We start from the raw sequence: 456,774 nt of genomic DNA, 5'->3' as shown, positions 1-456,774 counted from the left end.
ATGAAAATTTGTCTTCATGCAACTTACATGCTAAAGGAAGAAACAAGTAAATATACAATGTGTCTGTTTATAAGTGTTGAGGAGAAAATGAAGCAAGATAAGAGGAGAGAGGATTTTGCTATTTTATATAGGATGGCCATATAAAAGGTTTGTTTGTAAAGGTGATAATTGAATAAAAACACTGAAGGAGTTGAGGAAAGAAGCCAAGCGGAAATCTATGAGAAGAGATTTGTAGACAGAAAGAATTAGCAGATGCGTAGGTCCTGGGGAGGATGTGTAACTGGCAGGTCTGAGGAAAGCCTAAGACAAAGCATGATGATTAGAAATGAGGTCAAAGTGTAGCCAAGTATCAGATCACATAGGGCTTCACAAGTCTTACAATTCTTATAGAACCAATGTAATGCTTTTGATTTTTACTCTGAGAGGGATGAGATGTTATAGAAGGATTTGAACAGGAGAGTGAGACAATTTGACTTACATTTTAAAGGAATTACTACTGGAGTGTGGTGATTAGACTGTAGGGAATATGGGTTGTTAAATCCTGAATATCATTGTTAATATGTAACTTGGTTACATGGGTAGGAAGAACAGTAATTCTGATTGTTGACCAGCCATTTCTTTTGGACCTTTCCATTAACACATGAACCCAAGCATTTTATCAGATTGATTAATTTTCCTTAAGGAAGCACAGAATATTCTGAGGGATACAAGATTATAAAGTCAATAAATTCCAAAGAGATGGGGAAACATGCTTAGAGAAAGTTAGGGCTCTAATGATTTCTTAAAAAATCAAAATAACTATATTTTTGAGCAATTAAGTGTTAGGTGCAATATAATACAAATAATGCTATGATCTGAATGTTTGTGTTCCCTCAAAATTCATACACTGAAATAATAATACCCAATGTGATACTATTAGGAGGTGAGGCCTTTGGAAAGTGATTAGATCATAAGGGTAGAGCTCTCATGAATGAGTTTAATGCCCTTATAAACGATGCCCCCCCCCCCAAAAAAAAAGGGATCCCTGGGTGGCTCAGCGGTTTAGTGCCTGCTTTTGGCCCAGGGCGTGATCCTGGAGTCCCGGGATCGAGTCCTGCATCGGGCTTCTGGCATGGAGCCTGCTTCTCCCTCTGCCTGTGTCTCTGCCTCTCTCTCTCTCTTTCTCTCTCATGAATATATAATTTTTTAAAAAAATTTTAAAAAGATGCCCAAGAACACTCCCTTGTTCTTTTTACCATGTGAGGATTTGAGAGAAGTCAGCAGCCTGCAGCCTAGAGAAGGGCCTTCATCGGAACCCAACCATGCTGGTGCCCTGATCTTGGACTTCCAAAATGTAAGAAATAAATTTCTTTTGTTTATAAGCTTCCCAGTCTGTGGAATTTTGTTATAGCAGACCAAATGGACTAAGACAAATAGAGAAGATTAACTGGGCATTTACTGCAGTCCAGGTACCAAAGTGTTTCATACATTATCATTAACCATGTGAACATCCTATGAGAGATGTATTATTATTTACATTTCACACATGAAAAAAAAAAGGTTAGAAAAGTCAGAAAAGGAGAATAAGGAGTGAGTGCTGGTGGAAACAGAGGTTTGGAGGGTTTTTTGAGTGATGAAAATGTAAAATTGATTGTGGTAATGGCTGCACAATTCTGTGAGCCTAAGAAATAAAGATCACTCAATGGAATGCACACTTTAAATGGATAAGTTATATGTTATTTGAATTATAGCACAATAAAGCTGTTAAAATATTCAATCAAACCATCAATTATGTTAAACAATCACAGTGCATGGTTAGTAAATACAACAAATATAATATAAATAACTATAACCTTCACAAAGTTTTTAGGTCATGATAAGGTAAAAATTATTTTTCCTCCAACATGCTTAAGTTTAAATCAAAGACAATGTGTAACCACGTAATAAGTTAATACTGTTTTAAGAGCAAAAATTTTTTTTAAAAAAAGCAAAAATTGAGCCCTAAATGGTTGAATCCCAGTCTAGCTTTTTTCGTGGTGAAAGTAACAATGTATTTATTTTTTTAAAGATTTATTTATTTGAAAGAGCACTTCCTCACTAGTACACCTGCATGGGAGGTGGGGGGAGGGGCAAAGGGAGAGGGAGAGAGAAAATCTGAAGCCCACTCAGTGCTGAGCTGAGAGCCTGAGGTGTGGCTCGATCTTACAACCCCCAAGATCATGACCTGAGCCAAAACCAAGAGTTGGATGCTTAACTAGCTGGCTACCCAGGCACCCTGAAAGTAACGATGTATTTAAAGATGTGTGTTTATTAATTCACTGAACAGATATTTATTGAAAATCTGTCATATGCCAAGCATGCTAGAATTGAGGTTACAAGGGTGAATAACATACCATCTCTGCCATCAAAAATTAATTATTCATATATATATGTGTGTTTATGATGTGTGTGTATGAGAGAGAGCAAGTTAGCATGCAAGCATATGAGACAACGGCTCATTTAGTCAGTCTCTGGCCACTTAAGGGAATGGACAAGGATGAAATGTGTACCTGAAAAAAAAAAAAAAAAGAAAGAAATGTGTACCTGAATAAACTTGGAGAGAAATTACTTCATTCTACTGGCAGGTTTTTTTTTTTTTAAGATTTTATTTATTTATTCATGAGACACATAGGCAGAGGGAGCAGCAGGCTCCCTGTGGGGAGCCTGATGCAGGACTAGATCTCAGGATCCTAGGACCAGGCCCTGAGCCAAAGGCAGACACTCAACAACTGAGCCACCCAGGTGCCTATCTGCTAGCAGGTTTATCATTAGATGGTGTCTCATTACATGTGGGAAAAATATTTTAGCAAATGGGTGGGAAGGGGTTTGTGTGAGGGTCCCTTAAATAACTTTCAAAGAGCCATTTTGAAAGAGCCCTATCTGCATAGCCAGTGGTGCTATAAACATTGTGGGAGGTCCTTAACCTTTCTCTTCAGGAGCAAAGTACAAAAGGTTTCCTTCTCCTCTACCTTCCTAAATATCCAATGATGCTTGACACACCAGTGAATGGAACCAAGACCATACTCAGCTAAAAGACAAGATAAAACAGAAAAATTATGGTATACTAAGTTAAAAATTAATTTGAGTGCATGATTGTGTTAACATAAGGCAGTCACTAGACTGACTGGGTTTCTATTTCCTGTTAATTGAACTCTTATTCTCTTTGCTTTTGCTCCTCAAGCCCCTTATTTATTTTTAATTTTTTATTTAAATCAATTAATTAATGTATAATGTATTATTGATTTCCGAGATAGTGGTCAGTGATACACAAGTCTTAAACAACATCCAGTGCTCATTATATTACATGCCCTCCTAATGTCCATCAGCCACCTACCCCAACCGCCCACCCCTCACCCCCCCAGTGACCTTCAGTTTGTTTCCTATGATTAAGAGTCTCTGATGGTTTGTCTCCCTCTCTGATTTTGTCTTGTTTTATTTTTTCCTCTCTTCCCCTATGATTCTCTGTTTTGTTTCTTAAATTCCATGTATGGGTGAAATCATGTGATAATTGTCTTCCTCTGATTGACTTACTTCACTTAGCAAATACCCTCTAGTTCTCTCCACATTGTTGCAAATGGCAAGATTTCAGTTTTTGATGGTTGAGTAATATTCCGTTGTGTATATATACTGCATCTTCTTTATCCACTCATCTGTGGATGGACATCTGGACTCTTTCCATAGTTTGGCTATTGTGGACATTGCTGCTATAAACATTAACAACCCCCTTTTTTAAATGACTGTGAATAATTTCACTGTAATCACTAGAAGTTCCATCAGAAAATTGGCAGAAGTTAATAAAAATTACCAGTTTCAGGGCACCTGAGTGACTCAGTCAGTTAAGCACCTGCCTTCGGTTCAAGTCATGATCCCAGGGTCCTGGGACAGAGCCCCACATTGGGCTCTCTGCTCAGCAGGAAGCCTATTTCTCCCTCTTCCTCTGCCTGCTGCTCTGTTTCTTGTGCTCCCTCTCCCTCTCTCTTTGTCAAATAAATAAAATCTTCTGAAAAATTTACCAGTTTTATTATCAGTTAAAAAATCTGGCAAAAGACTTTCAATAATGAAGTATGACTATAGTTAAATAACTTTCACTTCTCTGGTGTCTTGTATAGTTTCATCTTTACCCCACTATCTAAAGAGTTTCTGAGTATTAGAAAAAATGTATATTGTATATTATTATACTCCCAAAGCAAATGTAATTTTTTCTGTTACTTTATCTGGTTATTTTGCTTCTCTAAGATTCAGTTGGAGATATTCCTAAATCTCTAATATTTTATAACATAAGGATTATCCAGATATATAATCATTATATTTTCAATGTTGGGTGAAAAGAATTTAGATATTTCGCCGTGATTTACATTATCCATACTCTCTTTATTCCTACATTACAATGGAAGCTTGGGAGGTAGCTGTTATCAGTTATCTGTTGTAACAATAATGCTTCATAACAAACAATCACAAAATCATAGGCATTTACAAGTGTTTATTATTCACATGCTTGGAGTGGTTGGGGAGGTGATTCTGCTGATCTTGGTTAAGCTCATTTATATGCCTAGGAGTGACACACTGTTATATAATCTAAAATGGTCTTGACTAGGACAGTGAAGGTACATTGGCTCTGCTCCATATGTCTCTCATTTGCTAGCAACTAGCATGGGCACATTCTCTTGATGATGATGGCAGAAGGTAAAAGCAAATGTGGAAATATGCAAACCCCACAAGAGATCACTCTGACTTCTGATACCAACTACAAGTTTTAGGGCTTCCCAAAACCATTCTCAGTTTTGGTAGAAGGACTCACAGAGCTTACTGAAAGCTATTACACTCATGATTATTGCTTAGTAAAGGGAAAGGATACAGATTAAGATCAGCCAAGGGGAGAAGCACATAAGGTAGAATCTGGGGTACCAAAAGTGGAGCTCCCATTGTTTTCTCTCCATACAGAATGCATTACTTTTACAGCATCAGTGAGTGACAATACATATAGGATGTTGCTGACCAGAGAAACCCACTTGAGCATTGGTGTCCAGAGTTTCTACTGGGGCTTGAAAAGCCCCCAAGCCCCCATTGTAAATCGCAAATGCTGGGGTTGTGTCGACAACCCCTTTCATACTATTGGGTATGGCCAATCCCTATCCTAAATTACATTGTTAGATTACCCAGCATGCCCCCAAACCTCCAGGCAAACAAAGACACTCCTGTCAGTCATGAGATGACCTCCCAGAAACCAAGGGCAAAAGCCAGACCTCATTTTGGGCAAGGTAAATTTTTTTAAAGACATAGGTATGAATACAGGAAGTAGGGAAGAATTAGGACTATTAGTGCAACCAACCAAACACAGTAGCTCTATTAAAAGTATTCCTGAAATTGGTATAGGATATCAAACAGTGTTATTTAACTTTAGGATTGACTTAAGAACTGACATTAACCACAAACTAATTATAGATGCTATAAATAAGCTTCCTCTTTACCCCTTGTATCCGTTAGGATTAGAACTCATCACTCCATAATTTTTGGAAAGTCATTGAAACAGATCTAAAACTCATCAACTTTGCTTCTATGATTAAAAAAACCCAACAAAACAAAACCTCATACATACTATACTAGACAGTATCCAATGATGATTGCTCCTATCAATATAGTACTTCATGCTTTTCCAAGAATTTTCAAAACAACTCTCTCGATTGGTTCTCATAATGTTTTTGTGTGGTTGGTAGGGCAAATATTATTATGGACAGTTGGTGGATGAAGCTTAGGGCAGCCTTCTATACTATTAATGATGGACTAGAACCTGGGCTCACTGATTCTACCAGTGCTCCTTCTAGATCAAAGTTTTTCTTCCTACCATATCCTGTAATTCTGTGACTGAATGAATTCCAGGTCCTAAACTCTGAGTCTTGCTTCACCAAATAAAGTTGAGATTTCTGGCGTTCTCGCCTGGTTTGTTAGAGCTTTTGACAAGTTCATTAGGTGGAAGAATGCATGGACTAGCCAAGCTCTACAAATCTTACAGACAGCTAAGTCAGATTCCGTTTGTTTATAAACAAAAGCATTTTTCTGAAATGTAACTTGTTTTCAATAAAATATATTTTTTAAATTTGTAAATATTTCCTATGCTTGATAGAATAGCTGTTAGACATTCCCCTGCAAGTTATAACACTTGAAAATATGTAATATTTAGGACTCAAGTTATTTATATTCAGAGAGTGATACATTGCTAAGAAAAGATACCAGAAAATGAGAAAGGAGTAACTGGAATCTGATACAGCTGTCATGTGATTCATAAATTGTTCACAACCAAAGTTAATACATAAGGATGCCTTATTCACCAATATATTTCCAATGCTAGATATAATGCCTAGAATATTGTAAGTGCTCAATCAATGTTTGTTGATTGAATGAATGAATAAGTGAATAACTAAAATAGGCTTCCTTATTACAACAAACTGATCCAAATAGAGTGAAGACAAAAGTTGTTTGGTAAAATGAAGTAGTCTTCTGACATGATTGTTTTTCTCTTGGAAAACAAGTACACCTCCTTTGGGAATTAGAAATTTGGTTCAAAACAAGAAAACAGATGAGAGCTGAATTGGAGCCTTCTCTAAAACAACTCTTAATACAGGTGCTAGAGTACTATGTCAGTTAAGATGTGTTTGGTTACTTGCAAAGGAGATTTGAGAAAATTCAAATTTAATTTTCTTAAACAAAAAGTGAATTTATTAATTTGCATAGCTAAAACATCCAACTATAATTTGGGCCTCAGATACTATTTGATTAAGATTTTACTCAGTCTGTCTTAGCTCTGACCTATTTCATGTATTGGCTTGTCCTCAAGTTGGCTTTCATCATAGTAGACAAAGGGCTGCCAGAGATCTTAAGGCTGTTTACTTTTTTGCTACTATCCAGAGAGTATGTCTACCCTCAGCCATGAAACAAAAGTATTGGTCTTCACTCTATTTGGATCAATTTAAACTACAAAGCCCCATTTTCTGGACTCCTGACCAAACAATTCCTGGGTCAAAGAAACGTCATGAATTGTTTAGAACGTGTGTTAAGTGACCATCCCTAGTCACTGTGGCAAGACAGATTATCACTTTATTGTTGTGAATCAGGCCTATCAGGATGAGGAGCCGCCCCTGATTTTGGAGTAGATAAATTTCTTGGATATGCAATTTGATTTTATTATTTTTGGAATGTATTGTGTTATTATCTCTGCAAATATTTCTAAAGGCCCATTTCCATCCTCTTCCCTTTCTGGGACTCTAACTACACATATGTAGGATTTTTGTTACTGTCCCACAGCTAATTTTGTTGTTGTTCTATTTTTTTTTCACTTTTTTTCTCTTTGTATGATGACATCCCCTACTTTTCGAAAGCTTGTGTAACACCACTTTGCTTTTATGAAAGACCTACATCAGTACCATCAGTACCTGTACTGAGAGATATCAGAAGAGGATTTTCACTTTTACCAAAAAAAAGACAAAAAGCAAAAATAGTCTTCAGTGTTTGTTTTGCAGTGAGCTATTATAGAGGCAATATGCACCCCAAGCAGAGAGAGTAGCACTGCCAGGCTCCTTCCCTAGGAGCTACACTCAACTTATCAGTACCAAGCCACCATAACTTTACATGGTATCTGTGAGTATCTTTGCTCTGTATCTTGATTTATTTTGTGCATTTGTTAGCAAGATGTGTCTTAAGGTATCAGAAGAGCCTAAGAGAGGTTATTTTTTTTGGTCTGGGAGTGTTAGACAAATTAATGGTGATTGCTTCTTCACTTTTAGCTTAGAGAAATGTTCACAGAAATGCTCTACTTTCGAATAGGTGGTGAAACCTGTATTGGTTCAGATAACTTGATCTTCTTTTCTCAGCTGTGTTGAGTACACTGATAAGTCTATCAAAAGAATTATTCATCTCTGAATATCATGGGATTTTTTCCCTTAGCACTTGGTTTGACTTGTTCTTATAATTTTCATCTATCTACTGAAATTCCTCAGTTGTTCATGCATTTTGTCCACTTTTTGTCACTAGTTTGAAGTCCTTAGCTGATAGTTCCAATATCGGGCTTATTTCTGAGTCCATTTCTGTTAACCACTTTGTCTCTTGACAATGGAATTTTTGTTTGTGTGTCTCATGATTTTCTAATGAATGCTGGAAATTATGTGTAGAAAAGTACTATTTTCTGGTAAGTAGTATCCACACCTCTTCAATGAGCTTTTCTGTCAGGTTGTCTGTGTACATCACGTGCTTCAAATTCATTTAGCGGGAAGATCCTGTTTCCTTGTGCTGAGCATGGGGGCTAGTGTGCCAGAGAGTTTCTCTGTGTTCCTGCTTCCCTCTGGGTTTTCAACTGCCCCTGCATTCTTATGCCACAGAGGGGTTCTCTCTCTCCTCATTCAGCATTAAGCTGGGTTTGTGATGGAGGTGTTTGCATCCTAGTCCAGTCTCAGTCTTAGGGAGGTTCTGTGTGCCTGGGCCTTGGGAAGTGGGACTTCTTCAGTCTCCTTTTAGTGGAAGCTAACTCAGCCTTTTATCTACACTTGGTCTTGGGCAAGTTTCCTGCTCCTCCCTCAGCAATAGTGGATCTCAGTTTGTTATCAGTGTAGGATCCAGGGTCTGAGAAAGTTTCCTGCCTCCTCTGCAAAGATACTTCTATACTTACCCAATCCAAAGGGATCTTTGTGCCCTAGGGCCCAACATGTTTGCTACCTCTATCCAGTGGCTTATGGCTTTTGCTTCATAGGATAGAAGAGTCTGAGGAAAAAGGGTCTGGGAAGTTTTTTGGCCAATTCCTAGCAGCTGCCAATTACCTCCCTTATGTCTGCAATATTTGGGGTTCTCTGTGATCACCTGCCTTGCCCCTAATAATTCATCTGAGCATCACTAAGCTTATGGGAAATACTTGGAATTGCAATCTCCCTTTGTGTCTGAGGCTCCCAACTGACTAACTAGCATACACATGACATTTAACAACTCATTCAACTTTCTGTTATTTCTCACTCTGCCAAAACTGTGTGGCCCATTTTTCCTTGGTTGCCTTGCAACCTCAGCTGTCTGATGTGCTCAAGAAAATACATGACTTTACAGATTATGTGGCTTTTTTGTCATTGTGGGAGAAAAAATTCTTGGCACTTTTTTTTTTTTTAACATCCCAAGCAGAAGTAGAAGTTACACCTAAACTGAAATGCTGGGCAATTTGGAAAGTCTTAATAATGTTGGCAAAGTGGGGGATGAATTCCAAGTAGGCAGGACACAGTGTCCATTTCAGGTACAAACATAATCAATAAATACAATTCTGGTAACAAGTTTTTTTTAAAAAAAATATTCTATTTTTTTATTCATGAGAGTCACAGAGAGAAAGAGGGAGAGAGAGAGAGGCAGAAGCAGGCTCCATGCAGGGAGCACAGTGTGGGACTCGATCCCGGGACTCCAGGATCATGCCCTGAGCTGGAAGGCAGATGCCCAACCCCTAAGCCACCCAGGCGTCCCAAAGTTTGACTTCGTTTAGGCAGTATAGAGGTTGAGATAGACAAGGTAATGCTGAAGTTATAAATAACTAAGTTTTAGTGAGTTAACATAATAGATGTTTGTTTTCCACTCAAGCTACATATGTAGATTGTCAAGACAGTACAGAGTTTGAGGCTTTGTTTATTGTAGGAACTCAGAGATCTGGACTGATAAAGGCTTAATCTTGAAACGGGCTTTCATGGTAACTACAGTACTTGGGAGGGACTGTGATGAATCACATTTTGACTTTCAAACATGTCACTTTCATTGGCCAAAGCAAATTAGTTGGCCACAACTAACTGTAAAGAAGGTATAGAAGAGCAGACTGTGTGGGAAAAGTCCTAGAAATATTTGGTGAACAGTACTAATGAATATCATGGAGCGATAGCCTTGCCTTGCCAACCAACAGTAGAAAGACATGTGCAGTTAATGTGCAGCTGACTCAAATTTAGCAGAATTAAATCTAAAGACATCACAGATTGGGACACCTGTGATGGTGTCCAGCGGTTGAGTGGCTTCAACCTTCAGCCTAGAGCATGATCCTAGAGTCCCGGAATCGAGTCCCATGTTGGGCTCCCTCCGTAGAGCCTGCTTCTCCCTCTGCCTGTGTCTCTGCCTCTCTCTCTCTCTCTCTCTGTCTCTTCTCTCATTCTGGATAAATAAATAAAAAATCTTAAAAAAAAAAAAGAACTGCAAGTAGAAAGAAAAGAACTGCAAGTAGAAAGAAAGGAGTTTAGTTTTTATATAAGGTTTCATTGTGATAGGAAATCTGCTTTATATTGACAAACTGACTATTAATTGGCAGGATAAGTTTGAAACCTGTGATGGCCCATGTCATTTCAAATCTAATAAGATTCAAAATCAAACTCTTCAACTGCTCTGCAAAGTAAGCTTACTTCCCCAACTTCTTTATTTTGGTTGTTGATACCATTATTATGGCCAGCTTTCCAAACTAGAGACCATGGCACATTTTTTTGTGTGTGTAACTAATATGCTCTGCTATACCAGCTTGAGGGTAAAATATACACATGCCTTTTGCTTATTAAAATTAAAGGTCTTGGGGTGCCTGGGTGGCTCAGTGGTTGAGCGCCTGCCTTTGGCTCAGTTCGTGGTCCCGGGGTCCTGGGATCAAGTCCCGCATCAGGCTCCCCGCAGGGAACCTACTTCTTTCTCTGCCTGTGTCTCTGCCTCTCTCTGTGTGTCTCTCATAAATAAATAATGGGGATCCCTGGGTGGCTCAGCGGTTTAGCGCCTGCCTTCAGCCCAGGGCATGATCTGGGAGTCCTGGGATTGAGTCCCGCATTGGGCTCCCTGAATGGAGCCTGCTTCTTTCTCCCTCTGCCTGTGTCTCTCCCTCTCTCTATCTGTCTCTGTGTCTCTCACGAATAAATAAATAATCTTCAAAAAATAAATAACATTAAAAAAATAAAATTACGTTAAACTTCTTAATGCTTCTGTCCTGTTTACTGAGAGGTCTTTCTTCCTCTCTAGAGTTCTCTCAGATAATTCCCATGATTTCAAGAATGCTTATCCTGAGTAAGGGGTCAGTCCTAATTACTATATTCACTTCTAGGACAGAATGTTAGGAAATCTACTCAGACCCTTGGGAAATGTCATTGTCTTCAGATATTGTTTAAGTCATGGTCATATAAGTGATGAGTGTATTAGTTTCTTATTGCTTGTATAATGTTATCACCAACTTGATGGCTTAAATACAAACTTATTATCTTACAGTTTTGTGGATTAGAATTTTGCCGCATGTTTCATTGGGTTAATATCAAAAGTGTCGACAGTGTTGTGTTCCCTTCTAATTGTCCTAGAGAAGAATTCTTGCCTTTTCCAGTTTCTAGAGGCCTCCCACATTCCTTGGCTCCTAGTCCCCAATCCATCTTCAAATCAGCAATGTAGCAAATATCTCACTTTGCTTCCACCTCACATACCCTTTCTCTGACCACAGCTAGGAAAGGTTTTCAGCTTTAAAGGATCATTTAATTAAGTTGTGCCTACCTGGAAAATCCAGACTAATCTCCCCATACAAAGATCCTTAATTATATCTGCAAAGTTATTTTGCCAGGTAAAGTAACATAGTCACAGGTGCAAGGGAGTAGGATGTGGACATCTCAGAGGGGACATTATTCTGCCTGCCATGGTGAGCATCTCTATTGAGGCCACATGACATAGGTAGTCTCACTACCCCACTGCAGCTACTTTCCTCAATGCCATGGTGATAGGATGTTAGTAACTGGAATGGTTTCCAGTTTCAGTGGCATTCATCTCTTGACTTTTGCGTTCCTACTCATGATTAAACAGAAAGTTTCTATCGCTCCTAGTCCCAAGACTCATCCCCGTGTCTAGTGACATGTAAAACTCATATTCTTTTTTTCTTTTGAAGATTTTATTTATTTATTTATGAGAGACACATACAGAGAAGGAGGCAGAGACATAGGCAGAGGGAGAAGCAGGCTCCATGCAGGGAGCCCCATGTGGGAGTCAATCCCCAGACTCCTGGATGACACCCTGAGCCAAAGGCAGACACTCAATTGATGAGCCACCCAGGCATCCTGGAAAACTCATATTTTTACATTGCATTTTCTTTTGTGAAAGGTAAATTACATGCTATTGTCTCATTATTTAAAATATTTCAATGCCTTCTCATTGTACTTGTTACAGTACATATGGGCCCTACATAATCTAGCCTTTGCATATTGATCACCTGGTTTCTCCCTTGCTTATGGAACTACAAGTACACTAAATTTCTTTTAGCTTCTCAAATGCATCAAGCTTTTTCCTGTCACATGCTCCTCACACATGCCATTCTCTCTCTTTAGAATGCTCTTGTTCACACATTTCATCTGGCCAATTCAAGTCTCAGTTTATATTTCATTTCTTCAGTGACACTTTCCTTGTGTTATCTATCTAAATTATGTCCATACTGTTATCCTTTTCTACAGAACCTTATTTTCTTTTATTATAATTACTATTTATTTATTTAGTGTATTTTCGGTTTCCTTCAAAGGCCTCCAAGTTATATGACAGCAGGAATCATATATCACTCTAGCCAATAAGATTATAAACTCTTTAAGAGACTAATTAAAGTTTGATCTTCCACAGCCCAGAAGGCAGTGTCTTGGACACTGTTGGTAGGCGTTCCATAAATATTTATTCAATGAATCTTGGACTACAGATCTAGACTCCATTTTCTTTCTCTTCTAAGTCACATAGCATAATATTCTAAAACATTGCTTCCATCATCTTAATCCCCTGCTGAAAAACATGTCCACTATTACCTCTTTTAGCAAATTCAACTTTATTATTTCTCCTCTCAAATAAAGTATGTAGTATTTTATAATCCTCACAACACAATTCAGTACTTATCTATTCTCTCAAATGATTTCTAGTTATTTCATATGTGTGAATGCAAGTTGATTAAAACTGCCTTCAATAAGTCTACATTTTCTATTTTGGCTTCCCCTTTTCTTGGAAGAAGCTATCATTCAAACTGTGAAATAAAAAATTGATTTATTACTTTGTATGTGTAGAAACACTATACTTGTGTGGTCTAGTCTCTCTGTTGATCGTATATGGTATTTTGTGAAATGTGGAGTTCTGTTATTGACTGACTTTCAAAATGGGAGTGGGTTGGGTTGACGTCAGCTCTGGAAGCATAAAGACTCTAGTGGAGAGACTGTTTACAATTGGCTGATTTTCAGAGATATGTTCACAAGAGTAAAGCTGTTGCTATTTGGCTAACTTTAAAAAGTGGAAAGCTATCACTGGCTGGTTTTTTTAGAGGCTTCTTCACAGCGTTGAGTCACCACCATTGATCTATTAATTGAGTTGAAAATTACTTCTGTTCATTAGTTGTTACCATAGCTACACAATCATCTTTTCCTAAAAATATGGGACTTTTAATATTTTCTTCAAGAATTATTTATTAATTGATGAACCCATTCAACTTTTTCAGATGTGAGAAGAAATCAGGGGTTTATGGTACGGCTAGAACAGTTCTGTTCTAATGTTTGGCCTTTCTTTTTTTTTTCTTTCTTTCTTTTTTTAATGTTTGGCCTTTCAAAGGGTAGTCGTATCATTCTTTTTCTCTCTGCAAGGTATCTCTCATTTTCATTCTAACTAAGCAGGGATGATCAGGTTCAGCAGTCATATATAAAAATTGATGTGAAATGCCCTTTTTGGGCAACCAAACGATATTGATAGGTACAGGCTAGACATTTCTTTCAGCTTCACAACTGATTACTGATAATGTCATGTAAATTTTTAGGATTGTTGTTACACTTGGAAGAATCTCAAATAAAATTGTTTGATATGACTGAAAAGAGTTCAGGGCACATTAGGTTTCTTTAAACTGATAATACCGTTAACAAGCTTGTGGATATCCTTATTTAATTCTAATAGAAAAGAACTTCCTTTTATAGCTAAGCATTGACAAGCATTAAATCTTTCATTAAAATTTTACACATTCAGGGGCCCTGACTGGCTCCGTTAGTAGAACATGTGACTCTTGACCCTGGGGTTGTGGTTCGAGGTTGGTGCTGATAGGTAGAGATTACTTACAATTTTTTTTACACATCCAGTAATTAGAAGGATATCCCACAGATTAGCTCTAGGCTCCCTAAGTTTTGTGTCTGCTCCACTATATATATTTTCTTGGTGGTAGAACATGGGATACATTCAAATAGCTACTAAATGTCTGGCCCTTCACCTTTGTTTTATAATGATGGGTGGGTTGGCACAATGGGTGGTAGGAGTATTCTTGGATGCCATTCCTACACTGGGACAGCTGGCAATATTTTAACTATGCATAGAAGTGACTGTGAGTTACAAAAATATATCCCACTAAACTCAAACCAAATGTATTCTAACTCAACTTCCTTCAGCTAAATTTAAAAAATGCCTGCTAGCCACTCCTACACCACTGGACAAGGGGAAGTGTGACAGAGGAGAAATCAGTGAAGAAAGAATTTGTGGTCTAAATATTGCAGTCAAAATTTTTTGTGAACTGTGTGAATATACTGCTAGGGCCCCTTCCAGGGCCTTGGAAAAAGCTAGTGCAAATTAAGTCCCCTGAAGTTGAAACCTTAGCTATGCATTAAATCTGCCTTGGGGTCTGGGGCCGTTTTATTTATAGGGTAGATTGTCAATTTTCAGTCAGCTCATTTAGGACCAGTGTATAGGTTGATCACAGTTCCGTTTGAGGCAAAGATCTGCCTCTTGTGTTAAAGGGCTTTCTGCTTTGTTTAGACTAAGAAGTTCTCAAATTCTTTGGTTTCATGACCATTTCACTCCTAAAAAAGTATTGAGGACTCCAAAAAGCTTTTTATGTGGATCATATCTGTCAATATTATCAGTAATAAGAGTTAAACATGTAAGATATTTATTAATTCATTTAAAAACATAAACAAATCTGTTACATGTTAACATAATTAACATTTTTTTAATGAAATAGAACTATTCTTTCAAAGCAAAAAGCATTTAGTAAGAAGAGTGGCATTACATTTCTGTAAATCTCTATGTCTGGCTTAATAGAATTCTCATATCTGCTTCTGCCTTCAATCTGTTTCGGTATCACTGAAAATGTAGTCTCTGGAAAAGCCCAGTCTTCGTATGAACTAATTTTGATCCCCAACTAAACTTTGAGAACTGCTGAGTTGACATCATTATACCTACTTTCTGGGATGCCTACAGTTTTCAAAATACCCACTCTCTCTGTATTTATATAATCAACTCCACCTTCTAGATAAGAGAGAAATGTTTAAATATTGCTATGCTTTTTTGCATACAAGAAAAACTTCAGAAACAATTTTAAAAAAATATTTTGTTTATTCATTCATGAGAGACACAGAGACAGAGGCAGAGGGAGAAGCTGCGGGGAGCCCGACGTGGGACTCTATCAGGGGTTCGGGGTTCACGACCTGAGCCAAAGGAAGACGCTCAACCGCTCAGCCACCCAGGCGCCCCCAGAAACAACAATTTTTAATGAATCACGAGTCTTAGAGAAGTCATTTTTCCCTTTTACTGACAAGGGTAAAAGCATCTCCTTCACTGTCTCCTTTCTGATAGCAAGGCTTTGTTCTTTGAGGAATACAACGGCAAAGGCAAACGTTAGACCAAGACCAAAAACAACGCTGGGCGTCTTACATGGTCTAGGGATACCATCTAATATTTACCAAGTCCCTTCTGCGTGCTAGGCATGTACTAAGTGCTTCACATACATTTTCGCATTTAATTCTCCCAGCATTCCTATGAGGTACCTACCATCAAGGTACCTACCATCATTCCCATTTTACAGATGAGAAAACCAAGATAAAGAGAGGTTAATGCCCTGCGTTTTACAGGGCTGAGCCGGAAACTACATTAAAAAAAAAATCTATCTCTGGAGCGCAATTACCTACTGATACAATATAAAGGTGGACAGTAGAGGTGAAAAAGGGAGGTTAGTAAAGGAAATAGCCTCAGGGGTAAGATAGCTGAGGTACCAAGAGAGGATGCACTGTATTATTTTTCACCCGAGGCTTCTTTTCTGCGTCATTTTCTACGCTCCCCTGTTCCTCTTTCCATATCTTAGTGATCTCACTGCAGGTGGTTGGAGGCCCAGGCCTGGGGCTGAGGTTGAAATTAACGCGTTCAAACAACCTGCGGAAAACCAGCGAAGCAAACCAGAGGTAGCGAAGGAGACCGCGGCGTGGCGAGGACCCTGCGCACGCGCAGCACATGCCAGGCCCGCCTGCCCCCGCTCCCCCCGCCCCTCCCCGCTCCGCCCGAGATTCCCCGGCTGGTGGGGAGGCCGGGTGTGGGCCGCGGGCGCCGAGCAGAGGGAGGCGCGGGCTGGGCGCCTGCGCAGTGGCCGGGGCGCTGGTGTGATCGAGCTCACGTAGCGAGGGCTGCAGTCGCCTCCTCCCCAGCGGCGCCGTCGCAGCCTAGAGGTTATAAAAGGGCTAACTGGCTCCCTCTGCTGCCCAGTCGCGCCGCCAGCGGGCTGAGGGAAGGGCGCAGGTATCCGGCCCGAGAGCAGGCTACAGCGGACTGAAGAGCGCGCCGCCCCCCCGTGCCCACTCCCAGGTGAGACGCTCCCCGGGACGCTGGAGTCTGCGCCTCGGGCCTTAGCACGCCGTGGCCCTTCTCGGACAGCTGTGGCGGCCCGGTCCCTGCTCGCTCCGATGGGATGGCTTGAGGGCGGAGGGTTCTCCAGTTCACCCTCACAGCGGCTACTGCATTTTTTTTTTTTCCTGGAGACCTGGCCCCGCGCCCCCTGGCCGCCCCACAGGCCCTTCTGCCGGTCGCCGCGCTCCCCTTCTCCCGCCTCCTTGCCTGGTCGGCGCCCCCGGCCGTTGAGGCAGCGGCAGCCTCCGTCCCCGCCCTGGGGACCAGGACTTTCTTGAATATTCCTCGCTTCCCGGGGAGGGCTCTCAGCCTGTGGAGTTTTTCCGAGCTGCTCTCCTACCTGGTCCTCTCCTACCAGAGCTGGGGCGGGGGCGGGGGCGGGGGCGGGGGGCACGCGAGGGCGGGGCGTGGGTTTTCGGCCTCCGCCGCCTCAGATGGTTAGCATGTGGCGGAGCGGAGAGCGGGCTTTACAGCCCGGGGTCGGGAGCTGAAGCCCTCGAGGCGTTGCGCCCTCATCGGAAAGTCGTCCGGTCTGAGGAGCGGACGGACCCGTAGCGGGAGAAGTTGGGGCTTGGCTCATCTGTTGCGCGCAGCGGCGCTGCTGGGGCTGCGAGACGCAGCCCGGGGCGCCGAGTTTCGGGCTGCTGCGTGGAGGAAGGCGGCTGTCAGATCGCCCGGGCGTCGGGGAAGCTCCTCTTCCTTCCTTCTTCCACGACTTTTTTTTTTTTTTTTTTTTTTAAAGGCACACGAGCTTCACCACCCCTTCTCTTTCAGCAGAGAGTTTGCTGCTTTTAAAGTCCCCATCAGTAAAAACGAGTTCCGTGGTTGTGTGAGAACTTCGAGTTGCATCGCACAAATGCCGCCCCCCCAACCCCCGCCATCGCGCCCCAGACGTATGTTTACTTAAGGGGAAGGAAGGATGATACTCCTTCTCCCATTTGTAGGAGACTGTTTCTCTCCTGAATACTCGAATGTGTGAAAGTTCAGTTTTTTTTTTTTTTTAAGACAACTCACAGGCGTTCCGGAGAGGGAATTCTCTCCTGGAATTCTGTGCACTGTTTGCTTTAAGAAAGGGATGGAGAAGCGAGCCGTCCTTTTAGGAATTGATCAGAGAGGCCACCGAGGGTTGCCAATTTCAACTTAACTGTTTATGGTTTCTCAGAGAGCCGCGGCTCTTGGACTTTCCCTTGGAAAGCGCTCGGAAGGGATGAAACAGCCACTACGTGAGTGGGGGAGGGGAAAAGACGTGGCAGCAGTGTTCTTTCATCAGGTTTGCTCCTTAAAAAAAAAAAAAAAAAAAAGTTTCTGGCAAGAGACGTATTTCCCCTTTTAGGTTTAGATGTGCGAATAGCCTTATGAATGAGGCTAGTCTTTTTCTAAAATAATCAGATGGAATAGTAGGAACACTAGAATTTAATTTATAAGACATTTTGAAGGGATTTTTCTGATCGAGTTTCTAGAGAGAAGATGGATACCTTAAGCAGGAAATATTCAAGAAGCTGAAAGTGAACAATCTTTAATATGTGTTGCCTTCATTTGAAATTTAAATAGACCTTGCATGTGTTTTTTTTTTTTTTTTTTTTCTTTAGCTAACTTTTGGGTTCTAGCCTGTGAATAGAATTTCGGAATCTTAAGTAGGAATCTCAAATTTTTACCTCTTTCTTTCTGTAGGAAGCATAGGCTTTATCACTTACCTTTAAGCGCCAGGTCAGTTTTGATTTTGAAACATTATGCCTCAAGTCCTGCCAGTATTTTAAAAAGCTGATGGTAGATGCTTCTTACAGATTTAACTTAGACTAACTAGGAAAAGGACTACTTTGTCTCTTTTTAGATGAGATAATGCTGTTTCCTTTGACATCTTAAAGTGAATTTTATTTCGAAGTACTTAAAGTAATAACTTTGGTAAGCAGATAATTACATTGGCCATTTTGTTGCCTTGGTAACTAAGGTAGTAAAACTGTTAAAAGAAATACATACACCTTTTAATTACTGTAGAAAAATTTAGACAGTGTGAAAGACTATTGAAGAAAGAAAGCTTTATACCACTTAGGTGGTCCAGGTTGTTGCCCGTGAATCTTGGCTTTCTGATAGTGAGATGCTAACCTTTTCTAATATTGCAGAGTGGGTTGTACACTGACTGACAAGCAGCATCTTTCATAAGGCGATGAAGTTCAAACTCCTGCTTTTATTCCAGGGATGTAGCAAGAGTTATTCCAGGGCCTCAGTGGTAAAGCTGTGAACCTTCCATTTCTGTGGAAGGAATGCCTTATTTACTTAGCAATTAATTATCAACTGGGATATAATTACTGCTTTTATATTTGAGAAGTGTACCCTGAGATACATAGTAGCAGTTCTCAACTTATTTTGAGGTCATGAAATCCACTGAAAATCTGATAGGAGGTGTGTGGGTCCTGAGTCAGGAAATGGAAGTACATGTGCATGGAGTGTTATGTACCATTTACAGATACTCCCCTCCCTCAACCTTACACATCTGTTAACTATTATAAGGATAAAAAATAAAAGATATATAAAGTTAATCTTTAAATACATCTAGGTATCTTGAAGCAGTATTTCTTGAATATTTCTGAAAACGGAACTGAGCTATAAGTCTTAACTGGATTTGAATATATAGATGACAGTAATAAGCTATTGCTGAAAGGGTTTCAGCAAACGTTAATAGGTTGGTGGGAGAATTGTTGAATTGCTGAATTGTCTAGGCAATCATATGTGGTATTGCTCCCCCTGGCTTCCCCTCTCCCTCATATGTTGTAATAGGTCTTTGGTTTTCCTCTGAAAGTAGAAAATGCTTGGATGTAAATAAAAATAAATTGCATTGGCCCTTGGCATGAAACTGTTTGCTCTTCATACAGTGAGAACTTGAATCTTACAATTAAATCATAATGGTGTGTTTGTGCTTACAATTATATGAATATGTAAGACACAGGCCAAATAAAATGTGTATGTATTTATGAAACTAGTTAAAGCTTCATTCATGTTTCTACCCAATGAAATTTATTTGTATAATATGAAGCTATCTTCTCATTGGTTTTCCTCTGGCCAAATTTTGTGCCTTAATAAAAACTAGAAATTCAAAAGACTTCATTAAGGTACGCCAGCACTTTTTGAACTTGATATAATGAGAAATATTCCTTTTCCTATGTTTCTTTGGATGATCAGTGTGACTATTAGTATATTTGGTAGGACATTGGCAAAAATACAGTATAGTAGTCCTGCTTATTACATAGTGTCATCTGTGAATGCATACTATCTTGGACTTCTTCCTCTTCCTGTTTAATATTTCGTATAAGTATGTCCATGTTTTGGTGGTTTACAAAATTTTCATTTAAATAGTAATATTATAATATGTTAAATTAATATACTCAGCCTTTCTTTCTTCTTGGGCATTTGAGCTGTTTCTTCATAATAAGTAGTGCAAACAGAAGGCTGTAATTTGGTGGTTTATTTTATCCACCTGTATAGCTACAGTAAACTTTAACCAGTTTTCTGTTTTGTTTTTTTCTGAAAAGAAACACATAACCATAAACCACGTATCAGTAATTTTTTCTTTTCTCTGAAATAATTTTCTGAGGGCATTGGACTGGGCTGTAAAAAGATTTTTTTTTGGTTAGAAGATAGATAGATTTATTTATTTATTTATTTATTTAATTTATTTATTTATGATAGAGAGAGAGAGAGGCAGAGACACAGGAGGAGGGAGAAGCAGGCTCCATGCTGGGAGCCCGACACGGGACTCGATCCCGGGACTCCAGGATTGCACCCTGGGCCAAAGGCAGGTGCTAAACTGCTGAGCCACCCAGGGATCCCCTAAAAAGATTTTTTAATCTACCTGATAATAACTGATTTTATATATATATATATATAAAATCTTAAGATTTTATTTTAATTAATTAATTCATTCATTCATGAGAGAGACAGAGAGAAAGAGGAAGAGAGACATAGGCAGATGGAGAAGCAGGCTCCCTGTGGGGAGCCTGATGGAAACTCCATCCCAGGACCCTAGGATCATGACCTGAGCCAAAGGCAGACACTCAACCACTGAGCCACTCAGGTGCCCTTTGTACTTTACATTTTTTAAAGTGTTGTTTCATATATAATTTGTTCCTTAAAATAATTCTTTGAGGTAGTTTTATATCGTCCCCATTTTACAAGTGAAACTGAGAGAGAAGTCAAGTAATTTGTCCAAGCAAAAACTGTGAGCACTAGGACTGGGAACTAGGTTGTCTGTTTTCTGTTCACATTTCATATATTTTTTTTCATTTCATATTTTTAAATTCTGCTGCAACCATGAATTCATCACTCCTTATTCTAGTATATGTGACTTTATTTCATATGTCTTTTCTTGAACTTGACAACTTTAGATCTGGCATTAGAAAAAAAGAGGGAATTGAAAGCTAGAATGAGAACAGGAAGACTAGGGTTAAGAAAAATAGAATTTGCCCCCAAATTTATATAAATTCCTAGGTAGGGAGCTGCTCAGTGTCCCATTAGGGGATACGAGGTGTCTAAATAAAGCTTTTGTTTTGCCTATGAATATCCAGCTCTTCTAGACTATCCTTGCTCTATTGAGTTGTCTTTATACCTTTGCCAAAACCAAACAAACCATTTTCTGTGTCTGGATTGTCTATTTTGTTCCACTGATCTACATGTTTCATTGAAAATTCTGCTTTTGGAATATTTTGCTATCACCTCATATTCCTTATTTAAGCTTAGAAACTCTAAAATGTAAAAATCTAGATTTTGCTCTTCATTTATATCTTCAGGGTGGTGAAAACAAAGTTGTCTTATCAGGACTTTCTATGTAAATAAAAAAATAGATGAAATTTGTTTTGGAGCAAAAGGGATTGATGGTGGTATTATGTCAGCAAGTAGAGCTGGGGAGTTAAACATTTGGATTTTGCTCACTCTGTCCCTGATTTGAATTTGTCTCTTCACTTCAGTGCTACTTTGACTTTGTTTTTTTAGCTCACTTGTTTACTTACAGAAATAGACATGTTCTATTAAATGTTTACTAAAGAAAATGCACAAGTTGAGTGACGATCATTGTGATCCCACCTCTCAGTTAACATTTTTTTGAGTTCTTTTAGTTACTGTGTAAAGTTTTAAAGTGTATGTATGATACAAAATCTTTGAATTTAGAAATTGAACTTTAAAACTTCTCCACATATATATTTACCACTCTCCAAATTAGAAAACAAACCTAGTTTAAAGAGTTTGTATCTCTAATGCTGCTTTTTATATTACTGCTAGTTTTTATTTTTTATTTTTTTAGAGAATTTATTTATTCGTGAGACACACACACACACACACACACACACACACACAGAGGCAGAGGGAGACACAGGTAGAGGGAGAAGCAGGCTCCATTCAGGGAGCCCAACGTGGGACTTGATCCCAGGTCTGCAGGATTACACCCTGGGCTGCAGGCGGCGGTAAAGCACTGCCGCACCGGGGCTGCCCTCTATTACTGCTAGTTTTTAAATCCCCTAACCAATATTTATTGACACTAGTGTTACTAAGTACACATAGTTTCATTAATATAACCAGTCAAAAAGATACTAATATACATTCAAGAAGATACTGCAAGGTCTTTCTTAAAGCGAGAAATATATAGATTATGTTAATATTTGGAAATACTTATAAGCAACAAATAAGGCATATATAATTTAATGGTTCTTTCCCCTTTTCTCTTCCACTGCCTCTGTCCACTTACTTCTACTCAAATTCTTAAATAAGAAAGTCTGCATCTATCTGCTAGTAGACTAGGCTACTTGTTCTTTTTCACCGTCTTAGCCCAGGATTGAGGTTTCCTGAGCTTCCCACCATGCTCTCAGCCTTTTCTTTTTCTGTGTCTCTTGAGACAGCCTTGGCAACAAATCCATCTATTCTTAAGTTCTTGCCCCACATCTAAAAGTAACATTTTTTAAAAGATTTTATTTATTTATTAGACACACACACACACACACACACACACACACACAGAAGCAGGCTCCATGCAGGAAGCCTGACGTGGTACTTGATCCCGGGTCTCCAGGATCATGCCCTGGGATGAAGGCGGCGCTAAACCGCTGAGCCACCCAGGCTGCCCTAAAAGTAACACTTCTTAAGTGTCTTCTATGTGCCAAGTATCCTCCTAGGCACTTTCCTCTAAATTATTGGTGTTTTTTTTTTTTAATTTCTTGGTGGTAGTCAAATTTGACCTCATATTTTGATACCATTTTTGCTTATTTGGCTTCTTGTTAAGGGGATCACCAAAAAAAGAAAAAAAGGACATTATTGATGACTCTTACTATTGTGGGGGGCTTTTAATATCATTTATGGCAAATTTTTTATATTCTGTATCGTGGGCATAAGAATCCTGACCTTTTCCCTTCACATTGGGAAATGTATGCATTTCTAACTGAAGTGTTTGAAATAGTTGAGAGGTATATTATACAGTTTAAAATATATAATTGAATAGTCAGTGAGGAATAGCACCATTTTAATAATATTCATTTATTTCTAAAACTTTCTCCTTCAGTCTATATTTGTTTGTAAAATGTTTCTGGTTTAGGGGAATTTGACTTTTCCAGTTGAAACAGAAACTTTAAACATTTAAATTCAATATTTTTAACTGACAAAATTTTTTATTTTACTTTTTTTTACACTTTTCCTGATTATTCCATGAAAAGTGGAAACTAGAACTGTTTAAAAAACATACGCAAATCTATGACATCAATAGCTGGGGATTTTCTTTTTTGCTATACTATTTTCACAACCACAGTGTGCTTGCTAGGCAATATAACAGAAGCAAGCAAGGGGCAGAATACTGGTAAAGAAAGACAAGGCAAATTTAAGTTCAATTTTGAATCTAAATTCCAAGTTAAATCTTTTAAAAAATGGATTAAAATAATATTTATTCTAAACTCTCTATTTTATATAGAAATGGAACTTACTGGATTTCTAACAAGCCAAAAAAGACCTTATTACTTATTTTGCCTATAAAAATATTAATTGCTGGGTTAATAAGACAATTAATTAGAACTGTGGGTTAAACAGAAACCCCAGTCATACTACCACATGGTGGAATTTATGTACACATTGTGGGGATAGGGAGTTATCTTAACAGTTGAGGTCAGGAATGCCATTAGGCTTCAAGAATATGTGGAAAACATCAGAATGTTTTATTCTCTCTCTTATCTGTCTTCCTCTCTGTATACCTGCTTCACTCTTTATTCTTTCCAGGTAAAATTCATTTACTTTTTGGCCCGTATATCAAAACTTGGTCCATTGCTGCTTCTGAGCTTTATACAATTCAGGCATTCAAAGAGTGCCTGCCTTTTTTTTTTTTTTCCCCCCTCTCAATTTTATTTTCAAAATTTCCAGGAAGGAACTTTGGCAACTTGATGAGGGAGAAGTATCATGCTGTGTAACATGAGTGATGAAACTGTGGGGATGAATTAAAGGTAGACTGGTGCTGTAAAAAAGGCAGAAGGAGGGCAGTTTCCAGAAGAGAGTAGTGGTGGTAGAACACCATACAGGCAAAAATAGGTGTGTGCTTTTGAAATGACATTATATTCAAGTTCCTTCCGATAAGAAAAATTGAATTTTGCAAGAATCTCCAAAAGACAGATCGTGTAGGACTTTTTCAACTCGATCAGATAAGGCTAATATCTTGATTTAGTGCTTCTTTCCAAGCAAATTTCAAAGTGCTGGCAGAGTTATACCAATAACTGGGTTCACTGCTTGAGGAAAGACAGCTGTGGGAAAGAGGCTAGCATGATTTGTGAGTTTTTATAGAAAAGTTGGTCATAACTATTAAAACACTTGACTGTCAGATCATATGTACTGGAGTTGTAGCTCCCTCTCTTTGGGAGCTTAAGTATGACTGGAATTCATGGTGTTAAGTTAAAACAAATGGCAGTTTGCCAGAGGGATTATAGGGAAGAACAGAAATATAACTAGTTCTATTAGTAAGTACTCTTAGTTGTCTTAGAAAAATCCATCCTACTTATATGGAAGAGACACGCAAAGTCTTGATATATACCACGTTGTAATAGCCTGAATTAGAAGCTTGAATTTGTGCTGGTCTTTTGCATTCACTATAAAAATTGTCAAAAAATTTAAAGTCTAACACATGTCAGGGCAACCAGCATTTGACTGTGGAATTTGTATGAGGTTAAATAAACTTTGGAGCCCTCTAAAAGATTTGGAACAATGTGGAAGGCATGGAGAGACTGCTAGAAGGAGACCTGTGGAAAATTTTTAGTGTCAGTGAAAGTTTAGATTAGAATATCAAGCATTCTTTAGTCGGCCTTATTAATTTTTAATGATTTGTTTGGGAAAGACCAACTTTTTAAAATGTTGCAATTTTTTTCTTGGAAGAAAAATGTTAGACCAAAAGGCTAATAGAATTATTTGCCAGATACCCTGTTCCTAGTAATTCATTAAATAACTTGTACATACAATTCAATGAATCCTGATAACTCAAAGTTGTAAATATTTACAATGTAGTAAAACTGTTTTAAAATCTGTTCCCAGGTTTGATTGACCTGTGAGTGTGTGGGATTGGACTTTCCTGGGAGAAGGACTGTAGGAAAGTTTTAGATAAATATTATACTTTGCTATTTATTTTTATCTGGGCTTACCTGAGAATATGTTTTCCAGAAAGATTTTTCCATATACTTTTTTCTTATAGTTTCTAAAAAATAATGTTCATGTATATTAAACAGGTATAAAGTACATGTATGTTATAAAAGTTAGGTAATAAGCACTCATGAACCTACTCATGATCTAATCAAGAACTAAAATATCATCAGTATATCTGTAATATTTCAGCACTAAATTTTATACTAGTGTAAATTTATGTTTATATCTTTGACTCTTCCTTGGCTTTCTTTTTTTTTTTTCTTCCCTCTCCCCGTTTTTTTGAGTCCAGTCTTTTCAGGGAGCTGAGATTTGCCTTCTTTGCATCCTCTTTAACCCATTTAAATTCTATTTCAAGCTTGTCTGAGGATTTAGAACAGGAGATATTTGTATCTTACTATTTAAAAAAATTTTTTTTAATTTTTAAGTAATCTCTACGCTCATTGTGGAGCTCAAACTCACAACCCTGAGATCAAAAGTCTCATGTTCTCCCAACTGAGCCAGCCAGGCGCCCCTGTATCTTACTATTTTTTATAAAACTTCAATGTTTTTTAGGATGCTTGACTCTTAGATGCTCATAATGATTTGCTTTGCAAGCTGCTAACTGAATGAAGATGGAAATAAATGGAAGTGAGACATCAGAAGTAAGGAAACCATTGTTTTAAAAACTTGTGGTTAATAAAGATATGATTGCTTACAAACAAGTATTTAATATTAAAAGAGATTAGAGGAGGGGCACCAGAATGGCTCAGATGGTTAAGGATCTGACTCTTGATCTCAGCTCAGGTTTTGATCTTGGCTCAGGTCTTGATCTCATAGTTGTGAGTTCAAGCCCCATTTTGGGCTCTCAGTTTGGGATGGAGCCTACTTCTAAGAAAAAAAGATTAGAGGAACTATTCACCAGAATAATTAGGAATTCAATTATATTTTTCAAAAAATAAGTAAAATCTTACTTTTTTTTTTCAAAGATTTTATTTATTTATTCATGAGAGACACAGAGAGAGGCAGAGACCTAGGTAGAGGGAGAAGCAGGCTCCTCGCAGGAAGCCCAGTGTGGGACTCAATCCCAGGACTCCTGGATCACGCTCTGGGCTGAAGGCAGACGCTTAACTGCTGAGCCACCCAGGCGTCCCTTACTTTTTTTTTTTTTTTTTTTTTAAGATTTTATTTATTTGAGAGAGAGAGGGAGAGAGCGTGTACACACCCAAGCCAGGGAGAGGGGCAGAGGGAGAAGCAGCTTATCACTGAGCAGGGAGTCTGATGTGGGGCTTGATCCTGGGACTCCAGGATAATGATCTGAGCCGAAGGTAGATGCTTCATCGACTGAGCCACCCGAGTACCCCTGAAATTTTACTCTTTTAAAGATAGAAAGCTCTTTTTGCGTGATTTTAAGGGATGTTTGTTTGTATCTGGTGGTTTTCAAAGTGTGATCCCAGACCAGCAGCATCACCATCACCTAAGAATTTGTATAAATTAACTACATACCTCAGACCTGTAGGTGATTCTGATATAGCAGTGAGAACCACTGCTATCTAGGGCTATTTAGGGCTATTTCTTCATTTGATGGTCATAGTAGTTTGGAGTAATGCTGTGTTGTCTGAACTTCATATTGCAAGTGACAAATCCAACTTGATCTAGTTTAAAATTCCTTAAAAAGGGAATTCAGAGGCTCTCTTATTGGGTTGAAAGATTATTGCAGTAGCTCACAGATTCAAAGCATTGGTTTAAAAACTGTGGTTAATAAAGATATGATTGCTTTACTAACAATTGGAAGAGTCAGGGCTATGGATCTTGGAATTGTTTATTTCTGAATGACTTTGTTTATAGATTGGGTTTCTATGTGTCCTTGACAAGTGGGAAAGATCGTCACAGGCAGATACAAATTCATATCCTATGAGCTTAGCAACTCCAGAAGGAGCTGCTTTGTACCATTTCACAAGCCCACTCCTCAAATGTTTTTGGGAGAAAGTGTCAATGACTGGCCTAGCCCGCATCATATGTCTTTCTGTAGGAGGAAGGATAATAATCTGACCATGTAGTTCATGGCTAGATATTTGAGTTGCTTTCATATAAGCTTACTGTCTTTGTAGCAGAGAAATCTGGAGAATATGAAACAGGCACAAATGTGGATTGTATTTGTTAGCTACTTTTTTTATATTAGGGAGTAGTTAACCACTTCATTAAAAACTTAGGATAGGGGATCCCTGGGTGGCTCAGCGGTTTAGGGCCTGCCTTCTGCCCAGGGCGTGGTCCTGGGGTCCCGGGATCGAGTCTCGCGTCGGGCTACCTGCATGGAGTCTGCTTCTCCCTCTGCCTGTGTCTCTGCCTCTCTCTGTCTCTCTCTGAGTCTCTCATGAATAAATGAATAAAATCTTTAAAAAAGAAAGCTTAGGGTGAGGGGCACCTGGGTGGCTCAGTGGTTGAGCTGCTTCTGCCTTTGGCTCAGGTCATGATCCCGGGGTTCTGGGATCGAGTCCTGCATTGAGCTGCCCACAGGGAGCCTGCTTCTCCCTCTGCCTATGTCTCTGCCTCTCTCTCGGTCTCTCATGAATAAATAAATAAAATCTAAAAAAAACAACAAAAAACTTAGAGTGACATACATAATATGGGAGTTGATGTTTTATTATTATTGTAGGTTTATTATTTTGTATAGAGTTAACTTTTTTGTCACTACAAAAGTAAATATACCCTAGGACATCTGGAAAATACAAAGAAATATAAAAAATTACCTAATGTTCTGCTGTCCAGAACATTTTCCCTTAGAAATATGCATTTAAGATTCCTCCATGTCTTTTCATGGCTTGATAGCTCATTTCCTTTTAGCATTGATGATAATTCATTGGATGTACCAGTTTATTTATCCATTTACCTTGAAGGACATTTTTGTTGTTTCCAAGTTTTAGTCATTATGAAGAAATCTATAAATATTCATGTGCACATTTTTGTGTGGACATAAGTTTTCAAGTTTTTTGGGTAAATACAAAGGAGAACAACTGCCAGATTGTATGGTAAAAGTATGTCTGACTTTAAGAAACTGCCAAACCATCTTCCAAGATGGCTTATACCATTTTACCAATGAATGTTTGTTAATTTTTAAATTTTGCGTTTTAATTTAAATTCACAAGTTACAGCATATACTCATTTTAAGTTCCTTGACATATATAGCATCATCATTAGATATTTGTGAATTTGTTAAATTTAATCGTTCATTTGAAGGACAAAAAATGGATCCTTGATAATTGTTCATTTGAAGGACAAAAAAATGGATCCTTGATAACTGAACTTTTAAAATTATTTTTAGTTCTTTTGTGACTTTCTGTATTCTTAATCTACTTTTCTATTAATATCTTAGTGGTTTTCTTACTGATTTATAGGAGCTCTATTTTCTTTAGTTTCCTAGTTTATAGGATTTTTAAAAATTTTGTGTTTTTTTTTTTTTTTTTCTTTTTTGAGGGAGAGAGCATGTGTACTATGTGTGAGTGAGAAGACAGATGAGGGAGAGGGAGAATCTCAAGCAGGCTCCATTCTCTCAGCACAGAGCCTGACACAGGGCTCAATCTCAGGACCCTGAGATTGTGACCTGATCCAAAATCAGGAGTCAAGACACTTAACTGACTGAGCCACCCAGGCATCCCTTTCATAGGGTTTTTTAAAAACACATATAAGCCTAGATTATTCTGTGTATTTGAATTCCATCTGGCTTTTGATAGATTACTTTTTTATCATTTTTAAAGTTTAGAGATTCTTTTCTCTTTTTAGAGATCTAGTAAAGTTTCTTTTTGTTATTTTTTGTTAATAATAACTCTTTGATCTATCTAGAATTTATTTTGCAGCATGATGTAAGGTAAAGGTATATTCTTCATTTGATTAATGCTTTGAAATTTTATGTAAGGCCTATCATTGTTAGAAGCAGTTTTCAAACTTTAGTGATTTCTGTAGGCTAATGAATGGTTCTTGATTCATTGAGAAATTTAAGGACAATGAAAGATGACAAAAAACCTTTAGTGACAAATGTATCTTAGCTATGAAAAAATGATAAGCTCTTACCTGACAAATCTAAACTTTCTTATCTGAGTTAAACATTTAGATAACATTTCTGATTAGCCTTTTGTTAGTAGAGCAAAAGCATTTGTATTTTCTGGAAATAACATTTATTCATGAAGAAAATTATGGCAGAAGTCCGTGTAAACAGTGAGAAGATTCTAGACTTTTCAGACAGCCCAGGATTTTGAAAAAGCCTTGTGCTTTGGCAGGAGCCCAGGAGAGGAAGTGTCTGCATCTGCTGTATTCTAGAAGCCTTCCCAAAGAGTTACTGTAAAGCAGCCAAGAGAGCAGTGCATTTTACTACTGTGTGGTTCTGGAAGTATCTGGAAGCTTGTGGCAAACTTGAGGGAGGAGACTTAGGAGTACTTCCAGAATGTCAGTTTCTGTGGGGATTTATTTTTTATTGAGATTCAAGAAGGGGAAAGGGTTTTGTTTTTTTTGTTTTTGGGGGGATTATTTTTGGCAAAATAGAGAGCTTTCCAATGTGGACTTGAACTTGGTGGTTTAAGTGAAGTCACTTGGAAGGAGTCAGAAGTGCCTGCTCAAAGACAAACAGGGAGACAAGAAGAGTAACAAATGGGAGCCTGTTACTGGGGCAAGAGGTACTGTAATAGTAACTTATTCTTCTGTAAGGTAATAAGGAGTACTTAAAAGTCCATGGATGTGATGGTGAAGGAGCAAGAACAGCGTGCTGTCAGGATATTTGGAAAAAAAAGGTAAAATCTTGCTGATGTTTAGTTGATATTTGCTGCTGCCATGAAGAATCCATTCTAGAAAAGTCAGTGCTACCAGGGACAAAGAAAAAAAGACATGTTTTGCTGCCAAGTTAAAAAAAAAAATCCATAGCTATGTACTAGACTAAGAATGTTTACATAGAACACAGCAGATAGAAAAACCTCAGTACTAGGTCCTTTGAGAGAAATTACTAGCTTAAATCGAAAGGGCTGTTTATTCTTTTTGATTCTGTACAGCTTTTAAAAAATAACAGCTTTATTGAGATATAATTCATGTACCATACAATTCACCCATTTAATGGTCATGATTCAGTGGTATTTAGTACTTTTATAGTGTTCTTCAACCATCACTCACCACAGTCAATTTTAGAACATTTTCATTGCCCAAAAATCTACAACTTTTTAAGTAGGTTCCATGCCCAGTGTGGAGCCCAACACAGGGCTTGAGCTCATGACTCTGAGATCAAGACCTGAGTTGAGATCAAGAGTCAGACCTTTTTTTTTTTTTTTTTTTTTTAAGATTTTATTTATTTACTCATGAGAGACACACACAGAGAGAGACAGAGACACAGAGGGAGAAGCAGGCTTCATGCAGGGAGCCTGATGTGGGACTCGATTCCAGGTCTTCAGGATCATGCCCTGGACTGAAGGCAGTGCTAAATGGCTGAGCCACCCGGGCTGCCCAAGAGTCAGACCCTTAACCAACTGAGCCACTTAGGCACCCTGAGAATGTACGACTTTTAGTTGAACTTATTTTAAAATTGAAAGCCATGTAAGGAAAGGATGGAACAAATTAGGAAACTAAAGGATAGGGATGCCTGGTGGCTCAGCGGTTGGGCACTTGCCTTCAGCTCAGGTCGTGATCCTGGGATCCGGGATTGAATTCTGCATCAGGCTCCCTGTGAGGAGCCTGTTTCTCCCTCTTCCTATCTCTGCCTCTCTCATAAATAAGTAAATAAATCTTTAAAAGAAAAAAAAAAGGAATTTAAAGGATAAATCAGTGGCTCTAAAACCTTTTTTTCCCCTTTAAAACATATTCTAACATATTAGATGGAGAATACATTAGATTGTATTTTGGTAATATTTAAATTACTTTAATGAAGTAATTTTTATGGGACATTCATGGTTTAGATGTAGATAACAGAGAAAACTTATTTTTCAGGATGTATGAATTACTATCTAATCACTCTAATAGTAACTAAGGAGAAAACAGGTTGAATTTTTAAGCATTAATTATCAGGTGATAACAAACATTTATATTTTTTTAACATGAAATATAAAGTTAGTACTCTAGTTATATGGAAAAATAAGATAGTAGCTCTTATTAATTACATTATTAAATCAATTTACAAGAATTAACAGTCTATGGGCAACGTTAGTGTCTGACTTATATTTTGTTCATAGGAAATATCATTTAGGAACTTTACCTATCCTACTTTTTTTTTTTGTTGTAATGACCATATTTCTCTTGTAGGTGTGTGAACCTGAAAAATTAAGTTTTCCAAGATGATGTGGTATATTTTAATTGTAGGGATTCTACTTCCCCAGTCTTTTGCACATCCAGGCTTTTTTACTTCAATTGGTAAGTCTTACTGTTTTTTGGTTTGTATTGTTCTTGCATTTAAATTTTTTTAAAATAAAAATTATAAATTACCTAAATTCTTGGCCCAGGCATAACTTTTGTTTTCTGTGCTCCTATTTTAGCCATTCCAATTCTAATTTTAAGTCTACTTCATTTTGCAAGTCGGACAATATTGGCAAATTCATCAAAAAATTTATTTTTAAATTATAAAACAACACTACTTTTTCTTCTTCCCTACCTCGGCTCTCACCTTTTTTTTGTTCTTGAGACTAATTAGAATTTAGAAAAATTTTTTTTTATTTTTATTTATTTATGATAGTCACACAGAGAGAGAGAGAGAGAGAGAGAGAGAGAGAGAGAGAGGCAGAGGGAGAAGCAGGCTCCATGCACCGGGAGCCGACGTGGGATTCGATCCCGGGTCTCCAGGATTGCGCCCTGGGCCAAAGGCAGGCGCTAAACCGCTGCGCCACCCAGGGATCCCAGAATTTAGAAATTTTTATTCAATAAACTAAAACCACACTAACAAACGGTATACTTCACCAATGAAGTTCAAATCATTCATGTTTAGTTATTTATAAGAGGATAAGAAGTCATTTTATATCCCGAAATTAGATGCCATAAATTTAATACCCGAAATTATGTCATTTTTTCATTTTATACGAAATCTTTGTAAATATTACTATTTAAAATAGCATATTGGTTAAAGAAGAAACAAAGTAAGACTTCCACATGTCCTCTTTTCCCCAGAAATATTTTTCATGTTTGATGTGTATCCTTTTATATTTTACTCTATGCACACTCATCTGCCTTAAATGAGATATTTTCCTTCATGCCGTTAACCAATTTTACCCTTGTATGATCGTAGTGCTTACTAAAATATGGGTATTATATTTATGACATCTAATTTCAGGATATAAAGTGATATAAAAAAGATGTCTTCTCCAACATATCTGTGTTTATTAACAGTTAACTCTTCTCAAAGAATGAAACATTCTTGATCATTTTTAAGTTATTCTAAAATACTTGTGTTGACCAATGTAGATATTTGATATCCTTCCCTTCTCTTCCTTCTAGGTCAGATGACTGATTTGATCCATACTGAGAAAGATCTGGTGACTTCTCTGAAAGACTATATTAAGGCAGAAGAGGACAAATTAGAACAAATAAAAAAGTAAGCAAAGTGTTCTACTTTCTATGATTCTGATCCTACCTGGATGTTTTTGTTCTAGAGCTAAAACAGGTGGAAATAGAAGCCACCTGTCTTAAAGTTGGTTGGAATGGCTAAAATAGGAGCACAGGAAACAAGAGTTATGCCTGGGTCAAGAATTTAGGTAGAGGAATGTGGATTGAGATAAGGATATAAATGGGAATGGGTGTTGACTGACAATTTCTAAAAGTGGTTGCTAACATCTTCCTCTAACCTCCCTAATCAAGTCATCTTTTAGAGCATTTTTCTAATTCTATTTATCTTCACTCCTATGGTTGTATTCTAGAGATTACAGTGGTAAGTATTGTTAATTATTTAATTGATATGGTTTTTCCTTAACTGCTAATTTATTTTTAACTGACTCACATTCAAAGTTAATCCTGACCTGTGAATTCCTGCCTTTTATTTAGTGAGAAACTGAATATTCAGGGAGTTGTTTTTTTTTTTTTAATATTTTATTTATTATTTATTTATTTAAGTCACAGACAGAGAGAGAGAGAGGCAGAGACACAGGCAGAGACAGAAGCAGGCTCCATGCACCAGGAGCCTGATGTGGGATCCTATCCCGGGTCTCCAGGATCGCGCCCTGGGCCAAAGGCAGGCGCCAAACCGCTGCGCCACCCAGGGATCCCTGTTTTTGTTTTATTTTTTTTTTTTTTTAATTTTTTTTTTTTAATTTTTATTTATTTGTGATAGTCACACACAGAGAGAGAGAGAGAATGAGGCAGAGACACAGGCAGAGGGAGAAGCAGGCTCCATGCACCGGGAGCCCAACGTGGGATTCGATCCCGGGTCTCCAGGATCGCGCCCTGGGCCAAAGGCAGGCGCCAAACCGCTGCGCCACCCAGGGATCCCGTCTGTTTTTGTTTTAAAACATAGTCTTAGGTACTGAATGTAAAGTTTTGGTATAAGTTTGATTTAAATTAACCTGTAACTGAATTTTGATTGGGCTAATCTGTACCTTACAATAACTAGTTATCTTTAAGGACCTGTGGGGAGATGAATTTTTAGACTCTTACTTGAGGGATCCAGTCACACCTTTTCTAAGATGGGCTTTATTTACTGTAACCATTTGAGAGAAACAAAACTAAAAGAAAAAGACTTGTTATATTTTGATTCTACTAAGCTAGATTTTACCCATAACAGTCTTGCTTTTTAAAAAACCTATAATTTTATTTTAAAAAGAATTTTTGAATTTAGTTTTCACTCAAAAACCTCTAATTTAGTCTTTTTTATTTTTCTGAGTGTTTTATTAAATTGTGTTCTTCCTTAGTAAGTGTATATGTGCTCCATTTAAATGTCTTATGTGTATAGATGGGCAGAGAAGTTAGATCGACTAACCAGCACAGCAACAAAAGATCCAGAAGGATTTGTTGGGCACCCTGTAAATGCATTCAAATTAATGAAACGTCTGAACACTGAATGGAGTGAGTTGGAGAATCTGGTCCTTAAGGATATGTCAGATGGTAAGTCAGATGGTAAGACTAAGGAGCCAAAAATAGTTAAGACAGTATTGCTGCCATGTGTGGAAACGCCAATACTAATAAATTCATTTCCCAGAACATCAAGTGTTTAGTGTTGTAACTGAATTGTTGCAGGGGTGTGTTTGGTTTGACTGGAGTTAGTCTAGATTCTAAATTCCTTAATTTAAAAAAAGAAAAGGGAAGAAAAACTGGAAACAAAAATAAAACTTTAGTGTAAAAAAGTGATTTGTTGGAGACTAGCACTGTCATTTTTTGCTTTGAAATTTACAAAAGCAAATCAATTACTTGACATATAGCTTCATTTCTGGGGGTAATCCTTTCCATTTTAGGATTACCTTCAAACTTCAAAAATTTATGAGTGAATCTCTCTCTTCTCAATTGTTAATGTATTGGGACTGGTACTATTAGGAAAAGTGTTATCTGTGTTTTAGATAGTATTTTGAATCTTAGATTTGTTTTACTTAGACAATAAATTTAAAAACTAAGACTGCAAACTTTAACAATGAAGGTCTTTCTAATTAAAACAAAATTAGAATAGTGAGGTGTTTTAGATAATTTAGTAACAGATACAGAAAACTAAGCCTGGAGTTTAAGAATTAGAGTGAATATGCTTAGACATAGTAATGGCTCAAATACTTAACTCAGTGACTGAAGGTAGAAATAAAAAATGCAAGAAAGAGGGAAAGAACTGAGCTAGCTATGTAAATGAAAATACTCTTGAGTGTTTATGAGTGTGAGCAGTAAACTATTGCACATAGTACAGAAAGCCTTGAGGAAAATTAAGGCAAGCACTTGTGAAAACTTCTTCATGGTGAGAGGGAAATATCAATGATTATTTGCTCCTATATAGCACCATGAGAACATTTTTAAAGTCTTGTATGTGTGTGTGTGTGCACACACATTTATTAATTTAAAACAATTCTCAAGTAATGATGTTTATGACCTAAATTCTTTTATAAGGTAAGCCATGGGACTTGATGTTTTAATCTGTGGTAATCATCCTTATAATGCTGTAATACATATATTTTTCCTCTTTTTTATTGGAGAGGATTTAAGCAATTCTTGGATTTTATTTTGGGTCATAAAAAATCTGTCAAACTTGTAAAATTCCATGTGGACATTGTGACTAAGAGTTGGTTTTAAAACTAAAAAAAAATGCTTGATATGAGGTTTAGCCCTCTCCTAGCTAGTTGTTCGTTTGTACATTTTCATTAACATAAAAATGCCTGGCCTTTTGCTGATCAAAATCCACAGTTGATTATAAGTAACTGAGAGGGGAGGGAAGTTTAATACCTAACTTTTATTTGCCAGTGATGACACTTACATTAAAATTTTAAACTACTTTTTGTTTTTGTCTTTTTTGGTTCCTTAAGGAGTATTTAGCAACCATTCTCCTTAGGCAGTAATTAGTTTGTTAATTTGGTTTTTGCTATATTTTATATAAAACCTTTTAAAATTAAGATTAGATTTTATGGAGAGCAAATCTTGGTTGATCACTATATTCCATAACTTAATATATCTAAATATATTTTAATAAACAAGCTCACTTGATTATATTAAATATATAATTAATATCTCTCTTTCCCCCTCAAAGAATTCCACCAAACTTTATATATTTACATATTTACATAACGTGTGGTACATGCAGAAGAATATAGAACTTTCTTTAAGTGCATACATTTTACTTACCATCTGTTATTTGAAAGTATAATTGGTTGTCAGTGGATGTCATTTTCAAATCATAAATCCATTCATTTTCAAGCTTAGTGTAATTAAAAACTCAATTATCATATCAGTTATCAATAGGACACTTGGGTTGCTTCCAATTATCATGTTGATCTTTTACCTAATTCAGATATGGTTTATGTGATGACTTCAGATTACTTAAGCAACATTAGAACTTGGGAAGATTGAATAAGTTAGAGGTATTTCAAGTCTCATTCAGTGTATTTAGTTTTTTTCTTGTTGAGTGTGTGGAACTTGCATGGTGTGGTAGAAAATTATAATAAAATCAATTTTGAAAAATCCTTATAAACACTCTATATTGCAAATTGGAAGTCTGTGAGGTTCTAGAGTCTTTTTTTTCTTTTTTTCCTTTTCTTTTCTTTCTTTTTTTCTTTCTTTTTTTCTTATTTCAAGGCTTTATCTCTAACCTAACCATTCAGAGACAGTATTTCCCTAATGATGAAGATCAGGTTGGGGCAGCGAAAGCTCTGTTGCGACTACAGGACACCTACAATTTGGATACAGACACCATCTCAAAGGGTAATCTCCCAGGTAAGAATTCTTCTATTCTATAAAATATTTATCACCTGGTTGTTCTCTTCAATCCATCAGGACAATGTTCATCTAAAAAAAACTTTCGTATTTTAAGATTTTTTATTTTATTTTATTTATTTTTTAATTTGATTTTAGTTTTTTTTTAAATTTTTATTTATTTATGATAGTCACACACAGAGAGAGAGAGAGAGGCAGAGACATAAGCAGAGGGAGAAGCAGACTCCATGCACCGGGAGCCCGACGTGGGATTCGATCATCCCGGGTCTCCAGGATCGCGCCCTGGGCCAAAGGCAGGCGCCAAACCACTGCATCACCCAGGGATCCCCGTATTTTAAGATTTTTAACTTTAGTTTATTTTACGGTCTTTGAGGACAAAACAACTCTCTTTCCTTAGGACTTAATAGCTATGGATAAGTTTATAGCTTGTTACTATGAAAGCTTAATATTATAGGTACTTAATTTTAAGTAGGCATTTTTAGCCTGGAAAGAGAAAATCATTTTTCCTCATGTTTTTCTTTAGAACATCCAATATTTGTATGTAAAGTTATAAAGGAATTGATAATCAAAGTTTATGTGTTCAGTAATTTAAAAACCAAGACATTGGATATACATACATTTTGAAAGTGTTCTGTAATATGGAACATCCTGCTTTATGACTTGTTTTTGGCAAAGTCTTTTATTTAGGTTACAGCTAATTTCATGATAATTTGCTTTAGAAATGCTTTTATTGTACAAAATGTATATAACAAAATTTACCATCTTAATCACTTTTAAATGTGTGATTTAGTGGCCCTACATACATTCTCACACTGTTATGCACCCATCACCAGTATACATCCCTATAGCTCTTTTTGTCTTGTAAAACTAAAAATTGTATGCATTGAACAGTAACTTCCTGTCCCTTACCTTCTTCAGCCCCATCATTCTACTTTGTTTCTATGGTTTTGACTATTCTAAGTACCTCAAATAAGTGGAACCATACAGTATTTGTCGTTTTGTGATGGGTCACTTAGCATTAATATTCTAAAGGGTCATCCACATTGTAACAAATGTCAGAATTTCCTTACTTTTTAAGCCTGAATAATAATGCATTGTGTATGTAAATATATAGCACATTTTGCTTATCCTTTCATCCATCAATAGGACACTTGGGTTGCTTCCATGTGTTAACTCTTGCAAATAGTGCTGCTATGAACATGGTGTGCAAATATCTTTTCAAGACCCCGCTTCCCATTCTTTGGATATATACCCAAGAAGTATAATTGCTGGATCATATGGTAATTCTATTTTAGTTTTTTGAGCCCAAGAAGTGTAATTATTGCTGGATCATATGGTAATTGTATTTTAGTTTTTTGAGGAACTGCCGTATTATTTTCCATAGTAGATACACCATTTTACATTCCCACCAACAGTGCCCAAGGGGTCCAATTTCTCCACCTCTTCTTCAACACTTGTTATTGTCTCCTTTTTTGATAGCACTCATCCTAATGGGTAGGAGGTGGTATCTCATTATAGTTTTGCATTTCCCTGATTATCAGTGATGTTGAGCATCTTTTCATATACTTAGCAGCCTTCTGTATTTCTTTCTTGGAGAAATGTTTATTGAAGTCTTTTGCCCATTTTTAAATTGGTTTTTTTTTTTAGGAGTTGTCTACATATGCTGGATATTAGTCTCTTATGAGATAATACGATTTGCAATTTTTTCCTCCCATTCTGTGGATTTTTTATTCTGTTGATAATGTCTTTTGATGTACAAAATTTTAAAATTTTCATGAGGTCCAGTTTATTTTTTCATTTGTTGCCTATTGCCTCATATACAAGAAATTTTACCTCATCCGGTAGAATGAAGCTTTTCTCTTGTGTTTTCTTCTAAGAGTTTTATTGTGTTACGTCTTATATTTAGGTTCTTTATCCATTTTGTGTTACATCTTATATTTAGGTTCTTTATCCATTTTGAGGTGATTTTTGCATGTGATGTTAGGGTAAGGGTACAACTTCATTTTTTTTATTTTTATTTTTTGCATGTAGATATCCAGTTTTTCCAGCACCATTTGTTGAAAAGACTGTTCTTTTCCCATTGATTGGTCTTGGCACCCTTGTCCAAAAGTATATGACCATATATGTAAGGGTTTATATCTGGGTTCTCTATTCCATTGATCTTTTTTTTTTTTTAACTTCAGCTTTTTTTTTTTTTTAAGATTTTATTTATTTATTCATGAGAGATACAGAGAGAGGGGGAGAGAGGCAGAGACCCAGGCAGAGGGAGAAGCAGGCTTCATGCAGGGAGCCTGACGTGGGACTCAGTCCTGGGACTCCAGGATCATGCCTGGCAGGTGCTAAACTGCTGAGTCACCCAGGGATCCCCCTCCATTGATCTTTATGCCATATTAATACCATACTGTTCTGATGACTGTAGCTTTTGTTTTTTTTTTAAGATTTTATTTATTAGAGCATGCATTCATGGGTTCATGAGCAGGGGAGAAGGGTAGAGGGAGAAGGAGAAGCAGACTCGCTGCTGAGCTGGAAGCCGAGTGGGGGTTTGATACCAGGACCCTGAGAGCATGACCTGAACTGAAGGCAGAGCAAGGCAGACTCTTAACTGGCTGAGCACTCAGGTGCCCCTGATGACTGTAGCTTTGGAGTAAGTTTTGAAATCTAGAAGTTTGAGTTCTCTGGTTTTGTTCTTTTTCAAGATTGTGTTTTGACTATTCTTTTTCAGGATTTTGACTATCCTTTGAGAATACATACAAATTTTAGGATGCATTTTTCTATTTCTGCAAGAAATGTCATTGGGATTTTGATAGAGATTGCATTGATTCTGTAGATTGGTTTGGGTACTATTGCCATCTTAATAGTATTAAGTTTTCCAATCCATGAACATGGGATGTATTTCCATTTATTTATGTTTTCTTTTATTTCAACGATGTCTTGTGGTTTTCATTGTGTAAGTCTTTCACCTCCTTGCTTAAGTTAATTCCTAAGAATTTTATTCTTAGAATTGTTTTAGTAGGGGCACTGGGTGGGTCAGTCAGTTAAAATATCTGCCTTTGGCTCAGGTCATGATCCCAGAGTCCTGGGATGGAGCCCTACATCGGCGTCTCAGCCCAGTGCAGAGTTTGCTTTTCTCTCTGCCCCTCCTTTTCCACTCATACTCTCTCTCTCTCAAAATAAATAAATAAAATCTTTTCTTAAAAAAAGAATTGTTTTAGTTTTCAGATTATTTATTGTTAGTATGTAGAGATGCAACTGAGTTTTGTGTGTTGGCTTTGTCTTTGCTACTTGCTGAATTTTTTATTAGCAAATAAATGTTAACAGTTTGTACATGTAGTCTTCAGGGTTTTCGGCATAGAAGACAATATCTGTAAAGAGAGATCATTTTACTTTTTCTCTTTCAATTTGGTTGCCTAATATCACTTTTTTCTTGTCTCATTGCTCTGGCTAGAGCTTCCATACTGAAGTAGTGAAAGTGGGCATCCTTGTTTTTGTTCTTGATCTTAAAGTCTTTCACCATTGCATATATTTGCTGTAGATTTTTCAACTTACCTAGCTGCTTTTTACTCTTAGTTTGTTGAGTGTCTTTTATTGTGAAAAAGTGTTGAATTTTGTCAAGTATTTTTTCTGCATCAGTTGAGATGATCATGGTTTTTCCCTTCATTCTGTTAATGTGGTGTATATTACATTGATCAGTTTTCATATGTTGAGACATCCTTGCTATCCAGGAATAAATTCCACTTGGTTATGGTGTATAATCTTTTTAATAGCTGCTGAATTCTTTTTGCCAATCCTTTAGGGTTTTTCATCAATATTTATAAGGGATACTTTTCTGTACTTTTCTTGTAGAATCTTTGGATTTGGTGTAAGGGTAATGCTGGCCTCATAGAATGAAATAGGAAGCATTCCTGTTCAGTTTTTTGGAAAAATTTGAGGATTGGTGTTAGTTCTTTAAATGTTGGATAGAATTCTCCAGTGAAGCCTTCAGATCCAGGGCTTTTCTTTGTCAGGAAACTTTTGATTATCAAATTAGTCTCCTTACCATTTAGTTACAGGCCTATTCAGGTTTTCTGTTTCTTAGTCTTGGTAGGCTTTTTGTTTCTAGGAATTTGCCCATTTCATCTAGGTTATTTAATTTGTTGGTGTATATTTTTCATAGTACTCTGTTATAATCCTTTAAATTTCTGTAGAATTAGTAGTCCAATCCTTTCATTTTTTATTTTAGTAATTTGGATCTCCTCTTTTTTCTTAGTCCATGTAGCTAAAGGATGATCAATTTTGTTGATTTTTTCTAAGGACCAACTTTTGGTTTCATTAATTTTTTCTGTCTTTTTTTTTTTTTTTTAAGTATTCTACTTAATTTACCTGTGATATTTCCTTCTGCTAGCTTTGGGTTTAGTTTGTTCTTGTTTTTCTAGTTTCTTAAGTTGTAAAGTTATGTTGTTGATTTGAGATCCTTCTAGCTTTTTAATGTAAGCATTTACATTACATCCCTTTACATTGCTTTCACTGTGTCCTCTAAGTTTTGGTATTTTGTTTGTTTTCACTTGTTTTTAAGTGTTTTCTAATGTTTTCTATGATTTCTTTTTTGTTCCATTGGTTAAGAGTGTGTTGTTTCATCTCCACAAATTTAAAAATTTGCTAATCTTACTTTGTGGTACTGATACCTGACTTCACACAATTGTTTACTTTTTGCTTTCTCACTTTTTCTACGAGTATGTGGCTTGCTATCATTACTGTCTCCTAGTCAGCTGAAGAAATAGCTGAAGAAATAAAATATGTTACCCCTGTCTTCATATTGAAATTGATTTCCTCAGTAAGAATATAGAATGGAGTGAGTAACTTGTTAAGATGTTTCTGGCTCATCTCTCTTTATTTGGGGGTGAATATCAAGTGGGATTGCTAACGATTATTGAATTAAATAATAATAAATAAAATTTCCATTAAGCTGGTACATAATTCCATTATTTTCTATTTCTACTAATAGTATACATTATAACAGTTCTGATAAGATCATAACCATATCTTTTAAACAATATATTCTGTATATCTTTAACATTTTTCACTCAATTTTTTGAGTAAATTCATCAAACTGCTGTATTATATGAAGAATTGATTTATTCATTCTCTTATGCATGGAATGGGCATTTTGGTTATCCAGTTTTTTGCTATATCAAAGTTTCTTTTTTTTTTATGTCAAAGTTTCAGTAGACATCCTTGTTTATGTATTCTTTTGCTCATGTATACACATGCAAATGTTTCCTTGGGATATAAGAAGTTAGGGTATATGCTTTGTCAGCTTTACCAAATGTGGCCAGATTGTTCTCCAGAGCAGATGTACCTATTTATATTATCACCAGCAAATTCCCATTTCTTCATATACTTCATAATCCTTAGTTTTGTCAGGCTTAAAACTGTAGCAGTTTAGATGTGAAACAATGGGAGTGAGAGTTGAGGGGGAAGGATATTTGTTTTTTCAATTGTTTCAAAACAAAAAAGAGAAATTTTATTTCAGTGGATGTATGTTGATGCCATGTTACTCCTTGATTAATTTTGTCTAATTCTTCCTTTTTGGGCCTATCTTTTGAAATGCTTTGTTGATATTTTAATTTTAAGATTTATTTATTTATTTGTGAGAGAGCGAGCCTGAGGCTGAGGGGCAGAGGGAAAGGGAGAGAGAATCTCAAGCAGACTCTGGGTTTAGTGTGGAGTCCGATGGGGCTCAATCCCATGACACTAAGATCACAATCTGAGTGGAAACCAAGAGTCAGCCACTTAACTGACACCACCACCCAGGCACCCCTGCATGTACTTTTTAATTTCCTCTTTTATTTCCTGGTTGACCAATTTCCTGGTTTAGTAGCATGTTATTTAACCTCCATATATTTGTGGACTTTTCAGATTGTGTGTGTGTGTGTGTGTGTGTATGGTTGACTTCTAGTCTTACAGTGTTGTGGTTAGCAGTTGGTTAAGTGTCTGCCTTTGGCTGTGGTCATGATCCCAAGGTCCTTGGATCAAGCACTGCATTGGGCTCTCTGCTCAGTGGAAGCCTGCTTCTCCCTCTGCCCTTCTCCCAGTTTGTGCTCTTTCTCTCTCAAATAAATAAGTCTTTAAAAAAAAAAAAAAGCCAAAAAACAGCGTTGTGGTCAGAAAAGATGTATGCTATGATTTCGATCTTTTTTAATTTCTTGAGGCTTGTTTTGTAGCCTAATATGTGATCTATTCTGGAGAATGTTCATGTGCACTTGAATATGTAGTCTGCTGCTTTAGAATGGAATGTTGTGAATATATCTATTAAATCCATCTGGTGCAGTGTGCATTCAAGGCCAGTGTTCTTTCTTGATTGTCTTTTTAGATGATCTGTCCATCAATGTTTGTGGGGTGTTAAAGTCCCCTACTATTACTGTATTATTATCAATTAGTTCCCTTATATTTGTTATTAACTGTTTTATGTATTTGGGTGCTCCCATATTGGATGCATAAATATTTACAATTGTTAGATCTTATTGTTGGATTATCTCCCTGATTATTATATAGTGCCCTTCTTTGTCTCTTGTAACCATCTTTGTTTTAAAGTCTAGTTTGTCTGATATAAGTATTGCTATTCTGGCTTTCTTTTGACATCCATTTGCATGGTAACTGTTTCTCCATCCCCTCCCTTTCAATCTGTGGGTGTCTTTAGGTCTAAAATGAGTCTCTTGTAGGCAGCATATAGATGGGTCTTGTTTTTTTATACATTCTGTCACCTTATGTTTTTGATTGGAGCATTTGGTCCATTTACATCCAAAGCAATTATCTATAGATATGTACTTATTGCCATTTTATTTCTTGTTTTGTCATTGTTTCTGAAGATTTTTCTCTGATCCTTTCTTACCTTTCTTTCATGGTTTGCTGGGTTTTGTTTTTTTTTAGTGATATATTTGGATTTCTTTGTCTTTATTCTTTGCATATATACTAGTGGTTTTTGGTTTGTGGTTACCATTAGGTTTGTATATAACCTCTGCTGCGTGTAGCAGTCTTTATTAAGATGATGGTCATTTAAGTTCGAACTTCTTCCTTATTCTCTTCCCTGTGTTTTGGGTATATGGTATCATATACCTTTTATTTTGTAAGTTCCTTGACTGATTTTTTTTTTACAGAAATACTAATTTTTACTGCTTTTGTGTTTCCTACCTTTATACTGTCACTTTTAGTTTCCCTTTTCCACTCACAGTCCCTTTAATATTTCTGGAAGGGCTGGGTCAGTGGTCATGAACCCCTTAATTTTTTGTTTGTCTGGGAAACTCTATCTCGCCTTCTATTCTGAATGATAGCCTTGCTGGATGTCTTCTTGGCTGCAGGTTTTTCCCATTCAGCACTTTGAATATATCATGCCACTCCTTTCTGGTTTGGAAAATACCTGCTGAAAAATCTGCTCATAGCCTTATGGGATTTTCTTTGTATGTAACTCTCTTCTGTCTTGCTGGTTTTAATATTTTTTCTTTATTACTATATTTTGTCATTTTAATTACAATATGTCTTAGTATGGATCTGCTTTTGTTGATTTTGTTAGGCATTTGCCTAAATCTGGATATCTCTTTCATTTGCCTAAATCTAGATATCTCTTTCATTCCCCAGATTAGGGAAATTTTCAGTTACGATTTCTTCAAAAACCCTCTGCTCCCTTTTCTCTCTCTACTTCTGGTACTCATATAATACAGATGTTCTTTTATTTGATGGAGTCACTGAGTTCCCTAAGTCTCTTCTTGTTTTGCATAATTTTTCTTTCTCTCTTTTGTTCAGCTTGATGACATTCCATTACTGTGTCTTCTAGGTCATTAATTTCTTCCTCTCTTCTAGCCCACTGTTCATTGCATTAACTGAGTTTCTCATTTCATTTATTGAGCCCTTTATCACTGCTATTATTCCTTATTTCTGTGTTAATAGTCTCACTGATGTCTTCCACTCTCTTCTCAAGTCCAGTGAGCATCCTTATGATCATTGCATTAAATTCTACATCAGGCATATTACTCATATTTATTTCACTTAGATTTCTAGCCATGACTTTGTCTTGTTCTTTCATTAGGGACAAATTCTCTGTCTTTGCATTTTGTCTAAGTCCCTGTGCTTATTTCTGTGTTGGGAAGTCAGCTCCATCTCCTATTTTTATGGTAATGGCTCTATGAAGGAGAGATTCTATAGTCCCCTGTAGTAGTATCTTCTGTTCCCCAGGTCCTGGTGCTCCCAGGAGTGTCTGCATTGTGGGCTGCATGTGCTCTGCTATTGTGTTCTGGCTACTTTATTCTCTACGCCAGTCACCTGCAGAGGCTCTCTGCCTGTTGTCAGCAGTGTATAGTCCTTGGCCTGAATGTGGTGAGTTTCAACTAGGTATGCTCTGGTCTGCTTGTAAAATGAGACCTGTCCTGGCCATCACCAGAACTGAGGTCTCGCAAACTCCAAGGTTGGGAGATGTGATGTTTTCAGGGATTTGGGCTGATCTTCTGTAACTGGAGCAAGTGTGACTGGGAAGGACAGTTCTTCCGGAGTGCTAAGGTGTAAGCAAGTTAGGTTCAAATACCAGCAGTGAGCTGGTTCCTGTAGGTGGCTCTGTGTTTATGCTGAGGGGCATGGGAGGGAAATGGCATATGCCAGTTCCTTTGATCCCAGATGGGGTCTCTTCAAGAATGCTGCTTCTCTGGGACATGCTCCAAGATGAGCAACTAACCTCCTGACAGTGTTCCCCAGGTGTTCTTCAGATTGCTGTTTCAGTGCTGTATGTACAGAGGCTTTTGCCTTGCCTGTTCTCCAAAAACAGCCCCAATGTTCTCTGAGCTCTCCCAGAGTCCAGCACACTAGGCTTTAAACTCAGAAGGTTGCAATAACTCACAAAATGCAGGCCCTCTTGCTTTCCAATTCAGTTGTTATGGGGATTCCTTTTTCCTGTGTGCTAGTTTGTCTCTTGCCCTTCTCTGATAGCACAGCTTCCACCCTACCATGGTGGCCATGATCCCTTTCTTTCTCAACTTACCTTTCTGTGCTTCCTACCTTCTTTGATGTGGCTTCTTGTCTACCTTTAGTTGTGGAGTTTGTTCTGCCAGTCTTCAGATTGATTTCTGGGGTATTTAGGATGCTTTGATAGTTATCTAGTTGTATTCATGGGACGAGATGAGCCTAGGGTCCTCCTCCTCCTCCACCACCATCTTGACCTTCCTGATTCTTAGAACTATATGTTCAAAGGGAAATGTCAGGTAAGTATTATTTATTTTTTATTATCTAAATTTTATTATTTTTTTCACATATTTGTCATTTTCTTTTTTGTTAGTGTCAGAAAGGGTATTTTGTGATTTCCTTTATAAGGCATAGAAAGAACTCCATGGGACATGACTTTCTCCTTCTTAATGTTGCTTATAAGATTTATTATTATGGAAAATATAAAAAAATAAAAGTAGTGACATAATGAGTTTCCATGTATTCATTACACAGCTTCAAAAGTTTTTAACACTTTGCCATTCTTGTTTCTATGTTCCCTCTATCCCCTGCTTTTAGTTGTTTTTACTGAAACATTTTTTAATTAATTAATTAATTATTTTTACTGAACCATTTTAAAAGCAAATCCTGTACATAATGTCATTTTATACACAAATAATTAAATATGCGTATCTAACTGATCAATAAGGTATTTTTTAATTTTAATTTTAATTTTTTAAAGATTTTATTTATTTATTCATGAGAGACACAGAGAGAAAGAGAGGCAGAGACACAGGCAGAGAGAGAAGCAGGCTCCATGCAGGGAGCCTGATGTGGGACTCGATCCTGGGTCTCCAGGATCACACTCTGGGCTGAAGTCAGTGCTAAACCGCTGAGCCACCCAGGCTGCCCAATAAGGTATTTTTTTTAAATAATATAATTACTTACTATTATCCAACCTAACAAAGTGACAGTATTTCCTTAATACAATTTAATACCCAGTCAATCCTCAGTTTCTCTGGTGATCTCAAAGATACCTTTTAACAGTTGTGCATTTTGGTTATATCTCTTAAATCTGTTTTATTCTTCTCTCTTCCTTTCCTTTTCCCCCCAGTCCATTGATTAAGTTGGAAAAACCTGGTTATATGTATTGTAGAATGTACATTTTAGAATTGCCTGATTTTTTTCTTTTGTATTAATTTGTTCCTCTAACTTATGTGTTTCCTATAAACTATTAGAGCTTGAGTCTCAATTAGATTCAGGTTTTGTAATTAACTCCATAGGTGGCGCTCTGAACTTTTATTGAATTACAAACCAGCCACCTAACATCTCATCACTCTTTTTGTGATAGTGATTGATGGTAGCTTCGGTGGTGGGAGACTGCTAAGTCCCTATGAAGTTTTCCATGAATTTCTTCTTTTTTTTTAAAGATTGTATTTATTCATGATAGACACACACACAGAGACGTAGGCCGAGGGAAAAGCAGGCTCCTCACAGGGATCCCAATGTGGGACTGGATCCTGGACCTCGGGATCACGCTCTAAGCCCGAAGGGTGTGCCGCTCCACTGCTGAGCCACCCAAGGGTCCCTCCATGAGTGTCATCTAATTGTTGTGGCAGTCTTTGATGATCATTGCCTAGAACTATTTCATTAGGGGTTGAAAAATAGTGATTTTATTATCTTATTCCTTCTGCTTTATTAGCTGTAATTCTATTAGTAGAAACTTTCTTTCAGGAACCATTTGGTTACCCTGAAATAGAGTTTATATATGAAGGGCAAGATAAATTTATTTTTCTTATATTGATTTTCAGAGTAATGAGTTGTTTTTCTTATATCAGTTTTCAGAGTAATGAGTTGATGATGTAATAACTCCTAGTAGTGACCAGTGATTTTGATCTGAAATATCACTATAAACTCATGGATTTTTATATATTTTTATATTTCTTTTTTTTAAATTTTTATTTATTTATGATAGGCACACAGTGAGAGAGAGACAGAGACACAGGCAGAGGGGGAGAAGCAGGCTCCATGCACCGGGAGCCCGACGTGGGACTCGATCCCAGATCTCCAGGATTGCGCCCTGGGCCAAAGGCAGGCGCCAAACCGCTGCGCCACCCAGGGATCCCTATTTTTATATTTCTATTATATTAATTATTCATTTGATGCCCAGTTATCCTGTTTGAGGCCAGTGGGACTCTCTTTAGATTGGCTAATTTGTTTTTTTTGTGATGATCCTATTATTCTTTGCTAGCAAGGAAATTTAATTTTTTGGCACAGTTTTTCCAAGCTTATCTTATAAATTTCTACCCGAAGCAGGGAGAATCAGATCTTGCATAGTGAACCTTGATCCTTTTTAATGGGGAATGACATTTAGGGAGTAGAGTGTAGCTAGGTTCTAGGGATGTCTATTGCTAGAAGTTTGTCATTGATTCTAGGTCTTTTCAACAGACAGAGGTAGGAAATACATGAGTTGATGTTGTTAGTTCCAATTCAAATATTATAGGGTTTATATACTTCTATCTCTTTTGTGTTGAGACTCTTGGTACCGCGGTCCCTGGGTGGCTCAGCGGTTGACCACCTGCCTTCAGCCCAGGGCAGGATCCTGGAGTCCTGGGATTGAATCCCACGTCGGGCTCCCTGGGGGAGCCTGCTTCTCCCTCTGCCTGTGTCTCTGCCTCTCTCTCTCTCTCTCTCTGTGTCTCTCATGAATAAATAAATAAAATATTAAAAAAAATAAAAAGAGGGGATTCCAGGGTGGCTCAGCAGTTTAGCGCCTGCCTTCGGCCCAGGGCATGATCCCGGAGTTCCGGGATTGAGTCCCGTGTCGGGCTCCCTGCATGGAGCCTGCTTGTCCCTCTGCCTGTGCCTCTGCCTTTTTCTCTCTGTGTCTCTCATGAATAAATAAATAAGATCTTTAAAAAAATATTTAAAAAATTATCTTTCTTAATGGAGAATGCTATTCCGTTATGTTGACATATCAGCCTTTACATTTCCTTGCTTTTAGTTTTATTACAGTTTTTAGCTACAATATTTGGCTCAGCTATAAAAATTGTTCATACAAGGTGTTTCTTCTTCAAACCCTAGTACTAAACTCAAAATAATAAAAAAATAGTATAAATTCATAGGCATAAAATTACTACTCTTGTTTCATATTGTGTAATGTCTTAAGAGTAAAGTTACCAGTTTTCTTTTCCCTCTCCTATTAAATTTTGCCATTTTATGGTATGATATGACACAAATTTCTGGAGTCATAGTGTACAAATTCCAATTCCGGCTTTGCTGTGTGACTTTGATCACAATAGTTAACCTCTCCCTACCTTAGTTCCTCATCTGCATTGCTTTGAGAATTAAATGAGTGACAAATGCCTAGCACATAGTAAGGCCTCAATAAATGTAGGCTGTTGTCTTAAAGGTATTTTTCTTGAGGGTTGTTTTAATGTCATATTTCTTTAATGATTAAAGAGGCTGTTTTTCCACTTTTTAAAGTTTTTAGTTTCATGTGAGCTATCAAATATCTCCTTTTTTTTTAAACTAGTTTATTTTTTATTCTTTTAAGTAGGCTCCATACCCAACATGGGGTTTGAATTCCCAACCCTGAGATCAGTAGTTGCATGCTCTACTGATTAAGCCAGTCAGGGTGTCCTGTCTCCTTTTCTTTTCTTTTTTTTTTTTTTTTAAAGATTTATTCATTCATTAGAGAGAGAGAGAGAGGGAGAGAGAGGCAGAGACACAGGCAGAGGGAGAAGCAGGCTCCATGCCGGGAACCTGATGTGGCACTCGATCCCGGGACTCCAGGATCGCACCCTGGGCCAAAGGCAGACGCCAAACCTCTGAGCCATCCAGGGATCCCCCCTGTCTCCTTTTCTTAAGACAGAAGTTTTACGTCACAAACTAGTTGACCTACCAGCACTAAAAGCACAACTAATTAAAGATTGATGTTAGACGTCACCAAAATTAAAACTTCTGTACTTTAAAGTACACTATTAAGAAAGTGAAAAGACAACCCATACAGTGAGAGAACATGTGTGAACATCATATTTCTGACCAGGGACTTGTAGCCAGAATATATAAAGAACTCTAAAAGTAATAAAAAGAATCAGATTTTTATTTTATTTTATTTTACTTTATTTATTTTATTTTATTTTAAAGGAAAGGAGAACTTTCCTTTTTTTTTTTAATTTTTATTTATTTATTTACGATAGTCACAGAGAGAGAGAGAGAGAGGCAGAGACACCGGCAGAGGGAGAAGCAGGCTCCATGCACCGGGAGCCTGATGTGCGATTCGATCTTGGGTCTCCAGGGTCGCGCCCTGGGCCAAAGGCAGGCACTAAACCGTTGCGCCACCCAAGGATCCCCAAGAATCAGATTTTTAAATGGGCAAAGGATTTGAGTGGACATTTTCCCAAAGATGATACACAAATGGATAATAAGTATGTGAAAAGATGCTCAGCATCATCATTAGGGAAATACAAATCAGAAGCGTAATGAAACACTACTTTATACCCAATAGAATGGCTATAATCAAAACAAATGGACAACAAGCATTAGGATGTGGAGAAGTTGGAAACTTCATATATTGCCGGTGGGATTGTAAAATGATGTAGGTATTTGGAGAACAGTTTGGCAGTTCCTGAAAATGTTAAAGCATGGAGTTGCCGTGGGACCTAGCAAGTCCACTGCTAGATATAAGAATAATGGAAACAAATGTTCATGGAGAAACTTGCACATGAATGTACATAGCAGCATTATTCATTAAGGCCAAAAAAAACTAGAAATAACTCAAATGTCCATCAACTGATAAAATATAGTCTTTCCATACAGGAGACTACTCTTTGGCAATAAAAAATATTCTACAACATGAATGAATCTGGAAAACGTTGTGCTGAGTTGAAAGATGCAGTCACAGAAGACCCTATGTTGCATGATTGCATTTATATGAAATAACCAGAAATAGGCAAATCTATAGATCCAGAAAGTAGATGAGTGGTTGTTTAGGGCTGGGGCAAGGAGGGGGAGATAATGAGTAGTGACTGCTGATGGGTACAGGGTTTCTTTTTGGGGTAATGAAAATGTTTTATTTTTTTTTAAGATTTTTAAAATTTATTTAATCATGAGAGACACACAGAAAGAGGCAGAGACACAGGCAGAGGGAGAAGCAGGGCCCGTGCAGGGAGCCGGATGAGGGACTGGATCCTGGGTCTCCAGGATCACGCCCTGGGCCAAAGGTGGTGCTAAACCGCTGAGCCACCTGGGCTGCCCAATGAAAATGTTTTAAAATGAGATTGCAGTATTGGTTGCACAACTCCGAATATACTAAAGACTATTGTATTCTTTAAATGGGTGAACTTTATGGTATGTAAATCATACATCATTAATGGTGTTGAAGGGAAAAGGGAAGGAACCAATCAATTTATAGGTCTGCTTCTCTTCCTGTCCATTCATTTTTGCCCAAATTGTTGGTTAGGAGTAAGATATATGTCCTATGGGGATTCCTGCTGTGGTAAAAAACTGCGTGCTTCAACTTAATTGATGTTTCATTTTGGCGTGATGGCTGATAATTAAAGTCTTGAGTTTTCTGGGTACACGGCCCTAATGTAATTTTTACCATGTTTCATTCCCCTTTAGATTGTCCTTTGTTCATAAACTTAGGATAATTCTTGATTTCCTACCTCAGAAGGTTGTTTTAAAGTTCAAATGAAAGTGAGATAGCACTTTGAAAGCTGTATACTCCTAAATATTTCTGAAGTTCTCTTTCTTTTCTTTCCATAGGAGTAAAACATAAATCTTTTCTAACAGTTGAAGACTGTTTTGAGTTGGGCAAAGTGGCCTATACAGAAGCAGATTATTACCATACAGAACTGTGGATGGAACAAGCACTAAGGCAGCTGGATGATGGCGAGGTCTCTACCATTGATAAAGTCTCTGTTCTAGATTATTTGAGTTATGCGGTATACCAGCAGGGAGACCTGGATAAGGCACTTTTGCTCACAAAGAAGCTTCTTGAACTTGGTATGTTAATTTGGTCTGATTCAAGATTTTGTGCATATATAATTCTGATATATGTCTACGTGTTTTGTCTTCTACAATGATAAATAAATAAATATATATATATATAATTCTGATATATGTAATTCTGATATATGTCTGTTTTGTCTTCTACAATGATAAATATATATATATAATTCTGATATAGGTGTAATTCTGATAAGTAATTCATCATATAGCTTTGGTACTTTTTTTTCTTTTTCAAGTCTTTATTTAAATTCTAGTTAGTCAACACACAGTGCAATATTATCTTCAGGTGTACACTTTAGTGGTTCATTACCTACACACAACACCTGGTGCTCACCACAAGAGCCCTCCTCAGTTCCCATCACCTGTCTAACTCATCCTCTACCCACTTTGCCTTCAGTAACCATCAGTTTGTTCTCTATAGTTAAGAGTCTGTTTCTTGGTTTGCCTCTTTTTTTTCTCCTCTATGTTCATTTGTTTTCTTTCTTAAATTCTTAAATGAGTAAAATCATATGGCACTTGTCTTTCTCCAACCAACTTACTTCACTTAGTATCATACTCTCTGATAGCTCCATATGTGTCATTACAAATGGTAAGACTTCATTCTTTTTTATGGCTAAGTATTATCCGTTTGGTAGTTTTTGTTATAAGTCAAGAGTCTTTTAGACGAATTTTATCTTCTATAAATTTATATGAATTTATGAAATGAATTTATAGAATTTTATCTTCTATATCTTCTTTCATTTTTCTCAGCTAATGGTGCTATGACAGTGGCTATGTTTTTCTGCTGTGTACTCTTCAGGAACTTCAAAATTGGACCTAACCTAGCTAATTTAGTCAAAAATGTTTACTTACCATGTTGTCATATTAAATATTAACCAGTTTCCTTTGAAGAATTTTTTTGTTTTATTGCATTTCATATTTAAAAATAGTGATTTGAAATAGACTGAAAATATATTTGGTTGTCATATTCAAATGTTAGATAATGTGATATCCTGTGAGGATTTTATCAGTAATATTTTGAACTCATTTCTCTAAGTATGAACCAGGGACTGTGTGCATCAGAATTACTTGGATACATATTAGAAATGAAAAATTCCCTGATCTCCACCCAAAACCTACTAAGTCAGAATCTCTGGAGGTAGAGTTGTATGCTAATAAGTTCAGGTGGCCTTTGGTATATAATGAAGCTTTAAAACTTTTTAAAAATTAATTATTTTCTGAACAGGTTAATATGTGTATGTCAGAAGAGTCAAACCATTTAAAAGGATTGGTCATCTGAAAATGAACTTCTGACAGGTTATTTCTTGGTCAGGTGAATTAATAAATTAAGATATTAGTTTAAGTATCCTTTTTTCAGTATTTTTTAGAGATTTTCTTTCCCCTCCTGACTTAAAGTCATTATAGGAAATTTTTAAAAATAGAAAAAGATATGGAAGAGTCATCCATAAGCCAGTCATTGAAAGATACTGACAAATTTTGTTTCCTTGTAGTGTAGTATATACTGCCTTCCCTGTGCATATACACTTCTTTCTTTCTTTAACAAAATTAAGATCATACTGTATATCTCAACATATATTATATTGTGAGGAGTTTCTCAAACACAATGTTTTACAAATCTAATGCTAGATTTCCTAAACAGTTAATCTCACAAGTGAAGTTTCTATGTATTGTTCTGCCTTTTTTATTTGGGTGGGTGGGTGGGTGGTGGTGGTGGTGGTTTGGGTTTTTTTTTTTTTTTTCTCCTGGATGGGTGGAGTAGTCCTCTTTTCCCCTGCTAAAAGATAGTTTTAAATGATGACTAGCTATTCAGAGGCAGTTAGTGGATTCTGGTTATTTGAAAATTATATCCTTAAGTTTCTCTTTTTCCATCTCACTTAGAATTTTGGGACTGAAATTCACTCAGCCCTCGGAAGTAGGCTATGTTCTGCATTTATAGTGTATCTGTGGTGAATGTTGCTTTTGAACTGTACACTGTCTTTCCCATGATGATTACATTTCAGTCTCAGAAAAATCTTTTCCATTGCTTAAAATAAGTAGAATGAGTAATATTTTAGAATTTATTTGGCATGAAATTGATCATAATTTATTTGGCTGATTAGTAAGTTCCAAAGTAGAATATTTGCTACTTTGAAATAAATGGCTGCTTCCTTCTCCAGAACTCTTTTTGTATATGGTGACTGTATGTGATTCACTTGGGGCAGTTCTGGTTTTTACATACTGTGTCGGTATGATAATTTTTTAAAAGATTTTATTTATTTATTTTAGAGTGAGAGGGCGAGCATGCACAAGTGATGGGCTTTGGGGGGTAGGAAGGAAAGAAACTCAAGCAGACTCTGTGCTGAAATGTGGTGTCAGTGGTAGGGCTCATCCCATGGCCCAAATCAAGCCCAAACTGCAACCAGGAGTTGGTTGCTTAATTGACTGAGCCACTCAGGCACCTCTAGCTAAAGTTTTTATTAGTGCCTCCTTTCACTCTCACAAGTGTCTCAGTTTGGAAGGTAAATTATGTGGTCCTCTATTTTTATATTACTATATTCTGATGCTTGAATGACTAAACTTAACCATGGACATGTTTTCTTCCTTAATAGATCCTGAACACCAGAGAGCTAATGGTAACTTAAAATATTTTGAATATATAATGGCTAAAGAAAAAGATGCTAACAAATCTGCTTCAGATGACCAATCTGATCAGAAAACCACACTGAAGAAAAAAGGGGCTGCTGTGGATTACCTGCCAGAGAGACAGAAGTACGAAATGCTGTGCCGTGGGGAGGGTATCAAAATGGTAAAGTGGAAAAGCCAATTGTGTGTGTGTATGAATGTGTGTGTGTTTGTACATAGTTCTAGAGAGAATCAGAGTTCTTTTATATTTAAGCATGTGTGATAAAAATTAGAATTAACTGCTTAAAATATTAGTCTGCTAAATCACCTTATTGTGGATGTCGCACTTAATATGCTCCAACTATTCATAAAATAATCTTACAATAAAACTTTGAATCATTATGCCATTTTGTAAATTTTTTGTAATATAACTCTTTGCATAGGCCAAAAGAAGCTTATTTTTATAAGATGGAGGATCAGATAATTAAGGGGAGTGATAAGGTGGTTTTTAAAAATATTTTAATGCAAAAGAGATTTCCACAGTCTTAAGCAGAAACAATATACTGTCTTAAACCATCCTATAAAACAAAGAACACATCTATACAATAATCTCTTATGGTTTTGCTCCTAGTTGACCTTGACAGGATTGCTTAGTGAAATGTATTAGTCTATTTAGGAAATACTTAAAATGCAGAAAGTGTTTCAACAGATTTTGGCTTTCACATTTATTTATTTTATTTTATTTATTTATTATTATTTTTAAAGATTTTATTTATTCATGAGAATACACAGAGAGGAGAGAGAGAGAGAGAGAGAAAAAGGCAGAGACATAGGCAAAGGGAGAAGCAGGCTCCATGCAGGGAGCCTGATGTAGGACTCGATCCCAGGTCTCCAGGATCATGCCCTGGGCTGAAGGCAGCGCTAAACCGCTGAGCCACCCAGGCTACCCCAGATATTTTTTTATTGCCCTTAATAACTCTTAAAGACAAGATCAAAATAGAACCATAGGTATAAAACAGAAGTCTGCTTAATTTGGCAGTTTGTAGATATGACATAACACATCAACACTGCCCAGAATCAAAGGATCATCTTTATTCTCAGAATAAATTCACCTCATTATTGTATCAGACACAATAAATAAATCTTTACTTTTTTTTTTAATTTTTTTTAAATTTTTTTTATTTATGATAGTCATACAGAGAGAGAGAGAGAGGCAGAGACATAGGCAGAGGGAGAAGCAGGCTCCATGCACCGGGAGCCCGATGTGGGATTCGATCCCAGGTCTCCAGGATCGCGCCCTGGGCCAAAGGCAGGCGCCAAACCGCTGCGCCACCCAGGGATCCCTAAATAAATCTTTAGATTTGACTCTAGAGGTAAAGGAGAATAAGCATGCATCATTATTTGTCTTAGTATGTTAGCTAATAATTTAAAAAAAACTAATATTCCTATAGATGATATACTTGTTTAATCAAGTGAAGAATTAGCAATGGATAACTTATTTAGTTAATATAGAAAGCAAGGAACATTTATTTGTTTTGTTGATCACTCTATTTTTGATACCCATCAAAAAAAACTTGCCTTCTTTAATAACTTTCTTTTTTTCAAAATTAGTCATTTTCATCTTTGCTTTTTAAAACTAAATTTATTTTTTTTTATTTTTTTATTTTTTATGATAGGCACGCAGTGAGAGAGAGAGAGAGGCAGAGACACAGGCAGAGGGAGAAGCAGGCTCCATGCACCGGGAGCCTGACGTGGGATTCGATCCCGGGTCTCCAGGATCGCGCCCTGGGCCAAAGGCAGGCGCCAAACCGCTGCGCCACCCAGGGATCCCTAAAACTAAATTTATTTATGGTGCAAGCATATAACTGGGAGATATTTAGGAAAACCAGGTTTTCTTGGTGAGGTTTTGTTTTATTTTTCCTTTTAGAAACTTTTTTTTCTGGAGGCTTCCCAATTACTTTGTGAACTTTGGAGCAGTGCAGGTCATTCATTTCATATTTTCACAAACATTTCATTATTTTTTTCATATTTAAACACCTGAGACATGGGTTAAAAGTGAAACCCCTACCTTTTTTCTTATTTAAGGTCTAGCCTCTCTTCCAGAAAATAATCATTAATTAAACTTACAATCCTGAACATCCTAGATGATGCAAAATACTTGCAGAGTACTGTCTTTTGTATATTCTTTCATGATTATTGTTTCTTTTCTGCATAACAGCAAACATTAAAACTATTATTATTCTAATAGGTTTATCATTTTCTTAACTATGTTTAGACTCCCCGGAGACAGAAAAAACTCTTTTGTCGTTACCATGATGGAAACCGGAATCCGAAATTCATTCTGGCTCCAGCCAAACAGGAGGATGAGTGGGACAAGCCTCGTATTATTCGCTTCCATGATATTATTTCTGATGCAGAAATTGAAATTGTCAAAGATCTAGCAAAACCAAGGGTAAATAATTTTTTCTTTTTTTCTCTCCGTTTACTCTGTGTATCAGTTTTGCCTTTGCAAGATTACAAAAATGGTAATTGATATGGCAATAACCCCACAGATAGTTGTAGATATTGTTGTCACAACATAATGGAGTCGTTTTTTGTTTTTTGTTTTTTTTTTTTTCCATAATGGAGTTGTTAATAAGCTCTGTTTATACCAGTTCTTCCTCAGTTTGTTGTTAATACAAATAATACCCTGCAGCTGGGTTTTAGGCACTTAATTATGAAAGTCATAGATGAGATTTTTATTCACACTGATTTTATTCACAGATGTTTCCGCATCTTTCTAAAAACGTTTTATATGTATTTTTGAACCCTTTAGTCTCATAGCCTAATCAAAGACTAACTTTCCTATATCTTCTATATTTTTATCTGAAAAAATTCTTTTTTTTTTTTAATCTGAAAGAATTCTTGAAGTATTTTTATTCCCCTTTGGGCACATTGTTACTGGAAGATATAATTGGGCACAAGCATCATGCTAATTTGAAATAAGGACATCATAGTTTTCTGAATTTAACTCACATCATTTATCTTAAGGAAAACAATTAAAAAATTTTTTAAAATTTAAATTCAGTTTAACATACAGTGTATTACTAGTTTCAGAGATAGAATTTAGTGATTTATTAAGGGAAACAATGTAAACACAAACCCATAAACTTAGTGTTTAGCATAGAAATTCTTTTAAGAGAATATGAGAAAGACTATGCTTTATACTCTTGCCTTTTTCCCCCATCACCTTGTTCTTTTTTTTTTTTTCCATCACCTTGTTCTTAAAACCTATTTGATCTCATTGATAGTAAAATACAAACTGCTATCACTTTCATAAAGAGATTGTTAAATAAACACCAGGCATATTTGTGCTCTTACCAGGCATATATTGCTCAAAATATTGGCAAGTTTTTTCTGTAACGGTGCAGATAATAAATATATTTTAGGTTTTGCTGACCATACCATCTATCATAAGTATTCAAGTCTGCCATCGTGTGTAAAAGCAGCTATAGGAAATACATAAATGAATGTGGCTATATTTTAATAAAACTTCCAAAAATAGGTGGCAGGCTGTATTTAGCCCATGGGCCATAGTTTGCTGATCCTTACTGTAAAGGTTTAAGTATCTGGATATCTGTACTCAAAATAAATTTAAGGTCAGAATTTTTAAGTTTTACTATTACAAATTAGTACTTCTATCTTTCTTCCTTTCTTTTTCTTTTTTACATTTTAAGTGGAAAAGACTGCTCTAATATGCATAGGTGCTGTCCAAGGGAATTCTTTTAAATATTTCAAACCGAGCACTACTTCTGTTGCATCATATTTTGTCAGTATCTTTTCAGTTTCTATTTTAGATCATTCTTTGTGGTTTGTAAACCCAGTAAACCAAAATATCTTTGTAGAATTTTTATTAAGAATTCATTTCAGTTTAGAGGTCGAGTCTTATATCTCTGGATTTGGAGGCCTCAGTCTTCAAAGGGGATGCTCAGTTGGATTATTTTAATCAAAAATTTCAATGGCAATAAAAATTTTATATTCTTTTGTTAATCTGAGGATCATTTTTTTTAGTTTAAAGTCATCTTGGTTGTCCTCCTTTCTTACTGTTTTTGTACATTTATGAGTTCTTTTTATCTGCCTTTCTGCTAAGTCCAAGATTATTTCACTGTATATGTGAAATATATGAGCAGATATGTTGAAGGAAGAAAAGATGGTCCTTGAAACAAATTTTGAACATTAATGTTTGTAAACAGTTCCATCACTAAAAACAAATTAAAATCAAAAGATTGACATGGATCATTAACTACAAATAGCCTTTTTTTTTTTTTTAAAGATTCTTTATTCATAAGAGACAGAGAAAGAGAGGCAAAGACACAAGGCAGAGGGAGAAGCAGGCTCCATGCTGGGAGCCTGATGTGGTACTCTATCCCGGAACTCCAGGATCACGCCCTGGGCCGAAGGCAGGCACCAAACTGCTGAGCCACCCACGGATCCGACAAATAGCAATTCTTATAATGATAAATTAGACTTCAAATTTTAGAAATTTCTCTTTCCTCACAGTCCTATTCTCCAACCGCTGAAAGAAATTTAGTTTTTAATCTCTTTTATGTGTATACTCTCCATTCATGCAAAGCAAAAAAAACAAAACTTAAAAAATAACAAAAATATACAAAAAGCTAAAGAGCCAGCTGTCTTTCAAGGCTCAGCACAAGGTGACTGGAAGTCTGTGGAGTTATTTTTTTCTTTTCATCCTCCTTTGTAAAAATCCCAGAATTCTAACTGGTTGGATAAATGTGATTCTTTTTTTTTTTTTTTGTTTTGTAATGCAACTATTTTGATGGTTGGCTTCACAGCTGAGGCGAGCCACCATTTCAAACCCAATAACAGGAGACTTGGAGACGGTACATTACAGAATTAGCAAAAGGTAAGAGATGTGTATGTTGCATATTTTGCCCTCTAATGAGTGTTTTGTACATCCTACAGGAATATTCATTTAAGGGAAGTAGGTCATTTTCAGTCTCCAGCTCAAGTCACCGCCTATTTATATACGCATGGATAAACTGCTTTGTGTTTCACAGGTCTTTCCCTTCAACTAGAAGTTCTTTTTTTAATCTTTAATTCGTCTGTTATTTTTAGGGAATTAATATGCTTTGCATCTCTCTTCAGGTCAGGAATCAAATCTCCAGGAAATGGCTTGATACTTGTTTTCTTTTTTCCTTTTTCTTGCAAAAGGGGAAAAAAAGAAAGAAAAAGAAGCAGCTTGATTAATATGGGAGTAGTCTTTGTTTATATAGTTTTCTCACATTCACAAATCCTGCAGTGAATTCACATCATTCTTCATGGTGATTATATTGGCCTTTGTTCATTCATCTTGTGAAATACCATTGTCATTTTGGAGTAATCTGAATTCCTCCTCTTGGAGTTATTTTAAAAAACTTGCTGACTTGAAAGTTGGCAATGGAAACAACAGAGTTATGCTTCTGATATCAGTCTTCCAACTACTAGTACTCATGAACTTACTTGTTTTACTTTGCCAGAGAGACTTAACAGTTTTATCTCAGTGAGAGTTTTAAAAAATAAATTTAAAGAGACTATTAACTATACTTTTGTCAAAAATACTTAAAGGACCTTAAACTTCTAGGTCTGAGAAAGCTCCTGTGAAACCCAGTGCTATAAATCATTTACATACAGCTTTAAATCATTTTTTTTTTTAAAAAAGTGAAAGGACAATAAATCTACAACAAAAATATGTCAACCCATTTTCTCTTGATTTGGAAGTGGCTTTTCTTATTGCCACCTGTCTAAATGTTTTTGCTGATTTGAAACCATTACCTACCATCCAGACCAATCTGAACCCTTCCAATCACCTGTGGCTTGGCAAAACCAAACAAAACCAACCAAACAAAAGCCCAAAATTGCCTGCTACGTGAGTAAGTCCTTGTCCTTTCTCTTTTTTGTAGCTGAGCCGAGCTACAGTACATGACCCTGAGACTGGAAAATTGACCACAGCACAGTACAGAGTATCTAAGAGGTAAGGGAGTAATGGAGAGAATTTTAGTCCTATTTGCACCATTTTCTTTCTTGAGAATCTAATTTTCATAAAACCCATGGTGTGGTTTCTAAGACCAAGACTTTAGGCATGACAATCATTCCTGAATTTTCATGATAGACTAAGACGACTAACCCCAGACATGGTTATGGTACAGTTAATAGAGATTTTCTAGAAGTAGCTTACTAGATTTCAGAATGCCTGCTGAAACTCCCCAGGCCCCATGTGAAACATGAAGTTGTGTTTCCATATTGAAGTAAGAGAAGTTCCCAAAGAACCTTCATAGAAACAAGGCCTAATTTGGCTTCTATAGTAAAGCAAAGATTTAAAAATCTCAGGGTCACCAGAATATAGCTAACTGTAGGTATTGCAAAGTACATACCTTGAAGGATCCCATGACAAATCCTTAAGTCAAATGATTTCAAATTATTTGCTTTTAACAGTGTTTACAGAGATTGTACTTAAGTTATTAGCTGATAAATCACTGAAATAATTTTTAACAGTAGATTCCTGTATAACTCATGTATATAACTTAGAAGGAGCCCACAGAATAAGTGACATTATTCCAACAGGAACTCCTTTTCCATCTACTTCTTTATGTAAAGGAAGTTTCTCAGCTCTCTTAGAAATAAGAATATTGAAAATAAAATAAGCTCCTTCTGTCTCATTAGAAATATCTTAACATATTTTCACTTTTAAATTGGATAATTGTTTAATCACGTTATTTAGAATAATGTAATAATGTATACTAATAATTGTAATCTCATTCCAGAAGACATTATTTTTAACAATTATACCTTTAGGGTAATAGGAATTGATATTTTTATCAATTTATAAAATTTTGTTGTAGAGAAGTTTAATAAAAGACTTTTATGCATATAAATATATTTCTGTAGGACAGGGCTTCTCAACCTCAGCACTATTGATGTTTTGGATCAGATAGTTCTTTGTTGTTTGGGGTTGTCACAGCTTTGTATGATGTTTAGCAGCATCTCTGGCACTCACTAGATGCCAGTAACACCCTTCATCCCAGTTGTGACAATCAGAATGTCTCCAAATATTGCCAGATGTCCCCTGGTAGGCAAAATTCCCACCACCACCCCCAGATTTAACCTCTTCACCCATGTTGAAAGCCACTACTCTAGGGTAAGAATGGAATGAAGATACAGTTCAAGGGAAAAAAAAAAAAGAATGATATAAAATTTCCCAAGTACTAAAAAAATACTTCATTCATGTCATTGTGGTATTTAGATTCCACTGGATATGTTAAAAAAAAAAAAAGATAATTTTTTCAGTAATTACTATTTCAGTATGCCAGAATTAAATCCTTTGAAACTATTTGATGAAAAATTTTAGTTGTCAACTAAAAAAATGTGCAGAAACTAAGCACGTAGATTTTAGCAACTATTTTAGGAGTTAGAGGAACAAAAATTTTGAATATTAGTGCTATAAGTCATAGCAAAAGTACTATGAAGGCTGTACAGAATTCATTGTTTCCTTATTCTTTTTGGGCGAAGCTATATGTCCTTCTTATGGTAATAACCTTTAACATGGCCACACACATATCATGGCTTCCTAACTGTGTGCCCCATGCTACCTGCCCCCTGTCCCCAATTAGAAGATATAAAGAAAATTTAATTTCTGTCATTTGAGTTTGATTTCAGGGCGACCAAGGATTTGCAGAAATTAATTTAGATAATGTTTTGATACGTGATTTATAATGCTTCTGTGCATTGTAATTAACTCTAAATTTCAAGTTAAACTTCAGCTTACTTTCCATTCTATTACAGAATCCTATGTCTTAAAAAATTAACCTGTTATAGGTGGGGTAAAAGAAGAAAATTAACCCATTACCTAACTTTTTTTTTAAAGATTTTATTTATTTATTCATAGACACAGAGAGAGAGAGAGGCAGAGACACAGGCAGAGGGAGAAGCAGGCTCCGTGCAGGGAGCCCGATGTGGGACTCGATCCTGAGTCTCCAGGATCACACCCCAGGCTGCAGGCAGCGCCAAACTGCTATGCCACCAGGGCTGCCCCATTACCTAACTTTTTAAAGAAAATAAGCCATTATATATTTTATCAAAGATTACTACATAGTTTTAGGCATTTTTACTGTCATGAGCCTTGTATCTAAATTTTCCAGATTTGGATGCCTTTAGGAAGTGCATAAAATTTCATGAACTTAGTTCTTTGGAAGTCATTTTTGGAAATTTTTTATATATACAATGGACCTTTTGAAGAAATATCCAGCCCACAGTCATTGGACTCTTACCAATAAGGCAAAATAAATTACACTTGGAAAGGTGATCTTAAATAAAAAAAAAAAAAAAAAAAAGGAAAGGTGATCTACGATCTTTTTTTTTCCCTTAAGAACCAAATATTTCTAAACATTTGAGCTTATTTTTAAAATACTCTAATTTTATACCTCTGAAAAGCAGTTTCATTGGATTTCTTTAGAAAAACACAACCATACTTTATTTTGTCTATGGCAATAGAAGACCTTAACCAGCAGCCATAGAAGCATTGGAAGACACACCAGAATAAATTTACTCGGTCTCAGCATAGTATGCAGTGTGTGTTTGTGTTCAAAACAACCTAGTAACAATGGAGTTCCACAGCACAGTGATACTCATATTTACTCTTAAGGAAAATTGTTCAGCAAGTCTTTTAAAAATAAAATGCATATGTTAAGAGAGAGGCCTTAACTGTTAAGGAATTTGCTCCATAACATATCCTAAACCTTTCGTATTTTAACAAATAAAAAGTTTTTGCTATTTTGGGAATTTATTAGCTCTATCAAGACATTTTCTACCCATTACTGGGAATTGGAATTTTGAAGATTCCTACAAGTGAAATAAATGAGTGTTTTATGTTTCCTTCACACATTATAACTCTGAAAAAGGCATCTCAAATGTAAAATAGAAAAATTAATATGTACTAATATTAGTTAATGTAGTTCCTTTTGCTGTGGGAACATCTGTATTTTGAATGGGTCAGAAGGGAATTTCAAATATCTGTATTTTGAGAAATTTCTAAGTGATTGCATCATCTTCCATGGAAGGAAAAATATGTTCCAGCATCCTAGCAAATAGAATTTTATTTGGGTAAAGTATGTGTGGAAATCTATTACTGTTTATTTATTGACTGTATTTTAACTTTTGGTAAGTCATCTCTGTCCTTCACAGTATTTAAAAAAAAAAAATTTACTACAGCTTGTTAATGGAGATGCTAATGATTTGGGCTGAGTCAGAGAAATGGAATTCTGGTTTTAGAAAGGTAAACATTGAGTTACATGCTCTAAAAAAAGACAGTTTAGTTATGTGAGCTCATAAAGTCCTGTTAAAGTAATATTAAGAGATATGCAAATAAACAATCTAGTGTGGTAGAAAAAGCTTCTTTGATTCTGGGGAGTTATTTTTGGAAGTGGTTTTCATTTTCCTACTCTGATACACATTTTCCTATAATATATTTCCTTATGCTTATTTAATTTACTCATGTAAATAAGGAGCAAATATGATATAAAAGCATATTAATATTTTACAGAACAGGGGCAAATACAAATATCTGTGAATTTCAGATATTTTTTTAAATTGAAGTCACTTTTAACAATGGCATTGCCCTCTGTTAGGTTGAACAGTGGTTCTCAGATTGAGATTAACTGAATCGGACAGATCTATAATGTCATTGTCTAATTGTCCCACTAAAAACCAGAGGACCAGGATGAATTTCCAGGCTAGATGATAACTCTTTCTTTGTTAACCATCAAGCACTTACAGAAGAAGACTTAGGGTCCAGAATTATTTTTTGCCCTTGCAAAAAAAAAAAAATCACAGTTTTTATATTAGCTAATTGTAAAATGTCAATTTTTACATGTGTTGGGTTAGAAGGAGAAGCTAGTGCAAATTTTATCATTCACATTTTCCTTCGGAGGCTTTTTGCCAAAACCTCCAAAATGATAGTGACTGTCTATTTATTTGAACATGATGTCCTTATTAATATATTAAAAATATAGTCCTGCAGTGTGAGAATGTTGCTTCTTACTCAAATAAAGCATTCCAGGAAGACCTAGGTGGCTCAGTCAATTAAGTTTTTGACTCTTGATCTCAGCTCAGGTCTTGATTTTGGGGTTGTGCGTTCCAGTCCTATGTTGGTGGGGTATGGAGCCTACTTAAAAAAAAAAAAAAAAAGCATTCCAGTAATGCTGTAAAACAAATTATATATTAAAAGAAACGGGGCAGCCTGGGTGGCTCAGCAGTTTAGCGCCTCCTTCAGCCCAGGTTGTGATCCTGGAGACTGGGATAAGTCCCACGTTGGGCTCCTTGAGGAGAACCTGCTTCTCCCTCTTCCCTGTGTCTCAGTCTCTCTCTCTCTCTCTCTCTCTCTCTCTCTCTGTCTTTCATGAATAAAAAAATAAAATAAAATCTTAAAAAAAAAAAGAAATGTTGAAACATTACTCTGAATGTACAACTTAGATCTGGGGTTCCTATGATTAAGACCAAAAGGAATGTATTTTGTGTTATCTAATTAGTAATGAAAAATACTGTACTTTACATTCTAACTTGATTAAAAAATACTGAATACTGGGAACCTTGATTTAATTTAATGGAGGAATAAGACTTTTAAATCCTGAAGAATAGACAGTTAATATATATTACAGTATCCTTATTACCTCCACTGAATCTTTTAGCAGTGTTAAAACAATTTAAATTCAGGGCTGATTTCTTAGACTAACTGATAGGTCTGTAACAATGTTGCTGAAGACAGATTAGCAGTTGGCATCCAGATGAACAAAATATTTATTTATTTATTTATTTATTTATTTATTTATTTATTTATTTATTTATTTATTTATTATTTTTAACAAAATATTTTAAACATATAGAGTTCTCCAGCTAAAGAGAATCCTTTTATATTTTGGAGAGGTTTTCACGTGAAAGTCAAATTAAGTAAAATAACTCTACATGCATAAGTAGAATTTATTTTCCTCTCTAGTGACAGTAATAGAACCGTAATTAAGATAAGTTCTTTTTAACCTTTAATCATTAGTAACTTTAACTGCTAAGCCTCAGACCTTCCTTTGAGATCATTTACGGTATAACAAAAAGTGCAAATTAAAACTTCAAAAGATGGGGAATCCCTGGGTGGCTCAGCGGTTTGGCGCCTGCCTTCGGCCCAGGGCATGATCCTGGAGTCCCAGGATCGAATCCCATGTCAGGCTCCCTGCATGGATCCTGCTTCTCCCTCTGCCTGTGTCTCTGCCTCTTTCTCTCTCTGTCTCTCATGAATAAATAAATAAAATCTTTAATAAATAAAACTTTAAAAGAAATCTAAACAATTAACATTAAAATGTTTTTCCCTTAAGATTAGGAAAAATTTAAAAGATTGATACTGGCAAGGATTTTCTGAAAGGGCACTCATAAATGCATAGTAAAAGTATAAAATACCTTTTTGGAGAACAATTTGACATCATTCATCAAAATGTAAAGTTGTCTAGCAGTTCCACATGTAGGAGTTTAACCTACAGAGAGGTATTCCCACAGTGTGCAAAGATATAAAAAAATTTTCATTACAGTATTTGTAATGGAGGAAAAGTAGAAATAGCCTTATTTAACCAGTGCTTTATTGGTAGATCTTCATGGTCATTTTAGAAGTAAAGAAACTTTATTTTAAAATGAAAAGCAGGGGCACACCCAGGTTGGTGGCTCAGTTGGTTGAGCATCTGACTCTTTGTTTTGGTTCAGGTTGTGATAATCAGGGTCATGAGATCCAGCCTCACATCAGGCTCTGCCCTCAGAGCGGAGTCTGCTTGGGATTCTCTCTCTCTCTTCCATCTTCCTCTGTCTCTCTTGCTCATGCTCACATTCTCTCTCAAATAAATAAATCTTTTAAAATAAAAAAATGAAAACCAGTAGCTAAAATACAGCATGGAAATGGGAATATAAAGTGATATAGTTGTTATGGAAGAGAGTCTGGTATTTCCTCAAAAAGTTAAACACAGGATTACTATATGGGCCAGAAATTCCACTGCTAGGTATATACCCAAAAGAATCCAAAGGAGGGACTCAAGCAGGTACTTGTACACTCAAATTCATAACAGCATTACTCACAATAGCCAAAACGTGGAAGCAACCTAGGTGCGCATGAATAGATAAGCAAAATGTTGTATATCTATATAATGGAATATTATTCAGCCTAATAAAGTAATGGAATTCTGATACATGCAACAACATGGATGAACTTTGAGGATATTCTATTAAATGGAGTAAGACAAGGATAAATATTATGTGATTCTATTTATAGGAGGTAACCAGAATGAAAAATTCATGCGGACAAGAAGTGAATTAGAGGTTACTAATTCACTAAGGGGCTAAGAGAAGAGGGAAATGGCAAATTATTGTTTAGTGGGTACAGAATGCAGTTTGAGATGATGAAAAGTTCTGGAAATAGTGGTGATCATTGCACAACTTGTTGAATGTACTTAATGGCATTGAATTTTACACTTAAAAATGCTTAAAGTGGTAAATTTTATATTAATGTGTTTTTTACCACAATAGTTTTTTTTTTTTTTTTTAACTGAGGTTCTATGTGTATTGACTTGGAAAAGTGTCAGAAGTATTTTCAGGGACAAAAAAGTGAATGTGTTTATTGATGTGGAGATTGGAAGGTGGGTAGATTTCTATTTTTAAAAAAATTCTCTCTGGGGATGCCTGGGTGGCTCAGTGGTTGAGCATCTGCCTTCTGCCCAGGGCGTGATCCTGGAGTCCTGGGATCAAGTCCCACTCATATCGGGCTCCCTGCATGGAGCCTGCTTCTCTCTCTGCCTGTGTCTCTGCCTCTCTCTCTTTTTTTTTTTTTCTCTCTCTCTCCCTCTCTTTCATGAATAAATAAATAAAATCTTTTTAAAAAAATTCTCTCTGTATATTTGTTTCCATACAGGGAAATGTTGAGAGGATAAGTACCTATTTATTAGTACCGTGTATCCGTAAGGAGTGGGACTAGGAAAAGGACTTTATATACTTTTGTATCGTTTGAAACTTTTATAAATATTTTTTAAAATAGCTTTATTGGGAGATACACATACCATACAATTCATTGGTTGAAAATGTACAGTTGAGTAGTTTTTAGTATATTCAGAGTTGTGCGTCCATCACCACAATGAATTTCATTTTATTTTTTAAAAAGATTTTATTTGAGAGAGAGCATGCATGAGAGAGCACCAGTGGTGAAGAGAATCAGGCTGCCTATTGAGCAGGGAGCCTAATGTGGAGCTGAATCCCAGGACTCTGGGATCATAACCTGAGCTGAAGGTAGCTGCTTAATGGACAGAGCCACTCAGGCACCCCTCACAATGAATTTTAGAACATTTTCATTACCTGAAAGAGAAAATCTGCACTCCTTAGCAATAACCACTCAGTTCTCAATTCATCACCTCTCCCAGCCCAGCCCTGGTGGGTGATTACTAATCTACTTCCTGTCTTTATAGATTTGCCTGTTCTGGATTTATTTTTTAAATATTTGGTTTGTTTATATGGAGAGAGAAACTACTAGCAGGGAAGGGGAAGAGGGAGAAGGATAAGTAGACTCCCTGCTGTGCACAGAGCCCGCTGAGGGGCTCCATCCCAGGACCCTGAGACCATTACTTGAGCTGAAGTCAGATGCTTAGCCAACTGAACCATCCAGGTGTCTCTGTTCTGGTTATTTCATATAAATGAAATAATACAATATGTGGTATTTTGATGTGGCTTCTTTCACTTGCCATGTTTGCAAGGTTCATTGATACTGATGTATGTATCTACACTTCATTCATTTTGGGGGCTGAACTATATTCCATTGTATGCATGTTACCTGTTTTATTTATCTATTGATAGTTGGATTGTTTCTGCTTTTTGGCTATTATGAATACTGGTCTGAACATTCATGTTTAAATTTTTATGTGAACATAAGTTTACATTTCTCTTGGGTATACCTAGGAGTACTCCTACACCTAGGAGTGTAATTGCTAGGTCATAGGATAATTCTGTATTTAATCATTTGAAGAACTGCTAACCTTTTCCAAAGTGGCAGCACCATTTTATAATCCCACCAGCAGTGTATGGGTCATTCCAGTTTCTTCCCATCCTCATCAACACTTGTTATTGTCTGTCTTTTTAATGATTATAGCTATTTTTGTAATGTGCTATTGCATTGTGGTTTTGATTTGCATTTCCCAGTGGCTGATGATGTTGAGCATCTTTCCATGTGCTTATTGGCCATTTGTTTATTTTCTTTGAAGACTGTTTATTTTTAGATACTTTACCTATTTTTGACTTGATTTGTTTTTTATTTAGTGGTAATAGTTCTTTATATATTTTAGACCCAAATCTTTTTTTTTTTTTAAAGATTTTGTTTATTTATTCATGAGAAACAGAGGGAGAGAGAGAGGTAGAGACACAGGCAGAGGCTCCCTGCAGGGAGCCCAATGTGGGACTCGATCCTGGGTCTCCAGGATCATGCCCTGGGCTGAAGGCAGTGCTAAACCACTGAGCTACCCAGGCTGCCCCTAGACACAAATCTTTATTAGATATTTGATTTGCAGAAATTTTCTTCCAGTCTCTGACTTGTCTTTTCACTTTCTTGGTAGTGTCCTTTGAAGCACAAATTTTTTTATTTTGATGATACCCAGTTTATTTTTTTTATTATTGCTTATACTTCTGATGTCAGAGCTAAACTAGTGTCTAACTTAAGGTCACAAAGATTTAGACTTACAGTTTTTTCTAAGAGTTTTACAATTTTGTCTCTTACATATAGGTCTTTAATTCCTTTTGAGTTCAATTTTTTTTATATGATATGAGGTATGGAGCCCAACTTCTTTCTTTTGCATATGCTCATTTGGGGCCCAAGACTATTTTTTGAATATAACAAACACTTATATATATATGTGTGTGTGTATATGTGTGTGTGTGTATGTATGTGTATATACACACATATATATGTCTGTAGGCCCCATATTGAACATGGACCCCACATTGGCTTGAACTCACAAGCCTAAGTTCAGGACCTGAGCTGAGATCCAGAGTTGGATGCTTACCTGAGTTGCCTGGGTGCCCCACATTTCTTGCTTTTATAATTTTAAAAGTGTGAAGTGAAAATCAAAATGATAATTTGCTAGAATACCAAAAGTGAAGGTGTTTGGTAACAGGAAACTTTAGGTTGCAGAGTAAGCATTGTCAAAGAGAAGATTAAAGATAAAGAGAGGCAGTAATTGATTGGTAGATTGAGTTAGAATGTATTTCTTCCAATTCTGAGTTTCTAATAGAACTAGGAGCTAATCTAGTGTGTCAGTGTACCTGTCTTTCTGACTGGCAACAATTTGAGTTATAAAGGGTAGATTCAACAGCATAGAGAAAAGATCCAGTCTCTATAAGGCTGAAAGACAGTGCTTCTATCAAAGTATATGAGAAAAAGTAAGAGTAGATTCTTGTGGTAGCAGGGAAGGAAGTTGAAGGTAACAAGTAGGAAACAAGGTTCTCTGTGGGTGATGGGTTCCAGGATGGATAGGAACAATTCTCAAGATGTATCTAGTTTGAAATTTTTTCTAGAAGATATTTATTTTTTTAAAGGATTTTATTTAGTTATTTGAGAGAGAGCTAAAAGAGGGAGCATGAGTCGGGGGAGGGTAAAGGGAGAGGGAGAAACAGGCTGTCTGCTGAGCCAGGAGCCCTACATGGGGCTCAATCCCAGGACTCTGGGATCATGACCTGAGTTGAAAGCAGACACTTAACCTACTGAGCCATCCAGGTGCCCAGATATATTTATTTTGAGTGAGAGAGAGGGAGAGTGCATGCACACGCATGCATGAGAGGTGGGGAGGGGCAGGGCAAGAGGGATAGAGAATCTCAAGTATACTATGCACTGAGCACAGAGCCTGACTTAGGGCTTGATCTCACAACCCTGAGATCATGACCTGAGCCAAAACCAAGGGCCAAATGCTTAACCAACTGTGCCACCCAGGTGCCCCTAAAATTTTAATAGAACACTTGCCAATCTTGTGTTGCAGTTATCTGTAAAAATCAAGTCAGTAGTTTGTGGCTTATAAAGTTCAAAATCTGTCAAATTGTTGCCAGCTAGAAAGATAGGTACATAGACTAGTTTAGTGCCTAGTTCTACTAGGAACTCCGTCAGAATTGGGAGAAATAAATTCTTAGTGTATTTATCTGCTGCAGCCTTCATAATAATAAATTTCTTGGATCCTTCCTATTTCTGCCGCACTGAGGAATTCTACTCAGCCAGTCCATATAAATTTGCAAGGGATCACCAGACAAGTAATTATGGTAAAATAGAATAAATCTTGGATTATCTAAGAAATTTCTGATTAATTCATTTCTTCATTCAGCAAATATTTATTGAACATCTACCATGTGCCAGGCACTCTAATAGGTTCTGTAGATATAGTGGTGAGCAAAACCAAGTAGAACTTATACGTATTTGGGATTAGTAGTTGGATGAAGACATTTTACCTTAACCAAACAACGAATTAATATACAGTTACTGTGATAAATGCTACAAAGTATTATATAGTACTATATGTATATAGTACTATAAAAGATATATAGTACTATAAAACATTACCGGAAAAAACAAAAAACAAAAAACCCATAAACATTACCGGCAGCTGCCCTTTGCATTTCCAAGGGGATGGAGGTAGCCTCTATCTGAGGTGCTTCAGTTGCAAATGGTTGCCAGCTCCAAGATTAATGGTTCTGGGGGTACAGCTGCCACCATCCTCCATCCTCTGGACCAAGGGTGATTCCCATAGTAGCATCCAGCAGGTGCCCACCAAAGTCCTTGTGGTCTTTTATATATCAGAAGTACTACAAAAGCTTGACTGCTTTTGTGAAGAGCATTTTATTTCTTAGAGAAAATGTTAAGAGTTACCTCAGAAAAATACTTCTTCCCTCTTAGAAGAGTGCTAGCAGGACCTCAGTCTTTTGAGGTAACAGACTGAAGAGGATTCCCATCAGGGTGGGTTATCTTGACCTCTGCAGCATCTGGGAATGGGGTGGATGATGTGCACTAGATGATGCATGCTGTGGTAGATCATGTGCGCTGGCAGAGATCTCTGGATGGAAAGACCATGGTACTGTTACAAGTGGAAGGCAGCATTTCACAGCTGGGAGAATGAGAGCAGCATTCACTGAAGAAGTCATTCAAGCAGCTAGGAAATGGAGAGAAGCTGGAAAGAGATGTCTATCTGTTCTTCAAGGAGGGTAGAGGCACAGAAACTATGACATGTGCATTCTAAGGAGGAAGATGTTTTGAGCTTGTGGATAGTTAACATGGATGCCAAGGTTGGGCATAAAGTGGAGAGAGTTATTGAAAGACTGCAAGCAGCATTGAATGCTCAGCCAACAGCATCAGTCTAGAGGCTGGTGTTGCTGAGGAAGTGGACACATGTATAGTTGTGGTGGTGAGACATTACTAGGTGGAATTAGGGGATGATGAAAAGCCTATAGCCTAATCAAATCATTCAGCAAACTACTGATCCTCTTCAACCTGGAAAAGGATTTCTAAGGAAGACAAATTGTCTCATAGTTTGTTCCTGTAGTCTAGTTTATTTTAATGGTAAGAGTAGCTTACTTTAAAAAAAATACACACATGTAGGCGCTCAAATTACCTTCTACAGGTACGTGAGTGATAATCTCCCTTCATGAAATTAAGACTTATTTTAAAATCTATTTATCTAAAAGTTGTTTGAAACTACAATACTAATCCCTACTGAGGGCAAAGTATAGTCGATAGAAAACTATAACAGATCAAGTGTGTCATGTATCAGGTCATATACCAAAATGGAAAGCTAGTTTTAAGCAATATTTCAGAAGCCTTGCTATTTTAAAAACTGAAAGTGTTTCAAAGTATTATTCTTAATAATAAATAATTGTCCTTGTTTGTGAGAGAATAAAATTTAGAAGATTGCAATGACTGTGTTTCACAATATTTACCCACCTGCATACAAAAGACAAAGATAGTTGCCTGTGTTCTAAAGGAGGGCAAAATTAGAAAACTCATTTTAGTCTTGAACCAGAGAATGTTTGTTAAGAGACTTGCTAATCATTGTGGTATCCACAGCAAAATATCGCCTTACCGATGAAAAAGGTGCATTAATGTAACAGTTAAAAAAGAGATGTGGTTCTTAATGTTTTTAAAAAATCCTGTCAATTGTAATCATTATAGATTTTATAGCTGCCTTTCTTACAACTTCTTTTTTTTGTTTTTTGTTTTTTTTTGTTTTGTTTTTTTTTCTTACAACTTCTTAACACAGTTTGAGAAAGTATGTTATTGTTACTTACTATTTTTAAAATAATTTTACTGAAGTCAGTCCATCAGAACAAGAAGAATCCTATATATTTTCTTTTGAAATGGGTGTGAGAAATATAAATTTTATAACAGTATTATTTATCTTGGTTCAGTTCTAATAGCATGTCATGTCAATTTAATGTTGTGATTAGTAAAAACTTCTTCACTCTCCTCCTTCCTTTTCCTCTTATTAAAATAAAAATTATAAGTTTTGACAGGGAGGAGTCAAGGAAGGCTTCTCTGAAGAAGAGATGACTAAGTTGATAATCCAAAGCCTGATCTTTGCAAAGTGAAAAGGGACTATTCTAGGCAGAAAGAAGAAAGAGCACATGCACTGGCCTTGGGGCTAGAAGGAATATGTTAAAGAAATCAAGGTGGGGCACTTGGAGAGAGACTATAGTGGGAGAGGCTGTAAGGGAGACCAAGACCAAGCCAACCAGAGAGACTGAAGGAATGCTGGAGAATGAATGAGGAGGAGTTTCCAGAAGGATGAACATTCAGTTGTTACTAAAAGAGCAAATACAATGAGAATTGGAAAAATCTTGGTAGATTTAGTACCACATTAGTTGGGGTGATATTACCAAGAGCAGTTTTGATAGAGTGGTAAGGGACTGAAGCTACACTGGAATGAATTAAGAAATGAGTTGGGGCTCTTGGCTGGCTCAGTTGGTAGAACATGTGACTCTTGATCTTGGGGTTGTAATTTTGAGCTCCACAATGGATGTAGAGATTACTTTAAAATATTAAAAAAGAAATGAAGAGTCTGTGGGAAAAGTTGGCTTACAGAGGGAAGAGAAAGAGATTGGTAGCTGGAAGAAGATAGAGCCTTGAAGGAAAAACATTTTTTTTAAAGATTTTATTTGTTAGAGAGCACAAGTTGAGGGAGGAAAAGAGAGACAAACAGACACCCTGCTGAGCAGGGAGCCCCATGTGGGACTCCATCCCAGGACCCTGAGATCATGATCTGAGCTGAAGACAGATGCTTAATTGACTGAGCCACCCAGGCACCCCTGAAGGAAAGAATTTTTATATATTTAAGGGAGAGACTTGAGCTCAGTTTAAAGCTGTGAGAGGAATTGAGAAGGAAAGTTGATTAAGGGAGAAAGGGCCAATCAATGATTTATGCTTCCTAAAATGTCAGAAAATAATAGAATCTAAGGCAGAGGATTAGCTTTAGATTATGGAGAGAAATCTCTTTGGAACTGGAATGAAGAAACTAGATGAACTAAAAGGAACAGATAGATGCAAACGTAGGTAGATTGTACAGTTTCTATTTTCTGTCAAGTAGGGGATATGTACTGAGAGAAGGGGGAAGCTGAGGTGAGTTGGAGTTCAGAGTAGAAGAAGGAGTAGGAGTCTGGGCCCATTTGAAGTTGGTATTCATGAATTATCAGTGGAATACATTTGCCCTATTTCAGGACTTTGTCAGTAGGGTTTGGTGACACAGGTATAAGCTTAGAGAAAAGAAATCATTCCTGAGGATAGTATTTTTGCCAGGCAGTTTAATTTAGGCACTTAGCAAGAATGTTGTTGAAATGATAGATGTGGAATCAGAGGTTGATGAGAGAAGTGAAGAAAGAATGAGGCTGATAGACCAGGAAGAAGCATATGCAAAGGAGATAGTTTAATTTGGGGTGCTTTTTTTATTTAGCTGTGTATGGTTCCCATACCATAAAATTCCCTCCTTTAAAGTGTATAACTCAGTGGTTATTTTAGTCTTTTTAGTTATGCAATCTTTACCATTATCTAATTTCCAAACATTCCCATTACCCCAAAAAGAAAGCCTGTACTTACTAGCAGTAACTCCTCATTTCCTCCTTCCTCTGGCAACCCCTGATCTACTTTCTATATCTGTTGATTTGCCTATTCCAGACATTTCCCATAAATGGAATCCTAATATGTGGCCTTTTGTATGTTGCTTACTTAACATAATGTTTTCAAGGTTCATCCATATGGTGGCATGTATCAGTACCCGCTTCCTTTTCATGGCATAATAATCCATCATATGGATGATATATCACATTTTATGTATCTCTTCATCAGTTGATGAATATTTGGATTATCTCCACTTTTTGGCCATTACTAATGCTGCTATGAACATTCATGTACAAGTTTTTGTATGAACATATGTTTTAATTTTTCTGTATGTACCTGGAATTGGAATTGCTGAGTCATATGTAACTGTACATTTTACAATTTGAGGAAGTGCCATACTGTTTTCCAAAGCAGCTACACCATTTTTACATTCCTACCAGCAATGTATGAGGGTTCTGCTTTCTTCACATTCTCACCAGCACCTGTAATTGTCCATCTTTTGTTTTATTTGGGGGCTTGAACTCAAGATCCTGATATCAGGACCTGGGCTAAGAATCAAATACTTAACTGAGCTAACCAGGGGCCCCTGTCCACCTGTTTTTGTTTTTTTTTTCCACCTGTTTTTATTATAGTCTTCCTACTGGGTGTATTTTGGTACCTTTTAAAAACGTATTTTTATTTATGCAAATAACATGAATTTTTTCTTTTTTTAAAGATTATTTTAGAAAGAGTGTGTGAGTAGGGTGAGGGGCAGAGAAAGAGAGAGAAAGAGAGAATCTCAAGCAGGCTCCCCACTGAGCATGGAGCCCAATGAGGGGCTCAGTCTCATGACCCTGAGATCATGACCTGAGCCAAAATCAAGAGTTGGACACTTAAAAAAAAAAAGAGTTGGACACTTAACTGAGCCACCCAGGTGCCCCTACATGAATTTTTTTCTTATATTTACACTGTAGAAGTCAGACTAAAAACCCTATGATCTCCACCCCAGTCAGTTCCTATACCTTACCTAAAAAGAAAAATTGTTTTCAATTTGGTATGTATTTTTACAGAATTTTAAAAAATTCTCAATGTAATAGCTCTCTGTAACCTTCTTAAATTAATCCAGCTGTTTTCAAAGAAACTGTAATAAATGAGTCAGTTTTTTCTAACCTTTAAAATGTAGCATCTTTAAAAAGTTATAGCATTCATCAATAAAAATCCTATCAAGCAAGCCAACTAAATGCCTATAGGTGAAGGCTTACTGTCTCTCATATTATGGCTTTTGAAATGATGGCTTTTAATCTTTATGTAGTGAAACATTATCAGTAAAACTAATATTCTTGTTCTTAGTGCTTGGCTCTCTGGCTATGAAAACCCTGTGGTGTCTCGAATTAATATGAGAATACAAGATTTAACAGGACTGGATGTTTCCACAGCAGAGGAATTACAGGTAGGTATTGACATTATCCTTAAATTATATGCTATCACATTATTTCTTTATACTTTTTCAAAACATGCTTCAGATGAGAGTTCTTAACATTGTACAGGCACTGTAAGGTATTGCAGGAGAGTTTGGGACCCCAAAAGTGAATATGCAAGCTGAAATCATGCAAACTGATCTTAATAATCACTGGGAAAAATTAAGATTTGTCTGTGATCTCTGAAATTCTTTTACAAAATGTTAAAAACTTACTGTTAAGTATAAATTTATAGGGAAATGAACAATATGGAACATTAATATTTATTAAGTACACTATAATTTTTTGTCATTCTTAACTATAATTCTGTTAGGTAATCGGGGCAGTTCTTATTTTTTAATGTGTTTTTCTCTCTGTTCTATTGAGTTATAATTCACATACCATAAGATTTACCTTGGTTTTATTATATGCACATGGTTATGGAGCCATCACCACGATCTAATTGCAAGAATATTTCATCACTTCAGAAACTTTAAGCAGTCACTCTCCATTCCCTCTCCCTAATGCTCTGGGCAATTTCTCATCTCCTTTCTATTTATGAATTTGCCTTTTCTAGATATTTCATATCAATCGAATAATATGTGGCCTATTATGTCTGATTTTTTTTATTATGTCTGATTTTTATCACTTAATGTAATGTTTTCAATATATCAGTATATTTTATTCTTTTTCATGCTGAATAATATTCCATTTTTTGGATGTACTACACTTCATGTCAGGTGAAGGATATTTGGGTTGTTTGCACTTTTTGACTATAATGACTAATGCTGCTGTGAACATTTGTGTACAAGTTTTTGTACAAACATTTAAAATCCATGGGTATATATCTACATATAGAATTGATGAGTCATGTAATAACTTCAGTTCAACATATGAGGAATCGCTAAACTATTTTCCAAAATGACTGCACAATTTTCTAATTCCATTGGCAGTATGAGGATTACAATTTCTTCACATTCTTGTCAACACTTGTTCTTGTTTGTTTTTTTTCTCATTACAGTTTTCATTTCTATTTTCCTGATGGCTAATGATGTTGAGCATCTTTATTTTTTTGAGAAAATTTTTGTTTACATTCTTTGACTATTTCTTCATTGAGTTTTTGGGTTTTTGTTGAATTGTAAGTGTTCTTTTTACATTCTGGATACAGGACCATTATCAGATATGTGGTTTGCAAATATTTTCTCCCATTCTGTAGGTCATCTTTCATTTTCTTGATGATAACCTTTGGCACAGAATTTTTAATTTTGATGAAGTCTGATAGGTCTTTTTTGTTTTTTTGTTTTTGGAGTTTTTTTTAGTTGCTTGTACTTTTTTACTAAATTCCATAATAGTTAACATACAGTTTTATATTAGTCTCAGAAAGTGCAATATAGTGATTCAGCAATTTTGTGCATTACAGTGCTCATCATAAGTGTACTCTTAATCCCTATCATGTATTTCACCCATTCTACTCTATTTCCCTCCTGTCTAGTAACCATCAGAATGCTCTCTATAGTTGAGTCTGTTTTTTTGGTTTGTCTCTTTTTTTCTTTGTACATTTGTTTTGTTTCTTAAACTCCACATATGAAGGACACCTGGAGATGACTCAGTGGTTGAGCATCTGCCTTTGGCTCAGGGCATGATCCCAGATGGAGTCCCACATCGGGCTCCCCACAGGGAACCTGCTTTCCCTCTGCCTATGTCTCTGCCTCTGTGTGTCTCTCATGAATGAATAAATAAAATCTTTAAAAAACTCCACATGAATGAAATCATATGGTATTTATATTTCTCTAACTTATTTCACTGAGCATTATACTATCTGGATCTATCCATGTTTTTGCAGATGGCTAGATTTCATTTTTTTTGTGGCCGAGTAATATTCCATTGTGTTTATATATGATAATTTTATCCATTCACCTGTCAATGAACACTTGAGTTGCTTCTAAAATTTGGCTGTTGTAAATAATGCTGCAATAAATATAAGGGTGCATATATCTATTTGAATTAGTGTTTTTCTGTTCTGGAATTACTGGATCATATGGTAATTCTATTTCTAATTTTTTGAGGAACTTCCATACTGTTTTCCACAGTGGCTGTGTCAGTTTGCATTCCCACCAACAGTGCACAAGGGTCTCTTTTTCTCCACAACCTCACCAACACCTGTTGTTTCTTGCATTTTTTTATTTTAGCCATTCTGACTGGTGTGAGTGAGCTGATGTCTCATTGTGGTTTTGATTTACATTTCCCTGATGATGAGTGATGTTGAAATGTTGAACATATTTTCATGTGTCTGTTGACCATCTGTATGTCATCTTTGGAGAAATGTCTGTTCATGTCTTATGCCTATTTTTTAATTGAATTATTTATATTTTGAGTGTTGAGTTGTGTAAGTTGATATAGCCAATGTTAGAGAAATTACTGGACTGCCTGTGCTCTTTGCTAGGATTTTTATGGTTTCAGGTATCACATTGGGTCTTTAATCCATTTCAAGTTTATGTTTATGTATGGTATAAGCAAGTGGTTCAGTTTCATGCTTTTGCATGTTGCTGTCCAATTTTCCCAACACTATTTGTTAAAGAGACTATCTTTCCCATCGCATATTCTTCCTTTGTCAAAGGTTATCAATCATATAATCATGGGTTTATTTATGGGTTTTCTGTCCTGTTCCATTGATCTATGTGTCTGTTTTTGTGCCAATACCATACTGTTTCAATTACTACAGCTTTGTAGTGTATTTTCATATCTGGGATTGTGATACCTACAGTTCTTTTTCAAGACTGCTTTGGCTATTGGACATCTCTTGTGGTTCTATACAAATTTTCATATTCTTTGTTCTGGTTCTATAAAAAATGCTGTTATTTTGATAGGGAGCAAATTAAATCTATAGATTGCTTTGGGCAGCATGGACATTTTAACAGTATTTGTTCTTCCAATACATGGCCATGAAATATCTTCCCATTTCAGTTTCTGTTAGATCCATCTGGTCCAGTGTGTCATCCAAAACTACTCTCTTCTTGCTGATTTTTTGTTTGATCAATCCATTTTTGTAACACTCGATCCATTATGAGTGTTAAAGTCTCTGACTATTATTATCAATTATTTCCTTATGTTGTTATTACCTGCTTTATGTATTTGGTGATCCCATGTTGGGTGCATAAATATTTACAATTGTTATATCTTACTGTTGGATTGTCCACTTTATGATTATATAGTGTCCTTCTTTGTCTCTTGTTATAATCTTGGTTTTAAAATGTGTTTTGTCCAATATAAGTATTGCTATTTGGCTTTCTTTTCACTTCCACTTGCATGATTAATGCTTTTTCCTTCCCTTCACTTTCATTTTTTTAAAAAGATTTTTTATTTATTCATGAGAGACACAGCGAGAGAGAGGCAGAGACACAGGCAGAGGGAGAAGCAGGCTCCATGCAGGGAGCCCAATGTGGGACTTGATCCCAGGACTCCAGGATCATGCCCTGGGCTGAAGGCAGTTGCTAAACCACTGAGCCACCCAGGGATCCCCGTGGGGTTTCCTTTTTATGTAATTCTTTTCTTTTACTGCTTTTTAAATTGTGTCTTTATCACTGCTTTCTGCCCTTTTTCATTACTCTATGTCTTGGTTTGGACCTCCCTGTTGATTTAGTTGGGGGCTCTCTCTACCTCCTAGAGGTAGATTTCTGTTTCTTTCCCCAGATTTAGAAACTTTTCAGCTATTATTTCTTCAAATTTTCTGCTTCCTTTTCTTTTTCCCTTCTAGAAACTATATAATCCAAATGTTACCATGTTTGATGGTGTCACTGAGTTCCCTTAGTCTATTTTCATTAATTTTTTTCTTTTTCCTGTACAGCTTGATTGCTTTCCGTTACTCTGTCCTCCAGGTGGCTGGTCTGTTCTTCTACCTCCTGTGTTCTACTATTTATTCCCTTTAGTGTATTTTTAACTTCAGTTAGTGAATTGTCCAATCTCTGGTTCTTTTTTGTTTTGTTTTAAGATTTTATTTATTTATTCATGAAAGACACATATGGGAGCAGGGGAGCAGACACACAGGCAGAGGGAAAAGCAGGCTCCACGCAGGAAGCCTGACCTGGGACTCGATCACAGGACTCCAGGATCATGCCCTGGGCTGAAGGTGGCACTAAACTGCTGAGCCACCTGGGCTCCCCGTCTTTTTTGTTTTCTATCTCATTGTTGAGGGTATCATTGAGGTCCTTCATTTTGTTCTCAAGTCCCATGAGTAGCTTTATGACTATTACTTTAAATTCTCAATCAGGTATATTACTTACCTCAGTTTCACTTAGGTCTCTTGTGATTTTTTTGTCCTGTTTTTTCATTTTGGGACATACTCCTCTGTCCCCTTATTTTGTCTAACTCTGTTTCTGTCAGGTAAGTCAGCTATGTCTCCTATTCTTGAAAGCAGTGGCTTTATGAAGAAGAGGTCCTGTGGGGCCCTGCAGCACAATGTCCCCTGTTCACCAAAACCCAGTGTTCTGGGGTTTCTCCTATATGTGTTGCATGTACCCTACTGTTGTGGCTGAGCCACTTTTGCCTTTAGTCCAGTCATCTGCAATGGCTCTCTTTCCCTATTGTGGGCAGGTTTAGGTCCTTGTGTTGTTAGTGAGCCAGTCTGGAACCACCTTGGGCTTAAGCTGAGTCAGATCAGATATTTGCCAAAGATGTAGTGAACCAAACTGCAGGGTGTTTTCCCTGTGTTGTGCCCTGAGAAGTTTTTGTTGGTGGGCGGGAGCTACAGGCAGACCAATGTCTGCCCCCAGCCCACTGCTGGACTGCAGTTTAACTAGTGTATTTATCTTCACCTCTCCCCAGGGCGGAAGTCATTTTGGAGTGGTAGAGGCCTGTGTCAGGGCTACTTGCACACTGCTAGGCTTGTGGCATTAATTAGCCAGGTGGACTCTAAGAGTGTTTTGGAGAGGGCTGGAGATCATGGTGCTAGCAGGATCTGCACTGGTTTGCTGCAGGAGGGAGCCTACAGCCCCTGGGAAAACTCCTGCCCAGGTTGGAATGGAATGATGGGTCCATAGAAAAGCTCAGGAAAGGGGGAGGTGTACTCTAAGATGCATGCAGCTGTGCTGCGGGAGGGGATCTGAAGTTGCCTAGGATGGAAGTGATGTGTCTGTAGAAGAATGTTGGGGCAGGGCTCTCACTTTTAGCAGGAGAATGTTCTGCTGCCTTGGTTCCCACAGGTATCTGTGTTTCTAGGTTGGGACAGGGGAAGGAAATGGCACCTTCTAGCTCTTTTGTTCTTCGAGAAGTCTCCCTCAAATCCCTGTCCCTCCAGCATATGCTCTGAGAATAGTAAATAAATTACCTTCCTATATACCCCAGGCATTTTTCAGACTGCCTCTTCCATATTGTATCTCAGCTGGGCTCTTTTTGCACTGGATTCAGTTTCTTCTAGCCCTCCAGCTCTCCCAGAGCTGAGCTTACTGATTTTTAAAGTTCTAGGTGTTAAGCCCCACTGATTGTGAGAACTTGAGAAACCAGAACCCTCTAGTTTTCAAAGCCAGATGTTAGAGTTTCATCATATGCATATAGCCATGCATGTCCCTGCCTGGGGCACCTAATGTGAAGGTCTGTTCCTCTTCCCTCTCCACTGCATCCCTCCCTCCCACAGGCAGACCCACAGCGTTTGGCTCCCAACCATGTCTCAGCTTATCCTGCCATCTTCAGTGTGGCCTCTTTACATTTAGCTGTGGAGAGTGTGTTCCTTCAGTCTTCGGGTCATTTCCGGGTTATTTACACTGATTTTGGTGTTATCTAGATGTACTCACGGGACAAGGTGAGCCTAGGATCCTCCTATTCTGACATCTTTCGCAGAAGTTCTTGGTTGCTTTGTGCTTTAGATGTCTAAGAAACCATGGCCTAATGCATGGTCACAAAGATTTACACCTGTGTTTTTCCCTAACAGTTTTTTTTTTTTTAAACTTTTATTTATTTATGATAGGCACACAGTGAGAGAGAGAGAGAGAGAGAGAGGCAGAGACACAGGCAGAGGGAGAAGCAGGCTCTATGCACTGAGAGCCCGACATGGGATTCGATCCCGGATATCCAGGATCGCGCCCTGGGCCAAAGGCAGGCGCCAAACCGCTGCGCCACTCAGGGATCCCTCCCTAACAGTTTTATAGTTATCTTGTACATTCAGATCTTTGATCCATTTTGAGTCAGATTTTATATATGGTAGGAGGCAGAGGTCTTAGCTTCATTTTTTTCATCTGACTATCCAGTTGTCTCAGCATCATCTGTTAAAAAAACTATTCTTATTGAATTGTCTTGGTAATTTAAAATATTATGAATATTGAGAATTAAAGTGCTTTATTTCTTTGTAAACACTTATCAAAAATAAACATTCCTTCTTCTTGTTGTGAAATGATACAGAGTAAGCATGTTTTCTCTGCCTTTGCAAATTGTCATATATCTAGGTTTGGGTCAGCTTTCAACATTTTATCTTTCGTGCTTTCAAATATCCTTGAGAATACATAATAAGGTTTGTTTTTTACTGTGAAGATTTTTTTCCAATGTCACTTCCTTCAAAACATCTTTATTCTTTCCATCACAGTCACTTTCCTTATGTTAATAAGTTTGCCTTCACAGTTCCTCTGGAACTGTATGTAGAGTTTCTTGAACAGCACAAGTAGAAGCATTCCCCTTGTCAGTTTTTTCTGTATCTCCATTTAGGTTTGATTTGAATTGTACTTAAAGTATCATTACTTTCCATTTCTATGCTGTATGTTATCTTTGTTAACCAGTTCCTCTTCCAGCTATCCATTTTTATAAAATATCACATGGGTTTTCATTGATAGGAGGCAACCCAACTACATACTTTGCTGTCTTTGTGTAAACTGAATAACAGTTATGCAGTGATAGACTTTGAAAGAAGTGATTGGTATTTGATCATGATGTGCAGCTGTTATTTACATGGTAATTTGTGGACTAAAGCACTAGCAGCGACAATAGTGCTTTATGTAATTACAGTTACTATGTTGTGGTAACTGAATTTTAAACTTAACGTTGTTGGTGGTCTGATGTTAATGATTGACTAAACTATTAGATTTGTGCATTTTGGAACTGTGCAAAGCAGGATTGCCTATATTTAAATTTGCTTAATGAAGTTGCCATTTATTCCATGGTAATCTACAACTTCCTTGGTATTTATTATATTACTAAATATATATCTTATTTTTCCTGATCTGTGTTTATTCTCATCTTCACAGAATCTTTAAGCCTACTTGATAAAGTTCTACTTAACTAGGCTGATTCAACTCAACATGTCTACAACATAAGGAGTCAAATATCTAGAGTACTAATAATTTACATAGGACTTGGGACTTTGCTGTGGGCAATACTCTTTTAATTATGTTCTCCTTTCATTTCATCAGCAGTGCTGTTTAAATTACATTCTCCTTTTATTTTGTCATATTGGGATGCAAGGAAGGAGTTAAGGAAGGTATTATTCTCCTTAGTTTACAAATAAGAAAACAGATGATATTGAAAAGTTACATATATTATAACTAAGAAAGCTAGAATTTACAGTCAGACCAGATACTTTTCTTATTTTACTGCTTCACACTGGGACACTGTCATTACCAATTGAAATTGTTAGGGCCATCAGGAATAATTAAGTTTCGTGTTAACTTCCTTTTTTACTGTAGGGTAAAAAAATATGTAGGAGATTTTATTAAAATAGATTGGGGGACGCCTGGGTGGCTCAGCGGTTGAGCATCTGCCTTCGGCTCAGGGCGTAATCCCGGGATCCAGGATCGAGTCCCATATTGGGCTCCCCTCATGGAGCCTGCTTCTCCCTCTGCCTGTGTCTCTCTCTCTCTGTCTCTCATGAATAAATAAATAAAACCTTAAAAAAATAGATTTAGGAGTTTCCCAGCATTTGAGAATTTGGAAAACACGAGTCGTGATTTAAATTCCAAAGAAAAGTGTTTAGTAACTGATAATAGAAATCTCAAAACGCTAATTCTGGGAAATTTTAATTCTAAACATTTTAATTTTAAAATTCTAGCTCAGGGGCAGCCCCGGGTGGCTCAGCAGTTTAGTGCTGCCTTCAGCCCAGGGTCTGATCCTGGAGACCTGGGATCGAGTTCCACATCAGGCTGCCTGCATGGAGCCTGCTTCTCCCTCTGCCTGTCACTCTCTCTCTCTCTCCGTGTGTCTCTCATAAATAAATAAATAAACTCTTAAAAAAATAAATAAAATTCTAGGTCAGATTTAAGTCATGTATTAGAGGAAAACACGTACCCAAACATTTGCTAAAGAAAAGCATATTAACTAACGTTCTAAAACATAGTATAGTAGCTATCCTTAGTTTTTTATCCTTGGTTCCTTAAGAACTATCATTGATTTAAACTGCTTTGCCTTTAATTTCTCTAGGAGTAGATCACCATGACAAAATAGGACTTATGTATTTTTTGAATAGTACTCTTGATTTTTCTTTTTTGATGCATGCTTTGTTCCTCTCCTTCAGGTAGCCAATTATGGAGTTGGAGGACAGTATGAACCCCACTTTGATTTTGCACGGGTAAGTAACAACAAAAAAAGAATATAGGAGTTCTACTGAAACTCAGGCGTGACATGTTAATTCTGTTCTTTTAGTATTAAAAATATATAGCCTGTTTGCAAATTTTTGGAAGCACAGTGGAATAGATGATACCCTATAAAACCTTTTTAGCAGTAAAATAAAAAAAAAAAAAACCCTAGACACAGTAAAAAAAAAAAAAAATATGATACTTTTAAATGCATTGCTGAGCCTGGAGGGAAGTAAAGGCAGTTCCCAGAGGCAAAATGAACAAAGAAAACCTAGAAACTAAAATTAGAGTGAAGGCAGGGTGGTGGTGCAAAAAAGCTGAAGCTAAAGGCTGGTGCCTCCAGGAATCTAGAGCTTTGAGGACTGACTGCTCTGTGAGAGGACCTACCACTGTGCAGGCTACTGAACCTGAGAGACACACATATAAAACCTGAATCTCCAAAAGGGTTACGCCTTCAAAGAGAGAATAGCATCGAAAATAATCTGCTCTGAGTCAGGAGTCTTAATGAGAGTTGCTTGTCATCAACTTGGTGGGGATGTAATGTGTATGAGAGACTCTTCCGGGAGTTTGAAAGCATATGCCTGCTCCCACATTAACCTTGGATTTGAATTTTCACTACCCTAGAAGAGGAGAAGTTAAAGTTTTCCAGTTAGATAGTGCTCCTTGGTACCTATCCTTGGCAGAAAAAAACTCTTGTCCTCGTTGAAAACAGGCATCCTCATTCTAGCACCTCAGGAATTCTAAAGATTAAAGTCAGTCAAATATGAACTCCTTAAAAAAGAAATTACTAACTGATGATAAAACGCCATTGGTGAAACTGAAGTAACCAAGCAATTTAGATGCCCCCCAGGATGTTAGGTACTTGAATTATCAGATACAGAATATAAAATAACTCTTTAAAATTAGAGAATAAAAATTAATAAACTTTCAAAATGACTTAACATTTGTAAAACAAGCTCTAGATAGAAAAAAGTAATTGTTGAAATCTAAAGTTTGATGGATAGGGGCACCTCGGTGGCTCAGTGGTTAAAGCATCTGCCTTCAGCTCAGGGCGTGATCCTGGGGTCCTGGGATCGAGTTCTGCATCAGGCTCCCTACAGGGAGTCTGTTTCTCTCTCTGCCTTTGTCTCTGCCTCTCTCTGTATCTCTCATGAATAAATAAATAAAATCTTTAAGAAAAAAATAAGATAAAGTTTGGTGGGTAATTTAAAACAGAGACAGTTGAAGTGAATTAGTAAATTAGCTGATAAATCTGAATTAAAAGAATACACAGAGACAGGAAGAGAAAAAAGATGTAGAGAGAGAGACACTGGAAAATAAATAATATTAAAGCAGTTTGCTAAAAAGCTGTCCTTTACCAAGTTATAAATTATATATTACTAAATCTCAATTAATTAAGCTTTATCGTAATTACATCAATTCTAAGAACTGTCTCAGGTATTTTAATAACCTTCTTGATCTACTACCATTGTAAAATAATGGTATATTCTTTTGAAAGAAAACACAGCCTATATTGTGTTATATATAGGCTTTGACCAGCCTAAATACCAAAATCCTAGAATCTTTTTCTATGTAGGCCAGCAAAGTGTATATTTTTAGTTTCTTTCCCTTCTATTTTCAATTATTGAAAAATGTCTGAGTCTTAGATGATGTGAAAGCATACAATTCAAGCCCTGCCATTAGTGCAACTAAATTTTTTCTTAGTTTTTTATTTTGAAATAATTACAAATTCCTAGGAAGTTGCAAAGAAATGTACAGGGAGGTCTCATGAACCCTTCCTTCAGCCTCCCCCAACATTAACATCTTGCATTATCATGGCACACTATCAAAATGAAGAATGAGGGGTGCCTGGGTGGCTTAGTTGGTTAAGCGTCTGCCTTCAGCTCAGGTCATGCATGATCTCAGGGTCCTGGGATTGAGCCCCCTGTTGGGCTCCCTGCTCAGCAGGGAGTCTTGCTTCTCCCTCTCCCTCAGTCCCTCCCTCTACTTGCGCGCACTCTCTCATTCTCTGTCAAATCTTAACAAAAAACAAACAAAAAACCTAAGAGGCAATGAAACAAGCCACCAAGTTTATTCATATTTTCACTAGTTATATTTACACTAATTTATGTGTGTGCCTATTCAATTTTATTACATGTGTAGCTTTGTGAAACTACCACCACAGTTAAGTTGCACCATCACTGCCAGACTCCTTTATAGTATGCTCTGTAGCTGCATATACCCTTCTGCTTCCCATGCCTAACTGCTGGTAACCACCAAACTAACCTGTTCTCTATAATTGTCATTTCACAAACATTATATAACTGTTAAATGCAGTATGTATTCTTTTGAGATCTTCTCTTTTCACTGAGCATAATTCCTTTGAGGTTCATGTTCTTTCAGAATGTATCAATAGTCTTTCTTTTTATTGCTAAGTATTATTTCATGGTATGGATGCACCTCAATTTGTTTAATCATCCTTTGAAGGATGTTAGGGTAGTTTTCAGTTTAGGGCTATCACAAATAAAGATGTGTGTAAATTTCTGTGTGAAAAATCCATTTTCATTTTTCTGGGATAACTGCCAAGAGACTGTATTGTATTTTAATTTAGATTTAAATAGCCAGATGTGAATTCTCCAGCCAGATTAAAGTGCTGACTGTCCAAAAGAATGACAAGCATAGTAGCAGTAAACATTTGAATGGATCATGAGTTCAAAGTAAATCTCAAGGTAAATTTTTTACTCACAGAGAATAGAGTTCATGAATGTAGCTAAGAGGCTGTCATGTCTTGTTCTGTTTTGTTTGGTTTGGAAGTGAAGCTATAGGCATTAATTTTATTAATCTGTGGATAGTAGATACTGGTTTTCATTATTTAGGCTAATAAATCTGGGTTTTTTTCCCCTGCAATGGTCTTATCAAAAGTATTCATGTACAAGCTGAATTGACATCCAAGTATTTGAGTGCCTGCTATACAGTGTGCAGTACATACTATCTGAACTTTTTAGGATTGTTTTTGGCATATCCTTTAGCATATTACTGGTGTTTATTTGCCACTAGGTAATTTGCATTACTGAATTTTATACCATTGAATTTGTTGTGTTTCATTCACAGAAAGATGAACCAGATGCTTTCAAAGAGCTGGGGACAGGAAACAGAATTGCTACATGGTTGTTTTATGTAAGTTACAGCTAAAATTTTTGTAAGTTGAGATTTTATTACATGACATTTATTTTGATGTGTTCAGATGTTTTCCTTAGCTCTTATTTAACATAAAGTTTTTACAACTGAGTAAATAGAGGGGATTTTTGCATTTGTAACTTCTTAAAATTGTAATATGAAAACCTTAATGCTAAAATTACTAACAGTCTCTACTTGGAGACGATCATTACTGATATTTTGGAGTATAGACTGTTAATATGTGTACATAGGCATCTCTGTATATATTTGCACTCATTTTAACAAACTTTGAAAGTTTTGTTGATATAAATCAGAAAAGTATACAAATCATAAGTACTATAACTTGATAAATTTTCACAAAGTGAACACATCTGGTGTAAGCAGCAGCCAGATTGAGAGCATATTATAGCACCCTGGAAGCCCCATTATGAATAAACATATTCACATTATTTATTGAAGTTTCAAAACAATATATGATATTTTTTTATTTTTCCTATATGTTTTTAAGTATTTAAACAATTTAAACTTTGAGCACAATAATTTATCATAGTTGTGAGGTTGAGTGGGCTTCACTCCTGATTCTTGCTCTGGATCTTTAATGCATCTGTGGTCAGATGATGACTCACTGGGGTCATTTTAAAGGCTGGGATTGAGACTGGATTTGGCCCAGAACACCTGCATGTGGTCTGCGCTTCCTCCCAGCATGGTGACTGGATTACAAGAGCTCATACGCACAAAAAGCAAGGCTGAAATGCATAGCATTTTTATTACCTATCCTCTGAAATCAAATAATGTCACTTCTCTTGCATTTTATTAACCAAGGCAATTACAAAGATCTGCCATGATTCAGGAGGAGGGGACATAGACCCTGCCACTTGATAAGAGTGTTAGTGTGGGATGCATGGGTGGCTCAGGGCATGATCCTGGAGCCCCGGGATCGAGTCCCACATCAGGTTTTCTGCATGGAGCTTGCTTCTCCCTCTGTCTCTGTCTCTGCCTGTGTGTGTGTGTGTGTGTGTGTGTGTGTCTCATGAATAAATAAATATTTAAAAAAAAAAGTATTAGTGTAACAGGAAAAAGAACACGTGGGACAGGACATATTGGTATATATTGTATTTGGAAAATATAATCTCCTACAATGTTGTAACTTTTGTTACCTTAAAAAGATGTATTTTATATCTAGACTTAAATTTTGCTTATTTCATCACACTTTCCACCCCCTACCCCATTTGAATGATATGAAAATGGCATCTCTTTTTATTTTTCTCAAACCCTACCAGAATCTGTGTACCTCTGCTGTCTCTTTTCCTCTCTTTATTGATCCCTTCTGCCTTCCCTGTCTTTTACAAAACCTCTATCCTCCAATCCTCTCTCCCTCCTTCCAGCCTACTTTATCATTCTCCCTCCCTCCTACAACTTCATCTGTTTCCAAAAAGATTTAAGATCCCATAAAAAAAAGATTTAAGTACTGTAATAAAAAGGACTCAAAGAGAAGACCAGAGAAGCTGATACATTATATAAAATTCATACAGTGAAATCTTGTATACTTTCTAGAGGTGAGCTCTCCATAATTGTACCAATATATATCCTGCCTTTAAGTGTGATATTTGTCTGACTTCGATCTGTACATCTTTTTTACTTATTAAATTGGCAGTTATGGTAACTTTAATTTGCATTTCTCTCATTAGAAAGGTGATGTTTAAAAGACAGTCGGTTTTTTTTTCACTTTTATGAATATTGATGCTATATTATTTGGTCTATTATCTGTAAATATTAGCTTTGACCATTTGATTATGTTAGATTATCAATTTTTATGTTCTCCTCTAATTCTGTAGCATTTTGATTAGTAATTCATACCCCCCATTGTTTAAATACTATTGCCAAGTGGGCCATTTAGCACAACTTTTTCATTTCTCCAAAGTCAGTTTTTTCACTACTTAAAGAGCTAATAACTCTTTGCTATTGATGTATTTATCATAGTAAAATATTTTTCTTTATCCCACTTAATGCTTTTATTTTTATTTAAACAATGCCTGGTATTAAGATCAAACTCTGTTTTCTTTGGTATAAGATTTGCCTGGCAATATTTTTGTTTTCAGTGTTTATAAGTCCCTGTTTTAGATGTGACTCTTGGATATAGCATAGTTGGTTTTACTTTGTGATACAATCTTTATGGCCTAGGTTTCCTTTGTCTCATTTTGTCCGTGTACTTCCTCAATCTAGAAGATTTGTGTTTTTATTCTAGGTTACATTTAAAAACTTTTTTTAGATCTTAATTCCAGTGGAGTTTAACATACAGTGTGATATTAGTTTCAGGTGTACAGTTTAGTGATTCACCATTTCCTTATATTACCCGGTACTTATCACAAGTGCCCTCCTTAATCTCCTCTCCCCCACCTCTGGTAACCATCAGTTTGTTCTCTATAGTTAAAAATTCTGTTTCTTGGTTTCTTTCTTATCTTTCTCTGACTTAGCATAAAACTCTCTACTTCTGTCCACATTGCAAATGGCAAGATTGCATTCTTTTTTATGGCTGGATAATATTCCATTGTGCATATATACCACATCTTCTTTATCCATTCATCTTTCTTGTTTATTTATTCATAAGCAACTCAGAGACATAGGCAGAGGGAGAATTGGCTCCCCAATGTGGGACTCAATACCAGAATCATGACCTGAGCCAAAGGCAGACACTCAACCACTGACCCACCCAGGCATCCCTGTCCATCTTTTAATGGATACTTGGGTTGCTTCCATAATTTAGCTATTGAAAGTAATGCTGCAGCAAACACAGGGGTACATACATCCTTTTGAATTAGCGTTTTCATATTCTAATACCTAATACCTAGGAACACCTACTGTAACTACACTAAAGCTAAGCAGTGAACAAATGAGAAGTCCTGCCCCCATGGAAAGGATAGTCTAAGTGCAATAAATGCATAATTATACCCCTGTATTACTTGATTTATTGGTTTTAAATAATCTCTTTTTACATCTGGCTATAAAATATAAATGATACCCATATCTCCCTTCCTATCATTTCTTTACTTCTTTTAAGTATACAAACCTAAGCAGCATCTTGTTTTTATAAAAAATTGAGTAGCATGCACAAACCTATGTTAAGTAGAAGTTAAGTAGAAGTCCAGATGTTCTCATATTCTCTGCAGTGTCCTTTCTCCCTCACAATGGCACATTTAACTTTATTATGCCAGTGCTTCTGATAATCGTTTCTGGAATTCTTACAGATGAGTGATGTGTCAGCAGGAGGAGCCACTGTTTTTCCTGAAGTAGGAGCAAGTGTTTGGCCCAAAAAGGTAAACTTGATTCCTTTGTTATTTTAATTTTGTGAGTCTATTTTTTCCCTAAGGAAGAGATGCACCCTTTATTTCATGGCCTAATTAATGAATTACATTTTTTAAAGATAGAGATAATGTAGTCCTTATGTATACTAGATAAAATTTTGAGTATTTTTATGGCACAATTTACCATGATTATCTAGAAGTAGTGAACAGCCAAGGATTAGTACTTAAAAGTTTTCATTTCTGAAATGGGTTCCATATGATGTTTATCCCTCCATCTTGCTATTGTAAGGTTTGTTAGCTTTGTTTTGGCAAATACTCTTTTGTCAAGCAGCTTTGTGTTATTAGCATTTTCATATGCTCACCAAAATTTTGTAAATGATTTACTCATATTTTTAGAATTTTATTAGGAAGATAATGCTTCCACAGGAAAATTAAATTATTGCAAAAAATGATAACCTGATATGTTATGTAGAGGTAATTTTGTATTATTCTCCATAGGGTACAGCTGTTTTCTGGTATAATCTGTTTGCCAGTGGAGAAGGAGATTATAGTACACGGCATGCAGCCTGTCCAGTGCTGGTTGGAAACAAATGGGGTAAATATTTCCTATATTCTCTTCTAAGATTTCAGTCTTATTTTGAAATTAATGTCTGTATCTTAAAAAGAAAAGAGAACTCCTAACATTGAAAGGGATTCAGCCAAGTCAGTTTTTGATCTTAATATTTGCTTTCAAAGATCAGAATTCTGATGACAGTTTTTAACTTGAATTCCCACTTGAATAAGACACTATCTATCCCTCAAGAAGTTTACAGTTATTCTGATTGAGACATGCTAATGGATAAATAGAATATAGTATAGTGCATTACTAATACAGAGATGTAAACAGAAGATGGTAACTCATTATATTGGGGCTCTAAAGCTTAATTTTAAAACTTGGTCTTGAAGCTAGAGCAGTGTGTTTTCCAGGAATGTTAGGGACCAGGACTCATGAGGCTAAAGAGATATTCAAGGTCATGCTAGTGCATGACCAGCCACATTAAAAAGATATAGAACCAGATGGTTTTAAATAGAGGCTAAATAATATATAAATCCATTTCAATATGTATTACTAGCCACATTTCAGGTACTTAGTAGCCACGTGTCTAGTCTAGTGGCTACCATATCAGACATAGCAGGACTAAGGACTGACACCTGATTATTAGGATTTTAAAAATCTCCCCTGATGATTATAATGCTTGAGAATCACTGGACTAAAAGAGAGTAGTGAAGGGGAGATCATTTAGAAAGTTCTTTTCCCTTGTCTAAGTGGGCAAGGATGAAAGCCTGGACTAAGGCAGCAGCGAAAGGGTTGAAGAGTAAAGAGGCTGAAGAGATATATAAGAAAAAGTGACAGGGTAATTATGGGTCCTAGTTTAGATATTTTATACACGTTGATGCCACTGATTGGTCTGTAGGATATAGGAGGAGTAGACAATTCCATCTGATGTACGTTGTAAAGCAGTATCTCAGAATCAAGGAAACTTAATTATGAGCACATAATAGTAGTGATTGGTTGTAGAGTTGTTCCTGGAGAGTGGAGCCTTTGTGTTCATTTTTAAAATGTCTCTATCAGAGATTGTATTTTGCAAACAGGAAAAATAATGTTCTGTCTGTATTTAATCTTAATTCCAATTGCGTTTCATTTCAAGCCTTTCATCGAACATCAGAAACTTTAGGAAATGCACAAAAACTCTCAAATGTGTGTTCCTACTTTCAGTGGAGCTCTTCATCTTACTTGGTCTTGAACTTTTAGCTCATTTAGAAACTTTGATACAGATATAGCTCCTGCAAGTTCATTAAACTAATTAGATAGTAAAGAATATTTTTTTTTTTTTCTCTCACAGTATCCAATAAGTGGCTCCATGAACGTGGACAAGAGTTTCGAAGACCATGCACCTTATCAGAATTGGAATGACAAATAGGCTTCCCTTCTTCTCCTGTACTCTAATGTGTCTGATATGCACATTTCCCAGTCTTAACTTTCCAGAGTTTACAATTGACTAACACTCCATGATTGATTTCAGTCATGAACCTCATCTGATGTTTCATCTGTGGACAATCACTAACTTTGTGGGGGTTTTTTCTTTTAAAAGTAACACTAAATCACCATATTGTACATATAAACCTTTAAAGTTCAGTTGGTATCACAGAGGATAAAGCAAGGTAGACCTAAAAAGTGAGGAATTTTTACACTTTTATCTTAAAGAACTTCTTGGATAAAGAAAACAGTTTAAGCATCTGATTATAGTATTTCACTATATCTCAGTAGGGAGTAGCTAGAATGGGCCATCTGATTAAGGAACAGAAGCCTCACAGTATGTACCTAGGTATTAGGTTTACCTAGTCTTACTTTTCCGGATCTACCTGAAGACTAGGAATAAACTAGGCCTCTAATCAGGGTTCCACTTGATGTTTGCCCCATATGCTATTCTGAGTTGATTGTGGTGAATTAAGTCTGTTTAAGTTAAAATACTTTGATTAAAAAATTTTTAAATACAGATCCCTATATAACAGTGGGTCTTCTTAACTAAAATGATCATTAGTCTCTTGCCCCCTTTTTTTAAATGATGAGTTTGTCCATAAAATTTACTGTTTTTCTTAGTGCTAATACCTTGCCTCTTATTCCTGCTACAGCAGGTGGTGATATTGGCATTCTGATAAAATATTGTGCCTTAGGAGACTGGAAATTTTAAAATGTACAAGTCCTTTTAATGATGAGGGAATTGATAGAAATTTTCTAAAAAGCCAAAATGTTTTTTTCAATTCTGAAATGTGTTGTGACAACAATGACCTATTTATGATCTTAAATCTTTTTTTAAAAATGTTTCTGTTTTCTGTGTGGTATTTTTCATATTTGAATGTGAATGCATGCTATAGTGACACAGATGATTCTATTGATGTTACTATTTTTTTTTTTAATGCATAGGACTTAGGTTTATCCCCTTGGTATTCATTCACTCTAATGGCACACTCTTACAGTAGAAAATTTAGGCTCTCTGAACTTTCAGATATTTATTCAAAATAGGTTTCCTTCTAAAGGAACTACAACTTTACTATGGTTATGGAGCTATTACAATAATGGTACTTAAGCTTTCTCTTTTTCAAAAATATGGCGTAATATAAAGCTGTGACCCTAATGAAGTATACTAAGTTTATACAAGGGCTCTTTATCTTTTATGCACTCTTAAAATATTTAATTTGGGTAAGAAAGTATTATTACTTTTACCAACTTAAAAAAAAAATCAGTGAAATTCCTTTCTCCCAAATACCCTTTGTTTCACCCAAACTATTTTGGTAAAAAATATTGAAAATAAGCTTCAGTACTTTACTTAAATTTTGTGACCATAGAGGATTTAAAAAAAAATCCTGTTAGAAGCAATGTAAATGTGAGGGGATAGAAATAAAATGGTGGTTCAGTGAATGGAAACTAACCTTTATTACCTTACGTGTTATAGCAAGTAGAATAAAAATAATATATATTTCAGAAGGAAATGACATTCTTACAAATTTCCTCATTATATTCAACCCAAACTCTCCATGGGGATCAGTAAACTCTTTTCAGTATTATATCTTACAGAACGTTCCCAAGTTTCATTACCAACTATTTTTCATTCCAAATGAAAAGGAGGAAAAACAAAATCCTGTCAAAAGCTTTGAGCCCAGTGGTCATTGCAATCTTTTTTTTTTTTTTTTTTTTCTAAAGGTGAACATTAAAATAAATGAGGGCTACTTACCAGCCCTGGATGCCTTGGGGCACAGAAAAAAACTGGTTTAAAAGAGAAAATAGAATAGAAAGGAACTCTGCCAAAGGATAGGGAGCTGTTAGAACTCTCTGGGTTGGAGGGGCTAGTAAGTGCCACGGTTATGTCCCCCTTCACTTTGATAGCATGGATGAGAACAGAGTCAGGCAACCCTAGCATGCCTCGAGTCCACACCAGCCCCAGTCATCCCACCAAGGCAGCCTCAGCTGGAGCCAGGATGGGGCACACACCAGGATACTCTTAGTGCTCACTATAGCACCAACCATCTCAGTAAGGTGACAGAGGCCCATAGCACCCCAAAACACTCCAAACCTCTACCACTTTGGCTCCAGAGGACTTGCCAGTACACTCGTGGCACAGCACTCCAGAAACCCCTAGCCAGTGCCTGCCTTGGTTCCAGCCACTCCACCAAGGCACCACCCCGGTGTGGAGTGCTCCAGGATTCATTGGCCCACACCCTCCCTCAGCTCAAACTGCTCCATAAGGGCATCCCTTGCACTGAGTACCCCAAGACACCCCAGCTTACACCCACTTGAGTTTCAGCTGTCCTGCCAGGGTGTTCTCTGCACCAAGAGCCCCCGGACCATGCCAGCACATGCCTACTTCAGCTACTTTTACCTGCCAGGGCATACCCTGTGTGGAGTGCCCCAGAACCCCCCATCTCACACCCAGCCTTGGCTCCAGATTCCCCAGCTTGTGCCTCACCAGGGTACCCTCTGCAGAGATCCCAGGGACCCTAGTTCATACCCACTTCAGCTTCAGTTAGCCTGCCATGGTACCCTCTGCACAGAGAGCACAGGAACCACCCCAGGCTATGCCCATTTCAGCTCTGGCTATCCCAAAAGGACAGCCCCAGCGCCCCAGCACCCCAGCCTATGCCAGACAGCTCCAGCAAGCAAATCAAAATCACCAGGTATACACAGTCTACACAGGATGGCCATACATGAGACCATTCCTTTGAGTTTAGAAGTAGCTGTCCCACAAAATTCATGAAATAAACACAAAGTCAAGCAAAATGGGGAGACAGAAAAGTATGTTCCAAGTGAGTTAAGACAAAACCTTTGAGAGAGAACTAAATGAGATGGAGATAAGCAATATGCCTGATAAGTTTAAAATAATGATCATAAAGATGCTCAGTGTACTGGAGAGAATGGTGGAAGAGCTCTGTGAGAACTTGAACAAAGAATATAAAAAGAACCAAAAAAAAAAAGAAAATATAAAAAGAACCAGAGTTGAAGAATACAATAACAAAAAAATACCCTAAAGGGAATCAACAGATTAGCAAATACTGAAGAATGGATCAGTAATCTGAAAGATGGTAATATAAAGCAATCAAGATGAACAGCAAAAGAGAAGAATTTTTATTTTATTAAGTAGGTTCCATGCCTATTGTGGAGCCCAACATGGGGCTTGAACTCATAACCCTGAGATCAAGATCTGAGCTGAGATCAAGAGTATGATGCCTAACTGGTTGAGCCACCCAGGTGCTCCCAAAAAAGAATTTTTAAAAACGAGGCTATGTTAAGAGATCTCTTGGACAAGAGCAGGCAAACATTCACATTATAGCGGTCCCAGAAGAAGAGAGTTGGGGACAGAAGGCTTCTATTACCTGGGGAAGGGAACACATCTAGGTTCAAGAAGCCGAGATGAACTCAGGTAGTCTATACCACAACACATAATTAAAATGTTAATGATTAAAGAGAATTTGAAAAACAGCAAGAGAGAACAAAATAGGTACAATGGGAAACTCCATAAGATTATCAGCTGATTTTTCAGCAGAAACTTTGTAGACTAGAAGGAAGTGGAATGATACATTGAAGGTGCTGAAAGGAAAAAAACCTGCAACAAGACTATCTGTGAGATTATTATTCAGAATTGATGGAGAAATGGTTTCCCAGATGAAAGTTAATTATTATTAAGCCAGTCTTACAAGAAATGTTAAAAGGCCTTTCTTTACATGTAAAAGGCTATAATTAAAAGAAAATTCTGAATAAAAGGATGTAAAATATGATACCATACACAGAACACATGATGGGGGGTGGTAAAAAAGTTCTTTTAGAATGTGTTCAAACTTAACCATCAACTTAATACATACATATATACTTAAAAAATATTGTATATGAATGTCATGATAGCCACAAACCCAAAACCTGTAACAGATACTCAAAAAATACAGAGAAAGAAAGCCAAACAACACTAAAAGTCATCAGTCACAGAGTAAGAGAAGAAAGGAACAAGAACTACAAAACCAACCGGAAAAACAATTAAAATGGCAGTAAGTACATACCTATCAACAATCACTTTAAATGTAAATGGTCTAAATGCTTCAATCAAAACATATAGGGTTATAGAATGAGTTAAAAAAACAAAAACAAGAACTGTCTTATGCTGCCTACATGAGACTCACTTAAGACGACACATGCAGACCAAAAGTGAAAGGATGGAAAAGGTTACTCCATGCAAACATAAGGGGGGAAAAAAGCCAGGGTAGCAATACTTTTATCAGACAAAACAGACTTTAAAATGAAGATTATAGCAAAAGACAAGGCCATTAATGCTAAAGAGACCAATCCAACAAAAGGATATAACAATTGTAAATCTCTATACACCCAACATTGGAGCACCTAAGTATATACAGCAAATATTAATAGACCTAAAGGGAAAAATTGACAGTAATACAATAATAGTAGACTTTAACACACCACTTTATATCAATGGATAGGTCATCCAGGCAGAAAACCAATAAGGAAATAGTGTCACTGAATGACATTAGACCAAACGGACTTTACAGATATATAAAGAACATTTCATCCAAAAACAATAGAACACACATTCAAGTGCACATGGAACATTCTCTAGGATAGAGCACATTTTGGGTCACAAATCTTGAGACATTTAAGAAGATTGAAGTCAAATGCATCTTTTCTGACAATGGTGGTATTTATTAAACTAGAAATCAATCACAAGAAGAAATTAGAAAAAAATAGATACATGAAGGTTAAATAACATGCTACTAAACAATGAATAGGTGAACCAAGAAATCAAAGAAGAAATAGGAAAATACATGAAGACAAATGAAAATGAAAACATAATGGTCCAAAGTCTGAGACACAGTGAAAAGTATTTTTTTTTAAAGATTTTATTCATTTATTCATGACAGAGGTGGGGGGGGGGGGGACAGAGACACGGGCAGAGGGAGAAGCAGGCTCCATGCAGGGAGCCCAATGTGGGACTCCATCCCTGGTCTCCAGGATCAGGCCCTGGGCCAAAGGTGGCGCTAAACCACTGAGCCACTAGGGCTGCCCCATGTATTTTTTTTTTTTAATGTTATTTATTCATGAGAGAGACAGAGAGGCAGAGACACAGGCAGAGGGAAAAGCAGGTTCCATGAAGGGAACCCAATGTGGGACTCAATCCTGGGTCTCCAGGATCATGCCCTGGGCTAAAGGCGGTGCCAAACCGTTTAGCCACCTGGGCTGTCCAATGATATTTTGTATTTACTCATTCTTACATGTTCCTGAATGCAGTATTTAAGGAAGAAATTTCATAGATGAATAGCAACTATTTGGGAAAAGTAGCCATAGAAATCAAATAAGTGTCTGGGCAAAGGCCTCAGTAATATTTATAGGCTGAATGGTTAAGGTGGATGATGTGGGTTTATGACATTAAACTATTATATTTTATTCTATTATTATTTTTTAATTGAAATAATAAATTCTGTGAGGATTTACGGGCCTGATGTTCAGCTTTGCTTTTGGCCAATGAGCATTTAAATGCTTATGGAAGGTAGGGGCCAGAAAATAGCAAGGAAGATAATTATGCTTTTAGAGATACTTAGAATTTGCCTAATGGTTATTTATTCATAATGGTAAATTTCTCTTGCAACAGCTCAAATATGTAGGTAAGAGAAGGAAATCTTCAAGGCAAACTGGTAATTTAAGTTTGTTATTTAAGGAACAAACACAATAGTCCCTGCCCACCCCACCCCCCCCTACATTAGAGGGCATGCCTGGCTTACCACGTCAAAAACAATGACTCCGCAAACAAACAGGATAATGCACTATTAAAATGTTTAAGAGTCTGTTAACTTCAAAGCAAAAACCACATTATTGGAAAGCCAATCTCTTAAAACCATTGTTTCCTGGGAATGTAGTATGAAGATCATTGCTTTGATAAGCTTCAATAAGCATCAATAAACAGTCCACATCACTTGCTTTAGTTTGTTTGGGCCTACTAATTGCTCCAGGACTTCTCGTGAATGATCTGTTATTAGGGGGCATCCATGGGAGAGTAATATACGTATCTGAGGACAGCAAGTAAGGACAGCTTCTACAGCCTCATCAGATTTACACAAAGTCCCATATGAATCTCCTCTAATTTCTTGGCACAAGGTCCATTAACAAGAGCAACTACACCATCATCAGATACCTGAGTAGCTGAAAAATCAACACACTGCAAAAATGGGCAGTTTTCTCCCAATGCATGTAAGGACACATCAGTAATTCCTAAACAGCCACCTAAATCAATGATCTTTAACAGCCGGCAGTTGAGTGCAAGAGCAAGGACTCCTTCGTCAGTAAGATTGCAACATCTTTTCAAAGAAGCTTCATGGACGTATGAACAAGAGGAAGCCACAGCTTTTATTCCTTTTGAAGTTATGGAAATTCTGTTTTCTTTTGAGGAACTTATATTTAATTTCTTTAATTTTCTGCAGTTGCACAGGTGTAGGAGAGCAGTATCTGAAATGTCACAGCTTCTTAGATCTAGTGTTTGGACTTCAGGATGTAAAATCTCACTTATATTTGAATCTGTTATCTGCCCCTGGGTACTCATTATTTTAATCAGTCTATCTTTTATGTTGGGAGGCAAAGGCTTAATGTCTGTGATATATCTGGAAATATTCTTCATGAAGCACCACAGGCATAGATCCAGGAGCTGACTGACCTGCCGCGAGCTAGGCATTGCGGCCGCCCCGGGGAGCCTCTTCCGCGGTCCCCAGGCTGCCCCAAAGCAGCCAGAGACTGTCCGTCAACTCCCAGTGAAAAGAGTTTTAAGGGAAATTTATAGCAATAGAGGCATACCTAAAGAAACAAAAAAATCTCAAATATGCAACCTAACCTCACACCTAAAAGGACTAGAAAAAAAGAGAACAAAGCCCAAAGTCAAGAAGGGAAATAATAAAGATCAGAGTGGAAATAAATAAAATGGGGACCCCAACAAAAGGGGAAAGATCAATGAAATCAACAGCTGATTCTTTGAAACAAAATTGATAAACCTTTGGCCTGACTCATTCAGAAAAAGAGATGACCCAAATAAATGAAATCAGAAATCAAAGAGAACAACCCAACACCACAGAAATACAAAGGATTATAAGAGACTACTACAAAAACCATGCCAACAAATTGTACAATCTAGAAGAAATGGATAAATTTTTAGAAACATACAATCTGGGATCCCTGGGTGGTGCAGCGGTTTGGTGCCTGCCTTTGGCCCAGGGCGCGATCCTGGAGACCCGGGATCGAATCCCACATTGGGCTCCCAGTGCATGGAGCCTGCTTCTCCCTCTGCTTGTGTCTCTGCCTCTCTCTCTCTCTCTGTGACTATCATAAATAAATAAAAATTAAAAAAAAAAAAAAGAAACATACAATCTTCCTGAACTGAAGTAGGAAGAAAAAGGAAATCAAACCAGACCAATTATAAGTAACAAAATTGGAATTAGTAATCAAAAAACTCCTCTAACAACCAAAAAGTCCAGGACTACGTGGATTGACAGGTGAATTCTAGCAGACCATTAATGAAGAGTTAACACCTATTCTCAAAACATTCCAAAAAAAAAGGAAGGAAAGCTTCCAAATACATTCTACAAGGCCAGCATTACCCTGATAACAAAAGAAAAGTCACTACATAAAGTAGAAAATTATAGGCCAATATCTCTGATGAACATAGACGCAAACATCCTCAACAAAATATTAGCAAACCACAATTATAAACAATACGTTAAAAGGATCATTCACCAGGATGCCTGGGTGATTCAGTCAGTTAAGCATCTGACTTGATTTGGGCTCAGGTCATGATCTCAGGGTCATGAGATTAAGCCCTGTGTTGGGCTCTGTGCTCAGTGGGGAGTCTGAGATTCTGTCTCTCCCTCTCCTGCTGTCCTTCCCCTTGCATATTCTCTCTCTCTTTTTAAAGATTTTATTTATTTATTCATGAGAGAGGGAGAGAGGCAGAGACATAGGCAGAGAAAGAAGCAAGCTCTATACAAGGAGTCTGATGCAGTACTCAATCCCAGGACTCCAGGAGCATGCCCTGGGCTGAAGGCATGCACTTAAATGCTGAGCTACCCAGGCATCCCTCTCTCTCTCAAATAAATCTAGAAGAGAAAGGATCATTCACCATATCAAGTGGGATTTATTCCAGGGATGCAAGGATGGTTCAATATTTGCAAATCAATCAAATCACACCACATTACAAAACGAAGAAAAATTATGATCATCTCAATAGGTGCAGGTAAAGCATTTGACAAGATCTAACATTAATTCATGATAAAAACTCCCAACAAAGTAGCTTCAGAAGGAATATACCTCAACATAATAAAGGCTATCTATGAAAAACCCACAGTTAACATCATACTCATGGTGAAAATCAGACCTTTTCCTCTAAGATTAGGAATAAGACAAGGGTGTCCAGTCCCACTAGTTTTATTCAACATAGTACTGGGAGTCCTAGTCACAGCAATAAGCCAAGAAAAATAACAGGTATTCTAATTGGTAAGGAAGAAAGTAAACTCACTATTTGTACATGACATGATACTATTTATAAAAAACGCTAAAGACTCCACCCAAAAACTTAAATTCAGTAAATTTAAGTTTTTAAATTTATTTAAAAGCTTATACCTAGTATTTAAATACCAGGTATTTAAATACCTGGTATTTAAATACCATTTAAATACCAAGTATTTAAAGCTTATACCTAGAAACAGGTTTCTATACATTAATGAACTTCCAGAGAGAAATTAAGAAAATATTTCTACTTACAATTGCACCAGAAAGAATAAAATACCTAAAAAGTAAACTTAACTAAAGAGGCAAAAGTCCTCTACTTCCTAAAAATTGAATGTTTTCATTTTATGGCTCCCTGTGGCCATGAAACATTGATGAAAGAAATTAAAGATGATACAAACAAATGGAAAGAAATCCCATGCTCACGGATTACAAGTATTATTATTAAAATGTTCATACTACTCAGAGCAGTCTACATATTCAATGTAATTCCTATCAAAATACCAATAGTATTTTTTTTAACAGAACTAGAGTGAATAATCCTAAAATTTATATGGAACCACAAAAGAACCCAAACAGCCAAAGCCATCTTGAGAAAGAAGAACAAAATTAGTGGTATCACAATTCCAGATTTCAAGATATACTAAAAAGCTGTAGTCATCAAAGCAGCATGGTACAAAAACAGACATGTAAATCAATGGAACAGCATAGAGAGGCCAGAAATAAACCTGTGCTTATATGGTCAATCTATAGCAACGGTGGCAAGAATATATAAAGTGAAAAAGACAGTCTCTTCAATAAATAGTACTGGGAAAATGGAGAGCTTCATGCAAAAGAACGAAACTGGACCACTTTCTTACACCTAACACACACACAAACTCAAAATTGATTAAAGACCTAAATGTGAAACATGAAACTATAAAACCCCTAAAAGAAACATAGGCAGTAATTTCCCTGACATCAACCTTACCAACGTAGATGTTTCTTCAGGCAAGAGGGGAAAAAAAGCAAACATAAACTACTGGAACTACACCAAAATGACAGGGTGTTTTTTGTTTTTGTTGTTTTGTTTTGTTTTGTTTTTACAGTGAAGGAAATAAAAAAGCAACCTACTGAATGGAAGAACATATTTGTAAATTATATTTCAGACATATATCTAACAAGGGGTTAATATCTAAAATATATTAAGAACTTAAACAACTCAACACGGAAAAGAATGTGATTAAAAAATTTGTAGAGGACCTGAATTGACATTTTTCCAAAGAAGTCATACAGATGGCCAACAGACACATGAAGAGCTGCTTAACATCACTCATCATCAGGGAAATGTGAATTAAAACCACAATGAGATATCACCCTATATCTGTCAGAATGGCTAGAATAAAAAATAAAAGAAATAACAAGTGTAGGTGAGGATGTAGAGAAAAAAGAATGCTCATGCATTGTTGGTGGGAATGCAAACTGGTATAGCCACTGTGGGAAACAGTATGGAGGTTGCTCAAAAAATTAAAAATAGGGTTTTGTGGGTGGCTTAGTCAGACCTTTGTCTCAGGTCACAACCCCAGGGTCCTGGGATCAAGCCCCATGTCAGGCTCCCTGCTTAGCTCTTCCTCTCCTCCTTGTTCATGCTATCTTTGTTGCTATCTCTGTCTCTTTCTCTCTCTTAAATAAGTAAAATCTTTTTAAAAAATTAAAAATAGTCATACCATATGATCCAGTAATTCTACTACTGGGTATTTACCACCACCACCCCTGAAAACACTGGTTCAAAAAGATTTGTACTTCTATGTCTATTGCAGCATTATTTACAATAACCAAGATTGGAAACAACCCAAGTGTCCACTGATAGATGAATGGATAAAGATGTTTTTTATATATACTGTAAATGGCAAGATCTCATTCTTTTTTATGGTTAACATGGATGGACTTACAGAGTATTATGCCAAGTGAAATAAATCAGAGAAAGACAAATATCATATGATTTCAACTTCTATGTGGAAGCTAAAAAACAAAGAGAAGAAACAGACTCATAAATACAGAAAATGAACTGATGTTTGCTAGAGGGACAGATGTGGGGGCATGGGCAAAATGACTGAAGGGAAAAGGGAGGTACAGGCTTCCAGTTATGGAATGAGTAATCACAGAGATCAAAGGTACAGCATAAATATAATCAATGGTACTGTGTTAACACTATATGGAGACAGATGGTAGCTACACTCGTGAGCATAGCATAATGTGGAGTTGTCAGATCACTATGTTGTACTTCTGAAACTAATGTAAGATTGTGCATCAACTACATTTCAATTAAAATAAATAAATAATAAAATAAATGAGGGCTAGAGCCATCTTGGAAGATGTGGAAACTGTTTCCTTAACAACCTTAAGTGCCTATCCTTCAAGATAGGAGTTTCGTCACTTGTTAACTTTAAGCATGGAATTATCATCATTTTTACCAACATGGAGTTAACAAAGTATTTACCAAAACACTCAAACAGCAGGATAATTAAATGCCATAACTAAGAAATAACCTAGTAGGATTATTTTTTTAAATTATTTTAGGATTCTGTGGAAAGCTAAATTGTAAATACAGTGATGAAAGAAGCAATCAGGGAAATACAAATCAAAACAACAATGAGCTTATAACCTTGCACCTGTCAGAATGGCTAAAATTAACACAAGAAACAATAGGTATTGGAAAGGATGTGAAGAAAGGAAAACCTCTTGCATTGTTGGTAGGAATGCAAACTAGTGCAGCCCCTCTGGAAAACAGTATGGAGGTTCCTCAGAAAGTTAAAAATAGAACTATATTCTATGATCCAGCAACTGTACTACTAGGTATTTACCCAAAGAATACAAAAATACTAGACACTCAGTGGGTGGCTCAGTGGTTGAGTGTCTGCCTTTGGCTCAGGGCGTGATCCTGGGGTCCTGGGATTGAGTCCCACATTGGGTTCCCTGCAGGAAGCCTAATTCTCCCAATGCCTATGTCTCTGCCTCTGTGTCTCTCTCATGAATAAATAAAATCCTTCTTAAAAAAGATATTAAAATACTAATTCAAAAGGATATATGCACCTTGATGTTTATAGTAGCATTATCAACAATAGCCAAATTATGGGAAGAGCCCAAATGTCTGTTGACTGATGAATGGATAAAGAAGATGTGGAATATATGTATAATGGAATATTATTCATAAAAAAATGAAATCCTGCCATTTGCAATGACATGGATGGAGCTAGAGAGTATTATACTAAGTGATATAAATCAGAGAAAGACAAATACCGTATGATTTCGCTCATATGTGGAATTTAAGGAACAAAACAAATCATCATAGGGGAATAAAAGAGAGGAAAACCAAGAAACAGACTCTTAACTATAGAGAACAACTGATGGTTACCAGAGGGAAGGTGGGGGAAGTGGATGGGTTAAGGAGTGCACTTGTTGAGATGGGCAATAGGTATTTTATATAAGTGTTGAATCACTCAATTGTACTCCTGAAACTAATATCACACTATATGTTAACTAACTGTAATTTAAATAAAAACAAAAAAAGTTAACCATTTACTTTGGTGAAAATATGATAAAATGGTTATTACAGTGTGAGAGGATTGAGACGAGTTGTAAGCAGTAAACACACATATATAAATATGGAAACCAATACATATGCATACACACAACTATGATATTATTGCTGAAAAGAATTTAAATATCTCTATATAACCAAGTGCTAACTGGTTATATGTACATTCCATATCCAGTATCCCCTCAAGCCTGTATAGCTGAAAATGAACAACATATGTGCAGGGACCCATGGGCTTAAACAACTGAATGACTGGCTTGCACACATTAAGAAATTTACAGAGTAATACCAAAACAATACAACATAACAAATATCCAATCACAAAATAACTATAAATCTCTCAAAAATAAACAGAATTGCAAAAGATAAGTTGCTAGGAGAAAACAGAATGAGAAATGACATCTTAATCTGGATAGCCAGCAACATAAGAAGCAATCACTTCTCTTGGCAGCACTTATTTTACTGTGGTAAAAGATAGGTTTTAGAAGGCACAATATTGGGTGACTTTGAGAAAAAGGAATGAATTATCAATACTAGAGAGTACCATTTGTTAAATTATCAGATCGAAATAAAATAAATTTCATATTCCTATTCTAATGTTCTTGGATATTATCCCACAACACTGATGACTTATGCAAAATTAACTGTAGTAGACCTGTAATGTCCTTGGCTGTCTGCTTTATTAACTTTTATTTGAGGATTTTAAGTTTATTTTCTGTGTGACTGTAGGATTCAGCTAAATATACATTTTGATTCAGCAAGACTGATAAGCTATAAAAAAATAAACATTAGGAGGAAGGCAGTCTTATCAAATATAAAAAGCAGATTTTTAATAAAAGTAACAGCCAAAAGCAGTGGAAGTCATCCATACTCTACTTTTTGAGGTCTTGTTGAATTTCCATTGCAGTGCTTCTCTGTTGAAATTAGTTGTACAAAGCAAGATAATGACAGATAAAGTTTTAAAATAACAAAAAAATCCTTAGATTTTATTTTGTTGTTTCAATATCCTGATAGGCTTATTTCTAATACAAATCTGTTTTAGGCTAAACATTTTAAAGACTTCAGAATAATACTTCAAATAGAACACAGAGTGATGTGCAATTTTATATTTCAGGGCATTTTAGGGAGATGAATTGTATTGTATCTTGAGTCCTTTTCTAGAAAAGGCACTTATTAATTTTAAGTGCAACAGAGACCCAGAATTATTATTGTAATATCTATTTTAAAGCTGTAAATGTAAACTCCACTGCAGTGTAGGTTTTATATAAGTTTGAATATAACAGGAGTTAAATTATATTATGCAAAATAACTACATAATGGTTAACTTCTTTTTTTTTTTTTCATAATGGTTAACTTCTAATAACAGACATTAATCTTATCCTTTGATACCTAAATAATAAAACTTATTGTAGTTGTTAACTCTTAGAAGATAAAATAACTTGGGGCACCTGGGTGGTTCAGACGGTTAAGCATCTGCCTTTGGCTCAGGTCATGATCTCTGGGTCCTGGGATGGAGTCCCACATTGAGCTCCTGACTCAGCAGGGAGTCTGCTTCTTCCTCTGCCTCTGCTCACACACGCATACACACTCTCTCAAATGAATAAATTTTTTTTAAAGAAGATAAAATAACTTACATAATAGTTTAATTTAGTTATGTTCTAGCTTTACATTTAAAAGGCAACAAAGTTAAGCCTCTGTGACATGAAACACCTGTCAGACTTTTGTTGTGAGATGGAAAAAGTGGCCCTTATTAAAAATAGTCAGTGTTATCTTTCCCACATTCCTGTTTTTCTTCTGTAACATGAGAAAGTAGCCTATAGAAAGTTAAACTAAGGTAACTAAAAGTGCTCTGAAACAGTGCTACTTGGAGTGTGGTTTGCAGAAGAGTTGGCATGGGATTTGTTACTGTAAACAACAAGAAAATTACATCAAAACGTGTATCAATAAGTACATGGTTTTGTTTAGTTGACTTTTTCATAGCAAGATTTTCAAGATGAAAAAGCAGTGTGTTATTTACATCATGTTACAGGTTCTTGTCTTAGAACTAGCTTAAGTGGCATTGCTCTAAAACATACAAACTGTTTGATCCCATATTTTTAAAAGGATTTTATTTATTTATTTGAGAGAAAGAATGAGCAGGGGTGGGTGAGAAGAAGCAGGGTCCTTGCTGAGCTTTTTACGTTTGATGTGGGGCTTGATCCCAGGACTCCAAGATCATGACCTGAGCTGAAGGGAGCCTTTTGACTGAGCCACCCAGGCACCCCTAATTCTGAATTTTTAAAAGCACTAAGAAAGTTTAATATGTGTGTTTTGCATTTGTTTGGGATAAGGAAAGCAAATTTTGTAGGTCTTAGGATAATGGGGAAAAACACTTTAGAATAATTATTTAGCTTTGTAAATTACATATCAAGGAATCAAGAATATCAAGATCAATGTATTTTCTAGAGGAAGATACCAGACTAGGAAGCTCCAAGCCCTTGTTTCCCCTTGGAAACAGGAAATAAAGAACTAGAACCTGGATAAGATAACTTTTTAGAAGTCTAGAGGTCTGAAAAACAGCAGAAGGTTTACAGTCACCAAGTGAATTCCTAGTCAAGAAAAAGCCACACTCAGCATGGTAGGAAATTTGTGGTATGTTTACTTACTCTTGTCCTATTCTAAAAATGGTGCTGGATAGATGAGAGGAAGTAGTTGCCCAATTCCCAATTTCCCCTCTTGAACCAGAGGTAACAGAGCAGACCTAGTTTTTAACATTCTATCCTGTTTGGAAGTTGCCTGAAGGACTGGTCTGTTCCACCTAATTCAGAGGTCAGATAAGGAAAAACTTATGACTAGAAAAAGCCCTGGGATGGGACACCTGGGTGGCTCAGTTGTTGAGCATCTGCCTTTGGCTCAGGGCGTGATCCCGGATCCAGGGATCGAGTCCCACATCAGGCTCCCTGTGAAGAGCCTGCTTCTCCCTCTGTCTGTGTCTCTGCCTCACTCTTGGTCTCTCATGAACAAATAAATAAAATCTTAAAAACAAACAAACAAAAAGCCCTAGGAAGCATCAGACACTGTTTTATTAAAGCTGTATGGGGATAACACACCTGCAGATAGGTAAGGCAAGAGGTTACAGGTAGTACAATATAAGACCCCCCAAATGGGCTGAGATGAGAGTCTTACGGAAATTAAGACATTTAAAAGCAGCCATGTATATGGGGAGATTAAACATGCACGCACACACACACGCATACACGCACACTGGCAAGGCAAGATTCATGCCAAGAAAAGCCCTTAAGTCACCACTCTAGGCTGATCCTAGGGATCAGATCTTGCCCTGCTAATTACCAAAGGTCCCTCAGCTTGGAGTCATTTGGCAAAACTGGGAGGGGTGGCTATTTTTACAATTATCTAATTTTTCAACCAAAGAAAAGATCACAAGACATACAAAGAAACAGAAAAACATGATCCATTCATCCCTGAAGAAACATAAACACTGGATGTGTTAAATGAAGACTTTAAAATACCTGTCTTAAATATGCTCAAAGAACTAATGGAAAACAGAGACAAAGAACTAAAAGAAGTCAGGAAAACAATTTATAAACAAAATGAAAATATTGACAAAGGGTTAAAAATGATAAAAATGATCAAGCAAAAATTATGGAGCTGAAAAAATACAAGAACTTGAATGGAAAAATTCATTAGAAGAGTTAAACTGCAGACTTGAATAGGTAGAAGAATAAATCAGCAAACTTGAAGACAGGTCATTTGAATTGATCAAGTCTGAGAAGCAAAAGGAAAAGAATGAAAAAAATTGTACAAAGCCAAAGGGACTATAGGACACCATCAAGCAGGCCCATATACACATTATGTGAATCCCTTGGGAAGAAAGTTGCTGAGAGAGCATTTGAAAAAATAATCGTCAATGATTTCCCAAATTTGAAGTCATGTATGTACAAATCCCAAAAAAGGAAAGAATTCCAAGTAGGTTAAACTCAAAGAGAATAACACTGAGATGCTTAATAAACCTCTCGAAAGCCAAAAATAAAGTGAGAGTCTTGACAGCAGCAAGAGAAAATTGACTTGACATATACAAGGAAACTTGAATAAGATTATCAGTGGGTTTTTCAGCAGAAACCCAGGAGGCCAGAAGGCAGTGGAATAATACATGTAAACTGATGAAGAAAAAAATGTCAATCAAGAATTCAATTTTTAGCAAATATGTCCTACCAAAAAATTAAGGAAAAATTAGATTCTCTGATAAATAAAAATTAAGGGATTTTTTAAAAGATTTTATTTATTTGTTCATGAGAGACACAGAGAGAGAGAGGCACAGGCACAGGCAGAGGGAGAGGCAGGCTCCATGCAGGGAGCCCGATGTGGGACTCGATCCAGAGTCTCCAGGATCACACCCCGGGATGAATGCAGCACTAAACCGCTTGACCACCGAGGCTGCCCTAAAAATTAAGGGATTTTATTACTACTAAACCCACACTGCAAGAAATGCTTCAAGTTGACTTAAAGCCATAGGAGAATATAAATATCTGTAATAAAGGTAAATATATGGATAACAAAAAAATCAATACTGTAGTTTTAATTTGTAACTCCCTCTTTTCCTGTAGGATTTAAAAGACAAATACCTAAAAAATAAATCTGTATTAATGGGTACACAACATATAAATGTATAATTCGTGACTTTACTAACAAAGGGAAATGGAGTTGTAAAGGAGTAGAATTTTGTGTTACTGAAATTAAGTTGGTATCAATTTGAATTAGATTGTTGTAACTTTAGGATATTATGCATAATCTCCATAGTAACCACAAATAAACTATTTACAGAATATACACAAAAGAAAATGAAAATGAATCAAAATGCATTATTACAAAAAACTAAACACAATGGAAGGGAGTAATATAGGAAATGAGGGACAAAAAAGTTGTAAAACATAAAACAAAATGGCAAGAATAAGTCCATCCCTGTTAGTCTTACTTTAAATGTAAATAAATTAAACTCTCCTATCAAAAGACATTAATGATATAATCAATTAAAAACATGACTCCAGGGGCACCTGGGTGGATCAGTGGTTGAGCATCTGTCTTTGGATCAGGTGGTGATCCCAGAGTCCTGGGATTGAGTCCCACTACAAGTCCCCCACAGGAAGCCTGCTTTTCCATCTGCCTATGTCTCTGCTTCTATGTCTCTCATGAATAAATAAATAGAATCTTTAAAAAAAAAACCCACATGACTCCAGTGTATGCTATCTAAAAGATATTCACTTTATATCTAAAGACATGCACAGGTTGAAAGTGAGAGGATGGAAAAAATATATTCCCTATTAAAATCTCAGTGATTTTTCTTTTTACAGAAATAAAAAGCCATCTTAAAATTAATATGGAAATTCAAGTGACCCTAAATAGCCAAAACAAACTTGAATTACAATAGAGGTGTCAGACTTCTTGATTTCAAACCTCCTATACAGCTACAGAAATCCACATAGTGTGGTACTGGCATAAAGACAGACATATAGGGATCCCTGGGTGGCGCAGCGGTTTAGTGCCTGCCTTTGGCCCAGGGCGCATTCCGGGAGACCCTGGATCGAATCCCACGTTGGGCTCCTGGTGCATGGAGCCTGCTTCTACCTCCCTCTCTCTCTCTCTCTCTCTCTCTCTCTCTCTGTGACTATCATAAATAAATTTTTTAAAAAAGAGAGACATATAGACAACCAAAATAGAATAGATAGCACAAAAATCCTTATAATTCAGCAACAACAAAATTTTTTTAATGGATTAAGGATTTAAATAGACATCTTCCAAAAAATATACAAATGGTCAGTAACCACATGAAAAGATACACAACATCATTAATCATTAGAGAAATGTAACTCAAAATCACAATGAGACATTACCTCCCATCTTTTTTTTTAAAAAAAGATTTTATTCATTTATTCATGAGAGAGAGAGAGAGAGAGAGAGAGAGAGAGGCAGAGACACAGGCAGAAGGAGAAGCAGGCTCGATACAGGGAGCCCGATGTGGGACTCGATTCCAGGACTCTGGGATCACGCCCTGGGCTGAAGGCAGGTGCTAAACCGCTGAGCCACCCAGGGATCCACCTCCAATCTTTTAAAGTGATTGTTATCACAAAAAATAGAAGGTAATAATAGTGTTGATCAAACTGTGGAGAAATCAGAATTCTTGTGTTTTGCTGGTGGGAGATACTGGCAAGTGGTATGATCATTTCTCAAAAAAATTAGAGTTACCATATGATTTAGTAACTCTATTTCCAGGTACATATCCAGAAATAAGAAAAGCTGGGACTTAAAAAGATACCTGTAAACTCATTTTAATAAAAGCAGCAGTGCTCACAACCAAAAGGTAAATGCAACCCAAGTATCTATCAACGGATGAATGAATCAACAAAATGTGGTATATACATATAATAGAATGTTATTTGGCTTAAATAGGAAGGATATTCTGACCCATGTTACAAAATGGATGAATCTTGTAAACATGCTAAGTGAAATAAGTCATATACAAAAGGACAAATATGATATGATTCTACTTATATGAGGTATCTAGAATAACCAAATTCATAGACCTAGAAACTAGAATAGTGGTTGTCAGGGGCTGCAGCCAGAGGTTAATGGGGAGTTATTGTTTAATAGAGTTACAGTAGGGGAAGATGATGAAGTTTTGGAGATAGATTATAGTGATGGTTGCACAACAATAAATGTACTTAATATACACTTAAAATGGTTAAAATTGTAAATTTTACTACAATAAAAGAAGTTTCAAAAAAACTAAAATAGAATTACCTGTAATCCAGCAATTCCCTTTTGGGGGTATACACCCCACAGAATTAAAAGGAGACTCAGATATTTGTATACCCAAGTTCATAGTGGCATTATTCATATAACCAAAAGGTGAAATCAAGTAAGTGCATTGGCAGATAATAGGATAAAGTTAAAAAAAAATTTTTAAAGGACAATTTTTAAAATAAATAAAAGAATTAAAAAGAAAATTACATTGAAAATAAGCAAAGAAGGGGATCCCTGGGTGGCTCAGCAGTTTAGTGTATGCCTTTGACCCAAGACATGATCCTGGAGTCCCGGGATCGAGTCCCGCATCAGGCTCCCTGCATAGAGCCTGCTTCTCTCTCTGCCTCTGTCTCTGCCTCTCTCTCTCTCTGTCTCTCATGAATAAATAAAATCTTAAAAAAAAAAAGAAAAGAAGCAAAGAAGATCTAAGATAGAGATAATAGGAATCCCTAAATATATAACAAAGAGGAGAATAATGCTTACAGATTATGCTTCAAGAAAACTTTCTGTATTGTAAGCATGTGACATTAAGGATTTGATTGTAATATAACTGCTTGACATTAAGCCTTTGATTGCCAAGGTGTCCATTTCAAAGACATCCATCTCCAACAAAGATATTGCCAACTGTATGAAGCAGCTACAAATGAAACAACTGGATAAGGAACCAGGCTGCCCCAACCCATGAAGATCCTCTTTTAGAAATTCCTGGGTAACCTAGATAACTGGCCACTTGAGTGTCCCTACTTTTCCCTTCATGCACATTTCTACTCTTTTAAAAAAGATTTTGTTTATTTATTCATTCATTAGAGACAGAGAGAAAGAGAGGCAGAGACAGAGACAGAGAGATGTGGGACTCCATCCCTAGACTCCAGGATCACACCCTGGGCCAAAGACAGGCGCTAAACCACTGAGCCACCCAGGGATCCTCGCACATTTCTACTCTTATGCTTGAGTTTGCCAATAGAGAATGAACCCATGAAATTTAAGGCACATCAACCTCAGATCCTAATAAAGACAGAGGTCAGGTCTGTGCTCTTGCCCATTTTCTCTATCTATGATCTTGCCCTGTAACTCTCAATCATGCTCTGTACCCTCCAGAATCTGTAATAAATTTTGTTCTTCTAAGTCTCTGATGGCTTTTGCTAGGTGTGCCCTGCAATAATAATAAGAATGACAAGGAATAGTCCAGCACCAACATTGGTTCCAATCTACGAAATGTCTATTGGAGTTTGCCATGAGTAATATGGGCCCAGATGAGTGTCTCAGGCATTCCTAGGTAATAGCATCATTATCAATAGGCTGGAATTGACACACTTTCTTTAAAATATTTAAAACTATGTGATGAAAAAAACGCTGTGTATCTGTGATTAGTGAGTCAAAATGACCAACACCAAAACATCCTTGTAAATTACCATGTTTTAAAGAGGGAAAAAATTTCTTTGAGCATCTTGGCAAAAAGTCCACATAACTCATAAGGGAGAGAAAGTTAGATCATGATCAGATGTTGACAGCAACACTTTATCCCAGAAGAACATGGATTAATATATTTCAAATAGTCAAGGAAAGAATGTGAATGAAGAATTTTATATCTGACACAACTAACCTTCAAATATAAAGGACACAGACAAATCTATGAACATGTAGGAATGTGTATGTGCCCAGGATCCCTTCTCAGGAAATCTAGAAAATGAGCTTCAGAAGCCAAAAGGGAAGTTATGAAATAGACAAGAAAAACAGTGAATGTTGTGGTATACAATAGCATTTACAGGAAAATTAACTTTTAATGTTTATAGTAAAATACAAAACAGTTTTAAAATCAATGTATTTATAGTCTAGCTACTACGGAAAACAGTATGGAAGTACTTCAAAAAATTAAAAAAGAACCATGTGATCTAATAATTCCACTTCTGGGTATTTATCTAAAGGAAATAAAAGCACTAACTTGTAAATATATAGGCACCCCCATGTGTACTGCAGCATTATTTATATAGCAACCTAAGAGTCCATCAATGGATGAATGGATAAAGAAAATGTGGAGTGTGTGTGTGTGTGTGTATGTATGTACACACAACAGAATATTATTCAACCTAAAAAAAGAGGAAAAGAGGAAAATTTTGCCACTAGTGACAATATGGATGGACCTTGAGGATATTATACTAGCTGAAATAAGTCAGACAAAGATGAATAGTATGATACTATTTATCTGTGGTCTCTACAAAAGCAAAACAACAAAAAGCCCTGAACTCATAGAGAACAGATTGGTGGTTGCCAGAGTTAAGGGGGAAGAGGTGGGTGGGTGAAATGGGTGAGGGTAGTCAAAAAGTACAAATTTCCAGTTTTAAAATAAATAAATCCTGAGGATATAATGTATACCATCATAACTATAGTTAATAATACTGTGTTGTATATTTGAAAGTTGCTAAGAGAGTAAATCTTAAAAATCCTCATAAGAAAAAAAGTGTAACTATGTGTGATGATGGATGTTAAAGATTATGATGATTCACAATATATATAAATATTGAGTCATTATACATCTGAAATGAATATAATCTTATGTCAAGTATATGTAAGAAAGAGAGAGAAAGAAAAGACAAAAGAAAGAAAAGAATTATCAGCCCCAAGTGTCAATAGTGCCAAAGTTGAGAAACCCTGATCTCAGCAGTCTGATGAAGAATAGCTGATAGAAATTAATTAATTGTGATGAAGTATTTTCTTTAAGAAATTCAGAGAAAGACAAATACCATATGATTTGACTCACGTGTGGAATTTAAGAAACAAAATGATGAACATAGGAGAAGTAAGGCAAAATAAAGTAAGATGAAAACAGGGAGGCAAACCATAAGAGATGCTAAACTCTGGGAAACAAAATGAGAGTTGATGGAGGGAAGGTGAGTGGGGGAGGGATAACTGGAATGGCCATTAAGGAGAACACTTGATGTAATGAGCACTGAGTGTTATATGCAACTGATGAATCACTAAATTCTACCCCTGAAATTAATAATAGAGTACATGTTAACTGAATGAATTTAAATAAAGAATTTTAAAAGAATTCCACAAGTAAAACTTCCTCCTCAATTTTTTTCCAAGGAGTATTGCAGTTGAGCCTGATAGATAAATAGATTTCTTATCCTATTATTTTTTCTTGGAATATTAAAGGACATTATAAAAACAAAAATATCATAAAATAAATATATTTAATTAGAGAAGAATAGAGAAAACCCTTAGTAAGTATCATGGAAACAATTAGTGCTTACCTGAAAGTTTGGAGTACTTACTACCTACATTAGGAAAAAGAAAGGTCTAAAATTAATAACCTAAGTTTCTACATTAAGAAACTAAAAAAGCCATACAATGAAGTATTACTCAGCAATGAGAGGGAATGAAGTACTGACGCATGCTATAAGATGGATGAGCCCTGACAACATATACTAAGTGAAAAATCAGTCACTAAAGACAATATATTATATGATTCCATATATATGAAATGTCCAAAACAGACAAATCTATAGAGAAAAGATTAGGGTTTGCCTGGAGATGGGGTAATTAGGAAGTGTTGGCTAAGGTATATAGGACTTCTTTCGGGGGTAATGAAAATGTTCTAAAATTGCGTGATGATGAATAATACATAATTCTGTGAATGTACTAAAAGATACCAAATTGTACATTTTAAGTTGTTGGGTTGTATGGTGTAATATATTTCAATAAAAATGTTTTTTAGGGTTAGAAAAAGAAGAATGAATTAAATCAAAAGCAGAAGGTAACATCACAACAAAGAGCAGAAATAAATGAAATAGAAAATAGACCAACTATAGAGAAATTCGATGAAACCAAAAGCCAGTTTCTTGAATAGATTGATAAAACTCATAAGCCTCTAGCAAGAATGATGAAAAACAGAAAAGACACAAATTACCAATATTGGGAATTTTAAAGGGGACATTACTACAGTTTCTACAGATATTAAGAGGATAATAATGGAATATAATGAACGTCTATATCAATAATTAGATAACTTATATGAATTGGACACATACCAAGAATAAATGGCCTGAATAGCTCCATATGAAGTAAAGGAATTGAACTAATAATGAAAAACATTACCATAAAGCAAAATTGAGGTCTAGATATTTTCAGTAAGCAAATTCTATCAAATATGTACAGAAGAATACCAGTCCTATACAAATCTTTTTAGAAAACAGAGGAAAAACTTCCTTACTCATTTAAGAAATATTCTGATTCCAAAAACAACAAAACTACCAATAAGGCTCTCATGATCACAGAAGCAAAATCCCTTGCAAAATATTAGCAAGTCCAATTCAACAATAAAAAGAGGTTAATATTCTCTGACCAAGTCATATTTATCTCAGGAATACAAAGTTGTTTTAACAATCAAAATCCAGTCTGTGAAATTTATCACATTGCCAGAAGAAGAAATAAAAAATGACCACATGATTCAGTAGATGCAGATAAAACTTTTGACAAATTTCAATAGCATTCATGCTTAAAAAAAATAAAACAGTGCTTGCATCAGCAACACATATACTAAAATTGGAACAATACAGAGAAGATTAGCATGGTCCCTGTGCAAGGATGACAGGCAAATTCAGGAAGTGTCACATATTTTAAAAGTAATTTCTAGTTTAAAGAAAAAAAAGTAAAGCAAACTAGCTATAGAGAGAAACTTCAACTTGATAAAGGGCACTTATAAAAACCTTACTCTATCATCATGTATAAATGGTAAAAGACTAAATGTTTTCTCACTGTTTGGAATGAGGCAAAAATGCTTGCTTTCTCCCTTCCCCCTTCCTTTTTAACACTGTGCTATGGTCTGACTGTTTGTGTCTCTCCTCCACCAATTGATATCTTGAAATTATCACCATATTATGATATTAGTAGGTGGAGCCTTTGGGAAGTGATTAGGTCATAAGTGTGGAGCTCTTATGAAATGGATTAATGATCTTATAGAAGATGTCACAAGGTTTCCTAGGCCCTTTCACCATATGAGGATACAAGAACTCTGTAAACCAGATGAGGGCTCACCTAACTATGTTGGCAGGCTGATCTCAGACTTCCAGCCTCCAGAACTGTGAGAAATATAATTGATACTTTAAACTACCTTGTCTGGGATTCCTGGGTGGTGCAGCGGTTTGGTGCCTGCCTTTGGCCCGGGGCACGATCCTGGAGACTCGGGATTGAATCCTACGTCGGGCTCCCGGTGCGTGGAGCCTGCTTCTCCCTCTGCCTGTGTCTCTGCCTCTCTCTGTGTGACTATCGTAGATAAATTAAAAAAAAAAAATAAGAAAAAAAACTACCTTGTCTGTGGCATTTTGTTATAGTAGCCCAAATGGACTAAGACCCATTATAGGAAGATCCTAGTCAGTGCAATAAGATAAGAAAAAAATAAAAGACATATACATTGGAAAGGAAGAAGTGGCCTTTATTCACAGGTGACATGATTGTGTTTGTAGAAAATCCTAGAGGATCTACAAAAAAGCTTTAAAACTAACACAGACTGGGGCTGTCAGAAGAGCATGTGACTCTTAATCTTGGGGTCACCAGTTCAAGCCCCATGTTGGATAAAAATATTACCAAAAATATATACATATAATATGGGGATCCCTGGGTGGCTCAGCAGTTTGGCACCTGCCTTTGGCCCAGAGCGTGATCTTGGAGTTCTGGGATCAAGTCCCACATGGGGCTCCCTGCATGGAGCCTGCTTCTCCCTCTGCCTATGTCTCTGCCCCCCGCCTCTCTCTCTGTCTCTCACGAATAAATAAAATCTTTAAAAAATACACACATACACACACACACACACACACACACACACACACACAAACACATAATAAACTTAAAAACAAACAAAAAAACAAAAAAACCTAGTACAAGGGCCCTAGGGTTGCAGAGCCGATTAAGTGTCTGACTCTTGCTTTCAGCTCAGATTGTTATCTCAGGGTTGTGGGGTCCAGCACTACATCCAGCTCCATACTTAGTGTGGAGTCTGCTTGGGATTCTCTCACCTTCTATCCCCATCCCGACCCCTGCTCTCGATCTCTCTCTAAAATAAATAAATCTTAAAAAAAAAAAAAAAGCAAAACTAGGGGATCCATGGGTGGCTCAGCAGTTTAGCACCTGCCTTTGGCCCAGGGCATGATCCTGAAGACCCAGGATCAAGTCCCATGTCAGGCTCCCAGCATGGAGCCTCCTTCTCCCTCTGCCTGTGTCTCTGCCTTTCTCTCTGTGTCTCTCATGAATAAATAAAATATTTTTTTAAGAAACTAGTAGAGATGAATAAGAATACAAAGTCCATATACAAAAATCAATTTAAAATTAAATTTTAAAAACAATGTATATGTAAGATCAAAAAAAAAAAATCACCGAACATGGCCTAGGTGGCTCAGTCAGTTAAGTATCTGCTTTCAGCTCAGGTCATGATCTCAGGGTCTTGGGATCCAGTCCTGTGTCAGGACTCCCCCTCCCAAAGAATGTAGATGAAAAAAATTGGGAAAAAATGAACAAAGTTGGAAGTTTTACATAACCTGATTTAAAGACTTTTTATGAAGTCACAGTAGTTGCGATAGTGTGTATTGTTATAAGAATAGACATACAGATCAGTGGAACCAAATACAAAGTCCAGAAATAGATAAATTCATATATAGTCAATTGATTCTTGACAAAGGGGTCAAAGTAATGCAATAGGAACTGTGTAGCCTTTTTAACAATAATTGGATATCTACCTATCCTCCTATCTACCACATGTGTACCAATCAAATTTTACCTTTATCTCACACCATACACACAGAAAAACTTGAAGTGGATAATATACTTCAATGTGAATAGTAATAGTATAAAAATTTAGAAAAAATACAGGAGAAAATCTTTGTGACCTTTGTGTTGGCAAAATTTCTTAGGACATAAAAAAAGCATTAACCAGAAAAGAAAAAAAATTATAATTTGATCCTACCAAGATTTTAAATTTCTGTTCTTTGAAATCCCAGTACTGTAGGTTTTAAAAATTAGCAAACAACTTGGCATTGCAAACTATAAATCAAAAATAGCCTAACCAAGTGTTATCTATTCTAAGAATGTGAGGATCAGTATTTTAAAAAAAATCTATTGGGCAGCCCCAGTGGCACAGTGGTTTAGTGCCACCTGCAGCCTAGGGTGTGATCCTGGAGACCCAGGATCGAGTCCCACGTCGGACTCCCTGCATGGAGCCTGCTTCTCCCTCTGCCTGTGTCTCTGCCTCTCTCTCTCTCTCTCTCTCTCTCTCTCTCTCTCTCTCTGTGTCTCTCATGATTAAATAGATAAAATCTTAAAAAAAAAAAAAGAAAGAAAGAAAGAAAAAGAAAAGAAAATGTTTCCTAAGGGTTTGCCCGAGGAGAATTGCAGAGGAGGAAGACCTGAAGTTCACCTTGTCCCATGGACACAAGTAGATAATTCTCACATCACCATAAACAACCCAGAAAACGACCCAAAGACTGGCACAACCAACTGCACAACTAAACACAGAGCAGAGGCCACATCAAAGACGGTAGGAAGGGCGGAGACCTGGTGAGGAGCCCAAGAGACTTCAGGACCATCTGTGGGAGGGACGGACCCACCAGCACCGAGAGGAGAGAGAAACGGGACTATCACACCAGGGAGCCTGCATGAGGAAGAAGAATCCTCCTTAACATTTGGCTTTGAAAACCACAGAGGCAGAGTTTCAAGAGTTCTTACAACCAACAGGACTTAAAACCTGGAATTAAAAAAAAAAAAAAAATCAGCAGGCTTGGCTCTGGGAAAGTTGGGAGGGCAGAGGAAACTGAGTCCCTGGCCTTAAAGAGACAGCACAAAAAAAAAAAGCCTGCAAAAATTCAACATAGAAGCAGCAATTTGAAAAATGCCTGGGGCACGCAGGAGGGAGGGTTATTTACTAATATTAGAGTGTGTCTGGAGGGAGAGACAAGAGATGGTTGGGAAACTCCTCTAGGAACAAAGGTGCTGGCAGGCACCACTTACCTTTCCCCACTCCCCAGGGGAAACAGGCAGCCAGCTGTGGAGCGGTGCAGTGCCACCATACACTACCTCATTGGCTTATACTGCACCCGGCCTCCCCAACATTGGCAGATCTGCCCCTCTAGCCAGGGGCACCCAGGGAACCCAGCACTGTGGGTTCCCTACTCCAGATGTCCTGAGCGAACCTTGCTAACACTGTGTATCCTGAACTGCATGCTTTGTGGGACCTCGGTCCCAGGAGCAGCAAAGTCCCTTCTTCCAGGGGACCTGTGCACAAACCATGCTAAAACTGCAAGTCTTGCCCCCTGTGCTTTGTGGATCTGCCCCCTCTAATACGCTCTTGAACACAGCCCATTCAAACGGGAGCCACAAACGTGGCAGTGTGCAAGCAGTCCTGACAGCACCAACACCACTCCAAAGTGACGCCTGCTCTGGAGAGACGGAAAGATATCCACACACACCAGTCTGACTATGACCAACAGTGGGCTGGGGGCAGACAGCTGATCTGACTGCAGGCCCCGCCCACCAACAGAAGCTTCTCAGGGCACAACACAGGGAAAACACCCTGCAATTTGGTGCTATTGCATCTCCAGCAAATGCGGAATCTGATTCATCTCAAGCCCAAGGAAGCCACAGACTGATCCGCTAATACCACAGGGACTAAACATGGCTCATGACAGGCAAAGAGAGACACTGCAGATGGCTGGACTGAAGAAAAAAGCAGCTTGGTCACAAAAGCAAGGTGCACCCAACACACGTAGAAAACACTTCTGGGGAACCCTGAGTGGCGCAGTGGGGGAACCCTGGGTGGCGCAGTGGTTTAGCGCCTGCCTTTGGCCCAGGGTGCGATCCTGGAGACCCAGGATCGAATCCCACATCGGGCTCTCAGTGCATGGAGCCTGCTTCTCCCTCTGCCTGTGTCTCTGCCTCTGTCTCTCTCTCTGTGACTATCATAAATAAATAAAAATAAAAATAAAACATTAAAAAAAAAAAAAAACACTTCTGAAGTGCCAGGTCCTGGTCCACAGGGGGTACTGCACAGCACAGCACTACAGGATCTCTCCTTTATAAGGCTACACCTCTCAAGAGCAGGAGACATATCTGACTTACATAACACTCAGAAACAGAGACATAAACAAAATGAGGAGACAGAGAAAAACATCCCAAATGAGAGAACAGAACAAAACCACAGCAAGAGACTTAAATGAAACAGATATAAGTAATATACTTGACAGAGAATTTAAAGTAATAATCATAAACATATTCACTGGACTTGAGAAAAGAGTGGAGGGCATCAGTGAGATCCTTAACAAAGAGAGAAAGAATCAGAGATGAAAAACACAATAAATGAAATTAGATGGAATAAATGGTAGAATAGAGGAAGCAGAAGAATGGAGCAGGAACCTGGAGGATAGAGTAATGGAAAATAATCAAGCTGACTGAAAAAAATTATACAAAGCAGAATAGACTAAAGGAAAGCAGTGACTCCATCAAGCATAATAACATATGCATTATACAGATCCCAGAAAGAGAAGGGGGAGAAAAGGGGCCAGGAAACTTATCCGAAGAAATAAAAGTGAAAACTACCCAAATCTGAAACAGAAATTCAGATCCAAGAGGCAGAGATCCCCCCAACAAAATCAACCAAGATGGGTACCTGGATAGCTCAGTAGATTAAGCGTCCAACTCTTGATTTTGGCTCAGGTCATGATCTCAGAACCATGTGATCAAGGCCCCCATCAAGCTCCATGCTGGGAGTGGAGCCTGCTTAAGATGCTCTCTCTACTTGTCCCTCTGCACCCCCACCCTCTGACTGATGCATTCTAAATAAATAAACTAATAAACAAACCAAAGGAGATCCAACCAAGACACATAGTAATTAAAATGTCAAAAAGTAATGAAAGAATTTTAAAAGCAGGAAGAGAAGAGAAAAACAGTTACATAAAAGAGTAACCGCCATTAGATTATGAGTGGATTTTTCAGCAGAAAATTTGCAAGGCCAGAAGAGAGTGGCATGACATATTCTAAATGCTGAAAGGAAAATCTGCAGCCAAGAATACTCTATCCAGCAAGGCTATCATTCAGAATAGAAAGACAGATAAACAGTTTCCAGACAAACAGAAGTTAAAAGAATTCATAATCATTGAACCATCCCTACAAGAAATGTTAAAAGGGACTCTGAATGGAAAGGGAAGATGATAAGTAAGACTAACAAAAGTGGGGAGCATAGAAGCAGCAAAAAAGGGCTCAGTTGGTTAAGCAACTGACTCTAGATTTTGGCTCACATTGTGATCTCAGTGTCATAGGACTGGCCCCAGATTGGGTTCCACACTCAGCAGAGAGTCTACTTTGGGATTCTCTCTCTCCTTTCCCACCACCACCCTTCCCTCACCACAGCGTGCACTTTCTCTAAAATAATCTTTTTTTAAAAGCAGTAAAAATAAGTGTATCTGTAAAAATCAGTCAAGCAACTCACAAAAGAATGTAAAGCCAGGATACCATATACCTAAAATATGGGAGAGTTAAAAAACAAAACAAAACAAAAAAAAAACAGGATAAAAACCACATGATCATTTCAATACATTTGGAAAAAGTATTTCACAAAGTACAACAACATTCATGATAAAATTCCTCAACAGGGGCACCTAGCTAGCTCAGTTGGTGGAACATGTGACCCTTGATCTTGGGGTTGTGAGTTTGAATCCCACATTGGGCTTAGGGATTCCTTTAAAAAAAAAAAAAAAAGCCCTGACATAGTAGGTTTAGAGGGAATATACCTCAAATAATAAAAGCTACATATGAAAAACCCATAGCTACCATCTCATCAATGGGGGCAAACTGAGAGCTTTTCCCTTAACATAAGGAACAAAAGAAGACTGTCACTCATCACTCTTATTCAACATAATACTGAAAGTCCTAGCCACAGCAATTAGACAACAAAAAGAAATAATAAGCACTTAAATTGCTAAGGAAGAAGTACAACTTTCATTTGCAGGTGATGTGATATTATATGTAGAAAACTCTAAAGATTCCACCAAAAAACTACTAGAACTGATTAGTGAATTCAGTAAGATCACAGGATATAAAAATCAATGTACAAAAATCTGTTGCATTTCTATACACCTTAATAGGGCAGCAGACAGAGAAATTAAGAAAACAGACTCATTTAAAATTGCACCAAAAATAATAGAATACCTAGGAATAGAGGTGCCTGGGTGGTTCAGTGGGTTAAACATCCATGGTTTCAGCTCAGGTCATGAGCTCATGGTCGTGAGATCAAGCCTTACATCAGGGTCTGTGCTGAGCTGAGTGTGGAGTCTGCTTGGGATTCTCTGTCCTCCTCTCCTTCTGCCCTTCCCCCATCTTTCTCTCTCTCAGTAAATAAATTTTTTTAAAAAAGGATACCTAAGAATAAATTTAACCAAGGAGGTGAAAGACCTACTCTGAAAACTAGAAAACATTGGTGAAAGAAATCGAAGAATATGCAAATGGAAAGTTATTCCATGCTCATGGATTGAAGAATATTGTTAAAATGTCCATACTACCAAGAACAATGTACAGATTTAACGCAATCCCTTTCAAAATACCAACAACATGTTTCACAGAACTAGAACAAACAATCCTTAAATTTGTATGGAACCACAAAAGACCCCCAAATAGCCAAAGCAATCTTGAAAAAGAAAAACAAGCCTTGAAGAATTGCAATTCCAGACTTCAGGTTATATTACAAAGCTGTAATAATCAAAACACATGGTACTGGCACAAAAAGACACAGAGATCAAGGAACAGAATAAGAAGCCCAGAAATAAACCCACAATTATATGGTCAATTAACCTACAACAAAGGACAGAATATGCAGTGGGAAAATCTCTTCAACAAGTACTGTTAGGGAAAGTGTATAGCAAGAGGCAAAAGAATGAAACTGAACCACTTTCTTACACCATACACAAAAATAAATTCAAAATGAATTAAAGACCTAAATGTGAGACCTTGAAACCATAAAATCCTAGAAGATTGCACAGGCAGTAATTTCTCTGACATCAGCTGTAGCAATATTTTCTAGATATTTCTCTTGAGGCAAGGGAAATAAAAGCACAACTAAACTATTGAGGCTACATCAAAATAAAAAGCTTCTGCACAGCAAAGGAAACAATCAACAAAACTGAAATACAACCTACAGGATGGGAGAAGATATTTGCTAATGACATACCTGATAAAAGGTTAGTTTCCAAAATATATAAAGAATTTGTACAATTCAACATCCCCAGAAAACAAATAATCCAATTAAATATTGGCAGAAGATGTGAACATTTTTCCAAAGATGACATCCGGATGACCAACAGATCAAAAGATGCTCAACATCACTCATTATCAGAGAAATTCAAAACTACAATAGATGTCACCTCACACCATTCTGTTAGAATGGCTAACATCAACAACACAAGAAATAACAGGTGTTGGTGATGATATGGAGAAAGGGGAACCCTCTTGCACTGTTGATGGGAATGCAATCTGGTACAGAGACTGTGGAAAACAATATGAAGTTTCCTCGAAAAGTTAAAAATAGAACTATCCTACAATCCAGCAATTGCAGTACTGGATATTTACCCAAAGAATACAAAAATGCTAATTCAAAGGAACATATGCCACTCTGTTTGTAGCAGCATTATTTATAATAGCCCAGATACAGAAGCAGCCCATGTCCATCAATTGATGAATGGATAAAGAAGATGTGGTGTGTGTATATGTATACCCATGAAAGCAATATTTCATTCTTTTTATGGTTGAATAATATTTCATTACATATGGAATGCTCCAGCCCCTCGTGTGGTTCCTGGGTCCTGCTAGAAACCAGCCTGGTGTTTTAAGCCACGAGAAAGGAGCCCCTACAGCCTCGCTCCTGTTCCTACCACAACCACCAGTGAGCTCCACATGTACACCTAGCTCTCTTAGATTTCAAACGTTATCCTATTTCTGGCCTCAGAAAAGTGAGAAAAAAATATTCCATTAGTGAGAAAATATTCCATTACATATGGAATATTATTCAGCCACAAAAAAATGTAATCTTACCATCTGCAATGACATGGATGAAGCAAGAGAGTATAATGCTAAATGAAATAAGTCAGTCAGGGAAAGACAAATACCATATGATTTCACTCATATGTGGAATTTTTTTTTTCATATGTGGAATTTAAGAAACAAACAGAAAAATATATAGAGAGAAACCAAAAACAGACTCTTAACTATAGAGAACAAACTACTGGTTACCATGAGGGGGGGCAGGTGGCACAATGAGTGAAATAGGTGATGGGGATAAAGGAGTGCACTCATCATAATGAGCACTGGGTGCTGTATGGAATTTTTATTTTATTTTATTTTATTTTTTTTAATTTTTATTTATCTATGATAGTCACACAGAGAGAGAGAGAGAGGCGGAGACACAGGCAGAGGGAGAAGCAGGCTCCATGCACCGAGAGCCCGACGTGGGATTCGATCCTGGGTCTCCAGGATCGCGCCCTGGGCCAAAGGCAGGCGCCAAACCACTGCGCCACCCAGGGATCCCTGTATGGAATTTTTGAATTACTATATTGTACAACTGGAGCTAATATAACACTATGTTAACTATACCGGAATTAAATAATATAAAACAAGATTTGGCCACACAAAAAATCTAGTAATCAACCTCAAAGGCATGGATATCTGTGATTTACTTAATAAAAAATCAGGAGTGCCTGGATGGTTCAGTCAGTTGGGTGTTCCACTCTTGATTTAGGCTCAGGTCATGATCTAAGGGTTGTGAGATTGAGCCCCACATTGGGCTTCATGCTCAGAGTGGAGTCTGCTTGAGATTATCTCTCTCTGGCTTCACCACCACCGCACCTCTGGCTTGCATACATACACATGCACACACTCACACACTGTCTCTCCCCCTCCCTCTCTCCCATAAATAATCTTTTAAACAATTTTTTAAAAAGAAAAAGAAATCAAAAGAACTGTGTTAAGGTTGCTTGATGGGCTCTATGAAAACATAGAAAGACAATTCAATGAAATTAGAAAAAATACAGGAACAAAATAAGAAGCATAAGAAAGACAGAAGTCATGAAAAGAACCAAACAGAAAATCTGGAGCTGACGTATACAATGAGGAGGTTGAAAAATTCAATGGAGAGCACCAACAATAAAATGAATCAAGCAGGAGAAAAACAAACAAAAATTGTGAATTTTTTAAAAAGTGTGAATTAGAAGATAGGATGTTTGAAATTATCCAGTCAGAGGAGAAGAAAAAGAATAGAGAAAGCCAACTTAATCTATAGGATAACATCAAAAGATACACTTTGGGGATCCCTGGGTGGCACAGCGGTTTAGTGCCTGTCTTTGGCCCAGGGCGCGATCCTGGAGACCCGGGATCGAATCCCACATCGGGCTCCCGGTGCATGGAGCCTGCTCCTCCCTCTGCCTGTGTCTCTGCCTCTCTCTCTCTCTCTCTCTCTCTGACTATCATAAATAAATAATTAAAAAAAAAGATACACTTTGTGAATTATTAGAGTCCCAGAAAGAGAAGAGAGGGAAGAGTCAGAAAGCTTATTTAAAGAAATAGTGGGAAGGAACTCCCCAAATCTGGATAGAGACGATAATATCTAAGTTCATGAAGCTCATAGGTTACCAAAGAAACTCATCTTAACTTGAAGAGATCTTCACTTTTACACAACACATTAGACCAGATGGACTTAACACACATTCCATGCAAAGAAACCCAGAATACACATTTTTCTCAAGCGCACATAGTATATTCTCTAGGAAAGACAATATGTTAGCCAAAAACCAAATCTTAATAAGTTTAAGATTGAAATTATATCAAGAATCTTTTTTGAAAAAAAAAAAAAAGAATCTTTTTTGACCTCAATGGTAGAAAATTAGAAATCAATTACAAGAAGAAAAATCAATTATAAGGAAAAAATTCACAAATATGTGGAAATTATACATATCAGAAGAGAAATAATAAATACCTTGAGACAAATGAAACCAAAATATAACACACCAAACCTGAGGGGATGCAGCAAAAGCCATTCAAAAGGAAGTTCACAATGATAAATACCTACATTAAGAAACAAGAAAGGTCTGAAACAACCTAACTTTATATCTCAATGAACTAGAAAAAGGAGAACAAATGAAGCTCAATATTAGTAGAAAAAAAAGGAAATAAAGATCAAAGTGGAAGTAAATGAATTAGAGACAAAAAAAAAAGAGGATAGAAAAAAAAATCACTGAAATTGAGAGCTGATTTTTTAAAAACAAAATAGAAAAACTTTTTGCTAGACTCACCAAGGGAAAAAAAAGGATATAACAGACACCACAGAAATACAAAGAATCATAAGGGACTATTATAATTATACACTAACAATTGAGCATCCAGAAGTGGATAAACTTCTAAAATATACAACCTACCAAGACCAAATCAAGATGAAATAGAAAATCTGAGCAAACCAGTTACTAAGAAGGAGATTAAATTAGCAATCAAAATTCTTGCAACAAAAGTCCAAGATCAGATAGCTTCACTGGTGAATTCTACCAAACATTTGAAGAATTAATATCAATCCTTCTCAAACTCTTCCAAAAAATAGAGGAGAGACACTTCCAATCTCATTTTGAGGCCAGCATTATCCTGATGTCAAATCTAGACAAGAATACTACAAGCAAGAAAAGAATAGGACTGGCCAATATACCCAATGAATATAGATGCAAAAATCCTCAATAAATTATTAGCAAACCAAATTCAACAATACATTAAAAGGATCATACACCATAATCATGTAGAATTTATTGTAGAGATGCAAGATTAACACTGACATTATTAATGTGCTATACCACATTGATAAAATGAAGGGTAAATATATGATCATCTCAATAGATTCAGAAAAAGCATTTGACAAAATTTAATACACACTTATGATAAAATCTCTCAATGAAATAGATATATAGAGAGAACATACCCCAGCATAATAAAGGCCATATATGAGAAGCCAACAGCTAACATCATATTCAACAGAGAAAAGTTGAAAGCTTTTATACTATGAGGAACAATTCAAGGATGCCCACTCTCACCACTTTTTTTTTTTTTTTTTGAGACTGAGAAAACAAGGGGAGGGGGAGAGAGAGATGGAGAGAGATAATTTTTTTTTTTTTGAGAGAGAGAGAGAGGATTTTTTTAAAAAGATTTTATTTATTTACTCATAGAGACAGACAGAGAGAGAGAGAGAGAGGCAGAGACACAGGCAGAGGGAGAAACAGGCACCATGCAGAGAGCCTGATGTGGGACTCAATCCAGGGTCTCCAGGATCACTCCCTGGGCTGCAGGTGGCACTAAATCACTGCGCCACCGGGGCTGCCCAAGAGAGAGGATCTTAAGCAGGTTCCATACCCAGCATGGAGCCTGACATAGGATTCAATCTCATGACCCTGAGATCATGATCTGAGCCAAAATCAAGAGTCAGATACTTAACCGACTGAGAAAACCAGGTGCCTCCAAAAATTGTAAATTGAACCATTGCAGGTTAGAAACTATCTGTTCCCTGAAGCCCATAAGACATTGATGAAAGTCACTGAAGGTGACATGGTGGAAAGATATTCCATGTTCATGGATTGGAAGAATCTTAAAATGTCCACTATGCCCCCAAACATTTATTGATTCAAAGCAATTCCCATCAAAATTATAATGGCTTTTTTCAAAGAAATAGAACAAACAATCCTGAATTTGTATGGAACCACAATAGACTTTGAATGGCCAAAGCAATCCTAAGAAAAAAGAACAGAGGTAGAGGGGCACCTGTGTGGCTCAGTGGTTGAGTGTCTGCCTTTGCCTCAGGGCATGATTCTGGGGTCCTGGGATCGAGTCCCACATCAGGCTCCCCTGTGGGGAACCTGTTTCTCACTCTGCCTATGTCTCTGCCTTTCTGTGTGTCTCTCATGAATAAATAAATAAAATCTTTAAAAAAAAGTAAGAACAGAGCTGGAGGCATAACTTCATGATTTCAAACTATACTACAAAGCTATAGCAATTAAAACAGTATGGTGTTGGCATAAAAGCAGACACATAGATCCATGGAAAAGAACAGAGAGCCCAGAAGTAAACCCAGGCATATATGGTCAATTAATAAAAAAGGACCAAAAAATATAGAATGGGAAAAGGACAGTCTCTCCGAAATGGTGCTGGGAACACTGGACAATCACATGCAAAAGAAAGAAAATAGGGCAGCCTGGGTGGCTCAGTGGTTTAGCGCTGCTTTCAGTCCAGGGTGTGATCCTGGAGACCCTGATTGAGTCCCATGTCCGGCTCCCTGCATGGAGCCTGCTTCTCCTTCTGCCTGTGTCTCTGCCTCTCTCTCGCTCTGTGTGTGTCTCTCATGAATAAATGAATAAAATCTTAAAAAAAAAAAAAGAATGAAAATGGACTACTATCTTCCACCATACAGAAAAATGAACTCAAAGTGGATTAAAGACTTGAACGTAGGGGCACTTGGGTGGCTCAGTCAGTTAAGCATCTGCCATTGGCTCAGGTCATGATCCCAGGGTCCTGGGATTAAGCCCCACATTGGGCTCCCTGCACACAAGGAGCCTGCTTCTCCCTTTCCTGCCTGTTTGTGTTCTCTCTTGCTATCTCTCTCTCTCTCTCCCCCCCAAATATATAAGTAAATAAATAAACAAATAAACAAATAAATAAATTCTTTAAAAAAAAGAAGACTTGAGCATAAGACCTGAAACCATAGAAGTTCTAGAAGAAAATATGAGCAGTAACCTCCTTGACATTGGTCTTGTCATTATTTTTTTGGATTTGACTCCGAAAGCAACAAAAATAAAAATAAACAAGTGGGACTACATCAAACTAAAAAGCTTTTGTACCACAAAGGAAACCATCAAAAAATGAAAAAGCAGCCTATGGAATGGGAGAAAATATTTGCACATTATATATCTGATATGGGGTTAATATCCAAACTCATGCAACTCAATAGCAAAAAACCAGACAATCCAATTTTTAAAAATGGGCTGAGTGTTCTGAATAGACATTTTCCCAAAGACAACATACAGGTGACCAACAGACACACAAGAGGGTACTCAACTAATCAGGGAAATGCAAATTAAAACAATATCACTTCACATCTGATGCAATGGCTGTTATCAAAAAGATGAGAAATAACATGTATTGGTGAGGATGCAGAGAAAAGGGAACCCCATATGCACTGTTCGTGGGAATGTAAATTGGTGCAGCCACTATGGAAAACAGTGTGGAGGGGCACCTGGGCAGCTCAATCAGTTAAACGTCTGACTCTTGATTTTGGCTCAGGTCATGATCTCATGATTATGAGATAGAGTGTGAACCTGCTTAAAATTCACTCTCTCCCTATCCCTCTGTCTGTCTCTGCCCCTCCCCTTCACTCCCCTGCTCATGCTCTGTCCAAAAGTAAACGAAAAATAAATAAATAAAAAAGAGTATGGAATTTCCTTAAAAAAAAATTAAGAACAGAACTACCGTATCATCCAGCAATTCCATTTCTGGGTTATATATATATCCAAAGGAAATGTACTCAGAATCCTGAAGATATATCTATACTCTCATGCTCACTGTAGCATTATTCACACTGGGTATGTATGGAAACAACCTAAGTGTCTGTCTACAGTGACTAGATAAAGAAAATGTGACACATGCACACACTCAACCATGAGAAAGAAGGAAATCTTGCTATTTGTGACAACACGGATGGAACTTGAGGGCATTACATTCAGTGAAATAAGTCAGACAGAGAAAGACACTGTATGGTATCATGATTATACGTAAAATCTAAGAAAGCAAAACCCACAGAAACAGAGTTGAAAAGTGGTTGCCAGAGGTTAGGGGTTGGGGAAATTGTGGAGATATTGGTTAAAGGGCACAAATGTCTAGTTATAAGACAAAAAAGTCCTAGAAATGTAATGTACAGTGCAGTGACTATAGTCAACAGTATTGTATTATGTACTTGAAAGCTGCTAAGAAAATTGATGTTAAATTGTTCTTATCTCAAAGAAGAGATTGTAATTATGCAAGGTGAGGGAGGTGTTAACTAATGCTATTGTGGTAATCATTTCATGATATATAAGTATATCAAATCAACATGATGTACATTCTAAATTCACAGAGTATTTCTGTCAATTATATCTCAATAAAGCTGGGGAAGAAAACTGGGCAAAGAGAGACTTGAATAGACATTTCTTCAAAGATGATATACAAATAATCAATAAGCACATGAAAAGATGCTCAAGTCACTAATCATTAGAGAACGTAAATCTAGAACAAGAGACACTATCTTGCACCCACTCGTATGGCTCCCGTCAAAAAAAAAAAAAAAAAAAAGGAAAATAAGCAGTGTAGGTGGGGATGTGGAGAAATTGGAACCTGTTTGCATGGCTGGGTGAATGTAAATAGCGCAGCTGCCATGGAAAACAGTATGACGGTTCCTTGAAAAGTTTAACATAAAATTACCGCATGACCTAACTAATCGAGTTCTAGGTATGTTCCCCAAAGAATTGAAAGCAGGGACTTGAACAGGTATTTGTACACCAATATTCCGAACAGTATTTTTTACAATAATGAAGTATTGCTAATATAACATGGATGAACCTTGAAAACATTATGGTAAGTGAAATGAGCCAGACATAAAAGGACAAACGTAGGACTCCACTTCTATGGAACAGGCAAATTACAAATTCCACAGAAAGTAGAATAGTGGTTGCCAGATGCTGGGGAAGAGCGCAATGGGAAATTACTACTGTCTAATATGTATGGAGTTTCAACTGGGAATGATGAAAAAGTTCTGGAGATGAACAGTGATGACAGTTGAACAACACTGCAAATGTACTTAGTGAACTTAATGCCACATTTTAAAACAATTAAAATGGCAGTTATACATATCTTATCACAAAAATAAAAATGGTATGGTATCAAGAAATGGGGAAAAATACTAATATAGTTCCAGTAACAGTTGTATCAGCATAAAGATCCTTCTCAAAATTAAAAATTATCAAATATTTGCAATCTTGCATTTGCCAAGAGCAACTGACAGTGCTTTCAATTATGTGAATCAAAAATGAAGTTAATTGGAGTGTAAATCTTAAGCTATTAAACACATTTGCAGAGAAGTCAGAAAAGTCTTATGATGATCAACGAATACATCACATATTATTAACGCAGCACATATTGTATTATATAAAATTAGGACACCAAAAATATTGTTGCAATTTGCAAGTTTATATTGTTACTCAGTTATCACTATTATCCCGGGATATTTTATGATTAATAAGATCTTTTTAAAGGAAAAGCTTTATACTTTAGCTCTTTTAGTGGCACTTTTTTCCTGCTTTCTGAAAAAGAGTTTCTCGTTTCTATTTTGACTTGGCCCTACAAACCCCTGATCCCCGCTTTACCAGTGACAGCCTGTCCATTTCCAACAGTACTCTTGCCTTTGTATCTCAGCTTTCTCACCTCTCAAATGGGAATGGTGTCTACCCTACTTCATAGAATTGATGTAAAACACACACACATACACACACACACACAGGGGTTTGGAAAAAAATAGATGTTTTAAAATACTGGTGGCATTGTTGTCCATATGAAATATTTTTTTAAGAGCGCCTGCGTGGCCTGGTCAGTTAAGCATCTGCCCTCAGCTCAGGTCATGATCTCTGTCCCAGGATCGAGCCCCATGGGCTTGGGCTTCCTGCTTAGCATGGAGTTGGCTTCTCTCTTTCTCTCTCCCTCTGCGCCTCCCCATGCTCATGTTCTAGCTCCTTTTTAAATAAATAAATAAAATCTTTAAAGAAAGAAGAGAAAAATAGTTTTTAGCCATTGCCCTTTCTGGTGTGTGAGTCTCTAGACAAATACATTTCTTATCTAAAATGAAGAAGTGTAATTCATGATTTCCTATAGAGCTTTCCAGACTTTTGAGAGATAGCCTAAATGACTCCTCCTGTTCATATAGGAATCATTTATATAGACGAGTGATCTCATGGATGGAATTCATTTCCTCATGTGACTAAAAGCAAAGTATGAGAGTGATGCCGAAACACTGGACTCCAGTCAACGGTCTTAAAGCCTACAATTTCAAATACTGTTCCTGACAAGCCCTCTAACTTCTAAGCAGCTCTGAGTAAAAACAAGACGAGGAAAGCGGAGGCCGCCCCCCACCCCCCCAGCACCATCCCTGGGCAATCTGTAGACCTCAGACACTGCTGAGGGCAAGCAACACCACTCTAACAAGGAGGCCAAACTGTCCCAGCACTGGCGTGGCCGCGCTTAGTAGCTCTGCCGGATTAGAGGCCGAGTTTGAGAGCCATGAAGAAGGGATAAAGGTAGAAGCCGGGGTCCCAAGTCTGGAAGCCCACTTTGTGCAAACTCACAATATTCTGACCATTGGTACAGGCGACACTGTTGACTCCCTGCTTTTGTGGGTTTCCTGAGCCCTCAAGACATCCCGCCACATCTCCCTGGAGACCATGCCCTGGCTTTAGGGGGGCACTGGGACCTGCGGACAAGCTCTTGTGTCAAGAGGCTGGCCCTGAAGAACCAAACTTGTAACAGGTCAGTAGATTAACAAGCTGGTTGGGGGGAGAATTCCAACTGCTCCACGGCTCAAGCCCCCTACAAGTTGGCCAACATCTTAATCTCTGTCCTCCAGGCCTGTGGAATCCACTCTGAAGTGTTCTCTCTCACTGGCCATCCCTTAGACAGGCCCTCCCACTGCCTAACCTTTGCCCTTTCTAATTGCCCTGATCTCATCCCAACCTCCATAGCTATGTTTAAAGTCCACCTCTGGGGAATACACAGATTGAGTGTTCCAGATAATCCCCTTTCCAGTCCTGCTTGACATCTGGCCAGCAGGCTTCGGACCTGGACTTCCTGGGACACTGGCCAGGGTTTGAGGAAGACCCCAGTACCTACCTGGCTTCAGGATGAAGCTGGCCATGGGCTTCCTGATTTTGTGGCTCAGCCTGGGGGGTGGCCTGGCTCAGAGTGACACCAGCCCCGATGCCGAGGAGTCCTATTCAGACTGGGGCCTTCGGCACATCAGGGGCAGCTTTGAATCTGTCAACAGCTACTTCGATTCCTTTCTGGAGCTTCTCGGAGGGAAAAATGGAATCTGCCAGTACAGATGCCGTTATGGTGAGTGCGTGCCCTGCTTCCCTTCCCTTCCCAGGTGGACCTGTGAACAGCTGGAGCAGGGTCATCCCTGTCATCCACTTCCTAGGTTGGCTTGCCAGATTCAGCAAATAAAAACAGAGGGCTCCCAGGGAAATGTGAGTTTCAAATAAACAACCAATCATTTGTTAATACATCTGAAATGTTTGGGACATACTCACCCTATAAAGTACTGGTTGTTTATCTGAAATACAAATTTCACTGAGCTTCCTGTAGCTTTTCTGACAAACGTACTCCTGGGAGACTGGTTCCCTGAGGCCATTTTAATGATTTGTGGGGAGGCCAGTACTTAGGGACTGGGAGCAGGGGTGGGGGGGAGGGGGGAGGAGAAGATGAGGGGTCTTTGTGAGGGGTTCCTAGGGGTGAAAACTGGAGATGAACATTTGGAGCAACCTCTGCCAGCAGGGGAAGCAGTTTCCTCAGTCTCCCCCGTGCTAAGCTTGGAGATGGATTCTCCTTCCCCCTCACACAGTTCACACCCTCCTGCCAGCTCGGCCAGTCCCTCAGGGGCTCCCAGGAGGGCAGGCCGTGCTGCTTTGGCCTGGATCAGCGATGGCAGGCCGTCAGGGGGCAGGGGGCCTTGCAGCCAGCCAACTCTGCCTGCATGGATGCGGCCCTGAGCAGGCCTCATGCTGCCCCTCAGGCCTGGTGCCCCATGTACAACTGTGAATGGGTGGAGGCACCACCTTGCCTGAGTTGTAGAGACGGCACCAGGGAGCACTCTGGCTGCCAGAAGGAGTCCCTGGCACCAGGTCTCCCTTCTCTGTGTTGGGAGTCACGTGAGCACAGCAGAAAGCAGGGCCCTGGGCCCTTGCAGCCAGGAGGCAGGGGGAGCTTCAAATGCAGAGGAGAGATTATTTTCTAAAGCATACACAGTTTCACACAGCATTAGTTTTATGGTTTAGTTTATCAAATATTTCATCACAGGACTGGACGAAAATGGTGAGTCAGTCTAGCCTAGCAGGAAAAACATTTGAGAAATGTTTTCTCCAAACACTCAGCAGATGAAACTCAGCTTGGAGAGAGTCTTGAAAAAGCTCCTTAATTGCTGGGCTCATCAGTCTCACTCCTTTTTACCTTCGAGCTGGGCACATCACTTCCTTACAAACCACAAGTGACTCAGAGACAATGGGTCATCCTCGCAGCAGAACCCCAGAGTCTCATAGGACACGGATTTTAACCCGGTACAGTTATGGTGAACAGGGTAGCTGCATCTTCTCTGTGAAGATTCCAGAGGGTAAAAAGTGGTCTGTGCTAGGACCCCCTGGGCCCCTAACTCTACCTCTGTCCCAAGTGGGCCGGACAAATGCAGAGGTGCCTTGTCCCTGGACTGTGCTCACCCAGCTCTCAGCAATGGTGCAGGGAGGGGGTTAACTGGCTTCCCGGTTGAATAAATACAGGTGCTATTTTCCTTCCTAGAGATAATAAGAGACTGTGGTTTAGCAAATACATAACCACAGGAATTTTAGGGGGAAACAAGAATCAAACCTTCTTCCTTCTCTAGCAAAAGAGCATTAAAAGATTTCAGCAAATTTTGGTTGCAAGCCTGGACCCCGGCAGGGTCAGCAGTCACTGGTGGGGGGTGGGGGATAGTCAATAGAGACATTGCAGGAAGGCAAATAACTCCACTCGCTCTGAAAACAGAGCCTGTTCAAGGAGGGACCTGAAAAACACGTAGGAAATACAGGGTTAGGCCTTATTACCTTTGGAACCCGGTGGAGTTCGAAAACCTAGAGGCTGTGGCCAAACAGCACAAAATATCTTCTCAGTTGATCATGAATCAAGCTATCTTTGGAAGAGATAATACCTAATAATTAACTGGGTCTCTGTCCTTTCTCAGTTTGCTTTGTGATACACTTCTTGTGTGTAATGCCTCTCTAGAGCAGTGGTTCTCAAACTCCCCTGTGCTTTGAATCCCCTGGTGTGCTCGTTTAAAAAGATTGCTACTCCCCCGTGTTTCTGATTGGGTAGGGCGGTAGGTCAGGGGTGGGGCCAGAGGATGTGCCTTTGCCAGTTTCCAGGTGATTCTGACGCTGCTGATCCTGAGTCCACACGTCTAAAGAAAAAAAAAAAAAAAGCAAACTGCTTTAAAGACTGTGATCTTTTGTCAGAGGAAATAACTTAGCAACAATTAGTCTACAAGAAAAAAATTTCTAGGGATCCCTGGGTGGCTCAGCGGTTTAGCGCCTGCCTTTGGCCCAAGGCATGATCCTGGAGACCCAGGATCGAGTCCCACATCGGGCTCCCTGCATGGAGCCTGCTTCTCCCTCTGCCTGTGTCTTTGTCTCTCATGAATAAGTAAAATCTTTTTAAAAAGATTCTATTTGATTTCTACTTCAGTATTTAAAACCATAGTCCTATCTTGGCCCTGCAATTATAAGCACCTGGGGAGCTTCAAAAGGTCCTGCTGCCCAAACCAATTTAATCAGAATCTCCGTGAGTTGGAGACATCAGTATTTTTAAGGTCTCCCAGGTGATTAGCAAGTGTAGTCAAGGTATGGAGCAGTATTTTGAAAGGTCATTCTTGGAGAACTTCAGTCCATAGATTGTTCAGAAAGGGGAAAGTGCGTTTGTGTCCTGGTACCCTACAACACTGTGACATTGGTTTCCTCACTTCTTAGATCTATAGCAGCTTTGTTTTCATGTCAACACAAAATCTGTACTCGTCAAGGAACAGGCTATAAATATAATGAGATTCAGCAGGTAGCAATGGGAGATGTAGCATAATTGCTACAAGGGGCCTGCACTACTGTGAACAAGAGTCCCTCTCCCACCCCCAGAGATTCTGATTCAGTAGGTCTGCGGTAGGGCTCTGGAACTGTTCAGGTGGTTCTGGAACCAGACTTTGAGAAATAACTAGTAACGGAAAAATCATGGGTTTGAACTGGGGGTGGGGGTGAGTGAATTCCATTGCTGGTGACCTTGGGCAAGTTACCTAACTCTCTCAACCTCTGTTGCCTCATGTTTATAAATATGTTAATAACACCTACTTTAGGTATGGGAGATACCAAGCAGATTTTATAAACATTATGAGAAAGATGGTCTGGTGAACAGGTTAACTATGCCTTCAGATCCTTCCAGTTCTCTTTCAACATAAAATTAAAAAACACAGGGATACCTGAGTGGCTCAGTGTTTAAGCGTCTGCCTTTGGCTCAGGTCATGATCCCAGGTTCCTGGGATCGCAGGGAGCCTGCTTCTCCCTCTGCCTATGTCTCTGCCTCTCTCTCTCTCTCTCTCTGTGACTATCATAAATAAATAAAAATTAAAAAAAAAAACAAAAAAACTGCTGAGCCACCCGGGCTGCCCAGTCATCTTTTTTCAAGAGGTCTTTTTGTCTCTATAAAATCTAGAGCGAAGTGTTATAAACCTGTGAGTTTATATATTTTTCCAGGGAAAGGATTCACAGTCTTCATCAGATTCTTAGGGGATCCATAGCCTGAAAAAAAGAAATAGCCACTGGTTTATTTTTTATTTTATTTTTTTAAAAGATTTTATTTATTTATTCATAGAGACACAGAGAGAGAGAGAGAGGAGAGAGAGAGGCAGAGATATAGGCAGAGGGAGAAGCAGGCTCCATGCAGCGAGCCTGACGTGGGACTCAATCCTGGGTCTCCAGGATCACACCCCGGGCTGCAGGCGGCGCTAAACCGCTGCGCCACCGGGGCTGCCCTAGCCACTGGTTTAGAGGCAAAGATTGTTCTTTTGCTAGGGTGACCAGCTGTCCTGGTCTGCTGGGGACGGAGGGAAGAGGCAGGGTGGGGTAGGGATTCCTGGGATATGGACTTTTAGTACTAACACGGGGGCAGTCCCAGGCAAACCAGGACAACTTGGTCATCCTCCCTCCTGCAGTAACTTAATCTGTTTTAGCAACTGAAATAGAGTTTATTGCTTCAGTAAAATTGTCAGAGTTCTGCTTTGTTCCCTTGATGTGTTCCTCATGTCACATTTGAGTGTTTCTGGAAGGATATACATGTATTTTTTTTTTTTTTTAAGATTTACTTATTTGAGAGAGAGCATGAGAGCACGCATGAGCTGGGGAGGAGCAGAGGGAGAGGGAGAGACAATCTCAAGCAGACTCCCTGCTGAGCATGAGCCCAGTTTGGGGCTCATCCTATGACCCTGAGATCATGACCTGAGCCAAAATCAAGAGTCGATGCTTAACCAACTGAGCCACCCAAGCACCCCTGGAAGGATATACATTTTAAATAAAGTACTTTGATTCTTTAGTGGACTTCCAGTGGAGCACAGCTTCTGCAGGAGCCAGCTGGGTGGGGAGAAGGGACACACCCTCCCAGGAAGACATAACCCTTGACCTGAGTAATAAAGCCGAGTAGTTTTTACTGTTCTTTTCAGTGACAAAACTGAGAGAGAAGAAAGGCTGGATCCAGGAGGCAGTGTGCATGCCTGTGGCCGAACTTGGGTTTTCTAACTAACTCGCCTCCTAAATCTATCTCATTTGCCTTTTATTTATTTTTTAAAAGATTTTATTTATTTATCTGACAGAGAGAGACAGAAAGCACACAAGCAGGGGGAGTGGCAGAGGGAGAGGGAGAAGCAGACTCCCTGCTGAACAGGAAGCCCCAATGCAGGGCTCGATCCCAGGACTCTAGGATCATGACTGGAGCCAAGGGCAGACACTTAACCAACTGAGCCTCCCAGGCACCCCCTCATTTGTCTTTTAAGTGTCTGACATGTTTTATGGTGTTTCATTTTGTTCAGAAGTTTTTCATTTTCATAAGATCAAGTCTGTCAGTCTTTTTCTTTACAAATTCTCAATTTTGTATCTTGCTTAGAAAGCCATCCTCACATCACAATTATAACAACCACCTTCTGCTCGTTTTGTCTGTGAAAGCAGCCATAGCTAATATGTAATAAATGACTGTTGCTGGGTTCCAATTAAAATTTTCATGGACACTAAAATCTGAACTTCATATAAATTTTCACAGGTCACAAAATATTATCCTTGTTTTGACTACTTTTTTTCTCCCAACCATTTAAGAATATAAGAACATTTTTAGCTGACAGGCTATACAAAAACAGGCAATGGGCTGGTCTTGGGTCATTGTTTACCAACCCCTGAGCTAGAGGATCAATAAATAGCCAAAACCAGACAATAAAATTAATCTGTGGACATAGTATATTATCAATGCCTAGACTCAAAACATCAAACTATAAAGACTCAATACAACCTAAAACTACTCAAACTATAAGTTGAGGATATAGTAAATTATTGCTGCCCAGACTCAAACCATCACCTTTTTTATTAGAACATTTCTTTCACGGGCACCTAGGTTGCTCAATAGGTTAAGTGTCTACCTTCTGTTTGGGTCATGATCCCAAGGTCCTGGGATTAAGCCTTGCATTGTGGTCAGTGGAGAGCCTGCTTCTTCCTCTCCATCTCCCTCTCCTCCTCTTCTTGCTTGTGCTCTCTCTCTCTGTGTCAGATAGATAAATAAAAATATTTTTTTAAAAATGAACTTTTCTTACAAGCTTCATTTCTAAATGGAATTCATGAACTATTAAATTCATGAGCAGCTATCATGAACTATTAAACACACACACACAAAATAACTATCAATAGCAGGACAGGTAGGAAGTGTCTGTAGTTGGTGTTCCATTACCTTTCAATCTGGGATAGAGAATTTTATCTTCTATGAGTCATCAAGAATGAAAAAGGCAGAGGGTAACCCAGGAAATGGCACTGCATCTGCTGCAGAAGCTCTTTATCAACAAAATTATTAGAGAACTTTTATCATAAAATTTACACATTTGTTTCTTCGTGAAAAATTTCCTCCCTAATTTCTATAAAGCTAGTATGTGTAGGACATTTGTAAAAGAACAATCCAAAGAAAAAATAAAATCACCACAATCATCTTACCTACAGGGGACAATTCACATTTAATCTGTGGCACAGTGTGATTATTTTCATATGTGTAATTTGATGACTAACACTATTTAACTCATTTTACCCATTCCCCAACTCCTGGTAATTCTCTCTCTCTCTCACACACACACACACACACAGACACATACACACGGATACACATACAGAATAGGTATCAGTGGTAGGTTACATTTCTCAAGACCTTGGAAAAGTAGTGTAGGGATTACTGGTGGGTTGGCAGGCTCCATCAATAAACACAGTTCCTCTCCATTACAAATATAAAATGTTGCGCGAAAATAAAACATTAAAAAAATACACCCTCAAGCTAGAATGGAATAAAGTAAAACCTATAAGTTCTAACTGAAGAGGAAAAGCAGTCCCAAAGTGGTGAGCAGGAGCTGACTTGGAGTTTTTTTTGTCAGGAACATATGTAGATTCTAGGGGCTGAGGGATGGGTTTTAATACCCATACAAAGAGGGGTGCCAGGGGGTGGCTCAGTCAGTTAAGCATCCACCTTTGGCTCAGGTCATGATCCCAGGATCCTAGGATGGAGCCCTGTATTAGGCTCCCTGCTCAGTAGGTAGTCTGCTTCTTCCTCTCTTTCTCCTCCTCCCCCTTGCTCATATTCTCTCTCTCTCAAATAAGTAAATAAAAATCTTAAAAAAAAAAAAAGTGAAAAGACAAGCCAAAGAATGGGAAAAAGTATTTGGAAGGAAGACATGAGTGGCTAATAAGCACAGGAAATGATGACCAATGTAATTAGTTATTAGGGAAATGCAAATCAAAATGACCATGCGATACCACTTTACACTCACTAGGATGGCTGTAATTAAAAAGACAGTTTTTAATTGTCAAGTGGAGGGAAAAAAAGCAAGTGGAGGAGAAGATGTGGAGAAATTAGAACGCTTCTATATTGCTGTGGGGAATGTAAAATCGTGCCACCACTTTGGAAAATAGTCTAGTAGCTCCTCAAAATGTTAAACAGAGCTAGCATATGACTCAGAAGTTTTATTCTCATGGGGAAATGAAAACATATTGTCCACACAAAATAATGTTTGTAGTAGCATTTTTCATAATAGCCAAAAAGTGGGAAAAATCCAAATGTTCATCATATTTATTGACAATAAAAAGAAATGAAATACTGACCCATGCTACAACATGGATGGACCTTGAAAATACTATGCTAAGTGAAAGAAGCCAGACACAAAAGACCACATATTGATTTCATTTACGTGAATGTCCAGAATTGGCAAATTTATAGAGACAGAAAGTCGATTAGTGATTGTCTAGGGCTGATAGATCACTTCATCTTGGAAGCAACATATCTCCACTTCAGCCATATTCTCTAGCTCACAGAGACCAACGGGACAACACACAAGGGTGTGAACAGCAAGAGACTGGGATCACTGGGGACATCTTGAACACAATCTCATATAAACACTGTACCACAGAAACAAATGCCAAACAGATTGTGGCAGAGACTGATCCTTGTAGCCTAATATCTTCCTCCTTCTCTATAGTAATAAGTCCCTCCTGCCCAATTTTAAGCTCATGGGTACCCACTTTTGCAACTAGGTATTGCTGTTTGATTAAGGTCTGGCCAAAGGGAAGTTCGATGTGTGTATCCTTTTGGAGTGTGTTTATTAAAGAGAGGGGCTGTGACCATTCTGCCTCCTTCTTTTATCCTCCTGCTTGTAATATGGTTGTGTTGGCTGAAGTTCCATCTTGAACCATGACAGCCAGGGTTCCATTCTAGGGCTGGTAGATCAGAAAGCTAGAAGCAGAAAAGTGTAGATTTACAATATAAGCCTATATCCACAATTCTAGATTATAATATATTCTATCTTGTTTAAGCATCTGAATAATACAGTATGTAGGAGATAGAATAAATACATGGTAAAATTATAATACTCTACTGAGGGACATAAAGGAAGACACAAGTAGATAGAAAACTGTATTATGCCCTTGTTTATGAAGACAGTATATTCTAAGAAAGTCAGTTGTTTCCAGATTAATCTATGTATTTTCAATCAAAATCCTGCACTACCTCTGATAGACTTTACTAAGTTGATTCTAAAATTCAGTTGCAAGAAATAGGCCCAAAATAGTCAAAACAATTTTTAAGAATAATGAAGAGGGGTACCTGGGTGGTTAAGCGTCTGCCTTTGGCTCTGATCATGATTTCAGGGCCTTGGGACTGAGCCCCGCATTGGGCTCCCGCTCAGTGGAGAGTCTGCTTCTCCCTCCCTCTCTGCCCTCCAACCCCGCTCCCTGCTCATGCTCTCCCTACTATTATTGTATTATTGTCAATGAGTTTCTTTCATTTTGTCGTTAATTGGTTTATATAATTGGTTGCTCCTAAGTTAGGAGCATAAATATTTACAATTTTACAATTCCGGACTTCAGGCTATATTACAAAGCTGTAATCATCAAGACAATATGGTTCTGGCACAAAAACAGACATATAGATCAGTGGAACAGAATAGAGAACCCAGAAATTGACCCTCAATTCTATGGTGAGCTAATCCTCAACAAAGCCAGAAAAAATATCCAACGGAAAAAAGTTTCTTCAACAAGTGGTGCTTGGAAAGACACATGTAGAATAACAAAACTGGATCATTTTCTTAAACCTTACACAAAGATAAAATGGATGAAAGACCTAAATGTAAGATAGGAATCCACCAAAATCCTAGAGGAGAACACAGGCAGCAACCTCCTTGACCTAGGCTGTCCACAGCAACTTCTTGCTAGACACATCTTCAAAGGCAAGGCAAACAAAGGCAAAAATGAATGATTGGGACTTCATCAGGATAAAAAGCTTTTGCACATCAAAGAAACAGTCAACAAAACTGAGAAGCAAGCGATATATTTGCAAATGTCTTATTAGATAAAGGGCTAATATCCAAAACCTATAAAGAACTTATCAAACTCAACACCCCCAAAACAAATAAACTAGTCAAGAAATGGGCAGAAGAAATAGAGACATTTCTCCAAAGAATACATGCAAATGGCCAACAGACACATGAAAAATTGCTCCACATTACTTGTCATCCTGGAAATACAAATGAAAACCATAATGAGATACCACCTCACACCAGTCAGAATGGCTAAAATTAACAGGTCAGGAAATAACAGATGTTGGTGGGGATGCAGAGAAAGAGGGAATTCTCTTATACCATTGGTGGGAATGCAAATTGGTACAGCCACTCTGAAAAACAATATGGAGTTTCCTCAAAAAAGTTAAAATAGAGCTACTATATGATCAGCAATTGGACAACTGTATATTTATCCAAAGGATACAAACATAGTGATTTGAAGGGGCACCTGCACCCCAATCCAATGTTTATAGCAGCAATGTCCACAATCGCTAAACTATGGAAAGAGCCTAGATGTCCATTGACAGATAAATGGTAAAGAAGAAGTGGTACTTATATACAACGGAATATTACTTGGCCATCAAAAAAATGAAATCTTACCATTTGCAATGATGTGGATAGAACTAAAGGGTATTATGCTAGGTGAAATAAGTCAAAAAAACACAAATATCATTTGATTTCACTCATATGCGGCATTTAAGAAATGAAACAGCGGATCATAGGGAAAGGGAGGGAAAAATAAAATAAGACAAAATCAAAGAGGAGACAGACCATAAGAGACCCTTAACTACAGGAAACAAACTGAGGGTCACTGGAAGGGGAGGAGGGGGTAACTAAGTAATGGCCATTAAAGAGGTCATGTGATGTAATGAGCACTGGGTGTTAGATCCAACTGATGAATCACTAAACTTCACCTCTGAAACCAATAATACACTATATGTTAACAAACTGATTTTAAATAAAATAAAAATTAGAAAAGAAAAAAGCTAACAGAAACAAAAGAAACATTAGAATTATTAGTAAATGAATATTCATGAAAGTCTTTGAGAATAGGAGAAAAATGCCAAACTAATCTGAAGGTCATTACCCTTTTATGACATTATCATTATCATTACCATCATTACCACCTAACTGGGATGTGAATATCTGGTGAGGAATGATAACTTTTATTTTTTATTTTTTATTTTTTTGAGGAATGATAACTTTTAAAAGAAAAGTTGCATATGCTTTTAGATAATTTTTATCTGATGAATGTTCCCAAATGCTTAATTTCTAAATATTTCTTCCTGCTTCTTTCCTTTCTTTCTCCTGCTAGGAAAGGCACCAATGCCCAGACCCGGCTACAAGCCTCAGGAGCCCAACGGCTGCAGCTCCTATTTCCTGGGTCTTAAGATACCAGAAAGTGTATGTACCACCATCATTATTTTCTTAGTTGATTGTTTTAACTGAGGCAAGTCCAAGAGTTATCAGTGATCAGAGTGATAACTTAGGGAATATAGTTGAGCAGTATAATTACTTTAAACTGGATGCAGAGTAAGGGAGATAATTTTCAGAGAAATCACCTGATTTCCTTTCATCAGAGACAGCTGTCCTCAGATAAGACCTTGTGTAGTGAACTTCAAAATCACCTCTGCTAGTATCAGCCAAATCTTAGCGGATCAAACATCACTTCATCTGAAATCTAACAAGTTTGACTTCTTAAATTTAGTGAGACTTTTCCTGTGATGTGCTGGAGCCATTGGCACTGACCATAGATACTTTTGCAAGTGGTTGATTTCAGGCTGGTAGCACCAAACCAAGTATGTTTAGAGTATCAAGGTCATAGTAATCTGCACACACCCACTCACATACAAGCATCCAGCCCCCAGCCCCACCCCTGCCCCCATTCGGCCACTGGCTAAACTGCTGGCTGTTTCTCAAACCCCTGGCCTCCCATGAAAACAAGTAATAAACTGATTTATTTTAAGACCTCTTGGAGGCCTCTTTATCTTTTTTTAACTTCAGAAAAGAGATGTTATGTAAAATGTAGGTAGAAGGATTTCATATCTAAGCTGTGATTTTTTAAAAAAGATTTTATTTATTTATGTGAGAGAGAGAGTGAGAGAGCACACGAGAGAGCTCGAGGTGTGGGGAGGGGCAGAGGGAGAAGCAGGCTCCCACAGGGAACTTGATCCCAGCACCCTGGGTTGTGACCTGAGCCGAAGACAGAGGCTTAGCAGACAGAGCCACCGTGGCGCCCCTAAGCCATGATTTTTGAATTGTGTCTTAATCAGGCTAAACTTCACTTTTCTGCTGATTCAAAAGATTTACTTTGTAATAGTTTTCTAAGCAGCTTAATGTTTATTCTTCTATCAAAAATGCTGCCCACCAATGCATTTTTGTGCAAATTGGAAAACTGTCCCCTTGCCTCTTCCATTTGTCAGAACTTTATCTCAATATACTGTTAGAAGAGGAAATTTCACTGCCACTGGCTAGACATTTTTCTTTTTTCTAAAAAAAGATTTATTTCAGAGAGAGAGAGAAAGAGAGCATGGGGGGAGGGGCAGAGGAAGAGAGAATCTTAACCAGACTCTGCTGAGCGCAGAGCCTGACTCAGGGCTCGATCCCATGACCTTGAGATCAGGACCTGAGCTGAAACCAAGAGTCAGATGCCTAACCAACTGCGCCACCCAGGCACCCTGGCTAGGTATTTTTCTCAATTAATACACAAATCTACAATATCCCATGGGAAGGTGGCCCTTTTCATATCACTCTTGCACACTGCATGACCTGCCCAGCTATATGTCCCGCCTTGTCTATGCTCATCAATATGCATATGGACACAGAAGAAAGGCAAGCTTTTCAAATATGTATTTATATTAGAGAAATCCTTGTTTTTAGCTCATATACTTGATGCCAATTTAGAAGCTATGGAAGTGGTACTGAAACCTCTATGGAAATGTAAAAGTGGATGGAAATTAAGATGGACACATTAATGCTTCAGCAAGGTTTGACTTGTGAACAAACTTTTCTCTTTCTCATCCTGGAAACTTCCCTCTCCCCTTCACTGTTTTTTCTGTAGAATCTTTGTTCTAGGAACTTGGTTTGGAGTTGATACCGAGTAATGAGATTTGGAGGGCTGGCACCCATGCTTGAAAACATAAGGGACATGCTGGCAGCATAAATCAGATTCCTACTGAAACTGCCCCCAACCCTGTATTTTCCTATAAAACCTCTCAGCCAAAAAAACAAAAAACAAAAAACAAAAAAACAAAAAACACCTCTCAGCCGCTCACCCCGGGGCTTGCTTGTAGTCTAGGAGGCATTAGCCTGCTGCAGCCTCCTTTGCCTGGCAAAGGAATAAACTAGCTCCCTATTTTAACCCCAGACTCTGTCTTCATATTACACATTTTGGCTCCAGAGTACAGAGGTCAGTTTTCAACGACAGTAGGCACTCTATTTTGGGAGTAACTTTGGGAGTAATGTCATTTTGTTTATTGGTACTAGTATTGTTTAGAACTAGTTCAAGAGTTTCCAATTGAGTTGAATTGAATGAGAGTGACTATACTCATCAAATTTTCAGGCACCTCTGCTGTGATGATATATGTTTAGTTGTAGGGATGAGGTACAAGCAAAATGGTTTACTGCAGGAATCAAACGATAGGAATCTGCCCAGAAGTGCAGAGCCCAGGCTGTTGCCTTGTCTAATGAGTTACATTACCTCTTAATGTAACAATGTGTTTTTTTTTTTTTCTTTTTCTCACAAGGGCATTTTAAACTATCAAGGTCACTACTCTGCTTTAGGTGGCCTTGGAGCAAAAGTTCAAGTAAGGGAACACTTCAGGAGACCCAAGTGGAAAGGATCTCTAATAGCTGGTTCATCAATCCGCATCCATACCATAAAACCAGATTTCCACAGTTTCCCCTCAGGTCCAAGTCTGCATGATCAGAAGAACCACAAAAGATTCTAAGATGCTCTGCCTTTGTCTATACACCCTCATTCCAAAATTTTTCACATACCACCAAACAATCGCTCTCTGTAATCACTCATTCTATCATGCCCCTTCCTTGTTTGAGAGTCTTTATCAATTCTTCCTGGTTATTTTGGAAGTCAGGATCATCCATCAACTTGCCTTTCTCCCTAATTTAAAACACAATAAACAAACAAACAAAAAATCCCTGCTAAGACCCCTCCCCTGAAAGACTAAACAAACTGACTTGCACACATATGATTTGCTCATATCTCCTTTTTTTACCTGCTACACCTTAAGTCTACTTTCACTCCTAATAATCCTCTCCAAAAAAAAAAAAAAAACCCATGTAGAGTTATCAAACTCTAGATTTGGCATTCTATGAACTTAGTTACTCAGTTTATGCACAACATTTACAATTGTTTTTAAGATGCTTAATACATATATCTGTGTGTGTGTGTGTGTGTGTGTGTGTGTGTTGGCTCTTGCCATTTGACTGCTGTCCCCCTATGGTCAGGAATCACGTGCTCTACAGCTCTCTGTGCTCCCTGACACACAAACCTTTAAAACAGTGCTATATGAGATGGGTCCCTAATAAATGCTGATGACCTCTTGATGAACTGAGGCTTAATTTTTCATAATTCTGAGCTTTCAGATCCTTTGCTCAAGCAAAATCTCATATCTTAGGCTTTAGTTGAATTTGGAAGTTCTGCAGCTCTGTCTTCACTAACCTTCTGATATGATCTCTATTTTCATCACTGTCATGGCCTGTGAATTTGAAAATTGCTAAATCTAAAAGAAAAAGAAGAAAATAGGCTACTCAGAGTTAATAAACTAATAACCAAACCATGACTGAAACTTAACATCCTGTGACTATCAATCTGATGTATTCTCTCCAGTTGGTGTTTCTGAATTGATCTGCATGTATAATCGGAATCTGAGAACTGGTAAGTTAATAACAGGGAGGGCAAGGTTGCCTAAGGTCCTTGGTCTAAACGTGGCATTTTCTTCCTTCTCTTTCTTTCATTCACTTTTCTCCAGATGGACTTCGGCATTCCAGCAATGACCAAGTGCTGCAACCAGCTGGATGTCTGTTATGACACTTGTGGTGCCAATAAGTATCGCTGTGATGCAAAATTCCGATGGTGTCTCCATTCTATCTGTTCTGATCTGAAGCGGAGTCTGGGCTTTGTCTCTAATGTGGCAGGTAGGTATCTTAAGGGCATCGTCTGGTGAGCAGGGAGTTTTGTTCCTGTTTTCATACAGAAATGTATCCAGAGCCCCGTTACACAAAGAGACCATCAGAGCTCGCTGAACTTTCTTATAGAACACTGTGACAAATGTAAGATGAGCGAAGGAAGATTCTGGGCATTCCTTCACTAAAGTTCTTGCTGTCCTGCCCAGGAGCTGCTGGCACCACTCCTGATGGACAGTGCCACACCAAAGTCTTCCCAGAGATATAAAAATCTATCCTTCAAGATCGGAGAAAGGGTTGCCCAACTGGCTTTGGTTATTCATTCCACTATTAAATAATTTTCCCTATTAGGAGTAATTCTGTAGAGGACCACTTGGTTTGGTATAAGCTCTTTTTTCCTTATTTTGTTTTCAGTTAGGGAAATAGTTTTTTAAAACTTATCTTTTTTGTGTAAAGCTCTCTCTATATACTTGAGGATAATTATTTTTAGGCAACTGCTTAGCTACCCAGTTGCTGATTGTGTGATTGCTGTGATTTCCTTTCCCTGATTCACCTTATGGAAAGCTGTAATCCTTTAGGTTCTGAAGCCAGAAAATTACATCCAGGTATTAGCATTATATATTTTTAGTTGGCAAAGTTTGAAGTTTAATCTTATAAGGAGCTGGCCTCATGCCACTGAGAAAGTCAGCAGTAGAAAGAATCTTGGATCGTTTTCATAGATCAATGTCTAGAGTGTAGTCCTGAAGTGTGAAGGCTTGAAAATATAAATAATTAGTTAGGCCCTGTAAAAGGGAGTATCACTCTATCTGTATCTACAAAAGGTGAATAAGTGCCTGCTGCTAATCTAGAGTTAGGTCAAGTTACTTCCTCTAAGCAATGTTCTATTGATTTCTTTCTCCTATCTCTTTAATATACCACTTGCCTGGATACTGCAAGTTAATTTAATCTCTGGGTCCCATCTGATCTATTTTCCCCCATAGGGACCAGATATATTTATGTACCACACGAATCTGGTCATTTCTACTCTCTGTGTAAATCCTTCAATTGGTTCCTCTTCCTTGGGATTAAATCCAAAGTCCTTAGTAGGATATACATAGCCCTTTCTGATCCAGCCCTATCCTACCTAATATTTTCTCTCATTTTGTGGGTTTTTTTTTTTTTCACTTTTTTGATGAAATTACTTGCAAAGCAGAAGTTTAATATTTTGGGTCCAGTTTATCTACTTTTTTCCTTTTGTTGCTTGTACTCTTGGTGTCATATGTAAGAAGGCTTTGCTTAAACTCAAGGTCACAAAGATTTGCTCCTAAATTTTTTTCTAAGATTTTGTTTTAGCTTTTTAGGTATATGATCCACTTTTAGTTAACTTTTGTGTATGGTGTAAGAGGTCTAACTTCATTCTTTTGTATATGGATATACAGATGTGCCTGCATATTGTTGAAAGACTATTCTTTCTCACATTCAATTGTTTTTTTGCACTCTTATCAAAAATTAATTGAACATAAATTCAGTGTTTATTTCTAGACTTTCAATTCTGTTCCATTGATCTATGCCAGTACCACACAGTCTTTATTATTGTGGTTTTGTAGTAAACTTTGAAATCAGGAAATGTTCTTTAACTTGTTCTTTTTCAAGATTGTTTTGAATATTCTGAATCCCTTGTATTTCCATATGAATTTTAGGTTCAGCTTGTCAATTTCTGCAAGAAATGGCAGTTGAAATTTTGATAGGGCTTTTGTTAAATCTGTAGATAATTTGAGGCATGTTACCCTTTTAACAATATTATGTTTTCTGATAAATAAACATGAATCTTTCCATTTACTTGGATCTTCTTTAATTTCTTTCAATAATGCCTTATAGTTTTGGAGCACAAATCTCATACTCCTTAGTTTAATTTATTCATAAGCATTAAATTATTTGTTTTGTTGTTATTGTAAATAGAATTTTATTAATTTTACTTTCAGATTATTCATTAATAATGTACAGAAATACAACTGATTTTGTATATTGATCTATTATCTGGCAACCTTGCTGAACTCACTTGTTAATTTTGATAGATTTTAGTAAATTCCTTAGGTTTTTCTCTACAGAAGATAATGCCATCTACATATCATCTTCCTTTCCAATGCCTTTTATATACTCCTCTTGCCAATTTTCCGATCTAGAACTTCCAGTCAATATTGAATAGAAGTGGTGAGAGCAATGTAGGCAGCAAATAAACAAATGGTACAAAACAATCAAAGTGTCAAAGAAGAAACTAAACGAGAAATAAAAAAAATATTGAGACAAATGAAAATGGAAACAAAACATACTTAAACTTATGAAATGCAGCAAAAGCAGTTTTAAGAGGGAAATTCATAGACATAAATGCCTACATCAAGAATAAAAGAAAAACCTTGAATAAAAAAACCTAGATTTATACCTCAAGGAATGAGAAAAAGAAAAACATGGAGTCCAAAGTTAGTAGAAGAAAGGGAATAACACAGATCAGAGCAGAAATAAATTAAATGAAGACTAAAATAACAATAGAAAAGATATAAAGGAAACTAGGAACCAGTCTTTTATAAAAAGATAGATAAATATATCTTTTATAAATAGATAAACTGTAGCTAGACTCGCTAAGAACAAAAGAGGACCCAAATAAAAAAGTCAGAAATGGAAGAGGAGGCATTACAACTGATATCACAGAAACACAAAGGATCACAAGAGATTACTATGAATAATTATATACTAACAAATTAGACAACTTCGAAATGGGTAAATTCCTAGAAACATACAATCTACAAAGAATGAATAATGAAAAAATTGAATCTGAACAGACTAATAGTAAGGTGGTTGAATCAGCAATCAAAAATCTCCCCACAAATGAAAGAACAAGATGGACTTTTAAAGTGGCTTTAACATTTAAAGAAGAATTAATAAGCCATTGAAATGGCTTCAACATTTATTTATTATTATTATTATTTATTTATTTGTTTGTTTGTTTTAAAGCTTTTATTTATTTATTCATGAAAGACACACACACACACACACACACACACACACACACACACACAGAAGCAGAGACAAGGGCAGAGGGAGAAGCAGCCTCCATTCAGGAAGCCCGACTCGGGACTTGATCCTGGATCGCCAGGATCAGCAGATGTCCCGACATCAGAAAACGGATGTCACAGATCCAAGAAGAGCTGTGTCAGGAAAGAGCCAATTGACAAGATTTTTTTTCCTTTTTTCTAATTAACTCTGATTCTCTGATTAATGCATGCTTATAGTAAAAAAAAAAAAAAAAAAAAAAATCAACAGAGGGATCCTATCTCCAAAGTATCCGTACTTATACCTAACAAATGATCACTTTAAATTTTAGAATATACTCTTTGAATATCTTCTTCTTTTGCAGAATTTCTACTTATAACATCATCACAATTTTACTCAGATAATAAAATATGGGATGCCTGGGTGGCGCAGCGGTTTAGCGCCTGCCTTTGGCCCAAGGCGCGATCCTGGAGACCTGGGATCAAATCCCACGTCGGGCTCCCGGTACATGGAGCCTGCTTCTCCCTCTGCCTGTGTCTCTACCTCTCTCTCTCTCTCTCTCTCTCTCTCTCTCTCTTTCTCTCTCTCTCTCTGTGACTATCATAAATAAATAAAAATTTAAAAAGTAAGGAAATTCTTAAAAAAAACATAATAAAATATTATGAATAGCAAAAAAAACCAAAAAACAAACAAAAAACAAAAAAAAAAACCGCACCGCTGGGCCGAAAGCGGCGCTAAACCGTTGAGCCCCTGGGGCTGCCCAGGCTTCAACATTTAAAGAAGAATTAATGCCAATCCTTCTCAAAGTCTTTCAAAAAATAAAAGAAGAGGGAACATTTCCAAACTCACCTTATGAGGCCAGCATTACCCCGATACCAAAACTAGACAAGGGCACCACAAGAAAAGAAAATTACAGGTCAATATCCTTGATGAATATAGATGCGAAGTCTTTGATAGAATATTAGCAAAACTAATTCAGTAATACATTAAAAGGATAATACATCATGATCAAGTGGGATTTACACAAGGGATGCAAAATTGTTTTGCATCAGTAAATCAGACAATCTGATACACCACATTAACAAAATGAAGCATATCATATGGTCATCACAATAGATGCAGAAAAAGCATTTAACAAAATTCAACATCCATTTTGGTAAAAACTCTCAACACAGTAGGTATAGAGGGAACATACCTCAACATAATAAAGGCCATGCATGATAAGCCCACAGCTAACAAAACACTCAATGGAGAAAAGCTGAAAGCTTTCCCTCTAAGATCAGGAACATGGCAAGGGTGCCCACTTTCACCACTTTTATTTAACATAGTATTGGAAGTATTTTAGCCAGAGAAATTAGGCAAAAAGAAGAAATAAAAGATATCCAAATTGGAATGGAAAATGTAAAACTGTCACTGTTTGCAAATGACATGATATCATATATGGAAAATCCTAAAGACTCCACCAAAAAACTGTTAAAACTAATAAGCAAATTCAGTAAAGTTGCAGGATACAAAATTAATATACAAAAATCAGTTTTGTTTCTATACACTAATAATGAATTATCAGAAAGAGAAATTAAGGAAAAGATTTCATTTACGATAGCATCAGAATGAATAAAATACCCAGGAATAAATTTAACCAAGGAGGTGAAAGACCTGTGCATTGAAAACTATAAGACATTGATGGAAGAACTGAGGATGACACAAAAAAATGGGAAGATATTCTGTGATCATGGATGAAAAGATTCAATATTCTTAAAATGTGCACACCCAAAACAATCTACAGTTTCAATGTAATCCCTATCAAAATTCTAATGGAATATGTTCTGAGATGCCTTCCCTTCCCTAATAACCCTTGCCCCTAAAGGGATAGAGACTCTTTCTGGGGGTTCCCATACCACCTTGATGTCACTTCCATAATGGTGTGGTGTAACCATTGTTTACCTGCCCATCCTGTCCACCTCTTGGTCCAAACTGCGAGTACTTGAGCTGGCATCTCTTTGGTCTTTGTATCCCTTATCTAACAGAATGGCTGACCAACACACATGGTTTTTCAATGAGTGAACTGTTAATTATCCCACACCTGGACAGAGAAAGCTGTAGGAAACATACAGTTACCTGAGGGAATGTTCTGCACAAATGGTAGAGTTTCCATGGAGTGAGCATAGTAGTATGGGAGATTCTGATTGCTAAACATGATTTAGACCTGGAGGCCCATAAAAGAAGAGTACCCCCAAATGTATTTTGCTTTACTAGATTGGATGGAAGCTAATGAAAAAGCTTCTTCTACATGTATGGTTTTCTTTTTAATTCTGTATTTGGATTAAGGCCTTAAGTAGGATGATGTCATCCTGGTATGTCATCCTTGGAATTACATTGCTTCTTAAAATTACTCAAACCACTTGGGATAGTTTTGTATATTAACCTTTTACTTCTCTTCATTTTTTTTTCAAGTAGCCTGTGATTCTCTGGTTGATACCGTGTTCAATACTGTGTGGACCTTGGGCTGCCGACCTTTTATGAATAGCCAACGTGCAGCATGCATCTGTGCAGAAGAGGAGAAAGAAGAGTTGTGAAAAAGAGGTGCTCCCTTCCTGGTTTTGAGTGACGCCACAGCTGTCAGTCTCTGAGAGGGTAGTGTGGCAGATATGTCTCATCCTTGCTTCCAAAAGTTTGGATGCCACAAAGCAAGAGAAAGAAAACCTTGTTCTACAGCTGGAAAGTGAGTCCCATCCTTTGAGGAGAATTGGAAAAATGCCATGGAAATATTTGAAGACTATTCTTCATTTTAACACTGGATTCCCCAACCAAGACATATTGCCTGGCAACTCAGTTCTTAAAGACTAAAATAAAGACGAAAATACTGGGATTCCTGGACTGGGTAATTCTTAAGTGAAATTTTACAGAGTTCAACCATTTGCGAGGCAAGGACTTTCCTCTGGTCCATGTCTTAGTTGCCAGTAGTATCTCATATTTAATAAAGTGTACTTTTTAGAAAAGAGATGAATGAATTCCATTATCTCCAATGTGCTTCCATTTCATTTAGAAGAGAACAGAACCCATCTCGGTAAGTTCCACCAATGATAACCATCATTCTCACTGGTGCTGAAGAGATAAGAACAGGCGGGCAAAGTCAGAGACTTACCTGGCCAATGGAGGTGAAGATCAGATGTTGTTAGAGGTTCCATTTTTTCCTTCAGTGAACTATTCCTGCTGATATTCCCAATTCCTAAGTGGTATTAGTGTCATGTTAAGATCTGAGAAGCACTTGGTAAAAATTGCGACTGAAGAAAGCCAGGAAAAGTCCCTGAAATCTGAGGATACACAAATGGTCAATCCCTAAACTATGGTTCTCTACCCTGACTGCAGATTAGAAGCACCAGAGGAGCATTAAAAAACAAAGCATCTCTGGGGGTGGTATCTCCCTATTGGTGTTTTGCAAAGGCTCCACACCTGATTCTGATGCCCTGGGAAGGCTGAAGTCCTAAGGTCAGGAACTGGCAAGTGAAGCTCATGGGCCAAATCAGGCCTAACACCTGCTTCTGTGAAGTTTTATTGGACCACAACCATGCTCTCATTTGTTTATGGCCACTCCTGTGCTACAACCTCAGACTTGAATAGTTGTGACAGACTGTATGGCCAGAAAGCCTAAAACGTTTACCATTTGGCCCTTGACAGAAAAAGTTGGCCAACTCCTGACTTGGGTCATTCTCTTTTCCCTTCTTTTTGTTAATTTTACTGGTTCGTTAAGAATTGTTGATGATAGCCATTTCTAAAAAGAAAAAGAAGAAAAACTGTTTCCTGATCTGTAAAGCCATAAAATTAATTGGCACATTAAGAAATTGGATTTAATTGCATATAAAATTTATCCCTGTGGTTTATAATATTTATTTCAATAAAATGTATTAAGCATCTACCTACGAAATAGAGTATGATATAATTTTACACCTTTTTCTATTGCTTCATTAGTCTGAGGGCATAGGATGCCAAATAACAGGGCATACGGTACCAAATTTTAACTTTGTCTATAGTTCAGTCATTGAACAACTTAAGCATGTTAATAAATTTTTTTTAAAAGATTTATTTATTTATTTTAGAGAGGGGTGGGGAAGGAGGGATAGGATAAGGGAGGGAGAATCTTAAGCAGACTCCATGCTGAACAAAGCCCAAGGCAGGGCTTGATCTCACAACCCTGAGATCACAACCTGAGCCAAAACCAAGAGTCAGATGCATAACCGACTGTGCCACTGAGGCACGTTGGACATTAATAAATTTATTAATATTTATTAATTGAATATATTTCACTTAATATAAAAATATCAAAAGAAAACGTGCAAGAGGAAAATCAAATAGTAATTTTTAGTACACACATATTGATAAACTTCCAAATCCCCTATAACTATTCTGTATTTGAATTGAAATTTCAGAGCGGGATGGGGGAGAAAAAGGGGGAAAAAAAGGAAAAGAAAAAAATTTCAGAGCATAATTATTATTTACATATTTAAGTAATCATTGGATATTTAAGTCATAATTTCAAGCAACTATTTAATTTACTTTAAGTTTGTAGTTTGAAATATCATACCCAACTCTTGATTTTAGTGGTCCTACTGCATCCTATACTAGATGTTTTATTGTAGGAAAGAAATGTGGGAAGTGGGGTGAACTGCTACTCTCTGGCATCAGGAGGATGAAGCCCCATGTGGGTCAGGGCATCAGTAGTGAAGTGACCTCTCCTGACCCAGGGGCCAGACTCAGAATGAGTCAGTTCTGGGAGTCGGTCTAAACCCACAGTGTGAGGTTTAAAGAAGTGCCATGTTCTAGGGTGTTGACTGATGTTCTCAGAGGCCATGGGGAGAAGCTCCACAGAGGTGGGCAGCCCAAAGCCAGGAGTTGGGTGTTGGGTGCTCTTAGTCCTCCCAGTCGATGCTGATGGGGCCGCCTGTCAGCATCTGGCTCTGTGGACCAGCTGTGTCCTCTCCATCCACTGCCTCACGACGCATTCTCCGGTGGCAGCCCTGGGCACAGCGGGAATGCTCGTCCAGCCGGCCACAGACGAGGACCTGGCAGTGCAGAAACACTTCCTGGAAAGACCATAATTATAATTAATAAATATAGTGACAACAGCTGCCCCTTTCTGGAAGCCAGATGCTGTACCAGATGTTTCATATATAATACCTCATTTCATCTAAACAACAAACCCTTTGAGGTAGATGCTGGCATCCCCATTTTATAGATGAGGAAACCGAGACCTAGTTTAGAGAACTTGCCCAGATTCACACCATTCATCAGGTGGGCACACACACTGAGTCACGTGGTGATCTAACCCTCACATGCACAGCTCCTGCCTTTGCGCAGGGACAGACCTTCGAGAAGGGAACACCTAATAACGTTAACATCCTCATTCTTCACTTCAAGGTCTAGGAAAAACATCGGTGCTCACATGCTTCAGTGTCAAATAACAAGTCCTTTGTCCAAGCTTCTTCCTATAAGTTACCTCCCAAAGCATGCTGCCTACTTGATGAGGCCATCATGGTTAGCAGCTGTTCTGGAACAGTGATGTAACTGGAAAGGACATGAATTCACTTAAATGCAGCGTGGAAAAGATTGTTGGCTCTTAAACTTCCTTTGGTTTAAATGTTTCAACAGCTCTACTGAAAAAACAAAACAGTCTCCACCTTAACATACTATCTACAGCCTCTTATAACCTCTGTTGTATGTATACTTTTAAAAAAAGTAGCATATTCAACATGCATGTTAACTGTTATGATAAATGATTTTTAATTATCTTCTTTTTCTATATTTTTCATTTGAATAACTGCTTAATATTGCACTAATTGATATATAGTAGCCCTGTTTGGGGGCTTTTTCTCATTCTCCATGTAACAATGCTCTATAACATCCAACAAATCTTGTTTCTCTTCTTTTGCTTGTTTTTGAGAAATTGTCAGAATTAGAATTTTTAGATAAAAGAATATGATGATTTTATGGCTGTTACTGCATATTATCATATAACTTTCCAGAAACTATACCCATTTATACTGCCACTGTATACTTTCCCCTATAACTCTGCAAAAGCACTGTGATTTATAATTTTTATCAATTTAATATGCATAAAATAGTGTCTTATATTATTTTGACATTTTAAGTACTGTTTTCACTGGACAATTCACTCTTTGCCTATTCTGTGAATTTTCTGCCCATATCCTTTGCCATATGACTACCACACAGGCTTTTACAACCATACCTACCCACAACAATTTAAAATTATGATCCTATGTCTGGGTGGCTCAGTCTGTTAGGTGTCTGATTCCTGATCTCAGCCCAGATTTTGATCTCAGGGTTGTGGGTTTGAACCCCACATTGGGCATAGAAATGACTTATATAAAATAAAAGTTTTATAAAACATAAAAGAAAATCAAATTATGACCCTATATTATTTTCTTTGAAAAAACAACAATTTTATTGGAAGTGAGGCAGATAACTGTGTTAATACCTTCATGAAGGTAGGTATTAAGCTTCTAGCTGGCCAGTTCTACAATGTTTTTCATAGAGGTAACACAGATCCCTACTGTGGGCTCACAGAGAATGTCAACAAATTGGCAAACCAAGAAAGGACGCTCAGGTCTGGGGGTGGGGGTGGGGGTGTTACAAGGTAAAGGTGTTCAGCTCACCTTGTGGTCTTTGCCCACAAACTTGAAGACAGGGACCTGGAAGTGCTTTGCTAGGTGGTCCCGTGACGTGTACTGCTTCACTGAGTCATCTGAAACACAGCTGAAAGCAGGACAGGAAAGCACATAAGGACTTGATCGTTTCAACAGAGGTGGAAAAACAATCCAGACCAATGTGTTTGGCCCAAAGAGAGGCTAACTGGGTGGAGGAGGCTGGGCTGCATTCAAGCTTTTCGAGAATGAAGGAAAAATGAAATTCCCTCCCTGCAAAGGCATCTTCAGGTACAGCCCTGCTCATTAATACTGCCTTTCCCATCTCTCATTCTCTGTACCCACAAGCTGGACACAAGGATCTTGATATGCCAATGCATTGAAGCATTAGCAACAGCAACCACATTTATTTCAAAGATAGCTTTTGAAATGAAGACATCTTTGAAAGGCTGCATTTTCATTTGTAACATATCGCAGGAATCCTGTGTTCACATACTTGATTATGGGGTTGAGAAGGCTTTACTTAATTAGATTTCATAAATATTTATTGGACACCTAATATACACTAACCCCCGAAGGAGGCTTAAAGGTGAGCAAATCCCAATTTGTGCATCACAGAACTGCATAAAGATTTAAGTTCCAGAGGGAATAACTGGTTTTATTGGGAAAGTTCAGTCGCCTGCAAATTGCTCTACTTCTTCTTTCCCCAGATTTAATGCTAAGTTGTAGTTTGATAGGGTTTTGAGGTTTTCATTTCATGTCTACTGCTAACAGTGACTCCTAGGCTCACCTCAGGGTTAGCTGGGAAAAAGAAGTGTTATTGATTCTTGATTTTGAGACCAAGGTTTAGTATTTGATGAACATTTTCTCCTTACAGGCTAGGGATTACACTTGTGTCATCTTTCCCATTCTGAATTTTAAAAGAACAATTTCCACCCCCTGAATGTATTTTCCTTTTTCTGGATACCTAATAGTTCTTGTTTACCAGGCCAGGAAAAAAACGTAGGGATCAGAAATAAAAGTCTATGAAACTGGATCCTTGCTCCACATGTTTACAGACCACTTTCTAGTTCATTGCTAAGTGCTATTTCAGTGCAGTTGAAAAATCCAATAAAGTTGTTTAAAAATAAGGCATTGTTATTTATATTACCCCTAGTACCATATTCCCCTGAACTGAATAGGATCTAAATATATAACACGGTTTCTGTTATTTCTTGTATTTATGTACTCATTTTCATTTTCCTGAGGTAAAGTTAATTTATATCATCTTTTGATTATGTTCTATAATAAATACCTATCATATATCTAGTCTGTGCAACACACTCTGGCTGGGAGCTGCAGAGGATATAAAGATGAATAATATGGTCTGTGATGTCAAGGAGTTTATAGTCTGTATCTAGGACAAAAATGGTAACATGATATTAAAATGGCTCTTTTTATCTAAGTGCCTCACCATTTCCAATTTATTTATACCCCAAAATACCATTGTTTTTCTTTAAAAGAAAAAACGAGGAAGAAAGAGTTGTTTCAGGGTGATATATATTACAGAACCCAGGACAAATTCTGCCTCTTGAGTTGGTGTTTGCTTTGATTAGACAAGGCTGGTTCATCACCTCCAAGCTCCTGTGTTAAAAGAAAGTAATGATGGTATAGGATAATCCAAAATAATCAATCACCCAAAAGTTGTCCAGTAATTCACTCTGGCATTCAATAAATTTCTTTGTCTGGAGGTTAACTTTCGAATTCTACTTTGCCTTCGCCTGTATTGTTACTTTGTATTTTCAGAGCACGTGCCAGCCAAAACTGGAGCGACCTCGTGAATGAGCTGTGTTAAATATCAGGGGGAAACGGCCTGATTTAAATGTAAGTCGAGGACAATGAATAATCAAACAATTTATAAATGTAAGCACACTGTATTATGTTTATTTTAGGGTTCTGGACTTGCCTCAAATGATTATTATGATAAATGTTCATTCAATAGTTCATCTGGCAACTATTCAATGGTTCTTAGTATAGGCCAGACATTGAGAAGGAAAGAGAAGGAAGGGAAATTTCTAGCTCAGGGTGGAAGGAATCAAAGAAGGCTTCATGGAGGAAAGAAGTCTTGCTGAATCTGGAAGGAACAGTAAGACTTAAGCTGGAAGAAAAGGGGAAGAAGAGGGCACCTGGGTGGCTCAGCGGTTGAGCATCTGCCTTTGGCCCAGGGCATGATCCTGGGGTCCTGGGATCAAGTTCTGCACCGGGCTCCCTGCTGGGAGCCTGTTTCTCCTTCTGCCTATGTCTCTGCCTCTCTCTGTGTCTCTCATGGATAAATAAATCTTAAAAAAAAAAAAAAAAGGGAAAGAAGATTTCAGGCAGAGGAAATAGCAGGTGGGATGAGGAGGGTGTAAAAGACAATAGAGTTTATAAGAACAATAGAGTTAGAGTAGTTCCCTTTGCTGGGAGCAGAAACTGGAGAGGGCAGAGGGCAGAGGGTGAGGTGAGGTGAGGTGAGTCAGGCTCAGAGTTGGATTTTATCTTGAGGAATTCTCACAGACACCCTTCTGGTACTATCCATAATTGTGCTAGAGATGGGACTATTTGCCTGTTTACTAAATAGACCTCTGCTGCTGCGTTTTTGAGTTCTTGCCTCTGGCTTTTATGCATTTTAATTTCTCCTGCAGCTCTTTTTTGTTGTTGTCATTGTTGCTTTTCCGTATGTGCTAAGGGCTACAAAATTAAATAGTACAGCTTCTCAGAACTGTCTAAAATTGAAAGTATATAGTCCTTAACTGAGCATCTGAATAACAAATACAGAAATAAACTTTACAAGCTCTACAGAGATTGTAGATTACATGTTTTTTTCCAGTGGGTTATGATTATACATTTACTTTTCCAAAAAGTAAATACAGGAGTAGGAGAAGACTCTTGGAATGAAAGAAATGTTCCCTATCTTGATTGTAGTGATGGCTTCATGAATGTATACACCAGAACTTACCAAACTGTACACTTTCGATGTGTATGCTCATTTGTATGAGAATGGTACTCCAATAAAGCTGTAAAAAGAAAAAAAAAGAACCCGAATCTATTCCCCCCCTTAAAGGAGATCCATTCCTTAAAAAAAAAGAAATAAAACATGATACTTCTACTATTCATTTTAAAACCTTGTAGAGGTAACTGTAAGATGGCAAGAAATCCAAAGAACTACAGACACTTGTGAGACCTATTACTGGCCATCCAAAGAAGAGTGAGAAATTTTCCGTCTTCCGAAAACAAGCTAAGGAGGCTATAGAAATCTGAGGCTAGAAGTATTCCTGCTGGTAAACAGTGAAATTTACCAACCAAAGGAAATCAAGACTCATTAAAGGTTTTCAGCAGGGATTTGAGTACATATATATTTTTTTTCTAATTTTTAAAATTTATTTTCCTTTTGACTGGTTACCCAGGGACTCTGAGAGCTGAGATTTGAGATTTGGGATCTAGGGGGTTATTGGGAGGCTGTTTTAGTTGTGAGGTGAAAGGTTAAGGCCTGGAATTAAGATGGTAAGAGTAGAACAGAGAGAAAAAGTTTGGGGTACTGCGAGTTCTACAAAAGCCTCTTAGGGGATCCCTGGGTGGTACAGCGGTTTAGCGCCTGCCTTTGGCCCAGGGTGTGATCCTGGAGACCCGGGATCGAGTCCCACGTCAGGCTCCCGGTGCATGGAGCCTGCTTCTCCCTCTGCCTGTGTCTCTGCCTCTCTCTCTCTCTGTGTGTGACTATCATAAAAAAAAAAAAAAAAAAAAAAAAGAAGAAGCCTCTTAGTTGATCCCATGTACTTCAAGGTTGAACATCACTGTGCAAGAGATTGACAGTAGCAGGTGGAGGATGCTTGTGGTGAGAGATCCAGTAGATAAAAACTAAATAGACCTTTCAGAGTCCATCAGGCCAATTCGCAAAGGGCATGACCCACGTGGTGCTCTTGTCAGACCATTTCCCTTTCATTGAGCTGCAGGTCCTGACCCTACCTGAGCTATGTCCCATCTGACATTGAGAACAAGGAAGAAATTGATAAGATTCTCTCATGAGTTTGGGGTTTGAGTGTAATTTTCCTGGGAATATAAGCAATGGGTGTGACAACTGCTAGGCTTCCAATGGTCCCGTGGGATGCACAGTTCTCAATCCAGGGATCCTTAGGAAATAAGGAAATCTCCTTCGTATAAAACAAGAAATCAAAAAACAAATTTCACTTGACCTTTCTTCTAAAACCTTCCAAATATTTCCTCTTTCTCCCTCACTACCAAGCTTCTTAAAAGAGGCATCTACATCTGCTGCTTCCACTTCCTCATCCCCTTGCACTTATCAGCCTTCCACCATGCTCAGTATTCATGCTCTACCCTCTTTCTGAACAGGTTAGTCAGTCCTGTTTCAAATAGAACAGGGATGACTCTTGTTCCCTTACCTCTAGCCCTCCTGGGTCTGATACACATTTCCAACTTGACTGAACTTCTCTTCCCATGTATGCTGTAGGCCTTTCCAATTCAATACTATTATACAGAATTATCATATTCAATATTTCACCTCGAATCTGCTCTTCTGCTTACAGCCTTCCGGGTTAATGGCATCTAGTTGGTCATCCATGCCAGACCCCTTGGAGTTATTCTCGATCCCCGCTCCCTCACCAGTTTTTACCTCCAACGTCAATAAATGGTTTCTGAGCCAATTAGGAGCTCACAAAAGTGTCCTGTTGTTTTAGGAAATGACCAAGTATGCTTGTGCGCTCAGAAGTCGGATGTGAACTGGGGATAATAAATCATGTAAGCAGCATAATTACCCATCCTGGATGAGGTAGTACTTCAGGATCTCATCGATCTTGGAGGTGGGGGTGGCAAAGCAGCTCTCCACCAGGCTCTCTAAGCCATTCACGTGCACCACAGGCTCAATGCCAAAGTAGAGGGAGTCTCGAAGCTTGAGGGTGGGCAAAGCTTCCCGGTAAGGCTCCTCAAACTCATTGTCCTTGAAGATCTCCAGAGTGAATGGGAAGATTCCATGACTTCGGCCCATGATTTCCAATGGGGCATTTCGAAGGTTGGGAACATATCCTTCGGAAATGGTGTACAGGCGTGGAAACTCGCAGGTCACCGGGATCAGCAGTTTGCTGGTTCGGATAATAATATCCCCGCTGCTCCCTGGGGTCTGCTTGGGTAGGCCTGTCACGAGGTTGCTTGCCACAATCTTGTCATTTACCACCTGAGCCAGGCCAGGGACAGCAGAAGAAAAAGATTTTATGTCTATTTCTGTAGAGTTCCCCCTCACCCCCCCATCCTACCTTCCCACCCCAGCCCCCACCCCACTCCACTCTTGACTGTCACATTCTCCAAACTTCTATTTACATCAAAACAATTAGAGATTTGGTTGCTGAGGCCTGAAGCCTTAAAAAAAAAACAAAAACAAAACAAAACAAAACAAAAAAAAACTCCTCTCTTTTTAGCAAGATGTTCTGACCGTTCAGAGTTTTATATACTACTTCATGGTCAACCCACACATTCCTTTGGAGTATTACTCATTAAACCTGAACTATGCAGAATCAGCAAATTCAAAGCTCTGGTATTTTAGGAAAGAATGGCTTCTTCACATCATTTTTTTTTCTGGAATCCTAGACCTGCTGATCAGGCTGCAGCCTGACCTTGTGCTGAACTCATCCACAGGCAAAGCTTCGGCTGCCACATTTAGGCAGATGACTTTCAGCTCTTTATCTCCAGCTTTGTCTGCTCCCCCAGGTGCTAGCAATTCCAACCCACCACTGGGCATTTCCACTTGATTATCCTCAGATACTACAAACACAATTTGCCTGAAGTGGGACCCCCTTCTCCTGAGATACCACCTCCATGTCTTTCCCCAAGTCTAATTAGCTCTCTGATTTTCTCTTCATCAGATTCAATAAATAAATATTGGTGTAACCAAATGGTCGCAAGAACCTCTGCCCTGATCTCCTGTATCCAGGTCTCCCCGGCTTTCTTTTCTATCATCTCACACACTTCTGATTTCATCACAACAATACCAGAAACCTCACTCTATGGAACAAAGCCCAAACGACTCACCCTTGCACACAAGGCAGAGCTCTGGAAGCATGGTCATCCCCACCCTCCACCTCCAACTTTTCCAGTTTCCCTTTCCAAAGTGGGTTCCTTGCCAGTCAGTCTGCCCCGCCCGTTCACTCGGCCCTAAATAGTCCCATATCTGAGGCCGGCTCACTTGTTTCCCCTATGAAATGCCCTCTCTTTTCCTCTCTGTATAAGCCACACCCAGGCTTCCACCCCAGGTCAAGTCCTCCTTGTCATGACTGCTCCAGTGTTTGTCCTTTCCCAGACTGGGACAACACCTGTCACCTGTACCCCTGTTTCTTATTTCTTGTGTGTGTTGTCATCTCAATACTACTGCTTGTGTCCCCCAAAATTAGGAATCTTATTTCATGTATCCCTTAGACTCCAACGCACATTCTTGGATGAGGGAAGCACAAACCTCTTCCCTCTACCTCAAGTTCAACACTTGAGTTCATTTGTTACCTTGTAAACGAACCTTCATCTATATCAGTTGCTTTCTTTCAAGTAAAATAATTGGTCAGAGGAGATGCAACCAGCCTGCCAGTCCTGGTGCTGATGCGCTCAGGAAAATGTCTGCTCATATTGGGGAGATAGGACTATCGAAGGACAGAAAGAGCAGAATTCTTACCTCCCTTGCTCACGGTGCCAGGACCACGGTAGAAGCTCAATAATACATGTGTTAAACGAATGGCAAATGGTTTTTTGAGCTCCATCCTTTCATGCGGAAATATTTCATCTATGACAAGCCACATTGCAGACCTTTGTCCACTACCTCCCAAATAACTGGCTTTTGGTCATTCCCCAAGAGTCCTCCAGGAAGAACCTACATCAACCACTGTGCCACATGTCTTGAGGGAGAAGAGGATGTTGACATGGGTGCCATTGGACACTCCTCGGCAGGAGGTGTTGGTCAGGAAGAGCTCCAGACCGCCAACCAGGTCCCTGGGGATGCTCACTTCAATGGTATTCGACTTGCACAGCACGGGGACTGCGGCGGAAAGGGGGTACTGTCAGAATTTGGAAATCTGAATGGGAAGAAGGATAAGGAAGGCTTCTAGGAGAAATAATTTTACCCTCACACAACTTGAGCTTTTTGTTCTATCCTCAAGGAAATTTGTGAGGCTCAAAACAAGCTGGTGAATAAAACCAGGACTCCTAACTCCCCGGGTTGTGGTCAAATAATTGCTCCTCAAATACATTGATTCCCCACTGAGGAAATATTGCATTCAAGTTTCGATTCAACATTTATTTCAAAATATGGGTAGCATGGTTCCATGAACTGAACCACCTAAAGGATTAACTTTTAGCACAAAAAAATTTATTGGCAATACAGAAAAAATACTGCTTTGATATAGGCTTAAATTACATAACAGTACTGCTTTGACTTTACCATTAATTATGTCTCATAAAACAGAGGTAATAAAAACAACGTTAGTGCACTTGGGGAAGAGTTCCAAATTGTCCTTGCATTGTTCAGTAAACCATAAATGCTGACTATAAATTCCACTTGAACTTAATATGAAAAGGATTGCTTTTCTTTAGCATTCCTGTGTTCACTTTCCCGGCTCTACAAATACCCTAAAAGGAATATTTATGGGTACTGTCAAAAAATATGTGAGGATATATCAACAATGACAGTATAAAGAAATCAGAGGTAGATGCTCATTAAATATTTGCTAGATGAATGAGTTAAGATTCTGGACATAAATTACTAGATTTCCAGAAAATAGTTCTCAGAGGGTTGTTGATGCTCATATTGTAATTGTAGGTAGAAGAATCAGTTTCCTAAGACTTTCAACTTAGTTTCACCACCCAAGTATCTGTTAGAAAAGAGATGAACTACATCAATGTCTAAGGCTTCAAAATGAACTACCAGTTGTACTACTAATAATAGAAATTAGAGAAAAAAATCACAAGTAAAAAGCAAAGGAAACTGTACAATCCAGCAATCTCATTTCTGGGTATATATCCAAAAAGAATTGAAAGTAGTTATCTCAAATAGATACCTGCACACACCTGTTCATAGCAACATTATTCACAATATCGTGGCCACAGAAGTAACTCAAGTGCCTGTCAATGGATGAATGGCTAAATAAAAGGTGGTATATATACACAGTGGAATATTATTTAGCCTTATGAAGGAAGGAAATCCTGTCATACACTACAACATGGATGAACCTGGTGGATGTTATGCTAAGTGAAGTAAATCAATCACAAAAAGACAAACACTATATGATCTCACTTACATGAGGTGTCTGAAGTAGTAGACTTCATAGAAATAGAAAATAGATAGTGGTTGCCAACCATGGTGGGGGGTCGAGGGAGAAGGAATGGAGAATTGTTGTTTCATGGATATAGAGTTTCAGTTTTGCAAGATAAAAAAATTCTGGAAATCTGTTGCATAACAATGTGAACATATGTAACACTACTAAACTATACATTTAGAATTGGTTTAGATGGTCAGTTTTTTGTTGTATGTTTTTTTAAACCACAATATCTTTAAAAAGTGAAGGAAAATTAACTTTTTGGTAATATTTTCTTAGAGAGCTTCTCTTTTGAATGACCCCAGAGTAAAGCTATAGGGATACACACTGCTGAAAAAGCTGATATTCTAAAAGATGAGAATTTTAACACACTTGAGTGAGGAAGGCAGGGAGATTTGTGTGGAGGGGGAACAGAGGTTGAGCCCATCCATGTACTACCTTGGCATGTGTGGTTATCCTCAGATAGCACCAAGCCCCGGGGACATTCACATTGATAGCCCTTCTCAGACACCAGGCACAGGTGGCTGCAACCACCGTTGTTACTGTGACATCCTTCAATGTCTGCAATAAAACCAAAAGAAAAGGGAATGATCCTGCAGGCCTCTTCCCTGAAAATTCTGGTTCTTGGGATAGCACTTGGCATCAGGGAATACACCTGACTCATCACAGTGTCACTGGGGCCTAACTCAGTCACTGAGTCATGTAGGGAAACCCACAAAAAAATGTTTATTCAATGTGATAGCTGCAAAGAGCAATCTTACAACATCCAAAGCTCTAGCCTCTTCATCTGGTCATTTTGTAGAATGTCCTTCAATCTGGATTTGTTTGTTTTTCTCATGGTTACAGTACAGTTTTGGGGAGGAAGACCCAAAAGTCATTTCTTAACTGCTGTAACATTTAATGTACCCATTTTGAAATTTTATAGAATATTACAAATATAAAGGAGACTGACAAAACATAAATTCAACTAGACTAGCTAGATGGATCATTTAGTTATTGCCAGTTGGTCGGATTGCCTGGGATATATGTTTTGGGCTGATAGCACACTATAAAAATGAGGCCTGGATAACACACTAAGAGGGTCTACTCTATCAAGCTCTTTGCTACATTCCTCTTTCGAGGCAGTTTTTAAGTTTCCTTTTAAAAAGTTTTGCATTTTTTGAGGGCGCCTAGGTGGCTCAGTTAGTTAAGCATCCAACTCTTGATCTTAGCTCAGGTCATGATCTCAGGGTCATGAGTTCAAGCTCCACCAAAAAAAAAAAAAAAAAGGTAAAAAGTCTTGCATTTTCAAAAAGCATACTCAACAAGTGGACAAGAAAAAAGGATTCAACTGAAAACTAAAGAGACTACCATATGATTTCATAGTTAGTAGAGAAAAATTAATGACCTTTGTGGGCTCTGGAATTATCTTCTAGGTCAGGAGTCATCAAACTCTGGCCTGCTACACGCCCTTGGAAGTTTTACTGGCACACAGCCACATCCATTCATTCACCTATTGTCTATGAGGGCTTTCTCACTACATGGTAGACTTGAACAGTTGCAACAGATTCCATTTGATCTGCACAGCCTAAAATGCCTACTATTTGGCCTACATAGAAAAAGTTTGCTGCCCCTGTTCTAGGGATAAGATAAATAAAGGGGATGCTTTTCAATCATCTCAGCTGCTTAAGGAAAGATTTGAACTGATTTCCAGTTATAGTTATAATTCTCAATAATTCTCAGTTCAAAAATAGTAAAAAAAAATTAGTTCTTTGGAACATCAATAAATTAACTGGGGATGAATTAACTGGGGTGAAACATATACAGAGTGTAAATTTACAGTGAATTAATCCTTGCAAAACTTAAGAAAGATTAGGCTATGACCTGTTAATAAATCTGGATACTTAAAAATGATAAAAGTACTGCTATGGGTTTTTAAAAAGCTGAAAACGACATATAACAATGTAGATGACAGCATAAAAATATACTATAAAATGTTAAAATCAACATTAATAGGAATTTTTTTTCCTAAAAATGATCTTCCTGGGGCAACTGCGTGGCTCAGTCTGTTGAACATCTGACTCTTGGTTTTGGCTTTGGTCGTGATCTCAGGGTCATGAAATCGAGCACTACGTAGGGCTCCACACTCAGTGGGGAGTCTGTTTGGGATTCTCTCCTTCTCCCTTTATCCCTCCTCCTGCTCACATATGTGCTCTCTCTCTAAAAAAATAAATAAATATTAAAATGAGTACATAAAAATCATCTTTAAGTCATTTAATTTCTCTGTGTCTCAATTTCATATTTCATATTTCAATCTTTGTAAAAGGAAGGAGTTGGAGTCAATGTTCACTTAGGGTATTTCCAAGCCTAAAACTGCAAAGCACAAAAATTGAAATTCTAGGTTGGCTTACAGGACTTAAGTCTTGCATGAAGGTATTCCAAAATGTTTGGATAGATCTGGCAAGTGGGATTGTGGGTCACTTTAGTTATCTTTCATTTACTCCTCCAATATTTTCTTCTATGAACATAACTTTCATAATGAGACAAAATAATACAAATTACTTAAAATTAAAAAGAGCCACTTTTTAAAAAAAGATATAATTATTTTACAGACTAACCAAAGATTAGTTGGTTAGTCTGTAAAAACAATTATGTTTGAACTGTCAATAAAACTTAAGGTTTCAGGGACACCAGGATGGCTCAGTCGGTTGAGAGTGACTCTTAATTTTGGCTCAGGTCATGATCTCAAGGTTATGAGATGGACCCCTCCATGGGGCTCCTCACTAAGTGGGGAGTCTGTGAGATTCTCTCTCCCTCTGCCCCTTCCCCCTCTCCCACTGTGCTGTCCTCTCTCTAAAATAAATAAATAAATCTTTAAAAAATAATTTAATTTAAGGGTTTCAAATATAAACCTTAACGCTAAAGTATAACTTATGTACAAATTTTATCCTCTGTGAAAACACTTTTCAATTGTGACTATTAGGTTTTAAAATTATATGAGGATTAACAGTAATACTTCCAATAAAAAGCTCATGAATAATTACAAATGTTCCTCATGGAACATTTTAATATTCAAATATGCAAAGATTATTACATAAAATAATTAAGATTTAAGGAAGATTCAGGACATTACCTGTATTCGATAAAAATTAAAGTACACCTAGTCTTGTTATAAGGGACAGTAATTTAATATTCTGGCTAATGGTCCTTAGTGAATAATGCAAACTTGGTTGCATAGAATAAATTGTGGGAACTAGTCATAATTTTTCCTTTTGGGGTAGTATTTTATTATATTGACTATAACTCGAATAAAGTGAACTCTTATAAGCAGTATTATACCACAAATTCAATTAGTCTCAGGGACAAATCATATGTCCTCTGAAATAATAATAATTAAGCCATTTATCTCTTTATATAATCTGCAAAAAGGTTTTTTTTTCTTCTTTTGATTCCTCAACTCCCAACATCATGAGATTCAGACTTAATTAAGTAGAAATGATGACATTTTAGTTTTGATAATTTGCAAGGGCAAATGTGCCTTACAGAAGGGACATTTTCTAAATTTCATATTGTTGTCACAAATTTCAGCTATTTGACATACATTACAAATTATTTTTATTACTTAATCATATAATATGTACATAGCATTCCTGCTATTAAAAATAGATAATGTGGGGTCCCAGTTGAACACGTGACTCTTGGTTTTGGCTCAGGTTGTGATCTAAGGGTTGTGGGATTGAGCCCCGTATGGGGTTCCACACTCAATGCCAGAGTCTGCTTGAGATTCTCTTCTTACTTCCCCCCCGCCACCCCACTCATGTTCTGTCTCTCTCAAATAAATACATAAATAAATAAATAAAAACTTCAAGAATAAAAGATAATGTTACTTATTTCCCCCAAAGTGTATTAATCTCCAATAAATGCAAAGCACAGAGGGGGTAAAAAAGGCTTCATGTGAACTAGTTTTCCAAACTTTCAAGATGGTAAGACTCACCTAATGGAACTTGGTAAAAACACAAATTGTAAGGCCCATCTTGCCCCACTAAACGAAGCTTCCAGGAGAGAAGCCGGGGAAGAGCCAGGTGTGAAAGCATCTGGGTGATTCTTCTAAGCAGGAATGTTTGAGAAACCAATTTTGCTACCACCTCTATTTCTTGCTACTCCAGGTATGCTCTGGGATCTGCAGCAGAGGTGTCACCTAGAAATTATTTAGAAATGCATTCTCTCCCTGACCCCAGACCTTCTGAATCAGCATCTGCATTTTAAAAAGATCCCAGATGATTTACAGGTATATTAATGTTTGAGAAACACATAATATCCTATTTTTATTTCCCAAATCAAAACAGATCAAGAGTCTGTAGAGCCTGTGACTGACTGTTGATCCTGGGACTGTGAGTTCGAGCAGCATGTTAAGGATAGAGATTACTTTTTTTTGTTTTAGGTGGCTTTCTGCCTCTTGCAAAATGCAACAACTCCTTCCTGTTAAATCTTGAAGATAAAATCAACACTGAATTCTGCTTGCAACATTACCGTCCTCAACATCGGTGAACCCCTTTTGTCATTTTTTTACACAGCCCAACCTTGACTCTTTTCTAACATTGGACAGTTTCATGAACATCAGTCAAAGAATAAGTCAATGGCTTAGTTCGAGCTCTTGATCTGAATCCCTTCTTGGCCATTCTCACCTTCACATGTCTTGCCATCACTTCTTAGCACACGGCCAACCCCACACTCACAGCGATATGAATTTTTCAGGTTTACACAAATCTCACTGCAGCCACCATTGTTTTGCTCACATTCATTTTCATCTGTAGAAGAGAAACCACACCATTTACATACTGCTGAGCAACACAATCTTTTCCCAAGCCCCTTAGCAGAATCTTCACATTTTCAGAGCCTGTTGATACAACTCCTTTGCTATAATCCTTATAATTACTTCCATCAACTTGATCTCCTCAACCAAGTTATTTGTCCATCTGCCCTCTGCTGGAGTACAAGGCACTTAGTTGTTTGCCAATTAATTCCCTTCTAAGAGCAAAACTGAAGGGAAATGATGTTTCTTTTGTTACCTGGATTCACCTTTTCTTTTCTTTTTTTTTTTTTTTTTTGTATTGGTGACTATCATTTACTCCAGTGAGTTCCTGAAGATTTGCTAAATAAATATAGCCTTATAAATCAGACTGTGTTTTAAATACATCAAAGGCATTTACATCACAGAAGTAAATAGCTGATAAAATTTTGTGTGAAGCAGTCTTCTGTTATAACATGAACAACTGCCCTTGAAGTCTATTTTAAATATGGGAATATTCCTACACTGTACTTAAGCAAGGATTGTTAACCTTTTAAGAATCTAATGAAGGATATGGACTCTTGCTATAAGAAAATGCATAGCTGGGAACAAATGTCGATCCTCTTCCTTCTATAAGGAAAGGGAAGCTTGGGAACTAAATGTATCATAGCTTGGGGTTGGGGTTTGACGGTTGGGATTTAAACACCCACGGGGTGACAGAAGGCATGGCCTTGGGCCCAGAGGAAGTGATGAGCTGCAATTGAAACCTTACTTAAATCCAGGACCCCTGAAAAGATATCCCCACAATGAATGGAGGAGTAGAACTTTGCCCCAAGGCCCATGGACGCAGTAAGCAAGCTCTCTCTGAGGCTCTAGGGGAGAGAAAACCCTTCATGAACAACAGGAACCCGAAGTCAGGCCTTGCCACGGGTGAAGTATAAACTTATCTTAAAGCTGAGAAATTGGTATAAAATTGGGCCTGGACCAGGGCACCTGGGTGGCTCAGTGGTTAGACATCTGCCTTTGGCTCAGGGCGTGATCCCAGGGTCCTAGGATTGAGTCCTGCATTGGGCTCCCTGTGGGGAGCCTACTTCTCCCTCTGCCTGTGTCTCTGCCTCTATCTCTGTGTCTCTTATGAATAAGTAAACAAACAAATAAATTTTAAAAATCTTTTTAAAAACTTGGCCTGGACCAATGAAGCTTCTGTGATACCTGATAGAAGCATCTGAAAAACTGCTCTGTAGTCAAACTTCCACAAACCAGGTGGTCAGAGAAGCTCCACAGAAACACAATTACAACAGAAGGTGGTTTGCCACAAAACACTACACAGGAGGAAATGATCCACCATGAGAATGACTCAGCAAGATTACAAATGGGAGGCTTTGAGCTGGAGATAACAGAATAATCCAGAAAAATCCATGTTGCAAGGATTTTAAAAATCACTAAACAGATAGAAGAAAGGATAGTAACCAAGATAAAGGAGCGTGCAAAAAGACAAGGCAATGAGATGAGCCCTGGGTGTTATACTATATGTTGGCAAATTGAATTTAAATAAAATGAAAAAAGAAAAGAAAAGACAAGGAGGAATTGAAACCAAACAAACATAGAACTTGTAGAAATGAGAAATGTAGTGGTTAAGAGTAGATTCTTCATTGGAGCCACTACTGCCTGGAAAGCAGTTGCAGCTCTCCCAGATGTGGCCACACTCTGTTCCAAGCTTGGACAATTTACCTTGAGACCGATTTTTTCTTTTTTAATGTGAGAGAGTAATACCCTTCTACTGACTTAAGCTGTTGTTACTTGGGAATTTATTATCATTTACAGCCTTAGATACTCTGTGTCCCAGCAATTCCACTTTTATGGGTATGCTCTAGAGAAAATCTCACACGTGGAGAATCATTTTAATGTAAATTTTAAGAACATAAAAACAACACTCTGTATTGTTAGGGTACGTACAAAAATGATAAAAGCATAAAAACATGCACCAGAAGAATATACACTGACTTCACAATAGTGATTACCCCTGGAGGATGAAATAGGAAAATGAAAAAGGAGATGGTGTGAGATGGCTTTATTTGTATTTGTAAAATTTTATTAGAAAGAAAAAGGAAAAAAATGAACTATAGTTAAATCAGGGTACATGATTTATATCATTTTATCATCCTGGCCAGAAATCCTGTAGTATTATTTTCCTTTACTCTTCTCTCTGCCTGAAAAAATTTACATAATTTAAAATAAAGAATTAAAATTGTTACTTTTAAGAAAAAATAAAGGAAAACTGACATAATGCACATTAACACAAAACTTTGCCTTTGATTTTAGGGAATTCATGACCCCCCTGAAATAGACAGACCTTAGGTAGGAACTGGGGGTTTTCCCCTATGCACTGCTGGGCAACAATGTTCAAGATAAATTGTTAAGCAAGAGATGTGTATGATATGCAACCTTTGGCATAAGGAAAGGGCAGTAAATAAACATATATATTTGCATTTTTTTATATCTGCCTGAAGAAACCCAGGGAGCACACATAAGAAAATAATATAAGAGGGGCGCCTGGATCCCCAGGTCCTGCGATGGAGCCCCACATTGGGCTCCCTGCTCAGCGTACAGCCTGCTTCTCCCTCTGCCTGCTGCTCCCCCTGCTTGTGCTCTCTCTCTCTGTCAAATAAATAAATAAAATCTTTAGAAAAAATATAATAAAAGAGTTTACCTGAGATGGGGTTGGAGAACAGAGAAATACCACAAATGGAGGACAGAGAGCTAGACATTTCATTGGATACTTTTCATGCTGTTTAATTTGGGACCCATTAAGGCTGAGGGGCACCTGGGTGGTGGGATCAAGCCCCATGTAGGGCTCCACACTCCTGGAGATTCTCTCCCTCTGCCCCTCCCCCATTGGCGTGTATGCTTTCTTTCAAATAAATAAATATTTAAAAAACAAAAAATAAGAAAAATCCCAAAAGCTGAATGATGAAACAAAGCCTGCCTTAAAATGACATCAAATATTTGCCAAGCACACTGTGTAGGTGTGTTTGTGCATGTGTATGTGCATGAGAGAGACAAAGACAGAGACAGAGAGAGACAGAGACAGAGAGAGAAAGACAGAGTGAAGGAGGGCAGGAGGGTGGAAGAAGGGAGGTTGGGGAAGATTACAGGAACCATCCTCCCCTTTATCCCAAACCTTAGCATTGAATGACACAAAGTCCATCACATAAGAGCCCTAACAGTTGGTATGGGGGGCATAAACATGCTCCATAGGATGGTCCATGGGGTTCATTAAGGAGGCTGAAGAACAAAAGCTTTTCTAAAATAAGAATCTTTTTTATATACTTTTCCATCTAATCTCCATTCCATTCTGACCAGTTACTATTCCTCTTGAGGAGGTGGGTATCAGCCAGTCCTCCCTTTCTCTCTGAGTGTGTTTTAAATCTATTTGAATCTGAATACAAAAGGTTTCATAATGGGAAAAGATATGATCTTCATTCTTGGGTTTTTCAACTCTATTTTCTTCCAATTACAGACAACAACACATTTACAAGGAGACAACTTTAGATTTCCTAGAAAATATTCTGACTCCCCTTTCTTGTACTCAGAGAAACCGTAATCATTTCAGTGAAGCCATAGAACTATGTCCTTAGATAATTCTAGACCAAAGCCACCCAACAGAAATACAAAGCAAGCCACATAAGTAATTTAATATTTTCTAGTAGTCACATTAAAAAATTCTAATAATACATTTAATTCAGTACATCTAAAATATTTCATCTCAATATAAAATCATTATTAAAATTATAGAGATATTTTTCATTCTTTTTTGAATGAATCAAGTGTATATTTTATACTTATAGCACATCTCAATTTGGATGCTAATTTTGATTGGAAATACTTGATCAGTATTTAGTCATAAAATTTACAGTTGGTTACTCAAGTTGTCCCAAACATTTTTAATTTTCCAACAACTGAGTCAAGCATCCGTTTTTATATTAAAATTAGGTAAAATTACAGGGCACCTGGCTGGCTCAGTGGTTAAGCATCTGCCTTTGGCTCAGGGCATGATCACCACATCAGGCTCCGAGCCTGCTTCTCCCTCTGCCTATGTCTCTGCCTCTTTCTGTGTGTCTCTCATGAATAAATAAATAAATAAAAATTTAAAAATTAGGTAAAATAAAATTTTTTTCAGTCACACATCAAGAGCTCCACAGCCACACACAGCTAGGGTTTGCTGTACTGGACTGTGCAATTCTAGACTGTTCCTACACACAATATAAATTTAGTTCAGTCATGAACTAAAAAGGCAAACCCCATTGTAAGTGTTTAGAGACACAGACTAGATAAACTACAGAGCTCTGACTCAGGAAGTTTTGAGTTTGTCCTTTTGATCTAATGGCCTGTTTCCACGTCAAGATGAGTTTCTTACCGAGGCATGTCTGCCTGTCGGGGCCTAGCACAGTTCCCGGAGAGCACGTGCACTCACTGGTGTCCACACAGCTGCCATGGCAGTCTTCATCGCAGATGTCATAAAAATCTGTGGAAGGATGAAGCCAACTTTTCATGAGGGGTGAGGACCAGAGGGCACTTTCATTCGTGAGGGAGCCTCACGAGTTCAGTCATGAAGTCTGAGTTCCTGGACAACATCAAGAGAGTTCTCATTGTTCAGGGTCTATGTAACCCAATGGAAAGAGAAAGTGCCTGGGACATCTGTCACTCAGATCAATGATTCCAAACTTGAGATCCATGGGTGATAGAGTTTCTTTCTTTCTTTTTTTTTTTTCGTGATAGAGTTTCTGCAAATTTAAAACCTCACCAAAAGTGAGCTGGAGATTAAATAAATATTATGCCCCACTCTTCTATGTACCATGTTTTCTTTAATGCCTATAGATTTTGGTGGGATTAACACAAAAATTCATTTTAAAATATTACTGATCTCAAATTCGCTTTTCTCATTACATATCATTTTTAAGAATCAATGGATACTACGCACGACGGTACCCTATGGGTGTCTGATACATATTTTAAGAAAGGGTCCTCCATATTCAAAAAGGTTGGAAATCCATTATCTAGATAACCCAAGTCAATATCCCATTTTCTAATGTTTTGTTTGAACAGAACAATGACAAAATAAAATAGAACTGATCAGAGTCATAGCTCCTTTCCCTCTCACAATCTGAAGTTATCTGGGGCCCTAAATCAATGTTATTCAGACTGTGAAATACTATCCTGAATTTCATAGCGCATTTTTCTGATGCGCTCTATGGCCCTCACAGGGGAGGAAAAGGAGCACAGAGAAGGTACTCACGACCACAGTAGACATGAAAACAGACACTCGGCTTGGTCAGACGATACACATAGTAGCCTCCCGGGCAAGCCTTGACCTCCACTGTGGTGTTCCAGAGGCAGCAGTTCCCATTGAAGCTTGCACAGGCCTGGCGTTGCACAATGCCATCACCTTCAAGAGGGTGGCTGCCATTGAGCCAGACAGGCGCATGGGTTCCACAGTGATTTTCCGGTATGCAGAAGGTGGGCATGGCATCCCCCGCCATGCCTGTGAAGCGGTACCACTCCCCATCCACATGGTTGTCACATAGAGGAGAACCTTGAGACTCATCCAACTGATGGTCAGTGTTCCTCCATGGCTCATTCAAACTGATGTAAGCAGAACAAGGATCTAGGGCTGGGAATGAAAAGGCACCTTGTGATGTCTCAAACTACAATGGCAGGAGCCTGCTGAGTCCACCTTCTTGGTCTTACATTTTAGCTGTTTTTTTTTTTTTTTTTTAAAGAAAGAAATAATCTAAAATCCCCCTCAAATTGACTGAAACAGGTTTTATAAATGCCTTTTACAAAATTATTTTGAATCTGTTTAAGGGTTAGTGTTACTGTTGGACTAAACTTTTTATCCAGAGTAATCATTTGATAGAAGGATAGTTGATCAGACCAAGGGAGGTTAGGATTATAGTCTCACTGAACTCGGTAGCTCTCAGAAAATATTCTGAATATTGTGTTCACCTGGAGACTATATTACACGAAAGTATGGACAAATCTGGTGTCCAGAGAAAAGTGACCACTTTTGGAAGGGAGTCTAAAAATTACTAACTGGGGAAGAACCTGAGAACTATAGTTTGGAGGAAAAAAAGACTGAAGAGCATGCACCAGTTCTCACAAATCTAGGTTCTCTGTTATAAAAGCAAGAACAGACCACTGGGGGAGCACATTTTAGTTCAGCTGTGGTATAATGGAGAGGCTGTATCACAGTGTTGTAAGCTCTTCGTCTTTGGAAATTCTCAAAAAGTGTTTAGATGGTCATTTGTACGCCAGACTGTAGATGAAATTTTGCACTATTGGAAAGTTTGTCTTGTTAATAAGGTGTATAGCTCATTCCACTGAAAAGGAAAATGCCTCTGGCAGATGTCTGCTGTTTTGAAATATACAGCATATTGGCAAATTATTACCAAAGATATTCTCTAAGTGAATGTCGGTACATTTGCCATCAGCTTATTGAAAATATGAACTTTGTATATAAACAATCAGCCATGGCATCACTATTTATAAGAGAGCCTAATTTCTCAAGCTTGCATTTTTAATGCGTAAAATCACATGGATCTTATAAAAAAAATTATGACTAAAGACACCAGTATCCCCAATATTCTCAGTTTCCCTCAATTTCAGGGAAACATTGAATTAATATGGGTGGTTTGTCCTTATGAAGACTCTATAAAGCCAACAAATTCTGGAAAGGAACCCTAGCCAGAGAGTACTATCCTTTGTAACACACATGAGGCCGACTTGCCTGACACTGTAGGCAGGGAATTCACATTAAGGCCGATACATTTTATAGGCAGAAAATACAGTTTTAGCAGATACTGCGTGATAATTAAATGTGGATGGGCCATGATCATAAAATTTAAGTTGTCTAGAAAGTATTTTGGATTTTCCCAGTCTACGTTTCAAACTCCAGTTCACTCTCTAAATTCAATCACGTGTAGAGGAGGGTGTAGCCTGGTGCTAATGGTCCCGAAGAGAATATGACGGTTTGGGACAGGAAATAAGTGGGCTATGGCATTTTCTGGAAATAACACATTTGCAGAGTTGCACATGGCAGGAGACACTCTCTTTCTTTTACAATGTCCCTGAGAGAGGTGCCTGGGCAGCTCAGTGGTTGAGCATCTGGCTTCAGCTCAGGTGGTGATCCCAGGGTCCTGAGATCGAGTCCCGCATCAGTGTCCCCACAGGGAGCCTGCTTCTCACTCTGCCTACCTCTCTGAGTCTCTCATGAATGAATAAATAAAATCTTAAAAAAAAAAAAAAAGGTCCCTGAGATATATCCCAGCTGTGCCCTAGACCATATCTGATGTCACTTGAGGGCAGGAAATGTCCTCAAAGAGACTGTCTCTCCTCTCAAACAAGAAAAATTCTCTCATCTGTCCTCCCAGCTGCAGTTCTCTTCAGAAGCCAGGTTTCCAGGGCAATTTCGCAGGTGATTATAAATTCATAGAAATATTTGGTTGATCTCCTTGGCTCTAATTTTACAAGAAATGGTTAGGTACTCAACTCTTAATGGCTTTTGCAGAAATCCCTAAACCTCCCTCAATAACTATTTCATGATTTATAAAGTCTTTCCTTAAACCTAACTGTCATTTCTTGTGCTCTCTGTTAAAAGTTCACTTCCTCTCATTGAAGGGGGACTGATGGCACAAATAGGTGACAGGACGTCATCGACTATCTTCTGTAAAATAAATATATTTTTTAAGTCATCCACGCAATATTTTCTAACATAAATAACCGGTCCGTCTGAATAGCCCCTTCAGTCCTCTCATACCCAGGCCCGGGCAGGCTCGCCTCAGGGTCTCGGTGCCGAGCCTGGAAGCCGGGACTGGGCGCCCCGCGCGCTCCCTAACTGGGCGGTCCTCCCGGAGGCGCCAGCCCCGCCCTGCTGTCGGGCCGCCTGGGGGCTGCTCGGCCTTGACCGGGTCCCGCAGGGGCGCCGCTGTGTGTTCCCCAGGGGCCTCGGTGTGTGTCCCCCAGGGGCGTCGGTGTGTGTGTCTCCCAGGGCCGTCGGTGTGTGTGTCCCTAGGGCCGTCGGTGTGTGTGTCCCCCAGGGCCGTCGGTGTGTCCCCCAAGGGCCCCGGTGTGTGTCCCCCAGGACCGGCCCCTCGCAGCCAAGTGCGGAGCCACGTGCGGAGGGACCCTGCCCCTCTGGCCCAGCCCAGCAGGTGGAGGCGACTCGGCCCCTCCAGCTGGGTCCTGAAGCTCCGGGTGCCCTTCCTTCCCTCTCCCTCCGTCCCCCTCTCCCCCTTTGCTTTCTGCTCCCTCCCCTCCTCTCCCTCCCTTCCTCTCCTTTTCTCTCCCTTCCCCTCTCCTCCCAGGGAAGGCCCCCTCCCTGCTCCCCAGCGCTCAGAGTTTCTCTTTATCTCACTTTTGGCGTTGAGTCAAACATCCTAGAAGGGCTACAAAAAAATTAATAAAATAAAAAAGGTCTGGGAGGGAGATCTATGATGGGAACAAGAGGTACTAGAGGAAGGGTAAGCAATTAAAAATAAGAAGAAAGGGCAGTGGAAGTTGAGGGGTGGTGGGGGGCAGCCTTTGCTTAGGCAAGTCTTGTCTAGTTATTGGCAGCAGATACAGCGTGATTAAACTTGGTTCAAGACTTTTTCTAATAGACTTTTTTTTTTTTTATGTTTTAGATTTAGGACATACTTGAGAAAATAGTACAAAGAGTTTCCATATACTTGGTGCCCAGTTTCCCCTGTTATGAAACACCATACACTGGGGTGGTATCTTTTCCACAATTAATGATCCACTAGAGATACATTATTATTAACTCAAGTCCATAGTTTAGATTTCCTTTTTTTTCTTGCCTGTGTCTTTATTCCAGGATCCCATCCAGGAAACCATATTACCCTAATTTTCACATCTTCTAGGGTCTCAAAGCCCATTTTTAATAGATATCCTTAAAGGTGTTAGAGCAAGACCTGAGTTACCCTGGAGAAATAAATTGGGGTCAATTAAACAGAGAAATGCCAAAGTGCCAAAAAGCATGGCTCTGTCCATCTCAACCTTCTCTCACTTCCAATTAGAACTTAAATTCTACTGGAAAAAGGAGAAATGTGTTAGTAACTGCAATTGAAACTTTGTTTTGCCTTGTTGGCCACTTTTGTGCCAACCCAAAAAGGGAAAGAGTTTAAGATTCTATGCAAAAGTCATATTTTTCAGATGTCCAGACCGAGAAGTTTGATTTATCCAGATCTGTGCCTTTCATGGGGATAGAGCTTTCATTCAGTGCTTGGTATTCATTAAAGAATAAAAACTCTATCCTCAACTCTAAAAATTATATTTCTGGGATCCCTGGGTGGCGCAGCGGTTTGGCGCCTGCCTTTGGCCCAGGGCGTGATCCTGGAGACCCGGGATCGAATCCCACATCGGGCTCCCGGTGTTCATGGAGCCTGCTTCTCCCTCTGCCTGTGTCTCTGCCCCTCTCTCTCTCTCTCTCTGTGACTATCATAAATAAATAAAAAAAAAAAATTAAAAAAAAAATAAAAATAAAAATTATATTTCTGCTTTCAAAGTTGGAATTATACAAGTGCCTATAATATAAAAAAAGTTGTAATTCTTTTTACATGTACTCCAAGAAATATTTAGCTAGTGGAAAGCTGTTGGATATGGCAGGTCCATGGAAATTCTGGATGTCCAGGCAAGAGGCTAATCGGAACATGAAACAGAAATTCTATGAAAATATATCTATTGTAGGTATCATAGATTTTTACACTATCCTAGAACCAGTATTTAAGATACTGGAACCTAACTCTTAATCTGGACATAATAGCAAATTCCTACAACAAAAAGTTCGTTGTGCCAAGACTCACCCATTGGTGATACAGGTGTGATTGTGATGAAGAGGCAGGTGAGAAGCAGGAACTGAAGCATCCTTCTGGACAAGCCACCAGAACAGACTGGAAATCCTCTTAATTCCAGTTGTCCTTTGTCCCTTTCTTTTTCAAGCGCTTAAAAAAAAAAAAAAAAAAAAAAAGGGCCACTAGGCTCTTCTGAAAAAAGACTTTACAGTACTGGCCGGTGCTTTATCAGAGGAAGAGGATGAATGGGATAAGGTGTTCATTGCTCTGGCCTTGACCCCAGATAGAAACACTGCTTTACACTGTCAACAGGGTTACTGATATTTTTCTTTAGGGGGGAAAGAACCCATCACAATCCCTCATCCTCCTATTGTTTTCTCCCAAGAATTCCCTGCAACAAGGCCTCCAGTATCTCATCCAGAAGGGAACTCTAACTGAGGGATGTCCCCTCATGTCAAAACCTTGTTTTGTGACTTCTAGGAATTAATTTCATGATGTAGCCCTACCATTGCTTACGAATGGGATAAAGCCAAATTGTTGCAACTGGTCATTAGGAAATGTCTTGGTCAGATGGTGAAGGAGTTTACAATAGCATACAAAAATGTAGTAGTAGGGAAAGGAATGGAATGGGGGGGGGCGACATAGTCTTGAAGCAAGCTCCTAAGTGTGTTCCGTTATGGTCTTTGGTCTCAAAACTTCCTAAAGAAACAAGGTTTAAGTTGTGTTTTTACCAATTCAAACAGCAATATCTCATGTTTTCAGAGTGCCTGCCTTTCCCAAATTTAAAATGGTTTAGTGTTATTTTACTAATTCTCACATTAAGATTGAGGTAGAGGCTTTGAATTAGGAACGACTCATTAAATTAACAACACTGAAAAGTGATGTTTACAAGGATTTTTTTAGACACAAGAGGCAAAATGAAGGGACCTATATAATATGTGCCCCCGGACAACAGAATGCCGGCTCCCTGGCATTCTATAGTGTTTGGACATCTGAGAATTGGCAAAGCACTATTACTGAAAGTAATGTGAAGGGGAAGGACAAAAAGGAAGGTAGAGGGAAAGTTTTTTTTTTTTTTTTTTTAACCATTCTTTTTTTAAAGTAGGCTTCGCACCCAACATGGGGGCTTGAACTTATGACTCTGAGATCAAGGGTTGCATGCTTTGCCAACTGAGCCACTCAGGTGCCCAAAAAGTTTGTTTGTAAATACTATATGAAGGAAGGATTTGAATGAACCCCAAATTTCTCTTTCCTAATCTTACCTTGACCTGAGGCTTTGGCCTTCTGTCATTCTTACTCTTTCTCTCATCTGTGTTTCTTGTCTTAATAACCAAATTTCTAGTGACTGGGGAAGGAATATTTATTGCTTTAGGAAGTAGTTCATAAGCTGGTCTTCTTAATCTCTTATCACAATGTTTTCCTACGCTAAGTGGCATTCAAATTATTGTGGCCCCTTTTCTCTAAGGGTTTTGGTTCAATTAAACATTAGTGCTTACTGGGGGCCAAGTGCCAAGCTGTCTCTGGTTTTTGACAGTGACTAAGGTAAAAGTGGTTCCCGGAAGTACAGAGTTTACAATCATCTAGAGTGGAAAGCTCTAGCAAGGGGTTTCCGGTGATCTAAATTTATAGTTGGCTACTTTATCACTAATGCTAGCAGAACACAGGCAACCTGACCATTTTTAGCTTATTAAGTTGCAATTTGATGACGGCAATGGATGATTCTGGGACTGAGGAACTGTTTCATTGCAGTTAATAGTGCTCTTAACAGAAAAAAACAAAACCCTGCAATTTCCTGTCCCAGAGAAACTATCTGAATGCTTTGTATGTGTTACAGAGAAACAGAGGACGTGTGCATGAGATAAACCCAGATTTGCTGCCAGGATTGATTGCCAGAGTCAAGGACTTTTACCAGATAGCCCTTTGGTTCTGTAAACAAGCATTCCCAGGATGACAGGACTTTTTTTTTTTCCTTATTCCTATTTTTTCCTTTTTAGTTGACCTGCCCTCTCTTTTTAATCTTTTATGATGAAAAATTTCAAATGTATACAAAAGCATAAAGTACACATAAACACACAGCTGCAGATACTAATATTTTGTCAGTCTTATTTTATTTATACACCAAGATGAATTTCTAACATATGGCTTTTTTTTTTTTTTTTTACAAAACTATAATGTCATTATTACGACCATGAAAATTTAGTACCATCTAATATCCATTTCATATTTGAATTTCCCCAGTTGTTTAAAAAATTTCTTTGCATTGCTAGTTTGAGTCAGGATTCAAACAAAAACCATACATTGCATATGGTTGTGTCTCATATATTCTTTTAATCTAGAATGGTCCCCTTCTCCCCCAAGCCCCACATCCTTTGTTGAAGAAAGTCAGTTATTTGTCCTATAGAATGTCTCACATTCTGTATTTGTCTGACTGCTTCTTGGGATGTCTTTTGGCATCCCTTTTCCCATATAATTTTTATTTATGGGAATAAATATTTTATAAATAAAATATTTTTTATTTTTAAATAAAATATTTTTATTTTTAAAATATTTTTTATTTTTAAATCCTATATAAGATTTATTCATTCATTCATTCATGAGAGACACAGAGAGAGAGAGGCAGAGACCCAGGCAGAGGGAGAAGCAGGCTCCCTGTGGGGAGCCCGATGTGGAACTCCATCCCAGAGCTCTGGGATCATACCCTGAACTGAAGGCAGACGCTCAATCGCTGAGCCACCCAGGCATCCCCTTTTCCCATATAATGTTAATTCTTGTTCATATTTTATTTTCCAAAGTATGTGCTATTAGAAATTAAAAACAAAAATACTCTGGTGACACTGAAAGCATTTAATGTACAGTGGGGGACATAGGTCAGTTAGGAGATAGATAAACCAGTCTGCTATTCAGGAAAGATCTGAGCTTACCTAACAATTTGAGAACTACCCGCATATAAATGGAGGAGGGGAGTGGGTGAGATGATCCATGGAAAATGGGGTCCAATATGAAACCTTGGAGAAGCCCAACATCAAAGATGTGGGCAAAGGAGGAGGATACTGCAAATGAGACCAAGAGGTAGTCAGAAATTTAAAGAAGGAAACCCAAGAGTAGAGTCATAGGAGCTGAGGACAGTTTCAAGAACGAGGGATTGCCCAGTGGATGATGCATTTATAAAACATATGCGAATGAAAATTTACGAGGCAGGTCATTTTATATTCAGTAGAATTCATTAAAATTTACCTATACATTTGTCCTAAGGGAGTAACGATGTAGTACATTCTGGAAGACAAGGAGTTTGTACTTACTTGAGAGAGCAACTAACTAAAGATCCTTGGCAGTGATAAAAACAGATTACAGGGGATCCCTGGGTGGCTCAGAGGTTTAGCGCCTGCCTTTGGCCCAGGGCGCGATCCTGGAATCCCGGGATCGAGTCCCACGTCGGGCTCCTGGCATGGAGCCTGCTTCTCCCTCCTCCTGGGTCTCTGCCTCTTTCTCTCTCTCTCTCTATGTCTATCATAAATAAATAAATAAATAAATCTTTAAAAAAACAAAAACAAAAACAGATCACAACTAGGGCATCTAGGTGGCGCAGTCAGTTGAGTGACGGACTCTTGATTTCGGCTCAGGTCACAATCTTGGGGTTGTGGGATTGAGCCCCATGTGGGGCTCTGTGCTCAGTGGGGTCTGTTTGAGATACTCTCTCTCCCTCCGCTTCTCCCTCTCTCTCAAGTAATGAATTTTTATTTTTTAAGATTTCATTTATCTGAGAGAGCAAGAGCAAGAGGGATCACAGAGGGAGGAAGAGAAGCACACTACTTGCTGAGCAGGGAGCCCAATGTGGGTCTTGACCCCAGGACCCTGGGATCATGACCTGAGCTAAAGGCAGCCGCTTAACTAAGCCACTCAGGAGCTCATTTTTGTTTTTGTAAGCATCTACTATGTGCTCATCACTATACTCTCCTGCCCATAAGCAAGATGCAACAGTACATGTTGCCAGAGTCAAGGACATGAGCTCTATTCCTTTCATTTACCATATTCACCATACTCACCAATCCTCTTATCATTTGGTTTCGTTGTTGGTCATAGGATTCACTGGTGAGTTGTGATATAGATGTCCTGTGCTTCAGTTTCCTTTCTCTTTAAGGCATTGGTTTGACTAGACCAACAGTTCCCATCAAAATCACCAGGACTTACTAGGACAGATTGCTGGCCCCATGCCTAGTTTCTGATTCAGTAGGGATCAGAGAACTTGCATTTTTAACAAGGAGATACCAGGTTGCTGCTCCTGCAATCATACCATGAGAACCCTTTTTACTTTTCCAGTTTCAAAGGTCTATTATCCTTTAGCAAACCTCCATTATCTACACTCGTTAATGGATTTAACTCTCCATTATCTATCTCCACTGAAAAGTTTACTAAACGCCTAACAGTGTTGTTGAATATGTAGACATTATTCTTTGAAATCAAACAGTGGCTTAACATTTTCAATCTTATCGTCTTACACTTTACTTCTGTCTCAGGGATGTATTGGTTTGTTGTAGCTGCCAGGAGACTCTCAGGAGATCTCACACTAAATATAGTCAGACATTTAACGTATGCTCTCTGATATGCCTCCAATGGACTAGTTAGCATGTGATATTTTCCTGTTTGGTGATCACTATTTGATTTGATCAAATTTGATAAAATTCTTAAAACAATGAATATTTAATCTTGGTTCATTCTTTTTATGTTTTATTTATTTGAGGAAAGAGAGAGAGAGGGTACTAGAGACAGAGCAGCATGAGTTGGGAGGTAGAGGGGGAGGGAGAAGCAGGCTCCTCACTGAGCAAGGAGCCCAATGCCAGGGCTCCATCCCAGGACCCCAGGATCATGACCAGAGCCACCCAGGCGTCTCTCTTGGTTCATTCTTGAACAACATTCTGAAGTCCAGGAAACCACATTAGGCAATCTGGTGGTCTGATATAATGGAAAAATTCCCTATTAATCAGGATACAAGTCTCAGTACTGCCAGTGGCTTAATTTTAGCTGTAGAAGTCACTTAACCTCTGGTGGCTCTGAAAAATTAGGAAAATACTGACCATCTTAGATTTAGGAATCATTAATGAAATGCCTATTTTTAAAATACAAGCTCTAGGAACCAACTTTAATTTCAAAATGGTATTTCTATAAGAATTAATTTTAAAAGTAAACAGTTTTCCACCTAGAATCACAGGAAAGTAATTTTTCTTGCTGTTGTTGGCTTTTTTTTTTTTTTTTGGTTTTGCTTTAAAGAAGAAGATGCTCTAATTCAAAAATTGAATAAGTATTTATTGTTCCAGAAGGTACATTGCTTTTTATACATATTTCATAAATGATACAGGATTTTACACATGTTCAATATTTTGCTATTTGTTTAAAGGACTTTTCTCCACATCTTCCCTCCCTTGCCTCCCACACACCCTGAAAGGATTTGTTTGTACATTACACTGTGCTGTTTCTTCTTAAAAACGCTGCACACAAACAGGATAAGTGACTTAAAAATAATTCACATAACTTAACAAAAATAAATGAGGGGAGGGGTTGAACGACCGGGGGGGGGGCGGACTGGAAGGAAGGGGCGACATGCATCCTTTCATTCCATCATGCCAGTGGAAGGGGTGGCGGCAGGAGCAGCAGCAGGGGCAGCGGTCCTGGCTGGCCTTCAACCTCTGCAAGGCACCTGGAGTCTGGGTTGTCATCGAAAGTGTTTCTTTTCATACACAATGATCCCAAAGGAGGAAGAAAATGAGAAAGAACCTCCTTGCCATAATGAGGAGGGGTGAATCATGTGAAAGAAAAAGCCAATCGGCTGTGTGGCAAGCCTCATCATCCTTTCCATCCTGCCCCCACAGTAGTTAAAAACAGGATATTAGACACAGATTCCTTTGACTCTTCAAGTGCAGATGTCATCTGGAAATATGGTAGAAAATATTTTGATAGAGTATAAGATTAATTCTTCCTTCTCTCAATTTAAGATAAGAAAAAATAGGGTGAAGAGGGTAGGCTGAAGGAAGCCATAGAAATGTATTCCTGTATAAAGATAAATTGCACCCTTTGAGATCCACACACTTGATTTACAACTATTGAAGTGGTGGAGGTGGGGCGGGGGGTGGCTCACAAACAGTGTGGAAGTGTGTGTCCTTCAAGATTAACAAAGTCTCCAGACAAGGCAGCGCCATCTGGGGAGCTGGAATGCTGTCACACAAGCAGATCAACAGCAGTGAAATTACTCTGGTTTGAAATGGCTAGAGAGCCATGATTTTTAGCCAATTTGTAAACCTTAACATCTTCCTGATTTGGTAATACAGCTGAACACCCTCCTCTGATTTGGGTTATGGAGGGAGAGGGGACATCTCAGTAGGACAGTTAAATAAAGGAGGGAAGTTTTGCCTCCTCTTAAAGATTAATTAGTAAAAAACAAAACAAAACAAAACAACCTCATGCAGTGTTGCCAATGATTCCTAGATACTGATCCAGAGCACTGGAATATTACAGACATTTAAGAGGTATTATGGGGTAATCCAAAGTGTCAATTATCAAACAGTCTTAAGTTGGTTCCAACTATCATATGGATAAAATTACTGTAACCAACAGGAGTGGGTGGTCAGAAATGGGGCACAAATAGGAGAGATTCCTGGTAACTTGGCAGAGACTGGGTCCAGTTTAAGATAAATGTTAATGACATGGGCTCAGACTTTGTTTGCCACCCACATATCTTGAGGATTTGCTTTTCTGGTATATTTATTTACTCCTATGTCAAAAATAAGAAAAGTTAAATTAAAAAAAAATTAGAGCTGAGTTGGGTGCTGGTGTGTTACTGTTTTGCTGACCCTGCAAAGAAGATACAAGAAAGGAACACCCCAGCATCCTTTTCTCCTTATGAATCTCTCAACTATATAATGCATCATTTTCATCCAGAAGCTAAGATGCTTGATTAAGACAATATTCACTAAGCCCTTTGAGCTTATGTTCCACAAAGCCTGATCCTTAGATTTTAACATTCCCTTCTTCCCTAAGATCCTTTTTGTTATTGTTTTTTAATTAAAGGTAAAAACCCTCTACCCCGACATGGCTCCCAGCTTCCACCTGCAATGCTTTAATTAAAAAGGCAATAGTTATAAACAGGTGTTCTTTCTGCCAGGATTCAGAGGCTCTTTGCAGATCAATCTTTTTCACCAATTTGTCGAAGGGGCAGATGTACTTGTAATGGGTCTCTCAGTCTCTTAAGGTCCATTTCTGCCTAAAATAGAAACAAAGGTGAGAAAAACTGGCTAGTGAAGCTTTCAATGATATTACTTCTCTCGAGAAAAGGAAATTGTCTTTTCTGCATCACTGTGAATCACAGAAATCATCTCAACTACTCTCAAAGTAAGAGTGCCTCAGAAACAACGGGCTTTAAAGGCAGAGGACAGGGCAGCCCGGGTGGCTCAGCGGTTGAGCGTCTGCCTTTGGCCCAGGGCATGATCCTGAAGACCGGGGATCGAGTCCCACGTTGGGCTCCCTGCATGGAGCCTGTTTCTCCCTCTGCCTGTGTCTCTGCCTCTCTATGTCTCTCATGAGTAAATTAATAAAATCTTAAAAAAAATAAATAAATAAAGGCAGAGGACAGCAAATGGGGACCAGAATGAAGTCTGTGCTGGCAGTTTCAGCTGTCAACAGAGCCTCCACAAGAGGCTGTGCTGTCCATAGGGCAGGACTTAGAGGCTCAAGAATGTGGAGAGCATCTGATATCCCCTGATGGCATTTCTCAAGAGAAAAGTCCTTTTACAGACCTTAACCTGATCCAGAGCTTTACTTTATGTTGCTCAAGACTTTAGTTGTTTCTCCAGTAGGTAAGTTTTTCGTGTAGTGATTTTAAAAACAGGGATGTGCTGACAACAGTGGCACTTTCAAAACTCACTCGGGCTGGGACCTCACCCCTATGCAGCTGGATTATTAGGCTTAGGGCAGGGCTGAAGCATCTGTATTGTTAACAGCTCCAGAGATAATCTGATGCATTCTCTCTAGTTGAGAACCATCACACAGAGCAACAGTAGACACAAGTCCACTTGGGCCAAGGCAGGAAGACAGACTAAGCCTATTCAAAGTACAGCCCCATCACCAATAAGGGGCAAAGAGCAACCAAATATTACAGAGGATGGAAGAGCTTCTAGAGACTTTTAAAAAATCTCTGAAGTCACGTTAGACTACAGAGAAGAGGAATGAAGACTTATATGCCAAAATCAAAGATATCAAAAGGAAGCAACACAGAAATTTGAAAGACATAATTATTATGAAAAATGAAATACATCAGTCTTTTTAAAAATAGCATCTTCTATTCAATAAACTGTGACTTGTGTCTGGCAAACATTTCCAGTGGTCTCTCTTACCTGGATTTTATTTTTGCCCCATTGCTACCACATGTTAGGTGTGACATCTTTGGAAATTGTTATAAAAAAGATTTTTAAAAAGAGAGAAAAATTAAAATAGACCACTTTAGAGAAACATAAAGAAAAAAGGTAAAAAAAGCTCCACAAATTTCAGTATGCTATGTGAGACCCATCACCTTTTCACTTGCTTGTGTTCTAAAACTTTACAACGAGGTGTCCATGCTAAAATAGACATTTTTATTAACTGAGGAATAATTAATATAGGAAGAGATGGGTGGGATCCTTTTCAGAGTTTATCCATCAAAGCACTATAGTTATGGATAATAGTAATAATAATAGTATAAAAATAGGAATTATTATTATAATATCATACCATATAAAATGGAGCTGGAATTTATTTTTATTTTGGGGGAAAACTTACCTGAGCAATTGCATCCTTGAGTTGATTATATTTCTCTAGGTCAAAACGTGACTTTTTGGCTCCTTTATGGAAAAATAATAAGTATTGTCTGTCTCTGGCTTCTGGATAAACATATTCCTACAAAAATAAAGGAGAAATTAAATTACTAGTTCTTAGAACACTATCTTTACAAAATGAACACTTAGTAACTGTTGATTAGGTTCAATACACGTGCACACATATAAAATATATACAGATATGTGTGCTGTATTAAATATTTATTTTATTTTTTTATTGTGAAACATACATGTAAGAGTACACACAACAAAAATGCACATCACAATGAATCATCATATAACAAACAAGTTAATCATCATCAGATAAAGAAAATCTAATACTGCCAACAACCAGGTAGGCATCTTCCTGCCTGTTCCCAATTATTAATCTTTCCTTCCTCCCAAAACTCATCACTATCTTGCCTTTTATGGTAACTATTTTCTTGCATTCTTTACAACTTTCCAACTAAGCATGCATCCCCTTGCACTCTATGGCTTAATTTTATCTGTTTTTTTTTTTTTTTTTTAATTTTATAAAAATGGAGTCAGACAGTAGGTATTGTACCTCTGCTCAATGTTTGTGATATTCATACTTTTGAGTCCATTTCCTTGCTATGTTAAATTCTACTGTATGACTACATCACAATTTATTTATCCATTTTACTAATGATAGATTTTTGGGTTGTTTCAGGCTCTGCTATTATAAATAATATTGCCAAAAACATTTTGGGGCTTATCTCTTCTGTTGGATGTATACCTATAAGTGGAGATACTAGATCATCATAAGGTATGACTGTGTCCAAATTAAGAAGTGACATCAAACAGGTTTCAAAATGGTGGTACCAGTTATACTCCCATCAGCAGACTATGAGAGCTGCCATCATTCCATGTCCTTGCCAATACTTAGTATTGCCAGTTAAAAAAACTTTTTAGCCATTCTGGTGTGTGTGCAGAAGTACCACCTCACTTTTCAAAAACAGCTTTACTAAGATATAAATCACATACCACACAATTCACCTATTTAAAGCACAATGTTCAATGGTTTTTAGTGTATTCAGGAAGTTGCATAACCATCAGTACAATCAATTCTAGAAAATCTTCATTTTCCCCTCAAAAAATCCTGTACATTAATAGTCACTTCCCACCTCCCTCAACATCTCCAATTCCAGGGAACTATTAATCTACTTTATGTCTCTATGGATTTGTCTATTCTGGACATTTCATATAAATGGAATCATATAACATGCAGCCCTTCATGGTTGCCTTCTTTCAAGGTTCATCCATTTGCAGTATATATTGGTACTTCATTTCTTTTTGTTGCAAAGTAATATTTCATTGAATGGATATGCAACATTTTATTTATCCATTAATAAACTGATAGACATTTGGGTTGTTCCAATTTGACTGTTATGAATAATGCTGTTATGAATATACTTGTACAAGTTTTTCTGTGAACATGTTTTCATTTCTCTTGGAGATATATAGAATTTTCCTGATCACTCATAAGGCTGAGGCCTTTTTGTTTCATCTATTACTGGGCATTTGAATTTCCTTGTTTAGATGTGCTTATTCAAATCTCTTGTCATCTTTTTCTATTGGGTTGTCTCTTTTTCTTACTGATTTACAGGCTTTGTTAATATACTCTGGTTATGGATCCTCTGTTGGATATATGTACTACAAATATCTCCTCCCAGCCTGTTAGCTCTTTTAATGGTGTTCTTTAATAAACAGAAGTTCTTAATTTTTTTTAAAGAGTCTATTTATTTGAGAGAGAGAGAGAGAGAGAGAGAGAGAGAGAAACAAGCAGTGGGGAGGGGGCAGATGGAGAGGGAGAGAAGCAGACTCCCTGCTGAGCAGGAAGCCTGATGTGAGTCTTGATCCCAGGCCTCAGAGATCATGGCCTGAGCCAAAGGCAGACATTTAACTGACTGAGCCACCCAGGTGCCCCCAGAAGTTCTTAATTTTAATATAGTAGAATTTATCATTCTTATTTTATTTTTTCTTTTTTTTAATTTTATTTTTAAAAGAGATTTTAAGTATTCTCCACACTCAATGTGGGGCTTGAACTTACAACCTTGAGATCAAGAGTTGCATGCTCTACCTACTGAGCCAGCCAGGAGCCCCTCTCCTAGAAGCTTTATTTTATTACCTTTCTTATTTATTTATTTATTTATTTATTTATTTATTTATTTATTTATTTATTTATTTATTTAAGATTTATTTACTTATTCATGATAGAGAGAGAGAGAGAGAGAGAGGCAGAGACACAGGAGGAGGGAGAAGCAGGCTCCATGCCAGGAGCCCGACGCGGGACTCGATCCCGGGACTCCAGGATCGCGCCCTGGGCCAAAGGCAGGCGCCAAACTGCTGAGCCACCCAGGGATCCCCTACCTTTCATATTTTGATCTATAATCCATCTGGAATTAATTTTTGTTAATTACGGATGTGCAAAGATGGGATCGTTTCACTTTTTTTTAATATGGATATTCAATTGTCCTAGCACCATTCATAGAAGAAGATTCTCCTTTCCTTGCAGTACTATCTTTTTAAAATCAAAAGTTCATTTATACCAGATCTGTTTCCACATTCTCTCATCTATTCCATTGGACTATTTGCCTTTGTGTCATTTTCTTAATTACTGTAGCATTATAGATAAAGCTATAGTCGTCCATGTCCTGTAGAGCAAATCCTCTTACCTAGTTTTCCTCAAGGGTTTACTGGCTTTTACATTTTCATAGAAATTCTAGAAGCAGCTTATTCAAATCTTTTCCCCTCCCCCATCTCCAAAATTGCTGGAATTTTGACTGGGATTGCACTGAAACAGATCAATTTGGATACAACTGACATATTTTAATATTTACTTTTCCAGTCTGAACATGCTTATTCTACTTATGAAGTTTCCTTAAATTTTATGTTTTTCAACACAGAGGTCTTGTACAATTTACTTTTAGATATATTTTGCATGATTTACTTATAGATTATTTAAAAGTCATTTTAAGTTGCATCTTTTAAATTCTCATTTTATAATTGTTTGTTGCTGGTATACAGATATGCAATCGATTTATGTATGTTGACCTAGTATCCAGTAACCTTATGAAACTCACAGATTCTAACCAATTATATGTACATGGCTTTGTATTTTTTTAGGTACAAAATCTTTGAATAATGTCAGTTTTCTTTCTTTCCAATGTTTTTTTTTTTTTTTTTTCTTTTTCTTCTTCTTCCAGGGATGACTTCTGTTTGCTTCTGCCTGGAATCTATGAGCACTACCACTTTGGGATTACCACTCTTCTAGGAATATCTTAGTCTAATTTGAAGGACTCAGACGAATGAATATGGGCTATGGTTCAGAGAGAACCTACAACAGGTTCATCCTTATTCTACAATGGTAGCCATTAGAGGTTCCAAACCAAAGCTAACTCTATGGTTTGGGTTCTTCTAGACTATCAAGTATGGCTCAGCTTCTTGGTTTCTCAGTCTTACCCTGTTCCGTCAGCATAAATCCCCAACATCAAGTTCACCTTCCTTTTCTTCAGGTCCTTGCATGGTAATTTTTGCTATCTTATAAGCTCTCTAGTGCCTATGGCAGATGTATTTTATGTTTTGTCTAACTACTCTAACTTTTCCTAATGGGAGGATTGGTCTGATTGCCATACAAGAAGCAGAAGTAAATACTGAATTATTCATGATTGATGGTGACAGGTAATGGATTAATAGTAACTAAGGGAAACAGAAATAGAAAAAACTGAATGCCTCACCTCATAAGACATTAAGTCTAGTAGAGGGGTGAAGAAATTATATGTGAATAAATATAATGCAAGACAGCATAGGATACGTGAAATGAGAGGCACAATGTGCTACAGGAATTCAGAAGGACCATTCAAAGTTGGCTGTAGTGAACTGGCCAAAGGTTTATGAAAGATAAGCATTAAGAAACCTTGAAATAGGGATCCCTGGGTGGCGCAGTGGTTTTGGTGCCTGCCTTTGGCCCAGGGCGTGATCCCGGAGACCCTGGATCGAATCCCACGTCAGGCTCCCCTGCATGGAGCCTGCTTCTTCCTCTGCCTGTGTCTCTGCCTCTCTCTCTCTCTCTGTGTGACTATCATGAATAAATAAATAAATAACCTTTAAAAAATTAAAAAAAAAAAAAAGAAACCTTGAAATATAACAGGTAGAGATGAACAGGGAGAACTTTCCCAGCTGACAAAATGATGAGAAGGAATGAAGTGGTAGAAAACTCAGGGCATTTGGGGGAGTTAAGAATATAATTTGATTTGTTTAGAACACATGGTAAGTACACTGTGGGAATTGACACACCTTTGGAGAAGACAGAGAGCAACCAGTTATGAATATCAGGCTAGGGAGTTTGGACTTCAATCAATAGATAAAAAGAACCTATTAAAGGGGTGTGTATATAAGGAACAGGAACAGGGAAGAGAGGAGAGAGAGAAGGAAAGAAAAAAAGACAGACAGACAGCAAAGCCAAGTCCAGAGCTGTGATTAGACATGACTAATCTGGTTGTTTAATTCTGTTTACACAGAGTAATGAGTATGAGCCAGACATGGGACTTGGTGCTGGATACTCTGGGCAAATGATGGCAGGACATGAACAGTTTATCATCTCTCTTTTCTACTAGACAAATTTGAGAGGCCCAGAAAGGTTAAATAACATTCTTGAGCTTTCATTCTCTCACCCAGAAATAGGCCTATGACCAGTGTTCTAACAACAACAGACACAAAATGCCTATGTTCAATAGCAGCCATATAAAAATATAAGAGAAGCCATTCTCAACTTTCTTTTGATACCTAAGAATAGAGAAAAGGTTTCTCATGTATCATCATTCATCACAAATGTTTTTTTATCAAGGGAGGTTGGATCTGTGTTGGCATCACACAGATAAAAATAAGTAATAATAAGTTCTTCATACTTTCTAAAGTGATACAGGGATTTTCAAGCTATTATAAAAATAACACTGGCAACAAAAATTATTTCTAGATACTGATATTTAATAAGTGAGTCTTGCCTCCTAGAGAATAGGACAGGCACATAAAGTGATTAGATACCTAATTTTCACCTATCTTCCAGGAAGTAAAAACAGTAACAAAGAAGCCTACCTATACTCTTAAGATACTTAGAGATAGCATAGAGTTCAGTTTAAATATCTGATCACCAACTTTCCATTCCAAAAATTCAATAAAACCAAAAAGCTTGAGACTACCCCATCCAACTCTCAAATTAACTACATAGTACACAAAAAGCCAGGCCAACTGGCTGAATAAGCTATCCTGTAGCTGATCATTCTTCTCCTTTGCCCTTTTATCCTATAACTTAGTGTGAATTTTTTCCTGAATTTAATGGTTTATATGGCTCATTTTATAATCTGTGAGGTTCATGAAGTCAGTAGCCATGATTTACCTCCCTATCTTTAGCACCTAGAATAGGGGCTAATACACAATTATCATGCAGGTACATGTGCGCGCACGCGCGTGTGTGTGTGTGTATGTGTAGGATAAAAGAGTGAGTACTTAAAGGGAACTGGCCTTAGAAAGAATATGAAAGAAAAGAGAACTACTTTGACAACCAAAACTTCATTAGCATCTCATAAAAAGTTACTTGAAGAGGAATTCTTACCTGGCGTGTCATTACAAAATATGCATACATCGCCATGGCACTTCCGTAAGTGATAAAGTAGGTGACCGGCTCCATGATGTCCCAGGAATATTCCCACCAGGTAAGCCGGGCCAAAATGCCAAACTGTGTGGCCATGTAGGCAAGTCCACCCCATAGCACCAAAGTGGTCCTCTTCTCAGCTTTTCTGCTAATCTCAATTCGTACCTATGGGGCACACATGATCAATCAACCATAAGGCATTTTAACATAGAACAAATTATAAACTTAAACTTTTCTACATTCACTGAAGAAATAGGGCTCATAATCAAGACATATTAGCCTCTATTCTAGTAAATGCAGATTGTCTTTCTAGATAGCATCTGTAGTTTTTACTGAGTATTTTATAGGAGTAACAATTTTCTTAGGATACTTATGTTTTATGTTTCACCTAGAAGTAGATAAAAATATAGTGAAACTATGGGAATAAGTTAGAGTCAACAACTCTTCATCCAACTACACAATTATCTTCTTTGAGGGCGAGATATGAAAACATGCCAGTGTTCTCTTACTGTAGTATACAAGATTTAATCTATCATCATTCTTTTTTTTTTTTTTAAAGATTTTATTTATTTATTCATGAGAGACACATACAGAGAGAGGCAGAGACATAGGCAGAGGGAGAAGCAGGCTCCATGTAGGGAGCCTGACATGGGACTCGATCCGGGGTCTCCAGGATCAGGCCCAGGCTGAAGGCGGCGCTAAACCGCTGGGCCACGGGGCTGCCCTATCATCATTCTTTACTCAAGAGGTCTGCTAGGGGCAGAACAGCACAGTGAGTCAGAGCATGGACTCTGTATTCAGAATACCTGTGCCCAGGCCCCAATCTGTATATCATCCTCAGTGTCATTACAGAGTTGTTCTGAGGACTAAATAATGGAACACAGATAAAATACTTGCACAATTCCTGGCACAGAAGAAGTATTCAATAAAGGATGATAATTATTTTGTTATAGCTGGTACATTAAAAAATGCTTTCCTTATATTCTGAAAATATCAAATTTAAATCTCATTCTCCTTTGTAACAGTGCAAGTTTAATTTATCACATTTCTAATGGTCTTAAATTTAATGAGAACAACCTTGAGATACATGTTCATTATTTTTAAGGAAATGAGAAAAAGCGCAATATTAAGAGTATTTGTTCCCTTTCATAATTTCTGATAGTCTAATTTCTGAAAATGAAAATTTCTGCATCATTAAAAAATGACACACTTACTATAAAAAATCTAGAATTGTAAAAAAGAAAAATAAATCATCATCCTACCACTCCATTACCATTTTGGAATATATTCCTTTTGACATTTTTCCTGTGGTTTACATATACATATATATAAATACGCATAGCTATATGCACAACACATTTAAAAATTATATCATAGGGATCCCTGGGTGGCACAGCGGTTTGGCGCCTGCCTTTGGCCCAGGGCGCGATCCTGGAGACCCGGGATTGAATCCCACATCGAGCTCCTGGTGCATGGAGCCTGCTTCTCCCTCTGCCTGTGTCTCTGCCTCTCTCTCTCTCTCTCTGTGTGACTATCATAAATAAATAAAAAATTTAAAAATCATATCATAGTATACACTAATGTGCACACTGTTTTATAATTTACTTTTCATAAAATAACATGCATATTCTTGTATTAGAGCTATATAATCATTTTTAACAGCTGCATAATATTCCATATAATATTGATCCCTGGCCAAAATCATTATTCACTACACCCACCACTTTTCTCAGTCAGTAATTTTTTCAATTTTTGTTGCAAAGATGGTAAATCTGGTTAAGGGGAGACATTTAGAGCTCGAAATTATATGCCATTATGAAGACTCAAAACTATTCCTTTTAAAGTTTTTTCTTAGCTTTGACTGAAATTTTTTTATAGTTTAGCTCCCAAAACTAAAGGATCAATTTGATTGACACAACTCAATTACCAAAAATGATCGAGGGGGGAGAAAGCAAACATATATGCTTTGGAAAATTACTGTTGAAGAGGAAAGTCTGTGATTTGAATTGGCACCTTTTCCAGGGGAGCCAGTTGTTCTTTGAGATCCTCTAATCTTTCAATAAGCTCCCTTTCCTTGTTTAACTGGTGCTGCTCGATGCACAGTGTAGTATACAGCTGCTGGACAAGTGTCTTTACATCATTCAGTGTTGCTGCATTTTCATGGCTTAAGAGGTCTGAAAAAAAGGGGTTACATTTTTTTAAATGTTTGCCTTAGATGGAGCATTACTATTCCCAAGTCTGTTAGACAATAATAAAAATAAGACAGATTCATTTGCTACAGGGATCCCACCATCAGTTCAACTGAAGGAGAGTGATAGTTGCTTTTTAAGAAAGAGGTATCTACAAATCCTAGAAAGTCAATTCATATTAAGGCAACCTGAAAATTTTGAAGCCAACATATACCTTTATATTCTTAGAAGTCAAAATACTACAAATAAGGTTACAATAGTAATAATCTTCATTAGATAAAAACAAAATTTTAGGCAATACGTTAAAAACTAGCAGAAAGGTTCAGAATGTATCTAATTGTCATGCTTATCAAAATGCTTATCTATAATTTATCTGTGGTCTTGCCATTTTAATTGGTGATATTCCTCCTGTTTAATACCTAAGGAAAAAAATACACAGGATTTCAAATTTGCAAATACAAAAGTATAAATAAAAATACAATTATCCTAAAACTATTAGCTTCCATAAACCTTTCCCCTAGCATACCAACTTTAATTTATTCCTGTTGGGAAAAGACACAGGATATAGCTGTTTGGACCTCAATACCATGTTTTAGAGGGCATGAAGTTAAGAACAATGATTTAAAGAGTAAAATATTAAATTCTTTGATTCAATACCCTTTTCTGTGAGTAGCATGTGTTTCCAGAAATCTAAAAATTATGTTTTGAGAATCTAATAAAAAATCTGATCTCAGCTGTCAAAAGAATAAAAACAAAAAACACAAGAAAGAAAACTTTTGTTTTAAAACCTTATTAGCCTTAAATGAGACATTTTGTTACATACAGCATAAGGTCAGCCCTCACCTAAACAAAAATAAGCCATAGTCAGAATTAGTCATGTATTTAAACTTTTTTCAAGGATATCCTTTAGTACAGTTATCACAGAAATGCAATCAATGAAAAATTCAAATAAGGGTAGCAAATTGGATTAGAGAAGAGCTGATAAAGTAAAACAGGATATAGCACCTAGTAGAGCATCTTGCACACTTCAATAAATGTGTGCTGATTTAATGGAAACAGACAAAAGCAAGAACACTTTGAGTTCTAGAAGTCATCCATGTCAACAGGGTCTTCTTTGCACTGAAGTTGTAGCTCACATTTGCATATGGCTTTACACTCTTCAAAGTTACCAGAAGAGGAAGCTACACTCTAGAAGGCAGTAGCTTGTCTGGAATGTCACAGTGAAGTGATAGAGTCCATCCATGTCTCCTAACTCCATGACTGGAACTGAGTTATAATATTTCTACTAGATCAATAACAATATTGCTCCTGAAAGCTTGGTCCCCTATCAAAAATACAACTCCTTAAGTAGTGATCAATTATCCATGGTTAACAAAATCTCTTCATCTATTTTTATATCATGTTATCCTCACAATAAAAGCATGAGTAAATTTGGCAGCCAAAATTTATAAATGAGGAGTCTGAATCCTAGAGATGAGATTAACATATGTTTTTGTATTAGTTACGGATCTAGTCACTACGGAGGGAAAAAAATAATATAGGCAGTGGTTACTCTCTTTCATGAGGTCTAATAATTTTCACAGGAAGTTGCATAGCTAGCAGGGAATGGACAAAAATCTTCAGACTGGTTATCCGATGACTTTCCTATTGTATGCTCTTTCAATTTTAACTTTTTTTTTTTTAAAGATTTATTTTTTGAGGGGGGCAGGAGAAGGGACAGAAGGAGAGAGAATCTCAAGCTGAGCATGGAGCACAATGGGGGGGGGGGCTCAATCCCACAACCCCAAATTCATAACCCCAGTCAGATGTTTAACCATCTGAGCCACCCAGGTGCCCCTATTTTATTTATTTATTTATTTATTTATTTATTTATTTATTTATTTATTTATTTATTTATTTTTTAAAGATTTTATTTTTTAATTCTTATTTATTTATGATAGTCAGAGAGAGAGAGAGAGAGAGAGAGAGAGAGAGAGGCAGAGACATAGGCAGAGGGAGAAGCAGGCTCCATGCACTGGGAGCCCGACGTGGGATTCGATCCCGGGTCTCCAGGATCACGCCCTGGGCCAAAGGCAGGCGCCAAACCGCTGCGCCACCCAGGGATCCCCCCCATTTTAACTTTCAATACTATAATGCTGTATTTGTGTAGAAGTCCAAGGAAGGAAGGGAGGGAAGGAGGGGGAAGGATAGAGGAGGAAGAAAAGAGGAAAGGAGGCAAGTAAGCAAAACTAAATATCTTTTCTTCTTTTTCCTAATGAAGTATGGACATGTTAATGATCAAATATGTGTAGATAATCATAATCTGAAAATCTATAAAATTGGAAATCAGACTTGGAATTTGTTTTACGAAATATAAGTCTCTATGAGAATACTGTTCATTGAAAATATGTTAGCTTAAAAATATTCGTATTATAGGTTCTACTGTGTAGAACATTTATTTTTTACACCAATCTTGTCTTTTATGGCTTCTGGGTTTTATGTTATAGTTAGAAAGCTCTTTCTCAATCCAAGTTTACAAAAAATATTTCTGTTTTGATTGTATTTCAGTACTTTTAAATTTTTTCTTCTTCAAAATTTAAGTTTTTGATCCATTTACCCTTTGACACAGTCTACCACTTCCAGGTATTTTTCTTACATATACACTCATAGACTTCCTAAATGACACATATTTAAGATTATTTGACACTATAGTAAATACTATAGCAAAGGATTAAGATTACATAAAAGTCCATTAATAAGTTTCTAGATCCTTTCTTGTCTTTCTGTTTTGTGTTTTGCTGTTTTTCTTTAGTGATATATTTGGATTTTTTTTCTTTTTGAAGTGTTTCTAATCTAGTTTATTGCACTCCTCATGTCTGATTCCTTTTCAATTTTTATTTATTTATTTATTTATGATAGTCACACAGAGAGAGAGAGAGAGAGAGAGGCAGAGGGAGGAGCAGGCTCCATGCCAGGAGCCCGACGTGGGATTCGATCCCGGGTCTCCAGGATCGCGCCCTGGGCCAAAGGCAGGCGCCAAACCGCTGCGCCACCCAGGGATCCCTGATTCCTTTTTAAAACTATTTATTTGAGAGAGAGTGAGGGAGAGGGAGATCATGAGCAGAAGAAGTAGGACAGCAGAGGGAGAGGTAGAAGCAGACTCCCCTGCTGAGCAGGGAGCCCACTGCAGAGCTCTAACCTAGGACCCTGAGATCATGACCGGAGATGAAGGCAGGTGCTTAACCAACTGAGCCACGCAGGCATCCCTGTCTGATTCCCTTTTAACTCTTTTTATCTCTGTGGTAAAGTTCTCAATAATATCTTCCATTCTTTTCTCAAGCTCAGTGAGTAATCTTATGATCACTGCTTTAAATTATCCATCAGATATGTTACTTATATGTTTTGCTTAGATCTCCAGCGGCAGCCTTATCTTGTTTTTGCATTTGGGATAAATTTTTCTGTCTTCTCATTTTGTCTTAGTCTCTGCCTGCCTCTGTGTGTTACAAAAGTCAGTTATGTCTTTTTCTCCATCTACAATGTAGCCTCTTCCCTCCCCTCAACTTTTTTTAAAGATTTTATTTATTTATTTGAGAGTGAGAGACAGAGAGAGCAAGCATGAACAGGGGTAGAGACAGAGGGAGAGGGAGAAGAGGACTCTCCCTCTGAGAGAGGAGTCAGATGTGGGGCTCCATCCCAGGGCCCTAGGATTATGTCCTGAATCAAAGACAGATGTTTAACCAACTGAGATATCCAGATGCCCTACTGTTCTCTCTAGTTGTGGAGTTTGTTCTGTCAGTCTTTATTTTTTTTTTTTTCTGTTTTATTTTTTTTTTCTGTCAGTCTTTAGATTGATTTCTGAGATATTTAGGAGGATTTGATAGGCATCTAGTTGTATTTGAGGGAGATGAGCCTAGGGTTCTCCTACTCCACCATCACCTTCCTCAGAACCCACTCTTACTTTTTTAGCTTCATTTACAATTGTACAAGGTTGACTCAGTCCTATAACAATTATTTTATTCCACAATAATTATGTGGTTCTGCTTCCCCAGTTGAACCTTGACTGATACAAATACTATGTATGTATATATGTATGATATTATTTGCATACAAAGGGGGGGAATTTATGCATTTATATTTTCTTAAATGCATCAACAATGTCTGTCAGAAAACATAAGAAACTAAAAACAGTGCTTCCTGGTACAGAAGCAGCAAAAGGTGGATGTGGAACAAGGAAAAGAAGACTTTTTCCCATATATACTTTGATTTTGGGAGTTGAACTTTGTGAATGCACTATCTATTCTAAACAAATAAAAAAACTTAATGTGTAATCAGATACTTTCTAACAGCAATGGAAAAAACCATGAAATGATCATTTATAGATGAATCTCACAGATATCCAATTATTAAAGCCCCAGTAAACTCAAGAGAATTGGCTTTATTTTGTTAGATTTTTCTTGTCAGGAAGAACATGGTTCCAAGGTATTATCATGGTGGAAGAAAACATCAACCTCAAACCCTTTGACCTAGAAAAATATGCCCACATATTTGGAGATGAAATTATGAGAGAAGATAAATCTGCTAATGGCTTAACAACAACACTTTTGGATGATCTGTGTATGCTTTACTACAAATGCAATTAGAAATTTTTAATGTTTTTGCACTTAACATCAGTGCCAGGAAATTAAGGTACAGAAAGACAAAGAGATGTGTTAACATAATGGGTATTAAAAGTCTTAGTTACTAGAATGGTTTGAGAAGGACTTTGGTTGAGTCTCTGATAAAGTACTTATTGTTTTTATTTGGTTTGCATGTTCAACCGTTTCTCTCAAGTCATTTACATCATTAAGAGAGAAGCAAGGTTTCCAGTAGCCTCTGGATGGATAAATGAGGAAAAGGGCTTAGTGGTACCAATCAAAGTGATTCTCCTTAGCACAATAACTTTCAACAACCAGTGATTTAAATTATATTCTCTTCCTCCCCAATATTAAGTCGAAGGCAGTTAATTATTATTTCAACATGGACTGAGATAAAAGACCTTTTAAAGTACTCTCTTTCCATAGGCCTTCCTCTATTTTATATTTAGATTAGGTTTAAAATAATCTAATTGCTAAAACAGTTACTCTTCTAATCCTGTGGGCAGAGGGCAATCCAGCCATAGCTATGGTAATCAAAAGAATGCAATGATGCTTCCAGCTAGACTTAGTGCTATGACCTGGTCCCTTGGTTTCATTTCAGGTTTTTTCTGCCTCTTTCCATTCAATTTTGAGGTTAGGTACAAGGGTTGTTAACACTTAAGTATCTGTAATACTTACAGACTGTCAATCCCACATAAAGGTTAAATAGGCCTTTATTAGATCCTCTATCAATACGTCCTTTATCCTCAGTGCCTGATGGAAGTGTGTAAAGTTCAGGTTTTCTAGTACACAACATACAGCATTTTTAGTTCTAAAGTGCCACACATCACAGGGAAAAGAAAAATAGGAGAGAAGTGAAAGTTGAGAGGGGGGCAGTGAGTAGAAAAAACTATTTCAAAACTTAAAAAACTGTCCTGGAAAAGTTCCCCTTCATTAATTCTTTTATTAGATTTGTTCCATCTGCTCCGTGGGTATATATAATCCTAGTGTTCCTCCTCATCATTTGATCCCTGAGCCTTAGTACTTTCAATTGCTTTTCTGTTTAGCCTTTTCACTATAAAAGAGTTCTAATGTGGGGAAGAGGAATATGCCTACTCATCTGCATGACTGCCAACCTTCTTAAATACAGAAATTCAAACAGCTCTCTTGATGCAGCTGAAAAAGACTGGTAACTTAGATGCCAGCAGTATCTTCCTCATACAGGGAGAGGAAGATAATATGATAGAAACAAAATTAAAATCTGTTTTATGTATCATCAAAAGAAAATGGTTTTCTTTACTATGTTTTTAAAAGATCTTTATAAAAAATTTTAATTCCAATATAGTTAACATACAGTGTTAGTTTCAGGTGAACCTCAGGTGAACCATATAGTGATTCTTATAACAATATAGTAACACTTCCATACAACACCTGGTGTTCATCACAACAAGTACAGTCCTTAATCCCCATGACCTGTATCATCCATCTTCCCATTCTCCTTACCTCTGGTAACCATCAGCTTGTTCTCTTTAGTTAAGAGTCTGTTTCTTAGTTTGTCTTTTTACTTTGTTCATTTGTTTTTTCTTAAATTCCACATGAGTGAAATCATATGGTATTTGTCTTTCTCTATTTCATTTAGCATTATACTCTCTAGCTCTATCTATGTCATTGTAAAAGGCAGGATTTCATTTTCTTCTATGGCTGAATGGTATTCCATTGTGTGTGCATATATATGTACACACACATACATACATACCATATCTTCTTTACCCATTCATCTACGTGGACACTGGGGCTGGTTCCATAATATGGCTACTGTAAATAATGCTGCTATAAACACAGGGGCGCATGTATCCCTTTGAATTAGTGTTTTTGTATTTTTAGGGTAAATACCCGATAGTGTGATTACTGGATCGTAGAGTACTTCTATTTTTTTTTTTTAAGATTTTTATTTATTTATTCATGAGAGACGGGGAGAGAGAGATAGAGATAGAGAGAGACAGAGAGAGAGAGACAGAGAGAGGCAGAGACACCGGCAGAGGGAGAAGCAGGCTCCATGCAGGGAGCCCGACATGGGACTCGATCCTGGGTCTCCAGGATCACGCCCTGGGTGGATGGCAGGTGCTAAACCGCTGAGCCACTGGGGCTGCCCCGAGTACTTCTGTTTTTAATTATTCAACTATTTTTTTTTAATTTTTATTTTATTTTATGATAGTCAGAGAGAGAGAGAGAGAGAGAGATTGAGAGAGAGGCAGAGACACAGGCAGAGGGAGAAGCAGGCTCCATGCACCGGGAGCCTGACGTGGGATTCGATCCCGGGTCTCCAGGATCGCGCCCTGGGCCAAAGGCAGGCGCTAAACCGCTGCGCCACCCAGGGATCCCCAATTATTCAACTATTTTAACTATTTTTAACTGCCTGTACCAGTTTCCTTTCTCTCTACATTCTCACCAACACTTGTTGTTTCTTACATTTTTGAGTTTTACGATGGTTTCTTTTTTTTATTATTATTATTTTCTTAAGATTTTATTTATTTATTCATGAGAGACACAGAGAGGCAGAGATACAGGCAGAGGGAGAAGCAGGCTCCATGCAGGGAACCTGACGTGGGATTTGACCCCGGGTTCCCAGGATCACATTCCGGGCTGAAGGCAGCGCTAAACCGCTAAGCCACCAGGGCTGCCCGATTTTTACTATGTTTTAAAAGTTTGGGGAAAAGTGTTTACGGACTTGAAACAGTATTATTTAAGCTCCTGTGAGAAATGGTATCTAATGGCATAATCTCTCATTGTCTAATAACAGAGATAAGAGAACTATGATGTGTGAAAATGCTTTAAATGCTGAAAAGATATTTTAGGAGTGCTTGGGTGGCTCAGCTGAGTTGAGTTGGGTTGAGTGTTGGACTTTTCGTTTCAGTTCAGGTCATGATCTCATGGGTTGTGAGATCAAGCCCTGTGAAGGGCTCTGTTCTCAGCAGGGGGTCAGCTTGAGATTCTCTCTCTGCCCTTCCCCCGACTCATATGCTCTATGTAGAATAAACAAATTAATCCTTAAAAAGAAGATATTTTAAAAATTCTACAGCAGTGTCATTGAGCTTACCAAATTTCACATTTCAATTTCTAGTTATTCCATGAATTACAAACTTTTAACCTTTGCAAACTTCATATTCCTTTTTTAAAAGATTTTATTTTTAAGTAATCTCTACACCCAATGTGGGGCTCAAACTCCTAACCCCAAGATCAAGAGTTGCATGCTGCACCAAATGAGTGGCCAGGTGCCCCACAAACTTCATATCCTAACTGTCTTTTGGGGAAGCTAAGTAGTATTCTACAATTCTGAGATGTAGATAAAGCAAAGAGTTGTTAGAGTACCAAACTGATTACCAGAGAATCAAATATATCTCCCCCTTTCAGTTTCTACCTTTACTTTTTATTATTCAGCTCAGGAATAACCCTATTTAAAAACCTAAAACATTCATTTTTTACTCTGAAAATAAAGAATTTAGACAGGCTGTTTAGAATTAGTCATTGATTAAAAGCCTCTCTCTTTTTTTTTTTTTTAAAGATTTTATTTATTTTATTAGAGACAGAGACAGACAGACAGACAGACAGGCAGAGGGAGAAGCTGGCTCCATAGAGGGAGCCTGACATAGGACTTGATAAACTGCTAAGCCACCGGGGCTGCCCAAAAGCCTCTCATTTTTGACAACATAATATATGGAAGCTTACTGTCTTGCTTATTATACCTAATGTAAGGATATATTAATCAACTTTTAAATTTTTACTAACAGGGTCACCTGGGTAGCCTCAGTGGTTGAGCATCTGCCTTTGGCTCAGGTTGTGATCCTGGGGTCTTGGGATTGAGACCCACATCAGGCTCCCCATTGGGAGCCTGCTTCTCCCTCTGCCTATGTGTCTGCCTCTCTCTGTCTTTCATGAATAAATAAATAAAATCTTAAATAAAATAAAATTTTACTAATAGAAAATCTAAATAGAATGTGAACTTTCAGGATAATTCATATACACACACAAAATATTCCTAAGTATAATGCCCTCAAGGTTTACCCAGGTTGTTAGAAATAGCAGGTTTCCTTCTTTTTCACAGCTGAATAATATTCTATTATATGTATATACCATACCACAACTCCTTTATCCATTCATCTGCAGACAGACAATTAAGTTGTTTCCATATCTTCACTACTATGAATAATGCTTCAGTGAATATGGGAGTGCAAGAATCTCTCTGAGATCCTGATTTCATTTTCATTGATATATATCCAAAAGTGGGATTGGTGGATCGTATGGTATTATGGTATGACTGCAAACGGTGCCAAACTTCCCATTGTAAAATGAGTAAGTTTGGCGGATCTGTTGTACAGCATGGTGACTATAGTTAACAATATTGTATTGTATACTTGAAATTTGCTGAGAAAGTAGACCTTAAGTGTTACTACAAACACACACACACACACACACACACACACACACACACACACAGATAATTATGTGAGGTGATGGAGATGTTAATTAAGCCTACTGTGGTAATCATTTTGTAATATTAAAGTCTATCAATCATCACATTGTACACCTTAAACTTCACAATGTTATATATCAATTCTATGTCAATAAAGCTGGAAAAGAAAGAGCATTTTTAAAGAACAACAACAATAAAGTGAGTAAACTAAGGCCTGTACTTTTGTTATTTTAAAGAGAGCTTCTAGTTCAAAAATCAGGGAATAAAGAAGAAAAACGTATTAGCATAGCTGGTATATAGCTAACAATCGCTGGTCTACATTATTCAGTTATTCCAACATGATAAAGTCTGGTTCAGTAATGTCTTACTATTTCAAGGACACTTTTCCATTCTTGCCGTATTCACTACACTTTTTCTAAGCTAGTCAACTAGCTCACACAGAAGAGAATCTGGCTTCTGAACAACCAAAATGCTACCACCTTAACTCACTTACTTCACTCAATACAGAATGACCACCTGAGACAATGAGGGACACAAAATCACAGCACCTTCTGTCTGAGCATTAACAAAGAAGAGGAATAAGAAGAGTTCACAGAACAGATTATTCACTTCTAGTTGGCTGGGAGTCAGAGCAAAAAGAATAGAAAAAATAGGATCATTAAAGCTTTCGTGGAAAAGCTGACCTTGACAATTTTGACATGAGGAATAGGAGGTTAGGAAGACAGAGAAAAGGCACCTTAGAGAAAGGTGAGCAAGTACTGGGATAGCAAAGAATGTCACAGTTCAGAAAAGAGCAAAAGAATAGAGGGTGGAGGTAAAGGAGGCAGCATGTAAGGGGGAAGGAGGAAAACCTTTAAAGTAGATGTGGATCAGATTTTGGAGGCATTCAATGTTTAGGCTTTCAGGGAGAATATTCTCTATATTAGACACAATTCTCAAAAGCAGAATTGAAAAGAAGGGATATCCTAGGAGACTATAATGGAAGTGGCATTAACAATAGCAGTAAGCGACAATAAAGATCAATGGCAGAGAGAGAAAAATGACCAAAAAAGATCCAAATTGAAGGCTACTTTAAGAGAGCTTTCTAGCATCAGTACTGTGCACAGACATTTTAGAGTCTGGGATAAAAAGAAAAATCAATATACAATTGCCTTCATGTAAATTTTGGTATTTTGTTCATCACAGGTGTTTTGCATTAACTTTGGTTTTAAAAAAATAGTTCCTTAAAATTTTATCTTGATTACTGAGGTAATCAAAATTTTTTTTGAGGGGGCACCCTCTTAAAATTTGCACCTGAGGTAAATACCACGCTTTTTATATAAAATCATATATATTATACATCAGAAGTTCCTAAGGACTATTATTTTATACTGACTTTCACACTACTGATCTTGAGCCATCAGGAAAAAAAAAAAAAGATTAATTCCTGTTACAAATGTTTAAGAGGACAAGAAGTCCATAATTTACTTTAAAAAGATTCCCCCTACAATTTTATTAGAAGAATATGACTTTTACCTTGTAAAAGGTAAAATGGAGGGAAGGAGCTCATTTAGAATATTAATGTATGTGAATGCATGATAATATCCCATAATAAAGCATTCTGGTACCTAAGTTTTAGTCAGTGTACTAACCAGGTACTCAAGTATGAGGTACTCAATGAGTTTTCAACGAAAAGAGAACATCTGGACCTAAGACTTTCAGTTTTGTTGATTATTTACTTGTCAAGGTTATCCATGAAAAAACAAAGTTCTTTCCAAAAGCCCTTCCACATTTGTCTGACCTTATCAAGATTACTTTTTACCTCTCTTTGGTGGTCGTACATGATATGTTAAGTCATTAATGACCAGCTTAAAGTCATCAAGGAGTAGGAGGTCTATCCCTGTTGAGGCAGCAACTCGAACACCATCTGTGAAAAATTTAAGTGTAAAAATTTAAACTTGTCATATGTCCATAATTATTCGAGAATGATCAGGAAAAAGCAATCCTTAAAATAGATTTTAAAAATTATATCTTCTCTTTTAAATTCCAGTTTACTTTTGCCTCATTCCCAAGTACAATGCTAAACAAAGCTTTTATTATCTGAGGTTTTTTTGCTTTTATGGCCTCAAGTCCATGAAGATTTAACAATATACTTTTCTAACAGAACTTCATGAATAAGTAAAACAATTACATAGATATATAGATGTTAACTGGAAATATAGGGTCACTGGGAGAGCGGCATGGATGTCATATATCTATGATGGAAGTTGGTTGAAAAAAAGAATGCTTTCTATGTATGGTACTTCTCAGTATAATTACTGATTAGTTGCAAATAATTTAATAGGGACAGATGTTAGGGTCAGCAAAATACACCATACTGGTATACTAATTATATTACTAGATAAGATGAGAATTAAGTATACTTAAACTATATGAAGTATAGAATGTAATAAATTGATAACTGATAAATCCAAGGGTAAATAGGTACTTCCTATGCAGTCTTTTATGTTTTCAGTAGGTTTAAGATTTTTTGAAGAATGGGAAAAAAAGGTAAGGCACTCAAATAAATAGGACAGATGTCAAATCAAATGGGAATTTTTCAGTGCCTTATTTTACATTCTTTTCCAAACACATATGTCTTTACTTTGAAAACTTTCATGTGAAAGGCAGAAGATCTAAAAAGAAGTCCTAGTATTTCTATCTCCAGAGATGAGATCTCAACTACTAGAAAAATTTATTTTATACCTAGGATAATAATAAAAGGTTCAAGAACATAAAATGTCATTGCTTATCTTTGCCTGTGGCATTATATGTGAGGTGCTTCTGAATGAGACTTCTGTGTATATACAGTTCTAAAATTGAACAATTATATTTTGAGAACTGCAAGAGAAATAACTGTCTCTCTCGACATTTGCTCAGCAAAAAATATGTGTTCTAAAGTTAAGAGTGTGGGATTCTTTAGTAGCAGTGTGTGTGTGTGTGCACGCAGAAGTGGTCTGGGGTGAAATGAGGGTTGGGTGGGAATTAATAATGAATGTGACCATACCTGGTGAATAGATTGCAACTCTGTCAATTCCTCGATCCTCTTCTTGAAGTTGTCGTAAAAACACACCAACCGAGTCTGAGATAGGTTTAAGTGTGAACTGGCAGCGTTCACGCCGGGATGGCAGCCTCACAGATATCACAGGTAACCCATTTTGATACACCACTGTCACATCTGAATGAAAAAGACCCGTAATCATATGATAATTAGATTTCATTAGAAGTTAAAGCTACATTATTACTATTCTTATATAGGGTCTATTATTATCAATGTGGTTTAAAATGTTTTCAAAGGTTTAAGAATATGCCCTTCATCTTTTGTTGAAGGTTATTCTGAGAACTGGCTTATGGAAGATCAATCATATGGATCACACAATTCACTTTTCAGGAAAAAAAAAAAAAAAAAAAACCAACAAACCAAACCCAAGCAGAGGATTATCTTCTAAGTAGGTCAAGGAGAGACTTTCCCAGGAATCTGAGGTAAAGATTTTGGCATTGGTAAATATAAACCCTAGTTCTATTGAGGAAGATTATTATTTCCAGGGTACTTGATAAATCAGTATTCTCTTAGATGATGTGAATATATTACAACATAACCAAAACAATTCTTTCCATGTTCTCTTGAACATCATCCTCAGGTCAGCTAGAAGCCAAAACTCAACCATTTGGGATTTTCTAACAAAAGTTATTAAGGGAAACATTATCATAAACTATAAAACTGAAAAGATTTTCTACATTACGGCACAGAATTCCTATTTCCTTATCTTTTTCCTCAATAGTCTTGATTTACAAAGCCTTAGTAACTAAAACAAATGTCAAAATAAAATAACTCTTTTGAAATAATTTTCATATGCATTTTTAAAATAATATATTCTGAAGCAGAATTTTTTACACAAGCAACTAAGATTTAAAGATGATAAGTAGCACTAGCCTGTGAAGGAGAATAGGCTTTAGTGGCAAATCTGGGATGGAATCTTGATTTACTTTGGATATATTACATAACTTCTCTGAGGCCACACTTTCATGGCATATAAGATAGATTTAGTCCTTAACTGACAGAGTTGTTTCAAGGAATAAGTAAATCATTTAAAACACTTAACACACAGGGCACTTGGGTGGCTTAGTCAGTTAAGCATCTGCTTTTGACTCAGGTCATGATCCTGAGGTCCTGGGATAGAGCCAGCCAGATGTCAGGCTCCCTGCTCAGTGGTGAGTCTGCTTCTCCCTTTGCCCCTGCCCCCACTTGTGTTCTCTCTCAATCACTCTTTCAAATAAATAAATAAAATCTTAAAAAAAAAATTAAAACAACACACTGCTTGATATATACATGATAATGTTTATTAGCTTTTTAAGAATAAAAAATAAATTCTACAATGCTTCTAAGGACTCATAACCCTCAAAATTGCAGAGTTGAGAGGAAATATATACAGATTAATCTTCTGGAGATTTCAAATGTATCACACTTCCAGTGTTATAATTTTTATTTATAAAATTTATTTAAAAATTTATTAAAAATTATAATTTTTTACATCTTATTTCCTTGCTCATTCTAGTAAATTTATAAGGCCTATAATATATACAATAGCCTCACATTATATTTTTTAAAAAGACTTTATTTATTTGAATCAGAGAGAGAGGATGAGCAGTGGGGAGAGGGGCAGAAGGAGAAGCAGACTCCTCACTGAGTAGGGAGCCCAATGCAGAGCTCAATCCCAGGACCTATGATATCAGGGATCATGACCTCAGCTGAAGACAGACATTTAACTGACTGAGCCACCCAGGTACCCCTCCACTACATTCTTTCAGTACATTTTAAAAGTAACCTTGATCAAGGCATAGTTTGTAAATAACATAAAATACTTTTATTTTAAATAGACATTTGATGAGTTTTGACACAGTAACCAAGACAAAGAACATTTCCATTACTCTCCCAAATTCCCATTTCCTATCCGAGTTAATCCCCAGGCAACCACTGATTTGATTTGTGTCAATGCAGATTGTATTTAGCTTTTTTGGAGTTTTTACATTACTAGAATCATATCATATAGTACAGACTTTGTATCTGACTTTTCTCAATATAATGATTTTGAGATTATTCCGTGTTGTTGCATGCATTAGTAGTTCATTTTTTATTGTCGGTGGTATTTCACTGTATGGATATAGCATGATTTATTCATTTTCCTGATTGATGTTTGGACTGTTTTCAGTCTCTAGCTACTATGAGAAAAGTTTTTATGATTACTCACTTTCAAGTCTTTGTATAGACATATGTTTCTGTGCTATACCCTTTCTTATCCGTTTACTTTTAACCTATTCTTGTCTATATTTAAAATGGGTTTTCTGGGGTATGTGGGTGCACTCTGTAGTTCAACAGAGGGGGTGGCTCAGTTAAGTGTCTGCCTTTGTCACAAGTCATGATCCCCGGGTCCTGGGATTGTGCCCTGCATCAGGCTCCCTGCTCAGTGGGGAGCCGGTTTTTCCCTCTCTTCCCTACTCATTCTTTCTCTCATTATCTTTGTCTCTCTCAAATAAATAAATAAAATCCTAAAAAAGAAAAGGGTTTTCTGCAGAGAGCATATAGTTGAGTCTTGCTATTTTATCTAATCCGACAATCTTAGATAAGTCTCTCAGATAAATAAATAAGTCTCTTCCTAGACTTTTTTATTTATTTATTTATTTTATTTTATTTTATTTTTTTAATTTTTATTTATTTATGATAGGCACACAGTGAGAGAGAGAGGCAGAGACACAGGCAGAGGGAGAAGCAGGCTCCATGCACCGGGAAACTGACGTGGGATTCGATCCCGGGTCTCCAGGATCGCGCCCTGGGCCAAAGGCAGGTGCTAAACCGCTGCGCCACCCAGGGATCCTGACTTTTTTATTTTAGAGAGGAAATAGACTGCACAAATGTGAGGGAGAGAAGAGGGACTGGACGAGAATTTTAAGCTGAGAGTGGAGCCAGAAGCAGGGCCAATCTCAGGATCCTGAAATCTTGACCAGAGCTGAAATCAAGAGTTGGACACTTAACCAACTGAGCCACCCAGGTGCCAACCAATCTCAGCCTAATTAAAGTGTGTACATTATTTTCATTTAATACATTATCAGTAGGGTTCTGTATAAATCTACTTGTGTATGTCTTACTTCTTTCTTTATTGACTGACCCACCTGTTCTTTCTTCTACTTTTCCTCTAGTCTTGCTCTCTTTTAGATTAACTATTTTTATGATTACACTTAATCTCTACTATTGGCTCATTAACCATACCTTTTCATATTTTTAGGGGTTTACCTACAGTCAGTGTTAGCAAACTTTTTCTGTAAGGACTAGATATTATTATTTTTTAAAATAGACTTTATTTATTCATGAGAGACACAGAGAGGCAGAGACATAGGCAGAGGAAGAAGCAGGCTCCCCGTGGGGAGCCTGATGTGGGACTTGATCCCAGGACCCTGGGATCACGACATGAGCCAAAGGCAGACGCTCAACAACTGAGCCACCCAGGTAACATTGTAAGGGCTAAGATATTAAAGATTTTATGTCTTGTGGGCCATAAAGATCTCTGTTGAACTACAGAGTGCACTGCAGCAGAAGTATCTGACAGTATATAAACAAATGGGCATAGCTATTACAATAAACTTTATTTACAAAAATAAGCAGTGGCCTGGATTTGACCTATTGGGTTTGCTGAACCTTGCTCAAAGTTTTACAATTTACATCTTTAACTTCTTTCACTTGATCTTCATATAATTTACGACTTTAGGTACAAATGTAGAATAGGTACAATGTAGAATATCTTAGATAAATATGCTTCTATTTCTCTTGCTTTGTACTATTGTTTTCATACATTTTATTTCTGCATGTTACAAACCACACAATCCATTATTTTTACTTTGATAACTAATTACATTTTAAAGAAATTATAAAATGAGGAAAGATATCTTTTTTTCTATAGATCTAAATTTCTATTTAGAATCATTTTCCTTCTGTCTGAAGAGCTTCCTTAAACATTTCTTGTTGGACAGATGTGTTGACAATAAATTCTCCCCAATTTTGATAAGTCTGAAAAAGTTTATTTACCTTCATTTTTTAAGAACATTCTGGAGTGTAAAAAATTCTAGGTGAACAGATTTTTTTCTATTTAGTACTCTAAAGAACTTAAGTCTTCTGGTTTGCATAGTATATGATAAATTCATGTATAGTCTTCCTTATTCCTCTGCTTTATATGTCTTTTTTCCCTATGGCTGCTTTTAATATTTTCTCTTTACCATTGGTTTTCAATAATTTGATTATAATGTTCCTTTCTATGGCTTTATAAGTATTCTAACATGGGAGTTATTAAATTTCTTAGATCTATGAGCTCATAGTTTTCATCAAATTTGAAAAATTTTGGTATTACAGAAGTATTTTTTCTAGCTCTTACTCCTCTCCTTCTCAGATTCCATTTATACTTCTATTAGATGATGTAGTGCTGTCTCACAGGGCACTGAGGCTCTCTTCATGTATTTCAGGTTCTCTCCCCCCTCTCAGATTAATTTTGGATAGTTTTAACTGCCATACACTTCAATGTCACCGATATTTTCTGGAGTGTTTAAATATGTTGTCAGTTCCCTCTACAACTGCTTTTCATCTCAGATATTATTTGTTTCATCTCTAGAAGTTACATCTGTTTATTTTTGTATGTTCTATTTTCTTCATTTTATGCTTATTTTCCTTTTTTCTCCTGAATATAGACATTTATAGTAACTATTTTAAAATTCTTGTCTATTAATTCCATTATCTGTTGTTTCTAGATCTGTTTCTATTGACTAATTTTTCTTTTCTTTTTCCCCCTTCTTCATTTGCCTAGTAATTTTTGATTTGGAGTTAGACATTGTGATTTTACATTAAGTGCTGGATCTTGTTGTATCATTGGTTGCATGCTATTTTGATCCTTTCAGGTCCTTTAGAAAGTTTCTTAGGACAGATCTAGAGATTACTTTGTTATAGGGCCAAATTTGGCCCCACTTCTAAGATTCAATGCACACTGAACATTCATATATTCAGTGATACCTCTTCTCTGGCTGGAGGGAAGTCTAATGATTTCTGGCCCTGTATGAGTACTAAGAATTATCCATTTTACAATTTCTGGTAATTGATATTGGAAGTTATTCTAGCCTGGTCTTGTGGTTTAGAATTTAGCCAAAATTTCAGGCTGTGAGCTGAGGCAATATAAGGTCAATCCCATTTGCTCTTCTTCTCTCAGAGGTCACAATCTTGTCCTTATTGTCCAATGTCTAAACAAATTTGTTTTACATATTTTGTCTGGTGGTCTTGTTGTTAACAGTAGGGCAGCAATTCCCATAGTAGTTAATCCTCTGTGGATACATGATTTGAATTTTTACATAAAAATTTAAAAGACAGAATCTCTATTTCTTTAATTCTTCCAAACGGGTAGTTTATATTTCTTTAGGAAGAAGAGGCCAAAGATAATAATATGAACTTTATAATACGTACTATCTAAAGTTTTCAATGTCTAAAGATATCTGGAAATTGTCAGTTTCTTTGTCATTGCTAAAAGAATCCTTAGCAATCCAGTGTTTCCTTAAAGTCAGAGCCATTAATATGAATATCCTCACTTCTAAAGGCAGTGATGATGATGGCATCATAAAACTGGGTGACTTATTTATTTCTGTGCCCCACCCCCTTATCTTCTTTCTATATGTGAAAAAAACTATTCTGTCACAGATTTCAAGAAGTAGACAGAGGTGAATATATTATTATTATTTTTAAATATTTTATTTTATTTTTTTCAAGGGGGGGCAGAGACACAGGCAGAGAGAGAAGCAGGCTCCATGCAGGGAGCCCGACATGGGACTTGATCCAGGGTCTCCAGGATCAGGCCCTGGGCTGAAGGCGGCCCTAAACCGCTGAGCCACCAGGGCTGCCCTGACAGAGGTGAATTTAAATAAAAGATGGGAATCTTAAACACAAAAGCATGGAAGATTTCACTAAAGCTTCAGTTTTGCAGGTGAAGTGCTTAGGGGTTACTGTTTTAAAAATAACTGAGATGAAGTCAACAGAGAAAATTAAGGCCTTTCTCAGCCACTTTTTTTACACTAAAGATCATAAAGCCTTTCAAAGGAGTGAAACATGAAAGCTTTGAGAAACTGCATGGAATAACACAATTCAGGACTGACAAACCTTCATTATAATACTGTTTTTGAAATAAATCCTAAGCCTCCTTCATTCCCACAAGTGCACTAGATTGTAATGTAAATGTTAGATTTCTTGGTTTGCAACCAAAGAACAATTACCCAAGCTCCTCAAGTTTAACAATATGTAAAATAGCAGCTGCTGGTTGTAGCAAAGTCACAATGGGTATTTACAAGCTACTGACAATTGTCAGCTCCTATTCTCTAGAGACAAAAATTCTTTTTAAGTGCAAATTGCACCAGGTAGTTCTTCCCTGGGGATTATTTTTAATCTTTTGCTTTGATTTCCATTTCAATAATATAAGAAAATAACCTAAGTATGTTCTGAGGTAGTCTGCCTCAAAGAAATCCAGAAGTTATGGGTCAACCAATATGAATATTGAGTAGGAGAATATGACAATGGATTTACGCATAAAAACAAAAAGGGAAGGGGTTTTCCAGACTAAGAGAAGTGCAAGGACAATAGACATTTGGGGTTGAAGAAGGACTACATTAAAAAAAAAAAGGCTTTAGGGCATCAGGTACAGAAAAAGTTGTAATGTAGAAATGCTTATTTTTTAGCCAATTGTTAAGTAGGAATGTTAAGTTCATTTAGGAAACTTCTTTGATGTCCAAAACCATGGGTAAAGTCCTTCAAAATAGATCATCTCATGTATGAACATGACTGTATGTATCTTAAGGACTTACGAAAGGGAACTGGTACAATAAGGAAGCACATATAGGGTGTTTTTTGCAAAGCTACTTAGAGGTGAACCTATATGATATATGATTCCAGTGGTTTAATATCTTGTCTCTTTCTTTTCTTCTTTCTGCATTACTATGCATAAAAAATGTGAACTATAAGCAGAGACTTTTAGTGTTGGAAGAGACAGAGAAATCATATAGACTTTGTCCTTCTTTTGCAGCTAAGAACAATAAAGTCCATTATGGTTAAATGATATTTTTAAGGTTCAACCCAATGCAAAGTGGCTTTGGATCTCATCCAAAAATGACTAACAAGTCATTATCTTCCAGGTCATATGGGATTTAAGTTGCTAAATTCAGTGGTAATGTTAGCCCTTAACTTGCTTGTTTTAGGAATATCTAATATGTCCACCTACTCCTTCACTTTATAAAAAGTTTTCCTTTTGGCTTCTGTGATTTCATACTCTCCTGGTTGTTTTGTATCTTTCTGTCTACACTTTCTCATTTTCTTCATAGGTTCTTCTTCCCCTATTCATCCCTTTTGAAAGTTTCTCAGTGCTTTGCCCCCAGTCTTTGTGCTTCTCAATTCATACACTCTCTAGGCAATCTCATGTCCTTTCATATTGTCAGGTACCATCTAAATGCTGCTGATGTCCCAAATCTATATTCAAGTCTCTGCTAAGTTTCCTATATACATACCTCAAACTCAAAAAATCCTAAAATTTAATAATCTTCCCCAAACCACTACCACTCATCTCTGACAATTCTCATCTCAGTCAATAACACCACCATTATTTAACAACTGCCCAATTCAGAAAATTGTCTGATATCCCTGACTACTCTAAGAACCAGAACATGATATTCTTCCTATCTAATCAGTCACCATGGCCTTTCATTCTATTTCCTAAACACCTTTAATCCTTCCAATTCTCTCCACTACCAACATCTTCTTAGTCCAGGCCAACAACACCTCTCTTCTATCAGCTACACTGTAATTGGACTCCTTACTTTATTTCAGCCTTGCTCCTGTTCAAAACATTATCTACACTTAAACAGAATAATCTTTTCTTTTTTCAAAGGAAACCACTATCTTGAAGTTGGTATTTGGTGTTTAGCATTCCCATCCATTATATACATACAAGTAGGCAGGCAGACAGACACGCACAGACAGACACAGACACAGCTCAATATACCATATATAGTAATATGGAAGCCAGCCTTTAAGATGGCTCTCTATGATCCTTGCCTCTAGGTATTCATATCCTTGTGTGGTCCCATCCCACATCAAATCAGGGCTGGTCTGTCAAAATCAGTAGAATACAGCAGAAGTGATGGTGTGTAACTTCCCAGGCTATGCATAAAAGACTGTAGCTTCTGTCTTGCTCTCTTGGATCACTTGCTCTGAGGAAACCCAGTAGCCACAAGGACAATTCTGCAGCCCTATGGAGAAGCCAACATTGAGAAGAAGTGGAGTCTCCTATCAAGAGCCAGTACCAACTTCTCAGCCATATTGTGAGTCACCTTAGAATTGAATCCTCTAGCCCCAGTCAAACCTTTAGATGATTGTAGCAACCCCATGAGATCCTGAATTGCCCAGCTAAACTGCTCCTGAATTCCAAATGCATAAAAACAAGAAATAATGGATTGTTATTGTTTCAAGCCACTAAGTATTGCCATAATTTGCTATATGGTATTAATAACTAAATTTTGCATGGTTTTTACATGTACTTAGATATTACATAAATGGTTGCACTGTATTCAACCTTCTACAACTTGCCTTCTATGCTCAATAATGCTTTGAGATTTATCCAAATTGAATCACATTTCTGGATCATTCATTTAAAGTCCTATGTAGAATTTCATTGTATGAATATACCACAATTTATTCAGCCGTTGGAAAACCAGATTTTTTATTCTTATTCTAAATAAGAAGAAAGCTAAGAGAGTTACCAGCACTCCTTGTTTTTAGTTTCCAATATAAATTTGGCCAAATTTTCTTTTCCTTTTTGAGCTCTTTGTTTCACACTTTACTCCTTATGCCATCTGGAATTTACTTCTATGAGGTAAGAAGTCAAATTTAACAGCAGCATTTATTGAATAGTCTGCCTTTTCTCCTGATTTACAATATTAATTCTATCATACGTCAAATTTCCATATATGCAATGTTCCTGTAATCTGATCTTTCCTGAACCAGTATTTCACTGTTTTGATTATTATGGTTTTAAGAATACACCCTAGTATGTGGAATATGTGGTTAGGGCAAACCTTCTCCCCTTTTGTACTCCAAATTTATCTCAGGTATTTGTATAGTTTTATTCGTTCGTATGAGTTTTTGAGTAAGTTCAGCAGTTACTGTTGGGGTTTAGATTAGCATTGCACTGGAGTTTATAAATTCATGTGAGGGGAGCTGACATTTTTACAATATTGTCTTCACATTCATTAATGTGTTATAACTCTAATTTATTTTTATCTTCTTTTATGTCCTTCAATAAAGGACATAAAATATTATTCTTCTTAATATATGTTTTATATATAATATTTTTCCATAGCAATAAGAAATCCCAATTATATAATTGTAACTTTAGTAGATTGATTAATCCAGTTGTCTCTTTCTAACCAGTAATATAAATTAATTTTTAAAAAAGAATTTATTTATTTGAGGGGTCAGGAAAGAGAAGAGGGAGGAGCAGAGGGAGAGGGACAAGCAGACTCCCTGTTAAGCACAAAGTCTGATGCTTGACCTCAGGACTCTGGGATCATGACCTGGGTGGAAACCATTAGTCAGATGCTTACTGAATGAGCTACCCAGGCACCCCTATAATTAATTTTAATCACATCAACTACATATTTCACTTTATACCTCAAGTGAATCAGTATTTGTACAACCGAATCTCTATAAGCTATGTAAAAGCTATTTTTGTGAAGTTATTATGAAGCTTAAATGATGAAAGTTGGAAAAACACAAAGTTGTACATCATCTTTGAATATATGGTATCATCAGTCTGATGTTAAATAGCTGTATAACTTATGTACCTTTTGTTAATTCTGGTTCTTTTAAAATGAGTTAATGAAAATATTTCTCATACATGTCAAAACCATTTATGCTAAAAGGTCATATCCTCCTTTCTTTTTGTTCATGCACTCATTCTACTGAGAATTAAAAATTTTTGTTTGTTTTTGTAAAAATGAAGTCCTGTCCCAATATAGTACTGTAACATTTTTTTCCTTTCAAAAGTAATGCTCTTGGGATGCCTGGGTGGCTCGGTGGTTGAGCATCTGCCTTTGGCATGTCATGATCCCAGGGTCCTGGGATCATGTCCTGCATTAGACTCCTCACAAGGAGCCTGCTTCCCCCTCTGCCTGTGTCTCTGCCTCTCTGTCTCTTATGAATAAATAAATAAGATCTTTAAAAATAAAATAAAATAAAAGTTAATGCTCTTGATTGGGTGCTGTGAAAGTAACTTTATCAAATGTTGACCTTTGACCCACTTTAATTTTTGGGTAGTGAGAAGCAGCATACAGTCCTAAAGTGGGGACAGTGGAATGCAGTTGAAATAGTATGGTTTTGGAATCTCAGATTTGATAGTACTCAAGTTCTACCACAGAGGACACCTTGAATCCATGGGCACACTACTGAAAATAATTGTACATTAGTTTTCTCACTATAACCTCATTATAACCTCTCTTATAATACAGGGGTTCAAAAATCTCACAAGGCTGCTCCGAAGATTCGATCAGAATATGTGAAAAAAATACCTGCTTTAATAGTTTCTCCCGACTTTCCTAAAAACTAAGGTCTTAAAACCCAAAGTCTAAAATCAGAATATAGGGATCCCTGGGTGGCGCAGCGGTTTGGTGCCTGCCTTTGGCCCAGGGTGCGATCCTGGAGACCCGGGATCGAATCCCATGTCGGGCTCCCGGTGCATGGAGCCTGCTTCTCCCTCTGCCTGTGTCTCTGCCTCTCTCTCTCTCTGTGACTATCATAAATAAATAAAAATTAAAAAAAAAAAACTTAAAAAAAAATAAAATCAGAATATAAATCAATCAATCAGTCAATCAGAATACATCCATGGAAAATTTTCAATCATGCCTTTAAATCTCAAGATAAGAAATTTGACTTGTTCCACTGAGGGCAACAAGAAGAAAAACAGTGTATGCTATACAAAGCAATTCCATGTTTCTTAGTATTTTTGGATAACTGACCTCTTTGAGACACTGTAAAGATATGGATTCCTCCTTTGGCCCTATTTCCTGAAAAAATTCCAATAATTTATACATAAAAATTTTAGATATAATTTATTTTAATGCATCAGAAACTGATCTCCTTCATATTGACCACTATGTACTGAATTATGTATCCCTGCGCAATTCATATGTTGAAGCTCTAATTCCCAGTGTGACTATCTGGAGATAGGTCTTCGGGAAGTAACTAAGGTTAAATGAGGTCATAAAGGTGGGGCCCTAATCTGTTAGGACAAGTAAGAAATCTCCCCATCCCCCTACCATGTGAGAACACAGAGACAAGGTAGCTATCTGCAAGCTAACAGATTTCTTACCAGAACCAGACCATGCTGGCACCCTGGCCTCAGACTTCCAGCCTCCAGAACTGTGAAAAAATAAATTTTTATTGTTTAAGCCACCCAGCCTATGCTATTTTGTTATTATGGCAGACCAAGCAAACTACTACATTGATAATATTTTTAAAATAAATGTTGACCAAAAACTTAAGTATTTTCCTCATTTTAAATCCCAAATTAATGGTCATTTCCTGCTTCTCTAAAGAGATAAAACAAAATTGTATGACTTAAATTTTAATTTTTTATAAAAAACTATTTCACTTATAAGGCTTCTATTGTTTGGTTTGCATAAAGAAGCCACATAATGGCCTGGTTTGGGAACATAGTTAACTTGTTTATCATCTTTGATATCTAAAAGGTTGTGCCTTTCTGTTTTCATGAAAAGAAGTTATGAAAACTCTGAGACTCTGGTAAAGATATGCGGTAATAAATATAATCACAGCTCACTTTGCCACATGATGATGGTAGGCTAGGTATGTGTATGGAACCTAAGAAATTCTAAGACTCTTAGAATTGAATTCATATCACTGTTTTGAGGCAGCATTAAAAGTGAAAAGATTACAAATCCAAAATTCAATTTTAAGGTTTCTGAGTGGAGGCAATCTTCAAGAGCCCTGAGGCTTTTCAATTCTTGTAGAGAAGCTGATAAAGCTTTCCATTCATGACTACCCCCAGAGAAACTTCCTCCAGCAATTGAGAAATTCACAAGGTTGTCTATTTCTAATTATTCCTTGGATAAAAGAACTCAGGATTGTTCTATCAAATTCATCATAATGACTGCAAGGTCCTGAATTGGCGAACAGGCTCATTCATGAAGTCCCAAATATCCCTAAATAAATCAAGCTATAAGTAAACACTTCCTTGTACTAAATTTTCTCTTCTTTTAAAAAGCAAACTCTTGTCCAAAGTTTAATCAAGCAATGGAAAATTTTCTATATTGATAAAATCTTCTTCTCATGATGATTACTTCTGTGGTGGTAGGCAAGGATTCTTTTAGGGCTGTTGGAAGAGACTTCAACTCTAGTAGGTGCCAAGGAAGAAAAACAAACCGAATGTATTATTACAATGGGTGGGGCTCCTTTCTTCTCAGAGGCAATATAAATATGCATGTTACTAAGCTTGGAAGATGCACCATCTGTGCAGAGTACCAAGATCATCCTTAGCATCAAGAAAAAATTTTTTCTGGTAGTTATTTTGGCAAAGAAATTTAACAGTCTTTCAAAGATGGTGACAGCCATTAATGTTAACAGCTTTTTAAATTTCCGTAAGAGAATCTCACATATTTGAGATTTTATTTTTGATTGTGTCAACATGCTTATTAACGGACAAACCCTAGGAAATAACTTCCTAGAAGAAATCACTGGAAAAAAAAAAAAAAAGAAATCACTGGTTTCATCAAGGTGCATTCTGAAGGGAAATGGGATAGTTTTCAATTCCTTCAAAACTTCAAAATATTGGAATAAATGACAGCAATCCTAGAATGGATGACATCATCTGAAATTTGATATAAATCTGCTACTCCAAGCTAAGTCAGTTCAAAACTGTCAGGACATAAAACTTAAAGGTCTTTCCAATTTCATGTAGCAGCTTTTCTTGGCAATGTGAAAGTGAATTTTATAGAACCTTTTCAAAAAAGGGTTTTGTGATCGAACAAATTCAATCACATTTTGATGGTTCCTAACTGAAACTTCTACTTAGAACAAAAATTCCAAACTATAAGATATATTTTAAAAATGGAAAACGAAGGGATCCCTGGGTGGCTCAGAGGTTTAGCATTTGCCTTTGGTCCAGGGCGTGATCCTGGGGTCCCAGGATTGAGTCCTGTATCGGGCTCCCTGCATGGAGCCTGCTTTTCTCTCTCTCTCTCTCTCATGAATAAATAAAATATTTTTTAAAAATTTAAAAATATATATATAAATAAAAATGGAAAACTATAAGCTGTTTCAGCTTTCCCAACTTCATTCTTAGGTTGGTGAGAACTCTGCCGCATTAAAAAAACTAAGGCTTCGTGTTCTAGCATCTTTGGTGATTAGGTGATTTCATTTCTTTTTTGTTGTCAAGTTTCTTAAAAGTTGGAATGAAAGATAGTGGTGGGGTAGTTTGTGCCCTTAACATGACAATGACAATAAACACAGAATTTCCAAATGTATATAAGAGTGGCCATTAATAAAACAAGAGGACTCAAACAATAAGCTGAGGTCATGATCCCACAGTCCTGGGATGGCGCCCCCTTGGCAGGCTCCAAGCTCAGTGGGGGACTCTGCTTCTTCTCCCTCGCTCCTCCTTCTCTCAAATAAATAAATAAATTCTTAAAAAAAAATACCCCACACTGAAATAATACTACATATCCACTAAAATATCTATAATCAAGAAGACTGATCCAATTGACAAGTGTTGGGGAGGATGCAGGGAAACTGGAACACTTGTATATTGCTGGTGGAAATGCAAAGTAGTACAGCCACTTTGGAAAACAGTCTTGTAATTTCTTCAAAAGTCAAGCATATACCATATAATCTAGCCATTCCACTATCTACTCAAGAGAAATGAAAACATATGTTCACACAGACTTATAAACAAATGTTGATACCAGCAGTATTAACAGTCCAAAATGGAAAACAATCCAAACATTTTTCATTGGTGAATAAACCAAATGTGATATGTCCATATACTAGAATATTTCTCAGCAATAAAAATAAAGAACTGCAACACCCACCACAACATGGATAAACCTCAAAAGCATTTTGATATGTAAAACAAACTATAAAACATTATGACATGTAAAAAGAGACTCGTATTATATATGAGTCGATTTACAAGACATTTCGGGAAAAGATTTAATTATTAGAGGCAGAAAGCAGATTAGTGGCTGTCTGAGGCATAAGGTGGGAGAAGGGAATGACTGCAAAACAGGAACAAGGAAACTTTTTGGGGTGAAGGAAGTAATCTTAAGCTGGACAGTTATGATGCTTTGACACGATAGGTGAATTTTATAGTATGTAAAATTTATCTCAATAAGGCTTTAAAAAAAGGTAACAGGACAAAGACCAAAAAAAAGTTGGGGCACATATTTAGTTCTCCAAACCATTCACAGACCTTAGGTTAAGAATTTATATATTATCTATATTTCGGCTGATTAAACAGATGATTATTCTTAAACAGGAATTTTGAGTGATCCTTCATTACTAACATGATTTGCCCTCAAACAATTCTTGTAAGGAAATCTTGTACCTTTTGTTAAGTACAAAATAAACACAACTGTCTACCACAATTCTCAACACAGCAGCATTACAGGGTTAATTCAGCAGCATTACGTTCTGGATAGAGAAATAAAGACAGCTAGAGAAGGCTTATTTTCCTTGTTTTTATCCTAGATCACTTTTGTTACTTTCCCAATTGCTAAGGTGAAGATGCGTCCTGGCTTATACTATTAAAAATTGTCAGGAAAACTCTGGTTGTCTGTTTTTCATCCTCAAAAGTATCCTGAGATGGATGATCAATTATACATTCAACCTGTCTGTAGCAGAATTATTCTCATCCTTAACTTTCATTAACATGAAAGGGAACCCCCTGAAGGCTCTGAACATCGTAAGTAGGTATAAACAATGCAATCATCAAGACTGTACTGTTAGTTATTTTATACTTGAGGGTCAGGGTGTCAGGGGCACAGGGAGATTAAAATGAGATGCCTCAAGCCACATTTTTTAGATTAGCAGGATTTAACACTACCACTAGCATTCTTCACAGAGTGAGTGTTTCTAGTGGACAAGCACCATTTCTGCAGGGTAAGTATGTTTTTCTCTCTTTACTATTTTCTCCATTTCACAGATGAGAAAAGAGGCTGTGAGAAGTTAATTATCTTCCTAAAGTTATAAGGTGGTTAAATGGTGAAACTGACCTGAGTACACTCAGGTCTTCTTGACTCCAAACCTATCTCTTACTTAATCTCTAAGCATAATGCCTCTCCTGAAAGGGAACACAGGCATGGGTGTGGGTATGTACATGTGTGTCTGTGCACCATGTATCCAAAGTGGTTCTCCAGTTGACAGCCATGGGACTAGGGAGTCCGTGGGCTGGTTTGGGGGAGTTTGTATCACTAAGAAATTATGCGTAAAATTTCCTATATATGTAAATAACTTTTCTTTAAAGACAGAGTCTAGAACTTTCACCAGATCTTTGAAAGTATTTCTGACATGAGAAAAATAAAGAATTTTTAAGCTGCTTTGGTAAGAAGGTTAAACACTTAAGATAATATATACCTTTTATATCAGCTATTATAGTCATGATTAGAAGATGTATCAAACAGCACAATAAGCAATTACTGAGAGGTAGTATAGATTAGGCATATATATATATATATATATATATATATACACACACACACACACACACACACACACTATGCATATAAATGTAAGGTGATATTTTAGATTTTGTACTTTTAAAAAATGGGGGTCCTCATTTGATAAAGAGTATGATCCAGCAGCCTCAACTAAAAGCAATGAATAATGGTATAGATGTTTACTACTGGTGGCTAATTCTATTCAAGTAGCTGTGTATTAGGCAGAGTTTTCCATAGGCTATACAGACCTAAGGTAAAATTAGTTTAGAAGTAAAAATAAGAAAAATGTATAATTTGGGGATAGTAAAGACAATGAGTTGCATTAAATCAATTATGTGCTTCTATTTCTTGATAACTAATATGAGTTGGTTTTCTTGAGAAGGGCAATAGCATTGGTAGGAATTTAGAGTCATGCTTTTTTTTTTTTTTTAAAGTATGTATCTTTTCAACCCCTTATGCAACACAGGGGCAATCTACTAGCATTTATGTCCTAGAATAATCCAGATACTCCAATATAACTGTACCATTGTCACCCTATTGAAATATTTCCATACAGGGTAACAGCAACTGCATTAAGTTTAAATAGCTTTGGGTGAGGGGAGGATTCTGATAACACTGCAAGTATTTATTTTGATGAGTAACAGGGGATTCCAGGAGTTTCAAAATTCCTCTGAGGCTTCTTCACTTTTGGTGTCTATAAGTTTGCTAGATGTTCTCCTGATGTTGCTTTGCCCATAAATTAATGTTTATAAAGTTGGAATTAGAATTTATCAAACTAAACTTGATACAGAGGAAATATATGTAACATTCAAACCAAAGCAAACAATCTAAACTGTAGATGTGTAATACTGGGTAAGAAAAATGACAGTAAGAACTGTGAACGTATTTCCCACTACTGTAATAACCACCAACACCTCTATCCTATTGCCAGTTTGCAGCATCATGGACATCAAAGGACTGTATGGTTCCCAAGCATCTGTTCATTCTTTCTCACATCAAAGAAGAGTATTACAGACCTCAGTCTAAGGGAAGAAAAAAAACGATCAGGGCAGGAGGTCTCAGATTTTGAAATGCTTCTGTCTAGGTACTAATGATACAAAGGGGCTGGAGAGTTTGATCATAATCCATAATATGAAGACTCAATGGTTAGGAAATACCAAAACAGTCCTTCTGTGATCTTTACATTACCTATGTCCCCATTTTTAAAACATAAATGGAAAGATGAGATAACAATATTCCATGTTCTATGAAAACCTGATGGGTCTATTAGTTTTTCTTTCTGATTTCTCCTCTAAATTCACTGTATTTTCATTTGAATTTTCTCTTCTTTAGCACCACACTCCCTCAGCTTCTCTGTCTGACTCTAAGTCCATCTCAAGCAAAGGAGTATGATTTTTAAGTTTATATGCTACAGAATGAGAAATATTTAGTTAAGGAAAAAAAATGAGACATAAAAAATGGACTTGCCAAAACTTACCATCAGAGGGCACAACAGTACTGCAATAAACAACTCCCAAATTCTGCCAGAAAGAGAGCCTCTGGTGCACCTAGAAAACACAAAAAGATATATTCAGGGTCAGGTCAGAGCAACAAATGTGTGTGTAAGTGATAAATAACTTTTTGATTATTTAAATAACATGTATTCTTTGTAGAAAACTGCTCCATATATGCTGACTAGTTTTTTGTTTTGTTTTTGATATTAACTCCATGGATTAACGTAAGGGAAACTGACTTCCATATGATTTAGAGTCTTCATACCCAATAACCTTGTAAGCCTTTCCCTTTAAGTCTATATTTGTGTCACACTGAGAAGCATTTTAAGGTCTTTTTCACACAGATCTTGTATGTCCTTTTCCCTAATGTAATGTTTCTTGTACTAACTGTACCAATCTTGTCTGATATTAAGATCATGACCCCTGTGGGGTTTTTTTGGTTTGTATATGTCTGTTGTATCTTTACCTGCCCTCTAATTTTGTTATTCTTTCAGAGTTTTTTTCAGAAATGACTCTAAATAATTTTTTTGTGATCTAATCTGGGAACCGTTTAATGGGAAAGTTCAGCCTATTTACATTTATTAATATAACATATTTAATCTTTTGGTCATCAAATATTATGTTATAAAAATTTTATGTTTTCTTTTATTATTGCTCTTTCTTCTTAAAAATAATTTACTAAATAGTTTGGGCTTGCTTTATTTTAGTTATGCATTCATTTCTTCTGATAATATGGAAAGTTTACTTTGGTTTATTGATTTCAGAGTAAAAGTCTAAGTTCTTTTAGGTGCCTTTAAGATCCAGTACTACCAGATATCTTATTATCTCTCAGTCTTCATCTCCTACCCCTTTCTCAATTATTCTGCTTAAGCCCCTCTAGACTCTTTCCTGTTTCTTGTATACGCCAGTTATGCTCTTGCTTCAAGACTTCGGCAATAGTTACTTTTGCTTAGAATATTATTTCTCCAGGTAACTATCAGGCTCCCTCACTTTCTTCAAATGTTTGCTCAAATTTCACTTTCTGAGGGAGGCCTACTCTGGCTACCCAATTTAGAATGTCAGTCCCATAAATTAAGATGGCAGAGTACTTGGGGGACCCAAAGTTGGTCTCCTCTCTCGAATACAACTACATAGTTATCAAATCATTCTGAATACCTGAAAAATCAATCAGAAATCTGAAAAAATAAATGCTACAAGTCTACAGGTAGAAAAGAAATCACAGTTTAGGAGGTAGGAGATGCAGAGACTCGAATCTGATATGATATACCTAAGGATATGATGAAGGGGTGGGAGCCTGCTTAAGGAGGCTACTGTAAAGTATTATAAGCAGCAGAGAGCAAATTCGGAACTTCTAGAAGTCTGCTACAGTGGGGGACATCCCTGGCTTAAAGGTGCCCAGGTGGCAAAGTGGAATGAAAACCCAGATGTGACAGGATGGTCTCAGGATCCCTGGGATGGCAAGAACAACAGGGGGCAGAGTGGGGCCGAGTTCCCAGGCACAGGAGCAGAGAAGTTGGCTGAAAACAGTGAGTCTAGGTACAGGCTTTCTACTCTGTATTGCCATAAACTGCAACAACTGAATGATTGTGCAACTGCTTTCCTGGACAGGATCCAGCAAAAGGCAGAAGCCTGGCAAGATCCCCTCCCCAAGAGGAAAGCGTGAATCTGCTATGGGAGTCCCTAAAATTTGGGAGTTTTGAAAGTCATATGCCGGAGATAAAAAAGCTTGGTCATACGCTGGGTGGACAGAATTCTGATGGAAACCAGGGAGGCAAGAGTGATTGATTGCTTTTTTGTGAGGGTTCACTGAAGAGGAGGGGTGTGAATTTTCACCTCTTGGGCTAGAGAGCAGGGTGCAACCATATTCACCCAGCCCATTAGTGCTGAAAGCCTTCAGGGAGCAAAACAGTGCCACCTAGTGGAGTCTGGAGCTCTTATACTGTGCCCTGGCCCCTCTGAATACTGGAGGCACTTCACCAGAGGTAGTCCACCTGACAATCAGCGCAATAGACTCATCCCCCAGAAGACCACCGCGAACAACTCACTTGTACCAAGTTTATTGATCATAGAAGTCTACAAAACTTCAGCTCTTGGGGAAAACAATATATACTATTCTTTGTATTTTTATTTTTTAGTCTTTTAATATTATATTTTCAGTTATTTTCTTATTTTTTCAATTCTTTTTAAATTTTTATATGTATTTTATATATTTTTTGCTTCCTTTCATTGTAATATTAATACACATATATATGTATTTATGCTCACATTTATATATTCACATATATACGTTTTTCTTTCTTATTTGGGGATCTAGTTTCTTTTAACAAGCAGATCAAAACATACTCAGGATCCTGTTTTGTTTTCTGTTGTTGTGGTTGTTATTCTTCTTCTTCTTTTTTTTTTTTTCTGTTTCTTTCTGCTTTTCTTTCCTGGACAAAAATGACGAGATGGAGAAACTCACTCCAAAAGAAAAACCTAGTGGAGTATGGAGCTGGAATCTGGTGGTAGTACTCACTGCCAGGGATTTAATCAATATGGATACAAGTAATATGTCTGAACTAGAATTTAAAACAATGATTATAAAGACACTAGCTGGGCTTGAAAAAAAAGCATAGAAGACACTAGAGAATCCCTTACTCTAGAGTAAAGAAAACTAAAATCTAGTTAAGTCAAAATTAAAAATTCTATTATCAAGATGCAGTCCAAGATGGAGGCCATTAAAAAAAGGATGAACAAAACAGAAGAGTGAATCATTGATATAGAAGATAAAATGATGGAAAATAAGGATGGTAAAAAGAAGAGGGAAAGAAAACTACTAGATCATGAAGGCAGACTTAGGGAATTCAGAGATTCCATAAAGTAAAATAATATATGAATTATAAGAGTCCCAGAAGATGAGGAGCAGGAAAAGAGGCAGAAGGTTTATTTGAACAAATTATAGCTGACAACATCCCTAATTTGGAAAGGAAATGGACATTTAAGTCCAAGAGGTCCAGAGAACTCCCCTCAAAATCAACAAAAATAGGTCAACACCTAGACATATATGATAGTGAACCTTACAAATTACAAAGATAAAATCTTGAAAGCAGTTTGGGACAACAGGTTAGACACATAACCCACAAGGTTAGACACATAAAGCTAGCAGCAGACCTATACAAAGAGACCTGGCAGGCCAGAAAGGACTGGCATGATATATTTAATGTAATAAATGGGTAAAGTATACAGCCAAGAATACTTTATAGAGCAAGGCTCTCATTTAGAATACAAAGAGAGAGAAAGAGTTTCCAGGACAAACAAATACTGAAGGAATTTGTGAGCACTAAATCAGTCCTGCAAGAAATATTAAAGGTACAGAGAGAGCCCAAAAGTAACAAAGACCAGAAAGAAACAGAGACAATCTACACGAACAGCTACTTTACTGGTAATACAATGCCACTAAATACATATCCTTCAATTATTACTCTGAATGTAAGTGGACTAAATGTTCCAATCAAAAGACATAAGGTATCAGAGTGGATTAAAAAACAAGACTCACTATATGTTGCTTATTAGAGACTCATTTTAGACACAGAGACACCTCTAGATTGAAAGTGAGGGGGTAGAAAACCATTTATCATGCATGCTAATGGACATCAAAAGAATGCTGGAGTAGCCATCCCTATATCAGACAAACTAGATTTTAAACCAAAAACTGTATTTTACATTTTTTTTTTAAATGTTTATTTATTTATGATAGTCACAGAGAGAGAAAGAGAGAGAGGCAGAGACACAGGCAGAGGGAGAAGCAGGCCCCATGCACCGGAAGCCCGATGTGGGATTCGATCCCGGGTCTCCAGGATCGCGCCCTGGGCCAAAGGCAGGCGCCAAACCGCTGCGCCACCCAGGGATCCCTTAAACCAAAAACTGTAATAAGAGATAAGGACACTGCATCATAATAAACAGGTCTATCCAACAAGAAGATCTAACAATTGTAAATATTTATGCCCCTGACATGGGAGCAGCCAAATATGTAAACCAATTAATAACAAAAATAAAGAAACCCATTGATGATAATACAATGATAGTAGGGACTTTAATACCCTACTCACTACAATGGACAAATAATCTAAGCTGAAGATCAACAAGGAAACAGACTTTGAATGACATACTGAACCAGATGGACTTCACAGGTATATTCAGAGCATATCATCCTAATGCGGCAGAATACACATTCTTCTCAAGTGCACAAGGAACATTCTCCAGAAGAGATCACATAGTGGGTCACAAATCAGATCCCAACTGGTACAAAAAGATTATGATCATACCATCCATATTTTCAGACCACAATGCTATGAAACTTAAAGTCAACACAAGAAGAAATTTGGAAGGACCACAAATACATGGAGTTTAAAGAACATCCTACAAAAGAATAAATGGGTCAAACAGGAAATTAAAGAATTTTTTAAAATACATGGAAGCAAATGAAAATGAAAACACAACAATTCAAAACTTTTGGAATGCAACAAAGATGGTCCTACAAGGGAAGTATATAGCAGTATAGACAGTTCTTCCTCAATAAGCAGGAAAAACACACAACCTAACCTTATACCAAAAGGAGTTGGAGAAAGAATAGCAAATAAAGCCTAAACTCAGCAGGAGAAGAGAAATAATAAAGATTAGAGAAGAAATCAATAAAATGAAAAAAACAGTTGAACACATCAATGAAACAAGAAGCTGGTTCTTTGAAAGAATAAGATTAATAAACCCCTAGCTAGACTTAAAAGAGAAAGGACTAAATTAATAAAATCATGAATGGAGAGGAGAGATCACAACCAACACTGAAGAAATACAAACAATTATAAGAATATATTATGAGCAACTGTATACAAACAAATTATACAACCTGGAAGATATGGATGCATTCCTAGAAATATATAGACTACCACAACTGAAACAGGAAGAAATAGAAAAGCTGAAGCGACATATAACCAGCAAGGAAATTGAAGCAGTCATCAAAAATCTCCCAACAAACAAGAGTCCAGAGCCAGCTGGTCTTGCAGGGGAATTCTACCAGACATTTAAAGAAGAATTAATAACTATTCTTCTGAAACTGTTTAAAAAAATAGAAATGGAAGGAAAACTATCAAACTCATTCTATGAGGCCAGCATTACCTTATCCCAAAACCAGACAAAGACCCCACCAAAAAGGAGAATTACAGACTAATATCCCTGATGAACATGGATGCCAAAATTCTCACCAAGATAGAGCCAATAGGATCCAACACTACATTAAAAGGATTATTCACCATGACCAAGTGGGATTCATTCCTGGGCTGCAGAGGTGGTCCAATATCCACAAATCAATCAATGTGATACACCACATTAATAAAAGAAAGGACAAGAACCATATAATCCTCTCAATAGATGCAGAAAAGGGGCTTGACAACATACAGTATCCTTTCTTGATAAAAACCACCACATGTACGGATAAAGGGAACATACCTCAACATCATAAGAGCCATATATGAAAGATCCACAGTGAATATCATCCTCAACAGGGAAAAGCTGAGAGCTTTTCCTCTAAGATCAGGAATATGACAGGGATGTTCACTATCACCACTGTTGTTCAATATAGTACTAGAAGTCATAGCCTCAGAAATCAGACAATAAAAAGAAATGAAAGGCATCCAAATTGGCAAAGGAGAAGTCAAACTTTCACTCTTTATGGACAACATGATACCCTATGTAGAAAACTCAAGATTCTACCAAAAAATTGCTAGAAGTGATACAGGAATTCAGCAAAGTCCCAAGATATAAAATCAATGCACAGAAGTTAGCTGCATTTCTATACACTAACAATGAAGTAGCAGAAAGATAAATAAGGAATCAATGTCATTTGCAATTGCACCAAAAATCCTAATATACTTAGGTGCCCAAAGCAATGTACACATTCAACAGAATCCCTATCAAAATACTAATAGTATTTTTCATGGAGCTAGAACAAACAATCCTAAAATTTGTATGGAACCAGAAAAGACCCTAAATAGCCAAACTTATGTTGAAAAAGAAAATCAAAGCTGGAGGCATCAAATTCTGGATTATTCAAGCTGCATTACAAAGCTGTAATCATCAAGACCGTATAGAACTGGCACAAAAACAGACACATAGATCAATGGAACAGAATAAAGAAACCAGAAATGGGCTCTCAACTCTGTGGTCAAATGATCTTTGACAAAGCAGGAAAGAATATCCAATGGAGAAAAGAGTCTCTTCAACAAATGGTGTTGAGAAAATTGGACAGTCACATGCAAAAGAATGAAACTGGACGAATTTCTTATACCATACACACACAAACCCTCAAAATGGATGAAAGACTTAAATGTGAGATAGGAATCCATCAAAATCCTAGAGGAGAACACAGGAAGTAACCTCTGTGACATCAGTCATAGCAACACCTTGCTGGACACTCTCCAAAAGCAAGAGAAACAAAAGAAAATGAGCTATTGGAATTTCATCAGGATAAAAAGCTTTTGCACAGCAAATAAATAATCCGTAAAACTAAAAGGCAACCTATAGAATAGAAGATACTTGCAAATGACATATCAGATAAAGGGCTAGTATCCAAAATCTATAAAGAACTTATTAAACTCAAAACTCAGAAAACAAAAAATATAGTCAAGAAATGGGCAGAAGACATGAACAGACATTCCTCCAAAGAGGACATACAAATGGCCAACAGACACATGAAAAAATGCTCAACATCAGCATCAGGGAAATACAAATCAAGACCACAATGAGACATCACTTCACACCAGTCAGAATGGCTAAAATTAGCAACTCAGGAAACGACAGATGTTGGCAAGGATACAGAAAAGGGGAACCCTCATACAGTATTAGTGGAATTGCAAGCTGGTGCAGCCACTCTGCAAAACAGAATGGAGGTTCCTCAGTTAAAAACAGAACTACCCTATGACCCCCTATGACCCACCAATTGCACTACTAGGTATTTATCCAAAAGATACAAACATAGTGATTTGAAGGGGCACATGCACCTTGATGTTTATAGCAACAATGTCCACAATAGCCAAACTATGTAAAAAAGCCCAGATGTCCATTAACAGATGAATGGATGAAGATGTGGTATACTGGGGCGCCTGGGTGGTTGAGTCATTAGTGTCTGACTTTGGCTTAGGTCATGATCTAAAGGTCCTGGGATGGAGCTCCACATCAAGTGCCCCACTCAGCAGGGAGTCTGCTTTGCCCTCTGCCCCTGCCCCATTCATGCTTGGTCATGCTCTCTCTCAAATAAAAATTGTAAAGAAAAAACAAAACAAAACAAAACAAGATGTGGTATTTACTCAGCTATCAAAAAGAATGAAATCTTGTCATTTGCAATGACATAGAACTAGAGAGTATTATGCTAAGCAAAATAAGTCAGAGAAAAACACCATATGATTTCATTCATATGTGGAATTTAAGAAACAAAACAGATGAACATAAGGGAAAGGAAGGAAAAATCAAATAAGATAAAAACAGAGAGGGAGACAAACCACAAGAGACTCTTAACTAAAGGAAACCATCTGAGAGTTTCCTATAGTTAAGGGAAACCCCTGAGCTAAAAGGGAAGTAGGTGGGGGGGATGGGGTAATTGGGTGATGGGCATTAAGGAGAGCACTTGATGTTATGTGCAACTGATGAATCACTAAATTCTACTCCTGAAACTAATAATACACTGTGTTAACTAAATTGAATTTAAATTTAAAAAAAATTTAAAATGTCAACCCTAACAATTGGTACTGCTGATATATATATTTATATATTTCCCATCTCTGTTGTGAGCAGTGATGAATTTCACTATGCCTTAAAAAAAAAAAAGATTTTATTTATTTATTTTAGAGAGAGAATGAGCATGAGTGGGGAGTGGAAGAGAGAGAATCCCAAGCAGACTCCTCACTGAACATGAAGCCTGATGTGGGGCTTGATCTAATGACCCTGAGAACATGACCTGAGCCAAAATCAAAAGTTGGATGCTTAATTAACTGAGCCACTCAGGTGCCCTGAATTATCCCTCTTTTTTTCTGCCCCACTACTATACAGTTTAGTTTATATTATTTCTTAGTGCTTACCTATTTATCATCTAATTATCTATTACCTATTTATCATCATCTATCATGTATTATCATCACTCACACCCTCTTTTACTGGATTTATTGATTTTAAACATCTTTTGTTAGTGTGTTACACAACATAAGGTTTATACCACTTTATGTCACTTTTGTCCTCACTCTTCCAACTTTTGTTAGTTATATCAATACTGCCTTGTCAAGGTTTTAAACATTCATATTTGCTCTATAAAACCCTATCTAGGGGCACCTGGGTGGCTCAGTGGTAGAGCATCTGCCTTTTGGCTCAGGTCCTGATCCTGGGATTGAGTCCCCCATCAGGCTCCCTACTGGGAGCCTATTTCTCCCTCTGTCTATGTCTCTGCCTCTCTCTAAATAAATAAATAAATAAATAAATAAATAAATAAATAAATAAATAAAATCTAAAACAAAAACAAAAAAAACCAAAATCTTAATGTAATCTACATATTTATTCTAGTCTTAATTTTATGGATCCAATGGACTTGATGCTCACTTACCACTGTGTTAACTATAGTTTCTCCTTTCACATGTTGTTGTCTGAACTCCATCCTATAGAAGTAGGACTCATCAGAATAAAATTTCTCTGGAATTTGGCATGTTAGAAAATCCTTGCCTTTATACTGAAAGATTACTTGGATTGGCATACAATTCCTAAATAAATATTTGAGGAAAATATTAGGTAAAGTGCTAGTATTGAATGTTGTGTTGGAGAAGACTGAGGTCAGCTACTTCTTTTGGAGAACTGAGCTCTCATAGCTTTTGGGGCTCTGGAGCCATACATAACGTCTCTCAGAATCTTCTCACACACACCTATTTGACCTTCACTGGACCTGGAAGCATTTCTTCGTATATCAAGCTTTAGGATCTCTCTGGCTGTGCTGAAGATGGAGCTTATTTTCTTATTCACTTTCTTATTTTAAGGTTATTTCAAGAGAAGGGGAAAAGTGCTGCCTTTATCAGGCCATTACTTATTTAAATAGTAACTCTCTAATGTGAACATTTCAAAACATACAAAGAAGTAAAGAGCACAGTGTGATGAAGTAAAGAGCACCGGGTGATCTTCCAGGTACCATCACCTACTCCTATATTTACCAACATTTTATCAAATTTGTTTCATCTATATCCACTTAGTTTTTTACCTGTAGAATAACTTAAAGGAAATTCCAACCAGCATATTGCATTACCTGAAATTATTTCTACACACATCTACTAGACCATTTTAAAATAAGGATTTAAAATCTGTGATTTTACAAGGTATCTTTAAAAGTAAAAAATGTTTTTGTGGGCCAAAGAATTGCTTAAACAAACAGTTGTTTATGAGTATTATTTGTTAGGATGCCATAGAACATAGGTTGGCAGGCAAAACAACTGCTTTTGTAAATAAAGTTGTATGGAACACAACCAAACCCATTTATTTACTTCCTGTCTAGAGTAAGTCATCAGTCATTTACTTTCTCACTATAATGGCTGAGTAACTGAGTAACTGAGTAACTGAGTAAGCAGTGTTGAGTAGTTACAACAGAGACTATATGGCCCAGAAAGTGTAAAATATTTACCCTTTGGGCCTTCAAGAAAATGTTTGTTGACCCTTGCTGTAGAATGCTACCTCTGTAGTTTGAGATAAATCACTTTCCCAAAGTCCTTCCCAGTCACTTCTATAATGATACTGGTAATTATAAAATATTACTTATTAAATGTTCACTAACACACATATAGGTCCTTTCCTTTCTTTAAACCTTCTAATACCATAGAGTCTAATAGACCAGTAGAAACAGAAATGATTTTGCTCTTGTCATTTTTTTTTTTTTGAAACGGAGCAACAATAACAACAAACCAACAAAACCCAAACAAGACAAAATGAAGGAGAGAAATGTACATGCTGGAGAGCAAAGAAGCACTGTTACTCTAAACTGTCTTCCATGACTCCCCCAGATTCAATATATTTCACTGTTAGTTTATATTCCCTTTTTTTTTTTAAAGATTTTATTTATTTGAGAGAAAGAGCGAGTGAGCAAGACAGCATGAGCAGGGGGAGCAGGAGAGGGCAAAGCAGGCTCCCCACTGAGCAGGAAGCTGGCTCTGGGGCTCAGTCCCAGGACCTTGGATCCTGACTTAAGCCAAAGGCAGATGCTTAACTAACTGAGCTACCCAGGCAACCCTTAATTGTATATTCTTAACAAAACACAAGAAGATAGAAAGCTTTTAATAAATTCTTATCTGATGCTTGAAGTTAAAAAATCTCAGGTTAAAAAAAAGGAAAACATGGGACACCTGGGTGGCTCAGTGGTTGGTCACCTGCCTTCAGCTCAGATTGTGATCCTGGGATCCAGGATTGAGTCCCTCATTGGGCTTCCTACAAGGAGCCTGCTTCTCCCTCTGCCTATGCCTCTGCCTCTTTCTCTCAGTCCATGTCTCTAATGAAGAAAAAATAAATAAAATCTTAAAAAAAAAAGGGGGGGGGAAACATTCAGGCAAATGGCATGTATTTATTCACACATTTAAATTTCATAGGCAAACATGAAGATTAAGGTTAAGAAAGCAAATATTCAAATGTGCAGAAATCATAAGAGTAAAATCTCTAGTAATATCAATGCCAAATGAACAAGGTGATTTGGTGTCTGATTCCTTGAAAAAACAAGTTTATACTTTTGGTACAAAAGAGTCCACGGGCACCTGGGTGCCTCAGGTGGTTGAGCATCAGACTCTTGATTTCAGCTCAGGTCATGATCTCAGGGTCCTGGGATCAAGCCCAGCACTGGGCTCCATGCTCAGTGGGGTGCCTGCTTGAGAATTTCTCTCCCTCTCCTCTGCCCCTCCCCTTACTCATGCTCTTCCTCTCTCTCTAAAATAGATGTATAAATCTTTTTAAAAATAGCCCATATATTTTTCTTGTTCCTTTTTAAAAAGTAATCTCTATACCCAACATGGGGTTCAAACTCACAACCCCAAGATCAAGAGTTGCATGCTCCACCAACTGAGTCAGCCAGGTGCCCTGATTGTCCACATCCTTGATAAATAATTTGAGAATTTCTGGGAAAAACAAGGGCTTATAGTTAAAGTATAAAATCTGCTCTGGTATTACAACCATTTCTTAAATCTTAACTCCAGACAAAGAAAAATGCTAGCATTATCAAGTTCGAGTCAGTCTACAAAACATCGTTACTTAATTTTCCCAAGTCATAAAATTCAAGCTAATAAAAAATCAAACTTAAGTATTATAAAAAGACATTTCATGCCCTCAGAGCAACTTATTAAACGTAAGTCAAAGCTTACTTTAAAATTCTTTACTACTATCATAAATTATGCAACTTCCCTTACACTCACCTTTCATTGTTCAGAAGAGCAAACTCAGCAACATATTTCTGTCAGCAACTTGGGAAGAATGTCAAGTCTAAATAACCTGTCAATACCCTCAGAATATTCATTGCCATTTAGACACTAGACCATCTAAGTTAAAAAAGAAGAAAGGGAAGGAGGAGAAAGGAATATAGAAAAGAAAGAAAAAGGCAGTTCCCTATTTGCGCAATTCCATCTATTTAAAAAAATCTTAGATTAACACTGTAAAACTATTTCATTTGATCTCAAGCAAATGTTAAAAAGAAAACCAGAGGCCCAGAATGACATCACTTAAGTTGAGTCCCCAAACCAGGGCTTTATTATAAACCCAACTGCAGTTTCAACCTCCCCCAGAAATGTAGACTTAATTGGTCATCAAGAAATTTCTAATGGGTGCCACCAAGTCTGCCACCAGGGCCCTCTCCATCCCCAAAGTAAGACGAGATAGTCTGTTATAAGACACTCTGCTCTTCCCTCTAAGGGAACAATCTTTTCATTTTGCTAATAACTTTCCTGCTCAGCCTCCTTCTTATAAAAACCTTCCATTTTGTACAACTCCTTGGGGTTCCCCCCATACTTGCTATATGGGATGCGACCCAATTCCTGACTTGTTTAATAAAGACAATTAGATCTTCAAACCCACTCAGCTGAATTGTGATTTTTAACACAAGACAAACTTATAATAGCTTCTACAATTTGGCATCAGTTTTATCCATATCCTCTATATAATACAATTGCTGAAGCATCCCTTCTTTGATAAGTTTTCCTACTTCAACTCTAACAATATACTGAAATAAGCACCAAGACTGTAACTCCTCAAGATATGATATATGGGAAAACACCAAAAGACTTGGGCCCAGTTCCAATTCACTATCTTCAATTTCTACCCTTAAGTCTTGGTATTTTCATTTGTTAAATTAACAACAGCAATGAAAACAAAATTGGTGATTTCACAAGGCTGATTTCATTTAAGGATAAGTGATAATATGAATGTGACAACATTTGAATGACTAATGTCTTACTAAAATGTAAGATATTTGGAAATATAAACTCAAAATAATCTTAAATCTCCTTAAAAGACTGACTGAAAAGAATTTAGTTAGTATAATGTATTTTGACTACCTGTAAACTACCTCTAAACAAGGACATATTATACAACCTAAACACCTTATTATGTTAAAGGTAGAAATCTAAGGTAAGATTTTAGAAGAGAATCTCTTCAGGTAAACCATAAAAAATATTTAAAGGGTTAGACTAAATATAGGGTCTATTTTAATCTTCTTTCAATAACTCACCAAGGACACAAAGTTTCTTATGCAGTGAAAGTGGCATTAATATTTTGTGAGTTAAATTATATTACAGTTTAATATTAGAAAATTATTTTCTCCTTGAAAATAATTAAGTTACCACATTTTATTATAACATAGGCAACATTTCCTCCACTAGAATATATTGTTACTTTATAATGGAAGTCATGATTCAATTGATATACCTTTGATTTCCTAGAGAATTTCATATCTATAAAACAAGGCAATATGAAGCTTTTTTTTTTTTTTTTTTGAAGGACTTTTTGTCGCATGTAGTCAACATCAATTTTTGAATTAGGGAATTAAATCTAGCTCCTAAATTATCAAGAAGTTTATTTAAACATTAATACTTGTTCACTGATGTGGGGCATAAAGGATATATATCAATTAAATTTCCTTACAACTTACAGCCTGTTGACAAGTACTTGCAATGGGCAGAGTGACCTTCCTCTAGGAACTCAACTGCCTTGATGTTAATACTTTGCCAAGGGCAAAAGGCAACCTTAGCTTAACATTAGCCCAGGATCCTAGAAGTTTCCTTTAACATATAAAAATACCTTTGGAATTTCCTTTATCTCCACACCTCCCCCCTCACCTAAGCATACAAGGCAAGACCTTAGCCATAATATTCAGCCCCACTGCTGATCTAGCAATAGATAATATTCAGCACCACTGCTGATCTAGCAATAGATTAAAATAATCAGAGCACTCAAACCTTAACTGAAACTAGTTGTACATATTATTCAACATAATATAAACTGATGAAAAGTCATTTTTATTTTTTAAATTTTTTTAAAAGATTTTATTTATTTATTCATGAAAGACACAGAGAGAGAGAGAGAGAGAGGCAGAGACACAGGCAGAGGGAGAAACAGGCTCCATGCAGGGAGCCCGATGTGGGACTTGATCCTGGGACTCCAGGATCATGCCCTGGGCCAAAGGCAGGCGCTAAACCGCTGAGCCACCCAGGAATCCCCTGAAAGGTCCTTTTTAATCCTAATAAACATAAATATTCATCCACTTAACTGTATCAAGAAATGCTCATTAAAGCCAATTCTCTTATATTAGGTCTTAAAGCCAATTCTCTTATATTAGGTCTTAAAATTAATAACTAGATTTTAAGACTTAAAAGATTAGTGATATTTCTGGCATGAATTAACTTCATTGATAAACAATGTTTCTATTTTAGATTTTGGTATTACTGCAAAATTACAACATATGGTTTATATTATGCAAGAAACAGAGCCCAATATCTGCTATAATTCCATTGTATAGCCTAGATCCCTAGTATTTGAGGTAATCCTACACCTGTATTTGGTATGTGTTTATACCCTAATGGTTGCTACATTTTCCTTAATGGATGCACTTTTACTCCCTTGGGTCTCATGACAAAAATGTTAATGATACCACAGTGAGGAATTCTGTTTTTTCTTAAGTGACAACCTTCCTTTCCCACAGTGAACTGGAAAGCTCTTTTCTACCTTGTTCCTTTCTATTTATTAAGAACCTACATTCACAGGCAAAAATAAAATGTTGGGATGCCTGGGTGGCTCAGCAGTTGGGCATCTACCTTGGGCTCAGGGCGTGATCCTGGAGTCCCACATCTGGTTCCCTGCATGGAGCCTGCTTCAGTCTCTGTCTCTGTCTCTCATGAATAAATAAAGTCTTTAAGAAAAAAAAAAAAAAGAAAAAAAGAAAATGTTGGCCTCTTTATACTACCTTATTTGGGTTGTTTTTTTTATTTGGGTTTTTAAACAACTATTATTTCTATCCAACATTTGAATTATAAGACTTTTCAAACATGCAGCAAAATTGAAAAGATTTTACTGAGTTAAATTATATTACGGTTTAACAATTAGCTCATAATTTTACACCCTTTATAACCACCTTCACCTAGATTCAATATTATCAGGTTATCTATCCATTCCTTCAAATTTTACAAAAATTTTTAATTCTTATAGTTTTTCATTTTTAAATGCATTACCTTTTCCAACTCCATTTCCTTTACAACTCTCCTGCACTGTTCTCAGATTTTTGTCATTACCTGTCTTCACTTGTAATATTGTATTCTAAATGTCTATTTAGATGCCTGCTTCCCCTTCAGAGTAACAATCACCCTGAAGACTGCTTTCATTTCTTTAGATTTTGGAGCCCACCCCACCCCTAGACCCTAGGAGAAAATAGAAGCTTACTAAGCTTTGTGTTGTCTTTGTCTTTTTCTTCATATCTCAATATCTTTGGCAAGTTTTACAATTTTGCTTTGTGTCCAGGTTTTCCTCTCTTGGAAATTATTAACTTTTCTTTTACTGCTAAACTACCCTGAGAAATAAGGAAGTAATTATGATTTCTATAAGCATTTTGGTAGATATTCAGAGTGTAAATTTCTTCATCTATATATTAAACATCTACTTTATTTTAGCTACTGTCATTGCATAAATATATTCCATACTGTATTGGGATGGCCATTAAACTGCTAATCATTGTTTTTATTTTTTAAAGATTTTTAAAATTTATATGACAGAGAGAGTGAGAGAGTAAGTGAGCATACATTAGTGGGGTGACCAGTAGAGAGAGAAGGAGAGGCAGACTCCCTGCTGAGCAGGGAGCCTGACATGGGGCTCAGTCCCAGGACCCTGGGGGTCATAACCTGAGCTGAAGGCAGACACTTAACTGACTGAGCCACTCAGGTGCCCCTAATCATTGTTTTTAAACAAAAAAACCCAAATGCAAAATCCTCAAAGGACTCATTGTTCCACCAAACCTAGCCAGCATTTGTACCTTTCAATAATTATTTGTACATTTCAAAGCAGCGTAAAGATTTAGACATGAGGTAATGAAATCAGAATATAAACCACACTGGAACATGAACTTTCAATAAGTGTTAAAGGTATAAATGTAAGTTTTTGAAAGATGTTTTTATTGAGAGTAAAACTGAAACTTCACTGGTTGCTCTTTTTGATTGACAGTTCAATTTGGCTATGGTTCCTTTTATCACCTGAATTTGTATTTCCCTCTAGTACCACTGAAGTCTGGAAGCTCAGTATTTGTTGATATAACAATATTGGGGAAGTAAGTAGTTGCATCTATAAATTAATGTAATGGGATAAAACTCCCACTCTGAAATGGTATAAAAGGAAAATAACAAGTTTTAAACTTTTTTTTTTTTTTGCTTGATGATGAGTAAACAGGATTTGTTATATTATTCTCTATATAACTGAAATATTTTGTAGTTTTCTCTACTTTGCTAGTGCCTGGGGGCTATGAGACTTCTGTGCTTGTTCTAGATAACTTCTCAAAAATACTGTCCACAGATCTGCAGCATCAGCAACAGATAAACATGTTAGAAATGCACATCTCAGGCCCCCCCTCAAACTTATCACATTCTGCATTTTAACACAACCACTAGGAAACTCATATGCATATTAAAGTTTGAGAAGCACCACTATAGTTCACCCAGGTGAGCTTCAAGGGGGTTTACATTAGATGGTTAGATGTAGTACTCTCAGACATTTTACCTTTCTCCTTTATCCAGACCCCAGCATAAGAATTTAGAGTTTGTGGGGACACAACATGACATAATAGAAAAAATGTGACACTGCGAGTTTGAAAAATGGGGCTGTAGTCCCATCTCTGTATGTGACAAAGAACCTTAGTTCTTCTCATCTGTAAAATGAATGGGTTATACAACATTCACTGTAAGGTCCTTCAATTCTAAAAGTCTTCAAATTTATGAAAATAAATAACAGATATTTAGGGAACTGGTTCAACTGCATGTGATATCCAAGGAACTGGGCCTACTTTTAATGCTATAGGTATCTTGTTCATCAATTCCTTTATGTTTATTTAGGTTTGAAAATTAACCTCTATCTTTTGTTTTCACACTTGGTTTCTGGAAGATACATAGTGCGGCTGCTATTAATAATTTCCCTCACTGCTTCCTTTGTTCTTAAATGCAGATAAAACACAGGTAATAGGATTCAGGAAAAAGTAAAATCAGATTCTATGTTTTGTGTAAGAGCATGAGAATGTTAATGTTCTTGGAAAAATATGAATCATTTAGAGGTAAAGGATTATAATTCCTGACACTGTCAAATGGATCAGGAAATAATAAAATTCATCTGTGTGCGTGTGTGTGTGTGTGTGTGTACATGCATGAGAGAGAGAAGAGAAATAAAGCAAATGTAGCAAAATATTAATAACGATGAATCTAGGTTCACCTAGATATAGGTATAGGACTATACATTGTACTTTCTGTAATTTTTTGTAGGTTTGAAATAATTTCTAAATAAAAGTTGAGAGAAAAAAATTAACATAATTATCTACTAACCTCAAAATGCCTATTTTACTCTTTCTTTCTTAAAGTAAAATATAGATTTATTTATTTTTCTGTAACCTTTAACATGCAAGAGGAAACCTTAAAAGGAAAAAAATCATTATCTAGAAGATTATAAAGAAGCGTTAAGTGCAACTTACACTCCCATGTTGCTTCTTTATTTTGTCTTTTGGATACAGACTTGCTTAATTTTCTTCCTAGCTAAGGATAAAATAAAAAGGGTGAAAGAAGGGGTGAGAAGTTGCCTCATATTTTCCTTACATTAATGAAGTAAACAATTTTAAAACAAAAGTTGGCGTTGTACAATTTTCATTTTTGCTCTAGCTTTGGCTAATAATGAAAAAGAATGTAGCTACCACTCACAAATATAAATAACTACAGGCCTTTTTTTATTTCTCTGCAAGGAGAGGGATACAACAGCTGCTATAAAAATCATTCTCCACCCTCCCATGTGCTGTGTAATTGTAATAGACTTAAACCATGAGAAGATCAAAATATAAAAAAAGAAAGAGCAAAGCAGTTGGTTCTGTTGCAGGGTTCCTTTTCCATTTACTGTAAGTTACTTTACCAATTAAAAACAAAATAAATACACTGCCTGCATTTCTAACATAACTGTCCTGCTTAACTGTAAATCTCAACCCAAAATACCAAAAGACTCATGTACTAGCTAACTGATAATGTTCCTTTAGTCTCTCCAGACTTTCTTCAATACCATAAAAACAGTAAATCTATCTTCAATTAATCAGATATTTAAAAACACTCGTAAGTTTTGTCTTTAACATTGGCCTCATACAAATAACACAGATTTTGATAACCTTTCCTCCTTTTATCTACCATTACAGAAGGGGATTCATTTTAATTTGCTTAGTTTTAAAAAATGTCCTTAACAAAGCCATTCTAGAGTATAACTTCAGATAATGAACACATTGCTTAAAATTAATACAAAAGAATAGTCATTAAAGGTCTTAGTGCAGTACAAAGGGTAAGATCAAATAAGATAGTTGAGATCATTTTCATATATGATTCAAAACTGAAAATACTCAACCCAGAATGGTCCTCATCCCACATTCTCTGACTCCAGCTGATCTCTCCATCTGTTAAGGGATCACATGGGAACCAATCTCAGCAAACAATCCTAATCACAACTTTACAGTCTGAGAGATTGATAGAGCCTTATCTAGAGATCCCTGATACATGATCACTATCATCCTCTTCATTTTCTAAGTATATATAGGGTCCAATTTTTCAAATTATTTTTTTATCCTTAGTTCTACAAAGAATTTGAGGCAACTACAACACAAACATTTTTTTTAAAGGAGGTTGGTCTATTTTTTTTTAAAGATTTTATTTATTCATTCATAGAGACACAGACAGAGAGAGAGAGAGGCAGAGACACAGGCAGAGGGAGAAGCAGGCTCCATGCAGGGAGCCCGACGTGGGACTCGATCCCGGGTCTGCAGGATCACGCCCCAGGCAGCGCTAGACCACTGCACCACCAGGGCTGCCCCAACACAAACATTTTTGATAAAATGGTGGTTAATTTAAAAAATCTTGAAATCAAAATTTAAAAAAACCTGGACCAAGAAAACAAAAATACTTGAAAACAAATATTGGGGCAAAAGAACATGTGGATCATTAAAACCTTAACACTGCGAAATTAAGTTCCATACTCTAAACCTCTAAGATAGCCAGAATAATGGCCCCCCCAAATGTCCATGCCCTAATCTCCGGAATTTGTGGGCATGCACATGCCAAGGGGAAATTAAGGTTATATAGATGGAATTAAGGTTGCTAATAAGTGGAAGCTACTGGAAAAGCAGATTCTCCTTTGGAGGCTCCAGAAAGGAACTTCCTTGCTAACACCTTGGTTTTAGTTCAGTGAGACCTGTATTTGACTTCTAAACTATTGAACTTTAAGATAAAAAACTTATGTTGTTTTAAGCCATAAAGTTTGTGGTAATTTGTGAGAGCAACAATAGAAAACTATTGCTCCCAAGACAAAAAGACAACACAATCAGTGATAACCTCCATTAGTAGAAGGGAGGAAACATAACAATTTGTCAGGAAAGGCAAAATATTTTCTGACATAGAGTTTTATTTTTTATTTTTATTTTTAAAGATTTTACTTATTTATTCATGAGAGACGCAGCGTTCCTAATAATACTCTGAATATTAAACAAGAAACTTTACATGATTTTTTTCTTATTCTTTGATAAAAGATGAGAATATCTTTATCATCTTAAGATACAATTAGTAAAAAGTAAAAAGTCAATCTTTAAGGGAGTAAAATAATATAAACCAAGTTTGGACTTTTTGGGCAGAGTCAGCCTGATTTGAAAAGATTATAACTTGGAATAGCATAAATATTATGGGTAATTAAGTGTAATAACTCATATAATAAAGTTCAATTAGAATTAAAAACTATTAATAGATCTATACTGGATAAATCTTAAAATTAAAAAAATATAGAAGGATAAGCAAATTATATTATTGCAGAAGTTAAAAGAAACATGCTATTTTAATTTTCATATGTATTAATATATACATGTATAATATATTCAACATAAATATTAAATATTAAAATATATGGGAAAGATATCATTTTTATGACAATTATCTCTGAAAAGAAAGGATTTGGGTACTTGGGATGGGAACAAAGGCAACTTTAACTTTATTATATTTATATTGCTTATTTTCTTTCCAATTTTTTTTTTTTTTAGTATATATGATGCCAAAGTGAGCACAATACATCGTTTATTTTTCTTTTTAGTAAAAAAGATTTGATACAGGTATGACAAAATGTGAGTATTTAAGGGTATAATTCTCTGTAATTTTGTTTACAAAATTTCTAAATTAAAAACAAAGAAATAAAACACTATCCTTTTAACAGTCTTTGAAAAAATCATTTCTCCAGTTAGGCTTTTTATGGGTGCTGAAAAGACTGAAGATTCTATTTTGTGATATAGGACTGGACTTTATTTTTTATTTTTTTAAAGATTTTATTTATTTATTCATGAGAAATCCGGGGGGGGGGGGGAGACAGAGAGAGAGAGAGAGAGGCAGAGACTCAGGCAGAGAGAGAAGCAGGCTCCATGCAGGGAGCCCGATGTGGGACTTGATCCCAGGTCTCCAGGATCACACCCTGGATCCTGGAGACCAGGGATGAAGGTGGCGCTAAACCGCTGAGCCACCCAGGCTGTCCTAGGACTGGACTTTAAATGAATGGAACCATACAGCATTTATTAATTTCAGTTTGACTTTTATTGCTCAACACTATATCTATTAGATTCATCCACACTGTTGAGCTATCTTTGCTACATATCTGTGTATCCATTATATGTAAATGTATGTATACATATCCATTGTATGAATATTCCAAAATGGACATTCAGGCTTTTTCTAGATTTGGCTAAAAATGCTGTGGTGAACATTCTTCTTCTTCCTTTTTAAGAGAGGGGGAGAAAAAAGGGAGGAGAGAGAGAGAGAGAGAGAAAGAGAGAGAGAGAGAATCTTAAGCAGACTCAGCACTGACCACAGAGCCTCACATGGGGCTTGACCTCACAACTCTGAGATCGTGATTTGAGCTGAAATCAAGAGTCACTTAACTGAATGAGCACCCAGGCGCCCCATACATCCTTTGGGTATAACTAGGAGTAGAAGTGCTGGGTCACAGGATATGCATACGTTCAGCTTTAAGAGATATTAGCAGTTTTTAAAGAGGGTAGATGCCAACTTACACATCTATTAATGTTTAAGAGTTCCAGATACTACACCTTCTTGGTATTGTCAGTTTTGTTAAATTGTGGCCATTCTGGTAGATGTTCAGGTTATCTCCTTGTAGTTTTATCCCTTCATGATTAAAGATGTTGAGATCCTTTTCATATATTTATTGACCATTCAGATATCCTCTTGTGAGTATCCACTCAAATTTCTTGCTCACCTTTTTGTCACATTGTCTTTTTTCTCACTGATGACTAAATTTCTTGATATAGTAAGGACATAAGCCCTTTGTCAGACAGATGTATTCCTAGTATCTTTTTTCACCCTGTAGCTTGCTGCTTCTCTCAATGGTGTCTTGATGAACAAAAAATTTTAATGTAGTCTAATTAGCAATCTTTTCCTTTACGGCTAGAACTTTTTGTATCTTGTTTAAGAAATCATCTACTCCAAGGTCATGAAGATATTCTCCTGTGTTTTCTTTAATAAGCTTTAATGTTTTATGTTTTCCATTTATGTCTATATTTTACCTAGAAGTGTGCTTTTTATTGGTGGTGGGGGGTATCTAATAGGAGTTGAGGCCAAGATAAAATTTATTTTTATTTTTTAATATGGTAACAAATTGATCCACCAACATGTATTGGAAAGACCATCCTGGGATGCCTGAGTGGCTCAGTGGTTGAGCGTCTGCCTTCAGCTCAAGGAGTGGTCCAGATTCTCTGGATTGAATCCCACATCAGACTCCCTGTGGGGGAAGGGGGACTTTTCCCTCTGCACATGTCTCTACCTCTCTCTCTGTGTCTCTCATGAATAACTAAATAAAATCTTAAAAAAGGGGCGGGGGGGAAGACTATCCTTTCTCTACAAATTGAGATAAGCATTTGTTCTAAGTCAGATATATAGGTCTGTTTCTGTACTTTCTACCTTGTTCCATTCGTCTATATATCTGTCCTTGCACCAATTCTGCACTATCTTAATTACAATAGCTTTAAACAGTATGCAAAGATTTATATAGTTTTATACTGTATATAAAACTTCATATAGATTTATACAGTCTTAATAACAAATACTATAAATCCTTCAGTTTTGTTTTGCTTCAAGATCATCTTGACTATGCTTAGCCCTTTGCATTTCCTCGCATATTTTAGAATCAGTTTGTTAATTCTCACAAAAATTTTTTTCCTGAGGTTTTAACTATTACATTGAATATATAGATCCACTTGGGGAGAACTAATGATTAAACAATGCTGAGGATTTCAGTACTTAAACACAGTATATTCCTCCATTCACTTGGGTTGTCTTTGTGATTTTCTCTAGAAGTTTGGCACAAGTTTCATTTATTACTAGTTATTTTTATGTTATTTGACATTACGGTAAAGAGTATGATTTTTCAAATTTCCTTTTCTAATTGGTGACCTATAGTGATACAACTAGGTTTTTTAGAGACTGTACTGAAGTATAATATGTATGAGAAAAGAGAATTTTAAGTGCTATACTTTGGTGATTTTTACAAACTGATCACAACAAGCATACAACCAATTTTTATATATTGACTCCAGTTCTAGCAACCTTGCAATGTCTACATATTTTAATATTTTATCTGTAGAATGTTTTGGATTTTGATGTAAAAAATTACATCATCTGCAAATAAAACGGTTTTAAATCTTCCTTTCCAGTACAAGACTTATGAAGGAAATTCCTATCTATTCCTAGTTTGCTGAGAGGTTTGTTTTTAGTTTTCCATTTTTCTTTTTTGGTTGTTGTTGCTTGATTTTTTTGGAGGATGTCTGTATCCATCTTTAAGAAGAAGAAGGCCTAGGGTTTCCCTTTCTTATAATGTCCTTGTTGGCTACAAAACAAGTTATAAAGTAAGCCCACTTTTTATATCCTCTGGAAGAGTTTAAGACAGCTATTATTTCTTCCTTAAATGTTTTAAAGAATTGATCAGTGGCACAGTATCTGGGCCTGGAGTTTTTTATGTGGGAAGGCTTTAATTATAAATTAGATTTCTTTTATAGATAAGAGACCGATCAGATTTTGTATTTCTTCTAGGATGGATTTCACTGTTTTTGGGGGGAAGGGTTGCTTTTATTTTTTTAAATAACAGCAATATAAGTATATAATTTATATACCATTCAGTTCATCTATTTAAAGTATGCAATAGTTTTTTTTTTTTTATACATAGAGTTAGGCAACCATCCCACAATCAGTCATAGAACATTTTCATTATCCTCAAAACTTTGTGCTTAACAGTCATTTCCTGTTCCTCCTGACCCCTAACCTCTGACAATCACATATCTACCTTCTGTCTCTATGAATTTGCCTACTGTGGACATTTCATATCAATTAAATCATAGAATATATGGTATTTTGTTACCAGCTTCTTTCACGTAACATAATCTTTTCAAAGTTTACTGATGTCTTAGCATGTATCAGTTCTCCATTCCTTCTTGTTGACAAATGATATTCCATTGTATGGATAAAAGATATTTTGTTTATCCATTCATCTGTCAGATCAGAAATCTGAGTTATTTCTACTTTTTGGTTATTATGAATAATGTTAATATGAGTATTTGTGTGTAAGTTATTGTGCGTGTGTGTGTTTTCATTTCCCTTGGGTAGTTACCTAGGAGTAAAACTGTGAGATCATATGGGAACTCTATATTTGATTTTGAGGAATTGCCAAACTGTTTGGTAAAGTGGCTGTACAATTTACATTCCCACCATCAATATTTAAGGGTTCCAATTTCTCTATATCCTCACCCATACTTATCTTCTTTATTTTAGCCACCAGAGTGAATGTTAAGCAGTATTTCATTGTGGCTTTGACTTCCATTTCTCTGATAAAATGTTGAGCATCTTTTTACATGCTTGCTATCATATCTTGTTAGAGAAATGCCTATTCAGATTCTTTGACCATTTTAAAAGACTGTCTTTTTTTTTTAAGATTTTATTAATCTATTCATGAGAGACACACAGAGAGAGAGGTAGGGACATAAGCAGAGGGAGAAGCAGACTCCCCACAAGGAGGCTGATGTGGGACTTGAGCCCAGGACACCGGGATCATGACCTGAGCCAAAGGCAGATGCTCAACCACTGAGCCATCCAGGTGCCCCAGGTTGTCTTTTTTATTATTGAGTTTAGCGTTGGTTTTGTTATGTTATTCTAGGAATTTGTCCATATCATGTGAAGTTTAAAAATTATTTGCATAAGGTTGTTGGGAATACTCTTTCTTTTCTACCTTTTTAATGGCTGTAGGATCTGTAGTGATATTTCATTTTTCTGTTCCTGATATTGGTAAATCGTATCTACTTTTGTTCTTAATCTGTTAGTTTGAATTATTATTTCTTCTTTGATATACTAATATTGGAAGATTTTCCAATGAAAATGTTATAATTTTCAGCTTAATTCCAATGTGGTTAATAAACATACTCTGTATGATTTAAATCATTTGAAATTTATCAAGCCGTGCTCTATGGCCTAGCTTATGGTCAATTTTGGAAAATGTTCTATGTGCCTTTGAAAATAGCCAAGTAGGGGATCCTTGGGTGGCTCAGTGGTTTAGCCTTTGGCCCAGGGCGCGATCCTGGAGTCCCACGTCAGGCTCCAGGCATGGGCCTGCTTCTCCCTCCTCCTGTGTCTCTGCCTTTCTCTTTATGTCTATCATAATCTTTAAAAAAAAAAAAAGAAAAGAAAAAAGAAAAAAAAAATAGCCAAGTATCTATAGTTGTGGTGTTGCCAGAGGCTTTTAATACTTAGAATATTCTAAGCTACCTGAATGAAAAAAACTTTCCTCTTTAACTTCTTATATTTATCTTGGCATTTTTATACTTAATATGCTGGTATCTAAACTTACTGATAAGTATTTACGATGTTAAGATGAAAGAAATAGTGGGAAATAGGAATAACCACAATTAATGGAAGGACTAACAACCTGTGTCTTACTTAATTCTGTGTTTCTTAGTCTTCCCTAGAACCCTTGCCTAAAAAAACAGATGCTTAATTTGGGGACACTCTGAGATCCTCAATATTCCAAAGCTAACTTAAGCAGAGAAGAGAGGGAAAGTAAGAAATTTCTTGATTTTAAAAGTCAAATTGGTGCTGCAAGATTCATGCTGGATTATTTTGTCAGTCAAAACACTGTAATACCTAAGTGGAGGCCTACTGATGACAGATTGGCAGTGGTTCAGGAGGTTGACTCCTACCCCCATGACCTCCAAGGTTTCGATAATTCCTTCTGTGCTTCTACATGAAACATGATGTTTACTCCTAAGGCCTATCTTTTAATAAATATGCAAATAGATATCAGAGGTTTCAAATATAAAATATATAAAAGAGATAGATTTGTGTGTATGCATAATAAAAATGCTTCTTTCCTTTCTTTCTCTGTTGCTACTCTCTCTTCTCAACAAAATGTCAAACTTACTGAGAAAGCTATCTCCTCAAAGCAGCTTTTTCAGTTGAACTACATATGCAAGCTATAAGGCCTATCCTGGTTTACCCCAATTGGTCAAAATAATGAAATTTGATTTAAATCCCTCTCTGCTGTTGATTTTTAGAGATAATGGTTAGGATCCAGACACTATTTGCCATGTGGTTCTCCAACCAAATTTTCAAATGGCATCTGACAAAATACCTTACATCTTTTTCTTTCCTTTTTTTTTTTTTTAAGATTTCTTTATCTACTTGAGAGCAAGAGACAGTATGTGGTGGGTCGGGGGCAGAGGGAGAGAGAGCTCAAGCAGACTTCTCACTAAGCACAAAGCCTAATGCAGAGCTTAAACTCACAACCCTAAATAAATAAATAAATAAACAAACAAACAAACAAACAAACAAAAAAACTCACAACCCTGAGATATGACCTGAGCCGAAATCAAGAACTAGATGTTTAACCCACTGAGCGACCCAGGGACCCCCCAAAATACCTTTTATCTTTTTCTACCTTTCCCAGCAGAAGAAAAGTATTATAGAGACATGACAAAGTCCAAACTGGCATCTGTTTATACACTGAATTAATGGTCCTATAAAGGAAGGATTAAGAGTATTAAGAGTTAGAAGTTACTTTTATTGCTAGTGTAGAATTCTCAGTGCCAATACGTTTAAGTGTCATCAAACAGCATCACTACGACAATGCTCTGAGTCAATGCTGTCTTCCTATGGCTTGATAACACAAGCTCTTTGAGGATGGGCAGAATATCACATTCCTCCTCTCTGGATTCAACACTACTAAATAATTTACAAATTGATCTTCAGTAACAATTCCAATAAATAAATGCTGGTCAATTCTACAATCGGGGTATGGTAAAGGAGTTCAAGTTTCTAAAATCAAGAAAGCCAAAGGAAAACTTTAGCGGCTTCTAGGAATAGTACTTTTGATATTATTTTCATAGAATAAGTTAGCAAAACATTGTGAATATTATTATTACCACAACAGAGTAATCATGGTTTGCTCACTCAGCCTATCCCCTCCTATTAATCATTCTACATTTGAAGCAAATGAAATTCTGAAAAGTCACAGAAGAGGACAACGACCTAAATTACCAGGAGGAACTTTTCATTCTAAATCACAATCCTATAATACAGCCAGAACAGCTGCTCGATTATAAACTGTTTTAAGTCTTTCATGTTTTTTGCTCCATTATTGTGCTATCACCTAATTCTCCAAAAGGAAGTTGAACGCTTTCCATTTTGCCTCTTTCCAAACAGCTATTTTCCATTTTACGAAATTCTAAAAGAATGAAACAAGTCAAAATATTATCCACCACTTAGAGATTAGAGTTACGACTTGATTGCACCATATAAAAGTACTTAGTACAGGCAAGGCATAAAATAATGTTAATTCTCTTTGGGATAGAATTTCAAAGTCCTCTGCATCAACCAAGTCCATTAAAGTCTCTACTACTCTCCCTCTATCACTTTATTAATACAAAATAATATACTTCCAACTTTTCATTTTCAATGCTTCTCCAATTAGACTGCAAGCCCTTTGAAAAATGTGGAAACGGTGTCATATACTTCTTTCAATGCTCATATATAGCAACAGCTTTATAATTGTAATGCTATAGGCAGTAATAATTCTAATATCCAAGGCCAGTGGCTACTCTAAGTGACACCTAAAGACAGTTTCAAATGTTTATTCAAAATAGTATTGGGTTTCCTTATAAACTATTAGCGAGCCAGTATACCTCAGGCTATTGTTAAGGTAAAATTTAAAAAAACAAACAATATTGTCACTCTTCAGGGAAAGGCTATGTGATGAGATGCAATGAGCTAGGACTGAAGAGTCCTATTACTCTATTGTGTAAATAGTGGTAAAACTAGAAGGGTAAGAAACAAGCGGAGGTATACTGAGGAGAGTATACCTCCAAAATAAACTTAGTCACCATAATTATTTTAAATGTAATATATACACACAGGATATCTACTTTGCAATAGAGAGAAAACTGAGTACCCAAAGTTGAAGGGAGAGAACCAAGGAAAGACTATTTTTCTGGATGCTTCTGAATTAAATTGATTTTGCAGTGTATGCTGGGGGGAGGAGGGTGAAGGAAACCGGCTCCAGTAAGCGATCATAAATTCATAGCAATGAAAAGAAATAGAAAAAAATATTGGCAATAAGTTTGCTGCATAACCCTTCTTATTAATCAAATTATAAAATGCAACTATTTAAATTATAACATTGTGCTACCACTCCTCATCCTACCTATATGGGATTGTTTGCTTGGTTGCCCAGCAGATTTTTTTTTTCACATTTTTATTTATTTATGATAGTCACAGAGAGAGAGAGAGAGAGAGAGAGAGAGGCAGAGACACAGGCAGAGGGAGAAGCAGGCTCCATGCACCGGGAGCCCGACGTGGGATTCGATCCCGGGTCTCCAGGATCGCGCCCTGGGCCAAAGGCAGGCGCCAAACCACTGCGCCACCCAGGGATCCCCCAGCAGATTTTTTATAAGGAAGCTCAGTAATTTTTACCAGGTTATGTCTTAGTTTTAATCATTCTGAATTAGTTACTTAAAAGCACACAACTGGGTAGAAGGGAATACCTTTCAGTTACTGGAGTGTAGGAAACCAGAGGAAATTTCCTTTTATATAAATGACTACTAAAAGTTCTACTGTGCAAACAAATAAATCTCTTATTTTTTGCTCATCCTAACATATTCCAAATATTCCTAGGGGTTTTTTTCTATAGTATATTAAAAATTTCATTGAATTACCTTTAGAAAAGAAATCTAAAATGAAAGACTTGCTGACAAGTGTTGCATATACAACACACTGGTCCCTAGAAGACCCCTCTGTAGTTAAGAAAAAAATTATGAAAAATACTAGGAGATTGGAGCAATTTTTTAGCCATGTTCAACTTTAAGGAGCATTCATGATTTCTTACCATGAATGATGAAAAAAGGATCACATTTATACTTCTGTCCATCTCCTTCCCCACTTGATTTGTTAGTTATTTTTATAATATTAAAGTTTAAAAATTTACAATTTATTTTTGAAAGTATAATTTCCACGGAAGTACTTCACTTCTGTCATGAAATGAATTTAAATTTCTTATTATCACACTGTTTTTGCCATGGTTTATTTCTTTTCTTTTTTCTTTTTGCCATGGTTTATTTCTGAATTTTTTATTTTGATTCATCTCTTGATTATGTCTATTTTATCATGATGTAATTTTTTAAAGATTTTATTTATTCATTCATGAGAGACACATGAGAGAGAGGCAGAGACACAGGCAGAGGTAGAAGCAGGCTCCATGCAGGGAGCCCGACATGGGACTCGATCCCGGGACCCCAGGATCAGGCCCTGAGCCAAAGGCAGGCACTCAACCGCTGAGCCACCAAGGCGTCCCTGTCATGATGTAATTTGCTTTAAAAGGTCTTATGGGTATATGTTTGTTCAGCTTCTCCACGCTAGTGTACATCCATGCATGCATTGTATTTATGATTCAAGTAAAAAATCTCAGGTGAAGCCTCAGGCCAAGATAGAATTCCTCTGCTATTTTCTAGCATTGGACCTACTGTAGCTTCTTCAACAAGAGACAAGTTCTATCCGTATGCCACTTTTTAGATAGCCACAGAATTCTTTTTTCAAGTGAATAATTTGACCAGGATATGCCTTGGTACAAGTTCTCATATATCAATTGTTCCTAGGCCACAGGGTAGTCATTTTGATTCAAAGTTTTAATTATCTCAGGAAATATTTTCTCCTATTATGACTCTGAATGTTTTTTCAGTTCCATTGGTTGTTTGCATCAAGAACAGAGATCAGCAAACTATGAACAGGTAAAATCCAGCCCCAAACCTGTTTTTTGTGTATAAAGTTTTACTGGAGCCCAGCCATACATAGTGTCTATAGATGCTTCTGCACAGGGGCAGAGCCGACTGGCTGCAACAGAAACTGAATGGACTGCAAAGCCTAAAATATTTACCATCTGAATCTTTACAGAAAAAATCTGCTGACCCCATGCATATGTTTTATCTCCTTTGGTTTCCCTTATCTTCTTCTCTATAATTTTATACTTATATTTTATTTAATGTTACATAATTTCCTCAAGCCTCTCAGCCGTGTCTCATTACATTTACTCTCTTTTTATAATTTCTAACGTGGTTTTCATTACTTTTATTGTTTACCTTTTTTTCTCCTGTATTTCTTTCCTGAGGTTTGCCCACTGATTTTTCAGCTCCTTCTACTGTCCTATTATCCCTTCTTAACATTTATGTTGGAGAGATTTTTAAAAACTATATTTTCTGTAACAGATCATGTCTATAATTTCTTTGCATCTATGATAACTATTGGAACTCCAATAAAGCTTCACCTGTTAGACCTTTTAAAGTACTGTAATACTTACTTTTAGAGAAACCAACATATTACTTGGGCTTCCCAAGAGAGGGTCAGCATTCTCCCACAGTGGAGTAGATTTCACAGTATATAGCAAGTTAAACTTCATTGTTTGCATTCTGGGCTTAGCCTCATGTCAAATTTCATTCTAGATGGACTTCTTTTCTATTTTCCTGTCTTTTCGTTTTTAGCGGGTTTCGAAGGAGAAGAGTAAAAATGTCTTCACTCTGCCATCTTTAACTGAAGTCTTCTCCTGACACATTATATTTTAAGATGAGCTAATCTTCAAATAAATAAATTATAGGCTTGACAGGTTTGAATGCATCAGGTAATGAAAGAAAAAAAAAAAATCCAACATCAGCAGTGTGAAAGAATTGCTTAGAAGAAGCCCGTGCCAGGAACAACATTTGTTTGGAGATCTGTTCCAGCAGCCGTGCCAAATCAGTTGTGAGACTTGGATTAAAAGTAGCTGCAGAATGCTGTACTATAAGACTTCCATAGCATGTTTTCAATTAAGCTTAGGATACGGATTAGCAGTTTCACCTGAACATCACTTTATACAGACCCTTTTCCCACTCTTCCTTTTGATTTAGCCCTCATTTGTTGACATACTTGTGTATAACTGCATTACCTTTTTCATCACTTGCCATTCTGGTTCAAATATCCCTTTCAATTTCAGGAGGTTAGACTGGGTGATTTCTAAGGTTTAAAAAAAATTACTTGAGTCTAGGTATAAAAGTATCATGTTGTTGATTATAATACACATTGTTCAGTATAAAGCTGAATTATATTTTTAAAAATATTTATTTATTTATTTGAGAAAGAAAAGAGCATGCAGGGGGAGGGGCAAAGGGAGAGGGAGAGAGGGAGATGGGCAGAGAGGGAGAGAAGGAGAGGGAGAAACAGATTCTCAAGCAGACTGAACTGAGCACAGAGCCCAATACAGTGCTCCATCCCACTACCAGATCGCATTATCAGATCATGATCTGAGCCAAATCAAGAGTCAAACACTTAACTTACTGAGCCACCACCAAGGCACTCCTGAATTATATTTTTAATATATATATGTATAGATTAAGGAACATTGACAAATAGACTTATAAGTGATTATGTCTGTATAGTTTCCAAATTATTTACAGTAATCATGTATTATTTCACAATCAGAAAAAAAAAATCACAAAAATATGCTACCTATAGTACAGATATCAAAAGATAGGACAAACTAACAAATCCTTTTACACTTCTTTCCCAAAGTTTGTCTGATTTCTTAATCATCTTCTGTAACTGAAGGTTTGGTTTTCTGCAGTCTTCAGAGTTGCTTACCACTCTGTATCTTACATCTTATTGCTGGTTGATGTCTTTTGTGCATAAAAAGATCCTCTAAGTGTTAATATCCAAGTTGGCTGGTCAGCAGCTCTCACTAGCAGTCCATGGCTGGCTAGATAATTTGAATTTGGGTTACAATGGGTTCTACTCATCTTGCTAAAAGCTGTTTCATTTCAGTTTCCTATTGGGAATCTGTTTGGATTCCTGACATGAGTCATCCTCAATATATAAAAAATCAAGAATGTGGGGCTGGAATAGTGAGCTAACAACCGGACTGTGTTCCAAGTGCTGGCAGCAGTGAGCCCTCATGCTATTTAATGTTTAGGACAGCTTAGAAATGACACTGAAAAAAGTGATCCCAGAATCAGATGTAACAGTTAAAGCACACTTTGAATCTAAAAGTCTCAAAGATGACTAAATTGTCAAGTTGTAGATCTTATTTATGTTTACTCAAGTGCTGGATGTCCCACTCTGCCAACCTCCCACAGGACACTAATAAACGGACAACATAAAACCCAAGTATTTGATAAAACATTATTTAAACCAGTAATGGGAAGAAAGCTTATTTCCTCTTTGTATTGCTTTGCAACAATTTGCTTCAAATTGCAATGGTAAGCTTATTTAGAGCATATTTTCAATAATGAATACTACAGATTACTCACTAGAGATGAAGTTCCTTTGCCCTTTCACATCCTATATTCAACCACATAACCTCTAAAAAATTCTGTTCTCTCTGGTCACTGACTCAGAGGTCCCTTTTCTTCCTTTTGTCCTATCTCTTGCCCACTGTCTCTACCTCACGTTAATAATGAAGAAATCTTGAAACTGAAAGTGTTATACTTTCCACGCTAAAGAAAAAAAGCACCAACCATATCAAAAATGAATAGGTAAATAATATTGTTTCCTAAAATATGGGGTTTTTTAAAGATTTATTTATTTTTAGAGGGGGGCTATCTATTGGAGGGGAAGGGGACAGAGGGAGAGAAAGAATTCCAAGCAGACTCCCAGCTAATAAGCACAGAGCCCAATGTGGGCTCAATCTCAGAACCCTGAGACCAAGACCTGAGCTGAAATCAAGAGTCAGATGCTTAGGGCAACCCAGGTGCCTCAGCAGTTTAGCGCTGCCTTCAGCCCAGGGCATGATCCTGGAGACCCAGGATCGAGTCCCATGTCAGGCTCCCTGCATGGAGCCTGCTTCTCCCTCTGCCTGTGTCTCTGCCTCTATCTCATTGTCTCTCATGAATAAATAAATAAAATCATTAAAAAAAAAAAGTCAGATGCTTAACTGACTGAGCCACCCAGGTGTCCCCTAAAATATGTTCTATGTGGGAAATTGCCTTTAGGTTTATCTAGTACCTAAATGTCAAGGAACTCAGTCTTGGTTGGGTGAAATTTATTTTCCTCCTGAAAAGAGGCATATAAGGAGGAATGCTTTAGGTTGTGTCTGTGATGAAGGACAAGACATCATTTAGAATTTTATAGGTATCAAAATAAAACCCATAGGGTCTTTCTGCTAAACTCTGAAAAAAAAATTTATAGTATCTTGAGAAATTATCATTCATCTTCAAGGATAAATTGGTTAACATGAAACTTCTTTTTCAAAAATTTAAACATCCTCATTACCCAGTCCTTGAATACAGAGATGGAAAGCAATGCTTAAACAATAAGCTCAAAGACAACATATGCATTTAAATTAATAGCATGCCTTTGTATCAAACTAAATTGAGTTGAGATTCCTTCCCCCTGCTCCGACATACTAATGCACCGATTGAGAGAACAGCATACAAGGATTGAGTAGCAGCCTAGTCAAGAAAAGAAAATCTAAATATAAGAATAATCTGAATGGCCCGCACTGATTTTACACTACAAATCTTATTGAGTGAATTAATAAAAGATCAAGTCTATTGGTTACACTGGATCTCCAGTACTTAAATAACTACAACAGACACAAAAACATGTTTATCTCATAAAAATGCCAATTCATTTCAGCAAAAACATACACACATACATGAACCTATCAAGATCTTGAAAAATGATATTTTGGCTCACTGATGCTATAATGCAAATTTTCTTTAACATAATGAGCTTTTTCTCAAAACCACCACCACTACAACAAAACTGAAAAGGCAACCTGGACTTAAATCTTATCATCCACTATATTGTAGCCTATCTTTCCTATATTATAAATTATGCATTTTTTAAAAAACATCAATGGAAATCTTGAGTCTAAACCCTCTTGGTTCAAAGTGTGACCCCGAGAAGTCAACTAATAAAGTAGCTATTACTAAAAGCATGTTAACAGGTTTCTTACGGGGTGTAACCAAAAGAAATCACCACATAGCTTCAGTATTGTCCCTCAGCATATCTAGGCCTAACCTCCCTGCTTTATGACTCTTCTTACTCAGTATAAGCCTTATTTTAGTTATGTTTTCTAGGGTCTCTCTCAGCTTCCTTGATGTTCAAGACCCACTTCACCAAGCCTTACTTCTGGTAAGTCCATTCGATCAACTCCTGTCACAGGATGAAGCAGGGACTATAAAAACACTTTAACACTGTAATTGTGTTAAATGACATCAGTACAAATGTTATCCAACCCTAGCTAGATGGCCCTGAGGTCACCAATGGTTTTGGATCACAGCTCTCCCATTTGCTAACTGTGATTTTGAGCAAGTTCTTTATCTCAAGCCTTAGTTTCTGCATCTATAAATCCAAATGTTGTGAGAGGTCAAAGGACTAATGTATAAAAGCAATGACACCCAAAAACACTAAAACCAAACCAAACCAAAAAAAAAAAAAAAACCATGCTATTGTTAATTAATCCTGCAATAGCCTCCAATCTTTTGTCCTTCAAATAAATCCATGAGGGTACACTAGTCATCTGCCTAAATAAAAACTGGATACCATCCTCTCCTGAAAACATTTTCACTAGCTTTTGTTTAAAGGATAAAGCCACGGGATCCCTGGGTGGCGCAGCGGTTTAGCGCCTGCCTTTGGCCCAGGGTGCGATCCTGGAGACCCGGGATCGAATCCCACATCGGGCTCCCCGTGGGAATGAAGCATGGAGCCTGCTTCTCCCTCTGCCTATGTCTCTGCCTCTCTCTCTCTCTGTGACTATCATAAATAAATAAATTAAAAAAAAATAAATAAAGGATAAAGCCAAAACTTCATATGAGTTTCAAGACTTTTCACAAAGTTAACCAATCCCAGCTCTTCCTCAAGGTCCTGAAAGGATACTTCCTTCTAAAACATACCTTAAAAATGTGGGTCATTAGAGTTTTATTTCCTTTATCTAACAGCTGCCAGCCCATAAATATGAGGAATTCACTTAAAATTTAACAAGAACTTTTAGAAACTTCATTCTCAAGTCAAAATCGTAAAATATTTTCTTAGGATTCTGCAAGGCTTCTGAAGTTAGTATTTCTGATGCCCCTGACTGTTCCTGCCTCACAAATTTCTATAACAGACTCATTTAATTTCAGGGCAAGCATTTACCTGAATCTTTTCTCATTTGGCTGGTAATGAGCTCTGCATCATGAGCCAAAGACAAGAGAATCTGGCTAAGTTTCAGATATTGCAGGTGGAAGAAAAGGTAAGCCAACTGCAAAATATAATGACAAAAGAAATCTAATATCCATTAGTGGTGGTGATACCTCGTTGTAAAACATAACTATTCTTTAAATTCACGGTATTCTTTTCCTAAGCATTTCTTACAGAAATCATCTATTTACAATCAAGTAAAATAAGTGTATCTAAAGATTACTGCAAAGTTTCATATTTTGTGTTACGTATTGACTAGATTGCATCTAAGAGATTTGCTTCTATTTGGAAAAGTAATTAGATGTTTAAATAAATAAATGAAATCTGGTTAGGAATCAGTGATTTTTCTCTTAAGCGTTTTTTTCATTTCATTAGTTTATCCTACTAATAATTTATAAATACGTGTTAATAGAATGTTACTTTAAGAATTGTTCCTGGCAGAGAGTAGGGAAAAGGTTCTCAGCACCCTATCTTCTTTGGCCATCTCTTAAAACAGTCACTTACCATTTCAGTAGAAAGCCCAATGTCAGGTCTATTTTCTGAACAAAGCTTATGTGTGTGGGGAAAGGAGGAAAAGGAAACAGAGGCTATATGTATATATTGAAAGAAGAGTGAAAAACAGAAAAACCAAAGTATTAAATTCACTCTACCAATAAACAATTTAGAACTGAGTTACCTGGGAGCTTTTTGGGCTTTGGTTATATTATTACAATTAGCCTTTTTTATTTTTTATTTTTATTTTTTTAAAGATTTTATTTATTTATTCATGAGAGACACAGAGAGAGCGGCAGAGGGAGAAGCAGGCTCCATGCAGGGAGCCCAAGGTGGGACTCGATCCCGGGACTCTGGGATCACAGCCTGGGCTGAAGGCAGACACTCAACCACTGAGCCACTCAGGTGTCCTCTAGCCTCCTTTTCTAATAAAAATGACCAATAAAGAACTCAGTAGAGTTGAGCAGATTTTATTTAGTTAGCTTAGACCACATCAAAGTTACTGGCTCCAAGGAGAAGCACCTTTTATGTTTTTTTTTGTTGTTGTTGTTGTTTTAAACATTTCAGAAGAGGGACACCTGGGTGGCTCAGCAGTTGAGCATCTGCCTTTGGCTCAGGGCACGATCCCGGAGTCCAGGGATTGAGTCCCACATTGGGTTCCCTGAGTGGAGCCTGCTTCTCCCTCTGATTGTGTCTCTGCCTCTCTCTCTGTATCTCTCTCAATCTCTCTCTCTCTCTCATGAATAAATAAAATCTTAAAAAAAATTTTCAGGGATCCCTGGGTGGCGCAGCGGTTTGGCGCCTGCCTTTGGCCCAGGGCGCAATCCTGGAGACCCGGGATCAAATCCCACGTTGGGCTCCCGGTGGGAATGAAGCATGGAGCCTGCTTCTCCCTCTGCCTATGTCTCTGCCTCTCTCTCTCTCTGTGTGACTATCATAAATAAAAATTTAAAAAAAAATTTTTCAGAAGAAGCTCACCTCACCCAATGAGAAGACATTAAAATATTGACAATAGGTAATATATTCCTCAAGATTCTCATTAGGTTTTATTTCAGGTGACTGTGCTGTTAATGAGGCATTATTACAAAGTCTTCTCCCCTGCCCCACTCCCTAAAGCTGAATCATCTTATGGTATTTATTTATGGCCAAAGTCAGGTTTTAAACTCATCTAAATATCCAAATAATAAATGAAAATGCTGCTTCTGTGTGTGAAAAGCAATACAACAATTATCATTTCTCAATGACTTTAAGAAACCACATTAATTACCAGAGCAAAGGTCACTCTTTAGAAGTGTAGAAAAACCATATAACCTAGACAAACTGGAGTAATGCTATGAAACTCACTTCCACATTTCTGTCTTACACAATGCAGAGTTCTGTGCAGCCAAGTGACATTATGATAGATGGTACAAAGCTTTCATATCCTTTCAAAAAGAAACAAATAATGGCAGGAGATTGAGCACCATACCACAAAGTAACATATGTATGTTGAATTCAAAAGAGTCTGAGCAGTGGTGGTAATCAGTATCATAATCATATTTCAAGTTGGCCATTTAATGGTAAAATACTGCCACTTAAAATTAAGGCCAATTGAAATTTACTAGTTTTATAATACAGTTTTATAGTGATATAGGAGCTATGTGCCTCTCTGACCTTATTCTGTCCCTCTGTCGTCTTCACTCCTTGAACTGGCTAAGTTTGTTCTGGCTTTATGGCTTCGCATTAATTACTCTTCTCTGCCTGGAATATTCCTTCCATAGATTTTCATATGATTGGCTTTTTCTGGTCAATCAGGTTTCATTAAACATCTCTTCTCAGAGTCCTCTCTTTCCATCAATCTGAAGAGGCTCAACAGTGAACACAAGACTGTGAACACAAGACTGCTTAATTTTATTCCTGGCACTTCTCACTGGGTGATTCTTAATTGATTTGTTTTCATCCCCTTCCCTTCTGCCACACCACCACTAGAACACAAGATCCATGACTGGCTCAACTATATGTTCCTGGCACCAAGAGCAGTATAATTGGCACATCGTAGACATATTATTCAAATAATTACTGCATTAGAATGAATTAATGAATTAAAGGCTTCCACACAGCTGCCTCAGTCCTTTGTGGCCTAGTGCCTACCTGTGTCTTTGGCATCATCTCACATCAGCCTTCCCCTTACTCTGTACTTCAGTGCACACTGGCTTTTTGTAATTAGTTAAATTCTATATTCTCCTCTGTAGGCACAGGGCCTTTCTTCATTCAGTCTGTTTAGAGAAAGATCCCAGTTTGTTCCTTCAACTGACGAATGCCTATTCGTTTTGCAACTCTCACTCAGTCACCCCCTCATATAACCAGACTAGGTCAAATCCCTTTGCCTAATGTTTGTTTGTTTGTTTGTTTTTTAAAAGTTTGTTTATTTAAGTTTATCTTTATACCCATGGGGCTCAAACTCACCATCCCAATATCAAAAGTTGTATGCTCTTCTTCTGACTGAGCCAGCCAGGCAATCTACTACCTAATGCTCTTCAAGTTTTTTCATCTCTCTCTTATAAGCACTTAGGAAATTATAATTTTACTTTTTTTTTTTTAAGTTTGGGATTTTTTTTTTTTTTTAACTAATCTCTACACTCAGTGTGGGGCATGACCCTATGACCCCAAGATCAAGAGTCACATGCTCTTCCAACTGAGCTGACCTTATAATGGAAGTTCTCTTCTGTCAGAAATATATTCAATAACATATGCATGCAATTATAATGCACCACACCTTTTTCTGTTGTTGGAAACTGCACAAAATAGAATTAATCAACATTCCTATTTGGAGTAAAACTACAATGAATGCATGTGTGTGAATTCGTTTTTTTTTTTTTTTTTGCATCCAAACTATCCACAATAAAAAGCAAATTGCAATAAATCATGCTAGATAAAAGACTAAATTAGCTTTTGCCCTCTACAGAAAATTATCTAGAAAATTGTCATATGAAGAAGTGATCTAAGAGTATGAAGACCAAAAAAAAAGGGGGGGGGGGTACTATAGAAGTGTGTCAGGCAGGTAATTAATAAAAATAAAAATGTTTTGTTATTATTCTGTAATATGTACTTGTTGGCTTTTAAAATCTGTAAATTGGTGGAGTTCTTTTCTCATTCTAAATAAATATTCACTTAACATTGTTTAAAAAAATGTGAAGGAAGAGGAACTTACAGAATAAAACAGAACTTAACATATAGTCCTTGTTTAGATTCTACTTCAAATGAACCAACTGCAATAAAACATTTATGGGACAATTAGGAAAATATGAATAATTACTAGTTATTTGATGATACTAAGAAAATATTGCTAATATATTCAGTTGTGATGATGATAGTGGCTATCCTCATGTTAGAGAAATATATTGGAGTATTTGTTGAAAAATGATATGGTAATTTGTATAAAACAATCCTGTATTTGTGTGTGTTATGTTCAAGTAAATGGGTAAAGGTAAAGATGAAATAAGATTGGCAATGTGGTTGATAACTGATTAAGATAGGTAACTGATACATGGGATTCATTATTCTTCCAATTATCAAAAAAGGTTTAAATTTTCATGATAAAATATTAAGAATATAAAATGGAAACTTAAGGTTATTTATTACAGTTTAAAGTTATTTATTGGAGGATAGGAATTGAATAGATTTAGGGATTCTCTAAGAAAAGCCTTCAAAAACAAGTTCTCTTTTCAGAGTTTTTAATATGGATAGATACGTTAATAGCAGAGGATGCTATGAGAACAAACAACAATCTAGATTTGTGAGTTTGGATTTTTGTATGTGTGTGTCAAATGTTTGTGCATTCTTTCCTGTACTACACTATTAAATAAAAATCCTGCTGCTTTCGTAGACTTGCTGAATCTCTTACAATAGGCAACAGAAGGTAGGGGAAAACGAGAGCCAACTAGATGAAGAAATACAGGAAAAATTAGAACTGCTGCTGATTCTGTGAAAAAGTGGTTTCTAAAACAAAGATACCAGCAGGAAAAGAAAATAACAAACCATCTACTGTGTAAGTTATATTGCCTACTACAACAAGCTAAGCCAAAACAGATTACTCAGATGGAAAGACCTACCCAAATTTGCTCCTGGAAAGTATTCTGCTTTAAGCCTATCTTCTCTGGCAATAATATCCACAAAGAAGAGAGAGTGGGAAATAGAATATTATTCTATTATAAGAGAAACACAGAAACAATGAGTCATGAATAACACAAATGAAATAAGATACAATTCTCTTGGTAGGAGATCTGAAGGTTGTATGGGGAATGGAGCCACTGTTGATTAAGGTGTAGTGAAAAACTGCTCAGTGCAGTTACTTGGGAGTTATAAATATTTCAAAATAAATTTGAGTAGTGATGTTTTTGTGAAGTATTGAACAGATTTACCATATCACTTTTCATAGGCACTTACAGAATAAAGAGGAAAATATAACATTTTAATGTTCAAATAAAAGCATGAAACACAAAAGAAGAAGTGAAACTTGAAGGGTTATGCAAAGGAATCCATGTTTTGTTTTGGCTTTTAAAAGCAAAAGCTGAACAATGAAGATATATACATAATGAATATATTTGAGCAGGGTAGGCTTTGAGAGCTGTGGTTATCTAACAGCCTGAGCAGTTAAGTATTTACCTTTATCATAATTTTCCTTTCACTCCATTTCTAATGAAATTATACATTGGTAGGCCTCATTTAGGTCTTTCCCAGTTTCACTAAAGGACTTTTAAGTATTGTTCAGAAGCCCTGGTCAGAGTGGTCAGCTTTGTGTCACTCATAAACCTTTATCTTCTTTTTTAAAGAAAACTCGAACAGGCTTGATTTATATCTCAGTTAAATACAAAATTATGCTGAATTGGTAATGGGGTTAACAAAATTTGTCTTATTTTTTATTGCTCCTCTAGACTCACTGAAAATGCTGAAGGGGTGCCTGGGTGGCTCAGTCAGTTGGGTGTCTGACTCTTAATTTCAGCTCAGTTCATGATGACAGGTTGTGAGATCAAACCCCACGGTGGGCTCCATGTTGGTCATGGAGCCTGCTTGAGGATTCTCTCTCCCTCTTTCTCTCCCACCACCCACCAACCCATACATGGGCACATGCACATGCGTGCACTCTCTCTGAAAGAGAGAGAGAGAGAGACAGAGAGAGAGAAGCAAGCAAGCTGAAATTACTGAAGTAAAGAATAGATGATTATCTCAAAGGAAGCAAGAAAAATCCTGAGGATGCTCTGAGTCTGTCTCTAGAATCATTTGCATCAGGAAATGCCTTTTATGTCCTTAAGGACTCAATGGGCCAATCTCTCAAACGTGGAAGTTTCCACTTTTGAGTTGAACATTTGGTATCAACAATTTCTTAAAGGCCACATATGCATTCTTAAAGGAAATCATAGAGGATGTGGAAAGCATGCTTAATTAAGAGTTACCTTGAATTAATTACCTAAACCCCTCAGGAACCAACTATTTTCAACTTTTAAAATAAAATGGCAATTTTTAAGAAAATAAACTGGCAAAGAATTACTTTTAAAAAGTCTCTGGGTCAGGGATCCCTGGGTGGCGCAGCGGTTTGGCGCCTGCCTTTGGCCCAGGGCGCGATCCTGGAGACCCGGGATCGAATCCCACGTCGGGCTCCCGTTGCATGGAGCCTGCTTCTCCCTCTGCCTGTGTCTCTGCGCCTCTCTCTCTCTCTGTGTGACTATCATAAATAAAAAAAAAAAAAAAAAAAAAATTAAAAAAAAAAAAAAAAAAGTCTCTGGGTCAGAGCCAGTCCAAGCCTCTCAAAAGGAAGTCGGGTACATGGGTGGAACATGTGACCAATCGGGAGCCCAGAGTTCTACTGCCGACTTCCAGAACCAGCCAAGACTGTGACTTCTCTCAAATTCCTCACTTCTCTCTGAACTTCATTGATTCAAGGGCTGGATTAGATGATCTTTAAGATCCTGACTATAAAGTTCTACCATATCATTCTTGATCACACAGCTTCAATAGTATAATCCTAGACGATGAAAAATAAATGTCCCAGAAGTACCTGACAATATAATGATTCAAGTAAGAGTCATTTATATTAATTATACTGCACCTATAAAATCAACAGAACAGATCAGATCTTTTGGAAATACTTAAAGCAAAAAGGACTGCAAGTGTTATGAGTCAATACTGATTACCCAGAAAATTATTTAATCAGTTAGAACCCCTCATCACGTCCATTTGGAAAGCACTTTAAATTTCTACCACACAGTAAGTAATTGTTACTTAGCTTAATACAATATGAAATTGTATCATAACACTAACAGTACTATGAATTTTCTAGAGGAAAGTGCTCAAAGAACTATGAATATGGACTCTACCTACCTTTATCTTCCCAAGTTAATGACAATATGTTCTATTTTCTGATTTCTCCTTTCACTTCCAGATAATCCAAAGCCTAAGGTTTATGTACTTATTTGCATGTGAACTATGTTTCAATTTTTAAAAAATTTTAATGAATGTGGGCAAAGTTTAAAAAAAAATCCAAAACACAATTCAATTCAAAGATTTTGTTAGGATAATACAATTTTCTCTTTTATTCAGCATTGTTTGCTTTTATTATCAGTGATTTTCAGGCTTTCAAATGAAGAGAAAAACTACAAGGATGTAATTTTTAGACAGGTAGATGTATGAACTCATTAAGTCATTCAGTAAATAAATCTTGACTTGCTGATTCATGAACAAAAGGCTTTTCCATTTTTTGCATTGTCAGAATGATTATAAAGAAAAAAATTAAAGAAACTATGATATTCCAACAAACGTATCTCAAAAGCAATTTATTATATACATCACAGTGAAATGAGTTTTTTCCTATATTATTAGAATAAAGAGATTGAGCAGTATCTAATGTGTGCTCTTTGCCCCAATAATCCTGCTCTCAAGTATTTTCTGCGCTGAACTTGTCACAAGTATTCAGAAATAGGAGCATTCACTGGAGAACACTTTCATGAAGGCTTGAACTTAGTTTTATTTACTACTGTGTTTTCAAAACTAAAAATAGTGGTTGGCACACATAAGGTACTCATTAAATATATATTAAGGAATGAATGCTTACTGTGGCACTGTTTATTATAATGAATATTTGGAAACAATCTCAACAAGTTATGATATGTCAATATAATGAAATACTACATAGCTGTTAAAAAGAATGAGGTTGGGGACGTGTGTGGGTGGCTCAGTTGTTGAGCATCTGCCTTCGGCTCAGAGGGTAATCCCATGGTCTTGGGATTGAGGCCTGCATTGGGCTCCCCATAGGGAGCCTGCTTCTCCCTCTGCCTATGTCTCTGTCTCTCTGTGTGTCTCTCATGAATAAATAAATAAAATCTTAAAAAAAAAAAAAAGAATGAGGTTGATCTACACTCATCTGTGAAAAGAGTATATCATAGAGATCTTAGGCACAAAAATTAACTTAAAAAATTAAATATAGGGCAGCCCCGGTGGCGCAGCGGTTTAGTGCTGCCTGCAGCCTGGGGTGTGATCCTGGAGACCCGGATCAAATCCCATGTCAGGCCCCTGCATGGATCCTGCTTCTCCCGCTGCCTGTGTCTCTGCCTCTCTCTCTGTGTCTCTCATGAATAAATAAATAAAATCTTAAAAAAAAATTAAATTAAATATAGGAAGATTTTAAATTTGTGTTAAAATAGTGTTAAAATATAAAGTATGATTCCATATCTGCACTTAAAATATATTTATATATTTGTATATGTATAGAGAAAAGTTTGAGAAAATCTACATCAAACAGCTATTGGTTTTATCTCTAATGGGGAGATGACTTTTGCTTTTTACTCTGTAACACTTCCGTATTGTCTACTTACTTAAAATTATCACATATCTCTCTAATAAAAGATTTCTAAAAGTAAAAATGTAAATGCACAAAGAAAAAAGTTCTGGGAGGATGCAATAAAAATATAGTAGTTATCTTTGGGTGCTGGGATGATGGGTATTTTTCTCCTTTAAGCACTTAGTTTAGTAAAAAACTGAGTAGTTTTCTTTCCCTTTTACACATTTCTGTATTGTTCATATTGTATGAATCACTGAATATGAATTATTTTTCCAGCTAGGGGAAAATAAGGAAAAATGTAAAACCTCAATATATTGAATTATATTAATACTGTTTTACCATCAAACTGAAAGTTCATAGAGGTTTGATAACATGTACAAGATTACACAGCTTGAAAGAAATATCTAAAGCAGTCTCCCAAGAGTAATGATTCACAAAAAAATAACAATTATGAATATTTATGCATCTAACAGCATAGCAGCTATTTATCATAAAGTAGAAACAGTAGGAGATACAAGGTAAAACAAACAAACATACCACTAATAGGAGACTTTCACTTCTTAGATCACCAGAGAAAAAGTAGACAAAAATAAGGAGGAAAAAGCTAAACTAGAACATGTATTCATATAGATATGTAAGTATATTCTGTATCCTGAAAATTAAAAACAAAACAACCTCACCAAATGCCCATGTAACATTTATGAAAAGTAACCACATTAAGTCACAAGGAAAATCTTAATAAATTCTAAGAATAACAAAAATAAAAAGAACATTCTTTAATCATAGTGTAATAAAACCAGAAAATTGTGACAAAAATCAGAAAATAAACTCCTACCTGAAAATTTTAAAATTCTCTGCTAAACAATTCTTGGTCAAAAAGGAAATAAGGCTTTGGCCTTGCTTTAGACTGGATGGGATATCTCTGAAACAGTTAGATTCTTCTATTATTTGAGACATATTAATAACAGTTAATATTGGGATATTATCCCATTATTATAATGGGATATCCCTACAACAGAGTAAAAGATATGGGTTTCCTAGTGTTTCGTGAGAAATCCCTGGTGAATTAATGAATTAATGAATAGTTACAAAGTGACATTATTTTTAACCAAACTATTCTCTTGTGCCAAGAAACAGATACTACATCATAGGTGTCTTATCAGAAGCCAACATTTCCAGTCATGAGGAGCTGTGATCGAATTGGGCGATGAATAAAATAAGCGTGCTCAGGTATTACTTGGTGTTAAAGGAAAAATTCGGCCCAACTTTCTGGAGTGTATTTTTCTTGGAGTTATGGTAGACAGAACTTTAATATTATAATAGAATTAATATTGAAATAAATACACTGAATACATAGTTGAATAAGAAACGTATGCAAACTTCAAACATAAAACATGGGATTTCAGAGAAACTTCACTCTTGCCAAGAATATCCCTAGGATCTTGAGAGGATATACTTCTCACTCTCTAGAGTTAGGGGTACTTGAGAATAGCTTGAAAATTACTTAATATACTGATTTGTTGTTGTTATGATGCCAGGTGAGATCCAGAGAAGCAGACCATCAGGTAGCTTTTGTGGATAAACAAAGTATTCATAAAGTTAAAAAAAGAAAAAGAAAAAGAAATTGAAACAAAAGCTTCAGTGTACAACTTTAGGTGACCAAAATACCACATGATGTCTCATTTTTTTGGCATGGTCAGAAAATTGAGTGTCCACATAAGTGAATTTTCTATGAAACTAAAGCCTATCCCTTTAAGCATAACATCTTTTCAAGTTTTAAATTTCTCTCCCTGGAAGAATTCCTAAAGTATTTTTACTTCAACTTTTTATTGTGGAAAATTTTAAGTATATATAAATATATTCTATAATATATTCCCATGTACCCATCACCCTGATTCAACAATTACTAACTTACAGTTGATCTTATCTCATCTGTTCTACACCCCATTTCCCCTGCTAATTATTTTGAGGTAAGTTTCAGAAATTATATCATGTTATACACTAATATTTTAATATCTCTAAGGGACAAAATTATTTTAAAAACATAATCACTGGGATCACTGGGTGGCTCAGCAGTTTGGCACCTGCCTTCGGCCCAGGGCCTGATCCTGGAGTCCTGGGATCGAGTCCCACGTCGGGCTCCCTGCATGGAGCCTGCTTCTCCCTCTGCCTGTGTCTCTGCCCCTCTCTCTCTCTTTCTCTCTCTCTGTGTGTCTCTCATGAATGAATAAATAAAATCTTTAAAAATAAAAATAAAAACATAATCACAATTATCATATACTCACACATTTTCGATTTGTAGTGGTTTTAATGGAAAATATTCTAAAATTTACTCATTTTACTTAAAGCACATTGATTATGAAAAAAACTTCTTTTAAAAAAATATTTTATTTATTTATTCATGAGAGACACAGAGAGAGAGAGAGGCAGGGACACAGGCAGAGAGAGAAGCAGGCTCCATGCAGGGAGCCCGATGTGGGACCCGATCTAGGGACTCCAGGATCACGCCCTGGGCCAAGGCAGGCACTCAACCACTGAGCCACCCAGACATCCCTATGAAAAAACTTCTATTTGACAAACCAAAGTCCGTATTCCTGGATGCAGTCTGCTGCGACATCAGAAACCTAAAACATATGGCCCTGATTCCAAGATGTGGTGATAGGAAGAAACAGGGTGGGACTTGAGGAGGCTCTGCTGAGAGCTTAAAGGTAAGTAAGGAAAATTTTATCAGAAGCTAGAGGAAATATATGTAGTGGTGGAGATTTTGGCAATATTGCCACCTATGGTAATGTAGAAAATAGGAAACCTACCTAATGAGATTTTGGGGCAGAGTTTTGATGGTGCTGTCTTCTCCTAGCCATCTTTAGTAAAATACAAATGTAAGAGATAAGCTACAAAAAAAAAAAAAAAAAAAAAAGGTTAAGAAAAAGTCTGTCACTTTTTAAAGGAAATATACACAACCCAGGATTTGTTGGGTTTGAAAATGAAACTTTTTCTCATTCTCTATCTCTATAGAAGGTAAACTATTTCAAATTAAGAAATAGGTTCTGGGCAAATATCAGAGCTAGAATAAACGTTTAGGATCTTTCATTAAGACCTTGAGAAATATTTAGAGTGGTGTCTTATAGACCCTTTCAAATGGGGGGTCGGGGGAGGCTATCCAAAGATATTTAAGGACATGCCTCACAATTATTCCATTCAACACTAGGGCTTCCAAGAATCTTAAGGATGCTGTCCCACTAGAGTCTCATAGGGAGCTCAAGGTTGAGGAGGGCTTATCCTGAAGAGATTTTTGGGTGTGAGTTTGTCTAACGAAGTGAATTCATAAAATGATTTAATAAGAAGTCCACAAAGGTTTCAGAGAAATTGTATCAACCTGGCCTGAAAGGGACAGAAACACAAGAAAATGAAAGGAGGATCTGGACTCCCCAAACTTTTGGTAAAGGTTACTCACCTGCAAAAAAAAAAAAAAAAAAAAAAAAAAAAGAGAGAGATAGTATTATTCAAAAGCAAGGATGATTCAGCAGAATCAAGAGTGAGGGGACACAGCCAAGATCTAGCAAAAGCCCCATAGATAGAAAGACTGAGCCCTCCCTAGCCAAGGAACTGGCAATATGTGTTCTCAATCAGTAATTGCTATTTATCTCGTTTTTCCCTTTTGTTGGAAGGGTGTATCATGGTTATCCTAGGCCTGTCCCACCATATATGTTCCATTTATGTAGGGCAGATAACTCATCTCTAGCCCTAGGTCTTCAAATCAAGAGCAGTAGTTTCTCAAGGAACTGTATGCAAGGAATTGCATCTGTGGAGCCTCATTCATACCTGGACTTGGTATAGATAAGAGCCTGGACTTGGAGCTGATGCTGTACTGGAATGTGAATTGAGGATCTTGGTAGAGGAATTGCATGTGACAAGGATGTGAATTCTTATAGCTAAAGGGCAAACCGGCAAATTTTGTATACTGAGGCAGTCTACCACAATATATCTCATTCCATACATTTTTCTCACAATATGATGAATACATTCTTCCAGTCAGGAGAAGGGTCTATGATTCTTCAAATCTGGGTAGGACTGTGAATAAGGAAGTTAGGATACATGAATTGTGAAACTAAATCATAAAAGACAACACAGCTTCCACTTGGTTTTTTAAGATATGCTTTCTTGGAAACCAGCCACCCTGTGGTTAGGAAATCTAGGCCACATAAAGAGGCAACATACAAATATTCCATGCTACAGCCCTAGTTGAAATCTAGGTCACATGGAGAAGCAGTATACAGACATTCCATACTCACAGCCAGCCTCAGCTGGACATGTGTGAGGAAGACAAGCCATCATCTAACTGCAACCATATAAGATATTCCAAGCAAGAACTATCTTGTTGAACCCAAACAACCCACAAAATTATGAGAAATAATAATATAATGACTGTTAAGTCATAAATTTTAAGGCGATTTCTTACAAAGCAATAGGTAACAAGACCCCAATATAATCCTCTCTAATAAATTAAACTCATGGCCACAAAGATATCTAGAGAACTGTTTGCCTACAAATTAACTGGTCCTAGACTCCTGAGCACCTACAAAATTTTTTGATGGTGTAGGGTTAGGAGTTCCCACCAAAAAAAAAAAAAAAAAAGGTGAGATATAGCCTTCCTGACATAAGAAAAGTCATTTTAGGCCTCCAGCCATTTTTGTGATCTATACCTGACTGGCACTACTTATCCAAGCACATTATTCTTATAGAACTTCCTGGGATACATTAAAACTGCTGAAAATAGACCTCAGTAGTTAATTATTTTAAAGGAACAAAAGAATGCAAAAATAAACAGCTACTATCAGGCCAGGAAATAGCCTAACCATATCAGAGACAATAAATCAGTGGTAAAACTCCCAAAGCTGTTGCAAAAGACTGACCTAACCTACATTCTTGAGTTGTTTTGCAGGCCTTAACCCCTCTGAGCCCTCAAACACTGGACTAATTGCCAGAGAACTGACGATGCCGACCCTTGCTGGCCCTTGCAACTTCAAACTAGGACCTGGTCTCTGTCAACTTAGGATGACTTCTGCCACAATTCCATACTGAACTGTCCTTCGCCAAGCCCCTCCATGATATACAAGCACACTTAGCTTAAAACTTCTCCAATTAGGAGCACCTGGGTGGCTCAGTGGTTGAGCATCTGCCTTTGGCTCAGGTTGTGATCCCAGGGTCCTGGGAAAGAGTTGTGTATCAGGCTCCCTATAGGAGCCCTCTGCCTCTCTCTGTGTCTCTCATGAATCAATCAATCTTTAAAAGAAAAAAACCTTCCCCAATTATATTGTTGGGGGGAGGAGCAGGATATTTGCTTTGGCAAATATCCCCAGTGTTCTCCCTACTTGTTGCCAAGTAAAGCCCTTCCTTTTCCCACTCTGGCTTGGTTGTGTCATTTGGCTCCAGGACCCACCAAGAGACAAGCCCAGTTTCAGGTTATTATAGTTTTTCCTTTTGCTCGTTGCTCTCTTTTTGAGTGGTTTTTAACATATGGCTTCCTATCAGTTGCTGAATTTTGCCCAAATAAAATTCTGAGGCAGGCTCTGTGATGCTTATTTCTAAATTCCTAGCTATACAGTCACCCCTTGAACAATGTGGAGGTTAAGGGTGCCAAGCCCCCTCACAGTAGGAAATCCCTGTATAATTTTGACTCCCCCAAACTTTACTAATAGCCTACTGATGACCAGAAACCTTACTAATAACATAAACAGTTGATTACCATATTTCGTATGTTATATGTATAATACACTATATTCTTACAATAAAGCAAGCTAAAGAAGACGTTTTGAAGAAAATCATAAGGAAGAGAAAAATACACTTAGAGTACTGTATTGTGGGAAAAAAAATCCACGTAAAAGTAAGTGCACCTGCATAGTTCAAACCTATGCTACTCAAGGATTGACTGTATTACTGCAATAAACTTTGTAAAGGGGCATAATCATCACTGTCACCAACATCTACTGGGCACTAGCCATGAAACACACTCCACTTCACGTGCACTGATGTCATTTAATTTTCAAAAGAAAGAAACTCCTGAGGAGACATTATTATCTCACACTCACACAGAGATACTGAGTGACATTATCCAAGGTCACACACAGCTAGAAAGTGGCAGAACCAGGATTCAAACTTGACTTCAAAGGCCCCGTTCTTTACTACATATTTGGCTCCTTTTGATAAAGGCAACTGAGGTAGCAATCTCTTCTGGATAGAGTTAATTTTAAAATGTTGATTGCTGGGGGATCCCTGGGTGGCTTAGCAGTTTAACACCTCCCTTCGGCCCAGGGTATGCTCCTGGAGTCCCGGGATCGAGTCCCACATCGGGCTCCCTGCATGGAGCCTGCTTCTCCCTCTGCCTGTGTCTCTGCCTCTCTCTGTGTGTCTCTCATGAATAAATAAATAAAATATTTTTTAAAAATAAAATAAAATGTTGATTGCTTTTTGGCATTTAGAAAGAATTTCCTACAAAAAAGAAAACGTTTAGAAGGAGAAAAATTGAACTTTATCATTTTCATATTCTTATATAAATGTGCAACTACAACTAATATAACTGCACTCAACTACTAATTACTCAGATTAGTTGCATTTAGTAATTCATGGCATTTTAATAATAATGGGAAAGCACACTGGCTGAAAGGCTCCCTGATAAAAATAAAGATAAATTATCCTATATCTAAGTATGCAATATAGTTAAGCAGAAACTTCCAAGAAAGAGAGAAAAAAGCTACAGCTTTTTCAGCACTGTTTTTAAAAAGAGAAACGATCTCTATAAGGAATCCCTTCAAGGACTAGCATAACTCTGACACCCTTCTCCTAGACTCGGGGTATAGATGGAGATGGTGAAGAGAGTAATAAACAGAAAAGGAGCAAAAATAATTACTAATGATTATGATTTGCAGTCCATACATGACATTTAGTTAAAATCCTCTTCTGTCCATTTTGTATGACTCTGAGCTACATTAAGAGATCGCCATCAGTAGTTGAGCTTTATAGAACTTAAATTTGATTTTAAAGCATTACAGTCATTTCATAATATAAAAGAACTCAAATGACATAAGACCCATCACTAATTTAAAATCATTGGGAATAAGACAGGGCAACAAAGACAAAACGCGCTACCACTTCTTACCTCTCAACAACAAGGAGATCATTTCACATAAAATCTTAATATATGCTTGCAACTCCTCCCCTGCATCTGCAAAGACTATCACGGATACATATCATATGAACATTATCCTTCTAGGGAGCATCAATCACTCTGAAGAATATTTACTAAGTATATACCAATAGAGCAAGGCTTTCAAGATTTTGAAATGCCTCCAAAATATCTGATCTATCTTTGTCAGACCACAACATATTTCTTTGTTTCTTATTTCTCTATAATCGAAATGAAAAGCACCATTATGATTTAAAATATATACTGGATTTGAGATCCTGGGAGATTGCATTTCTACTGAAGTGCTGTTATTCATGAAAGTGCTTCTGCAATCAAAGCTTTCTGAGCATATAGTGGCATATAGCACACGTAGTAGCTTTTATTACATAGCCACAGCCTTCTCTAGATACAAAACTATAAATAAATAAACACCAGGGAATCCCAGGAATGTCCAGGGTTATTTCATCAAGCAAAAAGAGATTCAATTTAATAGGAGATGTATATTTCAACTCTATGCTTGTTATACCTTCATCTCCATTCATCTCCAAAATAATAGAATTCAAAAACAAAAAAAACCACATCAGAATGATCTTGCAGATCTTCTTCTAATACACAATTTCTAAAAGGAGAACATGATTCACCTCAGATTTCATTAACAATCTTTATACGTTTGTTGGGGCTTCTAGGAGGTATATAATACATATAACTTCCCCTGTGGCTTTCCCCACTTTCTTAACTAGGGATGGAAGAATGAGGATAGAAAGCACTGTAAATACAAAAGTCTGGAATTAGTCAGAAGTCATTTCTCTTCTCTTTTCAAAGAAAAAGCCAACATTCATTTAATACAGATTAATGAAGGTCTTCCTCGCCCCCTACTTTCTTTGCTGAATTTTGCAACATGAAAGACATACTAGAACTAAACTGAAAAGTTAGTGTCAGGACTGCAATGCTGCAGGGTTATGAAAGATTCAGAGTTCAGAATTCTGAAATATAGGTCTACAGTTTAAGTGGTCTGTGATAATGCATGGCAATGAATAGGTTCCCACAAAGTCTCTCCTGAATCAAGCCACTGACCAAACCAGAACCAAAACTAGTAAATATATCAGAAATGTGTAACCAGAAACTACTAATGGACCATGTATTGAGAAGAACAGATATCCTTTGAGAAACTCTGGTCATGCAAGGCATTTTTCCAATTTCTTTTCTAGTGCTCCATATTTTATTGTGTGATTTAGGTGGCTTGATGAAGTCTGAAATGCCTTTAAAAAAGGATAACTACTTCTGTGCTATGATTAGAAATATGAATCTAATTTCAGAAGCCTAGGAGAGTTACAAAGATTAATGTACCGATAGTCTTTTTCTTGGGTAAAAATTTGATGAAGAATTATGAGGGAACAGAACTCAACATTTTTAATGGAAATAGAAAGGGAAAGCTAGAAATCCTGGAAAAAAACTTCACCAATCTTACTTTTAAGGGAAAGAATAAGAGGAAGTGCTAATCCTGTGTGTCTAATATGGTTTAATCTTACTTTATATGGATGCAGAATGAAAATGAACAATTCTCCCATAAAACAAAATCAGAGAGAAAGCTCAAAACAAGATGATGGCTATAAAACGACATAAAGCTAGCATCATAAATTCTTATAAGCTCCTATACTTACTTGACATGAAGCCAAAAGTGGTTCTAAACACATCACAGAAGCTACTGACATTTGAAAAATGCTGTATTATAGCTAATAGGCAATAGTAATTACTCAAATTCCACCCATTTGATTCTGTTAGATATCATCCTCCCAACAAGAAAACTTGAATTACATAATATTATTTAAATCTAAAACATCTTATTACTTATTGTGCCAAGATAACACCCTTAAGTACCTTAACTATTTCCAAAATTTCCAGCCATCCAATCCTATTTTCGGAACTTATCCCCTCATCCAACATATCAATTTTGTTCATTTGATGGGGTAAGTGCTAAGGTCCCTAGACTGTACCGGAGCAAAGTGAACTCAGAAACAGTCAATGGGAGAACCCAAAGAAAAGAAGTTACAAGCCTATTCTCTAATTTTTTATTCATCTAATACCCTAAACTCACCCCTTACAAGCCTCAAGAAGTAGACACAGTACTCATTCTAGAGAGGTAAAATTAGCCAGTTACAGGACTTAAGGACTCTAAGCACACTCTTATTTTTTCACTGGGGGAAGATAACACAGGAGATTCAAGAAAATAGCAAAACTGGCTACTTGAGACATGACACCTCATTCTAGACTGTTGTCAGAGGAAGGAATTCAGACATACCCATTCCCTATATCTTCAGTCCCTACTTAGCAAATGTTTATGTTTATTCCAACAAACTACCATATCCACTGCAGTAGCTGTTAAAATAGAGGATGTTATAGACTAGCAAACAAGCACTCTATCATGAGTCAACAACTCCTGATGTGTTACTATGTGACAATACAAAATATTAAATGATTTTTTAGACACATCTTCTTTAACCATCCCTTAGCAACGTGGGTGTGGTGTAAAATTTCCACATAGAATGTACTGATTTGGGGCACTTGGGTGGCTCAGTTGGTTAAGCATCTGCCTTCCCAAGGTCCTGGGATCAAGCCCTGCATCAAACTCCCCATTCAGTAGGGAGTCTGCTTCTCCCTTTCCCTCTGCCTCTCCCTCGCTCTCTCTCTCAAATAAATAAAAGTTGTTTTTTTTTTTTTTAAAGAATGTACTAGCTGAACCTTACTCATTACTAGTTTGTATGTGCAACCATTTATACAGTCTACTACCTATGTACTTGCCCTATTAATCCTATCATTTCAGTACTACATTAGTCATTGAGTTTTTTAACTAGCTGGAGTCATAAACCCCAAATCAACAACTACTTGTTTGGGTAATGGCTAGATACCTATTGAATGAAGGAGACGGAATTCTCTCCACAGACTGGAATACAGAATAGAATCCATCCTTGTTTCCTGACAACTGTTATCATCTTCCTCAAGTAGAAGGTATCCACTCAGAGCTTATTATGTATAAAGCAACACTTAGGTGCTGGGAAGAAAATAAAAAAGAATAAGACAAGGTCTGTGATGGCTAAGAAGTTACAATTTAATCAGTGAGGCAAGATACAACCATAAAAATGAACATACCCTGGTTTATAACAATGCGTAAGTCCTGAAAGAGAGGTAAACCCAATGAAATTTAAATTATCAACAGAAATTGAATTTTCAATGAGTGAAGAATATTGTGGCCAGGAGTGGCAACAGAAGGCTTCTTGGAAGTGAGACCTTACTTGGGTCCAACAAGATATGTTATTTTATAAGGTGCAGGGACAGTAGGTTTGTCTTTTAAATTATGTTTTGTTTAGCCTAATATGAAAATCACTTTATATTACATTATTAAGCTGATGAAAAGTTTATCCTTTAAGCTTGAGATTAAAATATGGCCCTTAAAAAATCTCTCCTTTTCCATATATATTTTTTCTTTGTTCTTTTGCTATGTGAAGTTCAAGGTGATTTACAAGAGGTAGGAAAGCACAAATTTGGTGGTTTGCACAAGGGCTGCAGGAAATACCTAAAACTTCAAAAACAACTATTCTACCAGTGATGGCATGTTTCCAGGAGGACTGAATTTAGTGTGAAAACTGGGGAAATAAGGTTTATGTGTTTCAAAATAACTTGGAATCTAACAAGTCTGTGAAATTAGTAACTATAATCCTAATCCTTCCAATGAGAAAATTGAGGTCCCAGGAGGAGAGAGAACCAAGAATCAGCACAACTAGGATTTGGAATCAGATATATCTGGTTCTAAAAACGCATCTTCTATGTGACTCATTTTTACCTAGTAGAAACAGTGCTCACTCCATGTTGATGTGTTCCAATACACTGAAGACATATATATTAAAAACAAAAACAAAAAAACCCAGCCAGAATTCCACAAACAGCTATTTAGAACTACATTAATTAAACTGGGTGACATCTGTGAACACCAATCTCACGTCTCATGAAAATATCTCAATGGCAGGTCAGTCCATTATGTACCATTTTATTCTTGAATTTTAACTGCATGGCATTAATACCTTATTCAATACACTTAACTGTTCAATGGACAGCTTTCATCTACTCAAATTGGTAATACATACCTTGTAAATACATCTATTATTCTTTTATAGAATCTGTGCTCAATACATTCCATAATATATATACAATATATACCTGAGAATTAAGAGGTGCTGAGCAACATTCTTTTAATTTCTATAAAAGTCTCATTTCCAAAGAATTCTCTTCAACCACTTCTATTACTAGAGACTAACTCTAAATTAAAATAAGTGGCTACACACATATTACAATGTTTCTCTTACAAATTAAACCAAGGTGAAAACTGCTGTCCTTGTAAGGTCTTTCTATAGACAAGTGTCAGAGATAAAGTGAACCCTTACTACCATGAAATGAGCCAAGAGGATACCTTTATATAAACACTGAAAAGTGAATAAAATTGCAGTTCTGGACTATATGCCGACACACAAAAGCAGCTCATTTAAATGTGTCAGATAAACGGCAATCAGCAGATATGACCTCCTAAGAATATATATTTGGCTATTTTTTATCCTGTTTCCTTAATCTGCCACCAACTGTGACAATCACCAAATGTTTGGGGATGTGAGTGGCAGGAGGGGAGGTGGGGAGACAGAGGCAGAGAAAGGAGGAAAAGAAAGTTGTGGCTTCAGTGAATACACAACCACTAACCTTGCTGCAGAGACCCCAAGGTGATTAGGAAACTGTTGGCATAAGCACTGCCAGGATTGTCTGGAGCAGCCACCACTACCATTTGCTTGGCTGACGGTGTGATACATGGGGAAATCGGGGAGATTCTCCTGCTGGATGGTGAAACTGCATCTGCATGCTAAATATCTAGAGGAAGGAGAAGGCTTCGGTAAAAGAAGAGCAATCCCTGTGCTATGTGGAATCCTAACTCTGTTGACAACAGCAAGATTCTGCTTAAACAGCTCTATCAAGCAAGTAAAAGACATACACACTAGGAATTAATTGATTCAGGTTTTAATATATTTGCCTATGTGCTTTTCGTTCTTCAGTCTAACAAAGGCATTATCCTTTAAGAACCGAAAACATATCAGCATTAGGAATTTCCCCAAATTTGCTGTGTAGGAGGAATTCCCCACACCATGCCCATGAAAAAGCAAAGATGCTATGCAATGTACTTCAGCCAGAGGCAGAGTGCTCAGTAACCCTCACACATACCCACACCCACGCATACTTAGGGACAGGCTTTCCCCATCATCACACACTGAAATGAGGAGAAGACTCCCTCACCTTCCTGCACCATGTCATATTAACATTTAAAGAAGTGACTGGGTGCACAGAGGACTCTTCCTGACAGACAAGGACATTGAGAGATCTAGTCCCTGCCAACAGTGGCTTTGCTGGACTTTTTGTCCTTCTTAGATACGCCACTAAGCAGCAAGCATACTTAAATCTATTCTTTAACCCCTCCTACAACTAAATTTACACATTCTTTGCACTGGTTTTCCAGATAGAATAGAAAGAAAATGCAAATCTCTCAACATCCAGGTAAATGGGCTTTTCAACCTCACGGCACAACATGAAAGGTTAAGCAAGGAGCTACAGTATCCAAAGGTACCTAGCTTCCTCTGGCTTCCCTTGAATCAAGCAGCAAGGTTAATTACGTGGAACAGCCAAAAAGGTACAGTAATTGGATATTGACTTTTGGGCGCTGGTGAATTTTAATAATGACTGTGTTACTAGACTTCATAATAAGCTTCTTCTTAACCTGTTTTTGAAACTGAAGAGTGGAAGACAAAGTAAACGAATTAAAAAAAAAGAAAAGAAAAAAAAGAAGGAAGGAAGGAATGTACGAATGAAAGAAACCATACTACCTTAAAAAAAAATGTCTGGAGCTAATCATGGGGAAGATCCTTCCCATATGCTCTGATTTTAGGGACTTCTCACATTTTCTTCTCCACCTTATTCCAATTTGTGTTTTTCTTGGCATGATCTCAGCTCTCTCCCTTCCTTTGAGAAAATAAACAGTATTTACTGTATTTAACACTTTGGATACAATAGACCCCCCTCCCCCCCAAAAGCCTATCTTTCATCCTACAATGTTAAATTGACATATTTTTCCCTCAAAAGGAAAATGGGCTAGAAATCCCAACCCTGTTTTGCTCAAGAAGGGTTCACGCAGTATATGCAATGCCTCTCAGATGCCAAAGACAGGCTCAAAGGAGTGGCATATGGCAATTCCTTACCTGAGTCCAAATCACATCCCTTCAAGGAACCACTAGTTTGTTTTTGCCACACCTTTGTCCTAAATGATATTCTAAAATAAACAGCATCATACTCGTCTTGGATATGAGGATGGAAGTGAAGCAATGGAAAGGAATTTAAAATATCCTTCAAAAATCTGGAAGCTTTATTTACAGTGCAGCCAGATGGTGTACCTATGCCAGATAATAAAATCCAAATTGAAAACAGTCAAAACACTGACATTCTCTAGCCAAGGTGGAGCACGTGCAATACAATGGTTTCATTTAAACTATTCAGTGAAATACTTAGGGTAGATATTGATTATGATTAAAGTGCATTCAGCAAAAATTTCAAACCAGTTGAGTTATTGTTTCCTTTTTTATAGCTGGGAACTCCTTTCACACTTTCCTATAGAACTGTAGACTGCAATTTGTTCTGGTTTGCCTTAGTAGAAGGAAGGTCCATTGATATACACCACCAGTCACAAATATTTCTAAATTCCCTGGATTCTTGATCATTTATTTTGTTTCCTTTAAATTTTAAGGGCCAGTTCCTTTATACTACTGTAGGATGTTGGCTCATGGTTACACAGCTACACTAAGACACAACTATCTCTGTTGTTGGCCTTGCTAACTACCTGTCAAATACAAATAATGGATGAGCCCTATAAGCAACAAACTTACAAATTAGTAAGGGAAACTAAATACACATCCTTGTAAATTTAAATAAGAAAACAAAAGTTAAAATGCGTTCCTCAGAAGAGATAGAAATTCAGTTGGACGTTTAAAAAATAGGTAGAATTCAGATAAATGAAAAAGTACAAGAGAGCATTTGGTAGAGCATGAGTTTAGAAATACATATGGTGTGAAGGTAAGAATGTACCAGGCACAGGCACACTACAAGTGGAAATGGACCAGTTCAAGTACTGCTACACCTTTACAACCACTTCACAAAGGAAATTTCAGGCAGACTGAGAAGGGCTATAGCATTCATTACACTGCTACAGTGTAAAACCTTTTTGGGGTTCTTTCCACCCAAACATGTGGTTAGAGAATGTTTTGTGGAATCACCAAAGGTGATGGCAAGTTCCAGAACAGAGTAGAGAGAATCATGATCCATATCCTACAGAAAGGAGTCTACAATCCTGGCAGCACATACTAGTTTCCTTTAGAGAAGTGACCAAAATATCTGATGTGAATGAAAAGGAATTCCCCCTTTTTGCAGCCTATTCATGACCAAAAATCACAGTGTCCTCATTGTTAGAACTGACCATTTGAATCATCTACAGATCCTGTCACTAAAAGTTTCTGGAATAATCAACCCTTTGGCCAATCACAAAGACATTAATTATGTAATAGCAACCAGGGGAAGGGCGGGGGGGGGGGGGATAAAGAGAGAAGAACTGAATGAAAGTAGGCATCTATTTTTCTGAAATATGTTTGAGAACTAAGGAATTCGGAATTCTCATTTTTCACCTAGGAATTAACTCAGGTTAGGCTTCCACACTAAAGTCTCAACTGATTTCAGGAAAACAAAACATCTGCTTCTGTATCACCAAACAACCATCTGTTTCTGAAAATAAACACCCAATCCCCCAAAGCCTTGTTTTAACCACAAATGGAATGAATAAGGTCTCATCCACAGTATACTTTAGGTGTATTTTGCCTTTGGGAATCCTCATCACCTATAATCTGGCTAGCCTTCGGTTGAATTTAACCCCACCATTCATTTAAAATTAGTAAGTCTAAGAAACTAAGGAGGCTATCTCAGGAAGCAAAGCATCAGAGACAAAGTAAGCCAAGGGGAAAAATTCTAAGAGTTTGCAGTGCAGGCTAAGGATACAAGCAGTTTATACACCTAAACAAAGAAGTCCATACTGGCTCCAAGTAACGTCAGCCTCCAAGTAACCTCAGTCTCGACAATTTCTTATCCCCAAATTCCTGGCCTTACAAATTCAATTCGTCTTTCTGATGACCAATAACAAGACACCAAATTCTACATCAAAAACTTAACAGTCCCTCCATGGGTACTATCCCCCTTAATCCCACCCAAGTGTTCTAATCCTTACACTAAAATGGCAAAAAAAAAAAAAAAAAAAATAGGGCAGCCTCAGTGGTGCAGCGTTTTAGCGCCACCTGCAGCCCAGCGTGTGATCCTGGAGACCCGGGATCAAGTCCCGCGTCAGGCTCCCAGCATGGAGCCTGCTTCTCCCTCTGCCTGTGTTTCTGCCTCCCCCCCCCCCTCTCTCTGTCGCTCATGAATAAATAAATAAAATATTTTAAAAAATAAAGTAAAATGGCAAAAATACCCAGAAATAAATTAATAAGTTATTCATTGAATTACTAGTCATACATCTCCTTTGCAGAAATGACTATTCAAATTCTTTGTTCATTTTTAAATGAGCGTTGTTTTTTTTTTTATTATTGAGTTATAAGAGTTTAATATATTCTGGACGCAAGTCCTTTATGAATGATTTGCAAATACTTTCTTTTATTCTGTAGGTTGTTTCTTCACTTGTCTAATACTCTGTATGTCAGTCAAAGAAATTAAATAGGCATAATGTCACCAAATTAACACAAATATATATTACATTTGTAGAATTTTTTTTATTTTTTTTAAGTAATATCTATGCTCACCATGGGGATTGAATTTACAACCCCAAGATCAAGAGCTGCATGCTCTAGTAACTGAGCCAGCCAGGTGCCTCACCCCATAATGTTAATTCTTTAAGAGCTTTTACCTTCTAAAACTGCATCTGAGTGTCACAATAAGCCTGTGAGTGTGAAGAAGGTATTAACAGGAGAAAACCAGAGAAGCAGTTGACATGGTAAAACTTAGATCAGATATCACTGTTTCAGGATTTTGGTTCGTGTGGTTTTTTTCTTTTTTTGAGGGGGGTGCTGCTAGACCTTTCCAGATGATGAGGTGGGGAGGAGGGAGGAAGTGGAAGGGGAAGGAGTGAAGTTTTTTGTGGCTTTCCATCTAAGTTAAATAGGCATTATGCTCCTCTTATCATAAAAGATCATGGTAAACTTGTTTCAGCAAGTGATGACAAATGCATCTTTCCTACTCTTTCCAGTTCACCTAAAATACACACACACACACAAATATTACTCAAACAATATCTTAGAAAATCACTTTTTAAAAACCCCAACTTTGTTTTCCATTTCCTTCTTCCAGAGTTTTTTTTCAGTTATTTTTTAAAAATATTTCTGAGATACAATTCACATATCAAATTACCCTTTTTAAGTGTACAATTCAGTGGCTTTAGTATATTCACAAAGTTCCATACCCATCCTCAATATCCAATTCTAGAAAATTTTGTCACTCCAAAAGGAAACCTCAAGCTGGTTAATATTCTCTCACTGTTTCGTTCACCCAGCCCCTGGCAACCACTAATCTACTTTCTGTCCCTATGGATTGCCTGTTCTGGACATTTCATACAAATGGAATCAACACTATGTAGTCTTTTGTAACTGGATTTGTTCATTTAACACATTTACAAGGCTCATCCACGTTATAGCATATATCACTACTTCATTCTTTCTTGTTGCCAAATAATATTCCATTACATTCTGTAATATTCATTACATTCCGTTTATCCATTCAATGGATATACATCTATGTTTATCTAGCTGATAAGTATATAGGTTATTTCTACTTTGACCTATTATGAATAAATGCTGCTATAAACACTGTACAGGTTTTTGGGTAGATATATGCTTTCATTTCTTTTGGGTATATGCCAAGAAGCAAAATTACTGAGTCATATGAGAAATCCATGTTAAACACTTTTAGGAACTGCCAAACTGTTTTTGCAAAGTGGCTATACCATTTCACATTTCCACCAGAAATATATAAATGTTCCAATTACTCCACATCCTCACTAATACTTATTTTCTATTATTATCATTGTTGTTGTTGCCATAATAGGCTATGTGAGGTAGTACCTCTTTGTGGCTTTAATTTGCATTTCCCTAAGAACTGGTGAAGCTGAACATCTTTTCAATAGTTTATTGGCCATTCATACATCTCCTTTGCAGAAATGACTATTCAAATTCTTCATTTTTAAATGAGGGTTGGTTTTTTTTTTTTATTATTGAGTTATAAGAGTTTAATATATTCTGGACGCAAGTCCTTTATGAATGCAAATACTTTCTTTTATTCTGTAGGTTGTTTCTTCACTTGTCTAATACTATCATTTTGCAGCAAAGAAATTTTAAATTTTGATGAGGTCCAATTACATATTTGTCCATGAACATGGGATATTTTTCCATTTGTTTAGGTCTTCTTTACTTTCTTTCAATAGGTCTCAGTGTATAAATCTTATACCTCTTTTATTAATTCCATAGTTATTTTTATCACAAAGATACATCTGAACTACATGTCCCATTGATGACTACATATGTTAATGGTCCTCCCTGTATTTAGTATGTGTATCCACATACAAATTTATCCTTTTAATTTTTATTTTTCATCCATTATACATCCATATTAATTTGGAACTTTAATCTGTAAACTGGTTACAAAAACAGCAATCCATTACTGCTACCTCTACCCCTAAAACCTCCACTCCTCCATCCCCAACACACTCAACTTACTTCTTTTCCAATTCCCTCAGGTAACTACTCTGAACTGATCATTTTGATATGTTCTCTCATATCTCTAAATAACACACTTTATAGTACCACCCCTTGAAACAAATACCAATAATTTAAAGAGTGTTGAAATTGCTAATGAAAAACTTTCAAAGCCTCTGACCCTTACCTGGAAGAATGGCCACCTTTTTATTATTACTTAAAAGTATTTTATTATAGTTAGTACTGAAATCCACAATTTGATGGCAAATATACACATTGGAACAGCCTAGTCTTGGAGCTTTGGAAAAGTCAAGAATTATCCACAAGTGAGATATACCCTCTCCAAATGACACTGGCTCCAGATTTTACTCTGAAACACTCTCAGGATCCTTCTATCATAGAAGCTCACATGAAACAAATGTGCTCAGCTTCAACTGGTGTATTAGCCCTATGTTGGGACTCACCTAAATCAAATGATAAGAATGGCAAACATACTGATGACTTGGCACCAACTATTCTGGGTTAAAAAAAATATATATATATATATATATATGTATATATAATATGTAAGTATTAATTAACATTATGTATAATAATATTACATGTTATACATAATTAATATTATGAATATTAATTAATAATTATATATATGCCTAAAGCAGTAAAGATGGTTGAAATGTTCTTTTGTGACAATACAGAAATTAGTAATGATTTACATGTTTAAATTTCTCAGGTGCCAAAGGTCTTCTAAATCTTAACCATGTGAATTTAAGTACTTATAGAATAGTTAAAAATAAACTTGGCATATCAAACTCCAATAAAAAATACATAATACATATATATATAAATACAAAAAAAGGAAGAAAGTCATTTTAACTAGTGAATTAATGAAACCTTAATAATATCACTTATAAAAATAATATCACTGGATACCCATACTATATTGACCCCTCACCATACACTGACAATTCCATGATAGAAAAGTATTCTTTCTAAAAAATGTAAACCTAGGGGTGCATGAACAAGGAAAATCTAAAGTCGTTTCCCCTCAGGACTTGGTCTTCTATCACCAAAGTAAATCAAACATCTAGTCACCTCTAAGTCTAAGAGACACAAAAAAGAGTAGATGGGGGACTGAGGATTCCATTATACCATGTGTCCAACTTGGTCATTTCTCTCCAGGCATCTTGTCTAATACCTCTGGCAAGTGAGTGTCAGGATGTAAATCCTGGTCTAGATAATGACTACACAAAACTTGCAGGCCATGAAGAACTGGGAGTATACGAAGCCAAAAAGATTTTCTTTTCATAAAATAGTCTAAAAGCATGAATGAAATCACAGTACTACAAAAGTAAAACAGTACTTGTTTCACTAGAACACCACATTGAGAGTTAAGAGAAGATTTCTTCCCCCACGCCACTCACCAAATTAGGAAATCAAATATATTTCTCCAACAAACTTGCTCTATCCCTTGTATTCCTTCTCTCAGAAAATGGCACTATCATTTAGTTGTCAAAATGATAAACTTGGCCATAGTTCTTAACTCCTTCCTCCCACCTTCCTTCCTTCCTCCATTCAGTCACCAAAAGACTGTGGGTTCTATCTCTTAAATAGCTGTAAAATCCATCTGTTTCTGCATCTCCAAGTCTGGACTGCACCAATTCTATTCTCCCTGCCTACTATCTATTCTCCACAACATAACCAAAATTATCTTCCTAAAATGCTTGTCTTTTCATGTCACTCCCTTGCTTAAGACCTGTTTCTTTAGCTTTAAGAGCTTTAAAATTCCAAACATTTAAGGAGAAGAACAAAAACAGTTACAGAATTTCAAGAGTCAAACGTCATGAATATATACTTGGGAAAGGGCCAAAAGAAAAGATATGGATTAGTAAAATGTCAGGAGAAAGAAGAGTAGCAGTGGGGACCAGGCTGTGATTAAAGCCAATGCTAAAAATCAAAGGTGGCATAAAAACTTTTTAAAAGTGAATAAATTGCCTTGTAGCAAATTAAAATCACAGCATTACTTAAATCATTTATATCAGATTTTTCAATTCAATAAATGTTTAAGAGAACTCCAATTATATGGAAGGCTCTGGATTATCCACTTAACTCCAAGAAGCCTCCAGTCCAAAGACTTGCTACAATTCCACTTCACCAATAACCTACTCTCAAGACAACCCCTTCTCCACTTTCATTCAAAAACACAGTTACAAAGTATTTATGGATAGAATAATATGTCTGAGATTTGTTTTGTGTTTTTCTTTTTAAGAGATGGAAATAGGGGAAGAGGCAGAGAGGGAGGCAGAGATAGAATCTTAAGCAGCTCCACACCCAGCCCAGAGCCCAATGCAGGGTTCAATCTCATGACCCTGAGATCATGACCTGAGCTGAAACTAAGAGTTGGACACTTAACTGAACCACCTAGGGGCCCTGTCTGAGATCTGCTTTAGAATAATTCTGGGAAGGGAGACAGTGGGAGAGAGGAAAGAAACAAAACTGGCAAATGTTCACATGCGGAAGGTGGTTGGCTGATGGACAGTTCATGGGTTAATTATACTATTGTCTTTGTATTTTTGAAAAATTTCTGTAATAAGTAAAACAAACCTAAAACAAAAGCCACTCAAAAAATTATAAGAAAAATGATCCATTGCTGAAAACATAATGCTTTTCTCATTCAATAAGATTTCATACAGGATAGTTACGTAGACTTTCATATTTCATACATCACTTTGGTGTGATTTTGAAACACAACCAGAAAGATTATTCTTTCAAATTCAATTGTAGAACAGAAAGATTTATACCAGTTAGAGAAAGTAGGGACGTCTGGGTGGCTCAGCATTTGAGCGACTGCCTTCAGCTCAGGGCATGATCCTGGAATCCGGATGGAATCCCACATCAGGTTCCCTTCGGGGAGCTTCCTTCTCCCTCTCCCATGTCTCTGCCTCTCTCTCTCTGTCTCTCATTAATAAATAAGTAAATCATTAAAAAAAAAGAGAGAGAAACTATAAGACAGATCAAAGTTGCAGTAACAGCTTCTGCAACTAAGATATAGAAATCATACTTACTTTAAGAAAACTTTAGTACCATACTGCCATTCTTTGTTCCTAGATCCATTACAAAAAAAAAAAAAAAAAGTTTCTACAGTTAGTATCTACTTCACAAATAATTGATTTTAAATAGTCCTGGTCTATACTAGAGGATAGACTATAGGGCATTTTGTGTTTCCAATAATAAACTTTTTATGAATATGATCACGCTGCTCCCTTTCTCTCTAAAACTAACCTTGGCTTGCTACACTGCCCTCCAGCAGGGTTTCTTAACTTTGGCACTACTGATATTTTGGACTGGATAATTCTTTGTTGTGGGGTGCTGTCCAGTGTGTATATCCTTGGAAATATCCTTGGCCTTGGGAGTGCCTGGGTAGCTCATTTAGTTAAGCTTCTGGCTCTTGATTTGGCTCAGGTCATGATCTCAAGGTCATAATATTGAGCCCCACATCAGCTCCCTGCTAAGTGAGGAGTCTGTTTGAGATTTCTCTCCCTGTCCCTCTGCACTTCTCACTCATGCTCTCTAAAAATAAATAATAATAAATAAATCTTTAAAAAAAAAGAAAGAAAGAAATGTCCCTGGCTTTAGCCACTGTCACTAGCAGGGCCAGCTCCCCAATCCCCATTAGTTGTTAACAACCAAAATGCTCCAAACATTGCCAAATATCTTGGGGCGAGGACACATTACCTCCTATTGAGAACCACTGCCCTACAGCAATGAGACAGTATGATTTCTTAGTTGCTTGTTTAAAAAACACTCTAATCTTGTTTAGCTTCATAAATACATTTCCCTAATCTAGAAGAGCGAGACACCCTGGCATGTGTGTATATATTGCTAGTGTATATATTGCCATCATTTCTTAAAGGAACAGGTTCTTAGTCACTGGATCATAGGAGCATCTTAGATTAGCTACTCAGTGTTCTCCATGGGGAACACAGTCCAGATCTATGGTTATATGCTTTAGAGTTTAGAAGTTCTCTATAAGAAATTTTAAATTTTATGACTTTATCATTGATAATCTTTGAAAATTTGGATCATCTGAATGATTTCAGTGTTGCTAGAAAATTCATGTGCCCACATTTGTGTTTACCAACACAAGAAGTCATCAGTTTCCCTCACTATCTTAAAATGAGAAAAACAGAGGCAGCAATATAGTTGAGATGGTAGAGGCCAAATGATATCATGATATCATTTTCAATAGTTTTAATAGAAATGATGCCTTAAGAAAATTAAATCATCATCTTGTGCACAGTATTCCAGGTGGCCCAATGCAAAAGAACCTATAGGATAGCAAAGAATAACATATTCATATCAGAAGCAGCATTTTAGTTTCAGCAAATCACTATCATTCATCATATTAATATGTTGCTAAAATGTTGGTTTTGCTTTGTTTATATTCCATTTGTTTTGATTTATAGTTCTACATGGATGCAGCACAGGGAACTTCTATTTAATTTTATGTTTGTCCAACACTATAGTTATGCATGTAATTAAAAATAATAGTTTCAATCAATACTTGGAATATTTGTCCCTCTTAAAGGTTCTGCAAATTACTCAAATTTGAAAATTACTGATCTTGTCCAATGCCTCATTCTACTCAGAAGAAACTACAGTCCAGTGATATTATAGTAATTTGTCCAAAATCAAATACCTAATCACTGGCAAAGAGAACATTACAACAAATAGGTCTATTCATGCACCAACTATTATCATGTACCTATGTACCTCAGTGTCTTGTATAAATAACATTATTAAGTAAATATAATCCAAAATGTCTTTTTACATATCATATTCTAAATTTAACTTATAAATAGGGAACCAAAATAAACCAGCATTAGAAATACACTATAAATAGACTGCACCAGTACAATACTGTACATGTATTTCCCTATGAAAGACGACTCGGCTAATTACTCTACTGAAAAATTTAAAGAGTATATAGGTGTTACCCTTGATCATGAGAGGTACCAATTCAATATTCCAATCCCATACTTCATAAGTCTTCTTAGCATTAAAGAAGTTGCTTAAATACTGCATTTTTTTATAATCATGAAACATTAGAAAATTTTCCCAACAATAAGGAATTTGTTACATTACCTATAGGATATTCATATAATGGAACCCTTGAGTAAAGATAGTGACTATTTATTAAATGATACTGTATATGAGGTTTTGTATTAAATGTGTTGTACGACCTCATTTACTCTTCACAACAATCCTTTAACTTACCTCCGTTTTACAAATAATGTTTATTTGCCAGGTCATGTAATTGTTAAGCTGAAAAGTCCAGAATCAAAGTCTAATTCCAAATTCTAAACTGATGCTAATGAAAAACTGCTACAAATTAAAATTCAGGTATAACCATCACATGAAAAGACATTTAATGTAATGCTATAATAAAGAAATTTCAAAAATAACATTTACAGGAAAAGTCAGGAAAGCTCTATGTCAAAGTGTTAACAGTGAATATATTACTGGGTCTTCTTTTCACTATCTCTATTTTCTAATTTATTTGCAGTGAATAAATATAAATTGTTAACCAACAGAATCCTTTACTGATACAAGTCAAGCCAACAGACTTATGCTGTGCAATGTAGTCATTCAGGGCAATCTTAGCTACAAGATCCCCATGCTCTAGTCACAAATGAGACCTTAGGCTCCCAAGAGTTTAAAAATAAAAAATCTTCCTTTCTGAATTTCTTATACTCGGTAGTCTCCCCCAGAGAGGAATTAATTACAAATAAGGGAAATAAGCAAAGTATGTCATTTTATAAACTATTGTTTTTACATATCAATGTTAAACATCTTTTCATGTGATGATTACTTAATACATGGCAGTTTTCATAAAACTTACCAATGACACAATCTGAGAATTAAGCAGGAAATTTAACAACTGCATTAAACATTAATCAGCTTCAAGAAATACTATATTTGTGAAAGTTAATGGTTAATTATTTAAAGAGAACATTCCTGGGATGCCTGGGTGGCTCTGCTTGGGGCTCAGGTCCTCATCTTGGGGCCTGGGATTGGGTCCCACATCGGGCTCCCTGTGGGAAGCCTGCTTCTCTCTTGCCCATGTCTCTGCCTCTCTCTGTGTGTCTCCCATGAATAAATAAATAAAATCTTTAAAAAATAAATAAATAAAGGGAACATTCCTTTCACTATGTTTTTAAAATCCGTTTACTTCTGAAAGAAGCCTGTATTTGCTCAAAACACAAGTCTTCAATAAGCCTGTAATGACACAAATTATTAGCTCTTATTTTTTTTTTTTAGCTCTTATTAATTTTATTTTAGTTCTTGTTTTTTTTTTTAATTTTTATTTATTTATGATAGTCACACAGAGAGAGAGAGAGAGAGAGAGAGAGAGAGGCAGAGACATAGGCAGAGGGAGAAGCAGGCTCCATGCACCGGGAGCCCAACGTGGGATTCGATCCCGGGTCTCCAGGATCGCGCCCTGGGCCAAAGGCAGGCGCTAAACCGCTGCGCCACCCAGGGTTCCCCTAGTTCTTGGTTTTGAAGCAACAATGTAAGGAATCATGTTGGTAACAGACAATGAAAAGGAGGCAATGATTTGGTAATGTAGAATAGCTATGGAATTATTTGTGTGAAATTTATAATTAAACCTTTCTGCTATAATCTAATTCTCATTTCACTAACAGTAATAAAAGTGACATTAGACAATCATAGTGCTAACAGCTAGGATATAAAAATATGAAGTCACTTAATACTCAAAAATAAAAGTTAGCCAAGTTTTTCCTTAAGTAAAAATCAAAGTACTCAGAAATTACAAATATTTTATTATCACCAGTGCCTTCACACAGTCACAGGTGTATGAACCTGTGTGTAACCTGGTATGTAAACCAGGTCTTCTTGTTTTATTAGTTTCCTATTGTCTTTGAAATAAATTCCCCAACTCCAGTGGCTTAAAACAACACATATTTATTCTCGTGCATTTTGGAGGTCAGGTATTCAAAATGAGTCTCACTGGGCTAAATAAAGTCAAGGTTCTAGAGGCTCTGAGAGGAATATCCCTTTCCTTACTTTTTTCAGTTTCTAAAGGTCTCCTGCATTCCTTGGCTCATGACACCTTCCTCATATCACTCCCACCTCATGCTTCAGACATCTTATCTCCTACTATTAACTCTCATCTCTTGTCTCCCTATAATCATGAGGACCCTTGTGATTATATTAGACTCAACTACATCATCCAAAATAATCTCCCATCTCAAGATTTTTTTTTTTAATTTTTATTCATTTATGATAGTCACACACAGAGAGAGAGAGAGAGGGAGGCAGAGACATAGGCAGAAGGGAGAAGCAGGCTCCATGCACCGGGAGCCCGACGTGGGATTCGATCCCAGGTCTCCAGGATCAGGCCCTGGGCCAAAGGCAGGCGCTAACCACTGCGCCACCCAGGGTTTCCCCCATCTCAAGATGAGATGAGCCACCCAGAGATCCCCCTCAGAGGGTATTTGTTATATTTTTACCCCACATTTCTCCATGCTTTGTGATATGAGCGTTTAGTTTATCTGATCTAAAGTGTTGGTAAGACCAAAGTACTTTCCGATCTAATGGAGGATATTTTGCCTATATGAACTAGGCTAAGTGCCTTTTAAAATCCTGAGATTAAAGAAGTCTTACTTAGTCACATTATCACCTTCTTTGGATAACAGGTAGTTGCCACAGGGCAAGTAAAAGGATTCAAATTCATTTAACCTGTGTCTTAGTATTACTACAGCTGTGGCTAGCCTGACATAAGATGGATTGATAGTATATAAAGTTTTCTTACAATTTATTTACAAAGTTAGATAACACAAACCATTTATAAGCTATACAATGATATTATGGGTTTTTTTAAATGTCCGCACAAAAGGATACTGTAAGATGGGAAATGTCTCAGTGATATTTTCATTCATGTTTTTATATGTTACATATGTCACAAGCTGCTGCAGAATGTATAGCAAATACTGAGAAGTTATATTGTTCACTATTTTCCATTATACCTGTATAGCTGAAAATGCAGAGCTATATGTCCTTGGGCCTTATTGGATGTGTAATGTAGCAAAGTATTTTTTGGATCCAGGGTATCTATGATTAGCTCATAACAAGGCTGACCCATAAGACTGGCTTTTACTGCCCTTACTTTTTATCAAATAAAGAAAGCCTATAGGCATGAGCCAGCAAAAGATGAAATAGTTTCATTACTTCAGAGAATTGATAGCAATGTAGTTGCATGCTCACTGCTGAGTCATAAATCTTTGCTACTTCTTGAACTCTTTGGCCAGTTGTTTTTCCAGAGACATGCACCAGCCAAGGATAGGAAATATGTAGTGCTTTGCAAATGGATTGTTTTCTTTCCTTGGATATTGTGATTAAGAATCTTGAGATGGGGGAAACCCTGGGTGGCGCAGTGGTTAGCACCTGCCTTTGGCCCAGGGCATGATCCTGGAGACCCAGGATCAAGTCCCACGTCGGGCTCCCTGCATGGAGCCTGCTTCTCTCTCTGCCTGTGTCTCTGCCTCTCTCTCCCTCTTTCTGTGTATCTCATGAATAAATAAATAAAATCTTTAAAAAAAAAAAAAAGAAAATGTTAAAAAAAAACACAAATACCCTCTGAAATGCATAACTGAGCATAAAGGAAAAAAGAAAAAATCCTCATGGGCCTAAAAATGAATTGAGAAATGAAAACCAGAGCCCTAAAGGAAGTTCCCTGGTGTGGGTAATCCACAAGCTTGGGTTTGAGAACTCTCCAGGGTGGGCTACATAAAAATTAAAAACTTCTGTGCACCAAAGGACACAACCAAAAGAGTAAAAAGGCAACCTATGTAACTGAAGAAAATATTTGCAAATCTATGTCTGATAAAAAGTTAAATCAAGAACTTATGTAACTCAATAACAACAGAAATCCAGAAAATCCAAACAAGGGATGCCTGGGTGGTTCAGTGGTTGAGTGTCTACCTTTGGTTCAGGTCATGATCCCACGGTCCTGAGATCGAGTCCCACATCGGGCTCCCCACATGGAGCCTGCTTCTCCTCTCTGCCTGTGTCTCTCTGGCTCTCTCTCTGTCTCTCAAGAATAAATAATCTTAAAAAAAAAAAAAAGAAAATCCAAACAATTCAATTAAATAATGAACAAAGGACTTAAGCAGACATCTCTCCAAGAAGATAGACAAATGGCCAACGAGCATGTGAAAAGATACTGAACATTACTAATCACTAAGGAAATACAAATCAAAGCCACATGAAATACCATCTCACACCAATTAGGATAACCACTATTAAAAGTAATAAGTGTTGGGGCACCTGGGTGGCATAGTCGGTTAAGCACCCAATTCTTGATTTCAGCTCAGGTCAAGATCTCGGGGATATGAGATCGAGCCCCACATTGGGCTCTGCACTGAGCTTGGAGCCTGCTTAAGAATCTCTTCCTCTCCCTCTTTCCCTCCCCTGCTCAAGCACAATCTGTCTCTAAATAAATAAATAATAAGTGTTGACAAGAATGTGGAGAAGTTGGAACCGTTGTGCACTAACTGGTGGGAATATAAAAAGTGTACAGTTGCTATGGAAAACAGTATGGTGGTTCCTCCAAAAATTAAAAATAGAACTACCATATGGTACTGCAATCCCACTTCTGACTATATATCCAAAAGAAATAAACACTCAAAGAGATATCTGCACATCCATTTTCATAGTAGTATTATTCACAATAGCCAAAAGGCGGAAACAACCTAGGTCTCCATCAATAGATGAATGGATAAACAAAAAGTGGTATATACATATAATGAAATGCTATTCATCCTTATAAAGGAAGGAAATTCTGACATATGCTATAACATGGAACTTGAGGACATCACTCTAAGTGAAATAAGCCAGTCACCAGAAGACAAATACTTACTGTTCATTCCATTTATATGTGTATGTAAAGTAGTCAAATTCATATATATGGAAAGCAGAATGGTGGTTGATGGGAGGCAGCAAGGAGGAGGAATGGGGAGTTGATTGTTGCTTAATGGGTATAAAATTTCAGTTTTGCATGATGAGAAAAGTTATAGTTTGCCACAATTAAAAACAAAAAACCACCAAGGGCTAGAGACAAAAATTTGAGTTATGAAAAGATAAGGTTACAACTAAGATCCTCTCATGAAGCAAGGAACATTAAAGTGCTATATCCTCAACGAAGGAATAAATTATAAGGAATTTATTCATGCCACAGGAATAGGACAAGAATTACATCTTTAATTTGGCTTCCATTCAAATAGTACATAAACACTCCCAAGCTGAGAAATACAGAAAGTGGTGCTGATATACAATAACCTCAGACATTCAGAAAAATCAAACTCAATATATATCTCTGGAGACAAAACCCTCAACACGGAATTACTACATATTAAACCCAGGGAAGGCAGGTTTATTATTCAAAAAACAAAACATCTGAGAAAACAATCCATCCCAGATAATGTTAGACAATTAACCCCAAGAATTTTGGATACTAAAATCATCTGATACAGACTATAAAGCATATTTGTTTAAGATGAATAGAGATGGGGCATCTGTTGGCTCAGTCAGCAGAGCATGCAACTCTTGATGTCAGGGTTCCAAGTCTGAGTCCCACATTGGATGCAGAGATTACTTAAAAATAAAATCTTTTTTAAAAAGATGAGTATAAACAAGAAACCTGAAAAACTTTTGAAGACCATGAAAATTATAGGTATATTTGAACAAGAGCCTAAAAGAGCTTCTAGAATGAAAACTAATAACTAAAATGTCAAATTTATGGTTCAAATAGCACATGAGACACACTGAAGAATCAGTACATCAGAAGTTAGATATAAAGAGTTATCCAGGATGCAGCAAAAAAGATAGAAATAATTTTTAATTATTTCTTTTTTAATAAAGAACGAAAAGGGCCACCATATATTAGTGATAATACAGGGAAAATAACATTCAAAGGAATATTTGATTAAGAATTTTCCAGAAATGTTAAAAGCCATGAATCCTCATATTCAGGTACCATAAAGTCCTAAAATAATAAATAAAAACAAATCTACATCTAGATACATGGCTGTGAAGTAGAAGGAACATAAAAGAGAACATAGTAAAAAACAAAACTAGAGCACATGAAAAGATATCCCTAATCCCTAAGGAAATGTAAATTAAAAACATAGTGAGATACCACATCACTCCCATTAGCATAGCTATTAGCAAAAACAAAACAAAACAAAAAAAACAAAAACAGAAAATAACAAGCATTGGCATGGATGTGGAGAAAGTGAAACACTTCTGTATTGCTGGTGGCAATATAAAATGGTGTGGCCACTGTGGAAAAGAATATTGTGTTTCCTTAGTAAATTAAAAGTAGAATTACCATATGATCCAGGATTGCACTTCTAGGTTTTTATCTAAAAAAAACTCAAAACAAAGAATGGTAATCTACACAACAGTGTTCACAGCAGCATTATTCACAATAGCTAAAAGATGGAAACAACCCAAATGTCCACCGATGGATAAACAAAATGTGACACATAGATACAATGGAATATTATCAACCTTAAAAAGAAAGGAAATTCTGATACATACTACAACACAGAGGAACCTTGGAAACATTTTGCTAATGAAGTAAGTCAGACACCAAGGGACAAATACATGATTCCTCTGATATGAAGTACCTAAAATAGACATATTCACAGAGATAGAAAGTATAAAAGTGGTTATCAGGGTCTGGGGAAAGGTTAATGAGAAATTATTGTCTAATAGTTACCAAGATTCTGTTTGCAATGATAAAAAACAGTTCTGAAGATGGCAGTGATGGTTGTACAACCATGTGAAAGTACTTAATGCCACTGAACTATTTAAAAATGTTGTCAGGATGGTAAATTTTGCTATATATTTTACCAAATATATACACAAAACCCAAGACTATCAAAGAAGACAACAGAGTGACACAAGATGTCCAAACAAAATGGAATAACATCATCAAAAGGCTAAGATAAGGGGTTCCTGGGTGGTTAAGTGTCTGCCTTTGTCAGGACATGACCCCCAGGGTCATGGGATTAAGCCCTGAATCATCCTCCTCAGCGGGGAGCTGAGCTTCTCCCTCTCCTCTACTCTTGTGCTCTCTCTCACAATCTGTTGCTATCTGTGTGTCTCTCTCTCAAATAAATAAATATTTTTTTAAAAGGCTAAGATAAAATAACCATCAAGCTAAAATTCTACATGCAACTAAACCATCATTAAAGGATAAGGAAAAATGAAAACATTTTCAAAAGAACACAAAATGAGAGTTTACTACAAACATACCCTAAGTGAAAGAACTATTAAAATATGTACTTCAAAAGAAGAAAATTGAACCTAAAAAGAAAAGAGTGCTGAACAAAGATACTGGCAAAGACTGGGCTACATCTAAGCCAGAGTTATATAAAAAACAGGAATAATAACAACAACAATTAACTTAGAAGAATAAAATGTGAAGTTAAAAACAAGACAAAAAGAAAATTTTTTAGGGTACTAGGGTAGCTCAGTCAGTAAACTGCCCAAATTTTGATTTTGGCTCAGGTCATGATCTCAGGGCTGTGAGACTGAGCCCCACATTAGGCTCTGCACTAAGTGTGGAGCCTGCTTAAGATTCTCACTCTCCCTATGACCCTCTACTCTCTTTCTCCCTCTTAAAAAAAAAATCATTTTGTATGATAGAGGGAATGATAGGAGTAAAAGCATACTAAAGTTTTGGACTTTATGAAAGAAGGTAGAGACACTGATTAAACTCTAAGTCAGAAATATATGTTAAAATTCTAAGGGTAAATATTAATATATATAAAACATATAACTTCTCAATTCATAGAGGAAAAAAAAGAGTATAAAGAACACATTTTCAGGGACACTTGGGTAGCTCAGTGGTTAGCATCTGCCTGTGGATCCGGTTGTGATACTGGGGTCCTTAGGTTAGTGTCACATCAGACTCCCCACATGGAGCCTGCTTTTTCCCTCTGCCTATGTCTCTGCCTCTGTCTCTCATGAATAAATAAAATCTTAAAAAAAAAAAAGAACACATTTTCAGAAGAAAAATCAAGAAAGGAGAAAAACACAGAAAAAGGATCAGTGCAAAGTAAGATGGTAAAAATAAACACAAATAGAGACAACTTCTAAAATGCCAATTTGAGGAACTCTAAGGACCATCTATCTACCCAGTAAAACAACTACAACTGGTGAAAACTATAAAACAAAAACTAACCAACTGTTTAAAGTTTCTGCAAATTGTCCTAAAAGTATATAGCAAATGAAAGAACATTTACTTAGAAAATCTACAAAATCTCTGCAAAATCAGCAAAAATCTGTGGCATTTGACCCACAACCTGCTCCCTTCCTGTCCTTCCCTGAGTTCAGCATGATGGAAGTTCTATCCTAGGTGAATGTAACCAAGAATGTAGGCTTTCCTCTACCTCCAACTCCCAAATAAGGACTATTGTATCTGCTTAGGACAGGCAGTCCCTAACGAGAAGCATTTCTCATACTTCCATCTCTGTTGCAAAAGCTCTATAGAGGCAAGAGCCTCTGAAAGGTGTGGAGGTTCACTTCTTCCACTAAGCTCTCATTTATAGGCAGAAGTTCTACCACAGCAGACAGGCCAAGAGTACTGGGATCCCAACTACCCTTACTCCAGTTTGCTCACAGAGTGAAGTTTCCACAAGAGAAGAAGCTGAAAAGAACAAACAGGAGTGTCATTCCAAGAGAAGGTGACCCTATCTTCACTCTCAGCTCAAGGGAAGTGGTAGAGGTTTAGTCCAAAGGTAGGGGCAGGCCATAAGAAAAGAGAGTGCTAGAGAAATGACTACTTGGAACACAATGTGGGGGAAGTTCAAGACTTAAGGCACTACAATAACAATAGAAATTTTTGTGACTCTATGAGAGTAACGAGCTAAATCATAGAAAAACAAGAATTTTACCCAGGAGAATCAAGGAGAGACACAATCAAGAAGATTCTTCTTGAGTCTAGAACAAACCTCAAAGGTTGGCCTCAAAACCACCCCTGCAATAAGATCCAAATTTAATTCCATCAGCCTGTGGAAAAAAATTCATGCTACAAGCATTACTTACAACAATAAAGCAATTACCTGGCAATTGGTGGAGGCTAACAGTTGGGTGTAATACCTAAAGAGGCAGAGAGCTTAACAGAGAGAATAGGGAAAGAGCCTAAGAGAGCTCTGCTAAAACCACCATTATTTTAGGATGATTCAAACTGTATACTGCAGGGGTGCCTGGGTGACTCAATTTGTTAAGCATCTGCCTTCCACTCAAGTCGTGATCCTGGGGTTCTGGGATTGAGCCTGCATCATACTCCCGAGTCAGCACGGGGTTTGCTTCTCCCTTTCCCGCTGCCCCTTCTCCCTGCTCATGTTCTTTCTTGATATCTCTTTCAAATAAATAAATGAAATCTTAAGAAAAAAAAAAGCAGCTACATACTGCAACTGCAGAATAAATAAATTTCACTAAAATGGTCCAGCCAAGTCACTAAACAAATAAGCAAGCAAACAACACCCACCTCAGTCCATGAGTGTGTGGGTATTGGGGGTGGAATAAGTATCCTTCATTTCTACAATATGTTATTTAAAATGTCCAGCTTTAAAAATAAAATAAAATGTCCAGTTTTTAGAGGGCCATGAGGACACATGAAAAGATGCTCACCATCACTAATCATCCAGGGAATGCAAATCAAAACCACAATGGGATATCATCTGACACCTGTCAAAATGGCTAAAATCAATGACACAAGGATATAGAGAAAGAGGAACCTTCTTGCACTGTTGGTGGGGATGCAAACTGATGCAGCCAGTTTGGAAAACAGTATGGAGGTTCAACAAAAAATTAAAAGTAGGGATCCCTGGGTGGCGCAGCGGTTTGGCGCCTGCCTTTGGCCCAGGGCGCGATCCTGGAGACCCGGGATCGAATCCCACATCGGGCTCCCGGTGCATGGAGCCTGCTTCTCCCTCTGCCTGTGTCTCTGCCCCTCTCTCTCTCACTGTGTGCCTATCATAAATAAATAAATAAATAAATAAAAAAAAAAAAAATTAAAAGTAGAATTACCATATGATCCAGTAATTCCACTACTGGGCATTGACCCAAAGGATACAAAAACACTAATTTAAAAAGACAGATGCACCCTATGTTTGTTGTGGCATTATTTACCATACATAGCCAAACCATGGATGCAACCCAAATGTCCATCAATAGATGAATAAAGAAGATGTGGTGTTAACACATGCACACACATAAACATGCAAAATGTAATTCTACTCAGCCATAAAAAAAGAATGAAATCTTGTTATTTGCAATAACATGAATGGATCTAAAGGATATAATGCTAATTAAAATAAATCAGAGAAAGATAAATACCATGTTATTTCACTCACGTAGCATTTAATAAACAAAGAAAAACAAGACATGTAAAAGAGCAGACTCAAATATATAGAACTGGTGGTTACTAGAGGGAAGATATGCAGGGAGTGGGTAAAAGAGATGAAGGGGATTAAGAGTACACTTATGATGAGAACAGATTAATGTATAGAATTGTTGAATCACTATATTGTAAACCTGAAACTAATATAACACTGTATGTTTATAATATTGGGACTAAGATTTTAAAAAAACAAGTAATAAAATGTCCAGTTTTTGACAAAAAATTATGAGATATTCAAAAAAACAGGGAAAGCAAACAAGCAATGGAAATCATCCTTAAGAGTTCAGATGTTGAACTTAGCAGACAGACTCCAAAACAACTATTATAAATTGTTCAAAGAATTAAAGGAAAAAGTACTTTAAAAAGTAAAAGATGCTATGATAATTTCTCATCAAATAGAAATTATCATTAAAATACAGAAATGATTTTAAATAGTGAAAATTCTAGAGTTGAGAAGTACAATAATCAAATGGAAAAATTCATTGTACAAAGCCTGAACCATAAATATGAATTAGTAGAAGAATCAGCAAACTTGAACATGATGGATAGAAATTATGCATCAGAAGAACAGAGAGAAAAAGAATGTACCCTATGAACAGTATCAGAGAAAAGTAAAAAGCCATTAAGCACATCAACATATACATAATGAAGAGCAGAGGACAAACCCTTATTTCAGGGAAGCAGAGAAAGGAACAGAAAAAATATTCAAAGAAATAATGGCTAAAACTTTCTAAGTATGACTAAATAATCTGTATATCCAAGAAGTTCAACAAAATTCCATGTGGGAAAACACAAAGTAGTATTATATATACACAAGATATATCACAGTAAAAACTCTTGAAAGTCCCAAGAGAAAAATAGCTCCTTATTCTTAAGGAAATCCCCAAAATATTAACAGCAGATTTCTAATCAGGAATAACAAAAGCTATGTGGCACCTTGGTGGCTCAGTTGGTTGAGCATTTAACTCTTGATTTCTGCTCAGGTCATGATCTCAGGGTCCTAGGATGGAGTCGCATGTCACAGAGCCTGCTTGAGATTCTCTCTCCCTCCTCCACTCTCCCTGATCAAGCGCTCGATAAATTAATCAATTTTTTTTTAACTTTAAAAAAGAAAATGAGGGCTAGAAAGCAGTGGGACAACACATTCAAAACTAAAAGAATTCATTGCTGGCAAACCTGCCTTACTAAAAATAGTAAGGGATACTATTTAGCCTAAAAATGCACATGACCCTAAAATTAACCTCAAATCTACATGAAAAAAAAAAATCAAAGAGCTACATGAAAAAAAAAATCAAAGAGCTTCACTAAAGGTAATTACATGGTTATAAAACATAGTATAAATACTCATTTCCTTATCTCTATTAACTATTTTAAAAGCAGATGAATAAAAAACAATATGTATATAATTGTTATTGTTGAGATTATACCTTAATAGATGTAATATATTTGACAATAACAGCATAAAGTCAGTAAATAGGAACAAGTTTGACATCAAAATGTTACTTGAATTCACAGGAGCAAATGAAGAAAACAAATGTTAAACAAGAAGGTTTAATACAAGAAATTTTATAAATTCTGTACTTGTTCTCCAGTCTTCTCTCATATTTTTTAAAAGACATAAAATTATATAACTTAATGATTATAATGCTATTTATCTTGAAACATATATAGCTATAAAATGTGCAGTTGACCCTTCAACAAGAGGGTTAGGGGTTCCAACCATTCCCTCCACTAGAAAATCTATGTATAACTTTTGGCTCCCCCAAAACCTAACTACTAATGGCCTCCTATTTACTGGAAAGCTTACTAATAATTAGTCAACACAGATTTTTGTAATGTATATGCATTATATACTCTACTTTTACAATAAAGTAAGGTAGAGTAAACATTATTTTAAAAAATTATAAGGAAGAGAGTATACATTTATAGTACTATATGTATATTTATTGAAAACAATATGCCTATTAGTCGACACATGCAATTCAAACTCATTTTGTTCAAGGGTCAACTGTATAATAATAATAGCATAAAAAAAGGAAAGGAAACAGAGATAAATAGTGTATTTTGATGCTTTGCTGGAATTTAGTATAAATCTGAAGTAGACTGTGGTTAGGATAAGCCCTAGGGCACTCAGTAAGAAAATAATTTTTAAAAACTAGTTAAAAATCATCAAAGGAATCAAAATGTTACACTAGAAAATATTCAGATAATGCAAAAGAGTAGTACAGGAGAAGTAGACGAACAGAAAAATAAGACATCACGTGTTAGGCCTTAAACCTAGCATCAGTAAATTTAAACAAACTGAAACCAAAGGAAGCTCTCTGATCATAACAGAATGAAATTAGAAATCAGTAACAGAAGGAAATTTGGGAAATTCACAAATATGGGAAATTCGCAAATATGTGGAAATTAAACATCATAAGGAAAATTAGAAGATATTTTGGGATGGATGAAAATTAAGACACAACATAATAAAACGTATGGATTATAACTAAAGTGGTGCTCAGATGAAAATGTATAGCTATAAGTGCCTTACATCACAAAAGATCTCAATTTAATAATCTAACCTTTCACCATAAGACCCCAGACTGTATGATTCAAATGATGTGCTCAGAGTAGGTAAATCTACAGGCAGGAAGTACACTATTGGCTACCAAGGACTGGGAAGATAGGCGGAAATAGGGAGGTTCTGAATGTTCTAAAATTGGGATGCCTGGGTGGCTCAGCGGTTGAGCGCCTGAGGCTCAGGGTGTGATCCCAGGGTCCTGGGATTGAGTCCCATACTGGGTTCCCTGTGAGGAGCCTGCTTCTCCCTCTACCTATGTCTCTGCCTCTTTCTGTGTGTCTCTCATGAATGAATAAATAAAAACATCATAAATAAATAAATAAATAAATAAATAAATAAATAAACAAACAAATAAATAAATAACAGAAGACCCAGCATCAAGACCAGGCCCTATATTGCCCCAACAAGAATAATCTTTTCTGAATACCACTTTCATATCTACTGGTCTTTGGAAAAGGTGTTTAATGAGCATATTTAAATAAGAAGAAATAGAGTTATTAAAACATAGAAGTTCATCTGAAGAACCAAAGAATGTTCAACAACTTGGTTTTCAATCATAATTGATCAATAAGTATCAGAAATACACGACCAAAAGGCCATAAAGTAGTATCCTACCAGTTTTACAGAGACAAACAGAAGTATTAAGAAATGGACTATCATCCTGAAAGTTTTAATGTCCTAGCTATAAGATTCTGAAATCTCCTAAAAATAGATTTGAAAAACGAATTATTTTTGAAATTATTTAAGGGTACTCAAGGGTTTGAGGGTTTTCAAGTACTGAAAACTCCTTGAGGGTTTGAGGAGTCCACGCAGCCCTAAACTATAGATTACTAATTTATGACTATCTAAACATAATGAATAAACAGAGGCCTCCTGCTTCTTGCATATTTGATACCTAGCAACATAGAGAGGCCAACCAAAAAACAATCATATTTGAATGGCAGAGACTGTGGCAAGCTTTGATTTTACCATATATTAGTAATGCTAATTAATGGCTAAGGCTGGTTTGATCTGTTTGTTATCCAAGAAAATCTTGTTCTACTTCTCCTATTGAACATTAAAATTTTAAAAAGGGAATAGACTGACATAAAAGGTACTCTGAATTTCCAACCTTCTCTTAATTTTATTCCAATGGAAATAAACTTTAAGAAATGGAAAAGAATGGTTCAGATTATTTTTATTCTAGAAGTTTTAGAGCTTCTGTAAGCTTTTATCACAGGTGAAGAAAGGGATTCCTTATTCTTGATGAAGTCATTTGCCTTTAATATCTGCAACAGAAAGCCCTACAGGTTACTAAAATAATCTTTTAAACATAAGACACATCCCAGGAAATAATAACTTTTCAGGAAGAGCTGGCATTAGGCAGAACAAAAGGTTTTTTTTTTTTTTGAATTTTTATTTATTTATGATAGTCACACAGAGAGAGAGAGAGAGAGAGAGAGAGGCAGAGACACAGGCAGAGGGAGGAGCAGGCTCCATGCACCGGGAGCCCGACGTGGGATTCGATCCCGGGTCTCCAGGATCTCACCCTGGGCCAAAGGCAGGCACCAAACCGCTGCGCCACCCAGGGATCCCTTTTTTTTTTTTTTTGAAGAACAAAAGGTTAATAAACTTTTCCTTCCCTCTTACTCATTACCCTTTCCCATTTTCTCTCATCTTTTACAGTACCTCTAAGGAAACCATTTGCAGATTTTGCAACATTATGGACAAAATTGTTTTCATTAATACATTTATAAATGGTCAGATAGTCAAATACTATGCTATGCTATCTACAACTGAATTCTCATAGACTGAGTTTGTTTGCAAAGAGAACAATATTTTCATTAAGACTATGTTCTCTATGCCCTAATATCCAATTCTTCCTAAAGGCAAAAATTACATCCATGTGTCTCATTTTTATCCCACTCTACAAATCTGTGGTCATTAATGACTATATGTAATGGCTACTAATCAAAGTATCTGCAGTGAATTTGTACTATATAGAAACTCAGAAAATCCACTGAAAAATCCTATTCTCTTTATATAGCCAAAAAATAATTAAATCAACTTAGAACTTCATAACAATTACATTTCTAAGCTACTGCAAGTAGACTGTATGCCATTTTTCATTTAGAAATATTAAAAATATAACCTGAAATCTGTTTAGGGGAATGCAATCATTTAAATTCAAATTATGATTATTCCCTACTGCATACTCTTCCTAATGAAAAGGTATAATTACTGCTTGAACATTTTGTAGCTTGAGCAGTGTATGTAGGAACCCTAAGTCCAGCTGGTGAACAGAAAATATTTGGGCATGCGTGCTACAATATGTTATGCTACCTTTCAGCTACCATATCAAGTATAGGCTCACCTTTTAAAATAACTGGAATTCCTAGCTATGCAATACATTAAACTGCTGCATTACCACAAGGAAAAAATACTGTGTCTACATATTAATTCTACCCCCAATCAGCAACCACCTTCCTCCAGTTCTTCTGATATCTTGAAGTAACAATTCTTTCTGCGGCCAAGATTATACTGCCCATTAAATTGAATTAATGGACTATTTGGCAAACCAGAAACTGGTTCAATCACCGCAGCACAATGAAGGAAGAGAAAGTAAACTGGAATATACTTCTATGATGCCCTGATTCCTTAAATCATTTAGTGGAAGTGAAAGCCAAAGGGCAGGGAAAGGCAAAAGATGTGGCTAGTCAACACTATGTAAATGTGGAGTGGATGCCAAAGAGGAAAAAGCTTGCTCTTAAGAATAGAAAAACCTAACAACAGTTCAACCTAACAAACTCTTTGCTTACTTACTAATGGTAAATGGCTACTTTTAGAGAAAGAAATTAAGAATTTAGGTTAACTCACTAACAGGTAGTTCTCTTTTGTAAGTGTGTGTATGGGGGGGGAGTATTATTATTACTTTATATCTCTCAAATCTTTCTGTATTCTTCTATCTCAGATTGTATGACCCAGGCATCTAAGCCAAAACCTTAATCAACTGAGTAAATATATAACAATACCTGAACAAAAGTAACAGCATTTCCCAGTCTCTTTACCTCCAGTCTTAGATCATTCTTAGCTGTTGTAAGAGAGACTATCTAAAGTGAAATTTGATCACATAATTCCTCAGTTTTATTTTTTATTTTTATTTTTTAATTCCTCAGTTTTAAACCTTTCAATGTCATGCCACTACCTATAAAATAATCCCAAACTCTAAAGACAGTATGCAAAATCCCACCATAATCAAACTTCTCTCCCCATCCCATCTCATACTACACTTTGAACTAGTGTGTAGTTCCTTAAAAAATAAGTAAGTCATGCTGTTTTACACTCCTCAGACACTCCTATAGCTCCCTTAATTCAAATGCTTTTACTCATCTTGATACCCACCTCTTGGCCACTTTTCAATATTCCTCCTTCACTCAATTCAAGACCCAAATAATTTCCTCCTGGAAGTTTTTCCTGGACCCCTAAACTGGATTAGGTGTCTAACATGTGTCCTTCCATATTTCCTTGATATAGTACGTAAAATAATGGCCCCCATATATGTCAACACTTTAATCTTCAAAAATCTATGAATATGTTACTTTACATGGCAAAAGGGGCCTTATAGATGTGATTAAGGACTCTGAGATTAGAATTAAAATTGTCATCCAGGATTATTTAGGTAGGGCAATCTAATCACAGGAGTCCTTACAATCAGAAAACCTTTCCCAGCAACAAAGACTCAGAGAGATGATAATAAGAACAAAACCCACTGCTTCTGACTTTGGAGATGGAGGAAGTGATTAAGAGCCAAGGAATTTGGGTAGCCCCTACAAACTAGAAAAAGGCAGAGAAAAAAAATTCTTCTGTAAAATGTCCTGAAGGAACACAGCCCTGTTAACACCTGATTTTAGCCCAGTGAAATCCATGTCAGATTTCTGACCTACAGAACTGCACAATAATAAATTTGTGTTCTTTCAAGCCACTAAGTTTATGGTAATTTATTACAGCAACACTAAAATACTAATATATTTGGGCACCGTTTTTACGATGCTGTACTATTACTATGTCTGCTCAAGAGTGGGAGCTCGATCTTACTCAAAATTGTTTTTCCAATACCTAGCACAGTTGCTGTCTACAGAGATGCTCAACAGTATTTTGGAACTAATACATTTTCATAATTTAATTCTGCAAATTCTTATTACTATAATTAAAACATTTTTCTTCAATTCAGAATCTTAACTGGCAATATGAATTGCTTTCACTCTACATTAGTCATTCCAGACACAGAAATCTATTAATACCAGTTTACTTCTTCTGACTTGTCTCCTTTTAGTAAGAGACAAGCACTCACTGTAACACAGTCTTCCCATGGAATTTGAATGTATATAGTTTTATCAATTTTCCTGTTTCATATTACATATCATTTTTTAAATCACATATATATTGTTATCAGGAACAAGTTTTTACTTCTATCAATTCTACAATCCATTAAAAACTATTTTTATTTATCCACTGTGATTTTAAGTCTCCTGAGTGACAAAATAACTACTGGAAGTTCATCTCTTAAATCAAGGATTTAGAAATAGTCAGAAGGTACAAACCGCCATTTCACAACCCTCTAAAATTAGCATTATTTTTCCCTCTTCAAAAGCATTCTCAGTACTATAGTTCACAATATCAGCTGACATTTTTGAGAGCATAATATGTGCTCATTCTCTGTAGTATTATTAATCTTTACATGACCCTACAAAGGTGATTGTACCTATTTCCTTATGGAGGTGGGGGACTCAGAGGATTTAAGTGTCTTGCCTGAGATTAATTACATAGCTCAAAGGTAGTAGAAATGGGAATTCAAGTCCAAAGTCAATTAAAGAGTAAAAAAAAGTAAATTTCTTAGATCAACACTTATATAGCTTATTCTACTACTCAAAAATGGAATTTGGAAAAGTCAGCTTTCATTTCTGAGAAAGAGTTTTCAGACTGTCAGGTACTCATAAAAGTATGGCAATGGCTATCATAAAACACCAAAAAGTACCCATCATGTGACAAGGTGAGAAGACGTATTTTGACTCTACCATTATTTCCTTTGTACCTTAAAAAACCTTTTCTAAGATGAAGATAAGACTGTAAATCCTATCCCTGTGCATCTCTTCTATCAACTAACACTTCCACTCTTCAGGAGATAAAAAGTAGAAAGATTGTAAATTCTAGGCTCATTTTGTGGCTTAAGAACTGGTGCCATATGCAATTTAAACCTCTCACTCAACATCTTCTGGTGCCTATCATTATTGATGGTTAGTATTTACACAGGTTTAAAAATGGATTGCCAAACATTAGCAGCATTGACCTTCACTTCACTAATTAGCTCTGCAATCTTAAGTCACCTCACTCTCTAGTCCTTGTTTTTCTCATCCATAACACAAGAAAGTTAGATCAGATGAAGTTTCTAAACCTTTTCCTAATTCTAATATCCTAGGGCGGCACTAACCTTTGCATTTTGCCTGACATCCTACTGAGCTCAGTACAGCTAGTAGAAATTCAGAGGAATCAGGATATAATTAAAAAGCTTCAGCCAGACTATGTTTGAATTTCAGTACTCACTAAGTATATGACCTTGGGCAAGTCTTACTTAACTGTCTTGTCTGTAAAATAAGGACAAAAGTGCCACCTATGATTCTTTTGAGAATTAAATTTTTAAATACTTCTTAAAAATGCATCTAGGGCAGCCCGGGTGGCTCAGCGGTTTAGCACCGCCTTCAACCCAGGGCATGATCTCCAGATCCTGGGATCGAGTCCCACGACAGGCTCCCTGCAGGGAGCCTGCTTCTCCCTGTGCCTGTGTCTCTGTCTCTTCCCTGTCTCTCATGAATAGATGAATAAAATATTTTTTTAAATGCATCTAAAACAATTCCTGGCACTGAGTAACTACTCACTAAAAATTCTTTCTCTTACAGTGTGATTTATAAGTACTATAATCAGGTTTTTTAAAGAAACCATTTCTTGAAACAGGAGTTAAAGTTTTGTAGGATTTAAAGATAATATAGTATCAAGAGTGTCTTTGTCTACTTGGGGTACCATAACAAAATACCACAGACTATGTGGCTTAAACAAAAGTCATTTCTTTTCTCACCATTCTGGAAGGCTACAAGTCTCCGAGGACAGTCTGCCAGAGTGGTTTCTTGTGAAAGCTCTCTTTCTGGCTTATAGACAGCCACCTTCTCCTTCTTATAAAGGCACCAGCTCTGCCAGACTAGGCATCCACCTTTACAACCTCACATAATCTTTACCACCTCCCCACAGGGCCAAACTCCAAATAGAGTCACATTGGAGGTTAGCGCTTCAATGTAGGAATTTTGGGAGCACTCAAACATTCAGTCCATAACAAACTATGCTTCTTTATTTTTGTACTGAGACTTTATTTTATTTTCTAAAGGTTTTATTTATTTATTCATGAGAGACAGAGAGAGAGAGAGAGATAGGCAAAGGGAGAAGCAGGCTCCCTGGGGGGAGCCCTATGCGGGACTCAACCTGGGGACCCTGGGATCATGCCCTGAGCCGAGACCAGATACTCAACCACTGAGCCACCCAGGCATCCCTGAGAGTTTATTTTTAAGCAAAGTTTATAAATTTCAATCAAACCTCCTGCCAAGTCTCTAAGACGAATAGAAGTACTATGATCCTACACGGAGACTTGAGGAGCAGACATGGAGAAGTTAAGCAACATAACCTTAATGATGCAACTGAATAAAGGCAGAGTCACAAACAGAATTTGAGCCTTTTGGGGATCCCTGGGTAGCTCAGCGGTTTGTTGCCTGCCTTCAGCCCAGGACGTGATCTTAGAGTCCTGGGATCGAGTCCCACATCAGGGCCCCTGCATGGAGCCTGCTTCTTCCTCTGCCTATGTCTCTGCCTCTCTCTCTCTCTCTCTCTCTCTTTCTCTCTCTCTTTCTCTCTCAATCTGTCTCTCATGAATAAATAAATAAAATATTTAAAAAAAGAATTTGAGCCTTTTAACACTGAAGCTCATTCTGTTAAATAATACTGCATTTTTTAAACTTCTATCTCTAAATGTATTATCACTGTCCTTCTCACATTACTTCTTAAATCCGACTTAAAATTCTGTTTTCACTAGAAAATTTAAATAATATTTAAAGAAAGGGGAAATTTTATAAAATGACTGAAGTTTTCAGAGCCAAGAAATTATATTAAATAGAGCTATGAAAACCAGGGTTTAATTAGCCCTGGTTTTGTGATTTCTGCTTTCAGGGAAAGCCAAAAAACTGACACATTCACCAAAGCCATTGGCTTCTTTCTTGACCAACAGTCATCAATGAGGCTCATCCACCCACAGGCAAGCTGGAGTTAGATAATTATTTCCAGTAACTGAAAGTTGCCTATTTTTGCTTTCAGAAAAGAGAAATAGGTTACTTTAATAATTATATTTCACTTTTTCTGGGTGGCAGAGATTTTATACACCATCTCTTTGGGTGCCAAATACCATTATACAACTATATCTGTAGATATGATATAGCACAGACAACTGTCTCAAAGAACATTCTTACAGGGTAGAGGTAGGGGGACAGAACTCTTCAGTGGGGAAAAACACTGGCTTATATTTGGTAGGTATTACTCTTCAGACCACATTGGCTAGGCATTTTTTCCCTCTTTTTAGAGATTAAAAAAAAAAGTAAAACTAGGTGATGTTATTCTGATTCCTTTAGCACTGACATGCAGGCTGGCACCTCCTAGAAAAAGTGAGAAACTTCCTATTCAAAAATAGCAATTTTTATGGGGTTCTCTGTGCTTTTTTGGAGGGAAGGGAGAGATGGATCATATTGTACTTGTCCTTACCTAACCAAATTAAATATTCTATTTTTTCTTTCCTTTTTCTCCCCTGAAACAATTTTGTACTCACTGCACAAAAATGTAGTACCTCCCTGGATTTCTTCAGTTGGAAGGGGTGATGGTGGTGCTGGGGATTTTCCGTTGCTTATCTCTAGATTACCTCTCCATCTCTTATTTGGCTCTCAGCCCATTTACTGCCTGTGTTATCATTTTCCTGTGTCAAATTCCTTCTGTTGTAAATACCTGACAGAGTTTCCATCTTCCTAGTGAGCCTCTGACTGAAAAAAAAATAACTTACTTGGTAATTTCATCATTTACTGTTTTTTTTGAAATGTTAATTACCTTTCTTCATATATTTATGTGCTTTAATATGCGTCCTCAAGTAAAAATCTTTTTTTTAAGATTTTATTTATTTATTCATGAGACAGAGAGAGAGCGAGAGAGAGAGGCAGAGACAGACAGAGGGAGAAGCAGGATCCATGCAGAGAGCCTGACGCAGGACTCGATCCAGGGTCTCCAGGATCAGGCCCCGGGCTGAAGGCAGACGCTCAACCGCTGAGCCAGCCGGGTGCCCCCTCAAGTAAAAATCTTAACCCTGAATTCATAGATTCTAAGATCTTAAATCTGACTTCTCAGGGCATACCCTGAAATCAGGATAGGGAGTGCAGAGGGGAGAAAAAGCTGACAATGGAAGGTCAGTGGATGAAATGCAAGTAGCAAAAGCTAATCAGATAACATGCTAGCCATGACAAATAATGTCAGCCAGGGAGTCTCTAGAATGAGGGGGTTTTTTGAACATAGCAAAAGTATTATTAAAAACAGGTCAATACGTGTTCAGACAATGAATACAGCAAACAATGATAATGCTATTATATAACCTCCAAGAATCAGGACTCCTATTCATTCAGTGAATTATTCAGTTTCTTCAGAGGCTCCCCAAACTGGTTAATAATCCAAAAGAAATTTCTTTTGTATGAGTAACTGTTAGTGGCTACAACTTAGAGCAATCTACGGAAAATCCAATTTTTAAATGCTAACCATACAAAGATAGATTGATACCACAATACAGTACAAACATTATTTTAGTGAAAAAATGAAGAGCACTGTATGACTCATGCACACCTCTTTCAGGAATTGGTTTCATTTGGGCTAGTATCCCTGAAGCAATACTTTGACACAATCTTTGAAAACTCATCTGGCAAGAAAAAGTCCCAAGAGACTATAGTTAGAAAATCGTTTATATTTCAGCAAATTAAATTGCTTTGACTTATAGGCACAAACTCATAATGATATAATACTAATAACAACATCAGACAGCAACTAATAGTAACTATATTTATGTGCCAGGCACTTTTCTTGGTGCTTTATATACTTAGCTCATCTAGTAATTCCCACAACTCATCAGGATAGGAACTATTTTTTCCCACTCCACCTCGACTATTACAGACAAGGCTCAGAGACAGTAAGTGGGGTGGCTGGCTCAGCAGTTGAGCATCTGCCTTTGGCTCAGGGCGTGACCCTGGAGTTCCAGGACTCAGTACCACATTGGGCTTCAGGTGAGGAGTCTGCTTCTCCCTCTGCCTATCTATGTCTCTGCCTCTCTCTCTCTCATGAATGAATAAATAAAATCTTAAAAAAGAAAACCAGACAGTAAGTTAGTTGTGCAAGTTCACATAACTAGTAAGAGCTAGAATATGATCCAGATAGTCTAATTCTGCAGTCCATGCTGTTAATTATTATCCTATAATCTGTCCCTAACTTGGTCAAGGTCATAAGGAACTGGGTGGTGAAACCAGAAACTCAATAAATTCTTGAGCTACATTTAACCAAAAACACATTCAGTAATAAAACATGTGCAGTTATAACTTTTTAGCTTTCCCCTTTCAAGCCCTTAGAAGTCTTTACCATCACCAGCAAAAATACCCATGGAACTAGGCAACAAGCATAGTGCAATATGGGATCCCGGTGCCATCATAAGTCAAATGGTACATGACAAAAACAGCCAAATGTTTATGGTCAGAAAATGTGGTTAAAGTCTTAACTTTGCCATTAACTGGCAGCATGCTATTCAACACAGTACAGAATCTTAAGTCAGACAGACCTGGGTTGAAATCCTAGCTTTAAAACCATGGTATAGAGTGGCAAAGTTTATGTAGAGCACAAGGGCACCTGGCCAAGACAGCACAACAGGGCTGAAATTCTGCCTTTGTTCATTCAGCTCTCCAAGCCATCCGCCTGGGAATGGGAGCTACCTATGCTGGAAGAAGTGGCACTTACCACAAGTCCCCAGGCTACTACCTAGTGCAGTGAGTGTGGCAGCCCAGTTTCAGTTATTTAATTGGTTCACCACAGGGGGCATCTTTTTCTATTTCAAAGGTTCCTCATAAACTAGAGGTAACTAGTTATGTAATCTTGGGCAAGTTACTTTACTCTAAACCTCAGTTCTTTCATATGGAAAAAATATGTGAAAATAGTACCTGCCTCATGGTTTTGAGGATTACACAAAATGGTGCAAGTAAAGTGTTTAGTACAGTGCCAGGAACTTAAATGCTCATTAAGTTATAAGCAATAAATTATAACCACATGTAATATCACAACTTGAGCCTCAGATCCCTCATCTGTTAAAATAAATACCATCTACTTCGCAAGACATTTCCATGAATGTTGAATTGTGATGAGAAGGCATTTTACAAACTACTACATGTTTATTTATAATTTTCATATAAAGAATTAGCAAATACATAAAGTTCTTGGTACCCAGTACTTAGTGCTAAACAAATGTTAAACGGTATTGTTGCTGTTAGTATTGACAACTCATTTAAAGTTTTTGCATCACACATTATTGTTTTGGATATTTCTTATTTTAGGGAGGATAAACATGTTCATGGATCATTTTAAATCATTTTAAATTGTGAAAGGAAAATTATCTCATTACAATACAGATCTAAGGGGCCTAGGGCTAAGTGGTATTCAGTTCAAAAAAAATTCTTTTTAATTTTCTTTACAATCTATCAGGTTTGTGCTAATTTTAAAAATAAAAAAAGAGGGGTGGCTGGGTGGTTCAGTCGGTTAAACATCTGCCTTCAGCTCAGGTCAGGACCCCGGAGTCCTGGGATCAAGTCCCACATCAGGCTCCCCTGCTCATCGGGGTGTGCTTCTCCCTCTTCCTCTCCCCTCATCCCTGCTCATGCTCTCGCTCTCAAAATAAAGAAGTAAAATCTTTAAAAAAAAACAGGGGGTGGGGGATCCCTGGGTGGCTCAGAGGTTTAGCACCTGCCTTTGGCCCAGGGCACGATCCTGGAGTCCTGGGATCGAGTCCCACGTCGGGCTCTCGGCATGGAACCTGCTTCTCCCTCCTCCTGTGTCTCTGCCTCTCTCTCTCTCTATGTCTATGATAGATAGATAGATTAGATAGATAGATAGATAGATAGATCGATCGATCAAGAAAGAAAGAAAGAAAGAAAAGAAAATTAGAAAAGAAAAGAAAAGAAAAAAGAAAAGAAAAGAAAAGAAAAGAAAGGAAGGAAGGAAAGAAAAGGAAGGGAAGGGAAGGGAAGGGAAGGGAAGGGAAGGGAAGGGAAGGGAAGGGAAGGGAAGGGAAGGGAAGGGAAGGGAAGGGAAGGGAAGGGAAGGGAAAAAAAGAAAAGAAAAGAAAAGAAAAGAAAAGAAAAGAAAAGAAAAGAGAAAAAAAAAGAAAAGAAAAGAAAAAGAAAAAGAAAAAAAGAAAAGAAAAGAAAAGAAGGCACCTGGGCAGCTCAGTTGGTTAAGCATCTGACTCTTATTTTCAACTCAGGTAATAATCTCACAATGGTGAGATAGAGGCCCTCGTCGGGCTCAGCGTTCAGCAGGGAGTCTGCCTGAGAGTCTCTCTCCCACTCCCTCTGCACCCTTCCCCCTGCCCACATGCTCATGATCAAAATCTCTCTCTCTCTCTTTCTCTCTCTCTCTCTCTCAAAATAAATAAAGTCTTTTTAAAAATGAAAATAAAAAAGAAAAGAAAAATCACATCAGAGACCCAAAGCCTTCTTGCTTAATATCGGAGCCTCTCAACAGAAAAGACTGTATTTATATCCACATGACATATAATGGCATAACTGTAGTTTCTCTGACTTGGAAATAGCATTCCTCAGAAACTGCCTGTTGATTCATTTCTAACTCAAAATAGATATTGAACTTGCTCCCTTAAGAAAAGGGTTCTTTCCACCATTTGGGATAAAGTTTCTATTACTATAAATTCCAAACTTGTAAGTCAGCTACAGCAACTATAATTCAAGCTACAACAAACACACACAGCACAGGGCTGCAAACTAGAGGATTTAACAGGCCTCTAGGCCTCCAGTTCTGCAACAGAATGATGGTTACTGTGACCCATACAGCAGGCAAAACCCAAAATACAATGAAGATCTAAGACTGCTTATACTTGCTTCATGTCTGTCTTTCCAATGTGCTTATAAGGTTTGTTGCTATTCACAGTTATTACCACCACCAGAGAGCTAACCACACAACTACGGACACAGTACTAATGAAAGAAAAGAATGTTTTCTCAACTTTATTAATGCCTGCCATCTTCTTTTTTTTTAAAGAGTTAATTAATTAATTTATTTATGAGAGACACAGAGAGAAAGAGAGGCAGAGACACAGGCAGAGGGAGAAGCAGGCTCCATGCAGGGAGCCTGACATGGGACTTGATCCCAGGTCTCCAGGATCACGCCCTGGGCTGAAGGCAGCCCTAAACCACTGAGCCACCTGGGCTGCCCTGCCTGCCATCTTCTTAGCACTCAAACAGAAAGCACATTCCATAAATACTGTAGCTTATTCTCTCCATCAAGACATCTCAACGGGATGAACACCAAGACGCAATGGATTCAAATCTGAATTGGTCACTAAATAGTGTTATGTCCTCAGCACATAATTTTATCTCTGCAGATTTTATCTCTGAGATAATATATGAAAGAGATTTTTTTTTAATTATAAGGTGATACACATATGGGAACGATTATTTCTGCCAACAGTATGTCATACAAATCAGTATCAAAATCCTGCTTCAGTTTTTTCAATTCACTATAAAGAAAAGTTATAAAAGTGCTTGAGAATAGAAATATTCTACAAATTCAAGACTTATGAATTATATCATCGTTTAATTCTTTATAATCTTATTACAGCACCCATAGAGGCATTAGACACAAAAGTCTCAATCAAAAGGTAACAATAATTTGGAAACTTCTAGAAACATAAGTATTGACAGTGAGGATATAATCAGGTTCCTCAGTAATGTTATCTGTTTGGCAATATGTGCTCTTTCTTTTGGCTTTTTTAGTGGCATTTCATGCAGCCACATGCTACTTCTACAAGGGCAGTAAAAGAAGAGCCTCAAGTTTGTCTATCCTGACATCTCTCATGGTACAAAGGAGAAGCAATACTACCTCCATTTAATAAATGAGAAAAGTCTTGGTGATCATCTAAACCTATGAAATAAAAAACAAAAGCAGAACTAGAGTAATAAATAGGCTAAGTTCATTGTTCTTTTTCCTAGAATGCACTGTCTTCCTTGGGGCAGGACAAACCTCCAAACTAAAAAATAATTGAAAAAAACTTCCCTATCCTTTCTCTCTCTGGCTTCTTTACTACCTATCTGAGACATTTATACAACAGAGCACAAGAACCAAAAAGTTTGACCCATAGGCACAGCAAAAGATGAACTTCATGAAATCTTGTTTTCTACTTGGCAGCCCTGTAAATCATCTATAAACCAACCCTCCATTAATATAAAGGCCAGACTCATGTGACTCATGCTGTTCCTTTTGGAAAGGAAACCCTAGATATCTGGCAAAATAATCTGTCAAAGACAGGGCTCCCTATAGCATGAACAGGCAGATAAACATGACTGCCAAACATCAAGTATGATACAGAATGACTACTGCTAATGTAGTCATTTATAGAGGAATTATTTTCTTTATTTAATTTGCGTTATTACTAAACTACAACACTTCTAATCCAGAATACACCTCACATATAAAGCATGTCCACTAAACAACAAAACTATCACCTCGGCTGGCTTTAAAAGCCAACTAGGAAGAAGTCAGCAACACAAAGGCAGTTTAAGAATTGTACAATTCAGGGCATCTGGGTGGCTCAGTTGGTTAAACAGCAAAAACGGTTAACTGTTGGTTTCAGCTCAGGTCATGATCTCAAGGTCATGAGATAGAGCCCTGTGCCCAGGCTCCACACTTAGCAGGGACTCTGCTTAAGATTCTGTGTCTCCTTCTCCCCCTGTCCCAACTCCCTGTTGTGTTCTCTCTCTCCAAAAATAAATAAGTAAATGTTAAAAAAAAAAAAAAAAAAGAATTGTACAATTGTCCCTTGAACAATACAGGTGTTATGGGCATCAACCCCTGCACAAATATCCATATATAACATTTTACTTCCACCTAAAACTTAATTACTAATAGCCTACTGTTGACCAGAAGCCTTACCAATAACATAAACAGTTAACACATATTTTATATATGTATTATATATTGTATTCTTTTTTTTAAAGATTTACTTATTTTATTTTTTTTTAAGATTTTATTTATTTATTCATGAGAGACAGACAGAGAGAGAGAGAGAGAGGCAGAGACACAGGCAGAGGGAGAAGCAGGCTCCACGCAGGGAGCCCAACGTGGGACTTGATCCCGGGTCCCAGGATCAGGCCCTGGGCTGGAGGCGGTGCTAAACCGCTGAGCCACTGGGGCTGCCCAGATTTTCTTATTTTAGAGAGAGAGTGGAGGGAGGGGCAGAGGAAGAGAATCTTTCAAGCAGACTCCCTGCAGAGCACAGAGCCCAACCCAGGGCTTAATCCCAGGAACCACGAGATCATGATGGGAGGGAGCCAAAACCAAGTGACAGATGTTTAACCAAGTCAGTCACCCAGGCACCCCTATATACTGTATTCTTACAATAAAGCTAGAGAAAAGAATCAGAGAAATCATAAGGAAGAGAGACAACATTTACACAACATAATGTAAAAAATCCACATAAGTGGACCCATGTGAGTCAAACCAGTGTTGTTCAAAGGTTGACTGTATTTCCCAAGTTAAACATTTGTGTGCTATGTAGTGTACAAACATGTTGTCACTATGACAATATTTTGCTTACAACGTATGGCAACATTGATATGATATACCACAGGCTAAAAATGGTTGCTTATCTAGACATGAGGTCTACAGATGATGTAAATGCTGATTTGGTTTTAAAATACTAAATATGTTTCAACTGCTGAAATACATCACCAATCTGAATTTATACAGAGAACATATTGAGTCCATAAAATATAACAAAATAGTGCATAAACTTTCAGACGGCAGAAAATGAGGAATGGTTTTTTTTTGGACTAGATGGCTTTTTTAAGTTGAGGCAGAAGTTTTGACACTGAAGTTGTTATTGAAGACTTTTGTATCTGACAGATCTGTGCTCCTATAGCCATGATTTGCTATGAAATGTATTTTAAAACCATTTAAAGTTTAATTAACATCTGAAACTCATCAAGGTGTAGTTTATTTGTGTGAATTTTCTTAAATAGTCTCTCTCTTTTTTTTTTTTTTTAAAGATTTTATTTATTCATAGAGACAGAGACACGGGCAGAGGGAGAAGCAGGCTCCACACAGGAAGCCCAACATGGGACTCGATCCGGGGTCTCCAGGATCACACCCCAGGCTGCATTAAACGGCTATGCCACCAGGGCTCCCCAAATAGTTTCTCTTTTATGAAAACTGTATTTGGGTTTCTGAGGAGCTAGTTGGCTGACTCTCAGGGTTCATAAATAATCACTGTTCCAACCCTCATTTGGGATCATTCTCCTGTGCCAATTTCCCTTTACTGACACATAACAACTCTTTTGGGTTCCTAGACCCAATTCCAACATGTGTGTGAAGGGGTTTCCCAGTCCACCAATAAGAAACTATTGGACACTAGCAGGGTATACAAGAATTCTACTCAATTCTGACACTATCTACCTGAAGACAGTGTCAGAAATTCAAGAACAGCCAGATAGAAGAGATGCATAAGGCAAGGTATGTGAGAACAGACATGGAGCTTCCTTCCATGCTCTCTCCTGGCATACCATTCTCCCTGCATCTCCACATGCTCACCAATCCAGAAGCTCTGAGCAATGATTTTTGGAATAGAATATCTAAAAAGATAAAATAAGGACACTTGATTTTGTATTAGAGCCCACTGAAAGAGTTGTTTCATCAAAGACAGATATTTGAAACGGTGTAATTATATAGAAAACATTTCAATTTGGTCTTAAGAGCTGATTTTAAATAGAAAAATGGATTAAAGATATAAATGGCCAACTTATAGGAGAAAAATGAATAGTTAATATATTTTTTAAATGCTCAGCCTCACTCATAATCAGAAAAGTAATTTAAAAGACTTTAAGATTCTATTTCATATCCATTACATATATAAAAAGTAAAAAGCCTGGGGTGCCTAGGTGGCTCAGTTGGTTAAGTATCTGCCTTCGGCTCAGGTCATGATCTCAGGGTCTTGGGATCGAACCCCCGAGTTGGGCTCCCTGCTCAGCAAGGAGTCTGCTTCTCCCTTTCCCTCTGCCCCTCTCCCCTCCCCACACTCACGCTTTCTCTCTTTCTCTCACTGTGTCTCTCAAATGGATAAATAAAATCTTTTTTAAAAATTAGTTTAAAGATTGTTTTTAATTTATTTGAGAGTGAGCAGAGATATAGAACTAACACGGGCAGGGGAGGGGTAGAGGGAGAGGGAGAAGCAAACACCCACTCTGAGCAGTGAGCCCAATGCAGGGCTCAATCCCAAGATTTTGAGATCATGACCTGAGCCAAAGGCAGACAGATGCTTAACCTACTGAGCAACCCACAAGCCCAATAAATAAAATCTTAAAAAAAAAAAGTCTGACAACACCAAGCACTGAAAAGGATATAGAACAACGTAAACTCTTTTTTTCTTTTCTTTTTTTTAGAGCAATATTAACTCTTATATATTCTTACCCAAAAAGTAAATTGGTATGATCACTTTGGGCAGTATCTATGAAGAAAAACATGCAAATCCTACACCCTAGCATTCCTGCTCATAGGCAAATACCATAGAGAAAGCCTGGGCCATGTACCCAAAGGGACCTGCAACAAGAATGTTCAGACCTACATTTTTATTATAGAAAAAAAAAACCCAAAAACCTAGAAATAGCTACCTATCAATAGGAGAATAGAAAACAAGTGTTCAAAAACTGCTGAATGAATGACTCTAAGGGATGAACTACAGTGTTCTCAAAGGAGGTCAGAGACTCAGGAATCTGTGGGATAATACCAAGAGGTGTAAGTAACAACAATATCATCAGAGAGAAAACGTGATGCAGAAAAGAACATTTGAAGAAATACTGGCTGAAAACAATTTTGGTGAAAGACAAACTGTTATATCCATATAATGGAAAACTATTCAACAATAAAAACGATAAACTACTGATACATGGAATAACATGGGTGGATCTCAAAGGCATTATGCTGGGGAAAGAAGACAACTTCCAAATGTTACAAATGATTTGATTCCATTTGATCTACAAAAGGCAGGAGTTTAAGAACAGAGAACAGATCAAAGGTTGCCTGGGATTGTGGATGAGAGGAGGGTTCAAGTCCAGTGGACAGCAAAAGAGAATTTTAGGGGTGGTGGAACTATTCTATATCCTGATTGTTAAGGAGACTACACAAATTTACACGTGTTAAAATTTACATAAATGTACACACACAAAAAGTCAATGTTATTATATACAATTTTAAAAAAAGAAAATCTGGGGAAAAAATCTATCTCATCCAAAGTCATCTATAACTGAGATATATGGCATCACATATATGTAATTATATGTAAAAGGCCACCAAATCAAGCAGTTATATGGGCCATCCACATAAACACTATGACTCTCCTTTAAAGATGGTTAACAAAAAATCTAAATAAAAGCACCAAACAATAAAAATCAAATGTCTTGCAACATAATTTTGTCAGAAGAAAGTGCTCAGTTTTTCTGTTTTTTTTGTTTTGTTTTGTTTTATATTAAACATCTTATTTTTAAGTAATCTCTATACCCAACATGGGGCTCAAACTCACAACCCCAAGATCAAGAGTCACATGCTCCACTGACTGAGCCAGCTGGGAACCCCTAGTGCTCAGTTTTTTTGGTACTTCTTTTTATGGAGCTAATCTAGATTTAAAAGACAGTAACTTTGCGTATTCAAAAAGAAACATTATTCTATCATATTTCGTGCCAGTAAAACCTTCTCGAAGGGGACAGAAGATGCTGCCAGTGCATAAAATTAAATTTTTTTACCTTTTCCTTCTCATTCAACCTCTCAAGTTCAGAGTGCCCTAAATAAAAAGTTACCTAAGCCCTGAGATGAAGGAGATGTACCAACAGTACAGGCCTTTCACAGTGATAACTTCCACAAATGCAATTTTCCACAGCCTATCAGGATTGCCAAAACAGAAGATAGCAAAGCTTTAACAGTGCCTTTTAACTTGGATGACCATGTGTCCTAATCTGCTTGGGACAGCTCTGATTTAAGACCTGCTATATATATATATGTTTTTTTTTTTTTTTTTTTTTTTTTTTTTTTTTAGTGGGCTCCACACCCAGCATAGAGGCCAGTGCAGGGCTTGAACTTACAACCTTAAGACCAAGACCGAAGCTAAGATCAGGAGTGGGACACTTAGCCAACTGAGTCACCCAGGTGCTGCCCCCTGACATAATTATTAACAACACTCTCACGCAGGAGGTGCTGAGGCTTAGACAACGAATTATATGGCTACTCCACCCTTAACCCTTAAGGAAACTGACCCACAATCCCTACCTATCACCAAGACTTAAAAAAGAAGACCTCACAAAGAGAAGTCCTTATACTAGGTTCAAAAAAAAAAAAAAGACACAGGAAAAATGAATTCGATTAACCTAATGTGTTTGTGTTGTATTTACTTATTTTGTCAATTGTAGCTAACAAAATTCTCTTATTTGGACTGTATAACTGCATAAAAATAACCCAACACTCTAATTAATCCATTCCTTAATATCTTAGGAGAAACTCTATCAGTCACATTGAAGAAGAATAAATGACCCATTTAAAATCCCTACCAATGCTTCCATTCTCATTTTAAAGGCTACTGAATATGAAAAGCATGGAAAGTCTAGTGCTTTTTATTCTGATTTAGGATGCTGTTTGCCAAATTCTAAGGAATTCTAATATGCTGTATCTCCAGACAGAGATATCTCTCTGCTTCCTTAATGTGGTATTACTGTCAAAAAAAGAACAGATTTCAAATTATAATTCTTCCTTGAGACTCTAACAATGTGGATAAGGATATCTCTCTTTTATAGTCTACCTAAAACAATAAACTTACCTTCCTCGCGTAATGAACTGCCAAGACTCCTTATATCTCCTTGTCATCCACCCTTTGGGCATTTATTGAATAGAGAAAAGTTAATACTCCTGCTATCATTCCTTGGTAATAAATCTGATGGGAAAAAGAATAAAGTGAAAGACCTACACTGTGCATTTTAACAGCCACTAGTCACATGCTCCACTGACCACTTGAAGTCTGTCTCATCCTAATTGAGATGCATGGCAGAATTTTTACAACTTGGTACAAGAAAAAAATGTAAAATAATGTTAATAATTTTTAAATTGATTACATGTGGAAATAATATTTTTGATATTTTCTATTAAAATATATTATACCTAGGGGGCTCAGGCAGTTAAGCATCTGCCGTTGGCTCAGGTCACAATCCTAGAGTCTTGGAAATAAGCTCCATATCGGGCTCCCTGCTCAGTTGGGAGTCTGCTTCTCCCGCTCCCTCGTCCCCTCCCCTGTTGCTTGTGCTCTTTCTCTCTCTCTCTGTCTCTCTCTCAAATAAATAAATCTGTTTAAAAAACTATAAAATATACAAATTCACCTGTTTCTTTTTACGTTTTTAGTGTGGCTACTATAAAGTTTTAAATTACTAATATGGCTGCATTATATTTCTATTGAATAATCTCTACAATAAACTATGTTTTGATGTGTTTCATAATAATTTTCGTAACAATAGCAGGTATAATAACCAACTTAGTTACCAAGTCTTTGCAATTGCACCACAGATGTCAAAGTGACAAAATTATCTGTAACAAGAGCAGTCGTTGGTACTCTACAGTAATAACCACTATATTCTTATTTTTTTTAAATGAAAACCAAAGCAAAACTCAAAATATTTTTAAAATGCAATGCCCTGCACTTTTTTGTTTCAAGGAGTATTTTTAATTCTCTAAGAATTTATTGGTACTTATTATTTGTCTAGACACTGTATGATTCCTGAAATATCTCAAAGTAATCAACCATGGACTTTTTAAATTGAAATATAATTGATATATTAGTTTTAGGTGTAGAACATAGTGATTTGACAATTCTATACATTATGGAGTGTTCATCACAATAAGTGTGGTTACCATCTGTCACAATACAAAGTTATTACAATATCATTGACTATATTCCCTATGCTGTACTTATCATTCCTGTGACATATTTTATAACTGGAAATCTGTACCTCTTTATCCCCTTCACCTTTTCTGCCCATCCCCCTCCTCTCTGGCACATATTTGGGCCTGTTTGTTTATGGAAGCAATCTGAATGTCTACTGATAGATAAATGGATAAAGATGTGGTGCGCATACATGCATACACACACACACACACACACACACACACACAACATACATTATGCAACAGGGAATATTACTCAGCCAAAAAAAAGATGAAATCTAGACATTCATGACATGATATTATGCTAAGTGAAATAAGTTGAACAGAGAAAGATAGACATCATATGATTTCACTTATGTCTGGAATCTAAAAAATAAAGCAAAACAACCATAGTGCCAGTTTGGGAAACCTATGTCCACAAGAGTGCAATGTGGAATAAGGAAGCAAAACCTAGGTTCTGGACACAGACTAGATGCAGCAAATAGGCAAGCTGAATTCAAACAAAAATAAACTCGAATTACTACTCCATAGGATTTTTGCCCTACATCTACTCCTAAACATTCCCTTACATTTTTAGTTTATATTTTGAGTTGCTTTTGTCATATCTGGAGAAATTTAGTTAGGCTGAAAAGGCCTTAACAGTTTCATTGTTAGGTTCAGAATTTCAAATATTCTAAGTTCATGCTTAGCAACCTACCATTAAGAGTTTATTAAACTTCTAAGTAAAAGATAATAAATCAAGCCCCTCCCAAACCCCTACATAATAACTTCAGGTCTTGATTTCTCAAAGTTGGCATCAAAAGATCCAAGTAAATGATTTTTTGATACCCTGATCTATCTTACATGATAGCAATTATAACAAATTTTGCATTAAGTTTAGATTTCAGATGGCTTTTGACATTGTAATTATAAAATAGAATAAGATCTCCAAACACACAGCAGCTAGTATAATCTCTGTTTGGAGGCAATTTCAGATATTTGAAACACTCAAGACTTACTTATATCTCAGAACAAGACCTGAAAATAAGACACTTCAGACTTACTACTTAGGATAGACACAGCTTCAATAAATATAACTCAAATGATTTATCTCTTTATAGCCAGATTTAACCACTTTAAAAGGGAGGTTAAATAAATAAATAGGAAGTAATATTTATTTAGATACAGGTGACATTTATGTCTCTTTGACACTTAAATCCAAGAACATTGTACAGCAGCTTTTATTCACAACCACAAAAAATCTTTTGTATTCTTCAGATGTGTAATGTGACTTGGAGCTTCTACTCAAGCATTTTTTTTTTAAGTCTGGCCATAATTCAAATATCCCTATGGAGGATATTTTTCTTTTTGGTTTTTGTAAAACTACACCACTACAACCATGGCTAGTATCAGGTAGTTCTGTATTTGAATATCACAGGTAATGGTTACATCACTAAGTTCCATGCCCTACCACATATACATAAGGTGCTTATTAAATATTTCTTGAATAAATAAATGAGAGAAGGGGAAATATGCACACTAATATTAGACTGCAAAGAAAAACGCGATGCAATCAAACAAAATACAGGGAGAACCAGATGGGATGTCCTTCCACTAAAAACATTAAAAATAGCTATTCCACAAAGAATGATAAAAAAAGTTATGGAGATGGATAATGGTAGTGGTTCACATCAATGAAAATGTACTTAATGTCACTGAATTGTGCATTTAAAAATGGCTAAAATGCTTAACTTTATATTATGTATATTTTACCACAGTAAGCTTTTTTTTTTTTTTTAAAGTAGGCTCCAAACCCAATATGGAGCTTTTAAACTCATTATCCTGAGATCAAGAATGGTTTCCTCTACCAACTGAGCCATTTAGATGCCCCTATAAAAGCTTTTAATAGCTACTCAGCCAAGTGTAACTATGTACTTCCACAGGAAGACACTGAGACTGTGATGGTGAGAAATTCTGACCATGTAAAATATTACGGTACATGGTACAGTAAAAAACTTAAAAATAAGCAAAAAGGCTCTCACTGAAAAAGTTGTACTGTGAGGATATGCTGTTTTACAAAATATGTTTGCCAAGTTCTGTGGCAAAAGTAACATACTATGATAGCTGTTTATATATAAAATACTAAGTAGTATTTACTCCATTGGAAAAAAAACTAAATACAATTTTAGGTAAACACAGACTTTGAGCCTTTAGAAATAAACATGCTTGCTTGAAAAAGAAATAAACAGTTTGGGGACGCCTCGGTGGCTCAACAGTTGAGCATCTGCCTTTGGCTCAGGGCATGATCCCAGGTTCCGGAGATCCAGTCCCACATCAGGCTCCCTGCAGAAAACTTGCTTCTCCCTGTGTCTCTGCCTCTCTCATTCATTCATTCATTCATTCATCCATAAATGAATGAATGAATGAATGAATGAATAAATAAAATCTTTAAAAAAAAGTTTGATCCAAGTTGGTCATAAGCCTTTCAATTCTATAGTTTTTTAAAACTGATATGGATCCACCACATAAGCAATATTATATATTAATATGAAATACTTATTTGCAGATCTTGTTACACAAATCCAAAAGAGGAGGAGATCACTTTAAGCAGAGAAAATTCTATACTAAACCCTCAAAGATTAAAATATCCTATCCTAAACACCCGAAGATTAAAATAAGATATGAAATCTCAAATGGCGATATGGGGACTATTTGCTGACCTATGCCTATCTGAACATTCCTGCAATACTCTCCAACAAAAACTTCAGGGAATAGGTCTGGCAGAAAGAAGTTTGCACTGTAGCTCAAAGAAATCTGGAATGTTAAAAAGGAAAACAGGCCTATGATTGAATAACTACTAACCTTGCTATTTTACATTCTGTCCCAAAGCTGTGACCAGTCAGTCAAAAATTCTAGGATTTTCTCCTCCTCACCAAACTATTCTGGATTTAAGGAGCTACTTGGCAAAATAAAGTCAGTCCACTGAACAAAGTCTGCACTCAGTCTGTTAGGAATATCATATTACCACTAATGTTAACTACCCAAAAGTCTTTTTTTTTTTTTTTTTTTTGAGAGAGAACACACATATGAGCAGGGGGAGGGGCAGAGTGAGAGAGAGAAGCACTCCCCCTGAGCCAGGAGCTGCAGGGGCTGGATCCCAGGACCCTGAGATCATGACTTGACCTGAAGTCAGACACTTAACCCACTGAGCCACCCAGGCACCCCTCCAAAATCTTAGAACAAACTAACTAAAAAAACTCCTTTGGATCTAGAAAAGAAAACAAATGAAGCCAAAGGTATTTATTACATAATATAGACAAAAAAAACCTGCAGCATATATAAAAAATACTTCCTATATTAAAGGTGGGTTTAAAAAGGATTGGGTTAAAATAATTTTCTAATAACAAAAGAAACAAAAACATATAAATATATAAAACTGTCAAGGGAGAGAAGTGAAAATGAGTTATAGCATAACCTACAAAAAACAAATGGTTCAGGGTGCTTGGGTGGCTCGGGTTGTTAAGCATGTGCCTTTGGCTCAAGTCATAATCTCCAGGTCCTGGGATTAAAACCCCATGTTGGGCTCCCTGCTCAGCGTACAGTCTACTTCTCCTTCTCTGTCTCCCTCTGCTCTCCCCATGTGTGTGCTTACGTGCTCTCTCTTGCTCTTTCTAAAAAAAAAAAAAAAAAAAAAAAATTCTAAAAAAAAATTTTTTTTAACTCCAATGGCTGGGTTACTGGAAAGAACTGCATAGTCTAATTATACTGTAGAATTGCACCTTGTTCAGCTTTTTAAAATCAGCTGCCATCAGGTGCCAAGAGAACTTCAAGGAGAAGTCAAACTATGTAGAACAATGGTTATTTTCAACTCTAATTAATCTCAAATTCTATCATGTATATACCAAATCTTTCATGACTTCTTCATAGCTACTCCTCCAGTAAGAGTATCCAGTAATATCACCCCTCTAAGTAATAATGCAAAATGAATTTTGATTTGTTAGTTTCTTTCATTTGCTTCTAAATTCATAAAATACTAACCATAAAGCTTATGCTTGCAAGCTTCTAGAGGTAAAAACATGGTTTATAGAAAAAAAAAAGTGCTTTCAATGATTAGAACAGTGCCTGATAACATAGTAGGTACACTAAGTATAAATATTTGCTGAATGAACACAGGAATTATAGTTAAGGAATTAGAATTAATTATAGTTAAGTTTACCATCTTCACCTCATAAAATGTTTATATCACAGTGGCTCTAGAATCTTTTCTCTGGACTGCTCAAAACCAGGCAAACCCATAATCAATGTGGTAACCAAATGGCATACACTCCTCCTCTCTACTTCCCTCACCACCCAAATACACACATCCATTGGATAGCAAAACCAAATTGAAGATACTTGTTTCCTTCCTTTTTCTTGACTTTCTGCCTAGAACAAAACCCTCAGTAGTATTTTTACAGCTTTGCACTCCCAAAAAATCAGCTCAGCAGTTGCCCAAAGAGCAAGAGCAAGTAGAAGTGCATCTAAAACTACATCTTCAAGAGAAAGCTTTTCTAACTCAGGTTCTCTGGTGCTCTCCTTCTTCCCCAACAGGTACAAATCAAAACCCGCAATTTTCCATAGTCCAGGTCCTGCCCATGGGCAACAAATTATTTTAAAATTAATGACTCTTAAATAAAATAATGGCTCTTCCTTATTAGATATGCCTCTACGTGTGGAAATTGTTGGGCAAAACACACATCTCACTTATCTTTCACTGTGTCATATTCAATCCTTACTAGATACAGTTCTCACACAGTCATCCTAGCCAATGAATAGGCAAGCACTTAATAAACCCAAGAAAACCACAGTTATTAATTTACAAACAAAAATACTGACCAGTGGCGACCAATAGGTTGTGACTAGAGGAACTGTACCCATTTCTGAGCATTACTTACTTCATCAAATACCTAGAAGTCAAAAATATGGCTGAAATGTATATAAAAATGCTGAGAACCTCTGAGGAAAAATGGTAATACAACAAAGAATAAATAACACTGCAAGTCTGAAGAACCCTTATGATGACAAAGATGGATAGAATACACAGAGAAAACAAGGAACAACTAGAATCTAGAAGACTCATCAAATAAAAGTTTTAGATAGAAATAATCCACAAGCCGCAATTTGGAAGCATGGCACAGGAACTGTCACCAACAGGGACCATTGACCACAAGGAACATGAACACGCCTCTCACAGTACAGATGTCTTTTATGCCATCTTCCACTTTCAAAATACCTTCTACTTTCAAAAGAAGACTGTTTCTATACGTTTATCTTTAACAGTGAGTGTCTATAAATCACAGGGGCATATTTCTGACACAACTTCCTTATGCCTATTGAAACCTATATTTAGTCATGGTCAATTAAATGCTGCTTTCTCAAGAGCTCAATTAACTAAACTCATTAACTGTTGTATCTAAAAGGAAAAAACACTGTTCATTGTGTTTACAATTAGATATATGAATAAGTGCATTAATATTTTATTAACAACTATTGAAGTATGTTGGAACAGCCTACATGATGCCAAATATAGCTAGAATCTTTTCATACATACAGTAAGTCTTTGCCTATTAGATCTAGAAATGCCTCTCTAAGAACCATGCTGTCATCTCCCTGCTGGCACAACTGGATTAAAGGATCTGTCCTGACAGTTCATTAAGAGATACAACCACACCTAACAGTAGTAGCATGCAGGGCTGCTCAGGCAAAGGAGCAAATGACTCACGGTACCTGTTGATTTAAACTTATCCTTGTATTACATTAGCTTTAGTGACCTCACTGGAATTGAAGTTGGAGATGAAGAAAACAAGTAACACATAAAATAAACAAAGAAATAGAAGTCAGAAGTAAAACAGAAATGCAGAACTAAAAGTCATAATTCTGAAGCTCGGTCATTCAAGAACTTTCAAAAAGAACTGGTAAGAAGGGCAGCCACGGTGGCTCAGCGGTTTAGCACCGCCTTCAGCCTGGGGTGTGATCCTGGAGACTCAGGATTGAGTCCCGCGTCGGGCTCCCTGCATGGAGCCTGCTTCTCTCTCTGCCTATGTCTCTGCCTCTTTCTCTCTCTCTGTGTCTGTCATGAATAAATAAATAAAATCTTAAAAAAAAAAAAAACTGGTAAGAATTGGGGTGCCTAGGTGGCTAGTCAGTGAAGGGTCTGCCTTCCACTGAGGTTATGATCTCCAGAGTCCTGAGACAGAGTCCCAAGTGCCTCAGGGTCCCTGCTCAGCAGGGAGTCTGCTCTTCTTCCTCTCCCTCTGTCCCTCTCCTCCTCATTCTCTCTCTCTTGCTCTCTCTCAAATAAATGAAATCTTAAAAAATAAAATAAAATAAACTGATAAGAAGTTTTGTTTTGGGAAAACCATTCCTAATAGGATATTTTGTCATTTCACTGTTATGATCAGCCATGAACTACGGAGCTTCCTATTTTTAGGTAATGAAAGAGAAAGCCTCATGCTAGAAGGGGAAAGACCATGATGAAAGCATTCTTTTCCAGCTTGCCATAGAACAATAAGCAAGAGAGCTATTAATCAATATACAAACAAGATGAAAAAACTGTGACTAACAGGATCGAAGCAGAGTTAACACTAAAAATCTTCACTGGTTAATTTCATGTAGTAAGCCCACTTTAATGGGAAAGGGGCGGAAACACCACACAGCCCCAAAACCTACTCCCACAAAAAGACTACAGAAGCATAAGAAAATGGCTTTCTTTAAAATGGAAATTTTTCCCATTTCATAAACAGAGAAGCCTGAAGGATTGCTGCAAGGGAGGCTATTAAAATGTGAGGTTCGCCTAGAACTGAAATTAACTTTTTAACTAGAATTTAAATTTAAGGGATCCCTGGGTGGCGCAGCGGTTTGGCGCCTGCCTTTGGCCCAGGGCGCGATCCTGGAGACCCGGGATCGAATCCCACGTCGGGCTCCCAGTGCATGGAGCCTGCTTCTCCCTCTGCCTATGTCTCTGCCTCTCTCTCTCTCTGTGACTATCATAAATAAGTAAAAAATTTTAAAAAAAATTAAAAAAAAACCAACAACATATATATATGCAATATATATATTGCTGACTTTAATCACTTTTCCAGTTCCTAACATGTAGACTTTTTAAAAAATCCTATTTGAGACAATTTAATAAAATTTAAATTATTCTAAGCATAATTTCAGATGTTATTTTAAAAGTGTATAAAAGGGGGGCACCTGGGTGGCTTGGTCAGTTAAGCGTCTGCCTTCGGCGCAGGTCATAATCCCAGCGTCCTGAGATACAGCCCTGCAGTGGGCTCCCTGCTCAGTGTGGAGTCTGCTTCTCCCTCTGCCTCTGTCCCCACTGCTCGTGTTCTCTCTCTCTCTCTCTCTCTCTCTCTCAATCTCAATCTCTCTCAAATAAAATCTTTTTTTAAAGAAAGTCTATAAAAGGGAATGGTCTATCTCAAATCTGAATATAAACTCCCCACTGCTCGTGTTCTCTCTCTCTCTCTCTCTCTCTCAATCTCAATCTCTCTCAAATAAAATCTTTTTTTAAAAAAAGTCTATAAAAGGGAATGGTCTATCTCAAATCTGAATATAAACTTCACTACAATGTAAAATGGACTTTACAGTCTTCTCTTTTTTTGGCTATTAGTCAACTACTCACTAGAAATCAAAAACTTTTTAAGGTAAATTACATCCCGGTACTCCAATTTATAGTATGTACTTCAGTAATTTAATGACGTCTTGTGCATCTACTATGTGCAACACATCACTGTGACATGACATTCAAGCCTAAGTATTTACACTAAGTGCACATAGTACTTACCTTCTAATACATACCCAAACATACTTTTGGCTCCAGCTGAATATAAAAATGAAACAAAAGAGCTGGAGCCTTCAAAAATGAATAGCATATTGGCCAGTAGAAAGGGTCAGGAGAGCATCCCACAAAAAGCTGTGAACAAAGACAGAACCATAAGGCATGTCTCAGAAAACTAGCCCAGCAAAAGCCTAGGTTGCAAAAGGGAGGAGAAAAAAAGAACCTGGAAGATTAGACAGGGTTCAAACTATAAAGGGCTTTCAACACCAAAGCTCGGGGATTTTAGGCTTTATTCTCTAGGCAACAGGCAGCAAAGGATTTTAAGCAGAAGGGTGACCATTAAAAACAGTATGCCAAATACAGAATTTCTACAGATAAGCAATTATAAGCTTCACATAACATTTCCTTATGTTCTGTTATTTATAACCCTTAACTACTGAAATATGAGGCTAGGATGTCAACATCACGGCTATCAGTACTCAACATTTCCTTTTTCAAGACAATTAAGAATCCACATTTCCCTGCTTAGCATACACTTTCTAAAAAGGCTTGGTCTTTTTGCCCCATTTTCTCTAAAACAAACAGCATAAACCAGAGGAAAAAGTAGTCTTTTTAATGTTTGCTCAATCTAAAGCTAAACCCAGCACATAGGGTACACATGAGTATATAAGTTGGCTCTATTCCTCACTCCATGAGGCTATTTTTAATTTGTTGGTCATATAACTAAGGATGGATAAATGGGAGGGATTTCTCAGTGCCCCCAAGGTACTTATTCATATAACTTTAGGACAATTCCACCTCTATCTTCCTCAAGTAAACTTTCTGATTACTATAATTATAAGCTTTATTTCATTATCAGAACTAGAGAAAGCCTTTCCAGTTTTTTTATTTGTAATGATTGTAACTCTGTCCTCAGTTCCAGTCTAGGCTTTGTCATTCTTTTAAAATTATTACAGGGGGATCCCTGGGTGGCGCAGTGGTTTGGCGCCTGCCTTTGGCCCAGGGCGCGATCCTGGAGACCCGGGATCGAATCCCACGTCAGGCTCCCGGTGCATGAAGCCTGCTTCTCCCTCTGCCTGTGTCTCTGCCCCTCTCTCTCTCTCTGTGACTATCATAAATAAATAAATAAAATAAATAAATAAATAAAAATAAAAAAAATAAAATAAAATAAAATAAAATAAAATTATTACAGGATTTCTCCAGCAGCATTAACTCCCAGAGGCCTGCAAGTCTTAATGACTACTAAAGTAACAATTGCACCCAAAGATAACTGCCATCTCTACCACAGCTCACTGCTACTCTTATGCCCACTAAAAAGCAACAGAATGATGAGGAGTTATTAGGGAGAGTTGGAATCAACAGCTTGCTGCACCTGTAGAAAGGGAGAGCCCACTCTTGAAACTCAGGTCAAAAATTAAGAAGCAGAAAAGGGGGAAACACTGACAACTTTCCTCCTGAGGAATTCACATGGGGTTGCATCCTTTATTCTCTCTTCTCAAATTTTAAAATAGAAATCTCTTTAAAAAAAAAAAAAGAAAAGAAAAGAAAAGAAAAGAAAAGAAAAGAAAAGAAAAGAAAAGAAATCTCTTACAATTAGGTTATGTGTTATTTGAGTTCTGAGGCCAAGGCCTAGCAATGTGGGAATTTACATGGAAAGCTGGTTCTGTTTTTTTTTTTTTAAGTATTGGCTTGAGTTGAGGTTTCTACACATCTGTTTTACCACTTTCATTTCTATACTGCTTAACATAAAGTTCCTATTACATTAGTAATTACCCTTACGTGTTTTCTTACCTCTAAAACACAGTTACACCTTAATATATCTGAGATTGCAAACTCATGACTGAAAAGTATGAATTATACACTTTCATGGTACCAACTGAAGAATTTCTCAAGTTTGGAAAAAGCAAGTTACAAGTTATTTTCAAGAAAAACGTTTATGTCCATTTAGGGTATAACCCACAAGACCCATGCCCTACATACTCCACTGACAAGACTAAGAAGTTTTGGGTAACACTGCAGTGAATTATAAACAAGTTCTTCTAGAAACTTTTTTAAGCACTGGAAGCAACCAGTCTGAAAGCTTTTTGACCAAATGCCAACAGCACCATTTCTCCTCACACTACTGTTTCAAATACTGAACAGCTCGATGTTGACATGAGGCAACAATGTCTAAGACTATCCACCATTTAGATTGCTAAATGCTTGGCCTAAATCATCAAAAAGGCATTATTAAGCTAAGGCAAAGGAAGTATGGTAATAAAACTCTTCACTGACAAATGTCACAGATTTTAAAAGTAGATGAAAGAACCACAGCATTTAAATCATTAGAATCCAAGCTAAAATTTACTGCCTGAGATAATAGTGGGAGGAGGAGGTATGGCTCAGAGTTTTTGTTTACAATCTATTTACTAAGGCAACTTAGCAACATTTCTCCTCACATCTATCTCCAGGAGGGAAATATTGGTCATAATCCTTCTTTCCCAACAAGCATAAAGGGCCAACCTTTGTCTCTGCGGGATAAAATACAACCATCTAAGGGAAAATAAAAGATGTCTGGGTTCGAAGGAAATATTTTCCTAAGAGAATGCAACAATTTTTTCCAGTCTCACTTCCTTTAAGAACTGACAGCCTTTGTGAGTACAGGGGTACTAGGCAGCAGTAGTCAATGGGGGAGAAAGTGAATCAGAGAAATTGGTCAGAATCTTACTATTTAGTTACCTAATAATCTAAACCTGGGGTTAGTAGTAAATCTGAGGATGTAGAATAACCTGCCACAGCCCAACCAAATTTTACTGTCACCATTTAAAGAACTACCAAAAGGAATACAGGCAAACTATTAAGCAAAGCGCTCTTTCAAAGGCATAAAATATTCACGTATTCAACTTCCATGTATACATACATCTCTCAAAACATGAAAGGATTGTAAACAAAAAATGTTATGTTAATTTACTTTTATTTTTGAAATTTTTAGAATCAAAGCACCAAATTGTATTGATATGCAAAGGAAGAATATTTATTTACAAGTTTGCTTTTTTTAAAAAATAGAGTAACATGTACTTACTGTAAAAACTAAAATTAAATACAGAAATATGTAACATGGAAAGTGACAGTCCCCTCCAATCCCAACCCCCACAGACAACCACTGTTAACAATTTAAACCCCAGCATTTTACAACGCTCTATAATTACAAAACCTCAAGGTTGAAGATCCACAAAAATAACAGGTATAAAGGAACCTCCATCCTTATACGCCTCCAGATAATAAAATATCACAAAGCCTCTGCTTGAACAAATCCTTTGACAAGGACCTGACTATGGCCCAAAGCAGTCCACTCCACCTTTAAAACAGCTTTTTTTTTTTTTTTTTTAAGATTTATTTATTTATGATAGACAGACAGAGAGAGAGGGAGAGAAAGAGGCAGAGACACAGGCAGAGGGAGAAGCAGGCTCCATGCCGGGAGCCCCACGTGGGACTCGATCCCGGAACTCCAGGATCGCGCCCTGGGCCAAAGGCAGGCGCTAAACCGCTGAGCCACCCAGGGATCCCCTATAACAGCTTTTATTCTAATACTGAGTAGCAATTACCTTGCTGTCAGATCATCTCAGTTTCTGTCTGGAATATGTCTGTTTTTAAATGTGCACCCTTGGGCAGCCCGGGTGGCTCAGCAGTTTAGTGCTGCCTTCAGCCCAGGGCCTGATCCTGGAGACCCAGGATTGAGTCCCCTGTCAGGCTCCCTGCATGGAGCCTGCTTCTCCCTCTGCCTGTGTCTCTGCCTCCCCCCTTTGTGTCTCTCATGAATAAATAAATAAAATCTTAAAAAAAAAAAAAAAAAGATTTAAATGTGCACCCTTAAAACCAGATACTGACATGAACACAATAGTCTGAAACCATCATAGTACCCATTCTAGATACTATGCTTCTATGAACAGACCCCAAATCACACTGTGGACTCACATGAACATGTACCCACCATTCCAACCCCACCCCTTCCTGTTAAACTACATCACAATCATCTTTAGTAACACTTATTTTTAGAACCATATGTGGAATTTTGCACTTACAATGTTCAGTAAATCTTGATCAGTTTAGTCCATTTCAGTCATCAATATTTCATCCATGTTATTAATAAAAATGTTGAGTGCTGAAAGCCTACTCAGCTATAAAAAGAACTGAAATTCTGATATATACTAAAACAGGGAAGGACCTTGAGAACACTATGCTTAGTGGAATAAGCCAGACACAAAAGAACGAATATTGGATGATTACACTTATCTGGCACCTAGAATAGAAAAATTCAGAGACAGAAGGAATACTAGAGGTTACTAAGAACTGGAGGAGGGAAAATTATTATTTAATTGGTACAGAGTATTTTAGGGAAATATAAAAAAGTTTTAGGTAAAGTGATAATGGTTTAGTGGTGATAGTTAAATATATTTTGAATATATTTAAGGTTGTTGAATTGTATACTTACAAATGGTTCAAATATTTGAACTATACAAATGGTTCAAATAAATACTGTGTTTATACACAAATATATTTTGAATATATTTAAGGTGGTTGAATTGTATACTTACAAATGGTTCAAATAAATATACTTACAAATGGTTCAAATAAATACTATGTTTATTTTATCACAATAAAGAAAAAAAAGGAATGAATTATTGATACATGCTGACTGAAAAGAAGCCAATCTCAAATGGTTACAATACCCACTCTAGGACTCCATTCATACAACATTTCTGAAATGATAAGCCTACAGAAATGGAGAACAGATTAGTTGTTGCCAGGGGTTAGAGACCAGGGGAGGAAAAAGTAGATGTAGTTATAAGAGGACAAGAAGGATCCTTGTGGTGATGGATTTGTTCTGTATCTTGACTGTGGTAGTGGATACAGAAGACAATACATGTAACAAAGTTACACAGAATTAAATAAACACAAAAGCGAGCAGAAATAAAATTGAGAAAATCTAATACAATCTGTAGGAATGCCTGGGCTGGCACAGGTGGTAGAGAGCATGTGGCTCTTGATCTCTGGGGTCATGAGTTTGAGCCCCACACTGACTGTAGAGATATACTTAAATATGCCAGAACTATAAAAAAGAGAAAAGAAAAGAAAGGAGAGAAGATCTGTGAATTGCATCAAAGTCGATATCCTGGTTGTGGTATTGTGCCATGGTTTTACAAAATGTTCACTGGCTAAAGGGCACACTGGATCTTATTGCGTTATTTCTTTCAACTACATGTGAATCTACAATTATCTCAAAATTTTAAAATTTAATTAAAAAAATTAAATGCTGAACAAAAGATTGTCAAAACACAGTATGTGCTATTACTACAATTTTCCCACTGTCTCCTGTTAATGTAGTCACTACAACTAGAACATCCTACCACTAGACATGCATTCTCTTTAGTCAAATTAACTAGTTATTTAACTAGTTAAATAGTTATTTAACTAGTTATAAGTCCGTTTAATTATAAGATGTAAAGTCCTAGGGACTCCTGGGTGGCTCAGTGGTTGAGCACCTGCCTTTGGCTCAGGGTATGGTCCCAGGGTCCCGGGAACGAGTCCCACATCGGGCTCCTTACTTCTCCCTCTATGTCTCTGCCTCTCTCTGTGTGTCTCTCATGAATAAATAAATAAAATCCTTTAAAAAAAAAAGTGAAGTCCTCATTATTTTCCCATCTGTTGATAAGGAAATTATTTTAAGCTTGCTTAAATATTCAGTACTTTAAATTTTTCAAAAATAAGTTAGTAACTATTTCTATGCTCAAAGCACAGTACTTTCCAATACTTCCAATAGAAGTATGTGAGCCACATATTTCTCACATATGTGAGCCATAAAATAGTAGCTATATATTTCTCACATATGCAAGCCATAAAATAGTAGCAACATTAATTTTAAAAATTTTAAGGTAAAAAAAATAAAAAAATAAAAATAAAAATTTTAAGGTAAAATTAACTTAGTATTTTATTTAACACAATATATCCAAAATATTGTTTTTTAGGATTTATTTATTTATCGTAGAGAGAGCACGGACACAAAGGGGAGAGGGGCAGACGGAGAGGATCTCAAGCAGACACCATGCTGAGCACAGAGTCTGACATGGGGCTCAATCTTACAACCCTGAGATCATGACCTAAGCTGAAATCAAGAGTCAGCTGCTTAACCAAGTCAGCCACCCAGGTGCCCCCAAAGTATTATTCCAAGAGATGTGTATTTTATGATGAAAACAAAGGCAAGAGAATTGTAGCCAAAATCTCTTTACAACCTGCAGCCCACTGATAAAATCTTGAGGCATGCAGAGCGTGACATTCCTTAAGAAACTCATGGCTGCCTTTATGTTCATGTTTCATTAAAGACTAACAGTAGGCCCTACATTCAGCACATAGAAATTCCTTAGAAACTTACATTGTCTACCCCCTTCCCTCCACAAATTTCAAGTACATAATTAAGTCAGTCCTCGCGATCACAGCACAGCTGTTTCTGTGCAAGGGTCCTGACCCTGTACTGTGATAAAAGCACCTTTTTGCACCATAAAACATCTTAAGAATTCTTCCTTGACCATTGTGCTTGGCAACCTTGCATCGTTTTACACTTAACAGCACATCTCAATTTGAATTAGGCACATTTCAAGTCACCTGTAGCAAATGACTACTATATTAGATAGTGTGGACACAGCATTTCACTCAACTACTAGTTTTGCATCTTATTTGGAAAACTGCTTACAATTTTTAAAAGTCCTTTTTAATTATCTATTCTGGAAACCTGCCTATATCACTTTCTTTGGTCTGCAAATTTGCTTTTTTCTCTTTTTCAGAAGACCCATCCTCAATTTTCCAGTACTGTACTTCTCTCATTTTCTAAGATTTCTCAAAGACCACACAAATAATCTCATATATACATATAAGTTCTAAATACTACCCAGTTCATTTTTTTCTGGGATAACTCTAAGCTCCCTTATAGGTTTTTCACTCTTCCCAGGCTTGGACTACTCTTTATTAGTGTCATTTTCCAACCTTCAAGTCAAAAGAGGTTCTTTGTTGTAAATGTGAGTAGGAAGCAAGGAACTGTATTTTCATCTGCTTCATCATCATTAGCAAGCCTATCCTTACCTATTCCTGTTATTCCACAGTTTTAAAAAATGTTTGTTGTCTTAGTAACTTTAGAAATTTCATCTCATTTTAAACTCATTCTGATAGTACACCAAAGTCAGTCCTAATTGTATATCCTCCTCATTGGTCTTTTGTAAATGTCTGTTTTAGATCTGAGTAAAGCAAGGAATCTCTCCTCCAGGGACACCTGGGTGGTTCAGTGGTTGGGCGTCTGCCTTCATCTCAGGGCATGATCCTGGGGTCCGGGACTGAGTCCCACATTAGGCTCCCTGCATGGAGCCTGCTTCTCTCTCTGCCTCTCTCTCTCTCTCTCTCATGAATAGGTGGATAAATCTTGGGGAAAAAAAAAAAAAAGACCCTCCTCCAGTTCTTATTCATAATTTCCAATTAACATTATTTACTTTGAAGGAACTGTCTTTCTTTCTTGAACCTCCTACGTTAAGCCTCTGTTCAGTTGCCACTTTTTATTTTATTTTATTTTTCAGTGGCCACTTTTTAATTTTTTAAATGTAACTTCCAAAGCAATTCCCCAAATTTTCTTCAACAAGCATATTTTACCATCATAATCAAAAAGTTTTAAAAAATAGGTTCCAGTTTGCTTTATCTACCTTCTGTGAAATTATCAGAAAGGCTTGTCAAAATTGAGTAAATGCTCCAATTTAAGCTAAATGAGCCTATTAAAATTCCCCTCCCCCCAAAATACATATATTTGAAGCAATAAACCTCAAGTAAAGCCAAGTTGCCTATTAAGCACTAGTCTATATGTTTTTCATACATTGTCTCATTTTATCTGTACAACATCCTTTCAAGGTTGATTTTATCCATCCCATTTTATAGATGAGAAGACTGATGTTTCAAGAGATTAAAGTGGTTTGTCTCATGTCACCCAAGGAGGAAATGGTAGATTTTGAAATCCAGTCTGGTGGCACAAAAGCCTGTGCTCTTTCCAGCACTCTCTACTTTCTTACAGACATTCTATTCTATTTTTCCATTTAATATTAATAAGGCATAACACATAAATGCTCCTACTGAAAGATTACATTCATATTAAACCCACTAAATGTAGGGGAAAAAAATCAAAAGGGCAATTCTGGTCTCATAAATGCTCTCTCCCGTAATTCAATCAAGCTAAGAATACATTTAACAGGAGCCTTCATTTGCTACAATAGATGGCACATACAATAGCTATGTAGACCATTCTTATGATCCAGTTAAACCAGTTATGAATTCTTTGAATACTCCAATTCCTTCTGAAGGAGTGTAAAACAAATATATAATCTAGATGTTATATATAAAACCTTGCAATACTGGGTACAAATGTTTCTTAAAATCTGGTAAGGAAAAAAAAATCTGATAAGGGGCAGCCCAGGTGGCTCAGAGGTTTCAGCTTTCAGCCGGGGGCCTGATCCTGAAGTCACGGGATCAAGTCCCACATCGGGATCCCTGCATGGAACCTGCTTCTCCCTCTGCCTGTGTCTCTGCCTCTCTCTCTCTCTCTCTCTCTCTCTGTCTCGTGATTAAATAAATACAATCTTAAATAAATAAACAAACAAACAAATAAATAAAATCTTTAAAAAAAAAAAAACCTGATAAGGAAGAGTGCTTAAGGAAGGTGCCAGAAACCAACAGCATTTGTTTGACAACACATTTAGTATTCCTGGTTTTCCTGCTCCATCAGATTCCCATAGAAATTAAAGGGATTTAATTTCATTTACCAGATCCTATCATATTTGATCTATATCAGTGGTCCTTTATAATTTCTTCCATTAATCTGTCTTCATACATCAACAATCTCCATTAAAAAAAAAAATGACTTTTACTCCCTTTATGACCAATATTGAAAAAACTATAAGACACCAAAAGGGGCATATGACTGCCTTCTTTGGAAAAAGACTCTGAGTTATCAGTTTGAAAAATGAATGAATGATAGATTCATCAAGAAGTAAAGAAAAGCTTAAAAAAAGACACCTCTACTCTTAGAACTCAACAACAGAAATAGAGAAACAACCCAACTTAAAAATGGGCTAAGAATTTGAACAGGCATTTCTCCAAAGATGATACAAATGGCTAACAAGCACACGAAAGTATGTTCAATATCATTAGTCATTAGGAAATACAGATCAAAACACAATGAGTGACCACTTCACACCCACTAGGATGGCTAAAATAAACATAACAGACAATAACAAGTATTGGTGAGGACACAGGGAGACTGAAAACTCACACACTGCTGCCGGAAGATTGTCAAATGGTACAGTCATTTTAAAAAAGATTTGGCAGTTCCACAAAAACTAAACAGAGAATTATTCTATCACCTTGTAATTTTAGTCTCCTAGGTATATACCCAAGAAAAATTAAAACATATCCACAAAAAAACCTGTGTAAGAATGTTGAAAGCAGCATTATTCAAAAATGGAAAAAAACAAACATCCATCAACTGTTGAATGGATAAATAAAAGATGTATATCCATACAATGAAACATCATGGATTATATTATGCAATAAAAGGAGTGAAGTAGGGCGCCTGGGTGGCTCGGTTAAGCATCTGCTTTCAGCTCAGGTCATGATCTCAGGGTCCTGGGATTGAGCACCACATCAGGCTCCCTGCTCAACAGGGAGTCTGCTTCTCCCTCTCCCTCTGCTTGTGCTTGCTTGCTCTCTGTCAAATAAATAAAATCTTTAAAAAAAAAAAAAAAAAAGGAGTGAGGTACTGGGGCACCTGGTTGTCTCAAGTCAGTAGAGTATGCAATTCTTTTTTTTTAGATTTTATTTATTTATTCATGAGAGACACAGAGAGAGAGAAAGGCAGAGATGCAGGCAGAGGGAGAAGCAGGCTCCATGCAGGGAGCCCGACTTGGGATTCAATCCGGGTCCCCAGGATCACGCCCTGGGCTGAAGTCGAGGTGCTAAACCGCCAAGCCACCCGGGATGCCCAGAGCATGTGATTCTTGACCTCGGGATCATTGATTCAAGCCCCACATTGGTCACAGAGCTTACTTACTTACTTAAACATCTACAACATACCTGACCTTTATATTAAGTAAAAGAAACAAGTCACAAAAAGTTATTTGATTCCATATGAGTGAAAAGTTCAGATTACAAAAATCCATAGAAATAAGGAAGTAAATTAGTAATTGCCAGGATGGGTGTGGGGAGGAATGGCAAGCGATTGCTAATGGGTATGAGGTTTCTTTCTGTGGTGATGAAAATATTCTGGAATTAGATAGTATAGAACTCTGTGAATACCCATAAAATGACTGAATTGCCTACTTTAAAAAGGGTGAATACTATGATACGTAAATTATATCCCCATAAAGCTATTATTAAAAAGAGAAAGAGAAGGGCGCCTAGGTGGCTCAGGTCATGATCTCAAAATCCTGGGATGGAGTCCAGATTTGGGCTCTCTGTTCAGTGGGAAGCCTGCTCCTCCCTCTGCTTGTGCTCTCTCTCTCAAGTAAATAAAATTTCAAAAAATATAAATAAATAAATAAACAAACAAACAAACAAACAAACAAAGATTTCTACCCTTTGATGTTAAAGACAACCATAGCTTTCCAATATCCTTTTGTGAGTGGCTCACTGATAAGAATCCCTAGAATAGGGATGCCTGGGTAGCTCTGCCTTTGCAAAGCTTTGCAAAGCTGTGTGATCCTGGAGTCCGGGGTCAAGTCCTGCATCAGGCTCCCTGAATGGAGCCTACTTTTCCCTCTGCCTATGTCTCTGCTTCTCTCTGTCTCTCATGAATAAATAAATAAAATCTTAAAAAAAAAACCTAGAATAAAAGATTCTTCTATGTCTGAACAAGTTAGTTTTGTTTTCTCATAAGCGTATTCTCTGCCCAAGCTTGATTTTCTTTTTGCCATTTCAAAAGAATGAGATAAATTATTTTTTTCCTTTTGAATACTCTAAAGAGAAATAAATACAACCAAAAATGTCAGTAAAAGAAAATCATAGCTGGTGGGTGGCTCAGTCAGTGAATGGCCAACTCTTGATTTTGGCTCATGTCATGATTTTGGGGTTGTGGGATGGAGTCCTGTGTCAGGGAGGAAAGAAGGAAGGAAGGGAGGGAGGCAGGCAGGCAGGCAGGCAGGCAAGCAAGCAGGCAGGAAGGCAGGAAGGCAGCAAGGCAGCAAGGCAGGAAGGAAATCATAGCTGGGGTTTTTTTTAAACTTAGAAAATTAAAGAATCTCTGAGACTATGTAATTCAGAAAGCTTTAAAGAGAAATATTCAAAATCAATAAATGAATATAAAAAAACAAAAATTAGATGGTTAATAGAGCCCTTAAAATGAAGTTTTGTATGTATAATATTCACCGTCATAAAGCAGCATACTCTACAAATATTAAATATTGCATTCAAATAAAGCAATCTGTTCTATATGAGACCTCAAGTAACTTAGTCCCAATTTCACTTCCTGGATGAGAAAAAGGGGTATGATTTCCATCCAGATTCTAAAAATAGAAACTAAGTTCCCAGCAATTACTCCAAAACAGCACTACTATCATATACACCCACCAGTCAGTACTCTTAGTTACAAACAGAGCAAAACACATTTAAAGTGCCTTCAACACTATGGAAATGTATTGTTCACTGGAGAGCAGTGGTAGGAGTAGGCTTTAGAGCCAGTTCCACAGTATCTGCAAGGACCCAGGCTGTGTTCATCTTTAACTTCAGGATGGTTATTCCCGTAGTTTTGAGATGGCAGCCAGCACCAACTGGCTTCTCTATACTCATGAAGTAGAAGAATTAAGGTTCCCTCATCCAAAGCCCTTTCCTTCAGGTTGAGTGAGCCAAGTAAGCTCATATGCTAATCGCAGAATTAATTACTGCCACCAGAGGAATTCCATGTATAGGCTGGCTTAAACCCAGGCTCCTGAACCAATCACTGGCAAGGGGAATGGAATTAACATGATTGCCTTAAACCAGTGGCTTCTTAACTTTTCCAACTGCAAGCCAGGGTAAGAAAAATATTTTACAACAAGACTCATACACTTACATATGCACACATTCAGACATTGTGTGCAGTTAACAAACATTCTGTAAAACAATACATATCCTTACTATATACAATGCATTCTGGTATTTTCTTATATTACATTTTTTTTTTCAGTTGATTGCCACTCTACCAAAGTGATTTTCTGACCCCTTAATAGGTCATGTTTGGCAGCCTCAAACACACTGGCTTAGGCTAATCAGAGCTCTCACATAAGGGAAGTGTCAAGTTCAGAAACCTAACTACTGCTGCACAGTGGGACAAAGGTGAAATAGTTAATGAGGCATCAGCCACTGCATCCACTAACATCACCCACAGTGCACTTTAACACACATTTTCTTACATGATCTTATACAAGTAGTCTTGGAAAAATCTATAGGATATACACAAAAGAAAAAGAGGTTTATGCCTTATCATTTGGAAACTATGTTAAGACTTCTGCATATTTAGAATAAGGAGGTCATATTCAGAAACTGTTCACATGGATATATTCTCTGCAGAGCACCTACAAGTATGGTCATTAGATATTATTAGAAAGGACAAATAGGAATAAGCTTTAAAAGCTATGGTTGGAGCAGTGATTCTCAACCAGGGATGAAATTTGGTGATGTCTAAGGTATATTTTTGGTTATCACAACTGAGGAGGGGCTGCTATTTTTAACTCATGGTAAAGGCCAGGGATGCTGCTAAACGTGTTACAACGCACAGGACAGTCCCCTTCTCACAAAGAATTATTTTAAAAAGTGAGGAGTGCCAAGGTTGAGAAACTCTGCATAGAATATTACCACCTATAGTCCATCTAACATCCAAATGCTGCTCTGCAGTGTGAGAATATTAGATACGTATGTACTATCCACTCCAGTTTGAATTTGAAATGGAAAATGGAAAAGAGAGTGAGCAAGAAGCAGAGTCCACATTATTCAGAGTAGTAACTGTTCTGCATTCCAAGCTGAATTTATCTCACTTGTTTATGGAGTTGATTTCCTTAAAAAAAAAAAAAAAAAAAAAAAAAAAAACTAGAAAGCAGTTTTCTACCTCTTCATTATACAGTGCAATTCTTTACTAGGAAAGATCTACCAGTGCAGATTTGAGGTTGGAGTCTTTTTGTTATTCTGAAGCAGTCATGTGAGCTATTGTTATAACCACACAAAATATTGTTCCCAAAAATCAAGGTAAGAGGAATAGAGAAGGGATTTCTTTCAAGGCCACTAGGTAGAGACACTGGAATGAAAACAGAAGGCTTCATTCCACTACTCACTGGACATGAGGTCTTTCTAATATTTCTTATCTTTGCTAGAAACCTCATGCTGTTCTCCTAAACAGCATCCAAATAATTTTAGTCACTCCATGATATCCAACAGCCCACAGGTTTAATAACACAGAAATATCCTTTTCTTCTCCACACCTATAATTACATACCTTCTCTCAACAGGACATCTCAGGGGAAGAAAAAGTAAGATGTATGTCCTCAAACTTCTGTTAAAACAATACAAAAACGTCCTCTCCTTTATAATCTCATCTACACTTCCTCTTACCACACTCTAGTAACATCAGCCATCCTGCTGTTCCTCTAATAGACCAAACTCAGTCACCACCCTTACCTCAAACCCCCAACCCAAACCCAAACCAGGGCTCCCACTAAAATATTCCTTGCCCTTAACATTACATGGATTTCTCCTTGTCATTTAGGTCTGAGCTTAAGTATTTTGACCTCAGAGAGGGTTTCTCTGACTGCTCAAATCTAAATTAGCCCTCAATCATTCTCTACCATATCAACTTTTCCATGGTTTTTAACTACTCAGCACTTTTAAACAGCCTTCCCCGTTTGGGAAATTTCTCATCTCCTAAGTCATGCTTTCCCAAAACAAAGTCAGAAATTCACCTTCTCAGCCTCTTCTGTAAACAAGAAGCAGGTATGTGACCTAGGTTCTCCCAACCAACATCCACATATTTCAATTAGGAAGCAAATGATGTAATGGAAACACCATGTTCAATCCATTCTGATGTATATTCAGAGAGATATACCTTCCTTTCAGAAGCAGAAATGACAGAGATCCTAGCAGTTGCATATCATACTCAGAAAATTCCAGTATCTGTTCCCACTGACAAAAGTCGCAGTATCTTCAATAAAATAGCCCAATGTTATAATTTAGACATTGTTCCTAGCTAAGCAGTCTCCAAGACTGATTCTCCACTTCTCCCCCAAAGATTCTGTGAGCTATATAATACTCTTAAATTTTTTTTCTCTGCTTTAACTAACTACAATAGGCTCTACCATCTGCAACTAAGTTATCTGATTCATTCTTCATAAATGTTTTCATAAGATTCTTTTTGTCTTATGTTTTCTTGTTAATTATTTTATTTATTGGCTGTCTCTCCCCACAAGAATATAAACTCCATGAGGATAGGGATATTGTCTATCCTTATCCTCTATACCCAGTATTTAGAATAGTTGCATATACAAGAGGTACTCAATAAAAACTCAAAACAGTTATTTACTGCTACAAAAACATATACTTAGGAACCAGTTGGAAGAAATTCAAAATATCAGTGCTATAGGAGTAAGAACTAAAAAAAGGATCAATGTGGACTAGAGGGCAGCTTGGGTGGCTCAGCGGTTTACCACCGCCTTCAGCCCAGAGCCTGATCCTGGAGACCCGGGATCGAGTCCCATGTCGGGCTCCCTACATGGAACCTGCTTCTCCCTCTGCCTGTGTCTCTGCCTCTCTCTGTGTCTCTCATGAATAAATAAATAAAATCTTTTAAAAAAAAATGTGGACTAGAGAGGTCAGAGAGGCTTCATGAGACAGTGCTTGAGTAGTGAAAAGACAAACTGTAATCCATCTCTCTGCAGGAATGCAGACAGGGAAATACATGCCTTCTAAAGGATGAGAACAAATGAATACTGGGAATACGTGTGGCAAACATATATACAAGATTAAAGAAAAGTGTGTGGAGCTCAGTGGGAAGTATCTTAGATATGCAGGATGGGCAAGATTATGAATGGCTCTGAATGCTTGGCCTGAGAATGTTGTATTTGATGATGTTTCAAGAACACTAATCCTCAATGAGCATTTTCATCTATTCTTTATCCTAGATGTTATCTCTATGTAAAACTACAATAGCTACCCACACATTTTCTACAGCATTCCCTCTCTGAACTTTGGTGCTCTATATTTATCTGTTCAAGCTGAGACTACTAGAAAAAGAGATTCTTATAATTAATCCTCTTATAACCAACTGAATACTCAATTTAAAGATAAAAATCTATTACCAAAATGGGCTTTATTTCCTAGCTCCAACCCCAAAGTCAGGTTTTAAGATTTGTCTCAATTCCATTTACCCTTTAGTCTATGAGACTATTATGTTGGTACCAGGTCCACGAACTAGAGCTTTGGGCAAAGAATTTTGTTTTCTTTTGTATTAAAGTAACACAGTCACTGAGAACACAGAAAGATAATTTTAATTTTATAATTCTCTTTTAAAAAAAGAGACTTCTTTTTTTTTTAATTTATTTCAGAGAGAGAGATAGTGAACACAAGCAAAGGGGGAGGAACAGAGGAAGAAGCAGACTTCCTGCTGAACAGGGAGCCTGACTCAGAGGTCAAGCCCAGGACCCCAAGATAATGACCTGAGCTGAAGGCAGATGCTTAATTGACAGAGCCACCTAGGCACCCCTGAAGAGACCTCCTCAGATAAAGTCTTCTACGTATCCAGCAAATCCTATAGCTAACAACTATAAAAAGATACATAATTACATTTTCTGGTCTCATGTGAATCAGAAGGACTTGAGAAAGACTTATGTTGTTGGTTTTGGAAAATAATCTGCAGTAATTATTAAATATTACTAAACATACATATAGCATATGAATATATCCTTTGAACCAGCAATCCCACTCCTCTGATTCTTTATCTCATAACATAAATGTGCCAGTATGTGAGGGTATAGACAAGATGCTTATTACAATGTTCACAGTGACAAAAAAAATGAAAAACAAGTGTCCATCAGCAAAGGATCAGCTAAATGAACAAATGTACAGATGCACCAAAAATAATCTCATTGATAATGGCATATTTTATACAACCAATAAGTGAATTCTTTAGTGCTATACTAGTTGATGTGAAGAATGCTGTACTAGAATTACTGAATGAGAAAAACAAGACACAGAACAGAATGCATAATATCCAATTTTTTTTAAACCTATACATATACATGTGTGCCTGGAGGAGTATATGTATACTGATAGGCAGACAAAAAATAGATAGGATGGTGATTCAAGTTTGGGGAAAGATATGAAAGGATATACATTCTATAGTTACTTTGGGGCAAAATGAGAAGGGGGAAAGGGAATTAGACAAGAAAGGAAAAAACTGATATAAATTCACGATAATATAAAAATAAATATGCATACAGATATTTGTATTTTTTAAATAAAAACAATATGAAAATAAAAAGAAGCCTGGGACGCCTGGGTGGCTCAGCAGTTGAGTGTCTACCTTTGGTTCAGGGCATGATCCTGGAGTCCAGCATCGAGTCCCACATGGGGCTCCTTGTGGGGAGCCTGCTTCTCCCTCTGCCTATCTCTGCTGTTCTCTCTCTGTGTCCCTTATGAATAAATAAAATCTTAAAAAAAAAAAAGAAGGGATACTAGAAACCACCTAATCTAACCTCCAGATAATTCAACAACCCTCATTTATTGTTGTGTAATGAACAAGGATTAGTATCTCCTTTCCTAACAGATTTAGTAACAAAGAATCATGTAGACCCCCAGATGCCCATTCCATTTTAAAGCTGTTCTAATGGAAGAAATTCTTCCATGTGATTAATTGAAATGCGCTTGTCCATAAGGAGAAGAAATCAATCTAATCTAAACCCTATTTACATAACTGTCTTCATAGGACTAATATCTTATTTCCTTAGCAACATTTATAGGCAGTTTCCTGCTTTTATACATAATACAGCCTTTAAAATGTGTGTTGAAATTGTAGACTCAGACGTAAGATATTGAAATATTAAAAAATGACAAATTGAAAAAAATTGGAACTCAGATCACAAAGGCTTTCTTTAATACCCAAATAGCTCCTAAAAATCACAATGAAAAGGACCACTTAATAAGAGCAGGAGCAAAAGGAAATATAGTTTTTTAAAAAGATGTTCAACATCACTCACTCAATGCAAATTATCTACATTATGATTCCATTTTTTTCACCAAACATAGATCCAAAAGGTTGGTAACACATTGTGTTGGCAAAGATGTAAGCAGATAGTAGTTCTCATACTTTCTGCTTTTAAGAACACATTCTTTAAACTCACACAGGAGCAGTAATGAATGCACAAGGTTATTCACTGTGGCAATGCAAATAATAGAAAAGGCTGGGAACAAATTAAGTGTTTAACAGAAGGGAACTGATTTTTCTAAAGAAAAGAGTACATGGAACAGAGTAGTTGACAGAGGAATAGGAGACCTTAGCTTTGTCTGGTACCAGGAATTCAGCTAGATAGCCATTAAATCATTCTCAACACCTTCAAACTCAACCAGAGATCTAAGAAAAGAATAACTAAAACTTTACAAATAGAAAAGTGAAGGACGCCTGGGTGGCTCAGCGGTTAAGCGTCTGCCTTTCGCTCAGGGCATGATCTTAGAGTCCTGGGATCAAGTCCCATAACAGGCTTCCTGCATAGAGCCTGCTTCTCTCTATGTCTCTGCCTCTCTCTCTCTCTCATGAATAAATAAAATCTTAAAAAAAAAAAAAGTAAAAGGAAAGTCATCACTTTCTGCAAGAATGACATGAGGGAAAAACTCATCTCAAAAAAGACAAGAGGCAATAATGACTGCCAGGGACCTAAACAACATGGACAAAAGTAAGATGTCAGAACTAGAGCTCAGAATAACGATTATAAAGATACTATCTGGGTTTGAAAAAAGCATAGAAGACACTAGAAAATCCCTTTGAGCAATAAAAGAACTAAAATCTAAATGTCAAAATAAAAAAGGCTATTAATGAGATGGAATAAAAAATGGAGGTGCTAACTGTTGGTATAAATGAGGCAGAAGAAAGAATTAGTGATATAGAAGACAAAAGGACAGAGAATAAAGAAGCTGAGAAAAAGAGAGCTAAAAAAATACTGGAACACAAGGTGGGAATTCAAGAGATAAGTGATACCATAAAGAGAAAACAGTATTAGAATAATTGGGATCTCAGAAAAAGAAGAAAGACAATGAGGGACAAAGAAGGTCTATTGGAGCAAATTATAGCAGAGAACTTCCCTAATCTGAGGAAGGCACTCAAATCCAAGAAGCACAGAGAACGCTCCTCAAAAATCAATGAAAATAGGTCAACACCTCGACATATATTAGTGAAACTTGTAAATCTCAGAAGTGAAGAGAAAATCATCTAAGTAGCTCAAGACAAGCGATTTGTAACCTACGAGGGTAAAAACATTAGGCTAGCAATAGACTTGTCCACGGAGACCTGGCAGGCCAGAAAGGACTGGCATGAGATATTCAGGGTGCTAAATGAGAAAAATACACAGCCAAGATAATTTATCCAGCTAGGATGTCATTCAAAATAGAAGGAGAGGGATCCCTGGGTGGCGCAGCAGTTTGGCGCCTGCCTTGGCCCAGGCCGCGATCCTGGAGACCCGGGATCAAATCCCACGTCGGGCTTCCTGCATGGAGCCTGCTTCTCCCTCTGCCTGTGTCTCTGCCTCTCTCTCTCTCTCTCTCTCTCTCTCTCTCTGTGTGTGTGTGTGTGTGTGTGTGACTATCATGAATAAATAAATAAAATCTTTAAAAAAAAAATGGAGAGATAAAAAGCTTCCAGGACAAATAAAAACTAAAAGAACTTCTGAACCCTAAACCAGCCCTATGGAAAGTATCAAAGGGATCCTTTAAGCAAAAAGAGAGCCCAAAAGTAACAAAGACCAGAAAGGAACAGAGACCATATAGAGAAACATTGACTTCACAGGTAATACAATGGCACTAAATTCATATTATTCAATAGTTACTCTGAATATAAATGGTCTAAACGCCCTAATCAAAAGACACAGGGTATCAGATTGCATAAAAAAAGCAAGACACATCTATATGCTGTCTGCAAGAGACTTATTGTAGATACAAAGACACCTCCAAATTGAAAGTGAAAGGGTGGAAAACCATTTATCATGCTAATGGAGAGCAAAAGAAAGCTGGGGTGGCAATCCTTCTATCAGACAAATTAGATTTTAAAACAAAGACTGTAATAAGAGATGAGGAAGGACACTATATCATAATTAAATGATCTATCCAACAAGCGATCTAACAATTGTAAATATTTAGGCCCCTAACATGGGAGCAGCCAATTATATAAACCAATTAATAACAAAAGAAGTAAAAAAATAATACATTGATAACAATACAGTAGGGGACTTTAACACCCCACTTACTGCAATGGACAGATTATCTAAGCAGAAAATCAACAAGGAAACAAGGGCTTTGAATGACACACGGAACCAGACGGACTTCACAGATATATTGAGAACATTCCATCCTAAAGCAACAGAATATACATTCTACACGAGTGCAACATGGAACGTTCTCCAGAATAGATCACAGACTGGGTCACAAATCAGGTTTCAACCAGGACCAAAAGATTAGGATCATTCCCTGCATATTTTTAAACTACAATGCTTTGAGACTGGAACTCAATCACAAGAGGAAACTTGTAAAGAACTCAAATATATGGAGGCTATTGAGCATCCTACTAAAGAATAATGGGTCAACTAGGAAATAAAAGAAGAATTTTAAAAATTCATGGAAACAAATGAAAATGAAAACATAACTGTTCAAAATCTTTGTGATAAAAAAAAAAAACCTTTGTGATACAGTAAAAGCGGTCCTAAAAGGGAAGTAAATAACAATACAAGCCTTTCTGAGGAAACAAGAAAGGTCTCAAATATACAAAATAACCTTATAACTAAAGAAGCCGGAGAAAGAACAGCAAATAAAGCCTAAACCGGAACAGCTTAGGCCCAGTCGTTGAGCATCTGCCTTCAGATCGGGGCGTGATCCCAGGGTCCTGGGATTGAGTCCTACTTCAGGCTCCCTGGGGGAGCCTGCTTATTCCTCTGCCTATGTCTCTGCCTCTCTCTCTGTATCTCTCATTAATAAATAAATAAAATGTTAAAATAAAATAAAGCCTAAATCAAGCAAAAGAGAAAAAATAAAGATTACAGCAGAAATCAATGAAATAGAAACCAAAAGAACAGAACAGATCAACAAAACTAAAACCTGGATCCCTGAAAGAATTACTAAGATTGATAAAGCCTTGGCCAGACTTATCAAAAAGAGAAAGGACCCAAATAAATAAAATCATGAATGAAAGATAAATGATCACAACCAACACTGAAGAAATACAAACTATTATAAGAACAAATTATGAGCAATTGTATGCAAATAAATTATACAATCTGGAAAAAATGGATGCATTCCTTGAGACATATAAACTACCAAAACTGAAACAGGAAGAAAGAGAAAACCTAAACAGACCAATGACCAGCAAGGAAATAGAAGCAGTCATCAAAAATCTCCCAAAAAACAAGTCCAGGGCCAGATGGCTTTCCAGGGGACTACCAAACATTTAAAGAAGAATTAACACCTAATTCTTTTGAAGCTGTTTCAAAAAATAGAAATGGAAAGAAAACTTCCAAACTCTTTCTATTAGGCCAGCATTACCTTCATTCCCAAACCAAACAAAGATCCCATCAAAAAGGAGAATTACAGACCAATATCCCTCATAAACATAGATGCTAAAACTATCATCAAGATACTAGCCAATAGGATCCAGCAGTACATTTATTTAAAGAATTACTCACCACAACGAAGTGGGATTCATTCTGGGCTGCAAGGGTGGTTCAACATCCACAAATCAGTCAATGTGATACATTACATCAATAAAAGAAAGGACAAGAACCATATGATCCTGTCAATAGATGCAGAAAAAGCATTTGACAACATACAGCATCCTTTCTTGATTAAAACTCTTTAGCTTGAGTGGCTCAGCAGTTGAGCATCTGCCTTTGGCTCAGAGCATGATCCCAGGATCCTGGGATGGAGTCCCACATCGGGCTCCCTGCAGGGAGCCTGCTTCTCCCTCTGCCTATGTCTCTGCCTCTGTGTGTGTGTGTCTCTCATGAATAAATAAATAAATAAATATTAAAAAAAAGAAAAAAAAGAGAGACAGAAGTAAAAGAAATTAAGGAGTCAATCCCGTTCACAGTTGCCTCCAAAACTGTAAGATACCTAGGAATAAACCTAACCAAAGAAGCAAAGGATCTGTACTCAGAAAACTTGTAATAGAACACTCATGAAAGAAATTGAGGAAGATACAAAGAAATGGAAAAACATTCCATGCTCATGGATTGGAAGAACAAATATTGTTAAAATATCTATGCTATCTAGAGCAATCTATACATTCAATGCAATCTCTATCAAAATACCATCAACTTATTTCAGAGTTGGAAGAAATAATCCAAAACCAGAAAAGGCCCCTGAATAGCCAAAGGAATTTTGAAAAAGAAAACCAAAACTCATAGCATCATAATTCCAGACTTCAAGCTCTATTACAAACCTTAATTATCAAGACAGTATGGTACTGGTACAAAAAAAGACACATAGATTAATGGAACAGAATAGAGAACTCCATGAGAACCCAGAAATGGACCCCTCAACTCTATGATCAACTGACCTCTAATAAAGCAGAAAAGAATATCCAATGGAAAAAAGAAGTTTGACTCTTCAACAAATGGTGTTGGGAAAACTGGACAGTCACATGCAGAAGAATGAAACTGGACCATCTCTTCCCACCATACATAAAAACAGACTCAAAATGGATGAAAGACCTAAATGTAAGAGGTGGTGGGATTCCCTGGAATCCACCAAAATCCTAGAGGAGAACATAGGCAGCATCCTTCGTGACCTCAGCCACAGCAATTTCTTGCTAAATACGTCTCCAAAGGCAAGGGAAACAAAGGCAAAAATGAACTAGTGGGACTTTATCACGATAAAAAGCTTTTGCACAGCAAAGGAAATAGTCCTCAAAACTAAAAGATAACCAACGGAACGGAAAAAGATATTTGCAAATGTATTATCAAATAAAGGGCTAGTATTCAAAATCTATACAGAACTTAACCAAACTCAACACTCGAAGAACAAATAATCCAATCAAGAAATGGGCAGAAGGGACATCTGGGTAGCTCAGTGGTTAAGCATCTGCCTTCAGCTCAGGGCATTATCCCAGGGTCCTGGGATCAAGTCCCGCATTGGGGTCCCCACAGGGAGCCTGCTTCTCCCTCTGCCTATGTCTCTGCCTCTCTCTGTGTCTCTCATGAATAAATAAAATATTTTTAAAAAGAAAAGAAATGGAAGAAGACATGAACAGACATTTCTCCAAAGAAGACATACACGTGGCCAACAGACACACGAAAAATGTTTAACATCACTCAGCATCAGGGAAATACAAACCAAAACCACAATTAGGTATCACTTCACACCAGTCAGGATGGCTAAAATTAACAAATCAGGAAACAACAGATGTTGGTAAGGATGTGGAGGAACAGGAACTCTCATACATTGCTGGTAAGAAAGCAACCTGGTACAGCCATTCTGGAAAAGAGTATGGGGGTTCCTGGAAAAGCTGAAATAGAGCTACCCTATGACCCAGTAATTGCACTACTAGGGATTTACCCCAAAGATACACATGTAGTGATCCGAAAAGACACTTGTATCCTAATGTTTATAGCAGCATGCCCACAATAACCCAACTATGGAAACAGTCCAGATGACCGTTGACAGATGAATGGATAAAGAAGATATATATACACACACACACCATGGAATACTTACTCAGCCATCAAAAAAATGAAACCTTGCCATTTGCAACAACATGCATGGAACTAGAAGATATTATGCTAAGTGAAATAAGTCAATCAGAGAAAGACAATTATCTTATGATCTCATTCCATATGTGGAATTTAAGAAACAAAACAGAGGACCATAGTTGAAGAGAGAAAATAATAAATGAAGATGAAATCAGAGAGGGAGACAAACCATAAGAGACTCTTAATCATAGGAAACAAACTGAGAGTCCCTGGAGGGGAAGGGGTGAAAGGATGGGATAACTGGGTGATGGCCATTGAGGAGGCCCTGAGATGATATAATGAGCACAGGGTGTTATATAAGACTGATGAATCAGTGACCTCTACTTCTGAAACCAATAATACATGTGAATTAAGTGGACTTAAATAAGATTTTAAAAATAAAAATAAAAATAAAATTATAGCACATCAACACACCTACATGAAAGATTTTACAAGGTATAAAATTCTGAAAGGATTTATTTAGGATTCTGAAAGAAGAATTTAGAAGACAATTATATCTTAATATCTTGGTTACCAAATCTAGAGATAGAAGAATGGGCTTTCTAAGAGCCTTAAAAGATTTTTATCAGTTTTCATTAAAATAGTAAAAAGGTTCTTGAGAACAGTATTTCAAACAGATGGACTTCAAGAGACGCTTTAAATAACTTTATTGTATTGGAGGCTGTTACTTGTGAGTGTATGAGAACACAGTGAGGGCGGTATCCAATTCTGTTCACACATAAGCACCGAAGGATCATTAGGTGAATATAGGTTTTTTTAAGTTTCTTCAATTTTCCTGAAACTTGTTTCAAGAGAAAGAATGCTTATTCTTTAAAAGTCTTCAAAGGGCAGCCCGGGTGGCTCAGTGGTTTGGCGCTGCCTTGGGCCCAGGGTGTGATCCTGGAGACCCGGGATCGAGTCCCATGTCAGGTTCCCTGCATGGAGCCTGCTCCTCCCTCTGCCTGTGTCTCTGCCTCTCTCTCTCTCTCTGTGTGTCTCATGAGTAAATAAATAAAATCTTTAAAAAAAAAAAAAGTCTTCAAAAATAAATAAATAAAATAAAATAAAATAAAATAAAATAAAATAAAATAAAATAAAAAAATAAAAGTCTTCAATATGGGACGCCTGGGTGGCTGAGTATCTGCCTTTGGCCCAGGGCATGATCCTGGAGTCCTGGGATCGAGTCCCGCATTGGGCTCCCTTGCATGGAGTCTGCTTCTCCCTTTGCCTCTTTCTCTGTGTCTCTCATGAATAAATAAATAAAATCTTTAAAAAAAAATAAAATAAATAAAATAAATAAAAGTCTTCAATGTGCCACCAAAAGCATCTATTTTGAAAACTGTATTGTAAATACAAACAGTAGATACAGCCAGTCTATGGAATATTAAGTTGCCATTAAATGTTTATGACAGGGGTGCCTGGGCAGCCAGTGGGTTAAGCATCTGACTCTTAGTTTCAGCTCTGGTCATGACCTTAGGATCATGAGACGGAGCCCCTGATAGGGCTTCACGCTCAGCAAGGAGTGTGCTTGGGATTCTTTCTTACTCTCTCGCTCTCTGCTCCTCCTCTCTCCTCAAATCCTTAAAATAAAATAAATGTTCATGACAAGTTTGTTAAACATTTGATATAATGCTACGCAAAGGAAGAATATAGTTTTAGGCTGCATATAAAAATGAACTACTATTTCATCAAAAGATGAACTCCATAAAAAAATGTCTGGAAGCAAATGCATAAATGTGTTAATAATGATTGTTTCTGAGTAGCATTTTCTCCTTCCTTCCATTTTTCTGTATATTTTTCTTCTCTATGATTTAGTACTTTCATAGTAGATAAAAGCTTTTAAAAATGAATAATAATTACATCATATACATGAATAGAAAATTGAGTTTATCTCTGTTCTAACAGATTTGCTGGACAATTATTAAAAATGTAGTTGTAGGGGCACCTGGGTAGCTCACTTGGTTAAGCTAACCATCTGCCTTCAGCTCAAATCATGATCCCAGGGTCCTGGATTGAGCCCTCTGCAGGGAGCCTGCTTCTCCCTCTTCCTCTGCCCCACCCTTCGTTTGTACTTTCTCTCTGGATCACTCTCTCATCTTAAAAAAAAAAAAAAAAAAAGTAGTTGTAAAAAGAATCTAAATCTCTTTTCTCTTCACTTTTGCTGTGATTCTTAAACTGCTCTAAAAGCATTAAGTCTAAAAAATTTTTTTAATTTAAAAAATAAAAAAATTAAGCCTTAATTTTAAAAATTCTAGAAGATAAATATTTCCTGCAGACAAAAGTGATAGAAAAAAGAAAGCTAAGCTTTTCAAGTATACACATAACAAAAAATTTGTATTTAGAACATACACATATCACCCATTTAACAAAACCTTTGTACCCAGAACTCTTACATTCAATAAGATGAACACGAATAAAAAATGGGCAAAGGTCTTGAATTGACTCTCTTCACAAAAGACGAAAAATGGCCATGAACAGAAACTATCCAGTGATGCTGGAGCCAAAGAACTCACACCTCAGCCTAACAGGTCTCTGAAATGAGACAGTTTAACAGGAGGGGAGTGTCAGAACTACTCCTTGCGAAATGGAAAACATGCTCACTGGTTTACTAAACCTCCACTTAATTTCTCACAGCTTGCTCACAGGTGTAGACAACAGGGAAGCATCCTGATACCCAACTTAATCTTTCTTAAAAGAAAGTGGCTTTCTCACGTATGTTCAAAAGTCTTAAGGAAGGAAATACCACAAATTTTAATTAAAACACAACCCAAGAAAGGAACACACAAAAAAGAGAAACTAATTTTTTTCCTCCATTTCTTAACTGTCGGCAGAGAAGAAGCGATGGTATTCAGTTCAAGCTGCAAAGCTATTCTCTTCTCTGACCTTTGTGAATCAAACCCCAAAACAAAAGTGGGTTGTTGTGGTTACCCAAAGATTAACTTGGATAAAGTAATGCTGTCTACCATGTTTTCAACTATAATAAAATTTTATTTGTAAAAATACTTAAGTATAGAAAAGAGGAAAAAGGAAACCCTGGGTCACTCACTACAACTCAATCTTGCTATCTCATTATAATTGTCTATGCCCAGACTAAGTCAAGCAGAGGGCTGAATGAAATAGAGAAAGGGGAAGTAACTGAGACCTAATTCACAAGAAGTCACACACTTTTTAATTATAATAAACCAGTATGCTAAACTGGTCTATATATTTTAGTATTTATACAGAAAAATGTCCTCATAAGCCCATCTCATCTTCAAATAAAATGTACAGCTTGTTTTCTCATTAGTTATCACAGATCCTCAAAAGCACACTACCAAGCACACAACCCTAAATATTGTTGAGGAACTCAACAGAGCTTAAGTGAACAATAATTTCAAGTAGCAATTACTAATGACAAGGCTTAAACTGATTTGTTTATGTTTCGCAAATTTTTTTTCAACTAAAATGAAACTCTGTTTTCTTTTTTTTTTTTTTTTTACTCTTTGTTTTCAATATCAAAAGCAACACAACAATTAGACAACAGTATCTAGAAATAGCAGTAATGCATCACTATAGTAAGGCATCAGTCAGCTATAAAAACTCTGTAGCATATATTAGAAATCATTTCAGAATGACCAATAAAATGAAAATTAAAATTTTCTTCTATACAAAGGATATTCTGAGATGGGGAAACACTCTCAAATGTGCACTTTAAAAGAGGTATATATTAATATATAAATATGTAATAGTGGAGGAAGTGCTAAAAAAATAAAGCAGAGCAATAGAGAAAGGGAGTACTGAGTAGCTGGGGAAAGTCTGCAGCTTTATACAGGCATACTTCATTTTACTGAACTTTGCTTTATTGCATTTCAGATACTGCACTTTTTGCACACTGAAAATCTGGCAACCCTGCATCAAGCAAGTCTACTGGTGCCATTTTTCCAACAGCATTTGCCCATTTCATGTCTGAGTCTCATATTGATAATTCTTGCAATATTTCAAACCTTTTCATTATGATACTTGTTACAGTGATTTGTGGTCAGTGATACTTGATGTTAGTTTTTTTTTTTTTTTTAAGATTTTATTTATTCATGAGAGACACACAGAGAGAGGCAGAGACACAGGCAGAGGGAGAAGCAAGCTCCCTGTGGCAAGCCTAATACAGGACTCAATCCCAGGACCCTGGGATCACACCCAGAGCCAAAGGCAGATGCTCAACCACTCAGTCACCCAGGTGACCCGATGTTAGTATTGTTAATTGTTTGGGGGCACCATGAACAGTGCCCACATAGCAGAGTGAACATAACGGATAAATGTCGTGTATGTACCGACTGCTCCACTGACAGGCTATTCCCGTCTCTATCCCTGTCCATAAATCTGCTCATTCCCTGAAACACAACAATATTGAATCAGGTCAATCAGGCCACTAAGTGTTCAAGTGAAAAGAAGAGTCCTCATCTCCCACTCTAAATCAAAACCTACATATGATTAAGCTTAGTGAAGAATGCATGTCAAAAACGGAGATGGGTCAAAAGCCAGGCGTGTTATGCTGAACAGTCAGCCAAGTTGTGAAGGGAAAGGGAACGTTCTTGAAGGAAACTAAAGATGCAACTCCAGTGAACACAGGAATGATAAGAAAGCAAAGCAGCCTCATTGCTGATATAGGTCAAGTGGTCTGAAGGGAAGATGAAACCAGCCATGACATTCCCTTAACCCAAAGCCTAACCCGGAACAAGGCCCTAACATTCTTCTGTTCTGTAAAGGCTGAGAGAGGAGAGGAAGCTGCAGAAGAAAAATCAGAAGCTAGGTTGGATGGTTCTGAAGGTTTAAAAAAGTTCAAGGTAAGACAGATATGCTGCTGCGGAAGCAGCAGCAAATTATTCAGAACATCCAGTTAAGATCATTCATGAACGTGGTTACACTAAACAAGAGATTTCCCAATATAGATGAAAACAGCCTTATATTGGAAGATGCCATCTAGAACTTTCATGGAGAAGTCAATGCCCAGCCTCAAAGCTTCAAAGGACAGGGAAACTTTTTTTTTTTTTTTAGGATTTTTTAGGGGCTAATGCAGCTGGTGACTTTAAATTGAAGCTAAGGCTCATTTACTATTCTGAAAAACCTAGGGCCCTTAAAAAGTATGCTAAATCTACCATGCCTCTGTCTATAAATGGAACAAAATCTGGATGACAGCACATCTGTTTACAACACAGTTTACTGAACATTTTAAGCCCACTGTTGACTCCTACTGCTTAGAAGGAAAAAAAAAAAAAGGATTCCTTTCAAAATATTACTGCTCACTGACAACTGGTCACCCAAGAGTTCCGACAGAGATGTACAAGACTGTTTTCATGCCTGCTGACACAACATCTATTCTGCAGCCCATGGATCAAGGAGTCATTTTGACTTTCAAGTCTTTTTTTTTTTTTCAAGTCTTATTATTTAAGAAAGACGTTCCATAAAGCTATAGCTGCCACAGATAGGGACTCCTCTGATTAATCTAGGCAAAATAAATCGAAAACCTTCTGGAAAGGATTCACCATTCTAGATGCCATTAAGAACATTCGTAATTCATGGAAAAATGTCAAAATATTAACATGAATGGGAGTTTGGAAGAAGTTGATTCTAGCTTTCATGGATAACTTTGAGAGGTTCAAGATCTTCATGGAGGAAATGTGGAAACAGCAAGAGAACTAGAATTAGAAGTGGAGCCTGAAGATGTGACTGAATGGCTGCAATCCCATGATAAACCTTGAATGGATGAGCAATTGCTTTTTATGGATGAGCAAAAAAAGCAGCTTCTTGAGATGGAATCTACTCTTGGTGAAAATACAGTGAAGATTACTGAAATGACAACAAAGAATTTAGAATATTACATGAACTTAGTTGATAAAAAAGCAATAGGGTTGGAGAGGATTGACTTCAAGTTTGAAAGAAGTTCTACTGTGGTTAAGACACTACAAACAACATTGATGCTACAGAGAAATTGTTCATGAAGGGAAGAATCAATCAATGCAGCCAAATTCACACTATTGTCTTATTTCAAGAAATTGTCAAAGCCACCCCAACTTCAGCAACCACCACCTTGATCAGTCAGCAGCCATCAACACAGATGCAAGACCCTCTACCAGCAGAAAGATTACAACTCACTGAAGGCATAGATGACGGTTAGCACTTTTTAGCAATAAAGTCTTTTAATTAAGGTATATGCATTTTTTTTGATATAAAGCTATTGCATACTTAATAGACTGCAGTATAGTGTAAACCTAACTTTTACAAGCACTGGGAAACAAAAATACATTCAAGTCACTTTATTGTAATATTGACTTTATTACAGTGGTCTGGAACCAAATGTGCTGTATCTCCAAGGAATGCCTGTGTAGGGAAATCATGGAAGATATCTGAGCAGACTTGAGAAAGATAAGAAATAAGCAAACATGCATGTATTTCAGGAAAAGATCATTCTAATCATAAAAATGCAAATGCAAAGATCCTGTGAGGTGGGTCTATATCTAGCACCTTTGAGGAAAATGAAGGAAGTCAATATTATAAAACTGGAATGGGTAAGGGGAAACCAGGTGGGGGGTCAGATGGGGATTGTTCAGGAGTAGTAAGCTGGAGTTGACTGGTAGCAGATGAAAAACAGATTGTTATACATTCCAGAACTTTGAATCAGCCATAGTGGGAGTAATTATATCATAGAAATAGTCAAGTGAAAAAAAAAATAATAAAGAAATACTCAAGAGCTACAAATCAGTGGCTTTTCCCCTCTGGAGATCCAGTTTATCAGCACATTGCTGCCTATAGGCCACTTTAAATACTTTATCTTTTGGTCTGTGTGAGATCAGAAACTATTGGAAGGGTCATCTTGTCTGGTATCACTGCTTTAGTTCTGATCACGGAGTAAAAGGGGAAAAGCAAGAAGACTAATTTGGAGGCTAACATAATGTAGGTGAGATATGCTGATGGTCTAAATCAAAGTGCCAATGGTGAGAGCATGAGAAGTCAAATTCTAAATATGAAGAGCTCTGATTTGAATCAGCATGTGGCAATTGCTACCAAGCTTCCTACCTACAAATCAATGATCTATCTCTAAATATGTCATTTCTTGTTCTGAATTAAGACTGCTAGTTGGATTTATAAAGAACTTCAAAAAGTGCAAAGAACCAATAAGGAGTCTTAGATGCACATTATACATCTTCAGCTACCCAGGGTTCCATTATCATTCCAAATGATCAACACAGACATTTACTAAGCACCTGTTACATATAAGATACTGAAGGTGATACAAAAAGATCTAGAATCCAAGCCCTTAAACTCAAGAATTTTGATAATCCTATAATTCAGACACCATATATTCTAAGATGTAAAGCTAATTTGTTCCGTGTGTTCCCCATATATCCTTTAAATGTTAGCAATCAATTTGTGTGTTTTCAGAATTGCTAGCATTTTCATATATTTTCTTTGAACAATGAATATAGAATATATTCTATGAATATAGAAAAAATATATAAGCTTGGTGAACTTTCACAAAGTGAACATATCCATATAACCAACTACCCAAAACAAAAGCCTGAACATTACTGCCACCCCAAAAGGCCCCTTCATAAGGCATTCAAATACTTTCCCCAATCCCAAACAAGGATAATCAATCTCCTGACTTCTGACATCACAGATAGTTTAACCTGTTTTTGAAATGTATGTAAATGCAATCATAGAATATGCACTCTTCAGTGTCTGGCTTCTTCTGCTCAACATTATATCTGTTTCACAATTGTATATAGCTACAGTTTGTTCATTCTGATCAATGTTTAATTCATTGTGTGATTATGCCAGAAATTTATTTACCCATCCTACTGTTGATAAGCATTTGGAAAATTCCAGCTTGCACTATTGCAATTAGTCCAGCAATTAACAGTTTTTGTCCATATCTTCTGGTGAATATGCACATACAATTCCGTTGTGTATAACTCTACGAGTGAAAATGCTTAGTCACAGAACATGCAAGTGTTTAACTTCAGTAAACCAACTAATAAACTTTAAAGGAAAGAATTTTTTTAAGATTTATTTATTTATTTGAGAGAGAAAGAGAGAGAGAGTGCATGGGTGGCAGGGAGAGAGAGAGAGAATCCTTGAGCAGACTCCCCAGCAAGTGCAGATTCCAACACTGGGCTCTATCCCAGGACCCCAAGACCATGACCTGAGCCGAAATCAAGAGTTGGCTGCTCAACTGACTAAGCCACCCAGGTGCCCCCAAAGGAAGGAGTACTTTAAGGTCTTTACAGGGCAATCTGAATGATTAAGGATTTATCAGAAGGTGCTGATAAAAACTCCATCAAAAACTACTTTCAGGGATCCCTGGGTGGCTTGAACACCTCCCTTCAGCCCAAGGCACAATCCTGGGGTCCCAGGATGGAGTCCCACATCGGGCTTCTGCATGGAGCCTGCTTCTCTCTCTACCTGTGTCTCTGTCTCTCTCTCTCTCTCTCTCTCTCTCTCTCTGTGTCTCTCATGAATAAATAAAATCTTAAAAAAAAAAAAAAAAAACCTACTTTCAGGGGCACCTGGGTGGCTCAGTCAGTTAAGTGCCTTCCTTCAGCTCAGGTCATGATCTTGGGGTCTTGAGATGGAGCACTGTATCAGCCTCCCTGTTCAGCAGGTGAGTCTCCTCGCTCACCCTCTGGCCCTCCCTCTGCCTGTGCTCGCTCACACTCTCTCTCTCCCACTCGTGTGCGCACTCATGTGCTCTCTTGCTCAAATAAAATCTTAAAAAAAAAAAAAAACCTACTTTCAGGAGAGCAAGCATATTGAAGTAGGATTGTTGAACCACATGGCTTCCAAGGATAGCAGTTTACTTTAGAATATTTTCACCAGCAATTTGGAATGTGACAATAACACTTAGAAGTAACCAAGTTTGTCTTGTCTTTTCTGGAACTGCTGATGCTGAAAATTTAGAAATAGCTGAAGAGCCATTACTATCAATAAGGTTCAGTAGTCACTTTCTCAACATGTTATGGACTATAAATGTTACATGTCAGAATTCTGCAACAGTTAAGCCTGTACTCATTTAATCACACTCCTGGAAAATGAAAGGGACTTCAAAACTAGTCTAACCTTCAGGTGGTATATCAATGACTTCTAATTCAGTGAACATGCAAACAAAAATTCATTTAATTCTGAAACGGAAGAAGAATACTAGGCAAAAACTAAAGGAATCTGAATAATGCATACTTTAAGATGTATTAATACTGGTTTATGAATTATAACAAATGTACCAATCTAATGTAACATGTTAACAATAGGGAAAATGGGGTTGGGGTATAAATGGGAATTGTGTGTAAAATCTTAGTTTCCTGTAAATCCAAAACTGTTTAAAAATAGAACTTATTGTTTAAAATCCATTTAAAACTCTGCAACATGGGATCCCTGGGTGGCGCAGCGGTTTGGCGCCTGCCTTTGGCCCAGGGCGTGATCCCGGAGACCTGGGATCGAATCCCACATCGGGCTCCCGGTGCATGGAGCCTGCTTCTCCCTCTGCCTGTGTCTCTGCCTCTCTCTCTCTCTGTGTGACTATCATAAATAAATAAAAATTAAATAAAAAAAAAAAAACTCTGCAACATAATCTACAGATTATAATACACCTGCTAAACTCCTCTCAGAATGCAATCCAAATGCATTTTAAGAGCTGTTAGACACCTACGCATGCATACATGCATACACACACACACACTTTCCATCTATGGGCTTAGAGACTTAGATATATGAGGGAAACATTTTGTCTATGCTGATTTTGGTTTTCCCCCAGCTGTAAAATTATGAACAAGGCTCAGGCTTCCTTTTTTCTTCCAACTAACCTAAAGTATTAGGAGTATATCCTGTAAGCGCTTAATGATTCATTAAGAAGCAATCCCCCATGGGATCCCTGGGTGGCTCAGTGGTTTAGCACCTGCCTTCAGCTCAGGGCCTGATCCTGGAGACCTGGGATCGAGTCCCACGTCAGGCTCCCTGCATGGAGCCTGCTCCTCCCTCTGCATATGTCTCTGCCTCTCTCTCTCTCTCTCATGGAACCCGCTCCTCCCTCTGCCTCTCTCTCTCTCTCTCTCTCTCATGAATAAATAAATAAAATAAAAATTTTAAAAAAGCAATCCCCCAGTTAATCTTCAAACAATAAGAGCATCCAAACTCCAAGTAATATCAATTCTCCAATAAATCACATCTTTGTGGTGGAAATCATTGAGTCTTTGATTTTACTTTAGAGGGAATAAAGGGAAAAGGCTATGCCTTACAGCTAGTAGGGAAAACAAGCAGCCCTAGTATGGTATGAGACCTAGTGGAAGGATGCTGGGCAAAGAGGCAAGAGATCTAGCTTCCAGCTTCAGTTCCACCACTCATCTCCTCTGTGATCCTTGAATATTTCCCTGAATATCTCTGATCCTCAATTTCCATGATCTCAAGTCCATTTTAACTTTATTATTTGTTCCATGAATCAAGAGGTCCTTTAGTGGGACACCTGGGTGGCTCAGCAGTTGAGCATCTGCCTTCGGCTCAGGGCATGATCCCAGAGTCTGGGATCAAGTCCCGCATCGAGCTCCCTTCAGGGAGCCTGCTTCTCCCTCTGCCTGTGTCTCTGCCTCTCTCTGTTTCTCTCATGAATAAATAAATAAAATCTTAAAAAAAAAAAAAAAGAGGTCCTTTAGTTATCATTTCTTGACTATGCCAGATATTCTAGTTAATTCTTTTATCTTTATCTGTTCTATAAAATTTTTAAAGCACCTAGAAAAAAAACCAATATCCTGTCATAAAATGAATGTTTATTTCTACCAGGGTATATACGGTGGGGGGATACAATGAGTGAAAGATAAGAAGTTGAACAGCCATCATAGCTTTCCATTCCATTAACCTTGTGTGTGTGTGTGTGTGTGTGTATTTACTTGCTAATCAGCATTATGACACAGGTTTTGACTTTCCCTTTAGAAGACTAACTGAATTCACCTGTAGTTCCAGCAAGTTTATATCTAAACACAACCTTAAGCTTGGTTCTTCTATAGAAGGAGTTGGAACACTTTTTCTTAAAAAGCTAGATAGTGGGATCCCTGGGTGGCGCAGCGGTTTGGCGCCTGCCTTTGGCCCAGGGCGTGATCCTGGAGACCCGGGATCGAATCCCACATCGGGCTCCCGGTGCATGGAGCCTGCTTCTCCCTCTGCCTGTGTCTCTGCCTCTCTCTCTCTCTCTCTCTGTGACTATCATAAATAAATAAAAATTAAAAAAAAAAAAAAAAGCTAGATAGTTTGGGGCACCTGGGTGGCTCAGTTGGCTGGGCATCCAATTCTTGGTTTCGGCTTACGTCATTATCTCAGGGTTATGAGATGGAACCCCTCAACTGGCTCCACACTCAGTGGAGAGTTTGCTCAGGAGAGTCTCTTTCCCTCTGACCCTCTTCCCCCCAACTCACGAGCTCTCTCATACATGTGCAATGCTCTTTTGCTCTCCCAAATAAGTAAATAAATCTTAAAAAAAAAAAAAAAGCCAGATAGTTTAGACTTTGTGAATCATATGATCTCTGTCACAATTCAACTTTGCTATTGTAGTGCAAAAGCATACATAGATGGGTGTGTGTTCCAATAAAACTTTATTCAAAAAAATCAAGGGATGGCCTTGGCTGTAATTTGTCAAATGCTGTTCTAATATCGAGGGCAGAAAAATCAACTGGCAAGACAGATTTTGTAAAACCACATGAGTTCACACTAATATAAACTGTTTTGTTTGCAGGGACAGAATGTTTATGAATCATGATCTTCACATACCTGAGAATGTTCAAGTTTCCCCTGCGTGAACAGGTCACATCACCAATACCTAAGACAGAGCAGGAAAACACTCTCCCTTACATGGTTGTTATGACATAACAGGGGATGTGTTAATTTATATAGGCAAAATTTACAAGGTGACCTGCAAAAGTAAAATACCAGGTTTTAGCAACTTCAGCAATAACAGAAACCCAAACCCGATTAATGCCAACCACCACTTTTTCTATATATTAAGCTAAACTAATTCAGGTAAATGTCAAGATCACTGACTTTCCTGGGAGAGCTGTTCTGTTTCCATGCAACCCAGTTGGTTTAAACCAGCAGACCCTTGGTCATCCATAATCTGCTAAATTTCAAAAGGCCAGATTAACTGTTTGAGCTAACACAGATGTCCTGATTCACTATGGGATGGGACAGGGGTGGCTCATCAACATACATGGATTAATTAGGCCAAGATCAGATTTATCATCTCTTAGGGTCTATCCTGATAAAAATGTACCATTCTGTGAGTCACCTTGCTAATAAATTCAACTCCATGTTAGCTACCAGGTGTTCAATAGCAGGCTGGAGCAAAGAGCCAGCCCACAAGGATCAAGCAAGTGCCTTTTTAAAAACTAATCTTAAGAAGTTCCTCTACATGGCTTTGCAAAGTAAGCAAAAACCATGCCAAATAGTAAAAAAGGCACTTACTTGACTCCCACAGGCCAGCTCCACACTCTAGCAGCTAAGATGTCACTGGCATGGTACATGGTAGAAACGATATCTTGTCAACCACTGTAGAAATGGTAAAGACCTAAAAGAATAGAAAAAAGTAAAGTCAATGTCAAAGGTAAAGGCTCTCCTGAGCCTGCTGACATGGATATCTCAGCATATGACAACAAAGAAAAGAAAGCTTGAAAAGATGTTGTTTAGGACACTTTTAGCTGCTACAAGTGACCTTTCAGACAAGAGGGAACTTTTGAAAGAATATTAACTGTAACCTAGAATAAATCCAGAAGGTTATGAGAGACTCTCAAATATACATTTTTCCCAGAGAAAGAAAGTATTGAATCTTTGATAAGCTCACACAGATGTATAATTGAGAATCTGAAGCAACAATTCATAGACCTATAATATCTTTAGAAATAGTTTTAGAGAAGTGAAATTTTTTCACTCATCTCTATGCTTCTAGCGTTTAAAAAAATGGAATGCTAGTCAACAATGAAGAAATGAAGAAGAAATATTTAAGATTTTTTTTTAAGTAATCTCTACACCCAACATGTGAACATAGAACCCTGAAATCAAGATTTGCATGCTCTACCAACTGAGCTAGGCAGGTACCCCTTTTCTTTTTTAAACAACAAACATTTTTTAAAACTGAAGGGGACCCTGGGAATAGAAGTCTCAGATTACTCCTATTCATTTCGAATTTTCACTAGTTTCAGAAACAAATGGACAAAACTTAGAATCCTTGGTGCACTTAAAAAAAAAAAAATTAATTCATTTACCTAGCCACAGAACCCCCTGGTTTAGGAGTTTTGTTTCAGAATCCTTGACTTGAGGGTACCAAGGTGACTCAGTTGATTAAGCATCTGCCTTTGGCTCAGGTCATGACCCAGGGTTCTAGGATGGAGCTGGAAACATTTCAGGCTCTCTGCTCAGTGGGATGTCTGCTTCTTCCTTTCCCTCTGCCCCTTCCTTCCCACTCATGCTCTCTCTTTCAAATATGTAAATAAAATCTTTTTTTTTAAAAATGCTTGACTTTTGGGAAACTTAATCAGGGATCATTCAAAAACCAACAATAACAATTTTTTTTCTCCAAAACAACAATTTAAAAAAAGAGCCTGTTCAGATACCACTACCTCTTTTCATAATATCTACACTATTTGTGGGTAAAATAATTTGTGAATAAAAAATTGTGACTTGCAAGAAGAGCAGCAATAGTGAAAAAACAAAATCACTCTCAATAATCAGTTAATTCTCAATTCTTAATTCTCGATACTTTTTTTTTTCCATCTAATCATTCCAAATCCTCCTCCAAAAAATTTTTTTTCATTATCTCCTCTTTTATTTGCAGGTCCCTTCAGCATCCTTTCCCTCAGAACCAGAATGGAAGAAATGAACAGCAACTGAATTTAATCATTCTTGAGGCAACAGAATCTCTCCAATAAGAAAAAGCAAAAATAATTTTTCATTATAAATAAGTTTTAGCCAAAAGACTATTCTTGCACTATTTCCTAATTCAAATATGCTTAAAGTTGGATCACCTTTTTAACAGACAGTCTGATGATTCAAATTGCCCAGGCCTCAATTAATTTAATTAGAATGGGATATTCACTGTTAATGGCATATTTGGCCAGACTACATCTTGTGTGCCTAGCTCACATATTCTTCTTAATTTTGGATTGTGTTTGCCTTGCCTGAGCTACTGTCCCTGGAAAGCATCCCATGTATTAGTGTTTCCCTTGCTGCATCAGCATTTCTGGTTAAAGCACAATAGCAAACCATTTGGAGGGACGGCCTTAACAGAATTCTGTACTATGTATTCTGAAACATTATCCAAATCATTATCAAAAATCTTGCAGGTGAAAAGACAATGATATGAAATTGGAAGAAAAAAATTTTACCAGAGATTGCGTACAATCTGATGACTACAAAGTAAAGGCTACTCAATGGCAAATACATATATAAGGTTTATTATTAAAACAAATACTTATTTCACATCAACTATCTACCTCAAAAAGAGTACTTCCCTTCCCTCATTCCTAGACTTTGTTTTTCCTCTGCTCCATAAAATCATGACACAAAAACAGTCTTTTTACCATTTAAGGCACATAAGCTTTTTACAAAAGAAAGCAGTCCCAAACTGCAAATTATTCCAAACACACATGAAAGAAACAATGAATAAAGACCACCAAGTTTCCTTCCACAGTTTGTCTGCACTTTACAAGTCTGAGCATTTTTATAGAGCAAACCAAGTTTTTGCTGCAGCAGCTCAATCCCACATGAGCTTGCTGTATTACAGCAGATACTGTTCTGCATTTTGCACAAGACATGTTCATCTGTGTAATGAAAACATTCTTCTTCTTCTCTTTCTCTCCAAAAGTACAAAGAATTTTCCCAGGAATATGATAAATGAGTACATTTCACACCAAAAAGGGGGGGAAAAAAACCACATTTCTAATCTACTTTTAAAATGACATAATAAATTCCTCTTTTCCTGTCCTCCCAAAATAATCAGTTAAAAAGACGCTCAGTCAACAAAAGAATGGTTAAACATGAGAAATAGAGAATGAAACACCATAAAACAGCTAAGAATGAATGAACCAGAACTACATGTATCAACTACATATTTTTTAGAGCATTTAAGCAAAAAGAACAAATTATGTAACTATATACAGTGTAAAATCTTCTAAGTGAGGTTTAAAACATACTTACAGTACTATGCAACACTGACAGATAGATAGAGCAAAAGCATAAATACATGCATGGTAATGGTAAATACCAAATTGGAAAGGACGGTACTTTTGGGAGACAGGACAAGAAATAGGGCTGAGGAAGGATATTTGGGATAGCAATTATAGTTATCCTGTTTAATTTTTCAAGCTAAAAGAAATAAGCATTATATACATTTTTATAGACATGCTATACTTCATACTTTAAAAATAAACTTTTCACCTTGTAAGTTTAACTGAATACAATGTCATTGTCTTATGAAGGAACCCCCATCATCACCCCCAAAAAACCCCTGGTGATGGAATGCCCTTTACACCTGAGCTTTAAGAGACAGCTCATCAGTGCTGACCTGTATTTTCTTCCACTAATGTGCTACTTTCTGATGCTGGCTGTGATGTGACTTTCAGATCCATAACTCAGGGCCTCAGCCAGCTGGTCTCTACTTCTAATCTTACCAAGAATACTTTTTTTAGGCAGGAAATCTGCTAGAGTTCCCTTTCATTTTTCCCCTTTTTACTGCTAAAAGCTCTAGCAATCATTAAAAAAAAAAAAAGTCATTACGTATTTAAAGCTCACCCGACTTTGCGGCACTTGGCCAAGCTAGGAACTTGATTTCATTCTGAATCAATGTAGAATGAGATGTTAAAATTAATAAAAGTACTAGTTGCAGTTCAATTTTCCGTCTAATAAATGAATATTCCAAAATTCTGTAATTGTATACTACAATTGTTTTACCATCTCAACCATGTTTAGACAACATTTTGTTTTGAAGCTTAAGTCAGAGCTGGAAACAAAAAAAAAAGTCACTTTTGGAGGGGGTGTACTTGCTTTAGAAAGTACAAAATAAATTACTAACATGCATACATGTAACGAGACATTCACCCAAAGCATTCCCTTGGGATCCCTTCAAAAGAGAAAAACAGAACAAAACAAAATCAATATCACCTCTTCAGGATCAGAAAACTTTTTTTCCTGTCTATTCAGCAGCTTCTAGCACCGCATGCAAAGATCAGAGAAAGAGGGACAAGAAAGAGAAACTGATAGAGACAGACATAAACTGGTATTCTCCAATTTACAAAACAAATGTAATTCCATCAAGAGCAAATCAGAAACTTCCAATCTTCTCATTAGGTTTTTACTATTTCTCCTACTCCATTCAATCTATCCTTAAATACTTCTTTGACGTATTCTGACATCCATATTCTGTTTTAAAATGAAAAATAGGTTTTATCACACTTGGCTACTTGCCACAGCCCTGCTTCATGGCAGCTAGCAGAATGCTGGCAGTGCAAGACACAGGATACAGTGGGGGCAGGATGGAAATACGGAAGATTAGTTCCAAAATAAACACCTCCAAAAATCTGTCATCTTTGGAAATATATACATGTAGGGAATCTGGAGTTGGCAGTACCTCTTTCAAAGAGTTCCTTTAAAGCCCAGCCCTTCACCCTTCTCCTCCACCTGCCCCAAATACTTGCCAGGCAGATACATGTGTCAATTTCTTAAATCACTTACAACACAAAAGCACTACAATATTTTTCCATCACTATTTTTACTTAGCGTTTTCTAAAGTCCTGCTGGTTTCAGCATAATCTGGGAACTCTTTTAAAATGATTTGCTGAAAAAAAAAAATGATTTGCTGCTGCGTGAATCTTTTATTTATTTATTTATTTATTTATTTATTTATTTATTTATTGTTTTTGTTTTTGTTTTTTTTGCGTGAATCTTTTATAAAAGTAATTCCTTCTTCACATTTCCATGATTCCCATCACTGTATTATCTAGGCACAGAGAACGAGATGAACTGTAGATGCATTATTCACAGGGTTGAAGAATTTAGACAATGGTCTCTAGGACTTTTTAACTCACTGCCTCTCATTTATCCAACACTGTATTAGGCTGGGGAGAATGGACTACTATGAGCAGCTAATCACCTGAGGTTTTCACATTCAAAATTCCTGTAGTGTAATAACAAAGGAAAACAGAAACATTTTCTGTTTCAGACTAGCAACCCACAACTCAGAATTAACAAATTATTAGAACAGTCCATCTTAGCTCAGCACTATATGAACTGCTTTTTTCCTTTTCCTGTCGCTCACAACTCTCTGGATTCCCCACCACATCTTCACCTCTTCCCTACAGCCTTGATAGTTTGGATTGGACTAAAGGCATAATGAACTGTTGAAGAGGAATGCAGGGTAAATTGTCTATCAAGATATCAGAAGTAATTATGCAAACTGTCATGAAAAGGAAATGGAAGCTATTTTTCGTCACTAAGCCCTTGACCCTTGTGAGAATAAGCAAATATACTTGGGTTTATGATTTTATACAAGCCCCCCTATCATGAAATAACATAAAAATTACTTATAAAGTATTATTGAAAATGATATATGTCTTAGAATAAGAAAGCCCTTTAAGCTCACCTGATTAAGCATCCTTATTTAACTGACCAAAAACATTAAGACCAAAGAGGTATAAGCCATTTGCCCAAGGTCAAACAGCAAGTTAAGAGAAATGAACAGAATCCAGACTCCTATTGTATCACATGGCACCTAATCCTCTTCAATCAATAACTTACTTTTAGTTTAGTGAATAACACACACACACTTACTTTTAGTTTAGTGAATAACACACACACACACATACACACACACACACCTCTCACTTCCATCTCTTCTTTTATCTAACTATCTCAGAAAACTAATAAAAAATTCTGTGATGGTACAACAATCCTTTATTCCCACAGATTTCAAAAGGCTCACTACAGGACAAATACACTCTTCTGACAAAGTAGAGGGATCCCTGGGTGGCGCAGCGGTTTGGCGCCTGTCTTTGGCCCGGGGCGCAATCCTGGAGACCCGGGATCGAATCCCACGTTGGGCTCCCGGTGCATGGAGCCTGCTCCTCCCTCTGCCTGTGTCTCTGCCTCTCTCTCTCTCTCTCTCTCTCTCTCTCTGTGACTATCATAAATAAATAAAAATTTAAAAAAAATTCTGACAAAGTAGATATTGTAATGGCTTTAAAAAATTGTCATAGCCGGGGCTCCTGGGTAGCTCAGTTGGTTAAGTGGCTGACTCTTGATTTCAGTTCAGGTCATGATCTTGGGATCGTGGAGTAGAGCTCAGGGCAGAGTCTGATTGAGATGCTCTTTCCCCCTCCCTCTGCCCCTCCTCCTGCTCACTCACATGCATGCACTCTCTCAAATAAAGTATTAACAGAAAACAAAAAATTGTTACGATTGTCAAATACTTACCTCTGTATTATAATACCTAGAAGTCCAAAGAATATGTGCTTTCTGAATAAAGCAATCCAGTGAGTCAAATAAAATACTAAAGAATTACTTGTTCTTGATTATTATGTAGTTTTATTTTTTATACTTCTCTTGAGAAATGGGTGGCAGAAGCTGTAGGAATCTCATATCTTCATTTCTAATGTGAAAAGGGAGGTTGCTAAAATTTTAAGAAAAGGTGCTTAGAAAATGACTAGGTTTTTGTTTGCTTCAAATATAAAAGACCATCATACATACAATGCTCAGTATTCCCTAATGGTAAACAAATATTACAAAAATGGAAAGCTGAAGAGAACACAAAGGAAATTACTCAAAAATATTCCTCTAACGTAATGTGAAGTTTCTGCTTTGAAAGAGTATAATACACAGAACACACACTCTTCAACAAAGATTTGTTGAGTGCTCATCATGTTTTATAAACTTTTTCCATACTGGCGCACAAATCTTTCAGATTCAGATGGATGGGATTGGGGATGGAGGCAGGAAAATGGGAATAAGGTGGGCATCTGCTTCAATATATAAATTTAAAAATCACTAAACCAGATCAGCACATTTTCACATACAAAAGTAGAGGTACAGAAAAGACAACAATGAAACATACTTAACATGACTGTAAAAAGAAACACACAGAGAAGGTCCAGAAACAAAGTTTCAGCACCTGAGTATTAATAGAATCAGAAAGCCCCTGAAATGAATTGCCTTTCTCCAAGGTACTAGCTGAGTGACAGTCCACATCCAATCAAGTTCTATCAATTCTATTTCCTATTTAGGTCTATTTCCTAAATCTGCCTTCTCTCTATTCCTTTTCTCTATCCCTAATGCTACTGTCCTCATTCGAACATCCTCTGCCTGGCCCATTAAGATGTTCCTTACTGGGGGCGCCTGGGTGGCTCAGTGGTTGAGCATCAGCCTTCAGCTCAGGGCGTGATCCAGGGGTCCAGGGATCAAGTCCCACATTGGGCTTCCTACGCGGAGCCTGCTTCTCCCTCTGCCTGTGTCTCTGCCTCTCTCCATCTCTCTCTGTGTCTCTCATGAATAAATAAATAAATAATTTTTTAAAAAGTAAGAGTCATACAGAAAACTTCCTAATCATCTATCTTAATCCAGAAATTAAAAAAATAAATAAATAAAGATGTCCCTTACTAGTGGGGTGCCTGGGTGGCTCAGTTGGTTAAGGGTCTGCTTTAGGCTCAGGTCATGATACCAGGTCCCCGGATCAAGTCCTGCATTAGGCTCCCTAACCCTACTCTGCAGAGAGCTGCTTCTCCCTCTGCCTTTGCCTGCTGCTCCCCTTTCCTGTGCTGTGTCAAATGAATAATAAAATCTTAAAAAAAGAGATGTCCCTTACTGGCCTCTTGGCTTTTCTGGTCCCATCATCCTCTCCAATCAAGCCTTCACACAGCTGCTATTGTAACCTACCAAAAAGCACAAACCTGATCATGTGATTCACCAAACTGAAACTCTTCAGACACTGATTGACCAGCAGTATTTTTCCAAATTATGGATTAAATTGTGGAATCAATTTAAGTGGGTCCCAACCAGTATTTCTTCAACAAAACAGCACAGAAACTATGTATGCCTCATACATAGTAAAAATATTGTTCCGTGAAACTTCTACTTTTACGCACACATGCACATTCTGGGTCATGATATAAAATGTATTTCTACTGTGGGCTGAGTTTAAAAAAAAACTACTGACCTACATAATAAAATTCCAACTCCTTCACAAGTCCCTTCACAGTCTGATTCCCTCACCATAGCACTCTAGTTAAGAGACAGACTCTGGAGCCAGATCGCATGGGTTTATTTTCCAGGTATGCCAGTCGCAGCTGTGTGATCCTGAACAAGTCATTTACTGAGTGTCACTTACCAGCTGTGATCCTGGGCAAATCAACCAATCTGAGGGGAACTCAGTTTCACAATCTATAAAAGGAGGATAGTAACAGTACCTACCCACAGCATGTGGGTATTTAAGTGAAATTATCTATGTTAAATTTGTAACACATGATGCACTTAATATTAATTATTATTGGTATCACTACTACTGACCAGCCTAATATGTGATTATTCTTGCCCATACTCCAGTTATAACAAACTACTGGCCATTTCTCAAATACATCTTCTTCCCTCATACTGTCATGTCAGATGTTGGTCCCATCTAGAATGTGAACCACACCTTTCCAGTCCCCAGCACATTATATGTCCTCCTATTTCTGCCTAAATGAGGCCGCCCCTATGAAGCCTTCCCCAGTTCTCTTGAGTAGGTCTAAATGTTCTCACTGAGCCTCTGTAAGGGGAGCATTAACTAGTTACAGTCTTGCTTGTCAGTGTCTTCTAGCCAAACTGTGACCTCTTTGGACTACCTCAGAGGCATCTCTCTTTTCCAGCACAGCATCTTTCAAACAGTAGTTCAACAGATATTTTCTGAATGACTCCAGGTTACTTACCCTTACTAGGTCTTTATTTTCTCATATGTACCATAGGGGTAGAGTTTTGCCTGAACAGTTGTTGTAGAGTATACTAGACAATGTTATAAAAGTGATATAGAGGCAATGCTCAACAATGGGTGGGACTTAATAGAATCCTTTGCTAAATTACAAAGATCCTAAGGAAGCAATACCTTAGACCCTTAGTAGCTAATACCTGGAGGAAAGGATGGAGAAAGAGATTTAAGAAATGTAGTCAGAAAAATGGTGAACTCTCTTGGAAGAAAACTATAGTAGATGCTTGAAAAAAAAAAAAAAAAAAAACATGGCTGAAGGAGAAGACAAAGGGAAGGAGGCCCCACACAAATACCCTGCCAGGCTGAGACTTAAATTCACCTCCAAAACATGTCTTGTCCACCTTTGTATCCCTCGCATTAAAACAGTTTATGACACTTAAGAAAAAATGAACCTCAATGTCTTCATCTATAAAACTGGGATAATAATGCCTCTCATAGGGTTATGGTGAGAATTAAATGAGGTAACACAATGCCCTCAGAGCTTAGATGCTTTCTCCTCTATCTACTCCTCTACATACACATCAGGTAGTTCAAGCTAACCTATTTGCTGTCCTGTTAATTTGACAAATTATCAGTCACATTAACTTTCTCTAAAGTTCAAAGCAGATATTAATACTCTTAAACATCCTATAATACCACTTACTATAGATAAGAAGCATATGTAGCCTCTCTTAGAAGGCAAAAAAGAAGTCTAAAGGATCTTGTAATCCATGAGGCAGTACAGTTTAAGACTACATTGGAGACTGTCCTCTAGACTCCCTCATACACATAATAGATTTCTCACCAATTCTCTGGTGATTATTACAAATGCTCCCCAAACAATAAAGTAGACAATAAAGAGAAAAACTAAAAACTTCAGTAACAAAGTATAAAGGGTAAACACCCCACTCTTCTGATTAATACTAACAATGTCCTTAAAGAACCTTTGGAAAAGTCTCTTATTTTTAAGAGAGATGTCAAAATGCAATGTCATATTTTCCATTTTTTCCAGAACTGCATTAGGAAAAGTTCAGTTTTAGCATGCTATTAGACCCAGCTGGTGATGTAATTTACCAAGTTATATTTTTATCAAAATAAGAGATTCAAGCCTGTACACAGTTTATACGTCAATAACTCACTAAACTTAATAAAATTACTTTGCTTGAAGTCAACTTTTACATTACACAAGCTCTCTCACTGCAAGCATTTAACAAAGTGCAGTGAAATAATTAAATGGACAGTTTCTCTTGTGTGTTCAATATGCAGAGGACAACTTTTTTTTTTTTTTTTAAACACATGTCATCAAGCTTGACCTAAATCAGGGAGTAATTATTCAAGATTGGGTTTGAGATAAGTCACTTACTGAAAAAATATGGCCCCAACTCACTTTTTTAAAACCCACAACTGTGTAATTTTGTTGGAAAAGAACTGAATGTGAAGGCCAGCAGATGGGGAAGCCATTTTCAGCTCTGTAGTAACTTGTTGGCCTACCAAGGAAAAAGCCATTTCACCACTCTTGCACTGGTTCCTTAACCTACGGTCTTTTTGAGCTCTAAAGTCTATGATTCTTTTAAGTACATGTCCTCCATGGTAACATCGTAAGTTTTCCTAATAACATGTTACTCCAGTAGTTGTAAAATACCCATGAGCCATGATATAGTATTAATCAGTCAAATAAAGAATAGAGGATTCCCTTTTGTTGAGTGACTATCTCAAGATCTTGAAGAGTAGTGTTATCCTTAATCACAAAAAAGGAAAAAAAAAAAAAAAACAGTAATTTTTAAGGAAATCCACAGAGGTACAAAGCTATAATATAAAAAAGAAACAAGTGGTGCCTGGATGGCTCAGTTGGTCAAGTTTTCAACTCTTGATTTAGGCTCAGGTCATGATCTCGGGGTCCTAGAATTGAGTCCTGCATCAGGCTCAATGCTCAGCAGGGAGTCTGCTTGAGCATTCTTCTTCTGCCTCTGCCCCTCACTCCTGTTTTCTCTAAGTAAAGAAATCTTTAAAACAACAACAACACTTCTGCCGTTATTCAGATAATGGTATCAATAAAGTGCTATTGCAAAGACCATGACCACTCTGGATTTCAAACATGAGGCAGCCCTAAAACCAAAACTGATTTTTGTTATGTTTGCATACACCAATCTTGATGCTGCATTTTCTACTTAGATTTCCTCTTGGACTCAAGTTCCATAAAGCATAAAATAGAGCCCCTTGGGACTTAGAAAAGGTCAAATAATCGTAATCTGTTAAATAAGTCCGAATTTACTCAAATTTTTTGTGGGGTACAAAATAAGCATGATTTTAATATAAATAAAAGGATGGTTGCAGAGTGCCTGGGTGGCTCAATTAAGTCGCCTCAGGTCATGGTCTCCGGGTCCTGGAATCAAGCCCCACATGAGGCTCCCTACTCAGTGGAGAGTCTGCTTCTCCCTCTGCCCCCAACCCAGACTCTCTCTCTCTCAAATAAATAAAATCTTAAAAAAAAAAAAAAAAAAAAGGATAGTTGCTTCCTTAAAAACAAATCTGCTCTTGGAACTAATTTAACACCATGTGTCAACTACACTTCAACAGAAAATAATAATAGTAAATTTTAAAAGTTTGCTCTAAACATTTATCCAGAACCATCAAAATCTTAGTTTTGTAGTAAACTAAAACAATAAAAATGCTAGAACCTGATTCAATCATATATTTCTATTAATCTGGGTATTAATCATACTTTTGCTGGGCTTTGGGCAGGAAGCAAGTACTACCATAGAGCCAATCCAAAGGTACTCACTCTGTGCATTAGTCTACCATAAAGAAGTATAATATACAAAGACAGCACTGGCAATACCAAAGTTAAAGCAATTACCCAAATGTGGCTACCTAAGCAACAGTCCATTAAACAAGTCACACTGGTGACAGGGGGGTGGGTGGGTAGATGAGCATACCTTTACACTGGCAAGCAGACAAAAAGGTGCATATTCAATTAATGCACGTCTGAGTGTCACCTATATACCGAGCATTGTGTTAGCGTCTATGAGAGACAAAAATCCAGTATCTCCTTACCTCCCCTGTAAGATAAGGAACCCACAAATGAAATATTTAGATAACAAGACAAGTCAGTGTCAATCTGTGTCCTGCTAATAATAAATCCTATCAGAATTTAGACAGGACAGAATAGAACCAAAGAAAGGGATTAAGAGCCAGGAATCACGTAAATTAAGATTCTGATGAGGAAGATCTTGAATCCACCTCCACTTAAAGAATTTTAATCTCAGGGGCATCTTGGTTGTTCAGTCAGTTAAGCATCTGCCTTTGGCTCAGGTCATGATTTCATGGTCCTGGGATCTACTAGGATCCTCTACCTCTCTGTACCAGGTATCTCTACTTCTCTGTCAACAGGGAGCCTGCTTCTCCCTCTCCCTCTGCTTCTCCCCTGTCTTGTGTGTGAGCACACTCTCTCTCAAATACATAAATAAAATATTTTAAAAAAGAATTTTATTTTTTTTAAAGATTGATTGATTGACTGATTTATGATAGACAGAGAGAGAGAGAGAGAGAGAGAGAGAGGCAGAGACACAGGAGGAGGGAGAAGCAGGCTCCATGCCGGGAGCCCAACGTGGGACTCGATCTCGGGACCCCAGGATCGCGCCCTAGGCCAAAGGCAGGTGCTAAACCACTGAGCCACCCAGGGATCCCCTAAAAAAAGAATTTTAACCTCAGATGTAATTAACCACAAACATAACCTAGTAAGTCACTTCCCTCATTCCCATTAGACCTGTTTCCTCATCTGTAAAGTGAAGAGGTTAGACTCAAAGCGGAGTAGTCGTAGGTCACAGTCTCTAACCTGAAATGGACCTTAGAGGTTAGAGGAGTTGATTAGGACTGAAATCCAGTTGCAAGAACTGCATAAACATTTAGTATAGTTATATGGAACACTGGACTAAATACAGTGGGGTATTTGTGCTGGGATCGATCTGGCTAAGTAAGACTGGCCAGACCATGAGAAACCCAATTAGAGAACTGGTACTTGCTACTGTGGCAGGTAATGGAACCTCAGTTCAAGCTGTCAGGTTAAAGTAAAATGCTATCACTGCCAAAGAACTATATAATGTGTAAAACAGACAGGGACAGCCACAAACTCTAAAAATCCAATGACACACTTAAGCAAGATATTTAGTAATTCGGCACAGCCGTTGACCACTAAGAAATGTTAACAGTCAGGCTTTCATAATCAGAGGTGAGACAGTTAGCAAAGCAATTACCCAGCTCACAATGAAAGGCAGTTCCCCCTCAAAAAATTACCCTTGAAAATAGCAGCCACCTTCACTAACCACACAGAAAGGCATGCAACAAACATTTAAATAAGTCTTGGTTACAGTCACAAGCTGAGGAGCAGTAACAGGCTCTTCATACAAGAAAGGAAAAATTACACTAGATGGTGCTAAAAATATTGAATAAGCCTCTGAACCTTTATTTCTATTTACTTAGTTGAATGATCTTTTAATGAGGAAGGTGGGGAAGGGACAAGTTCTGTTTTATAACTTCGAAACCCCATTTACCAATGCGCTGATCTGTACTGCTTTGAACTCATTCTGTAAACTTGGAAGAGATTTCAAAACACATTCCTCTCAAGCAAAAAAATTAACCAGCACCATAATTGGTTATGTCCCCCTGGCTCTAATTTACCGTACCTACTACACCAGAACAAAAGTGGCACAAGCTGGGCTTGTGATCTAGTCCAATGCAGAGTGCCATCTGCTGCACATGCACAGGATGTGTGCCCTATGCAAGATTCAACCTTAGTATCTCTCAGGGACCTTTGTAAGAGCAAGTTGTCTGTTCCCATATTTGCCTCAGACAACAGCTATGCCTCAAAAACACCTACTTACAGGAGAATTCCCATTCGTGGGACTTTAAAATACCAATACTATCCTAACAAACAACAATTTTGTAAAGGAGGAGAGCTATGAAGGAGCAACCGCACTTTATAACGAAAAGAACACGATAAAGAGGTCAGGATATCTGGGATGGGTGGGAATCCTAAAACTGTTGCATATTAGCCGTGTAATCCTAGACAAGTCCTTCCCCTTTTCTGGGCCTCAATTCCAGGCATAAAATGTCAAGAGTTAAACAGATCTCTAAGAGATACCTTTCAAATGGAGTCTTGTGAGGAATCATAGAATAACAGATGGAGACAGCTATATACGGGATGGCTTCAGAGCAAGCGTAGAAAGAGGGGGAAAAAAACTGTTTACATATTTTAAATAATCAGGTACAACTTTTTTCAAAATTGTACAATTCTAAGTTCATTTATAAGTCAACATTCCCATGATAACACTTCAGCCCTTCAGAAATAGCACTTCACTTTAACTGTTCTTTCAGTTACAAATTCAGCACATCACTTTTACCCACCCCAGAATAGCACAGAAGAACACTTTCATGAAGTACCCACACAAGGAAGACACTCACAGCCTGACAGATTCGCATAGTGGAAAATATACAAGGCACAAATTTAAAAATGCTAAATGAATACCACACCCAAACAGCCTTAGAAAACAAACTGCCCAAAGTCAAAAGGTGTATTAGCAAAATACAGGGATAAAGACAACTCGGGAAGTCTTGAAACGATTTGAGGGAAGAGGGTAATGCCATCAGATATGGGGGAGGCTTTATGTTTTTAGGAAAATAAAACACATAAATGGAGGCTATGAAACATGCGGATCTAAACTGAACTGTGGGGGGAAAAGCTCGGCTCTCACCCAAAAGCTTCAGCAAAGCAATATGTCAGTATGCCAAATACGAAGTACAAATCTTCACAAGAATGAGGATAGGATCCATACATATGACTAATAATAACAGTATCATCTTGCATTTGCAGAGCATTAGTTCTTTTCATAGCTCTTTCAGACACTTGGGTTTAGGCTGTCACCAGTCTTGGGGTATCCTCTCTGAAAACCCCCAGGCCAGTTTCCTCCCAGGAGCTACGTGGCCAGAGTAAGGCAGGTGGATGGATGTACTTGGGCTGAGCTCTGAAGGTACTAGTGTCTGCTCTCAGGCCGTCTTGCAGGGATTCTCTCCTGACCACACTCTACATACAACTCAGCCCTAGGAAATAAAATCTACACTCCTCCTCTCACCGTGGGCCAGGGACCAACACACAGCGAGGTCTACAAAGTCCAAGGAGAGAGAACCGGTCAAGAAGTCCATACCAAGGCCATCTCTTACCATCGAAAAGAAAAAAAAAAAAAAAAGAAGAATAAAGAAGGAAATCCCAATCGCTCCCAAATACACCCCAAAAGGCTGTTCAAACAGAAACTCTCCTTCGTTGCCAGCCAATGAGCTCCAGCAATAACTGGTTAATGCAAACCACCAAATGCCTGCCTCTGCGAACAACTTGCAACAGTCGCTCTGCCTCCGCCCGCTGCGCACCCCCGGGGGCTCTCCAGGCCGGCGCGAGGGACCCCCGACGACCTCCCGCGACCCGCGGGGACGGAGCCCGCCTCCCGAGGCAATGCAGCACCCGCCGCGAGGGGGCTGCTCCCCGAGCCCACGCACGCAGCAAGTCACGGAGGGGGATAAAGTTTGATCTTCCCTCTCGCCCGTCCCCGGGGTCCCGGGCTGCCCCCCGCTCGGCCGCTCTCCGGACACCGACGGCAGGCGGCCGCGGCAACTCAGGACACCCCAACGCGCCCGGAGGAGGGGGAAAGGGGACAACTTGCACGGGGCTCAGTTCACGAGCAACGGGGCAGAGCTGTTTTTAAAAAAAAAAGGGGGGGGGAGGAGGGACCGAGATCGCGGAGCAGCCGGTTGAGAGGTTCAAGTCCCGTCCCTTCCCCGCCCCGGTGCCCCGGGTCCTGCGGGAACATCCCCGCCATCGCCCCTCCTCCCCCTCCTCCTCCTCCCCCTCCTCCTCCTCCTTCTCCTCCACTCGGCTTCCTCCGCCCCCCCTCCCGCCCTGGTCGCCGCCGCAGGCGCCTGAAGGGCACGGCGGCTCCTCGGTGCCCGGCAAGCTCGGGAGCGGCCGCGAGTTGGGGGAACTGCCCGCTGCCCCGGCGGCCTGCCCGCCGGCGGCTCCCACACGCCAGCGCCGCCCCGCCCTCCCCGGAGCCGCCGGGCGCGCTCGCTCACCGTCCGGTGGTGCTGCTGCTGCCGGTGGCGGCTGACGCCCAGCCCCGGGAAGCAGCCGGCAGTCAGCGCTCCGCAGCCGCCGGCGCCCCCGCCGCCGCCCCGGGAGGAGAGGAGCAGCAGGAGCGATCTACCTGCGGCGGCCGCCATCTCTCAACTGGAAACGGCGCCGACCCAGGCAGCGCAGCGGACGGCCGGGGCGGAGCTAAGGCCCGTCACTCAGCGGCGCCGGGCCAACCGCCGCCCGCGGCTGAGTGGAGGAGGCGGGGCTTCCTGCAAGGCCCAATCGACAGGCGGGAGAACCACACTTGAGGCTGCCTGTCACTTCCAGAGTTACCTATTGTGGGACCTAGTCAATTACGGGCAAATTCTAAGGAACCCGTAATCGGCACCGGAGCCCCTGGGCACGGCAGCTGTAGAGAGACAGGGCATGTTGGGTTCGGCTAATCCTCTCCAAGGATAGAGCTGCGATAAGGGTGACTGGGGGGTCATATTCGTGCTAAGCTTTGCACTTTGGGACTGTTCTAAGTTGGCAAAACGTGAACCCAATTAGTAAATCATTAAACTAGGGATGCTGGAACTCTCAGTGACACGCCCAGAGTTATCGTTCCTGACGTGACTGATGGTATTTGGATATGCTGAAATTAACCCGACGTCAAAGGGAGATCTAATGACCGTGAAATGTAGCATGATACAGGAGGGGTTAGAATGCTTGTGATATCAAAGTCCCAGAATGAGTGCACGCCATCAGAGTGAATTAACACACCTATCTACATTTCAGATACTCGATTCGTTTTTACAGCACCTTTTAGACTGATACTCTTACACTCTCCAGAAGGAATAATCGTGTTATTACCATCTTTGACCCTATGCACACTTATTAAACTATGGAAACAGAACACGTTGGCAATGTAATCGAAGTCATGTGAAGGTTATTTTAATGAATTTTGATCATTTAGATAAGCTGGCCGTTAGGATACACTTTGGAATAATTCTTGATCTCTCTCTCTCTCTCTCTTTTTAAAGGTTTTCTTATTTATTCATGAGAGACACAAGGAGAGAGGCAGAGACATAGGCAGAGGGAGAAGCAGGCTCGCAACTTGGTCCCCGGACCCCAGGATCATGATCTGTACCAAAGGCAGATGCTCAACCACTGAGCCATCCAGCTGCCCCATCGATCACTTCCTCTTGAAAAATACTTCATTTTCCCCCAAGGAACAAGATCATAATGAAAGCTCATTAAAGACTGTGAAAGAAGTATTTCCTTAGAAGAGGATTTCCTAAAAATAAAAGAAAAATAAAAATAAATTTTAAAAAAGAGGATTTCCTTGCTGTTATTATAAGCTGGATAGTCCTCACATCTTTTAAAATCTGAAACAGAAAAACAGTTTAATAAGGAGCTAAAAGTACTAATCTAGATTTTGGAAAACATCTTGGTAGTGTAGCCTTAGGTGATCAAGCTGAAACAAACAAAAATATATCACACACAGTTCTACTGTATCACTTGTTCTAATAATATTTCTTTTAAGGCTTCACTGAAATGGTACTTGTTTGGCCAAGAATTGCTAAATAATGAAGTGGAGCTTTTGGTTTGTTCAATCCTCCCACCCCACCCCAGAACAGTAAAATGACTGGCTTCTTTAGGTGAGAATATCACACCACTCACCCAAAAGGCATGTATTGCCCAACAAGTGGAACCTGAGAGCTCAAGAATGCGATGAGGCCGTCCCACCCCTGCCATTCAACAGCTGCACACACTAATCCTCCTTGATGGAAATCTGTGACATTCCTGGAACAACTTCCCTTACAATCATTTTCTGCCCATCTATATTTATCCTATCGGCACGTTATGTATTTACCTGTGCTGTGCCATTTCCTCCTTCTTACTAGGATTACCATGAATTTTACTTTTTTTATTTTCTATGCCTTTGCCATATCTGGCTATGAATCAAGATTGTCCCTCCATCTCCATCTTATACTTTGAGAAGTTCTACTGGAATTGTCTTTCTCCTATTCTTCCAAATACAGAAATTAGACATGCATCCTGCAGTTCTGAGATTTAGTCCTGTGCATTTGCAAAAGAAGCACAATAAATAGGGTTTTTTTTTTTAACTGCATAAACCTGAAACTAGAGGGATTACCAAAAGCTTCCTTCTTATTTACCAAAAGATGTCATCTTTTATCTACCAAGATAAAAACCATTGATGCACCCCAGGTAGGCTGTGTAATTTGAGGGTCCACTGACTGAACTGAGTTCTAATAATCCAGGACTAGAAATTAAGCAAACATCAATTACCTCCTCGCAGAGAAAGTCTTTTCCATAGCTGCAAAGGATATTTCTCACATTAGTTGGTTGGCCAGGCCCCATAATAAGAAAGTGTAGATAGCTCAACAGAAAGTATCCTCATTCCTAAAAAAATAAGTAATAAATTACCTATGAAGGAAAGGAAATTAATATTCATTGAGTACCTGCTATGCCAGGCACTGTGCTGATCACAAAATAATATTTTCATAAAAAATGGCAAGGTAATCATGAAAAGCTTCAAAACATCATAACTTTTGAGGATTAAAAAATTGAGGAAAACGGGATCCCTGGGTGGCGCAGCTGTTTGGCGCCTGCCTTTGGCCCAGGGCGTGATTCTGGAGACTCGGGATCGAATCCCACATCGGGCTCCCGGTGCATGGAGCCTGCTTCTTCCTCTGCCTGTGTCTCTGCCTCTCTCTCTCTCTCTCTCTCTCTCTCGGTGACTATCATAAATAAATTAAAATTTTAAAAATTAAAAAAAAAATTGAGGAAAACCTCAATGTTTTCTAACAGGGAATTTGTTAATACGAGACTAATCCTATTACAGAATATTATACAACCATTAACAAAATGAATTATCCCATCTATACTTTAAAGAAGTAATAATGCAGTACAGATGAACCTTTTAAAAGTTATTTATATGCATAAAAGTTACTTATATATATTTGTATATGTTATATATATATTTCAGATACAGAGTGACTTCTGGAAAAAGTCATGTTAACTCTGGGGACTTTTGAGGGGTAGCTACCCTTTTGAATTTCCCATCTGCATGTTATTTTTATCATTTTAAAAACATGGTCACTGCAATCTACACGGCCACAGAGTTGTTTTCTGTGCCAATCTTAAAACAGGTTGATCTTTTTTTAGCTAAAACTAATCAGAACAGATTTCCTGGAGCATGAAACTCTAACTAGGCTCCCTACTAAAATGTACACGGAAGTCAGCTCCCAATTATGACTCAACTCAATGGAGTATTTGCCTAAAAGCTTTCCAGAATAGCCAAGATAGGTGATGCACACAGTTCATTGACATGGGCAAGAAATCATGACAGGGATCTGCTTAGAGGTCTGGGGGCTGTGTTTCATTGTTCACAGATGGTGTGAATTGTTATGCAAGTAAGATCAGCAATTCTTAAAGAATAGAGAAAAAGTATGATGTAAGTATAATAGTAAAAAAGGAGAGCAAGAGGAGGAAGAGTTTTACCGTCAAATATTTACCATGTCATAAATCACAGCCTAGATCTGTTTTCTGGTTATTTGGGGTTCACTATTTTCCCAGGTGTCATTATTCCCATTTCTCTACCCCTACCCATCTGCAACCATCTCACCATCACTACCACTCCCATTCCCATGACATCTTCACTTCTGTAATCTTTTATGTTTTTTCTTCAGCTTCTCTGGGCCAGAAACATTTCTAGTAAGTGTAGCCAAGAAGGGCTGAACTCCTCATAAACCCCACCACATATTCTTTCCTGTCTACATTTACATCTAGTCTCACTTCATTGAACACACAGTTTTTTCCACCCTTATTTTTATTTCTCTCCTCTTCTTATTCCAATATTCCCATCCCCCTTACTCTAATAGAAACTGCAACCTTACACTGGATTATGTACATAATTTACATACATAATTTACATTGATATATTTACATGTGACCTCTTAAAATTTTTGTATGGCAGGAGTCTCATGCCCTGGCCTCCAAAGAATGACTGACTCCATATTCATTTTGTTAACTCAGCGACCCCATAATCTAAATTCTTTTAGATCAGGAACATCAATCTGCAAGTTCTCTTCTATCGAGAGCAGGACACCAGGAAAACACTGAGTTGAAAAGGGTAGGGCTTGTTCAAATAGGACTGTCGTTATTCGTGTTTCTCAAGATCTGAGAGGTTGGCAGCAAGCATTAACGCTGTCCCTTCTGTGTTGGATTGGCTGTGCCTTCCTACAGCCTTTGCTATTTACTAGACCTTTGGAGCCAGGAAGTCTTTTGCCTCTATCTGAAGCGATTCAAAGGGGCAGAGCACTAATTTTGCACTCAAATAAACCACACACCTCCACAGGATTTCAGCACTCATTCTTATGGAACCAAACACCATTCCAGAGTAGCCAAAAGTGTCAAAAGATCACAAGAACATTCTCTAACAATGTTATAGCAAAATTCCGAATTGGTAAAGTACTCCCCTCTCTCAGCAATCTCTAGGTATTTACTACTTATACCCTGAAAATGCCCTGACATTTCAACCTCCAGCTCTGCTCCTGCTGTCCCTATAAGCCACCTGTTCCACCTTTTGAAGACCAGCTTTACCTCCTCTGAGAGTCAACGTTCAGGTAAAAGTAAACTCTCATAGTTGATGGTTTGACTTTGTATCATAGTACTTTCATGCTTGATGTGAGCTGATCTGACAATGAGGTCGGCCACACTCCCTTGGTTATCAGACCTATGTGATTAGACTAATCTCGTTGCCTGGGCCACAGTCCCCTTCTCTCATCTTCTAAGTATAATTTGTATCAAAATTATTTGTGTTACCATATTTCTCTTACAGAACTCTTCCAGGTTAGTGTTGCCAATCTGGCAAACTCATTTAAGCTAACTCTTTAGACGATAAGTACTTCTTGGATTGCCTCTTTTACACAACATTTAAATTTATAGGACCCTCCCAATGCTGAGAGCCAAAATATTTTCACAAAGTATGGCAGGCTTCACAAAATTATTCTGGGGTGAGATAGTCCATTAAAAGTCTTCAAAAATTCATTAATACCAAGCCACATTAGTCTACCTACTTCAAGGTCAGATTTGTCTTTACATTATGCCGAATGTTGCCCAAATTTCAGCTCCTCTGAAACCAAACAAATTTCGTGTCAAATGCTATATTCATTCTTCACTTTGACATCATGCATATAATCTTCATCAGTACTTATTTATATGTGAACACATAAAGACTCTGGGCTGTGGGTAGCACTTGGTAGGAGGCAGAGGGTGGAGGAAGCTGTGGGCGTGAGACTGGTCACTGCCAGTTAACAACAGGTGCGAATGCTGCTCTTTAAATTTAGCCATTGCACTTGGCATCTTGTCTCTCAGCCGTCACTTATGGCAACCACAGCTGATTTGGAAAGGATCAAGGAAAGAATGACAGAAAGGGTCACATTTATTAAAAGCCAGAGAGAAAAAGCACTTTGTTCTCTTTTATTTAATAAAAGCTAGCCTAAGAAATAAAAAGCAGCATGAGACTTGGGAAGTGTAAAAACAGCTTAAAAGAATGAAAAGGGGAAGAAAATTATTCAAAGAGATAGCAATTATTAACAAATCATTCTTAATTAGGCACTTTAAAAGCCATTCAAGCTGCCAAAACTTGGGAGCAAAATTATTTAAAATGTGGGTAGAGACTCAGAAAATAATTACTATTAATTGGGAGTTGGGATAAGAGAAAGGGAAAAGACCTGGATGAGAATAATTCATTTATTCATTCATTTGATCAGTCAGTCAAGAAAAATATATCAAATGCCTCTTATGTGCCAGGCAACATATGCCAGGAGAAACTTTCTAAAATTTACATGTTTTGCATCATATAGTACTTTTTTCTAAAATGCTCATCCTAACCTTGAAACAAGATCAATTCTTCCCATAACTTTGCAATCAAACACTTATAGATCATTTGAAAGAATTAGAAAGATCCCTTGAGTTATCTTGGAGTCTCTATATAATATAAATTTAAAACAGACTACCAATGTAATAAACCACTCCACCCACCAAAATTAGTAAGAAGACATATGAAAAAAATGTAGTTGTTGTCATTGTGTAGTAGGGTACAATGCTTTTTCTTTTTTTAAATAAAGCCATTTTTTAAGACTTATTTATTTATTTATTGTAGAGAGAGAAAATGAGAGATAGTATGAGTGGGAGGGGCAAAGGGAGAGGGAAAGAGAATCTCAGGCAGACTCCATGCTGAGCTCAGAGCCCAATTTGGTGACTTGCTCCTAGAACCTTGAAATCATGACCTGAGCTGAAACCAAGAGTCAGACGCCTAACCAACTGCACCACCCAGGTGCCTCAGTAGAGTACAATTCTAGTTTCTGACTAGTTCATTGCCTAGAATATAAAGAAAATTTCCATCTTAGGGAATTATAAGAAGACATTTCGTTTCTTCCTTCATGCCTTGTTTGGCTAAGATATATAGATTAGGTTGAAAAGGTCCCTTTGGCTTTTCTAGCATCAGAGAGAATAACTCCTTTAATAGACTTGTTAAAATTAAACAAGATTTATAGCATCTATAGGTGCTCTAAGGCTCTGAAGCAATCAGATCTATTAACTATTCAATCAAAACATGATCATTATTAAGAGGGTATTTTCACATAATACCACCAGATTATAAACCTAAAATAGCATGAGTAAAGGTCCTAATTCAAAATTCTGGGTTAGGGACGCCTGGGTGGCTCAGCAGTTGAGAGTCTGCCTTCGGCTCACAGCGTGATCCTGAAGTCCCTGGATGGAATCCTACATTGGGCTCCCTGGATGGAGCCTGTTTCTCCCTCTGCCTCTCTCTCTCTCTCTCTCTCTTTCTCTCTCTCATGAATAAATAAATAAAATCTTTTTTTAAAAAATCCTGGGTTAGGGATCCCTGGGTGGCGCAGCGGTTTGGCGCCTGCCTTTGGCCCAGGGCACGATCCTGGAGACCCAGGATCGAATCCCACGTCAGGCTCCCGGTGCATGGAGCCTGCTTCTCCCTCTGCCTGTGTCTCTGCCTCTCTCTCCCTCTCTCTGTGTGACTATCATAAATAAATAAAAATTAAAAAAAAAAATCCTGGGTTAATTTGGAATATTTCCCATGATATTTTATAATTATTTTAATTCCCATGATGAAGAACTCACTGAGGAGGATGTGAAAAAGATTGTAAAGATTTGAGGATTCTTTTAAAATAGACCTTTGCTACTTTCTTACCAATTTTGTGTTTGGGAAGATGAAAAAATATGAGCATAGACAATAATTTCCTGTTTGCAGACATGAGTCCTTCTCCGAGAAACAGATTTGGGAGGTGAAGGAATCTTGTTAAATCAAATTTTACATATAGGTTAATAGTAAGCAGGACAACTTTGAAAGTAAAACCCTAGCCATTAGTCATTTCCGGAATGGATTCCTTAGGATGGTAGCTCCCAATCTTTGTTCCATCTTTGCAAATAAATTTGTAACACATGGCTATCATAAACAATAGCTTACTCAATAATAGCAAATAAATAATAGCATCTCAATAAATAAGATGGACTTTGGCTCCTACAAAATTCAAAGTGTGTTAGTTGTAACTACATTGTGCCCAAATATCTCCTTGTATTAGAGGATCTGAAATATTTCTCAAATTTAATAAAAGAGTTTATTCTGTAACTACAATTAATGGCTATCCCTGAGTTCCAAGAAATTCATTCCTTATTTCAAGGAGTTACCACAGCCAACAAACCAACAAAAGAATCTGGCCTCACAAGCTTACCATATAAGAAGAGATAAGGGAAATAGAAGAGTATTGTAGGAGGGCATTTTACCTATTTTTGAGGATCTGGGAAGGGTTCTCAGGAGATCCCTCTGGTTGAAATCTGACAGATTAGTAGGAGTAAATGCCAGAGGGAGAATAGTGAGATATGATACCAAAGAGGCAAAGAGAATCAGTTACATAGCATCTTATAAACCATATTAGGGGATCCCTGGGTGGCGCAGCAGTTTGGTGCCTGCCTTTGGCCCAGGGCGCGATCCTGGAGACCCAGGATCGAATCCCACGTTGGGCTCCCGGGGCATGGAGCCTGCTTCTCCCTCTGCCTATGTTTCTGCCTCTCTCTCTCTCTCTCTCTCTCTGTGTGACTATCATAAATTAAAAAAAAAAAATTAAACCACATTAGATAGTTTGAACTTATGCAAAGAACAAAGGTTAAGTCTTGAAGGATTTTAGAAATGGAAGAGATTAGAGAATAGATTGGAGACCAGAGAGACTGAAGGCCAGAAAACAAATTAGGAGATCTAGGCAAGAAACACCAACAATATGGTTTATAATATTGGCCATGGGGAAAAAATAGACTAATTTAGGGAGATTGTATATAAGAAATTGAATCAAAAGATATTAATAATTGAGAAGATATTTGGAGGCAGCAGGGGAATGAAGGAGAGTAAGATATCAAAGGAGATTTCTAAGTATCTCACTTGGGCAACAGGGTGGATGCTGGTGCCAAACACTGAAAGAGGAAACACAAAAAAGATTTATTATTGCGGGAAAATGAACTCAGTTTTGAAAATGTTGTATGACAGGGGTGCCTGGGTGGCTCAGTCAATTAAGTACCTGGCTTTTGGTTTGGCTTGGGTCATGATCTCATGGGTTGTGGGATCCTACCCCAAGCACCATGCTTAACAGGGAGTCTGCTTGGGGATTCCCACCTTCTCCCCTCCCCTGACTCACATGTGCCCCTTGCATGCACATACTCTCTAAAACAAATAAGAAAAGAAAATGTTGTATGGCAGGTGCCTTGAGACATCCAAGCAGCAATATTCATCAGACAATTGGTTATTAGAGCCTGATGAACTGACTAGAAATAAATGTAGGGGTCATTAGCACATAGATAGTTGGTAAATGAAGCCATAGGATTGATTGAAACCATCCAGGTTGAGTATGGGGAAGAAAAGAAGATCTAAGAAATTAGTTTCCATTTAATGTTCTTCCATAATACATGCTTTAAAAATATTTGATTTGAGTAAACAAATGAATGAATAAAAAAAAAACACAAGTCTTAATAAAATCTAGAAGGCGGGGCACCTCGGTGGCTCAGTGGTTGAGCATCTGCCTTTGGCACAGGTCGTGATCCTGGGGTCCTGGGATCAAGTCCCGCATCAGGCTCCCCACGGGAAGCCTGCTTCTCCCTCTGCCTGCGTCTCTGCCTCTCTCTGCATGTCTCTCATAAATAAATAAATAAATAAATAAATCTTTTTTCAAAATCTAGAAGGCTTTTTTAAAAAAAGATTTTATTTATTTATTCATGAGAGAGAGACAGAGAGAGGCAGAGACGCAGGCAGAGAGAGAAACGGGTTCCATGCAGGGAGCCGGACCTGGGGCTCGATCCTGGGTCTCCAGGATCACGCCCTGGACTGAAGGCGGCGCTAAACCGCTGGGCCACCAGGGCTGCCCTAGAAGGCATTTTTAACATTTGTACAGGACTTGTTCAGTATTTAGTATTGATATTCACTTTTTCAGTATTCATTATTGATATTCACTGACCTCAGGTAGTTAGGTCAGTTTTCAAAAATGTTCTGGATCTCTGAATAATTTTTTTAAATTTACTGTAAGATTCTTATATTATTACAATGACAGTATGTATAGAGATCCCAAGCTGAATTCTAATACTTCAGTAAGAAGCAAATCCACATAGTTGGCATAGTTCCTTGCTCATAATTAATGGTCTAAAATCATATGTTCAGGGATCCCTAGGTGGCGCAGCGGTTTGGCGCCTGCCTTCGGCCTAGGGCGCGATCCTGGAGACCCGGGATCGAATCCCACATCGGGCTCCCAGTGCATGGAGCCTGCTTCTCCCTCTGCCTGTGTCTCTGCCTCTCTCTCTCTCTCTCTGTGACTATCATAAATAAATTAAAAAAAAAAAATTAAAAAAAAATAAAATAAAATCATATGTTCAGGGACACCTGGGTGGCTCAGTGGTTGAACATCTGCCTTTGGCTCAGGGCATGATCCCAGACTCCTGGGATGGAGTCCTGCATCGGCTGTCTGTGGGGAGCCTGCTTCTCCCTCTGCCTATGTTTCTGCCTCTCTCTCTGTGTGTCTCATGAATAAATAAATTGAAAATCTTTTTAAAAAATAAATAAAATCATATGCTCAAAGAGAATTGTAGAATGAATGAATAAATACTTAAGTGAAATACATATTCCTATCTTCTCACAATAGAGAAAATTATAGTACCTCCACTCCACTGCTCTTAATGTTTGTTGAGGTATGACAATGGAACAACATAAGCAATGTAGTCCCTAAGGCCATTTAATCAAAGGAGGAACAGTTGTACTAATAACTCTGCCTAGGCATATTGACAGAAAGCTGGGATGATATTGACAAGAACTCATCCAAAAGATGCAGAGCTCTCACAAATCAAGAAAAAGGCAGCAACCCAATAGAAAAAATGGGCATGACTCGAACAGATAATTCACAAAAAGAGGAGATAAAAATAGCTAGTAAACAAAATAAATAAACAAATTTCCCCACAAAGGTGATTTAAATTATTATTTTTTAAGATTTTATTTATTCACGAGAGACACACAACAAAGGTGATTTAAATTATTATTTTTTAAGATTTTATTTATTCACGAGAGACACACAGAGAGAGAGGCAGAGACATAGGCAGAGGGAGAAGCAGGCTCCCTACAAGGAGCCTGATGCAGGACTCAATCCCAGGACCCTGGGATCACGACCTGAGCTAAAGGCAGATGCTCACTCAACCACTGAGCTAATCCAGGACCCTCAAGAAATGCAAATTAAATCTACAATACAGAGGCACCTGGGTGGCTCAGTCAGTTAAGCATCTGCCTTCTGCTCATGTCATGATCTTACAGTCCTGGGTTCAAGCCCCACATCAGGCTCCCTCCTCAGCAGGGCGTCTGCTTCTCCCTCTGCCCCTCCCTCCCATTGGTACCCTCTCTCTCTTCTCTCTCAAATAAATAAAAACTTAAAAGAAAAAAAACCACCCACAATGCAATATCGCTTGAAGCCCAGCAGAATAGTCAAAATGAAAAAGATGTAAAATATCAAGTTTTGGCAATGACATGTAGCAATCTCAACTTCTATATGTTGCTGGTGGGAGTATAAATTGGCACAACCTCTATATCAGTCATAGTATAATCAGGAGACAGAAATCACACCAATTACTTGAAGAAACAATTTAATATAAAGAATTATTAATAAAGTGCCCTTCTCTAGTTTTAATAATTTTAATCATTGTTCTCTTAGCCAGAGGAATTATAGCTGCTTCCTATAGTTGCTACCCCATGATTCTTTCAAGTTTTCTTTTTACTCTTGTAGTTAGTTGACATCTTTACACCTAGTTAATAATTATTTACAATTATTTCTTCCCAAGTGACTAGTATGGTTTTAGTCTGCTGACTAATATAGAATTGATCCCAGGAGTGATCCAGGAAGCAGACCCTCAAATATAGGATTGAGGAAATGTTATGATCAAGTCTTTGGGTATGAAAGCAGTGCTTAGCTCTTCATCAATAAGAAACATGCTGCTAGAAACCCACATGTGATATATTCACATTTAATCAAATTATCATCTATAGGTGAATGTGATTGTCTTCTAAGTAAGACAAATGTCTTGGGGTTCAAGTGGCCACTGCACTTTATCAATATGGTAATAATGATGACTTCTAGGACTGTGATGTGACCTGAGACCTAGCCATCTACAGACGTAGGTTTTCATGTTATTGGGAGCGGAGTATAGGAGCAAGGGTGTTTAGATTGAAACTGTACAACTTTCATATCCTGGTCACCAGCAAGGATCCTACACATTATAGGAGTAGTTCAGACTTAGAAATCTTTCTGGGAGACTACTCTGTGCATATGGGAGGGATAATTGAGCTACTAATTCAAACTGGCCAAATTACTAAAGCACACATTTCTTTTACAAATAAAAAGATAGCAACTGAAAGATGGAAAGAGAAAGCAACTTGGAAATCATTTAGTTCTATTCTCTCATTGGACCAAAACAAAACAAAAAGAATTTATTGAGACCTAGAGAGGTAAATATTGAGGACCTACTAGCGCTAAGTGCTTTAATATGTATTAGCTTATTTAATCCTTTAACATTATAACTAGGTATTAGTATTCCTGTTTTACAGATAAGGAAATTGAGGTTAAGTAATTTATGCCAACTCAGCAGCCAAACTCAGGAATGAAGGACTCCAGCACCCACACTCAACCATTAATGTAATCTGACTCTCTGGAAGCCAGCACTCTTGATATGCAGTTCAATATGATTTTTTTTTTTTAAGATTTTTGAGAGACAGAGCATCAACAGGGGAAAGGGGCAGAGGGAAAAGGAGAAGCAGACTTCCCACTGAGCAGGGAGCCTGATGCAAGGCTCTATCCCAAGACCACAGGATTATGACCTGGGCCAAAGGCAGATGCTTAACCAACTGAGCCACCCAGGTGTCCCCCAATATTATACTTTTGAAGCTACAATTCAGCATTGCTTTTTCTCACAGGCTGAACAGGGATGCAATGGAGGATAAAGCCACATAGAAAGACCTGAAAAAGATTTCACAGGTTCTCTAATGCAGTCTCCATCCACAGTGATGTCATTGAAGTGTAAGCACATACCTGACTTGCCCAAGTCCACAAAGCTATTTTTTTAAAGATTTTATTTATTTATTCATGAGAATACACAGAGAGGAGAGAGAGAGAGAAACAGGCAGAGACACAGGCAGAGGGAGAAGCAGGCTCCATGCAGGGAGCCCGACGTGGGACTTGATCCCAGGACTCTAGGATCACACCCTGGGCTGAAGGCGGCGCTAAACTGCTGAGCCAGCCGGGCTGCCCCACAAAGCTATTTTTTTCCCAAGGGAGAGGACATTTTATTTATTTGAAAGGTTGTTTTTTGTTCTTTGGGTTTTTTTAAATAATCTCTACACTCAATGTGGGGCTCAAACTCACGACCCTGAGATCAATAGTCCCACGCTCTTCTGACTGAGCCAGCCAGATGCCCCTCACAAAGCTATTTAGTGGTAGAAGCAGAGCTATAATCCAAGTTTCCTAACACTGAGGCAATTTTCTTTTCATTATACTACAAAATTTGCCCCTTCCACATTCTCTCTTTTCAGAGGTGGGTCTTGGTATAGGGTCCAAAGTTCTTATTGACTCTTTAAATGGACCAGCTAATGTGAGATTGGGAAGCTTGTTCATTAAATGCACACAGCTTCTACTTCCTGGTTCGCATTCAATGCCATCTCTAGTTTTATACATTAGCAGATTGGGCAGCTACTATATGCTGTGCTGAAAAGTCCCCTATTTCAAACTCTCTACATGACCTTTGCCTTCATACTTCAAACTCTCTTAGGGTTCGCTCCTTTGGGTTGAAACACTGAAACCTTTGTTAAAATGCCAATGGACAATATAACTAAAGGAAGTTCTCATCAATCCCTTAGCTTGAATTAGTTTATGCAATTAGCACTCATCTCATAGAAGAATCCTGAAGGAGTAGGACTCTGGAGAGATTTGAATTTTCATGGCAGAACTGAACGGCATAGGATGACCTGAGAGAGGTGAGACAGGTCATAGTGGAACCTACAGGAATAGGTCATGGCCATATGAAATCATTGAGCACCTGAAGAGGTGACAAGAAATGAAAAGTCAGAAAGTGGTATAGAAATGGGGTAGAAAATAGAGCACTTTTATACAAATTCAAAAAAGAGACACCCCCCCTTTTTTTAGATTTTGTTTATTTATTCATGAGAGACACAGAGAGAGAAGCAGAGACATAGGCAGAGGGAGAAGCAGGCTCCCTGTAGGGAGCTCAATGTGGGACTCGATCCCAGGACCCTGGGATCAGGCCCTGAGCCAAAGGCAGACGCTCAACCATTGAACCATCCAGGCATCCCAAAAAAAGAGACCCTTTCTTTTTTACAGATAAAAGTCTCCAATGTCTTCTATTGGAGAATGGAACACAGACTAGATTTCTACTTTTACGGCCCAGTTGGAACACTGAACAACCATTTGTGATATAGACTTGTGCAAATCACATGCATCATAATGTCACTGAGAGGCTACCCTCCCTGCCACCCCTGCCATTTCTACTCATTTCCCAAAATAGCCACAGAAGAAAGGGAACTAACCTTCATAATGCCTGGCCACAGCCCTCAATGAATTTACTGAGCTCTTTCTCTGTATAGTCAGTCATCACAAACAACTCACAGAGTTAGATATTACTTTTCCAACTTTACAGATGAGAAATACAATGGCCAAAAGAATTTAGGTAATTTCCCTAAAGCACACAACTAAGACATCATTCAAAGAGGCTAAGTACAGTGTGCAGAGCTGAGTCAAGCTGGGTCTGTCTGATTCGTGCTTATCTTTGTCTCACTAGACCACACCTCTTCACGGAAAACTGCTTCCTAGAGTTTACATAGTCATAGGTTCTCAGTTATGCCAACCCTATTCTTTACTCACTGCGTTGACCATCAATGATCTAATATAACACAGGTAAGCACGCAGGTTTCTCATTTGTAAGTGGACCATCTGGGAGGCAAAATATGGAAACAGAATCTTTGACAAGGTCATAAGAATGTTAATTAAATCTAGATTTTAAAGTATTTTTCTAAAATCTGATAGAAAGAAAAAAAATACTGTTAATGATAATATTGAGTACTAGTGGGTTGCCTGGGTGGCTCGGTTGGTTAAGTGTCTGCCTTTGGGCTCAGGTTGTGATGCTGGGGTCCTGGGATGGAGTCCTGCTCAGCGGGGAGCCTACCTATCCCTCTCTCCACCCCTCCCCCAGCTCATGTTCTCTCTTGCTCACTCTCACTCTCTCGTTCTCAAATAAGTAATATCTTTAAAAAATACTGAGTATTAGCTAACAGCAAAGTGTAATGCTGGATGCTGTAATAAACATTATATTACAACATCTTGCTTAATCCTCACAATATCCCTTTGAGGAAAATACTATACAAGCCCCCATTTTTCAGATGAGAAAAATATGATATTGAGAGATTACTTGCTAAAGATCTCCTGGCTGAAGTGGTGGAACCAAGATTTGAATCCAGGATACCTTCTATCACACACTTGTTCCTCCAAATGACCTCCCCTATAATAGACCACTTCAGTACACCATAAAGATCTCAGAGGAAATCCTGTAGTATCTTATAGTATTAACTCAAAAGTAATCACTTTGAGGCCTTAGAGTGACACTATCATGATAAAAATAGCACTGTAAAAGAGATTATGTGTTTTTAAAATAATTCCATTGGTACATTAATTTCTTTGGTATGTTTCAATATCCTAGGTGATTAGCACCTTTTGGGTGAATACCATGTATTTGACTTTTTTCTATTTCCTTCACTCAATCATTATTGAATCATTATTGAACAATATTGATCCTTCACTATGGAGAATGCACCATAGTGCCTAACACTGAGCTTGGTGTATAATAAACTCAAAATTTTATTGAATGATTAGTTACAGAAGGAAGAGGTTTTACCTGAAGTTCTCTTGATGTAGTTTCTTTCTTTCTTTTTTTTTTTTTTTGATGTAGTTTCATAGGAATTAATCATTAATGATTTTGATATCATTACCAATCACTAAGACAATATTCCACAGGTAGGGGTTGCATTAGGATCTATGTTTAGTGTAACAACTTGTAAATTAGTGGTAGTCAGCAAATGCTAGTAATTATAACCATTCTAGGGAGTAAGTAAATTGAAAATAATACTTGTTTGCTTTTTCTCTAACATTTGAAAGGCTTTCTAGTATCTAACATAAGGCTATGCTAATATCAAAAGTTGGTAGCTCAGTTTATCTATTAGTGTCCTCTCCCTTGTTTTACAAAGTAGAGGAAATCCTTTATTTACAGCAAGTCAACTCATACTTCTCACTTCAGACTCTGCCTACAACCATCAGGTTCACTTGAAGTAGTACCCTTAGTGAACCCAAAACAGATATGTATATGGTACCCAGACTTTTGAGGAAGTGCATCTCTACCTTATTGCAACAAAAAGAGCCACAATCTGATGTCTAATTCTAAACTTTGCTGAAGAAATATACAAGAAAAATAGGTATGCAAAACAAATATTCCTACATCCATTTCTCAAAAAGTCATCAAGTAGCCAAAAGTTTATCTAGAAATTACCTCAAAGGTAAAAATAAAAATATTGCCATAGTCTTCTGTGACATAGTGGAAAGGGTAGTGGAAGTGGTTTTGGAGAACTAGATTTTATTTTATTATTTTTTTAAGGATTTTTAAAATCCATTCATGAGAGACATAGAGAAAGAGAGGCAGAGACATGGGCAGAGGAAGAAGCAGACTCCCCGAAAGGAGCCCAAAGTAGGAGTCGATCCTGGACTCTGGGATCACGCCCTGATCCAAAGGCAGACACCTTTGAAGTCAGCCACCCAGGTGAGCCACCCAGGAGTCCCAATAACTAGATTTTATACCCAAGTGTAACTACTATGCAATCTGTGTGGGTAAGATACTCAACCTTTCCTTCCTGATCTGTAAAATAATATTCTCCTCTCTGAGTTGTTGTAAAGGTTAAAAAATAATAATAATAACACACATGAAGTTAAGTGACCCCCTATAAAAGGTCAGTTTAATTTAAGCCAGAAATATTATGTTAAATATGTTTCTTTTTTTCTTTCTTTTTAACAGGAAAAAAACCCAGATTTTTAATAACATGTATGCCTCCTATATACATGGGAGACACCCAGAGAAACTAAGTAACTCCAAAGATGTCTCTTTATCTGCTCATTTGTTGTAGAAAACTAAGAATTATGAAAAAATAAGATCTTTGTTCCTTTGGCCCCTACCTTCCTGGCGTTCTGATTTATATAAAGTTTCACCACCGAGGAAGTCTATGTGAGCTTTCTATCCCTTCCAGCAGGGCAAAATGCCCACGGCCTCATGTAAATACATGAGAAGAGTATCGTGTGTCAGCTTATATAATGAGAATTCATCTCACTGTATTGCGTCTCTTAGAATATTTGGTGAAAAATTTTTTGACTTCTCTATTATGACGGGTCTCATTCATACAAGCTTAAACAGCAGATGTCTTAAATGTAGGACAAAAGATGACACACCCTCCCCACCTTCTGTTTTTCTCTCTTCTCCCCTGGCCTATTCTCAGAGCTTAGAATGGACCCCGTTACATTACTTGTGTACTTAGGCTATGCAATGGACTAGCCAACCCACTGAAAAACTGAGCTTTCAGCCTTGCTGATTCATTCCTTCTTTAAGCAGAGATGATTGTTTCTAACTTATAATGTCTTTTTCCTGACTCCTAATGAGTTTCAGTCAACCAAGATCCTTTTTATATCACACGAGTAAACAAACAGAAGAAATGACAATGTCCAAAGAGAAATCCAACTTGAGATATTTTTTCCCTTAGGTAAGCCAAAATATGAATTATTCTGTCAATTTGCAATGAAAAGTTAACTGAACTCATGCTGGTTTGTCTCTAATAGCATTAGGTTCCCACTTTTTGATGAAGTTCAGTAATTTAGTCCTGCAGCATAATGGCAGGATCAATGGACAAGGAGGTAGAAGACTCTATTTTCAGTTCTAGCTCTGGCTCATTACCATTTCTTTGCCCTGACCATCTTCTATTATTACTTGGAATCTCAATTATATTAGCAATGCAGAGAGATTTAGAAAAACCACCCTGTAAGCTAACAACTTAGATGCAGCAGTCTTATTTCTGCAATTGGTCTATGATTGTGGTCTCAGGCAAGAAATTGTCTAATGTAGCACCTCAGTTTCTTCATCCACAGAGACATGATAAATTGTTTCTCTTTTCCCACCAGTTCCTTCACAGAAATGCAGTAATGGAAATGGTATTGACGTTATAAAATATTTTGATCTCTGTAGCCTGTTGCTATGTAAAGAAAAAGTCCTTATTATATTTCAACTTGCATTTTCAGGTACTTAGTGCTCCCTGAGTTTGCACCATATCAATTACTTTTGGAAAAGATTACTATGGATATTACTATTCTTTGCAGAACCTTTGCAGATATAAAACAGGTCATGAAGAATATGCTTTAAGAAAATAAAATTAGGAACACCTGGGTGGCTCAGTGGTTGAGCATCTGCCTTTGGCTTAGGGTGTGATCCCGAGGTCCTGGGATCGAGTCCCACATCGGGCTTCCTACATGGAGCCTGCTTCTCCCTCTGCCTGTGTCTCTGCCTCTCTCTGTGTGTCTCTCATGAATAAATAAAATATTTTAAAAAAATAACAAAATTATTTCACAAAATTTGTGATCGATTGCTGGCTGCTGACAAATCTTCTGATTCAAATTGTCAACCTAATCATCTTAACTTGAAAGAGACAGCTTGTTCATTCAGTGCTATCGCCATGTTGTCTAGGTAGCAAATACAAGCTAAAAAATGAGGATACCACTCAGTTGATCCAAGTAATTCCAGGATTTTTGTCAAATATCTGAGAAAAGTATGTAGGCAGTAAGGGATCTTAAAATCTAACAATAGTTGATAGATAGCTTCTAATCTTGGTTTTGCATGTGTCAAACCTAAGAATGTTATAGTGATATTCACCTATCTCAGGTAGATAATAAGAGCATTGATAGATAATAAGTATATCCTGTCTAATTGTTAAAAGAATGATTATCCTTACAATGACCATTTTAATTTTTGAAGATTGTGATGGTAATGTACTTTGTTTTACAATCTCTCTTTCTCTTTTTCTCTCTTTTCATATTCAAAAGATGTCAATTGGGATTGTTTCCCATTCAGCTTGATTCGGGGTGCTTTGAATGCTGCTTCCATCTGAAAGGGCATCCTTCTCTAAGCCTTCCTTTTCCTCCTGTAGGCTGTCAGGGGACAATGCAACAGCCAACATACAAATTACCTTTTGCGAATGGCTAAAGATGGTGGTGATTTTATAGCATCCTGGGCAGTCCATGGCCACAAAGTAGGAATCAGGGCTCTGCACCAGGGACTTCTTGTGTTTCTTCTTCTCTTCCGGAAAGAGATAGAGAAGATCCTTCTCAAGGAGCATGTTCTCATTGGGAGGTCGTCACCCCTGGAAAAGCTGTTATATGATCTCTTTGTTACATTAGAATACTAACAGATCCAAAGCTCAGACAGTGAAGGAAAAAAATTCTTAGATTGAGACACGAAATTGTATTAATTCAAAGACAGATCTGAAACCGAGAGATCAATTCATAGGGTAAAAGGAATAGAGGAACATATGTGCCAAAATTTACAGGTAAGGAAGACCCAAGATGTAGAATTGAGCTGGTAACTGACAGAGATTCTAATAGGCAAGTCAGAACTGCATGTGCCTAGCAACAAGTATTGGGGATTGGTCACTAGGAAACTGGAATCCAAAGGCAAGAAATTCAGTTACTTTGGTTACAAGAGATACACATAGAAAACCTATAAAACTCTTTGAAGATATATCGTTCATTCATTCAGTAAGTTTATATTAAGTACCTATATGTGCTAGACACTATTTTAGACACTGGGAAATAAGCAGTGAACAGAACAAAGTTCACTTGTGTAGCTAGTTGGGGTGTCAGGGCAGGGCAGACAATAAACTAGTAAAATACATAGTTTGTCAATAGAAATAAGTTTATGGGGAAAGTTTAAGCGAGGAATTTCTGGGCATGGGAAGAAGAGTTGCAATTTTATTTTACTTTTTTTTTTTTTTAAGATTTTAATTATTTATTCATGAAGATATACAGAGAGAGGCAGAGAGACACAGGCAGAGGGAGAAGCAGGCTCCATCCAGGGAGCCGGATGTGGGACTCGATCCGGGGACTCCAGGATTCCACCCTGGGCCAAAGGCAGACACTCAACCGCTGAGCCACCCAGGCATCCCAAGGAGCTGCAATTTTAAACAGTGATAGAGAAAGCCTCACTGAGAAGTAGGCATAGGCAAAAACAGGCTAGACAAGAGGGAAGCAGAGAGTCATGCAGATACCTATGGTAGAGTGATCCAGGCAGTGAATAAAGCAAATGCAAATATTTTTAAAATATTTTTTATTTATTTATTAGAGATACAGAGAGAGAGAGAGAGAAGCAGGCTCCATGCTGGGAGCCCGACCTGGGACTCCATCCCGGGTCTCCAGGATCGCACCCTGGGCTGAAGGCGGCGCTAAACCGCTAAGCCCCCGGGGCTGCCCAAATGCAAAGAATTGAGGCAGGATCCTGCCCAGCACATTTGAGGAAAAGTAAGGAAGCCATCACAGTTGGAACCGAGTGAGGAAAGGGGGAAGAGTAGGAGATGATGTTAGAGAAGTAAGAGAGAGACACACAAAATATGTTAGGCCCAGAAGATAATTGCAAGGCTTCTGCTGGCTTTACTTTGAGTGAGATGAGAAACTGTCAGAGAGTAGTGAGCAGAGAAAAAGCACACATGATTTATAGTTTTAAAGGATGTATCTGGGGATCCCTGGGTGGCCCAGCAGTTTGGCGCCTGCCTTTGGCCCAGGGCGCGATCCTGGAGACCCGGGATCGAATCCCACGTCGGGCTCCCGGTGCATGGAGCCTGCTTCTCCCTCTGCCTGTGTCTCTGCCTCTCTCTCTCTCTGTGACTATCATAAATAAATAAAAATTAAAAAAAAAAAAAAGAAAATCTCATTTAAAAAAAAAAAAAAAGGATGTATCTGACTATTGTTTTGAAATTAGACCATAAGGAGCCAGATATGGAAGCAAGAGCATTTAGGATGCTATTCCAATAATCTAGGGAAGAAAGGATAGAAGCTCAGACAGGCTCTTGTGCAGAAGTGAGATGCGATTGGGATAGGGATATATTCTGAAGGCGGAGCCCTCAGGTTATGTTAATGGACTTGAAATAAGAGGGGAGAGAAAGATGGGTGTCAAAGATGACACCAAGAGTTTTGTCCTGGGCAGCCCGGTGGCTCAGTGGTTTAGCTCCTGCCTTCAGTCCCGGGCGTTATCCTAGAGACCTGGGAATGAGTCCCATGTTGGGCTCCCTGCATGGAGCCTGCTTCTCCCTCTGCCTGTGTCTCTGCCTCTCTCTCTCTCTCTCTCTCTCTGTGTCTCATGAGTAAATAAAATCTTTATTTTTTTTAAAGAGTTTTTTCCTGAAAAACTGGAAAATGGAGATGCTCTTTATTGATATAGGGAAGAATGTGGGAGGAGTCCTAACCTTCTTTGTGTTCCCATGGCCCTAGTACAATGGAAATGTTCAGTGAATGCCAATAATCTAATCTGAATCTAGTTTCTGTGTATTTGAGATCAGAGTTGTTCTAAATACAGGATTGACTCGTTGGAGTTATTCAATTAGGGTGTGATTCTAGACTCTGGGACAAGGTTAAAAATCATTGATGTGCTACAGCTACCTTGTACTAGCTAGCAAGAACCAACTGCTAAATTTTTGGGATACTGCAAGCCAGGTGTTAAACATAGCTGCTTATTAAACTTGTTATATACACTTATAGCTGGTAATTAAAAATAAAGGTAAAAGTACTTAAAATTCATCACTTCCTAATTATTTTCCTACATTTTACCATTTTCTGTGCCCTTGAATTCGTGTTTGCTGTATCCGTATGACAGAAATACTGTATAATGGTGTGCTACTGTGCATCTCTTCCCAACTCTGTTCAGTGATGCTATGTCAGGAACTTCAAATTGGCCATGGTATGAGTATTTACAATACAGAAATTGGCAAAAGCTACAAATAAGGGATCTCCCCCACCCTTTTCCTGTCCCAGAGCTGGTTAAATCAATAAGTGGAAATTTAGTTATAGCTTTGAGGGCAATGAATGATAGGGGATGAGCAAACTGTTACATACCTTGTAAATACACACAGGTACAGGCACTGCACACAGAGTATTGTATTATGGTTACACAAGAGGTTTTCCCTGTTCTGGTGAGGGAGGGTCGGGGACTGAGGAAATTGCAGAAGGAGGCAGAAGCAAGGAGATTCCACACAGAGAAAGAAAGGCCTTCATGATTGACTAAACTAGGAATTGCTGGAAAAGATTAGCATCTAAGGTCAATCAATGCCTTAATAGAATAAACCTGGAGCAAATTATAAACTGTTAACAGAGGAGATTAACAGCTTTGGATGGGTTATTTGTATATCTGATATTACAAGGGATGAGGAGAAAGTGGAGACTAGTCAATGTCGTGAGTAGTGACTGCCTATCTGTGAAATTTTCTTGTATTAAGAATCTTATAGCTTATTGTCAGGCCTGATAAAAAAGAAAACCTCAAGGATACTAAAGACACTATCTAATTATTCCTGTGAGACAGCTAGAAAAACAGCACAGTTTAGTTTTGTCATTTTTATTTTACAAAAAATGAAGCTGGAATCCAAGGAATGCAATATAACCGGGTTATTGAGGATAACAGTGAGGGAGACAGTTTAGGAGGGAAAAGGTGTTTCATATGTGTGTGTATGTATAACAGACAACAATGAAAAAGCTCACATATTTAGTGATTCATTTTTCAAGAGAAGCAGGAATACTAATATGTATATTAATTACAAATGTGGCAAAAAAATAAAACCAGAAACATGGAAATGACAAAGACTGAAAAATACGTCTTTGAACCCCAATTTTCCTTGAATTTTTCTTTTTTTTAAATGATATATTTTTTATTTTTAAAGATTTTATTTATTTATTCATGAGAGACAGAGAAAGAGAGAGGCAGAGACACAGGCAGAGGGAGGAGCAGGCTCCACGCAGGGAGCCCGACGTGGGACTTGATCCTGGGTCTCCAGGATCAGGCCCTGGGTTGAAGGCGGCGCTAAACCGCTGGGCCACCCGGGCTGCCCCTCCTTGAATTTTTCTACTTGACTGATTCTAAACAGTTCCAAAAGTGTTCTTTTTTTCTTTTTAAAGATTTATTTTATTTATTTATTTATGATAGACATAGAGAGAGAGAGAGAGAGAAAGGCAGAGATACAGGAGGAGGGAGAAGCAGGCTCCATGCAGGGAGCCCGATGTGGGACTCAATCCCGGGACTCCAGGATCACGCCCTGGGCCAAAGGCAGGTGCTAAACCGCTGAGCCACCCAGGCATCCCCCTGTTCTTTTTTTCTATTCCTTAAATATATTCATTCTTCATTTCCCACTCTCCCCCACTGGCTTTTGGTTCAAAGCTCAATCTTTTTTATTCATAATGTTTTCTCAAAGTTGTTTTGCATAAGACAGTAAGACTTCATATTTAGCAGAATCACTTGGTTTGAGCATTAGTCTTATTTCCCCAGATGTATTTATGGATGTGAGGATGTACAGCTACTGAGTAAAAGAAGAGGAACATTTTGATGATTTATGGGTTTATCAAGACTTTGGTGATGTATGAAAGTAACTGTTCCTTGTGCCCTGACTTACTCAATATGATTGTTCAAAATATTTACTGTGTTCCTAAGTGAAAATGGATACTTTATTAGTTTGCATTTCTTTGATTACTAGTGAAACGATATTTTTTTCATTTTGCTCACTAATATTACGTCTTTACTACACATTTCTTTGAGGTTTAATGTGCTTGTATCAATTTGTATGAATTTCTTTATATAAGAAAGATAACAGTCCCTTAAATTTGGTAGTTTTTGCAGACATTTTCCCATTCTCTTGTTGCCTATTCATTTTGGTTACCTTTTTTTTTTTTTTTCCATTTTGGTTACCTTAAAACAAAATCATTTTTCCTTTGATTTAAAAAAAAATTGCTGCCAAGAATATAAAATAATCATCACCCAGAAGCTTATTACATATTCTGATCTATTTTCTTCTGATTTTTCCATTGTTTAACATTTTATACCTACTCTTTAATTCATCTGAAATTTATTTTGATGAGAAGATAAGATGATGGGCTAGGGGCACCTGGATGATGGGCACCTTAGCAACCTGGCACAGTTGCTTAAGCAGCTGCCTTCAGCTCAAGTCATGAGCCCAGGGTCTGGAATCAAGCCCAACATCAGGCTCTCTGCTGGATGGGCAGCTGTCTCTTCCTCTCAACCACTTGTACTCTCTAACATGTTTTTTTTTTTCCCTCTCTCAAAAGTTCTTTCAAAAAGAAGATGGTCTAAAATAATTTTTCTTTTTTAAAGTTTTTATTTATTTATTTGAGAGAAAGAGAGAGAGGACAAACAGAGGGAAGGACAGAAGGGGGGAGGGAGAGAGAGAAAGAGAGAGAGAGAGAGGCAGAAGTGGACTCCATACTGACCATAGAGCCTGACATGCGGCTTGATGCCAGGACTCTGAGATCATGGCCTAAGCCTAAGTCAGATGCTTAACTGACTGAGCCATCCAGGTGCCCCTTAACCTATTTTTTTCTAAATTGATAACCATTCTGGGGGCACCTGGCTGGGTCAGTTGCTGGAGCATGCTACTCTTGATCTCAGAGTTGTTAAATTCAAGCCCCATGCTGGGTGTAGAGATTACTTAAAAACAAAATCTTAAATAAGTAGATAGATTGATAACCATTTTTTAAAAAGATTTTATTTATTCATGAGAGACAGAGAAAGGAAGAGACACAGGCAGAGACACATGCAGAGGGAGAAGCAGGCTCCCTGCAGGGAGCTTGATGCAGGACTCAATCCCAGGATTCCGGATAACACCCTGAGCCAAAGGCAGATGCTCAACTGCTGAGCCACCTAAGCATCCCAATAGATAACTGTTTTGGAATGGTTCTTACTTTCTTGACTGACTTGTGAAATACTCTGTATTACACTTTTTTTTTTTTTTAAAGATTTACTTGATTTATTGAGAGTGAGAGAAAGAGAGCCCAAGCAGGAGGGGCAGAGGGAGAGAGAATCCCAAGTAGACTCACAATGGATATGGAACCCAACTCAGGGCTTAATCTCACAACCCTGAGATCACAACTTTAGCTGAAACCCTGAGCCAAAACCCAGTGGGATGCTTAACCAACTGCACCACCCAGGCACCCTGCTCCCCACATTATAATTTATTTATTTGTTTGTTTTACGGTTTTTACAAATATTTTGTTTATTTTAATGAAGCTGGTACAATGTCCATTTAAAACCCATATCTCAGGCCAAAAAGTACAAATAAAATAAAAAAGAGCAGTGTTTTGTTGAATACACTTTTGCATGAATAACTTTATTAACTGCTAATGAAAATTAGAACTTTTCTGGGATCTTCTGACAAGACTTTTATCTTAAAATGCTTTCTCTTCAGTGAAGCCATCTTTGGACTTAGTCATTTACTCTCACCATCTCTGTCTTCTCGACTCCAGCCTGATATTTCTCTTCTTTTGGTCCAGATTCTCAAATTTTAAAAGAAGCTTCAAGTTAAGGAAAGGTCATTTTCCCACAGTTCAGTTCTCTGAAAAACTTCCATCTCCCACTGAAAGTCATAGTCCAGTAGTGAAGTAATCATATGCTAGAACTTCAGGGCCAACTGGAAAGTCATCATGAGCACTTATACTGGTCGATCTTATTTATCACAAGCCTGAAAATGCACAGTCCTGGAAAAGGTGGCCTCTCTGTGCACATATGTAATTTTTAAAAAGGAAAGGGCAATATGAAGGGGGCTGAGGTTTGATCACCAAAAATCATCGCAATGAAAACAAGTGATAATGAATAATGGGCACTAGAATTCAAATTACCAAATGTTTTAAAGAGATGGGGTGCCAGTTTTCAATTCCATTTTGTTTTTTTTTTTTTTGTTGTTGTTGTTCTTTTTTTCGTCTTTTTCCTTTTTTTCCTTTTTTTTTTTCAATTCCATTTTGAACACCACATTACAAAAGAACTACTTTTAAAAATAAAAAAGGATTGAGGGTAAAGAAAAAAATAAAAAGAATATCTAAATCATTCAATGACCCCCTGTTTGTTCCTGATAAACTTCAATCACATCTTCTTCCTCCATTCCCAGTTCTTTTGGAGTGTGATTATCAGCAATTCTCTGACCTTCAAAGAGAAACCTGAGTGAATTCATTGGAACTCTCTGTCTTAGTATGATTCTTTGAGTTTCTTGAGATGTGTTGTCATTTCACTTTGAAATGAATCTCACTGCTATCCTGTCCAATGATTTTGAGTTTAATGTATTCTCCTTCCTTCTTTTTAAATTTTTTTTAATTTTTATTTATTTATGATAGTCACAGAGAGAGAGAGAGAGAGGCAGAGACACAGGCAGAGGGAGAAGCAGGCTCCATGCACCGGGAGCCCAACGTGGGATTCGATCCCGGGTCTCCAGGATCACGCCCTGGGCCAAAGGCAGGCGCTAAACCGCTGCGCCACCCAGGGATCTCCTCTCCTTCCTTCTTATCCCCCAAGTCCTCAGTTGAAGGTTTTCCCTCTGGGTCAGACATGGTGACGGTGGCTTCACCCAGGATCTCCACACAGCAGGCCTCGGGTATGCAGATCCTTGCTCCAGGGTTTACAAATCCATCTCTCTTTCCCACAGCACAACACCCCCCACATTACAACTTAAACTCCAATGTATAATAGACTATTTCTGCACTAGGCTATTTGTTTTTACTTGTACTTCCCTATTGTAATACAGTAGCTTTGGTATATTATTATATTCCATTGGTTTTACCCTATTTATAATTTTAAAATGTCTCAACTATTACTTCATTCCTATTCCCACAGATCAAGTTCTGAATCATTGTACCTGTTACAAAGACTTTGGTAGTAATGACAATCATTTCCCTATTGAAAGAACAATAGTTACTTCCCTAATATTACTAATTATATTAGTAATTATTAATATAAATAAAGAAGTATATAAAGTTATAAAGAAAGAAGTATATAAAGTTAACTCATTTTAGTGAATTCTATAGGCTTGTCTGAAGTACTTTTAGGTCTCAGAATTTGGATGAACTTAAGAGTGGCAGAGGCACCTATGTAGCTCCGTTGGTTAAGCATCCAACTCCTGATCTCAGGCCATGAGTTCAAGCCCTGCATTGATCTCCACACTGGGTATGGAGCCTACTTAAAAAAAAGAAAAAGAAGGGCAGCCCCGGTGGTGCAGTGGTTTAACGCCGCCTGCAGCCCAGGGGCGTGATCCTGGAGACCCTGGATTGAGTCCCATGTCAGGCTGTCTGTATGATGCCTGCTTCTCCCTGTGCCTCTGCCTCTCTGTCTCTATGAATAAGTAAATAAAATCTTAGAAGAAGAAGAAGAAGAAGAAGAAGAAGAAGAAGAAGAAGAAGAAGACTTAAGAGTAACAAAAACAAATATGCAAAGTTCTCTTTGGGAGGCTATTTTGTGATTTGGAAGAAGAAATATTTCTCTTTGAAGCAAATAAATACAAAGAATGTAAAACTCAAGTGATTAAGATATAAATTTACATGCTTTTAAATATATATTTTATATCTTACAATAAACCTTTCACAATGCTTCTGAAACTTAATCCTAAACATTGTGAACAATTTTACGATTACTTGTACTCGTTTTTTTTTTTTATATATATAAAGATTTTATTTATTCATGAGAGACACAGAGAGAGAGGCAGAGACACAGGCAGAGGGAGAAGCAGGCTCCATGCAGGGAGCCCGATGCGGGACTCGAGGCAGGCGCCAAACCGCTGAGCCACCCAGGGATTCCCCCTGTAATCATTGTTCTAATTTAAGTTATTTTCCACATACATTGATTTGTCTAAGTATCACTTAGAGCCTCCTAAAAGTTAAGATTTTCTTTCTCAAATTTATTTATTCTTCAAAAATAATATAATTCTAAGAAACCATACAAAAATTTAGAGAAGTTGGAGCGCTTGGGTGGCTCAGTTGGTTAAGTGATTCTTTTTTTTTTTTTTAAGTGTCTGATTCTTGATCTTAGCTCAGGTCTTAATCTCACCATCATGAGTTCAAGTCGAACACTGAACTCCATGCTAGGCTTGGAGCCTATTAAAAAAAAATTGAGAGAAGTTGAGAGCCTCTATAGTCTAATTATGATAAATATTTTTTGGTACTTAAGTGGAATTTTCATACCTGTATTCATTTCAGCGTTATTCATGATATCCAAGATATGGAAACAATGTAAATGTTCATCGATGGATGAATGGATAAAGATGGTGTATATATAGACAATGAAACAATATTCAGCCTTAAAAAAAGAAGAAAATCTTGCCGTTTGCAACAACATGGATGAACCTGAAGGATATTAGCTAGGGGAGATAAGCCAGATTCAGAAAGACAGATACTGCTTCATCTCACTTATATGTGGAATCTAAAATAATTAAACTGAAACAGAAAGGAGAATGGTGGTTGTTTGGGGCTGCATGAAGAGGGAAATGGGGAAATACTGTCAAGGGATACAAAATTTCACTTATACAAGATGAATAAGTTGTGAAGCTCTGATGTGCAACAATGTAACTATTTGAAATTGGTTACATTTGAACTTTGTTAAGAGTATAGATCTTAAGTGTTGTCACCACATATGCACCCAAAAGGTAATTAGGTGAAGTGATAGATTATGTTAATTATCTTGACTGTGATGATTATTTAACAATGTATACATATATCAAACCAAACTGTACATCTTAAATATGTAAAAAAAATTTTTGAGAGATAGAGAGTGGGGGAGTGGGGAGAGAGGGACAGTTGGAGAGGGAGAGAGAAAATCTTAGGCGGTTTCCATGCCCAGAGCAGGGCTTGATCACACAACCCTGAGATCATAACCTGAGCCAATATCAAGAGATGGACACTTAATGACTAAGCCCCTGGTGTCCCTCTACAATTTTAAAATTGCCAATTATATCTCAATAAAGGATGCAGAGGAGAGTAAAAATTAAATGTCAACAAGAACTACTAAGCTTTTATGCTTTTAAATGTTCTCTGCATGGCTCTACTACACCAGCTTCTCTTTAATATATGAGTATGACTCAGATGAAAGGTAGCATAAATATTCAATTTGAAGTATTTTCCTAGTAGTCTATGATAGCTCTTCAGAGTTTTATTTGCAGTTGTTCCTAACAATGTTTAAGTTTTTTTATTATGTGACAAAGGCGTTAGCCCTCCAAAAATAACCTGGAAACGGGACTTGCCCAATAGCAACAGAGCTGTTCTTTGTAAATGGGAAGCATAAGGCATGAGTGGGAACTCACAAAAACAGCTTTATGTGCCCTACATTTCTTCTTCAAAATGATTCTATCAAAGATATTTTATTATAATCTTGGTTTCTGTTATAATTGGCTCCCATTTCAAAAGAAGCTGGCCATGTTAGAAAGAATGTCAAGAGTATCCAAGGGTTCTTCGTTTGTATGTTTCCTTTGAGATATGATTTAATTTTCTCATCTTGCTTTATAAACTCTTGCTGATAAAACATATATCTTCTACCTGTGATTTGTCATGTTTCTTTACACTGGATATTTATACATTTTCTAGATCACTGTAATTACTTCATTTCCGGTAGCTGAACCTTGTTTTTGTTATCTTAATAAAACATAAATGATGTCTGCTTTGGAACTGGGTTTGTTCAGGCCACTGAATAACCACACCCTTATAATTAGAGATTTGGTAGTCACCGGGGAGTGGTACAGTCAGCACCAAAATATTATGCCACAGGCATTTATGTAAACACTATTTTTGAATGAATCTGAAAACCAGCCAAGAGATTCATTAAACACCAGGGACATGATGCTTATTCTTCATCTCTATGAAATTAATAAGCTAAAATTTTGGTAAGAAATATCTCACAGTTGCAAAAGTACTACTTTTTATACTTTCTATAGCTCAGAGAAAGTCTGCTTGCTCCACCCCCATGTTAACTAATAATCTACAACTGTTAAAATTATGCTGGGAAAATTTAGAATAAGGAGACTCTGAAGGAGAAGTGATAAGAAATCAGTAAATGTCAGCTTTAGTGCTTTTTCAGAAAACAGTCAAAAGCTTTTAAGAACTATCTGCAGCAACAAGGGTGGGTAAGTAAACTATAATTAACTTACACAATGGAATACTTGGACTTCCGAGCCTCCAGAACCATGACAAATAAATTTTTGCTGTTTGAGCCACCCAGTCTATAATATTTTGTGATAGCAGACTGAACAGACTAAGACATTATTCTTGGTAAAGCAGACACCTATATAGAATATTATATAGTCATTAAAAATAATGAGTAATCTATCTTTACTGACATGGAGAGATTTTTTTTTTTTAAAGATTTCATTTATTTATTCATGAGTGACACACAGAAAGAGGCAGAGGGAGAAGCAGGCTCTATGCAGGGAGCCCGATGTGGGACTAGATCCCCACACTCCGGGGTCACGCCCTGAGCTGAAGGCGATGTTCAACCACTGAGCCACCCAGGCGTTCCCATGGAGAGATATTTATAACACATAAATTGATCAAAGGAGTTTATAAAAAACATGATCTCACTTTTGTTTAACATAAGAAAAAAAAGTACTAACATGCATATATGTATTGAAAGATATGTATCAGGACACCTGGGTGGCTCAGTGGTTGACCGTCTGCCTTTGGCCCAGGGCATGATCCTGGAGTCCCCGGATTGAGTTCCACATCGGGCTCCCTCATGACGCCTGCTTCTCCTCCTTCTGCCTGTGTCTCTGCCTCTCTCTCTTTGTGTCTCTTCTGAAGAAATAAATAAAAATTTTTTTTAAAAAAGAATAAGAAAAGATATGTATCAAAAATATCATTTTCAGGGGCACCTGAGTGGCTCAATGACTGAGCATCTGTCTTTGGCTCAGGTTGTGAACCCAGGGTCCTGGGATTGAGTCTGCATCAGGTGTTGAACTAAATATAATTTTAATTTCCTTCAGTTTTTTTTTTGTATTTTCTGAATTTTTTACAATGACTATCTTATCAATTTCATAATCAGAAAAGACAAAAAGGATATTTCTAATCAGAAATGACAGGATATTTCTATTAAAATATATATATAATTGTTTACTGATATATATATATATATTTAAAGCTTATTGTTTATTGATCCTTGCACTTTAACCTCTCTCTTTCTCCATCTTTCAATTCTGTTTGCCTCTAATTGGTGTACTGGTACATAAAGGTCCTAGTGACAAAATGGGAAAGATGACTGTTGCTGACTCCAGACTCCAAAAAGGTATCCACAATTAAGTCCAGCAGATAGAGACAATCTCTCCTATTGCTCCAGCAGAAAAATTGCAGGGCAGACTGATTGTCCTAACATTAATTAGAAACCAAACTATGGGGACACCTGGGTGGTTCAGTGGTTGAGCATCTGCCTTAGGCTCAGGGTGTAATCCTGGAGTTCCAAGATCCAGTCCCACATTGGGCTCCCTGCATGGAGCCTGCTTCTCCCTCTGCCTATGTCTCTGCCTCTCTCTCTCTCTCTCTCTCTCTGTGTGTGTGTCTCTCTTTAATAAGTAAATAAAATCTTAAAAAAAAAAAAAAAAAAAAACGGAACCAAACTGTGGAGGGGATTAAGTGGGAGTGAATAAGAGATATAATTTTCTGATGGAACAGGTCTGGCCAGGGAGGACAGAGTCTACCTTGAGTTGGTTCCCGATAGAAAAGAGGGGTTTACCACCTGAAGAAGAGAGGAGGAAATGATATTGAGGAGACTAAAATAACAACGATATATTCCAATACTCATTCTAGACACTCATAATAATGATAATGAAGTTCTTAAAAAGTTACCATGGGGTATAGACTGGCTGGCTCAGTCTATAGTGTATGCAACTCTTGATCTCAGGGTGGTGAGTTCAAGCCCCATATTGGGCATAGAGATTACAGACACACATACATATATACATAAGAGTCACCACAGAATTTTTCAATGTTTGAAAATTGGAAACCACCATTCAATACCTAAACCACAGTACTTACTCATTCAATAAATATTCATCAAATATATACTATGAACATAGAAGTCTATATTCTACGGGAATGAGCAGTAAAAGAACAAACAAAAAAACAAAATACACCTGCCTTCACGGATCTTATATTTTCAGACAATGGTAACAACTCTAAAAACTGAGTCTAAAATTGGCCTCTGGTGGGAAATTTTCCTGCAGTAGTGGAGAAAAGAAAATGCAATTTGGCTTTCATATAATTTTTATTTTTTACTTGTTTGTGCTAAGATCCTTATGCTTGAAAGAAATTCAGCTGAGTCATGAGATTTGTAAGCAAATGAGAAGAGTATTGGCTTTTGATATTGATGGAAAAGTATATTATCTAGACACACCCCAAGGTGTTGTGTAGCATTCTTGCACTTTAACTTCTGTGTTACTTCACCTGCCTTTATAGGGACACTAGGCAAACCAATGTCATGGTACCTTTTAAGGGTGGTTTGGACATAATGATGGAAACCCCATGAATTGGATTAATGGTCCTTATATAAGAGACCCCAGAGCACCCTGCTCTTTCTGCCATGTATGACACAGCAAAAAGATAGGGAGCAATTGATGAACAAGGAAGTGGTTTTCACAGGACACCAAATCTGCCAATGTGCTGATCTTGGACTTCCGAGCCTCCAGAACCATGAGAAATAAATTTTTGCTGTTTGAGCCACCCAGTCTATAATATTTTGTTATAGCAGACTGAACAGACTAAGACATTATTCTTGGTGAAGCAGACACCTAACACTGAATTCAAAAAGCTTTGGAAGGAGAACAAAAGCAAGTTTTGGCAAATGTATCTTTTTGCTTCTCTCTCTTTTTAAACCTTGAAGAATATAACAAGTATTACTCCCTAACACAGTGATTCTCAACTCTGACTACACGTTAGAACCACCTTTTGAAAAACACCTGGGAAGGATTGAGGGATGGAGCATTGATAATCCTATAAAAAAAGTACTTCAGGTGATTTTCACATGCAGATAGGATTGAGAACTACCTAAACAATAAGATATAGCCACTGGGGCGGTGGTGGATATTTTTAATCTACAACACTTGGTTATGTTCATTTTATTGCCAGTCTGTCCTCAATGAATCACTTTAACTCTTACCATTTATCCACCTTTAAAAGAAGGACAAGGATGCCTGGGGGCTCAGCAGTTGAGTGTCTGCCTTTGCCTCAGGTCGTGATCCCAAAGTCCTGGGATTGAGCCTCACATCAAGCTCCCCACAGGGAGCCTGCTTCTTGCTCTGCCAATGTCTCTGCCTCTCTCTATGTCTCTCATGAATAAATAAATAAAATCTTTTAAAAAGGATAAGTGATCCTACATCCATTCATCCACTCATCTTCCTTTCATTCTTTTTCTCTCTCCTTTTCTCTTTCTCATTCATATATTCATTTAATCAGTCATGCATTAAACAAATATTTATTAGGGATAAGTACTGTGCTAGCTGCTAAGGATACAGAAATATAATTCATACTTCCATTCCAGTATTTATAATATTAATAAGATAGCACATGTAAATTAATCATCTTGAGATTCTCAAGTAAAGTTCCATTAAAAAAAAAGTTGCAAAAAAACACACACCAATCTTTTGCTTGCTTGATTTACTTTGTAAAAAATTGTGTTGAAGCTTGAGTGGCGGTGTTAGACAAACATCAACATTCCTGACCTTCTGTGCTTTCAGGAAGTCATATAGTAAGCTATCCATCTGCCACAGTGTAATTTTCAATCTTTTATATATTGAATGAAAGAATGTAAATGCCTATAATTCATTAGGTTCTACCCAAGAAAAGATTCAGATACTATCAACTTTAATTAGAAATTATTTTAAGCTAAGACTGTTCAGACGTCTCAGGAATATTCTGTGAGGTTCTATTACTTCTGATAGAACAAATCCCATACAGAGTCCAGCCGCATATCTTGATCTTTGGCTCCTATCTGATTCCCAAATCAGGTTACTTTGTAGATGAAGGCAGAAGCCTACATATTTAAAGATAACCAGGCACTTTTTTCCTGTGGACTGTTCATGCTGTTTTCCCCATTTTTAAGCTCCAGGTTGCAGTATAACAGCTGTTCAAAAAACTACTTCAGTGGCCAACTCTGAGACTAGGACTGCTAGATCCCTCTTGGGAAGTTGGACATTATCATACCACTGAAATAGTTACTGACACATATTTAAAGCTAAGAACAAATGCAAGCTCACCTCACCCACTAAAGCACCATGATCATTTCTGATGCAATAGTACACCCACCCAACTCCAAAAGACAAAAGAAAAATATTTTGAATTAAAATTGGCATTGGAAAAAAAAAATTAAAAAAAATAAAATAAAAATAAAAATAAAAAAATAAAATTGGCATTGGAAAAAAAAATTGGCATCGGGAAAACAATAGCAAGGAATAAAGGGAGAACAATCTTCCTTGCCAAGAACAAATTCAAAGCTAGTAGGTTCCAAAAGAGCAAGCCTTACCTATAGCATAAAGTTCCCTGGAATCAGGAGCTTGATGTTGGTACTACCACATAATTGTAATTATTATGAAGCATGAGTTTGCTTATAAGAAGAGAAATACACTCAAAAAAGATAAAGGAGAATCAACATGAAGGGAATGAAATAATTTTGTATCTAGGGGCAGACAGATTTACATTTCTGAGACATATAACCATTCAGTACTCAACATGAATAAATCATCGTGGCCTACGAAATAATAACCTGATTACTAATAATAGTAAGAATAGCTAAAAATTACTGAGCATTTATATTATGCCAGGCAGTATTAGTGCTTTACATGCATTATCTCATTTAATCCTTACAACACTCTTACTATTATTCCTGTTTTCCAGATGAGAACAATGAAGCTCTGAGAATTTATGTAAGTTAACACAGTTTATAAATACTGACACTGTGATTTGAAACCTAGACCTGGGGGATCCCTGGGTGGCTCAGGGGTTTAGCGCCTGCATTTGGCCCCCCACCTGATCCTGGAGTCCTGGGATCGAGTCCCGCATCAGGCTCCCAGCGTGGAGCCTGCTTCTCCCTCTGCCTGTGTCTCTGCCTCTCTCTCTTTCTTTTTTTTTTTTTTTTTTTTTCCTCTCTCTCTTTCTATGTCTATCATGAATAAATAAATAAAACCTTTAAAAAAAAATGAAACCTAGACCTGTCGGAATCCAAAACCCACGCTCTTATCTATCACACAACCCACTGTCCTAATTTACCACTGGAGATTTTTTGCTATAGCCATTCTTAAACCTTCTGCATCTTTGCAACTATTCTGGACCTTTTGCAATGTATCTGTCACCAGTAATAGACAAATCTCTAATGGTGATATAGTACACTGGTGGGGACTTGCAAACAGAAAGTAATTTGTAGCTGCTGAGTGTGCACTGCACAAAGCCAGTTGCACCCTCCAGTTGGGTGCAAATGTGAAAGAGAAAACAAAGCCCATCAATATATATTGTGGTAACTAATTACAAGGAAGAATATTGCTAAGACTAATTCCTTCTCTTTAAAATAAGAAAAATAGGGCACCTGGGTGACTCAGTGGTTGAGTGTCTGCCTTTGGCTCAGGTCATGATCCCGGGGTCCTGGGATTGAGTCTTGCTTTGGGCACCCTGTGGGGAGCCTGCTCCTCCCTCTGCCTATGTCTCTACCTCTCTCTGTGTCTCTCATGAATAAATAAATAAAATCTTTTAAAAAATAAGAAAAGTAAGAATTACAAGGGTTATGGGTTTAAAAGAAACTAACTGTTCTCCCTTTGTATTAAAAAGTAGTGAATACACACGCATACACACACAATGTCCAGATTAGCTTGGATAGGTTTTATGGGGATATTAGGTATGTTGAGCTGATGCAGCAGCTTCAAACTCCACTGGGAGAAATTATCCTAATAATGTGATAAGAAAGTAATTGATTTTGAGGGAAAATTTTTTTAAAGATTTTATTTATTTATTCATGAGAGACACAGAGAAAGAGAGAGAGAGGCAGAGACACAGGCAGAGGGAGAAGCAGGCTCCATGCAGGAAGCCCGATGTGGGACTCAACCTCAGGTCTCCAGGATCACGCCCTGGGCCGAAGGCAGGCACTAAACCTCTGAGCCACCCAGGGATCCCCCTGATTTTGAGGGAAATTTTTTTAAATGAAGATTTTTCTGGCAATACCAAGTCTTTTATTGTATTGCACCAAATGGAGTTGACTTCATTAGGAGTAGATTGTGAGTTGCTAAGGACAGGTTCTGGCCCACAATATAGGTTTCCATATGTTTTAGACAGCCTACATACATCCGATGTAGGTCTCTGTTCAACTTCTGAATTTAAGTTTAAAAACAAGTTTTAAAATTCACCACCCATTAACTTTCAGTTTAACAATGATACTTCTTGGGCAGCCCGGGTGGCTCAGCGGTTTAGTGCCTCCTTTAAGCCCAGGGCCTGATCCTGGAGACCCGGTATCGAGTCCCACGTCGGGCTCCCTGCATGGAGTCTGCTTCTCCCTCTGCCTGTGTCTCTGCGCCTTTCTCTCTCTCTCTGTGTGTCTCATGAATAAATAAATAAAATCTTTAAAAAAAACAAACAATGATACTTATTTCCATGCAAATAGTTGAAGGTTGAAAAAAGTCACTGAATCAGGAAAGGAGGGGAAAAATTCTGGTGATAAGCTTCAAGAGGTATAAGTATGCACTTATTATAAGTGTACATGAACATTTCCAATAAATATAGGAAAGTATGGCTGATATTTATAGGCTACTTACCCTGTGTTGGCCATGGTGTCAGAAAAACCAGGGTCACATCCCCAAAGTCAATATTGCTGCTGGGTCCCCCAGGAACACAGCTGAATCCAAGTGTGGTGATATACAGATACTACCGTTTAACAGTGGCTTCTAGCATCTGCAAGTGATTTAGTGTAGTGTATCACACACTTGACGGTGCCTAAGAACCACATGGAGAGCCTGTTAAAGATACTCTAAAGATTACTAGTCTTTTTTTTTTTTTTAAGAATTTATTTATTTATTCATGAGAGACATAGAGAGAGAGAGGCAGAGACACAGGCAGAGGGAGAAGCAGGCTCCCGGTAGGGAGCTCAATGCGCGACTCTATCCCTGGCCCGGGTCACACCCTGAGCTGAAGGCAAACGCTCAACCACTGAGCCACTCAGGTGTCCCTAAAGATTATTATTTTTTTTTAATTTTTTTATTTATTTATGATAGTCATGAGAGAGAGAGAGAGAGAGGCAGAGACATAAGCAGAGGGAGAAGCAGGCTCCATGCACCGGGAGTCCGACATGGGATTTGATCCCGGGTCTCCAGGATCGCGCCCTGGGCCAAAGGCAGGCGCCAAACTGCTGCGCCACCCAGGGATCCCAAGATTATTAGTCTTAACCCCAGAGATTCTGATTCTGTAGGTCTGGGGTCATGTGGGAAAATCTGCATTTCTGATTAGCACGTAGGTGAAAGGGAAGCTGTCTATGGAAGGACCATGCTTTTAGTAAGAAAAGTATCTGTGAATAGAAAAGTTCACAGTTCTGAATTTTAATCACATTCTTGTTTGAGTGCAAATCTGAATGCGGCACAGGGTAAACTCCAGGGAAAGCAGGAACTGGCAAAAGGTGTATATCCTTTGGCTTGTTAGAACCATGATTCATAGAAGAATAAAAAGCTATTCAATGGAGGTCCTCCTTGGAACCATCAAGAAAAGCCTTCTTGCTATATGATGATGCTGGGATGGTGTATACAGAAACTATTGAGAATGTTGACGGGGTCTAGCTGTAAGTTAGAGAAATAATTCAGCTTGAAGCAATATCCTGATTTCAAGCCCTTGACAGTTATGATTTCATGATCCTGGGCCAGTGGTCGGTACACCAGCAGCATCAACATCACCTTGGAATTTGTTAGAACTGAAATACGTGTGCAACACCTCAGACTTACTGAATTAAAAAGTCTGGGGATCCCTGGGTGGCGCAGCGGTTTGGCGCCTGCCTTTGGCCCAGGGCGCGATCCTGGAGACCCGGGATCGAATCCCACATCGGGCTCCCGGTGCATGGAGCCTGCTTCTCCCTCTGCCTGTGTCTCTGCCTCTCTCTCTCTCTCTCACTGTGTGCCTATCATAAATAAATAAAAATTAAAAAAAAAAAAGTCTGGGGTGGGACATAGCACCCTGTGGTTTATCAAGCCCTCCAGGTGATTCTAATGCATACTAAAGACTGAGAATCACTGCCTGACTAGTGGTTCTCAGATTCGCTATACATGAGAATAAGAATTACCTGGGAGTACTTATTTAACACATAAATTCCTGTTCCCTCCTCAATGGGGGCCTAAATGTTATATACTTTTGGGGATTCCTAATCTAGACAACATTTACAGAACAGTGCCCTAACCCAGAGGCTTTCTAACTTTTTTGACCAGGACCACTATTTACATAAGGACTCAATAAATATAAATTTATTTGTAACTAAAACAAGAGTTTCATAAAACAATCTCTTACACATGTAAGAGTGTTTCTGTTCTATCTCATTTTTTAAATGCTGGAGTTGAAAGAGGAATCCCAACCACCTCCATTTTGACCTCAGTTTGTACTTTCTAATTGATTAAGTTCTTTCCAGCTCATCTCTTAATTTAGTAATGGAAACTGAAACTACTCCCTCAAGCAATAACTGCCCTGAGCCAGCAAGACCCCAAGTGACTGACCCCAAGACAGTGATCGACCTGATCTTTCCTGCCCACCTGCATGTACCCACTGACCTTTGTCCCACATTTTCCTTATATAAACCTAGAAGTATTTTCAGCCCTATAGAGGCAGTCTTTGAGATGTCATCTATGATCTTTCCAGTGTTGGCCTTGCTGAGATAAATTTCTTTCTTGTTTCACCACTACTCATTTCTCTGCCTTTGGATTTTGTCAGTGGCGAGTGGCCGAACTTGGTCTGTTTGGGACTTCTGAAGCAGGTGCTCTCACGCCCTTGGGCCCAGTTACAGTGGCAGAACTACTAAACTGATTTCATGAGCCATTAAAGGGCTGCAACTACAGCTTGAAAAACACACCTCGGATCAGTGCTTCCCAAATGTTACAGTATATTTGATTCACCTGGAGACCTTGCTATAATGCAAATTCAAATTCAGTAAGAGCGAGATGGGGCTTGAGATGGTGCATTTCTAACATGCTTCCAAGTGTTGCAAATGCCGTTGGTCCATGAATTACTCTTCCAGTGGCAAGGCCTGGACCATAAAAAGTGCAAGAAGGTAACAGCAACCTTGATGCCTCTCTCAGTCATGAAGCTCTCTTTATGATCGCGAGCTTTAGAAGAAATTGCAAGTAGACTGTGGTATTTATCCTGCCCAGATGTAATGGACAGTGAGTTGTCCTTAATATTGTCAGTAGGTAGTTATGGAGTTCAAATTCTCAACCTATGTGGGTGTAAGTAAGAACCAATGTGCAACAGATCATGAGGGGCCTGGGTGGCTCAGTTGGTTAAGTGTCTGCCTTCAGTTTAAGTCATGATCTCAGGGTCCTTGGACCAAGTCTCACGGCTAGTTCACTGCTCAGAGGGGAATCAGCTTCTCCCTCTCCCTTTGCCTCTTTTTTTAAAAAATAGGATTTTTATTTATTTACTTGACAGAGAGAGAGAGAGAGAGAGAGAGAGAGAGAGAACAAGCAGCGGGAGCAGCAGAGGGGAAGGGAAAGCCAGAAGCCGTACATGGGGCTTGATCCCAGGACCCCAGGACCATGACTCAAGCTGAAGGCAGACGTCCAACCGACAGAGCCACCCAAGTGCCCCTCTCTCTGTCTCTTCTACACTGCTCATGCACTCACTTCTCTCTCTCAAATTAAAAGAAAAAAAAAACACCTTAATATCAGAATTGAAAAAATAAAAGACTAACTAGGATCATTTAGTTTTAGAACAATGATGTGTGTCTCCTGTGTCACATTATTAATATATCCCTTCATATAGGTGAAGAACTTCAAAGGAGAAGGTGATACGTAGAGAGGTCAGAGTACTGCCAAGGCAGTGCTGGCTGACTGATCCCTCTAGGTTGGCACCATCTGGGTGAATTCACAAGTCAGTATCTGGCCCTCAGTCTTGAAGGCCATAGAGTTGTCCAGGACTCTGAGAAGATTCTGACATTAACCTCATTTATAGAGTCTACTATATAAAAATGCAAGTGCTGGCTTGTTTATATTATAATAAAAAGTATAATAAAAAGTCCAAGAGGACTTTGTGTCTTTAGTTGTATGTCCTTTCTCTTCCTTTAGGAACTTTATATGGGAAGACAAATTATAATTATAAGGTTGCTGGGAGAACACAGAATCAGAGAAAAGGACTTTCATTAAATATTTTAGGGACACCTGGGTGGCTCAGCAGTTGAGCGCCTCGCTTCGGCCCAAGGTGTGATCCTGGAGTCCTGAGATTGAGTCTGGCATCGGGCTCCCTGCATGGAGCCTGCTTCTCCCTCTGCCTGTGTCTCTCCCTCTCTTTCTCTCTGTGTCTCTCATGAATAAATAAATGCTTATCTATCATCTCCAGAATATTGCACCTGCTACGAGCACCTTTTCATTTGGCCAGACTTTATTTTTATTTATTTTTTTTTAATTTTTTAATTTATGATAAATAAAATCATAGTTTCTTTTTTATTTTTATTTTAATTCTTTTTTATTTATGATAAATAAAATCATGTCTTTCTTTTTTTATAAATATCATTCTTTTTTTAAAAGATTTTATTTATTTATTCATGATAGACATAGAGAGAGAGAGAGGCAGAGACACAGGCAGAGGGAGAAGCAGGCTCCACACAGGGAGCCCGACGTGGGACTGGATCCCGGGTCTCCAGGATCGTGCCCTGGGCCAAAGGCCGGCACCAAACTGCTGAGCCACCCAGGAATCCCCTCTCTCTGTGTCTTTCATGAATGAATGCATAAATAAAATCTTAAAGAAAAAAAAAAAAAAAGAATCTCATGCAGACTCTACACTCAGCAGGAGCCAGATATGAGGCTGGATCCCATGACCCTGCGATCATGACCTGAGCCAAAACCAAGAGTCGAGGCACTTAACTGACTGAGCCACCAAGGCGCTCCAATAAAGATACTAATTTTTAAAAAATATTTTCCTCAACTCCCTGCATGCTGTTTCCTCCAATTCCCTTTGCTCTGTGTCTATTTCTGCCTTCCTCTTTTTTTTTTTTTAAGATTTTATTAATCTATTCATGAGAGACACAGAGAGAGAGAGAGAGGCAAAGACACAGGCAGAGGGAGAAGCAGGTTCCACACAGGGAGCCCGACCCCAGGACCCCAGGATCATGCCCTGAGCCGAAGGCAGAGGCTCAACTGCTGAGCTACCCAGGCATCCCTCTGCCTTCCTTTTTAACAGAGTTTCTTCACTTTCCTGGTGACTTTTGACTGTCTGTTCATGTTTAGGAGTGAGGGATTAAAAAGGTATCTTGACTGGCTCAGTTGGAAGAACATGCGACTCTTGATCTCGGGGCCTGCAGTTTAAGCTCCCACGGCAGATGTAGGGATTACTTGAATAAATAAAACTTTAAAAAGAAAAAAAGAAAAGAGTGAGGGACTGAAATACCTGATTACAAGCTCAATGTGTATGAGGCTTGTTTCCTATGGACATTCCTATAAAGGGAGAGGTAGGTGAGAGTCTTCTGCTTGAGGACTATCTCTGACTCTGGGTGCAAACATTCCAGGAGTTGAGTTGGAGACCCAGAAAAGGGAGGGGCAGTTCCAGGATTTGGGAAACTCAATCCTCTTTCCAAGTTTTAGGTCTCACCCCTACTTTCTACTTTGCCTAATATCTCTGACCTCAAGGCCTTTCTAGTTCAAGAGGAGGTTGCTAGAGAAGGGATACCCGCTGACTCAGCTGGTGGACAGGAGTGATCTGTGGGCCCAACATTCTTTGTAATATTAGACTATCAACTTACCTATTTTCAGTTCACTTCTCAGCTTCTAACACACCTGGTATCTTCAGTGACTGACATTTTTTAGTTTCTGCAACAATCAGCTCGCTTCTTATTGGTTTCTCCTTTGGCAAGACAGATTCCTCTTCTTTTTTTTTTTTTTTTTTAAGATTTTATTTATTTGACACGGAGAGAGGGCACACAAGCAAGGGGAGTGGCAGGCAGTGGGAGAAGTAGGCTCCTAGCTGAGTGGGGAGCCTGATGCGGAACTCAATCCCAGGACCCTGGGAATCGTGACCTGAACCCAAGGCTTAACCAACGGAGCCTCCCAGGCACCCCTGGTGATGTAGTTTTAGAATAGAGGTGAAGTTTGGTGGGGTGAGGTCCAGAGTTGATGACCAAGAAAGAATCTTGAGACATCTTTGGTACAAAATAGTGGTTTTATTAAAGTACAGGGACAGGACCAGTGGGCAGGAAGAGGGGCTATGAAGGGTTGTGAGGGGTGGCTGATTATATACCTACAGGGTTGGAGGAGGTAAGAAAAAGGAAGGTTTCAAAAGGATTTTTATGCCAAAGAGGACTCACCAGATACTGGAGGCCTTGACATTGTCAAGTTAAGGTTGTTTTTCTCTCTAGCAAGACATTAACTTAAGACAGTTGGGAACTTCCTGGAGGAATGTCACCCCCCAGGATTGGGTGTGAGCTTGTGCTTTGTCCTCAGCTAGAGTTCCCTCATCATCTGTCAAGATATTTCAATTTCCCTTTCTCTGTTTTACCAAATCAGCGACTAGTTTCCCATCCATTTTGCATTATTTTGGTCTCTTCCCTTTCCATCTTCATCCGCACGTTATAAATTTGAAATTTTTGATTCTGCCTCCTAATTATCAATGAAGTTTACTCCCTATCTGTCCAATCTCATCGTTTTAATGTAGGCCCTCGTCATATCTTTCCTCTACTGTTACAATAAAAGTCTATGTGTTCTCCATGTTTTTCATCTTTTTCCATATCTACTGCTCTCCCCATTTTCTTTTTAAAACACAATATGATTTTTCTTCACTTCTCTGTTTAAAATTCTTTGAAGGATTTCCTGTTATTTGCTAGAATAAACTCCAAACTCTTCAAATACAATCCTCCTTCAAAAGTTGGATCTTGCATGTCTTTTCCAGTCCCATTCCTTGCCACCATCCCCAACATGGTACTCTATATTGTGGAGCAAATTATTTATTTTCTGACACACTCTCAGAACTTTACATAACTCCTTTCCTCTTCCAAAACATCCTTCCCTGTTCCTCTTTCTGGAAAACTATTTACTCATCCATCCAAGCTCAGATCAAACATCACATCAGAGAAGCCTTTCCCAATCCCCAAAATGAATTAAGTCATTCTTTTCTCTATACTCTCACAGCACTTCTCACAAAACTCTATTACAGCCATTTTATATTGCATGGTGATTGTTTATGAGCCTATTTCTCACACAACCCATCCTATTCATCTTTGTTCCCTTCTTTTTCCTACCCTCCCTCTACCTCTCAGCTTACAGCATGATACCTAGAACACAGTAAAGCAACTAACATGTATTGAGCACTTAGGCTCTTAATAAATATTTGTTGAATAAATGAAGGCAACACATAAGAGATTTCAGGAAGTCTGAGAGACCCTACTGCTGTGTTTTCTAAAGGCTGGTGAGGTCTGGAGTCAACCCCTTTGGTGCAAAGAGGTGATTTTATTAAAGCACAGTGACAGGACCCATTGGCAGAAAAAGTTGCTGTACTGGGGTTGTGAGCAAGGGCTGAATATATTCTATAGGGTTGAGGGAAATAAGGAAAAAGGGAAGTGTCCAAAAGGACTTTCATATACTAAAGAAGACACACAGGATACTGGAGGCCTGGCTATTGTCAAGCTAAGATTGTCCTCTCCCCCCTTTTTTTTAAATAATAAATTTATTTTTTATTGGTGTTCAATTTACCAACATACAGAATAACACCCAGTGCTCATCCCGTCAAGTGCCCCCCTCAGTGCCCGTCACCCATTCACCCTCACCCCCTGCCCCCCTCCCCTTCCATCACCCCTAGTTCGTTTCCCAGAGTTAGGAGTCCCCATGTTCTGTCTCCCTTTCTGATATTTCCCACACATTTCTTCTCCCTTCCCTTATATTCCCTTTCACTATTATTTATATTCCCCAAATGAATGAGAACATACAATGTTTGTCCTTCTCCGATTGACCCACTTCACTCAGCATAATACCTTCCAGTTCCATCCACATTGAAGCAAATGGTGGGTATTTGTCGTTTCTAATGGCTGAGTAATATTCCATTGTGTCCTCCCCTCTAGCAAAAGATTAATGTCAAGATAGTTGGAAGTTTCCTGGAGGAATGTCACACATATCCCACCCAGGAGTGGGGGAAGGTTGCAAGGTGGCAGCTTGTGTTTTGCCCTCAACTTGCCTTCTGCATCCTCATCAGATACCCTTAGGATTTTCTGATGACTTTATATTAAGGGTTTATACAAAACTACTACGCTTACAGGCACAGCTGTGCATTTCCTTCATTGTGACTAATGACAAGACAGGCATATGAATCTCAGACCGGCAAGGCTGTAAGGCAGGCAGGCTCTCCTGTAACACATTTTGGAGCTGGCTCGAATCTAATCTCCAGAAAGTAGGAATTTTTATCTCTTTGTTTACTGTTGTATCCTCAGTGCCTTGTACATAGTAAGTACTTGTATTAGGGCACCAACAGGAAACAGATGGAACACTCAAAATAGGATAACTTGAGGGGAGACCATTTATAAAGGTGTAGGTGGAGTGTAGGGGAATCACAAATGATAGGAAAGTAACCCAGGGTTTATAACAGTGACAAACTGTTACACCACCCTAAGTTGAAAATGGAGAAGTTATGTAGATACAGCTACCCTGCCCTGGAGAAGAACAATGACCGCCAGTCACAGCCAACCAATTACTGTAAAGGCCACCCCTCACCCCCACCCAGGGTAACCTCAGTCTAAATCACAAGGTTCAAAATGTGGAAAAACTCAGGCTTAATGGCTGGCATTAATGCAAAAGGACTGTAACCTAGTATGGGAATCAAGCAACGGGAATCACTAAGCCAAGGTGGCAAATGCTATCACCATCTCTAAGCCAGGGCCTGGCCTATATGCGACCACATTTTCTTTCCACATTTCCTAATCTTGCCCTGAAGGCACACTTTCTTTGTCAGTTAGGGTCCTCTTTCTTAGTTGAAGTAAGGCCCTACAGTACTTTTCAGCAAAGGGCTCCAGGAAACTAAATCCTGCTGTTACCTAATATGAAACCTATTTGCCAAACTGGCTCCCATCAAATAAGAATACAAATAGCGTCAGTAGGGTCTTTCCAGTTTGAAATAGGTCCTTAGCCATCAGCTGGGGATACAAAGGTTGGATCAGCTCCAGAGAGAAGGAACTGCCAAGTGCTAGACCAAGCAGATTTTGGAGGGGCCCCCAGACAGCCAGGTTAGGGTTCAAGTTAGGATTCTGTTTCTAGGGGCATCTGAGTGACTCAGTGATTAAGCATCTGCCTTCAGCTCAAGTCATGATCCCAGGGTCCTGGGATGGAGCCCACATAGGACTCCCTGCTCAGCAGGGAGCCTACTTCTTTCTCTCTCCCTGCTCATTCTCTCTCTCTCTCTCTCTCTCTCTCACTCGCTCGCTACCTCTGTCTTTCTATCAAATAAATAAGTAAAATCTTAAAAAAAAAAAAAAAAGAGGGAGGGCTTCTGTTCCTAAGGGAGGAAATAATGCAAATCATCAAAGTAAAAATTCTACAGATTGGTCAAAACAATTGAGAGTTGGGACAACTGCGTGGCTTAGTGGTTGAGTGTCTGCCTTCGGCTCCAGGGTGTGATCCTGGAGTTCTGGGATAGAGTCCCACATCACCCGGATCGGGCTCCAGGCATGGAGCCTGCTTCTCCTCTGCCTGTGTCTCTGCCTCTCTCTGTGTCTATCATGAATGAGTAAATAAAATCTTTAAAACAAAACAAAAAACAATTGAGAGTTGAGGAAAAGGCATATATAGGTATATAGGATATGTTTTTCAGGGTAAGATTGATTTCAGATTCATCTGCTGGTGGCAATGATATTTCTAACATACCGTTAGGGATGGTGTGGATTGACTCCAGAATTTGGTATGACTGAACTCACAACAATCTTAGGTCCTGAAGCTTAGCAGGGAAAGATAGGGAAAGTAATAATCTGCTTTCCTTTTTTTTCTCCCCTCCTTTAAAAATGATTCTAAATTAAGCCAAAAGCTTTTTCTGTGAGTGTTTAATTAAAACAAGCATATGAGCTCGTAATAACTACTATTTACTGAGCATCTACTGTTTTACGCTTTAGGTATGTTCTCATTAATCTGCATAACAACTCTATAAGGTAGATACAATTATACTTACTTTACAGATGACGAAATGGAAGTTCAGAGCAATAAACAAATAAGTTGTAACGTTAGGGTTTTGAGCCAAGCTTACTTGGCTTTAAAGCCTGAATTATTTCTGGTACTTTAGCTGCCTATGCTATCCTGTTGAGACGCATGATTTTAATCAACCTCAAGCCTTGGATTCCTCTGGGTCATTATAAATGATGAGGACAAGCAAACTTAATGTGATAAGGCCAAAGGAGGATAGATATTAGTACATCACAAAATGTTAGCATGGTTAAGAATAACCAGAATATTTTATAACATCTTTAAATTTTTTTCATGTTAAACATTGAACCCGCTCATGCTCAAAGTTACTTTCTATGAGAGATCATCTCATTTTTGGTTTCTGAGGACAGGGTAATTTGTACTATGCTATTTTTCACTTTCATACTTCCCTTCCCCTAATGTGTGGCCCAGGAACAGGCAACTGTCCTAAGAGCTGTCAGTCCTTCAGCTAGCTCGTGATCTCCCACTCTTTCTTACTTTGAAAGAACAAAGTAAGGGGATGCCTGGGTGGCTCAGTGGTTGAATGTCTGCCCTCACACTCAGGGCGTGATCCTGGAGTCCCAAGATCAAGTCCCACATCGGGCTCCCTGCAGGGATCCTGCTTTTCCCTCTGCCTGTGTCTCTGCCTCTCTCTCTCTGCGTCTCTCCTGGATTAAAAAAAAAAAAAAATCCTCAAAAGAGAGAGAGAGAGAGAAAGAAAAACAAAGTAAGCCACTTGCCTGAGATTTTATCACTTAGATACTGGAATTTGCAAATATAGAGAATATTAGGTAAGGATAGAATTGGAGCCTTGGTGGATCATGGCAAACCAAAGCAGAAGCTGTGAAATAAAACACAAAAAATAAGATAAACAAATATGTAACTCAGGGTTCTAACAAGAAAACAAAAAACATGTGCAAATGATAAGTTGAGGAGATTTTATGTACAAAGGAACTAATTAGAAATATGTGGGCAGGGTGTAAGGGAGCTATGGGGATCATAGAGGAACCTCATCTGGGTAGTAAGGGAGCTATTACCACCCTTAGACCTGAAGGGCCAAGTGAAGGAAGAGGTTAGAAGGGGAAAGTTGTGTAGAGAGAGTCACTTTGAGAGGAGCATTTAATCTCTGGTTGAGGGACAGTGTGCTTAAAGTGACCTTGCAAGGAGAAAGCCAGGAGAATAAATACAGTCCTCATTTTGTTCATATAATCTGTACAGGTCAGGCTTCCAGGAAAGAAAGCCTTATGGTGAAAGATGAAAAGTGGACCTGGAGGATCAAACTGAAGATATTTTAGAAAAATAAAACAATGAGTAGAGGAAGGAGAATAGAATAAATACATAGAGAGAAAAAGTGGCTGTCACAGAGTAAGAGTTGCTACCCACAAGAAAGATGAAAAGGATAGCTAATTCCTAGAGTTGCCTCAGATCCTGATGACTTTCCAGTTTGAAATCCAGTTCCAGTTTTGTTCTAAATATAGCCTTACAATAGACTCTCCTCCTTTAAAATAGCCTATGAGCAACCCGTGGTTGCTTGTAGCCTAATAAAATGCTGGGTACAATGAGAGTAGTTTATTCCTCTTAGAAATCCAGCAAAGTGGGGCTCCTGGGTGGCTCATTCAGTTAAGCATCCAACTCTTGATCTTAGCTCAGGCCCTGATCTCATAGTTGTAAGTTCAAACCCTGCTTTGGCTCCATTTTAAAAAGAAAGAAATCCTGCAAACAAATACATTTCAGCCAGTTACTGAGAAAGAATCAAGACACTCTCCTCAGCCTTTTTAAGGTGTCCAGATTTAAAAATAAAGGTGTCAAAAAATAAAAATAAAAAAATAAAAATAAAGGTGTCAGTGTTGTGAAAACCACTTACGGTCAAAATTGAGAAATTATAAAACTGACCTAATTAAGTGAACTCTCTTGAATTATGGAAAACAAGCTGCTCTTTGAAAGGATCACAGACCATTCTACAGGAAATTAAAACAACAATATTTTTTTTTCTTTAATCATGTTCCCCCTCACCTTTATTGATTTATCAATATACCAAACTATTCATATTTAAAGTATAAAATTTGATATATGTATTTGTCACCACCATCAAAATAACATTTCTAGGGATCCCTGGGTGGCTCAGCGGCTTGGCGCCTGCCTTTGGCCCAGGGTGCGATCCTGGAGACCCGGGATCGAATCCCACGTCGGGCTCCCAGTGCATGGAGCCTGCTTCTCCCTCTGCCTGTGTCTTTGCCTCTCTCTCTCTCTCTCTCTCTCTCTCTGTGACTATCATAAATTAAAAAAAAAAACAAAACAAAAAAAAAACAAAATAACATTTCTATCTGCTCCAAAATATTTTGTACTTTGTAATCTCTCCCTCTACTTACATCCCCATGAAACTACTAATTAACTTTCTGCCATTTTGAGTTTTCTAGATTTTATATAAATATATTTGTATAAACATATATATATAAATATAGCTTGATCTATTTTATTTATTTATTTATTTAGAAATTGAGAAAGAGAGAGAAAAAGAGAAAGAGAAGGAACATGGGGAACATGCAGAGGGAGAAGGAGAAGCAGACTACTCACTGAGCAGGGAACCTAATGTGAGGTTCAATCCCAGAAGCCTGAGATCATGACCTGAGCAGAAGGCAGATGCTTAACCAGCTTAACCAGGTAGGGATTTCCACCCAGGAAATCCCTACCTGCTTTTTTTACTCTTCATAATTTTTCCGAGATTCAACTATTTTGTTATATGTATCAATAAGTATCAATAATAATCCTTTTGTATTGCTCTATAGTCCTTACATTAATATACTTCAGTTTGTCCATTCACATCTTTTTAAAATTAGATTTAATTTTTTATTAAGATTTTTTATTTATTCATTTGAGAGAGAAAGAGAAAGCACAAGCAGGAGAAAAGGGAGAGGGAGAGGGAGAAGCAGACTCCCTGGTGAGCTGGGTGTACGTGTGAGGCTGGATTCTAGGGACCTGGAAATCATGACCTGAGCTGAAGGCAGACGCTTAACCATCTAAGCCACCCAGGTGCCCTGATGTCTTTTTTTTTTTTTTTTTTTTAAGATTTATTTGGGGCAGCCCCGGTGGCTCAGCGGTTTAGTGCCACCTTCAGTCCAGGGCCTGATCCTGGAGACCCAGGATCGAGTCCCACGTCAGGCTCCCTGCATGGATCCTGCTTCTCCCTCTGCCTATGTCTCTGCCTCTCTCTCTCTCTCTCTGTGTCTCTCATGAATAAATAAATAAAAAATAAATCTTTAAATAAATAAAGATTTATTTGTTTGAGATGGAGAAAACACATGCGCATGGGTGGGGGGAGGGGCATAGAGAAAGAAAGGGAGAATCTCTAGCAGACTCCATGCTGAGCCTGATGTGGGGCTCATCTCATGACCCCAAGATCATGATCTGCACTGAAACCAAGAGTGGGATGCTTTAATCAACTGGGCCACCCAGGCACCCCATCATGTCTTTTTTAAAACTAAGGTATAATTGACATACAACATTATCTTGGTTTCAGGTATGTGACATAATGATTTGATATTTATATATATTGCAAAATTACCACTACAATAAATCTAGTTAATATCTGTCACCACATATAGTAACAGAATTTTTTTTCTTAGGCAAAAAGCTTTTAAGATTTACTCTGTTAGCAACTTCCAAATATGCAATATAGTATTATTAACTATAATTGCCATGCTGTACTTTATAACCTCATGACTTACTTATTTTATAACAGTACTTTGTATCTTTGACTCTTTTTTCCCATTTTATTCACCCTTCACCTCCTTCTGGCAACCTACAATCTATGAAATTTTTATTGTTATGTTTTTTTAAGATTCTACATATAAGTGAGACCATGCACCCAGCGGTCCTACAGATCTATCTCTTGTTTCAACAGTGTTTGGACAGAACAGACAGGGATACCCCTTCTACCAATCTCTGACAACCCTCTAACCTTTTTTCCAGTGACAACTTTTGGAGCCATTTTCTTGGCCATCCTGTGCTTCCTGGACACCCTATTTTGAGTTTAGCTCCTTATTGCCAATCAACCATGAGCTCCCAGATTCATCAGAATTATTCTACCAAGATGGAGGCCACTGTCAAGTGCCTGGTCAACATGCATCTGCAGGCCTCCAACACCTACCTCTCTCTGGGCTTTCATTTTGACTATGATGATGTGGCTCTGGAGGATGTGGGCCACTTTTTCTACAAGTTGGCTAAAGAGAAGCACAAGGGTGCTGAATGTCTCTTGAAGCTTCAAAACCAGCATGTTGGCCACATCCTCCTCCAAGATGTGCAGCAGCCATCCCAAGAAAACCCTGAACTGCCTGTGTTCTGGAAAAGCCTGAACCAGGCCCTTTTGGAACTGTATGCCCTGGGTTCTGTCCTTGCTGACCTCCCATCTCTGTGACTTTTTGGAGAACCACTTCCTAGATGAGGAGGTGAAACTCACCAAAACGATGAGTGACCACCTGACTAACCTTTTCAGGCTGGCCTCTAGGCTGGGCTGGGCAAGTATCTCTTTGAAAGGCTCACTCTCAAGGAGGATTAGTAGCCTCTGGAGCCCAGCAGCCTTCGAGAGGCCCCTCTGGCATCGCCCTGGTGCCAGGGTTTGCAGCCACTAGGCAGCTTCTAACCACCCTGGAGCCCTCTCCCAAGCTGTGGACCAAATGGAAACAATAAGGGTTTTTGCAAAATAAAATAAAATAAAATAAAAATTCTACATATATGTGAGATCATAGGGTATTTGTTTTTCTATGTCAGATTTATTTCATTTAGTATAATGCCCTCAGGGTCTATCCATGTTGTCACAAAAGGCAAGATTTCATTCCTTTTTATGACTGAGTAATATTCCATACCACATCTTCTTTATCCATTCTTCCATCAGTGGATACTTAGGTTGTTTCCATGTCTTGGCTATTTGAAATAATGCTGTGATAAAAGTGAAGGTGCATCTATTTTTTTGAGTTAGTATTTTTGGTTTCTTTAGAAAATACCCAGATGTGGAAGTGCTGGATCATATGGTAATTCTATTTTTAATTTTTTGAGGAACCACCAAACTGTTTTCCATAATTGGCTGCACCAATTTACATTTACACCAACAGTGCATGAGAGTTCCCTTTTCTCCACATCCTCACCAACACTAGTTATTTCTTGTCTTTTTGATAATAGCATTCTAATAGGTGTGAGGTGATAGCTCATTGTGGTTTTGATTTGCATTTTCCTGATGATGAGTGATGTTGAGCACCTTTTTATGTACCCATTGGCCATTTGAATATCTTCTTTGGAAAAATATCTATTCAGATCCTCTGCACATTTTTTAATAAGATTTTTTTTTTTTTTGCTATTGAGCTTTATGAGTTCTTCTATACTTTTGTTTTGTTTTTTTTTCTTCTTTTTTTTTCTTCTATACTTTAGATTGTAATTCCTTTTTTTTTTTAGATTGTAATTCCTTACTAGATACACAATTTGCAAGTATTTCCTCTCATTCAGTAGGTTGTCTTTTCATTTTGTTGATAATTTCCTTTGTTGCACAGAAACATTTTAGTGGTCATCCCACTTGTTTGTTTTTGCTTTTGTTGCCTTTGCTTTTGTGCCAAATCCAAAAAATCATTTCCAAGACTGACGTCAAGGAGCTCACTGCTTATGTTTTCTTCTAGGAGTTTTAGAGTTTTTTTTTTTTTTTTTTAATTCATGAGAGACACACACAGAAAGAGGCAGAGACATAGTCAGAGGGAGAAGCAGGCTGCTCGCAGGGAGCCCAATGTGGGACTCGATCTCCCGACCCTGGGATTAGGCCACGAGCCAAAGGCAGATGCTCAACTGTTAAACCACCCAAGTATCCCAAGGATTTTGGTTATATATTCAAGTCTTTAATCTATTTTGCATTACTTTTTGTGTATAGTATGAGATAGTGGTCCAGTTTTTCCAAAAACATTTTTTTAAAGATTTTATTTATTTATTTGTGAGGGAGAATAAGCGTGAGAGAGAGAGAGAGAGAGAGAGAGCATGAACATGGGGAGGAGTGAGGGAAAAGAGAGAAGCAGACTACCTGCTGTGCAGGGAAACCTGATGTGGACTCAATCCCAGGACCCCGGGATCATGACCAGAGCTGAAGGCAGATGCTTAACCAACTGAGCCACCCAGGCAGCCCTCCAACACCATTTATTGAAGAGACTGTCCTTTCCCCAGTGTGTATTCTTGGCTCCTTTGTCATAAATTAATTGACCATGTATGTCTTGGTTTATTTCTGAGTTCTCTATTCTACTCCATTGAGCTATGTGTCTGTTTTTATGCCAATACCATATTGTTTAGATTACTATAGCTTTGTAGTATAGTTTGAAATCAGGGGGTTTAATGCATCCAGTTTTGTTGTTCTTTCTCAAGGTAGTTTTGGTTATTATACAACTGTTCATTTTAAGGTAGAAAATAGGAATAATATTTTTCTGGAAGGCCAAGAGATGTCAGAAGCAATTGCTTTAGTAAATGGAAATTCAAAGCATTAGACCTGGAGCAGTGATCTTGGTTGGTCATTCATTGGGTATGGGACTTGGGTCCAATAACTTTAATCTTGCTGAGCTTTGATTCCCTCATCTGTAAAAGAAGATTGATAATACTTGAAGGGTTTTGTGAAGATTAAATGAGATAATTTATATATTTAGCTCTGTTTAAATATTAACTTTGATTACTATGAAACCGCAGGCAAGAAAATTAAAAAGTTAGGTCCTCTTTGTGGACTTCTATATCAAAGGCCAAAAGACACAATCAAGTATTACAGCTCTGAGCAAAAAGATAAAATATGTTGGTCAATGTTTCTTCCTCCTTCTTCCTCCATTTCCTCCTATCCCTCTTCCTCTACTACCTTTCTCCTTCTCCTTCCTCCTAGCTGTTTGTTATTTTTGTTGCAGGGTGTCTCCTTCTTCTTGAGGGCAAGATCCATTTCCTTTCTTCTGCTTTCATATTACTTAACATACAATTCTTATATCGGTTCTCCATGAATATTTATTGAGGTAATAAAATACTTGTGCAGTATTTTATAGATTTTCAGATACATTATCTCATCCTGATCCTCAAAATTTCCCAGGGAAGTAAGGATAACACATAATGTTATCCCTATTATCAGATGAGGTTACCAAGGCTCAGAGAGGTTAAAACTAGCTGAGATAATAAAGTAGTTCTTTAAATGTCAGCTCAGAGTGCCTTTACTTTGGGATACTGCCTACAAACATTCTCAACAGGATTTGGGTGGGTTCTTTGGCCTCCAGTTAATACTACTATATAAAATCTTTGCAGGATAAGATCGAACTTTATTTTTAGAAAACTAACAGTTGATGGCATGTTGATGCTTATATTGCAATATATGTTTTTATAGAGAACCACACAAGATCTAAAGTTTTCAGGATATAGTATTAGGACTTCCTTCTAAATACAATTCTGAGCAAAATAAGAACTTAAAGTTACTGTTTAAGTATTCATACTAGTTAAAAGTATTTTCTTTCTAGAATTTTGTTTCTAATTTAATCAGTATGCTAAATATTGCCTAAGGATTAATCATATCCACGTTTTCTTATCTCCTTTTATCTGATCTTACTGAGGACTTTTTTTAAAAAGATTTTATTTATTTATTTTAGAGAAGGAGAGCACAGGGAGAAGGGCAGCTGGGGAGGGAGAGTGAAAGAGGGAGAAGGAAGAAGGAAAGGGGCAGAATCTCAGACTGTCCACTGAGCATGGAACTCTATGTGGAGCTTGATCTCATGACCTGGAGATCATGACCTGGCCACAACCAAGAGCTGGATGCCCAAATGACTGAGCTACCTAGGCACTCTGACATTTTTTTGACTTATTGCAAAAATGTAATAATTTGCAGCACATAATATATCCATTGTACAATTTTGTCTTTTTAGAAAGTTCAGGGTTTTAATTATCATTAGGTCAAATCTTGCTTCCCTAACTCTCATAAAAGAGTTTTTTTGTTTGTTTGTTCGTTTTTGGTCCTTTAGCTAAAAGAACATGACATGATTGGGAACCCTTCTTGTACAATCACTTTGTATTTCTATTGCTTGATCTAAAATTAGACGTTGTCTCATAGGATCTAAATTGGAACTTTTTATGGTTAGCATATGACAAAGAGCTCAGCAAATGCCACCCTGACATGGGACAAGCTGGACTGTTTACTCTTCATAATTAAAGTTGTTGATGCTATTACTGTAACTTCTTATTTTGAAAATATAATAAAAACTATTTATGATAAAGAGGGACTCAAAATCTAGCTGGATTACCATAATTCTAGCTCCTCTAATAGAAGTGAATTCTTAAAGATACAGAAAATTAGATTTCATATTTCATAGTCTGAGTTTTAGCATAGTCTGAGTTTATAACATAGTCTGAGCTTGTACTATATTAAGTTTTCTTAAAATTTAGAAACTTATAAACCTAATTTTAAGATTTTTGATTAGTTTGATATTAAATGTTCTATTAATTAAAGAATGCTAACAATTCTTAACTATAAGAACTATTGGCTGTAATTAATTAATTAATTAATTAATTTATGAGAGAGAGCACAAGTGTGCACACACATGTGAGCAAGGGGAGGGGCAGAAGGGGAGGGAAAGTGACAAGCAGACTTGGTGGTGAACACGGAGCCCTACACGGGGCTCAGCTCCGTTCCACAATCCTGAGATTATGATCTGAAGTCAAGAGCACAATGCTTAACCAACTGAGCCACTCAGCCACCCCGAGAATTATTGGCTGTGTTTTAAATGCACTAGATAGCGCACCTGTCTTGTTCTATAGTTGGTAACAATCCTACAATACTTTAGACTGGTGAAATTTAAAATTTAGCAAACCACAATTGATAGATTAAGAAAGAAAGACCTAAGCATATATTTAAGATTCTAAAAATAATTACTAGAAGAAAACAACAAAAACTGAGGGGAAGAGTAGATAAAGTGAGAAACAATTTAAGAGTGCTAAATTTTGTTATCTTTCATAATTAGCAATCAATAGATGTTGGTAGTTGAAAAGTCAAGAGATGGAAATATCTTTATTTTTATTTTATACCTTGCAATACCGTTTAAAAATGTTTAGTCTTGTGCATACATTACTTGTATAATTAAAAAATTAAAACATGGCATAGTACTATTTTAAAAATACCACTTAGCTAGAACAATTATTTTGAGCTCCAATTCTCCATCCCTAAACTGATTCAGGAGACAGAAAAGCGGTTTCCCAGGGATATGACTGTACTTTAATTGCTACTGAGAAGAAACCCTTACCTAGGCTGTGGAGTTGTGTTCATTACTCCTCACTGAGAAACTAAAATAAGTAGAGTCTTTCTACCTACACAATAAAGGTAGAAAGCAGGGAGACAACAGGAGGTGATTTGCCAGCCTTTGGTCAAATAGTAATAGTCACTTGGAAGAGAAATACTTATTGCCCTAATGGAGATAAGACCATTCAAGAATAGGAGTCTCTACCTGCATATAGTTAACATTGCTTATTAAATGCTCTAGTTTAGGGGACACCTGGGTGGCTCAGTGGTTGAGTGCCGCCTTTGTCTCAGGTCATAATCCCATGGTCCTGGGATTGAGTCCTGGAACAGGCTTCCTTTGAAGAGCCTTCTTTTCCCTCTGCTTCTCTCTGTGTGTCTCTCATGAATAAAGAAATAAAATCAAAATAAATAAATAAATAAATAAATAAATAAATAAATAAATGCTTTAGCTTAAAAAGAAATTAAGTTTTGAAGAGGCTGGAATCCTAGCACAATATTTTTTTTAAAGGATTTTATTTCTTTATTCATGAGAGACACAGAGAGTGGCAGAGACATAAGCAGAGGGAGAAGAAGGCTCCTTGTGGGGAGCCTGATGTGGGACTTGATCCTCGACCCTGGGATCATACCTTGAGCCAAAGACAGATGCTCAACCACTGAACCATCCGGGTGCCCCACAATATTTTATACATAGTTAACATTCAGTAATTTTCTATTGAATTGAGAGAAGCTGTAATGATATATATCAATATATCTAATATAATTAACATATCTAGGGACGCCTGGGAATTCAAAATCCTTTAAATTGAGAAACCAGGCTGGAAAAATAAAACAGGGTGATGAGGAAGAGCCACATCACTTGTTGAATTGGAAGGAGAACCCTCTAAATAGAAGGTCCCAGAGAACCTAATGTTTGTTATTTCTTTTATTTTTATGAAACTTCCTTCTGATTTAATCTGACTAGCATCCTAACTGTCTAATAAATAGATTTCCCAAGCATCTGGATGGAAGTTCAAGCCCAGGGAAGTAGAACACACCTATAAAGTGTATCATGGTTCCATGACTACCTCTGACTCACAAGTCATTACTGTAACATCTTGTTGTTATGTGTACTTATAAGTATTTACACTGTGTATATTCTTGAAAACATGACAACAAAATTTCAGTACAATTAATTACTGGTAAAGGAAGTGAAATCAATCTCATTTTAGAGTAAACAACTATGCAGAATGAAGTTAAGTTCACTATGCTACAAAGTACAGTAGTTTTAGTCCATCATTATTAAACCACTTTTATGTTTATGAACAAAGAGGTTGTGCTGAGGTAAGGATGCCCTACTGCTAAATTGTCTTCATTTGGGTTCCCCTATAAGTATGCCTAAGAAGATTCAAATCCAAGTAGTTTATTTGGAAGGGCAGGGAAGTGGAGAAATAAGATAGGAAAAGGAAGGCTGTCAATAAAGGGTGCCTTATCAAGGTAGCTACTGAGGTCCTATGGGAGGGGCACCTAAAGACAATGACTCTCAATTTACTACTAGCTTTCAGAATTGGGCAATGACCTTATTTAAAAAGAAAAATTAGCTTATGCTTTCTTGTGCATCTATGTTTGTTGAGTGAGATTGACACGCATTTAGGTCACCTTCTAGTTAATACTTGTTAATATTTAGCTTAGAAAGAAATTAAGTTTTGAAGAGATTGGAACCCTAGCACAGCATTTTGCACATGGTGAGCAATTGCTAATTCTACTGAATTGAGAGGAATGCATAATGATATATGATGATACCAATATTGGACCCATCCCCATGAATCCGAAGTCATTTGGATTGAGATGCTATCCTGGAAAAGATGGGGGTGGGGATGGGAAGCCCCATTCCATAAGAATTATTCTAGACCCTTTATTATTCTGGATCATATCTCAGAGTCATCTTACTAAGTATTTATGGCAAAATATTCAAGTTTGTGTTCATTTTTCATTTTTATTTCAGGCATTTCTTGTTACTTTTTCTACATTATGAAATATATCACACATACAGAAAATGATACAATAGACACCCATATATTCACTATGCAGATTTTACTTTATTTGCTTCAGTTTTTTTTCAAATAAACAAAAAGCTCTGGATAAGTTTTAAGTACTACCTTTGTATCAGCCACAAGCATATACTCACTAACCTTTCTCTTAAATTTTTCCTTAAGCTCTTCTTTCCGGCTTACCTCGTAACTCAGGCAAATGAAACCTGAAGCCAACCATCAGGTGATGGCGACCGCCCTGACATGACCTCCAGTTGACACAGAACACCCAGACTGGTTGAGCTAAACCCCTGACTCACGCCTGTGCAGATGGATGATGGAGTGACCCCTGGAATGACTGGCAATTGCCTTTATCTCATTATGTTACTAAACTCTCCACCCAAGGAGGAGCATCAGCCTCATTTACAAAACATGCAATGTATGTATAGGCATGTTTCCTTAAGGTGCATGCATGACTTTATGCCTATCAGGACAAGGCTTCCTTATTTAAATATTAATCCTAATCCTAAACAAAAGTTACGCATTCACGGGGCACAGTGGTTGAACACCTGCCTCGGTTCATTATTCCGGGGTCCTGGGATTGAGTCCTGCATCAGGCTCCTTACGGGGACCCTGTTTCTCCCTCTGCCTATGTCTCTATCTCTCTCTCTATGTCTTTCATGAATAAATAAATAAAACCTTAAAAAAAAAGTTACCCATTGACGCTTTCTTCAGGAGTCACAGCTTCATATTTGCCGCAAATAAAAGTTTTCTTTGTATGACAACTCAACCTGGTGCGGTTTCTGACTTACCAAGGAGTGAACTCATCTTGGTTCAGTTACAGTATGCATGTTTGTTTTTTATACTTTTACCTTATATATATCTGTCAACAACCTAGTATTATTTGTGTTTTTAAACTTATGTAACTGGCATAATAATTTATATCACCTTTTGAAATTTAATTTTTAACACATATTTTAGAGATTTATCTATGTTGTTACATTTGGTGCTATATAGATTTCCATAGTATGAATAAATTATACAGGTTATATTCTTCTACTTCTGGATTTAGTTATTTCCAATTTTTTAAAAAGATTTTATTTATTTATTCATGAGAGACACAGAGAAAGAGAGAGAGAGAGAGGGGGGCAGAGACACAGGCAGAGGGAGAAGCAGGCTCCCCTCAAGGAGGCCAGTGGGGGACTCAATGCTGAATCCTGGGATCACACCCTGAGTCAAGGGCAGACGCTCAAGTACTGAACCACCCAGGCATCCTCAATTTTTGCTATAATGAAAAATGCTTTGGTGCATATGTACTCAATTTTCTCTAGGGTATCTACATAGAAATGGCTTGTGTTTTTATGCAGCTTATAGTAATTTTACAGGATGAAGATTTTAACTTTAAGGTCTTTAACACAGTTGGGAATTTATTTTTGTGTATGCTGTGAGGTAGGGATCTAATTTTATCTTTTTTCTGTATGGAAAAAATATGAAAATTTCCCATTTTTTCACATTAAACTGATATATTTCAGATCTCATCTCTTTAACAGATAAAGACTAAAAATAAAACAAAACAAAAATGAAACACATATAGCCACAATGCCATTATCATACCTAACAAATTAATAATTCCTTAATATTATTTATCTCTCATCCATGTTCAAATTTTCTCAAATCTTTCAGTCTGTTTCTTCAAATCAGGATTCAAACAAGGCAACACATTGTATTTGGTTGACATATCTCTTAAATCTTTAGTCTATTACAGTTCCTCTTCTTCCATTTTTTAATGTAATTTATTTACTCATTCATTCATTTTAACTCATTTATTTATTTTAGAGAGAGAGAGAGAGAGAACATAAGCAGGGGGAAGGGCAGAGGGAGAGAGAGGATCTCAAGCAGACTCCCTGATAAGTGGGGGGAAACCCCATGCTGGGCTTGATCATGACCTGCTCCGAAGGCAGATACTTAACTGACTGACTGAACCACCCACATGCCTGAAGAAAATATTTTATATTGCTAAATAAAACATGTGGCTTTTATCTTCCTGTAAGTTTATTTCTGCCACTTATGCAGACCGCACAAAAACATGTGGAAAGGGTAATTAAAATATTTAAAAATAAAACTATTATAGCTTATTTTTTTTGAGCCAAAAAATTTCAGGCACTTAACTGGCATTAACAATTAGTCTTCATAGGTTTTTTGAAACTTTGTTATAATAAATAATATTCCTAATTAATTTGCATGTTATAATAACAAATAACATAATTAATAGTTGAGGAACTGACACTCAGAGAGTTAAAGAAAGTGGCTTGAGGGAATTCAATAATTTTAATACATAGACCTATTAAAGAGAATTAGCAATGAAAATACAAAAGGATGTGACTCCTACAAAAGTATGGCACGGTTAGTTATTTCCCTTCTCCCAAATACAATCTACTTGTGTAGGGCAAACTTAATTTTCTTTTCCTTTTTTTTTTTTTTTTTTTTTTTTTAGAGAGGGAGAGGTAGGGGAGGGGTAGAGGGATAGGGATAGAGAATCTTAAACAGATTCCATGTACAGCATGGAGCCCAATCTTACAACCCTGAGATCATGACTTGAGCCGAAATCAAGAGTTCGATACTTAACAAACTGAGCCATCAAGGTGCCCCAAATTTAATTTTCTGATTTAAAAGAATTACATATTAGCAGCATAGAGAAAAAAATAAATACCTATTAATCAGACAAAACTGTTTCCAATAAAACCTGGCCTGTTGGGTTCTAATCAATAAAATATTCTCCATGATTCACTATTTGTTCACAAATATCAATACCACAATTGTTTAGAAATTAAGAGGGCCCAAAATTTTATTTAAAAATTTTTTTTGAACATGATCCAAAATTTTAAACAGCCATATAAAGGGTTGTTTGCCCAATTCTTTTTTTTTTTTTTCTTAGATTTTATTTATTTATTTGACAGAGAGAAAGAGAAAGCACAAGCAGAGAGAGTGACAGGCAGAGGGAGAGGGAGAAGCAGGCCCCTTGCTGAGCCGGGAGCCAGACTCATGAATCCCAATTCATGCCTGGCCTTGTTTCCCCTAAGCTTCTACCAGTCAATGACTGAGCAAAGCAGGGTAGAAGACCAATCTATTGCTACACAAAGCAGGATTCCTATAATTGGCAACTGTAGCTCAGGAACTTCTCATTGGCCTGGGTAAGATTTTCTCAGAACTGCTCTACAGTCTGAGGCTCTTCCCACTCAATCCTCCCTTTCTTCTTACCTGTCACAGGTGTTAGACCTGTATCACTCTCCCTGTCTACTCCTACTCCTTTGTCCTTTCTCTTTTGTAAGCACTCCCTCCAATAAATCCCTTGGACATCCAATCTTGGTGTCTTTTTCTCCACAGATTCAAACTGATACATTTACAGAAGAATTTTGCCCATTAGATTAAACTTATAGCTGTTTATAGCAAGTATAGATACATTTTTGAAAAACTGTATATTTAGTAGGTGGCTTACAATTAGATTACATACTTCAATTTAAAAACTAGTATTGGGGATCCCTGGGTGGCTCAGCGGTTTAGCGCCTGCCTTCAGCCCAAGGCGTGATCCTGGAGTCCCGGGATCGAGTCCCACGTCGGGCTCCCTGCACGGAGCCTGCTTATCTCTCTGCCTGTGTCTCTGCCTCTTTCTCTGTGTGTGTGTCTCTCATGAATAAAAACAACAACAACAAACTAGTATTAATGCAAATTTACAGGTAAGTTAGTTTTAGTTTTTTTTTTTTTTTTTAAAGATGTGATTTATTCATTCATAAGAGACACAGAGAGAGAGGTAGAGACATAGGCAGAGGGACAAGCAGGCTCCCCACAGTGAGCCTAATGTGGGACTCAATCCCAGTACCCCAGGATCACGACCCAACCAAAGGCAGATACTCAACCACTGACCCACTCAGGGGTCCCTAGTTTTAGGGTCTTAATGAGCAATCAGGATTTCTCCTATGTTTCTGGTCTTAGAAATTACATCTATCCACTATGTTAGGTGCTATTCTGTAGTTAGGGGATGGTGTAATTATGTACAGAAGAGCTTTCCTTCTAAAACTATTTGTGAATTTTATGATAAAAGCAATTCATAATTCAAATTCTACTTTTCCACTTGTTTTTAGCTGTTAATGGTAGTTATGAGATACTAAAGACTTGTTTCTTTTTTTTTTTTTTTAATGACTTGTTTCTATGTGCTGTTTCACAAAGTCAGAAGTAGAAACAGAATGTAAAAGAACTAAAGAAGTAAAAGAATCATAGTTTATAGTTTATTAATATTTTCCTTGGACTCGCAGTAATACTATAACTTTGGTGTGCTTTATTTTTAGTGCAAAGCAAAAATAAATGGAAACAACAAACTAGGCAACTCCAAAGCCAACTGATACTGGACCAAATTCACTTACCTTGTGTTTCACATACCATTCTATATCGTGATAAGAAAGTTGTGGATTCTTTGAATATTTTTGATTTCCTAAAAGAAAAAATAAAGGTGTAGTCATTTGGCTTTGGACAAAATTACATGATGTCCATCAAGAACAATAAAATGAAAAAAAGTTGGAGGGGAAAAGTATCATTATACTTTTTTTGGCTTACTTTTAAGTTCTGTACCTTAGAAGATATCCAGCACTTAAGGGGTGCCTGAGTGGCTCAGTTGGTTAAGCTTCTGACTTTGGTTGGAGTCATGATCTCAGGGTCCTGGGATTGCGCCCAGTGTTGAGCTTGGCATTGGGCACCACAGTCACTGAAGAGTCTGCTTCTCTCTCTGCCCCTCCCTGCACTTTCTCTCTCAAATAAATACAATCTTTAAATTAAAAAAGGAAGATATTCAGCACTTAATGAAAAACTTTATGTATATTATGTTGTTGACAATCAGTATCAAATATCAAAATGATACTGAAACATTGAAATATCAAAAATGATACTTTTGTATTGCAGTAAAATAGTTCCATGTTTCTCCCAGGGATTGTGAACTATGACTCTAGGTTAGCAGAAAGCAAATGTAATAAAAATGTAAACATTATATCCTATTAGTTTTAAGTGTCTTAAGGGATAAAAATTAGGGAGTTTCCAGAGATAATGCTGCTTGGGGTGTGAGTGCAGTGTTTATTTTCTATTCCAATAAATGTATTTTACTGCAAATACTTGCAAAAGACATTTTATTCCATTAATATTTACCAATTTCCCACAATGTTCCAGGCACATTCTAGGTATTAGAAAATTTGAAGATCCTTAAAAGGGGAGATGACTCCTATTTGGCCTTAGAGACACCTTTAGCTCAACTATTCTTAGAGAGCGTCAGCCTACTAATTTTGCCTTCTGATTGAGAATTTTAAGTTATTAAATCCTGGAATATGATGTTTCTTTCACTTCTTTTTCTGTACTATTGTGGATATTATGTCTAACAAATAACAATTTAGACACCAATCTGCTGATAGGTTTTTTTTTAAAAAAAGTTACCACATCTGAAGAAATTCTAGAGAGAAGAGAGAAAACAAATAAAAGGAAATTATCAAACAAAAAAATCAAGAAGTTTTCTTAGATACAAAGGACAAAAGTCCTCTGATAAAGGATCTATTGAATGGCCAGCAAATTAAATTTTAAAAAGGCCCACAACAGGGGAATCTTGGTGGCTCAGTTGGTTAAGCATCTGACTCTTGATTTTCGGCTCAGGTCTGATCTCAGTGTCATGGGATCAAGTTCTGCATCAGGCTCTGTACTTAGCAAAAGACTCTAAGAACTAACTTTCTTTCTTTCTTTCTTTCTTTCTTTCTTTCTTTCTTTCTTTCTTTCTTTCTTTCTTTTTTTTCTAAGAACTTTCAGGAGAAAAATAGAAAAGATCAAGAATTAAAATTGCATCTCACTTCTGAAGACCAACACTGGAAGCAAGAAGACAGTAGCACAATATCTTGAAAATATTTAAGGAAAATTCTTTCTTTCTTTTTTTAAAGATTTTATTTTTGGGGTGTAAGGAAGGGTAGGTTAATAAATTGATTGTCTGGGGTTTAAGGAAGAGTAGGTTAGTAAGTTGATTATCTGACTCTTGATTTTGGCTCAGGTTATGATCCCAGATTGAGCCCTGTATTAGGCTCTGCACTCAGTGTGAAGTCTGCTTGAGATTCTCTGTCTCCCTCTCCTTTTGCGCCTGCCCCCTGCTCATGCTCTCTCTCAATAAAATCTTAAAAAATTAAAAAAAATTTTTTTTAAAGTAATCTCTACATCCAACATGGGGCTTAAATTCACAACCCTGAGGTTAAGAGTCTAAAGCTCCCCTGATTGAGTCAGCCAGACACCTTGGAAAATTATTTCTCACCTAGAGTTTTATACCCTCAATACTATCAATTAAGCATACAGCTGGGCCAAAGATAATTTCAGACATATAAAATCTCTAAAATTTTGGACCCCTGAGTGGCTCAGCAGTTGAGCGCCTAAAATTTTGTATACTTTCTTAGGAGGTTACCTTCTTAAAAAGAATAAATTATGAAAAGGGAAGCACTATTAAAAAGAGGGAGAAAAAGTAAAAAATAAAAAGAGGGAGAAAAGCAAGAAAGATAAAGAGTCTAGGTACTAGGGGATCTACAATAAGAAAGAGGTGAAATCAATACCCAAATTGAAAATGAAGGCACATTCATAGTTGGCAGCTATACAGGAAGACAAGAAAACAAAAGATAGTAATGGGGAATGGAGTGGTTCCAAGAAGCACAAAAATTAGAAATGATGGCTATTCTGATGATTTTGAACATATTAAGAGAAAATATATTCATTCATAATAAATATTTATTTAGTTACCACCATGAGCCATAAACCCTCCTCTCATTGGACTTTCATTGTAGCACAGGGAGTAAGATAATAAACTTAATAAATAAATTCTATGTTAGATGGTGATAGTATCTATGAAAAAAGAAAAAGTAGAACTGAGTAAGGAGGATTAAAATTGCTATAGGTGGGGGAGAGGAGGATGTACATTACAATTTAAAATAGGATAGTGAGGATAGACCTCACTATTAAGTGACATTTTAACCATGACCCGAAGGGAATTAGGAAATTAGTCATGTGTCTCTCTGGCAGAAGGACTTTCCAGGCAGAGAAAACTGCCAGAAGGGATGAAGAAATATGAGAGGGGTAGATGCCAGAGCAAAAGTAGGAAAAGGAGTCAGAGAGGTATAGGGTGAGGGATATGTCATGTAGTGTCTTGTAGATCACTGTAATAACTCATGTTTCTTCCAGGGAAATGGAGATCCACTGTAGGAGTGGAATGGCTTATGTTTTAAATGGATCCCTCTGGCTACCTGTGTGAGAAAAGACTGCAGATGAGGGTGGAAACAGGGAGATAATAATGAGGCAAATGAATTTCCTAAGGAGGCAATTATTCTAGTAATTCAGGCAAGAGATGGTAGCACAAACTACAGTGGTCCATCTGTTGAAAGGCTGAAATAAGGATTAGTGGTAGTCATATAAAAAACTAAGCAAAGGTAAGAAACGAGCCAACTATTAACTCTAGGAAAAACAGCAATGGTTTAAGAAAGGAAGGTAATTATAGTAGTCCTCATGACTCAGTTCTGAACAATGTTTCCGTAGTCATAGTCACCTAAACCCAAAATGTTAATTTAACCAATTTTTACCATATGGTTATATTGGAAAGGTATGTAGTGAGAGTATGGCTAGTTTCCTAACAATGAGTCCCTACATATCACTTTAAAAAAAAGTCAACTCAATAGGAAAATATGCAAAGGATAACAACAGACAATTTATTTATTTATTTATTTATTTATTTATTTATTTATTTATTTATTTATTTATTTATTTTTAAAAATATTTTATTTATTTATTCATGAGAGAGAGAGAGAGATGCAGAGACACAGGCAAAGGGAGAAGCAGGCTCCATGCAGGGAGCCCGATGCGGGACTCGATTCCCGGGTCTCCAGGATCAGGCCCTGGGCTGAAGGTGGCGCTAAACCGCTACACCACCAGGGCTGCCCAACAACAGACAATTTAAAGAATGATAACTTGGTCTTAAACTTATAAAAAGAAGCTAATCTTCCCTCAAATAAAAGAAAGGAAAATTAAAACTACACTGAGGTATCACTTTTCATCTACTTAGATTGGTAAAGATCCAGAAGTTTGATTAACACTCTGTTGGGGAGAATATGGGTAAATAGGGATTCTCAAACATTCTTGAGGGATGTATAAATTGGTATGGCAATTTGGCAAAAGCTATCAGAGTCACAAAACGTAGATACCCTTTTGGGTTGGACATGGAGGTGGGATACCCAGGTATCCCCCTTCAGGGAAGTTCTTGTTTGTTCCAGCTGCTGGAAGTTCTGCAGCAGACAATCTTCAACTATCAGCCCCTTCAAGTTTTGCCTTAGCTGCAAAGAGTTGCCTCACCCGATGTCACGCTTTTAAGGGGCAGCTCACATCCTGTGTCTGATGGAGGAGGTGTATAAAGGCCATGCCATTTACAACCAATGCAGGCTGATTCTGATAGGTCATCAGCTCCACAGCTTCCCTATGGTGTGGCTGAAGCTGCATCAGGTGGCTCAAAGCTGAACTATTGTCTGATCTCATCCGCCCTTCTTCCTTCCACAGCTGTCAAACCCAAGGTTACTCCCTAATAAAAATCCTTAATTCTAAATTTCTGTCCCAAAGTCTGCTTTCCAGAAAACCTAACTTGTGAAATTTTCGACCCACACCTCCATTTCTAGGAATTTATTCCACAAATTACTCACACACAGTCAAATAATATATATTAAAAGTTATTCACAGCAGATTATTTGGAAGAGCAAAAAGTGAACACACTCTGAATATCTGATTAAATAATTCAGGTAACTGATTAAATAGAGGCATATCTATACTGTGGAATACCACACAGCTATGTAAAAAACTGAAGAAACCCTTTATATAATGATGCAAAAGGATCTTTAAAAAGTATGTGTGGGGATCCCTGGGTGGCGCAGCGGTTTAGCGCCTGCCTTTGGCCCAGGGCGCGATCCTGGAGACCCAGGATCAAATCCCACGTCAGGCTCCCAGTGCATGGAGCCTGCTTCTCCCTCTGCCTGTGTCTCTGCCTCTCTCTCTCTCACTGTGTGCCTATCATAAATAAATAAAAATTAAAAAAAAAAGTATGTGTGTTTGCATGTGTGTGTTTGTACATGCAAGAACGATGCATAAAAACAAATGGCATTTGTTGCCTACAAGGAGATTTGGGTGACTCAGGGACAGAGGTGGAAGGAAGATTTTTCATAGTGTACACCTTAGTACTTTTTGAATTTCAAGATTTTTTTAAAAAGATTTTATTTATTTATTCATGAGAGACACACAGAAAGAGGCAGAGACATAGGCAGAGGGAGAAGCAGGCTCTCTGCAGGGAGCTGATGTGGGACTCAATCCCAGTGCCCTAGGATCATGCCCTGAGCTGAAGGCAGACGCTCAACTACTGAGCCACCCAGACATCCCTGTACTTTTTGAATTTTAAACCATGTGAATGGGTTACACAATGATTAGAAAAAATTTCACTAGTTGAATTATTTGACTTAAAACTACATATAGAAAACTGCATATGCACAGCTTTGAGAAAAATTAAATTTAAAAAGACCTGTTGCTACATAAGAAATAAAGGAATAAATTGTACAAAATGATTTCCATTTTAGAAAAAACTGTCTACATATACAGATATATACATTGATATAAGCATGGAAAAGAGTCCAGAAGGAATAAAAAATGTAATAATAGTTAACTCTCAATTTTTTGAATTTAAGGGAATGTATATCTTTGTATTTAAAAAATAATTTGTAAAAATTATGAGACAAACTAAAACTAAAAATATAGGGGAAAAAACCCTGGCTTACCAAATATTTTAGAGGAAACTTTAGATGATGTTTATAGGAGGTTGAAAAACTAAAATTTGAGGAAAATGAAACAAGTTACTACCTTTGCTTTGTCTTGCTTGTTTAACCTTGATTCAACTAATTGGTTGAATTAGTCAATTTCTTAAAAACATCTAGAATAAAATTTCCATTGCAAATATAAGAAGTTCCTACAACTGGGATTAGGAAATTTTTTGGCCTTTTATAAATTCAACTGCTTTTCTTCTTGTTGATTATATATAATCAACTAAAGTTATAAAGTATAACTATCACTTGACTCTAATGTTAGTTGAAATAAAAGGACTAAAAACTGAAAATTTTCATGATGAATGTTCTCGTCAATTTTGGAGTGAAGTTTAAGAAAGAAAGATTTTGGAGAACGCTTTACTGTTTTCTTTTTGAAAATAATTTAAACAGGGGCACGTAGGTGGCTCAGTGGATGACTGTCTGCCTTTGGCTCAGGTCGTGATCCTGGGGTCCTGGGATCGAGTCCTGCATCAGGCTCCCTGCAGGGATCCTGCTTCTCCCTCTGCCTATGTCTCTGCCTCTCTCTGTGTGTCTCTCATGAATAAATAAATAAAATCTTAAAAAAATAGTAATTTAAAAATGTGGGGTCTGGGTGACTCAGTTAAATGTCCAACTCATGGTTTCAACTCAGGTCATGATCTCAGGATCCTGGGTTTGAGCTCTGTGTAAGGCTCTGTGCTCAGTGTGGAGTCGGCTGGAGATTCTCTCCCTCTCCCTCTGCACATTCTCCTCTTTGTATTTATCATGGGCACTCTCTTTTTAGAAACTAACTAACTAACTAACTAACTAACTAAACTCTTAAAAATATATTTAAACATACAGAAAAGTTGTAGGAATAGGAAGAAGAATTCCTGAATACTGGAATTCAAAATCACCAAATTTTAACATTTTGCCGCATTTGTTTTATCATTTTCTTTCTAGATATTTGGCTTTATTTTTTTCAAACCATTTGAGAATAGATTGCATATATCATGACCCTTTAACTCTTCATAGATTAGTTTATATTTACTAAGAAAAAGGATACTCTTTTATATAATTATCACAGTTACCAAATATGGAAGCTACTTTAATCTATGATCCATATTCCAATTTTGTCAATTGTTCCAATAAATCTTTTCTAGGATTACCCTGCAACTGGTACAAGTTCTAGTTTAGGATCATGTATTAATTTCAGTAGTCACGTCTTTATTCCCTTTGAGTATGACACAGGTAGTTCCTCAGTCTTTTTTTTTCTTTCAGGATGGTTCTTTTTTTTTTCTTTTAAGATTTTTATTTATTCATTCATGAGAGATGCAGAGAAGCAGAGAAGCAGAGACATAGGCAGAGGGAGAAGCAGGCTCCCCACAGGGAGCCGGATGCAGGACTCTGTCCAAGTACTCTGGGATCATGCCCTGAGCCAAAGGCAGATGCTCAACCACTGAGCCACCCAGGCACCCCATGCTGGTTATTTCATAGAATGTTCCTAGTATAGGTTTGGTTGGTGTTTCCTCAACAAGGATTAGATTCAAGTGATATGTCCTTCTCATGGTATCACATTAGGAGGCACATGATTACTGATGAAAGTGTCACGTAGTTTCTCCACTGTATAGTTACTATTTTTTCCTCCCAACGAATACACAATGTGTGAGGAGATACTCTGAAAACATAAACATATGCTGCTTCTCATCAAGCTTTCCCCCTGGCTTTTGAATCCATTGGTGATGTTTATCTAAATTGCTTCTGATGGTAGCGAAGTGGCAATTTCCCAACTCCACAATCTTTCTGTATTTATCATGACATTCTCTTTTTAAGAACATCTTTCCTCTTTCCTCACTTCTCTCTGATTAGTATAGACTCATGAATTTATATTTTATTCTATGGATCATAATTCATTATCGTTCTTATTTTGATACTTGAGTTATCCAGATTTGGCCAAGGAGAGGCTCTTTAAGCCGAATCTTGTTGACATGCCCTTATTTTATTTTCTGAACATTCCTTATTTCTGGATTCCTTATTTTTTCTTCTTCTTCTTTTTTCTTAAAGATTTTATTTATTAATTCATGAGAAGTACAGAGAGAGAGGCAGAGACACAGGCAGAGGGAGGAGCAGGCTTCCTGTGGGGAGCCTGATGCAGGACTCAATCTTGGGACTCCGGAATCCTTCCCTGAGCCGAAGGCAGATGCTCAACTGCTGAGCCACCCAAGCATCCCTGGATTCCTTATTTCTTAGACTTCCTGCCCTTGCCCCCAAATCAGCTGTTTCGTTAAGAACCCCTGGTTTCTTTTCATGGGGACAGGTTTTAGAAATCAAGATCTGGGCAGGGAACCTTGAATTTTGAAGTTAGATTTTATTTTATTTTATTTATTTTATTTTATTTTATTTTATTTTTTTGAAGTTAGTTTCAATAAAAAAAATCAAAAGGACTACATATTGATTTTTACAAATCATCACATTTATGGCTGATTTAGATATTTCCTTTTTTCCCTTTGTGGTAAGAAAAAAAAACTTCAGCTTGTTTTTTTGGATTTTTCTTATTTACTTGAATTTAATTAATTCTGTCTATAACTATTAGCAAAGAACACATACTGTGACAGTAACTATGGATCATAAGTCTCCAGATAGCTTTTGGAATATAATGTATCATCAAAGTAAATTTGTGATGGAAGACTGCAAAAGTTTTGAAATACTATAACATAATCTGTGGAACCCTGAAGATAAGTGTAATGAAACATGGGATGTCTCATTGAATTCATTTTAAATAAATTGAATCCAAACTGTATAAAATAACACTTTCTGCAGTCAGATGCTTGTTGCAAAGATGTTTTGCTTTTTAATAGTGGTGAGATATGTTGAAAACTTCTGTGGTAACATGTCATATTACCATTTTTATATTATAAAGGCAAATGAACTATAAAATGCTTGAAATAAGTACATCAATTTCGATTTTAACTGAATGAAATTGAGTATGTATTCTGTCTCTTGATAACACAGATCTTTCAACAATACATACTATTGAAATATTGAAGATGAAATAAAGTTATCATGTTTTAGGTGTTAAGGTACCAGGAACAAAGGTCAAATTCATTTGCTTGTTGCAGGTATTTCTCATTGTATGGGAATCACCTGGGTCACTTTTTAAAAATTGAAATTCCTGAGCCCCACCCTGTTCTACTTAAACTGTATATCTCATGATCCAAGAATCTATATTTTAAAAATCTCCCAAGATAATTCTGAGACTTTGATCATTAAACTGATTTGGGAATTATTGGATATGACAAAATATATATTTATTCCAGGACGTAAGTCTCATTATACAAACAAGCTGCCCAAGGGCAGGAACTGTGCTTATAAATTTTTATAAGCCCAGCACCTATTATGAGCCTTGCATATAATGGGCATTTGATATATGCTTAGAACAAGAATTTTGACTTCAAATTTTATTGGAATCTTAATATCTAGTTTGTGCATGGAATACAAACTCACGTGAGGGATATTCTACATTCATGCGAGAGGAGCTACTTTGCGCAGCAGTCTGAAAGAGTATTGGATTGGTGGTCTGATTGTTAATGCAGAAGTAATTGTTTTCAGTTATAACCCTGAATTCTAACTTACTCTATGCTTTTGAAAAATTAAGAATGTCCACATTTATGATTCATCTAGTCTATAAATTTTCTGTCTTGTTCCTCTTTCTACTACATGTTTTATTTATTGCCAACGACTAGACAAAAAGAAAATAGTAGTTGATATGTCTATGGTATAAAACAGCAGCTCTCAAAGCGTGGTCCAAGGAGTCCTGAGGTTCCTGAAACTCTTTCTGGTGATCCATAAAGTCAAGACTTTTTCCCTAGTAATAAGCTGTTATTTGTCTTTATCACTCTCATTCTCTGAGTGTACAGTGGAGTCTTCCAGAGGCTACACGATATGTGTATCAACACAGATTAATGAAGGGACACTTTGGTGGTTCAGTGGTTCAGCATCTGCTTTTGGCTCAGGTTATGATCCTGGGGTCCTGGGATGGAGTCCCGCATCAGGCTATGCCTCTGTCTCTGCCTGTCTCTGTCTCTCAAGAATAAGCAAATAAAATCTTAAAAAAAAAAAAAAAAGAAACAGATTGATGAAGAAAAGATACAAAAATTAGTTGTCTTCTATAACTTGGACATTAAAAAAATTTGCAAGAATATAAAATCATACTGCTCTTCTACGTTTTTTGAAAATATAGTTATCCTAAAAATGTTATTTATATTAGCATATAATGGGCTTGTTATTTTTTAATGCCCATTAATTCTAATTCCTAATATGTTAAGTTTTAATTTCTAACATGTTAAGTATTTATAGGTATAGTACACATAACCAAAAGTTGCTTGGAATCCTCAATAATTCTTAGGAAAGTAAAGGGGTCTAAAAAGACCAACAAGCTGGAGAGCCAGTGATTTATGTTTTTGCACATTATTTAGTTTTACATAGACAAATATTGCCCAAAATTAGATTAAATTACACCAACTCTTATTAATAGATTTTTGTTCAACATTTATGTAATGGTGATTAAACTTCCTTTTTTCCTAGTTCTGAGAAATGGTTGACTTAGCTTCTACTTAAGGTTCTATGGGACCCCCAAGTTGTTCCATTGTAATCTAACAGAATCTGTAAATAACAGAACTTGAAATGTCCATTATGAAAGTTCATTGACATGCTGCCTGGGAAGGATACCATGATGAGTGCCTGCTAAGAAATGGGGAAGGATTTCTTGATCAGAGTTTTCACTTCACAGTGAATAGACTCTCAATGCATGGGAAGGTTATT

General features: G+C 37.4%; 5 protein-coding genes, 1 long non-coding RNA gene, 1 other non-coding gene and 2 pseudogenes across 16 annotated transcripts; 5 read left to right on the top strand and 4 right to left on the bottom strand.

Moving 5' to 3' along the window:
• Positions 1-16,414: 16,414 nt before the first annotated feature.
• On the top strand, positions 16,415-93,647 carry P4HA1 (prolyl 4-hydroxylase subunit alpha 1). Of its 4 annotated transcripts, XM_077894943.1 has the most exons (16): positions 16,417-16,593; positions 29,956-30,038; positions 31,531-31,638; positions 32,713-32,809; positions 34,160-34,311; positions 36,469-36,606; positions 51,316-51,555; positions 54,150-54,346; positions 56,438-56,614; positions 60,102-60,172; positions 75,671-75,774; positions 84,270-84,319; positions 87,417-87,482; positions 90,728-90,796; positions 91,283-91,379; positions 92,668-93,647. In XM_077894943.1, the coding sequence occupies exons 3-16, from the start codon at positions 31,563-31,565 to the stop codon at positions 92,736-92,738; spliced, it is 1,605 nt and encodes a 534-aa protein (XP_077751069.1). In that variant the 5' UTR covers positions 16,417-16,593; positions 29,956-30,038; positions 31,531-31,562; the 3' UTR covers positions 92,739-93,647. The 4 variants fall into 4 exon arrangements, with proteins under 4 accessions (XP_077751071.1, XP_077751070.1, XP_077751069.1 ...); XM_077894944.1 differs by lacking the exons at positions 29,956-30,038; positions 60,102-60,172 and adding an exon at positions 58,995-59,065 and having other exon boundaries at positions 16,416-16,593; XM_077894941.1 differs by lacking the exon at positions 29,956-30,038 and having other exon boundaries at positions 16,418-16,593.
• On the top strand, positions 69,020-75,664 carry LOC144311985 (enolase-phosphatase E1 pseudogene; annotated as a pseudogene).
• A 5,000-nt stretch (positions 93,648-98,647) lies between the features above and the next one.
• Positions 98,648-99,628, bottom strand: LOC144312345 (protein AMN1 homolog). Its single transcript, XM_077894946.1, is given in 2 exon segments — positions 98,648-98,928; positions 98,931-99,628. Coding segments are annotated over 2 exon segments (771 nt in total). The 5' UTR covers positions 99,547-99,628; the 3' UTR covers positions 98,648-98,773.
• A 16,628-nt stretch (positions 99,629-116,256) lies between these two features.
• On the top strand, positions 116,257-116,363 carry LOC144313135 (U6 spliceosomal RNA). The gene has a single exon (XR_013378859.1). It is a non-coding gene; the product is annotated as a U6 spliceosomal RNA (small nuclear RNA).
• A 17,180-nt stretch (positions 116,364-133,543) lies between these two features.
• Positions 133,544-154,808, top strand: PLA2G12B (phospholipase A2 group XIIB). 2 transcript variants are annotated; one of them, XM_077894940.1, is made up of 4 exons: positions 133,544-133,923; positions 144,036-144,124; positions 147,712-147,877; positions 153,350-154,808. In XM_077894940.1, exons 1-4 carry the CDS (start codon positions 133,713-133,715, stop codon positions 153,466-153,468), a joined length of 585 nt encoding a protein of 194 aa, XP_077751066.1. In that variant the 5' UTR covers positions 133,544-133,712; the 3' UTR covers positions 153,469-154,808. The 2 variants fall into 2 exon arrangements, with proteins under 2 accessions (XP_077751066.1, XP_077751065.1); XM_077894939.1 differs by having other exon boundaries at positions 153,347-154,808.
• A 145-nt stretch (positions 154,809-154,953) lies between these two features.
• On the bottom strand, positions 154,954-180,635 carry OIT3 (oncoprotein induced transcript 3). Its single transcript, XM_077894938.1, has 9 exons — positions 180,504-180,635; positions 175,940-176,314; positions 175,061-175,168; positions 170,540-170,662; positions 166,314-166,436; positions 164,439-164,599; positions 162,342-162,757; positions 157,564-157,663; positions 154,954-155,973 (listed from the first exon to the last, which is right to left on the bottom strand). Exons 1-9 carry the CDS (start codon positions 180,562-180,564, stop codon positions 155,800-155,802), a joined length of 1,641 nt encoding a protein of 546 aa, XP_077751064.1. The 5' UTR covers positions 180,565-180,635; the 3' UTR covers positions 154,954-155,799.
• A 5,136-nt stretch (positions 180,636-185,771) lies between these two features.
• Positions 185,772-403,978, bottom strand: MCU (mitochondrial calcium uniporter). Of its 5 annotated transcripts, none has more exons than XM_077894933.1 (8): positions 403,634-403,978; positions 226,539-226,608; positions 209,277-209,447; positions 208,053-208,157; positions 197,013-197,173; positions 194,961-195,164; positions 189,294-189,410; positions 185,772-186,413 (listed from the first exon to the last, which is right to left on the bottom strand). In XM_077894933.1, exons 1-8 carry the CDS (start codon positions 403,781-403,783, stop codon positions 186,330-186,332), a joined length of 1,062 nt encoding a protein of 353 aa, XP_077751059.1. In that variant the 5' UTR covers positions 403,784-403,978; the 3' UTR covers positions 185,772-186,329. The 5 variants fall into 5 exon arrangements, with proteins under 5 accessions (XP_077751059.1, XP_077751063.1, XP_077751061.1 ...); XM_077894937.1 differs by having other exon boundaries at positions 185,772-187,739; positions 403,634-403,975; XM_077894935.1 differs by having other exon boundaries at positions 185,772-187,743; positions 403,634-403,965.
• A 132-nt stretch (positions 403,979-404,110) lies between these two features.
• Positions 404,111-450,699, top strand: LOC144311833 (uncharacterized). Of its 2 annotated transcripts, XR_013377335.1 has the most exons (4): positions 404,111-404,201; positions 419,337-419,365; positions 442,277-442,529; positions 450,412-450,699. It is a non-coding gene; the product is annotated as an uncharacterized LOC144311833 (long non-coding RNA). The 2 variants fall into 2 exon arrangements; XR_013377334.1 differs by lacking the exon at positions 450,412-450,699 and having other exon boundaries at positions 442,277-442,828.
• LOC144311832 (small ubiquitin-related modifier 1-like) lies at positions 410,484-411,029 on the bottom strand (annotated as a pseudogene).
• Positions 450,700-456,774: the final 6,075 nt, after the last annotated feature.

Source organism: Canis aureus, chromosome 4 (genome assembly GCF_053574225.1).
Source record: "Canis aureus isolate CA01 chromosome 4, VMU_Caureus_v.1.0, whole genome shotgun sequence".
In the NCBI taxonomy this organism is placed as follows: domain Eukaryota; kingdom Metazoa; phylum Chordata; class Mammalia; order Carnivora; family Canidae; genus Canis; species Canis aureus.
The sequence above is the reverse complement of the archived record's forward strand: the minus strand, read 5'-3'. Positions and strand labels throughout refer to the sequence as shown.

Coding starts and splice junctions, on each gene's coding strand:
- P4HA1 (XM_077894944.1), top strand. CDS start 31,563: ATGATGTGGTATATTTTAATTGTAGGGATTCTACTTCCCCAGTCTTTT. Junction 54,347..56,437: donor GTGGGGAGGGTATCAAAATG/GTAAAGTGGAAA, acceptor AACTATGTTTAG/ACTCCCCGGAGACAGAAAAA. Junction 59,066..75,670: donor CATTACAGAATTAGCAAAAG/GTAAGAGATGTG, acceptor TCTTGTTCTTAG/TGCTTGGCTCTCTGGCTATG.
- OIT3 (XM_077894938.1), bottom strand. CDS start 180,564: ATGCTTCAGTTCCTGCTTCTCACCTGCCTCTTCATCACAATCACACCT. Junction 170,663..175,060: donor CGACAGGCAGACATGCCTCG/GTAAGAAACTCA, acceptor TCTCTTCTACAG/ATGAAAATGAATGTGAGCAA. Junction 166,437..170,539: donor TGATGGCAAGACATGTGAAG/GTGAGAATGGCC, acceptor GTTTTATTGCAG/ACATTGAAGGATGTCACAGT.
- PLA2G12B (XM_077894939.1), top strand. CDS start 133,713: ATGAAGCTGGCCATGGGCTTCCTGATTTTGTGGCTCAGCCTGGGGGGT. Junction 133,924..144,035: donor CCAGTACAGATGCCGTTATG/GTGAGTGCGTGC, acceptor TTCTCCTGCTAG/GAAAGGCACCAATGCCCAGA. Junction 147,878..153,346: donor CTTTGTCTCTAATGTGGCAG/GTAGGTATCTTA, acceptor TTTTTTTTCAAG/TAGCCTGTGATTCTCTGGTT.
- MCU (XM_077894933.1), bottom strand. CDS start 403,783: ATGCTCCTTGAGAAGGATCTTCTCTATCTCTTTCCGGAAGAGAAGAAG. Junction 226,609..403,633: donor TCTTTAGCCATTCGCAAAAG/GTAATTTGTATG, acceptor TGTGTTTTCTAG/GTGCACCAGAGGCTCTCTTT. Junction 208,158..209,276: donor AGTTGCAATCTATTCACCAG/GTATGGTCACAT, acceptor AATTTTTCACAG/ATGGTGTTCGAGTTGCTGCC.